This window comes from Chlorocebus sabaeus, chromosome 15 (genome assembly GCF_047675955.1).
Source record: "Chlorocebus sabaeus isolate Y175 chromosome 15, mChlSab1.0.hap1, whole genome shotgun sequence".
NCBI lineage: Eukaryota > Metazoa > Chordata > Mammalia > Primates > Cercopithecidae > Chlorocebus > Chlorocebus sabaeus.
This window is the reverse complement of record NC_132918.1, coordinates 5488377-6010457: the sequence shown is the minus strand read 5'-3', so window position 1 is coordinate 6010457 and position 522081 is coordinate 5488377. Positions and strand designations below refer to the sequence as shown.

At 43.9% G+C, this 522081-nt stretch overlaps 7 protein-coding genes and 4 pseudogenes across 24 annotated transcripts; 7 read left to right on the top strand and 4 right to left on the bottom strand.

Moving 5' to 3' along the window:
- Nucleotides 1-45916: 45916 nt before the first annotated feature.
- Nucleotides 45917-48356, top strand: LOC103221323 (prickle-like protein 1 pseudogene; annotated as a pseudogene).
- Nucleotides 48357-65435: 17079 nt separating this feature from the next.
- Nucleotides 65436-118778, top strand: KLHL24 (kelch like family member 24). Of its 6 annotated transcripts, XM_007971973.3 has the most exons (8): nucleotides 65457-65547; nucleotides 66029-66119; nucleotides 80365-81345; nucleotides 96105-96289; nucleotides 97883-98001; nucleotides 104187-104375; nucleotides 105451-105639; nucleotides 113337-118778. In XM_007971973.3, exons 3-8 carry the CDS (start codon nucleotides 80426-80428, stop codon nucleotides 113535-113537), a joined length of 1803 nt encoding a protein of 600 aa, XP_007970164.1. In that variant the 5' UTR covers nucleotides 65457-65547; nucleotides 66029-66119; nucleotides 80365-80425; the 3' UTR covers nucleotides 113538-118778. The 6 variants fall into 6 exon arrangements, with proteins under 6 accessions (XP_007970166.1, XP_007970163.1, XP_007970164.1 ...); XM_007971972.3 differs by lacking the exon at nucleotides 66029-66119 and having other exon boundaries at nucleotides 65437-65547; XM_037988514.2 differs by lacking the exon at nucleotides 66029-66119 and having other exon boundaries at nucleotides 65473-65582.
- Nucleotides 118779-131726: 12948 nt separating this feature from the next.
- YEATS2 (YEATS domain containing 2) lies at nucleotides 131727-241457 on the top strand. Of its 6 annotated transcripts, XM_073023416.1 has the most exons (33): nucleotides 131728-131946; nucleotides 144809-144906; nucleotides 147246-147364; nucleotides 149424-149521; nucleotides 150264-150356; nucleotides 153632-153877; nucleotides 155835-155947; nucleotides 160723-160884; nucleotides 169035-169146; nucleotides 178510-178558; nucleotides 183141-183317; nucleotides 185209-185451; nucleotides 187682-187843; nucleotides 190332-190435; nucleotides 192665-192772; nucleotides 193568-193750; nucleotides 204041-204299; nucleotides 205239-205400; nucleotides 207518-207729; nucleotides 209157-209315; nucleotides 214761-214937; nucleotides 219539-219722; nucleotides 226778-226906; nucleotides 227680-227778; nucleotides 228935-229037; nucleotides 229915-229988; nucleotides 231784-231863; nucleotides 232434-232635; nucleotides 235300-235526; nucleotides 236464-236538; nucleotides 237857-237930; nucleotides 239232-241172; nucleotides 241204-241457. In XM_073023416.1, the coding sequence occupies exons 3-32, from the start codon at nucleotides 147265-147267 to the stop codon at nucleotides 239338-239340; spliced, it is 4275 nt and encodes a 1424-aa protein (XP_072879517.1). In that variant the 5' UTR covers nucleotides 131728-131946; nucleotides 144809-144906; nucleotides 147246-147264; the 3' UTR covers nucleotides 239341-241172; nucleotides 241204-241457. The 6 variants fall into 6 exon arrangements, with proteins under 6 accessions (XP_037844441.1, XP_072879517.1, XP_072879519.1 ...); XM_073023418.1 differs by lacking the exon at nucleotides 144809-144906 and having other exon boundaries at nucleotides 185212-185451; XM_073023414.1 differs by lacking the exon at nucleotides 144809-144906.
- MAP6D1 (MAP6 domain containing 1) lies at nucleotides 241280-254868 on the bottom strand. Its single transcript, XM_007971946.3, has 3 exons — nucleotides 254400-254868; nucleotides 246808-246925; nucleotides 241280-246291 (listed from the first exon to the last, which is right to left on the bottom strand). Exons 1-3 carry the CDS (start codon nucleotides 254798-254800, stop codon nucleotides 246211-246213), a joined length of 600 nt encoding a protein of 199 aa, XP_007970137.2. The 5' UTR covers nucleotides 254801-254868; the 3' UTR covers nucleotides 241280-246210.
- Nucleotides 254869-258612: 3744 nt separating this feature from the next.
- PARL (presenilin associated rhomboid like) lies at nucleotides 258613-311584 on the bottom strand. Its single transcript, XM_007971945.3, has 10 exons — nucleotides 311421-311584; nucleotides 294275-294470; nucleotides 293022-293162; nucleotides 289174-289222; nucleotides 272130-272225; nucleotides 269638-269787; nucleotides 267936-268006; nucleotides 262943-263044; nucleotides 262706-262803; nucleotides 258613-258931 (listed from the first exon to the last, which is right to left on the bottom strand). The coding sequence occupies exons 1-10, from the start codon at nucleotides 311543-311545 to the stop codon at nucleotides 258820-258822; spliced, it is 1140 nt and encodes a 379-aa protein (XP_007970136.1). The 5' UTR covers nucleotides 311546-311584; the 3' UTR covers nucleotides 258613-258819.
- Nucleotides 311585-313096: 1512 nt separating this feature from the next.
- Nucleotides 313097-314385, top strand: LOC103221322 (small ribosomal subunit protein uS2-like; annotated as a pseudogene).
- Nucleotides 314386-342921: 28536 nt separating this feature from the next.
- On the bottom strand, nucleotides 342922-438378 carry ABCC5 (ATP binding cassette subfamily C member 5). 8 transcript variants are annotated; one of them, XM_007971941.3, is made up of 30 exons: nucleotides 438253-438378; nucleotides 434655-434838; nucleotides 410407-410564; nucleotides 409750-409905; nucleotides 408949-409096; nucleotides 403935-404168; nucleotides 403628-403801; nucleotides 402913-403060; nucleotides 399773-399921; nucleotides 398799-398906; nucleotides 393129-393485; nucleotides 389507-389578; nucleotides 387242-387366; nucleotides 387056-387128; nucleotides 385285-385488; nucleotides 383435-383578; nucleotides 381653-381755; nucleotides 376040-376224; nucleotides 374814-374960; nucleotides 374399-374528; nucleotides 372924-373077; nucleotides 372705-372833; nucleotides 370390-370576; nucleotides 368915-369004; nucleotides 365478-365667; nucleotides 360365-360524; nucleotides 351743-351821; nucleotides 350345-350458; nucleotides 348727-348891; nucleotides 342922-344376 (listed from the first exon to the last, which is right to left on the bottom strand). In XM_007971941.3, exons 2-30 carry the CDS (start codon nucleotides 434781-434783, stop codon nucleotides 344275-344277), a joined length of 4314 nt encoding a protein of 1437 aa, XP_007970132.1. In that variant the 5' UTR covers nucleotides 434784-434838; nucleotides 438253-438378; the 3' UTR covers nucleotides 342922-344274. The 8 variants fall into 8 exon arrangements, 7 of the variants coding, with proteins under 7 accessions (XP_007970132.1, XP_007970131.1, XP_072879514.1 ...); XM_007971940.3 differs by lacking the exon at nucleotides 438253-438378 and adding an exon at nucleotides 437774-437924; XM_073023413.1 differs by lacking the exon at nucleotides 438253-438378 and adding an exon at nucleotides 430249-430337 and having other exon boundaries at nucleotides 434655-434756.
- Nucleotides 438379-446776: 8398 nt separating this feature from the next.
- LOC103221151 (putative elongation factor 1-alpha-like 3) lies at nucleotides 446777-448151 on the bottom strand (annotated as a pseudogene).
- On the top strand, nucleotides 452360-460017 carry HTR3D (5-hydroxytryptamine receptor 3D pseudogene; annotated as a pseudogene).
- Nucleotides 473380-479389, top strand: LOC103221320 (5-hydroxytryptamine receptor 3C). Its single transcript, XM_037988682.2, is given in 10 exon segments — nucleotides 473380-473552; nucleotides 473555-473643; nucleotides 474069-474113; nucleotides 474933-475042; nucleotides 475620-475789; nucleotides 477478-477549; nucleotides 477552-477637; nucleotides 478473-478677; nucleotides 478865-479080; nucleotides 479187-479389. Coding segments are annotated over 10 exon segments (1284 nt in total). The 5' UTR covers nucleotides 473380-473464.
- Nucleotides 479390-479548: 159 nt separating this feature from the next.
- On the top strand, nucleotides 479549-509118 carry LOC119620745 (5-hydroxytryptamine receptor 3C-like). The gene is given in 11 exon segments (XM_073023824.1): nucleotides 479549-479657; nucleotides 492845-492940; nucleotides 501276-501442; nucleotides 505228-505341; nucleotides 506272-506425; nucleotides 506738-507058; nucleotides 507458-507609; nucleotides 507986-508030; nucleotides 508208-508363; nucleotides 508548-508779; nucleotides 508868-509118. Coding segments are annotated over 11 exon segments (1722 nt in total). The 3' UTR covers nucleotides 509044-509118.
- Nucleotides 509119-522081: the final 12963 nt, after the last annotated feature.

Sequence of the window (522081 nt, the reverse complement as noted above, 5' to 3'; positions counted from 1 at the left end):
AAAATCCCATGATTTTAATAGGAAGTTATAGGAGCGTATTAGTTAGCGTTCTCTCACACCCAACAGTAATGCTTTACCAGGTTGCTAGGTATTTCTTAGCCCAGTAAACTTGACATCTAAAATTAACCATCACAATTACAGTCATACCTAGCATAATGATATTTCAGCTGATGATGGACTCCGGAGAGACAGAACCAAAAGGATACCTAGAGAGGCATAGCGGAGGGAAATTATTAGGGGAATTGGCTCACATGATTATGGAGACTGAGAAGTCGCATGACAGACTGCTGAGAGCTCAGGTTGAGTCCGAAGGCCTCAGAACCAGGGAAGATGGTATAACTCTCAGTTCAAGGCCAAATGCCTGATAATCCAGGAGATGGGGAGACTGGTGTAAGTCCTGAAGTCCAAAGGCAGGGGATCCTGGAATTCTGTTGTTCAAGGCAGGAGATGACTGTATCCCAGCCTCAGAATAGAGAGACATGGACCTTTCTTCTGTTTTTGTTTTCTCTGGGCCACTGGCTGATTGGACGGTGCCCACCCACAGTGAGAGTGTATCTTCTCTACCGAGTCTACTCAGACTCACTAAGCTCTCTTGGAAACAACCTCACAGACACGCTCAACAGTAATACTTTGCCAGGTTGCTAGGTATTTCTGAGCCCAGTAAACTTGACATCTAAAATTAACTGTCACAAGTACAGTCATGCCCAGCATAATGACATTTCAGTCGATGATGGACTGAATATACAATTGTAGTCCCATAAGATTATAATGGAGCATATAAAGAAACCTGACAGCCAGGAGCGGTGGCTCACGCCTGTAATCCCAGCACTTTGGGAGGCTGAGGCAGGCGGATCACAAGGTCAGGAGCTCAAGACCAGCCTGAGCAACATGGTGAAACCCCCGTCTCTACTAAAACTACAAAAATTAGCCGGGCATGGTGGCACACACCTGTAATCCCAGCTAGTCAGGCGGCTGAGGCAGGAGAATCGCTTAAATCCGGGAGTCGGAGGTTGTAGTGAGCCGAGATTGCACCATTGCACTGCAACCTGGGCAATAAGAGCGAAACTCTGTCTCAAAAAAAAAAAAAAAAGGTAATGGAAAAATAATGCCATTCACGATAGTAATAAAACATATGTAAATGCCTAGGAATAACAGCAACCAGCAACATAAAGAAAACTAACAAAGTTTACTAAGAGATTTGAAAGAAAACTTAAATAAATATACCAAGTTCCTTTATGGAAAGACTAAATATTATTAAAAGGACCAATTCTTTCCAAATGCATTTATAGGTTTATTTCACTCTAATAAAAATTACAAGAAAATTTGGAGTTTAGGTGTTTTGTTTAGTTTTGTTTTGTTTTGTTTGAGGCAGAGTCTCAGTCTGTTGCCCAGGCTAGAGTACAGTGGTGCGATCTCAGCTCACTGCAACCTCCTCCTCCCAGGTTCAAGCGATTCTGCCTCAGCCTCCCAAGTAGCTGGGACTATAGGCTCGCACCACCACACCTGGCTAATTTTTTGTATTTTTAGTGGAGACAGGGTTTTGCCATGTTGGCCAGGCTGGTCTCGAACTGCTGGGCTCAAGCAATCCACCTGCCTCAGCCTCCCAAAGTGCTGGGACTACAGGCTCACACCACCACACCTGCCCCAAGTTTAGGTTAAATTTAAATGAACAGTATCAAGATAGGTTCAAAGCACAGTGGGACTATCTGTAAAAGGATAAACATTAAGTCTAGACTTTACAGTGGACCCAGAGTCTTTTCTCCCTGGAAACTACAAAACTGAGATAAATGTGGAATGTAGCATTCAGAAGCCCCATATCTGAGTTGGAAATTGAGACTGCTTCCCAGTGTCAAAATGATTTAGATCTTCCAGGCAACTCTGAGATGTCTCATTCTTACTGATACAACGGCAAACAACAAAGTTTCTGATGGTCTGCGAGTTTTAGAAAACAATTTTTCTCAGTAAGAATAAGTAGTCACTCACGAAGGGTATCCTTATGACACATTGATAATTGCACGGAGTCACTTAAAGAAACGTTTCTTTTTAATGTTTTTTGTTTTTTTGTTTTGTTTGTTTTTTGAGACAGGGTCTCACTCTGTTGCCCAGGCTGGAATGCAGTGGTGAGAACACAGCTCACTGCGGCCTCCACCTCCTGGACTCAAGCAATCCTCCCACCTCAGCCTTCCAAGTACAGGTGCATGGCACCACATCTGACTAGTTTTTTAATTTATATTTTTTGTAGAGACTAGATTTCCTAGCCTGATGAATGGGAGTGCAGATTTTTACTTTCCGATTTGACCTAATCTTTTCTTTCTCAGTCCTTTTAAGATTAATAGTCATGAATTTAAATTGAGACCTGGCAGATGGCCAAGATCAGTTTCCAAAAGTTATATGCTTGGGCCAGGTGTGGTGGCTCACGCCTGAAATCCCAGCACTTTGGGAGACCAACGTAAGAAAATTGCTTGAGCCAAGAAGTTCCAGACCAGCCTGGGCAACGTGACGAAACCTCATCTCCACAAAAAATATAAATTAAAAAATTAGTCAGATGTGGTGCCATGCATCTGTACTTGGAAGGCTGAGGCGGGAGGATTGCTTGAGCCCAGGAGGTAGAGGCCACAGTGAGCCATGTTCTCACCACTGCATTCCAGCCTGGGCAACAGAGTGAGACCCTGTCTCAAAAAACAAACAAAACAAAAAAGCAAAAAAAAAGTCATATGTTGAGCTGTGTTCAGTAGAACTATGGAGGGTCGGCCGGGTGCGGTGGTTCACGCCTGTAATCCCAGCACTTTGGGAGGCCGAGGTGGGCGGATCACGAGGTCAGGAGATTGAGACCATCCTGGCTAACATGGTGAAACCCTGTATCTACTAAAAATACAAAAAATTAGCCAGGCAGGCTAAGGTGGTAGTGGGTGCCTGTAGTCCCAGCTACTCAGGAGGCTGAGGCAGGAGAATGGCGTGAACCCGGGAGGTGGAGCTTGCAGTGAGCCGAGATCACGCCACTGCACTCCAGCCTGGGCAACAGAGCGAGACTCCGTCTCATAAAAAAATAAATAAATAAATAAATAAATAAGAACTATGGAGGGTCCAGCTAGTTAAACTGAATCTGCCCTTAGACTTCAGAGTCAAGGTGAAGCAGAGATGAAGCCAAGTGAACGAAAGAGACTAAGATAAGACAGGACAGGAGGGTAGGAGGAGCAAGGTGGGAATTCAAGAGGGTCTAAGATTTTTGCATATGCCAGAGCTGGGCTCCAGGACTCCCACTTAGCACCACTGGTGGCCTCCTGCTTGGCTAAGAGGGCCTCACTGAAAGATGTAGGGTCAACACAGATCCCATGCCATACCCCGGCCCCAGCTCCTGTGACCTCTCTCCTATATGTAGATGTCAAACCCTTCTCCCTAGTCACTCTCCTCTGCTTTATGCATTTTAATGCTCTAAATCTGTGTTCAAAGTACGGTGTTGTTATATCCTTGCTATTGGTTGTATCTTTTATTAGTATTAAATGTCCCTGTTTACCCTGTTAATTTTTTTCTTTAAAGAATTTTCTGATTTGTCTGGAGTTTCTATTGCCACTCCTGCTTTCTTTTTGTTTACTTTTCCTAATGTATCTTTGCCTGTTCTTTGTATTCTGGAAAATAGACATCTTTTCTTAATGTTTCTGATGGTTGCAATGATGTTTCAACAAATAGTAAGCCAATATTTATCTAATTATCATAGCACAAAGCCTAGAGATAACTTGGATTATCTCTAGACTCGGATAACTTGGATTATCTCTAGGCTCTGTGCTACAATAACCAGATAAATATTGGTATTCAACTGCTTACTTAACATCTGCACTTGAGGGTTTAACATTTGAGGCATCCTCCGACTAAATATATCCCAAGCCAAAACCTGGATGGTACACACCAAACATGTCCCTTCACCGGGCTGTGTTTGGGCGGGAACACATGAAAGAGACGTTGAGTAACTGGCAAAGTTCAATTTCTTGACCTTAGTGGTGTTTACAATGGTATTGCGTGCCTTATAATAATTCACTAAGCTACATATTTGTTTGTATCATTTTCCATGTTTTATTTGACAACACAAAGGTAACAACAACCATAACAATAATAGTCCACATGTATGGATGCCAGGGTTTTGCTAGTTAGTAGCTGAATGGGACTACAGTTCCAGACTTCCAGCTCCAGAGCCAGTGCCTGATCCCCACGCCATGCTGAAGGAGCACACTCAGGACTTCGCATATTCCTGGTAAGTGTGAGGCAAATGGAATATCCACCCATGCCTCAGACAAGACCAGCTTTGCGTGCCATCTTGTGGCCTCTTTCTGGTTCCAGTTAATACCTGTGGGCCCAGAAAACAGAGAAGCTGCAGCTTTTACCTCAGGTCAGGGTTCCTCTGAGTATCTTCAGTTCCCAGGTAGAGTGTGCCAGCCTCTCCCAATCGCGGTCTCCTGCAGACGCCGCTGGTCTGGCCTCTTCCTCTGCCTGATTCAAGGTTGCCCAGTGTTCCCAGGCTCGTGCTCATCAAATGCCTAACCCTGGCCTCCTCTGGCCAACTCCTGTTGCCAACCACATCCTGTCATAATAATAACGAAAGATAAATGCTTTCATCCAAAACAATGACACAGGGTCTGCCTGAATCTGAAACAAGAAGTTGGAAAGTTGCCAGAGGAGAAAGACAAGCCTGATCTAAGTAGTGAGGCCAAATATTAAAATCCAAGAACAAAGCAGAGTCCAGAGCCAAGTGTTTTATAATTTAATCCAGAGGGGATTCTTTTTAAAAGGGCGGTGTTAAGACTTTATTTCCTCTTACAAATTCTGCGTACAACACACACTTTCCACAGCATGTTTCTAGTCAACATAATAAAAGACTTGTCATATATGAGCTATAATTTTTTAACTTTCTATTCAGGACCACCCAGCCTGGTCCCTAGGTGTTACCCTGACATGTCCCCTGCAGACCTGAACTTAAGGAAAGCCAGGTATTCCCAAGACCCCTACCAGGTGGTTCTGAGCAACCTCTCCTTAAAAGAGTGTCCACAAAATGGTGGAAGTAAGGCCGGGCGTGCTGGCTCACACCTGTAATCCCAGCACTTTGGGAGGCTGAGGCGAGCAGATCACTTGAGCTCAGGAGTTCGAGATCAGCCTGGGCAACATGACAAAACCCGGTCTCTGCCAAAAATACAAAAATTAGCAGGGCACAGTGGCGCATGCGTGTAGTTTCGGCTATATGGGAGGCTGAGGTAGGATTGATTGAGACTGGGTGCTGTGGTTCATGCCTGTAATCCCAGCACTTTGGGAGGTGGAGGTGGGCAGATCACTTGAGGTCAGGAGTTCAAGACCAGCCTGGCCAACACGGTGAAACCCTGTCTCTCCTAAAAATACAAAAAAAAAAAAATACCTAGGCATGATGGTGGGTGCCTGTAATTCCAGCTACTCGGAAAGCTAAGGCAGGAGAATCACTTGAACCTGGGAGGTGTAGGTTGCAGTGAGCTGAGATCACACCACTGCACTCCAGCCTGGGCAACAGAGCAAGACTTAGTCTCAAAATAAAAAAGGTGTAGAGGCAAGTGATGGCAAAAGCCAAAACTGACCCTCTACCCTCAACAAGTAGTGAAATCAGGGAAGTTCGTCCTTAACAAACCACATCCAATTTTTCATCCGACCCCAAAACCCCACATTTCTTTTATTAACAAATTAACTTTTGCTGGGTGTTTTTCTGATTATGAAACAATAATAAATGTACCTTGTTGAAAACCTGGGAAATTCAGAAAAGAAAATTGACGTTTGGTATGCTGCAGTAGACTTGTACTGACTCTAGGGAGTTGATTTTGTGCATTTCTTCTCACTTCAAGGGCGATGACTTGGTGTTGGTTGAAATTAGCCATGATAGGGATATTTACACCGTAGAAATGGATAAATGCTACACATCACGGCTTTGTCCTTGAAATTGGCCATGATAGGGATATTTACACCATGGAAATTGATAAATGCTACTAATAAGGGCTTTGTCCTTGAGAGCCAGTTGCTGAACATTCAGTATTACCTGGCCGCGACCCCGCCCTCCTCTTTAGATTGCCAAAGTCCTGGGGCCTCCTTGCGTGTGCACCACCCTCCAACTCCAGTACGGGCTCTACTCTTGGATTTCAGGGAGATTCTGCCTGACCCCCTTTTCATGAAGTGGATTATTGTGTCTCTGCTCCTTACAGGCAAATGCACTTCCCTGAAACAGAGGCAGAGCAGTGTTGGGACGCTCATCTGCCGGGCCCACATGCTAACTACCACTGTACCACTCTTCCACCGCAGACCCCAGTGTGGTCCTCACCTCCAAGTAGCTATAGAAGCCACACCTGCTCCCATCAGCAAAAAAATAAAATAAAGCAAAAAAGAAGCCACTTCTACAGCCCAACTTGGCACCTTCCAGCTTCTATACCTGCCCCAGGGCAAATCTAGTTTTCTCTTAAAGGGAATTTCCTGACAGATACTAACATTTGGGCCATCCCATGTAGCCTCACACTTGTCCCAGGATGGCTTTGTGTCCTGGTTTGCCTCTTGGCCAGGCTTGTCCAAGTTATTAAGGGATCTGGTGGCAGCCCTAAGGGAGCTAGCCTTCCGATTTGGAGTTCATGGAAGAACATTGTCTCTGGAAGGAAGTGGGAGGAGCAAGGCGAGACTCCAGTCCTGGAGGAATAGCAATACAAACCCAGAGAACCAAGGACTGCAGACAGGCATAAGGTCAAAGTAAGGTCAGTTGATTATAGTTTCAAGGTCAGGCACAGTGTCTCATGCCTGTAATCCCAGCACTTTGGGAAGCCGAGGAGGGCAGTTTACCAGGTTAGGAGATTGAGATCATCCTGGCCAACATGGTGAAACCTTGTCTCTACTAAAAATACAAAAATCAGCTGGGTGTGCTGGCACACACCTGTAGTCCCAGCTACTCCGGAGGCTGAAGCAGGAGAATCACTTGAACCTGGGAGGCAGAGGTTGCAGTGAGCTGAGATCACACCACTGCATTCCAGCCTGGGCAATAGAGCGAGACTCCATCTCAAAAAAAAGAAAAAAAGAAAAAAAAAAAACAGGTCAATGCCTCAGTTTCATATTCCTACAAACTGGAAGTAATAATAGGATCCACCTCAATGTGTTGTAGAAATGAGGAAATACGTGAAGCCTGTAGAACAATGCCTGGCATGTATTAAGCACTATGTAAGCATTAGCTATTATTATGCAAACCCTTCTGTAGAAGGAAAAGTGTGTACATTTTATTTGAAATCGGGCTTCAGGCTTCAGACCAAAAACTCCTTCAAAGCCCTTTGTTAGTACCTACAGGCCCTCTATTTTTCTCATGTTTTCTTGGATCATTTTCACATAGTCAGCGTAGAAGGGTCCATACACCACCACCTCCCCAGGGAAATAAAGATTTCCATCACCCAGTCCTCTGCATCAGAAACATTAATCTAACCAGAGTCATAACAATTCACAGAAGGATTTATCCATCTGGGACAATGTTCCCTTAAAGAGCCTGAATTAGACAGCCATTTTGAAAAGAAGTATTTTATAGATGATACTAGTACTAAGAGCACCATTTATTGAGACGTTACGAAGTGTTCCGTGTACCTTTCCTCATTTTATTTCCTTTTATCCTGATAACTTGATAAAATAGATTACTTTCCTTTTTACAACTGAGGAAACCAAGGCTTCAAACCGAAGTTGGTTGTTTTGTCCCAGGTCACACAGGTAAGTCAGTAGTAGTATTTGGCTGCCCATGCCCTATTCTAATGAAAAGTTACCAGTCCACATCCTCGGTTCCCCAGGAAGCCATTTTCCGGTACCACATGACTCAGCTGTTTCCCCTTATTAATTGGACTAGAGTGAACGCCCCCCACCCAAAGACAGCCAAGTACAGAGATTAGTTCAAGGACACATACAGCTGGCTCAAAAATATCAGATGAGGCCTCACCTGATGCCTCATGCCTGTAATCCCAGCACTTTGGGAGGCCAAGGCGGGTGGACAGCTTGTGCCGAGGAGATCAAGACCAGCCTGGGCAAAACAGGGAGTCCCTGTCTCTACAAAAAAAAATTTAATTAGCTGGATGCGGTGGTGCATGCCTGTGGTTCCAACTACTCAGCAGGCTGGGGCGGCATGATCTCTGGAGTCTGGGAGGTGGAGGCTGCAGTGAGCCATGATCACACCATAGCACTCCAGCCTGAGCAACAGAGTGAAACCATGTCTCAAAAAAATATCAGATAGAACCATTGGAGTCCCTCCCTCCCTCCCTGTCTCTGAAATTTGAAATAAGGAACACAGAGTTTGCCATTTGGCAGCAGAAACAGAAGGCAAAAGGATTCATCAAGAGATCCATGAGGTAGAGTCAGAGCCATGGCAAGCTAAAGCCCTGTGCAAGCCAAACTTCTGAAAAGCAAAAACTGTTAGTAACCAGAGGGACCCAGAAGGCATAAAAAGGAGACTGAAGCCAATATGCAGAAAGTAGCTGAGACAGGTCACTCTCAGGCTGGGTGGAAGGAAGACCATGGGTCCTGTTGCTGAAGTCCTGAGCCCACTGTGGATCTGGACCCACCCTCCTGCTCCCATTAGGGCTCTGCTCATAAATTTTACAGAGATTTCTGCCTGGTGCCCACATTTCTCAATGTGGCTTGATTGAGACTCTGTTCTTTTCATCCAAATGAGCCTCCCTGAAACGGAAGCAGAAGAGTGGTGTGAAGTTCATCCATCCGACCCCACATACCGACCTTTGCGCTCCCGTCCTCCACAGACCAGAGATGTCACCAGGTATACAGATGGGCCCTAGAAAAGGATCAGATACCATAGCTGTAGCCAGTGCTAATTCAGGTCTGCTATCCATATCCAAATCTAAAGTGTACTTTGCAAATGAAGAGTCAAGGAGTAAATGGGAAACAGCAAAAATTCCAAAAAGTGGATTTTGTCAATAAGAACAGCCCCCAAATGTTCACTTATTGCTAAGTGGGAAGAGGGACACTATAAAAAAAGTAATGTACATTACGACCAGGCGCAGAAGCTCACGCCTATAATCCCAGCACTTTGGGAGGCAGAGGCGGGTGGATCACTTGAGGTCAGGAGTTCAAGACCAGCCAGACCAACATGGTGAAACCCTGTCTCTACTAAAAATAAAATTAGCCAGGCTTGGTGGTGCACAACTGTAGTCCCAGCTACTCGGGAGGCTGAGGCAAGGGAATCGCTTGAACCCGGGAGTGGAGGTTGCAGTGAGTTGAGATCATACCACTGCACTCAGCCTGGGTGACAGGACGAGACTCCATCTCAAAAAAAAAAGTAATGCACATTATGTTGCCATTTTTGCAGATATGAGTGTGTGTGTATATATATATATGATAGAAGACCAGAAGGAAATGCCTTCACTCATCATCAAATATTTAATATTTAGTGACATAATGGTGTGCAAAAATCTGTTCTCCAGATACAATACTAAACAAAAAGTGACACAGTTCCTACCCTCAAGGAGCATACAGTCCAGTGAGAGAGATCAATAGTAAGAAACAAACACACACACTGCAATCATTCTAAATGCTGTGAGGGAGATGCACTTGGTGAAGAACCTTTATCAAGGGCAATTTGACACAGTCAAAGAGGTCAGTGAAGGCCCGTCTGATGACCAAGATGTGATGGGTGAATATGCACCACCCACATGAACAGCAGGGAAGAGTTGTCCGGCAAGAGGTCACAGCATGGGCAAAGCCCCATTGGAGGAGAGACTACAGCAAGTATAAGAAACTGAAAGAAGGCCAAGTGGTTGGAGTAAAGAAAGTTTGGGTTGGGAATGGTGTGGGATATGAGAGGTAGGCGGGGTCAGATTATCCAGCGTTTTAGGGACCAGGTTCAGGAGTTTTGTCTTCATCCTACAAGCAACGGGAAACTACCAAGGGACTGGGGGAGCTAGTGGGGTGGGGCATGGAGATATAATCAAATTTGCAATTTGAAAATATCTGTCTCAGTATGGAGAACAAATTACTGAGGACCAGCACAGATGAGGTAGAAGAGAAGAGAGCCAGTCTGGAATCTATCATACTAATCCAGGTGGCAGATGATGGCAGCGTGAACTGGGAAGTAGTGCTAGGGACAGAGACAAGTAGAGGCATTTGAAGGCAATATCAAAGGTAAAATCATGGCTGGGCACAGTGGCTCACACCTGTAATCCTAACACTTTGGGAGGCCAAGGTGGGCAGATCACTTGAGGTCAGGAGTTTGAAACTAGCCAGGCCAACATGGTGAAACCCTATCTTTACTTAAAGAAAAAAAAAAAATTAGCCAAGCATGGTGGTGGGCACCCGTAATGCCTGTAAATCCAGCTGCTCGGTTGGCTAAGGCAGAAGTATAGCTTGAACCTGGGAGACGGAGGTGGCAGTGAGTCAACTTCACACCACTGCGCTCCAGCCTGGGCAACAGAGCGAGACTCCATCTCAAAAAATAAAAAACAAATAAATAATAATAAACAAAGCTAAAATCAATAAGATTTGGTGAAGGATTGGATGTGGAATGCAAAGGAACAGGGCTTTTCAAGAATGACCTGGGTTTCTAGTGTGAACAGTTGGGTAAACAGAGGTACCAACCCTCTGAGATACAGAACGCTGGAAAGGAAACAGGTTTGGGGGTGAAGAGTATGAGTTAATGCCTGGTTATACTGAGTCTGGAGAGTTTGAGACATTCAAGATGTGCTATCAGGTAGGATATTTAATATGCAAGTTTAGACCTGAAAGACATTTGTGTCAGAGATATAAATGAGTGTCCCAAAACATTTAAAGCAGTTATTTCTGGGTGATAAGTTTTTTTATGTTTTTTGTTTTATTCTTTGTGTTTTTCCATTTTTCCCAGGTTTTCAGCAATAAACAACATTTGGGGGTTTTTTGTAAGTGGAATCTAGAAGAAACCAGTAAAATTTTCCTTGCGTCTGTAGCAGAGGGTGCTGGGGGTGGGGGGTATACTCTACTTCTCATAGCTGGAATTGGTGATCTCAACAGGAATGTCCCTAGAGTCTGGAAAGCCACATTAGTTTGATGCTAATATCTCTTTGGCAACAACAAATTTCTCTTGCATGGGTCTGCTCAGATCTAGCCATCTTCCACATTGCAATTTGGTGTCTTGAGCAGACTTACACAACAAGAAAGGGTTCACCGTGTAGGTCGATGGTCAAGTTTGGGATCCAGGTGTCTCCTTGATAACTGAGGTGTTTTAAGGGGCCAAAAAACTAGCAGCCTTTCCCTCTTCATCCTGGAGAAGAACCAGTTGAGATGTAAAACAAAGAGTTAGGAGAGGAGTACCAAATACTTAGTTCTAGCTAAGCTGGAGAGCCGAATAGTATGTTCCACAGATTATTCACACAGTTATGGCAACATTGAATCAGAGTTGGTTCCTGCCCCCATCTCATCCCCAGAATTACAAAGCAGAAAGTGCTGTAGAGTAGCCACTCCCAAAGGTGGAGAGAAGAAAAGGCTGGGCCATATACACTGCATCTATTTCCACCATTTTCCTTGTGGCAGAACGAGGGAGGAGTGTGAGAATGGAGAGAGGCCAGTAGTGTGAGGCTAACGCCGGGAAACATCAGGTGTGGAGGCAGCATCATGCTCACCAACACCCCTCTGAGTTATTGTATTTAGCATCAGGGTTTTTTGTTTGCTTGTTTGTTTGTTTTTGTTTCTGTTTTTGTTTTTGTTTGAGATTGAATCTCACTCTATTGCCCAGGCTGGAGCACAGTGACACGATCTTGGCTCACTGCAACCTCTGCCTCCCATGTTCAAGCAATTTTCCTGCCTCAGCCTCCTGAGTAGCTGGGACTACAGGTGCACTCCACCACACCCAGCTAACTTTTGTATTTTTATTAGAGACAGGGTTTCACCATGTTGGCCAGGATGGTCTCGATCTCTTGACCTCATGATCCGCCGGCCTCGGCCTCCCAAAGTGCTGGGATTACAGAGCATCAGGTTTATTAGTCATACTCTACCACATACAGTGTAGTATGCTGTCCTACGTACATTTAAGTGGTCTGAGTCCCTGGTAACTAGCAACAAATCAACGTTAACTGATTTTTAGCAGAAGCAGAATTTATTAACAGAATATTGGGGGTGTAAATCTCGCTTGCATCTTGGATTTAAAAAGAAAAATAACCCGTGTTTATAGCAACATTATTCACAATAGCCAAAAGGTGGAAACAACCTAAGTGTCCACAGACAGAGAATCAACAAAATGTGGCATAGAGAGAATGGAATATTACTCAACCTTAAAAAGGAAGGAAGTTCTTTTTCATAACTTTTTTTATTTTTGTAGGTATGTAGTAGGTGTATACATTTGTGGGGTACCTGAGAAGTTTTGATACAGGCATGCAATGTGAAATAGGCACATCATGGGGAATAGAGTCTCCATCCACTCAAGCATTTATCTTTTGAGTTGCAAACAATCCAGTTATGCTCCGTGAGTTATTTTAAAATGCACAATTGAGTTAGTATTGACTATAGTCACCCTATTGTGCTATCCAATAATAGGTCTTATTCATTCTTTCTGTTTTTTGTGCCCATTAACCATTCCAACCTCCCCACCCCCGACTCCCCACTACCCCTCCCAGCCTCTGGTAACCACCCTTCTACTCTTGTTCTCCATGGGTTCAATCGTTTTGATTTTTAAATCCCACAAATAAGTGAGAACGTGAGGTGTTTGTCCTTCTGTGCCTGGCTTATTTCACTTAACTTAATGATCTCCAGTTCCACCCAAGTTGCTGCAGATGACTGGATCTCATTCTTTTTTATGGCTGAATAGTAGTTCATTGTGTATATGTACCACATTTTCTTTATCTATTCATCTATTGATGGACACAGGTTGCTTCCAAATCTTACCTATTGTAAACCGTGCTGCAACAAATACAGGAGGGCAGATCTCTCGTCAGTATCCTGATTTCCTTTCTTTTGGGTACATATGCAGCTGTGGGCTTGCTGGATTACATGGTAGCTCAATTGTTAGTTTTTTGAGGAACCTCCAAACTATTCTCCATAGGGGTTATACTAATTTACATTCCCACCAACAGTGTAGGAGGGTTCCCTTTTCTCCACATCCTCGCCAGCATTTGTTATTGCCTTTTGGGTATAAGCCATTATCACTGGGTTGAGATGATATCTCATTGTAGTTTTGATTTGCATTTCTCTGATGATCAGTGATGCTGAGCACCTTTGCCTATGCCTGCTTGCCATTTTTATGTCTTCTTTTGAGAAATGTCTACTCAAATCTTTTGCCCATTTTTTGATCGGATAATTACTTTTTCCTATTGAGTTGTTTGAGCTCCTTATCTATTCTGATTATTAATCCCTTGTTATATGGGTAGTTTGCAAATATTTCCTCCCATTCTGTAGTTTGTCTCTTCACTTTGTTGATTGTTTCCTTTGCTGTGCAGAAGCTTTTTAACTCGATGTGATCCCGTTTGTCCATTTTTACTTTGGTTGCCTGTGCTTGTGGGGTATTGCTCAAGAAATCTTTGCCCAGACCAATGTCCTGGAGATTCTTCCCAATGTTTTCTTGTAGTAGTTTCATAGTTTGATATCTTAGACTTAAGTCTTTAATCCATTTTGATTTGATTTTCTTGTATGGCAAAATAGTAGGTAGGGGCCTAGTTTCCTTCCTCTGCATATGGATATCCAGTTTTCCCAGCACCATTTATTGAAGAGACTCTCTTTTCCCCAGTGTATGTTTTTGGTGCCTTTGTCAAAAATGAGTTCACTGTAGACGTGTGGATTTGTTTCTGGGTTCTAATAAAATAAAGAAAATTTTGACATATACTACAACGTAAATGAAACTTAAGGACGTTATGCTAAGTGAAATAAGCCAGACACAAAAGGACAACTACTGCGTCATTCCACTTACATGAGGGACGTAGAGTTCTCAGATTCATAGAGACACAAAGCATGGTGGTTGTCGGGGGTTGGGGAAGGAGGAAATGGGTAGTTGCTGCTTAATGGGTACAGAGTTTCAATTCTGCAAGATGAAAAATGTTTTGGGCTAGACTCAGTGGCTCTTGCCTGTAATCCCAGCACTTTGGGAGGCCGAGGCAGGAGGACCGCTTCACCCCAGGAGTTCCCAAGACTAGCCTAGGCAACATAGTGAGACCTTGTCTCTACAAAAAATAAAAAAAATTTAAAAATCAGCCAACCGGGTGCGGTGGCTCATGCCTGTAATCCCAGCACTTTGGGAAGCCAAGGCTGATGGATCACCTGAGGTCAGGAGTTCTGGACCAGCCTGGCCAACATGGTAAAACTCCATCTCTACTAAAAATACAAAAATTAGCTGGGCGTGGTGGCAGGCGCCTGTAATCTGAACCCAGGAGGCAGAGGTTGCAGTGAGCCGAGATAGTGCCATCGCACTCCAGCCTAGGGGGACAAGAACGAGACTTTGTCTCAAAAAAAAAAAAAAAAAAAAAAAAAAAGCAGTCAGGTGTGATGGCTTGCACCTGTGGTCTTAACTACTCAAGAGGCTGAAGCAGGAAGATTGCTTGAGCCCAGGAGGTCAAGGCTGCAGTGAGCTGTGATGGTACTGCTGCATCTATTCCAGACTGGGCAAGAGAGCAACTCCCTGTCTCAAAAAACAAAACAAAACAAAACAGAGAGAGAGAGACAAAGAAAAAGAAAAATGTTTTAGAGATTGGCTGCATGATGATGTATATGTACTCTAACACTGCTGAACCATACACTTTAAAATGTTAAGATTTAAAAAAGTTTTAAAAATCAGCTAAAGAAAAATACCTTTCTTTTTTTTCTTTTTTCTTTTTTCTTTTTTTTTTTTTTTTTTTTGAGATGGAGTCTCACTCTGTCACCCAGGCTGGAGTGCAGTGGCGAGATCTCAGCTCACTGCAAGCTCCGCCTCCCGGGTTCTCGCCATTCTCCTGCCTCAGCCTCCCCAGTAGCTGGGACTACAGGCACCCACCACCACGCCCGGCTAATTTTTTGTATTTTTAGTAGAGATAGGGTTTCAGCGTGTTAGCCAGGATGGTCTCAATCTCCTGGCCTCATGATCCACCCGCCTCGGCCTCTCAAAGTGCTAGGATTACAGGCGTGAGCCACTGTGCCTGGCCTCTTTCTTTCTTTTTTAAAAAATAATGTCAATTTTTATTTTGGATTCAGAGGGTACATGTGCAGGTATGTTACATGAGTATATTGTGTGATGTTGGGGTTTGGAATATGGATGATCCTATCACCCAGGTAGTGAGCACAGGACCCAATACCTAGTTTTTCAGCCCACAACCACCCCCCTCCCTCCTCTAGTGGTCCCAGAGTCTATTGTTCCCTTCTTTATGTCCATGTGTACTCAGTGCTTAGTCCCTCTTATAAGTGAGAACATGCAGTATTTGGTTTTCTGTTCACACATTAATCACTTAGGATAATGGCCTCCAGCTGCATCCACATTACTACAAAGGACATGATTTCACTCTAAGAAAAGGAATTTTCATTCTAGGTTTAACATATTGCAAATACTAAGCAACGGGTATTCCAGAGTTCCAAAAGTATTTACACCAATGTGTGTTTCAAAATATCCTTAGATGAAGCATATTGAACTTGGGCCTGCATTTGAAATGGAACGTTAATGAAAGTTGAGTACTGGGATATTTGAAGCCATCTAAGACATTTTCAATCTATGTGTGAATTAGTTTCCTATAAAAGCGATGTTAAAAGGTTGATTACATCGTCCCCAAAAGGTAGCCATAAAGGATATTTTGGGGAAAGAAGGAAGATTTGAATATGAACTGTGTTCACTGATATTATATCAAGGTTGTGTTTCTTGGACGTGATGGTGGCATTGTGATTATACCAGAGGATGTTCTCAGGAGACACGTGCTCTTTTAACAGTGAAGCGTCATAACATCGGCCATGTACTTTCAAGCAGTTCAACAAAAGGAAATATTTTACATAAAAAGAGAGATCAAGCAAAGAATATATGGGCTCTCATTATAGTATTCTTTTATTTATTTATTTATTTATTTTAATTTTTTTGAAACAGAGTTTCACTCTTGTTGCACAGGCTGGAGTGCAATGGCACCATCTCAACTCACCGCAACCTCCACCTTCCAGGTTCAAGCGATGTTCATGCCTCAGTCTCCCAAGTAGGTAGGATTACAGGCACGTGCCACCACGCCCAGCTAATTTTGTATTTTCAGTACAGACAGGGTTTCACCATGTTGGTCAGGCTGGTCTCAAACTCCTGACCTCAGGTGATCCACCCGCCTCGGCCTCCCAAAGTGCTGGGTTTACAGGCATGAGCCACTGCATCCAGCCACTTTCATATTTTAAATGTAAAATGTTTGCGGGATCATATGGGGGTCACACAAAAATCCAGCATGGAGGAAGAACTAGACTTGAAAGATGCAGCCAAGAACGAGGCTCAAAATCACTCTAAAGGACTTGCCTGGCGAGGATACCACTCTCATCATCCCCCAGTGTGAGATGCTGCAGTTTGCACCACCGACCCTGCTGGTACCGAGCACTGGATGCCGCTGCTACCTACACCCACTGTCATTGCTTCCCCAAGAACTCAATCTTACAACAACCTCCAATTGAGTAAATAAATCCCCCCAAGTGATGGTCACCTCTGTGTGTGCTGGCGCCATTAGAATTAATGTTGTGAACCTGATCAGCTAAGGACAAGACCAAGGTACACGGGGCAGGAAGTTAAGGACCAGGGATTTCTAATCACTCTTATTCTGAAGCAGCCAGGTGGCCTTTCCATCTTTAAGACACTTCATCTGGAGTAAAGAAATCTGTTCAAGTCAGTTTGAACTCTCAAGTTGTAGAATTTTAATATACTTCTAGATGAGAGAGGGGAAAATGAGGAAAATAATAGATTAATAAAATCTGCTTTTTCACTCTCCGTTTCAAGGAAAGCTTTCATATATTTTCATGGGAGTATTGTCCACATTATTCAGAGATCACTGAATTAACCAAAGTTCTTCTAGACTTAACGTCTTGGAACCTGATATAATAAATACGACACAGTAGCTCTAATGTTTTATAATCCTGAAAAAATTACATAGAAACATTTTAACACATTTTAAAAAGACTTTTAGACAAGCCCCAGTTAGGGTTAACAGCACTGCTGTTCAGCCTTGTAGATAGCATGTATAAGAAAACGCTATTCAAAGATGCCCTAAATAGCCAATATAATTTATCCATAATAAGTTTATCATTACACTAATCCTTCGAGGTACAACTATGGCAAGATATATTGAGGGTAGGTCGGGCGCAGTGGCTCACGCCTGTAATCGCAGCACTTCGGGAGGCCGAGGCGGGCGGATCATTTGCAGTCAGGAGTTCTAGATGAGCCTGGCCAACATGGTGAAACCCCATCTCTACTAAAATATGCAAAAATTAGCTGGGCATGGTGGCAGGCGACTTAATCCCAGCTACTTGGGAGGCAGAGGCAGGAGAGTCGTTCGAACCCGGGAGGCGGAGGTTGCAGTGAGCCAAGATCGAGCCATTGCACTCAAACCCAGGGGATAAGAGCGAGACTTCTCTCAAAAAAAAAAAAAAAGAAGTTAAAAAAATAAAGAGAAATTGAGGGTGGCAGGACTTAAAACTCCCTGCTCACTTCTGACTGTCCCACTGCCACTTTGCAAAGTGCTCCTTCAGCATGGTATGGGAAGAGATGTTATCAGATTCAAACAGGAGACTGACAAATTTAGCCATCACATTCTCAGAGAGGTCACTGGGATTTTGAGTGCTCAGATTTGGAGACAGAATCCTAGTGTGGGGAGAGCCAGAAAATCCATCATCTCATTTGAGGGGGCTTGAGGCCCTATTTGAGGAAGCAGGAAGGCAGATCGGTGCCCATTGGAAAGGGCGCAAACTCTAGAGTCAGACAGACCTGAATTTGAACAGCACTTGTAGCATCTACCAGAGTGGGGCCTTGGGTAATTTGCTTAAGTCTTTGGATCCTCAGTTTCTTCATCTATAAAATGGATTACTCATCTCATCACATTGTTGTGTCTATTAAATGAGGGCTCATTATGGAAAGTTCTTAGCACCACACCTGACACACAGTAGTGCTAAATAAATAGCAACTATTAATAAATAACCAAAGTTTCAAACCGTAGGCAAAGAAGAATAGAGACATAAATTTCCTCCAGACATAACGAAAACCATTTTGGCTACTGACTGACTGACATGTAAATCATTTCTAACCCTCTCAAAATAACCCACTTTGACGGGAAGTCATTTCTATGTCTAAATTGGAAAGTGCACCCCTTTCACCAGGCTCCCCTTTCTCTGTGGGCTTCGTTCTGAGTCATCACTATGTCCAAGAGAATATGAACAAAGAGGACTTTTAAACTGGCCCGTTTCCAGAATTTGAGTTTAAGCAATATTTATCAAATGTGAAACATGTGCCAGCCATGGTGCTAGACACAAGGGGATATAGAGGTGAATAGCCCTGCCCTCAAGGAGCTTCCAGCCTCATACAGCCAACCTGTGGACAGAAAAACTCTCATAGAATGTGGAACATTCAGGCTAGTAGGATAAAATAAAAAGTCCTAAATTGTATGGAGACTTTTAGACCCAATTTTTTTTTTTTTTTTTTTTTTTGAGACTGAGTTTGCTCTTGTCAGGCTGCAGTGCAGTGGTGCAGTCTTGGCTCGCTGCAACTTCCACCTCCTGGGCTCAAGCAATTCTCCTGCTTCAGCCTCCTGAGTACCTGGGATTACAGGCGTCTGCCACCATGCCCAGCTAATTTTTGTATTTTCAGTAGAGACAGGGTTTGACTATGTTGGCCAGGCTGGTCTCAAACTCTTGACCTCAAGTGATCTGCCCGCCTCAGCCTCCCAAAGTGCTAGGATTACAGGCATGAGCCACGGCGCCCGGCCTCAACTCAAACTTCATTCATATATTTTCAGCATTTTATACTACTCTTCAACTTAGTTCTTTTTCTTAAAAATCAAACACTCAAGCAGAGAGCAGTGACTCATGCCTGTAATCCCAGTACTTTAGGAGGCCGAGGCAGCGGATCGCCTGAGGTCAGGAGTTCAATACGAGCCTGGACAACATGGAAAAACCCCGTCTCTACCAAAATACAAAATTAGGCCGGGCGTGGGTGGCTCATGCCTGTAATCCCAACACTTCGGGAGGCCGAGGAAGGCAGATCATGAGGTCAGGAGATCAAGACCAGCCTGTCCAACACGGTGAAACCCTGTCTGTACTAAAATACAAAAATTAGCCAGGTGTGGTGGCACAGGCCTGTAATCCCAGCTATTCAGGAGGCTGAGGCAGGAGAACTGCTTGAACCCAGAAGGTGGAGATTGCAGTGAGCCAAGATCACACCATTGCACTCCAGCCTGGCAACAGAGTAAGACTCAGTCTCAAAAAAATCAAAGCAAAACAAAACAAAAAAGAAAACAGGCATGGTGGCGCATGCCTGTAATCCTAGCTACTCAGGAGGCTGAGGCAGGAGAATTGCTTGAACCCAGGAGGCAGAGGTTTAGGTGAGCCACGGTTGCGCCATTGCACTCCAGCCTGGGTGACAAGAGCGAAACTCCGTCTCAAAAAATAAAAATAAATAAATAAAAAATCAAACATTCAGCAAATGGGCTTATGTCTAATGTACATTCAAATGAGAAAACAAAACCCACCACTCTTCGTTTGCTTAAAACTGACCGTCTTTGTCTCGTGTTAAATTTACGAGTGCTACTAGTATCAAAGGAGAGGTACCTAATTCCGTCTAGAGATGTCTATGCCAGTGTTCTCACTCATAGGTGGGAATTGAACAATGAGAACACTTGGACACAGGGTGGGGAACATCACATGCTGGGGTCTGTTGTGGGGTGGGAGGAGCGGGGAGGGATAGCATTAGGAGATATACCTAATGTAAATGACGAGTTAACGGGTGCAGCACACCAGCATGGCACATGTATATATATGTAACAAACCTGCACGTTGTGCACATGTACCCTAGAGGAGGAGGAGGAGAAGAAGAAGAAGAAGAAGAAGAAGAAGAAGAAGAAGAAGAAGAAGAAGAAGAAGAAGAAGAAGAAGAAGAAGAAGAAGAAGGAGGAGGAGGAGGAGGAGGAGGAGAAGAGGAGGAGGAGGAGGAGGAGGAGGAGGAGGAGGAGGAGGAGGAGGAGGAGGAGGAAGTCGTCCATGCCGGAAGGATCTCTCTGTAACACTCCAGTGGTCCACTGTGCCTGCCAAAGGGCAGGATTGCACTCACAACTGCAGACACAATTTGCAGAGTGCTAATGAATTGGACTGCCTGGAAGGTCCCCAGTGAAGGATGCATTGATTGACCCTCTACTGGTGAAGCTGGTCCACAGAGGGAAGCAGCAACCTTTCCCAGGACAATCCTAGGATTACAAATTGTGTCCTGCTGGGTGCGGTGGCTCACACCTGTAATCCCAGCACTTTGGGAGGTCAAGGAAGGAGGATCACTTGAGCCCAGCAGTTGGAGACCAGCCTGAGCAACAAAGCAAGACTCCATTTCTACGAAAAACAAAAATATTAGTCGGGCCCATGGCAGGCACCTGTAGTCCTAGCTAATCAGGAGGCTGAGGTGAGAGCATCCCTTGAGCCCATGAGTTTGAGGTAGCAGTGAGCTATGATCACGCCACTATGTGCCATCCTGGGGGTCAAAATGAGACCCCCATCTCTAAAAATGAAAACGTAAGTTGTGTTCTTTTTCCCCAGAGACACACTGCTATTTATCACTCCTATGAGAATTAGTATAGTGCAATGGCTAAGAGAAGGTACTTGGAGTCAGACTGCCTGCCTGAGTTTGAATCTCATCTTTATGATTTACTAGTTGTGTGATCTTGGACAAGTTATTAAACTTTATGTGTCTCAGTTTTCTCATTTGTAAGATAAGATTGATGGTAATAGTACCTAGCTCATAGGGCTGACAAACTCTTCAATTAAATATTTACTTCTTTTCCTTTATAATATACACTTGACAGATTTAAATCCAATGGGCTTAAATTGAGAATAGGATAGCCACAACGTCAAGCCTGCTTAATTGTTTCCATCTTTGTCTTAATTACGTTAAACCTGACATCTATAGCCCAGTGCGACAGTCCTCAAATTGGGTCCTGAGAGGAGCATCACCTGAGAACTTGTTTAAAATGCAAATTCTTGGGCGGGCCCTACTCCAGCCCAACTGAATCAGAAACTCTGGGGATGAAACCCAGAAACTCAAGCTTTAAGAAACCACCCAGGCTGGGCGCGGTGGCTCCTGCCTGTAATCCTAGCACTTTGGGAAGCCAAGGCGGGCAGATCACCTGAGGTCAGGAGTTCGAGACCAGCCTGGCCAACATGGTGAAACCCCATCTCTACTAAAAATGCAAAGATTAGCCGGGCATAGTGGCATGTGCCTATAATCCCAGCTACTAGAGAGACTGAGGCAGGAGAATTGCTTGAACCTGGGAGGCGGGGGTTGGAGTGAGCCGAGATCATGCCACTGCACTCCAGCCTGGGCAACAGAGGGAAACTCCATCTCAAAAATAAATAAATAAATAAAATAAATAAAAAGAAAGAAAGAAAAGCAAGAAACCATCCAGGTAATTCTAATGCTCACTAAAGTTTGAGAACCACTGGCTTAACCTTTACGATGAAGGGCTCTGGAACCAGCCTGCATGGATTTAAAGCCAAGCTCTGCCACTTTCTAGCTGTGTAAACTTGAGCAAGTTGCCTAACCACTGTATCCTCTAGTTTCCTATCTGTAAAATAATAATAATAACAATTACTTAAATTTTTAAAAAATTACAATAGATAAATCGATATAAGTGACTTCTTAGGATTATTGTTAGATTCTTAGGATTATTGTTAGAATGAAGTGAATTGGATAAATGCTTACATCAGGGTACAATTAGGAGATGGAAAACAGTGAGTTGTTTTAACAGTGAGAATTTAATACAGAGAATGCTTAACTAGGTAATAAAGAATTAACAATGTAACTGAAAAGACAAAAAGAGAACAATAAGCTATCACAGAGGCAAACACTGCAGGAAGCAGCTCGTAGGGCTGAGGGAACAAAGGGAAGAGGTTGCTGTTATTAAGACTTCGAAGCTCAGAGGGGAGTCCCATGGGACTGAGACACAGACTTCTGAGGATGAGGTACCAGCTGGCTGGCAGCCATTTCTTCAGAGATGCAACGAGGCTGGCTTTGCAAATTGGAAAAACAGCAAGCTGGATACTGCTAGGCTGAGGAAGCAGTATTGCTGGATGATGGTGACAGGCACAGGAAGTCAACCAGAAATAAATGGAAAGCCAACGGGAAAACATCCCTTCTTTCTCATGTCTAACGTCCTTTATTAATAGAGCCTAACAGGAAGAAGGGGACAAAGGAAAAATGTAGTTTGCAGAATCCCAGCCCCTGCATCACACAGCCAAATATAGAAGAGTGGGAGATGAGTTTGAAGCTGAGAGACAAGAGTTTCGTCGCTGACACCGTGCTCAATAATTGTTAGTTATTCTAATCAATCGCTAGTATCAGAATTTTATTTCCATTACACACATTTTTATAATATAATGAGGGCAAGGTATGGTCAACTATTTAAATAATTGAACACACATACTGGATCACCGCTAAAGCTGAACTAATGGCTGGCAGGCTGGACCAGCACCATGCGGCACGTCATTGTCCACTGATATACAGTAGTGTATTGGTGGCCTTCAAAATTGACCTATGAAAAGGCACCATGTAATATGCATATGTGATATGTATGGGATATAAGAAAACTTAAAATTTGCAAATCAAGGAATCAGCGAGTAGTACTTCTATTTTACAGCTCAGGAAATGAGGGAGTTGTTCGCCCAAGTCATGCAGCCAGTAAGTGGCAGAGCAGGGATTTGAGCTGAGGTCTGTACCTCTCTCTATTTCCTCTCTGTTGAATGAAGATGAGTAGCTATCCCACAGAGCTATTAGGAGGACTAAAGGAGTTAATGTATGTAATGGGTTTGGGACATAGCCTGGAGTATTATAGTGAGAGTTCAACAAATGTTGGTCATTGTTAAAATTCCGAGTCTGGAGCTGTTTCTATCATACCAGGCTATCCCATTCATGCACTTATTGTCAAAACATTACAGCATTTGCAGGATGGAATTGCAAAGAAGAGAGATGAAGTTGGAAAAAATGGCTTTAAAAATTCTTTTAATCATAATTATAGACAAATACTTATTGAGTACCAACCATATATATGGTAATTGCTGGAGACACAACACTGAGACTGTCACAGCCCTACCTTCAAGAATCTCACCATCTCTTTGGGGACTTAAGCAGCAGAGATGATGCAGAGTGAGGGCTGTGATGAGGGCACACTGGATGCTCCAGGAGCCTATAACAGGGGAAACTGACCTAGACTTGAGGAAGCCAGAGAAAGCTTTCATGGAGGAAGTTACATCTAAGTTGAAAGCTGAAAGATACGTAGGAGATTGTTAAGCATTCTAAACAAAGGGACAAACAAGAAAAAAAAATCCTAGAGGGAAGAGGGAGCAAGAGGCATTCAGAGAACTAAAGGAAGCTGACTGTGGCATGGAGGGTGGGGTGACCAACAGGTAAAACTGGAGAGGTCCCCAGAGCCTGTTCCTGAAGGGATATGTGAGCCACAGGGCCCTGGGCATGAACTGGAGGGCAGTGTAGGACACTGGTCTTTAAGAAAGTCAGTGACAATCAGATGTACACTTAAGATCTACCCTGGCTATGGTGTGGAGGACGGCTTGAAGTGAGGTAAGACAAGAGGTGAGGAAATCAGAAAGCTGCTTCCTGCTGCCCACAGATGAGAGAAGACAGAGGTCTGAAACAGGGAAAGACTGAGGGGATAGAGAAAAGTGAATGGATTCAATAAATATTTAAAAGGTAGAGCTGATGGGATTCGGTAAATGATGCAACCTGGGGAGCAAGGGACAAGGTAGGAAAAACAGAAATCAAGGAAAACATCCAAGTTTCTACTTTGGGCATTGGACAGACATCCTTTACTGAAGGTGCAGGAGGCAGAGCAAGTTTCAGGAAGGAGATGATGGGTTTACGTTTACACAAGTTGAGTCTGAAGTAGACAAGGGTCATCTCGATGGGGAAGAACTGTAGGTAATTGGATTCTCTCTAGGCCATCACATGTCTCAGTTTCCCACTTCAACTGGTGACCGCGGTCCTCCCCTCTAAGCCGCAGAGCTCTCCATAAACCAACCAAGAAGCGCTTTGAGTACCACCTGTTGTCTAGATATTATTAGCCTCTCATTTTAATAACTAATAAATTTAAATTTGCTCTTCTCCAAAATTCATCCTAAGCAAGAACAGGATGTGGGTACAGTACACCCAACAGATAATTATGTATGTACTCTCACTCGATTTAAAATGAAACAATTGTGGCTTTTCTAATTCAATTAGGTTTTTGGGTTTTTTTGTTTGTTTGTTTCTTTTTTGAGATGGAGTCTTGCTCTGTCGCCAGGCTGGAGTGCAGTGGCGCCATCTCGGCTCACTGCAACCTCCGTCTCCTGGATTCAAACGATTCTCCTGCCTCAGCCTCTTGAGTAGCTAGGACTACAGGTTCACGCCACCATGCCCAGCAAATTTTTGTGTTTTTAGTAGAGACGAGGTTTCACCATGTTGGCCAGGCTGGTCTCAAACGCTTGACCTCGTGATTCGCCCACCTCAGTCTCCCAAAGTGCTGGGGTTACAGGCATGAGCCACCTTGCCTGACCTAGGTTTTTGTTTTTTTTTTTCTTAATGAAACAATTGTTATTCAATTGGTGGGTACTTTCTAAACTCAAACCAAAGTTATATTCTTTATTTTGCTACCACCATCCAGGAAAGAGGGTCCCATTTTTCCGTAACATCTTCCTTGTCTTATTACTCTTCACAAAATTGAACACTACAGAATGGAACACCAATTATTTAAATTTGTATTCTTCAAAGGAAAATTTTAAGCTCCGCAATGTGAAATGAGGTTTCCTAATCTGAGAATGTGGCAGGATCGGAATCAGAAAAATTATAGGTAGACCATGGCAATAAGTGGTTATTTTTAATTCAGACAACCCTACACACAGAACTCTTCTGGAATAAATTTTGGCCTGTGTTGGAAGATAGAGATCTAAGTGAAATTCTGGTCTTCTCCACAGAGGGTTAAGTATCAGTTTCTGGGGAGGAGGTGATAGTTTGTTCAGGTGTAGGCTTTTCCCAGGTGTAAGTTATTTTCCATGGAAGTAGGGGTGTCAGAGCCCAGGACAGAACTTTGAGCACGACTGTGCCTTTGAACACTGGGAGAATAGGAGAGCCACAACCCACCCAACCCAAAGGAATCTTATCTGTTGAGGTAGATTTAAGAAGGTCACTTCCTCCAGGAAGCTCGCCTTGCTTACCCCTTTCAGGTTGGGTGAGATGTGCTTCCCATTTGCTCACAAGGGACCCTGAACTTCTCTGTCATGGCACTTGACACTCCATTGGAAGTATCCGTTTGAGTGACCATTCCCCTACTACTACCATGTGCAATGTGAGGGCAGAGCTGTATCTTGGACATTTGTATCTCCCCAGCATCAGGTATAGTGTCTGGCATATAGTATATGCTCAATAAAATCTGGTACCTAAAAGAGTGGATGCCCTAGACACATGTTTCTCAAGCAACTCTATCATCAGTAAAGTCACTTGGATGCTTCCTTCCGTACATATAGACATGTGATTTCATAAATCCTATTGAGTTTTAGCTCCACTACTTACATTTGACCCAGTCCCTGAAAAGTTCTTTTTAAGAAAGGCTTTTATACATGCCCCAAATAAATGTGGTTTTCTCTGTGATCAGTGACTATATGAAGTTTTCCTTTTCTTCTCTGCTTTGATCCACCTCGGTGGGGCCCCATTTGTACATATTTCCATTCAAAAAATATGTATTGGGTGCATACTCCCAGTAACTGCTGTGCTAATGCTACGATACACAGCATGATAGACCAGGCCCACGCCTTTGTGAAGCTTATAGTCCGATGTCCACTAGCACCTATTCACCTTCAAAACCCCAGAGACCCTGAGACTGCCTCATGGGCATAATATATATATATATGTATATTTTATATATATATATTTTGAGACAGACTCTTGCTCTGTCGCCCAGGCTGGAGTGCAGTGGCACAATCTTGAATCGCTGCAACCTCTGCCTCCTGGGTTCAAGTGATTCTCCTGCCTCAGCTTCCCGAGTAGGTGGGACTACAGGTGTGCACCACCATGCCCAGCTGATTTTTGTATTTTTAGTAGAGGCGGAGTTTCACCATGTTGGCCAGACTGGTCTCAAACTCCTGACCCCAGGTCATCTGCCCACTTTGGCCTCCCAAAGGCATAATATATTTTTATCTTTGAAAATGGAATACATTGATAAGGTAAACCCATGTTAATTCAGAAACATATGGAAATTTGCTCTCCAAAGTTAAATAACATCTGCTAAAGTATTTCAATTTTCTCAGAGTCACTGAGAACTGATCAATATCAAGGGATCCATATGAAGGCACATCCAAGTTTTCCTTGGCCTCCCTCTATGTGGGTACCTGCTTAGGGGCTTCCCACCCCCATTACCATGTAAGGATGGCCAAAGGGGGACAATGATACCTACCTCATGTGGCATCATTTACTAATGTCCTTCAATTGCCTGCTTAGATGCCACCCTTGGGCAAATTTGGGGAAGGTACCTCCGGGTAGGTATGTTAGAAAAAGTCACCCCTGGCCAGGCGTGGTGGCTCACGCCTATAATCCCAGCACTGTGGGAGGCCAAGGCGGGCAGATCACGAGGTCAGGAGCTCGAGACTAGCCTGAGCAACATGGTGAAACCCCGTCTCTACCAAAAATACAAAAATTAGACCGGTATGGTGGCTCGTGCCTGTAATCCCAGCTACTCAGGAGGCTGAGGCAGGAGAATGGCTTGAACCCAGGAGGCAGAGGTTGCAGTGAGCCGAGATCACACCATTGCACTGCAGCCTGGGTGACAGAGCAAGACGCCATCTCAGAAAAAAAAAAAAAAAAAAGTAGAAGAAAACGGCAACCATTCCTCCCCCACAGATGCAGCCCCACTCAAAGGTACACAGCTCAGTGGGCAGATTTTAATTCCAATCCACCCCCTCAGCATAGTCCCACACGGGGGCCCTGCCACCCACTTCCTGGCCCACTCACTGGGTGCAAAATCCATCCATGCAGTTACATTACAGGTCTTGTAAATGAACACTTATCACTAGGGAAAGCAATTTTCTGGGAAATTATTAAGCTGTATGGAAATCAGTTCCTAAGATGCCGGCAGCAGCCACAGAAACTTAAGCATGATTCAAACTCCTCAAACTTCTTCCAAGATTGCAACTTATTTCCTCCAAATAACTGTAACTCTTCAAAACCTGTGACTTCACCAAGCTCTCGGCAGTACAGAAATGGAAAATGAGCACAGTTTCCAGTCGTGCAGTTTTAAACTAAGGCCCTGCGCCTCCCTGGATAAGTATCAAGGTCGGTGTTCCGACAACTTGCCAAAGTTCTATCACTCAGGAAGTGCAGTCTACTGGCCTTCGAGTGCCTCAGAGCTTAAGTTCCCAATAAAGTCTCTTTTCTCAAGAAGCAGGTCAACAAATCCCCTCATCCTAGTCACTCACTATATTAAAATAAGCTACTCTCTATTTCCTTTGAGTTCAACTATCTCCATATGTCCATAAACTGGTAATGGTTCAGAGTTCAGGCATAAGGAAAATGCAGAATCTTAAGCATTTCCTCCATCACATCATTCAATAAACCTGACTTGAAATGTGGCCAGTGTCAGCTGGAGTAGCCCTGCTCCTTTAAGGTCTAGATAAGACAGGTTCCAATCTCAATCCTATGTCCTGTGGAAAGTCCAGGACTCTCCCTGAGATTTCTGCAAATGGGGCAGGGCAGGGAGGACTGTGCACACAGCTCCTGCGGTTCTCAGTCCCTGCCTCCTCTACACTGATGATCTCCATTCTGCCCCCGGGGTTGTTCGTTTATCTGCGCACTGGTGTTATTTCAGCAGGACCAGCCCTTACACCTGCAGGTTGCTGCTCTGAGGAGGCAGAAGGAGCTGCCCCACGCCAGCTCAGACACTCCTGCAACAACTCCTTCTCAAAAGACCCTTTGTAGCCACGCGTGGTGGCTCATGCCTGTAATCCCAGCACTTTGGGAGGCCGAGGCAGACAGATCACGAGGTCAGGAGTTCAAGACTAGCCTGACCAACATGATGAAACCCCATCTCTACTAAATATACAAAAATTAGCTGGGCATAGTGGCGTGCGCCTGTAATCCCAGCTACTCAGGAGGCTGAGACAGGAGAATCGCTTGAACTGGGAAGGTGGACATTGCAGTGATCTGAGATCATGCCCCTGCACTCCAGCCTAGGCGACAGAGCAAGACTCCATCTCAAAAAAAAAAAAAAAAAGAAGTCCTTTTGCAAAAACATCCAGAACTGGGCATATCTCACCACCCATACCTGACCCAGGACACCCTGGCCCTGCTTGTGTCTCTCCCTCCTTCTGCTCTCCCATCTTTTCAGTCACCACCAACCCCCAAGTGCAAATTTGCCTTAGGATTTCAGGTGAGCCATTCAGCTCCTCCTCAAGTCACCCAGGCTGGCCTTCAAGCAAACCCTTCAAGGAACAAATGGGCTATTTACTATTGAGCAGAGGCCTTGACTTCATAGCTGTTTTTCTCTAGTGTTCATCCTCCTGAAAGACAGCTGCCATTTCAAAGAGCCATTGACTCTTTGCTTTTGCTTTTCTGATGAATGATACAATGAAAATCAAGCACAAGGACTTCCTTATTCACCTTCTATAAACAGTGGAAATCTTCCCCGGCCCAAACTTTCTATTGCACGTGCCTGGCCTATGGTAAGTGCACTCAGCTTTTCCAAGCTTAGAATAAACTGCTGAAATTACAAATTGGCAGGTGGTTTGGCCCTACTGGTTTATAGTGCTAGCTACTTAGGTTTAAAAATGGAAAGGGGGCCAGGTGTGGTGGCTCCTGCCTGTAATCCCAGCACTTTGGGCGGCCGAGGCGAGTTGCAGTGAGCTGAGATTGCACCACTGCACTTCAGCCTGGGCGATAGAGTGAGACTCCATCTCAAAAATATATATAAATAAAAACAGAAAGAGTTTTAGTTTAAAATCCTGGTCAGACCAGGTCACAGCCCAAGGTCTGACAAGCCCCATTTGGTTGACAAGCTCTGTGTCAGCCTGTCTCAGGAGCGCTACTGCCTGGACATTGGGCAGCTTACAAACAGGGCAAGTGGCTGGCTTTGTTTACCCTCATGTCATTTTTGGCTGGACAGTCATTTTGCTCTTTCCTCTGATCCTTTTCTGCCCTCCCTCCCCACACATCAAAAACCAAAAGGGAGCAGATTCTAATTTTCTACATTCTCTGAAAAAATTAAACACTCACTTTCCATGTGTGTATGTATACATACACATTCACACACATATATGCACATATGTATATGTATGCATACATATGTATGTTTGTGTATATACATGTGTTCATAGACTCCTAGAGTTCATCATAGTAATATTCAACCTTGGACAGCATGTTAAAATCACCTGAAGAACATTTTTTTTTTTTTTTGAGACAGTCTCCCTCTTGTCACCCAGGCTGGCGCAATCTCAGCCCACTGCAAGTTCTGCCTCCCAGTTTCAAGCGATTCTCCTGCCTCAGCCCCCCGAGTAGCTGGGATTACAGGCACGCACCACCACGCCCAGCAAATTTTTGTATTTTTAGTGGAGACAGGGGGCCGGAGGGGTTTCACCATGTTGGCCAGGCTGGTCTCGAACTCCTGACCTCAGGTGATCCACCTGCCTTGGCCTCCCAAATTGCTGGGATTACAGGCATGAGCCACTGCACCTGACCAGAACTTTCTCAAAGAGAGCGATGCCTGGACCCTAGCCCAAACCAATTATATTCTTCTGTCTGGAAGTAGGGCCTGGGAAGGTGTGTTTTGTCTTGGTAGTTTTAAAACTCTCAAGGATGTATATCTAGGATTGAGAAGGAGGTCCTATAAGTCCTTGCTAGTCAAGTCTGACCAGCAGCAACAGCATCATCTGGGATGCAGAGTCTCAGGCCACATCCCAGACCTATTGAATCAGAATCTTCATTTTAACAGAGCCCAGTAATTCATGTGCATGTTACAACTTGAGAAGTCCCGATCTAGTCACTCTTCCGTTTGACAGATGAGGACCAGAGAGGCTGAGTGATTTCAGGGATCATGCTGTTAACTGGAGACTCAAATAGGACTGGAACCCAGATTTCTTCACTACTATTTCCATCACATTGTCATTGTTCAGATTTAGCCAATGGTTAGATATTCCTCAAATCTTTCTCAAGTTTATCATAGCTCTCTATGATTTCCTCTGTTCACACACACAAAAAAATCACATGTAAAAAACATTTAATATTTTATTTTCTGCTGGTGAGGACAAAATGATTAGATGGCATGACAAAAAAAAAATGAGAAAGGCATCACGGATAGATATAAAGAAAAGGTGGAAGACATTTAGCAAAACGATTGCCACGTAATTTGTGGATCAGGAGACTGCAGGGCCATAGCTGATCTTGAATAAAGAGGACAAAGACTGCCTACAATCTAGCAAGTGTGCATCTTGTGACAGCCCAGAACTCAGCATGGGTGAGACACCAAAGTCTTCATCTTGGACCTGAGGAGATCTAAAAAGTGGGGGAGGTTCTTTATAGGCTTGTAAATTTCATAGGTATGTTTGGTGTGAGAAGAGTCCACATTTCATTATCACACATCATGGAAATGAGAAAAAAAAATCCTACAGATCCATAGAAGACAAAGTTTTGCGGTCAGGGCGGTAGACTATGTCAGGAATTCGATCAATCCTACACTTCTACAGCCCTAGGAAACTGAGGGAGACCCCTCCCACCAGGTTCCAGGCTCAACCTTCCAGATGCCACCCTGTACAGCTACTTTAAGCTCTCACACCCACCTCCAGAGTCACACCAGCCCCACAGGAACCCCCTCACAGATTTGCTATCCACAGCCTTCATGTTGCAATAGCCTCTTTGGCCATCCCTCACACTCTCTTCCATTCTGCTTACGCTGCTTATTTGGGGGATGACTTTGGCTCTCCACCCTAGCCACGTGGCCTCAGGCTGCTTCAAGCAAACAGCTCTCCTCCATCTGACCTGACTGTGATCCTTGTACCCTGGCTCCACTCCTGTAAGTAGTCTCCAGTCCTGAGAATGGCATCAGGCCATCTGGACCCATCAGTCCCAGGCCCAGGAGCACTCACTCCTCCCTGAGCCCCTTGTCCCGCCTTCTTAACACCATGGAAGCACCTTCCCAGCATGACTGCACCCATAAGGCTGCTGAAAGAAGAGGCCCCAACCTTGCAGACTGAGAGCTGACTGATGCCATGGGGCTGACCCCAGTCGCTCCCTGCCCTGAAGCGTTTGCTGGGGTATTTTTCCGGCATATTAATACAGTTTGTAATTTCACAGCTGTGGTTCTCAGGAGAGGCAGAATGAGTGGCGTTTTTGGTTTGCCGCCGGCTGAGGGTGATCCACATCCAAGGACGCATTCCTTATGTGATGAATACTGCTCCTCTGGCCATCTCTGGCAACAGTGAGCTTAACTAGCAGAAAACTCTTCAGTGAATGGCAAGGATTGCAGAAAAGTAACTCTCTGCCACTACGAGGGGATATGCTATCAGGGAAAATATCCCTCTGCAAAGACATGCAGAATCTATCTTCCAGCCCCTTGGAGGCCTGCTCTCAGGAAGCCAGCTGGAAGCCAGGCCCAGTTTGGGGCTGCACCAGAGGAGGCAGCAGCTGTTACCAGATCATTAAAGTTACGCCAAGTACAGACGAGTTCAGGAGGCTGATGTGAGACTCAGTCAGGGTCAGGCAGGACATGAATCAGCTCAGGCCTGTAAAAAACCATGAGCTGTCAACAACGGACAGGAACAGCCTATTTAAGCAGTGTCCAAAGGTAAGAAAACTCTTTAACTGTAGGGATATAACAAGTCTTCCTTCATAGAGCACCAACACCAGATCCTCTCTCACTCCCAGTTGGCTTCGACTGGAGGCTCTTTTGGAGATATTGAGGAATTCCTGTGTCTTTTGTTATCAGATGATTTAACTAACAGGAAGCTCTTTTTCCTAGCTTGTGACATGATGAATGCATCAATGGGTGACATCATGAATAAGAGAGGGAAGTAGAAACAGGTGTACTCTATGAATAGAACCAATAACAAAGATTTTGTTTAAGGACAGTTGGACTTACCAAACAGTCTCTGAGAACCATACTGACAGTGAGTTTCAGGAATGCCCCAGTGAAGCTAGGGGTACGATCTTCATGGACTTCAAGGACCAAGGGCAACAGTCATAAAAACAGCAATTGTTTGTTAGACAGTTACTGCTATGGTCAAGCGTTGTGTTATGTGCTGCATTAGGATTCTTGCTGCTGAGTAACAAAACGCAACTCAAATGGACACGTTGGATATCAACCTTTACCCAAATTCATTTGAAAATAAACTTTTTGTATTAAAATACTTGGTTTCTCTACATGGCTCAAATCCTCTAAGGTTTATAGAGATAGGAAGAGAAAGGTAAGACAGGTCTTGCATTTTATTATGCCTATAAAGTGTTTTAGCATGCTGAGTTGTAAGCCAAAAATCTGCCAACATAATGATCACACCACTATTCATTGGGTCCTTTCCATGTGTCAAACCACTGAATCCAAACAACTTTGCAAAGGGTAATTTTGTCATAGATGATTAAGGTTCAGAGAGGTTAAGCAAATTTCCCAAGATCGTTAAGCCATACGTGACAGAGATGGAATTTGAACCCAGGTGTCTCTGACCCCCAAAGCCCATGTGTTTTCCACCATAGCATATTGCTCAAATAGTCATTGGCATCTATTGCTATTTGCAATTTGAATTTGGTTGTGAAGGAGGGAATGGGGGTTATAAACACACAATGGGGCTGGGTGTGGTGGCTCACATCTGTAATCCCAGCACTTTGGGAGGCCAAGGCAGGCGGATCATGAGGTCAGAAGATCAAGACCATCCTGGCTAACATGGTGAAACCCCGTCTCTACTAAAAATACAAAAAAATTAGCTGGGCGTGGTGGCGGGTGCCTGTAGTCCCAGCTACTGGGAGGCTGAGGCAGGAGAATGGTGTGAACTCAGGAGGCAGAGCTTGCAGTTAGCCGAGATTGTGCCACTGCACCCCAACCTGGGCAATAGAGCAAGACTCCGTCTCAAATAAATAAATAAATAAAAATAAAAAATTAATAAACACAATGGTATCCCCAAATTTCTCATCGCTTCTATGACTCACAGCACCTCATCCAAGTCACCTTGGATCTTCTATTTGTTGGAGGTACGCTAGACATTTTTCAGCCTGAGGAGGGCTCCAGTGTAGGTACATGCTCTGATCGCAAGGAGGGAGGTGTCCACCCAGGCCCTCCGTATGGCCATGATATTACCCTTCTTGCCATTCTAGCAGGATTTTCTTGGAGAGGGGCTGCCCAAGCCTTGAGAAGTTTTCTTATCTTTCATCTTCTAACTCAAAAGAAAACAAAAATGACTTTCTGTTAACATCTAGCTTCGCCTGACCCTGAACATTCCCCTGTCCTTGTCTTCCCAGGTAACACAGTGGTGTAGGGTGGTGGCTCACTGAGTTGGAGGAAACCACACCTTGAAGCAACATCCTCTCCTCTGAACAAGCTTTCAGGTCTTGTGGTTTCACTCTGGGCTCATCTAATTCAGTCTACAGGGTTCCTCCAGAGGACACTTACACATGGTTGGATGTTGCCCCTTTCATTCATTTATTCACTGAATATTTATTGAGCACTTACTATCCGCCAGATGCTATTCTAGGTACCAAGAATACTTGTGTGAATAAGATAGAAAGGTCTCTATCTCAATGAAATTTATATTGTGATAAAAGAGATAGACAATAATCACACAAATAGTAAGATAATTTAAATGTTTAACTAGTGCTATGGACAAAAGAAATATAGTGATTAGATAGAGAGTAACAGAGCGTACAGGAGAACCTGCTTTAGAAAGACTGCTCAGGGCAAGGCAAGGTGGTTCATGCCTGTAATCTCAGCATTTTGGGAAGCCGAGACAGGGCCAGGAGTTCAATACCAGCCTGGACACCATAGCAAGGTTCCATCTCTACAAAGTATAAGAAAAATTAGCCAAGCATGGTGGTGTACACCTGTAGCCCCAGCTACTTGGGAAGCTGAGGTGGGAGGATCGCTTGAGCCTGGGACTTCAAGAATGCAATGAGATATGATCGTGCTACTGAATTCCAGCCTGGGTGACAGAGTGGGTCCCTGTTTCTAAGAAAGAAAAGGAAAGAAAGTCTGCTCAGAAAAAGCCTCCCCAAGAAGGTGATATTTGAGCAGAGATCTGAAGGTTGAGAAAGACCCAGCCTTATAAGAGTCAGTAGAGGAACATTCTAGGCAGGGAGAACAGGAAGTAGGCAAGAAACTGGGACAGTCCAGCAAAAGCAGCTGCAGCTTAGTGAGCAAGAGAGAGTGGTCAGTTTTAACGAAAGAGGAAGACAGGGACTAGGTCATGGAGGCTTTTGTAGGCCATAGTTAGTAGTTTGAATTTTATTCTACATGAAGAAGGAAAATAATAGAAGATTTAAGTAGGGTGGTGACATGCATGATTAGATTTAAATGTTTAAAAATCCACTCTTGTGGCCAGGCACGGTGGCTCACACCTGTAATCCCAACACTTTGGGAGGCTGAGGCGGGCGGATCACATGAGGTCCAGAGTTTGAGACCAGCCTGGCCAACATGGTGAAACCTCATCTCTACTAAAAATACAAAAAAACTTAGCTGGGCATGGTGGCACACGCCCATAGTCCCAGCTACTCGGGGAGGCTGAGGCAGGAGAATCACTTGAACCCAGGAGGTAGAGGTTCCAGTGAGTCAAGATAGCACCACTGCTCTCCAGCCTGGGTGACAGAGGGAGACTCCATCTCAAAAAAAAAAAAAAAAAAAAAAAAGAAAGAAAGAAAAGAAAAGAAAAAGCAAAGCAAAGCAAAGAAAAAAGAAATCCACTCTTGTGATGTAGAAAACAGACTAAACAGGAAAGTGGAAGAAGGGAGGCCAGATGGGAGGGTTTGACTGTAGTCCAAGCAAAAGATTATGGTGCCTTGGACTAGGGGGTGACAGCAGAGATGGCAGGAAGAGGACACATTTGGGGTATATCCTTCAGGTAGAATTGGTAAGACTTGGTCATGAGCTGAATGCGGGCAGGGAGGACAAGGGAGACATCTAAAATGATTCCTCAATTTGGGGGTTAAGCAACTGTTTGGAAGATTATGCTCTTTATTATATAATTTAACAAATGATATGGGAAAAATTGGAAAAAAAAACCAGATGGTGAAGATGGGGCAGGGAAATTTGGGCATATTAAGATGCCTATTAGATATCCATGTAAAGTTGCCGGTGGCAATTGGATTCATGATTCGGGGGCCCAGACGAAATATTTGGGCTAAAGGTACACATTGGGAAGTCACCCCATAAGGAGAAGTTAAAGCCATCAAATGGAAAAAGAGAGAAGACCCAGGATGGGACTTGAGGCATAAGTTCATTGAAAGGTTGGATAGAAGAAGAAATAGCCAATTTTAAAGGTACATTGAGCAAGAGGGAAGCACGCAGTGTAATCAGAAAACCACTTTATTCTTTTCCTCCACTACCTGTTCAAATCATCCCCTCCATGGAACTAGTTGTTCCCTGCTCCCTTGAACAAAATTTTGTGGACATTCTTAAATAATATAAAGCCATCTGGTCACTGCTGGTCACACACAGAGAGAGAGTGTGTGTGTCTCATTTCAATAAGCATTATGAATGGTCCATGGTAACAAGAAAGTGTTCCAAATTCATGAAGGGTTGAGGCTCTCCACTCCAACCTGGCTGCCTCCAGTGGGAGTCAGCTGTCCTCTATTTCACCTGAAATGTGAAGTCCTCTTTCCCAGCTCATTTGGCTGCCTCTCGTTCCTCTAGAATTGAAGCAGAGTGTGGAGGGAGAAAGGGACAGTGCAGGAAAGATCCTACTTGGCTAGTCTTGTCATAAACTAGTAAGAGCTATCTGGACTTTCCAGGCGTCCAAGAATCTAGAGCTTATTCTTTCTCTTTTGGGATAATATTATGGTTTCTTCAGACTCATCTTAGGAAATCTTACAATGGCAGTTCCCATGCTGTAAGTAAATGTATCTCCTAGGGCTGGTCACTTACAATTCCTCCTTCACTGCCTTGGAATCTAATAGTATATCTCCAACACTTGTTTGTGGTTGGGTTTTTTTCTCCAAGCAGCCCTCCTGGGCAGGATCTAAGAAAACCTCAAGCTTGCTTGCTTTCTCTGTGTGTGCTACCTCAGGCCCGTGGGAAGCACTCATAAACATCATTTGCCCCAACATAGCACCGTCTCTTCTCCCTGCCCGTGGAGCAGCTAGCCGGCCAAGGGCAGACTCTAGTCCGCTGGGCTCCACCCTCTAAGTGCTCCCTAGTAAAGCCCCTTTCCCTACACTTGTCAGGAGGAGCAAGCATCCCCCACTGCTTCTGTACGATGGGGAAAAACTCATAGGGCACATCTCTCTAAACAAATTTTCTCTCCAATTTCTTATGCACCTTGGTCTCATTAATCTCTTTGATAAGCTGGAGGTGTTTAATCAACCAAGGGACATAAAATCCATTCTTGGCCACGCTGTAAGTCCTGGCCAATCGTCTCACTCCTCACTTGGTGAGGATCATTTGCTCTAATTGCGTTGGGAAGACAAAAATTTAGGACAAAATAGGATGTTTTAAAATCCTGTGTACCCAACGCAGAAAACTGACAAACAAGCAGAGGAGAAAGTCAAGCCAGGAGATGTAGAAGAAGCTAATGGGTGCTCAATTACGTCAAATGTTTCTAAAAGGAGGAACACATTGAAGACAAAGAAATGCTCACTGGATTTGAAGCCTTGTGCAATTCCATTTCAATGTAGTGTTGGGAACAAAAGGTAGATGTAAATGTTAGATACTTCCCAGAATCTATTCACTCCTTTTTCTTTGCACACAGAACCCCCACTGCCAGCTCCAGTGTAAACCCTCACTGGTTTAAACCAAATACCATGATCCATTCTTCTTTGCCAATGGCCATGCGATACCATTATTCTGGCCAACAAGAGGTGAGGGGATGTCTGTTGAAGGATTTCTGTGGAGATCTCTCTTTTTTTTACATTTTTTTATTTTTTGAGACAGTCTTGCTCTGTTGTCCAGGCTGAAGTACAATGGCATGATCTTGGCTCACCACAACCTCTGCCTCCTGGGTTCAAGCGATTCTCCTGCCTCAGCCTCTGAGTAGCTGGGATTACAGGCATGCACCACGATGCCCGGCTAATTTTTGTGTTTTTGGTAGAGACGGGGTTTCTCCGTGTTGGCCAGGCTGGTCTTGAACTTCTGATCTCAGCTAATCCACCCGTCTCGGCCTCCCAAAGTGCTCCGATTAGATTACAGGAGTGAGCCACTGCGCCCGGCCAGAGGTATCTTTTTATCTTGAAAACAGACACAAGAAGATCTCTGCCCTTCTCCCATTAGCTACTGTCATTTCTGCCTGTGACCCCCTGAGCTGTGGAAATCATCTTGGCACAAGCCTGAGAATAAAGCCAACCTCCTAGAGGAGGGTGGAGTCAGGGGAATTGCCAGAGCCCCTGTCTGGAGCCTGCTCCACCTGTGGATTTCTTGTCGCTTGAGCCAATGAATTCCCCATCTTACTTTACACAGTTGATTCAGAATTCTCTGTTATTTAATGCCAAAAGCATCCCACAGAAAAAGAGTAGGCTGAAGGGAGGTAAAGAATTGCAGGCAGAGTAACTCTTCTGAGTTGGTTTTCTGGAAAGAGGGACAGAGACATGGTCTGTCAGCTGCAGGGATATGAGGGATCTAGTGAAGGCTTTTCTAAAGATGAGAGATATAGTAGCCAGTTTTTAAGGAGGTGGAGAGGATTCCATAGAAATGGGAGATGGTACAGCTACAGGAACAAGCATCCTCTTGCCACTCACTGAAAGTGCAAAGCCTTTCCTGGAGTCTTCTTTTTTTTTTTTTTTTTTTTTTTGTATGTTTGTGTGTGTGTGTGTGTGTGTGTTTTGTTTTGTTTTTGTTTTTGTTTTTGTTTTTGTTTTGAGATGGAGTCTCACTCATCACCCAGGCTGGAGTGCAATAGCAAGATCTTGGCTTACTACAACCTCCGCCTTCCAGGTTCGAGCAATTCTGCCTCATCCTCCCGAGTAGCTGGGATTACAGGGACCCACCAGCATGCCTGGCTAATTTTTGTATTTTTAGCAGAGACAGGGTTTCACGATGTTGGCCTGTTGAACTGACCTCAAGTGATCCGCCCACCTCGGCCTCTCAAAGTGCTGGGATTATAGGCGTGAGCCACCGCGCCCCTGGCCATCCTTTCCTGGAGTGTTCTGCACGGATCTTGCTGATGCCCCTACAAGGAAGAGCTGCCAGTTTTCACAATATTGTGGCTACAACTGCTTGCATGCTCCCTCCCCAGTGACCTGTGGATGGAATCCCTCCAGCCATCTCTGAGCTCTTTCTTTGGAGAAGAAGCTGATCCCTGCAGGGCTGATCCACATCTCCAGGATAACCTCTGCTCCAGAGGGGCTGACAGGAGCGCAGCTTTTTATTCTCTTGAGGTTCTTCCCAAGAAAAGCCCAGTCTTATAAATTGTTACTTTCCCTCCAAAGAAATAACAGATTATCCAAGAATCTAGCTTGCAGTTATTTGGTTTGTCTTCCAAGCTGCACCTACCCGTAAGCCCCACTTCACCTGGGTGTGCAGACCAGCTCAACCTAATGAAGTTTGTTGTTACTTAACCCTCCCCTTCACATTCGACTTCCCAATTATAATTGCACAGAAAAATATATACACCTATGCCTGTTGGAGTATTAACTCCTCTCCCCCAAAGGTGAGAAGTTTGGCTTCGCAATCAACAGCTCTCTCACTTTCCTAGTCACTTGAATTCATATGCAAATTAACCCAAGGTGCAAGGTCTCTACCCAGGGGAACAGAAACATTCAGTCTCAACTGGGGCGTGAGCTATATCAGGCCACATATTTACTGAACATCTAAATAATGATCTAAAAGGGCATTGCTGTGAAGCATTTCCAGTAGAAATATGACAACAATGCAAAGGACCAAGTCGAGAACAACGTTGATTTGCCTTTCTATTGCTTCCTGTCCAGAGTAACGATTTGTTCCATATTTCACTTCCCCTCCTCATTTACCAGTACAAGAAGATACTTAACATAAAATGTTTCGCACCCATGCCATGAGGTACAATTATCTACACTCAAATAGAAACACCTGGTAAAAGCCAGTCAACTGAGTTTCATTTCCTTATAAAATTTCAACAATTTGTTAACTAAAACATTATATTGGCCAAAATATTTTAAACATCTAAAACTGGCTCCCTCTGTTGGTTAAATTCAAATGGATGTACCGAGTCTTGTTTCATGACATTGAAATGGAGCAGGGACCCCTCGTAGAGGACTGTGGGCCCCTCAAGCATGGAGATGAAAAAAAATCTTGAGTTTCTTCAAGGGAAATTCCAGGCACCTAGCTAACCCTGAAAAGTAAATGAGCAAATTGATAAGCAAAAAGGAAACAGTAGCTTAAAACAATAACCAAGGAATCGTGAGAATGCTTGGTTTCCAACAGAAACATCTTAACCTATGTCCCTGAGTTTTTTTCAGAAACCTGGACCCCCACCAAAGGGATCCACCGGCATGTGAACCTCAGACAAGGGGGAAATGAGGACTGAACTCCAACACCCCTTCTTTGTTCTAAATTTCTTCCTCAGGGTCCTGGCAGAGGTCACACCCACAAGCCAGTGCTAACGGTCTTTTCTGCTGATGCCAAATTTTTAGCACCTCCTTAATGTATATGGTTTGGGTCTGCATCTCCGCCGAATCTCACGTGGAATTGTAATCCCTGGTGTTGGAGGTGGGGCCTGGTAGGAGGTGATTAGATCATGGGAGCGGAGTTCTCATGAATGGGTTAGCACCATCCCCTTGGTGCTGTTCTTGTGATAGTGAATGAGTGGGTTATCATGAGATCTCATGTAGAAGTGTGTAGCACCTCCCTGCTCCCTCTCTGGCTCCTGCTCTGGCCGTGTAAGATGTGCCTGCTTGAGGCCAGGCGCAGTGGCTCAGCCTGTAATCCCAGCACTTTGGGAAGCTGAGGCGGTTGGATCACCTGAGGTCAGGAGTTCGAGACCAGCCTGACCAATATGGAGAAACCCCGTCTCTACTAAAAATCCAAAAATTAGCCGGACACAGTGGCGCATGCCTGTAATCCCAGCTACTTGGGAGGCTGAGGCAGGAGAATCACTTGAACCTGGGAGGTAGAGGTTGTGGTGAGCTGAGATTGCACCATTGCACTCCAGCCTGGGCGAGAGTGAAATTCCATCTCAAAAAAAAAAGATGTGCCTGCTTCCCTTTCACCTTCCACCATGATTGTAAGTTTCCTGAAGCCTCCCTAACCATGCCTCCTGTACGGCCCATGCATGGAACCATGAGCCGATGAAACCTCTCTTCTTATAAATCCATCTGGCGGGGCGGGGAGTACAAGGGGGCAGGGGAAGAGAGAAAGATCTGCCTCTATTTATCTAGCACTGTTGACAGAAGAGAGATGGGATTTGGTGAATTCTAATCCTAGAAAAGTGTACCTTATAATGGAGGATAAATTCTCCACACGTGGTCATAGCCCAGCAGAAGGATTAGGTGCACACACACACACACACACACACACACACAGAGCGGACTGCACTCAAGAGGTACAAATACAAACAGGAAATGGCTTAATTTTTCTTCTAATGTCCTTTAACATGCCTTACTGGATCCCTTTTTTTAATTTTCTTTTTGAGACGGAGTCTTGCTCTGTCACCAGGCTGGAGTGCAGTGGCGCAATCTCGGCTCACTGCAACCTCCCAGTGCTGGGATTACAGGAGTGAGCCACAGTGCTGGGCCAGCTGGATCTCTTTTTAGGCCCTGTACACCTCAGGAATATCTTAAAGTTTTTCAGGCTCTTGTGATTGTATGAATAGCCTCATTTGGGGATGTTTTTAAAATTCTACTCTGATGTAAGCAAAGAAACTCACATCCAATCCCCCTCACCTCAGGCCTGATCTGTGGCTAGAGGATCAACACTGAAGAAGTCAGCTGGGCTTGCGTGGCTCACGCCTGTAATCCGAGCACCTTGGGAGGCTGAGGCGGGTGGATCACGAGGTCAAGAGATCGAAACCATCCTGGTCAACATGGTGAAACCCCGTCTCTACTAAAAATACAAAAATTAGCTGGGCATGGTGGCACGCCTGTAGTCCCAGCTACTCGGGAGGCTGAGGCACGAGAATTGCTTGAACCCAGGAGGCAGAATTTGCAGTGAGCCGAGATGGTGCCACTGCACTCCAGCTTGGGTGACAGACCAAGACTCTGTCTCAAAAAAAAAAAAAAAAAAAAAAAAAAAAATTGAAGAAGATGGATGCCCTATGGAAGGGAACTCCATCAAGGCAGCTCAAATCTCACTGCCTATTGCAGAGTTCACTCTGCCAGGAAATTCATATAACTTTGCCCCACCAAACTGTGGCTCTCACTCCTTACCATGCCATCATGGTCTTCTCTAGCCTTCCTCCTGCCTTGATGATTTTCTAGGTAGGAAGCAAACATCAGCCTCTGTGTTACTATTAACTACCTCCCACACCCCACCACTCAACCATCAACACCTCTGCAATCCCATAAACTTCAAAGCCTGCATGTCAGGCTTCCCAAAAACTCTCTTAGCTTTCAGCCCTGGCTCCACAGAAACACAGGGGCTGTGATTCCTTCTCAGCCCATCACTAGAACACATCTCCTTCCCTGCTTCTAGGCAAGCAATCTGTAATCTGTAAGATTGCTTGCTTAGAACTCCTAGGCTTCTGTGCTTCTTGCTCCCTTAGAACTCCTAGGCTTCTATGAGGCTGAAGGTGGATGACAGAGGCTGATAGTCACAGGACCAGTTCTGCTATTTTTTAGACAACCTTGAGGGGATACCTAAAATCATTCTTTAGAAATAAAGAGGAATTCTTATCAGCTTTGAGGATTTAACCAAAATTATGAGACATCAGGAAAATCCCATTCCATATTGTTTTACATTAACAATAAGAACCAATTAAGTTTTATTTCTTGACCTGGTTACTGGTTACTTGGGTGTGTTCTGTTTTGGAAAAATATATGGAGCTATGTGCTTATGCTTTATTTCTCTTTATTAGGTTATACCTCCATAAAAAGCTTACTTACAGGAAAGTATCCAGGATTCTCCCCCAACCCTGTGTGCTGGATTCTGTGCCAGCTATTTTACATCTCTTATTTCATGTAATCAGGCTGGCTACATTTATTGAGCATCTACTATATGCCAGCAGTATGTTATATTCTTTGTTTTCTTTTAATTTTTATTGTGATGTATAACATACTCATAAAAATAATTCAGTTTAACAAATAGTTACAAAGTGAACACACATGTAACCACCACCCAGATGAAAAAACATATTGCCAGCACCCCAGAAGCCCCTTGTGTATCTCTTTCCAATCATAATCCCCTGCAATACTCTTCATATGCATTATTTAATTTAATCCTCACAAAAATCCTGGGAAGTTATTACCAGTAGTTGCAAGCTGAAAAATTCCCAGAGTTCATCCAGACCTAGGAGACATTTGAGTTTAATCAACCAGAAAGAAGAAACTGTATTAAGCACCTGGGGCATTCAGTAAAGACCCCAGAGGGGCTACACCTTGCTTATAGGACTACCCTAGTCCCAGAGTAAAGGATACTCTAGACCTAAAATAACAAAAGTGAAAAACAAGCTTCAGACAGATCAAACTGATCTTCTAATAAATTAACTGTCTGCCAGAATAAAGTCTAACATACTTAAACAGAAAAAAGCAAAATTGAGCACTCAACAAATGTTGAAATGTCCAGCATCCAATCAAAAATCACCATAGTAGACAAGAATGGTTGTGTGCACCTGTAGTCCCAGCTACTTAGGAGGCTGAAGCTGGAAGGTTGAGCCAGGAGTTCTAATCTAGCCTGGGCAACATAGCAAGACCCTGTCTCTAAAATACAATTACAAGACATACGAAGAAGTTTTTTTAATTTTAAGAAGTGATCCATGACTAGAAGAAAAATCAGTCAGTTAAAAACAAACTCAGAAATGACAGAGGTGATAAAATTAGCCAAAAAAAAAAAAAAAAAAAAAAAGCAAAACAGAGAGAAATGGGAGATATAGATAAAAGCCAAATGGAAATCCTAGAGATGAAAAATACAATGTTTGAAATAAAAAATTTACTGAAAGAGTTAAACAACAATTTAGGCAGTGCAGAAGAAAAGATCAATGAACTTGGAGACATAGTAATAGAAACTATCCAAACTAAAGCACAGAGAGAAAAAAGATTCAAAAAACTGAACAGAGTTTCAGTGACCTGTAGGACAATAGAAAGTCGTATAATGAGATTACAAGATGCAGAAGTGGGGGAGTGACCAAAATAATATTAAACAAAAATATTGCTCAAATTTTCCAAATGTAATAGAAACTATAAACTTGTAGCTTCAAGAATCCCAACAAAACTTCATGCAAGATAAATACACACACACACACACACACACACACACACACACAAAGCATATCACAATCAAATAGCTGGGGGGAAGTGATAAGAAGAAAATATTAAAAGTAGGCAGAGAAAAAACATAACATACAAAGGAAAGAAATAGAATGATCACTGAGTGAGACTCCATCTCAAAAAAAAAAAAGAAAGAAGGAAAAAGAAAGCTAGAGTGGCTTTCTAAATATCAGAGTAGACTTCAGAACCTTATAAAAGGATGAAGAAAAACATTTCATTATGATGAAGTAAACAATTCATAAAAAATAACTAACAATCATTGATGTGTCTGCACTGAATAATATAATTTCAAAATACATGCAGCAAAATTGACTAAACTGAAGGAGAAAGACAAATCCATAATTATATTTGGAGATATAAACACTTCTTACCCAACAGTTGGTAAAATAAGTAGTTAGAAAATCAGTAAGGATGTCAAAGATTTGAACAAGACTATTGACCAACTTGACCTAGCTAACATTTATAGAACACATCACTTAACAAAAGAAGAAATATTTTAAGTGCACATGAAATAGTCACGAAGATAGACCATATGTTGAACCATCAAACAAGAATGGGACCTGTAATGTTTTAAATTCTTGGGCCTTTTTGGATCAAGCACCTTAATCAGATATTGAGTATCAAGTCCCTGCTCAGTTTCTATGACACTGGCTTCTGCCCTGTTCTTCATGACCCAAGTCCTTCCAGAGGCTGAACTCAGCTTCTGAAGTCCAGGCCCTGCACCTACAGTTTCTGATACTTTCTGCTGATGTCCCTGGCACTGAATTGCTAGACTTGCCTGACCACTAGCCACTGATAGAACTTACTCCTTTTTTTTTTTTGAGATGGCGTCTCGGTCTTGTTGCCCAAGCTGGAGTGCAGTGGCACGATCTCAGCTCACTGCAACCTCCGCCTCCCAGGTTCAAACGATTCTCTTGCCTCAGCCTCCCGAATAACTGGGACTACAGGCACCTGCCACTATGCCCGGCTAATTTTTGTATTTTGGCTCATGCCTGTAATCCCAATACTTTGGGAGGCCGAGGCGGGCAGATCACTGGAGGTCAGGAGTTTGACACTAGCCTGGCCAACATGGTGAAACTCAGAACGTACTCCTTTTATCTGCCCCAACTTCGTGAGTCCCTAAGCTCTGGTTCTAGCTACCCATAGTCTGACTCAATTATTCATTCAACTATCATTTATTGAGCATCCACTATGTGCGAGGCACAGAGCAAGATGCTGGAGATACAGCCACGAATAGGGCAGACATGATCCCTTTTCCAAAGTAGATAGTGTCTAGTAAGAGACACAGACAAGTAGCGAGACAATTACAAAGCACTGTGATATATCCTATGAGTGAGCAAGTCCAGGGAGCTCTGAAGGCACAGAGACTGAATACCTAATCTGGACTTCAGGTTTAAGAAAGACTTTCTGGTGGAAATAAAATCAAAGCTGAGACTCGAAGGATGAGTAGGAATCAGCCAGAGGATAGAAAATGTGGTACGTTGTTCTAGGCCAGTGATTCTCAAAATGTGTTTCCAGATCAACAGCACCAGCATCAATTAAGAACCTGTTAGAAATGCAAATTCTCAGGCCCTTCCCCACATATACAGTCAGAAATTCTAGATGTGGGTTCCAGAAATATGAGTTCTAGCAAATCTTACAGGTGATTCTGATGAATTGTAAAGTTTAAGAATCATGACTCTAGACTGAGGAATAACATGTACAAAGGCATGGAAAAAATGTGGTCTTATCCAAGCGATACTCAAATATGAGAATGGTGATCCTAGTGCCTATCAGAGATGGCAACACCAAACCTAGTTCAATTCTTGTTTAACAGAAAAATAGAATAGGAAAGAACTATTATTTGTTAAACAGAGAATATATACCAGGCCCTATGCTTCACATTGTTTCTCTTATCTAATCCTTACTACATCCTTATTATTGATATGATATCCATTTTACAGCTATGGAAGTTGAGGTTCCGAGAGTTACAGAACTTGCCCAACCTCACTCAACTAGTAAGTACCAGAACTGGGATTTGAACCCAGTTCTCTCTGACTCTGGAACCCAGGGAATTTTCTATGCCAGCCCACTGCTTCCAGGAAAAAGAGTTGAAGATGAAGAGGTGAGGGCATTTCAGCAGCTTCACTCACTAAGACTCCTGGGAATGGAGCAGGCTGACGAAGCAGGCTGACAGAGCAGCCATTGTTTGATGTCAAAAACTGGCTTTTTGACTTTATTATCATGCCTTTGGAGATGGAGCCCAAAATGAGCAAATTTGCCTTTAGGTAACAGAGAAGTTCCATATCAGATAATGATTCTGGCTATGCACTGGAGGAGTACTTCAGGGTCCCCTGGGCCTTAGACCAGAGCAGAACCAGCTCTATTTTGCTTGCTTATAAGCGGAAAATGTCCTTATATTAACATCCCTGGAAAGAAACATCTGATTAAAGGGCTTGTATACCAGTTGCCACCACATGATAATGAGATATAGTACTGTCAGTCTTTGAATGAAGATGAGAATAAAGAATTCCAAGTGTTCAGTGCTTAGCAGCAGAAAGAAGCACTTGGAAGAGCCATGATTAAACTTTTGTCTAGAGCAGTAATGCACGCTATGTGTGAGCAATGTGGGTTGAAGATCAACGGAGATAAAACTGCAGTGTTTGCCTCTCGAGTGGGCCCTGGAGTGTGCTGGTACTCATTCTGTTTTGTCTGTTTCACGTATAAAGAGCTGCTGGTCAACCTCGTCTATTTTTATCAGGATGAAAAAATTCACTGTGGCAGGCACCATGCTGAATTGCTCAAACCCTGAAGCTCAGCATGTGCTGAGATAATTTTGTTGATGTTTGCACAGAAACTGAGAGTCACCATTGGCACATGAAACACTTCTGCTGCCTTGAGCACAAAATGGTCCCCAGAGGACAACGTATGTTATGAAGGATGGCCACCCATTCTGCTGTGGCTGTTTTGATCCTGTCTACACAGAGTGCTGTGAAATCTGTGGGAACATATTAGTGTCGACCATGTGCAGATGACCTATGATGGGAAGTGTTGGCGTGCTGCAGAAGCATGCTTTTCTCGTGCCTAGCATAAATCCTTTTTGTTGGATATCTCTTCTTTCCCAAAGTCAGACTTATTACTCAAAAATATGCAACCTTGGGCTGGGCAAGGTGGCTCATGCCTGTAATCCCAGCATTTTGGGAGGGCAAGGCGGGCAAGTCACAAGGTCAGGAGTTGGAGACCAGCCTGGCTAATATGGTGAAACCTCATCTCTACTAAAAATACAAAAATTAGCCAGGCTTGGTGGTGGGCACCTGTAGTCCCAGCTACAAGGGAGGCTGAGTCAGGAGAATCGCTTGAACCTGGGAGGCGGAGCTTGCAGTGAGCTGAGATCATACCACTGCACTCCAGCCTAGGTGACAGAGCATGACTATGTCAAAAAGAAAAGAAAAGAAAAGAAAAGAAAAGAAAGAAAGAAAAAAAGAGAGAGAGAGAGAGAAAGAGAGAAGGAAGGAAGGAAGGAAGGAAGGAAGGAAGGAAGGAAGGAAGGAAGGAAGGAAAGAAAGAAAAGAAAAAAGAAAAGAAAAGAAAAGAAAGGAAAAGAAAAGAAAACAAGCTAAAGCAAAACAACCAGAACCTTGCAAGTAAAAATTACTGACCTGATATGGTCTGGGCACAAGATGAACAGTGTTTCTGCTCATGGCAACCACCCAGGCCCTGCAAACAGTAGAAGGCTCCAGAAATTGGATCTGGACCATGGGGCTTCAGGGTAGGCTAACGATCAAACACAGGGGTATGAAAATCCCTGGGGTTTTTGTCAGATTTGAAACCAGAGCAACGTGCTCAGGATTCTATGGATTCTTTGGCTTTGTCCAACATCACAGTAGCTTCAGAGGATGGATGAAGCAAGCTGAGGTCATCCTTATATTCTCTGCAAACTCTGAAAAAAACGGAGGCAGAAGATTGTTTGAAAATCAGCAGTATGGAAACTTTGAACTCTGCTGCATGGAAGTGCAGAGTCCTTAAAGAGTCTAAGTTCAAAATTTTGTCTAGAAAAAAAAAATCATGCCTGATGAAAAACTAGTACATCTGCCAGTACTCAGACAATCCAAGTCTTAATCCAGACCACAGAAGGTCAGATGATGTCATTGACAATGGAAACTGCAACATCAAGATCAGGCAGTGTCCAGTGAGTGACAAGACCTGGGTGTACCATTCTGAAGAGAGGGGATCCAGATCTCATCACCATTTCCACAGGAGAAGTAGAAAGTCCCACTCTGACAATATCCTGAATATTGTTACAGAAAGAGAATATTCTCCCAAGGACAGGCTGCAGCTTTACATCCCCAATAACTACAGTAATTTATGTGGAATGAAAAGGCCCAGGAAATCCAAGCATACATCCAGAATGCCGATCTCTATAGACAGCATGCCCATCCACTTCCGACCATTTCTATGTCCCCGGGAGTGAAGAGGTTTCTGGGATTCCTGGTGTTCCTCCTTCTCGTCCTCCTCTTCCAACTCAGAACAAAGGGATATTTTCTTGAACAATCAGTCCCTCAACCCCAGCCACAGAGATACGCCTACTATAGAGACGCCCTTTCCAGTTCAACTCCCTGCCCGTCAGCTTGGTTAGAGGACAACTAAACTCAAGAAGAAAAGCAGACACAAATGCAAAAACTAGTATTTCTTAAGATAATAGCTATGGAGATAAATGTGTTTAAAATATAGCATTAACCATCAAAATCCTATTTTTTTTCTTACATAAAACAGTTGCTAAAATAGTTTAAAGTGTTTTGCCGGTGTAAATGAGAAGTCAACTGCTGTTTACAGCATCAGATTAATGTTTGAAAGGTGAACTTTCTCCTGTTTACCCTCCTTAGATGGTACCTAACGGGAACATTACAGTTTTATACAGTGCTTTGGTCTCTGATCCTTAAGAGAATACTCAAGAAACTGCCTCGAAGTGATTGGACAAGGGTGTCGATTTTAGAAGATGGAAAACTCCAGCCACCTCGGAAAAGCAATAGTGTTTGTCATTCAGGTCAATCACATTGGCTGAGCTCCTGATTAGTCCATCTTATGAGGCAGAGGGCAAAAATTAACCACCTCTACTGGGGCTTCCTGGGCAATCTCAGTTATGAGTTAAAGTCCTAGCTTTCCTCTCTCTGGGAATTTAGCCCTCTGTTAGGGATTAACTGAGTCCAGGGGACTCCAAATTAAATGGGGCTTAAACAGATTTAAGCAGAAAGCAGTTCTGTGTAGATCTCACCTCTCGGCTGCTTACCCTCCAGCACCCTGCACGTCCCAGATGGTGAGTCCCATCCGTAATCCTAGCTACTCCGTAGGCTGAGGCAGGAGAATCACTTGAACCTGGGAGGCAGAGGTTGCAGTGAACAGAGATCATGCCACTGCACTCCAGCCTGGACAACAGAGTGAGACCCTGTCTCAAGAGAAAAAAAAAAAAAAAGGAATATGCCTATCTCAAAAGAAAAAAAAGGAATATGCCAAAATGTTAAAATAGCTTCTCCCTCAATCCTTTATAAGAATTATGTTCATTTCACAGATGAAGAAGGAGAGTTGTTGCCTCTAGAGATTTGTAATCGTGGGTGGCTTATTCCAATTATTCATACTGCTATATATTTTTCTATAATCCTACCCTTTGCTCTTATCCCAGGAGGTGGGAGGCAGGATCCTGAAAGAAAAATTCAAAGAATATCACTGAGACTCAAATATATCCCCCATGCCCAATGGCACAGCACTGCCACCTGTCACGGACATTAGCCCTCTGGGGAACTAAGAATGGAAGTGGCATTGGACTTGCCTGAGAGATCTGGTCCCTTGAAAGCCTAAATAGACCATTCTGTAGGTGCAGCTACGACGACATCTGATTTACAATTTAATTTAATTTTTCAAAACCTGAGCTATCCCAGATCCAAGGCCACAGGACTGTGAGCTCCTCTCAGGGGAATCTGGAACTTTCCTGGTGCTGTCTCAGACCCCCAGCCTTCATTTCTGCCTTATCTAGTTCCCTGGTTCAGGATTACTTTGTAAATCAGAAAACGCAGCTTCCTTCTGTTGTTAACTGACCTGATAGTTCTTTATGCCCACAGCTCACCCCGATCCTGTTTGAGCCAGTTGGTGACCCAGCCATTGGCCACCATGCTCCTGCCTCCCTGGTCCCTACCCTGCTGCCCACCCACAGCCACCCCTCAGATTGGAGTTCCCACCAGCCAGCACTGTCACACCAGCTCTGGGCCCTGTACTCAGCACACATACAACATGATGTTTTGCTGGTGAAAGTAGTGATCCAGAGGAAGCAGTCAGATTTTATTACTGGTGGTGGCATAGACAGGAATTTGAACTGGTCCTGGCTATAGTTAATGACGCAGAAACTAGCTGAGACAATTCAAGTGCTTTTTATTTTTTGCTGTTTCTATCTCTTTGACTGCACTGGCCACTTTCTTTTGCCACTGAGCTTTGCTGTTACCATTAAATTTTGTCTCAAATGGAAATTCTTGGATTCTGAACAGAGAGTCAGATCCATCAATTGTACCTTAAATGCCCCAGCTCCCAGTGGTTCTTTCTTAAAATGTGCGTGCTTGTGAAATAAGAGAGGGAAATGTCTCCAGCAGCATTGCCAGCTCCCTGCCCCAGAGGACTCTAAATTTTATCTCCAACTCCTTAGGCTGCAAATTCTACCTACCATTAGGCTCTAAGGCAAATTTCATTTTCAGGCAACTTGAGGCATCTGGACCAGTAATTCAGGCCTCTGTATCCCTAGTGTTGTGTCTAGTTCCACTCTGAACTGACTAATGGAATGGAAATGACCTGTAATCAAGCCACTGCCATGAAACCACATGTGACCTGGATCTCCTGCCTGAGTCCCCAGTGCCAGACTAGCCTGGCATCCCAAGGACATAAAGGCAATTACCCTGTAGAAGGGCCAGGTCCTTCTCAGTCGCTGTCACAGGGACTATGAGAGGTGCTGTTGTTGGTTGTTGTAAGGTGTTGTGAGCAGAGGTGAAAGACACAGCCTGGGGTCTTGGCTTAGCCCTGGCCCAAGCCAGAGGTAGTGGACCTTGGGTAGTAACCGAGGGATGTTAGTTAGCCAGACTTCAGGGGGAAAGAAGCCTGAGGGGCTGATCTCAGGCTGGAGCTCTACCCTACCTCCTGCCAGGCTCAGAGATGGCTCCTAAATCAGATTGTGCTTAATCAGCAGAGAACATCTGTGAACACAGCCAGGAGGGAGGGGGTCAGACAAAGCCAGTCTCCCTTCCACTTGCTGGGCCTCAGTTCCCTCAATTGTATTATGAGAAGATTGGATCAGGTGATCTCCAATTTTATTTCTCATTTCGTGAATGCACTAGAAGGCCTATTCCATTCTATAATCAGACAGAACAATAATATTATCAAAAAGCGTATCTTGTGAGAAACAAATTAGATAATATGTGCAAAAGTGTTCTGTGAAGCAATGTCTTATGCTTATGAGATTAATTGCTATTAATTATTATAATTATCCTGCTCTTTCCCCAGCTGTTAACCATTATACTCTGTTAGTTAATGCTGCTATTACTGTCACTTACATCTTGCAACCCTATTGCTATGTTCCCCTACACTGTCACAATGTTTCACCCACCACCATCTCAGTCACTATCAACTTTAGCACCTTGTTTTAAAAAATAGGTTTTATTGTCATAATTCAGGAATGGTGAGGCCAATGGATGAAATGACTGCCATCGAAAAGATAGTTCATCAATGAGAACACATGGACACAGGGAGGGGAACATCACACACCAGGGCCTGTTGAAGGGTGGGGGACAAGGGGAGGGAGAGCATTAGGACAAATACCTAATGCATATGGGGCTTCAAACCTAGACGACAGGTTGATAGGTGCAGCAAACCACCATGGAACATGTATACCTATGTAACAAACCTGCCTATTCAGCACATGCCTTCCAGAACTTAAAATAAAAATAATTTTTTTAAAAAAGTTCATTACTCACAGTTCCTAAGAGAAGGGGGCACACTATGCCATCCAAGGCCACATGGGGAAGTACCAGGATTGGTCACAAGCCAGAGGGAGCAAAGGAAAAACGTGGGCAAGAGTCTTATGATTTTTCACAGGAAGAAATGGGCAAGGCAGGGCAAGCAGGCTTAGGATTGGCTAGTTTGAATAATTTCAGTGGGCTCTGGAGCATCAGGGTTGTCCCTGCTTGCCTGTTACCTAGCTCTGGGGTACCTGGAGCAGGGGGTTAGTAGCCCAAGTGTCAGAGCCTCATAAGGGAGGTGGTTGGGGTGTTGAGAGGAGTTAGCTAGCTTGCTTTAGGTAGATAGCAAGGTAAGGGTTTTTGGAGAGCTCTTTGTATAATCAGCAGGCTCCCCCAAAAAAGTTTCTTCTCCATTTGTGGGCATAAACATGGTGGTGCCCCCTCTCTGCTGCACAAATCTTTCTTCTTTCACTTACTAAACTTTAACTACAACCTCACCCTTGTGTCCAACCTCCTTAATCATCTTAAACATAAAACAAAAAACTCCAGGTATTAAACAACAAAAAACTGACATCTTAATACATTGGCAACACTACAACAGTACCGTCTTCAGATTGGTTGGTTTGCATATGAAAGGCATGCTCCTGTGCAGGTTGATTGCTATCTCTTAAGAATTAGCTAACCCCAGATAGGGAGTTCCTTTCAAAATCCACAAGGTCCCAAGCTGCCAAAGCATCAAAATAAAAAGACATGCTTACACACCCCAGCTAAGTACTGTTCCTATCACAGTTAACCTGATTGAAAATGAGAGTTCACAGTTAAAAGAGGTCTTTCTCTACCCTTCATTCTTTATTCAACAAGCATCTACTAAGCACCCACTATGTGGTGCACACTATGTTAAGCCCCCAAGTACAAAGAAGAAAAACAATCCTTTTATTTAAGTAGGAGTAACATAATGAAACAAGTTACAACACCTGTGAGAAATGTTATGCTAGCAGGAAGCCTGGACTGTTCCATAATGGAAGAGGCCCAAACAGGCTGAAAGGGACCTGATTCCTCAATGCCTCTCCTTCCCTCCCCTAACTCCATAGGTGGAGCTCAGGAAGACAGCCTGTGGAAAAAGAACTAAATTCTCTTCATCTTTTCCCATTGTTTCATCCAATAAAGTCCTTCAGAATAAAACCTTTGAACAAAATCTTTCTCCCTTTCCATGTCCTAGAACTAACCATAAGAAAATCATGCTTTGGGGCCAGGTGTGGTGGCTCACACCTGTAATCCCAGCACTTTGGGAGGCTGAGGCAGGTGGATCCTTGAGGTCAGGAGTTCGAGATCAGCCTGGCCAACATGGTGAAACCCCATCTCTACTAAAAATACAAAAATTAGCCAGGTGTGGTGGCATGTGCCTGTAATCACAGCTACCTGGGAGGCTGAGGCAGGAGAATCATTGAACCCAGGAGGCGAAGGTTGCGGTGAGCTGAGATGGTGCCACTGCACTCTAGTCTGGGCAACAGAGTGAGACTCTGTCGAAAGAAAGAAAGAAAGAGAGAAAGAGGGAAAGGGGAAGAGGGGGAAAGGAGAAAGAAAGGAAGGAAGAAGGAAGGAAGGAAGGAAGGAAGAGAGAAAGAAAGAAAGAAAGAAAGAAAGAAAGAGAGAGAGAGAGAGAGAGAAAGAGAGAGAGAGAGAGAGAGAGAGAGAAAGAAAGAAAGAAAGAAAGAAAGAAAGAAAGAAAGAAAGAAAGAAAGAAAGAAAGAAAGAAAGAAAGAAAGAAAGAAAATCATGCACTGGAAGCAACAAAACTATGTGTGTGCACGTAAATGTCCCTTGCAGAGTTGTGCAAATAGGGGAAAAAACACCAACTGGATGCAACATCAGTATCTAAAACCAATGGAGCAGCTGAATGAAGTGTAGTATATCTGCTAAGAGACATTATAAAGCAAACAGAACTGTATACTGGATTAGAGAAAGCACCAAACCTAGGGTCAGACTTTCTAACTTCAGCTTTTTGGACAAACTGGTTAAGGATTCCAACTATCAGTTTTTCTATTTGTCAGATGGGGGCGGCTAATAGTAGTCACTACCTCATGACGTTGTGTGGAGATTAAATAAGATAATGCAGGTAAAACATTTAAGCACCTGCAATGGTGCTCAGGAAATGTTGGCCATTATTACTGTTATTATTAATGTGAGGTCAAGGAAACCGGATAATTGGATGGACCTAATAAAACATGGAAAATGTTCCAGTAGTCTTAAGTGAAAAAAACAACAACATAGGCCTGGTGCAGTGGCTCACACCTGTAATGCCAGCACTTTGGGAGGCCGAGGCAGGTGGATCATGAGGTCAGGAGTTCAATACCAGCCTGGCCAAGATGGTGAAGCCCTGTCTCTACTAAAAGTATAAAAATTAGCTTGACGTGGTGGTGGGAGCCTATAATCCCAGCTACTCAGGAGGCTGAAGCAGAGAATTGCTTGAACCTGGGAGGCGGAGGGCGCAGTGATCCGAGATCTCACCACTGCACTCCAGCCTGGGCAACAGAGTGAGACTGTCTCAAACAACAACAACAACAACAACAACAACAACAACAACAACAAAACACATAAAGCAGTATGTAGACAAATTCTGAGCCTATGAAAAATATATGTGAAATACTTAGTTGGATGGATAGCATAATGTCATTATGAATAATATTTAATGAAATATTTATTTTAATGTTATTACAAATTTCTCTTTCTTAAAAAAATGGGGAATATAAAAATTAAAATATAGGGGAACACCAGAAGCAATTATATATTAAGAAATTTTAAAAACAGCAAAAATAAAGTTGTCCTAGGAATCATGTCTGCAGAGTTGATGAGCTTAAAGCATCTTCAAATTCGAGAAGGACTTTTTTATCTTTTCGAGATGGAGTCTCACTCTGTCACCCAGGCTGGAGGGCAGTGGCACAATCTTGGCTCACTGCAAGCTCTGCCTCCTGGGTTCACGAGTAGCTGAGACTACAGGTGCCTGCCACCAAGTCCGGCTAATTTTTTTGTATTTTTAGTAGAGACCGGGTTTCACCAGGATAGCCAGGATGGTCTCGATCTCCTGACCTCGTGATCCACCTGCCTCAGACTCCCAAAGTGCAGGGATTACAGGCGTGAGCCAACGTGCCCCACCAAGGACTTTTTTTTTTTAGCATATAAAACCCCTCATTTATCTCAATATTTGGTAATAACATGAATAAACCCCTCATTTATCTCAATATTTGGTAATAGAAGCTAGCTCCAAGTTGCAGATCAATTTCATTGGGACTGGGAAGAGGCAACCGATCAAGACAGACCAGACAGAAGGGAACAGAAAACCACCCATTAAATACTGACATGAGTTTATTTTGTACAGTATAAACTCAAATATGTAAAAGCACATATAATAGATATAAATAAACTATAAATATGGATATGAAGGACTAAACAGTAGTTGTCTTTGGGTCAGAAAACCATAGATGATATCCAGTTTCTTCTTTATGCTTTAGAAATTTTTCTACAACTGGTGTGTAATACTTTCAAATTGAGGGAAAGGGGACTTTAAAAACTATTAATTTATTCTTTTTAAAGCAAGGGATAATTAATGAGAAGGTAGCAGGGAGCATGCACAAGCCAGCAATGTCACAAATGTCATAGTGCATGTGATTGTTTATTCTAAAAAGTCCCTGAGTTGGGAGCTAAAAATAGAAAGAGCTAGGGGCAGAATTGTGGGAGGCCAAGTGTCCCACCAGGAGGGCGGTGAGCAGGGAAAACTTCAGTTAGGTACAGGAGTGGGATGGCTTGGAGGGAGGGCAGATTGGCTCAGGGCTGTCCCTGAGCAGTGGGGGCTGCAGAGGAAGAGGTGTTCCCCCAACGACCCAGCTTGGAAAGCCTTTGAGGACAGCATTACTTAAGTAGTGGGAGAGTTGTTGTAAAGGTTCGGGTAGCAACTGGGTTCAGTTTGATCCCAAAGTGAACAGCTGTGTCCTCCCCATATCCCATTAGCCTAGAGAGCTGGTTTTTCACTCCCTAAACTGGAATCTGATTTCTGGTCATTTGTAACCTCTGACTTCCACACAATTCCTTCCCAAAGAATTCATGTGCCCTCAGGTATGTCCTGAATTGGGTGTTTCTTGGACCAAAATAACTTTTCCACCAAAATTCCTTCAATCAAAAACTACCCAGTACTGGGCCGGGCGCTGTGGCTCACTCCTGTAACCCCAACACTTTGGGAGGCTGAGATGGGTGGATCACCTGAGGTCAGGAGTTCAAGACCGGTCTGACCAACATGGCAAAACCCCATCTCTACTAACACCACAAAAATTAGCTGGGCGTGGTGGCACACACTTGTAGTCCCAGTTACTTGGGAGACTGAGACAGGAAAATTGCTTGAACCCAGGATATGGAGGTTGCAGTGAGCCAAGATTGCACCACTGCACTCCAGCCTGGGCGACAAGAGCAAGACTCCATCTCAAACAAACAAACAAACAAAAAACTACCCAGTACTTCCAAAATCAAACAGACCTTTGGAAATAGTTTAGCCTGACACTGTCTCGGGTGCAAGGAACAGTGCTCCTTTTAGATATGAGGAAACTAGGACCCAAGGGAATTAGGTGATTTGTCCAGGGTATCTGAGTGGCTGAGAAAGTTACGGTGGGGCTCCCCAGAACCCTTCTCCTTTTCTGTGTGTCTTGTTCCATTACCCCATGATGTTCTCTGATAAGAAACTTCCTTTGCTAGGATATGTCAATGCAACGTTATGTCCTGTCATAACAGTACTTAACCATTGCATCTTGATAGAATTACACTCACCATTATGTCTTGAGTGAATAATTCTTACTATTTATTGAGAGCTAGGTGCTGTTTCTTAATAAGCTATCATTTAATTCTTATAAGAAGATATTACTAGATTCTATTTTCAGACAAAGAAGTCAAGAATCAAAGCAGTTAAATAAACCACCCAACATCACCCTTTTGGTGGTACCAGAGCCAGGATCTGAATCCAAATCCAAAGGTATATTCTTTTGTCTTTTTTTTTTTCCTTTTCTTTTTTTGGTTTTGAGACAGAGTCTCGTTCTGTCACCCAGGCTGGAGTGCAGTGGTGTGATCTTGGCTCACTGCAACCTGCACCTCCAGGATTCAAGTGATTCTCCTGCCTCAGACTGCCAAGTAGCTGGGACTACAGGTGTGCGCCACCACACCTGGCTAATATTTGTATTTTTAGTAGAGACAGGGTTTCACCATGTTGGCCAGGCTGGTCTTGAGCTCCTGACCTCAAGTGATCTACCCATCTCAGCCTCCCAAAGTGCTAGGATTACAGGTGTGAGCCACTGCACCCAGGCCCAAAGGTAAATTCTTGACTCTCCATAAAGATATACTGTGGAGCTTGGCCTTGCCAGGAGCCGGTTCTTTGCCAAAGTGTACTCAGCATTCCTTAAAGGTTCTGTCTTTAATTTATTCTTAATTTATTGGGAAAGTATCTTTTCTTCAATTAAAATGGCAAATTTTATGCATCAAGACATTATATTACAGCTAAAATTCCTAAACTGTATTAACGCAAGACACTCCTATAGAGTTACTAGGAAAAAAAAATTTTTACTCTGGGTTTGTTTTTACTTCACGTGACTTTGCAAAGTATTATCATATTATAACACCATATTATAATAATAGATTATGGTAATACTTTGCTAACTCACATCAAATAAAAACAAACCCAGGGTAAAATTTTTATGAGAACTATAAAGCAGAAATCTTTTTGTTTGTTTTATTTTCCATTAATACGGCAATTTTCACAAGTCTTGCATTATAAAATATCAGCTCTGGCATTTGAATTAATAAATAAAAAGCAAGGTGCCCTCCAACTTCTTACTAGTCTTCGGGACAAAGATCACTCAGAGTTCATCCTGAAAAGCATCTAAATTTAGAGATTTGCTGCCGGAGCAAAACTTTCATGTACCAGCAATAGAACCAGGCAGGCCTTCCAAAGTATGTCAGGCATGTGCTTGCGATGCTGTCACAAGCGGGGTCAAGAGGCTCTGTCTCTGTGTGCTGGTGACCTGGGAGCCCTCCTTGTTTTCTAGGCCAGTCTCAGAGCACTCCGGGGTTGGAAACAAAAGAGGTTGTGCAATAATGAATACAGGTGCTTATTTTGATCATGAATCAGGCAAAAAAAAAAAAAAATTAATATTTAAAAAAATATTTGAATACTACATATATGCACATAGTTTTTGGGTTTTTGTGTTGTTGTTGTTTTTTTAATGTCAAAAGGTTACTGAAAGAAATGTAGGTTTCCTCAATCCATGACTCCTCATTCCTTGGTCAGCAACCCAGAGGCAATAAAGTTTAAGCTCAGTTATTTGGGCTTTGCATGTAGATATTTTAAGAACAGAGGCTCTTGCTTCTCTCCACCTGGTTGACAATCTCTCTTTAGAGGATAGGATCCTGCATGGGTGTTCGGAAAAGCTGGCTTTGGTTTCTAGGTTTTAACATCATTTCATTTCGCCAGGGTTATTTTTCAAATGTATGTAATAGAGGTTATATATTCTTTTACTTTTCATTTCTTTCCTTCTTTACCTCTCCTGTTCTTAAAGCAAAGGACAAATCACAGAGGACATAGAATTGGTGGAGGAGAAGGTAACAACAACAACTTCGGTTGTTATTGAGCATTTGTTATATCCCAGGCATGAGATATATATATTTTTCTCATTTGATCCTCGTAACAATTCTATAAAGTGTTTTTATCCCATTTTACAGATGAGAAAACTGAGGCTGAGAGAGATTGAGTAATTTACTTGGGGATATATAGCTACCAGAAGTAAAGCTAAATTTTGAGCCTAGACTCTTCAACTTTAAAGTTAAACTAGGAACACTGAGATTTTAAGTCTTTAGAGGGAGACAGAGGATATGAGTGTCAAATTGCTGAGTTTATATAAGAGAGTGAAAATGGCACCACATAGACTAGGGTAGTCCCTGGACTAGCCATGTGCAGAAACTGCTCTCAGATCTGCACTGGAGCTTTTGGGTGGTTGCATTTTTCTGAATGGGTGCTTCACAGGGAGGCTCCGATGAGCACAACCTTAGGTGAGATTACTAAATTGATCATTCTTGGGCTGGAGATTGTTGTTTCAGCCTTAACAGATGATTTCCTAAGAAACTGGATGGGGTCTTTCAAGAACAGAATAGGAGGTCGGCTGCAGACACCCTTGAACAGGTCCAACCCCTTCCCTTCATACCTACTACAGGGTTCCTGGGAGGGTTCCCCAGGCAATCAAGACCACAGGTGGACAAGACACACTCTCAGAAACTGAAAGCAGTTGGAGGGAGAGCACGGCCAGGCGCAGCAGAGAAAAATCAAGTTAAAGTTAGTGCATGCCTCCTAAGTGTCATGCAGGCAGGGAACCTTGGAGGCAAGAAACCAGGGATAAAGTCAAAGCCTGCTGGGACTCCAGCAGCAGGAATTCTGTTTGGTTTTTTTGTTGTTGTTTTTGTTTTTTTGAGATGGAGTCTCGCTCTGTCGGCCAGGCTGGAGCGCAGTGGCATGATCTCGGCTCACTGCAAGCTCCGCCTCCTGGGTTCACGCCATTCTCCCACCTCAACCTCCTGAGTACCTGGGACTACAGGCGCCCGCCACCACACCTGGCTAATTTTTTGTATTTTTAGTAGAGACGGGGTTTCACCGTGTTAGCCAGCATGGTCTCGATCTCCTGACCTCATGATCCACCTGCCTCTGCCTCCCAAAGTGCTGGGATTACAGGAGTGAGTCACCGCACCCGGCCAGGAATTCTATATGGAGATGAAATCAGACGTCTGTGGGTCAGAATAAAGAGTGTAGCTAGGCCTGGCATCACAGTGGAGGAGGCATGCAGGTGTGCCTCACCCCTCTGAAGTCAGAACCTGGGGCTCATGGTGATGGCCACCACCTTATCTGCATCTAGGTAGGTTTGGTCACACACAAAATCCTGAGGCCACTGAGGCACCAGTCGCCTGGCACCTCATCAGCTTCAACCGGTGAAGGCCAGTTTTAGGGACAAACCAAGGATTGCCACTTCCCTCCCCTCCCCATGAGATGGAAAGGCCCACTTCTTCCTTCAGTTGTGAGGAAGGACACCCTGTGGCAGATGGCACCCTTGAGGGAAAAAGCCCAGTGAAGGAGTCGGGAGAGCTCGCCTGCCAGCTGGCAGATTTCCTTGTTACCCAGATTTCGACACAGAAAAATTTCCAGCTATGTCTTTCCTTCTTGAAATTTATGCTGGTATCTTTGATCACAAGCTTTGCCTGGCCTAGTGGGGCCATAAGTGGCTGGGCTGGAGTGGGAGTGGGGTTCCAGAAGGGCAAATTTTTCAATTCAAATTTTTCCTGGTATCTACATGGCTAGGAAGGGTCAGACCTCTTCATCCAATAGGGCTTCAGAAATGCGTCACCTGACCTCCCCAGAGAAGAAAGGAGGGAGGGGTGGCCCTCAAGATTGAAGAGGCTCTGGTGCCTGAGCAGCTAGCGTATTGTGTTTGCTTTCCCCTTCACTCAACCCTCTGGAGAGGGGAGTATTTGTGTAGCAGGCTTGCTGGGATGTTAAATATGTTCGAAGGAAAATGGGGCGGGGGTGGGGTGGGCAGGGATAATTGTATTTATGATGTTCTCTGGAGCTGTCTTGTTTGCAAGGTGATGAGTGTGAAAATACATATTACAGAAATAGAGATGGGAGGAGGGAGTGTGTTTGGGAAGAAGGTGGCAGAGATCACTGAAAGGGAGGAAACCCAAGTGTGAGGTTGGAGAGAGGCCCAGACAGAGGGTATCAGTGGGAAAAGAGGAGTGCTGAGGTGAGGGAGCAGAGGTGGAGATTGCTACGGAGTTTTGTAACATGAGATGCCATGTAATTCTCTCTTCATGAAGGCTTCAGTAAAATCTCCATTCACCAATGCTTTTCGACTGGGATTTGTTATGAGAGAGGAGCTCCAAGTGCTGACCTTGTAGCTCGTCAAAGGACCCTGAGTGAAAACAGTGCAGGTGTCACTTTCTAAAGGACTGGAAGGTGTGCACTGCTTCGCAGCAGGTGGGGGAGAGAGGAGTGAATCAAGAAGACCCCACTAAAGAGATGGCACCTGAGATGGGCCTTAAAGGATGATCAATGTTTCTACTATAATTGGGGACAGGGGAGACCCCAAGTGCTGGAGGCCAAGAGGGGAGGCAGGGAGGTCTGAAAGTATTGGGGATGTCTAGGAAGTGGTTCAGACCACTGCAAGGGGAAGAGGCTGCAGGGGCAAAAATGAGTGGCTGGTGGAACTATGGATGCTTGGCCATTTTCAAATCTTAAGGGCTGTCATGGATGCTATGGAGAGCAAAACAAGGACTACTCTGAGGGGTTTGCAAGAAGACACAATATGGAATGATATACTCTATTCCTGAAAGGAGAGGAAATAAGTCTGAAGACCTTCTGGTTCCCCTGACTCCAACTGTCTACCTCCAGGCAGACTTGGGTTGTAAACACTGCACAAAATAAATCACATTATGGCTTTATCTCACTCGATTTCAGCAGATTCCCTCTGGATTTGACAGCTCTGCTTCTGTTCCAGCCCCCGCTGAGGAAAAGGTTGCTACCCAACCACACTGAATTCTGGGATAGGCATAACCCCAGGGTCCTCCACCAATGCCAAGACCACCCATATTCTGGCTGCCTGAGGAGCCCCCACCCGCCGAATAGGCCTCTGCCTGTGTGCCAGGGCTTCTGGTCTCTAAGACTGCCTGCCTGTAGGTCCTCTTCCTCCCTCTCTCAGAGTTGTGTTTGATGACTCTGCACTGTCTGAGGACCTCATCATGTAGGTGAGCCCCAAGTTGATCCCAAAGGGTCTACTGGCACTTTCTCTCTCTCTCAGTTCCCTTTAAGAAGTAGAGATCAGGGCCAGGCACGGTGGCTCACGCCTGTAATCCCAGCACTTTGGGAGGCTGAGGTGGGCAGATCACGAGGTCAGGAGTTCAAGACCTGCCTGGCCAGCATGGTGAAACCCTGTCTCTACTAAAAATACAAAAAATTAGCTGGGCATGGTGGTGTACGCCTATAATCCCAGCTACTCGGTAGGCTGAGGCAGGAGAATTGCTTGAACCTGGGAGGTGGAAGTTGCAGTAAGCTGAGATTGTGCCACTGCACTGCAGCCTGGGTGACAAGAGTAAGACTCCGTCTCAAAAAAAATTCAAAAGACAAGAAGTAGAGATCATTCCATCAGTTAACAGATACATATTGAACACCTACTAGGTGCACTGGGATACAAAATTAGTTAAGATGATCCCTGAGCTCAGAGGGTACTCAGTTGGGAAAGGCACATAAATAAAGCTGGACAGGCTGGGCAAGGTGGTTCACACCTATAATCCCAACACTTTGGAAGGCTGAGGCAGGAGGTTCACTCGAAGCCAGGAGTTTGAGACCAGCCTGGGCAACATAGCAAGACCCCCATCTTTAAAAAAAAACTTTTTTTAATTAGCTAAGCAAGGTGGCATGCACCTGTAGTTTTAGCTATTCAGGAAGCTGGGAGAGGAGGATCACTTGAGCCCAGGGGTTCAAGGTTTCAGTGAGCCAAGATCATAGCACTGCACTCCAGCCTGGGCAACACAGCAAGAACCAGTCTCTAAAAAAAATAAAATAAAATACTATAAACCTGGACAATTAGTGTGATAACTGCTGGGAAAGAGATAAGGACAGGCTACTGTGGGAAGATAGAAGGAAGATACTTAACCCAGGGGAAAATGGGGGGAAAGGAGAGTTCCCAAGAGAGCAACTCCCAAGCTGCCTCCTGGAAGGAGGAGCAGGAACTAGCCTAGTGAATGAGGTAAAGGGAAGGAGGGGGCATAAGATGCAAAGGGAGCAGGCTATGGCTGGGAATGGTCTGGAGACAGAGATAGCAACAGTTCTCTGGGCAACTGTAGGTAGTCCACTGAGGCTGTGTTCCAGCTGCAGAGGTAGGCCCTAGGGTGCATCAAGAAGGACCTTGTATGCATTGTCAGAGAGTTGGGAGTTTATGAAGGTAGAGATGACCCACTAGGTGCTTCGTGACCTGTCTCTCACCTCAGGGCCCCGGCCCAGCTTAACGCCGAGTGCTTCTGCACATCCCCAGATGTTCCTGCTCCCTGAGTCCCTTTAAAGTAAAAGTCACAAAGGTACCCCTCAACCTGGCTTGAGCCAAAGCACATCCTTATTCTGTTGCTTACATCACCAGATTTTCCCACTGTAAATGTGTAAAGAATCCTGAGGTGTTAAGTCAAGATCTTCCTACGACCCCCAAATTCCTACGCAGGAGGACGATAAACTTCTGGCCTATACCATAATGAAGAAATACATGCATAAAAGTGATCAGGTGGAGAACAAGGAAAAGTGTGACAACATCAACAACATGCAGGTCAGCTGTGACTATTCAAAACTGGAAGGATCAAGTTCCAAAGTCCAGGCCGGGTGCAGCGGCTCATACCTGTAATCCCAGCACTTTGGGACACCAAGGCTGGTAGATCACTTGAGGTCAGGAGTTCAAGACCAGCCTGACCAATATGGTGAAACCCCGTCTCTACTAAAAATACAAACATTAGCTGGGTGTGATGGCGGGCACCTGTAGTCCCAGGTACTCGGGAGGCTGAGACAGGAGAATTGCTTAAACCCAGGAGGTGGAGGTTGCAGTGAGCCGAGATCACGCCACTCCACTCCAGCCTGGGCGACAGAGTGAGACTCCATCTCAAAAATAAAAATAAATTAAAAATAAATAAATAAGTAAATAAAAAGTTCCAAAGTCCAGAAATTTTCTTAAACCTCAAGGAATAACAAAACTGAAGAAGGCTAATCCATGAGCCTGGGGAGGTCATAAGGAGCTGCTAAGAGAAGACCACGTGAACCTATTCAACAGCTACCTCCTGAGGAGTGGGAATTATTAAGCACACATCAACAAATATAAAAATCGGTATAAGAACAGCATTGTACTTCTTGACAGCAATACCAGAATCTAGGTGTTAATAAAGCCGTATCTTCGAAATCCTGAATAAACATAATTTATAATGTAGATTGTATGACTAGGCAACATCATCATTCAAAGGTAAAACAGAGTGATGATATTTTTAGACATGAAAAGTACAAAAAGATTTACTTCTCATGGACCTTTTCTTAGGAAGCTATTTAAGAGGAATGTGCTCTACCAAAATATGAGGCAACGCTCGAAATCACAGAAGAAAATGCTAGGATGCTGGAGAAAGGAAGACCCAAGAGAAAGAAGCAAGCTTCCTAAACACTCATTGGAACTGCGGACCAATGACTCTAAGAAAAAAGTACAGATACACACACACACACACACACACACACACACACACGATGGATTATCTGATGGGTTTGATTATATGGAGTTGTATTGAAAGGATTTTATCGTTTTAGAGAAACTGAGAGGACATTGTGATAGATCCATAATAAAATAAGCAAAGAAAGAGGCCAATTATTAAAACTCCAAGGAAAACCAAACGCCATACAAGACGGGAAATTGTATATGATTTGTCTCAACAATGAATAATAAATACATGGTCTCATTAGCATAAACAGTAATGATTTAACCAGATTATGAGAAGGATAGCTTCCTTAATAGGAAATAGTCATACATTATTTGGAAATACATAAATACCAGAAGAAATAGCTCAAATAATTGAATAAGAGATGGAAAAGAGGCCTAAAAAGTATGTTTAAACGGCCTGTATATAGGCCTTCCATATTATTTCCACCTCTGGTCATCTGGTCATCAGAACACAACCCCTAATTTAATAGAGGCATGACTGTATTCTTGACATGTAGAAGATAGAGATTTTTAAATTTGGTATCAGAAACCAAAAACTAGTTAAATGATTGCAAAATCAGGAGGCATACTCATCCTTTAAAAGAATACTTGCAGGCGGGGCGCAGTGGCTCATGCCTGTAATCCTAGCACTGTGGGAGGCCAAGGAGAGCGGATCACTTGAGGCCAGGAGTTCGAGACCAGCCTGGCCAACACAGTCTCTACTAAAAATACAAAATATTACCTGGGCTTGTTGGCGGGCGCCTGTAGTCTCAACTACTCTAAGGAAGTAGAATGGCGTGAACCCGGCAGACGTTGCAGTGAGCCGAGATCGCGCCATTCTGTCTCAAAACAAAACAAAACAAAAAGCTCACAGACACAAACCGACAAAATAATGCCCTTTAGGGACTCCATCTACCTTGGAAAACAGGGATTTGTGACAGCTTTGGTCGACGTGCATGTGCGTTTAAAATAAAAAGGTAACCTAGGATTTGATACCAGTGACAGTAACAGCTTTATCAAAAAAAGAGGTGGTTTTCCTTGCTCCTTCTAGGGACTAGGGTTTTAGTCTCGTCCACCCTTCAGGCCTGAGGATTTCTGATTGTCTATCAAAGGGTCAAACGAAAAGCTCTCTAAGCTTCTACCCAAGCTTTAAAGTCGAAGGGCTGATCGCGGGCTTTTTCCTTGGGACGTGGCAGGGGCCTTAGAGGGAAAGAAACAAACGACTCCGGCTTCTCACTCGGCTCCTTACACAAAAGGCATTTTTTAAACTATCTCTACTTAAAACAAAGTGTTTTTGAGTCAGCAGCCCTTGGAGTGGGTCTAGTCCTCCTGGGCGCCCGACACCCACCCCATGGATGGAGCCCCGGGTGGCCCCGGAGGCCACCGGGAAGCGAGAACTACATCTCCCGGGGTTCCCCGGGGCGGAGGACGCCCACCCGGATTGGCCAGGGGTCGGTGACGCTCAGTGTTTTGGCCCGGAGGGTCACATGTTTCCTTTGTTGTGAGCTGCGGCAGAGACTGGTGGCTGGAGAAGACGCCGGCGGCTGAGGAACCGCGGGGTTCGCCGCTGCTGGCTGCTTCCAGCCTTCGCCGAGAGGTACCAGGGGTGACAGCTCCGGGACCGGCCGAAAGGCGAGGAACCGGCCAGAGTCTGAGTCCTCAGGGGCGGAGGGGTGGCGGGGTCCTGACCACCGGGGTGTCTGCGGGAGGGCAGCCAGCGGCTGCCGGCCTCTCGGAGCCAGATTGGCGGTCTGGAGAGAGGCTGCAGCTGGGCTGCAGGGCCCCTGTCTGAGGCGAGGGGCCTCCAGGTCTCCCTGGGGGTTCTTCCTCCCCGCTCGGTAGCTACAGCCCTGAGGGAGGGCGCCCGCGCCTCCTGGCACCACGGCCCGGAACCGTGGCGCGGCTGGCGCGGCCTGGCAAGGGCGAGGTGGGAGGGGGTGGCCGCTGGGACTGGGGGTAGCCGCAGGTGCGGTCGCCTAGTCGCCGCGGGGCCGGGCGCCGCCGGGGGTGGCGGCTAGGCAGACGGGTGCTGCTTGTTGCCGATGGGCTGCGAACGGGGCGCTGCTTTTTATTTTCAGGAAGCGCGGGGGAGTGGGACCGCCTCAAATCCAGCCTTCCCGTTTGGTGGGACGACCGTCGGTTCTGTCCGGGAGGAATGACGGGGTCAAGGTGGGGTTCCCGGGGCAGCGGGCCAGCGAAGCCCCATTAAAGCGATTGCGAAATGCGCTCGGCACTGTCACCTGACCGTTACCCCCGCCCCCGTCCCCTGCGAGCCTTTGTTTACCACGATCGCGACACCGGGCTCGCTGCGGCCGTCCCGGGGGAGCCGGGGCGGGCGGGGGAGCGGGCGTTCAGCCGCCGCAGTCCCCGCCTAACCTCCCCACCTTCTTACCACTCCAGGACTTGGTTTCTTAATTTAGTTCCTAATGGACCCGCCCCCAAGTTCTGGACACCCCGGGTGAAGACTGTTAACGCGGCGGGGATTGGGCGCCTGCGGCGGCTTGTAGGCGGTACCCGAGGGCGAGTTCGAGTTTTTATTGGCGAGTTTTTATTGTCACTGGGTGGGCCTGTCCGAGGCCATTCTTCCCGCCCCCTTGAAGGTGATCTGTAGGACGCGCGGGAGCGCGCGCTCTCGCTGCTCTTGCAGCTGCGGCAGGAGTGGAGCCTGGCAGCGCGGATGCGGGCGGCGCGCGCTCCCGCCCCTGCGGCGGGTGGCTAGGAGCCTCCGTGGCTGCCGCGGCTGCTGCCTGATCCTGCAGGCAGTTCTGGACACGCAGCGGTCGGCAACCGTGGCCCGCCCTCCGAGGACCGGAAAATTAACACCCTTTAACTAGTGTCGCGTTATCTGCCGGGGTGGTGCTCAGGAAGTCCTGCGAATTCGTTGTTGTCAGTTCTGTAAACGTGTTTAGATAGCTAAATATAGATCCCAGTGCCACGTCTTAGGGGGCCCCACGGTCGCCCCTGAGGCAGTGGCTGTTCACAATTGATTTTAGTGGATTTTAATGATTAATCACTTGCTCTTGTGGGCAGCTTTTCAAAAATCACGTCTTTGTATTTGCAGCTACAGACTGGGTCCACCAGCTAAGAGGTTGGTTTTTATTAGGGTTGTAAAATAGATTTAAAATCTGCTTGTTGTTGGCTGAGATTTAAAAGCAGATTTCTACTATTTAAAAAAGATAGTTTAAAGATACTGCCCTGAAAGGTAAAGAGTCTTCCATGCTTGTCTTGGATGAGTTGTTTTCCTTGTCTGAGGGATTCTAGGTCACACACTTCTATGTTTTAATTCCCGTGGTAATTCAAAATATTTGAGAAGTGGGTTGCAACTGTGTCATTTTAAAATTAGAAATTAAGGTGACGGTAATAAAATCTTTAAGACCAATCATTTTTAGCCATAGTGGGTTGAAAATGGTTTTTCTATTCTCTTGAGTTAATAGGGTATTTGCGTTTTCTCAGATTTTCTTCTCCTGCAGATGTAGGAATTCACTCAAGACTTAATACACTTGTTTTGTTTTTGAGACAAGGTCTCATTCTGTCACCCAGGCTGGCGTGGAGTGGTCTCACTGTCACTCAGGCCATCTCAGCTCACTGCAATCTCCGCTTCCCGGGTTCAAGCGATTCTCCTGCCTCAGTTTCCCGAGTAGCTGGGATTACAGGCGTCCGCCACCACGCCCGGCTAGTTTTTGTATGTTTAGTAGGGACAGGGTTTCACCATGTTGTCCAGGCTAGTCTTGAACTCCTGACCTCAGGTGATCCGCCTGCCTCAGCCTCCCAAAGTGCTGGGATTGCAGGCGTGACCCACCGTGCCTGGCAGAGACTTAATACATTTTTGTAGAAGGAAGTTTGAGCTCCCCTGGATGAAGCAGGAATTGAATATGAACAGTTCCCATTGGTTATGCATTCTTTAAAATTCCAGAGGAGATGGTTACACCGGAATGAGCAGCTCCTGTCATCAGAACCGCCTCATCACTTGTGCATTGAGAGTATTTAATATATCTAAATAAGTACAAAGTGCAATCATCTAAACTTTTGAAGAAGTAAAACCATCACCAGTAAAGGCTTGCTTATTCAAACAAAGCCAGCAACTTAAGTCTCTAAACAGGAAGAAGAGATAATATTCTGAGTTAGGACTGACTACCAGCTTTAACCTAAACTTTCCTGGCTTTCGTCCAGGTTGTTGAACCATCAATGATTTTTCAGTAACCTTTTTTTAACTTCCTTGTTTTTCTCCCATTTCATTAAAACCCAGAGGTCAAGCCTGTGAAAAATAAATACTATTTATCAAATAAGTGACCACAGTTGTTTTTGTCTAAACTTTTCTCTTACCTAGAAATTTGGGACACTTTTTTCAATAAATATTTGGGTACGGACTGTATAATGGAAAAATGTAAGTAAATATCTTCACAAGTGTACATATGAAAAATGCATTTTTGTATAATTTATTTCTGGTGTGACTGAAACAACTAGAGAGTATATAGCCACTTGACAACTGCTGACATTTAAAAACCGCTATTGTTTCTCCTATTAAAAACACATTAAGTGCTTGCTTGTCATCCCAGCTACTCCAGAGGCTGAGGCAGGAGAATCTCTTAAGCCCTGGAGTTTGAGAACAGAATGGGCAACATAGTGAGACCCTGTCTCAAAAAATAAACAATACAATAGTTAAGCAAACTTTTTTAAATTGAAGAGTTTGGCACTCTGCCTATATTCATCATCCCAGAGTTAAAATTTTTCAGCATTTGACACATCTTAAAGACTACTAAACTGATGTTTTAAAAGTGGGCTTTGGCTGGGTTCGGTGGCTCACGCCTGTAATCTCAGCACTTTGGGAGGCTGAGGCAGGCGGATAACCTGAGGTTAGGAGTTCAAGATCAGCCTGGCCAACGTGGTGAAACCCCGTCTCTACTAAAAATACAAAAATTAGCTGGGTGTGGCAGCGGGCACCTGTAATCCCAGCTACTTGGGAGGCTGAGGCAGGAGAATCACTTGAACCCTGGAGGCAGAGGTTGCAGTGAGCTGAGATCGCGCCATTGCACTCCACCCTGGGCAACAGGAGCAAAACTCCACCTCAAAAAAAAAAAAAAAAAAAAAAAAGGTGGGCTTTACTCTTACCTGAGGTTTCCAAATGCTACCACTGTAAATAATTAGTGTCACCACTAAGGTAAATATAAACTACTGACTATGTGCTTTTATTCATAGAGAAGTCATGTAAAATATTAGATCTCAAATTTGTGACCGGGCATGGTGGCTCACGCCTGTAATCCCAGCACTTTAGGAGACCGAGGTGAGCAGATCACGAGGTCAGGAGATGGAGACTGTCCTGGCTAACATGGAGAAACCCCGTCTCTACTAAAAATACAAAAAATTAGCCAGGTGTGGTGGCAGGCGCCTGTAGTCCCAGCTACTCGGGAGGCTGAGGCAGGAGAATGGTGTGAACCCGGGAGGCGGAGCTTGCAGTGAGCCGAGATTGTGCCACTGTACTCCAGCCTGGCAACAGAGTGAGACTCTGTTTCAAAAAAAAAAAAAAATCTCAAATTTGTTCCGGTGGCAGAGCTCCTTGCTGGCATCCTTGCAGATTTAATTTTAATTAAAAAACCAAAACCAGGCCGGGCGTGGTGACTCACGCTTGTAATCCCAGCACTTTCAGAGACTGGGGCAGGTGGATCACGAGGTCAGGAGTTCGAGACCGGCCTGGCCAACGTAGTGAAACCCCATCTCTACTAAAAAAAAAAAAAGAAAAAAAAAGAAAACACAGCAAATATTATCCTGGTGTGGTAGCACGCTCCTGTAATCCCAGCTACTCGGGAGGCTGAGGCAGGAGAATCACTTGAACCCGGGAGGTGGGGGTTGCAGTGAGCCAAGATTGTGCCACTGCACTCCAGCCTGGGTGACAGAGTGAGAGTCCATCTCAAAAATAAATAAAAATCCAAAACCATTTTGCTATCAGAAAACATAACTATATCATATATCTATAGGTATTTTGATTATAGAATAAAACAATGCATTAAATACTTAAAAGAAACGTTAGCAAGATCAAACAACATTAAATTTACACATCAAATCTAGTCAGAAGCATGAGTAGGCTCAATAGGGCACCTTGGTATACCAGGTGTGATGTCTGATGGTTAGCAAATTTTTTTCTTCCTTTAGGGTTGGAGAATATCAGTAGCCAGAAGCTTTAAGTTGAGGGAGAGAAACACTGGAGAAATTCGGGGTTTTTTTTCCTATGATTTAAGAGACAGTAGTAGTCTTTTTTAGTTAAAGAACCATATTGCTTAGTCTGACACATTGTTTAAGCTTTCCTAAATTTGTCATCAACAGCTATCTCTTTTGTTTCTCATCAAGCAAAGTCATACAGTGTATTGCCCATTTGAGGTTCTAATAAACATGGGATAATCCCTAGTTGCTATCATTCTATCCAAAGAAACTCAAGGTTTTAGTTGGTTTCTGTTACCTTTTTTTTTTTTTTTTTTTTTTTGAGACAGAGTTTCACTGTGTTGCTCAGGCTGGAGTGCAGTGGCGCCACCTCGGCTCACTGCAAGCTCCGCCTCCTGGGTTCAAGCGTTTCTCCTGCCTCAGCCTCCCGAGTAGCTGGGATTACAGGTGCCCACCGCCAGGCCCAGCTAATTTTTTTGTATTTTTAGTAGAGACAGGGTTTCGCTATGTTGGCCAGGCTGGTCTCGAACCCTTGACCTCGTGATCCGCCTGCGTCAGCCTCTTGAAGTGCTGGGACTGCAGGTATGAGCCACCTCGCCCAGCCGGTTTCTGTTGTCTCATGGTGGGTAAATATGGTCTTGGTGGTTCCATTAAGAAACTGGAAATGTTGAAAATAGCTTGAAGGCTGGGCTTTAAACATTACATTTGTAAAACATGGTTCAGGAACCACTGCTGCAGAGTAATCTTTAAACTGAAATTTTGATAGTGCAAAGTAATTTTTTTTAAAATTATGATATTAAAAAAATCAAATAAATTAGCTTTTGAGACTACAGGGTGAAAATATCTGAAATGTATAAAAATTTGCTTGGTTTTGTATAGTACCTTATTATATATAATTTTCTGGTTATTTTTAAAATAAAAGATGTACTGGTCAGGCACGGTGGCTCACGCCTGTAATCCCAGCACTTTTGGGAGGTGGAGGTAGGTGGATCACGAGGTCAAAAGATTGAGGCCATCCTGGCCAACATAGCGAAACCTGTCTCTACTAAAAACACGTGGTGGCGCACACCGGTAGTCCCAGCTACGGCGGGAGGCTGAGGCAGGAGAATCACTTGAACCCAGGAGGCAAAGGTTGCAGTGAGCCAAGATCGCACCACTGCACTCCAGCCTGGCAACAGAGTGAGACTGTCTCAAAAAAAAAAAAAAAAGATTTACTATATTGCAATTATTTTCTGGCTTTCCTTCTTTTGAGTTACTATGTATCTTTCAAGATAAACCTCTTGGTTTAACTTTCTTGTCATCTCCTGTGGTGGTCTTTCAAGGTTAACTTTGAGAAAATGGAGTAGCGTAGAACATAGCATGCAGCAGTTCACTACTACAAGTTTTAGGGGCTACGCTAGTCAGGATGTTGTTGGTTCCTTCATTTTCTGGTATTAGTTTTTAGAAGCCCCTCATTAATCCATACTATCTTTAAGGCTGAAGTAACCTCTTTGTATAGAATTTCTGCATGCTAAAGGAAACATAAGCTTGTTTGAGTACAAACTCACGCTGTAGATTGATTCTGATATTACACATCTCCTTCAGACTTTGTACCCTTTCTCTTCCATCCCTTACCCTTACCGATTAGGTTGGTATTACCTAAAAATCCATAGAAAATGCCCAGGTGAATTGCCTTATGCTTTCTACCCCATAAGGTATAATTCTAGACCAGATCGGTTATGAAAGGCTGTATTCCAGTCTGCACCTGCTAAGAATTTGAATCTATTTTAGTGCCAGTCTTGGAGTTCTTGTTTGGCTCTACTCTTAGCCAACCCCACAGAGTCCAAAATTGGATCTGAATCCAGTATTTGCCATGCAGTGACAGACATAGACTAGGTTCTTTATAAATGTTTCCTGAATTGACCTGAATCCCTACATTGATTCAGGATCTTATTGTCCATTGGGAAGGAAGATTTACTTAGCTGGGAGTAACAATTCCCAAATTTGCCCTAGTTGCAATATTTTTTTACCAAGGGTACATATAAGTCAGGCTCACTTCTGAAAGTAAGGAAACACAGGATAGCATTCACTTCATGATCATAACACAGTCTGGTATACATATGTGTTTGTGTGTACACGTTTTTAAAAAAAGGTCATTTATATTTGGCTTTGGAATGAACATTTGAATTTGTCTAAACTTGTTAAGAATTTACAAGTTCTATTTAAAGATATCTGGGCCAGAAACCAGAACCACTTGTGTTTAAATACTATTGCTATTCTGTACACAGCTGAAGGTTCTGGTATTTTCTCTTAAGCATTCCTCTTCTCCCTTTCTACCAAATAAATAAATAAATAAAAGGAATTGTGCTGAGTTAGTTGGTTTCTGTGGGATATGGGGATTAAGTTTCTATAAGATTCAAGGCAGAGGAAATATACATTTATATATTAAAACATTAAAAAATAATTATTTGCTAACTCTTAGAATTATTTCATGGCCCCAAACTTGGATGAAACATCAATTTCCAGACACACTTCAAATATCCAATGCAGAATTATCACAAGAGTATGTGTTTTTTTCAGTGCTACCATTAGCTTGCTATTGACATGAATTTTCTTTTACTCATTTTTCACTCAAGAAATTTTACTGCAGGATAACACTCCAGGATAAAACTGTCAAGTGCCGGGCGCGGTGGCGCATGCCTGTAATCCCAGCACTTTGAGAGGACGAGGCAGGCGGATCACCTGAGGTCAGGAGTTGGAGACCAGCCTGACCAACATGGAGAAACCCTGTCTCTGCTAAAAATATAAAATTAGCTGGGCATGCTGGCACATGCGTGTAATCCCAGCTACTCGGGAGGTTGAGGCAGGAGAATCGCTTGAACCTGGGAAGCGGAGGTTGTGGTGAGCCAAGATCATGCCATTGCACTCCAGCCTGGGCAATAAGAGTGAAACTCAGTCTCAAAAAACAAACAAACAAACAAAAAATCTGTCAAGGAAGTTGATAAATATGAAAACTAGTTATGTAAAATAGCATTAAATTATTAATTTGCTTTAAGGAGATGTTATTCACTAATTATTTTTATACAAAAATGAACCGCAGTCAGAAACTAGAATTTACTAAAAACTTTGTTCAACATATTAGTAAATAATGACAACTGTACATGAACTGACAACTATCTGATTTATATGTTGCTATTCTTCCTTTATTTTAGTTGTGGAAATTAAAACAACACACATATTTTGACTGGGGCTTTGATCAACCAAATGCTAAAAAGGTATATTTATAGTATGTATAAACTATCTAAACGTTGTCATTAGAGAATTTAAACCATTTTCCTTTCTTTTTTTTTTTTTTTTTTTTTTTTTTTGAGATGGAGTCTTGCTCTGTCGCCCAGGCTGGAGTGCAGTGGCCAGATCTCAGCTCACTGCAAGCTCCGCCTCCCGGGTTCACGCCATTCTCCTGCCTCAGCCTCCCGAGTAGCTGGGACTACAGGCGCCTGCCACCTCGCCTGGCTACTTTTTTTGTATTTTGTAGTAGAGACGGGGTTTCACCGTGTTAGCCAGGATGGTCTTGATCTCCTGACCTCGTGATCCGCCCGTCTCGGTTTCCCAAAGTGCTGGGATTACAGGCTTGAGCCACCGCGCCCGGCCACCATTTTACTTTCTTTAACCAGAGATCACTTAAGCCAATCAGAGTAACAAGGCACAACTCTATCCTTAAGATCACAAAAAACAGCAGTGTGACAATCATTTCTGTTACTAAATATTTACCCACTCTTCTGTGCTTTACTGAGAGCCTCATTCCTGTCTGATCAACTTATATCCATTAACTCATATAGATACAACTTTCAGTCATTGTGTTTCTTTGGAAAGAAACTTTTCCTACTAATTTTGTTTAGAGATGCCTACTTAGTTATTTACTTTTTCCTGATGGGAATAATTCTGCTGTGATATTTGCAAAAATGCTACAATGGTTCAATCTGTAATCTTATGTTTTGTTTGCTTGATTATACATTATGAGTTCATTTCGATCAATCCTGAACCTATATTAGACACCATACTTTGAGATAGAATAACATTTTTCTTTCCTTTTGTTCTGTTTTTTTTTGAGATGGAGTCTCGCAATTTCCAGACTGGAGTGCGGTGGTGCGATCTCAGCTCACTGCCACCTCTGCCTCCCGGGTTCAAGCGATTCTCCTACCTCAGCCTCCTGAGTAGTTGGGACTACAGGCGCCTACCACCACGCCCAGCTAATCTTTGTATTACTTTATTGTATAAAATGGGAAGGCAAAAACTAGCGAATTACATCTGGAAGCCCAAAAGATACATTCTGAATGAATCTCACACTCCTAAGATGCCCTCATGCAAATCATTTATACATAGGAAGTGTTTACATTTGGTGTCATTATGGAGACCAGTCATGGGAGAGTTCTCAGAAAGTCCAGAGGAAGTCAAGATGCCCGAAAGTCAGGAGGCAGCAGGCTGAAGCTGTTTGCAAAGATCTATGAGATAGTCTCTTTTACATACAGAGCAGTAAACAAATATCTCATTGCTGTTGAAGACTTTGTAATGCAAGGTGATTTTATAGGTGTTCTAATCCAGGATTTTCCATTTTTTATTGGGTAAAAGTAGTGGAGAGGAAGACCTCTTTTGTCAGTGAACAAATCAAGGAGCCAACTATGAAAATAAGGGGCAGAAAATAGCATAAAAAGACAGACCCTTGCCGGGCGCGGTGGCTCAAGCCTGTAATCCCAGCACTTTGGGAGGCCGAGACGGGCGGATCACGAGGTCAGGAGATCGAGACTATCCTGGCTAACACGGTGAAACCCCGTCTCTACTAAAAATTACAAAAAACTAGCCGGGCGAGGTGGCGGGTGCCTGTAGTCCCAGCTACTTGGGAGGCTGAGGCAGGAGAATGGCGTGAACCTGGGAGGCGGAGCTTGCAGTGAGCTGAGATCCGGCCACTGCACTCCAGCCCGGGCGACAGCGCGAGACTCCGTCTCAAAAAAAAAAAAAAAAGACAGACCCTTAATTGATACAAATTTTAATCAATTTTATATTAATACTTAACACACTGTTCCCAAATTTATGTAATAAAATTAGAGTAAGATCATTGGATACAGAAAACAAAGTATACTTTTATATGTGTTTTCCTACTTGTCCATTCTAGCCAAAGGGAAATTCTTAGTTCCTACAATGTGCTATTTTGTTTTGTATTCTGAACAAATTTTCATTTAAACATTGAGAAAATGAAAATGTATGCAGGAAGAAGCTCACAATTTCCATTGTTGTTAATACCAATAATTGTATCTCTAGTTAAAGTCACAATCGCTTGTGTGAATTTTTTGAACCTGAAATGCAGTAAGAAGTTAAACTAGATAAGCTGGAATGAATAATAGGTTCTTGATTTGGGTACCTGACTTGTAGCTAATTCAACCATAATTTGAGTCTAGATTAATAAGGCATTAAGATTAAAATATAAGTTATATTCCATGTCATCACAGTTTATGTTTATCATAGTTGAAATGTTCCCTTTTTGAATTACTTGTGATATTACATACATTGAACTTTTTGAAGTTTCAACAACAACAAAAAATTGACATTCAGACACAGTAGTGGTCTCTCTTGATAAGGGGGATACATTTCTGTTTATAAAACAGTTATTGAGATAACTTCAAATTAAAAGCATGTTTGATAGATATGCTACTGCTCATGTGTGAGAGCCTGGAATTTGGAAGTCATTCTATTCTTTATAAATGGAGTTTTAAATGTTAAGCTGTGTGTGTGCACATGCATCCAGACATGCACACAAATATATGGGCAACTATAATGCAAGTTGGATGACCTGTAATGAGGCAAACATGAATACTCTCTGAGTAATCAGAAAAATCTTAAAAGAGATGTTAAGAAATCCCCTTTTTTTAGTAGTGATAATAAATTTTAAAACTAATAAAATATTTTAAACTCATACATTTTTATTCATTTAGGTATTAAAATTAATTAAATAGAGCTTTTATTTGTTCTCAGGCAAGTCTGTTACCTAAAATCTGCAAAACATAATTGGATTGAAGTTAAAAATCTAGATTGTTTGGACCATAACATACATGTAGAGGAAAATATTTCCTCAAATTTAAGAGAAACTAATTTTACTAACTAAATTTGTGGGAGTTACTTTGTTGACATTTACTCCAAAACCAGCCATTAGTAAGCATTGTCTTGTGTTTATCTTTATTTTTATATGTGTTCATTTAAATAGGCCTTCTCCATGAACTTCCATTGCCGTAAATATTATATTACATCACAAAGCTTTGTTGTGTATTTAGAAAATGCATGTATATTTGTACATTTGAAATTTATTTTTTATTTTTATTTTTTTAAAACTTAGAAATGAGGGTGGCCAGGCGTGGTGGCTCACGCCTGTAATCCCAGCACTTTGGGAGGCCAAGGCAGGTGGATCACTTGAGGTCAGGAGTTCAAGACCAGCCTGGCCAACATAGTGAAACCCCTCTCTTCCAAAAATACAAAAATCTTCCAAAAATACAAAAATGGGCATGGTGGCATGTGCCTGTAGTCCCATCTAATCAGGAGGCTGAGGCAGAAAAATCGCTTGAACCTGGGAGGTGGAGCTTGCAGTGAGCCAAGATTGTGCCACTGCACTCCAGCCTGGGCGACAGAACAAGACTGCATCTGAAACAAACAAAAAAAAAGATATCAACATACTGCCTCTGACTCTCCACCCTAGTGATTTCAAATGAAAATAGTATTTATTTCACTTTAGTCTTTATTCCATTTGACTGATAAAATTGCTTGGATTTTTTCTGACTTTACCTGCACAATTGGGGGATAGACAGAGAAACAGAAAAGATCCTGTGTAGCATGCAATCATTTAGGTGTCCTTCAGATGTTGTTATAGCCATGTATTTTTCCCCGAATGGTCAGAATAACCTGGCATATATCTGCCCAGAGAAAATCCTATCACCTAGACTTCAGGAAGTTGAAGGGCTAATTGGTAAGAAGAGATGTTTTTTAAATGTAATAGAAGTTTAAGGAGGAACTAGCCTGTCTGTACCGATGGGACATATTGTCTGTGCTACTTTGTTATTATTTATCTTGTTTGAATATGTTTTGTTGCAACTCTATTAAAAAAAAAAAAAAGCCTGGCACGGTGGCTCATGCCTGTAATCCTAGCACTTTGGTAGGCCGAGGCAGGTGGATCACGAGGTCATATTGAGACCATCCTGCCCAACATGGTGAAACCCCATCTCTAAGAATACAAAAATTAGCTGGGCGTGGTGGTGCATGCCTGTAGACCCAGTTACTAAGGAGGCTAAGGCAGGAGAATCGCTTGAACCTGGGAGGTGGAAGTTGCAGTGAGCTGAGATTTGCACTGGAGTTGCACTCCAGCCTGGGGACAGAGCGAGACTCCAGCTCAAAAAAATTAAAAAATTAAAAATAAAAAGGATCATGCCTGTAATCCCAGCACTTTGGGAGGCTGAGGTGGGTGGATCACGAGGTCAGGAGATTGATACCATCCTGGTCAACATGGTGAAACCCCGTCTCTACTAAATATATAAACAATTATCCAGGTGTGCTGGTGCGCGCCTGTAGTCCCAGCTACTTGGGAGGCTGAAGCAGGAGAATCGCTTGAGCCTGGGAGGTGGAGGTTGCAGTAAGCCAAGATGGCAGCACTGCACTCCAGCCTGGCAACAGAGTGAGACTCCGTCTCAAAACAAAACAGGCTGAGTGCAGTGGCTCACGCCTGTAATCCCAGCACTTTCGGAGCCCAAGGCGGGAGAATGGCTCGAGCTCAGGAGTTCGAGACCAGCCTAGCCAACATGGCAAAACCTGTCCCTACTAAAAAAATACAAAAATTAGCCAGGCATGGTGGCATGTGCCTGTAATCCCAGTTACTCCAGAGGTTGAGGCACGAGAATCGCTTGAACCTGGAAGGCGGTGAGCCGAGGTCATGGCACTATACTCCAGCCTGGGCAACACCAGGAGATCCTGTCTCAAACAAAAACAAAAAACTCCAATAGCAATATCTTACATCTCTGTAAACCCTAGGCCTAATACAGTATCTTGACAATAGTGGGCATATAATAAATATTTGTTGATGATGATGATGTTAAAAGCTGCAATATTAAGTAAATTCAGTGAGATAATTCATGAAAATTCCAAGTATTTAGTGAATATTGGAAGTAGGATATCTGGGGCATTACAGTGAGAAGAGAGGATGGAGATAAATAAGAACATGAAAAAGAAGAGAATACCATATATAAGAGAATGAGTTGCTTCTTGATTTTGATATTGCATATTTTATTTCCCTTTGTGTCACTTAAAAAGTGGGGTACAATTTAATATATGACAGGGTACTCAAAATGCAGCCTTAATATTGTTAACTTTCAAGTCTCAGTTTTATTTGTGGCTTGGGAATGTAGGATGGCATCTCATTTTTTAGATTGTATTATCTGTGACATCCTTTAGCTGCCTTCTTTTTGCTGCTATATTTAGGCCTGAATGTCTGACTTGAAATATTTCAAGAAGTTGGGAACGTTACAAGGGACATATATGAAATTCTGAGAGTATGGCAATAGATGAGATACTCTTTGGTCTTAAACCAATTACTAATACACTTTGAATCATGTATCAACTTCTGAAGATGTGGAAAGAGAGTAGAAGAATCTCCTTAAAATTAATATTAAAGAGAATTCGGCTGGGCACCGTAGCTCATGCCTATAATCCCAGCACTTTGGGAGGCCAAGGTGGGCAGATCCCTTGAGGCCAGGAGTTCAAGACCAGCCTGAGCAACATGGCAAAACCGCTTCTCTACCAAAAATACAAAAATTAGCCAGGTGTGTTGGATACGTGCCTGTAGTCCCAGCTACTCGGGAGGCTGAGGCAGGAGAATCGCTTGAACCCAGGAGGTGGAGATTGCAGTGAGTCAAGATCACGCCGTTGTACTCCAGCCTGGGTGACAGAATGAGACCCTGTTTCCAAAAAAAGACAGATAGAGAGAGAGAGAATTGATGGCTATAGCCAAGTGCCTCAGTCCATCAGTTACTTACTGATAGTCATTTCTGAGGGGTTTTGGGGATGTTTCTTATTAGTGAAAGGGAACAAGACCTAGTAACATGCATGAAAATTTTTAAAATGAGTGTTACATTTTATAATAGACATTTTGGTGGAAAATAGAGAAGATAAATAAAACATTTTGGCATATGTACATCCTATCCCTAGATTCACAGATACATTATTTTTTCTGTTGGCATGTTTTGTGATCTACTTTTTCACTTACTGTGTGGTTACTACTTCCCCGTGTCGTTAGTCTATATAATTTTTAATGGCTGCATAGACTTTGTTCTAGCCAGAAGATGTACTGTGGTTTAACCAATCCCCTCTTATAGGGCATTTAGGTTATTTTGAGTATTTTCTATCAATATAGCATTGGACATCTGTATAGATAAATCTTTCCACATAATTCTGATTATTTCCTTAGGAGAGAGTACTTTAAAAAAAAAAAAAAAAAGGACTTGCTGATCAAACAATATACATATTTTTAAAGGCTATTAATAGATATAGCTAAATTCCTCTCTAGGAATTCTATATTAAGATAATAATTATTTCACTAGGCATTGTAGCTCATGCCTGTCATCCCAATACTTTGAGAGGCTGAGGTGAGATGATCGCTTGAGGCCAGGAGTTCAAGATCCCATCTCTACAAAAAGTAAAAAAATTAGCAAGGCATGGTAGTACGCACACATCGTCACAGCTACTCAGAAGGTTGAGGCAGGAAGATCGCTTGAGCCTAGGAGTTTGAGGTTACAGTGAGCTATGATCGTGTCACTTTACTCCAAACTTGGTGACAGAGTGAGACCCTGTCTCAAAATAAAAAAGATTTTTAAAAAGAAAGATAACTATGTTAGAATTCTAACTGTAGTCAAATTCTGTCTTACACCATTCTGACTTAACTCTACAGTCAATAGTATGAAACTCAGCTCTGTAAATGGGGAGGAAACAGAAGATTAGTAACTCACAAAGTACATAGTATCCTTTCAGCTAGAAAAGGGGAGCTTAAGGAGTATTATTGCAAATTACCCCTAATGTTCTAATTGTCCAAATGCAAATTTTTGTTTATCGGTTTTTATTAACATGAGGTAGTGCTGTGTATCCTATATGAAATATATTATGTGATTTTGTTGTAGTTTTTATATTAAAATGAAATTATGTAATTTGAATACTGAATTTTTTGCATATTGAAATGTTTTCCTTTTTTTACTTTTAGCCACATAAAGAAGATCCCTAACAGTCATTTCTCAACAATTATATAGTCAACTGATGTAACAATGGTACTAATATTGGGACGCAGACTAAACAGAGAGGATCTTGGGGTGCGTGATTCCCCAGCAACTAAGCGTAAAGTTTTTGAAATGGACCCCAAATCTCTGACAGGTCATGAGTTTTTTGACTTCTCTTCAGGATCATCCCATGCTGAAAACATACTCCAGATATTTAATGAATTTCGAGATAGCCGCTTATTCACAGATGTTATCATTTGTGTGGAAGGAAAAGAATTTCCTTGCCATAGAGCTGTGCTCTCAGCCTGTAGCAGCTACTTCAGAGCTATGTTTTGTAATGACCACAGGGAAAGCCGAGAAATGTTGGTTGAGATCAATGGTATTTTAGCTGAAGCTATGGAATGTTTTTTGCAGTATGTTTATACTGGAAAGGTGAAGATCACTACAGAGAATGTACAATATCTCTTTGAGACATCAAGCCTCTTTCAGATTAGTGTTCTCCGTGATGCATGTGCCAAGTTCTTGGAGGAGCAACTTGATCCTTGTAATTGCTTAGGAATCCAGCGCTTTGCTGATACCCATTCACTCAAAACACTCTTCACAAAGTGCAAAAATTTTGCATTACAGACTTTTGAGGATGTATCCCAGCATGAAGAATTTCTTGAGCTTGACAAAGATGAACTTATTGATTATATTTGTAGCGATGAACTTGTTATTGGTAAAGAGGAGATGGTTTTTGAAGCCGTCATGCGTTGGGTCTATCGTGCCGTTGATCTGAGAAGACCACTGTTACATGAGCTCCTGACACATGTGAGACTCCCTCTATTGCATCCCAACTACTTTGTTCAAACAGTTGAAGTGGACCAATTGATCCAGAATTCTCCTGAGTGTTATCAGTTGTTGCATGAAGCACGGCGGTACCACATACTTGGGAATGAAATGATGTCCCCAAGGACTAGGCCACGCAGGTGAGAAGACTGTTTTCGAATATAGTTAACAAAAGTTTTTAAAATGTCTTTAAACCTCCTGAATGCAATCTCAGTGTCGTCATTTATATGCACTGTTTACCTGTGGCTGTATATAATTTTAGATTTATTTTGGATTGTATAAGTCACTAGAATGTCTCTCCTAGTGAATTCTAGATTCCGCAGTAGCATTTTTTGTTATTGTTGTTCTGTGCTATCAGGTGGTGTAGCAAAGGGTCTTTGCAACTGTGCGTATCTCAACATATTTCTACTAATTTCTCGAAACCTTTGTAGGGCCCCAAACCATTCCACTTTTCTTTTCAAAGAGTCTTCGGATACAGGGTAGCTAAGACTTTAGTATGCTCTCTTGGACTGCCTCTACTTATTAAAAAAAAAAAAAAATTTTACTCCTGGGCACAGGGGCTCATGCCTATAATCCCAGTACTTTGGGAGGCTGAGGTGGAGGAGCGCTTGAGCTCAGGAGTTCCAAGACCAGCCTGGGCAACATAGCGAGACCTCATTGCTACTAAAAATAATTAGCCAGGCATGGTGGCACAGCCCTGTAGTCCTAGTTACTCAGAAGATTGAGGTGGGAGGATTGCTTGAGCCCAGGAGTTTGAGGATGCTGTGAGTCATACTCTTACTGCTTTCCAGCCTGAGCAACAGAATAAGACTCTGTCTCAAAAGAAAGAAAAAAAAAATGTTTGCACATCCACAGACTGGCCTTTGTCCTAACACAGAAGCATGAAATACAGAGGTGAAGTAAATAAGCTGGTATACATTGAGTGAATTCTGAGATGTAAAATCCAGGCCTAAAATCTTATTTAATTGCCACAGTTATTACATTTAATATCAATCTCAATTTTAAAAAATCTTTTTTCTGAATGTGAAAATTATGTCATCATTATAGAGAATTTGGAAAATGTATGCTTAGGGGTAGAATGCAGTTATATATTGCAGCATATTTGTATCTTCTTCCAATGTTATTTCTATAAAATACCTATAGATTTTAATTCAGAACTATAGAAAAATAATCTCCATGCCTTAATAGTGGAACGAATATTTATTGTGAATAAGCAAGAAATGCCTGTTGTGAGAAATATTAACAGTAAACTATCCTTTTAATCCTTTTAATATTTTTCTAACAAAGCTAATGTTGGTGTTGGTTTTATTTTTAATTGTGGTAAAAAACATATAACATAAACTTTACTGTCTTAATCATTTTTAATTATACATTTCAGTAATGTTAAGTATATTTACATTGTTGTGAAACTAGTATTTTTATTAGTTTATTATTGGTTTATTATTAAGCCATCTCCATTTTGTCTGTAAATTTACTATAGCGTAGCTCATAAACCACATTTTGACCTTAAATTTTGACTATCATTGTTTTGGAATGTTACAGTTCAGCATATTGTGAGATAGCTTGTTTTTAAAATTTATACTAGTTTGAATAATGTATTAATAAAGAAAACTAAACAGCTTCAGAGCTATGTGACTATTAGCTCTTTGAGAACTTGTGTGAACACAGAGTATCCCTCTAAAGGGAAAATCACTCCTTTTTCCAAGACAAATACCCCTGTAGCAGACAGAATGGTCTGAGGTCAGATGGGGCTAATAATACTCAGCCTGCATATCTCATAGGATTAGAGTAGGAACCAAGGGTTATATGTTGTAAAATCAAAATAAGACATTTATTACTAATATTTATAAAGACATAATTTGAATGCAATCAGATTGCAGCCTAAGGGTCCCATCACTTCTTTGAAGAAATACTTTTCCTAATTTACTTAATTATTTGATTTCCAAAAAATGTATCTTATATTCAATTTTTAAGGGAACAAATCTATTTCCACAGTGAAACATCTATTTATAAATTGCAGTATCACCTTTCTTTAAGAGACAAGTATAAAAACCAAACTATAGTTCTACTGAATTTGCAGACTCTTAAAAATACGATAGCAGATATTTATTTTATGTGGGCATTACATGAGGAATCCTTTATTTTATAACTCTGTTATCACCTTCTGTCCCTTCTTTCACTTACCTGTTACTGCATGTTTGCTGTGGGAATTAGGAGACTGGAGAGACCACTGGGTGAAACAGGAGGATTTTATATAGGTGGCCACCAGCTTAGCAGATGAACATCTAAAGGCTGAGCAATGAACAAAGACAGGGCTTGACTTTTATTTATGCTACTGAAGTGGGGTGGCTAGCCAGTGGTGCGAAATTTGCAGGGCAGGGAAACCAGGCTTGCAGAAGCAAAAGAAAGGCAGTTAATTTTACTGTGACAGATTTTTGCAATTTAGGCATGTTTTGTGACTGCCATGTTACAGAGAGAAAAACAAGAACTTATAAAACCTTTGCAAACTTGCAAAACTAGTTACAAAACTAGTTATGAGAGCAGAACAAAGAATGATGGGATGGGGAGAGAATTTTAGGGGGACACTGAAAGAACTTGTTTTTCTCGTACTTTTGGAACCCATTTTTGGGGGGCCTTTGCCTGGCTTTGCGGATAACGTTATTATAGCTCCAGCTGGACTTTGGCTGTTCATCTGCTGAGTTGGTGGCCACCTAAATAAAATCCTCCTGGTTCACCCAGTGATCTCTCTGGTCTCCTGATTCCCACAACATGTTAGCATTAATCACTAGGAATTTCATTATCGGAACAATGTGTATTATTTGTACGGGTTCTCATCTTTCTGAGAAACTCCAAACTTCTTTGAAAGAGGAGTGATGAATCCACTTCTTCAACAGCAGTTCATTCCTCTGACTTCTGCTCCAGTCACTCTACTGAAAATCCTCTCAATCAGGTCATCACTGACCTTCTATTTGTTATTTGCTAGCCTCTCTTCAGTCTTTATCCAGCTTGAGCTCTTTCGAATCTGATATTATTAATTGCCTTATCCATCTTGAAATATCTCCATTGGCTTCTGGAATGCCATTCTCCTCATGGTCCTCCTATGTCTCCAGTTGCTCTTTTTCAATTTAATGGTTCTTACTCCTACATCTAGCCTGAAATATTATCTGCCTGATTCATATCTCTTTGTCTTCCCTTATGTACTTGCCTAGGTGACCTTATCTCATCTGTTTTCATGGTTTTAATTACCATGCATGCTGTTGACTACCAAACCAGCCCAGACTTTTCTCTTTCATTCATTCATTCATATTTCTTTTTCAAATTTCATATATCTTATTTATTTTTTATTGTATGTATATATTTCTTTTTAAATTTTTATGTATTTTTTTACTTGACTATGCATCTTTTTAAAATAACAGGCAAAATAACAGCACATTTAAAGTTAATAATAATAATTCATATTATCTAATACGCAACCTGTATTCAGACTCCCCCAGTCTTCCAAACTGTTCTTTAATAAACCTGGATCCGAGCTGTGATTACTCACTACATCAGGTTATCTCTATGAAATCTCTTTTACTTCAAAACAGTTTCTTTTTCATGATTCTGACTTGTCAATGGGGAAGTTGTCTAGAAAAATATTCTACCTTTTGGATCAGTCTCATTGCTTCCTTATGGCATCATTTAGCTGTGTTTCTTGGAAACTGGAAGTTGGTTCTATGAGCTTCAGTTAGATGAATATAAGTTAAATATTTATGGCTAGAATTAATCCTATGTAATGTGTATATTATATTGCATCATATTAGGAGTCACAGCATATCTGGGTGTCCCACCATTAGTGATGCAGAGATTAACTCTGGTTTAGGGTGGTGGCAGTCTAATCCTTACAATATACAGTTAGGTTATACTCTCTTTATCAGCCAGTGTTCCTTTAGTATCTATTCTGTGCCAAGTATTGTCCAGAGCTCAACCCATAATAGAAGTTCTCCCTATATACCCACATGTCTCTTAAATGACAGAGAAAACCCGAAAATGCATTATATTAAAAACAGTGTGGTAATTAGTTTCCCAGAAAGAGGATATAGGCCAATTTAAGAGCATGAAAGCTTTGATAATCTGCCCTGCCAGTTGTAAACCCTTAGGTGTGTGGAAAAAACAGTAGAGACTAATCACAGGAGTAAATCTTAGAAACAATGGCTGTAGGCCGTGTGCAGTGGCTCACACCTGTAATCAAGCACTTTGGGAGGCCAAGTCATGGGGGTTGCTACAGCCCAGGAGTTCAAGACCAGCCTAGGCAACATATGACACCCTATTTCTACAGAAAAAAAAGAAAAAGTTAGCCAGGCATTGTAGTATGCACCTGTAGTCCCAGCTACTTGGGAGGCTGAGTGAGGCAGGAGGATCACTTGCCTAGGAGTTTGAGGTTAACAGTGAGCCATGAGCAGGCCATTGCATTCCAGCCTGGGTGGCAGAGCAATACCCTGACTCAAAAAAATTGTATTGGCCGGGCGCAGTGGCTCACACCTGTAATCCCAGCACTTTGAGAGGCGGAGGCGGGCAGATCACGAGGTCAGGAGATTGAGACCATCCTGGCCAACATGGTGAAATCCCGTCTCTACTAAAATACAAAACATTAGTAGGCATGGTGGAGTGTGCCTGTAGTCCCATCTACTCTGGAGGCTGAGGAGGCTGAGGCAGGGGAATTGCTTGAACCTGGGAGGCAAAGATTGCAGTGAGCCAGGATCGCACCACTGCACTCCAGCCTGGTGACAGAGACAGACTCTGTTTCAAAAAAAAAAATTAATTAAAATTTTAAAAATAGACATTCTTCAAAAATGATGATACTGTATAACTGCACTACATCCTCTGCCTTCATTCGGCGTGCCCTTAGCATCTTTTTTTAATTTTATTTTTTTCTGAGACAGGGTCTCACTCTGTCACCCAGACTGGTGTGTAGTGGTGCCATCACTGCTAACTGAAGCCTCCACTTCCTAGGCTCAGGTGATTCTCCCACCTCAGCCTCCCAAGTAACTGGGACTACAGGCATGCGTCACCATCTCTGGCTTATTTTCTGTAGAAATGGGGTCTCCCCATGTTGCTCAGGCTAGTCCCGAACTGCTGGGTTCAAGAGATCCTTCCACCTAGGCTTCCCAAAGTGCTAGGATTACAGGCATGAGCCACTATGCCAAACCGCCCTTAGCATTCTTAATTTCCTCTCTTTCCTCCTTTCTTCCTTCGGCCCTCTTCCTGACTCCCCAACATGATTTTGAAACTTGTTTCTAGCTCAAAAGTTTAATATTAGTGTGAAAAACATTTGAGGTAGAAAAAGTTCATATTGGCCGGGCGCGGTGGCTCAAGCCTGTAATCCCAGCACTTTGGGAGGCCGAGACGGGTGGATCACCAGGTCAGGAGATCGAGACCATCCTGGCTAACCCGGTGAAACCCCGTCTCTACTAAAAAATACAAAAAACTAGCCGGGCGAGGTGGCGGCGCTTGTGGTCCCAGCTACTCGGGAGGCTGAGGCAGGAGAATGGCGTGAACCCGGGAGGCGGAGCTTGCAGTGAGCTGAGATCCGGCCACTGCACTCCAGCCTGGGCGACAGAGAGAGACTCCGCCTCAAAAAAAAAAAAAAAAAAAAAAAAAAGTTCATATTAATACTTAGATGTGGCCGGGCCAGTGGCTTACGCCTATAATCCCAGCACTTAGGGAGGCCCAGGTGGGCGGATCACGAGGTCAGGAGATTGAGACCATCCTGGTTAACACAGTGAAACCCGTCTCTACTAAAAATACAAAAAATTAGCCGGGCGCAGTGGCGGGCGCCTGTAGTCCCAGCTACTCTGGAGACTGAGGCAGGAGAATGGCGTGAACCCAGGAGGCGGAGCTTGCAGTGAGCTGAGATCGCGCCATTGCACTCCAACCTGGGCGAGAGAGCGAGACTCGGTCTCAGAAGAAGAAAAAAAAAATACTTAGATGTATGTTTGGGCTCAGAAATACTTTTGAACTCTGTAGAGAATTAATATGGTAGCTAACTTAAACAGGTCTTAAATTTCATCTAATAAATATTTGAGTTACCTGTATGTGCCATCTCAGTATGCTAAATGCTAGGCTTCAACCCTTTTCATCTGGAGAAAAGTAACTTTTCTGCTTGTGATGGGCCTCTCTGCCCCAACCTCATCCCAACTCATGAATAAACTGATATTTACTCTATGGTCCCTAACTGATGTTTCGTATTCCTGACTATTGTTTTAACAGTCTGATTCTGATCTCTAGTACACCTAATTTCCATTTCTTCCCCCTCTTTTACTCCAAATACTGATTTCCATATTTCCCATACCAGCCTAAATACCAAACTTTTAAACTCATGATTGCGTGGTAGTGTGGTTCTGATGCTGCTGCTTTTGCATCCTGTCCTGATCCACATCATTACCACCTACCATAACAATTCCCTGGAAAGAGCCATTTGCCCTGATAGATGCTAATTTTCCATTTTGGTAGGCCTGGGCTGCCTACAAAATGAGGTTCCCAAGAGGAAACATGGATGGCATTAAACTGGGCAAATGTCTTCTGATATATTGACCATACATGGCAAGTTGTTCATGTCTGTGAAAAAAATTGATGCCCTTTGCCAGACTCCACTGAGCAATAGACATAGCTAAGACTTAGTAAGTTCATCATTTTGAGGTTGGAATCAGCCATTCAGTACTTGTCTCTTCTAATATTTTCTACTATCTCTTACCTGATAATCAGTTACTATATAGTGATCATAGGAATCTAATTGCCGTATTGAAGGCAAGCCTCAAGTTCCTGTTGAACACAAATGAGAAGACCAAGGGAGTTCTAAATATATTTTTTCTTAAGAAATAGTGTTTTATGATTATTTAATAAATCCCTTCATTCTATATTTTACAGAATGAAGGCTGTAAAATACTGAGGCACAGTTAACTCACTTGCTCCTAGTCACAAAGCTAGTTAGTACCAGAGCCAGGGCTCAAAGTTAATGTTCTGAATTCCTATTCCAATCCCACTGAAGAATGCTATTCTCCTATATTATAGGATGAGTGGCCTACAGTCTATATATATATACACACACATATATATGTTAATTCAATGTTGTTTTGAACTCAAATATTTTTACATAAAGAGTATACATTGTAAATCTCCCTCTGCTTAACCCTTCAGAGAACCCTTGATTCTGCTCTCAAAGGATACCTTTATTACTAATTTTTTGAACCTCTTTTAGAAGTATTCTTTGTATAGCTGGGCATGGTGGCTCACGCCTGTAATCCTAGCACTGTGGGAGGCTGAGGCGGGCAGATCACCTGAAGTCAGGAGTTTGAGACCAGCCTGGCCAGCATGGTAAAACCCCGTCTCTACTAAAAATACAAAACTTAGCTGGGCGTGGTAGTGGACACCTGTAATCCCAGCGACTTGGGAGACTGAGGCTCAAGAATCACTTGAACCCAGGACTCAGGTTGCAGTGAGCTGAGATCGCACCATTGCACTCTAGCCTGGATGAAAGGCGAGACTCTGTCTCAAAAAAAAAAAAAAAACAACTATTATTTGCATAGTTGTGTGTGAATGCCTCCCTACTTCTTTTTATGCAGATAGTGGGGTACAGCACTCATAGCACTCACCTTGCATTTCCCACTTAAAAGTATCTTGGAAACTGTTCTATATCATCACATATAGATCTCATTATTATTATAATATTTATAAATGATTATAATTATTATAGAAAATGTCAGACTTGTTCTTTTGAAAGAGCTGTATGGTATCCTACTTATGGATATACCATAATTTATTTAATCAATCTCTTTATGGATATTTAGGTTGTTTCTAATTCATTTTTTTGCCATTGCAAACGATACTTAGTGAATATTCTTGTACATTGTCTTTGTGTACATACACTGTTAATTTATAGTTTGAATTACTAGAAGTAGACTTGCTCAGTCATAGGATACTTGCATTTTAAATCTTAACAGGTATTGTAAAAATTGCCTTTCAATTTATACTTCAGCAAAAATAAGAAAGTGCCTATTTTTGCACTCCTTTGCCAATATAACTTGTTTACATTAGTTTTTGTAAATCTTTGCTACTCTGCAAAGTGAAAGTGGTATCTCATAATTTTCATTTACATTTCCTTCCTTCCTCCTTTTTTTTTTTTTTCAGGTTCTTGCTCTGGTTGTCCAAGCTGGAGTACAGTGATGCAGTCGTAGCTCACGGCAGCCTCAATCTCCCAGACTCCAGCAGTCCTCCCGCCTCAGCCTCTCGAGTAGCTGGAACTACAGGCATGGGTCACCATGCCCCGCTAATTATTATTTGTTTTTTGTAGAGACAAGGTCTCACTCTGTTGCCCATGCTGGTCTCAAACTCCTGGGCTCAAGTGATCTTCCCACCTCGGTCTCCCAAAGTGTGCATTTACTTTTTTAGTGTAAATGATTGAGCATCTTTTCCTGAGTTTGAAAGCCATTTGTAGGTTGTTGGTTTTTTTCTGCAATCCATTGAACTCTAGTGTATCCAAATTCTGATTGTAAATAGAAACAAACTCACCAGCTCAAGCATAAAAGGGAAATTTATTAAAAGGATATAAGAGTCCGGGCACAGTGGCTCACACCTACCTGTAATCCGAGCAATTTGGGAGGCCGAGGTGGGTGGATCACTTGAGGTCAGGAGTTCGAGACCAGCCTGGCCAACATGGTGAAACCCTGTGTTTATTAAAAATACAAAAATTAGCTGGGCATGGTGGTGCATTCCTATAATCCCAGCTGCTCTGGAGACTGAGACAGGAGAATGGCCTGAACCCGGGAGGAGGCAGAGATTGCAAGATTGTGCCACTGCACTCCAGCCTGGGCAACACAGAGTGAGACTCCGTTTCAAAAAAAAAAAAGATACAAGAATCAGTGCCTTGTAGGACCTAAGAGCAAAAATTCGTTAAGACCTCAAAGAAGACTGGAACATTCTACTAAAAAGCTATCAGAAACCATACAGTGCCTTCTCTCTACCTCTTGCCTCTGCTTTTCTCTGCATGTCTGAATCATTCGCTCCCATTAGTCTGGCAGAATATGGCCACACATAAGTTTGGGGTTGACATATTACAAGTTCTGTCAGTCAGAGAGAATGAATCTGTCCTTCTCTTGGGGAGACATAATCTCTGACATAGCCAGACAACATTTTCTGGATATTTACCTATGGTCATGGGAGCAGAATCATGTAGCAGAAATGTGATGACTGAAAATCCCGTTCCGTACTAGCTTGAGCAGATACTCAATAGTAACCATTAATAGTAAGGTGGTGGTGGTCTTTTTGTTCTTTTGTTCTTTCTTAACAGAAATAAGCAATATGTTAATTGGAGAAAATTTAGAGAATGAGAGAAGCAAAAAATATTACCCAAATTTTCAGCTCTAGAAGGTAACATTGTAAACCTTTGGCATTTTTCTTTTCTTTTCTTTTTTTTTTTTTTTGAGACAAGGTCTCCCTCTGTCACCCAGGCTAGAGTGCAGTGGCGCGATCATGGCTCATTGCAGCTTAGACCTCCCTGGCTCAAGCGATTTTCCCACCTCAGCCTCCTGAGTAGCTGGAACTATAGGCACACACCACCATGCCTGACTAATTTTTGTATTTTTTGTAGAGACAGGATCTCCATATGTTGCTTAGGCTGGTCTCAAACCCCTGGGCTCAAGTGATCCTCCCTCTGTTTTAGCCTAACAAAGTATTCTCTCTTTTTTTCTGTATGAATTTATTATTTTATTTACAGGGTTGTAATCTATTTCATAGTCTGTTTTTTACCAGTTAGTATGTGGTAAATGTCTTTCCATAACACGAGTATTCTGTAACCCACCCATCCCAACATTTGTTTTTAATTTTTTACCATTAAGTAAGATGAGCATCTTTGTGGCTACATATTTAAGCATGTCTATGATTAGTTTCTGATGATAAATTCTTAGATAATTGCCAGTTTTGAAAAGTTGGCATTTTGAGTCTTTTGATCAATATAGCCATTTTCATATAGAAGCAGTCCTACCTATTGCAGTTTCAGGTGGAAAGCCTTACCACACAAATTGATACTGTGTCCTCAACCAAATTTAAAAGCTCTGGCCGGGTGCGGTGGCTCACGCCTGTAATCCCAGCACTTTGGGAGGCCGAGGCGGGCGGATCACGAGGTTAGGAGATTGAAACCATCCTGGCTAACACAGTGAAACCTTATCTCTACTAAAAATACAAAAGCAATTAGCCAGACGTGGTGGTGGGCTCCTGTAGTCCCAGGTACTTGGGAGGCTGAGGCAGGAGAATGGCGTGAACCCAGGAGGCGGAGCTGGCAGTGAGCTGAGATCGTGCCACTGCACTCTAGCCTGGGTAACAGAGCAAGACTCCGTCTCAAAAAAAAAAAAGCTCTAAGGCTTATGGCTGGTATAAGTGTCTAATGGGGTCATTTATATTGGTGAATTCACCATGATCCAGTGATTCCTCTAGGCTCAGGAACTTTTTCTTTTTATACAGTAAGAATAGATCAGACTATTAGAGGCAGACTTAACATTAAGAATGACAGACCAATTACTCATCTCCTAGTCTGTATATATCTGTTTACAATAAGAAATGGAATTAACAAGCACCTCTAGGCTCAGGAACTTTTTCTTTTTATACAGTAGATCAGACTATTAGAGGCAGATTTAACATTAAGTATGACAGACCAATTAACTCATCTCCTAGTCTGTATATATCTGTTTGCAATAAGAAATGGAATTAACAAGCAGGCTACCTATTTTAAGTCAATCTGCCCGGTAATATTCTCTAACTATGGACAAGTCACTACATGGGAAGCCCAAGTTTTCAAAGGTCATTTGGCAAGCATGGAATTCAAACAGAGTTAGCAGACCTTTAGAACTGAAGTCCTCTCAGCTAGTATATAGCTTGAGGAAGTCTCACCCACCATCAAAACATTCTTGCCAGAAAACCAATACTATTCTAGGTAGCTTAGCTTAGATTGTCTCTCCCTTAGATAATAACCTGAATGGGCACAGCAAATGTTTGCCTCTGTGATTATCATCTACTCTTTGATTCATTTCTTTATTCATTTACTTATTGCTTCTACAGCTGACCTCCCCTTTTTTGATACATAGTTTCTTTTAGATAAATTAATACACTGAGTTTGGTAACTGTCATATCTTAAAGACTAGAGAACCATTCTGTCTCTTTAAGGCTTAAAATCTCGTATCTCTATTTTAGTTCATTATTTTGATTTGATGGTTTGATTTTCAGGTATTTCTGGGTTTTAGAATAGTGAACAGACTATATCACTAATATCTCTCCCTTTTCCTTCCCAATTTCATACTACATGGACATACTTCCTTTCCTATTGTATATGTTTAAAAAATATATATTCAGTTACTCTTATTAGCCAGGATCACTTTTCAACACTTTTTTTGGCACTCCTCATGTCTAGCATATTTGGCATTAATTATAAGTAGGTCAGTTATTTCAGCCAGCAATTCCTCTATTTCACCTTTCAGGATATTTAAATTGAATCCAATAATTACTACATTTTTTAAATGTGGTTTAGAATATCCTGTGGAATTTTTTTTTTTTTTTTTTTTTTGAGACGGAGTCTTACTCTGTCACCCAGGCTGGAGTGCAGTGGCACAACCTCGGCTCACTACAACTTCTGCCTCCTGGGTTCAAGCACTTCTGCCTTAGCCTCCCGAGTAGCTGGGATAACAGGTGCCTGCCACCACACCCACATAATTTTTGTATTCTTAGTAGAGGTGGGAGTTTCACCATGTTGGCCAGGCTGGTCTTGAACTCTTGACCTCGTGATCTGCCCGCCTAGGCCTTCCAAAGTGCTGGGATTACAGGCGTGAGCCACCACGCCCAGCCCTATCCTGTGGATTTATGATTGTTTTATCTTTCACGTAAATCAAAGAACATGAACTTTTAATTTGATATTTTCTCAAATTAATGATAAAAGAAGATTTTTTAAAGATGTATTACCATTGTAAAAAGGATAATTTGGTCATCACACTTTCCTAGAAGCAAATGGAGAGAATTAATACTAAAGTAACAAATATTTGTTATTGCATCATAGCAGAAAATCAGATTTTTTTTTTTTTTTTTGAGACAGAGTCTCTGTTGCCAGGCTGGAGTGCAGTGGTGCGAACTCGACTCACTGAAACCTCTGCCTCGTGGGTTCAAGAAATTCTCCTGCCTCAGCCTCCCGAGCAGCTGGGACTACAGGCGCACGCCACCGTGCCCACCTAATTTTTGTATTTTTAGTAGAAACGGAGTTTCACCAGGTTGGCCAGGATGGTCTCGATCTCTTGACCTCATGATTCGCCCGCCTCAGCCTCCCAAAGTGCTGGGATTACAGGTATAAGCCACCATACCTGGCCTGGATTTTTTACTTTAAAGAATTAATGAAGCTGGGCATGGTGACTCATGCTGTAATCTTCGTGCTTTGGGAGTCCAAGGCAGGAGAATGGCTTGAGCGCATGAGTTTGAGACCAGCCTGGGCAACATTGTGAGACCCCGTCTCTACAAAAAAAAAAAAAAAAAAATTTAAATTCACTAAATGTGGTGACATGTGCCTGTAGTCCCAACTACCTGGGAGGCTGAGGCAAGAGGCTCACTTCAGCCAGGAGTTGGAGTGGCAGTGAGCCACGATCTCGCCACTGTACTCTAGCCTTGGCAATAGAGTAAGACCTTGTCTCTATTAAAAAAAAAAAAAGAAAAGAATTAATGAAATACAGTTACATGACATTCACTCTAGAAATAGATTACATGGGTATCCAAAATTTTATTTATGCTATACTGTCATCTTGCCTGCCATTTTGTTTTACTTGCCATTATCAGCTGGAGTAACCTATTTCCTTTAAGGCCATTAGCTCTCTGCCTGAGATAAGTATTTCTCCAGGCTCAAGAAATAATGCTTTTATTGGGTTAACAGCCTCTGATGAGAACATCAGATATAGCTAATTAAGCTAAAAGCCATTTGGTTGCAAATAGGATATTTAATATAAGTAAAACTACTAGCTTGCTAATCCTTTCAGATAGACATACGTTCTAGCAGACATTGAAGTTACCCTTTATTTATTGGTACCAAATATTTTAGCAATTAGCTTTTCATGCTGTTTTCTCTTTCTGTTCCAGAGTACAAAAACAGATAACATATGTTTATCAGGCTAAGAAGTCTTGAAAAAGGCAAGCAAGTTAAAAAAAGGGAAAGTACAAACCAATAATGTGCAATAAGGAAAGGATAAAACAATATCCTATGATATATAATCATTACTCTGGATTTTATATTAAGACAGTTAGAAGTGATTTAACTTCAGTGACTAGCAGTGTTTGTTTTGATTAACCAATAAATAAGACTTTGAGGAATATCACCTTTTTTTGAGGATTTGTCTTAGATTTTAAGTGTGTTTTAGGAAATGATAATGGAAAGAATGATAAATCAGTAGTTATACTACTAAAGTATCTGGTGCTGTGCTCTCTTTATTTTTAATATTTTTATTTTGGAATTACTTGGAAAATAGTAAATATTACTGATAATATTTGGGTCCTTCTGTTAATGTTTTACTGAATACTAGGTAAAGGTTATATAATTTCCTGGATTCCTAAAAGTACTTTTGGTTGCATGTATGGAGAGAATTCTTTTCTCCCATATGTATTTCTGATTTTATAATGGAAAAAGTATGCCTGGCATAGAATAGGTAAGTGATTTGGTTAGTTGACATAGCTCTGAGTAAATATAGCTAGAATAGTTCTGTTAAAAGAGACACGCCAGTATTGCTTGTTTTTTTCCTACTGTAATTGTGTAACAGCACACTGACTAAAATTACAAATCAGTGTTCTGATGTGGGTTTTTTTTCCTCCTCTATATTTAAGTAAGAGAAGAAGGATTGTTGGCATTTTTCTTTGTGAGACTTAACTTGTAGCAACCATAAAATGTAAATATGAAACATTTTCATTTAGATATTTGTGAAAAATATAAAAGTTAAATAATTTTAAAATTCCTGAACTATCAATTGAACCTTAAGAACAAAAAAATTGTGGATAAGCTTTTGGTTATTCCTGTCCCTATTTTAAATTTTAAAAATGAGAGAAGCTAGTGCTTAACATAAACATTAGAATTCTTTTCATGGTGTTAAAAGCTGTTTTTTGCATTCTAAAAATAGCTCAGGCTCATTATCAGTTTGGAAATTTGTAATGAGAGAAATGGGGGGAGCCACACAAGTCAGAGACAACTGTCTTTAGCATTTTGGTGTATTCTTTCCAGATACATTTTTTAGATAGTATTGAACATGCCTAAGGTACAATTTTTCATCTTGCTTTTCTCCTTTAACATTCTTTGTTATAAACTCTGTTAGCCTTTTTAGTGATTACCCAATATTTTGAGTTGGATTACCTTAATTTACTTGACTTTGTATTTTAAATATTAACTTCTAAACAAGTATATATACATATTCCTTTAAAGGGTGCTTGAATTATACTATGAATTATTTTTTAGAACTAGCAAGCTGATGAAAAAGCCCCATTTTCCTACAGTTAGAAAAAAATGCATTATCTTCCCTTGTGTGGTTATGCATATCTGAATCACTGCAAAACTGCATTTGAAAGTCATCCTTAATATTCCCAGGGTTCTGATTGGGTTAGATAGGATCTTTGGACTGCTTCACAATTTTCAGGTCAAAACCAATAGTAAAAAGTACCAACAGAAATTTTCTGTGGAATAATGATGTCACTAGCTCCCCTGTAAAGGTTCTCAAAGTAAGTAATTTCCAGCCTGTACTGTTTGGCACATGCACAACGGTTTATAATAGTGTGTGGTTTGTTTTTAGAGTTTTAAGAAAAAATCTTGAGAATATTTTAATGTAATATTACTTATGTATGCTAATAATTATTATTTTAGGTCCACTGGCTATTCTGAGGTGATAGTTGTCGTTGGAGGATGTGAGCGAGTTGGAGGATTTAATCTTCCATACACTGAGTGCTATGATCCTGTAACAGGAGAATGGAAGTCTTTGGCTAAGCTTCCAGAATTTACCAAATCAGAGTATGCAGTCTGTGCTCTAAGGAATGACATTCTTGTTTCAGGTAAATATAGAATTATTACAGTGGCTACTTTTAATTTGGACACAACTTCATTATTTTAAACATCCACAGTGTCTTAAAATGTGAATACTCCCACTTTAGGAAGATTCGTTTACAACAAATAAAACCAAGCATGACTTTTTGTTCTTAAAAACAGGTACAAGGCCAGGCACGGTGGCTCACACCTGTAATCCCAGCATTTTGGGAGGCCGAGGCAGGCAGATCACCAGGTCAGGAGATCGAGACCATCCTGGCCAACATGGTGAAACCCCATCTCTACTAAAAAAATACAAAAATTAGCCGTGTGTGGTGGTGGGCAACTGTAGTCCCAGCTACTCGGGAGGCTGAGGCAGGAGAATCGCTTGAACTCGGGAGGTGGAGATTGCAGTGAGCCGAGATCACGCCACTGCACTCCAGCCTGGTGACAAAGTGAGACTCAGTCTCAAAAACAAAAAACAAACAAAAACAACCAAAAAAACACAAACAGGTACAAGATGACATGGAATGATTTACAAAAGATCCACCAGAAAATGCCTTTAATCATGTCATATTTTAAATGCTCTCAAATGCATGTAGAATATGCTATAATTTTTTAAACTTTACCTCTTTGCATGTCAGAAGTACTCATAGAATTAAGCATCTCTAATTCACCCATGTGTTTGAAATTCTCCCCAAAGTTTATGAAATAAGATTTGCTTTAAAGTTCTTAACTTGAACTTCTTTGATATGTGATATGTTACCTTTAAAATTAGAAAATAAAATGACAGACTTATACAAAGTATAACTATAGTATCTATGATGGGAAGTCTGTTAATTGGTAAAATAATTTCACCAGTTTTGCAGATTATTGTATATATTACCCACACTGAGAAATATAACAATACATACTTTATTTTTTACAATAGTATGCTTTTTGAAAAATCAGTGATTTAGGGCCGGGCGCAGTGGCTCAAGTCTGTAATCCCAGCACTTTGGGAGGCCGAGGCGGGCGGATCACGAGGTCAGGAGATCGAGACCATCCTGGCTAACATGGTGAAACCCCGTCTCTACTAAAAATACAAAAAAAACTAGCCGGGTGAGGTGGCGGGTGCCTGTAGCCCCAGCTACTCGGAGGCTGAGGCGGGAGAATGGCGGGAACCCGGGAGGCAGAGCTTGCAGTGAGCCGAGATCGCGCCCCTGCACTCCAGCCTGGGCGACAGAGTGAGACTCTGTCTCAAAAAAAAAAAAAAAAAGAAAAAAGAAATATCGGTGATTTAAAGAACAAACCTTTAGAATAATACCATTATTTGGGTGCTTCTAATGTCTTACTCTTAAATTAACAATGTTTTATGTTTGTAAAATTCACATCCTGTATTTTATTATTTTGGATCTATAATTATCACTTATCAGGATAACAATTGGTAAAGTTTAAATTTGCTCTGTAGAACTATTTCCATTAAACTTCAAGAGGTCTTTATTTATTGAGCTGAATTCTCAAATTCTTGAATTAGATGAATGAATTCCATGTTTTCTTTACCTATGCCTTGGTGGCACAGATCTCTTGGTGACAGCTATATCGTGATAAATTATTGTGTGTACATTGTTTTGCATTTAAAGGTGGAAGAATCAACAGCCGTGATGTCTGGATTTATAACTCACAGTTAAATATTTGGATCAGAGTTGCCTCTCTCAATAAAGGCAGATGGCGTCACAAAATGGCTGTCCTCCTTGGTAAAGTAAGAGAAACCACTTTTTATTACTATTGCTGGTACATTTCCAAAGTAAATACCACAGCTGAATCTTTCATTTTACTCACCCTCTGGGTATTTTGGATTCAAATTGTATTTCCTTCCATTTCTAACCTCAATAGATAAACCAAAGATATAAACAATATGACACTGTACTTTTGAATGGATATTTTGTTCTCCTAATTTGGAATTCATGGCAGTGCAGCACATTTCTCTTCTCATGCATCACTGGAGTCCAAATGCCTAAGAAGCATTGGAAAATAAAGGAGTTACATCAGATACAGACAGGCCAATGTCTAACCCATGCAGTTTGTTTTCTTTTTACTAACTTTGCCAGTCAGGCAGAGATATATTTATCCAAAGTCATGTATTTTATCTTTTTTATTTTAAATAAATATTAAGATAAACTCACTAACAGGCCGGGCACGGTGGCTCACGCCTGTAATCCTAGCACTTTGGGAGGCCGAGGCAGGCGAATCATGAGGTCAGGAGATTGAGACCATCCTGGCCAATGTAGCGAAACCCCATCTCTCCTAAAAATACAAAAAATAAGCTGGGCGTGGTGGCGTGCGCCTGTAGTCCCAGCTACTCAGGAGGCTGAGGCAGGAGAATTGCTTGAACCCGGGAGGCGGAGGTTGCAGTGAGCTGAGATCACACCACTGCACTCCAGCCTGGCGACAGAGCGAGACTCCATCTCAAAAAAAATTAAAATTAAAATTAAAAAACTCACATTTTTAAAGAAAACCTATTCTTGACTGCAGCTAATGATTATTATAAACAATACGTTACTTGGGTTCTGAACCATCTACTGTCTATAGGAACCTGAGAATCAAACTTTTTTTTTGTTTTTTGAGACACGGTCTCACTCTGTTGCCCAAGCTGGAGTACAGTGGCATTATTTAGCTTGCTGCAACTTCTGCCTTCCCGGTGCAAGTGATTCTCCTGCCTCAGACACCTGAGTAGCTGGTATTACAGGTGTTCGCCACCACACCTGGCTAATTTTTGTATTTTTAGTAGAGGCAGGGTTTCACCATGTTGGCCAGGCTGGTCTCCAACTCCTGAGCTCAAGTGATCCTCCCACCTCAGCCTCCCAGAAGGCTGGGATTATAGGCATGAGCCACCGCATCTAGCCAGTTTCCAAACTTTTTAAAAGCAACTGCAGGTGGAGTTTCCAAAATGCTTGGGACCAGAAGTGTTTCTGATTTGGGATTTTTTTTTTCTTTTCTTTTTAGACAGGTTCTCACTCTGTTGCCCAGGCTGGAGTACAGTGCTGCCATCACTGCTCACTACAGCCTTGACTTCCTGGACCCAAACTATCCCTTCTACGTCAGCCTCCCAAGTAGCCAAGGCCACAGGTGCACACCACCACGCCTGGCTAATTTTGTATTTTTTGTAGAGATGGGGTTTCTCCATATTGCCTAGGCTGGTGTTGAACTCCTGGGCTCAAGTGATCTGCCTGCCTCAGCCTCCCAAAATGCTGGGATTACAGGCATGAGCCACTGTACCAGGCCAAATATTTTGGATTTTTTTCATATTTTGGAATATTTTCATTGTATTTGTTGAGCATCCCAAATCAAAAAATCCAAGATCTGAAATGTTCCAATGAGCATTTTCTTTGAGCATTAATGTCATCACTCATAAAGTTTCAGATTTGGAACATTTGGGATTTCAGATTTTTTAAGATTTGGGAAGTTCGACCTGTATACTCTCTTTTAAAAAGTCATATCTAATACAAAAATGTATTACCTAACAGATGAAAATACAGCAGTTGTACCAAGGATTACCTTAGAGTCTTTAGCTTCTCTCTGCCCCCATCTCCATATGCTCGTCCAAAACCACCTCAAATTAATGAACAACTAAAAGCAGCATACTTGCTTTCGCATATGTCTTTGGCTGATCTCCTAGCACCCCCTTCTAAAAAGATTGCTGTCTCATAGGCCCTCCTATGGAGATAGTTAAGTACCACCACTGAAAAAACAAAGCTCTAGTTGAAACAGAAATGGTGATCAGGAACCCTTCTTGGTCAGCCTCTTATTAGTCCTCCTTCCTCTCTTTCCTCACACGGGTTTCTTAAAACCTCTATACTAGGCTGGGCGCGGTGGCTCACACTTCTCGGGAGGCTGAGGGAGGAGAATCGCTTGAACCCAGGAGGCGGAGTTTGTAGTAAGCCAAGATTGTGCCACTGCAGGCATCATTCTGTTGGGAACCTAATTTCACAGCAGTAGGTGAGCAGCCACTGAGTGAGCTCTACCGCCTCAACTCTACCTCCTGTTAGATCAGCACACATTGGATTCTCATAGGAGCATGAACAACACATATGAGGGATATCTAGGCTGCAGCTGCTTATGAGAAGAAGCTAATGCCTGATGATCTGAGGTGGAACACTTACATCCCCAAACCATCCCACCACCACCAGTACCCCACCCAGACCTGTGGAAAAATTGTCTTCCATGAAACTGCTCCCTGGTGCCAAAAAGGTTGGGGACCACTGTGTAGAATACTAGAGCTTCTCAAAACAGAGTTTATATTTTTATTTTTTGAGATAGGGTCTTGCTGTGTTGCTGAGGCTGTAGTGCAGCAGCACAATCATGGCTCACTGCAGCCTCGACATCCTGGGCTCAAGTGATCCTTCCACCTCAGCCTCCCTAGTAGCTAAGACTGCAGGCACACACCATCATACCCAGCTAATTTTTGCATATTTTGTGGAGATGATGTTTCATCCTGTTGCCTGGGCTGGTTTCAAACTCCTGGGTTCAAGTGATCCTCCCGCCTCAGCCTCCCAAAGTGCTGGGATTACAGGCATGAGCCACCATGCCCAGCTCAAAACACGGTTTAAAAGCTGTTTATTCCTAATGACCTGGATCTAGTGTGCTGCTGCTGTCTACATGGCCAGTGAAATAATGAGGACCTTGAGACAGATTTACTGGAAATAACATGTTAATAGAATCTTTTCTAAAACCATTTGGTTTGTCAGTACCTACTATATTATATATAGTGTTTGAGACTGTGCCTCAAGAAGGATAAAATATTACTGGAAAAGAGGGGCTAAAATAATCCAGGGGTTGGAAGGAGATGCTATCTGACTTAAAAATTTATAATTATTTAGTTTGGACATACAAAGGCAAATGAAAAGTATTAATGTCTCAAAAACCATATATGTATTGGTAAACTCAAATTTATTTGACAAAATAGTGTACTTGAGTTGAAGGTACCCAAAGCTTAGAAGCACTAAATCAATAAAGTAAAGGAATCATTCCTATCCTACACAGCAACTGCTCAATTCATGGAAGCCATTTTGCTAAAATTACAATATAGATTTAATTCAAGCTTATAAAACATACTTAAATTTATAAATACTCAGTTTAAGGAAACCTGGGATGGTTTAGAATGTAGAATCTTAGGGGAGCACTCCCTAAGGTAACTTAGAAGTGTGTCTTAGGCTGCAATCCTCAAGAAAGAATAAAAAATTACTGGGTGTGGTGGCTCACACCTGTAATCCCAGCACTTTGGGAGGCCAAGGCAGGTGAATCACAAGGTCAGGAGTTCAAGACCAGCCTGGCCAACATGGTGAAACCCTGTCCCTACAAAAATACAAAAAATTAGCTGGGCATAGTAATGGGCACCTGTAATCCCAGCTATTCAGGAAGCTGAGGCAGAATCACTTAAACCTGGGAGTCAGAGGTTGCAGTGAGCCGCACCGCTGCACTCCAGCCCTGTGACAGAGACTCTGTCAAAAAAAAAAAAGAAAAAAGAAAAAAATCTTAGAGTAGGAAGGGATGATGTAATAATGGAGAATATTTCATGTAACTTGGTCATCTTATAAATAACCCCAAAGAGATTAAGTCACTTCCCAAGATTACACAAAAAATGAGAAAGCAGAAGCAAAAACTCAGACTTTTCTTAATCTAGAGGCATTTTATCTTGATACTCATGGCATGTATTATATTTTAATCTACACATTTAGCAGTATGTATTAAAGTTTAATCCTCAAAATTATGCCATGTGATAGATACTATTATTGTCTTCATTTTAAAATTGAGGAAATATAGCCGAGCATGGTGGCAGGTACCTGTAATCCCAGCTACTCAGGAGGCCGAGACAGGAGAATCACTTGAGGCCAGGAGGTGGACGTTGCAGTGAGCCGAGATCACGCCACTGCACTCAAGCCTGGGCAACAAGAGCAAAACTCCGTCTCAAAAAAAAATTATAAAATTGAGGAAATAAATTTGAGTCTCCAAAAGGGTAGATAAATTGCCCTTACATTAGATGGCAGAGCTGGTGACCAAAGCCTGTGCCCTTAATTGCTACATCGTGCCACAGGTTCCATACTCCATACAGCTGTGTATATACTCCATACAGCTGTGTCTATACTCCATATAGCTGTGTATATACTCCATACAGCTGTGTATATACTCCATACAGCTGTGTCTATACTCCATACAGCTGTGTATATACTCCATACAGCTGTGTATATACTCCATACAGCTGTGTATATACTCCATACAGCTGTGTCTATACTCCATATAGCTGTGTATATACTCCATACAGCTGTGTCTATACTCCATACAGCTGTGTATATACTCCATACAGCTGTGTATATACTCCATACAGCTGTGTATATACTCCATACAGCTGTGTATATACTCCATACAGCTTTTGTAAGTTACTTAACCTGTCGAGCTGAGTGGTGCTGGGGACACAAACTCACCAACAGATTATTTTAACATAATGTGAGAAATGCATGATATAAGTGGCATTGAGTACTGTGGAAATTTGGGGGCACACAGAAAGATAAATTGTGGACAAATTTGAATGACAAAGTATGAAGTTTGGCCTTAACCCTTAGACATTCATTGTTGAAATATTAAGAGGAATTGATAAAGTGTTTTAGGAAGAATAATCTGTGGTTTAGAGAGAACAAGCATGGAGGCCAGGAGGTTATTTGAGAGGTATGAAGTGTTGTGGACCCTCAAGTGGGTGACGGCAGCGGGAAACAAAGGAAGGGGCAGATGTGAAAGATGCTGCGGAAGAAGACTCAGTGGGACTTAGCAGTTAATTAGCTATGGAGGGAAGAGTTAATGAGGACAGTCCATTAAGAGAGATGTGAGCTGGGTGTGATGGCTCACTCCTGTAATCCCAACACTTTGGGCAGGAGGATTGCTTGAGGGTGGGAGAATGGCTTGAGGCCAAGAGTTAGAGACCAGCCTGGGCAACAGAAGGAGACCCTGTCTCTATGAAAAATAAAAATAAATCTGTAGGGTGTGGTGATACACACCTGTGGTTTCAGCTACTTGGGAAGCTGAGGTGAAAGGATTACTTAAACCTGGGAGGTTGAGGCAGTAGTGAGCTGTGATCATACCACTGCACTCCAGCCTGAGCGACAGAATGAAACCCATTTCCAAAAAGAGAAAAAGAGAGAGAGAGAAATGTGGATGTTAAGCTGCTGGAGAGCTTTGTTAGGTTGAAAGTTCCCTATATAAACCATGATGCTTAATGGACATTTTGCATATAAACCATTTAATAAATATCTTACTGATTGGTTCACCTGTCATATAAAGATATTAATTTGCCCTACCCTTCTTGTATTTGTGAAAAGAAAATGTACATAAAAGCTCTGTGAACTTTAGAGTTCATTATGTGTCAAGTACTTTTCTAGATATTGTAGGGGCTAAAAGATAGGCCTGCCTTCAGCACTGTCATAGTCTAGTAATTTTTTCCTAATATTTTAGTTTCAGAGCTTTAATACTTTATAATAATCAAATATTTCATTACCCGTAAGTGTGAATATTTAAGCTAAATTGTACAATTCTCAGTGTGAGCAATATTACCCCCAAGGGGGCAAAGATTGGTTCTTAGAAGGTGAAAAAAAACATGTACTCTTTCATGTATAAAGCACAGCTATACATACATTAAGGTAAATAGATACACAATTTATTTGTGGCATTAAAATTTTATGGCAGGAAGACTATTAGGAATAAAATACCTAAAAAGGCTCCATGGATTGTGATGGTGGTAGGGGGATGATGATTTTTTAAAAAGCTCAGAAACTCTGAGCTAAATATATTACAATTATATTTATTTAGCATTTTAAAGAGAAGAGATCCCTTAAACCACCTACTTCAAAATTCAGACTTTTCATAATTAAGATTTTTCCATGTGTATTTTACATATAGGTATATGTTGTTGGAGGCTATGATGGGCAAAACAGACTTAGCAGCGTAGAATGTTATGATTCCTTTTCAAATCGATGGACTGAAGTTGCTCCCCTTAAGGAAGCAGTGAGCTCTCCTGCAGTGACTAGCTGTGTAGGCAAACTGTTTGTGATTGGTGGAGGACCTGATGATAATACTTGTTCTGATAAGGTAAGCCATGCACTTTTAAAGAAATTACCAATGATAAGTACAAGAAGGGAAATACAGAAGGCTTATCAAGTAGGTAGCCAGGTCACTTAGTGTGAGGGGTCTTTTTAAAAAGTTCTGGTACTATATACTTTTGGAGAAAAACATTGAATTCTGGGTTGCTAAAGTGAGACTCTAGTATATCTAACAATTTGCTCTAACAAATGTGATCGAATCTTTTTGAAATGAGACGGTCTGTGTAGAGATTTTGTACTGAATAAATTGTTCTGAACCTTTGCTATCATCTACAGAATCTAAAAACTATTTACACAAAACACAGTTGGGAAGTGAATTAGCAAATGGTAAGACACGGTAAATACACTGCTTCCAACTGGGTCATTGTCTACATTCTTTTGAAGTATTTTTCAGAAAAAAGAAAAGGAAAGGAAACCTCCATAGTGTAAATAGAGGATGGCTCAAAGTTGCTCCGATTCAGTAAACTCCTGGGACAAAAGAATACGTGCTATCCTGACATCACAGGAAATGTTTATTCTGGAAAACAGCGTCTAATGCCTAGCTGGTTTAGCAATGTTAACTGAATGTTGTCAATCTATTCATTCTTTTTCTAAATTCAGTTTAAAATAATGTGATCGAATGTTACTTATTTAGAATGTATTAATTCAGAATTTGTGATAGTTCAGAGCATACTGACGGAATTGAGGTTTACTTGTTTTCTTTTGAAGAAAGGACTCCCTAAAACCATTAAGAAGTTATATTCAGGTATGAGGCATAGTTATCCTACATAACACAATTGTAAAAAAATTTATACTGTTAATTTAATTGACAAACCTGGTGGCCATTCATTCTGGAAACAATCTCTGTGTGTTTGGTACTGTATTCTGCTTGATAGTAATAAATTTTCATTTTATTTGAGAATGTTCATAATTCAGACATTTCACTATCAGGCTAACCTCTCTTAATTCTCTGAATTATTAGGATTTTATTTTAAATAATGTTTGTAGCTATTGGTAGACTGTTTATTAAGTACATTTCCATTTTTGTTTAGAAATTTTAATTACATATTTTTATATGTCATTAGGTTCAATCTTATGATCCAGAAACCAATTCTTGGCTACTTCGTGCAGCTATCCCAATTGCCAAGAGGTGTATAACAGCTGTATCCCTAAACAACCTGATCTATGTTGCCGGTGGACTGACCAAGGCAATATACTGTTATGATCCAGTTGAAGATTACTGGATGCACGTACAGAATACATTCAGCCGTCAGGTAATAACATAAAGCAGTACAAAAGAAAAATAAATCTAAGAGGGACCAAGTATATAATCATTATTAATACACTGGAATTTAAATTTTAAAATGTTTCAGGCTAGGCATGGTGACTCACGCCTGTAATCCCAGCATTTTGGGAGGCCGAGGCGGATGGATCACTTGAGGTCAGGAGCAAGACCAGCCTGGCTAACATGATGAAAACCTATCTCTACTAAAAAATAAAAAATTATGGCCGGGCACTGTGGCTCATGCCTGTAATCCCAGCACTTTGGGAGGCCGAGGTGGGCAGATCACCTGAGGTCGGGAGTTCGAGACCAGCCTGACCAACATGGAGAAACCCTGTCTCTTCTAAAAATACAAAATTAGCTGGGCGTGGTGGCGCATACCTGTAATCCTAGCTACTTGGGAGGCTGAGGCAGGAGAATTGCTTGAACCTGGGAGGCGGAGGTTGCAGTGAGCCGAGATCACGCCATTGCACTCGAGCCTGGGCAACAAGAGTGAAACTCGGTCTCAAAAAAAAAATAATAAAATAAATTAAAAATTAGCTGGGCGTGGTGGCACATGCCTGTAATCCCAGCTGCTCAGGAGGCTGAGGCGGGAGAATCACTTGAACCTGGGAGGCAGAGGTTGCAGTGAGCCGAGATCATGCCACTGCACTCCAGCCTGGGCAACAGAGCGAGACTCCGTCTCAAAAAAGTAAATAAATAAGTGAAGTAAAGTATTTCATGTTTGCTTGAATTATTTTATATGTTTTTTAAAACTTCACATAAAGCATATGGTAACCTGTTTTGAACTCCTTCCAAGGAATTGTTTTATTGAAATAATTTCCTTTCTACCATCCCATGGAGAAGTATCTGTTGCACTTGGGGTGTTCTTTTTTTTTTTCCACACTCCTACTCCAGTATTTATCCCCTCTCTTTCATATTTCTTTTTTTTTTTTTTTTTGAGACGGAGTGTTGCTCTGTAACCCGGGCTGGACTGCAGTGGCCGGATCTCAGCTCACTGCAAGCTCCGCCTCCCGGGTTTACGCCATTCTCCTGCCTCAGCCTCCTGAGTAGCTGGGACTACAGGCGCCCGCCACCTCGCCCGGCTAGTTTTTTGTATTTTTAGTAGAGACGGGGTTTCACCGTGTTAGCCAGGATGGTCTCGATCTCCTAACCTCGTGATCCGCCCGTCTCGGCCTCCCAAAGTGCTGGGATTACAGGCTTGAGCCACCGCGCCCGGCCTCTTTCATATTTCAGAAGAGAATAAATGTTCCCAAACTGGTTGCTTCTTTGGTTAGAGGCTGGGAAATCTGTTATTTCTGTTATAAAGGAAATGGCTGTGCTCAGCTTTCTTTCATCTGTATATTCTACCCGGGACCCTACTCCTTACCCACACAGCCATCTCCCAAAAGGCCTTTTCCCCGCCTTTTGATTCATGGCTCTTTTTCCTTCCACCCCCAAAATGCTTGATGGTTCTGATGCTGAAAATCTGGCTCTACACATACCACTCTAGAGATGTACTCTTAAAGGTCACTGCTAATAATCTCCCCACTCTCGTTCATACTCTCTTGTTTTTCTACCCAGTCCTTAAATATGGGTGTTCCTTGAGCCTGTCCTCTGTCCTCTTCCCAGTTTATACTCTTTCCTGAATTACCTCATTTACTACTCAGCACTGATGACTTCCAAGTCTTTATCACCATCAAAGCCTCTCTCCTGTGTTCCAAACTCAAATTTCTAACTGCCTATTTGATATTTTACATGGGTGTTTCAAGACTTTAAATTTCAAATAGGCTGGGCGTGGTGGCTCAAGCCTGTAATCCCAGCACTTTGGGAGGCCAAGATGGGCGGATCACGAGGTCAGGAGATCGAGACCATCCTGGCTAACACGGTGAAACCCCGTCTCTACTAAAAAATACAAAAAAAAAAAAAACCTAGCCGGGCGAGGTGGTGGACATCTGTAGTCCCAGCTACTCGGGAGGCTGAGGCAGGAGAATGGTGTGAACCCGGGAGGCGGAGCTTGCAGTGAGCTGAGATCCGGCCACTGCACTCCAGCCTGGGCGACAGAGCGAGACTCTGTCTCAAAAATAAAAATAAAAATAAATAAATAAATAAATTTCAAATAGAACTTACCCTCTTCCCCAAAGCTACTTTTTCTATATTTCCAAATAATCTAGAAACTTAATTTATTAGATTATCTTTTTATTCTCTTAAATTGAATTAATCTAGCCTATCAGTTCTCCTATTTTTTCCATTCCTGTTGTTTCTACTTTTGTTCAAGTTCTTACCAATTTTTACCTAAACAAACAAAAATACTCTAATTAGTCCTCTGTTCTCTAGTATCTTGTCTCTCTAGCTCATTTTGCCATCAATTATTTTTCTTTTTTTCTTCCTTTTTTTTGAGACGGAGTTTCACTCTTGTTGCCCAGGCTGGTGTGCAATGGCGCAATCTCCGCTCACTGCAACCTCTACCTCCCGGGTTCAAGTGATTCTCTTGCCTCAGCCTCCCGGGTACCTGGAATTACAGGTGCCCACCACCAAGCCCAGCTAATTTTTTGTACTTTTAGTAGAAACGGCGTTTCACTATGATGACCAGGCTGGTCTTAAACTCCTGACCTTGTGATCCACGTGTCTCGGCCTCCCAAAGTGCTGGGATTACAGGCATGAGCCACCGTGGCCAGCCTATTATTTTTCAATAAATCTACTTATTGTCTCTTCTTTGATTTGAAGCCTATTAAATAAAATCCAAAACTTTAGCACTTCATTCTAGACCTGCTGCTGCCTGACCTTCATTTGACCTTTCAGCTTCACATTCTATAACTTTATCTCAGGTACCTTAAGTATCTGTCATTTGTAGTCTCTAAACAGATCACAAATGTTCTTGCCTTGGTTCATGCTGTCGTCTTAGCCTGTAATGCCTTTTTAACCTTCTCTACTTGTAATTCTACTCATCTTTCAAGGACCACTTCAGTACAACAGAGTTTAACTTGGGCAGAATGGATCTTTTTTGCTTTCTGATCTGTTAAAGCACTCACACCTCTTATGGCAATTGTATATTCCCTTATGGGTATAAATGTTTATTTCCTATACTGGAATTTGGTCTTCTTGAGGACACTATTCTAACTCATCTTGTATGTATCTTGCATTTATTTGTGCATAGTAAATATATATATTGAATAAGTAAACAAATGAGAGAGTACCAGAGAGACTTAATTTTAAGATAATATTATTTGCAAGATACATTAGAGGTACAGTATAGATAATAAGGATAGTGAATAGGGTTTGAATATAAAACCATTTTTCTAAAGTTGTTGACATTGAGGTATAGTCTCCAATTAGTAATATATATAGAGTAACATTGCCCCAGTTAATGAAAGGGACAAATAGGCACTTCAGCTTCATGGTACAGAATGAGTATTACCTTTTCTCCCTCTCATATCACATCTAAGTAAAAATAAATCACGTTTCTCCAGCTCAGGGACCTCCCTTGGAAAACCATTCTCCAGCCCTATAGAGGTGACAGTGTACCCTACTTGCATGAGAATCCTCATGTGGTCAAGTATTGAGACTTATTTCTAATTTTTAAAAAATCTAAGCTGCTTTTTATTGGTTTATTTCAGTGAAGATTGTAAAGAATAATGCATTTTTGTTAAGAATTACTGCTCTGCCGGGTGCAATGGCTCACGCCTGTAATCCCAGCACTTTGGGAGGCCAAGACAGGCAAATCACGAGGTCAGGAGATCGAAACCATCCTGGCGAACATGGTGAAACCCCGTCTCTACTAAAAATACAAAAAAATTAGCCAGGCATGGTGGCGGGCACCTGTAGTCCCAGCTTCTCGGGAGGCTGAGGCAGGAGAATGGTGCAAACCCAGGAGGCGATGGAGCTTGCAGTGAGTGGAGATCGCACCACTGCACTCCAGCCTGGGAGACAGAGCGAGACTGTCTCAAAAAAAAAAAAAAAAAAAATTACTGCTCAAGCTGGATGCAGTGGCTCATGCATATAATCCCAGCACCCCAGGAAGCTGAGGCAGGAGGATCATCTGAGGCCAAGAGTTAGGGACCAGCCTGGGTGACAGAGTGAGACCCTGTCTCAAAAAAAATTTTTTTTAAAAAGAAAGAAAAAAGAAAAAGAATTACCATTTATTCAGAACTTTGCTATATTGTATAAAACAATAACAGTTTAGGAAGATAATTGCCAGTATGTAGCATATTGCAGGGTATACATGAATGTTTTTTAACTAGGTTATTGAGATAAAACTGAGAAAAAATAATAATAGGACACACATGGCACATTTTCTCTAATTAAACAACATTCATTGTCTTTAGAAATTTAAAGAAAATAAACATTTGGATCAGAAGTATATTAAGTCTAACGAAGACAAATCATTGAAGTTCAAATCTAGTACTGGGATTTAGGGAATTATTTTCTCTTCTCTATTTATTCTTACCACCAATGCTACTAAATACATCTATGTACACTGATGTGATCTCAGCTTACTGCAACCTCTGCCTCCCGGGTTCAAGCGATTCTCCTGTCTCAGTCTCCCAAGCAGCTGGGGTTACAGGCGCCCGCCACCACACCCGGCTAATTTTTGTATTTTTAGTGGAGACAGGGTTTTGTCATATTGATCAGGCAGGTCTTGAACTCTTGACTTCAGGTGATCTGCCTGCCTCGGCCTCCCAAAGTGCTGGGATTACAGGCGACAGCCACCACGCCCGGCCTTATGCACACGTTGTTGTTAGGTAATTTTTGAGCCATGTGTAAGTGATTGTTTACCCTTTTAATACTAACCAATGAAAAAGGATAAATGAAACTAATTTCACTGTATACAGTTAAATGAACCCAATACTGTTGCTTTTAAAAATGCTTAGAATTTTTTTTTTTTTTTTTTTTTGAAGCAGAGTCTCGCTCTGCTGCCCAGGCTAGAGTGCAGTGGCGTGATCTCAGCTCACTGCAAGTTCCACCTCCCAGGTTCACACCATTCTCCTGCCTCAGCCTCTCGAGTGGCTGGGACTACAGGCACCCGCCACCACGCCTGGCTAATTTTTTGTATTTTTAGTAGAGGGGCGGTTTCACCGTGTTAGCCAGGATGGCCTCGATTTCCTGACCTTGTGATCCGCCTGCCTCGGCCTCCCAAAGCCAAAAGTGCTTAGAATATTAAATGCAAAAAAGAGCTGAAAAAAATGAGGTCTTTATTTTTTACAGTCCTAATGGACCCAGCCTATTTATTTGTTTGTCCTTCACCATTTCCATGCCTCTTTTGACTTTGCATAATTCCTAAAAACACAATTTATTATTCAAAACATATTTTGCTTTCCTGTCAGGAACATCCTTTAAAAAAAACTGTGGGATTTTTTTTTAAAAAAAGTCAATGATGAAGACTTTTTTTCTCTCTCTTCAGGAGACCAGGTATTTAAAATATCATTAAAGATTAGAATAATTAAAAGAAATCTGATTATTTTTGTCTATTGTTGACATTTTAACATTTAAGCATACAAAAATAACAAGGAGAGGGGGTTTTTTTTGGTTTTTTTGTTTTTGTTTTTTGCAATGTTAGGATCATGTTTCATTTCAGTCTTTAAAAAAATTAAAACTTTATGTATTGATAAATTATTTTTCCTACAAGCTGCCCTTACTCCTGAGTGAAGACTAAGTTTTTCCTATGTATAAACAAACGCATAGAGTAAATGGTATTTTACTAGCATGAAATACACTATTATATCAGATAGATGTAATTTCCTGATATGAATACTTGGTTTCAAGGTTGTTTGCTTTATTTAATTCTGAGCATTATTATCTGAAATGATACTAATTACCAAACCATGTAATTATATATTGTTTTAGAATCATCATCAAAATAACTATAAAGTTCAATAGTGGGAACTACCTTGTACCCGAAAACTAAGGTTTTTGTTTGTTTTTATTATATTCAGAACTTTAAGAACTTACAGAAAGAGCTCATTGTGCTTTAAATGAAAAATATTAGAGTTTGTTCCATAATTGGTGCAATTCATGGGGGGTGGTGGTATTCTCAACAAAAGTGTCTTTCACTATGTGATAATAGGCTAAGTCGTTCTGGGTGTCTATAAATTCTAATATGGGCATTTTTAAGTACTCACAAATTCTTTCAGACCTAAAGATAGTATCCTATTATATAAAGCCACGAAGATTTAATTTCTTCTATAAGAGCAAAATTTATATACAGCAAATTTGGCCAAGTAAAAATGCTTATTGAACTCATTGGTAGAACCTATTTCATTGTTGGTTATGTGGAACCAGGATAATAAGATGCAGTAACTTTCTGAATTAAAGGGAAACTTTAATTGGAAATGGAAGAATATCTGGCCTGCAGTATAATTAGATCCATGTAATAGTGAGTCAGTTGTTAATGTAGGGTTTTTTGTTTGTTTGTTTATATTTTTTTTGAGATGAAGTTTCGCTCTTGACACCCAGACTGGAGTGCAGTGGTGCAACCTCGGCTCACTGCAACTTCTGCCTCCCAGGTTCAAGCAATTCTCCTGCCTCAGCCTCCTGAGTAGCAGGGATTACAGGCACCCCCCACCACATCCAACTAATTTTTTGTATTTTTAGTAGAGATGATGTTTCACTGTGTTGACCATACTGGTCTCGAACTCTTGACCTCAAGTGATCCACCTGCCTCGGCCTCCCAAAGTGCTGGGATTACAGGCATGAGCCACCATGCCCAGCAGGTTTTGTTTTTGAAGAATCACTCTAATCCTTGCAAGAATATTTGTTTCATATAGTAACTGTATTATTGACAGAGAATAATAAAATTTAGCTTAGAATCCCATTGTGTGGGAAGTTAACTGTAAGATGTTATTTGAGACATTTATATGGCCCAGCCAGGGCTCCTAATAACAGTGTTTCGTTAACTTAGTTATAAATTTTTTCCTCATTCATTCATTCAATTTGTGGGTAATCCCATATAATGAATATTGTTCCTACTCCTTGGTCATGTAACTGCCACTTTCTATAATAACCTTCCTGTAATAGGAGAAGCAAGCCAGGCTCTTTAAAGATGCTTTTGCTTGACTACCATTAAATTAAAACCCTTTTATCAGTCCGCATCCTACCTCCCACATCTTGGCCCCAATTACTAACATAAAATCTTTTTTTTTTTTAACTTTTATTTTAAGTGCAGGGGCGCAAGTGCAGGTTTGTTACATAGATACACAGTGTCATGGGGGTTTCTTGTACAGATTGTTTCATCACCCAGTTATTAAGCCCTGGTACACATTAGTTATTTTCCTGATCCTCTTCCCCCCTCAACCTTCCACCCTCCACCCTCCACCCTCCGAAAGGCCCTAGTGTGTTTTGTTCCCCTCCATGTGTCCCTGTATTCTCATCATTTGGCTCCCACTTATAAGTGAGAACATGCAGTATTTGGTTTTCTGTTCCTGTGTTAGTTTGCTAAGGATGATGGCCTCCAGCTCCATCCACATCCCTACAAAGGACATGATATCATTATTTATTATGGCTACGACTGACATATCATCTATCTTGACATTCATTTCATTCATGCAAACTTATCCAGCACTCACACACAGAACAGAGTTGGGCCAAAGGACCTTAGCTTATATCATGTCTCCCTTTTTTTGACTGTGTTAAAGCATTATTTTGCTTTTCTGTTTGTTACCAAATCCTTTATCTTCAATGGTTAATTTTTTGTTTATGTATTTGGTTAAACAGGAAAACTGTGGTATGTCTGTGTGTAATGGTAAAATATATATCCTGGGTGGAAGACGGGAAAATGGAGAAGCCACAGACACTATTCTCTGTTATGATCCTGCAACAAGTATCATCACAGGGGTAGCTGCAATGCCCAGGCCAGTGTCCTATCATGGCTGTGTGACTATTCATAGATACAATGAGAAATGTTTTAAACTCTGAAACCAGGATACCTCACCAATGAAGCCACACCAATCCAAGATGGGAGGTTTTAAAAACTCTAGAGTGGGAACTTCACATATCTCCTTTGTGCCATATGCAAAAAGTAGTAAAAATAATAATTTGGTGCCTTTCTCCTCAAAATATCAATCTTTCAAACTATAATAAAGCCTTTCCTATAACTGAAAAAAACTTTTTTGTTAAAGGTAATGGTGGTTGTTACTTGGCCTTTGAAGAGTGTAACTTTGTAAGTATTTGTAAGAAGCCCATGTGAATTAGGAAATGTCTGTCTGCAGACCTTTTAGGAACGTGTGAATGGTGTCTTCACTTATTATGTATATTTATCTGTATGTATATTCCTTATTTTGTCATATATGTAGAGAAAATTGCATGACTTGAGGCATCATTTAGGTTGAAGAAGTTAATGCTTAGAATGCATTCTAGGAGAAAAAATCAGTTTTAAAAACCTTTGTTGTTAACAAAGTATATCCAGATTGATTAATTTTATTGAAGAGTTTTTTTCTGTAATTGATAAAAATGTAATGACAATTCAGGTATCATAAAATACTGAACTATTGTGACTATTCTTAGAATTGCTGTCTTACATTAAACATGTTTTTAGGGGGAAATTAGGTAGGAGATAGAAAAATAAGTGCCCCTACAGAGGGGATTAAAATTACAAGTTAATTCCTAAGAGAAAAATGGAATGGCCATTGAAGGAAAAATGACCCACTGTGGCTCTCAAAGTTTTTATGCATCATCTCTTCAATCTTCTAAGAAAGCTTCTTTTCTTAACTTGATAAAGCAGTTGAAACCCATTTTGCAATATTATCTTGTGAAAACCAAGGACAGACAGCCAGGCACAGTGACTCACACCTGTACTCCCAGCTACTCAGGAGGCTGGGGCAGGAGGATTGCTTGAGCCCAGGAGTTTGAGGCTGCAGTGAGCTATGAACGCACACCGCACTCTAGCCTGGGCAACGGGGTGAGACTCTGTCTCAAGAGAAAAGAAAAAGAAAAATAGGGATAGGTTTTCTTCCCTAGCCCAGTAGGGTTTGACCTCATTAGTATGGTGCTTTGGGTGAGGACCTCTTCCTTGATTATCCTAACTTCTAGTGAACAGCTAAAATTCCTGAGAGGCTCTACTGTTACGGTACCTTTAATAGGATAAAGCAGGGACCACCTATCTCAGTGGGTCCATTTTTCTTTTAAAATTAGTTATCTGAAAAAACTTAGCAGTAGTTCCCATCTTTAAGATAAGTCTTTCATTTGGCCCCCATTGTGTAAAATACTAATCAGCATTTTCAAGCTTCTGTACAACAGACTGCTTTTGTCTAGATTTTTCAACTCCACTTTATAAAGCTCATCAGTTTTCAGAGCGGAATGTGAATTTTTTTTCTAATGCAAATAGATGGATATGGCAGGAACTACAGCATAAGTGATTATTGTGATTCTGGGTGGATGGATATAATTTACAACATTTAGGGATGTTCTAGGTAGCCTGCTGTAGGTTGACTTCCAGTCTCTGTTGTCTTTCACATTATAATTTGTATATTTCTTGTGACAGAAGGGATGATGCAAATATGTAATTAGAGTGTCACCAGATTTCTGTTAAAACCAAGGTTGAAATAAAAAGCCTGACATTGGTAAGCTACATTGTTTTCTCATCTTAGAATGATACAGAGATTTCAAATAGACATTTTTTAAACTTTAATGCTTAGCTAGAATCTACATTCTGAGGAAAACTCTAAAAAACTTAAAAATTGTTAGGGAATTTTTATTTTTCAAATCATAATTTTAAAATACCATTTTGTGGTAACAGCAATTCAGAAAACAATTTCCTATCATCTTAGTTGAAAGAATGTAGGTACAGTTTGGATACTTGTACTTTAATTTTAGAGTAAACATCTGCATTATACTCTTATAGATAATAGAATTATTTAGATCAGAAATTCTTTACAGTAAATGAGATAATGTGTGAAAAAGTATTTTGTAAATGCTGAGGATTCTACAAATGATAGTTGTTATTTTCATGTGTATTTGTAAGATCATGTCTATTTCATGAATACAGGACTTCACATAAAAAAAGACTTTCTCAAGATAACTTTGTATTTCAGTATTTTTGTCTATTGTAAAAAGTATTAACTATTTACTTTTATTTTGTTATACATTTATTTTAATATCCATGTGTTTATTATAGTAAATTTGAAATGAAATCCTGAAAAACAGATTTTTTTTAAACACAGCCCTCATACCAATATTAATTTTTTCCTCTACATAATTTAAAACTACATAAATTAAGTAGTTAAAATTTATATTGAAGGCCACCAAGAACTTACATTGAATCTTAGAAAATTTAAATAACAATTTTTAAAGTTATCCAACTTATATTTTCATTTTTTAATATTTATCTTCCTTTACTAATTCTTGATAAATAATAGCATTAGACTTGATAAAATAAACAAGAATTTTAGAGTAGAATTAATATACCAAAAGGGATATATCAGCCAAATTGGTGTTAGATTGTATTCATTCTCTCATCAACTAAAGATTTTTCTTTTGATAGGTGATGCTCATATAAACCTTTGGTTTAGAATCTATATATGTACATGTGTATGTATGTAGATAGTATGGTTGTATACGCACATATATACCAAACACCACAAATTTTAGCAGTGTGCGATGATCAGAAAAAAAGCATATAAAGTAAAAATTAGTTGACCATGCTAAATTCAATTCTGGAAGATTTTTTTATTTGGGCATTTCTACAACTTTTTACATTTGAAAGTACATGATGAGTATTAGTAATGATGACTTGTGAATAATCAGAATCTTTGTGACAATTTAGTTTTACAAGGTCAGAAGAGATGAGTTTGCTAAACCCAGCTGTGATAACCTCAGTTGGAAAGGGAATTCAAAGGTATGCTTTGTAGAACAGAAAAGTACAGGTTTGTTTGTTTTTAATGAACTTTAATCCTTTTCTGTTTTTCCTCTATGTGAGTCAGCTACAAAAGTGGTCTAATTTTTACAACAGTAGAACCTCCTCCTTTTCTACTGTAATCTTCCCACTGACTTTACTGCACAGGTATGAAATACGAGTGTATTGGATCTTCAGTAACCTTTTTATTTCCTAGATGATTGAAATATAGGTATTTACTCCATTTAAACCAGGTGATAAGATGATGTAAATACTCAGGGAGGGTATTAACTTGTTACTTTTGCTTGTTTGGAGTGTAAAGTGCCATAACTGAATAATCTTCAATTCATGATTCTAGAGTAAGTTTAATTTGGAAAAAGGGGCTTCACACATGGTGGTGGTTGAACATTGATTCTTTTATATTTAAAAAGATGAAAATGTTTTGTGGACTGATACATTTTATCTTAGTGAATATGAATTGTTTATGTATCTCTACTGTCAAATAGCCTTTTTGAAACTCAGGAAAGACAAAGGTTCAATTACACCACTTTTGTCAATAAGCAAACCAGGTATGTTTTTGTTTTTGTTTTTGTTTTTTCCTGTTGTCTGGATATGGCAATAGATTTTTTAAATTGCTGTGAGAACCCATATATGAAAAGAGAAGAGTTGAATTGTGTGTGCCTTTTATGTCTTGAGATTTATATGTGGAAAAGACATCTACTTCAAACTGTATTTTCTTTTTTGGGGGGTGGGGGGACGGAGTCTTGCTCTGTCACCTAGGCTGGAGTGCAGTGGTGCAATCTCAGCTGACTGCAACCTCCACCTCCCGGGTTCAAGGGATTCTGCCTCAGCCTCTCGAGTAGCTGAGACTACAGATGCATGCCACCACACCCAGCTAATTTTTTTGTATTTTTAGTAGAGACGGGGTTTAGTAGAGATGGATCACTCCTGACCATGTGATCCGCCCACCTTGGCCTCCCAAAGTGCTGAGATTACAGGCTTGAGCCACCACGCCCGGCCTGTATTTTCAGAGAGAAGGGCTTGGTGTTTATGTGGTGCCAAGTGGTAAGATAATGGCTCTTCAAGGCTTCCTATGGACTGCCTTTATTTTAGTAAACTCAAGACACCAGTTAACCTCAACAGAGTTTTGGCCTTATTAGAATTTGTTGTGCATCTTATTGAAAACCAGGTTTACATCACCTCACCCCATTATTCTTTTTAGTTAAATAAATTCACCATGCCAAGTAACCAGAATGGAGCGAATTGGTTGATCTTTAAGGCAGTAGGTTTGACTAGCTAGCTATCATTATTGTCACATCTAATGCTAGGCACCAGAAACCATTTGAGCCAGGAGTGTGAATGAATAATTCCAGAGACACTTTAGACATTTTTTAATGTTTTATATGAACGTTTTACATTTGTGTGATTGCCTTAGATATTAAAATTTTCCTAGTGCTGAAGGTTATCATCATAAATTTTTTAAAAACAGCAACATTCATAACTTATTTTATATATTGTTCCAAAGAAAAGAATTTGTTTTAATGGTTTCAAAATAACTGCACCTGAATTTGTTTATGTGCCTTAAGTTCTCTAGTGCTATTTCAACTTTTTTTTCAATCTAAATGAAGCTTACCTTAGACAAGGTTCATATTTGTTTCCTATAGAGTAAATAAACTTCCCCTTCTTAAATTGTGTAATAAGCACCAGCGTGTGGTTGCTTGGCAGAATGAGAATGTTAAGGGAGATTGTTGGATGTTTGGAGTTTCATTATATTTTTTGTTTTTATTTTTTGATACCTAGGTGCTTTTTAAAATATTCAAACAAATATCTATCTTACATTGATTAAACCCGTGTAAATTCATTTGCAGTATCTACATCGAATGTCAAAAAAGTATACATATTTTTGTTCCATACTTATGTACAATTTTTTCCCTCTTCAGGCTTTTTCATTTAACTTTCTTGAAAAAGCACTTACTCTTCCCTCCCTATCACCCCTCCCCCATGGTTTCTTTATTTAAATTTTTATTGAGAGTTGTTGGAGCTCTAAGACAATACAATTTAGAGTTGAACAAAAGTATAATCTGCTTTATAACTAGTATAGACCTAAGGTCATTTGCTTTCAATTAGAGGCTCCAGAGTCTTCATAGTGTGAAAAGAATGCTTTGTATTTCATTGTTCTTAGTTAAGTTGTAGCACGTGAATGCTTACATGTTTTGTTTAAATATACTTCTTGCATAGTTTAATTTTTTAAAAGTTGTATCTAATAAAATGTCTTTTAACCATTATTACTTGACTATATGGTTGTATTAAATTTTGTTTACCAAAAATTTGTTGTTCTGTTTTATTTTAAATATATTTAAGGGGTTGTGCAAAAAAGAGATGGGAAAATACTGGATATATTAATAGATGTGTGTATTTATTGGTATGTCCATAAAATAACTGGAAGGATAAATAAGAAACTGAAAACGTTAGTGTGTAAGAGGAAATGAAATGGTGACTGAAGGACAAGTAAAAATGAAACTTTACTGCATACGTGTGTGTATATATATATAATTATAAATACGTATAAAATCAGTTTCTTAGTCTGAAACACACAAAAGTATTCCCTGTTCAAAAAAAAATTTTTTTTTTTTTTTTGAGACAGAGTCTCGCCCTGTCACCCAGGCTGGAGTGTAGTGGTGCAGTCTTGGGTCACTGCAACCTCCGCCTACCAGGTTCAAGTGATTCTTGTGCCTCAGCCTCCTGTAGCTGTAGTAGCTGGGACTACAGGTGTGTGTCACCATGCCCGGCTAATTTTTGTATTTTTAGTAGAGACAGGGTTTCATCATGTTGGTCAGGGTGGTCTCAAACTCCTAACCTCGTGATCTGCCCGCCTTGGCCTCCCAAAGTGCTGGGATTACAGGCATGAGCCACTGTTCCTGGCCTAAAAATTTTAATTAACACAAGGTAACCCATAACATCTGCAACCTAATGTTCTTACGATTTGGTTCTCACATTGAGTCAAAGAAAATTTTTTTAAAAAGCATAGTTATCTTTTTTTTTTTTTTTTTTTTGAGATAGGGTCTCACTGTGTCATCCACGGGCTGGAGTATGGTGGCACCATCATTGCTAACTACAGCCTAAACTCTTGGGGTCCCAAATAGCTGGAATTGCAGGTGTGTGCCACCACGCCTGGCTAATTATTTTTTGTAGAGACAAGGTTATGTTGCCCAGGCTGGTCTCCAACTCCTGGCCTTAAGTGATGCTTCTGCCTCCCAAAGCACTGGGATTACAGACATGAGACACCACATCCAGCCTAGGGTTATTATATACTGCAGAGGCAATGTCTGAATTTGCATTGGCAAAAGTATATTTTTGAAAATACACAAAAACACTATAGAAGCACATAATATGCTTAGATTTTATGCTTAGAGTTTTGCCGTCAAAGTAAAATGGCAATTAGGGTTTTCATCTTGTTATTATTATTTTTGAGACAAGTTCTCACTCTGTCACCCAGGCTGGAGTGCCGTGGTGCGATCACGGCTCACTGCAGCCTCAACTTGCCAGGTGAAAGCAATCCTTCCACCTCAGCCACACAAGTACTTGGGACTACAGGTGAGCACCGCCGTGCCTGGCCTTTACTTTTATTTTGTAGAGATGGGGTCTCGCCATGTTGTCTGAAGCAGACTGATCACCTGGGCTCCGGTGATCTGTCTGCTTCAGCCTCCCAAAGTGGTGGGATTGCAAGTGTGAGCCACTGTGCCCAGCCCCTAGAGTGGTTTTTAATGTTAAAGGTGTTTTCATTTGACTTAATGCCTCTATAGTTATATCTGTAAAATGCACAGGCTTCATCAGACCTGATTCCAACCAGTTCTTTGCTGTAGAGTCATTTACCTCTCTCAGTCTCACTCTTTGGTTCTAGGAAATGTAGCCATAATACTTATCTTACAGGCTTCTTGTAAGGAGATGAGATTATGTAGTATATACTGAAGGGTGAACATAGTTATCACACACAAGAGCAGCACATAACTTCATGCAGCTGGCTCAAGGCAAAAATGCAATGTGCAAAGGCAGGGAAGGAATTGAAAGAACTAAAAGTATTCATTAGCTCATATTTGAAAAACCTTGGACAATGGATGAATAGGAGCCTCTTGTATTATACTTTAAATTTTCCCTTTTAAAAAAAAAATGACCTTGCTGGGTGTGGTGGCTCACGCCTGTATTCCCAGCACTTTGGGAGGCCGAGGCGAGAGGATCATGAGGTCAAGACATAGAGACCACCCTGGCCAACATGGTGAAACCCCATCTCTACTAAAAATACAAAAATTAGCTGGGCATGGTGGCATGCACCTGTAATCTCAGCTACTCAGGAGGCTGAGGCAGGAGAATCTCTTGAACCTGGGAGGCGGAGGTTGCAGTGAGCCGAGATTGAGTCACAGCATTCCAGCCTGGGTGACAGGGCAAGACTCTGTCTCAAAACAAACAAACAAACAAACAAAAATCACCTACTGTTTTAATAGAATGAGGAGGGAAATGGACTATACTTGTCTTCTGCTTCTCTGCTGTTTACTAACTGATAATGGAGACAGAAGGGATAGTTTCCTCCTAATTATGTTAGGATCTTTTTTTTGAGAGAGGATCTCACTATGTCACCCAGATTGAAGTGCAGTGGCACAATCATGGCTCATGGCAGCTTCAATTTCCCAGACTCAGGTGATTCTCCCACCTTAGCATCCCTAGTAGCTATAGGACTACAGGCTCATGCTACCACGCCTAGCTAATTTTTAAATTTTTTGTAGAAACGGGGTCTTGCTATGTTGCCCAGGCTGCTCTCAAACCCCCGACTTAAAGTGAGCCTTCTGCCTTGGCCTCACAAAGTGCTGGGATTACAGGCATGAGCCACAATGCCCAGCTCACGTAAATCTCCTGTACAAAATATAGATATCAGCATTGTACAAGGAGTATAAAGAGAAAAATCATATGAGCTTTCCCAGCTATCAGATTATCATATCAATCAATATTAAGATTCTTTCCTTTAAAACAGACTGCCTGTATTTTGGGCCACTAAAACTCAGACTCATTCAATATACAAACTCTGGCTACCCAAATTCTCTGTTTGGTCTTATCTATAGCAAATAGAGTACAAAGCAGCAAGGAAAATTCCCTGATAGTTTCTTCTCTCTTTTTTTTTTTTTCTTTTTTTAATAATGAGAAGAGTTCTTTAGGCACATTTATGATGTAGGGTCCAAGGGAAAACAAAAGGGATTTTAATAGGAGAAAAGGCATACACATTTATTAATGTGCACAAGGGAGAATCCCAAAGTAATTACCCCCCTATGCAATGGGGTAGAGAATGTCATATACCCTTCTTAGAGAAAAGGAAGATAGGAAGTGTGGGTGATTTCAGGGAGGTAGTAAATGATTTTTATTTATTTATTTATTTATTTTGAGACGGAGTCTCTCTGTCGCCCAGGCTGGAGTGCAGTGGCACGATCTTGGCTCATTGCAACCTCTGCCTCCCGGGTTCAAGCGATTCTTCTGTCTCAGCCTCCCAAGTAGCTGGGACTACAGGCACGTGCCACCACGCCCAGCTAATTTTTGTAGACAGAGGGTTTTAGTAGAGATGAGGTTTCACCATATTTGCCAGGCTGGTCTCGAACTCCTGACCTCGTGATCCACCTGCCTTGGCCTCCCAAAGTGCTGGGATTATAGGTGTGAGCAGTAAATGATTTTTAAGGGAATTAAATGGGTTTGTAGAACTTTGAATGGTCTGGGACAAAACTCTGTTGGGCCTACAGAGTAGACAATGGCTTGTGACAAACGTCTGTTCAGCGTGTTAACAGGCTTCAGTCTTTCTTCCTGCAATATGAGTTCACTCAATGAAAACTCGGGGCCAGGCACGGTGGCTCACGCCTGTAATCCCAGCACTTTGGGAGGCTAAGGCAGGCCTGTTGGCCAGGCCGGTCTTGAACTCCTGACCTGTGGTCCCAGCTACTCGGGAGGCTGAGGGGGAGGATCGCTTGAGTCCAGGAGGGCAAGGTTGCAGTGAGCCATGATTGCACCACTGCATGCCAGCCTGGGCAACAAAGCAAGACCGTACAGTAAAAAAAAATTAAGGCAGGCTGAGCACGGTGGCTTACCCCTGTAACCCCAGTACTTTGGGAGGCCAAGGTGGGCGGATCACCTGAGGTTGGGAGTTCGAGACCAGCCTGACCAACATGGAGAAACCCCATCTCTACTAAAAACACACAATTAGCTGGGCATGGTGGCGCATGCCTGTAATCCCAGCTACTTGGGAGGCTGAGGCAGGAGAATTGCTTGAACCTGAGAGGTGGAGGTTGCAGTGAGCTGAGGTCACACCATTGCACTCCAGCCTGGGCAACAAGAGTGAAACTCGGTCTCAAAAAAAAAAAAAAAAAAAATTAAGGCTGGGCAAGGTGGCTCATGCCTATAATTCCAGCACTTTGGGAGGCCAAAGTGGGCGGATCACCTGAGGTCAGGAGTTCGAGACCGGCCTGGCCAACATGGTCTGTCTCTACTAAAAATACAAAAAATATCAGCCATGTGTGGTGCCGCGTGTCTGTAATCCCAGCTATTTGGGAGGCTGAGGCAGGAGAATCACTTGAACTTGGGAGGTGGAGGTTGCAGTGAGCCGAGATCACGCCAGCCTGGGCGACAGAGTAAGACTCCATCTCAAAAATAATAATAATAATTTAAAAGGATGGCCAGGCAGAGTGCCTCTTACTGTAATCCCAGCACTTTGGGATACCGAGGCGGGTGGATCACCTGAGGTCAGGAGTTGGAGACCGGCCCGGCCAACATGGTGAAGCCTTGTCTCTACTAAAGGTACAAAAATTAGCCGGGTATCACTTGAGCCCGGGAGGCAGAGATTGCAGTCAGCTGAGATCATGCCACTGCACTCCAGCCTAGGCAACAGAGCAAGACTCTGTCTCAAAGAAACAGAAGAAAACAAAACAAAAAAGTAAAAAGGGCACTCCACCCTGAAGACCTAATCACCACACAGAGGCCCCAACTGCAAATACTGTCACATTGGGGATTAAGTTTCAACACAGAAATTTTGGAGGGCACAAACATTCAGTATATAGCATAGGAGAAGCACATTGCATGGCTCTTTTGGGTTATGATAGGGTCCATCTACAAGGGTGGGATATGGTTTTGTCAAAATCTATTTTTTTTTTTTTTTTTTTTGAGACGGAGTCTCGCTCTGCCGCCCAGGCTGGAGTACAGTGGCCGGATCTCAGCTCACTGCAAGCTCCGCCTCCCGGGTTCGCGCCATTCTCCTGCCTCAGCCTCCTGAGTAGCTCGGACTACAGGCGCCCGCCACCTCGCCCGGCTAGTTTTTTTGTATTTTCTTAGTAGAGACGGGGTTTCGCCGTGTTTGCCAGGATGGTCTCGATTTCCTGACCTTGTGATCCACCTGTCTCCGCCTCCCAAAGTGCTGGGATTACAGGCTTGAGCCACCGCGCCCGGCTCCTTGTCAAAATTTTAATAGGGCAACCGGACATTTGATTTCTCATTTGGGCCTAGTTGGGCACAATCATTTATTTTTAACAGCCTGATTGTAATTCCTAGGCACTCAACTTTTAACAGTTTTTTGTTTGTTTTTGTTTTTGAGATGAACTCTCGCTCTGTTGCCCATGTTCGAGTGCAATGGCATGATCTCAGCTCATTGCAACCTCCGCCTCCCGGGTTAAAGCGATTCTCCTGCCTCAGCCTCCTGAGTAGCTGAGATTACAGGCACCCACTACCATGCCCGGGTAATTTTTGTATTTTTAGTAGAGACAGGGTTTCTTTTCTTTCTTTCTTTCTTTTTTTTTTTTTGAGACAGAGTCTCCCTCTGTTGCCCAGACTGGAGTGCAATGGCGCAATCTCAGCTCACTTCACCCTCCGCCTCCCAGTTCAAGCGATTCTTCTGCCTCAGCCTCCCAAGTAGCTGGGATAACAGGCGCCCACCACTACGCCCAGCTAATTTTTGTATTTTTAGTAGAAACGGTTTCACCATGTTGGCCAGGCTGGTCTCAAACTCCTGACGTCGTGATTCGCCCACCTCGGCCTCCCAAAGTGCTGGGATTACAGGCGTGAGCCACCGCCCCTGGCCGAGACAGAGTTTCACCCCGTGTTGGACAGGCTGGTCTCGAACTCCTGACCTCGTGATCTGCCCACCTCAGCCTCCGAAAATGTTGGATTACAGGCGTGAGCCACGAGCCCAGCAAACAGTTTTATTGGGGGTATTAAGAAGTGGAGTTCTCATTTTACAAGTCTAATTAGTATCTGCATTCATGTGGGGGTATTTCATCACTTTAAGCATCCCGGGGGGTCCCATTCCTGTTAAACTTAGAAAGGGAGGTTGGTCTTCCCAGAAAGGAGGCTGGGATACTGGGTACCTCTGGGTCAGAGTCTAGCAACAATTTTCCATCTGAGCCAGCCTCCCCCTCCCACTGTCAGGCAGAGCTTTGGATCCACCATCCTTCTCCAGCTTTCCTAGTTCGTCTGATGCCCTCTTCCCCCCATGTTAAGCCCCTCAATCTGTTGGGCAGCAGATCTCAGCAGGAGGACTCCCAGCCACTGAGCTTCTTTTCCAGGGTCAGCGTCAGCATTCCTGGAACCTTCTGGACTAAATTTAATAACCGTTAATTTTCTGCTGGATGCAGGTGGCTCAAGCCTGTAATCCTAGCACTTTGGAAGGCCGAGGCAGACAGATCGCCTGAGGTCAGGAGTTTGGGACCAGCCTGGCTAACATGTTGAAACCCCGTCTCTACTAAAAAGACAAAAATTAGCTGGGCGTGGTGATGCACGTCTGTGATGCCAGCTATTTGGGAGGCTGAGGCATGAGAATTGCTTGAACCCAGATGGCAGAGGTTGCAGTGAGCTGAGATCATGCCACTGTACTTTAGCCTGGGCGACAGAGCGAGACTCTGTCTCAAAATTAAAAAAAAAAAGAAAGAAAACAGTTACTTTCCTCTCATGAGTATTACATTTTTTTTTTTTTTTTTTTTTTTGAGCCATTTAACATTCACCCTCCCCACCCCACTCTCACAGTTTACTAACAGACTGGTGAGCAATCGGAACCACCCATTCTCCTTTCCCAGTTAAAAGTCTACAAGAGAAGCTGGGCACAATGGCAAGGACCTATAGTCTCAGCTACTCAGGAGGCTGAGACGTGGAGGATCTCCTGGGCTCAGGAGTTCGACTGTAGCCTGGGTTACATGGCAAGAGCCCTGTCCCTAAACCAAAAAAAAAAAAAAAAAAAAAAAAAAGTCTGTAAGACAAGAATCATCCGGGTGTGGTGGCTCATGCCTGTAACCCCAATACTTTGGGAGGTCGAGGCAGGAGGACTGCTTGAGCCCAGGAGTTTGAGACCAGTCCTGGCAATCAATCCTAGCTACTCGGGAGGCTGAGGCGGGAGCATTGCTTGAGTCCGGGATGTCAAGGCTGCCTTGAGCACTGATCACAGGAGGGCTGAAACTGTTTTTTCCCCAGGTTGGAAACCAAGTTTAAGCATACTGTCAACATCTTCCCCACCTCAGTCTAAAGAGATGACCTTATCTAAATAAAACTATCTAAAATAAAAAGTTATTTAACATTGCTTTTGGTCATTTCAATCTCATATACTTGGGAATGATTGATTACCTCAGAAATATGATTGTATTGGAAGCACAGAAACATATTTAAGAGTTTTTCATACATATTTATTAATGTTTTTACCGATTTTAATCTGACCATGTATTACACAAACAGAAGTTTCACAAATAAATTATATATTCTTTAATTCTTATATGAAGAAGTTTTTTTTGTTCGTTTTGGGGATTTTTTTTTTTTTTTTTTTTTTTTTTGATACAGGGTCTCTCTCTGTTGCCCAGGCTGGAGCGCGGTACAGTAGTGGAAATTCAGCTCACTGCAGCCTCAACCTCCCGGGTACAAGTGATTTCCCCACCTCAGCATCCTGAGTAGCTGGAACTACTGGCACACACTGCCACACCCAACTAATTTTTGTATTTTTTGTAAAGATAGGGTTTTGCCATGTTGCCCAGGCTGGTCTCAAACTCCTGGACTCAAGAAATTCACCCACCTCAGCCTCCCAAAGTGCTGGGATTACAGGCGTGCACCGCTGCTGCCTGGCCAATACTTTTTTTTTTTTTTTTTTTTTTTTTTTTTTAAGAGATAGGGTCTGTCACTATGGACAGACCCTGGAACTCCTGGGCTCAAGCGATCTTCCTGCCCCAGCCTCCCAAGTAACTGGGACTACATGCACACACCACCACTCCCAGCTGAAGTTAGACATCTTAATTGAGTATTTTTCATTTACTACTTGGCATGGGTATAGAGACATAATTCTCTCGTATGAAAAAACAGCAGAGTGAGTAAAACAAACTCACACTCAGACTGGGATGGAGGAAGGTGTTAGGAAAACACTAGGGCTTGGTATGGGACCTTTGCCCTGAAGGTAATGGGGCTTCTCTAAATAGGATTGCAGCTTTCCGGCTGCTTCCTGGTATGGCCGCTAAACTCTCAGGCCCTGGGGACAGACTGCCTGGGTCTACAACCTAGCTCCACTCTTAGCTGTCTGACACAGCTAAATTACTCAACCTTTTCATGCTTCATTTTTCTCTTATTTAAAGTAGGAATGATAATAATAAAGTTGTTACAAAGATTAAATTTGTGAAGTGCTTGGAGCACTGCCTGGTAAGTAGTGTTGTTAATACCTAATATTCAATTATAACAATGTATGGGCTGGGCGCGGTGGCTCACGCCTGTAATCTCAGCACTTCCGGAGACCGAGGTGGGCGAATCACCTGAGGTCAGGAGTTCGAGACCAGCCTGGCCAACATGGCGAAACCCCGTCTCTACCAAAAATACAAAAATTAGCCAGGTGTGGTGGCATGCGCCTGTAATCCCACGTACTCGAGATGCTGAGGCAGGAGAATTGCTTGAACCTGGGAGACAGAGGTTGTGGTGGGCTGAGATCGTGCCACTGCACTCCAGCCTGGGTTACAGAGCAAGACTTTGTCCCCCCAAAAATAATAATAAAATAAAAAATAACAATGTATAGCCAGGTTACCACAGTTTCTGATTTTCCATAGAAGCAGAAATTCAGGGTATTAAGTGAAATTTATCAATGTTTGAAATGTTGGCTCATTTAAAACAAAATGTGACATCTGTAGGCTATGACTATGCAAATTCTCTGAACTCTCTCATGGCAACCTCACCAGTGTTCATTAACTACCTGTTGACAACAATACATTGACAGTGCCACCCATCAGGTAAGCCTTATGTACAGATTTAATATCTTCAGGGCCAGGTGTGGTGGCTCATGCCTGTAATCCCAGCACTTTGGGAGGCCGAGGTGGGTGGATCACCTGAGGTCAGGAGTTTGAGACCAGCCTGGCTAACATGGTAAAACTGCATCTCTACTAAAAATATGAAAATTAGCCAGGTGTTGGTAGTACACGCCTGTAATCCCAGCTACTTGGGAGGCTGAGGCATGAGAATCACTTGAACCTGGGAGGCAGAGGTTGCAGTGAGCTGAGATCGCACCACTGCACTCCAGCCTGGGTGACCGAGCAAGACTCCATCTCGAAAAAAAAAAAAAAAAAGTCTTTGAGTGGATGCCTCAAACTTAAAATGTCCCAAAGGGAATTCTTGATTCTCCCACCCCCAACATTCAAATCTGTTCTTCCTTCAGTCTCCCTCCTTTCAGAAAATGACACCATCATCCACCATCTGCCACTGCTGGAAACCTGTGAGCCAACCCCAGTTCTCCCTCCTAAACTTCTCCCTCCAGGCCCACCTCCAGTGACTTGCAGGTGAGTGCTGCCTAAGGGAGCCTGGCTAGCCAGGAGCCTAAAACCAGCCTCTAACCACTTGCCAAGCTCCAGAGCAGAGCTGAGTCTGCCTGGAGGAAGGGGCAGTTTACCTAAGAGGCCATTTTGACTTTGCAGAGGCCAGTCCCCTTTCCTTCTCTCCCCAGTCTCCTCCCAGTTCATCATCGTCAAGTCTTCTGGTATTTTCTCCATAGTTCTTGTATCTATCCTCTTCCCACCATCTCCACTGCCAGAGTAAGCCACTAAATCACCCTCTTTTTTTTTTTTTTGAGATGGAGTATCGCTTTTATTGCCCAGACTGGAGTGCCATGGCTCACTACAACCTCTGCCTCCTGGGCTCAAGAGATTCTCCTCTTGGCCTCAAGCAATTCTGTCTCAGCCTCCCGAGTAACTGGGATTACAAGCCACCACGCCCAGCTAATTTTTTTGTATTTTTAGTAGAAATGGGGTTTCACCATATTGTTCAGGCTGGTCTCGAATTCTTGACCTCAGGCGGTCTGCCCACCTCAGTCTCCCAAAATGCAGGGATTACAAGTGTGAGCTACCACGCCCAGCGCCACCCTCATTCCCTCATTTTTTGCTTGGACGACTGACATTGCTTTGCAACTGTCTCACTGCTTCTATGTTCACACACCTCTTCAGTCATTCCCCACCTATTCATGGGGGCAAGTGATTTTTTTTTTTTTTGAGACGGAGTCTTGCTTGGTCGCCCAGGCTGGAGGGCAGTGGCATGATCTCGGCTCACTGCAAGCTCCGCCTCCCAGGTCAAGCCTCCGGAGTAGCTGGGATTACAGATGTGTGTCAGCATGCCCAGCTAATTTTTGTATTTCTTTTTAGTAGAGATGGGGTTTCACGGTGTCGGCCAGGCTGGTCTCGAACTCCCAACCTCAGGTGATCTGCCTGCCTTGGCCTCCCAAAATGCTGGGATTACAGGCGTGAGCCACCACACCTGGCCACAGGTGATGTTTTTGAAATGGCAAATAGGCCGGGCGCGGTGTCTCATGCCTGTAATCCCAGCATTTTGGGAGGCCGAGGTGGGCAGATCATGAGGTGAAGAGATCGAGACCACTCCGGCTGATATGGTGAAACCGTCTCTACTAAAAATACAAAAAATTAGCCGGGCATAGTGGCACATGCCTGTAGTCCCAGCTACTTGGGAGGCTGAGGCAGGGGAATCACTGGAACCCAGGAGGCGGAGGTGGCAGTGAGCTGTGATCATGCCACTGCACTCCAGCCTGGGCAATAGAGCGAGACTCAGTCTCAAAAGAAAAAGAAAACAGTTTCATTTTGGTGAATATTTGGGTAAACAGTTCAAAGTTTCAGTTTTATCAGAACTTTACCCTTCTCCCCCTTGACTTCCCAAGGTGGCCTACGGGATACAGGGGAAGCCTCAGGGCAGCATGGGAGGGGAGATCTGTGTGCAGGATTGTGAGCTGTAGCCTGAGTTTTCACTGGCCTCTGCTGCTATGTCTCTGGTGACTTCTGGTCTCCACTGCCCTGTGGGCATCTGCTGCTGAGGTGGTTGGCTGGCAAGCTCATGACCTGTTGCTTTAGCATCTTCACAGAGTTTGATGTCTCATCTTTCATCCCCACTCTTCCATCCCTGCTCTTCTCACCAGCTGACTTAGGAGTGCTTCAGCTCCACTGGTATCTTCAGTACTGCCCATCCTTGGGGTCTTAGCTACATTCTGTGGCCATTCCCTGGCCATCAGCCTACCACAAGGCCTTTGCTTTAGGAAACCTGCCTCTTGGCACAGTGCCTATTGGTCTGTCTGTGGCTCATAACCATGCTACTTTCTTTTCTTTTTTTTTTTTTTTTTTTTTGAGACGGAGTCTTGCTCTGTCACCCAGGCTGGAGTGCAGTGGCCGGATCTCAGCTCACTGCAAGTTCCGCCTCCCGGGTTCACGCCATTCTCCTGCCTCAGCCTCCCGAGTAGCTGGGACTACAGGCGCCCGCCACCTCGCCCGGCTAGTTTTTTGTATTTTTTAGTAGAGACGGGGTTTCACGGGGTTAGCCAGGATGATCTCGATCTCCTGACCTCGCTATCCGCCCGTCTCGGCCTCCCAAAGTGCTGGGATCACAGGCTTGAGCCACCGCGCCCGGCCCTGTTTGTTTGTTTTTGAGATGGAGTTTCACTTTTGTTGCCCATGCTGGAGTGCACTGCAACCTCCACCTCCCGAGTTGTGATTCTCCTGCCTCAGCTTCCCAAGTAGTTAGGATTACAGGCACGCGCAACCATGCCTGGCTAATTTTTGTATTTTTAGTAGAGATGGCGTTTCACCACGTTGGCCAGGTTGGTCTTGAACTGCTGACCTTAGGGGATCTGCCCGCCTCAGCCTCCCAAAGTGCTGGGATTACAGGCGTGAGCCACCACGCCCATCCAGGAGGATCTCTCGAGCCTGGAAGTGTGAGACTAGCTGTGGTGATAGTGAGACCTGTCTTAAAGAAAAAAAAAAAAATTAGTATGGGGGTGGTGGTGGCTCATGCCTGTAATCCCAGCACTTTGGGAGGCTGAGGAGGGTGGATCACCTGAGGTCAGGAGTTTGAGAGCAGCCTGGCCAACATGGTGAAACCCTCTCTCTACTAAAAATACAAAAATGAGCTGGGCGTGGTGGTGCACGCCTATAATCCCAGCTACTTGGGAGGCTGATGCAGGAGAATCACTTGAACCAGGGAGGCAGAGACTGCAGTGAGCCGAGATCATGCCACTGCACTCCAGCCTGGGCAACAGAAGGAGACTCTGTCTCAAATAAAAAAAGAAAAAAAACCACAAAAACCAAAACACCATTTACATGTATTATGTGTAGATAAAAACATTAAATACATAAAAATTTGGTAACATGTAGGTAAAGTATTAAAAAATCAGCTCCAGTAGTAAATCTTTATACAGTGTGGAGGGATTGAAGGGGAACAGAAGATCCCCGAAGACCAGTTGGGAGGCTATTTATAGTCCTGGGCAGAGAGATGACAGGGTCTTGGGTAGAGGGTGGTAGAGTTAGAACGAAAGAGAATGTTGGCCTCAGGAGATATTTAGACGGAAAACTGGACTTGGATTGTCACTAGTGTGACTGAGATAAGTCTCAAGCCTTCCCTGCCTCAATTTCTTCATCTGTAAAATGGGCTAGCAATAACTACTGTTATTTGTATACCCAGCACTTAGCACATGGGTTGGGACAAAGATGGCACACACAAACATAATTGTTACTATTGTAATTAATAGGGAAGCTCATACATGACGGCAGAATGAATATTCTGTCAAACTTGGGCTTGAAATTCGCCACCTTCTGGGGCAGAAAAGTGATGGACAACCATGCCTTTGCGAGAATCGACGCCTACACTGCCCAGGAAGTGGCCTCGCAGGCCGGGGTCGCAGCCTGGACCAGCCCCGCCCCGCCCCGCCCTCATCCCTGCGAGCTCCGCCCCGAGGCCGCGCGCGCGCGCGCGCCGCCGCCACCACCGCCGCCGCGCGCGCCCCGACGCCCCGGGCTGCTGACGTGCGGGGCGGAACGGGTCGGGCGGGGTCCACCGATCCGTATGCTTCCGCGGGCTGCGGGGGTCGCTGGGGCCTCGTGGCTGGGCAGCTCCGCGGGGCTTCGCCCGCTCCGTCACCTCGCTCTGCCCTCTCGCGGCGCCCGGCGGGGCCCGCGCTGCAGCCGGAGACCCGGAGAAAGGGTGAGTGTTGGCGGGCGCAGGAAGGGACCGCGCGGGCGCGCGCCCTGCTGTCTGGGGCATTGTTTGGGCGGGGGCGGCGCGGGCACGTGCGCGCCCCTCCCCCATCGGCCGGCTGCGCCGCGGCGGGACCGGGTGAGGCCCCTGGCCGGAGGGGAGGGCAGGGAGGCTCCCAGGTGCGGGCCGGGGAGCCGCAGAAGCGGGAGCCTGGAATTGGAACGTGAGTTGGGGGCTTCCTCTTCAGCGGGGCGCTCCGCTGAGGGGATGCGGGTCCCCGAGCCGCAGCGGCCGGAGGTTTCGGGATGTTAAGCTCTTGGCGTTGGAGGCAAGATTTGGCCCCAGGACCAGAAAGTCGTGGGTTTACCGAAAGGATCCTGGAATGCCCCTCCAACCTGTCGCCATCCCCACCGGCCCTCCCGGGATGGAGGGGGAGGGGTTAGAGAGGCTTTGGGGTTCCAGGGAGGGGGCCGGGGCCAACGCGCCGGAGCTACGGGCAGTGCGGGGCGGAGCGGAAGCCTCGGAAAGTGAGGACTCCTGCGGGAAAGACTGGCTTGGAGGGCTGTGGCCAGACTGCAGAAGACAATGAGGTTCTCCCCATCGTGAATGTGATTATGTTAAGAAATGGAAAGCAGAGGAAGAGAAATGCCATCAGCGATCTTATAGGCCTGACACATCATTTTTTTAGTTTGATGTTTGCTAGTATTTTCATCTAAGCCTTCAGCAATTACAGAGTTGACCCACGTTTTCCATTCCCGTTTCTCGCTCACATGTAAAAAATGCGCCATAATATTATATAGTATTCAGCAATATCATTTCCCCTTAATGAGTAGAGAGTATTGAGCGTAGAAAAATTTGAAAATACAAGCAAAGCAAGAGAAAAATGCCCGCAGTTTTACGGTCTAGAGATATTACCCTTGGATGTATATTCCTGTTTGTGTATACTCTTTAAAAGATAGGGCAGATGATGCCCTGATTAGGAGTTTAGTTTTTCCGGAAAACCTTTGAAGGTTTTGAGAAGGCGAGTAGCATGATCCGACTGCTATGTAGAGGAAGAGGGCTGGGGAGGAACCTTCGAGGTCAGTTACTGTGCTCTTTGCAGTAGCTTAGACTAGGCCCATGGCAGGGAGATAGGGAAGTGTAAACAGATTTTTAAGTGTTTTGAAGGTAGAATGAACAAGACTTGGAAATGAATTGGTGAGGGAATGGTGGGAGTCTTTGCTTTTTTGATTTTTGTTTTGAGCACCTGAGTGAATGGTGGTGCCGTTTACTGAGATGAAGAATGGAAGAGAGAAATTTGAGGTGGGAAAAATATCGAAATCTATTTTGGATGTATTAAATTTGAGGTGCATATTAGTTGTGAAGTCGGTGTGTTGAGGCAGTTGGATGTAGAGGGCTGGAACTCAAGGAAGAGAGAGGCTAGAGCTAGAGATAAAAATCTGAGTGGCTGGGCGCAGTGCTCACACATGTAATCCCAGCACTTTGGGAGGCCGAGGCGGGTCGCTTGAGCCCAGAAGTTCTAGACCAGCCTTGTAGCAGGACACCGTCTCTTAAAAAAAAAAAAAAAATTGGAGTGATCAGTACATAGATGATATTCAAAGGTATGATGCTGTGTAAGATCACTGAGGGGAAGAGTGAAGAAGAAGTGAAAGGGGCTCAGACACTCAAATACCTCTAGGTCTGGCAGAGGAAGAAGGTTGAGGAAAGGACACAGGAAACAGCAAGTGAGGTAGGAGAAAAAGCTGGTATCATGGCAGCCAAAAGAGGTATTTCTGGAAGATGTTGAATTGGTCCTTTTATCAGGGCTTCTGAGATGTTCATTAAAGTTGTCAATTGGATTTGGCAACACGGAGGTCATTGGTTTTGGTCATTGGTCTTCCTGTCCATAGTTCTGGAAGTGGGAGGTGGGAACCAGACTAGAATGGTTTAATGGGATGTGAGGAAATGAAACTAATGAGTGCAAATTAGAAAAAAAGTGCCCCTATTTCCATCTGCCCCAGAACTAAACTGGATCGATGAAAAATGGTGTCTTGTGTTTTTTTCATTTATTGATTACTAGTATGTTTGAACATTTTTTTCACATTTATTGGCTATTTGCGAATTTCTTTTCTTGTTCTCTGGCATCTTTTGTTATTTCCTAATTGATTGTCAAAGGTTCTTTAGATATTAAAAATAGGTAGCTTGACATACAGCATTCAGAGCTCTCCCCACGTTTTTCAGTTTCCAGTGCTTCATGTTCATTCAGCGGATGCATGATCGTTTGCGGTGGGTTATTTTTTATTATCAAATCCATAGGAAGAGGAGAACTAACATTTACGTTGTAGATCTCTGAGTGCAGCCCACGTATGATGTACATTGCTCCATATTTCCTTAGGATAGATTCTCAGAAATAGTTGGTCCTGTCCTCTTCTCATCAACCATGGATTTTTACTTGAATGTTCATTGCCACGTTCTTGGATTGTTCCGCATCTCCCTGCCTTTGGTCCTGCCCTGCTTTCAGTCTGTTTTCTGTCATGATAGAAAGTAGATGGTGGGAGTTGATGCAGTTTTCTCACAGAAAACAAGACTTATGAAGCAGATTTTTTCTTTTTTTTCTTTTTCTTTGTTTTTTTTTTTTGGAGACAGAATCTCAGTCTGTTGCCCAGGCCAGTGATCCCAGCTACTTGGGAGGCTGAGGCAGGGGAATTGCTTGAACCCGGGAGGTGGAGGTTGCAGCGAGTGGAGATCGCGCCATTGCACTCCAGCCTTGAGGACAGGGGGAGACTTCGTCTCAAAAAAAAAAAAAAAGGCGGGTACAAAAAGCCACGTGCTGTATGATTCTATTTATACGAAATGTCCAGAAACAGGCAAGTTTATCGACACAAAAAGTAGTTGCCAGGGGTTGCAGGGAGAGGAGAATTGAGAGTGACACTTAAGAGGTAAGTGGTTGCTTTTTGGAGTGATGAAAACATTATGGCATTAGATGGTGGTGATTGTTGTGCAACTTTGTGAATATAGTGAAATCCACTGAATTGCACACTTTTAAGTGGTGTGTGTGTGTGTCTATATATATATATATATATTTTTTTTTTTTTTTTTTGAAATGGAGTCTTGCTCTGTCCCCCAGGCTGGAGTGCGGTGACACTATCTCGACTCACTGCAAGCTCCGCCTCCTGGGTTCACGGCTTTTCCTGCCTCAGCCTCCTGAGTAGCTGGGACTACAGGCACCCACCACCATGCCTGGCTCTTTTTTTTTTTTTTGTATTTTTATTAGCGACGGGGTTTCACCATGTTAGCCAGGATGATCTTGATCTTCTGACCTCGTGATCTGTCTGCCTTGGCCTCCCAAAGTGCTGGGATTACAGGCTTGAGCCACCGGGCCCGGCTGGTCAATATATATGTTTTTTGAGACAGGGTCTGTCTCTGTTGCCCAGGCTGGAGTGCAGTGATGCAACCATAGGTCATTGAAGCCTTGAACTCCTGGGCTCAGGTGATCCTCCCACCTCAGCCTACCAAGTAGCTGGGACTACAGGTACACACCACCATGCCCAGCTAATTTTTTTCTTTTTATTTTTCAGTAGAGACAAGGTCTCCCTATGTTGTCCAGGCCGGTCTTAAACTCCTGGGTTCGAGCAGTCCTGGTTTGGCCTTCCAAAGTGCTGGGATTACAGACACATGAGCCACCACTCCTGGCCTAAAACAGTACGTTTTAAGTTATGTGAATTATATTTCAATTAAAAAAGTGTATCCACACTCTCAAATTAAAACTTGAAAACAAAATACATAACAATCGCCATTAAAAGCACTGTGGGTGAAGTTGAAGTGCCTCCCCACTGCATTCTCCTCACCCTCAGCTTTCCTTACAGCCACTTAACAGGTTCCCCCACAGGTCACTCCTCAGACAAGCAGGATAAACAGCCCTTGCCTAGAACTAGTTCTACCTCTCCATGGCTGCAGTCATCAAAGTTCACATGCCTGAACATCTTACAATTACTTTCCAGTGGGCTCATATTTCACCTCTACCTTCTCCGCTTACTGAAATGCTCTTCATCCTTCAAGAATCAAATTCCAACTCATCCATGAAGTAAACTCCAGCCTTTGAAAGCTTTTTTTCCCCCCTAACTACCACAGGACAGACGATATGGAAACAGTCTGCTTCAGGCCAGGCGCGGTGGCTCATACCTGTAGTCCAAGCACTTTGGGAGGCTGAGGTGGGCGGATCATCTGAGGTCGAGAGTTCACGACCAGCCTGGTCAGCATGGTGAAACCCCATCTCTACTAAAAATACAAAAATTAGCTGGGTGTGGTGGTGTGTGCCTGTAATCCCAGCTACTTGGGAGTCTGAGGCTAGAGAATCACTTGAACACGGGAGGCAGAGGTTGCAGTGAGCCAAGATTGTGCCATTGCACTCCAGCCTGGGCAACAGAGTGAGACTCTGTCTCAAAAAATTAAAAAAAAAAAGAATTTACCTTAAAAATCTCAAAACCCTTAAACATCCCACATGCCTCATTCTTCCAGAAAAAGTATGTTGAACCAGTGGGGTAAAGGAATGGTAGAAGTGACTGGGTGTGGTGGCTTAGGCCTGTAATCCCAGCACTTTGGGAGGCTGAGGTGGGTGGATCACCAGAGGTCAGGAGTTTGAGACCAGCCTGACCAATATGGTGAAACCCCGTCTCTGCTAAAAATACAAAACAATTAGCCAGGCGTGGTGGTGTGCACCTGTAGTCCTAGTTACTCAGGAGGCTGAGACAGGAGAATTTCTTGCACCCGGGAGGCAGAGGTTGCAGTGAGCCGAGATTGCGCCACTGCACTCCAGCCTGGGTGACAGAGCAAGACTGTCTCAAAAAAAAAAAAAAAAAAGGAATGATAAAAGTTACCTAAAGTCAGCTGTCCAGGTGCGTTAATGGATAGAAGCAGTGGCATGGATAATTTAGAAGAGCTGTTTTATCCTACACTCTTGTATGTGCTAGTTTGCAAGGTTGTAGACAGAATGCTGGCCAGAATGGATTCTGGGGGCTGACCATATTAGCAAATTGTGTAGTCTTAAAGCCGTTTTATTTATAGGAAAGTTGATGTTTTTGACCTGGAAATATGTAATACTGAAATAATGAGACAGTGTTTTTGAGCTCAGCTGTCTTTTGCTCAGCTCTTTACATGTCATATTAGAAATGTCCCACATCATATCAGTCCTAATGACCAGACCTCTCAGCTTCTCACCATTCAAGTCCAGTATAAAATTGTGATTATTTTTACATAAAGATCTGTTTTTGTTTTGGATACCAGATGAGTTAAAGAAAAAGTGATATATTAACCAACAAATGGGAACATATTCAAAAGGTTTTGTGTGTCAGACCTGACTTAGAATAATTAGCATAGCAATTTTTTTTTTTTTTTTTTTTTTTGTCAGTACTAACTGGCGAGAATCAGAACAGAATCTTCTCTCTCCTGGAGTTCCCTTGGTCTGAGTCTTTCCTTTAACATAGGTTGGTGCAAAAGTAGTTGCGGTTTTTACTTTTGCACCAACCTAATAGATAACTTCTTATTGCTTCTGTTATAAAATGAGCATAATTTGGGAAAGACGATTGGGTGTATTTTATTTTTTCAGTTCTTTGTATCAATGGGAGGTGACAGTGTTACGAGTAGTGTTTAAATAAGTGGAGAAATTTAAATTGACATTGAAATACACATTTTGGTTCTTTTTATAGGGCTTCTGCATGCTTAATTATTTTCTCAGTATAATATTAAAATGAATATATATTCTTAGAGTGTACATTGAACAGTCTTTGGGAAACATGGATGGTGTTGGGGTGAAGCTGCTGCCATATTTAGTTTTCAAAATAGAATTCATGAAGTGTATCATATGTATTTGGATTATTGAAAGTCAGTTTCATTAAAATGTACCTAAAGGGGCCAGGCGTGGTGGCTCATGCTTACAATCCCAGCACTTGGGGAGGCTGAGGCAAGCGGATCACCTGAGGTCAGGAGTTCAAGACCAGCCTGGCCAACATGGCGAAACTCTGTCTCTAGTAAAAAAAAAAAAAAAATATTAGCCAGGTGTGGTGGCAGGTGCCTGTAGTCCCAGCTACTCAGGAGACTGAGGCAGGAGAATCACTTGAACCTGGGAGGCAGAGGTTGCAGTGAGCCAATGCTGCGTCACTGCAATCCAGCCTGGGCAACACAGTCAGACTCCATCTAAAAAAAAAAAAAAAAAAGCTTTCTAAAGCTCCAACAGTCGGCTTGTGTAGTACAAATCACCTTCATTCTGGATTTTTGGTTTTAGGATTTAGCCTTTGTTAATTTTGCTTGTTTCTTTTTCTGTTGCTGGCAATAACATTTTCTGGTTATGATGGATTATGCTTTGAATACCCTGCTGGATTGGATTTGTATGTGTATTTGCAGTGAAAGCTGGTCTGCCATTTTCCTCTGATGGTGACTTTTGACCACATTTCCATAGGTTTGGAGATACTGTGTTCTCAACGTTGTTAGTTTTTAAATAGTTTGTTATTTTACTTTTAATTTCTTCTTTGAGTCATGAGTTATTAGAAGAGTGTCTTATTTTCCATATAATGGTGAGTTAATACAAATTTTTATTAAGATCAGAATGTGGCTGTAATATTTCTACATTTTGCAGTAATTGAGACTTTCTTCAGATCTTATTATATGCTTTACATTTTATGAACTTTTTTTTTGAGATAGAGTCTCACTCTGTTGCCCAGGCTGGAGTGCAGTGGCATGATCTCGGCTCACTGCAGCCTCCACCTCCTGGGTTCAAGCAGTTCTCCTGCCCCAGCCTCGCAAGTAGCTGGGATTATAGGTATCCACCACCATGCCCAGCTAATTTTTGTATTTTTAGTAGAGAGGGGGTTTTACCACATTGGCCAGGCTGGTTTCAAACTCCCTCCCTCGGACTCAAGTGGTCCACCTGCCTCGGACTCCCAAAATGCTGGGATTACAGGCATGAGCCACTGCATCTGACCTTAATGAACTTTCATAGATATTTTTAAAAGATTTTTTTCTGTTGGGTTCAGAGTTGTGTGTATTTGTTAAATCTGGCTTGTTAACTACCAGATATATATCTGTATCATCTTTTTTGTTTGTAGTGTTTGTTTTGTTTGAGACAGGGTCTGGCTCTGTCACCCAGGCTGGAGGTGCAATGGCGTGATCTCAGCTTACTGCAGGCTCCATCTCCTGGGCTCAAGCAATCCTCCTACCTCAGCTGCCCAAGTAGCTGGGAGTACAGGTGCTTGCCACTACTCCTAACTAATTTTTGTATTGTTTGTAGAGATGGGGTTTCGCCGTGTTGCCCAGGCTGTTCTTGAACTCTTGAGCTCAAGTGAGTCACCTGCCTCAACTTCCCAAAGTGCTGGGTTTACAAGCGTGAGCCGTCATGCCCGGCCTATCATCTATTTTTATATGTTGTCTTAATCTTTTAAATTTTATATAGAGATGTGTGATTTCTTAAACTTTCCTTTTTCTGTTTGTTTGTGTGTATGTATTTTGATACTATATTGTTGGATGTATAGTTTAAGATGTATTTTTGTGATTGTGCCTTTAAATAATATCATCTTTATCATGTTTTTTTGCCTTGAATTCTGTTATTAATATTGCCTTGCCTACTGTCTTTTTGTTTGCATTTGTCTGTGTTTAATAACTGTACATTCTTTTAAACATTTAGCTAAAGGGCCTTTGAAGATGTAGCGATATCAACATATAGATTGATGAAAACTAATGTAAGGTAGTAGTTATGTTCCCTGTGGGCATTTATATTTTGGCAGATATTTTAGTTAATCCTTCATTTATGGCCAGGCATGGTGGCTCACGCCTGTAATCCCAGCACTTTGGGAGGCTGGGGTGGGTGGATCACGAGGTCAGGAGATTAAGACCATGCTGGCTAACACAGTGAAACCCCATCTCTACTAAAAATATGAAAAAATTAGCCAGGCATGGTGGCGGGTGCCTGTAGTCCCAGCTACTCGGGAAGCTGAGGCAGGAGAATCGCTTGAACCTGGGAGGCGGAGGTTGCCATGAGCCGAGATCACGACATTGCACTCCAGCCTGGGCAACAACAGCGAAACTCCGTCTCAAAAAAAAATAAAAAATAAAAAAGGTTAGATGGAGCATCAGTAATCCAAAAATCTGAATCTTAAATACTCCAAAATCTGAAACTTCTTAAGCACCAACATGATGCCACAATGGAAAATTTCACACCTGACCTTGTGACTGGTCACAGTTAAAACATACTCAAAACTTTGTGTTATGTTTTGAATTATGTAAAATGTTGTATAAAATTACCTTCAGGCTCTGTGTGTAAGGTATTTATGAAGCATAAATGAATTTCATGTTCAGATTTGGGTTCCTTCCCAAAGATATCTTATTATGTATATGCAAATATTCCAAAATCCAAAACAGTATGAAATCTGAAACAGTTCTGGTCCCAGGCATTTTGGGTAAGGAATACCCAACGTGAATAAAATATTTCTGTCACTCCAGAAAAAGCCTTCATTCCTCTTTCCAGTCAGTCCCCAACACCACACCCCCAACTATGGTTCTCATTTCTTTCACTATAGTTTAATTTGTCTGTTCTAGAACTTAAGTGGGATAATTTAGCTTGTACTCTTGTGTTTGCCTTCTTTGGCTTGCCATAATGATTTTGAGGTTCATTTCTGTTGTTGCCTGCATCAAGAGTTCATTGAGTATACCACGATTTGTTTGTCCATTCTTCTGGTTTGGATTTTTGAGACATTTTTGAAATGTCTCATTGGCTAATAGAAAATTGATTGTAGAGTCTTATTCAGATATTAATAAAGGAACACTGGTTGTCTTGTTTACAAAGGAGAATATATTTTGTTTTAAGACTGTAGAAAGGACAGGGCCAGGAACTATAAAATCATTATCAGCATCTTAGGAATGCCCGTCTGTATGGAAGCAGATGGAAAATGATCAAACGATTCCCCTTCCCCACTTTTTATTTTTTTTTTTTGGAGACGAAATCTCACTCTGTCACCCAGGTTGGAGTGCAGTGGTACAATTTCGGATTACTGCAACCTCTGCCTCCTGGGTTCAAGCAATTCTCCTACCCTGAGTGGCTGGGATTGCAGGCACATGCCACCACGCCCAGCTAACTTTTTTATGTTTTTAGTAGAGACGGGGTTTCACCATGTTAGTCAGGCTGGTTTCGAACTCCTGACCTCGTGATCCGCCCACCTCGGCCTCCCAAAGTGCTGAGATTACAGGCGTGAGCCACCGCGCCCAGCCTCCCCTCCCCACCTTTAAACCAGGTGGGAAAAGTCTTGAGTGAGAGCCCAAAGTTCAGTGGTTCTGATATTCAAATGATGTGAGGCACATAGAATTATTGGGAAGATACCTCATATGACATATAGCAAATCTTTCAAGGGTCTAATTTATCATATTTTACTCCTTTCTCAAGACTTGGCTGCTTTTTTTTTTTTTTTTTTTTTTTTTTTTAATGAGATGAAGTCTTGCTTTGTCACCAGGCTGGAGTGCAGTGGCATGATCTCAGCTCACTGCAACCTCTGCCTCCTGGGTTCAAGCAATTCTCCTGACTCAGCCTCCTGAGTAGCTGAGACTACAGGCACATGCCACCACATCCAGCTAATTTTTGTATTTTTAGTAGAGACAGGATTTCACCATGTTGTTGGCCACATCTTAAATGATGTGTTTGCAAAACAGAAGGGTAGAGTTCTAGGACTGGCTTCTAGGGTTCTACATCTTCCCTGACTCGAGAGCTAAGACCTCGAGTTTCCAGTCACTACCTTAACATCATCTTTATGGTTTTTATCATACAATTTTCTTTCTAAAATTATTTTTCTCTTGGGGTTTTTTAAAAGTATAAAACATTAAATATTTTGTGTGGGGCCAGGGGTGGTGGCTTACAAATCTCAGCACTTTGGAAGACCAAGGCCAGAGGATCTCTTGAGGCTAGGAGTTCAAGACCACCCTGGGCAACATAGTGAGACCCCCCATCTCTTCAAAAAAAGATTAGTAAGTATGGGCACACACCTGTAGTCCCAGCTACTTGGGAGGCTGAGACAGGAAGCTCACTTGAGCCCAGGAGTCCTAGGTTGCATTGAGCTATGCTTGTGCCACTGTACTCCAGTCTGGATGGCAGAGTGAGACTCTGTCTCTAAAAAAATTTTTTTTGGCTGGGCGTGGTGGCTCACACCTGTAATCCCAGCACAACTGGGAGGCCGAGGCGAGTGGATCACAAGGTCAGAGGTTCGAGACCAGCCTGGCCAACATAGTGAAACCTCGTCTCTTCTAAAAATAAAAAAAAACTAGCCGAGAGTGGTGACACACACCAGTAGTCCTAGCTACTCAGACACCTGAGGCAGGAGAATAGCTTGCAGGTTTAGGCCAGGCACAGTGGCTCATGCGCCTATAATCCCAGCACTTTGGGAGGCCGAGACGGGCAGATCACCTGAGGTCAGGAGTTCAAGACCAGCCTGACCAACATGGAGAAACCCCGTCTCTACTAAAAATACAAAAAATTAGCTGGGCGTGGTGGCATGCACCTGTCATCCCAGCTAATCAGGAGGCTGAGGCAGGAGAATCACTTGAACCCGAGGGACGGAGGTTGCAGTGAGCCAAGATCGTGCCATTGCACTCCAGACTGGGCGACAGAAGTGAGGCTCTGTCTCAAAAAAAAAAAAAGTTTGGTTTTCTTTTTGATTTCTAACCTTTTTCAAAAACTCAGACTTGGTTATGTTATTTGAATGGATAAGATATGTTTTAATTGATAGTATTTACTTCAATAAAGCTTTGTTTTCTTGTGCTCTTTATGGAAACAATCATTTATGTTCTATATTTAAATTGACAGCATTTACTCTTTTTGTGAGACAAAGTCTCTGCCTCCCAGGCTAGTGTACGGTGGCCTGATCTCGGCTCACTGAAACCTCTGCCTCCTTGCAGGTTCAGGCGATTCTTGTGCCTCAGCCTCCAGAGTAGCTGGGGCTATAGGCATGTACTACCACGGCCGGCTAATTTTTGTGTTTTTAGTAGAGACGGGATTTCACCATGTTGGCCAGGCGGGTTTCAAACTCCTAACCTCAAGTGATCCACCCGTTTCCTCCCAAAGTGCTGAGATTGCAGGCCTGAGCGTCAGCATCTTGCCCACATTTACTTTTGGTAATGAGGCTGTTTTGATGAGATAAAAAGTTTAAATTGGAGAAATGGATGACGGTAGTCTTATTTTAGTCCCAGCATTACATTTATTTCCTTATTCAGTTTTTGTCTCAGAGTATAGAGAAAATTCTTTCTCACAGTCAAATTGTATATGGTAACAGATTTTTTTCCAAACAGTTCATAGTACCATCTCAGTATTTTCAATTTCAGCTGATTCAGAACCTAAAGAGGATTAGCTGGACATTTTGTTTCAAAGTTGAATTGACCATATCTAACAACTGCTCATGTTTCCTTTTCATAAAATCTGCAAGTCAGACAAGAAGAGTCCAGAAGGTAATATTATCATTGGTCATTTGTTACACATTCCGTTCACTTATGTTTTAGATCAGCATGAGAGCTTGCCTCAGCAGATGTGCCTAGTCTTAGCTAGCTAGTATTTACTTGCATGTGACATGTACACATTACACAGTGTTATTCTTGTGTAACAGAGCAGACCTGGATTATTTTGAAATGCCCAGTACAGAGCTAAATCCTCTTAAACGTGTTTATGAGAAGCTCAGATATATGCCCACATGTGACAAGAAAAGCTTTATTCTAAAGGCTGCATGAAAAATGAATTATCTTGGCAGCACAAATGAACACATTGTTGGTTTCTTCCTTTCTCTCCACCCCCTCCCCAAATTCCTCTCTTTTCTCTTCCTCATCTTCCAGTTTTACAGCAAAAGTCAAAGAGAGGTTTTTTTTGTTTTTGTTTTGTTTTGTTTTGTTTTTTAAGTCCCTTAAGTGAGGATAAAATAAAAATAACTTCAAGGATCCCCAGCCATTTTAGTGGGAGCCACCATTATTCTTGAGATTACTTGGGAGGTGGGATAAGAATATACAGACTATGAAGTCTGTAGAATGGATAAGTGAAGATGATGCTGGTCTGGGACTCCTATTTGTGGATAATCTTATAAGACTCTTGGCAAACTGTGGAAGACAGGTGCCCACTGAGGAAATAGGATGGTGCAAGGACGAGTTTAGGTATTTACTGGGCTATATCCAGCTCTGATTCTAGGTTTATGTGTAATTAAGTGTTTTTAGTTTCCTATCTGCAGTAAGGAAGAATAAATTAAGTTTATTTAATTTTTTAAGGTTGTCTTCTTTATGTAACAGCCGAAGATTTTCTGAGGCTGTCTAAAATTAATTGCAGACCAAATGGAGAAGGCTGAAGAAACAAGAAGACCTTACTTTTACTTTTTAAAAGCTTTAAACATAGAACATAATAGTTGGGTTCTGGGTCTGTCCAAAAATGTTCATTTATATTCTGAATTATAGCAGGTAACAGATGAATATGAACAAACATTAAATGGCTTGATTCGAGATGTTTATAAATGCTGGGGGGTTTTAGACTATTTTTAGGGTTAACGATATTACACCATATAACAGCTGTAGGAAAAGTTTTCTCTCAGATGTGGTATTTCCATGTGTAACATTACATAATGAGCCGCTCTCCTAGCTGAACCGGTGAAAGAACTGGACTAAGGGCTGAGGGACTTTTAAATTGTGTGTGTATGTGTTTTTTGTTGTTGTTGTTTTGAGGTGGAGTCTTGCTTTGTCACCCATACTGGAGTGCAATGGCATGATCTCGGCTCACTGCAGCCTCTGCCTCCTGGGTTCAAACGATTCTCATGCCTCAGCCTCCTGCGTAGCTGGGATTACCAGCACGAGCCACCATGTCCGTCTGTTTTTGTTTTTGTATTTTTAGTAGAGACGAGGTTTCACCATGTTGGCCAGCCTGGTCTCGAACTCCTGACCTACGGTGATCCACCTGCCTGAGCCTCCTAGAGTGCCGAGATTACAGGCGTGAGTTACCGCACCCAGCCTAATTTTATTTTAAAACATACTGTTACGTCAGTAATTCTGCCTTTGGCTAGGTAATCTTCCTTAGTGGTAGAGCAGAGGTTTGGAAATCAGAGAGCTATTCTGGTCTCTTTCATAGATTAACACTGTAAGGGAAGCTCTAACTACCCTGAACGTGTTTCCTTATCGTAATCAATAGGTCCAGGCTGCGAAGAAAGGGAGCCATCAGCCACAAGTAGTTATTGAGCCTTAGGATTATGGCTAATACTAATATAATTTTTTTTTTGAGAGAGAGAGTTTCAGTCTTATTGCCCAGGCCGGAGTGCAGTGACGTGATCTCAGCTCACTGCAACCTATGCCTCCCCGGTTCAAGTGATTCTACTGCCTCAGCCTCCTGAGTAGCTGGGATTACAGGAGCCCGCCACCACATCCAGCAAATTTTTGTATTTTTAGTAGAGATGGGGTTTCACCATTTTGGCCAGGCTGGTCTGGAACTCCTGACCTCAAATGATCCGCCTGCCTCAGCTTCCTAACATGCTGGGATTACAGGCGTGAGCCACCATGCCTGGTCTTTAATACAAATTAAGATGTCCTGTAAGTGTAAAATACACACCAGATTTTAACAACTTGGTAAAAATATAAGAACGTAAAATCTCATTGCTGATTTATTTATATCAATTATATTGTTGGGATGATAATATTTTGGATATATCAGTTAGGTAAAATGTATTGTTAAAATTAGTTTCACCCATTTCACTTTACTTTTTCAAATATGGCTGCGGCTGGGTGCAGTGGCTCACACCTGTAATCCCAGAACTTTGGGAGGCCAAGGCAGGCGGGTCATGAGGTCAGGAGTTTGAGACTAGCCTGGCCAACAAGGTGAAACCTTGTCTGTACAGAAATTACAAAAATTAGCTGGGTGTGATGGTGCATGCCTGTGATCTTAGCTACTCAGGAGGCTGAGGCAGGAGAATTGCTTGAACCCGGTAGACGGAGGTTGCTGTGAGTGAGATTGCACCATTGCACTTCAGCCTGGGCAATAGAGTGAGACTACGTCTCAAATCAATCAATCATTCAGTCAGTCAGTCAGAAATCTGGCTGCTAGAAAATGTAAATTCTGTATATGGCTCATGTTATATTTTTATTGGACAGCAGTGGTCTGGATGATATTTCTGAAACTGACTCATGAAATATGTATTAGTGCTTCATGAAGCATTTTGCAAGAGGAGCACTATCCAGTAAACTTGTGCAGTGATGTGATTGTTTTGTATCTACACTGAACAGTGTAGTTGCTACTAGCCACAGGTGACTCTCGAGCACTTATTTTTTTAAGATGGAGTCTTGCTCTGTCGCCCAGACTGGACTGCAGTGGCGCAATCTCGGCTCACTGCAACTGCTGCCTCTGGGGTTTGAGCAATTCTCCTGCCTCAGCTCCCAAGTAGCTGGAACTACAGGCACCCACCACTACGCCTGGCTAATTTTTATAGTTTTAGTAGAGGCGGGGTTTCACTATATTGGCCAGGCAGGTCTCGAACTCCTGTCATCGTGATCCACCCACTTCTGCTTCCCAAAGTGCTGGGATTACAGGCATGAGCCACCACGCCTGGCCCAGAATTTTAAATTTTTTTAAATTTTAATTTAAATAGCCCCATAAGGCTAGTGGTTGATGTACTGGGACAATGAAGGTCTAGAGGATTTATGGGATATTTTTTTTAAAATGAGATTGTTTTATTCAAAGACTTGTATACCTAGGACTTGTTTACCATATTGCAGACTTGTTAGTTTAATATAAGTCTATAGATTTGTGTTTATTTTAATAATGATCAGTAATGGTGATACTTGCTAAGTACCAGAGAAAGGATTTGTGTAATCAGTTATTTATTGAGCCTTTAACTGTGTTGCTTATGTCTTCTAATATGCTAAATGCTTAGTGAATTCTAAGACACTGTGTGGGCTAACCATGTTTTCATCGAAGTCTGGTTCCTTTTTTTTCCTTATGAGGGCTCTTCTGTGAAAGCCAGGCTCCTTTTGAAAAGTCTAAACAATGTGCTACTTTGTTCAAGGATTTTCTCTTGAAGGGGAAACCGATGCTTGTTAACAGATGATTATGATTTTTTTTTTTTGGTGGAAACTTTTAAAATTATGCTTTTGGTCTTAAAAGAAATATGTATATGCGTGTATATACACATACACACAGAGTTGCAAGTACCAGTATTATGTAATATTAATTTATTTATTTTGTATATACACATACATTTGTAAGTACTGGTATACAGTATTACTTAACAACCCAACTATTTAACTTAATAATTAAAAATTATTAATTTATTATTGCTTCACAGTGAAGAACCGAATGTCATCATGTCTGGAATCAAGCGAACCATCAAAGAAACCGACCCTGATTACGAGGATGTATCTGTGGCCCTTCCAAACAAGCGGCATAAAGCAATTGAGAATTCAGGTAGAAATTGACCTGCCTTAGGAAATTATTTCTTTATTGACATATGCCTCCGCTAGAAGACTTATAGGAACTAGAATGAAATGAATTTCCACTGTTGTGTGTAATTTGAAGGGGTTTGTGAGAGAGATTAGCTAAGGGGTCTGTTTAATAGTAATACACCATGTGTGCCATAAAAAGTGGAAGAAGATCTGGCAGGAACACGATCAAGTAGACAGTGAAAGCGAGACAAGCTGTTAGTTTTAGCGATCATTGTATGTTAGGTGTAATCATAAAGTCTGTAATAGGTATAAAGGTGTGCTATAATCGTGAGATGGTCATAGGTGGTACATGGTTTTTAATTTTAGTAGGCAACATTTTAATGTGTATAGAAAAAAATGATTCATCAAACTTGTAGTTTCATAGCTACAAGGATAAAGCTAAAATTATTTTTAAATGCTTAATTGTGTTAATTAAATGTGTCATATGGTTCTCAGATGTGGTAGGTATCTTGAAGGCATATGAATGGTGGAAGATTAGGAAACATCTATCCAGTTCAACCCCTGTACTTAGCTGACAGTGGATAAATTAAGGTTCAGAGACATCAGATTACTTACCTAACATCATATAAGTAGTTGAAGAGCAAATCATCAACCGGGTGTCTGTTGTTCCTCAGAATGTCTTTAAGCAAGCTAAAAAAAATTGCTAAATTTACATTTTTAAAACAAATTATTACTGAACTTCATTAATGTTTATTTACGTAATCTACCTAAGTTAATACTTTTAGCAGGGTAAAGAAGGCGTCAAAAAGTTATAGCTCAGATATTGCAGTTCCACGTAGGATCCGTAGAGTGGAAGTGGTGAAGAAAATTCCTATTTCTGTAAGAGCAGTGAAGTCCTACATATCCCCAAAAGGTCTATCTAGAAGGAAAATTGTTAAATCCAATCCCAAATAATGAAAACATTTCCCTGCAATTTCCCCCCCTCGTTCAGCTGTAATTTTAGGGGAAATACCATTTCCTTTCAGTAACAAGCCAAATAAATGTCAAAGTATTATGTAACTGAATTCATTACCCAAGAGCTTCACGTGGCATAACTTTTTAAAATAAAAACAAGAATAGGGAAAAGGGATTGTTTTAATAACATTATAACTTCAGTTTAAATTGAATGTAAGTTCCAAAATACCCCCATTCAAGCAAGGGCAGTTTTTTGTCTGCTACTGAGTGACAATATGCTATTCTTTTTCTTGGTGTCTAATGCTCACCTTTTTTCCCATCAGAATTTTTCTCAAAGTAGATTTGGTAGGATGCCTCTCTTTGCATATGTTATTTTGTTTTGTTTATGTCTTTTTTTTTTTTTTGCTGTGTCACCCAGGCTGGAGTGCAGTGGTGTGATCTCGGCTCACTGCAACCTCTACCTCCCAAGTTCAAGCGATTGTCCTTCCTCAGCCTCCCGAGTAGCTGGGCTTACAGGTGCACAACACCACGCCCGGATAATTTTTGTATTTTTGGTAGAGACGGGGTTTCACCATGTTGTCCAAGCTGGTGTCAAACTCCTGACCTCAGGTGATCCACCCATCTGGGACTCCCAGAATATTGGGATTACAGGTGCGAGCCACCATGCCCGGTCCCCAGTATTGTATTTTATAGCTATTTCCCTCCCCCCAGGATCCAGTCCAGGTCATACAGGGCATTTAATTGTCGTATCTCTTTAGTTTCTCCCAGTCTCCTCAACCCTTTCCTTGTCTTTCTTGTCTTTAATATTTAAATAGCATAGGCCAATAACTTTTACAGAATGTCTTTCAGTTTGAGTTTGTCTAATCTTTCCTTGTGAGTAGATTCAGCATTTTTGGCAGGAATACCACAGAATGATGTGCTCTTTTTAGGGCGTAGTACCAGAAAGTACACGAGATCACTTTACACCAATATTAGTGGTTTCAGTTTTTCATCACTTGGTTAAGGTGATGTCCACTAGGTTTCTCCACTTTAGAGTTACTATTTCTTGGATTTCTTTTGTTGCTTGCTGATGTAAAGGCAGTCACTGATTAATTAGGCCTTGAATGTATTTTATGTTCTTTGTACAGCTCGAGATGCTGCTGTGCAGAAGATTGAGACTATCATCAAGGAACAGTTTGCTCTTGAAATGAAGAATAAGGAACATGAAATTGAAGTCATTGACCAGGTATAATGATGATAAATTGAAAAAAAAAACACCAAAGCTATTTTGAAAAAAATTTATACATGATTGAAAAATAATCTGTTGAGATGGAGTCATAGTTTGCTTTATCCTCTTTGCTTTTTTTAAATAGCCTTCTTGTTTTGGGGAGAGAAAAATGCTATTTTTTAAATAATGCAATTGCAGAAAGGATTGAAAAATATTACCTGGAATTCCATTCAAAAAGATAATCTTCTGATAGTACAGCAGGGTGACTACAGTCAACAATAACTTATTGTACATTTAAAAATAATTAAAAGAGTAAAATTGGATTGTTTGTAACACAAAGGATAAATGCTTGAGGTAATGAGTATCCCATTTACCTTGATGTGATTATTTATTGTATGCCTCTATCAAAATATCTCACATATCCCATAAACATGTACACTGTGTACCCACAACAATTAAAAATAAAGTTTTTGAAAAAAGATAATTCCTCTTTGCTCTTGTGCTCATGTCTTTGTGGATTTTTTTCAGTGAATATACATATAAATGTACATAGTCATTGCAACACTTGTCTTTCTTTTAAATCTTTGCGAATCTGATGGATGGAAAAGGTCACTTTTATTTGTTTTTCTTTTGATTGTTAGAGAAGTTGAGAAGTTGAACTTTTTTCTTCACTCATTCACATTTCTTATTTTGTGAATTGTTTGTACATCTCTTTTGTAATTGCCATTTTTTAAAGTAATGAGTTAACATTTGTTTTTAGCGACTGATCGAAGCAAGAAGGATGATGGATAAACTGCGTGCCTGCATTGTAGCAAACTACTATGCTTCTGCAGGTCTTCTAAAAGTTTCTGAGGTAAGCATTCCTTATACTCAGTCTTTTTCCAGACTCATATTTGTTGTCTGAGGGGAAGTTATGTCGATATGGAATCCCTTGCATCTGAAACATTTCTTTTTGTTTGTTTTTTGTTCTTTTTTTGAGACGAGTCTTGCTGTGTCATCCAGGCTGGAGTGCAGTGGTGTGATTTTGGCTCACTGCAACCTCTGCCTCCTGGGTTCAGGCAATTCTCCTGCCTCAGCCTCCTGAGTAGCTGGGATTACAGGTGTATGCTACCATGCCTAGCTCATTTTTGTATTTTTAGTAGAGATGAGGTTTTGCCATATTGACCAGCCTATTTTTGAACTCCTGACCTCAGGTGATCCACCCACCTCAGCCTCCCAGAGTGCTGGGATTACAAGCATGAACCACCGTGCCTGACCTGAAACATTTGTTACATTGACCTTCAGAATCCAAGAAGCCTAGCCTACTTCCTGGGAATATACATAGACTATACATAGACTTATCAGTCATTGTGTTCAGCCGTAGTCCTTCGTCATGACTTTCCACATTGTCAATAATCCTAAGTAATATTTTTTCCTTTTTTTTTTTTTATTTGTTTGTTTTTTTGAGACAGAGTTTTGTTCTTGTTGCCCAGGCTAGAGTGCAATGGCGTGATCTTGGCTCATCGCAACCTCCGCCTCCCAGGTTCAAGTGATTCTCCTGCCTCAGCCTCCCGAGTAGCTGGCATTACAGGCATGCTGCACCATACCTGGCTAATTTTTTTGTACTTCAGTAGAGACGGGTTTCTCCTTGTTGGTCAGGCTGGTCTCAAACTCCTGACTTCACATGATCCACCTGCCTCGGCCTCCCATAGTGCTGGGATTACAGGCGTGAGCCACTGCGCCCGGCCTTTCCTTTTTACTTAATTCTTCTCCTCCTAATTGTTAGTATTGAGACCTTGTTGCAACTGGCCCTAGTGCCTCCTCACTTGATTGTGGCCCACTTTGGAGTAATTTATAAATAGATTGAATTTCTTTGACCTTTTCGTCTAGTGAATGGCAATGGCAATTTTTAGTTTCAGATTTACCTTGTTTAATGAGTCCTGAGTTCTACTTTTTCTTTTCTTTTCTTTTTTTTTTTTTTTGTTTTTTTAAAGAGATAGGGGTATCGCTATGTTGCCAGGCTGGAGTGCAGTGGCTATTCGCAAGCACGATCATAGCTTCACTGCAGCCTCCAACTTCTGGGCTCAAGCAGTCCTCCTGCCTCAGCCTCCTGAGTAGCTAGTACTGCAGCTTTGTTTCTCTAGTTTTTTAAGATTTAAAATGGTCCTCCTACCTTTTTATGTCCATGATACTGACTTTTCGAAGAGGCCAGGCCATTTATGAATATCTCAGATTTTGGATTTATGATTTCCTTGGTTTACTTTTTCATCCTTTCTATTTTCTTGTAAACTGGAAGTCAGGTCTAAAGGCTTGGTTATTAATAGATTTGGGTTAAATATTTCTGGCAAGAATACTTCATAGTGATGTTGTGTACTCGATATTCTAGCATAGGCACCTAGTTCCAGGTTGTCCTGCTGGTGATACTAAGTTTGACCACTTGGTGAATGTGCTCACCACTAGATAATTCCAATTGTAAAGGAATGTTTTTTTCCAATTTAGTTTTTGACATGTAAATGAAAAATATCTGCTCCTTTATCCTAGTAATCTGTCTAAATTCAGGCATAGGAGTTAGGATTGACCTGAAATAGGAGTATGTCTTCTTATTTGATATTTTGATAATTTCAGCATAACTTTCATTTGTTTTTTTTTTTTCTCTTTTTACTTTCTTTTTCCTAAGTGTTTTCAGCTAGAATTCGTCTCCGCTGAATCACCTCTGGAGCAGTGCTGGCTCCCTGGGAACCAGGGAAGGGCTGGAGGCTAACAGTAAATGGTGCTTGTCCTGTTTAGGCCTTCATGTTACCCTTGGTGCTCTAGGGGCACCTGGTATTCGTGCTGTTCCTGATGCTGTCTTATAGAAACTAGAGCATTGTTTGAGTTGAATTGTAAATGGTAGACAGGTGCTTTTAGTGTAGCACAGTTTCCAAGATGCATGTTAGAATCGTATTCATTTTCCTAGGGTTACCATAACAAATTACCTACCATAAGCTTTGTGATGTAAAAGGACGGGTTTATTATCTCACTATTCTGAAGTCTAGAAGTCCAAAATCAAGGTGTCAGCAGGGCAGTGCTCCCTCCGAAGGCTCTAGGGAAGAATCTTTCCTTGCCTCTTCCTAGCCTCTGAAGGTTGCTGCCAATCCTTAGTATTTCCCTGCTGTAATTTCTGCCTCTGTCATGATGTGGCTGTTTTCCCTCTGTGTGTCTTCTCTGTGTGTCTCTGTCCAAGTTTCCCTGTTATAAGCGAGGAGGACTTCACTGACTTCACCTTAACTTGATTACATGAACAATGATTCTATCTTTGAATCGTTAGCATTTCTGATCTGTGCTATTTGATAGTCCAGAAATACGCTGATTTTATCCTCTTATGTTCTGATTAGGATTTATTCGAAGATATTTAGGTATGCTTTTGTCTCGTGATTGACCGTTTAATTATTTTTAGTTTTCAGTGGCAAAACATATTTATAGCTCTGAAAAACCTTTATTATTGAAATTCAAGAACTTTGTTACTTTGAAACACTAGCTTCTGCTTCCTTTTTTCTCACTGAAACCATTAGTTTAATAACACAGTTTTTAAAAGCTAGGCTTCCTAGGAACATGACTATAGTGTTATCACATTGTAACAGAATACACTTTATTTTGTATGCAAGTAACTAAGACACAGAAAAATTCCATAGATGTCTGTACGGAACTGAAGGCAAACTTTATACATCAGTATCAGTCATTCAAAAATATTCTCTAATACATTTTACTCCTGTGTGGGGACCATTTTATATATACAGCTTTTTATTTTTATATTTCTTTCAGGGATATTTTATTTAGAGCAGTTGATATGTTTGTGTAAAGCAATGTGAGACTTTTAAAGTCAGATTTTATTTTCTATGTTAACATGTGTTATTTCTTACTTACCTCCGGAAGACCCTACATCTCTAGCTGTTAGTGTTAGAAGCTTTACATAATTATTATCATTCTAATTTTTGTTTTGTTGGTTTAGGCCGTGTTAAGGGGTTGGGATATCATTTTATGAATGTGGGGAGATTTTGAAAGATTTTAAGCATGATCCTGTAATAGATAAGGTTTTGGAGACATCAGATTTTTGCCTGCTTTTGATGGATTTGATTAAAAATTTATTTGCTTGCTTTCATTTTTTTGTAGGGATCAAAGACATGTGATACAATGGTTTTTAATCATCCTGCTATCAAGAAATTTTTGGAATCACCATCTAGGTCATCATCTCCTGCCAATCAGAGAGCAGAAACACCATCAGCCAATCATTCAGAAAGTGATTCTTTATCTCAGCACAATGACTTCTTATCTGACAAAGATAATAACAGCAATGTGGATATAGAGGAGAGACTCTCAAACAACATGGAGCAGAGACCAAGCCGAAATACTGGAAGAGTATGTAGTTGGGTGGATGTGGGAGGGAGCCACCGGAGAAGGGAACTAGTATTTACTAAAATACATGCTTGTTATCTCACTGAACTGTCACAGGAATCTTAGGAAATAGGTTTGTTTTCCTTTTATAATGGGGATACCAAATCTTGATGAGGTTTTATTTGCTCAAAAGTGTCAGAACTGAGAATTAAACCTAAGTGTTTCTCTTTTTTTCTGAGACGGAGTCTTGCTTTATCACCCAGGCTGGAGTGCAGTGGCGCAGTCTCAGCTCACTGCCACCTCCGCCTCCCAGGTTCAAGCGATTTTCCTGTCTCAGCCTCCCAAGTAGTTGGGATTACAGACATGTGCTACCATGCCTGGCTAATTTTTTGTATTTTTAGTAGATACAGGGTTTCACCATGTTGGCCAGACTGATCTCGATCTCCTGACCCTGTGATCCGCCTGCCTCGGCTTCCCAAAGTGCTGGGATTACAGGTGTGAGTTACCGTGCCTGACTTAAACCTTAATGTTTCTGATTTTACAGCCTGGGGATTCTGTGCACAGCACAGCTCTTGGATGCTGTTTACATAGGTGTGAAAGAAACCTTCCAGCTCGGCAATTCTGTGCTCTTGCTCAAGGTCTTTCCACTCTGTCATGTTTATTCTCTCGAGAGCTGTCGTTCTTCAACAGTTTCCTGTGAGACTTTATATTCTAAGATGCTTTAGTAGATGGAGGAAGTTTGACAAACAAACAGAATTGAAAAACATTGCTCTTTGATCCTGCCAATTTACAATTTGAGCTCCCATCTCAAGCTACTCGGAACTTCTTGATAAAATTTTTGGCTATAGAGTTATTATTGGATTAGAGCAGTGATTTTTCTCAGCCAGGTGTTCTGTGATAGAGAAAATTTCCAAGTTACTTTCCACATACTTAGACATCAAGAATTTGATTTATTTTTGATTTTAAAAAAAGTTTGCATTTATTTTTCTGATTATAAATTTGTATGTGTTCATTTTTCAAAATTGTTCAATACAGAAAAGTAAAAAAGAATAGAGAAGTTCATTCGTGAGGCTACCACCCCCAAAATCAGAACTCTTCACTATTTGGATTTACCTTACCTTTCCAGTATTATTCCTGAGCAAATATTACATGTGTTTTTCTTTTTTTTAGTTAAAAAGAATTTAGGAGGCTGGGCGTGGTGGCTCACGCCTGTAATCTCAGCACTTTGCTAAGTCAAGGCAGGCGGATCACCTGAGGTCAGGAGTTCGAGACCAACCTGACTAACATGGTGAAACTCTGTTTCTACTAAAAATACAAAAATTACCTAGGCTTAGTGGCGGGCACCTGTAATCCCAGCTACTCGAGAGGCTGAGGCAGGAGAATCGCTTGAACCCGGGAGTCGGAGGTTGCACTGAGCCGAGATCGCGCCATTGCACTCCAACCTGGGTGACAGAGTGAGACTCCGTCTCAAAAAGAAAAAAGAGAATTTAGGGCATAATGGTCATAGAAACTTAACATGTTTTATACAATACATGGTCATTTCTGTATGTATTTATATAACAAGCATTTAGCGTTTACTACGTACCAGGCACTTACTTCTCATTGAACATTTTTGAGTATTACAAAAGGTTAAAAAGAAGGTAAATTCCATTGACCCCTTTCTCTCTTTCTATTCCCGTTTCCCAGAAGTAACCGGTGTAACAGTTTTTTGTGTATCCTTCCAAATCCTATTTGCATATCCAAAGCAGATGTATGTAACTATTGAAAACACACCGGGAGTTACAGTATATAAAGTTTGTATAAATTAAGGCAGCTTTTGTAGTAAATTGTTTTAATGCTTTGAGAGGTGCCACGAAGCCAGAAAATTTTGTAAATTAAAAAAAAATTAGTTATTCCATTTATACTTTTTATGATGTTGTGATTTCTGTCCTATTGAAAATTGTTCAAAATGAGAATGGATGTTGATTATGATTTTTTTCAGGATGCTTCTAGTGTTACTGGCTCCCATAAAACAGAACAGCGGAATGCTGATCTCACAGATGAGACTTCGCGACTTTTTGTAAAGAAAACAATAGTAGTGGGCAATGTGTCCAAGTGAGTATCCAGTTGAATTTATTTTTATTTGTCCATTTATGTTAATAGTTTGGCATTAATACTCTTATTGTAGTATTATACGAGGAAGAGGCCTCAGGGATTCCCAAGCCTTTAGTTGTTTAAAAAATAAACCACAGTCCAGAGACTTTTTTTTTTTTTTAGACGGAGTCTCACTCAGTCGCCCAGGCTGGAGTGCAGTGGCGCAATCTTGACTCACTGCAAGCTCTGCCTCCTGGGTTCACGCCATTCTCCTGCCTCAGCCTCCCAAGTAGCTGGGACTACAGGCGCATGCCGCCACGCCCGGCTAATTTTCTTACATTTTTAGTAGAGACGGGGTTTCACCGTGTTAGCCAGGATGGTCTTGATCTCCTGACCTCATGATCCGCCCGCCTCGACCTCCCAAAGTGCTGGGATTACAGGCGTGAGCCACCACGCCCAGCCTAGAGACTTTATTAGGGTAATTTTGCTCACTAATGAGCAAAGTCAGAATTTGAATCTAGGTCTCCTATTTTTCTTTTCTTTTCCTTTTTTTGAGACGGAGTTTCGCTCTTATTGTCCATGCTGGAATGCAATGGTATGATCTTGGCTTACCACAACCTCCACCTCCCAGGTTCAAGTGATTCTCCTCCCTCAGCCTCTGAGTAGCTGGGATTACAGGCGTGCACCACCTCGCCTGGCTAATTTTGTATTTTTAGTAGAGACGGAGTTTCTCCATGTTGGTCAGGCTGGTCTCGAACTCCTGAACTCAGGGATCTGCACACCTTGGCCTCTCAAAGTGCTGGAATTACAGGTGTGAGCCACCGCACCTAGCCTTTTTTTTTTTTTTTTAATCCTTTTATTACTCTTTTTATACAAATAGCCACAGGGTCAGGGGACCTAGGTCTCTTATTTTTCATTTGGATATTGTTTTCTCTGTACTGCCTCTATTGTGCCATTCTGCCTTGCCTTGCACAATATCCACAAATATCCACAAACGATAAATAAGGGGAAGGTGTTTGTTCCAAAATATTGCTAGAGAAGAGGCAGTATAATAACCCCTACACTTGCTTGTGTAGTTTGTAAAATATGCTAATCGTTAGGTATTTGAAAGCCAGTAGAGAATGGTAAATCCTCAGATACTGCCCTCAACTCGAATGTTCAGATCTTCATTTTGTCTCTACATTTACATTCCTGCATTAGCCATTGTATTAGTTTGTTTTCACACTGTTAATAAAGACATACCCGAGACCGGGTAATTTATAAAGGAAAGAGGTTTAATTGACTCACAGTGCCACATGGCTAGAGAGGCCTCACAATCATGGCAGAAGGCAAGGGAGAAGCAAAGTCATGTCTTTTTTTTGTTGTTGTTGTTGTTGAAACGGAGTCTCACGCTGTCGCCCAGGCTGGAGTGCAGTGGCCGGATCTCAGCTCACTGCAAGCTCCGCCTCCCGGGTTTGCGCCATTCTCCTGCCTCAGCCTCCCGAGTAGCTGGGACTACAGGCGCCCGCCACCTCCCCCGGCTACTTTTTGTATTTTTTAGTAGAGACGGGGTTTCACTGTGTTAGCCAGGATGGTCTTGATCTCCTGACCCCGTGATCCGCCCGTCTCGGCCTCCCAAAACCCGGCCTGCAAAGTCATGTCTTAAGTGGAGGCGGGCAAGAGAGCTTGTGTAGGAGAACTACCCCTTTTAAAACCATCAGATCTTGTGAGACTTATTTATTATCATGAGAACAGCATGGGAAAGACTCGTCCCCATGATTCGGTTACCTCCCACTGGGTCCCTCCCAGGACCTGTGGGAATTCTGCGAGCTACAATTCAAGATGAAATTTGGGTGGAGACACAGCCAAACCATATCAGCCATTTACTTGTGATTGGCACATCCAAAGCTGAAACCAGATTCTTCTCCCTGGAAAACCTATTTCCTGTTCTTTTGTTTTGTTTTGAAATGGAAGGATGTAAGTATGATGGCTTTCTTTGACTTTTTGTTGTTGTTCTTCAAAATCTTACTTCAGGTCTTTTTTTGTGACTCTAAGGCAAACCAAAGAGGTTTGTATCTAACAAGTCATTGAGACATGAGAATAAAGTAGATAAGTGTTTTCGGTCACCCATTTATGTTTATACTTGGGCATAATACTCTTATTATCCTGGTGTTACAGTAGGAAGAGACCTCAGGGAATGTTTTTTCAAGCTCTTTTTGCTTCAAAAGTGAACCAAGGTCCAGAGATCGGAGTCTCTGTGTTAGTGTGTCTGCCATTATTTCCCTGAGAATAAAATAGGGCTTGGTAAAAATTTCGAAGACATGAGCTCCTACACAAATATATTTCACCAATTGTGTCAATGTGTGTAAATTTGAAAGAACTCTTGACTACTCTGAACCAGTTCTGTCTTTAGGGGCCTTAGCGAATTCCTAAAAATGTTGATTTGGTTGCCCAAACTGAAATGTTTTTAGTTCGTAACAAAAGGTTGCTGAGCAGATCTTAAAGGCAGAATTCCTCCAAGCTCCAGAGCCATGTACTTGAACAGTATGATCTCAGGCTGTCTTGGAGCAGCTTCATCATTTTTGCCAAGTGTCTAGGGGTAGATAAGTACCTTATAAATCCTCCAAAAACGTGAAAATGTTAAGTAAATATTTGACCCTAATGTAAATAGATGGAAGGGATTAAATTAATTTGATGGAGGAAAATTGATTACAGTGGGTAGGATTCTAATTGGTAGCAGTATAAACTAATTTTCTCATGAAGTTTTATTTGCTGATCCCCCCTCATTAGGCATATTCCTTCTATGCTCTCTCTTTGTGATTTTTATCATATTATACGGCCATTTTCTATTTTCATGTATTTTTCTCAAATCAGACTGCAATCTCTTTAGGGTAGAAACTATGTCTTGTCTGGTTTTGTTTTGTTTTTTTGAGACAGAGTTTCACTCTTGTTGCCCAGGCTGGAGTGCAATGGTGTGGTCTCAGCTCACTATACCCTCCACCTTTGGGGTTCAAGCAATTCTCCTACTTCAGCCTCCCAAGTAGTTGGGATTACAGGCATGCACCACCACACCTGGATAATTTTGTATTCTTAGTAGAGATGGGGTTTCATTGATTATTCTCATTGATCAGGCTAGTCTTGAACTCATGAACTTGGGTGATCTACCCGACTTGGCCTCCAAAAATGCTGAGATTACAGGCGTGAGCCACCACGCCTGGCCTTGTCTGGCTTTGTACTTTACATTGTATATTTAGTAAATATTTGATTGATGAATACATTGATATATTTATGAAAGGAAAAAATAAACATAACATACACAAACCTGGCGAAATTAATTTTAAAAATTACTCAAAGAAAAAAGAGAAGGCACAAATAATATTGGAAATAGAAAAGAAGACATAACTACAGATGCCGTACTATTTAAAGAGATAAGAAACTATTAACTTCTTTATGCCAATACATTTAAAAATTTTGATGAAATGATTGTTTAGCCCCAGTTTTCTTGTGGCCTAGTGGGTCTGCCTGAATTTCCAGACCTGGCTTTTTCTGGGCCAACCTGTCTTGTAAAGATGCCATCTCTCCCCAAATCGATCTGTAGATATTCCGGTTAAAATCCCAACAGGGTTCATGACTTTCATAGGCTGGAAGAGTAAAGGGCCAAGATGGGTCAAGAACACTCCTCAAGAGTTAGGCTAGGCAACTTGGCCCCCCCTTATTATGAAGGATTAGCACTAAGCATAAATGAGCATTTAGAAGGCCTGACCATATTTTCTACACGAATCTAAGAAGGGGGTCTCATACCGAGATAAAGACAGGGCCCATAAAGGGGAGTGCTAGAGATACTGGTTTTACCATCATCCTGACTTAAGGGAAATGTCATGTTTTGGCTTTCAGAGGGCAGGAAACTAGGTGCAATCTTCTTGGCAACCATGAGAGTCAACAGAAAGGCCCAAAGCTGTAACATCCTGAAACCTGAATGAAATCAACCCGAAGGCTAGAGGTTCCCTAACCTAGGAATAAAAATATGCCAGTTTATTTCCACCTTATGTATTTATTTGGCAGGAAAAACAAGTTTGCCTTTTTTTAAAAATTGCACACCAAATAAGCAGAACAACACAAACTTTTAACAGAATGTCCCTTAAACCAAATTCATGTTTTATTTATTTTATTATTTTGTTTTAGTTCATTAATTTTCTTGTAATTTTTTGAGGTAGGGTCTTGCGCTGTCACCCAGACTGAAGTGTAGTGATGTGATTGTAGCTCACTGCAGCCTCAAACTCGGCTCAGGCAATACTCCCACCTCATCAGCCTCCCAGCTAGCTGGGACTACAGGTGTGGGCCACCATGGCCAGCTGAGTTTAAAATTTTAGGTGGGAGGATTATAGTTATAGTTGTAGTTCACTCTTGGAGACTACTGTCTCACTGAGCAGGCATTGTCTTCTTCTATTCAATTGTTACCACACTAATTATATTAGCTGATTTTGCTCCCCTCTGGAAATAGCTAAACATGGGGATGGGGTCTTGCTATGTTGCCCAGGCTGATCTCTGACTCCTTACCTCGAGCAATCCTCCCGTCTCAGCCTCCTGAAGTGCTGGCATTGTAGTGTGGACCAGCCACTGCATCCAAACCCAACTACGTTATAGAAAGAAAGAGAAACAAAATGATTAACTTGCAGAGACTCATTTTGTTTAGGTGATGTAGCTGTTAAATATTGCAGGAATTTTAACCTTGTTTTTAAGTTTAAGTAGGAGTTAATTATTTTGTTAGGTTTTTGAAGGACAAAAATAGTTCAGGTTTCTTTTTTCTTCTTCTCTAGGTATATACCTCCGGATAAGAGGGAAGAAAATGACCAGTCAACTCATAAGTGGATGGTATATGTCCGAGGGTCCCGTAGAGAACCCAGCATTAATCATTTTGTCAAGAAAGTTTGGTTCTTCCTTCATCCCAGCTATAAACCAAATGACCTTGTGGAAGTTAGGTAAGCACACTTGAGTTATTTAACCTAAATTGAAATACAGATTTATTTTTGAAGTGGAAAAAAAGTGATTTAACTTCAGAACATTTCCTGGAAATGTAATAATAATTGAGAATTGGCTCTTAGTCAAAATGTAGTTGTAGGCCAGGCGGGGTGGCTCATGCCTGTAATCCCACCACTTTGGGAGGCTGAGGCGGGCGGATCAGGAAGTCAGGAGATCGAGACCATCCTGGCTAACATGGTGAAACCCCGTCTCCACTAAAAATGCAAAAAATTAGCTGGGTGTGGTGGTGGGTGCCTGTAGTTCCAGCTACTTGAATGTCATGAACCCAGGAGGCGGAGCTTGCAGTCAACGGAGATCACGCCACTGCACACCAGCTAGGGCGACAGAGAAAGACTCTGTCTCCAAAAAAAAAAAAAATGTAGTTGTAGTTCATTCTCTCAGATTACTGTCTCTCTGAGCAGGTATTGTTGTCTTCTATCCAATTGTTACCACACTAATTATATTAGCTGATTTTGCTCCTCTCTGGAAACAGCTAAACTTGTTTTTATAGATAAGATGCCTATGAAAATGTTACTTCTTTTTATGAATGTCAGAATATAACAGAAGTAAATATAGTATTCTAACATTATAGACTAATTAATGTTGAAAGTTCCCCATGATCTCACTCTCTCGGATGTAACTCCCATTCATATTTCTTCTGTACATACTTGAATATTGTATAGTTGTTTTTTTGTTACTGTTATTTCACCAACATGGAATGATTATATATATTATTGTGAAATTTGCTTCTATCATTTGGATGTATTCTTTACTTTTTTTTTTTTTTTGAGACGGAGTTTCACTTTTGTCTCCCAGTCTAGGGTGCAGTGGTGCACTCTGGACTCACTGCAACCTCCGCCGCTTGGGTTCAAGTGATTCTCCTGCCTCAGCCTCCCAAGTAGCTGGGATTACAGGCGCCCACCACTACGCTTGGATAATTTTTTTGTATTTTTAGTAGAGACGGGGTTTCACCATGTTGACCCGGCTGGTCTCAAACTCCTGACCTCAGGTGATCCGCCCGCCTTGGCCACCCAAAGTGCTGGGATTACAGGCGTGAGCTACCAAGCCTGGCCTTATTCTTTACATCTTTATATGATGTTACACATATATATGTTTTTTTTTTGTGTGTGTGTGGTTTTTTTTTGAGACAGAGTCTCACTCTGTCACCCAGGCTAGAGTGCAGTGGCACGATCTCGACTCACTGCAACCTCCACCTCCCAGGTTCAAGCAATTCTCCTGCTTCAGCCTCCCAGGTAGCTGTGATTACAGGTGCACGCCACCATGCTGGGCTAATTTTTGTATATTTTGTAGAGGCAGAGTTTCGCCATGTTGGCCAGGCTGGTCTTGAACTCCTGAGCTCAAGCAGTCTGCCCGCCTTGGCCTCCCAAAGTGCTGGGATTACAGGCATGAGCCACCATGCCCAGCCCATATTGATTGTATAAATGCACTGTGGAAGTGGTTGTTGGTTATTATCAGTGAAATATCTGTTCTCTGCTCTGTTCAGAGCCCGACTCTTAAAACAAAACATCACTGCCTCCTGAGAACTCTGCTTCTTTAACCTTTTCAAGCGATGGTGGCTTTTTTTTTTCTCTCCCACACACCACTGGGCCTGAGGGTGGGGAAGGTGTCTTCCTTGATCATATTTATGGCTTCCAGACCACCTTTCCCTGCCAAGGGTGACTGGGGAAGTTAGTAGATAATTGTAGCAGAGGAGGAGTGGCAACCTCAACGGAGCTGAGGCTTTTTGGAAAAGGGGGAAAGGTATCAACAACTGGTTTACTGATTTTCTCTCTACCATAACTCTTGCTGTCATTCTTAAGGACTTTGCATACATATAGACAATTCATCCAAAACCGTGGTCTCTTGGTTCTTTGATTTCTTCACTTTGAAGCTTAGGTTATTTTAGGGATATATCATAGACTCAAAGCTGAGTAAGGAGAGAAGATAACGTATATAGGAGCAGTGATGGCTGGTGAAAAGTTTTGTGAGCAAGAAATAGAAGTCTTCGTGAAGTCAAAGAATAGTTGGATTGGGGTGAAACAAAAGATAAGGGTTGGTGGTCAGAAAGTGGAATAGGCTGGGCGTGATGGCTCAGGCCTGTAATCGCAGCTCTTTGGGAGGCCGAGGTGGGCAGATCACGAGGTCAGGAGATTGAGACCATCCTGGTCAACATGGTGAAACCTGTCTCTACTAAAAATACAAAAATTAGCTGGGCGTGGTGGCTCATGGATGTAATCCCAGCTACTCAGGAGGCTGAGGCAGGAGAATCGCTTGAACCAGGGAGTCGAAGGTTGCAGTGAGCCGAGATCGTGGCATTGCACTCTAGTCTGGCGACAGAGCGAGACTCCGTCTCAAAAAAGAAAAAAAAAAGAAAGTGAAATATTTGGAAATAAGATTTTTATAGGTAGGTATGGTATGTTTTTCTTCTTATGTATTTATTATATTTTTATTGATGATAGAAATCTAATATACCCAAAAGGATGGGATTAAAAACTAATTACATAAAACCCTTAATACTTAAAAATGCAATACCAGTGCCTATTTTATTTCTCTGTTCTCATACCAGAAATGAGAATTTGTAAAACACATTATTTCTTTTAATTTGCAAAGACCATCCTGCAGTAATTAATGAGATTTATTTGCTAAGAAGTCTTTACTAATCTGCAGGCAGAGGTGTGGCAAATCATTTATCAAGATATATTGTAACAGTGAGAAAATCCGAAAAAAAGGATTGTGCTGCAGCTCCTTATCCAGTTTCTCTTTCATCCCGGACATCTGGAGTGTTTTCTGCTAATAGTAAATGAACTTTGTTTCATTACGTGTATGAGGTTTGACATCATCAAAATAGCCTGTGTCTTATTTTCAGCCTGATCTCTGCCACTCTGACAGTGTCTGCTGTGCCACGCCTGAGCAGTTAGCTGTTCACAGCCTGGCGGCACACACCTTTACAACATACCTTTTCCCATAGCAAGTCAAACTTCATTAACAACAATAGTAGGATTTGTAAATAGTATTTTAAAAGAGATTATTGCTTATGTGCTTCTGGTTTTAAAACTCCTGGAGAAATCATATGCTGTGATTGACCGTAGCTCTGTGTTTAATAGCAGATAATGTATGTAAGTCTATTACTACACTTGCTCATTTACATGTATGTCTCACCAGATTTAGAACTTCTTGATGTTTAGGACCTTATCTTGTCTTAATATCTCCAGGGTGGGCCGAGCACGGTGTCTCATGCCTGTAACCCCACACTTTAGGAGGCTGAGGCAGGTGGATCATGAGGTCAGGAGTTTGAGACCAGCCTTGACAACATGGTGAAACCTTGTCTGTACTAAAAATACAAAAAAAAAAAATTAGCCAGGCCTGGTGGCGTGTTCCTGTAGTCCCAGCTACTCAAGAGGCTGAGGCAGGAGAGTTGCTTGAACCTGGGAGGCAGAGGTTGCAGTGAGCCAAGATCATGCCACTGCACTCCAGCCTAGTTGACAGAGCAAGACTCTATCTCAAAATAAATAAATAATAAATAAATAAATAAATATCCCCATGCATAGTTCCTAGCATGTAGTAAATGCTCATTTTGTGTTTTTTAAAATTTTTAATTTTTTTAATTTTTTGAGACAGAGTCTTGCTCTGTTGCCCAGGCTGGAGTGCAGTGGTTCAGTCTTGGCTCACTGCAAGCTCCGCCTCCCAGGTTCACGCCATTCCCCTGCCTCAGCCTCCTGAGTAGCTGGGACTACAGGTGCCTGACACCAAGCCCAGCTAATGTTTTTGTATTTTTAGTAGAGACGGGGTTTCACTGTATTAGCCAGGATGGTCTCGATCTCCTGACCTCGTGATCCACCTGGCTCAGCCTCCCGAAGTGCTGGGATTACAGACGTGAGCCACTGTGCCCAACCAATTTCGTTTATTTTTTTAGAGACAGAGTCTTGCTCTATTATCCTTGCTCTATTAACAGTGCCATGATTATAGCTCACTGCAGCCTCGAATTCCTGGGCTCAGACTATCCTCCCATTGCAGCCTCCTGAGTAGCTAGGACTGTAGGTGTGTGCCACCTATGTCCAGCTAATTTTTTTACCCAGGCTGGTCTCAAACTCCTGGCCTCAAGCAGTCCTCCTGCCTTGGCTTCCCAAAGTGCTGGGATTACAGATGTGAGCCATGTACCCAGCCTCATTTCATGTTTGATATTGAGTGAATTATTGAATTCATGAAATGGGCCATTCCATTTGGAGGTGGCTGGTTTCGTTTGGAAGTTTTTAATTATATTGAGCAGAGATCTAACTTCCTCTAACTTCTAAACAGTAAGCTTTTCATATGTTTTGTGTACCACTCAGAATCATCATAATCCCTTTTCCTTGTATAGTTGTTTAGATATTTGAAAGCAGTTACTGGGTCTCATCCATATTTGTATCAGTTGTCACTTGTGTGACTTTGTTTTGTGTTCCTTTGCCATTCAGGTTATATTCTTTGGCATACTCCAGTTTATCTATATTCCTTTTAAAATAACCTTTTTAGAACTGAACCTAAAACTCCAGATATGGTGTAACCAATATAAAGTAGGTTGGGACTGTTAACATATGTCCTAGGTTTAATTATAACTTTTACGTTATTTGCAGGACTCCGAAGATGTTTGTTGTGTTAGGTATCTAAAGTAATTTAACCAATAAGGGAGGATTTTTGCAGCTGCCTTGAAACTTGGGGTTAATCTTACTTCGGGATCAAAGCACAAATGTTTTTCTTACACACCCTGACTCTCTTCATCACAGCACATTACCTGACAAAGAGATGGGTGGATTCTGCTCTTATTGAAGCACTTTTTTCACATTTGTTCAGTTGTCAGGACAACCCTTAGCCAAGTTCCTAAAAGCTGCGATTGTAAACTTTGCTTTTTTTTAGGTACAAGATAGTCACTAGATATATGCTAGTCTCAGGGTTTGATACAGGGATTGTGAAGAGCACAGGACTTTGCCTTTGGTAAGCCGTGTGGAGTGTTCCTGCCCTTGGTGTGTGTGAAGCTGGAGCGGACCAGCTCCCCAGAGGAATCCTAGTGAGCCTCTTCCAAACCTTCCTATCTGTTTTATTTCACTCGAATGTAGAAACTCTCTAGAGCAGCACTGTCCAATGGAAATATACTGTGAGCTACATCTGTAATTTGAAATTTTCGAGTAGCTACATTAGAGGAGTAAGTACCCAGAAGAAGTGATGTAGGCATTCCATGCCCTGCACAGTCGGGCAATATCCAGTCATATTATTGTGCATACTAGGGAGAGTGGTCTGGGAAGTGAGGTCTGTCACCTTGGGGATGTAGACTAGCACACAGTGGCTAAAGCATGGCCCTGGAGCCTATTGCTTGAGTTTGAATTCCGGTTCTACTGCTTATTTGCTGTGTGACCTTGGCAAGTTAGTTATTCAGCCTCACTGTGTCTCAGAGGGGATATTTCATAGTGTGGTTATAAAGATTAGGTAAGTTAATAGTGCTAAAGGGCTTAGAACACTGATTGGGTGAAACGTAGGAAAAGTGCAAAAGTGAAAATTAGCAAAAGTGAAACGTAGGAAAGCAGTGTTTGCTGCCATTCTTGTTGTGGGGAGCAGAGATGTTCATTCTGAAAAGACTTGAGGGAATGCTTTGGTTCTTTTAAAGGGCTTTCATGTGGAGGAAGGATTTACTCTTTGTGATTCCAGATGGCATATTTGGAATTAACATGCAGGAGGTAGAAGAAGTCATTTTATAATAGAGCTGTTCAGAAATGTAACAGAGGGTCTCATGAAGTAGTGAGTTCAGGATCACTTGGAGTGATGCTAAAAGACTGATTGGCCATTTGAATAAATTAGTCGAGCAAGGAGCTGTACTCCATTCTGTGTTTCTAATAAAGCCATTTTTGTTTAATCTCCATAGTCTTACGGTTTTTCCCTCTTGGTGTCATTGATTTATTTCACCTTCTATGAGGAATCTAGAAATACTGAAGTTTGTTCAGGGGAGGCAGTCCTTTATTGTGTGAAGTAACATATTTTGAAGTATACCATTTCCATAAATAATGTTGTTATAGGTCTTAGGTTCTTTTTTTGCTTCTAAAAATATGGTTATGGAGGAATTTCCTGTTAAAAAGCATTGTTCGTTTTTCCTGGCTTTGTGCTGTCTGTCTCTCTTCTCTAGCAGCAGTCTTTCCTGCCTGTTCACTAAAGGTTAGGCCATGTATGTAAATTGAGAAGCATACCTAATTTAGCATATTCATGGAGTGAAGTTCAGCATTCAGTGTGATTGAGGCATGTTGCAAATGAGTTTAGACTTACCATTTAGCTTTACTGGAATTGAAATAACCAAAGTTCACATCAGTAGAATTTTCGTTAATTGACTCAAGTCCACCATGCCTCTAGGCTCCCCTGTATCTCTGGCTGTGGGTCCCATTTCAGACTGTCTCAAGTCTACTTTCTCGTTTGACCCCAAGCAGGAATGTATACCAACATCGCAGCGGCTTCTCTTAGCTCCTGTGCAACTGGTTTCTTCCATCCAGGCCATTCTAGTTTGCTTTCTTTTCTCTTTGGCTTATAAGGTATTTATTAATTTCCCTGCTTTCTAGGCTCCCCTCATACGCAGGGATTTTTCCTGTCCTGGGCTCCGTTGTTAGCTCCTGGCTCTGGGCTCGTTAATTCACATCTGTTACACTCCTCTCAGGTTGTGTTCTTGAACTCTGCACTCCCTCAGTTCAGTTTTCCAAAAACACCATCTGTTGACTTTCTTTCTCCTTGTCCTTTTCTTTTTGAGATGGAGTCTCTCTCGGTCTCTCAGGCTGGAGTGCGGTGGTGTGATCTCAGCTCATTGCCGCCTCCGCCCCCAGGTTCAAGCGATTGTCGTGGCCTCTCAAAGTGCTGGGATTACAGGCATGAGCCACCGTGCCCAGCCTTCTTGTAATTTTGATATCTTCTCTTATTACTAATTCTAAGCCAGAATTCACAACAAATATTTTCATTTTAAAAGCATTCTCTCTCTTCCCTATGGACTTAAACCATATTGTTTTGAGTATTTAATGATATCTCAATTAAATTTCTAAATTTCTTTATTATGGAAAATTTCAAACATGTACAGAAGTAAAGAGTATAATGAACCCTCTTGTGCCCATCACCAGTTATTAACAGTTTGCTCTTCTTTTCCATCAATTCCCGCCCCCCGCCTTTTTTTCCTCACAAATTACATTGTGCTGAGAATTCTCCAGTCCAGTTAGCATGCACACACATTCCTCTCTGCCCACTAAAATCAGTTATAGTCACTATTCGGAGAAGGTCATATTGTGAACATATGATCTTTCTTTAAGTCTTCCTAGCAGAGAGTTTCAAATAAATTGTCACTTTCAGTTGAGCACATTCATGATTCATTTTGTTTCTGCCTCAGTGGAGGAATAAATACAAGGGTTTAGGGTAGGGAACATGTATCTCATGGCCTATATCTGTCAAATGCCAATTAAGGATCCTGGCCCTCTAGTGACATTGATCAGATCACCTTAGTTCCCTTGTCTGTGAAAATGACATTGGATTATATAGTCTAAGTTTACTGTCTTAGCATTCAGTAATTGAAAGTTTAATAGAGGTTTGAGTTGAATTTTTTTCTTTTATAATTTAACATTTTAGCAAAATTCAGCATATCGATTTAGTTTTATTTATTTATTTATTTATTTATTTATTTATTTATTTATTTATTTTGAGACGGAGTCTCACTCTGTCGCCCAGGCGGGAGTGCAGTGGCCGGATCTCAGCTCACTGCAAGCTCCGCCTCCCGGGTTTATGCCATTCTCCTGCCTCAGCCTCCCGAGTAGCCGGGACTACAGGCGCCCGCCACCTCGCCCGGCTAGTTTTTTTGTACTTTTTAGTAGAGACGGGGTTTCACCGTGTTCGCCAGGATGGTCTCGATCTCCTGACCTCGTGATCTGCCCATCTCGGCCTCCCAAAGTGCTGGGATTACAGGCTTGAGCCACCGCGCCCGGCCGATTTAGTTTTAAATGAGGAAACCTAAATGGTTCTCAGAAGACAGTGAATTTCTGATTTATCCATTATCAGAAAACTTTTCCTGTGTGGGATGAGAGAGTGAACATGGATGAACGTGTTAATATCTGCTTTTCCATAGAGAGCCTCCTTTTCACCTGACCAGAAGAGGCTGGGGTGAGTTTCCTGTCAGAGTTCAAGTTCACTTTAAGGACAGCCAGAACAAGCGGATAGATATCATACATAATCTGAAGGTATTGTAACAAAACATCGCTCCCTAGTTTTGAAGTCTCTTTGTACCAGCTACAATTGATCCTTGAACAACATGGGGTTAAGGGCCCCCTCGCAGTCAAAAATTCATATACAACTTTAGACTCTCCCAAAACTTAACTATTAATAGCCTACTGTTGACTGCAAACGTTCCTAATAGTGTAAATAGTCAACACATATTTTGTATGTTATATATATTATGGACTATATTCTTAAAATAAAGTAAGCTGGAGAAAAGAACTGTTATTAAAAAAATCAAAAGGAATAGAAAGTATATTTACTATTCATTAAGTGGCAGTGGATCGTCTTCGAGGTCTTTATCCTCGCCATCTTCACATTGAGTAGGCTGGGGAAGAGGAGGGATTGCTCTTGCTGCCTTGGGTGGCAGAGGTGGAAGAAAATCCATATGTAAGTGGATCTGTGCAGTTCAAACCGATGTTCAAGGGTCAACTGTATTCAGAGTGGGAGTGTTAGGTCTTCTGCAAGAAGTGGCTAAGAATAGTGGGGGGAGGAGGAGATAGTATTTCTGAGTGTGTTATGCTTACTGCTACAACACAACTTTGTCCTCTGATGCAACCATCAGAGAGAGAATCAGTCTCCAGGACAATGTATATCCTTTAAAAAGATGAACAAAGTGGTCAGATAATCAGAATGCGTGAATATTTGATCAGACCTCAACATCAGTGTGTCTCTGGGGGCTAAGTTACTGAAATCTTTTTAAAATCTGTTTACTTTTCTATAAAGTGGGGCAAATAATAATGTTTGTAAAGACAGAAGTGAACATGTCTTGGAAATGATAAAGTACTATACAAGATTGTAATACTTTTGTATTATAAGAAATCCTTGAATGATGAATGTGGCCATGTGGTTTATGGTGCAGCCATTGTAAATTGTATCTTATGAAGTGTTGTCTATCCACGGGGAGAACTGCCCTAATAGGAAGTGAAACGCAGAGTACAGGCATACTTTGTTTCATTGCACTTTGCTTATTGTGCTCAGTAGATATTCTATTTGTGAAAAATGGAAGATTTGTGGCAACCCTGTGTCAGACAACTCTGTGAGCGCCATTTTTCCAACATCATGTGCTCATTTGTGTCTTTCTGTCACATTTTGGCAATTCATGAAATGTTTCAAACTTTTTTATTATTAAATCTGTTTTGATGATCCTGTGATCGATGTTACTGCTATTTTGGGGCACGACAAACCATGCTTATATAGGAGGATGAACAAAATTGATCAGTGTTGTGTGGATTCTGAATGCTCCAGCAACCAGCCATTCCCCATCTCATTCCCTCTTTTGGGGCCTTCCTATTCTCTGAGAACAACAATATTGAAATTAGACTAATTAATAACCTTATAATGGCCTCCAAGTGTTGAAGTAGAAGGAAGAGTCACATCTCTCACTTTAAATTAAAAGCTAGAAAGGATTAAGCTTAGTGAAAAAAGCATGTTGAAAGCCAGGATAGGCTAAAAGCGAGGCCTCTGTGCCAAACAGCCAAGCTGTGAATGCAAAGGAAAAGTTCTTAAAGGAAGTTAAAAGTACTACTCCAGTGAACACACAAATGATAAGAAAGCAAAACGGCCTTCTTGCTGATTTGGAGAAAGTTTCAGTGATCTGTATAGAAGATGATACAAGCCATAACGTTCCCTTAAGCCAAAGCCTAATCTCGGGCAAGGCCCTGACTCTTCAATTCTGTGAAGTCTGAGAGGGGTAAGGAAGCTTCAGAGGAAAAGTTTGAGGCTAGCAGATGTTGGTTTGTGAGGTTTAAGGAAAGATGCCATCTCCATAACATACAAGCGCAAGGTGAACCAGCAAGTGCTGATGGAGAGGCTGCAGCAAGTTATCCAGAAGATCCAGCTAAGATCATTGATGAAGGTGGCTACACTAAACAACAGATTTTCACTGTAGATGAAACAGGCTTCTGTTGGAAGCAGATGCCATCTAGGACTTTCATAGCTAGAGAGAAGTCAATACCTGGCTTCAGAGCATAGGATTGACTCTCTTGTTAGGGGATAATGCGACTGGTGACTTTATTTATTTTTATTTTTATTTTTATTTTTTTTGAGACAGAGTCTTGCTCTGTCACCCACGCTGGAGTATAGTGGCGTGATCTCGGCTCACTGCAACCTTTGCCTCCTGGCACCTCAGGGTAGAAATAGGGTTTCACCGTGTTGTCCTGGCTGGTCTCAAACTCCTGAACTCAAGTGATCCACCTGTCTCAGCCTCCCAAAGTGCTAGGGTTACAGGCATGAGCCACTGCGCTTGGCCACAACTGGTAACTTTAAATTGAAACCAGCACTTATTTACCATCCAGTAAATCCTAGGGCCCTTAATAATGATGCTAAATGTACTCTGCCTGTGCTTTATAAATGGAACAGAAAAGCCTGGGTGATAACACATCTGTTTATAGCATGGTTTACTGAAAATTTTAAACCACCGTTGAGACCAACTGCTCAGAGAAAAGGATTCCTTTCAAAATATTGCTCATTGATAATTCACCTGGTCCCTTAAGAGCTCTGATGGAGGCCAGGCACGGTGGCTCACGCCTGTAATCCCAGCACTTTGGGAGGCCGAGGTTGGTGGATCACTTGAGGCCAGAAGTTCGAAACCAGCCTGGCCAACATGGCGAAACCCTGTCTCTACTAAAAATACAAAAAGTAGCTGGGCGTGGTGGGTCACACCTGTAGTCCCAGCTACTTGGGAAGTGCTGAGGCAGGGGACTCGCTTGAACCCAGGGGACGAAGGTTGCTGTGAGCTGAGATCGCGCCACTGCATGCTAGCCTGGTGACAGAGCGAGAGTCCATCTCAAAAACAAAAACAAAAAAGCTCTGATGGAGATGTACAAAGAGATTAATGTTGTATTCGTGCCTGCTAACACAGTATCCATTCTGCACCCATGAGATCAAGGCGTAATTTCAACATTCAAGTCTTACTGTTTTAAGAAATGTATTTTGTGGCCAGGCATGGTGGCTCATGCCTATAATGCCAGCCCATTGGGAGGCCAAGGAGGAAGGATTGTGTGAGCCCAGGAGTTTGAGACCAGCCTGGGCAACATAATAAGACCTTCTCTCTACAAAAAAAAAAAAAAAGAAAAAAAATTAGCCGGACATGGTAGTGCATGCCTATAGACCCAGCTACTTGGAAGGCTGAGGTAGGAGGAGGATCAGCTTCATGGTCCCAGGAGGTTGAGGCTGCTGTGAGCCATGATCAAGCCACTGCCCTCCAGCTTGGGTGAGAGAGCAAGCCCCATCTCAAAAAATAAAAATAAAAAATAAAAAAAGGAAAAGAAAAAAATAAATTTTGTAAGGTTATAGATGCCATAGATAGTGATTTCTCAGATGGATTTGGTCAAAGTAAATTGAAAGCCTTCTGGAAAGGACTAACCATTCTAAATGCCATTGAGAACATTTGTGATTCATGAGAGGAGGTCAGAGTAGCAACATTAACAGCAGTTTGGAAGAAATTGTTTCCAACCCTAGTGGATGACTTAAGTTCAAGACTTCAGCGGAGGAATTAGCTGCAGATATGGTGGAAGTAGCAAGAGTACAAGAATTAGAAGTAGAGCCTGAAGATGTGACTGAATTGCTGCAATTTTGTGATTAAACTTTAATGCATGAGGATTTGCTTTTTTTTTTTTTTTTTTTTTGAGACGGAGTTTCGCTCTGTCGCCCAGGCTGGAGTGCAGTGGCCAGATCTCAGCTCACTGCAAGCTCCACCTCCCGGGTTCATGCCATTCTCCTGCCTCAGCCTCCCGAGTAGCTGGGACTACAGGCGCCCGCCACCTCGCCCGGCTAGTTTTTTGTATTTTTTAGTAGAGACAGGGTTTCACTGTGTTAGCCAGGATGGTCTTGATCTTGTGACCTCGTGATCTGCCCGTCTCGGCCTCCCAAAGTGCTGGGATTACAGGCTTGAGCCACTGCGCCCGGCCAAGGATTTGCTTCTTATGGATAAGCAAAGTAAGTGGCTTCTTGAGATGGAATCCACTCCTGGTGATGATACTGTGAACACTGTTGAAATTGACAACAAAGGATTTAGAATATTGCATAACCTTACTTGATAAAGCAGCTGCAGCGTTTGAGAAGATTGACTCCAGTTTTGAAAGAACTTGTGGATAAAACACTGTCAAACAGCATTGCATGCTACAGAGAAATCTTTCAGAAAAGGAAGAGTCAGTCGAGGTAGCAAACTTCATTGTTGAAATTGCCATAGCCACCCAAACCTTCAACAAACAGCCATCAGCATCAAGGCAAGACCCTTCACCAACAAAAAGATTATAATTCACGAAAGGCTCAAGGTGATCATTAGCACTTTTTAGCAATAAAGTATTTTTAAATTAAGGTATGTACATTATTTTTTTAGACATAATGCTATTACGTACTTAATAGACTACAGCGTAGTGTAAACATAACTTTTATAAGCACTGGGAAACAAATTCATTGTGACTTGCTTTATTGCAGTATTCACTTTATTGCAGTAGTCTAGAATTGAATCTGCAATGATCTCTGAGGTATGTTTGTATAAAACTGTATGTACATGAAGTCAACCACGATCTCTGAAAGGTAGAAAAAAAAACCAAAAGAAATACACCAAAATGTTGGAGTAACTAAAATAATGACATTGTGATCTATTTCTCATGCCCTGTTTTTGGTTTGTTTTCTCAAATATTTTTGCAATTTTATGTAAATAAACGTTTGTTTTTTATTTTTTTAAGACAGAGTCTCACTGTTGCCCAGACTAGAGTGCAATGGCATGATCATGGGGTCACTGCATCTTGACCTCCCCAGGCTCAGGTGGTCCTCTTATCTCAGACTCCCAGGTAGCTGGGACCACAAGCACATGCCACTATACCCAGTTAATTTTTTTATTTTTTGTGGAGATGGAGTTTTTTTCACTGTGTTGCCCAGCCTGGTCTCAAACTCATGGGGTAAAACATTCTACCCTCCTCAGCCTCCCAAAGTGCTGGCATTAGAGGCGTGAACCACCTTGCCCGGCCCATGTTTAATTTGTATAGTGGAAAGACCATTTCTTAGTGTTCCCTTAGACCCTTTTTATAGTAGTATAGTTTCATGTACATTTTCTCTACATGCGACATAATCCTAATACTGTACATCTCCAAAGCACCCTTACTTTGTGGTTTATCACATTGTTCGTGTTAATGGCTCCCAAAACTGGGCTAACCGAAGCTAAGTATATCTGTGGAATTCCTTTTTCATTCCCTTTCTTCTACGCATGCACCTCTTTCAACTTTAAGGCATACTGAAATTTCCCTTCCATGGGTGATAGGTGGGACTGCTTAACTTGAGGCTTAAGTTCTTTTCCAAAGATTATCATAAGACTAGGTTGCCTTATGACCTCAGAGAAGCACCGAAACCAGGTGAAAGGGCACACAGCCATTTTATTAAGGGGCAGAGTACTGTTCTGTTACTTAGAGGAAGGTCTTAAAATAGTTTGCTTTTTTTTTTTTTGAAACGGAATCTCGGTCCGTTGCCCAGGCTGGAAGGCAGTGGTGCAATCTCAGCTCACTGCAACCTCTGCCTCACAGGTTCAAGCGATTCTTCTGCCTCGGCCTCCCAATTAGCTGAGATTACAGGCACCCGCCACCACGCATGGCTAATTTTTAAAATTTTATTTTTAGTAGAGATGGGGTTTCATCATGTTGGCTAGGCTGGTCTCAAACTCCTGACCTCAGTAGATCCACTCACCTCAGCCTCCCAAAGTGCTGGGATTACAGGCATGAGCCACTGCGCCTGGCCGGTTTTACTTTCTTTTAATCTTATTTTTAACACAGCGCGTACTACCTTATGTTGCACTGGGCTCAGACCTAGTCTCTAAACAAAAGGAATTCTTCATGTACTTCTCACATCTTGTATTGTACATATCACTTAGAGCTCTTGGTGAAAGATTATTTGAGACAGTGTTTTAAAATGACAGTAAAATGTTTCTTAACAAGTTTTCTGGAAAACATCATTTTATTGTTTTGCTGTGTATTGGCCTTGAGACCCTAAACTCCTGTGTTGTAGCTGTGTGATCCTTATTTGTACTGTAGTATTATTTTTCCTGTCATTTTTAAATTAACTCTTGGAGCCATCTTTGATTCTTCCCTCTTCTAAGTATTTGTTCAGTTGCAGACCATTATTGTTTCTTCATAATCTCTTTTACATTCCTACATTACATTCCTCTTTTACATTACGTCCTCCTCCCTTCCCACTATTCTTTTTTGTTTGTTTGTTTTTTGTTTTGAGACAGTCTCACTCTGTCACCCAGGCTGGAGTGCAGTGGTGCAATTTTGGCTCACTGCAACCTCTACCTTCTGGGCTTAAGCGATTCTCCTGCCTCAGCCTCCCAAGTAGCTGGGACTACAGGTGCACACCACCACGCCCAGCTAATTTTTGTGTTTTTAGTAGAGACAGGGTTTCACCATGTTGGTCAGGCTGGTCAAACTCCTGGCCTCCAGTGATCCATCTGCCTCTGCCTCCCAAAGTGCTGGGATTACAGGCGTGAGCCACCGCTCCCTGGCCCCTGCCCACTATTCCTAGGCTATTATTCTGCTGTCTCCTGATAGGCTTTTAAAAATCCATCTCCTTTCTTCATAGGGCATCCTACACGACAATATCTGATCCATCCGCTTAAAACCGCAGAACCTTTCTGCTATCCCTTTCAGAAAACTTGATTGAATTCCTGTTCAAGTACGAATGCCCCTGCCTGCTCTCAGGGCTCATTTTGACTCGATTTACTTTCCCTAGATTGTCTCGCACAAAACCCCTGAAGAACATTCCGCTCTAGCCTTGGCAGTCTATTCCTGTCATAGAAATGCCTTGGGCCGTCTCTCCTTGGGTCTTTTTTAATGCTCTTCCCCTCCTCAGATGCTTGTCTGAATTCTTTGCATTCTTCAAGTTCCTGTGTAGCTTTTCCTGGCTGTTAAAGCCTGAAGTGATCTTTGTATTCTGAAATTCTCAGTAAATAATGATGTGTATTTGATTCTGTAAATACTACATTAAACATTAAATACTCTCAATGTTAGAGTTACATAAAATTTAAAGTTCCTAGAATGTGTGAAATTATTATATCCTGCATTTCTGACAGGTAGTCACTCTCTCCTTACCCATCACCCTAGAGCACAGCACTTCCCAAGCTAACACATTCATCCATTTAGTGAAACCTTGACCCCATTTTTTGTCCTTTTGTCCTAGTGTTTCTTTTTTCTGTTTTTTGTTTGTTTGTTTGTTTGTTTGTTTTAGACAGGATCTCGCTTTGTCACCCATGCTGGAGTGTGGTGGTGCAGACACGGTTCACTGCAGTCTCAACTTCTGGACTCAACCGATCCTCCCACATCAGCCTCCTGAGTAGTTGGGACCACAGGCGTGTGTCACCGTGCCTGGCTAATTGTTTAATTACTTTTTGTTGAGATGAGGTCTTACCATGTTGCTCAGGCTAGGTTTTTTTTTTGTTTTTGTTTGTTTGTTTTTTGTAGATCTCCCTTTTTCACCCAGGCTGGTATTCAGTGGTGTGATCATGGCTCATTGCAGCCTCAACCTCCTGGGCTCAAGAGATCCTCCTGCCTCAGCCTCCTGAGTAGCTGAGACTACGGGAACCTGCCACCACGCCTGGCTAATTTTTTTTTTTTTTTTTTTTTGAGACGGAGTCTCGCTCTGTCGCCCAGGCTGGAGTGCAGTGGCCCGATCTCAGCTCACTGCAAGCTCCGCCTCCCGGGTTCACGCCATTCTCCTGCCTCAGCCTCCCGAGTAGCTGGGACTACAGGCGCCCGCCACCGCGCCCGGCTAGTTTTTTGTATTTTTTAGTAGAGACGGGGTTTCACCATGTTAGCCAGGATGGTCTCGATCTCCTGACCTCGTGATCCGCCCGTCTCGGCCTCCCAAAGTGCTAGGATTACAGGCTTGGCTAATTTTTGTATTTTTTGTAGAGACAGGCTTTCACCATGTTGTCCACGCTGGTATTAAACTCCTGGACTCAAGCAATCAGCCCGCCTCAGTCTCCCAAAGTTCTGGGACTACAGAAGTGAGCCACAGAGCCTGGCCTCAGGCTGTTGACTTTGAAATAACATAGAATAAGGCTTTGTTTTATAAGAACCCTGAAAATGGTTGATGATAGCCTTTGTGTCTCCTGAAATCATTTGTACTCCAGGCAAAACCTGTTCCTGTTACATTTCTTGTATGCTTTGTTTTACAATTCCTCTTCTTGTATTGATAATAGTTCTGTCCTATCCAATGTCCCTCTTAAAATTTGGTCCCAACAATGAAACATAAACCTGTGCAGATTACAGAGAGACTGTGTGCTCTGGAGACTATGAAAATGGATGTAACCTAAAATTGCCTTTTATTTTTTTAGCAGTCGTACCATAGGCTCAGGTTTAAATATTAAAACTCCAGACTTCTTCCGTGGAACCACTATTAATCCACCCTGTATTGCTTTTTATCTTGTGAACTCTAAATCTCATAACTGACTGAGTTGTCCTCTCATGTTGGCTGCTAAGAAACTCAACCAGATGTGACACCTACCTCTCCTAAGCCTTTAAAACCTTGTATTTACTAGTCTACCCTGGCTTCATTTTTTCCCTCTTTTTTTTTTTCTACCCAATTTAATACTTTTCTGTATTAATCTTGTATGTTTATATTGTTATCACAAGTTCTTTTTTTAGTGGTGGAATATAAATTTACAAATAAGAACTTAACCTTTTTCTGTGTAATTGTAAACTCTTGTTTATATTATTAACATTCCCTCAGTTTATATTCCTCTCTCGAAAAGCAAATTATGATGCCAGTATATTTGAAGTCATTAGCATTGCCTCTACTGCCTATATTTTCATTCTTTTTTTTTAAGTGCTTAGTAAATACACTCCGAGTATATAATTGTGTCCAAGAATGTATGCATTTAAAACATGTATAGCCTGTCATTTAAAATATCTGTACATAGTCTTTGTAAACCTCATCTGTGTGGCTGCATGGTATTTCAGAGATTGATGGTCCATGGTTTACTTACACATTCCTTTATTCTAGATTTTTATATTGTTTTTAGTTTGGTTATAGATAATACTGCAGTAAACATCTTTTTGTGTAAAACTTCCTCCATTTTTACATTGTCCTTAGAATAGGTTTTTTAAAATGTATAATTTATATTAAAAATATAGTAACTATATGTCTGAGGTTTTTATTGAATTTTTTTTTTACTCAATTTTTTTATTGAAGTGGTGAATTTATATTTTACGTTATGAAAGAGTTGATCCTATGGTATGAAGACTTGCAAAAGAGCTGTAGGTAAGATTGTATCCTTTGATAATATGTAAGTAAGTGCATTGAAATTTAACACTCCCCCTTTTGTCTTTCCATAGCTGGATAGAACTTATACTGGCTTGCAGACTCTTGGAGCAGAGACGGTAGGTTTTTTTCCCTACAGTATTATCTGGGAATGCGTAGGATGAAAGTTGATCTTCATTTTTGTTTGTTCATTTGTTTGTTTGTTTGTTTGTTTTGAGACGGTGTCTTCGCTCTGTCACCCAGGCTGGAGTACAATGGCATGATCTCGGCTCACTGCAACCTCTGCCTCCCAGGATCAAGTGATTCTCCTACCTCAGCCTCCTGAGTAGCTGGGACTACAGGCACGCACCACCATGCCTGGCTAATTTTTGTATTTTTAGTAGAGACGGGGTTTCACCATGTTGGCCAGGCTGGTCTCGAACTCCTGACCTCTGGTGATCTGCCCGCCTTGGCTTCCCAAAGTGCTGAGATTATAGGTGTGTGCCACTGCTTCTGGCTGATCTTCATTTTTAATTAGGGAAAAAATTAGTGTTCTTTTTGTTTTGTTTTGTTTTTTAATTTTGTCTTTCTGTGTTAGTCCATTCTCACACTGTTATAAATAACTACCGAAGACTGGGTAATCTATGAAGAAAAAAGGTTTAATAGACTCATAGTTCCACAGGCTTACCAGGAAACATGTGGCTAGGGGGCCTCAGGAAACTTAAAATCATGGTGGAAGGGCAAAAGGGAAGCAGACACCTTCTCATGGCAGTAAGAGAGAGAGCGTGAAGTGGGGTGTGCCACACACTTCAACCATCAGATCTCGTGAGAACTCACCGTCATGAGAACAGCAAGGGGGAAATATGCCTCATGATTCGATCACCTCCCACCAGGCCCTTCCTCCAACACATGGGAATTACAATTTGAGATGAGATTTGGGTAGGGGCGCAGCAAACCCCTCCTCTTCCCGTCCCTTTCCCCTTCTCCTTCTCCTCCCCTCCCCTTCCCCTCCTATTTTTTTTTGTTTTTTGAGAGGGAGTGATGCTCTGTTGCCTAGGCTGGAGTGCAGTGGTGCAATATTGGCTCACTGCAACCTCCGCCTCCCGGGTTCAAGCTATTCTCTTGCCTCAGCCTCCCAAGTAGCTGGGACTAAAAGCGCCCACCGCCACGCCCAGCTAATTTTTGTTTTCATAGTATAGACGGTTTCACTGTGTTGGTCAGGCTGCTCTTCATCTGCTGACTGCGCTCAAACTGTCTGACCTCAAGTGATCCACCCACCTCGGCCTCCCAAAGTGCTGGGATTACAGGCGTGAGCTACCGCACCAAGCTTTCTCCTTTTCTCTTTTCTTTTCTTTTCTTTCTTTCCTCTTCCTCTTCCTCTTCCCTGTCTCGTCTCGTCTCTTCTCTTCTCTTCTTTTTTCCTTTTCTTTTTCTCTTCTCTTTTTTTAGTTGAGACAGGGTCTCCGCTGGAGTACAGTAACATCATGGCTAACTGCAACCTTGAATTCCTAGACTCCAGACATTCTCCCACCTCAGCCTCCCAAGTAGCTAGGACTGTACACCTGCACTACCAAGCCCAGCTAATGTTTACATTTTTTTTATAGAGAGAGTGTCTTACTATGTTCATAGGCTGGTCTAGAATTCCTGGCTTCAAGCAATCCTCCCACCTCAGCATCCCAAAGCACTGGGATTACAGGCATGAGCCACTGCACCCAGCCTTGGTTCATGTATTTTTTAAAAATTGTGTTTAAAAAACACATGACACAAAATTTACTGTCTTATTCATTTTTCAGTGTACGGTCTAGTGGCATTAAGGGCATTCATGTTATTGTGCAGCCGTGACCATAGTCCATCTTTAGAATTGTTTTCATCCTGCAGAGCTGAAACTCTACCCATTAAACAATGACTACCCACTGTTCCCACCCCCCAGCACTGGCAACTGCTGCTCTGCTTTCTGTCTCTGGGAATCTGACTACTCTAGGGTACCTCATACAAGTGGAATCATATTGTATGTGTCTGTTTGGGATTGCCTTATTTCACTTTGCATAATGTCCTCAGATTTCATCCGTATTGTAGCATGTGTGAGAATTTCCTTCCTTTTTTAAAATTTATATTTATTTATTTATTTATTTATTTATTTATTTATTTATGCTCTCTCACCCAGCCTGGAGTGCATTCATGGCTCACTGCAGCTTTGAACTCCTGGGCTCAAGTAATCTGTCCTTAACCTGTCAGGTAGCTGGGACTATAGGCGTGTGCCACCATGACCAGCTAATTTATTTACTTACTTGTTTATTTTTTGTAGAGACCGGGTCTCACTGTGTTGTCTAGGCTTGTCTTGAACTCCTGGGCTCAAGCCATCCTCCTGCCTTGGCCCCTGAAAATGTTGGGATTATAGGCATGAGCCATTGTGTCCAGCCCCTCTTCCTGTTTTAGACTGCATGATATTGCATTGTATGTATAGACCACATTTTGTTTATCTATTCATCTGTTGACGGACACTTGGGTTGCTTCCATCTTTTGGCTGTTGTTAATAGTGCTGCTATGAATGTAGGTGTACAGGTATCTATTCAAATCCTTGCTTTCAATTCTTTTGGGTATATACCCAGAAATGAAATTGGCTGGATCCTATGGTAATTCTATTTTTAAAGGAACCACTGCTATATTTTTCGTGGTGGCTGCACCATTTTACATTTCCACCAGCAGTGCACACGTATTCGAGTTTCTCCACGTCTTCACCAGCATTTGTTAATTTGTTTGTATTTTAATTTATGGTAGTTATTCTAATGGTTGTGACATGGTATCTTGTGGTTTTGATCTGTGTTTCTCTAATCATTAGTGATGTTAAGGATCCCTTCATGTGCTTGGTGGCCATGTGTTTATCTTCTTTGGAGAAATGTCTATTCAAAGACGTTCAGAAAATGTCTTTGCCCTTTTTTTTTTTTGAGACAGTCTTGCCCTATCACCCAGGCTGGAGTGCAGTGGTACGATATCGGCTCACTGCAAGCTCCACCTCCCGGGTTCACGCCATTCTCCTGCCTCAGCCTCCCGAGTAGTTGGGACTACAGGCGCCCGCCACCATGCCCAGCTAATTTTTTGTATTTTTATTGGAGACGGGGTTTCACTGTGTTAGCCAGGATGGTCTCGATCTCCTGACCTCGTGATCCGCCAGCCCCGGCCTCCCGAAGTGCTGGGATTACAGGCGTGAGCCACTGTGCCCGGCCTCTTTGCCCATTTTTTAATTAGGTGGTTTGGTTTTTGTTGTTGCTGGGTCACAGGAGTTATTCAAATATTCTGGATAGTAACCCCTTACCAGATAGATGATTTGCAAATATTTACTTCCATTCCATGATATATTTTTGCCTTTTCACTCTGTTGATTGTGTCTTTTGATGCACAGGAGTTTTTAAGTTGATGTCCCATTTGTCTGTTTTTTCTTTTGTTGCCTGTGCTTTTGGTGTCATACCCAATAAACCATTGCCAAATTCAGTGTCATGAAGCTTTTCCCTTATATTTTCTTCTAGGAGTTTTATTGTTTTAGCTTTTATGTTTCATTCTTTGATCCCTTTTGGGTTAATTTTGGTATATAGTGTAAGGTAAGGGTCTAATTGCATTCTTTGGCATGTGGATATCCAGTTTTCCTAGTACCATTTGCTGAAAATACTGTCTTTTCCCCCACTGAATGGTCTTGCCACCCTTGTCAGAGATAATTTGACCATATATGTGAGGATTTATTCTATTCCATTGGTCTGTATGTCTGTCTGTGTGCCAGCAGCATACTGTTTTGATTACTTTAGCTTTGCAATAAATTTTGAAATCAGGAGTCTGAGACCTCCAACTTTGTTCTTCACCTTCTCCCCCTTTTTTTGTTTTCATGATATAATATCAGCAATAGCCATTTAATCAGAGTTCACTAATTAAATCTTACTCTGTCTAGAGAAATCTGCTATATTATATCAGAAGGTACTTACTGAGCACTGGTCCAGGTGCTGGGAATACAGAAATGAACACGGAAGCTTCTTCCTTCAAAGAGTCAAATTCTTAGCTGGGCATGATGGTGGGCACCTGTAGTCCCAGCTACTAGGGAGGCTGAGGCAGGAGAATGGCTTGAACCCGGGAGGTGGAGCTTGCAGTGAGCTGAGATGACACCACTGCACTCCAGCCTGGGCGACAGAGCGAGACTCCGTCTCAAAAAAAAAAAATTTCCATGAAGTTCTACTGACATTTTCTAAATGTGGCATTGAAAATGAGGAGGGTAGACAGTAAACACAGAAGCAAATAAAATTCAGTTACAAGTAAGTGCTGTGAAGATAAGAGTAGCTGGGGGATAAGGAAGTAGCTCATGCTTAGGTGATTAGGCATGGTCTCTCTGAGGTGGTGTACTTCATTGAGTCCTGCTGGTGAGAAAGGCAGCCATGCAAAGATTTGGAGCAATAGTGTTGTAAGGAGTAGCAACAGCAAAATCAAAAAGCCCCAATTTGTGAGTGATTTCACTGAGATTTGTATGTTAAACCAGATTAGATTTTCACTGAGGTATGTATCTGTTAAGCCAGATTAGATTACCTTCTAGAATAAATCCTTTAGGTCCTCAGATGGAAATTGCCTTTGAAGTGTGATTAGAAGTTATCTCTCACATCCCTAAGATCACATTCTTAGACAGGACTTGAGCTTTCTGTGACCTCGATGATGGACTCATGAGCCTGATTGTTGCCCAATTGTCTAGGTAGTAGACGTTGAACTCCATCGCCATTCTCTGGGAGAAGACTATATATATCCTCAGTCCTCGGAGTCTGATATCTCTGATGCCCCTCCATCTTTGCCTTTGACCATTCCAGCCCCAGTGAATGCTTCTTCACCAATAAAGCAGTCACATGAGCCAGTACCCGATACCTCTGTGGAGAAAGGTAATACAGCAGTTTTCCTTGCATAGAGTTGTTCTGAGGCATTCATTCCTTTCCCATTTGCTGCTTTCGGAGACCTATAGTATATGGAAAATGACTTTGCCATAAGCAGACCATGCTCCCTCTACTGCACAGTTCTGTTATGAAAGCCAAATCTCCACCCTTGTCAAAAATATTTTTCCGGCTGGGCTCGGTGGTTCACACCTGTAATCCCAGCACTTTGGGAGGCCAAGGCGGGCGGATCACGAGGTCAGGAGATTAAGACCATCCTGAGTAACACAGTGAAACCCCATCTCTACTAAAAATTCAAAAACTTAGCTAGGTGTGATGGCGGGCGCCTGTAGTCCCAGCTACTAGGGAGGCTGAGGCAGGAGAATGGCCTGAAGCCGGAAGGTGGAGCTTGCAGTGAGCTGGGATGAGACCACTGCGCTCCAGCCTGGGCGACAGAGCGAGACTCCATCTCAAAAAAAAAAAAAAATTTCCATGAAGTTCTACTGATATTTTCTAAAATGTAAAAACCACTAAAAAACATTAGATTTTTAAATTTATTTTATTGTATTTTGAGATGGAGTCTTGCTCTGTCACCCAGGCTGGAGTGCAGTGGTGTGATCTCGCCTCACGGCAACCTCCATCTCCTGGATTCAAGCAATTCTCCTGCCTCAGCCTCCCTAGTAGCTAGGATTACAGGTGCCCACCACCACGCTCGGCTAATTTTTGTATTATTAGTAGAGATGGATTTTCACCATGTTGGCCAGACTGGTCTCGAACTCATGACCTCAGGCGATCCACCCACCTCAGCCTCCCAACGTGCTGGGATTACAGGCATGACCCATCACGTCTGGCCTAAAACAGATTTTTATCACTTGATAATTCCTTCTAACGTATTACAGGAGGGCTTTATAGTTCAGCTTCTGATTGTGTGAGCAAGAAACTTGAATATTAAGTACCTGATTTTACTTAAAAAAAGATTCATCACCAACAGTGTATTTTGACCATGACATTTTAAAATTTAACAAATATGTAAGTGTATATATATTTAAATGTGCCCATATATAAGCATAAATGATATAAAATTGATCTTAAATGTTTTATTTCTAAGCTTGTATTTTAAGCTTATATTTTAATGTGATGTTAGTATTATAAAATCTCAACTTTATTCCTCTTTAAATTTCAATTGCATCTTTTTTATGGGCATTTATAAGATAGGAGAGGGGCTGGGCATGGTGGCTCATGCCTGTAATTCCCAACCTTTTGGGAGGCTGAGACTGGCGAATCACCTGAGGTCAGGAGCTCAAGACCAGCCTGCCCAACATGGTGAAACCCCGTCTCTACTAAAAATACAAAAATTAGCCAGACATGGTGGTGCATACCTGTAATCCCAGCTACTCAGGAGGCTGAGGGAGGCATGAGAATCACTTGAACCTGGGAGGCGGCGGTTGCAGTGAGCGGAGATCACACCATTGCACTCTAGCCTGGGTGATGAGTGAAATGATGTCTCAAAAATAAATAAATAAATAAATAAATAAATAAGATAGGAGGATATCATTCATTAGATTTCATGAATGCTTTCTTTTTAAGATTTTTTTCTTCTCTAAACAGTTTTTCAGTTTATATATTAAAAAATGGAGGAACATAAGGACTTGTGTTCTTTTTATGTTATATATGGTTTATAGTTAATAATGTTTTCAAGTTTCTTTAAAAAAGCACTTTAAACATTATTCTAAGCATATATATTTTTCACCAAAAATATGAAGGGATAATTGATTGTATTTATTTTGCTACCAGTACATGGTTTAAAATGGGTGTTGAAATAATGCATTTTTATTCTTTTTCCACAATGGTAAGGTTTTATTTCAAAGCGATTGATGACTTGCCATTTGCCTTTCATCTCAAGCAGGATTCCCAGCTGGCACTGAAGCTGAACGACACGCTCCGTTTTATTCTTTGCCATCTTCATTGGAAAGAACACCCACCAAAGTGACAACATCCCAGAAAGTTACCTTTTGTTCTCATGGCAATTCAGCTTTCCAGCCAATAGCATCAAGCTGCAAAATTGTGCCACAAAGTCAGGTTCCTAATCCTGAGTCACCCGGAAAGTCCTTCCAGCCCATCACCATGAGCTGCAAGATTGTGTCAGGTATGCAGATGTGTGGAAGACAGTGTATGTGGAGTTGACTGGATGTTAAAATTGTTGGAACAACAAAAGAAAATACTGTGGCTTTTTTTCTCTCAAGTTTTTCTAAGCAGTGTTTCTTTAACAAAAGGAAGTCTGTCGCTGTTGATTGCAAAACTGTCACAAGGCAAAAACAAAGCTCATTCATATGGAAATGAATGGAGGAAATAAATGAAACTCAAATGGTCAAATTTTTGTCTCCTAGAATCACCAGAGGTAAAATGTTTGCTAGCAAATATGGCTGAAACTACAGTGTAGGAATCGTGTTTGGGGATTATATACATGGAAACCACAGTGACTAGTAATAGAAAAAGTTTAGAGGCCTTTGGTGTGGAGTTAAGCTTTAAGGGTTAGAATTGGGTGGGAACTGAAATGCTTTATTCTCTCTGTAACCACATTAGAAAATTACTCATTCCTATTGTCAGTAGGTAGTTCTGAGTTGTCTTTTTCACTAAGGTTGGATTATCCTTTGTCTTGTGACAGTTTCACATTAAGTAAAATTTAGTAGGAGTATATACTTTCTGGTTTTGACTGTTCCACCTTAGAACAAAACATATTTGTTAAAAGGCAAGTGAAAATATCCAGGAAGCGTGAGGACTTCTGTACAATACTTAAATGAAGGGGGGAAAAGGGAATGTTTGGTGTTATAAGTAAACAGCTAAGCAGAAATATGATCCAAATCTTTGAAATTGATGAGAGATAAATAGCTTCTAATTGGTAGGCAATTTTTTTTGTTTTTGTTTTTGTTTTTTTTTTTTGAGATGGAGTTTCACTCTTGTCACCCAGGCTGGAGTGCAATGGCGCAATGTTGGCTCACTGCAGCCTCCGCCTCTCGGGTTCAAGCGATTCCCCTACCTCAGCCTCCTGAGTTGCTGGAACTACAGGCACACACCACCACTCCCGGCTAATTTTGTATTTTTAGTAGAGATGGGGTTTCACCATATTGGCCAGGCTGGTCTTGAACTCCTGACCTCAGCGGATCCACCCACCTCGGCCTCCCAAAGTGCTGGGATTACAGGTGGGAGCCACCGCTTCCTGCCCTTGGTAGGCAATTTTACCTACCAGGTAGGAAAATTTTGGAATTTACTACTTCAGAGGTAGAATAGGCCAAACATATAAATTGATTTGAAGTTTAGAGAAGTTCATGGATGACAAGTTTGATCAGTAAAAGACAGTAGAGGATGTTTAACTGTCAGTAACTTTTGAGAGTATTTTGCGGGAACACAAATCTTTCTGGATTATGACTGTGACATAGTATTGACAGAGACTTTTGCTCTGGGTAGGTGAATTTCATATTTTCCTATTCAAAACAAGACACAAGTTTCTTAAATCTAGCTATTTACTTACTAATGTCCTTCCTTCCTTCCTCCCTCCCTTCCTTCCTTCCCTCCCTCCCTCCCTCCCTTCCTCCCTCCCTTCCTCCCTTTTCTCTTTCTTTCCTCTTTCTTTCTTGTTGCCCAGGCTGGAGGGCAATGGTGTGATTTCGCCTCACTGTAACCTCTGCCACCCGGGTTCAAGGGATTCTCCTGCCTCAACCTCCCGAGTAGCTGGGATTACTGGCATATGCTATCACACACAGCTAATTTTGTATTTTTAGTAGAGACAGTGTTTCTCCATGTTAGTCAAGCTGGTCTTGGACTCACAACCTCTGGTGATCCACCCACCTCAGCCTCCCAAAGTGCTGGGATTACTGGCATGAGCCACCGTGCCTGGCACTTACTAATTTTCTCCCTAATTTTAGTGTCTTCAGGTATAACCAGTACTATAACAGCCTGCCTGTGGTGGTAAAAGATTTATCATATCAAGATTCAGCAGTTAAAAAAAAGATTCAGCAGTTTTGCACTGCTGTGTAAAGCACTGCTTTCTCAACTGTATTGTGCATACCAGGAGATCTTGTTGAAGTGCAGATTTATGTTCAGTCAGTCAAGGATGGGACCATAAAATCTGTTTCTTACAGTTTCCTCAGTGATGCTGATGCTATTGGTCTAAGGATAAGGATGCAGAGCATGAAGCATACATCCTCTGCCTCCCCTATACCCCTGTTGCTGCTCAGTACTGGGAGCATGCAGTTCCATTTTATTTTCCCAATGTGTTACCTTTGTCCTGGTGGCACTGACCTTCTTCCTTGTCCTCGACATCTTACATGAGTTGAATATGTGTATTTTGTTTCTGTTCTCCTTTTTTAATTAATAAGGTTCCCCAATATCAACTCCAAGCCCATCACCATTGCCTCGAACCCCGACTTCCACTCCAGTTCATGTGAAGCAAGGCACTGCTGGCTCTGTTATTAATAATCCTTATGTTATCATGGACAAGCAGTCGGGGCAGATGATTGGAGCCAGCACTCCCAGTACAGGTGTGTATGCGATCAATATTTGTACAGTCCAAAGGGTTTGATCTTTTTATTTTATTTTATTTTATTTTGAGACGGAGTCTCGCTCTGTCGCCCAGGCTGGAGTGCAGTGGCCGGATCTCAGCTCACTGCAAGCTCCGCCTCCCGGATTTACGCCATTCTCCTGCCTCAGCCTCCCGAGTAGCTGGGACTACAGGCGCCCGCCACCTCACCCGGCTAGTTTTTTGTATTTTTTAGTAGAGACGGGGTTTCACCGTGTTAGCCAGGATGATCTCAATCTCCTGACCTCGTGATCCGCCTGTCTCGGCCTCCCAAAGTGCTGGGATTACAGGCTTGAGCCACCGTGCCCGGCCTGATCTTTTATTAAAAACGTAATCCTGCCGTTACTTGGTAGCCATATAATTGGAGAATGAAATCTCCCGTAAACGAGAAGGGAGAATACATAAAAGGAAAGCCAATACTGTTCCTCTGAGGGGAGATTTACTCTGTAAAAGTTGCATTTTTTAGAATTTACTTGAGTTTTCTTTTAATTTCTAAAAATTCAAAATAAGCCGTAATTAATGTTCTTAGAAGAACAGTTGATTTTGTTTTCATTTGGAAGACTTACTCTTTGGGGGACTGTAAGCAATGTGGTTACTACCTCTTCCAAAGAAACTTTTGCTAACATTGTGAGCCACATACATTTCTCCCCAGTCAAATAAAAAAGTGATACTATTTTCTTCAGAGAAGACCCATTCTGGTTGTGGGAGGAGAAATTGAAACCTTCAATTTTAAAGAGAACTCTAATAGGAAGAAGTCATCTTTGGATTCACCGTGTTCCTCATTATAATCCCATGCAGCTGTATCATGCTTTTTAGGTTTTTTTGAAATGCTTTCCCTAACATTATTTTATTTATTCTCTTCAGTTAGCCTATATTTATTATTAATTAATTAATTTATTTATTGAGACAGACTATTGCTCTTTCACCCAGGCTGGAGGGCAGTGGTGTGATCTCGGCTCACTGCAGCCTCCACCTCCCAGGTTTAAGCGATTCTCCTGCCTCAGCCTCCCATGTAGCTAGAATTACAGGCGTGTGCCACAACGCCCAGCTAATTTTTGTATTTTTAGTAGAGACAGGGTTTCACCATGCTGGCCAGGCTGGTGTCAAACTCCAGTCCACCCGCCTCAGCCTCCCAGAGTGCTGGATTTACAGGCGTGAGCCACCGCGCCCGGCCCCATTCAACCTGTATTTAAACACAAGCTCCTAACTGTAAACTTCCCTGTAGCTTTCACTTCTAATTAAGAATGGAAGACAAATGAAATAAAAGGGACAATTATAAGATAATGAGACTGATTTCTTTTGTTGTTGTTTGTTTAACCTATTGGATTTGACACATGAATGTATGTTGGGCTTTTCCAAGCAGTTTTTGTTTTTGGAAAGGCTAAACTTTAATAATGATTATAATTGTGGAATGCCCTTAAAAATTACTATGTTCAAGGCTTACCCAGTATCTTTTGAACATACTTAGGGATGCCAAATAGGTGTTATTTCATGACATTTGGTTTTAGGAATCAGCCAGAAGTCTTTGGAGGCAAGTTTGGTAAGTGGATTAAATGATTAAATACTATTTGGGGTCTTGTTGACTATAGATAATATGACTAAATTTTTTTCGGACCCTAAAGGCAGTTGTACAAATGGAGTATAAAATGTTTAATGTTGGCCAGGCGCGGTGGCTCATGCCCATAATCCCAGCACTTTGGGAGGCCAAGGTGGGTGGATCACTTGAGGTCAGGAGTTCGAGACCAGCCTGGCCAACATAGCAAAACCCGTCTCTACTAAAAATACAAAAATGAGCCAGGTGTGGTGGTGTGCACCTGTCGTCCCAGCTATTGGGGAGGCTGCGGTGGGAGAATCACTTGAACCTGGTAGGTGGAGGTTGCAGTGAGCCAAGATCAGACCATTGCACTCCAATCCAGGTGACAGAGCGAGACTTCGTCGCATGAAAAAAAAAAAAAGAATAATAATAATAATGTTGGCAGCATTTTGGAATAGGCGTAACTTTCTGGTGAAGCTACTTTGAAGGAGCTAGCAGAATGCATGTATTCTGGCACATTTGTTAAACAGTATCATTATGTTATGGTATCTTTCATTGCATAAGGAGTAGAGCATAGAAATAGAATACTTTCTAGTGTCTTGTATAAGGAGTAGAATATACAAGAATATGCTACTCTTTATTGTACAAGGAGTAGTCTAAAACAAGTGACTTTACTACTTACTCTTCTGCACGTCCTTACCAGCTTCTTACCTTCTTCACGTTGAGCATGAGATCAGCTTCATGGGGATGGGTCCTTAAGGGTTTTTTTCCATGCTAGTTTCAGCCTTAACAATGACTTTTCAAAATGAAAAATAAATAGTGGGAAAGAGGGGAGGATGGTGGAAATGCTTTAAAATTACATTTTGTAAATTTTACTTTGTTTATATTTTACTTTTAATTGTGCCTTGCTTCTCAGGAAGTCCTACAAACAAGATCTCCACGGCTTCTCAGGTCTCCCAAGGAACAGCTTCCCCTGTTCCTAAAATTCATGGAAGTAGTTTTGTAACATCTGCTGTCAAGGTAATGTTCTTACTGTGTTATTACACTTTGCCAGCTTCTTTTTCTTTTCATTTTTAAAAAATAAACTTTCAAATGGAGATGGGGGCTCCCTGTATTAACCAAGCTGTATTGAACTCCTGGCCTCAAGAGATCTCCCACCTGGCCTACCAAGGTACTGCAGTTGCAGGCATGAGCTGCACCCAGCCACTTTGCCAGTTTCTGAACATAGTATGTTCAGCCTCAGCAAGAATGTGTCAGTTGATGATGCAAATTTCATAAAATGGAATCTTCAAGCTGTTAGGTGTCTAGACTTTACTAGCTCCAGACTTTACTAACTTACTTGGATCTACTCCAGACTTTACTACCTCACTTGGATCTTTTCATAGTGTCAAAAATGCTTTACAGCACCTGTGTCAAATAGTCACTCAGTATCAATTTGAAAACTTACTGTGATAAGATTATTCATTTTCTTATTTATTTGAATAGTTTGTTAAAAATATTTCCTTATAAAAATATTCATCTGACCTCTTCCCTTTTGGACACCTCTTTCTCTTGCAACAGAGCTGCTGTCCTCTCCCCTTTCTTTTGCTTCTTAAACTTTCCACTCCTTAACCCATAAAAAAAAATTTTTTTAAATATAAAAACATTCATTTGACAGCACATTCCTGTCTTTTCTGTATTTACACCACCAAGAAGTAAATATACAAATGGCTCCCAACTTACAGTGGTCCAACTTACAATGTTTTGACTTTACCGTAGTGCAAAAGCAATATGCATTTAGTGAGCCCTCAGCTTACGCTGGGGTTATATTCAGATAAACCCACCATACGGTGAAAATGTGGGAAGTCAAAAATGCACTTTTGGCCTATGATGTTTTCCCCTTATGATGGGTTTATCCAGACATAACCCCATCCTAAGTTGGGGCGCATCAGTGTTTCCTTTTCCATGTGTTAACCTTTTACCTCCACAGGGTCTCTCCCCTGCTCCCCTTTTTCTGGGTAAGCAATCCTTTAAAATTTACAACTCCAAATATGATCTGACCTGTTCCAGTCAAATGACTAGTGCCTGACACAGCATTTCTTTGATTTAGACGCTAATGATGATACTGAATGATTTTCTGCTCCAAGGCGAGGCTGTTCTCTAAATTCTGTGCAGTGTGTTGGCACTGTTATATGAATGTCTGAATTATAGTAATCTTGAAACTCTTAACTCTGCTGGTTTAATTTTTATTGTTTCTTGGTGATCATTTTACTCTACAGCCTTCAAGAAGTGTTCTTTGTTTCTGAATTTTGACAGATTGCCTCTGAGATTTGCATTTTGTGTTTGAGAATTAAAGAGAAACTACGGAAGTTTTGAATGTTGACTTTTGTTGTCTTTGCCTGTGCCAAATTATTCAAGTTTTTTTTGTTGTTTTTTAAGTTTTTATTGAAAAATTTTCCTTTATATTCTAGGTGTTCATTGAGTAAATTTTACAAATCAATTGTGAGTACTATTAAAAGAGAGTATTTACTGAAACATTGCAGCTGCCTGCTTCTTTCATTTCTTTATTTAGTACCTAGGCTCCAGGGATATAAAATAAACTAAATACAGTCCCTGTCCTTTAGTGGTTTACCAACTATCAGGGAAGACCAATAAAGTCAACCAAATATTAGGGGTAGTAAGTTAGAAGTCTTTCCAGCGTACAGCAGGACACAGATGAGTAGATTGTTTCCAAGTTACAGCTTTTCTTTGCATTTGGTTTCTAAAGCAATGTTAAAATGCAGGTGTAGAGGCTTGGAAGACCCCAGGGAGTTTTAGGTTTTTTTGTCTTTTGTTTCTTTTCTTTTTTTTTTTTTTTTTTTTTTTTTGAGGTGGAGTTTTGCTCTTGTCGCCCAGGTTGGAGTGCAGTGGCGTGATCTCAGCTCACCACAACCTCCGCCTCCCGGGTTCAAGCGATTCTCCTACCTCAGCCTTCCGAGTAGCTGGGACTACAGGCATGCGCCACCACACCCGGCTAATTTTTGTATTTTTAGTAGAGACGGAGTTTCTCCATGTTGGTCAGGCTAGTCTCGAACTCCCAACCTCAGGTGATTCACCTACCTCGGCCTCCCAAAGTTCTGGGATTACAGGTGTGAGCCACAGCACCCCGCCAGTCTTTTGTTTCTTTATATTGCTAGAGAATGTCACAGGTTTGTATTAAATACAAGTGACTAGATGATCTGAAATCACCCATTTATCCTGATTGTAAAATATGTATTTTTACACACGCAGCAGGAGGATTCTTTGTTTGCATCTATGCCACCTCTTTGCCCAATTGGGAGTCACCCTAAGGTTCAAAGCCCCAAACCTATAACAGGAGGACTTGGAGCTTTCACAAAAGTAAGTATGTATTAGGACATTATCCCAGAAGTCTCAGTACTTTCTGTGGCATGTTGGAGTTGATTGACACCACCCCTACAACATGTACCTTTTTTTTTTTTTGAGACGGAGTCTCACTTTGTCACCCAGGCTGGAGTGCAATGACACGGCGTCAGCTCACTGCAACCTCCACCTCCTGGGTTCAAGCGATTCTCCTGCCTCAGCCTCCCGAGCAGCTGGGATTACAGGCATGCACCACCACGCCCTGCTAATTTTGTATTTTTAGTGGAGATGGGATTTCACCATGTTGGTCAGGCTGGTCTCGAACTCCTGAGCTTGTGATCCTCCCACCTCGAACTCCCAAAGTGCTGGGATTACAGGCATGAGCCACCTCGCCTGGCCTATCAACATGTTACTTTTTAGTAGGTCTCAGCTTCTCATTCTGAGATGTGCTTCTATGTATTTAATGATGTCCTCAGGGCAGCCCTTGGAGTCCAGCACGATGGGAATTCATGGAGCACAAACAGTGTGTGTGTTTCTCTCTGCTGTCATTTGCCACAGTCTCTAAAACAAGTAACTGTGTTATTACAGGAGCACAGAATCAAGTTCAGATCCTACTATTGGTCCCTTTAATAGCTGGTATGGACTGTGTTTAAGTAGTATGTGTATTTACCCTTCTGGTGGAGTCATTCTTTACAAATCAAGTTTCATCAATTCATTAATCCCTGCAAACAGAAAAGATTCATGTATTAGCAGCTTTATAAAATGGGATGTCTATGGATGTTTATTCAGTGTCATTATCATGTTTGTTGCAAGGTGATCATCAAACAGGAACCTGGTGAAGCACCTCACGTGCCCGCAACAGGAGCTGCCAGCCAGTCACCACTCCCGCAGTATGTGACTGTGAAAGGGGGTCACATGATAGCTGTGTCCCCTCAGAAACAGGTCATAACTACTGGAGAAGGGATTGCCCAGTCAACAAAGGTTCAGCCCTCCAAGGTTTGTGTTGGGTAGAGGTGGGAAAGTTCACATGTAAATGATGATGTTTGCCTAAATAATCGACAGGTGCTGAAAAGATTCAGGGTGTCAGGGTTGCTGATCCCGTAAGAACCTGTGGGTGAAAGCCCAGCTGGAAAAACAAGTCCATTGGTGTGAAACTCTTCTACTCCTGTAGTAATCATTGGCAAGAGCCGGCTTATGTATTACAAAGGATCCAGGAATGGTCCAAGAGGCAGGGGAACCCTGCTGTCTCTGGCAGTGAAGGCAACTGACTCATAGACACAACTTTCTACTTGATTCATCTCTAAAAGGGATCCGCTGTTGACTTGTTTATTTCTGATAGGAGAATGCTGTAGTTTATACCTCTGATGTTTGGGCTGTTATCTATTTAATGATTCTTAGCTTTTTGTAGAGTTCATTTTTTTTATAATTTAGAGGTACGGGAGAATTAAGGTATTGAGAGAATTTTAAAATAGCACATAGAGGCCGGGCATGGTCACTCATGCCTATAATCCCAGCACTTTGGCAGGACGAGGCAGACAGATTACCTGAGGTCACGAGTTTGAGACCAGCCTGACCAACATGGAGAAACCCCATCTCTACTAAAAATACAAAATTAGCTGGGCGTGGTGGCCCGTGCCTGTAATCTCAGCTGCTCAGGAGGCTGAAGCAGGAGAATCACTTGAACCTGGGAGACAGAGGTTGTGGTGAGCCGAGATCGTGCCACCGCACTCCAACCTGGGTGACAGCGAGACTCCATCTCAAAAAAATAGAAAATAAAAAAATGAAATAGCACATAGAGCCATGTTTTCCTGAATCAGCTGAAATGTAGCCATGTATCACCTAATCATCATTCTGAGGTACATTCTGAGACGTGTCATTAGGTGATTTTGTTGTGTGAACATCACAGTGTACTTAAATCTAGATAGAATAACTAACTACACACCTCGGTTGTATGGTGTAGCCTATTGCTTGTAGGCTGTAAACCTGTTTGGCATGTTACTATTGAATACAATAGGAAGTTGTAATAGGACAGTAAGTATCTGTGGATCTCAACATATCTCACAAAGAAAAGGTACTGTAAAAATACACTGTTATTATCTTATGGGACCATTGTTACATAGGCAGTCTGTCATTGACTGAAACATCGTCAGTGTGGTAGATGACTGTGGAATCAATATTGAGTGCTTTTGTATGCTTTGCTTGTATTTATACATTATCTATAATCCACACACAACCCTGGAGGGTGGGGATTTTCACCCCTGTTTTACAAATGAGGAAACTGTGGCTCAGAGTTTGAACAGCTTCCTTGGAGCATTACAGCTAATAAATGACAAAGTGTTTAAACTCAGGCCTGCTAACTCCAAGTTCCCCATTGCAGAACTAATGAAAAGTAGTTGTCTCTAACCTCGGTATGCTTTTAGAATATCAGGGTTAAATTATCTCAACCTTTGGCGGGTATACTCTAAAACTATTAAGATATGGGCTGGGCGCGGTGGCTCACACGTGTGAGCCACCCAACACTTTGGGAGTCTGAGGCGGGCAGATCACTTGAGGTCAGGAGTTTGAGACCAGCCTGTCCAATGTGGTGAAACCCCGTCTCTACTAAAAATACAAAAGCCGAGTGTGGTGGGTGGCGTGCACCTGTAATCCCAGCTACTTGGGAGGCTGAAGCAGGAGAATCACTTGAACCCAGGAGGAGGAGGTTGCAGTGAGCCAAGATTGTGCCACTGCTTTTCAGCCTGGGTGACAGAGGGATACTGTCTCAAAATCAAAAAACAATGGTCGGACGTGGTGGCTCATGCGTGTAATCCCAGCACTTTGAGAGGCCGAGGCATGCGGATCACCTGAGGTCAGACGTTGAAGACCAGCCAGGTTAACGTGATGAAACTCTGTCTCTACTAAAAATACAAGAATTAGCTGGGCATGGTGGCGGGCTCCTGTAATCCCAACTACTCAGGAGGCTGAGGCAGGAGAATTGCTTGAACGCGGGAGGTAGAAATTGCAGTGAGCCGAGATCGCAGCATTGCACTCCAGCCCGGGCAACAAGAGTGAAACTCTGTCTCCAAAAAAAAAAAAAAAGATTATTATATAGATGTTTTTCAGCTTGAAACCCAGCCTACCTGTTTAAGGAAAATGAATTGTTTTAAGAAGAATCCCCCAAAATAGACAAAGATTTTAGATATTAGGTAGAGATTAGGATCAAGTTAAAAATTCATAGTGAGGGCTGGTCGCAGTGGCTCACGCCTATAATTCCAGCACTTTGGGAGGTCAAGGTGGGTGGATCGCCTGAGGTCAGGAGTTCAAGACCAGTCTGGCCAACATAGTGAACCCTGTCTCTACTAAAAATATAAAAAATTAGCTGGGCTTGGTGGTGGGTGACTATAATCCCAGCTACTCAGGAGGCTGAGGCAGGAGAATCGCTTGAACCCAGCAGGCAGAGGTTGCAGTGAGACGAGATCTTGCCATTGCACTCCAGTTTGGGCAACAAGAGCAAAACTCCATCTCAAAAAAAAAAAAAAAAATTCATAGTGTTATCGGTGGTTCTAGAATCTGTAAGTTTATTAACTACTTTCTCAGACTTACCTGGTTATAAGAATCATCTGCTGATAGCTACCTAGGCCACCATCTCAAACTTAATGAATCAGAATCTTCTTGAGATCCCTGGGAATCTGGGTTTTTAATTTTAATAAGTGTCCCTGCTGATTCATCTGCTTAGGCAGCAGATTTAGGAATCATGATGCTACAGCATCACATTTGATTTTGAGGCATTTATAGCCAGAATGACTAAGACCGGCATCCCCAGCTGCTTCCTAGTGCTCACACTGTGGTTCTGGCTTCAGGGGTAAGAAATCTGCCAAAATCCCTTAGTAAATCAGATATTGTCATCTGAACTTCCTGTTCAGGCTTGTCTTATATGTATCTCAAAATCTGTTTTGCTTCACATAGGGATATATGGTTTTACCGATTTCTGCTTTGAATCTACTTAGCATTGCTGTTTATGTTAGAAGCTCTTGGATAAGTTAGTTTCCATTTTTTGCACTTTGCATATCGCCAGTCCACTCCTCCAGTGATGCTGAGCAACTGTACTGACGGGTCACATGGCCACCTACTTAATGGTAAATGTAAGGTTAGAGGAAATAGTTGGGTGTGTGCCAGAATGGCCTAAATATAGTTTAAGGGCATCTGAAAAGAAAAACCACAGCAAAGTGTGAAAGAACTGCAGAGAAGCAGTAGGGCATGAGATGATACCACTGTTTATCCAGGAAGTGGAATCCATGATTAGCAGTTGAGATAAGGAGCTGTCTGTAAGTACAGACTGTTCCTGGTTATTGCTGAAGTGCATTCCTAGAAACTGTGCCAGAGAACAGGGTCTGGGTGTGTGGTTCATGCCTGTAATTCCAGCACTTTGGGAGGCCGAGGTGGGCAGATCACCTGAGGTCAGGAGTTCGAGACCAGCCTGGCCAACATGGTGAGATCCTGTCTCCACTAAAAATACAAAAATTAGCTGGGCGTGGTGGTGTGTCCTTGTAATCCCAGGTACTTAGGAGGCTGAGGCAGGAGAATTGTTTGAACCTGGAAGATCAAGGTTGCAGTGAACCGAGATCACGCCACTGTACTCCAGCCTGGGAGACAGCAAGAATCCGTCTTTAAAAAAAAAAAAAAAAAGTATACCAGGAAACAGGAGGGTGGCAAAAAATGGCACTGTTTTACCTTCCATGCTACTTTGGGACAACAGAAACACAGCTGATCTTTTTCCTGAAAGTGGGAAGAGGTGCTGCCTTTGCCATGAAAAGGGACAACTGAGGAATAAGTAGTTCCATATTGGAAGGAAGCAGTGTGTTAAAGTAAAAGCAGCATGAGCTTTGCAGTTAGAGCTTGTTGCAAATCTCAGATCTCAGCCACTCATTACTAGTATAACCTGTGCAGGTTCTGAGCCCTGGTCTTTCAGGGTTGTAGAATTAGAGCTTGTATATGAAGGACGTACCTAGCACAGCGCAGGTGCTCAGTAAATAGTAACTAATGTGAGTATCAGGGGTATCCATGCCTAAGTACCATGGTAAAGGTTATCAGTGAGCACTTAACTTGTAAACAGCCGTATTTTTTAATATCTGGAGGGAAAATCTCAGATACAGACTCTTCCCCTTCAGTTTGCTGAAGTAAATTCTGACGTGCCGAAGGTATGTGTAGGAAACAGGGAGGGCAGAGATAAAAACATTTAATCAAAGCATGAATTAAAGTTAAGTGTATAGCAAATATAAAACAACGGGCGTCTGCTTTCTCAAGTTAGAAGGAAATTAGCAATAGAGGATTATTGAATGGGAAGAGAATGAGAAGAGTCGGTAGGTGAATTCAGGCTCTAGGCCGAAAGATGTCTTTTTGGTGGTTGTTGCTGTTGCGGGTTTTTTGTTTTGTTTTGTTTCATGACCATAACTCACCGTAGTCTCAGCCTTCCTACGCTCCAGCAGTCCCACCTCAGCCTCCCAGGACTACAGGTGACACCACCACACCCTATTAGGTTTTTTATTTTTGTTTTTTTCCCTATATTTTGTGAAGACTGGTTTTCACTATGTTGCCCAGGCTGGTCTTGAACTCCTGGGCTCAAGCAATCTGCCTGCCTCAGCCTCCCAAAGTGTTGGGGTTATAAGCATGAGCCACTGTACCTGGCCAAAGTACGTTGTTTAAAAAAACTAACAAACTAATGTTGGGTAATACTGTCTTATTTAAGAGCCCTTACACCTTCTTAGTGGTGTCCATAATCAGCTGCAGAATTTTTCCCAACAGAATGCAGACTTCTTCGTTCTCCTGTTTTCCAGAAGGAAGGTAGGGAGGTGGTGGTGGCCATCTCCCAGGCGGTGTGCACATTGTGGATAAGCTTTGCTAGTAAAGACTGCCCTCCAGTGGCTGACTTGGGATACCAGGTTTCTTTTTGAGACAGTCGCTCTGTTGCCCAGTCTTGACTCACTGCAACTTCTGCCTTCTGGGCTCAAGCTGTACTCCTACTTCAGTCTCTGCGGTAGCTGGGACCGCAGGCCCGTGCCACCACGCCCAGCTAATTTTTTTTTTTTTTTTTTTTTTTTTTTTGAGCTAGAGTCTCGCACCATCGCCTGGGCTGGAGAGCAGTGGCGCGATCTTGGCTCACTGCAGCCTCTGCCTTTTGGGTTCAAGCAATTCTCCTGCCTCAGCCTCCCAGGTACCTGGGATTATAGGCGCCCACCACCATGCCCAGCTAATTTTTTTGTATTTTTAGTAGAGACAGGGTTTCACCATGTTGGCCAGGCTGGTCTCGAACTCCTGACCTTGTGATCCACCCGCCTCGGCCTCCTAAAATGCTAGGATTACAGGCATGAGCCACTGCGCCTGGCCATTTTTTTGTATTTTTTAATAGAGACTGGGTTTCACCATGTTCGTCAGGCTAGTCTCGAACTCCTGACCTCTAATGATCCACCCGCCTCGGCCTCCCAAAGTGCTGGGATTACGGGTGTGAGCCACCATGTCCAGCAGGATACCAGGTTTTACCAGGCTCTTGGAGAAATTGTGTGTCATATCCTGAAAACTTTGAAGCAGTTGGCATAAGAAGGGAAAAGCAAGTTGGGTGCATGTAATTTGAGGAAAGAAATTGAAGTAGGTCTAAAATGTGTGTATTGTTTTCCTTAAGTTCTTTCTTTGTTAGTTTAGGAACATAAAAGATTCTGTGTAATTTAACTTGTGAAATAGGTTATTAAGTTTGGTGTGTTTAGGAGGTATGAAGACTGCTATCTTAGTTAAGAGAAGAGTTCAGCTACTACAGCACAGACACCTGAACACCAGAACCTTACGTAAGTTTATTTCCCTCACCCAGTCGTCAAGAATCTAGATTCCTCCTGCCTTTCCTTTTTTGCTCTGCCATTCTCAAAATTTGACTTTCAGCTTGTGGACTAAGAAAACACTTCATCTCGTGCTTCCACGTTCACACTTCTTGCCAGAAGGAAGGGAGCAGGGGGAGAACTGAGGGCAGACACAGCCCGAAAGTTGCACTCACTTCTGCACACATCCCGTTAGCCAGAAACCAGACGGCCACTCCTAGGTCCGGGAGGGCTGGGAAATAAAGAGTTGTGATTCCATGTGGCCATTCCCCCAGCTGAAAACTGGGGGCTCTGTTACATGAGAGGAGAAGGAAATAATAGATATTGGGGTTCAACTAGCAGTTTCTGCCACACCCCCAAAAAGTTTTGCTACATTAAGGTTTTTTTTTTTTCTTTTGTAAATATACAGAAAAGTTCTTTATCAGTAAGAAGGGTTTCCATATTTCCACATCACTAGGAGGATGACCTTGCCCTGCTCTGTGGCTACAGAAACTCTACAGGTCCCTGCAGAATGAAGTTCATGCAGTTAAAACAGAGATGTAGGCCAGGTGTGGTGGCTCATGCCTGTAATCCCAGCACTTTGGGAGGCCGAGGAGGACAGATCACCTGAGGTCAGGGGTTCGAGATCAGCCTGGCCAACATGGAGAAACCCCATCCCTACTAAAAATACAAAATTAGCCAGGAGGGGTGGTGCGTGCCCATAATCCCAGCTGCTCAGGAAGCTAAGGCAGGAGAATTGCTTGAACTCAGGAGGCGGAGGTTGCCGTGAGCCAAGATCGCGCCACTGCACTCCAACCTGGGCAACAAGAGCAATACTCTGTCTCAAAAAAAACAAAAACAGAGATGTAGATGTGGGTAATAAGGGATGTTTCAGCCAAACCAGGAGAGCCGGGGGGGAATTTGTCTTCATTCTAGGTTAACTTGCTTTTTAAAATTGGTTATTTTATTTTGTTTCTTCTTTCCTTCCCTCCTTTCTTAAACATACAGAAAAGTAGAGAGAATATTGTGATGAATCCCACTTGCCTATTACCCAGTTTCAACAATTAACAGCATTTTACTCATCTTAATTTCTCTTCCTGGAATATTGTAAAGTAGCAGGCAGATCCCAGTGTTGTATAATTCACTCAAGATTAATTTCTGTTTCACCCGCTGAATCCAGAGGTTAAGATCGAGGTCTCTGCCTTGGCCAAATGTGGAAGACAGCCACAAATGTCTGTCCTTTGGCTGTCCTTTGCTGGTCTCCACGTCCCCTTGTGGATTATTATTCTTTTTTTTTTTTTGAGACGGAGTCTCGCTCTGTCACCCAGACTGGAGTGCAGTGGCACGATCTCGGCTCACTGCAAGCTCCGCCTCCCGGGTTTACACCATTCTCCTGCCTCAGCCTCCCGAGTAGCTGGGACTACAGGCGCCCGCCACCTCGCCCGGCTAGATTTTTGTATTTTTTTAGTAGAGACGGGGTTTCACCGTGTTAGCCAGGATGGTCTCGATCTCCTGACCTCGTGATCCGCCCGTCTCGGCCTCCCAAAGTGCTGGGATTACAGGCGGATTATTATTCTTTAGTTGAAGTGTTGTTATGAACAACAACAGCTGTCTTGTTAGCTAGGCATCCTATTAACTTGTTCTCATTTTGCTTCTGATTTTGGGGGTAAATGTTATCCATATCTATATCCATACTATAGATGAGGTGGCTGATGCTAAAACTCAGAGAGGTTAAATCACTTACCTAGCTACTAACTAATAATAACTAACCTGGGAAACCAGATCTGTCTGCTTACCGAAAACTACACTGTTTCCTCTTTGTGACACTGTGGTTTATAATACTTGATTAAGGTACTGTTTTTGTTTTTTTTTTTCTGAGACGAAGTCTTGCTCTGTCACCAGGCTGGAGTGCAGTGGCGCGATCTCAGTTCACTGCAACCTCTGCCTCCTGGGTTCAAGCGATTCTCCTGCCTCGGCCTCCCGAGTAGCTGGGGCTACAGGCGCCCACCACCTCGCCCGGCTAATTCCTTGTAATTTTAGTAGAGATGAGGTTTCGCCATGTTGGCCGAGATAATCTCGATCTCTTGACCTTGTGATCCACCCGCCTTGGCCTCCTAAAGTGCTGGGATTACAGGCATGAGCCACCGCGCCTGGCCAAGGGACTGTTTTCTTTACATCAGCTGTGTTATTCGAGTACCTGGTAAATGTATTTTACTGTACTCACAGTCTTTGAACAGAAACCATGTATGATATAGTAATTTTTTATTTAAAACTTCCTACTTATCAGTTGCATATGGTTTATCATTTCATTCTACCTTCTGAATAACCTTATTTTAAAATTTAGAAATACTCTAAAATTCCAGCAACATAGGTGGAGAATTAAGTAATCAGTATGCCCATATCCTCCACCCCAAATTTACATAATCATGTTTACTTCAGATCTTTTTTCTCCAAATAAAACATTTCTGATAAAGTTGAAGTCCACTTTGTTCTTCCCAGAGGCAGCAAGCACTGTCATGACTTTGATGTGTAGCCTTCTACTCCGTGCATTTCATTACATGAATACATGGTCATAGGAAACATAATGTTGTTTGTGTTTTGAAGGTTTACATAAAAGATATTTCTACTTACATTTTTCTGCAACTCCCTTTTCACTTTCTTATTCTTCCAGTCTGTTCATACTATTATATCCCTAATATATATAGTTCTAATTCATTTATTTTTAGTATGACCTTTCATTGTCTGTCTTATGCCACAGTTTGTCCATTCCTCTGTCTGTAGACGTTAAGAATGGTGTTGCATGCTGGAGACATTAAGATTGCTAACAGCTTTTGGTAAAAATAATGCTGTGTTGGACATTGTTGTATACGTTCCCTTGAACACATGTCTGTTTCTCTAGGATATACACCTAAAAACAGAGTTCCTACTATATGGGGGTATGTGAATTTTCCGTTTTGGCAGATAGGCCAGTACCTCTCTGGAATGGCTGTCCAAATTTATCTTCCTACCAGCAGTGAGCAAAAATTCCTATTTTCCCCACAGCCTCTAGTAACTTCTTGGTGTTTTCAGACTTTTAAGCTTTTTTTTCCCCCAATCTGATGGGTGATCCTGTTTGTCTTTTTTGCCTTAAGAAGGTAAATCATTTACATTTCTTCTAACCTTGTGGAAGTCTGTTCATCTAGTTTCTGGTGAGAAGTTCTTTTTATGAAATAAAGAGCTGGGGAGTGGAAAACACTGTTCCAATTTGCCATTCATTCAGTGTTTCCTTTAATTGAACATCCTATTGTTGACTTTGTTTTAAAAACACTCCTATTTTCTCAAAAGAATTTATTTTACTTTTGAAACTAGATACTTCTAATTTTCATTATTTGGGTACTGGGGTCTTTTTTTTTTTTTGAAGCAGTTAAATATTATTATTATTTTTTTTTTTTGAGACGGAGTCTTGCTCTGTCGCCCAGGCTGGAGTGCAGTGGTGGGATCTCAGCTCACTGCAAGTTCCACCTCCCAGGTTCACGCCATTCTCCTGCTTCAACCTCCCCAGTAGCTGGGACCACAGGCGCCCGCCACCACACCTGGCTAATTTTTTATATTTTTAGTAGAGACAAAGTTTCACGTGTTAGCTAGGATGGTCTCGATCTCCTGACCTCATGATCCACCCACCTCAGCCTCCCAAAGTACTGGGATTACAGGCATGAACCACCGCACCTGGCCTAAGTGTTATTCTTGCTTTTTTTTTTTTTTTTTCCTTAGACAGGGTCTTGCTCTGTCATCCAGGCTGGAGGGCAGTGGTATGATCATGGCTCACTGCAGCCTTGAACTCCTAGGCTCAAGGGATCCTCCCCTGCCTCAGCCTCCTGAATAGCTGGGACTACAGATGTGTGCCACTGTACTGGCTAATGTTTTTTTTTTAGACAGAGTCTTACTCTGTCACCCAGACTGGAGTGCAGTGGCATGATCTCTGCTCACTGCAACCTCCGCCTCCCAGGTTCAGGGGATTCTTCCACCTCAGCCTCCAGAGTAGATGGGACTACATGTGCATACCCCCATGCCCGGCTAATTTTTGTATTTTTAGTAGAGACTAGATTTCACTATGTTGGCCTGGCTGGTCTCGAACTCCTGACCTCAAATGATCCTCCTGCCTTGGCCTCCCAAAGTGCTGGGATTACTTAAAGGCGTGAGCCACCATGCCCGGCCAAACTTTATACTTCTGAATTTCCCAAATTTTCTATTAAAGTAAGTTATAAAAAGTAGCTTAGGTAAGACAACAATTGTTAAGATTCTATTATTGTAATACCCAAGTGTAAGAAATACGGTTGCCGTTCACACCTGTGTAGGTAGGTTTCCTAGATGACCGAATTAGGCTGCATGTATTGTGTGCCAGTCTTTGTTTTGCTCTTTGTCAAAACAGTGACTGCTGTTCTAAGAGCTCTCGAAGCACCGTTGGACTCTGCTCTGTTTTGAACAGGTTGTTGGGGTACCAGTTGGGTCTGCTTTACCTTCAACAGTGAAGCAGGCTGTGGCGATCAGTGGTGGCCAGATCCTGGTAGCCAAGGCCAGCTCTTCTGTCTCCAAAGCAGTTGGTCCAAAGCAAGTTGTGACCCAAGGAGTTGCCAAAGCAATTGTGAGTGGAGGTGGAGGAACCATTGTTGCTCAGCCAGTGCAGACCTTAACCAAGGCCCAGGTCACTGCCGCTGGTCCTCAGAAGAGTGGATCCCAGGGTTCAGGTAAAACGGATCATCACTGGGGGCCCTTTCAGCAGAAGCTCTGTCCAATATTTCCTTTGCTAGTGATTTTATTTGCTATTTGATCTTGTCTAGGAAAGCCTAGTTAGGTTGATGCTGTAAGAAGTGTATTGAAATGTTTGTTCTTTTTTATGGGACATTTCACATAAAGGTCTGTAGGTATTTAGCTTTAAGTTTACACACACACACACACACACACACACACACACACACACACCATTTCTCAGTACCGTGGGGGATTGGTTCCAGGACCCCCTACTGCAGGTAGCAAAATCTACAGATGCTCGAGTCCCCTATGCAGATCTTCTGGTGTACTTTTACATCACCTCTAGGTTATTTTAATACCTAATAACAATGTAAATTCTGTGTAAATAGTTGTTACACTCTGTTGTTTAAGGAATAATGACAAGAAAAAGTCTGTACATGTTCAGTACAGATGTACTCATCTTTTTTTCTCCCAATCTATGGGGATACAGAGAGCCAACGGTACTTGCCAGTCAGGAGCACAAATTTGCCCTAACTTTGACTTTAAACAAATGGGGGAAAATATGTATTCCTCCATAGATAGGGTGATTGTTTCATTAATTGTCCAAACCACAGTATTTATGAGAGTAAAAAGAGTCACTGTTAATAATTACAATGGGACGGGTGTAACCTAGAACTGTTTTAGGCAGAACCAGGACATACGGTCACCCTATTATATACAAATATAAAGAGCCTCTGGCAGGCTTTTCTGGTCTATAAATTATTTTTTAATTAGCAGGATATTTAAGAATATCAGTCTTTAAAGCACTGTGCATCTGGGAAACAAACTTTGAGTTTATTGCTTGTTAGTGTTCTAAAATAAGATTTTATTGCCTTTTTAGAGTGTTGCCCTTAGTTTCAATTTATCTTACAATTTTTTCTCCTTTACCATTTTAGTAATGGCAACATTGCAGCTACCAGCCACTAATTTGGCCAACTTGGCAAATTTGCCTCCTGGCACTAAACTCTACCTAACTACAAACAGCAAGAACCCTTCAGGAAAAGGAAAACTGCTGCTGATCCCTCAGGGAGCCATCCTGCGAGCTACAAACAGTGCTAGTAAGTGAAACCGTTGGGTTGAATCGTTTGGTTGTTGGTTCTGTGTGTGTGTTCATCTTATCCACCTGAGGGTAGTTCTTACCTGTTTCAGAAAGCATTTCCGTAACTCTGTTGGGTGGTGTAATGGTAGCATTTGCCCAGATGGATTTAACACATAACGATAATTTAACTAGAAGTGGATTTGCTCCTCAGCATTTGGGATCAGGAATGAATCACACTGGAGAGAGATGGCTAGTGAGGCTGTTAGGAGAAAGCCGTCTACAGGAACCATGAATGAAGTGGTGTCTGAAAATTATCTGGTGATACCTGAGGGAAGATCCATCTACTCAGAGAAGCTGGAAGTCTATTTTTGGGGACAGGTTGGCATAGGATTGGAATTGAGTGCGTCCGTTTGGCTTTGTTTAGATAGGGGTCCCAAACCCCTGGGCCGCACAGCAGAAGGTGAGCGGAGGGTGAAGGAGCATTACTGTCTGAGCTCTGCCTCCCGTCAGATCAGCAGTGGTGCTAGATTCTCATAGGAGCGCAAACCCTGTTGAGAACTGTGCATACGAGGGATCTAGGTGGCGTGCTCCTTATGAGAATCTAATGCCTGATGATCTGAGGTGGAACAGTTTCATCCCAAACCACCCCCCACCTCCTGCCCCAATTCATGGACAAATTCTCTTCCATGAAACTGGTCCCTGGTGCCACAAAGCTTGGGGGCAGCTGGTTTGGATGTATTCCTTACTTCTGCTAGGTTTAGAGATGGAAAGAGAAATACAGACTCTGCCTAGGTGTGTAAGTCTTAAAGCCCCATGGCAATGAGGCAGTTTATTTGCAGTTACAGAAACTTTTGCTTTGACGTATCGAGAAAAACAATTGGGGCAGTGTTGAAGAGGATAGGATAAAAGGAAATTATTTCTTTCTGAATCAGAAGTAGAAAGGTATAGCATTCAGGGTCATTAAAAGTTAACCACCCTTGCCAAAATGCAGTGTGTCAGCTAACCGTCCTTGTGTTCATTGACCATGATGGGTCAGTTCCACTCTCACTTGGTATTTTTTCCTCGTACCTAAGCAGTGGTCTGTCCAAAAGTTAAATATGTAAGAAAAGCACAGTGTAAATATAAATATTTCAGAAGTCATCCAGGGAGCTACTTAGATTCTTGTGATATTCTTGGGGCAAAAATAAACCATTGGGAAGGAAGTTGTTGCAGTAATCACTGGAATGAAGGTGGAGAAGGAAATTGGAAATATTCTTGAGTGAATATTCATAGTCCAGGTAGTTCAAATGCATTATCTCACCAAAAGAGAAGGAAAAAGAGTTTTGACGTGGGATTTGAAAGGCAAAGAAGAATGGGGTCCTGGGGTCATTGTAAATGAAGGAAAGTCTTCATTTTTCCCAAGGCAGGGAGACAGCATTGAGCAGTGTAAAGTTACACTAAATTCCAGCAATTCACTGACATTGAATCAGATGCCCAAAAGTTGGGAAGCACCTATCTGAGCACATTTAAGTGTTGATTAAAATACTTGGCTAGAGGCTAGGTGCAGTGGCTCACACCTGTAATCCCAGCACTTCGGAGGGCCAAGGCGGGCGGATCACGAGGTCAAGAGATCGAGACCATCCTGGCCAACATGGCGAAACCCCCTCTCTACTAAAAATACAAAATTAGCTGGGCGTGGTGGCACGCGCCTGTAGTCTCAGCTACTTGGGAGGCTGAAGCAGGAGAATCGCTTGAACCCGGGAGGCAGAGGTTGCAGTGAGCCAAGATCTTGCCGTTGCACTCCAGCCTGGCGATAGAGTGAGAAGTGAGACTCCGTCTCAGAAAAATACTTAGCTAGAAAATGTCAGTAGCGAGCCTTCTCTTGATCTCCCATGACCACGTCAGCGTATCTTCATTGTACTCAGAGCCGAAATACAGTCAGTTGTCATGCAGTTGAAAGGAAATAGATTCTGATCTAAAAATCTAGGATGTTCTCCTCACTCTTGTCACAGGATAGGTAGATTACAGAAAAGAAGGAGGAAAATGGGAAAGGAGAAGGAATGGCACTAAAAGGGAAACATGTCTCTGGGCTCATTTTTATGTTAAAGCTTTGCTCGCTACATTTTGTGATGTGGCTGTCATTCACTGTATGTTTAGATCTCCAGTCTGGCTCGGCTGCCAGTGGTGGGAGCGGTGCCGGAGGAGGAGGAGGTGGTGGAGGCGGTGGCAGTGGTGGAGGCAGCAGTGCAGGAGGAGGAGGAGGAACAGGAGGAGGAACAGCAGGAGGAGGAACTCAAAGTACCGCTGGCCCTGGAGGGATATCTCAGCACCTGACTTACACATCTTACATCCTCAAGCAAACTCCCCAGGTCTGGTTATCTGTAACTGATATTTGAAATCATTTAGCTATTTGGTAACTATGCTTAATTATAATTGATTGACCTTTACAGCTCTGGGATCAGGATTCAATACTAATACCTTAGCCATGTTATCTATAGCTGTATCTTGGCTGGGTGTGGTAGCTCATGCCTGTAATCCTAGCACTTTGGGAGGCCAAGGTGGGTGGATCGCTTGAGCCCAGGAGCTCGAGACCAACCTGGGCAACATGGCGAAACCCTGTCTCTACTAAAAATACCAAAATTAGCTGGGCGTGGTGGTGCATGTCTGTAGTCCCAGCTACTCTGAAGGTTGAGGTGGGAGGATTGCTTGAACCTGGGAGGTTGAGGCTGCAGTGAGCTGAGGTCGCACCACTCCACTCCACCCTGGGTGACAGAGCAAGACCCTGTCTCAAAAAAAAAAAAAAGAAAAAAAAAACTTTTTATCTTTTTGTGCTCGTTTTGAGAGAAGAGGAAATAGAGATTGAGAAACACTTTAGTAACTTATCCAGGATCTTCCTGCTAAGCTAATGGTAGAATTTGGGTTTAAGCCAGGCACAGTGGCTCACGCCTGTAATCCCAGCACTTTGGGAGGCCAAGGCAGACAGATCACCTGTCAGGAGTTCAAGACCAGCCTGGCCGACATGGTGAAACCCTGTCTCCACTAAAAATACAAAAATCAGTTGGATGTGGTAGTGCATCCCTGTAATCCCAGCTACTTGGGAGGCTGAGGCAGGAGAATCTCTAGAACCCACGAGACAGAGGTTGCAGTGAGCTGAGATCACTCCATGGTATTCTAGCCTGGGCGACAGAGTGAGACTCTGTCTCAAAAAAAAAAAAAAAAAAAGAATTTGGGTTTAAACCCAGATCTTCCTGCCTTAAAGAAAGATTTCTACTATGCTGATTGCCTCCCAAATCCATGAGGTAATAAACTATTAATGTACAGTTGAAAAGTTGCTCGTAGAAGGGAGTGATCAAAGAGACAGTATCAAGTTGTAATATTTAGAGTTAGGTTAGATTTGATTAGGAACGGGTTTCCTCCTCCTCTCCTCTTGTCATTAAAGTCTTGGCTCTTTTCGAAGGAAAGTCATAGAATTTTGGTTCCAGATGTTCTTATTGAGAAAGATGTATAGTTATCAGTCTGAATGATTAAATCCAGCTTTGAGGACTAAATTGCAAAACAGAGTTTTCAACAGACTGCTCTGTAACTACGGTGCAAAGTTTGAGAGGTGGGGATGACTGTTGGAAGTAATACTTAGAGCACAGCTATTCTTTTGAATTATTTTGCCTACTTCGCAGAATTAAAGGGGAGAGCGTTGTAGCGTGTAAGATGGGACGTTACATGTTATTTAGGGGATCAGAACAGTCCATTTGAATTTAACAAATTATCGGTTAGTTCTTTGTATTTTTTTCTAACTTAGGGCACATTTTTAGTTGGCCAGCCATCACCCCAGACTTCTGGAAAACAACTCACCACTGGGTCAGTGGTCCAAGGAACCCTGGGAGTCAGCACGTCTTCTGCACAAGGACAACAAACGCTAAAGGTCATCTCTGGACAGAAAACCACGTTGTTTACACAGGTAAATATGCCCATGCACACACCCCAAATATGGGGTGACTGTGGCATTTATTTACATATTTACATGTAGTTTCTCTCTCTTCACAAAGAAATTAAGGTTACATAAGAAAATGAATAATAAGGCCCGGAGTGGTCGCTCAAACACCTGTAATCCCAGCACTTTGGGAGGCCGAGGTGGGTTAATTGCCTGAGGTCAGGAGTTCGAGACCAGCCTGGCCAACATAGTGAAACCCTGTCTCTACTAAAAATACAAAAATTAGCCGGGCGGGATGGTGCGCACCTATAGTCCCAAGTACTCAGGAGGCTGAGGCAGGAGAATCTCTCGAACCCGGGAGGCAGAGGTTGCAGTGAGCCGAGATTGCGCCATTGCATTCCAGCCTGGGCGACAGAGCGAGATTCTGTCTCAAAAAAAAAAAAAAAGAAAGAAAGAAAGAAAAGGAACAATAAAAAAATATAGAAAAACAAAAACGAATCTTGAGGTTTGGGAAAATATAAGTAGAATGAGAGAATTAAGGCCCCAGGTGTTATTCTGATATGTAAACAGTTAAGATATCTTGCACAGTTAATAAAATCAAGGTATAAATTTTATAGCAAAGACAAAATGAGAAGCATGGTCAGTTTTAAAGTCACACTATATGTGAGAAAGAAAAAACACATATTTCGTTAGAAGAAACAAAGCTTTCTTGACACTTTGTTGTAAAATTTCTCCAGATGGACTTCACGTAGAAGGGGGGGGGGATCCGCCTGCCTCGGCTTCCCAAAATGCTGGGACTACAGGCATGACCCACCACACCTGGCCTTGTTTAGAATTTTTGCAAGGGATACTGGTCAGTAGTTTTCTTAGTAATTTCTGTCTGGTTTGGTATCAGGGTAATACTGGCCTCATAAAATGAAGTGAAAGCTTTTTCTTGCTTTTCTTTTTATTGGAAGAGTTTATATAGAATTGGTACTATTTCTTAACTATTTAATTGAATATACCAGTAAAAGCCATATTAGCCTGGAGTTTTCCTAATTGAGAAGGTTTTTATACTACAGTTTTAAATTTCAGTTTATTTACTAGATATGGGACTGTTCAGGTCATTTCTTTTCTTTTCTTTTCTTTTTGTATATGTTTTTTTGAGACAGAGTCTTGCTCTGTTGCCCAGGCTCCTGGGTTCAAGCAGTTCTCCTGCCTCGTCCTCTCAAGTAGCTGTAATTACAGGAGCCCACCACCACGCCTGGCTAATTTTTGTATTTTTAGTAGAGACGGGGTTTTACCATGTTGGTCAGGCTGATCTCGAACTCCTGACCTCGTGATCTGCCTGCCTCGGCCTCCCAAAGTTCTGGGATTACAGGCACAAGCCACCATGCCCAGCCCATTTTCATTCTTGCTTTCGATAATTATGTGTCTTCTCTTTTTATTGATCAGTCTAGCCAGGGGTTTATCAGTTGTATTGATCTTTTCAAATTAGCAGCATTTGGTGTCCTAATTTCTTTTTTGTCAGATGTCCTTACCCATGTTAAACAGATACAAGGCCCCGCAATTCACTGTAGGCAGTTCTTTTAAATCTTCCTCAGATTTCATACCTGCTTGTGTTGCAGCAGTGCGCAGGTGAGACGATTCCTGTTGCCCCTCCCTCCATGCAGGGACTGGCTATCTTTAATCTTCAGGTTACTTGGCTACTTTGGATTTCAGCCCTCCAATATGTTTCAGAAAAACAAGATTTTGTAGTGTATTCAGCCTTTTCTTGTTAGAGTAGGAGCAACCATGCTTTACAGCCCTCTGTTTCCTATGTGAAAGCAAAAGTCCCTGACCAAACGGATTTTAACTTGACAGAGAAAACTTTATTTTTATTTGTTTATTTATTTATTTTATTTTTTTTGAGATGGAGTCTCGCTCTGTCGCCCAGGCTGGAGTGCAGTGGCCGGATCTCAGCTCACTGCAAGCTCCGCCTCCCGGGTTTACGCCATTCTCCTGTCTCAGCCTCCCGAGTAGCTGGGACTACAAACGCCCGCCACCTCGCCCGGCTAGTTTTTTGTATTTTTTAGTAGAGACGGGGTTTCACCATGTTAGCTAGGATGGTCTTGATCTCCTGACCTCGTGATCTGCCCGTCTCGGCCTCCCAAAGTGCTGGGATTACAGGCTTGAGCCACCGCGCCCGGCCTTGTTTATTTTTTTATATATTTTTTTGAGACGGAGCCTTGCTTCATCCCCAGGCTGGATTGCAGTGGTACAGTCTTGGCTCACTGCAGCCTCCGCCTCCTGGGTTCAAGCAGTTCTCCTGCCTCAGCCTCCTGTGTAGCTGGGATTACAGGTGCGGACTGCCACGCCTGGCTAATTTTTGTATTTTTAGTAGAGGTGGGGTTTCACCATGTTGGCCAGGATGGTCTCAATCTCTTGACCTTGTGATCTGCCTGCCTCGGCCTCTCAACGTACTGGGATTACAGGTGTGAGCCGCTGCACCCAGCTTTTACTTTTTTTTTTTTTTAATTTTTTTATCTTTCTGACTCAAGATCTAACAGAAAAAACTTTAAATTGCTGTGGTTTCAGATTACGTAATACAACTAAACTTGAGGAAACTTCCACTAGTTGAGCTTTAGTGTAGCATCAGAGAAGAGTAACAACAGTACTTGAAAGAGCTGTTAAAATACTTTTCCCTTTTCCAACTACATATGGGGATATATCTCAGACCAACACAGCAAGCACCGCAGGAAGGAGGAAGCAGGGGGCGCAGGGCATGGAGAGTACTGGAAACTGAATAGAACTGGCTGCTCTTGCTGCAGTACCCAACACATGACCCTTCTAGTTGCCTCAAGCTTCTGCCATCACCAGATGTGGAGCGTATCTAGCATTTTTCCACGCTTCTGTGGCAGATTCTCCTGGCATGTCCTGCGTAAGGCTTTTATCACTTGGCGAGGCTTTCTTCTGCAGCTTCTTGTCTGTTTTTCAGAGTTGCTTGTCCACTATTGGACTCCTCAACTAGTTCTTGAACACAACCAGGAGAATACATTTATTTATTTATTTATGCCTTTTCTGGTTTTTTTTGGATTTGGTGCTGAGACGAGTATTGCTGTCCACAGTGAAGATAAAATGGCACAAATGTTTATGCAGTGAACTCTGTGGCAGCAAAATACATAAAGTGCAAAGACTATTAAGAATATGAGGAGAATTTGATAAAACTGCAGTCACAGAGAAGAATTTTAACATGTCTCTCAGCATTTAGCTAATCAAGTGGATAAATCTTTTTTATTATAAAGGATTTGTATTGGAATAACACTACTAACAGGCTTAATTCTGTATCATGGAGACACGGAATACACATTTTGCTTGTATGTCTATGGAACGTTAACAAATTGATTATATACTTCGCCACAAAGAGAATCTCTTAGCATATTTCAAAAGTAGCATCCAATGTGCTTCATGCTGTTACTCAATAAAAAAATCAACAACAACCAAAAAACTTGAAAATTAAAATACTCTTCTAAATTCTTGGGTCAAAAAAATCCAAATAAATTATGGATGATTTTAGCTGTTAATACAAATGACAATTTTATTAGGGTTCCCCAGAGAAACAGAACAAATATAATATATAGATACTAAGAGGAAATATATTACGGGAATTGGCTCATGTGATTATGGAGACCGAGGAGTCCCACGACATGCTGTTAGCAGGCTGGAGAGCAGGATAGCTAGTGATGTGATTCAGTCTGATTACAAAGGCCTGAGAACCAGCGGGGATGGGAGTGAGGGGCACACTGGCATTAAGTCCTGGAGTCTGAAGGCCTGAGAACCAGGAGCTCTGATGTCTAAGGGTAGGAGAAGATTGATGTCTCAGCTTAGGAAGAGAGAGAGAGAATTCGCCCATTGTCCGCCTTTTTGTTCTATTCAGGTCCTTGACAGATTGGATGATGTCTGCCCACGTTGGCAAGGGCGGATCTTCTTTACTCTGTCTAGTGATTCAGATGCTGGTCTCTTCCAGAAATAATATTTTATCAGGTATCTGGGCATCCCCCAACCCAGGGGGGGATTTTATGTCAACTCAAGTTGACATAAAATTAACCATCACAACAGTACTTCCTATTAAAACCTGTGGAAACAACCCAGACCAGGCTCAAGAAAATTCAAAGCTTTAAATGCTTTTTCCTTTTAGCCCCACATCCTTTAAGATATAACAAAATAATGCATAAATCATAAGTATACTGTTCAATGAGTTTTATACTCATGCAACCACTATCGCAATCAAGATATAGGATAGTTCTATCACTCTATCACTCTTTTTTTTTTTTTTTTTTTTTCCCTGAGGCGAAGTTTCGCTCTTGTTGCCCAGACTGGAGTGCAATGGCATGATCTCAGCTCCCCGCAAACCTCCACCTCCCAGGTTCAAGCGATTCTCCTGCCTTAGCCTCCAGGTAGCTGGAATTACAAGCATGTGCCACCACCCCCAGCTAATTTTGTATTTTTAGTACAGATGGGGTTTCTCCATGTTGGTCAGGCTGGTCTCAAACTCCTAACCTCAGGTAGTTCGCCTGCCTCGGCCTCCCAAAGTGCTGGATTATAGGCATGAGCCACCGCGCCCGACCCAGTTCTATCACTCTTAAAACATTCCCTGGTTCAGGCACTATGGCTCATGCCTATAATCCCAGTACCTTGAAGGTCTGAGGCAGGAGGATCACTTAAGCCCAGGAATTTGAGACCAGCCTGGGTGACATAGGGACACCTTGTCTCTACCGAAAAAAAAAAAAATTAAAGGCCGGGTCTGGTGGCTAATGCCTGTAATCCCAGCACTCTTTGGAGGCTGAGGCAGGTGGATCACGAGGTTAAGAGATCAAGGCCATCCTGGCCAGCATGGTGAAACCCTGTCTCTACTAAAAATACAAAAATTAGCTGGGCATGGTGGTGTGCACCTGTAGTCCCAGCAACTCCGGAGGCTGAGGCAGTAGAATTGCTTGAACCGGGGAGGCGGAGGTTGCAGTAAGCCAAGATTGCGCCACTGCACTCCAGCCCCCCCCAAAAAAATAAGAAATACATAATTTGTAAGTGGTTCTCCAGTACTAAAATGCTAAGCCTATATCTAGTTTAGAAGACCATTCACTTACCCATTTAAATCTGGCCCCGTCTAGGGTTGATTTTCACGTTTAAAGATTATACGTACGTTTAAGAGTACGTTGTAATCAATTATTTTGAAAACAAGTGACCTATTATCTTGGAAGACACTGCTGCCAAATAGTAACTTGCAATTGCATTTCTTTACTTGTTCTATATTGGGGTAAAGGGATATTTATAAGTGAAAGGTCATAAAATTTGGAGCTTGTTAGAAAGGTGCATAAACACCTCATGTGGGTTCGATTGGTAAGACTTTCCTGGCTGGTCTCCAATTCTTGGGGCATATCTCAACTGTCAGTAAGGAATGAGTTATGTCTATTATCCCAGTCTACACGATTATTTCTGCCCATTTTGTTTCTGCAGGCAGCTCATGGAGGACAGGCATCTCTAATGAAAATATCCGATAGCACCTTGAAGACTGTGCCAGCCACCTCACAGCTCTCAAAGCCTGGAACCACAATGCTGAGAGTAGCAGGAGGGGTTATCACAACTGCCACTTCCCCAGCTGTGGCCCTCTCAGCAAATGGTCCTGCACAACAGGTGAGAAATAGCACGTCAGTAGAGAATCCTAATGAAACATGAAGGTGGTATAAATACATGGAAGATGTCCAGTAGGCACACCAGTGGGCCTTTTAAAAATACTGAACTATTGCTTTTTTTTCTTTTTTCTTTTTTTTCAAAAAAAAAGAAATATTCACATACCATAGAAGTCCCCATTTTATAGTATACAGTTCAGTAGTGCTTGTTATCATTCACGTGGTTGTGCAGCTCTCATTACCATCGTCTAATCCCAGAATATTTTATCCCAAAAAGAAGCCCAGTACCCATCAGCACTCACGCCCATTCCACCTTCTGTAGTTCTAGGCAACCGCTGACCTACTTTCTTTCTCTGGATTTGCCTATTTTAGACATTTCATATAACGGAGTCATAGAACATGCCCTTTTGGGTCTTTTCTGGTGCTTAGCGTTACTTTTCACAGTTCATCCATGTGTGACTTGCATCAGTACTCCTTCCTTTTCGTGGCTGGATAATACCCAGTTTGATGGATATACCATATTTTGTTTACCCATTCATCAGTTGATGGGCAATGGAATTATTTTCTACTTTTTGAATAATGCTGCGGTGAATATTTGTCTACAGGTTTTTGTATAAACACTTTTCTATTTCTCTTGGCTGTATTCCCAGGGATGGAATTGCTGGATTATATGGTAACTCTTTTTTTTTTTTTTTTTTTTTGAGTTGGAGTCTTGCTCTTGTCGCCAGGCTGGAGTGCAGTGGTGAGATCTCAGCTTACTGCAACCTCCATCTCCCGGGTTCAAGCAATTCCCCTGCCTCAGCCTCCTGAGTAGCTGGGACTACAGGCGCGCACCACCACATCTGGCTAATTTTTTGTATTTTAGTAGAGACAGGGTTTCACCATGTTGGCCAGAGTGGTCTTGATCTCCTGACCTCGTGATCTGCCCGCCTCAGCCTCCCAAAGTGCTAGGATTACAGGCGTGAGCCACTGCTCCCAGCCTACAGTAACATTTTCTGGAACTGCTAAACTATTTTCCCAAGTGGCTACATCATTTTAGATTTCCACCAGCAATATACGAGGGTTCCAGTTTTTCCACAAACTCACCCAAACTTGTTCTTGTCCTTTTTTTTTTTTTTTCCATTATGGCCATTGTAGTGGGTGTAAACTAGTGTCTCATTGTGGTTTGGATTTGCAGTTCCCTGATGGTTAATGATATTGAGCATCTTTTCATGTATTTATTGGCTGTTTGTATTCTTTTATCTATTTACATCCTTTGCCCATTTTTTAGTTGGTTGTCTTTTAATCATTGAGGTATAGGAGTACTTTATGTATTCTAGATATGTCTCTTACCAGATTTGCAAAAATTTTCTCGCACTCTGAGCTGTCTTTTCACTTTACTGATAGCATTGAACCATGCCCAGCTAATTAAACCATGCCCACCACTGTGCCCAGCTAATTAAAAACAAAAGTTTTTAATTTTGGTTTTCATTCCTTTTTTAAAAAAATGTCAATTATGATGGGTCCGTAATCAGTGTAGATATTCACAGGGTACACGTGATGTTTTGATGCAGGCGTACAGCACGTAATAACCTCATCGGGGTCATTGGGATATCTGTCACTTCAAGCATTTATCTTTTTTTAAAACCAATTCTGTTCTTTGTTACTATAAAATATATAAGAAATTATTGCGAATTTTGGTCACCCTGTTGTGCTATCAAATACTAGATCTTACTCATCCCTTCTAACTATATTTTTGTACCCATTAACCATCCCCACTTCCTCCCTCCCTGCTGCTGCCCTTCCCACCTTCTGGTAACCACCATTCTTCTCTGTCTTCATGAGTTCAGTTGTTTTCATTGTTAGCCACCACACATGAGTGAGAACATGTGAAATGTATTTTTCTGTGCCTGGCTTATTTCACTTAACATAATGTCCTCCAGTTCTATCCATGTTGCAAATGATAGGATTTCATTCTTTCTTATGGCTGAATAATATTGCATCATGTATCTGTATCACATTTTCTTTATCATTCACCTGGTGGTGGACACTTAGGTTGATTCCAAATCTTGGCTGTTGTGAATAGTGCTGTAATAAACATGGGAGTGCAGATAGCTCTTCGTATACTAATCTCCTTTCTTTTGGGTACATACCTAGCAGTGGATGTGGATCATATGGTATTTCTGTTTTCAGTCTTTTGAGGACCCTCTGTATGTTCTCTATTGTGGTTGTGCTAACTTACATTCCCACCAGCAGTGCACGAGGGTTCCCTCTTCTCCATATCCTCACTAGCCTGTCTTTTGGATGAAAGCCATTTTAACTGGGTAGGATGATTTCTCATTATAGTTCTGATTTGTGTTTCTGTGACAATTAATGATGTTGAACATTTTTTTATTTGCCTGTTGGGCCATTTATGTGTCTTCTTTTGAGAAATGTCTGTTCAGATCTGTTGCCCATTTTCAAATGAGATTATTTGACTTTTTTCTATAGAGTTGTTTGAGCTTCTTGTATATTCTGATTATTAATCCCTTGTCAGATGTGTATGTAGTTGGCCAGTATTTCCTCCCATTCTGTGGGTTGTGTCTTTGTTAATTGTTTTTCTTTGCTGTGCAGAAGCTTTTTAACTTGATGTGATCCCATTTATACATTTTTGTTTTGGTTGCCTGTGCTTTTGAGGTATTGCTCAAGAAATCTTTGCCCAAACCAATGTCCTGGAGAGTTTCCCTAATGTTTTCTTGTAGTAGTTTCATAGTGTGATGTCTTAGATTTAAGTCTTTAATCCGTTTTGATTGCATAGTGAGAGCTAGGTGGTCTAGTTACATTCTTCTGCATAAAGATATCCAGTTTTCCCAGCACAAGTTTTAATAAAAGTCCCAATTTACCTATTTTTCTTTTATTGCTTGTTCTTTTGATGTCACATCTGAAAAACCTTTGCCTAATCCAAAGCCACAAAATTCAAGCCTGTGTTTTCTTCTAAGAGTTTTATACATTTAGTTCTTATATTTAGGTTTCAGATTCATTTGGGTTAATTTTTTTTTCTTTTCTTTTCTTTTTTTTTTTTTTTTGCGATGGAGTCTCATTCTGTCACCCAGGCTGGAGTGCAGTGGTATGATTTTAACTCACTGCAACCTCTGCCTCCCGAATTCAGGCGATTCTCCTGCGTCAGCCTTGCGAGTAGCTGGGACTACAGGCACCCACCACTACGCCCAGCTAATTTTTTTTTTTTTTTTTTTGTATTTTTAGTAGACATGGGGTTTCACGGTATTAGCCAGGATGGTCTTGATCTCCTGACCTCGTGATTCATCCGCCTTGGCCTCCCATAGGCATAAGCCACCACGCCCAGCCACTCGAATTAATTTTTGTACATGGTGTGAGGTAGACACCAAACTTTATTCTTTTTTATGTAAATATCCAGTTGGCCTAGAAACATTTATTGAAAAACCATCTCTCAGCTGTCTTGGAAGCCCACAGACTTGAATGATGTGACTTGACTTCTCAAGCTTCATCTCCTGCAGCTGCTGCTTCTCCTCCTGTGCCTCTTCACGAGTCATACCACTCTGCTTTGCAGTTCCTTGAACATACAGTGTTCTTTCATGCCTCACCAACTTTCTACATACTCTCCTTTGCCAAGAAACCCTGGCATCTCTCCCTTTCTCTGTCTTGAATCTGGAAGATTCCCCTAAAGTGCCTGATGTTTTACCTGAAACTGTTTCCTGTACCCTCCCCTTTCTATTCCTAGGCAGAAGCAGTACCTTTCTTCTTGGTTGTATTGGTGACATTTGCCTGTGCTTGCCATAGCATCATCATTCTTAGGTGACTGTTTCTGTGGTAGCTTTTATCTCAGAGCCTTAGCACTTAACCGTTATGCCGGCCATGCAGTAGATGTTTGTTGAATGAAGTGACAGACTTTAAACATTGTCATGTATTCTTAATAAAGCTCATTTTTAGTCCATGTGTATATTCTGAGAATATGCCCTCCTAATTTTTTGGTGATGAAATTGCCTTTTATAAAGGGATATAGGCCGGGCGCAGTGGCTCACGCCTGTAATCCCAGCACTTTGGGAGACCGAGGTGGGCGGATCACGAAGTCAGGAGATCGAGACCATCCTGGCGAACACGGTGAAACCCCGTCTCTACTAAAAAAAAAATACAAAAAAATTAGCCCGGCGTGGTGGCGGGCGCCTGTAGTCCCAGCTTCTAGGGAGGCTGAGGTAGGAGAATGGCGTGAACCCAGGAGGCGGCGGAGCTTGCAGTGAGCGGAGATCACGCCACTGCACTCCAGCCTGGGTGACAGAGCGAGACTCTGTCTTAAAAAAAAAAAAAATATATATATATATATATATATATATAAAGGGATATAATAGGTGGTGCATTTTAAAAATATGATCACCCTATGATACTTCCTTGTTTTACGTTTTTTAAATTTTCTTGGTCCATGAAATGTAAAAGTACAGGAACCACTGAACTACAGAAGTAATCTTTTTTAAATGGTATGGCATTTACTAAGTAGTCACTAACACCTAACAGATGATACTTAGTGTGTGTGCTGTGCGGCCATCACTGCTCTTAGTCACTCACTCTACTTCCTTCCTGAATTGTGTTGTTTCTGGCCCCATGGGTGAGCAGTCTGAGGGAATGGCTCCCATGTCTTCATCTACGGTCAGTTCTGTAACGAAAACTTCTGGGCAGCCGCAAGTGTGTGTGAGCCAGACCACCGTGGGAACCTGCAAGGCTGCCACCCCCACCGTCGTCAGCGCCACGTCCCTCGTGCCCACACCAAACCCCATCTCTGGGAAAGCCACAGTATCAGGTGAGTTTCATTGTGATATTATTTCTCTCTCTTTTCTCTCATAGGGCTAGAATATTTTTGGAGGATCTTGTTTGTTTGTTTGTTTGTTTGAGATAGTGTCTCACTCTGTTGCCAAAGCTAGAGTGCAATATCACAGTTTCTTGACTCACTGCAACCTCTGCCTTCCAGGCTCAAGCCATCCTCCCACCTGAGCCTCTTAAGTGTCTGGGACCACAGGCACACATCACACCCAGCTAATTTTTTGTGTTTTTGGTAGAGATGGGGTTTCACCATGTTGTCCGGGCTGGTCTCGAACTCCTGAGCTCAGGTGATCCACCTGCCTTGGCCTCCCAAAGTGCTGGGACTATAGGTGTGAGCCACTGTGCCCAGCTATTTTTTGGAGGGTCTTAAGCCATATTTTGTATAATAAATTGTTAAAAGTAATTAATCCAGCAGCATTTTTTGAACAGCTACTTTTTAGATAAATTATTTTTGTTTAAAAATCTACATATCAGATTTTGTCTGAGACTCTCAATTATCATTTGAAAGTTACTATTTGAATTTTTGAATGATATAATAAAACCTTAGCCACACAGAACCCTACTGGGTATTTTAGCTTTTTTTATAATGTAATTTTGCAGAGAGGCAAGAGTTTGCTTTCTTTAAAGTACTAATTTCTTATTTCCTATAATCAGTGTTGAATAGAATTCACTATAAAATGTATAGCTTTCTTTGCTTTCATAAACAAAGTATATAAAATATATCTTAGCCTTGGTGACTCCAAGTCATAATTTTTAACATTAGTTATTATGTTGGCTAGTGTTAGAATGGTAGGCTGGAGATCCGGTAAGAGCTATGGTGTCTTTGTGCCTGCACTAGAGGGCCTCAGAAAAGTGTACCTTTTGCTTCTGAGTAACAGAGAGCACGCGTCCTGAGACCAGATGGGCTAGTGGAAGTGATTTGCTTCAGTTTCTCAGCTGTAAATGAGATTGATAATAATACCTACTTCATGAGGTCGAGAGGTTTAAATGGGTTACTAATATATAATATATCTGTGCTTAGAATACTGTCTGGTGTGTAGTGGCCATTACATAAACAATTGCCTCTGCCATTATCGTGTCATCATTTTTGTTGTTAGTCCATAATCCTTTATCTGCAATTCTAAAATCCCAAAAGCTGTGAAAACCAAATATTTTATTTTTTAAAATTTTACTTTAAGTTCTGGGATGCATGTGCAGAACGTCCAGGTTTGTTACGTAAGTGTACATGTGCCATGGTGGTTTGCTGCACCTGTCAACCCATCATGTAGGTTTTAAGCCCTGCATACGTTAGATATTTGTCCTAATGCTCTCCCTCCCCTTGCCCCGCACCCCCCGACAGGCCCCGGTATGTGATGTTCCCCTCCCTGTGTCCAGCTGTTCTTACTGTTCAGTTCCCACTTACGAGTGAGAACATGTGGTATTTGGGTTTCTGTTCCTGTGTTAGTTTGCTAATGAGAATGATGGTTTCCAGCTTCATCCATATCCCTGCAAAGGACATGAACTCATTCTTTTTTATGGCTGCAAGATTATATTGTATTGTATTATATTATTATTATTATTATTATTATTATTATTATTTTGATGGAGTCTTGCTCTGTCGCCCAGGCTGGAGTACAGTGGCATGATCTCGGGTCACTGCAGTCTCTGCCTCCCGGATTCAAGCAATTCTCCTGCGTCAGCTTCTCGAGTAGCTGGGATTAAAGGCACCTGCCATCATGCCTGGCTAATTTTTGTAGAGACAGGGTTTTACCAGGTTGGCCAGGCTGGTCTTGAACTCCTGACCTCAGGTGATCCACCTGCCTCGGCCTCCCAAAGTGCTGGGATTACAGGCATGAGCCACCATGCCTGGCCAGAGATTTTATTTTTTATAACTAATTTTGGGGCACAATTGGACCTCCATTGACAGCATGTTTATATTATTTAATGTGAATATTTGTGTGTTTTGCCATAGAATATTGATGTGTTTGATTACATCATACTGTCTCAGCTGCCAGAAAGCTGATAATATATACAGCTTTGCTTCTCAAACTTGAATGATCAGTTTTGTTTTTGTTTTTCTACGATCTGGTACAGATAGATACTTCTGTAAAATATAATTAAAATGTCGCAGCACTATCAAACTGTTAAAGTTTCTACTCTATTATCTTGTTGCAGATTGATACCAGCCAGCATACGGCTGGCACTGGTCTACTGGAAAAACTGAATATCACCGAGATACACACACACGCACGCATGCACACACGCGTGCAGACACACCCCTTACTGCCTTTGGATAAGAGGCTGTGGATGTTGTTGTTGTCATTACTGTTATTACTTCATTCATATGTGGCTTCACACCAAGCCCCTCGTGTCTTGTTTTTTGGACAGAGAACAAAAAATTAAGGCTGATTATATTTTTCTCTTGATTTCTACCTCCCTGTTAAAATTGACCAACTTCTAGTATAGGGAGTGCTTGTTCTCTACTAACTGAATGTTTTATTTGAGGCCCTGTGTTGGACACTGGAGTAGAAATTGTAGAAATAAAAGGAATTATTATAATAATGAATGCCCTTCCCTTGTCTCTTTTCTGATCATGTTTTTGGCATGTAGTAGATGAAGTCTCCCTGCTGTAAGTTCTAGTTTCCTAAGATGCTGCTGCTGCTGGAACTTTCTGTATCACATTTTCTTTCTTTCTTTTTTTGAGACGGAATTTTGTTCTTGTCGCCCAGGCTGGAATGCAGTGGAACAATCTTGGCTCACTGCAACCTCTGCCTTCTGAGTTCCAGCGATTCTCCTGTGTCAGCCACTGCACCCAGCCCACATTTTCATAAAAGGATCAAACTGTTTCCTACTTATAACTAGCAGTTTTTCAATTTTTTGTGTGCATCATAAACTGCGTTAAACAAGGTCTTGTTGGGACAGAAGCTGCATGAGCAAGGGAGAGAGCACGAGAAGATTCCGTCAGAGCACACAGGGCCTGTGTGGGGTGTTGGAACTTTGACTCTGGGGGAAGCCACTGAAGGGTTTTAAGCTAAGGTGGAATATGATCTGCCTTACCTTTTAACAGGATCATTGGTGTAGTATTGACAGTAAACTGTGGGGCACGAGGTGGAAGCAGGGAATGGACCAGGAAGTAGATACTAAGAAGGAAAATTTAGTGATGTATTAGGGAGCTCTGGCCAGACAAGGATCTTTCCCAGAAGTGAAGGGCATGAACTGCGAGTTTCAAAAGGCACAGGGTAAAGAAATTGAAAATTTCAGAAATTACATTATCATTGAGCTTCTCAGTGGCAGTGCTAGAAGCTAACATACTACTGCTTTTCAAAATGCAAGAACGTTACTTTCAGTCTAGAATTCTCTAGTTAAGGAGATCATTACAGAGTGAGGGTAAAACTATTTCTGACAGGCAAAGTTTGAAATGTATTTCCTGTGTACCCTCTCCAAAGATATTCCTGAAATATGGGATGGGGTTAGTCCCAGTCAGCTGTTGTAAGGTGAAAATTTTTTTTTTTTTTTTTTTTTGAGACGGAGTCGCACTCTGTCACCCAGGCTGGAGTGCAGTAGTGCGATCTTGGCTTACTGTAAGCTCCGCCTCCCGGGTTCACACCTTTCTCCTGCCTCAGCCTCCCAAGTAGCTGGGACTACAGGCACCTGCCACCATGCCCAGCTAATTTTTTGTAGTTATAGTAGAGACAGGGTTCCACAGTGTTAGCCAGAATGGTCTTCATCTCCTGACCTCGTGATCTGCCTACCTTGGCCTCCGAAAGTGCTGGGATTACAGGCGTGAGCCACCACACCTGGCTGTAAGGTGAAAATATTCTAAATGGAAAAAAATGCATGACTGGCCGGGGACTGTGGCTCACTGCCACTGCCCAGCATCACAAGAGAGGTACAGTTTCTACTGAGTGCCTGTGACTTTCATACCATGCCAAAGTAAAAAACTCCAATCAACCATTGTAAGAGAATATCTGTATAGGGAAGAAAGGGTATATAAGTGCCTTAAAGGGGGAACTTTTTATACCTTTTCTGGGCCCCATCTAGGGACTAGATTTGACTTTGACTCTAGGGGAAGCCACTGAAGACCCCATCTAGGGGCCAAGTGCTGTGGCTTACGACTGTAATCTCAGCAGTTTGGGAGGCCAAGGCAAGCAGCTCGCTTGAGACTGGGAGTTTGAGACCTGGGCAATGCTGCAAGACCCCATCTCTTAAAAAAAAAATTAGCTGGGTGTGGTAGTTGTGCCGGTAGTCCCAGCTACTCGGGAGGCTGAGGTGGGAGGATCACTTGACCCTAGGAGGTCGAGGTTGCAGTGAGCCATGATTGCTCGCATCACTGCACTCCAGCCTGGGTGACAGCAAGACACTGTCTCAACAAACAAACAAAACAAAGCAAAACAAAAAAAACAAAACCAACTACCCTAATAGTAAATCAGTAGATAAAATTAAAAATTGATGAATCAAGGCCTATAATGAATACATTCCTTTTAAAATTATTTTTATTTTATTGTTAGAGCAGGGTCTTGCTCTGTTATCCAGGCTGGAGTGCAGGGGTGTGATCATAGCTCATTGTAGCCTCTGAACTCCTGGGTTCAGGCTGTCCTCCCACCTCAGCCTCCCAAGTGGCTGGCATTACAGGGCATGCCACTACACGGGACTAATTTTGTTTGTTTTTTTTTAGAGACGGGGTCTTGCTTTGTTGCCTAGGCTGGTCTCAAACTCCTGGCCTCAACCAGTCCTCCCTTCTTGGCCTCCCAAAGTGCTGGGGTTACAGGTATAAGCCGCTGCACCTGGCCCTACACATTCTTTTACATACACTGAGATAAATATTAATAAAAAGAACCAAAAGGGATTAAAGTAGATACCAGCAGGGAACTAGATGAAAATAGGGAGGTGGAATGGGGGTTGGCTATGTTTATATAAGCCTTTTAGTACTTTTTAACTTGTCAGCTGGTCAGCATGCATAAAAATACGGAAACTTCAGATCGTTGTTAAACTCCTCAACATCATGTCTCAGGAAGTATTACTACCTGACTGATTTAACACTCTTCTATTCCAAAGAAAGATTTTGTTTATTTAAGGCCTTGTTCTAGAAAGTATTTAAGATTATTCCTTTCCTTAGCTCAGCCCAGCTGCTTTCCGGTGCCTTAAAGTATCTTTAGCTCCTGATGCTGGGCTTTTTTTTTTTTTTTCCGCGACAGAGTTTCTGCTCTTATTGCCCAGGCTGGAGTGCAGTGGCGTGATCTCGGCTTACTGAAACCTCCACCTCCCGAGTTCAAGTGGTTTTCCTGGTTCAGCCTCCCAAGTAGCTTGTTTTACAGGCGCCTGCCATCATGCCCGGCTATTTTTTTTGTGTTTTTGGTAGAGACAGGGTTTCACCATGTTGGCCAGGCTGGTCTTGAACTCCTGACCTCAGGTGGTCCAGCTGCCTTGCCCTCCCAAGGTGCTGGGATTACAGGCGTGAGCCACCATGCCTGACCACTGTTTTTAAGTATTTCTTAAAACGTGTTTGTATTGTTTGTGCTTTGTATACTCCTTCACAGTAAAGGCCCTTTGTGATTTTTTAAGTGGCCCTCTGAATGCCTAGAACAGTTTTACATGGAAATGGGAATATGGAAATCACCTTTAAAATAAAATGAGAGAAAGTGATCCTTTCTAAAACGATAGAGAACATCTGATGTTTGAAAAACAAGGGCTGCACAGAGCTAGGAAATGATGAGGTGTGGTGTGTAGACAGATGGACATACTAGATACGTAGGGACAGTGGGAAGGAGATGCGCATACATTGGGACCAGATTAAAATGGACCTTGAGTGCTTGAAGCTAATTTTGGAAATATGTTTTAGGCAGTCAGGAGCCAGCATAGGTTTTTAAGTAGGATAATGACAATGTTTGACATCAAAACACAGAATTTTATATCTAGAACTGTGTACAAAATCCAAAGTTTTGTACACATCAGAGCTATGTGCAAAACAAATTGTCATAGAAAACAAACATGGAAGAGTACTATCTGAAAACATTAGTATTGATTATCTCTGTGGTAGGATTTTGGGTGACTTTTTATCCTTTTTACTAGCAAAAATATGTTACTTCATGATTGTGGTACAAGGATACTTTCAATCATTATGGCCAGGCACAGTGGTTCACATCTCTAATCCCATTGCTGGCCAGGCGCGGTGGCTCATACCTGTAATCCCAGCTGAGAGGCTGAGGTGAGGGGATCACTTGAGGTTAGGAGTTCGAGACCAGCCTGGCCAACATGGTGAAACCCCGTCTCTACTAAAAATACAAAAATTAGCTGGGCGTGGTGGCACGTGCCTGTAGTCCCAGCTACTCAGGAGGCCTAGGCAGGAGAATCGAATGAACCTTGGAGATGGAGGTTGCAGTGAGCCAAGATGGTGCCGTTGTACTCCAGCCTGGGTGACAGAGCGAGATCCGACTCAAAAAAAAAAAAAAAAAAAAATCCCAGTGCTTTGGGAAGCCGTGGTGGGAGAATCACCTGAGGCCAGGAGTTTCAAGACCAGCCTGGGCAACAAAGCAAGACCCCATCTCTACAGAAACAAATTAAAAATTAGCTGTGTGTCATGGCATGCCTGTAGTCCCAGCCACTCTGGAAGCTGAGACAGGAGGATCGCTTGAGCCCAGGAGTCAAGGTTACAATGAGCTATGATCGTACCACTGCACTTTTCAACCTGGGTGACAGCCTGTCTCTAAAAATAAAAATAAATAGGGGCTGGGCACGGTGGCTCACGTCTGTAATCCTAGCACTTTGGGAGGCCGAGGCAGGAAAATCGCTTGAATCTGGGAGGCTGAGGTTGCAGTAAGCCAAGATCGTGTCAGCCTGGGCGACACAGCGAGACTCCATCTCAAAAAGTAAATAAATAAACAATTATTGTCATGCCGATGTTTTATTGTGCCACAGCATCTGTTGCCTCCTGCTTCTCACTCTTTTGTTTACTGGAAGGTAACTTCCTCCATGACAAAATATGGGTGGCACAGAGGATAAGGGACTTTCCCGAAGCACCTGACTTTCAACGTGGCCTTGTCTTCCAATTTGTTCTAGGACTGTTAAAGATTCACTCCAGCCAAGCCAGTCCCCAGCAGGCAGTCCTGACGATTCCCAGCCAGCTCAAACCACTCAGCGTAAACACGTCTGGAGGAGTGCAGACGATCCTGATGCCTGTGAATAAAGGTGAGTGCCTTGCCCACGGGCCTCTGTGCTGTGGCCGCTTCCACGTATCTCAGCATTTACCAGGTGGTGACTGCTCTGCCCATGCACAGCCACCCTTCAGCTATCACGGTACTCCCTGCACCTTGAATGCTAGGGCTCCAACACCAGGACTCAAAACCCAAATGTTTGTTGGCTTCTAAATAGCTGCCCTTATCTAAAGTTGAGTTGAAGGGGGAATATTTTAAGTGTTTATAAGAATTTACATTAATTGGATTGTTGTTTTCCTTTCCTTTTTTTTTTTTGAAACAGAGTTTTGCTCTGTCGCCAAGGGTGGAGTGCAGTGGCAAGATCTCGGCTCACTACAACCTCCGCCTCCTGGGTTCAAGCAGTTCTCATGCCTCAGTCTCCTGAGTAGCTGGCTAATTTTTGTATTTTTTAGTAAAGGCGGGGTTTTACCATGTTGCCCAGTCTGGTCTTGAACTCCTGACCTCAGAAGATCCACCTGCCTTGGCCCCCCAAAGTACTGGGTTTACAGGCGTGAGCCACCGTGCCCGGCCTGGCTTGTTACTTTCTTAGTTTAGTGACAGGCTCCTGTTTCTACAGTTGAAGATATACCTCAGTTACCTCATACCTAATAATCGCCCACTAGTAAAAAGGGACTTTGCAGTTCCTGTTGTCCTCAAGTTGTCTGTGTGCTGTTTGTCTCATGTGGGGTTATCACCTGGGAGTTAGATCACCTTCATTAAAAATAATCTCTGTATTTGTTATATCCCTCCCTCCTTTTCTCCCTTTAGTGGTTCAGTCATTTTCTACCAGCAAGCCACCTGCCATTCTGCCTGTAGCTGCCCCAACTCCAGTTGTCCCCAGCTCTGCTCCAGCAGCTGTTGCAAAAGGTACATAGGATCTCACAGAGTTCTTGTCCAACAGTTTTGTTGTTTATCTTTTTTGTTGTCGTTCACGTTCTCTTCTGATGTCCAGAAGTTTTATGCAGGCCATTACCATAATCTGAATCTTTTGAATTTTCAGCATTTGCAAATCAACCACTTGGCAAATGTGTCCTAAATACTCATGTGGTAGACTTAACATTGAGAGAAACACAGAGACGTATAAAGGATCATTTCTGCCCTTTAATCAATTTATAATAAGGTTGAAAAGAATTGCTGTAGACAGCAAGCAATCATTGATAAACACAAGACATGTGGCCAGGGAAATGATTGCTGAAATATTGCAGTTTGGGATGTCTGATCAGGGTTGGCAGGGGGTGTGGAGAAGGGCAAGACTTTGTATTGACCATGGATTATAACCTGGACTTTAAAAGAGTAGAGGTTTTTTAGCTGTGGGGAGTCAAGGGGTATGCCAGATTAAGGGCACAGGAGAGACAAAGACTCAGCTTCCCCTTTGGAGAAGTGGCAAGTTAGAGGGACTCATTTGGGGATATAGTTGTGGTAAAGGAGGTTTAGGTAGGGGCCAGACTTTGGCGAGCTGGCAGTGGGAGACATTTCTGCCCACAAGAGTAGATCGGGATAGCACGGTGGATTAGAGCAACACGCTGACATTGATAACATCAGTGTCCAAGCACAGGCGATCTGATTTTTGCTTTCTGCCTTGTGTCTCAAAACGCTAAGATAATGCTGAAAGTTGATAAACTAGCTGGAGAGATGATATTGGAAAGGTCACAATATTAGAACTTAGAACAAACCAGCATTGTACTTCAATGTAGCATTGTTAAATCACATGTGTGGGGAGGGGGTGAGGGATCTTACACAGCAGTATGGGTGGCCCTTTAAGAAATATCTGAGGAGCCATTTTATTGCCCCCACCCTGTCATGAGGCTGGCGTTGTCCCCCCTGAGACCCAGGCTAACAGTTCTTCCCTTGTCTGATGACCCTGGGATGATAGGAGCCATCTCAGTCCCCTGGCTGTGTCCCCACAACAGCTGGAGTGGCAGTTTCCTTGCTGAGCTTCACTGCAGGAGCTTTGTTTGTGCCTGCACATGTCCTTCCATTGCTAACCCCTAACAGCTGCCTCTTTGTTGCTCTTGCCTTGTAGTGAAGACTGAACCAGAAACACCTGGGCCGAGCTGCCTCTCTCAGGAGGGTCAGACAGCAGTGAAAACAGAAGAAAGTTCTGAGCTGGGAAACTATGCCATTAAGTAATTCTTCCAATCTTTCCTAAAGGAATTCCACTTTGGGTGTTTGTCACACCTGTGACAGCTGAGTATGTGCAGAGTTGTGTGTGTAGCTCTAAGCCCTTGACGGGAGGAACTGTCTGTGCCTGTGTAGTGGACAAGTGATGCACAGCTGAGGGTCATCGTTTTATACAGTGATGTGACTGGAGGTGGCACTTGATTTGTAGCCTTAGAAGCCTCAGATGGGATTAGACCTCCCTTCAGTTGAGGTTGCCAACGTGGGCTTTCTCTGCTGAGCCCTTGGGCACAAAATTTCTCCTGTTGCCATCACTCAGGTGTATACGTGCCTTGTGACTGGGTGTCCACACGCCTGCCTAATCTTAGCTGCCTCTTCATGGGCTATACACACTCTTTGCTTCTTCTAAAATGCTTTCTGAGGTTTAGTAATTTCTAAATCAGGAAGCCACTTCTGACCAGCTACTTTTAAGTATCTCAGACTGCTGGGGACAATAGAAACTTAGCCCTTTAATATGGTAGATGGAGGCGTGAACTGTAATAACCCTAAGATGGGCATACAGAATTTTTCTCCCCTAGTAGCAGTCACATTGCAAAAAGATTATATTGCTATTTAATTTTAAGGTGTAGATTAACTGTCTGTAATATGCGCATAATCTTCCATTCCTGGGATCTTATTTAGTCTTGACATTTTCTTTTTAAGCATAGAACACCTTTCCTTTACAAAGAAGGTAATCTATGGAAGGAAAGACATGTTAATATGATGTTTTTACATTATAATTCCCTCAGAATGGAATATATCTATTAAGTATATGGCATATATATGGCTACAGAAACTGCTACATGTATTTAATTTATTGCCTTATTTTTTTTTTATCCCTCTCAGGATAGACCATTTAGAGACTATCCAGCAACTGTTAACAGCAGTAGTAAAGAAGATTCCATTAATCACTGCAAAAAGTAAGACAATTACACTGAATATAGGGGTGCATTTTTTAAAGCTGTGAATTTAAGGTATTGAGTCAACTGAAATCACTTGGGTTTGTAAATTAATATTGATAATGGCAGTTACCTTATAAGGTTTCAGCTAGAGATACAGCTCATTTGCAAGCGTTTTAGAATTCATATGCAGTTAGTTTTTTATTCTTTTTACTGTGTTGTTCTTTAGAAGGAATGTTTTACATTTTTCATATGTAAATCATAAATTGTTTTGTATGCAGTTAAAACTATTAGCATTTGGCGTTTATGAGTGAGGAAAGCATTTAGTGTTTGCCTGCAGTGTACCAGGTCCTGTGCAGGCTGGGTACGTTCACTGTCTCATATAATCCCAGCCTCCTGTGTGGTAGCTGGTGTCATCTCCATTTACAGATGAGGAAACTGAGGATAAACAGGGTTGAATAACTTGCTTGAGATCACAGAGCCATGGGTGGTGAAACAGGATACAAACCTGGTTCTGTTTGACTCTAAGACCATTCATCTTTCCTCTGAAACTCAGTAATTGCACACTGTAGAAATGCACAGTTTTTAAGACCTCCCAAAGTGGTGTGCTGTGTCACTCCCATCGTTAACTAGATTGAGTAAATTGCTGCTTAGCCCCAGTTGTTTTGACAGAATCAATAGCCCTTGCTGAGGGGCCAGCAGCCTGCGGACACAGGAGCATGCTCATGGGCAAGACCACTATGCACACTCAGAGGAAAGCCAGGGGCAGCCTCCACGCCACTCAGATTTATAGGGCTCTGAACACATACGCCAGGTACAGACCACCTACTTATTTTTTCCAACTGTAATAGCAAAGCAGTAGTCTCTCTTTCTAAGGTAAAGTTTGGGGGATCATTTTGATGTATCTCAGAATAAACTTTGATGACAGTTTCCCAGCCTGACAGAAGAAATTCAGACAAAAAAATCTCTCTCATATATACGTGTTTGTGTGTGTGTATATACACACACACATATATATGTATATACACACACACACATACATACATACACACACACAGTTTTCTCTCTCCTTAAAAATACAGAATACAAGAGCCGGAAGGTAGTTCAGATATTATCTTCCCAGCTTTCTCAATTTATAGATAAGAAAACCAAGCTGGTTGCAGTGGCTCATGCCTGTAATCCCAGCACTTTGGGAGGTTGAGGTGGGCAGATCACCTGAGGTCAGGACTTTGAGACCTGCCTGGTCAACATGGTGAAACCCCATCTCTACTAAAAATGCAAAAATTAGCCAGGCATGGTCGTGCATGCCTGTAGTCCCAGCTACTCGGGAGGCTGAGGCATGAGAATCGCTTGAAACCGGGAGGCAGAGGTTGCAGTGAGCTGAGATCGCGCCACTGCACTCCAGCGTGGGCAACAAAGTGAGACACCATCTACCATGGCCACCTTGTGAGTTAATGGCAGGTCCAGGGCTCCTAGTGGAGCGCCAGTCCCACAGACTTTAATAGCCTGTGGCAGTGATTACCTTCTCCACCAAAGAAGCCAAGTTCCCAAGAAGGTGTGTTGCTTTGAGTACACACGACAGGACGCCTTCTCTTCTGAGGAGATGCCCTCCTGTGTTAGGCTGCATCTTGCCCAGTAAGGAACATTATTTATGTTAATAATAATGGATAATAAAATAAATAATAATAATAAAATAAAGGAACTTTATTTATGCAATAAAGAGGTCTGAAGAAGTGACTGGCTTGCCTCCAGCAAATGATATGTGATTGGAATCGTAAGAGCTTTATTCAGGATTTGCTGGGTATGTGCATTCTAGGTGAAGATGCCAGCTGCTTTTCTGCAAAGTCTGTGGAGCAGTACTATGGCTGGAACATTGGAAAAAGGAGAGCCGCTGAGGTAACCCACGTCTGCCTGTTCATTCTGGCTGCCTGCAGAAACCTTTTCTTAGGGAACAGGGCTACAGATTACAGCATATTTTGTTGAAATATTTGATGGCAGAAGATTTTCTTCAGTTAAAAAAGTCTCATTTTTCAAAGACCTGTATCCGGCCAACTTTCAGGCCTGCCTTCTTTTCCTTCACTGGTAGAAACATCCCTCACAGTTTCTAACTTTTTTTCTGAGTTTCAGAATTTTAAATGAACTTGCGTATTGAGTCCTTACAGTGGGAAGGTGCTGTGGTCGGTTTAGGGAAAGTTGGGGTAGGAGGGGAAGTGGGAGGTCCTAGATTGAGACCAGGTGAAAATCTTTAAGGGCCAAACCTAGGAGTTGCTGTTTTAGTTATAAGCATTAGGGAGCCGGTAGAAGTTCTCCTTTTTTTAAGTGGGGAGTAACACAATCAGGTGTTTTTTCTTTAAAAAACAACAATTCTAACAGGTTAAGTTAGGATGGTGATTTATGATTGCATGATAACGTAGTTGTGTTAAGTGGAAGGATTTGATTATGGTTGCAAAAAAAAATTTTTTTAAGTGGCAAAGAGCAATGACCATGCGAAAAGTCTTACAAGAAATCCTGGAGAAGAATCCGAGATTTCACCACCTGACTCCCCTCAAAACCAAGCACATTGCTCACTGGTGCCGCTGTCATGGCTACACCCCACCAGACCCTGAGAGCCTGAGGAATGACGGGGACTCCATCGAAGATGTGCTGACCCAGATCGACAGCGAGCCCGGTAAGCCTTCAGTGGCACCGCCCAGAGCGCCTGGCAGCCTGGGGGCATTCGCTTAGAGAGAGGTGAGGATTTGGAAGAGGTGCTGTAGAGAACAAGAGCATTTCCTACCTCCTGCCATGTCCTCCCTGGGACCATGCAGTCCCCGTGGAGCTGTTGGTACCCAGGTATCTCAAGTGTTGTGCCCCAGCCACAAACGTTCCAGCCCTTGCCATGCAGCAGGCTCACACTGTTCACTCCGGAGTCCCTGCTCGGCATCATTTCTTCTTTGAAGACTCCTGATCCATCTCCTTTCCTGCAGATCGAAGCAGCTTCCCCATCTTTTGTGACCTTAAGGACCCCCCCATGCCCCAGACAAGTCTGTGCTCCTTCTGTGAAGATGAGGCCTGTGTCTCATCTGTTACTTTATCTCCAAACCGGGCTTGGAGGCCGCCACCAGTGTGGGAGGCACTTGTGAAAACTAGTAATGTTGCAGGTGAAGTGAACTGTTTTATGATTAAAAAAAAAAAAAAACAAATACAGACTACTGGGCCAGGCGCGGTGGCTCACGCCTGTAATCCCAGCACTTTGGGAGGCTGGGGCGGGCGGATCACGAGGTCAGGAGTTCAAGACCATCCTGGCTAACACAGTGAAACCCCGTCTCTACTAAAAATACGAAAAATTAGCCGGGCTTGGTGGCTGCCCGCCTGTGGTCCCAACTACTCGGGAGGCTGAGGCAGGAAAATTGCTTGAACCAGGGAGGCAGAGGTTGCAGTGAGCTGAGATTGCACCACTGTACTCCAGCCTGGGCTACAGAGCAAGACACTGTCTCAAAAAAAAAAAAACAGCAACGACAAAAACAGACCACTGCTACAGGGCCATGGGATATAGGACCAAGGGATTAAAGATATGTAGAGAGAAGCAGCATTTTGAGTTTCGCCTCCAAGAAGAAGAAGGGTTGGGCCGGGCATAGTGGCTTACGCTTGTAATCCCAGCACTTTGAGAAGTCAGGATTGCTTAAGCTTCCAGGAGTTTGAGACCAGCCAAGGCAACATAGCAGGACCTTGTCCGTACAAAAAATACAGAAATTAGCTGGGTGTGGTAACTTGCCTGTAGTCCCGGCTACTTGGGTGACTAAGATGAGAGGGATCACTTGAGCCCGGGTTGAGGCTGCCGTGAGCCATGAGCACGCCACTGCACTCCAGCCTGGGCAACAGAGCCAGACCTGTCTCAATAAAATAAAAAGAAAGGTTGTTCTCTGCCCCCAGCCCCGTTTATGTAGAAAAACAGAAGCTCTGCCTCCCTGTCCAAGGAAACCTGGAGCACAGAGGTGGGGTTCCTTTAAGACTTAGGGCCAGGCTCAGTGGCCTCCCACTTTGGGAGGCTGAAGCAGGAGGACTGTTTGAGCCCAGGAGTTCAAGACTAGCCTGGACAACACGGTGAAACTTTGTCTCTACAAAAAATGTTAAAGTTAGCTGGGCATGGTGGTGCACGCCTGTAGTCCCAGCTACTCGGGAAGCTGAGGCGGGAGGATTGTTTGAGTCCAAGAGGCTGAGGCTGCAGCGAGCTGTAATCATGCCACTGCTCTCCAGCTTGGGTGACAGCGTAAGACTGTGTCCAAAAAAAAAGGGCAAGTCCCATTTTTGCCATTAGGCTTCTTGAGAGCCTAATGCAGGGTGGCCTCTCCTCTCATCTCCTGCAGCGCTTTATACCAGCAGCATGAGGGCTTGTCTGACTTCGCTGTCCAAGCTACTCGGAGAGCAGAGACCGTATTGGTGTTCCCCGGGCTTCACTGACACTGTGTGGAAAGTACAGTACTTGCATGTACTAGGCTTCCTGTTAATCTGACTGATTACAAACAGCTCCTGACCTACAGTGGTTTGACCTGTGATTTGATTTTGTGACTTTACAGTGGTCTGAAAGCTGTAGGCATCAGCACAGGCCTTGACTACTGATGGGATTGCATCCAGATAAGGCCATTGTAAGTTGAAAATATCCTAAGTCAAAAAATGATATTTTCAACTTACAATGGGTTTTTCAGGATATAGCGCCATCCAGCATAACTTGAGGAGCAGCTGGAGCTCGTTAGAGCCCAGTCAGTAAAACCAAAGGGCAGAAGCTGGGTGCCCTTAAATCTTGTACCTGGTTGGACCTCACACACTCATCCAGAAAGTGGAAGGGCACTAGTGCCCTAAACCTGGCCTTAAGGTCGTCACACTCCTGATTAGGCTTTGTATAAATCGCCTTATTAGAAACTGGACCCATAATATACACTGAAATGTTAACAGTCCTGCTCTCTGAGCAGTGAGAATAGGGGTGATTCTTTTTATTTTCTTCAGTCTGCATTTCTAAATTTTCCAAATTTGAGATGTAGAAAAATCAGGTCAGTCCCCAGTACTCAGAGGGAGGAGGGTGGCCTGGTATTTGGTGGTAAAAGTGAGAATTCTGTACTCTTGTCTTAGATGGCAGTTGCTTTACATAGATCACACACAAGATGCCTGTCTTTGTGCCTTTCTCCCTCATGAATTACTAGTTGTCATTATTATAGATCCATAGAATGTTAGAACTGGAAAGAAGGTCAGCTCCGCTGATGCTTTTCCCCCTTCCTCAGACCATGGGTCTCTTGGAGATGGAAACTCCTCTTCTGTTGGCCCCACAGCTGTCTTAACACTGCTTGCTTTCATTTAGAGTGCCCATCGTCGTTCTCCTCTGCGGACAACCTCTGCCGCAAACTGGAGGACCTGCAGCAGTTCCAGAAAAGGGAACCCGAGAATGAGGAGGAGGTGGACATCCTCAGCCTCTCTGAGCCAGTAAAGATAAACATCAAGAAGGAGCAGGAAGAGAAACAAGAGGAAGTCAAGTTCTACCTGCCACCAACCCCAGGGTCTGAATTTATTGGGGATGTCACACAGAAGGTAGGGGTTGTGGTGTTAATAGTTCATGCAGCAGAACAGACTCAGAGCTGGACATTCAGACGTTCAGCCTCACAGACCCAGACCCAGATGTTCAGCCTCACAGACCCAGACTCAGACCCACACTCTTCTGGTGGTGTAAATGCTTGACTTCCTTCTGCCTGGTTGACCCAGGTGCGCTCTCTGGGCTCCCATCTTCCTGCATCAGAGCCCTTGGGCAGAAACGCTAATTACATGTGAAAAGGTTGCTTGTTGAATGCAGACTTGAAGCAAAGCTGGCTAGATAGAAACGGTTGATTACTCTTCATCTCATTTTTTCTCATCTGCCTCAGTAGAAGCACCTTTCCCTCATGAGGCATGTCATGTTTCTGAGTTGCGCGTCAGTGCAAAATCCTCCCCTGATGTGTTGATAGGTCCTGAGTGCCCGGCCTGTGGTGCAGATGGCATGCACCTACCTTATTATACAGGAGAGAGGTACTTATCCACCCTGCTGGAGCCTAACAGCTCTTCAGCATCTGTCAGTTGCTCAGAGCCTGAGGTGAAAGACAGTGTGCTTTCATTGGCTGCCATGAAAAATGGGCAAGATGCAGTTTCCAAGTGCAAACAGGACACTGGAGTCTTGATTCCAGACCTTCCAGAGTGGTGTTCGCTTATCAGAGCTCATGGCAGATCCCAACCAGGTTCTTCCACGAAGGAGATTTGAGAGTTAAAGTAGGATTATAGTCACATTTTAGAAATCAGCCAGAAATGTGGAAAAACAAGATAACATTTGTCTAGATGTCATATTCCATGTTCCTTTCCAGTGAATTTTGCCCAGCATGTTTGCAGAGTCCTTCTTCCAACCAGACATCTCTTTGGGTGTCAGAGAGTTATGCTTCTTTGGAGAGAGGCCGTTTTTAAAGCAGCGATACGAACAAACGGCTGTCTTCTGCTTTTCCAGATTGGGATCACCCTGCAGCCCGTGGCGCTCCACAGGAACGTGTATGCGTCCGTGGTGGAGGACATGATCCTGAAGGTGGGTGCTTCCAGGGGCCGCCAGCCAGGAAGGGTGGTTGCATCCCAGGCGGTTTGGAGTAAGGGGCAAGGACAGAAAAGGAACAAAGATAACATGCTTTAAAATTTCTCATCTTGGCCGGGCGCGGTGGCTCAAGCCTGTAATCCCAGCACTTTGGGAGGCCGAGACGGGTGGATCACGAGGTCAGGAGATCGAGACCATCCTCGCTAATACAGTGAAACCCCGTCTCTACTAAAAAATACAAAAAACTAGCCGGGCGAGGTGGCGTGCGCCTGTAATCCCAGCTACTCGGGAGGCTGAGGCAGGAGAATGGCGTGAACCCGGGAAAATGGCGTGAACCCGGGAGGCGGAGCTTGCAGTGAGCTGAGATCTGGCCACTGCACTCCAGCCCGGGCGACAGAGCGAGACTCCGTCTCAAAAAAAAAAAAATTTCTCATCTTATTTGGGCTTAAGTTCTCTCTCTTTGTTTTTTTTCTTCTGATTTTTAAGTGAACTAAGTTATGTTTCCTCTGAGTGCTCATGTCGCTCTGAAGATATTTTTCCACGTGGTTTCAGGTGCCTCCTGAGACATTCTAGGGGGCGGTGGTCAGTGCGCTCGTTGCTTTAGGAGGTGGCAGAGACAAAGCCTACGATTTTCCGTACATGTCACAACAGCAAACAGCCCAACTGTCCTGACCGTGGCAAGGGGATGAAAATGCCGCAGCCTCCTTCCCCAGCCTGATCCTAGCTCAGCAGTTCCTTTCCTCGTGGATCCTCCCGAAACAACTGCTTTCCTTAAATACAACGTCTAGGGCTGGGCGTGGTGGCTCATGCCTGTAATCTCAGCACTTTGGGAGGCCGAGGCGGGCGGATCACTTGAAATCAGGAGTTTGAGACCAACCTGGCCAACATGGTGAAACCCCATCTCTACTAAAAATAAAACATTAGCTGGACTTGGTGGTGCTCGCCTAGTAATCCAAGCTACTTGGGAGGCTGAGGCAGGAGAATCGCTTGAACCCAGGAGGCAGAGGTTGCAGTGAGCTGAGATCGTGCCACTGCATTGCAGCCTGAGGAACAGAGTGAGACTCCATCTCTCAATAAATAAATCAATCAATAGAATAATGTCTGATTAATGAAAATCACTCCAATTCATAATTTCCCAGAAACATGGCCTTTATCACTATTGTCTATCATTGAGACCTTTAATTTTTTCTTGAGGACTTTTCAATCCCTAGGTGCAGTTGTTTCAGACATTTGGGGTAAGGGATGGGGTTAGATGCGTCCCTTCTTGCCAGCAAGTAGATGGCCATTTGAAGAATAACAGCACCTTCCATTGTAGGCTACAGAACAGCTGGTGAATGATATCCTGAGACAGGCTTTGGCAGTTGGATACCAGACAGCTTCTCACAACAGGTATTACTATCTGTGCAGTCCGTGGTGTGAGGGTTGTACCTCTTTCCTGACAGTTGAATTACCCATGAAGGTGTTTTAGACTTACATCAATCCAGTAGGAGCTGGAGAGAGTGCTTAGGACACTCTTAGAGCCAGATGAACTCAAGGGTCTGCTCTGTCATTTTTAGAGAACCTCGGTTGTGAAAGCTCACTCAGCTTTGCTCAGAGGTTTATATCCTCCTCCTCATGACTTCACAGACACCTAGGACTCTGTTTTATTACAGGGTTGAATAAATATTAGCTTTGCAATTAAAGATAACAGGGTCCGTTACATGTCAGACATGAGGGCCAAGCATTGCATATATTACCTTGTTTTTCATTGCAGAACTATTATTCCCTTTTTAAAAATCAGGAAACCGGGCTTTGAAAGGTAATCTTACCCAGCTTTCCCAGAAAATACAGTGGCGACCTGGACTTCCGACTCAGGTCTCACTGGCTCTGAGGCTCCCGGGCTTGCCACTGCTCTTTGCTGACTCTCATTGTCTTCGATTGAGACACTGAGTTTTAGTCTTTTCCTAGGCCCTGAAAAAATGGTAGATAGGCCACATCTGCTTTTCTTTCAGAGGAAACGAATATTATTTTATTGCATTATGCTAAAGACTGTCACAAATTTATAAAATTGTAGCAAAGTGCCTGAGGGACATGAAGGGCCTAAATCAGAGGAATATTAGATGAAGCTTCACAGGAATATATCAGACAACATAGACGTCTTTAGAGAAAAGGAGGTGAACCAAGAGTTCCAGTCCTGCTGCCTGCTGTCCTGCTTGGACCCATAAGTGAGCCAGGAGCCTCCTGTGGCTCCTGCTCACCTCTGTGCTCCCTGTTCTGGAGGGGTAGAGTGGCTTGGGTGCTTTTGATGGAACGATTAACATCACGCCTGGCCTGGCGTGACTCCATCTCCCATCTTTCCAGGAGATGGGAAATGCAGTCCCAGAGTTTTGTGGTGCTTTGACTCAGCTTTTGGTCTGCTGAGACTCACAAATGTGTCATTCCGTTCTGCCATCCACTTTGTTTTCTTTCTCTTTTCTCAGTTCTCAGAATCTTTTTTCCTAATCATTCAACCAACTTGTTGACATCCTTCTCATGCCTATGACTAGGAAGGCAGTCCCCACCCCAGAGTGACCCTAAGCTATGTCTGTGGCTCAGGAGCCCTCTCCAGGGGGCCTCTGCCTGGGATGGTCCCTGTGGTGAGTTAAGTGAATGAATGATGAGATACGTGTGAGAGAATTTCACCTGGTAACACCCTTTGTTTTTTGGACCAGGATTCCCAAAGAAATTACAGTGAGTAACATTCACCAGGCCATTTGCAACATTCCTTTTCTGGATTTCCTCACAAACAAACACATGGGAATATTGAATGAGGACCAGTGAGCGGAGTGAGGTGCCCTGGAGAAGCAGGCTTTGAAGGCACAGCGAAGCTGTAACTGAGGACCCTGCTGCTCGGGCAGGAGGTGGTTTCCAGTGTGCCTCGGGATGTCATGGCTACCCAACCATTGCCGCTCCTGTTCCCGCGTGCCACCAGCATGCTCCACTCCAGATGAAATCCACTGGACAGGAGTTTGTTTCCTGAGTGTGGAGTGAGGCTGTCAGTGGATACGTGCTTTGTCGGTCAACGTTTCTGCAGTCTCTGTAAAGGCCCCATGAGACTTGGGCCAGGCCATGTGCCTCAGGCCCTTCTCCCTGAGTGTGCTCATGGGGACTCCTTGGGCCTGCCTCCCCAGGAGATAGAAAAGGAGTGGCAGGCTAGAGATTTGAACCATTTTGTGGGCTGAAGTTACCAGTAGCTCTAGCAGTTATCCTGAAGAAAGATTGGGCTTCAGCCTTCAGCAAGTGGTTCTCTCCCCTGCCTGGCCTTGGTGTGGAGGGGCTGTCCTCTGAGCCCAAGTGAGTCAGCTATAGGTAAGAGGCCATACCTAGAGCAAAGAACCAGGAAGGCCTGAGAGGCGGCAGACTGAGCAGAATTCCTTTTTTGAGCACAGGAGCATTACTAGAACCATTGTCAAAGCAGTGGCAAGAGACGGAGAGGTCCCAACGGGAGTCGGGAAGAGCTTTGATTATAACCAAGAAAACCCTCACTATGCTAGGAATAGACAGCGTGCACCAGCCCCGGACACTTGGCAGAAGCGGAGCAGTGTTACACATGTGTGCGAAGCAGATTGCAGGCTCCATGCCATCTGCACGGTCTGCAGGAACTGCTGCTGCCGACCCCATGCTGAGTGGCGAGTGGGGAACAGCCCCCGGCAGGCTCTTCTGGGGTGGTCTGTCCTATCCGTGGATTGTGTATCCTCTTCTCTGTTAAGGAGTTTTTCCCAAGAAGAAAAGTATTTAAAAGAAGTACCAGTGAGTGCCTTAAAGTTGGAGAAGTAACTGCCCATGCCCAGAAACAGGGATGCCAGTGCCGGGAAGCAGTGAGATTAGGCTGTGTCCACAAGCAGAGGACCCCTCGATGGGAGGGGCGGCAGGCAGGAGAAGGAAGGCAAGCGGTGGCCGGGTCCATTGGAGGCGTCCCATCTCAGACTTCCTAACACGGCCTATGTGGAAGGCAGAACAGAGAACGCATGCTCAGTCAGAAATCTGTTTCCTGTTCTGCTCAAGAAGAATCGGCAACCATTTGTCAGCCAATGTTTCTGCAGTCTTTGTAAAGGCCCCGGGCCAGGCCGTGTGCCTCAGGCCCTTCTCCCTGAGTGTGCTCAGAGTCAGTGAGTCAGAGTCAGAGAAACTTACCCAAGCAACATAATTCCTGTTTTCATGGGTCCTGTAGATGTTTGAGTCAGGAAGATAAGGCAGGGAATGACTGAATAAACTCTGCCTTTTAAGTTGAGCATCTGGGCCGGTCACGGTGGCTAATGCCTGTAATCCCAGCACTCTGGGAGGTCGAGGTGGGTGGGTCACCTGAGGTCAGGAGTTCGAGACCAGCCCGACCAACATGGTGAAACCCCATCTCTACTAATAATAAAAGTTAGCCAGGCATAGTGGTGTGTGCCTGTAATCCCAGCTACTCAGGAGGCTGAGGCAGGAGAATCACTTGAACCCAGGAGGCAGAGGTTGCAGTGAGCCAAGATTGTACCACTGTGCTCCACCCCTGGTGACAGAGTAAGACCGTCTCAAAAATTAATTCAGCATCTTGAGGGCTGCAAGTGCAGAAGGAATCTATTCTCAGTAGGGCATAGGGCATGCACTGGCTTAGCAGTTTCGTATATAAGGCTTGAATAGTCATATGTGAACTGCTATAAGCAGGGTTGATAGGGAAGTGGATAGATTGCTTCAGCAAAGTGAACTGTGTGATCTCCAGGATGGAGGGAGAAAGATCTGATCCAAACGAGAACAGATTTGTTTATTACAGGTATGACAGCCTAAAGAAATTATCTTTTTGCAAAAGAAATATTAAATGATTTAGCAGTCTCCACGTGTGTTAATGTTTCAAATGTGTATCATAATGTGTATAATTGTGTAACAAAATTGTCTACAATAAATCTTTTGGTATTTGTCGTGGGTGTTTCTGAGTTTGAAGCGTGGTACTCAGGGTTCTCCTTGTACTGGGATGAGGTGACAGTGTAGATTCTTATTGGTATGTTTAAATTAATTCCTCTCTTTCTTGCCAAAAAAAAAAGTGTTGCAACCATACAAGATAAAGGATTACAGTTACATAAAAGTCTAAAAAAAATTGGAAATGGACATAATTATTTCTGACGGCTTGGGGCAGAAGAAGACTGCATAAATGAGCTCAGAGCTTCCTTAAAGCCAAGGCAAAGAGAGAATCAGCTCCTGGTGTCTAACAAACATACCAGGTTACCTGGCAGGGTAAAATTGGACGGTGTTGAGGTCTGAAAGAAGTTACTCCTGTGACACGGTCCTTATGCTGTGACCATCTGCTAGCATATGGCTCAAAAATAATGAAAAATCCAGAAACATCAGAGCTGAACAATTTTGAAATCTTTGGTTCTTCAAAGGCATTATGATACAGTCCAAGTATGTAACTTTCTGGGGACCAGACTTCGCTGAGAGTCAGAATGGAGAGTCGAAGAGTCTGGCGGCTGAGAGTTGGGGTGTGCCTAGGCTCGCCTTCATAAATGTTTATTGTCTCAGCCAAGGTTTTGGCAGAGCGACACAGCAGGCTCGGATCAGTGCCACAGGCAGTACCTTGAATGACTTGGACTCCAAGTTATTGATTGAAGGAGCCCTGTGTGAATCGGGCCAACAGAGCTGGGTTTGAGGCTTCATCTTGACCCTGTTCAAAGGGGAGGTTCTTCCATCTGTTGGGTGGGCTGCAGGGCCTGGCTTTTCTCAAAAGCTGCTTTTGGGAATGTGGCCTGAGTCCTGGAGTTGTGTACCATGGAGCACAGAGAGGCAAAACCTTGATGTAAATGCCTGCAAACCACCTTGACTTGTGGAAGGACCTTTAGGACTTTCCGCCTGCAGAGCGTCACAGCGCAGCCCGTGGCTGCTTGAGGCAGCTCCTGCAGTGGCAGCTTGGGTCGTGAAATAAACTTAACATTTTCTTTTGTCTAGAATTTTCTAACAGGTTGAACTGCTTTTTACTTATTTATTTTGAGACGGTCTGGGCCGGGCACGGTGGCTTATGCCTGTAATCCCAGCACTTTGGGAGGCCGAGGTGGGCAGATCACAAGGTCAGAAGATTGAGAGCATCCTGGCCAACATGGTGAAACCCCATCTATACTAAAAATATAAAAATTAGCTGGGCGTGGTGGCGGGCGCCTGTAATCCCAGCTACTCGGGACGCTGAGGCAGGAGAATCGCTTGAACCTGGGAGGCGAAGGTTGCAGCGAGCCGAGATCATGCCATTGCACTGCATCCAGCCTGGGCGACAGGAACAAGACTCCATCTCAAAAAACCAAAAAAAAAAACACGGAAGCTGCTCTCCCACCCAGGCTGGAGTGCAGTGGCGTGATCTCAGCTCATTGCAACCTGCGCCCCCTGGGTTCAAACGAGCACGTCTGGTAATGTTTGTATTTTTAGTAGAGACAGGGTTTCACCATGTTGGCCAGGCTGGTCTCAAACTCCTGACCTCAAGTGATCCGCCCGCCTCAGCTTCCCAAAGTGCTGGGATTACAGGCATGAGCCACCATGCCCGGCTTGCTTTTTATTTTTAAAAACTTTTTCTTTACAGAATTATTACAAAAACATTTATAGAAACTTTAGCAAGCATAAAAAATGTGTTTTAAGAGCTCTTCATAATTCCCCCTCTGAAAGATAATCACTGCTGACATCTCTCAGTGCCTGTCCGTCTGTCTGCTATGTGTATTATACGTGTGTGTGTGAGATAGGTAGGAGTTGGGGCCACGTGGTTGAGACTTGTCTCAGTTGCTCTTGGATCACTTGCTGAACATGTTAGGCCTGATTATTTAGACCTAAGTGAGTGGGAAGGAGTTTCATTAGAACCCACATCTCCTCATAAATAAAGAGGCCAGGTTGGGTGCCATGGCTCACACCTGCAATGCCAGTGCTTTGTGGAGGCTTAGGCAGGAGGATTGCTTGAGCCCAGGAGTTCATGGCCAGCCTGGGCAACCATAGGGAGACCCTGTTTCTACAAAATTTACAAAAATAATAAAAAATGGCCGGGTATGGTAGCTCAATGCCTGTAATCCCAGCACTTTGGGAGGCCAAGGTGGGCGGAACATCTCAGGTCAGGAGTTCAAGACCAGCCCGGCCAACATGGTGAAGCCCTGTCTCTACAAAAATTAGCTGGGCGTGGTGGTGGGCACCTGTAATCCCAGCTACTCGGGAGGCTGAGGTGGGAGAATATCGCTTGAACGTGGGAGGTGGAGGTTGTAGTGAGCCGAGATTGTGCCGCTGCACTCCAGCCTGGGCAACAGAGGGGAAAAAAAAAAAAGCCAGGCATGGTGGTGGCATGCCCCTGTGGTCCCAGCTACTTGGGCAGCAGAGGTGGGAGGATCACTTGAGCCCAGGAGGTTGAGGCTGCAGTGAGCCGTGATCACACTACTGCAGCCTGGGTGACAAAGCGAGACCGTCTTGGTGATGAGGATGGTGCACCCTCAGAGGAGCACTGGAGTTGGTGTTTGTGAAAGGCTGTATGCTGTGCACTGCAGAGGCTCTTGACCATTTGTTTGCCTTGCAGTCAGGCCTGTCTGGTGTGGTGAGGCCTCCGCTGCAGCTACCCCACCAGCACTGCCAGGAAGGGGCAGGCCTGGTTGGTCCTGGTTGAGGTGCAGCAGAGCTGACCAGCCCATTATAGGAAAAGAACAAACGAGCATCCCAGGTGCTGTGCAGGGTGACATTGGCCAGGGGGTGGTGAGGGGCTGTGAGCACAGGGCATCAAGCTAGAGGACGCTGGGAGCAGCAGGTGGGAACAGAGCTGGCTCCAGGGAAAGTGAGGAGGGCGGACTAAGGCAGGAAAAAATAATCCTAACACCTGTGTCTCAGTTATTTCCTGTACTGAGCACCCGACCCATAAACACGGATATTCTCAGCAAGTTACAAAGTGTAGCTGGTAGCGTCCTCGCTTTTCGGGTAAAGAAACAGAACCCCAGTTGCTCACAGGTAGCGAGTGGAGAAGCCAGGATTAGAGCCTGAGGAGCTTCAGAGAGCCCCTTTACCCGAGGCGCCTGGGTGAGGGTGGGCGACAGGGTGGGTTCTGTGGGCTGCACCTAACACGTGCCCTGCAGCCCACACAGCAGGAAGTGCTCAGGATCAACAGGCCTCTGAGGTATGGCGGCAGCTGGGCCCCACTGAAGTCCTCAGCACCAAGAGACCGGAGAAAGAAAGCATGAGAAAACTCGTGTTTATAATTTAAGAAATTGAAACTGTACATTTTTGCATTTTAGTAAAACTGAGATTGTACAGTTTAATCTCATTTCCAGACACCCAGCAGGCAGCCTCTTTTCTCTTAGAAAAATCAAACATGCAAGCCGTGAAGTCTGAAATAGCAGAACCCCTTGGATAAGCACACGGTTTGGACTTCTTTAAAGTGAGCCTCTCACCAAGAGCATTTCCTTTGCTGGCATGAGGGGAGGGCTGTGCCTGCCAGGGCTAGCACCTGGAAGGGACGCTGACAGGCAGCCTGAGCTGGAACCATCGTCCCACCTGCACGTCTGGTGGCTCTGAGACCCGAGTGCTACCATCTGCAGCTTAAATGCTCGTCAGACTAGAGCCACTTGTGGGCCGGAGAGGAAGAAAGATCCAAAGGGAAATCCACAAATTTCCTTACTGAAGACTTTCCCAGCTTGTGCCTCTAAGCTTTAAAAAGGGATGTAGACCCTTCAAATGTGTGAAGGGCTGCTGTGCAAAGGGACCAGGTGTGACCCATGTGGCCATGCTGGCTGGAATTTACGGAGAAAGTTAGGAGAGAGCTTTGCAAAGAAACTGAACTGCCTCTTCAAAAGGTGGTGAGTTCCCTGTCACTCTACATGTGAGCAGGGTAGACAGAAGGGGAAGGGTTGGTGTCGATGACATTTTAAGGTATTTCAGGGAATGAGACAATGCCACCTTCCCAAAAACAGTCCCCATTCTTAGCCAGGGTGTACGGTAGTGTCCTTCTCGTCATCCTTATGTTAGGGGGGGAAATAATTAGTAATAAAATGTAGATTCAGTCTTTAGACACCTACCACAAGGTAAATGTGATTCATTCAATCCCAAGAAATGTTTTGTTAAAACATGAGGCTCATCTTGGCCATAAGGAGGTCTGTGAAGTGGAAGTCCGTGACTGACGGTCTGTTTCTTCCGGAAATTTCCTCCTGGATACTCAGCATCACCATGAGTCATGCAGGTGATGGCCCAAGATTCCTACAGCTTCAACTGCAGGGGCCATTTGTAGGAAGAGCCAAGGGTCTCACCATAGGTTATAAAATTAATCAAGTGCTCATGCATCCTGGGAAATCCACCAAAAGTAGACATAACTGGTTCTTTCAAGGGCAGAATGTGTCCACATTCCTTAGCTTCCATGGACCAATTCGGTTCCCAACTGACTTGATCCTCAGGCTCCTCTGATTTCAAAACCCAGAGATGGCCAGATGGCAGTTACGAACGCGGAAGCCTTCCACAGGCTTCTCAAGAGGACGGTTGAGGCTGAGCTGAGCTGGGTGTGCCAAGTCCATCGGTGCATCTGCCCCGCACCAGCACCTCGGCCCTGGCGACAGCTTTGAGAGGGGCTGTGCCCTCCTGGAGGGGCCCATGCCATGCTCTCGCCTAGCCCCACGGTAGTGGGTCCTGAGGCCGCTCCCCAGCCCTCTCCCGTCAGCAGCCACGGTGTCACGGTGCAGGCAGTCACACGTTCAGAATCCGGGGAGCTGAGGCCTGAAAGATGGCGGAGGGGTTAGGAGTGAACTTCTTCCTCACCTCTGGGACCTGAAAAATGGAGTGTGGCCACATATCAGCAGGACTTTTTCTTACCTCCCTACCCCCCAGCTCCAGGAAAAAATCCCCTCCCATCCTCTAGGAGTCGAGACCCGAAGGGTCAGAGGGGACTTGCTCACCGTGAGCCGTAGGCGTCATGGCATTAGTGGCTCAGTGGCACACGGACCTTCCATTCTGCTCCCTGAACCACCTGGGAATCGGGGAGCCGAGGTGCCCCCACTCCCTCCCATCGCCTCTTTCCTCTTACATAAATGCTCCGGTACTCGGGCCAAGGGTAAGACGGGGATTTCGGATGCAGAGACCCTGCTCACCAGAGAGGCCAACACTAGAGGCCACCCAGCTGGCTAATGATGAAGGAGTACCTTGGGTTTTTGTTCAGGACATCTGGTTGGCATTGCTGTCCCTGGTCATAATTCCATTTTACACCATGAAAATCTGGCTCCTAATCCCTACCCAGGTAAAGAGGCTTCTATACCCACACCTCTGCCGCACCAGCTTCAGGCTGACCTGGAAGCCGGCCCCAGGGCTGCTGTCCCATCCTGAAGTGTGGGTTGTGATGACTCGGGCTGGTTTTGCCTTTGTGGATCTTGAGGGCTTCACCCCAGTCCAAGCCTGGAACTCCTGTCTGGAACAGAGAACACGGTCACAATCTTGCACAGGGGCAGCCATCCCTTTACCCGACTCCCCAGGGGCTGCTGCTCTGCCCCATGCACGGCCCTGCCCACTGCTGAGACCTTCAGCTCCAGGTGGTCCTTATCCTCTTCCCAAAAACAGAACTGGCAAGGCAAGCGCACTCCCGCGCAGGCCCAGCTCCGGGAAAAAGCAGGTGTGTGGCCGCCCGGCCCCTCACCTCAGTGATCCACTGGGAAATCTGGGCTCACCCCAGCCCCTAAGGAAGTAGGAAAGGAAGTTTATTCTCACACTACAGGCGAGCGCAGGCTCAGGGCAGAGCTCATTCAGCACCTGCGTCTCACCCAGAACGCGCCAGCACCTGGTACTGCTGGGTCTTGGAGATGCCCAGCCCCGGTGCTCTCCCTGCACCCCTGCAATTCTCCCACACCTGCTCCTCCAGAGCCAGGCTGCTCCAAGAGACCCAGGTCATGGTGGCCACTTATACCTGTAGAGGAAATGCCCCCAGCACCAGGCACAGCCCTGGCTCACCAGACCCGCTTAAGACTGAAGAGAAAAATAAGGCTCAGAACTTAGTTTTTTATACTTTGTCTCATTAACTCATGCAGAAGAATGGATCGCAGTGACTATCTCAAAAGACTCCAAGGTGGCCTGGCCTTTGCACAGTTCCGTGCATAGTGGAGGGAGGGAGTGGATCATGTGCTCCTGCTCAGCCTGTGGCGGGGAGGGTGGTGTGATGGGGGAAGGCGGCCCCTGGAGGGAGAGGATGAGGCTGGCGCCGCTGGCTCCGTGTCCTGGGAGCAGCTTTTCTCCATGAAAAGACAGTGCTTCCATTGCTCTGAACACAAGGGACCTCCTTTAATCCTACCTACTCCTCTGTAAGACGGGGAGCTCAGAAGGCAGAAGTCCTTGCATCCCGGGAGCACCTGACCAAGGTGGAAGTGTCCAGCTAGCTGGGCCCGGCACCCACATGAGCGCAGGATTGCTCCTGCCCAGGCTGGACTCTGCCGGGGTTTGGCTTCAGGCCCTGAGGTCAACAAAGCTGCCTTTCTCCTTGGCAGCTGCACAGCTGGGGCACCACTGGGCAGGCTGTGTGGGCAGGGAATGGCTGTGTCCATGGCCAGCACTGGGGTGCCAGGAGGAGAGCTGGGCCGGGGCCCCATCAGGTAATTTTCACTCCCGAAGCTGTGAGGTTCTGAAGACCAGCTGCCTAAACCATCTGCTGCCCTGTTTCTCCTGGGGAAGCAGGTCCTCCCCTGGGCGCGCCCTTCTGTCCCCAAAATACTTCGTGTGCCCATGCTGAGCCCTGGGTCTGGCATCCTGAGCCTGCTGCCCTGAGGTGGCTGCAGGGGTCCCAGAGCAGGAAGTGACCAGAGCCACAGACTACAGCAATCCTGGGGGCCGCCAGAGGAGGGACCCAGGGCTGGAGTCCAGATGGGAGAGGGGATCTTAATGGAATCGGCAGGACCCGGTGACTGCCTGGAGAGAAAGAAAACTGACTAATGGCTCAGGCCAAGAAGACCAATAAGAAATACAGGACCCCCTGCCTGCTATGCCCCCCTCACAATGCTCAAGCATGTCCCAGCATCAGCCCCGGAAGGAGGATTGGGAGGCCTGGGTTCTCAGCCCAATATGGTTTCAGACAAATTGCTCAACTTCCCTGAGCCTCAGTTTCTTCTGAAAAGTGGGGCTGCTGTCCCATGTGCCTGAGGTCATTGTGAGTCTTTGTATCGGGCACTCAGTAAAGTGGGGCCGAGTCTTGTGGAACTTGAACGATCAGCCCTCTAATTGCCCCGCGAAGGAAGGAAGGGAGGAAGGGAGGAAGGGAGGAAGGAAGGGAGGAAGGGAGGGAGGGAGGGAGGGAGGGAGGAAGGAAGGAAGGAAGGAGAAGGAGGAAGGAAGGAGAAGGAGGAAGGAGAAGGAGGAAGGAAGGAGGGAGGGAGGGAAGGAAGGAAGGAAGGAAGGAAGGAAGGACGGAAGGACGGAAGGAAGGACGGACGGAAGGAAGGACGGAGGGAGGGAAGGAGGGAGGGAAGGAGGGAGGGAAGGAGGGAGGGAAGGAGGGAGGGAAGGAGGGAGGGAAGGAGGGAGGGAAGGAGGGAGGGAAGGAGGGAGGGAAGGAAGGAAGCCACCAGAGAGCAAGGACTGTCTTCCAGAAGTGGGCAGGGTTAGCACCTGGGCCAGAGGTGCTGGAGAGAATTTGGAGGGAGCCTGTCAGGTGGAAGGAGCCAGGCTGGCTGTGGGTAGGACCTGCTGTGCCCATGTGGCCAGGCAAGCAAGGCAGATCAACTCACATGCAGACCAGAAGCCAGCAAGGCAGGCCCTGCAAGGATGAAGAAGTTCAGGCCTGGGGATCCTGGGTAACCCTCAAGAACCTTGAGTTAGGAGTGGCCTCACATCTTCAGGATTCCTGGCTCTGTTCGTTTCCTTGGCTTTCTGAATTTCTTAAAAGTTTGCTTAGATGATGTGCATCTTGCAAGACAAGGCTGGATGGAGTGGCTTGTGCCAGGTCCCAGAGCTGGAGGGTGGGGGTCCCAGAGGCCCGCTGGCATGGCGCTGGGGGGGTCAAGTTCAACAGTGATCCTGTGTTTCTGTCCAAATCGGGGGCAGGGGTCCGGGCAGCCAAGCTCTTGCTATTCCTGCTTTTTGGATGAAGAAAGGGTCAGAAAGGCTGACCCGGCCAGGTGCGGTGGCTTACTCCTGTAATCCCAGCACTATGGGAGGGCAAGGCAGGAGGATCATGAGGTCAAGAGATCGAGACCATCCTGGCCAACATGGTGAAACCCTGTCTCTACTAAAAATACAAAAATTAGGCCAGGCACAGTGGCTCATGCCTGTAATCAGAGCACTATGGGAGGCCAAGGCGGGCAGATCACGAGGTCAGGAGATGGAGATCATCCTGGCTAACGTGGTGAAACCCCGTCTCTAGAAAAAAAAAAAAAAATTCATAAAAATTAGCCAGGTGTGGCAGCAGGCACCTGTAGTCCCAGCTACTCGGGAGGCTGAGGCAGGAGAATGGCATGAACCCAGGAGGTGGAGCTTGCAGTGAGCCGAGATCGCTGCCACTGTACTCCAGCCTGGGTGACAGAGCGAGACTCCATCTCAAAACTAAATAAATAAATAAATAATAAAAATACAAAAATTAGCTGGGTGTGGTGGTGCGCACCTGTAGTCCCAGATACTCCGGAGGCTGAGACAGGAGAATTGCTTGAACCCGGGAGGCAGAGGTTGCAGTGAGCTGAGATAGTGCCATTGCACTCCAGCCTGGTGACAGAGTGAGACTCTGTCTCAAAAAAAAAGAGAGGCTGACTCACCTGAATTATTTACACACCAGGAGGTAAGAACTCCAACAAGCCCTGACTCCTGTCTGTCAAGGCTTTTCCATAGCTGGCCTGAGGACACAGTTCAAGAAAGCAAGTGACTCCAAGGAGGCAGCTCTTAAGGGATGAAAACCCTTGGGAGCTACAAGTTTGATCTCTGGGGCAAGTCACATGGGTTCCACTCCCTTCTCTGCCATTCAGAGCTGTGCCAGCCACTCAGTTTCCTCATCTGTAGAATGGGGACAGCAAGCACTACATGAAGGCCACAGGGCTAACGTGAGGGAGTGCTGAGCCTGGTGTGCGTTAAAGCAGAGAAGGTGACAGCTAGCACCTTTACCGTCACCAGAGCTGGGAGAGCCCGACAGGACATTCACTAACCATATGTTCCACACAGATGAGGTACTGCTTTTTTTTTTTTTTTTTTTTTTTTGCGGGCGTGGGGTATGGGGACAGAGTCTTGCTCTGTTGCCTAGGCTGGAGTACAGTGGCTCTGCCTCGGCTCACTGCGACCTCTGCCTCCTGGGTTCAAGGGATTCTCCCGCTTCAGTCTCCTGAGTAGCTGGGATTACAGGTGCGCGCCACCACGTCCAGCTAATTTTTTGTATTTATAGTAGAGACAGGGTTTCACCATGTTGGTCAGGTTGGTCTCGAACTCCTGACCTTGTGATCCACCTACCTCAGCCTCCCAAAGTGCTGGGATTACAGCTATGAGCCACCACACCTGCCCCACCCCCCTTTTTTTTTTTTGAGACAGAGTCTTGCACTGTTCCCCGGCCTGGAGTGCAGTGGTGCAATCTCTGCTCACTGCAACCTCTGCCTCCCAGGTTCAAGCGATTCTCCTGCCTCAGCCTCCTGAGTAGCTGGGATTACAGGTGCCCGCCACCACACCCAGCTAATTTTTAGTAGAGATGGGGTATCACTATGTTGGCCAGGCTGGTCTCGAACTTGTGATCTGTCCACCTCAGCCTCCCAAAGTGCTGGGATTACAGGTGTGAGCCACCGCACTCGGCCTCTTTTTAACTTTTAAATAAAACATAATAATAACTTCTGTGATAAGCATCCTTACTGCTAAATCTTTGTTCATATCATCATTTCTTTGGGATAAATTCCTACCTGTGGAATTAAAGAGCCAAAAGGTATGAACTTTATCCCCCCAATTTTATTAGTTTAAAAAACCAAGCTGGACACAGTGGCTGATGCCTTTAATTCCAGCACTTTGGGAGGCTGAGGCAGGAGGATCACTTGAGCCCAGGAATTTGAGACCAGCCCAGGCAACACAGACCCCATCTCTTAAAAAAACAAAAAACAAAAAAACAGGTGTAGTGCCCGCCTGTGGTCTCAGCTACTCAGGAGGCTGAGGTGGGAAAATCACTTGAGCCTGGGAGGTTGAGGCTGCAGTGAACTGAGATCATGCCGCTGCACTCCAGCCTGGGCAACAACAAAAAACTCCCCCAAAAACCCCAACCATATCAAGGCATTATTTCCAAACCATACAATTCATCCATTAAAAACGTACAGCTGGATGACTTTTGAAAAATGTATCCACTTGGGTACCACCACCATTATCAAGACACAAAGAACATTCCATGTCCCCAGGAGGAGGCTCCCTCATAGGTCCTCACTTTGTAAGGAACTCCCTGGGGGACAGTGGTTGCAGGGTGGGTCTTGCATTCCCTGACACGTGCTCAAGCTGAGCTGCTAAAGCTGGAGTGGGCAACACCGAGCTGCAGTGCTCAGGCCCTAGCCAGCTGGAGGGGCCTGAATGGCGGAGAGTCTGGAAGGCCAGAGGTCCTGGGAGTGCAGCGCATTCCAGTGGCTGAAGTTCTAGGCACCAGAGCAGGGCAAGGGGTGGAGCTTGCAGGGCGGCAGCTTCAGCTCCAGGAAGGAGGCGCTTTCTGTTAGTTACAGCAGTCTGACCATGGAGCAAGCTGATTTGCATGGCTCTGGGCTCCGCTTTACTAGGGATGTTCTAGCAGAGGCTTAGCTTTTATTTATTTGAGACAAGGTCTTGCTCTGTTGCCTAGGTGGATTGCAGTGGCACAAACACTGCTCACTGTAGGCTTGACCTTGCAGGCTTGAGGGATCCTCCCACCTCAGCCTCCCAATCAACTGGGACCACAGGCAGGCACCACCACGCCCAGCTAATTTTCTATTTTTTGTAGAGGTAGGGTCTCACTATGTTGCCCAGACTGGTCTTGAACTCCTGGGCTCAAGTGATCCTCCCACCTAAGCTTCCCAAAGTGCTGGGATTACAGGTGTGAGCCACCGTGCCTGGCTGGCTTAGCTTTTAGAAGCAGTCCCTCAGCCAGGCACGGTGGCTCATGACTATAATCCCAGTACTTTGGGAGGCTGAGGCGGGTGGATCACGAGGTCAGGAGTTCGAGACCAGCCTGACCAATATGGTGAAACCCCATCTCTACTAAAAATACAAAAAATTAGCCGGGCGTGATGGCGCGCACCTGTAATCCCAGCTACTCAGGGGCTGAGAAAGGGGAATTGCTTGAACCTGGGAGGCGGAGGTTGCAGTGAGCCGAGATCCTACCACTGGACTCCAGCCTGGGCGACAGAGTGAGACTCCGTCTCAAGAAAGACAAAGATCAAAAATAAAAATAAATAAAAATTAGCTGGGCATGGTGGCACAAGCCTGTAATCCCAGCTACTCGGGAGGCTGAGGCAGGAGAATTGCTGGAACCAGGGAGGAAGACATTGCAGTGAGCCAAGATTGCACCACCGCACTCCAGCCTGGGTGACAGAGCAAGACTCTGTCTCCAAAAAAAAAAAAAAAAAAAAAAAAAAAGTTAAAAAGATAGGTAATACATGGACGTGTTACAAAGGGAAAAAAAGCAATGGTTCAAAAGAGCAGAGTGAAAAGCCTCCTTCCACCCCTGGCAGTCCCCATCAAGTTCCTCTCCCTAACGGTACCATCTCCTCAGACATCCATCAGAGGCATCTTGTGCTTATTTGAGCATATGTATGTGTATTAATACCCCTTTTTAAAACACAAATAGCCTACGTGCTGCTGTGCACCTTGCTTTTTTGGTATGCGTATATTTAAGATCCGCTGGGCTTCAGTATCCCATTCCATGGCTGTGCTATAATTAACCAGTTCCCTACATCAGCAGGACAAGGGGGTTGTTGTACAATGTCTCCACGTATCTTACACTCCTGAGCTCCCCCATTACCTTTTGGATACCTGTAGGGAAAATCCCTACTAGTGAAATAGCTGCACCAAAGGAAAGGTAGTGCTTTTAATAGCCCCACATTAGAAACACCCTAAATAGTCAATGGTAAGGAAGTAGATAAAACTTTAAGATATACAGGCATATCCATAGGACAAAATACTGCACGTTTATTAAAATTCATGTTGCAGAACATCTAGTAACACGAACAGACTTCTACAACTGGTGAAAAAAGTGTACAGTAAGATTCTAACCATGTAAAAATATATCAGTGCATATGCACCAAATGCACATTACGAAGTAGAAAGAACTCATCTGGGGAGGGATTAACGAGATAATTATTTTGTTGTAATGTCTGTACTTTCCCATTTTTCTACAGTATGAATTACTTTTGTAATAAGAGGGAAAAAGGGAGACAGCCCTCGGTAGGAGAAGAGCTGGGCTGGGAGGCGCCGAGGGCCCGCAGACCTGCCCTTCCTGAAAGCCAAGTCAGCAGCCCCTGTCACAGTGGGACGCTGAAGGGCTCACCCACTCGGGACCCTGCGCTCGGTCCTCACCACCAACGCCTCCACAGAAGGCAGTGACCGGAGGCAGCTGGGGGACTTGGCCTGCGCGCACGCCTCGCACGGCTAGGCCCGGCGGTGGGAGTTAAAGGCAGGCCGATTCCAACTCGGCTGAAGGCAGGCCTTTCTGACGGCTGCCCCCAGGAGGGCGGCTGCGAGGGCGGCGGTACGCTCCCGGCACGGGGGTGCTCGAGCAATGAGTCCGGGCACGCAGCAGCGAAGGCGACGCCGGCAGTGCCCACGGACCAAAGCGGATGACCTCTGAGGCCGCCGGCAGCTCCGAGGTCCCGTGGGATTCGGGCTCCAGGCGCCTCCGCTCTCCCGCCCACCCCATCCCGCTGGCTCCGGGCCTCGGCGTCCTCCCACCACAAGGTGGGGACTCGCTGCGGTCCCTACCCAGCCCATACCTGTACGACGTGGTCGCTGCTCCAGTCGCGTCCGCGTCGCCGATGGGCAGCACATAGACCCCGCGGGCGCCAGGCGCAGGTGGCGCGGACGACTGCGCGGAGGATTTGCTCCTGCGGCCGCCCGCCCCCGGTCCGCGCCCCGGCTGCTGATCCTTGGGCCCGGCGTGCGTCGTCCACAAGCCGAAGTCCCGCTGGTATTGAGTGAGCGGCACGTCCCGACTGGGATCCCGGGCGCCCGCGGGAGGCTGGCCCCTGCGCGAGGCGGCGCCGCCCGGGCCCGGCTCCTCGCTGTCGAGGTCCGAGTAACCGTGAAGGGTCAGCGGCACCGCCACGTCGGAGCGGTCCAGCTGGTTCCAGCGCCGCGCCAGGCAGCACAGGCGGCTGATGCAGGGCCACGCCATGCCAGCCCCGGCGCCCGCCGCCCCGCTCCCGGCGCGCGGCGCTCCCGGCCGCGCCTCCTGCGCCCAGCGTCCCCGCCCCCGCGGCCCGCCTTGCGCCGCCGCAGCGCCGTCCCCCGGCACGGGGGTGGGCGTCCCGGGAGGGGGCGCACTCGCGGCAGCCCCACTTGGCCGGGGCCGGCTGCGCACGGCTGGAGCTGGAGGGAGCGGGGACGGGGGAAAGGCTGCACCGTCGCCAGGGGGCACCGGAAACCGCCTACAGTCATTTACAAGTGTCCATCTCGAAGAATGCCTCCGAATTGAATCCAAAGTTCCCTCAGTGTCATCTTACAAATGGCCCCGGCTTCGCAGAGGCCGACGGCCGGATGGTCGCAGGCGGGCGCAGTCCGCCAGCTGGGGGGGGGTCTCCACGTGGCCTCGGGACGCCCGGCAACTGCTGCATTTGTGCCAGGCTGCACCTCAGGGGCTCCGCGAGCACAGGAGCAGGTGTAGCAATGAGGTTGTCAGGAAAGACTCGGGGCCCTGCTTCCTGGAGAACACGTGTTTCAGCCAGCCTGTGAGTCGCCGCCTATTTGCCTTTACAATGCTAGTCTACATTTGTGACAACCAATCCACTTTTCATTAGAATTGGCATTAGCCACCAATCGACCTTGTCCTAGGTTCTGAAATTCCTAATTTTAAAGCATGGCCATTGCAAAGGCTTTAGTTTAATAAAGGGGCCACAGAACTGGCCACGAAGCTATCAAGTTCCTTTCCTCCTGCGCATGCATGGCTGTGTTCAGAGCTATTGAGGGATCCTCCAGCGTAAAGGCAGGTCTGTTCAATGCAGGACACGGCCTCAACTCCCTGACCACCCACAAAAGCCTTTCTGAATATTTGAACGTGCTCTCGGTATACACTGCAAGCCAATTACTAATAACACTACTGAGATAGCATTAACTACCCAGAGCTCCATTTCAAGATTGTACTTGGAAGGTATCCAGTCTGCGCCTGCAGTACATCCCTGGCCAGTCAGAAAACAGATTAATCTCCCAAAACACTGCCTGCCTCAGCTTGAAGTTGTAGCAAAGTGACATGACAGCTGCCCAGAAGTGGCAGCAGCAGGTCAGCTGAGCAGGCCAGGCCGTGGCTCAGCAGGCAGCAGGCAAGGCGCCACGTGTAGGGGGAGACCCTGGAAGATGACACACAGGCCCGCGTAAGAGTGAACTGCCTTTGTGGACTGTGCGCCACAGCCCTGGGTTAGCCAGCCTGGCAGATGGCGCTTGGCACTCAAATTCTCCATCTCGCAGGAAAAGAGAACAGCCCTCTTTTTATTACTTCATTGATCCAACAACAGTCAAAGAGCACTTACTATGTGCTAGGAATAATTCAGGGTGCCTTCAGGAGGTTTAGTGTGGTAGTGACGGACTGAAGTAAGTGTGATTGAACTGAGAAGCCAGGTCAGCATGAGAGGGAGGCGGGCTGGGGAAGGCTGGACTTGCCACCTGTTGTGAGGGAGGGTGGTTGGGCCAGGTGGGAATGTAGGTCACAGGGAGGAGGGTTCAGCTGAGGTAGCAGATCATGGAGGGTCTTGCCAGCCACACTAAGGAATTTATGGCTGGATGCGGGTGGCTCATGCCTGGAATCCCAGCACTTTGGGAGGCTGAGGCAGGAGGACTGCATGAACCCAGGAGTTTGAGACCTGCTTGGGCAACATAGTGAGACCCTGTCTCTACAAAAAAACTTGTAAAAATTAGCCAGGCCTGTGCCTGTAGTGCCAGCTACTTGGAGGCTGAGGCTTGAGCCCAAGACTTCAAGGCTACAGCGAGCTATGCTTGCACCACTGAACTCCAGCCTGGATGACAGAGAGAGACGCTGTTTCAAATAAATAAAAGTTTTTCACAGGTGACAACAAAGGAATGACAGACGTGTTGTTAGCACTCTGGCAGGCATATGGAGAAGCACAGGGACGCTTTGGAGACCAGATGGACGAACAGGCTCAACAGTCCAGGGACTAAGAGGTGAAGACCACCATGGAGGCACAGGCACTGGGAGCGCTGAGGGGCTGGATTCTAGAAATATGAGGCGAGAGAGGGAAATCTCGAACGGCTCCAGGTTTCAGACTTCACTGATCGCTCATGTCACTCCTTAAGCCGAGTGCTATTTGAGGGGCCTGTGCAGGGTGGAGGGTGGTCCCAGCACCTGGAACCGTGCATGTGTTGCAGTAGACACATTTACTAAGAGTACAGAGAGATTCTGTGGGTCTGGAGCTCAGAATCCTCACAGATAACTGAGGCTACAGGAAGTGCACCCACTCAAGAAGTGTGTGGAATGAGGGAGACAGCAGCCACGGCACGTTCCTAGGTGCCCCACACTTCAGATGCTGGAGGCGGCAGCACAGCCCAAGAGGCCCATGGGCCAGTGAGTGCATAGCCTTGAAGGCAGTGATCACAGGTCTCCGGAGAAGCCAAGAAGAGAAAGTGAAGCTCCCTTGTGGGCAATCAGGAGGGGGGCTGTGGATAGCAAGGCTTTTCTGGCCACAGCCAGGCTCTGGCCTCCCCAGGCCACGCACAGAGGTTCCAGCATCGAGGGGTTTTATGGACCAGGAGGTGCTACAGGGAGTTCTTTTTCCCAGTCACAAAGCAGGGACAGAGAAACATCTTCATTGCCTCTTTGCCTGGTCTGCCCAAAGCATGATGTCAATTAATGTTGGATTCTAGAGGGAATGTCCCTATGAACTCAGCCTCCTATCCCATCTCTGGAAAATGCATCTTAACTCATCTGTGTCGCAGAGTTGTTAGCGGATGTCAGAGCAAAGCAGTGTGGCCTTGGACACTGCCCCTACATCACGTGTGCCCTGTTTCCTCATTGGCAAAATGATGGCTGGGTTAAGATAACTCTCTCCCCTAGAAGTGATACGAGTTTAGAACAGAATCCTGTGCCTGCGAAGAGTAACTGTCCATCACAGTAGAAATCCAGCCTGATGGAAGCAGGATATGAAGGACTGCCAAATACTGGACAATTTCTATGTGCTGGGCGCGTGCTCCCATGCAGTTCTCACCTACCTGGCGAGGTGGGCACCACTCCCACTCCTTTTCCAAAGCTGCCATTCCCATCGCCCCATGGCACACAACCTGAGTCAGATCGGCCACATGAGGCTGACATCAGGGCCTTCACTCCTCCCAGGACAAAGGTGCAAGACTTGGCATAACATTTTGAGGTCATGAAAAGACTAAAAATTATCCTGTAACTCACTTCAAGAAGAACAAACTCTCAAACTGCGTTTCCTAGATGTCATTCTCAATCACGAGGGTAACATGAATTCCCCGACAGTGAGGCTGTGATGACAACCACCACTATCTATTTCAGTAAGACGCTTCAATTAGAACATACTTTCAAACCGAAGATAAAATTCGGCTCAGCTTCAAGTCTGAATTTACCCAAATCACTTCCTTCTCCCTCTTAATGTATCTACAAATTGAACCTAGAAAGCAAAACTTGAAAATAGCTTTTTGTATGTGCCACTCACTGCCAGAAAACACTACCTTTCCTGGGAAAATTGAGAAAATACTGCAGCTGTTATTTCAGATCATGCCGGAGAGGGGATACTCTTGACTTTTACTTGCAGCCAACCCAGGGAAGGGGTAGGTAAGGAAGAGTGAAGGCTAGGCAGAGGCGCTGGAGGGTCCACAGACAGGCACCAGCGCCTTCATGTTCTGATCAGGCCTTTCAGCAAGCACTCTCCCCAGGTCCTGGCTCAAATGATGTCAATGCAATGACCAAAGCAAAATGCCAGAGCCGTGTCCGCCCCTTAAAGAGAGAACGCACACATCTGCTTACAAACTAGATAGAAACCTTTATTTCACAACTTTATCATCATTCACCTTCTAAAAAGACAGACTGGGGGGCGCAGCTGAAAACACTGGGAGGCCAGATGCTGGCATCTTCCAGGCGGGAGCACAGCCATGGTCACTCTGGGGCCGGTGTCTCTGGGGCTCTCAGGCGTCATGGACCAGATGCATCACTACTGTCCAACCCCAGTTTTACTTAGTGCCACCTCCTTTTTTGGGGCCATTAGTCCTTATTTCATGCCAGATTTTCACTAGAGGTTCCCTGTTCTTCCAAATCAGTTCATGACCATAAGTAACATACCATCTGGAGAAAAGAAAAACAAACCAGGTCTGACATTCAAACAGTGTGACATACAAATGGTAAGCAGCATGGTGATAGATACAAAGTTGACATTTTAAAAATCGAATGCCACTCACTATGTAGCCTATTAAAACTGACTCACGTAGAGAAATGATTGAGCGTTCACATTAGACTATGTAAAAGGCAGAAGTAGGATGGGATGATGGCTGAATGCTCTGCAATGTGTAAGTACTTCACATATACTACTTTTGATTCACCACTATCTGCAAGTTAAGTACCACTTTTCCCATTGGAGATATGAGGCAACCAGGTCTGAAAGAAAGTAGCTTGTCCAAGGTGCTAACAGTTTCTTTTTTTTTTTTTTTTTGAGACGGAGTCTCGCTCTGCCGCCCAGGCTGGAGTGCAGTGGCCGGATCTCAGCGCACTGCAAGCTCCGCCTCCCGGGTTTACGCCATTCTCCTGCCTCAGCCTCCCGAGTAGCTGGGACTACAGGCGCCGCCACCTCGCCCGGCTAGTTTTTTGTATTTTTTAGTAGAGACGGGGTTTTACCGTGTTAGTCAGGATGGTCTCGATCTCCTGACCTCGCGATCCGCCCGCCTCGGCCTCCCAAAGTGCTGGGATTACAGGCTTGAGCCACCATGCCCGGTGGTGCTAATAGTTTCTAAGCAGTCAATCAAGGCTCACTCGCAGGTCAGACTGACTCGATGTTCTGAAGTGTCAGAATCAGCACTGACCCAGGATGGCTATCCCAGTTGACATGCCTCCATCATCTTCCTCCTAGCTATAGGAACGGTGGACAGCTCATCCAAACTCTGCCCCACTTTAAGATCCATAGTTCCGATCCCCACTCTCCTATTCACACAGCCTAACTGCTAACTGTGGCCTGAAGCAATGAGCCTGGGAGGCTGACACACAGAGAAGTTTAGTAACTTCGCCTGCTCAGGCTCCACAATGAGGAATCAGCAGACTGAGACTAGAACCCGAATCTGCTGCTGAGGCCTGCGCTACAAGCACTGGACTTTTCTGCAGCGTGTAGGGAGCATCTCCTGTGAGCTGAGGAGCACACTGAGCTCTGGGAAGGGCCTGCCTTGAGAAGCTCCTGAGGGCACTGAGGGTGTAGAAAGGCTTCCTGGAGGACCTGGGGTGGATTTCCAATGGCAGTTAGTGAGAGCTGGCTATTGAAACCTTTATTTTTGCTCTGGCTTCCCCAAACAGATTTCATGTTCCCTGAGGCAGAGACCAGATTTTGTTATCTTGCATCTAGCTCCCAGACACCTGACTGAAAAAATGCTGTTTGACTTACAGCAGATCAGAATAGCAGTTTAATGTTTTAATATTTTTAAAAAATGTTTTGAATGTATATGTTTAATTATAAAGGGCTTGATTTGTACCTGAATATTAATATTCACTAAATATAGTTAAAATCTGATTATACACATTAATTAATCAGCATGTAGTAAAAATTCTGTGCTTAGTCTCTGAATTTAGAACAGGAGAAAAAGGAGCACCCTAATATTCCAATGCAATTGTAAAAATTCTCCCCAAAAAAATCACTTTGTCAGAAACTCTTCATTAATAAAGTGTTTTCCAAAATCTTTTTTGTTGTTAGACAGAGTCTCGCCCTGTTGCCCAGGATGGAGTGCAGTGGCGTGATCTCGGCTCACTGTAACCTCCGCCTCTCAGGTTCCAGTGATTCTCCTGCCTCAGCCTCCGAGTAGCTGGGATTACAGGCAAGTACCATCACGCCTGGCTAATTTTTGTATTTTTAGCAGAGACGAGACGAGGTTTCACCATGTTGGTCAGGCTGGTCTCGAATACCTGACCTCAAGTGATCTATTTGCCTCAACCTCCCAAAGTGCTGGGATTACAGGCATGAGCCACTGTGCCCGGCCACCCAAATCTTTTTAAACTACTTATTTCAAGCAAAGAGTCAAATACTTTAATTTCACAAGTATACTGTCTGACTATACTCATAAATCCAAATGGAATTTTTCATTTGGCTAAACTAAAATCGGGAAATGCAAGATGACTGATTTCTAGGGCACTCTTTTCTGCAGCGGCAGCGCAAGCCAGCACTCATCTGAAACTCCAGCTCTGCAATTCTTGTGTGACCTGGATAAGTTACTTTCTTTAAGCAGTTTCTTTTTCTGTAAAATAAAATACCTCACAGGATTTTAAGAGAATTAAATCCTTAGCTTAGGCACACAGCAAATATTCAGCATATTAATATGTTAGCTATTACTACTGCAACAGTACAATGTGAATACTATAAGATTTGGTCAGAGGCAAAGTCAGGGAAATGTGTAAGTGGATAATAATGGAGTCTTTACCACCAACAAAATCAGGGCACTTTAACCAAAAAAAAATATTTTAGATTTCTAAATCTAGATTAAAGCTTTTAGAAAAGATGAATTCTGGACATGACTGAGATCCAGTAAATGAAAAGGAGTTTAAATTAGAAACAGTAAAGAGAAAGGATTCCTCTGCCTTTCAGACCCTGGACTTTAAAATGCATTTGATCCAATTATTTTCAGAATGGAAAAAGGCCATCTAATTATACTGTAGATGGATAAAAATCTACTGGGGAGAAGACCCTTGAAGTATACATGGAAGGATCCAGATAAATATAGAGCTCATAAAACAGAACCCCTTCATGTTTCTCATACTGTAATATCAGGTCAGTTTCTACTATTTATACTGCACTGCTGTTAGAGCTAGACCTCACATGTACTACACACTAATCACTTAAAATGATAAATGGCATAATCACATTTAGTCCTGCCACCTACTGGGAAAAACTGCTTCACTTAGAATAGATTTTTCTTTTCAGTAAAAAAAATTAAATTTTCCATTGTCGCGGAACACAATAAAAACCAAGTAAGGGCAAAAGGCAACATTAATGAAGACAAGACAGGCCCTGAGGGGATCCAGCTCAACAGACTCATGCAGAAGGGTCTCCCACAGTCAGATGGTTGTCAAGAGTCCTGACCGCGTTTCCGTGATAGAGTTGCTACTAACTACTAGTGTAGACAAAACCCCATTGTCTGAAGCACACGTGGTCTTGTAGCCACAATGCCATTTGCCGTGACCCAAGGAAGCAGTTTAGCAACCAATTCCACATGGTGTGATGGGGGTGGAAAGGGCTTACAGAGGTGGGTTTACTGCTCTGCTCTGCTATTGAAAGAGCTGTTTGGCCTGGGGAAGATAATGTCTGATCCTCAGTTTCCCATCAGTAAAATGGGAGTAGTAACAGTGTAACATAAGGGAACTAGCTTGGTGCCTGCATACAGCAGGTGCTCAGCAAGCGTCCACACTGGTTTGTAGTCACCGGCCTCTACTCCAGTCATGCAGAGTAATGGCTCCGCCAACTCAGCATGTCTGCACAGCACTGGTGAGACAGAGGTCGGGGTAACAGAGTGGGACGCCAGGCAGGGGAGAGGAGGACAGGAAAGTCTGAAGGGGAAAAAGGAGATGACAGCACAGACTGGGGGCCAGGCGACAGTCTTCTAAGAGGGGACTGGGAATAACAGGCCAGGAGTTGGGGCAACTTAAGATTAAGGGTAGGGTAAAGGCACAGACTGTCTCTACGAATAAGCCAGGTAGGCTGGATAAGCCCAAAGCAAGCCATGTTGAGGTTTCCTGACCCTCCCAAGCCCACCTGCTTCTGCTTCTGCTTCTGTTGCACAGCTCAATGTCTCACTCTGCCGTGGGGACTGGGGGTAGGAGGAGGGCATGACCCAAGGAAGCAGTTTAGCAATCAATTACACTCAAACTTACATTCCAAAAAGAGCTCCCCCAAGATGTGCTGCATGATCAAAAAATTTCCATCCCAGGATCATTCCTGCTGTATCCATGGCGATAATGGCTTTCAGGGCCTGAAAGGCAGCAAGAAACAAGAGAAGTGGCACAACTGTGATTCCTCCAGCACTGACGTTTCTAACGTAAGGGCAAGAACCCACTCAACATAAAAACACCACCACTATCCCCAGAACTGCACTTCATAAAAATACTTACATTCCCTGCTGTGAACGTGAACATCGGAAGGAAAATAATGGCAAGCCTCCCTTCTGGGATCTTAGTGCAGACAGCTGCGAGGACCGTCATGATGGCACCAGACTGCAAAGTAACACAGCAGGGAGAATGGGAAACGCAACATGCAGCTGCTTATGGCTACAAGGTCTAAAGAGCAGCACATTTTCTAGAAAGTTACTTGGGTGGCTGAGGTTGTGGTGAGCCAAGATTGCTCCACTGTACTCCAGCCTGGGCGACAGAGTGAGGCTCTGTCTCAAAAAAACAACCCCAAAACAAATCAAAATTACATTTTTCCCCAAAATGAAGCAAATATAATTTGATTAGTTGATATGAAAGAGCATTAAAATTCTATGAAGTTCTGCCAGGCGCAGTGGCTCACGCCTGTAATCCCAGCACTTTGGGAGGCTGAGGTGGGCGGGTCACTTGAGGTCAGGAGTTCAAGACCAGCCTGACCAACATGAAGAAACCCCAGCTCTGCTAAAAATACAAAATCAGCTGGGCATGGTGGTGCATGCCTGTAATCCCAGCTACTCGGGAGGCTGAGGCAGGAGAATCGCTTGAACTCGGGACGCAGAGGTTGCAGTGAGCCGAGATCATGCCTTTGCACTCTAGCCTGGGCAACAAGAACGAAACTCTGTCTCAAAAAATAATAATAATAATAATAATAATAATAATAATAATTCTATGAAGTTCTTCTAAATTACCGTTCCATAGATGATTATTCTCCATCTGTTAAAAAAAAATTGTCACTATCTGTACAATTCTATGTAACACTGGTTTTTTTTTGTGATTATAACTTATTGTAATTATTGCATATTAAAGATAAAGAAGCAGTTCCATCATCCTCCTAGAATTTTCTCAATGTGGCTTTTATATAAATTTAGGTATTTATACGTCTGAATAAATCACAACTTGTTTTTTGACAAATGTTTGGGCTTACTCCCATGCACAGAGATTTTCTTCACTTTTTCTAGTCAGAAAGAAGAATTTAATGAAAATGAAACCTTATCTTCTCAGAAGACGTTCACATTCATACACAGTTTCAGTACAGTGAGTCATGAACCCTGATCCAACCAGACCTAAGAGGTATGTGTCCATGGGAAGAGGTGAAGGTCTTTTGTTCTCCATCAATATTTTTAGGTACACTGGTTATATACTTGTAATCAATATGCACATCTGATTTTACTTATTTCATAAACATATATATATATTTTTGAGACAGAGTCTCGCTGCTGCCCAAACTGGAGTGAGGTGGCACGATCTCACTGCAACCTCCGCCTCCGGGGTTCAAGTTATTCTCCCACCTCAGCCTGCTGAGTAGTTGAGACTACAGGTACACACCACCACGCCCACCTAATTTTTGTATTTTTAGTAGAGATGAGGTTTCACCATGTTGGCCAGGCTGGTTTCGAACTCCTGGCCTCAAGTGATCCACCCACCTCGGCCTACCAAATTGCTGGGATTACAGTTGTGAGCCACTGCGCCTGCGCTCATAAACATTTTTCTGTATCTACATAATCTTCAAATCTATCACACTGGTTTTTTAACTTTTTTTGGTATTATAATTTAAGTGAATCTGTTCCCTCTGCTTACAAAAGCTAAGCAGAGCTAAAGACCCGGGGTGTTACATATGAAACAAATGTAAGATGACTCTGAAAGGAAGAGAGAGGAAAGCGGACCAGCTAGGAAGCCTGAGATTCAATGAATGTTGTGGTGGTGAGTTTCCTGGGCTTTCTTTTGGCCTCATACTGATCATCCCTCAAAATGTTCTCTCTAGTCAAGGACCAAAAAAGGATAGCCTAGCAAAACAGAAATCTTGGAGACAATATTTAGAGAAACGGTTGCCCCGCAAAGGCTGAGCAGAGCCTAGACTTCCACCCTTGCCACACTGTAATGAGGCATCCCAATATGCCTAATAGGCGGTGTCAGTGGAAAGAAGCACCCTTGCTCCTCCTAGCCAAAGCGACATTAGCAGAGGTAGGACACTAGGTAGCCTGCACGCCCTGACCTCCCATCCCTGCCCTGCAGTGACAAGAGCCACTATCCCTCAGGAGGCAAAGGCGGCTGAGTGAGCAACCTACTCCTACCCAGCAGTAATGAGTCACGGCACCCCCTCTCCTCATCAGAACAGTGTCAGAAGAAGACTACTAAAACACTAGATTTCAATACGATCCAAAGTCTCATGATATCCAAAATGATCAGGCTTCAACTGAAAAATCACTCATCATATCAAGAACCAGAAAAATCTCAACTTGAATAAGAAAACACAATTGGCTGGGTGCAGTGGCTCACACCAGTAATCCGAACACTTTGGGAGGCCCAGGTGGGAGGATCACTTGAGCCCAGGAGCTTGAGACTAGCCTTGGCAATACAGGGAGACCCTGTCTCTACAGAAAGGTTTAAAAATTATCCAGGATAGTACCAATATAGTAATTTACAAACATATTTGAACAGTCCATTCAACTTTTTTTCTTTTGAGATAGGGTCTCACTACATTGCCCAGGCTGGAGCACAGCGGTGTGTTCATGGCTTACAGCAGCCTCAACCTCCTGGGCTCAGGCCTTCCTCCTACCCTCCCACCCCTCCTGAGTAGGTAGGATTACAGGTGCATGCCACCATGCCCAGCTTAATTTTGAAATTTTTTGTAGAGACGGGGTCTCACTATGTTGCCCAGGCTGGTCTCAAACCTCCTGGGCTCAAGTGATCCTCCTGCCTTGACTCTCAAAGTGTTGGGCCTACAGGCATAAGCCACTGTGCCTGGTTATCCCCTTCATCTTATAACATCTCACTAAACCAAGAGGACTAACACTTTACATTTTGTAGCAACACAACTTTGTTAATGGATTTTTTTTTTCCAGATTTCTCATTAAAAGTGCCATTATACCTGGTGATTTAATTTCCTTGAATTTTAATCACAGATTCATTAAGATATTTAGGGATAGTTTTATCCTACCATGGTTCTATAGGATTTTGATGACTGAACAGGAACTACCATGTCCACATTTTTTACTATGTGCTTCTTATTGTGCTAAGCACTCTAAATGAACTTGCCTTGCACATCAGAAATAGATGGTGTTATCCTCATTTTACATGGGGAAACTGAGGTTCAGAGAAGTTCAGTAATATGTTCTAGAAATCACAGGTAAGTAGCAGAACCAGGATTCACCCCCATCTACTTCCAAATACCTTACTGCCATACTTCATTAATTTTGCACTTCAGTTTCTTATCTGTAAGATGAGGACAACAGTTGTCCAAGAACACATCAAAAGGCCCTCGCAGGTCCTTTCAGCTAATGAGAAAGGTCTCTTCACCCTCAGAGCCCCCATAGTCCTCCAGAGAGGCCTCATTCCTTTCAGTGTGTATTAGATGTGTGTATGCTTTTTCCCCAGCTAAATTCGAATTCTGAGTCTGTGATTCATCCTAGTGGTCTTCACTGGCTTCCTATATTAGGTGCTTAGCTGTTGAAGGAGGTAGAGAATATGATTCGAAATACATAAATTATACCAGAGCGAAATTTCATAAAGAAAACAAACATTCCACGAGGGGAAAAAAAGGGGGCTTAAGAAAGCGTGTCAGTCATAGGACAGAATACAGGCCTCACTAGGAAAATTAAGTGTAAACAAATTTGGGGAACACACAAATTAGGAAATGGTTATTTTACATAAGAATTCTTTTTAAAATTGAACCTTTTTAGAGTTCCTTTAAATAGGAAATCCCCTATTTGAATGCATTTAAGTGAATTAGTATTTAAATATGTACAAACTGAATGTGTAAAGAAATATTACATAAAGATTTGCATGTGCCTAGAAATCTGCCATTAAACTCAAAACACGCTTAAAAATTTTTTCTTTTCTTTGAGACAGGGTCTTGTTCTGTCACCCAGGCTGGAGTGCAGTAGTGCGATCTCAGCTCACTGCAACCTCTACTCCATGAGTTCAAGTAATTCTCCTGGCTTAGCCTCCCAAGTAGCTGGGATTACAAGCGTGCGCAACCACACCTGGCTAATTTTTGTATTTTTAGTAGAGACAGGGTTTCATCATATTGACCAAGCTGGCCTTGAACTCCCTGACTTTAAGCGAGCTGCCCACCTCAGCCTCCCAAAGTGCTAGGATTACAGGTGTGAGCCACTGCACTCGGCCTCAAAACACTTAAAAAAAAAAATTATTTTTTTTGAGACAGGGTCTTGCTATGTCACGCAGGCTGGAGAGTAGTGGTGCAATCATAGCTTACCGCAGCCTCAACCTCCTAGGCTCAAGCTATCCTCCTACCTCAGCCTCCTGAGTAGCTGAGACTACAGGCATGAGCCACCACACCCGGTTAATTTTTTAAATTTTTTGTACAGATAGGATCTTGGTATGTCACCCAGGCTGGCTTCGAATTCTTGGGCTCATCCTCCCGCCTTGGCCTCCCAAAGTGCTGGGATTACAGGTGTAAACTGCTGCATCCAGTCTAAGAAAAAATGTTTTAAGCATCCAGAATATAAGAGCTCTGAGGGCAGGAGCCTTTGTCGTCGTTGTTGTTCCCCACTTTCTAAAACCGTCACGAATAATCGTGATCATCCTGCTCACTGGCTGTATCCCCAGGCTCTAGCATAGTACCCAGCAGGCACTCCAATATTGACTAAATAGGATAAAGCACCAGATTCAAACCTGTAATTAGAATTTTCCAATACTGGATTGGGCTCTTTGGTTTAGGAGGATTGCATACTTACTGTTCTGAGACATACTCTATTTTGGTAAACATATATAGAGAGAGCCAATGGTTAAAAGCCACAGCCAGAAATTTACAAAGCTTTACAAATGTATAACTGAAAATTAGTCAACTGTATTGTTTCAATGTTAATTTCTTGGTTTCCATGTAGGGTGAAGGACATATGAGAAGCCCTTATCAATTTTACAACATTCTTCTAATTCTAAACTTATTTCAAAGTAAACTTAAAAATTAAATTAAAAAAAATTAAATAGAAATACTTACTGCACCGAGTGATGGTCCGTATCTTCCTGTGGCAACTTTACCCACGTAACTGACAAAATTGGAAATAACACCTGAGAAACAAGTCACATTACAATAACTTAAGTGAGGTATAAAAATGGTTTGCATTTTTTTTTTCTTTTTCTTTTTTCTTTGAGACAGAGTTTCACTCTTTCATCCAGGCTGCTGAAGTGCAGTGGTACAATTTTGGCTCACTGCAACCTCCGCCTACCAGGTTCAAGTTATTCTCATGCCCCAGCCTCCGGAGTAGCTGGGATTACAGGTGTACGGTTTTCATTTCTGACTTCCACACAGATAAACACAGTGTCAGGTTTCAGTCTGGATCACTGTGAGGATACAGGCATGAATACTTATGCTGCCTATCATTTCAGCGACTTTACAGGGGATGAAAAGTCTGACCTACTGCATGATCTGCTGAGCGAGGGTCACTCACTTTACTTCTCAGTTACCATTTTCCTCAACTGTAACATGAAGACTCATTCTCAGGAGTATATTCTCTGGGCTGTACTCTAGACACACTAAATCAGAATATCTGGGGTAGGACAACAGACTGGATACTCCCTTAAGTCTCTTTGGCTTCACTGTCATTTTAGTCAACTTGGCTCATTTTTAAAAACTTCCTATGGAGCAGGAATTAATGTATCTGAAACAGACCCACAGTAACTACAACATAACTAGTGCTTGGGAAAGAACTACACACTTACCTTACAAGCCAAAGACAATGCTCAGCTTTTTTTGAAGGACTAGATACACATAAGTATTCGATGAACACTAATTAAGCATCTACTCTGGGCCTTGTGGTAGATGCTTTTATTTAGTGCTTTCTTTAACCCCTTATCATGAGGAGGTAAGTACCATGAGGTTTAGTCATTTTTGCAACATCACACAGCTGGTAGTAGAAATAGGATCTGAACCTGGGTCTCTCTCCAAGCTCAGTGTTTTTCACTACAGCACAGCAAAACTGCCAGATATACTGTTTCTAAATGTAGAGATTTTAGAAATTAATTTTTATATTGTATTAAGTAAGTACATTTTACAAACAGAGAGGTAAGTAAAATCTGACCAACTGTCACGTTAGCAGCATCTAGGGACCTGTCATGCATGAGAATTTCCTAACTGAAATAAGAAAATGATACCATCTTCAAGACCATGGCTAGGAAGTGGTTCCGTGCCAACATACATTCTTGCAAAGAAAGAACAAGCTCGTTCTTGACAATCATATTGCATAGCTCTGATTTAAAGCTTTCTGTGAACTGAACACACCGGGGGAAATGAGTTTGCTTAAGGTTATTTAACAAAGACCCAGGAGATTGAGGCAGCCGGGAAGACTGGGAACCACTATCTATAAAATGGTAGGCCTAAACTAAAGAAATCAAGGCCCAATGAGATTTTTTAAATGACGTGCTTAAATTCTATACTAATCTTTACTTAACTCTTGTTTATCCTAACTTAAAATTAAGCATACCCACATAATTCATATGTAAGAGGAAATCAGCAAAATGAGAAGCAGAAAAGGCACACCTCCACCAATCTGTGGCACCCTTCTCTACATACACTGTGAGAAACAAATACATTCTGAGCACTGACTACGTGTAGAATATGGCAGTAACCATTCCCTGTGTCCCTTATGCAGATAGGTTAGAGTGCTTATACTTTCAAAGGCCCTGAGATTAAAGCATATTACCTGCAGATAGGTACAATGCCATGAACTGCTCTTGACCCAGAATATTCACTATGCTGGAAGAGAAGCTCCACAAAACGTACATATTTGCCGCCATGTGAAATAAGGAGAAATGGCTGAATGTTGACAGCAACATTGGAGAACAAAGGACTTCTACAAGAGAAAGAAAAACACGGTCTGGTAATCATGGAACACACAGCCAATAAAAATTATCTATTTTAAACTTTTAAAAGTAGGCTGGGCGTAGTGGCTCACGCCTGTAATCCCAGCACTTTGGGAGGCCAACGCAGGCAGATCACTAAGTTGGGAGTTCAAGACCAGCCTGGCCAACGTGGTCAAACCCCATCTCTATTAAAAACATAAAAATTAGCCAGGCATGGTGGCACACGCCTGTAATTCCAACTACTTGGGAGGCTAAGACGGGAGAATCACCTGGACCCGGGAGGTGGAGGTTGCAGTGAGCTGAGATTGAGCCACTGCACTCCAGCCTGGGCCACAGAGTGAGACTATCTCAAAAAAACAAAAAACAAAAAACTATGAAACAAATTAAACATGGAAAACAAAAACAGCTTTTTTCTTTCTTTCTTTCTTTTTTTTTTGAGACGGAGTCTTGCTCTGTCACCCAGGCTGGAGTGCGGTGGCGTGATCTCGGCTCACTGCAAGCTCCGCCTCCCAGGTTCATGCCATTCTCCTGCCTCAGCCTCCGAGTAGCTGGGACTACAGGCGCCCGCCACCACGCCTGGCTAATTTTTTGTATTTTTAGTAGAGACGGGGTTTCACTGTGTTAGCCAGGATGGTCTCGATCTCCTGACCTCGTGATCTGCCTGCCTCGGCCTCCCAAAGTGCTGGGATTACAGGCGTGAGCCACCGCACCTGGCATCAACAACAGCTATTAAGACATTTTCTTTTTTTTTTTTTTTTTCCCTGGAGACAGAGTCTTGCTGTGTTGCCTCAGGCTGGAATGCAGTGGCATGAACTTGGCTCACTGCAGCCTCAACTTCCTGGGCTTAAGTGATCCTCCCACCTCAGCCTCCTGAGTAGTTGGTACCACAGGTACGCACTCCCATGCCCAACTAATTTTTGTATTTTTAGTAGAGATGGGGTTTCACCACGTTTCCCAGGCTGGTCTTGAACTCCTGAGCTCAAGCAGTTCACCTGCCTCAGCCTTCCCAAGTGCTGGGATTATAGGTGTGAGCCACTGTGCCCAGCTTAAGACATCATTTTTAAAAGTGGTAAAAAGCTGTCTTAGTAAATCTCTTTTCTACTTCGTAAGCAACCCATAAAGACTCTCAGTTCAATTAAAGCAACTTGTCCTTATGGCAAAAGTTGATAAAAAAATAAGCAGTCTGGGCAACATAGACTTCATTTGCACTAAAAACAAAAAAATTAGCTGGGCATGGTGGCATGCGCCTGTAGTCCCAGCTCCTGAGAGCTGAGGTGTGAGGATCACTTGAGCCTGAGAAGCAGAGGTTGCGGTGAGGCAAGATTGTGTCACTGCACTCCAGCCTGGGCAGCAGAGCAAGACCCTGTCTCAAAAAAATAAAATAAAATAAAAAATGAAAAAGTAAATTATGTTAATTATAAAGTTGTATGTAATATTTTCCTTAAAGAATAAACTTGTCGGCTGGGCATGGCGGCTCACACCTATAATCCCAGCACTTTGGGAGGCTGAGGTGGGCGGATCATTGAGGCCACGAGTTCAAGACCAGCCTAGCCAACATGGCAAAACCCGTCTCTGCTAAAAATATAAAAATTAGCCAGGCATGGTGGCATGCGCCCATAATCCCAGCTACTCAAGAGGCTAGCGGCACGAGAATTGCGTGAACCCAGGAGGCAGAGGTTACAATGAGACAAGATTGCCCCCACTGCACTCCAGCCTGGCGACAGAGCTAGACTCTATCTCCAAAAAAAAAAAAAAAAAAAAAAAAAAAACAGAATAGGCTCTTAATTTGTCAAAAAATATTTAGATATTTGCTATGGGTGAGGTTCATTTTAGGTATCTAGGATATTACATTGAGAGAGATGAGGCTGGGCACAGTGGCTCATGCCTGTAATCCCAGCACTTTTGGAGGCTGAGCCGGGCGGATCACCTGAGGTCGGGTGTTCAAGAACAGCCTGTCCAACATGGTGAAACCCTGTCTCTATTAAAAATACAAAAACTAGTTGGGTGTGGTAGCGGGCACCTGTAATCCCAGCTACTAGGGAGGCTAAGGCAGGAGAATCACTTGAACCTCGGAGGCGGAGGTTGCAGTGAGCTGAGATTGCACCACTGTACTCTAGCCTGGGCAACAGAGCAAGACTCTGTCTCAAAAAAAGAAAAAGAAAAAGAGAGATGAGGTCCCAGTCCTCAATGAAGGAGCTTACAGCCTGTCCTCTGCATTTTGCTTGTAGCTATCGATAGGTAACTCGTCTTTTTTACAGCACTTTCATTAACTAAAGCATATTTCTTTCATATTATTTCTACCTTAAAATAAAATCAAACAAGTCCGACTTACTTGAGGCTGGATTCGATGTGAAATATCTGATCATTGTCCGCTGCAGAGAAGGTACTCTCCATAAACAGAATACAAGGACATTTGCAGCTATAATACCTACAAAATAAATATTTATAATTTAGGGAGGTTAAAAATAAAAGCAAAAAAGTCTGATCTAAATTACCGCCTTGTAAGATCTCTTCCACAATTATGTAAGAGTACTGTATACTTGGGGGATGGGGGTGAGCTAAAAAAAAACCAAGTGAAATCAATGCTTTTAAAGTATCAGCACTGCCTAGGGTTGGTAAAGTCACAGAATTCCTGAGAAATCGCAAATGCTCTAGGAGCTAACTTCCTTTCCCTAGATCCGTATTTTACTTCTTTAGAACAGTTTACTCTCTCAATAATAATCAGATCAATAATTTATTGTCTATAATAGCCAAACCAAAGACAGAAGTAATATATAAAATTAGGTTCTTTGGCCAAGAGTAGAAAAGCTAACATTACTCCTTTTTCCTCAGGGCATCGTGTGCTTCTTAAACTTACTGCCAGCTTATGGAAACATGTGAGAGTCATCTGTGTAGGTGAAGGTCAACATGTTTGAGAAAAATACTCATGTGATAGGAATTCAGGGATAATTTAGAAACACTCTGCAACTGCTTCTGAAGTCTGTTTACATGTGGGAGTTGGGTGACTTTCCTTTTTCTGTAAGTGTTGATGTTGTTAGTACTACTATGAAATTGAGGTTTATTTGATAATAGAATTAACTTGTTAGATTTTAGATAAGAAATTAAGTTATTCTTGAAAACTACAAACTTTAAAAAATATATTAATTTTATGAATTGCCACAACTCCTTCACATAGCAGGTATTCATCTATTTGTTGAATTAAAATAATTTAAACAATTTTATTCCTCCAGTCTCTGTAAGCAACAGGCAAGTAGCACTTTCACCTTCTCCAATGCCAGTAAGGACTGATTTCAATAACATTCTGGTAAGAGGATTTACTTTAGAAAATATTCTTTGTCTAGTCCCTGGCAGCTGCTACGTCTCGGTGTTACCTGTGGCTTCTGCACTTGCTCATTCTGTAAGGCTCTCAGCTAGCCCCTGGCATTTCTAGTCTGTCCAGTTTTTGCTCTCCCACTTGAGAGGTGGGAAAGGAAGCTACATTTTTCACAGATCTTAAGACATTTTTCCCATTTTAATATCTGAAATCAGGATGCATCTTATAATTGGTGGTATGTGATAGCTCAATTGGTAGCATTTTTTCTCTGTAGTACGTTAAATAAAATTTTCTTGCATTTTGTTGAACTGATTCCATCAGTTGTATCAGATGTCTCACTAGCGGGGACTGTGACAGCCATTATACCATCTTTGGTAAATAATTACCCAGAACTCTTTTAAGGATGGTGAGAGGGACAGCATTTATGCAAAGATGGGAAAAGGGATCATACACCAGGCAATGAAGAGCGAAAAGCACTGTGTGCACCTCCCAGTGTGGAGCCTGGAACCCTGGGAAGGGTAGGCAGGCAGAGCCTCCTCAGAGGGACTGGAGTCTTGGGAGGGTTATCCTACAGGAAGAGCAGTGATTCGTGTTGCCCAGGATTCTTTAGTTTCCTCTGGGAGAGTTAATCATCTTCACTATGCAGAGTGCACGCTTCGGTCTAGGTGGTCATACCCAGTGACTGATATCTTAGGGTAAAGAAGACCTGAGAATAGTCTGGCCATGATCATAAAGATCGGATTGCCAAGATCATGATCTGTCAGGGCTTTGGTGTTTTACTCTAATTGTGGTTCAAGGCAAAGCGAGCAAAATGGGGGCCCTGATCCTGCCTGCTAGGCTGAAAAATGGCAACGACTACTCTGCTTCTGCTGTCAGTTCCATGGGCAACTTCCTCAAACCACTGATACACAGCACACACAGCTTCTGGAAACCACAGGTACCACAGCACTGTCAAGAGGAGGGTATGTCTCTGGATAAAGTGATTACAATAAAGGAAAATACATGGAAAAAAAAAAAAAAGATAAAGGCCAGGCGCGGTGGCTCACGCCTGTAATCCCAGGAGCACTTTGGAAGACTGAGGCAGATGGATCACCTGAGGTTGGGAGTTCGAAATCAGCCTGACCAGCATGGAAAAACCTCGTCTCTACTAATAATACAAAATTAGCCAGGCATAGTGGTGCAAGCCTATAGCCCCGGTTACCCGGGAGGCTGAGGCAGGAGTGAACCCAGGAGGCGGAGGTTGCAGTGAGTCAAGATCACGCCATTGCACTCCAACCTGGGCAACAAGAACAAAACTCTGTCTCAAAACCAAAAAAGTGGGGGAAGATAACCAAAGACATCAAGGTTAACAGTAGACAAAGAGTTAACACTGCTAAGTTTTCAATCCAAATGCAAGAAGCTTTTCTGATAAATTATGTAGTACTGGCACTGAAACAGACTGTAGCCAAAATCCCTTACTTCATAAGCCAGTGGTCATCAAACTGCTTTCATGAGGCACCCCATTAGTAAACACCATCCATTAGTAAGAGACACATCCCATGTATGTATACTTATTAACAAATTATGTACGTGAACCACTATAAATTCATCATAAGACATATTTAACAAATTTAAAAGAAGAAAAGTGAAATGCACATACTTTCTTCTTTGTAAACCCTATTCTGAAGGCCAATTATAGATGAGAAAAACTGAGGCTGTAAAAGGTACAAGTTGCCAGTCAAATTCAGTGGCCAAGCCAGAAAATCTAGTGCTCTTTCTACTATGCACCAAGACATGGGGAGCCAGGACGATTTATTTTGACCTTGGTCACTCTAGGACTTCAGACACCACATAAAAATGGCTTCCTTACTGGGAAAGAGCATATGCTGGTCCCCAGAAGCAGATAAGAATGAGAGGATTTGTGACAATCCTAGGCCTACTGAGGCAGTACTGCATTTTGGCTAAAAGTATGGGTGAAGGAGTCCAGCAGAAGTGACTCTGTCCTACTTACATTATAACCTCAGGAAGCGGCCTAACCTCTCAGCTTGTTTCCTCTTCTGTAAAATGAGGATAATAAAATCTACCTGAAAGGGTTGAATGGGCCGGGTGTGGTGGCTCATGCCTATAATCCTAGCACTTTGGGAGGTCCAGGCAGAAGGATCCATCCCTTGAGCCTAGAAGTTTGAGACCAGCCTGGGCAACATAGTGAGACTTCCTCTTTCCAAAAAAATGAACAAAATCAGCTGGGCATGGTGGCACATGCTTGGGTCCCAGCTATTTGGGAGGCTAAGGAAACCAGGAAGTCGAGTCTGCAGTGAGACAAAATTGCGCCACTGTACTCATCTGGGCGACAGAGGGAGACCCTGTCTCAAAAATAAATAAATAAATAAAAAGGAAAAAAAAGGGTTGAGTGATGATGAAATGAGAAAACATGATTAGTCACACAGTGATGAACCAACAAATGGAAAACATGGTGAAAAGAAAACGGCCTTTTGAGGTCTGAATCCTAAGTATATCACTTAGCAGTTTTGTGGCCTATGGCACTTTATTCCCTCATTTGTAAAATGAGGATAATACCTCCTACCTCATAAAGGTTGTAGTGGGGCTTAAATAAGATAGTACATGCACCTAGAATGCAAATGATCAAAGAGTAATGGTTTCCTCCTCTCTCCTTCTCTGAGAAATAGAAGGGCTTAAGTTTTGTATATCTCCACTTAGGAGGGATGTCACCTGCTTCTTCCTGACTCTATGGTAACTCTTGGACAAGCTTGGCACTACTGATTCAGGAAGGCTGCTGCTGTCCTCACACCTGTGTAATGCACTGGACTACGTAAGGAAAAAGTAACAAAATAAGGATCTCTGAAAACTCTCCTTCATAAGAGCAATGAAAGAACTGGCAAATTTGTCAGAATCAACTTTTTCAGAACTCTGGAAACTAATCAAAGGCTTATAGCAAACCAGGGCATATTTACTTAAGAAAAACAGCTGAATCTCAAAACAGCTAGCTTTACAGCATTTTGCCATTCTCCTGCCTCAGCCTCCCGAGTAGCTGGAACTACAGGTGCCCGCCACCACACTTGGCTAATTTTTTGTATTTTCAGTAGAGACGGGGTTTCACCATGTCAGCCAGGATGGTCTTGATCTCCTGACCTTATGATCCGCCCACCTCGGCCTCCCAAAGCTTTGCAGCATTTTAACTTGGCCTAGTCCAATCCCCCGTTCTCTAGTTACAAGGTAGTCTTAAAAACCGAGGTAGCTGGTAGAATGGAGCTGGAGCTCTTTCAAAGCCTCATTCCCAAAGAATTGTCATTATTTGACCTGGCTGTTGATTCCATGTAAGACCCACTTTCAAGGCTGTTTAACCTGACTGGGAGCTCCCCAAGTACAAAACTTTTCACAGAGGGTGTTTGTCAAAAACAATGACAGGTAAGTGTTTTAAGTTTCAGACTGCCTGAGATGCTGGATAACACACATGGAGGCAAATAAGAGACTAATCAAAAATCTTAAGAGGAAAAGCAGGGGAATAACATTTCCATAGAAACTTTGAAAACCTCCAACATATTCCTGGACCCTAGAAGGCCACATGCATAGTAAGACAAAATAGACCTCAAGACAAAATTCATTGCTAGAGAAAAAGGAGGATATTATACAATGATGAAAAGGCCAATTCATCAAGAAATAACAATTAGAAACATGCACCTAACAAAAGAATCTCAAAAGACATGAAGAAAAGGACAGAACTGAAGGGAAAAACAACTCAACAATAATAGCTGGAGACTTCAGAACTCCATTTACAATAATAGAGAGATTAATTAAATGATTAGCAAGGAAGTAGAAGACTTGAGCAACTCTATAAAACAACTTGACTTAACAGACACCTATAGAACACACCATCCAACAAAAGCAGAATATACATTCTTCTCAAGTGCACGTGCAGCATATTCTAGGATATGTTCAGTCACAGAACAATTCTCAATAAACTTAAACTAGAACACTAAATTATACAAAGTACGTCCTCTGATCACGTGGAATGAAATTACAAATCAATACAGAAATAAACTCAGAAAATTCACCAGTATGTGGAAATTAACAAACTCCTAAATAACCAATGGTTCAAAGAAGAAATCACAAGGGCAACTAGGAAACTGAGATGAATGAAAACAAAAATACAATATGCCAAAATTTATAGGATGCAACAAAAGTGGTGCTATGAAATGTCCACATTAAAAAAGGAGATCTCAACTCAATAACCTAACTTTTCACCTTAAGAAAGTGTAAAGAGAAGAGCAAACTAAAACCAAAGCAAGGAGAAGGAAAGTATGAAGAAAATAGGTAAGTGAATAAAAAAAAAAAAAGCAAAATTAATAAATACAAAAGTTGGATCTGTTTGAAATGATAATAAAATTGACAAACTTTTAGCTATAGTGACAAAGAAAAAAAGACTCAAATTACTAAAGTCATGTCATACAGGTCTGAGATTTGCTAAAAAATAAAAGGAAAAATAAAAACAAATTACTAAAATCAGGAATGAAAGCAGAATGTTACTACCAACCTTACAGAAATCAGAATTACTACAAAATACAATGAACAATTATATACCAACAAATGAGAATAACTTAGATGAAATTTAAAATTCCTAGAAAGACACCAACTACTAAAACTGACTTGAAAAAACAGAAAATCTGAACAGACCAAGAATAAATACAGAGACTGAATTAGTAATTTAAAAAACTTACCACAAAGAAAAGTCCAGAGCCAGATAAGGTGTTAGGTGCCTATGTTTCTCATTGGCTTCACTAGTATTTGAGTTTCCTACAGTTGTTGTAAGACAAACTTGGTGGCTTAAAACAACAAAAATCTATTCTCTTCCAGTTCTGGAAGCTAGAAGTCAGAAACCAAGGTGTGAAGTGTCAGCAGGGCCATGCTTCCTTTTGAAGGCTCTAGGGAAGTGTCCTTCCTTCCCTCTTCCTAGCTTCTGGTGGCTCCCGACAATTCTTGGCGGTGTTTGGCTTATAGGTGCATCACTCCAATCTTTGCCACCATCTCTTTGGTCTTGTTTTCTGTATCTTTCTTTGTCCTCTCCTCTTCTTATAAAAACATGAGTCAATGGATTACGGTACATCCTAATGTAATATGATCTCTCTGTAACTAATCAAATCTGCAAAGCCGCTATTTCAAGTAAAGTAACATTCTGTGGTTCTAGGTGGACACAAATTTTGGGGAAGCACACTATTCAACTTACTACAGCTGGGAAATTCTACCAAATATAAAGGAGAATTAACACCAATCCTTCTCTAACTCTTTCAAAAAATAGAAGAGGAAGGAACATTTTCCAACTCATTCTATGTAGCCAGTATCACCTTCGTATCAAAACCAAAGACATCACAAAAAAACTATCAATATCCCTTTATGAAAACAGATGCAAAAATCCTCAAGAAAATTTTGGCAAACCAAATCCAGCCATATATAAAAAGAATTATAAATCATGACCAAGTGGAATTTGTCACAGGAATGCCAGTTGGGTTCAACATATGAAAAATCAACGTAATATTTCACATTAACAAAGTTGGAAGACTCACAATTCATAGTTTCAGAATTTACAACACAAATCTACAGGAATAAAGACAATGTAGTACTAGAATAAGGACAGATATATAAATCAATGGACAGAACTGAGAGTCCGGAAATATACCCCATATGATTATGGTCAACTGGTTTTTCACTAAGGTTCCAAAAAAATTCAATGGTGGAAAGAATAGTCTCGTCAAAAAATGGTGCTCAGAAAAGTGGATATCCATAAGCAAAAGAATGAGTTTGGACCCCTACCTCAAACCAAATACAAACATTACCTCAGAATTAATTAAATGTCTAAATTGAAGAGCTAAAATTTTGAAGCTCTTAGAAGAAAACACAGGTACACATCTTTGTGACCTTGAATTAGGTCACAGTTTCCTTGACATGACACTTAAAAGTACAAGCAACAAAGGAAAAAATAGATAAAATGAACTTCAGCAAAATTAGAATGTTTATGCTTTGGAAAACACTGTGAAGAAAGTGATAAGAAAACTCACAGAATGGGAAAAATATTTGTGAATCGTATCTCTTAATAAGTATCTCTTAATCATATCTCCAAAATATAAAAATAACTTTTACAACTTAACAAAAAGACAAATGGCTATTTTTAAATGAGGAAAACATTTGGAGAAACAGGCATTTCTCCGAAGAAGACTAAATATACAGTAAGACATGAAAAGATGTTCATTACTCATTAAGGAAAGGCAAATCAAAACCACACTGATATCCCTTTACACTCACCAGGATGGATAATAATAAAGGCAACAAAATGGGAGAAAATGTGCAAATCATATCTGATAAGGGATTAATATCCAGAATATATAAAAAGCTCAACAGCCCAATGTAAAAATGGGCAAAGGAAGTAAATAGAAAGTTCTCCAGAGAAGATATACAAATACCCAATAAGCACATGAAAAGATGCTCACCATTACTAATCACTAGCAAAATCTGTGGGGAAAAGAAAGAAAGATCAGACTGTTACTCTGTCTATATAGAAAGAAGTAGACATAAGAGACTCCATTTTGTTCTATATCTGAGATGCTGTTAATCTGTGACCCTACCCCCAACCTTGTCCTTGCAAGAGACATGTCCTGTGGTGACTCAAGGTTTAATGGATTTTGGGCTGTGCAGGATGTGCTTTGTTAAACAAGTGCCTGAAGGCAGTATGCTGGTTAAAAGTCATCAGCATTCTCTTAATCTCAAGTACCCAGGGACACGTACACTGCCAAAGGGTGTACACTGCCAAAGGTCGCAGGGACCTCTGCCTAGGAAAGCTAGGTATTGTCCAAGGTTTCTCCCCATGTGACAGTCTGAAATATGGCCTCGTGGGAAGAGAAAGACCTGATCGTCCCCCAGCCTGACACCCGTGAAGGGTCTGTGCTGAGGAGGACTAGTGTAAGAGGAAAAGAAGCCTCTTGGCAGTTGAGATAGAGAAAAGCATCTGTCTCCTGCCCGTCCCTGGGCAATGGAACATCTCAGTGTAAAACCCAATTGTATGTTCTGTTTACTGAGAAACGAGAAAACCGCCTTAGGGCGAAAGGTGGGACTTGCTAATGCAATGCTGCTCTTTATGCACTAAAAAAGTTTATGAAGATGTTTGCATATGCATATCAAGGCACAGCACTTTTCCTTAAACTTATTCATGTCACAGAGCTCTTTATTCATATGTCTTACTGCTGACCTTTTCCCTACAATGATCCTATTATCTTGTCACTTCCCTTTTTCTAAGATGGTAAAGATAATTATCAATAAATACTAGGGGAACTCAGAGACCAGTGCTGGTGTGGGCCCTCTGTAAGCTGAGCGCCGGTCCCCTGGGCCCACTTTTTCTTTCTCTATACTTTGTCTCTGTGTCTCATTTCTTTTCTCAAGTCTCTCGTTCCACCTAAAGAGAAACGCCCACATGTGTGGAGGGGCAGGCCACTCCTTCAAACATGGAAATTAAAACTATACCCATTAGGACAGCTATCATCAAATTTCAAAAAAAGGAAAACAGGCCAGGCATGGTGGCTCACACCTGTAATCCCAGCACTTTGGGAGGCTGAGGCAGGTGGATCACCTCAAGGTCAGGAGTTCGAGACCAGCCTGACCAATATGGTGAAACCTTGTCTCTACTAAATAAATAAATAAATAAATAAATAAATAAAATAAATAAATAAATTAGCCAGGTGTGGTGGCATGAGCCTGTAGTCCCAGCGACTTGGTAGGCTGAGACAGGAGAATTGCTTGAACCTGGGAGGTGGAGCTTGCAGTGAGCTGAGGTCACGCCACTGCACTCCAGCCTGTGCAACAGAGCGAGATTCCATGTCAAAAAAAAAAAAAAAGAATTGAATGCATGGTCGGTCTCAAAAAGATATCTGCACACCCATTTTCATAGCAGCATTATTCACAATAACAAGAGGTAGAAATAACTCAAATGTCCATTAATAGGTGAATGGATAAACAAAATGTGATATACACACAAAATAAAGTATCATTCAGCCTTAAAAAAGGAAGTAAATACTGTCACGTGCTCCAACATGGATAAACCTTGTGGACATTATGCTAAGTGAAATAAGCCAGTCCAAAAAACCAAGTATTTTATGATTCTACTTGCATGAGGTATCTAAAGTAGTCAAATGCAGAGAAAAAGGAAGAAGGATGGTGGTTATCAAGGGCTGAAGGGAGAAGAAAAAGGGGACATACTGTTTAATGAGTAGAGAGTTTCAGATATGCAAAATGAAGAAGTTCTAGAGATTGGTTTTACAAAAATGTGTATACTGAACTCGATTGAACTATATGCTTAAAAATGATTAAGATGGTATATTTCATGTTATTTTTTTACAATTAAGAAAAAAAAAAAGAGTTACCACATGACCCAGCAATTCCATTCCTGGCTATATACCGAGAAATGAAAACATATGTCCACACAAAAATGTGCACATGAAAGTTCATAGCAGCATTATTAATAGCTGAAGAATGGAAACAACTCAAATGCCCATCAACTGATGAAGGAATAAACAAATGTAATATATCCATACACTGGAACATTTTTTGGCCATAAAAAGAAACAGAACTACTGATGATATATACCGCAACATGAGTGAACCTTAAAAACATCATGTTACGTGAAAGAAACAGACACCAAAGGCTACACATTATGTGACTTGATGTATATGAAATCTCCAGAACAGGAAAGTCCCTGAAGAAAGCAGCTTGATGGCTGCCTAAGGCTGAGGGGAAGGAAGGAATGGAGGAGTGACTGCTAACGGGAATGGGGTTTCTTTTTGGGATAATGAAACGGCCCTGGGATTAGATAATGATGATAGTTGCACAGCCTTTTAAATATAATAAACACCACTGAATTTACTTTGGCTTTCTATTTTTATTTGTTATTATTTTTAGAGAGGTGTGGGAGGTCTCACGATGTTGCCCAGGCTGGTCTAGACTCAAACAATCCTCTGACCTCAGCCTCCTAAGTGGTAGAATTCCAAGTGTGAGCCACCACACTCAGCCAATTGTATACTTTAAATCAGTGGTCCCCAACCTTTTTGGCACCAAGGACCAGCTTTGTGTTAGACAATTTTTCCATAGACCAGGAGTGGGGGGATGGTTTTGGGACGATTCAGATGCATTACATTTATTCTGCACTTTATTTCTATTATATCATAATATATAATGAAGTAATTACACAACTTATCAAAATGTAGAATCAGTGGGAGCCCTGAGCTTGTTTTCCCGCAACCAGATGGTCCTGTCTGGGTGTGATGAGAGACAGGGACAGATCATCAGGCATTAGATTCTTATAAGGAGTACACAACCTAGATCCCAGTGTGGTCAACATGGTGAAACTCTGTCTCTACTAAAAATACAAAAGTTAGCCAGGTGTGGTGGCAGGTGCCAGTAATCCCAGCTACCTGGGAGGCTAAGGCAGGAGAATCACTTGAATGTGGGAGGCAGAGATCGCAGTGAGCCAAGATCGCACCACTATACTCTAGCCTGGGCAACAGAGCAAGACTCTGTCTCAAAAAAATAAACAAAAAAACAAAGGAAAAAAAACATAAATGGAGTTTCACTCGTTCCCCTGCCGCTCATCTCCTGCTGTGCAGCCCAGTTCCGGTAACAGTCCTTGGCCCAGGGTTAGGAACCCCTGCTTTAAATGGTGAATTTTATATGTGAATTATATCTTAATTTTTAAAAAGGCAGATGCACTGATTTGGAAAGCATTACTTGGTTCAATGACCTCAGGTTATTTTCCTCTTCAGCCCAAGAAAGGTAGTATAACCCCTTTTTTCTCATTTTCCTATAAAGGACTTACCATACCACTTGGGGTCTAATAGCTACTCACAGATCCCCTCTGTTTCTGGGTGTGCCAAGTCACACCTCCACAGCTCCTTTATCTGAAGGGGCTACTATACTGACCCAGACCCGGCCAGTCCAGACACTGACAAGCATGTACATCCACAGCAGCCAAAGAACTGGGCTCAAGCCATCCTTACCTCAGGTTCTCTGGGAACCAGGCAGGTGTAAAGATCAACCTGTTGGCCTCACACAGTGGCTATCATTTCTTTTCCTAGGTAGTATCCACCAAACTAATTAAGGACTGGGTCCACAGCTACCTGGAATCAAGAAGAAACCCAGAGAGACTGTCCATCTTCCATCCTCCCACTGGGATAGAGACAGAAAGTTTGAAACTAATATGGGTAAACAGAAAGGGCAAATTCACAATGAGGGAGGCAAAGGCCCTTATAATTGCTAACCACAAAAAAGGGTTGTTATTTCTCTGTACTCTCCCTGCAGATGAGAATATCTAACCTTCCCGGTGGGCAACTTTTAGAAATCAATCTGATGTATTTATACTCTGTACATTGTTGGAGGACATTTAAAATGGTACACAACTTCTTTTAAGACAACTTTGCAATACACAAAATTTTAAATGTACATATTCTTTGACCCAGCAATTCTATTTCCAGTAACTTATCCTAAAAATATACTTGTACAAGGTACAGAGATCTGTATGTAAGGCAATTCACTGCAGTAATATTTCTAGAAGCAGAAGACTAAAAACCACATAAATATCTATTAATAAAAGATTTGTTAAATAATATTCAGTTACATGGAATATTATAATGTCATTAAAAAGAATATGCTGGCCAGGCACAGTGGTTCACATCTGTAATCCCAGCAATCTGGAAGGCCAATGCAGGAGGACCACTTGAGTCCAGGAGTTCAAGACCAGCCTTGGGAGGTTGAGGCTGCAGTGAGCCGTGATCATGCCACTGCACTCCAGCCTTAGTGACAAGTGAGATGCTGTCTCAAAACAAACCAAAACAAACAAAAAAGCCTGGTGTGCTGGTAATTTCCATTTATCAATCTGGGTGCTAGTTACATGGATGTGCTCAGCTTGTGAAAATTAATTAGTTGAGTTGTACATTTGACATATTCACATTCTTCTATGTATATTATACCTCAATAAAATATTAAAAAGAATGTAACAGACCTACTTGTACTGATACAGAATGTTCTTTAAAATATTAAGTGAAAAAAAATCATGGTGCAGAAGAGTATGTATTGCATGTTACTATTTTTGTGTTAAACCACAGATAGATATAAATGCCTATACATAAATAGATGCCTTGGAAGAACACACAAGTAACTAAACATGCAATGGTTATTACGGGAAAGGGAAAGTGCAGAACTGGAAGTTGAGAGTGAGAGAAAGATTTATTTTTCACTTTATGTATCCTTTATTCCAATTTTCATCTGTTACCATGCATATTTATTCCTTTTACAATGACAAAATCTAGTCTAGGCAGTCAAAAAGGGCTCCCTTTCCTCCCTGGGTACCAGGCTGCTACTCTGGAACAATTTGCTGCAATTTGTGCTGTGAATCAGCACCCAGATACTTGACAGGGGGAGGCAGTGTGGTTTATCAGAAAGGTAATTAGTGGTGGTTTGCTATTCTAGAAAGTGAAAGGACATAATAAGCCTATACTCTGAAATATGAAGTGGATTTGATTCCCGAATCCACCCAGTTCTAGCTATGTGATCTCAGTTATTTGACCGCTCCTTGCCCCATCTGAGAAATGAGGATACCACTAACAGGGTTCTTATGATGATTAATAATAATATAAATGCATGTAAAGCACGTAGCATGATACTTGAAGTGTGGCTGGCACTCAAGGATTAATTTTGCTATTCTTCTCCAAAAATAACTTGTTTGCAGACTGGGAAGTCAGGAGTTAGGGGTTACAGAAAAACAGTGACTGATTAAAAGACAAAGATGGGCTATAAGACCAAGGAAAACGTTACCTTACCAGCAACATCAGAATAGATAAGGAGGCCTTAGTCTGGGAAGATAACTCAAAACCTTTTAGTACAAGGAGAGAGAGAACCGAAATGAAAAAGAATAAGCCTGGTAGAAACAGAACAGCAAAGAAAAAAGAATAGACTTTAGAAGTTGGGGCAAGAGGTCAAAGACTAGAGAGTAGTAGCGACTAAACTTTGATGCTGACAAAAAATACACTAGTAGAGGAACTAGGGCATAGTTTTCTTGAGATCTCTCTCCCTATCCTTTTCCGTCCTCGCTCCTTCTTGATCAAAAATAATAATTTAGCTGATTCTTTCCAGTGGCTTTACCTGAATCTCAATACAGTAAAGTCAGCATTCTCTTGAACTAACAGGAAAACTTGGCAAATGCCTCAAAGACAACCCTGAAAGCTAGAAAGGTAGGAGAAAATATTCTCTCTGGGGCTTGCCCGGGGACCTCCAGGACAGGCTTAAAAGGCTGACAGATCAGGGCAATAGAACAGAAAATTAGCTGAAACATAAAAGCACCAGGGATGACAAATCTAGCTTTGAAGAATGTCACCTTATACTTCCCATTTGCTCCACAAATACCCAGTGGGCTTATAAACACTTTTTCAGAGCAGTACGAAGCCTGGGGAGATTATTTCTGTGTAATAAAAATTAAGACCAAAAAAAATCCTCAAACAAACCAAAAAAAAAAAAGGATTAAAACAAGTTTCCTAGCATAGCTTTAAAAAGGGATTTGCACAGACAGACTGAGACAGAACAATCAAAAACTACAGACTCCAAACCTGGCATCAGCTGTAAGAAAGGGAGGTTTTTGTTGTTGTTGTTGTTGTTTTCAGATGGAGTCTCACTCTACTGCCCAGGCTGGAGTGCAATGGCATGATCTCGGCTCACTGCAACCTCTGCCTCCCAAGTTCAAGCGATTCTTCTGCCTCAGCCTCCCTAGTAGCTGGGATTATAGGCATGTGCCACCACATCCAGCTAATTTTGTATTTTTAGTAGAGATGGGGTTTCACCATGTTGGCCAGGCTGGTCTCCAACTCCTGACCTCAGGTGATCCACCCACCTTGGCCTCCCAAAGTGTTGGAATTACAGGCGTGAGCCACTGCACCCAGCTAGAAAGGGAGGTATTTTACCTCACCACCAGATGCCTCCTTAAGAATAAAATAAATTACAGGTATGCCTTACAATCTGACTGTTCTTTTCTACACCTAGGAACCAAAGAGACATGGATAAATTTGAGATACCCCTCATTATCTGAAACTCAGAAACTATGCATATTTGGATTAACACTTTACTGTCTGAACTTACTATATACAAAATCTTTCCATCCACATTCAAGAGCTCAACAGATTCAATAGCAAGGAATACTTACATGAAGTGTTTGGTGTAGTAGTGAGAAATCTTTAACCAACTACAGCTTTCATGCTGCCGTTGTCTAGGTATGAAAACTACAAAGCAGAGAGGCACACTGGTCTCACAAAGCTTTAAAAACTCTCTAGGCCAAACTTGTCAAGTTCTTTCAAAATATAAAATGAAACAACAACAACAACAACAAAAAATCCACATTCAGAAAACATCTCCAATCCAAAGAAAGAAAGTGGGACTGAGTAGACCTGTCACTCCATAAATCTATCATTGATTAAAACCAGGAGCTGAGCCAACTTCACTTTGCAGTCTACAAGAAGCAATCAGGAGTGCTCAGCAAGGAAAGCTGGACTAATTGGCACCCCAGGAAGGAGACAAGACATACTAAATAAACAGTTTATTCTTGAGAATCTCATATGTAGGTAATTGATTAAGCACCGTTTACAGATATTGTAAAACTAGAATCACTATTACTAGAATAGTTATTTCCTACAAGGAAAGTCTGAGGTGACACAAAACAGTTCAACGGGCATTTCCTGAGGTTAAAGTCACTTGGATAATCTAACAATAAAGATTTCAGACCTGAAGCATGACCAGTCACATTTATCTTGTTCAAAGCAGCTTACATTCAAGTTGCAAGACAGATCACAAGCATCTCTCTCTACTGCTACGCTCTTCATGCCAAATGGCTGATTTGATTTCAAAAAAGAAAAAGACTGGGGGGAAAGAATTCTGATTTTTAATTACCTCCAGCTTCTTTGAAGAAAGTATTCACCAGCACGAGAAAAGGTTTTAAACTCTTATGCTAGGCTTCTTCACATGTTAAATGGCATAAAATCACAACCATCTTCAAAGAATGTGAGGTATCAACTAATAGTGAAATGCTTCGAAACTAGTGAAGGCAAAACCTTGCCACCCTAAAGAAATCTTAATTTCGTTCCGTTGTTTTTTTTTTTTTTTTTTTTGAGACAGTCTTGCTCTGTCATTCAGGCTGGAGCACAGCGGCGCAATCTCAGCTCACTGCAACCTCTGCCTTCCGGGTTCAAGCGATTCTCCTGCCTCAGCCTCCCTAGTAGCTGGGATTAACAGGCGTGCACCACCACGCCCAGTAATTTTTTGTGTTTTTAGTAGAGATGGGGTTTCACCATGTTGGCTAGGCTGACCTAACCTCAGGTGATCTGCCCACCTTGGCCTCCCAAAGTGCTGGGATTACAGGCATAAGCCACTGCACCCAGTTTCGTTACTTTCATAAAAGCAGCAAGGAAACAAAGTACATTAATCTAGTGGAAACAGATGTGCTACGAAAGAGCTATCTTTCAAGTAATCAATTTAAGATGTCGTTGACCTCTCAATTCTATGGTCTTAGTTACGGCAACACTGAAAAATCTCAACCCCTTGGTTAAGATTCCATTCAACATTCATTCACTCAACAGATTTTAACTGAGTGCCCTTACTGTGTACATGATATATGCTAGGTGCTGTCACAAAATTAAAGATGTCATTGTTGTCCTCCAGATGCTTACACTGCTCTCAAGGATGTTACACATACAATTATATAAGGCACACTGTATTATCAAAGATAAAAACTGCAATGAGTTCAGGAAAAAAAGAAAGCACTTCCTAAAGGAAGCAATGTCTGAACCATAAGCCTGAAAGCTGGATCGGGTTCCAATAAAGTCAGAAAAATTAAGAACTCCAGAGAGAATAAACAGTTTGAATGAAGAAAGATAAACATCCTTTCTCCACTTATGTTAAGTACAGAAAACTAAGAGTACCAAATAAGTCTAATCAAATTTGAGCAAAAGTAATATTTTGCAATTCTCTAGAAATAATTGTTTCCTATCTACACAATCCTTAAAAAACTTTAAAAAAAAATTTTTTTTTTTGAGTCTCCTCTGTCACCCAGGTTGGAGTGTAACAGTGCAACCACAGCTCACTGCAACCTCTGCCTCCCAGGTTCAAGCAATTCTCCTGCTTTAGCCTCCCAAGTAGCTGGGACTACAGGCACGCACCACCAAACCCAGCTAATTTTTTGTATTTTTGGTAGAGATGGGGTTTCGTCATGTTGCCCAAGCTGGCCTTGAACTCCTGAGCTCAAGGGATCCACCCACCTTGCCCTCCCAAAGTTCTGGGATTACAGGTGTGAGCCACTGTTCCTGGCAAAAATCGATTTTCAAGTTTCTCAAATAACTAAGTCCATAAAATACTGCAGAGGTATTAACTTGAAAAGCCAGATCTGTCTTTCCAGAACAATTTACAAAGAAAAAAAGTTATCATGGTGACATGCATGTCATGCTTACATTTAAACAGGGTTTTACAAATAGCATGGGGGAGAAGAGCGAAAACTGGTTTTAGAATGAGACAGACTTGGGTTTTGAAACTCAGCTCTACTGCTTACTAGCGGTTTGACTTTCAAAAGTTCCTTCTCTGAAAGGCGGTTTCCTTATCTGTAAAAAGGGAGACAACTACTCTGTAAGCAACTCCGCATAGGGACAGAATGTATATTACAGCATTCTTAATATAGAAGGTACTTAACGTTTCCATTAGTTTCTTTAATAAGGGAAGTAATAATTAATAATAAGCTATTTCACAAGCTGGAATTCTACAACAAAACTGATCATTCAATCAGTATCATACTAGATCAAAATTAGAAAGTAACTGACCCAGAGTATCATGTAAACCTTTATACCTCACCACTTTATATATTATTACACTAGCCTATAGGTACAGAGACTGTCTTCTAAACCACTGGTGAGCATGGTACAAAAGCCATTGCCTGTGACATACTGTACCTTTTGGTTTGATTTCTCTTCCCTTGAATGGTTAAAACGTGTAAGCTAACACAAACCTGTCACAGTCCGCTGGCCATCACTTAGGTTATTCCACCACTTGTTAATCTAAAACAGACGGAAAATTGCGTATCACCATATGGGAGAAACTTCAGGCTACAAAAATGAAAAACCAGAAGAAAATGCCTTACACATAAAAGAGGAATTCGTCTTCTGTAAAAATCACTAGTGGAGACAGACAAAATAAATACGTGGTAGAATGGAAAAGGCATGTGTTTTATAGTCAGGGAGCCCACATTCTCCACAAAGAACCACTGGATAGCTCTGGAACCTCAGACAATTATTTCTAAACTTCAGTTTCCTGACACATGAAATGGGACAATAATAGGTACCTAGCAGTGTCGTCACAAGGAATAACAATAATGTAAAGCCCCTAGCACACTTGCAGATACAGACAGGTACCAAGGAAGTGATTATTCATACCAAAGTCCTATGTTTTAAAATTCTGAGAATATTGTCTGCTAAACTGCACGTTTTTAAAGATGCAGTAATGGTACTGGAGTTTAATAAATAGAGGAGGGTCCTAATTTTTCAGGGATACATGTTGAAAGTTTTATGGATGAAATATGCCTAGAATTTGCTTTACAATAATACAAGGGTGGAAAGGGAAGGGGAAAAAAAGGGAAATAGATGAAAAAAAAAATTGGCCCTGTGTTGGGGAACACTGAAACTGGATGATGATTCATCATACTATTCTCTCTACATTTGTATCTGCTTGAAATTTTCCATGATTAAAGTTTTAAAATAAAAATATATTCTAACTATGAAATTAAACCAGAATCTGTTATTTAAAAAAAATCCAAGGTGAAAGAAACTACAGATTAGTATGTATAATTCTATTTCTTTTCTTTTTAAGAGACAGGGTCCCCCTATGTTGCCAATGCTGGTCTTGAACTCCCGGGCTGAAGCAATCCTCCCATCTCGGCCTCCCAAAGTGCTGGGATTACAGGTGTGAGCTGCTGCACCCAGCCAATTCCATTTCTATAATTATAATTACACTGTGTATGAGCTCCCAGATCTTACTTCATATATAGTGGCACAAAAGGGGTTCCCAGGACTTTCATGTTTCCATGTTAAATTTATTTATTGTTTCAAACTTCTTTAATGGGCATAGGTTTTATACATTAAACCTATCATTTAATTCTATTATAAACAAATCAATCTTTATATGAAGATTATGTATACTGTTTGCATCATTTTTCACCATTCTCAAGAACCATTTGGGTGCATTTGGATATCAAAACTTCATGTGCAGACATGTGCTGAAAACCTAAAGCTTTGTAAGAGATCCCGGATAATGGAATAGGTCAGTTTTACTATCTTCTCAAATACAAAGTTATTGTCATTTTCACCTGCAAATATTATCCACTGTTCTGGCATGAAGCCTAACACAGAAAGGGCTCATGCTTCTTGAATGTGCCCATGGGAAAACAAGGAGGAATGAATCCCTTTCCCTACTTAGAGAAAACTCAAAACATCACTAGTAAAAAGAAAATGCAAGGCTTTCTTCTCAGGCCCTTGCTGGCTGGGATCACATTGTTCCAAGGAAGGGGAAAAGTAAAGGAGATATCAACCCACTCGCCTGATTGGAAGGGCAATGAGTCATAAAAAACAAAAGTGCCTGAAAACCAAATGGGCCTGAAAACACATATTAACTAAAATCGCAGTGTTCAGTATGTATTGACGAGTAAAAGAAATAAAATATTTATATGTTTTATCTGAAAGCAAACATTTTTAAGAAATCAGTTAAGAAGAAAGAGAGCCATCAACTTGCATATAAAGTAAATAAAAAGCTCTAAAAGCTCCGTTTTTTTTTTTTTTTTTTTCCGCATTTCATCTCGAACAGACACTTAATAGCAGGTATTTACCACAGGTGTGTAAATATCATGTCACTGAGAAACATTTAAAACTTCTCTTGGGGCCAGGCACAGTGGCTCACGCTTGTGAAATTCCAGCACTTTGGGAGGCCAAGGTGGGAGGATCACTTGAGGCCAGAAGTTTGAGATCAGCCTGGGTAACAAAGTGAGACTCTTGTCTCCACAAAAAATGAAATAACTGGCCCAGCGTGGTGGCACATGCCTGTAGTCCCAGCTACTCAGGAGTCTGAGACGGGAGGACTGCTCAGGCCCAGGAGTTTGAGGCTTCAGTGAGCTATGATCCCATTACTGCACTGAAGCCTAGGTGACAGAGTGAGACCCTGTCTCTTAGAAAAAAAAAAAAAAAATCACTTGCTAGCTCTATCCCTAAGACATATATATTTTGAAAAATTCCCTGCAGTTCAAACACGTACTCTAAAGTCGGGGTTCCCAACGCCCTGGCTGCTGACCACTAGTGGTCCGTGGCCTGTTAGAAACTGGGCCACAGAGCAGGAGGTGAGCAGTGGGAGAGCATCACCACCAGAGCTCTGCCTCCTGTCAGATCAGTGGCTGCATTAGAGTCTCATAGGAACGCAAACCCCACTGTGAGCTGCACATGTGAGGGATCTAGGTTGCACGCTCCTTATGACAATCTAATGCCTAATGATCTGAGGTGGAACAGTTTCATCCGATAACCATCTGCCCCTCTGCAACCCTGATCTGTGGAAAAATTTTCTTGCACGAAACCAGTCCCTGGTGCCAAAAAGTTTGGGGACTGCTGCTGTAAAGCAATTCATCAAGGTGATCCAAGTAAAACAGTGGCCTTTAAACTTTAGTAGAGCTGAGATCCACTGAGATCCTTAAACTTTAGTAGAGCTGAGACATCCTCCACACAGAAACATTAACAACTACTAACATTAATTTCTTCTTTTTTTTTTTTTTTTGGAGACGAAGTCTTGCTCTGTCGCCCAAGCTGGAGTGCAGTGGCACAATCTCTTCTCACTGCAACCTCTGCCTCTTGGGTTCAGGCAATGCTCCTGCCTCAGCTTCCTGAGTAGCTGGGGCCGCAGGTGTGTACCACTACATCTGGCTAATTTTTGTATTTTTAGTAGAGATGAGATTTCACTATGTTGGCCAGGCTGGTCTCGAGCTCCTGACTGCCTTGGCCTCCCAAAGTGCTGGGATTATAGACTTGAGCCACTGTGCCCGGCCAATATTAACTTTTTACAATTTTTTATTTATCTTTTTTGAGACGGAGTCTCATTCTGTCGCCCAGGCTGGAGTGCAGTGATGTGATCTCGGCTCATTGCAAGCTCCGCCTCCTGGGTCCAAGCAATTCTCCTGCCTCAGCCTCCTGAGTAGCTGGGACTACAGGCGCCCGCCACCATGCCTGGCTAATTTTTTGTATTTTTAGTGGAGACAGGGTTTCACCATGTTACCCAGGATCTTCTCAATCTCCTGACCTTGTGATCCGCCCGCTTCGGCCTCCCAAAGTGCTGGGATTACAGGCGTGAGCCACCGCGCCCGGCCAACGTTAACATTTTTAACAACTATCTGTGGCGATTTTTGATGCATATGAGTAGAGGAACAGAATTCTGGAACACTGTTAAATACAACACCAGACATATAAAACAGTAATAAATACTTACTGTGAAGAATTAGGTGCACTGATTTGACATCTATAAATCTGATGTTGCCATTAACTAAAAGCAGTTCATAAATAACCAGGCTTCAAAACTTGGGATTATTACCAGTAGAGTAACTATAGTAAACTATCATCTATAGTGTATTTCAAAATATCTAGTGGAGAACAATTCAAATATACCTAGCATAAAGATAAATGTTTAAGGTGACAGATATTCAATTACACAGATTTAATTATTACACATTATGTGAATGCACCATGTACACTGGTATCATGTGCATCTATTAAGTTTCAGTTTTTTAAAACTGTGATTAACTAGAAGAAAGAAAGCAGTGTTTATCTTTACCTCCTTTCTGAAGTCTCCTTCTTTTTGTGGTCTTATGCTATCCAACCAATCAGCTTTAATACCATCAAAATAACTCTGGACCCTGGATTTCAGTGATTCATATTGCCAAATAGCAGCTGATCCAAATGCACAGCCTGTAAACTATATAAAATTAGATATGTTACAAAATAGATTTAAGAGGGAAATAGATCTATACATATTTCCAAGGACAATACTTCATTGCCATTGCTTTTTACAAACCAACAGAAGGGAATACCTGGCACAGGGAAATCTAGTAAGTGAAAAGGGCTTTTTTTTTTCTTTTTTTTTTTTTGAGATGGAGTTTCACTCATCTCCAAGGCTACACTTCAATGGTGCAAACTGGGCTCATCGCAACCTCTGCCTCCTAGGTTCAAGTGATGCTCCTGCCTCAGCCTCTGGAGTAGCTGGGATTACAGGTACCTGCCCCTAGGCCCGGCTAATTTTTTTATTTTTAGTAGAGATGGGGTTTCACCATGTTGGCCAGAGAGGTCTCAAACTCCTGACCTCAGGTGATCCACCCACCTCAGCCTCTCGAAGTGCTGGGATTATAGGCGTGAGCCACCGTGCCCAGCCAAAAAAGACATTTTAATGTTTCTCATTTTATTAACTTCACAATACCCTAGGGCCTGTTTCCAGCTATAAATCCTCAAATAAAACTGAAAATACCAACTTAGCACTGCTTGAAATGCTGTACCAAATAAGGCCCATAAATTTATTCTCTAGGGCTTATATAAGCAAGCCAGAATTTAATAATAAAAGCAATTATTAAATTCAGACTCTACGCTGGGCGCAGTGGCCCACTCCTGTAATCCCAGCACTTTGGGAGGCTGAGGCAGGTGGATCACGAGGTCAGATCGAGACCATCCTGGCTAACACGGTGAAACCCCGTCTCTACTAAAAATACAAAAAATTAGCCGGGCGTGGTGGCGGGTGCCTGGAGTACCAGCTACTCAGGAAGCTGAGGCAGGAGAATGGTGTGAACCCGGGAGGCAGAGCTTGCAGTGAGCCGACATTGCGCCCCAGCACTCCAGCCTGGGTGACAGAGCGAGACTCCGTCTCAAAAAAAAAAAAAAAAAAAAAAAAATTCAGACTCTATAATCAGACTTCATGAGCCCAGCTCCTTCTCATGCCCCCTCCACCTGTCCTTACTTTAAGGGAGCCCAAATGGGACAAAGTACTTTAACACTGCATTTGTAGCAAGCAAGGTAACTCCTAGCAAAGTGAGCTCTTACCCCAACAGTAAAAAACAAAGGTTTTATGAGACTCCTTATAGGATACGGAGACGGATAAAAGACTGTTTCTTCCACAGGAGGAATCAAAGCACTTCTCCTGTATGCTTCACCACTTGTCCCTGTGTCTGATCTTCGAGGTTCAACCTTCCTGGGTGCTTTTCTGAATCCGCATTTTTGCTGAATAAAGAAGTTAAACCTATGGGGCAAAAATAACAGATGAGAAACACAGTGGCATCTTGCAAACATCGACTTCTATGAACCTCCACTTGGCCTGCATCATCATCATCTCAGTTTCTCACTCTACAGTCCAAAAACAGCCAAGACTCCTACTCTCAGACAGAAATCAAAGTCACAAAATTCAACCTTTCTGGAAAAGGTGACACACAAACTACAGCAACTTCAGAGATACTACTTTGGGCTATTACTTTATATCAGTCAGCAAAATAATTTGTATCCATCCTCCACACAGAAAGAATCTGAAGAACTGGTAAAAAGCTAGAGAACTCTACATTGTCTGTTTCTTTTTCTTTTCCTTTTTTTTTGAGACAGGGCCCCTCTCTGTCACTCAGGCTAGAGTACAATTACTCCCTCCCTCTGTTGCCCTGTGGTACGATCATGGTTCACTGCAGCCTCCACGTCTCAGGTTCAACCGATCCTCCTGCCTCAGCCTCCCAAGTAGCTGGTACTATAAGTGTGGGCTACCACACTGTTAATTTTTGTACATTTTGTAGAGTCGGGGTTCTGCCATGTTGCCCAAGTTAGTCTCAAACTCCTGGGCTCATGCAATCCTTCTGCTGTGGCCTCCCAAGGTGCCAGGACTATAGGCATGAGCGATGGTGCCCCACCAGTTGTCAGTTTCAATCAGAATGACTTCTGGTTTTTTTGTTTAAAGTTTGGTCAATTTCTGGAACAAATATTTAAACGTATTGTCCTTGAAGCCATTCCAAATTCAAATAATTATTTTATTTCATAAGTATTGACCATTATAAATTAATACACTCTTCCCACCTCTCGCCTTCTTTATTTCACTGTTTTGGGGACATCCACCAAATTATTTGTGAGTTGTTACCCCAGCAGTAAAAAAAATTTGTTGTTTGAGTCTTTACAGCTTGACCTCCTCAAAACATCTGACACTACTGATGATGCCTCCTAATCCTAGCTTCTGTAACAGCATTTCCTACTCTTCGAATTCATCTTTAACTCTCAGTATCTTCCCCTTTTCCTCTACCCTAGTTCCTCTACCCCATTCAAACTCAACTCATATAAATTCTTGCAACAGTCTTCTTTTTCTTTTGTAAAACTGTAACTCTTGCAGGTCACAAAGCAAAGATCCCTTCCTGTTTGTACCCTGAACATATTATCCCTTCTTCTTCTTATTTTGAGACAGAGTCTTATTCTGTCACCCAGGCTGGAGTACAGTGACACAATCTTGGCTCACTGCAACCTCTGCCTGCAGATGCAAGTGGATTCTCCTGCCTCAGCCTCCCTAGTAGCTGGGATTATAGGCACACACCACCACACCTGGCTAATTTTTGTATTTTTAGTAGAGATGGGGTTTCACCATGTTGGTCAGGCTGGTCTCGAACTCCTGACCTCAGGTGATCTACCCGCGTTGGCCTCCCGAAGTGCTGGGATTACAGGCATGAGCCACCACGTGCCTGGCTATCCCTTATTATTATAAGGGATAATAATGCATATTATTATGTAAGGAAGTAAGGGATATTATAATATCCCTTCTAGAAGGAATAGTATGTTGAAGGATATTATATATATAATACAACGAATAATATTCAGTGAGGAGTATCATAACATATTATCCCTTCTACTAGCCTCAAAGCTCCTCAAAAGCAGAGTTCAGGCAGGTCTTTTGTCTTTGTATCCCAGCCCCTAACACAAGCTATTTGGTTGAATTTTTGTGGCCTCAATGACTTCTAAGCAGGTAAATGATTCACATTTATTTTAGTCCTAACCTCAACTTTCTACTCTGGTATTTCCAACTCTATATTGAATAATGCTACTTGGATATGCTCCCCATTACTTTAAAACCAACATATTCAAAATAGAACTAACTCATTCTCCTGTATAAACCCTTCCATTTTCTGACATACTCTTTCAGTAGGACCAGAGTTCTCTCAGTTACTGAGGTTAAAAATCTACGCTGGGGGCCAGGCACAGTGGCTCACGCCTGTAATCCCAGTACTTCGGGAGGCCGAGGCAGGTGGATAAGGAGGTCAGGAGTTTGAGACCAGCCTGGCTAATATGGTGAAACCTCGTCTCTACTAAAAATACAAAAGTTAGCCGGGTGTAGTGGCACACACCTGTAGTCCCAGCTACTTGGGAGGCTGGGGCAGAAGAATCGTGTGAACCTGGGAGGCAGAGGTTGCAGTAGCCGAGATTGTACCATTGCTCTCCAGCCTGGGTGACAAAGCGAGACTTCATCTCAAAAAAAAAAAAAAATCTAGGCTGGGCACGGCAACTCACACCTGTAATCCCAGCATTCTGGGAGGCCAAGGCAGGCAAATCACTTAAGGTCAGGAGTTCAAGACCAGCCTGGCAAACACTGGGAAACCCCATCTCTACTAAGAATACAAAAATTAGCTGGGCGTGATGGTGTGCACCTGTAATCTCAACTACTCACGAGGCTGAGGCACAAGAAGTGCTTGAATCTGGGAGGTGGAGGTTACAGTGAGACAAGATCACATTACTGCACTCCAGCCTGGGTGACAGAGTAAGACCCTGTCTCAAAAAAAAAAAAAAAATATATATATATATATACACACACATATATATATGTATGTGTGTCATTTTGGAGTTATCTTTCCTTTATTCATATTCAATTAAAAGCCAACTCTACCAAAAATACTTTTAAAATTCCTGGTCTAGTCCCTTATCTCATGCCTGGATCATGGCAACAGTTTCCTTTACTTCAAACACTTGAACCTGTTGCATGTTCTTCTAACCTCACATTGCTTTTCCTCAACATTCAATAGTTTCTCAAATGACCTTTTAGAAGGCCAAAAATCTCTTCCTAATTCTAATGCAACTCCTTAGTTCATCCCTTCTGGCCTGGAATACGCCACAATTTCCTAGCAGATCTCCTTGCTTCCAATACTGCCCCACTCCAAGTGCATCCTTCACACTGTATTAAGAACAAATGTAACGTTCCCTGCAATAACTTTTCATCACCCCATCAAACTCAGCACACATCCCTTAAATCTGACCCCTTCCTCTCTCTTGCCACTTTCTCCCTCCACCACCTCAAATTCTCTCTATACCTGTTATATCGACTTTCTTGCAGTTCCTGTGATCTGCTTTGCTCTCTTACCTATGATAATGCTACTCATATTTTGGTATACATTTCCCTTTAACTTTTTTGGGCCCTTCAGATTTCAGTTAATATATCTCTTCCTCCAGGAAGTCTTCCCTAGCTGCCCCGGGCTGGGTACATCTCTCCTCTGCACTTCTAGAGTTCCAAAGCAGTTTTTAAATACTTCTCTCCATTACTGCCCATGCCTCCATTAGATTATAGTTTTATATTCATTATATCTCTACCACCAAGTCTAGTCCCCAACAAAATAATTGTTAGAATAAAAAAGGGATCAAAAAATGACTTAGTTTTATTCTGAATAACTCAAAGTAAGATGGTACCATACTCAAAGTAAGGTGGTACTACACTCAAAGGTGGTACTATACTCAAAGTAAGGTGGTACTAATCAATAAGATAAGGAAAATTGGAAACCCCAAAATTGGCAACTGGGAGATAAGAGACGAACAATTCCATCTGGGGTACTGCTTAAAATGCTTGCAGTCACGGCAGCTTTATTCCTCTAGCTAAAAACTGAAACTTAAATTTCCATTAACAGGAGAAATTCTGTGGTATATTCATATAATGGAGTACTACACTTGGCCAAAAAAAAGGGGGGGTGGGGCGGGGAGAACTAATAATACATCATGGATAACTCCAAAAACTTTTGGCAAAAGAAGTCAAACACAAAAAAGTGCATAATATGTGATTCTGTGATTTCCATTGCTAAGAAGTTGACAGACACAGTGACCTGTAATGACAAATATCAGATGAGCGATTGCTGGAATGAGTGGGGCTTGACAGGAAAGGAGCAAGAGGAAACTTTCTGGGATGATGGCAACCTATCTTGATTTAGGTGATAGTCACACAGGTGTATACATTTATCAGAATGCACTGGCTGTGCATTTAATACTTATACATTTTACTATATGTAAATTACATCTCAATAAAGTATTTTAAAGATGCTCATAGGACATCCAGGTGGAGGTATCTTAATGAGCATTTTGGAAACAAACGTAACTCAGAATGATGGTATAGCTGCTACTACTATTACTTGCCTAGAATGCCTTTTTTTAAATTTTTTTTCTTTTTTTTGAGACGGAGTTTCGCTCTTGTTGCCCAGGCTGGTGTGTAACGGTGTGTTCTTGGCTAACTGCAACCTCCACTTCCCAGGTACAAGCGATTCTCCTGTCTCAGCCTCCCAAGTAGCTCAGATTACAGGCATGCACCGCCACACCTGGCTAATTTTTTTGTATTTAGTAGAGATGAGGTTTTTTACCATGTTGGCCAGGCTGGTCTCGAACTACTGACCTCAGGTAATCCACCCATCTCGGCCTCCCAAAGTGCTGGGATTACAGGTGTGTGCCACCATGTCCTGCCTAAGAATGCCCTTTCTTTTCAACACAGAGTCCACTCCTCAATTCAACTCAGAAATCACATAGTGAGGTAAGTGATGATAAAGCAATTTGACTTGAGATTTTAAATTCAGAATTTATACTTCCAAATAAGTGATATTCCTTTCAAAGAAACCTATTACAGAAAGAGCAGAAAAGGTTTGAATAAGTTCATCTATCTTGGAAAGTTATGAACTTATTCAACCAATGGTACTGTTGCTCTAAATAGCTCTTAACTCCCTTCAGAGCCTGTTACTAGTCTTATAATGAATATCCTTTAGCAAACTCTGTTGAATAGCTAATCCCAAATCTATTTCCAACCCTTTCCCTTTGCCTGCTTTTTCTGTAATAGGAAATATCTTCACTTTTCCAGCCTCCTCTATAGCTAGTGGTAACCATATCACACAGAATTATGGCCAAATGAAACATAAGATTTTTTCAGGAGCCTCTTGCAAAGGTTTTGCTCACCTGATAAAAATGGACACGTCACTGATGTCAAGCACACCCCCTTTTTCCTGCCTTAAATAAGGATATAATGCCTAGAGATGGAGCAGTCATCTCAAATGCTAAGAGAAAGGCCAAGAGATTCAGACACTAACCACTGACATTTTTGAGCCACTGAGCACTAAGACACTACCCACTTACCTCCCATCATCCTATATTTGGTAAATAACTCTCCCTCTTATTTAAACCACCACCAGTTTATTTACTTCCAAATGTATTCCTGGTATAATTTTTAAAGTGGCAGATGTTAACCTTCTGCAACCAGATTTGATTTTTTATTAAAGATCCCAAAGTAACTTGGAGATAGGTCTAGTAAGTAAAGTTGCAATTAATTAATCAAAACAAGTAATGTCATTTTGGGGCAAAACAAAGGTATATCATAAAGTAATAGGAATATATTTACCATAAACAGGACAAGTTAACAGCCAGGCATGGTAGCTCACACCTGTAATCCCTGTAATCCCAGCACTTTGGGAGGCTGAGGCGGGAAGATCACCTGAGATCAGGAGTTTGAGACCAGCCTGGCCAACATGGTGAAACTCCACCTCTACTAAAAATACAAAACTTAGCTGGGTGTGGTGGTGCACGCCTGTAATCCAAGCCGAGGCAGGAGAATCTCTAGAACCTGGGAGGCGGAGGTTGCAGTGAGCCGAGATCACGCCACTGCACTCCAGTGTGACAGAGCTCCTGGGCAACACAGCAAGACTCTGCCTCAAAAAATAAATAAATTCATTAATTACCTAAAGATGGCAAGTTGTAACCCAGTAATGTTGGTTCCTAGCATTGGTCATGTACTGGACCAAGAAATACAGAGAATAAGAATCCTCTGTATTTCCAACAGCTGAATACTACACAAATAATTCTAATAAAAAATTATTTCTGTCACCAATTCACTTAAAATTTCGAAGCACAAGTTTTAAAAGGAACATAAACACACTAGGTTGGGAATCTGGACTTGAAGCAAAGTCAGATCTTTTTGCCTAAAATATTCACCTCGAGGATCTCACCAGAAATGTGTGTCAAGCTGAGGACACTAAGAGTATATTACACAAGCTGGCCCCAGGGTTAAGTTATCAGATGCAGTATACACATACTGAATACATCACACACAGGCATACCTCGATTTACTGTATTTCACAGATATCTCAAGTGCGTTACAAAAATTGAAGGTCTGTGGCAACCATACATCTCACTTGTCTTTTGGCACCATTTTTCCAACACCATGTGCTCACTTGGGGGCTCTGTGTCACATTTTGGTAATTCTCCCAACACTTTAATTTTTTCTTCTCTGTTACGGTGATTTGTGATCAGTGACCTTTGATGTTACCACTGAAATTGTTTTTCATGACCATATGAAACACTGAACTTAATAATGCTGCGTAGGTTCTGACTGCTCTACAAACCAGCCATTGCCCATCTTTCCCTCTCCTTGGACCTCCCCATTCCTTGGAACACAACAATATTGAAATTGGGTCAATTAATAACCCTATAGTCACTGCTAAGTGTTCAAGTGAAAGGAACAGTCCCATGTCTCTCGCTTGAAATCACCAGAAACCTTTTTTTTTTTTTTGAGATAGAGTTCCGCCTATCACCCAGGCTGGAGTGCAGTGGCGTGATCTTGGCTCACTGCAACCTCCGCCTCCTGGGTTCAAGCAATTCTCCTACCTCAGTCTCCCAAGTAGCTGGAATTACAAGCACCCACCACCATATCCAGCTAATTTTTGTATTTTTAGTAGAGACGGGGTTTTGCCATGTTGACCAGGCTGGTCTTGAACTCCTGACCTCAGGTGATCCGCCCGCCTCAGCCTCCTAAAGTGCTGGGATTACAGGCGCGAGCCACCACACCCAGCCAACTAGAAATAATTAAGCTTATGAAGAAGTCATGTCAAAAGCTGAGATGGGCCAAAAGCTAAGACTCTGGCACAAATAGCCGACTTGTAAATACAAAGAAACAATTCTTGCCGGGCATGGTGGCTCACAGCTGTAACCCCAGCACTTTGGGAAGCTGAGGCAGGAAGATCACTTGAGTTCAGGAATTTGAAACCAACCTAGGCACCATAGTGAGAGCCTGTCTCTACAAAAAAATTTAAAAATTAGCCAAGTGTGGTGGCTTGCACCTATAGTACTAGCTACTTGGGAGGTTGAGGTGGGAAGATTGCTTCAGCTCAGGAGGTCAAGGTTGCAGTGAGCTACAAATGCACTACTGCACTCCAACCTGGGTGACAGAACTGGACTCTGTCTCAACAACAACAGCAAAACTACTGAAGGAAATTTTAAGTGCTACTCCTGAGAAGAGAAAAATAGTAGGTCGGGCGTGGTGGCTCACACTTGTAATCCTAGAACTTTGGAAGGCAGAGACGGGCGGATCACCTGAGGTCAGGAGTTCAAGACCAGCCTGGACAACAATGTGACACCCCATCTCTACTAAAAATACAAAAATTAGCCTGGTGTGACGGCGGGCACCTGTAATCCCAGCTACTGTGGAGGCTGAGGCAGGAGAATCACTTGAACGTGGGAGGTGGGGGCTGCAGTGAGCCGAGACTGTGCCACTGTACTCCAGCCTGGGTGACAGAGCAAGACTCCATCTACCCCGCCCCCCCACACACACACACAAAAAGATAAACAGTAAGAAAGCAAAACAGCCTTATTGCCAACATGGAGAAAATTACAGTGGTCTCAATAGAAGATCAAATCAGCCACAACATTCCCTTAAGCCACAGCCAACCCAGAGCACGACTAACTCTCTTCAATTCTATGAAGGCTGAGAGAATTGAGGAAGCTGCAGGAAAAGTCTGAAGCTAGCAGAGGTTGGTTCATGAGGTTTAAGGAAAGAAGCTGTCTCTATAACATACAAGAGCAACTTGAAGCAGCAAGTGCTAATGTAGAAACCGCAGCAACTTATTAAGAAGATCCTAAGATGAAGGTGGCTATACAAAACAGATTTGCAAAGTAGACAAAACAGCCATCTATTGGAAGAAGATGCCATCTAAGACTTTCATAGCTATAGAGAAGAGGCAATGCCTGGCTTCAAAGCTTCAAAGGACAGGCTGACTTCATTAGACACTAATGCCATTGGTGACTAGGTTGAAGCCAATGCTCATTTACCATTCTGAGAATCCTAGAACCCTTAAGAATGATAGTAAACTACTCTGCCCGTGCTCTATTAATCGAACAACAAAGCCTAGATTACAGCACACCTGTTTACAGCATGGTTTATGGAATACTTTTTGTCTATTTTTACTTTTTGAGATGGAGTCTCACTCTGTCACCCAGGCCGGAAGTGCAGTGGCGCGATCTCAGCTCACTAAAACCTCCACCTCCCAGGTTCAAGTGATTATCCTGCCTCAACCCTCCAAGCAGCTGGGATTACAGGCACCTGCCACCACGTCCAGCTAATTTTTGTGTTTTTAGTAGAGACGGGGTTTCACCATGTTGGCCAGGCTGGTCTTGAACTCCTGACCTCAGGCGATCCACCCACCTTGGCCTCCCAAAGTGCTGGGATTACAGGAGCGAGCCACCGTGCCCAAACGGTTTACCAAATATTTTAAGCCCAATGTTGAGACCACATGCTGAGAAAAAAAATTTCTTTCAAAATATTACTGTTCATTGACAGTGTGTCTGGTCACCCAAGAGCTCAGATGCAGAGGTACAAGAAGATGAATGTTGTTTTCATGCCTGCTAACACAACATCCATTCTGCATCCACACACATCAAGGAATAATTTCAACCTTCAAGTCATATTATTTAAGATTTAAGAAATACAGTTTGGTCCCCCCCCCCCATGAAATACATTTTGTAAAAAAAAAAAAAAGAAAGAAAGAAAGAAAAAGAAATGCATTTTGTAAGACAAGAGCCACAGAGTGATTCTTCTGATGGATCTGGGCAAGGTAAACTGAAAAGGTTCTGGAAAGGATCTACCATTCTGGATGTCATCGGGAACATTCATGATCCATGAGAGGAGGTCAAAATATCAACATTAACAGGAGTTTAGAAGAAGTTGATTACAACACTCAATTATGACTTTGACGGGCTCAAGACTTCAGTGGAGGAAGTAACTGCAGATGCGGTAGAAATAGAAACAGAACTAAGGGCTGGGTGCAGTCACTCATACCTGTAATCCCAGTACCTTGGGAGGCCGACGTGGGCAGATCACCTGAGGTCAAGAGTTCAAGACCAGCCTGGACAACATGGTGAAACCCCATCTCTATTAAAAATACAAAAAAACCTAGCCAGGCGAGGTGGCGGGTGCCTGTAGTCCCAGCTACTCGGGAGGCTGAGGCAGGAGAATGGCATAAACCTGGGAGGCAGAGCTTGCAGTGAGCCAAGATCCGGCCACTGCACTCCAGCCTGGGCGACAGAGTGAGACTCCGTCTCAAAAAAAAAAGAAATAGCAAGAGAACTAGAATTAGAAGTGGAGCCTGAAGATGTGACTGAATTGCTGCAATCTCATGATCAAACTTGAACAGATGAGAAGTTGCTTCTTATGGATGAACAAAGAAAGTGGTTTCTTGAGATAGAATCTACTCCTGTTGAAGATGCTGTGAACAACTGTTGAAAGGACAACAAAGGATTTAGATTACATAAACCAAGTTGATAAAGCAGTAGCACGGTTTGAGAGGATTTACTCCTACTTTGAAAGAAGTTCTGTGGATAAAATGCTATCAGACAGCATCACATGCTACTGAGAAATCTTTTGTGAAAGGAGGAGTCAATTAACATGGCAAACTTCATGTTGTCTTATTTTAAGAAATTGCCACCACTACTCCAAACTTCAGTAACCACCACTCTGATCAGTCCGCAGCCATCAACAGAGGCAAGACCCTCCACCAGCAAAAAGATTACGGCTCACTGAAGGCTCAGAGTATCATTAGAATTTTTTAGTAATAAAGCATTTTTAAATAAAGGTATCCACATCTTAACAAACCACTCTAAAATGCACTGGCTTAAAACCGTAATTTAATACTTTTTTTTTTTTTTTGAGACAGTGTCACCCAGGCTGGAGTGCAGTGGCATGCTCTCAGCTCACTGCAACCTCCACCTCCCAGGTACAAGCAATTCTCCTGCCTTAGCCTCCCGAGTAGCTGGGACTACAGGTATACACCACCACATCTGGCTAATTTTTGTATTTTTAGTAGGGATGGGGTTTCACCATATTGGTCAGGCTCGTCTCAAACTCCTAAGCTCAAGTGATCCATCTGCCTCGGCCTCCCAAAGTTCTGGGATTACAGGTGTGAGTCACCACACTCAGCCTACTTTTTCTTGTTTTTAAAGAGATGGGTTCTTGCTATGATGATCAGGCTGGTCTGGAACTCCTGGCTTCAAGTGATCCTCCCATCTTGGCCTCCCAAAGTGCTAGGGTTATAGGCATGAGCCACCATGCCTGGCCTAAAACTGTAATTTATTATTTCTCATGATTCTCTAGGTTAGCTGCCCCCAACTGGGGACCGATTCCACTGGTCTCACCTGGATCACTCAATGCAGCCAGTACTCTTGACTGCTTAATCAGAGCTGGAGAGTCTAAGATGGCCTCACTCGTACCTGGAGCCTTAGTGCTGGTTGTCTGCTGCCTCTTTCTCCACCCAGTCCTTGGTGTTCAGTAGTCTAGCGGGGGCTTCTACCATGACAAAGGGAGTGTTCCAAGTGGGCAAAGGCAAAAGCTGCAGGGTCTTCTGAGGCTGCCTCTGGACCTTGCACAATATTACTTCCACCACATACTACCAGTCAAACAAAGCCACAAGTCCAACCCAGCTCCAAGGAATGGGGAAGCTGACTCCAACTTTGGATGAGAAGAACTACAAAATATTGTGGCCATAGTTTTTTAACTACCACACTAGATGTGGCAGAGGCAGTCATGCTTCCTAGTCTAGAGCAGTAATTCTCAATTCTGGCTATACATTAGAACTGCCGGGTGAGCTCTTAAAAGTCCTACACCATGGTTCTACCTCATATCAATTAAATTAGAATCTCTAGGACTGGGCCCAAGGCCTCAGTAGTTGTAAGATCTCCCCGGGTGATTCTCATGTGCCGCCAGAGTCGAGATCTATTCATACCACAGGTTTGGGGAAACTTTAGTCTACATACAGATCACCTGGAAGTCTCATTAAAAACATTCTAATTTAGTAGGTCTGGGGCAAGGTGAGTCTGAAATTTTGCATATCTAAACAAGCACCTAAATTAGGGGTTGTCAAACTATGGCCTATAGAGTGGATTTGAGCCTCCAACTAAAAATGGTTTTTACATGTTTAAAGGGTTGTTTAAAAGGAAAGCGGAAGAATATGTGACAAAGACCACATGCGGTCATATTTTCTATCTGACCTTTTACAAACTAAGTTTACCAAATCCCTGTCCTAGATGATGCCCAAACTGCTAGTTCATGAACCACTTGGAATAGCAAGGAGCTAGAACCCAATTCCTCACTCTTCCAACAATACTTGTACTTAAATTAGAATCGTTTGTTGTCCCACAGATTAATCCTATGTAGGTAATAAAACAAAGAATTCCAATACAAATGCTACACTAGGACTGGCTCCCAGCATCTATGCCCTCTTCTCCCTTTCCAAACCATACCCTAGAATTTCCAGCTACTTCGTTTGATTAGATACACCAAGCCCACGATTGACTTAAGCCAACTTTCACATCCCATTCCCTGGCAACTTCAAGGGATTCAAGGATGGGCACCTGTCTCAAGTTAGGCCAACCTGGTCCAATGAAATTCAATTTCAAGATTTTGTTTGTGATAACAGAGAAGACAACTTTTTTTCTGCTAGATTTGCACCTAAAAATGTAGAGCCCCAAGAGCTGCTGGCAGCCATCTTATAACCACAAGGAGATAGCATGCTGAGAGAATAAAGCCAACATTTAGGAAGCAGAGACAAGCCAAGGAGAAAATGGTGTCTGGTGACAATTTGAGACACTGGACTTATCTCACTAGAAGCCAGTCCTACCTCTACATTTTTGAACTGCATAAACCAATAAATTCCCCTAATAATTTAGGTCAGTTCGAGTTTCATTTTCTATTGGCATAAGGATGCTTTTAGATATAGTATGTTTATTACATATTATATAAGGTACATTTTCTTTTTGGTGAGCTTTCATTTTAAATTTCCTTTTTTTTGCGGGGTGGGGGGGGTTGGTCCTCACTCTGTTACCCAGGCTGGAGTGCAGTGGCACTATCACAACCGCACTGCAACCTCTGCCTCTCGAATTCAAGTGATTCTCCTGCCTCAGCCTCCCAAGTAGCTGGGATTACAGATGGCTGCCATCAGGACCGGCTTTTTCTTTTTTCTTTTTTTTTGTATTTTTAGTAGAGATGAGGTTTCGCCATATTGGCCAGGCTAGTCGCAAACTCCTGACATCAGGTGATCTGCCTGCCTCAGCCTCCCAATGTGTCGCCCAAAGTGCTGCCAAAGGATTACAGGCGTGAGCCACTGCACCCAGCCTTAAATTTCTTAAAGTGTGAAACAAGGAAAAGCATAATATCTCTAATTGCAAATGTCTGTGATCTTATTCACAGGTTTAGGTTATTCACCTCTTCCTAATTGGATGGGTATGTAAGATTGGAAAAATAAATTACCTACCAGAATAAGTTGGAAAACAAAGTGAAGTGCTGCAATAAAATGGATGGGAATGGGAAAGAGGGTCCCTTGAGGCATATACCAACTCACGAAGGCAGGCCTGCCTTGACCCTGCTGCTTTGGTCCTTCTGCCAGTAGCTGGTGATTTGTGGAAGCAATCAAATGTGCTCAAAGTGGGAGGATGTCATGAATACTTAAGTTGTCACCAGCCACACAGTTATGGTTCAGTTTTTTTTGTTGTTTCTTTCTGTTTTTAAGACAGAGTTTTGCTCCTGTTGCCAGGTTGTACAATGGTGTGATCTCGGCTCACTGCATCCTTCGCTTCCGGGGTTCAAGCGATTCTCCTTCCTCCACCTCCCAAGTAGCTGGGATTACAGGCGCCCGCCACCACGCCCAGGCTAATTTTTGTGTTTTTAGTAGAGAGGGGGTTTCACCACATTGGCCAGGCTGGTCTTAAACCCCTGACCTCAGGTGACCCACCCACCTCGGCCTCCCAAAGTGCTGGAATTACAGGCATAAGCCACCACACCCAGCCAGTTCAGATTTTTTTAAAAAAATACAATCCTATAACTTTAAAGTAGAAAAAGTTATACCAATATATTTGTTGACCTAATGGTGAGTGACAATACAGTCTCATAAATGTTTTGGTTGTTTTGTTTTTTGGGTTTTGTGAGACAGGGTCTCACACTCTCTCAGGCTGGAGGGCAGTGGCACCCTCATAGCTCACAGCAGCCTTCACCTTCACCTTCCCGGCTCAAGCAATCCTCCTACCTTAGCCTCCCAAGTAGCTGGGACCAGAGGCAAGCACCACCATACCCACTAATTTTTTTAAATTTTTGTAGAGACAGGAGTCTCCCTATATTGCCCAGGCTGGTCTCAAACTCCTAGACTCAAGTTATCTTCCTGCCTTAGCTTCCCAAAGTGCTGGGACTGCAGGCCTGTGCCACCGCACAGCCATTGTGCTTTTTTTTTTTTTTTTTTTTGAGATGAAGTCTCGCTCTTGTCCCCCACGCTGGAGTGCAATGGCACGATCTCAGCTCACTGCAACCTCTGTCTCCTGGGTTCAAGCGATTCACCTGCCTCGGCCCCACCGAGTAGCTGGGATTACAGGCGCCTGCCACCATGCCTGGCTAATTTTTGTACTTTTAGTAGAGACGGGGTTTCACCATGTTGGCCAGGCTGGTCTAGCACTCTTGACCTCAGGTGATTCATCCGCCTCAGCCTCCCAAAGTGCTGGGATTATAGGTGTGAGCCACCGTGCCCGGCCTGTGCATTGTTTTTAAGAGTGCAGGGGTAAAGACGATATAACTTAAACATACAGGTCAGCGCTAATGCTTATGTTACCTAAGATTTGTATGAACAAATTAAGTAGAAATGGCCTAATGTTTAAATGGAGACAAAATGTGTCTAAGCATACACAACTGATTAGATTCATTCTACTTAAAATAGAGCCCAAGGCATGGTAGTGCATACCTGTAGTACTTGCTACGAGGGAGGCTGATGAGGGGGGATCCCTTGAACCCAGCAGTCTGGGGCTGCAGTGAGCTATGATAGTGCCAGTGCACTTCAGCCTAGGTGACAGAACTCACCTCTTAAAAATACAAAAGATATTGGGTGGGAGGCTGGATTCTACATAAACTCTGGCATACCGAAATTATTTTCTTGACCCCATCTTGAGTTAATAGATGATCAGTTAAAACAAAATACAACATACACGATTGACTAATATGTCAAGTATCTTACTTAAAGGTATTTTGAGGCTAGGCATGGTGACGGAAGCCTGTAATCCCAACACTTTGGGAGGCCGAGGCGGGCAGATCACTTGAGACCAGGAGTTCGAGACCAGCCTGGCCAACATAGCAAAACCCCATCTACAAAAAGCACAAAACTTAGCCAGGCATCATGGTGGTGCATGCCTGTAATCCCAGCTACTTGGAAAGCTGAGGCAGGAGAATCGCTTGAACCTGGGAGGCAGAAGTTGCAGTGAGCTGAGATCGTGCCACTGCACTCCAGCCTGGGCAACAGAGCAAGAGTCTGCCTTTAAAAATAAATAAATAAATATATATATATATATACACACACACACACACAGAGAGAGAGAGAGAGAGAGAAAGGGAGACACTATATCTCAATATAAACTTTCCATCCAAATGGCAAGCTTTTTAAAAATATAAAATGTTAAGTATTACAATTCAACTACTTTCTTCCTTTGGATAGTTTCATACAATTGGCAAATTAAGCAGGTTTCCACTTTCAAGCCTCAAACCTTGGTAACAGTAAAGTTTACAAAGAGCCCAAATGAGATTTTTCCCTTTTGTGTGAAAGGCCAGATAGAAGGTATTTTGGTCTTTGTGGACTACTGAAATCTGTCACATACTACTATTTTTGTTTTACAATCCTTTAAAAATATAAACCATTCTTGGCTGGTGGGCCGCCTTGGGCCTGCAGTAGTTTTCAGACCCTAGTATCTCCACCTAGAGTGCTTGTAAAACGCAAATTCCTGGCCCCACTTCCAGCCTATTATTAATACATCAAATGACATGGATTGGGTCATTCTTCTGCACGCTAATTTCAGAACCGTAAGAACTCAACATACAGCTAATAAAGGTTATATACAAGGTAACTGATACGCTGTTAACTTTAAGAACTTATTTCCAGAGGCAAATGCTCTATTTCAGGCCTACACTCTCATGTATATTTTTTATGCAACCACGAAAATGTCATTTTCAAACTTTCTATACAAATGGCAAGCTTTTCAGACTTAAATACTAATCTTCAACATTTCATGTGTTTCTTCTTCACTGTTTCAAATGGTCTTCGTGCTCAGTTTTTACTAGAGGCTCATTAGTTTTCCTTTGCCTCCCCTTCCTAAAACCAGCACGGTGATGTGCACATAAATCTTAAATGTTTCACACACTTCCTGTCGCTTCTTAATACACGTACAGTATTTATTTTCTGTTGTTCAAGCTGGAGTGCAATGGCATGATCTCGGCTCACTGTAACCTCCACCTCCCAGGTTCAAGCCATTCTCCTGCCTCAGCCTCCAGAGTAGCTGGGATTACAGGCGCCCACCGCCATGCCCCGCTAGTTTCTTGTATTTTTAGTAGAGACAGGGTTTTGCAGTGTTGGCCAAGCTAGTCTTGAACTCCTGACTTCAGGCGATCCATCTGCCTCAGTCTCCCAAAGTGCTAGGATTACAGGCAAGTGAGTCCACCACGCCCGGCCAGTATTAATCGTTTCTTCCCCCCTTAAACTATGCAATCTGAAACGGGATTACCACCTCCACCTGTCCTCACTTTCCATCTCCCCAAGAGTTCAAGATTAGTGCCTGACAGATCCATGTTACAGTGTATGAAGATACAATGTATGTAAGGTTTTCACAAGTCCCTGATAAAACTCACCTTTAATGCTTGTGGGACATACAGGTTCTTCCACTCCACCCACCCCCTCCTGATTGTGATTTGATAGGACTGGGGTGAGGCCTGGGACATTAAAATACATACAAACTCTCCAGGTGATCCTTGTCCGCCACATTAGAGCCTCGATTATTTATCATTAACTATCCCACGTGTTGATAAACAATGTTTCTTATTACCAGCAATCAGGTGGATTCGAGGCACCCATCTAACCAAGTCAGAAATTGTGAGGAGTGAAGTTTTGAACAAAAGAGGAGGAAAATTTTCAAAGCCAAATGCACACCAGATTCTTAAACAGGTGAGGAATTTCTCTCTTCTCTCTCAAATTAGAAATGAATTACTGTGATGCAAAAACCAGCAATACTGATAGACCATACACTTCACACTTCTACTCGGAAGGTTCGGTAGTTTTCTTTATGAATTAACTGGAAACCAAATCTTCCACTGTCTCAATTCAACAGTAAAGCCTCTCCTACGACTTTGCCAGACACAAAGTGATACCCTCCCTCAGACTTCGTCCTCCCTCAGCTCACTACAAGCTAAAGAAGGCGACTGGTTGTAATGGAACATAACCTTTATAATTAGATGGAAAAAGAATAAAAACCGCCATTCTACCAGCTGTACTAACTGCTTCACTTAGAAACTGGCTCAACAGTTTTCTTTCGGGATTATGAAGTGTGGCACGCATGAACCTTCAGCTTAGTTCCCCTTCCAGTCACGTCCTTCCCAATGGGAAAGGAGAAAGCGCAGGCTCGCGGAGGGCTACGCTAGGATGGGCAAGGGGAGCGAGAAGCGAGGACTGGACGGAGGCGAGAGAGCAGAGAGAAGGGGCAAGTAAGGTGAAGGGGGTGAGCTGGGGGCAGCACAAGAAACCCAGACGGCCTCCGCCCCCTGAGGATACATTGCCAGAGCTCAGGGACCAAGAGGCAAGAAGACCAGAGCAGCTGCCATTACCTGCGTCCAAGCAGCCGCTGCGGGGCTAGGGCCGCAGTGAGCTCCTCGCAGCTGCGGCCGTCCACCGACACAGCCCATGCCTGGCCACAGCCCCAGCCTCTCTGCGCCCAGCCTCGCCACGCCATCTTCCCAACCTCTGCCCCACCATGGCCTGACCTTACCCACCCCAGCTGCGCAACTACTTCCGGGGCGAAGGAAACACCATAGAGCGCGAGGAGCAGTCTAGAGCGTCCCCGCGCGGCTGAGCGGCCGCCGAACCAGCCACGGTGCCGGGACGAGTGGCTGGCGCCCTTCTCCACCACCGCTTCCCCTCCCACCGCTCAGTCGGCTCCCGGAGCGACCTCCGAGAGTGGCCCGGACTCCCCGCATTTGCAGATGAGGAGGATGAGGCCAGAGCGAAGAGGGACAACTGACATTTTTTTTGAGTAACGGCACATACCAGGCGCTTTCCCTAAGATCGCATTTAATCGTCACAGCACTGCTAGAGGTAGATGTCATCACTGTTTCACTTTGCCTCAGGTCAGAGGGGACAGGACTTGGCCAGAGTTGCAGGGATGGTCCCTAGAGGAACCAACGTCGCAAGCCAAGTTTTCTTAAATTACTACTCTTTTTTTTTCGGTATTTCTAACCACTTCGTGTTATTCTGTATGCCTTTAACAAAGTCCAAGCCTATCGGGTGGGGTGGCTCACCCCTGTAATCCCAGCACTTTGGGAGGCCGAGGCGGTCGGATCCCCTGAGGTCAGGAGTTCGATACCAGCCCGGCCAACATGGTGAAACCCCGTCTCTACTAAAAATACAAAAATTAGCCGGACATGGTGGTGCGTGCCTGTAATCCCAGCTACTCAGTTGGCCGAGGCAGGAGAATTGCTTGAACTTGGGAGGCGGAGGTTGCAGTGAGCCGAGATTGTTGTGCCAGCCTGGGCAACATAGTGAGACCCTGTCTCATAAATAAATAAATAAACACAAAATCCAAGCCTGAAATGAAAAGCAGGCTTTCACTTTTTCATAATCCATCCCTAACCTACCTGTCAGTCAGCTTGATTCCCTGCCACTCCATTCCCTCCAACCCTAGCTGCAGTACTGTCATTGGCCATTACTCAAAGGCAGCATCCGAGTTCCCACTGCTGAGCATTCACGCTACCGTTCTCACCACTTGAAATACCTAACCGACTTGTCCTTCAGATCAGCCTCAAGTGTCACCTCTTCCAGGAGGCCTTTCCCAGACTTCCACTCCGATTTAGATTCCCTTCTTTTGTACTCACAGACTGCTTTATGCATATCTCTGCAATGGCACTTCCTTCATTCCATAAGCACTTATTAAGCGCTTACAGTGTGTCAGGTGATGTGTTAAACCTGGAGATACAATTGAGAAGACACTATATCTGACCTCACAAACATCCTGTTGTATTGGGGGAGAAGGCTCTGTAGGAGTCTTGAGAGAGGGAATATAGCCCAGTTGAAGGAAGGGGCATGGGAGGCTCAGGAAGAAGGCTTCCCAGAGAAACTGAGAGAGGTCACCAAGAGAAGAGGATTGAAGTGTTCCTCAGAGAGAATAGCATTTGTGATGTCTCCCAGCACATGACTTGTTTAAAAAACTACAATAAATTCATGCCTTTTCCACACAACGCAGAGAGGGGCCCATGCGGCATTGTTCTAGATTCCCGTTGTAACTTAAAGGGAAACTTTCACAATATCTGGAGCTTTTGATGTCCTGCAAATGAAGGAGGAGGATGTCCTTAAGTTCCTTGCAGCAGGAACCCACTTAGGTGGTACCAAGCTTGACTTCAAATGGAGTAGTACATCTGTAAGAAGAAAAGTGATGGTCAGGCGTGGTGGCTCACGCCTGTAATCCCAGCACTTTGGGAGGCCAAGGCGGGCGGATCACAAGGTCAGGAGATCGAGACCATCCTGGCTAACACGATGAAACCCCATCTCTACTAAAAATACAAAAATTAGCCGGGCGTGGTGGCGGGTGCCTGTAGTCCCAGCTACTTGGGAGGCTGAGGCAGGAGAATGGCGTGAACCCGGGAGGCGGAGCTTGCAGTGAGCCAAGATCACGCCACTGCACTCCAGCCTGGGCAAGAGAGCGAGACTCCATCTCAAAAAAAAAAAAGAAGAAGAAGAAAAGTGATGGCGTCTACATTCTACATCTGAAGAGGACCTGGGAGAAGCTTCTGCTGGCAGCTCATGCCATTGCTGCCTTTAAAAACCCTGCTGATGTCAGTGTCATGTCCTGTAAGAATACTGGCCAGAGGGCTGGGCTGAAGTTTGCTGCTGCCACTGGAGCCACTCCAGTTGCTGGCCACTTCACTCGTGGAACCTTCACTAACCAGATCCAGGCAGCCTGCAGGGGGAGTCAGCTTCTAGTGGTTGCTGATCCCTGGGCTGACCACCAGCCTCTCACAGAGACATTTTATATTAACCTACCTACCATTGCTCTATGTCACACTGGTTTTCCTCTGTGCGATGTGGACATTGCCATCACCTGCAACAACAAGGGAGCTCCCTCAGTGGGTCTGAGGTGGTGGATGCTGGCCCTGGAAGTTCTGCGCGTGTGTGGCACCATTTCCCTCGAACACCCATGGGAGGTGGGAGAAGCCTGATCTCTACTTCTACAGAGATCCTGAAGAGATTGGAAAAGAACAGGCTGCTGCTGAAAAGACTGTGACCAAGAAGGAATTTTAGGGCAAATGGACAGCTCCAGCTCCTGAGTTCACTGCTACTCAGCCTGAGGTTGGAGACTGGTCCAATGGCATGCAGGTGCCCTCTGTGCCTACTCCTCAGGTCCCTACTGAAAACTGGAGTGTTCCGCCTGCCACGGAAGACTGGTCTGCAGCTCCCACGGCTCAGGCCACTGAATGGGTAGAAACAACTACTTAATGGTCTTCAACTGTTCCTGCACGGGTTCTTAAGCAACATGGAAATAACATTGATGGAAAATACACATCAGTTTCTAAAAGATAAATTTACTTTGGTTATATCAGAGGTGTTAAGTCTGGGATTTGATTTTACCCTATATGCAAGCTAAAAGATTGGATGTTGGCAAAAGACAGGAGACTCCTGGGTCAGAAACAAAACACTTTATATTACCACTGCATGTTCTCCAAGTCCCATGGTGGCAATGCCATGAGCCACATGGGTGCTAAACATGCAGTGGATTTGCATCTCAAGAACACTGAGCCTGGAGGACCTACTGTTTAATAGTAAGTTTTTATAGTAAACAAGTCAACAATCTTGGAAGGTAGAGATGTTTTCCTCAAGAGCAAAGGGCAGTTGACTTATGACCTTGGAAGAAAGATAGTACCCTAGAGAGCGCAGGTTTGTGTGCTGCCCATCGTGAAAGGTTCTGATTCCATGGCACAGCGTGGGGGCTCACGCCTGCAATCCCAGTACTTCGGGAGGCCGAGGTGGGCGGATCACTTGATGCCAGGGATTCAACACCAGCCTGGCCAACATGGTAAAACCCTGTCTCTACTAAAAATAGAAAAATTAGCCGGGCGTGCTGGCACACATCTGTAATCCCAGCTACTCGGGAGGCTGAGACATGAGAATTGCTTGAAACCGGGAGGCGGACGTTGCAGTGAGCCAAGACTGCCACTGCACTCCAGCCTGGGGGACACAGCGAGACTTTGTCTCAAAAATAATAATAAAATAAATAAAAGATTCTGATTCAGCCAGGCACGGTGGCTCTAGCACTTTGGGAGACTGAGGTGGGTGGATCACCTGTGGTCAGTAGTTCGAGACCAGCCTGGCCAACATGGTAAAACCCTGTCTCTGCTAAAAATACAAAAATTAGCTGGGTGTGCTGGTGCATGCCTGTAATCCCAGGCACCCGGGAGGTCGAGGCAGGAGAATCGCTGGAACCATGGAGGCGAAGTCTGCAGTGAGCTGAGATCACGCCATTATACTCCAGCCTAGGCAACAGAGCAAGACTCTGTCTCAAAATAAATAAATAAAAGATTCTACTTCAGTTCAGCATTCCTCTCCTATAATGCAACCCACTGAGTGTGCAGGTGCAGTCCAGCCCTCTTCATGTTGCTCCATGGGAATTGGGACTCAAGGAACCAGCACAAAAATTCTAATAGTCAGTCTGGCTAATGCTATTGCTGTGGGTAATAAATTGTCCTTCATTTCTGACCCAGGAGTCTTGTGCCAGCACCCATAAAACTAGACCAGGTTAACTTGTTAGTTTTCAAGTAGGGTAAAATATTAGACCCTTCACGGTTCTCTATAGGGATCTGTGAATTGACCATTTCAAGAGGGTGAGAGCTTCTCTTAGGGGCTGACAAGAACTTGGGTATGGCCATAGGGCTGATGGCGGAAGAGGAATGAGCTGAAAATCACTAAAGATGAGGGAGCCCAGAAACGGAGAGGTCCTGGATGTCGACTGCGTTGCTCACATGAACTTGGGGTCTTCAGGATGACGGCAGGACTTGGAATGAAATCCTAACATTTCAGTGAAGAAGAGGATGACTAGAAGGTGATTAATAGTGCTGAAGAGGCGCTAGAGATAAAGGAGACAGTTTCAGCAGAGGAGACATATGTGCTCAAGGTGGTCTTTGGGCAAGTAACCTGGAAGAATTATGAGGGCATGAGGAGGCTGCTCACTTCCGGAACCCAAGGGGCCCGAGGCTGGGGTGTGCTGAATATCCTCTGTTGGCCCCTCCAGCTCACTCTCATATGCTGTTCCAAGCTGCTGGAGGCTGACCTCTTTTTTTTTTTTTTTTTTTAAGATGCTCTCTCCTCCAGGCTGGAGCGCAGTGGTGCGATCTCTGCTCACTGCAACCTCTGTCTCCCAGGTTCAAGTGATTCTCCTGCCTCAGCCTCCCCAGTAGCTGGGATTACGGGCGCCCGCTACTATGCCTGGCTAATTTTTGTATTTGTTGTTGTTGTTGTTGTTGTTGTTTTTAAGACAGAGTTTCACTGTCGCCAGGCTGGAGTTCAGTGGCATGATCTCGGCTCACTGCAACCTCTGCCTCTCAGGTTCAAGTGCTTCTCCTGCCTCAGCCTTCTGAGTATCTGGGATTACAGGCACAAGCAACCACGCCTAGCTAATTTTTGTATTTTTAGTAGAGACGGAGTTTCACCATGTTGGCCAGGATGGTCTCGATCTCTTGACCTCGTGATCCGCCCACCTCGGCCTCCCAAAACATTGGGATTACAGGCATGAGCCACCGCGCCCGGCCTAATTTTTGTATTTTTAGTAGAGACAGGGTTTCACCATATTGGTCAGGCTGGTCTTGAACTCCGGACCTCAGGTGATCCACTCACCTTGGCCTCCCAAAGTGCTGGGATTACAGTTATGAGCCACTGCTCCTGGCCGCATTATTATATTTAATGTTAATATCAATCAAATGAGTTAGCATTATTATCTCTACTTTGCAGATGAGGGAACTGAGGCTTACTGATATTTTGACACTTTCTAACTAATTCACTGGCGAGCTCCTGATTTTCATTCCTATCAATCCAGGCTGGCCCGGTGGCTCACACCTGTGATCCCAGCACTTTGGGAGGCCAAGGTGGCAGATCACCTGAGGTCAGGAGTTCGAAACCAGCCTGGCCAACGTGGTAAAACCCTGTCTCTACTAAAAATACAAAAATTAACTAGGGGTGGTGCGCGCCTAATCCCAGCTACCTAGGAGGCTGAGGCAGGAGAATTGCTTGAACCTGGGAGGCGGGGGTTGCAGTGAGCCAAGATCACTGAACTCCAGCCTGGGCGACAGAGTGAGACTCCATCTCAAAAATTAATTAATTTGGCCAGGCACAGTGGCTCACGTCTGTAATCCCAGCACTTTGGGAGGCCGAGGCAGGTGGATCACGAGGTCAGGAGATCGAGACCGTCCTGGCTAACACAGTGAAACCCCGTCTCTACTAAAAATACAAAAAGAAATTAGACAGGCGTGGTGGCACGCGCACCTGTAGTCCCAGCTACTGGGGAGGCTGAGGCAGGAGAATGGCGTGAACCCGGGACGTGGAGCTTCCAGTGAGCTGAGATCGCGCCACTGCACTCTAGCGTGGGCGACAGAACAAGACTCTGTCTCAAAAAAAAAAAAAATTTAATTAATTAATTCAGATAATTATATCTACCTTGTCACTTTGGTATTTAAATTACTTCATCTATGTTAGGTGCCCAGTGCACTTCCTGGCACACGGTTGGCAATCCACACATGGCAGCTATGGTCATATCATCATGCGGATATGGAAGCTGAAAGGGAAGCCTATCCACGGAGGGAGGGCTCCGTGCAGCATCATCATTTTAGAGCTAAAAACAGAGGTGCGAGTGCTTTTGGATACTGTCTAGGGGAAGGAGAGCCCTGCCAACATAAACAGATCATTAATCACCCTCCAGGCCCTGTGCTGGCCATTGTCACTCCCAACAATGCTAAAGGAAGCCTCCATTTGTCATATGAGGAAACTGAAGCACACAAGGACTGGGTTATTGAGAGCACAACTGGGATTTCAACCAAGGCCAAAGCCCAAGTGAGGGAAAGCTTCCTGGAGGAGTTGGCCTTTGAATGGAATAGCATGCAGAGGGCTGGACAGGATCAAAGATGGGAGGCTGGATGGTGGAGGGGGTGGGTGTTAGAAGGGGCTGCAAGCTCCAGACAGGGGCTCTAACAGAAAGAGGGTTAGGAAAGTGAGGCAGGAAGCAGGTGAATTAGAGCCCGACTTTGTTTTCTCCGCCTCAGAGCCTGCCTGGATCACAGACAGCTGCCAGCTCAGGGTGGGACCTCCCAGGCCTGAGAACCCCAAGCTGTCTCCTGTTGTCTGGGACCGCACTTGCCTGGTGCTTCCCAGTCTGGACTCCCAAGGTCCTGGATGTGGCACCACACAGAAAATAGGGTATCTGTGAGAAAGCTCCAGGATGTCACAAAGCCTAGAGGAACATCTGAAGAAAGGCCAGAGGCTAATTCATACATCATGGTTTCTGTTTTTTGTTTTGTTTTGTTTTTTTGAGACAAGGTCTCACTCTGTCAGCCAGGCTGGAGTGCAGTGGCGTGATCTCTGCTCACTGCAACCTCCGCCTCCTGGGTTCAAGTGATTCTCCTGCCTCAGGCACCCAAGTAGCTGGGACTATGGTGTGCACCACCACACCTGGCTAATTTTTGTATTTTTAGTAGAGATGGGGTTTAACCATGTTGCCCAGGCTGGTCTTGAACTCCTGGCCTCAAGTGGTCCACTCACCTCAGCCTCCCAAAGTGCTGGGATTACAAGTGCAAGCCATTGAACCTGGCCAATACGTCATGTTTTCTTATTTCTGGCTAGACTCCTTTCAGCGTGGTGTAGCAGTTATGATTGATCTCCTACTAATTAGAAACACTGCTTCATTCATATGTACATCCTTTAAATAACACGAAAGAGAGCGGTAAGGCAATTCCTTTTTTTTTTTTTTTTTTTTTGAGATGGAGTCTCACTCTGTCTCCCAGGCTGGAGTGCAGTGGCACAATCTCTGCTCATTGCAACCTCCGCCTCCCAGGTTCAAGCAATCCTCCTCCCTCAGCCTCCTGAGTAACTGGGATTACAGGCACGCACCACCATACTTGGCTAACTTTTTTGTATTTTTAGTAGACAGGGCTTCACCGTGTTTGCCAGGCTGGTCTTGAACTCCTGACCTCAGGTGATCTGCCCGCCTTGGCCTCTCAAAGTGCTAGGATTACTGGCATGAGCCACTGTGTCCAGCCCGAGGCATTTCCTTTTTAAAGCTCAGATTTGTTGAGGCATGGTTTATATACAATAACACTCTTTTAAGTGTACAGTTGTATGAGTTTTGACAAACACATACAGTTGTGTAACCATCACCACAATCAAGATACAGAACATTTCTATTACCCCAGAAAGTTCCCTCATGTCTTTTTACAGTCAAACTGTAACTGTGCTCCCGAATCCTGGCAGCCACTTATCTACCAAATATTTTCTGTCCCTATAGGTTTGCCTTTTAAAGAATACCACAGAAATTGAATCATATAATATGCATTTGTGTAGACATATATTTTCATTTCTTTTGGGTAATACCTAGGAGTGGGACTGCTGGGTTGTGTGGTGTAATGTTTAATTTTACAAGAAATTGCCAAACTGTTTTCCAATGTAGTTGTACCATTTTACATTTCCATCTGCAGGGTATAAGAATTCCATTTGCTTCACATCTTTTCCAGTACTTGGGATTGTCAGGGTTTCCTTTTTAGCAATTCTAATAGGTATGTAATGGTATTTCATTTTATTTTAGTTTGCATTTCCTTAATGCAAGTCAGTCTTTTTTTTTTTCCTTGAGACAAAGTCTCACTCTGTCCCTGAGGCTGGAGTGCAATGGTGTGATCTTGGCTCGCTGCAACCTCCACCTTCTGGGTTCAAGCGATTCTCCTGCCTCAGCCTCCCGAGTAGCTGGGATTACAGGCACCCGCCACCATGCCCGGCTAATTTTTGTATTTTTAGTAGAGATGGGGTTTTCCCATGTTTGCCAGGCTGGTCTTGAACCCCTGACCTCAAGTGATCCACCTGCCTCGGCCTCCCAAAGTGCTGGGATTACAGGTGTGAGCCACCATGCCCAGCCACAAGTCATTCTTTTTTAATAAACAAAGCTTGTCTAGAGACACAATGATTCAAAATTTAGGGACCCTTGTGTGGAAACTAAAGTGGTTCTTTGGTGAAGAATTTACTGGGAACAGTTATATGGTCTGCAGGCTTTGCTGGATTGAGATGGTGAGATCTTTCTCTGCCATAGGTCTGCAGAGAACTGCAGTTCTTCCTTCTGGTCAGCAGAGGGCAGGAGAGGGCAGAAAATAAGCTGCCCCCGCCTCACTTTTATTTTTTTGGCTTACCTGTCCCCAGCATCGAGTATTTGCATTTGCGTGCATTATTATATTTATAATTTTGCTCGAAAGTTTGCCTTTTCCTCTGAACCTAGTTAGCTGCTGCCTTGTGGGATGTGATTTCCCAAAATTAACTTTGTGGACTGATTTACTGCCAAACTTAACCAATCTTATAAAATCTTTCCCTGCCAAAGCATAACTAACCTAATCTAAGGATTGAACTACCCAAACTGCGCTACCTCTGTAGAATCCTTGCCAAGTCTACTCTCCAGTGTCACCCCACAGAGCTTGTGTTAGGGGTAACCGTGAGCAGCTGAGCTGCATGAACCCCTGGTCCTCCTCTTCTCTAACTTTGCAGAAACCAAGAGACTGAGGAAGGACTTCATGGGGGACAGGCCTCCAGAACCCCCGTGGCTACAGACCATCCTCCCTAGGACCAGGGCTGGGGCTGTTCAGGCGGGGCACTGCGCAGATCTCCTGGGGCTGGGGTTGCAAAGTGCCCCCAAAGATGTACTCCAGCTTGAGCCCCGGGCTCCCTTCTGGCAGTTGGAACCGAAAGGTCCTAAGGAGGGTGGCAAACATCAGGAAGAGCTCCATTCGAGCCAGCTGGTCCTCTGGGCACACACAACGCCCTGGAAACAGAGAGAAAAGTCAGAGGTGGCAGCTGTCTCTGTGTCTGTCCCACCATAGCCCCACCCACTACCCAGGATCCAGCTCTGCGCCTAGTACCTGCAGAGAATGGCAGGAAGGGACTCATTGGCCACACAGTTTCCATCCTTGTCCAAGAAGTGGCCAGGGTTGAACTGTGGAGGGTCTCCCAGCACTCAGGGTCGTAGAGCACAGAGGCTCTACGTAAGGGTAAGATGATGGTGCCCTACAGAGAGATGCTGGTGTGGATCAGGGAGCCTCAGATGGTGCCCAGTACCCAGCCCTGACACTGAGCCACAGTGAGCTTGGAGAACACCCACTGTGCTGGTGGGAGTAGTCCAGGGGCCTCGAGGAGACTCAGCAGCTGGCCCTCGGGCTGCCCTTCCTCCAGGCTCACATCAGTGCAGGAGTCAAGCAGGACACCCTCCTGGCTAAGGACTGCCCAGCTTTGTCCTGAAGACTCCCAGCCACGTCTGGGGACATGAAGCAGTTGCCTCCTACAGAGAAGGCCAGCAGCTGGTGGCATGTCTGGAAGGGGCCAAGGACAGCCCAGGACAACACACACCGGGGCAGGGGCTATGTGTGCGCGTGGGTGTTAGAGGAAGAGACAGAGAGAGGAGAAACGGAATGGTAAACAGGCAGAGAAAAAGGAACTGAGCGATGGAAAGACAGAGAGGAGACAGAAAGCTTCACTCTTTAGAACTGGGAAGAGGAAAACATGAACCGTAAGCCCAACTCTAACCCTCAACCTAACCCTAACCCTCACATTCCCCCGAACCCAAACCAAATCTTCCCTCTCACCCTCATCCCAGCCCTCACTCTACTCAAAGGAGAAGTGAGTGATTAGAAAGAGAATCAGACCAAGCAGATGGGAGCAGGGTAACATCTGCTCTTTACCATGTGGGCTGACTGGAAACAACAAAAGGAAGTCAAAGTGGAGCCAGGATGGGGTCGGTTATGGTCCCCCGCCCCAGGACACTCAGCTCTGGGATTCTGGGGAAGGCCTCATACCCCAGGGCTCATTTACCAAATGCCACAAAATTAAACCAGCTACCCCTGTAGAGACCAGAGGGCTGACTACAGAATTCTTGATTTTGACCAAAAAAAAAAAAAAAAAAAAAGCTCAGTGAATTTAAAGCCTGCATTCCAAACAGAAGCCAATAAAGAATGTAGAAATTGAGCAGATGTTGGCCGGTCGCGGTGGCTCACACCTGTAATCCCAGCACTTCGGGAGGCTGAGGAGGGTGGAACACTCGAGATCAGGAGTTTGAGACTAGCCTGGCCAATATGGTGAAACCCCATCTCTACTAAAATTACAAAAATTAGCCAGGCGTGGTGGTACGTGCCTGTAATCCCAGCTGCTCAAGAGGCTGAGGCAGGAGAATCACTTGAGCCCAGGAGGCTTGAGCCCAGGAGGCAGAGATTGTAGTGAGCCGAGATGCGGCCACTGCACTCCAGCCTGGGCGACAGAGCAAGACTCCGTCTCGAAAACAACAACAACAACAACAACCCCGCAAAAAAAAACAGAATGCAGAAATTGTTTTCAGGGAGAATTGTTGTTTTTTGCTGTTGTTGCAGTACGGTAGGCTTAGGCAAGGTGCCTCGTCCTAGCCACATGTACCAATAGGGCACCCAGACTTGCTCACTCTGTGGCTTTAAGCAGAGGTGCTAGAGAGGCCTGTGTTCTTGCTGCTGCCTGAGTGAGCTATAGATTTCCCAATGCTATCGTGGGAATTCCCCATTTTCTCTGCCTGGGATTAAGTAACCCTCTGCATTGCAGCAGTTTTTACTAATCACCTTCAGAAGAGGAGGCTCCTAGCAAGATGCTCTTTTCCCTCCAGAATTATTTGTGTCCTTTTCTGGGTGATGTTCTGGCCTCCTCGCAAAGTGACTGACTGATCTTAGCTCATGGAACAGGTTCAGAGCATAGCCTCTCCAGTATGCAAAAAGGACAGTCCCCACCACCACCACCAACCACCCTCCACTTCCCCAGACTGTAAAACCATCTGCCTGCTGGGTACCTCCTGGGGTCTCTGTGCCAGCTTCTGCCCAGTAAATGGCAGTTTGGAATTCACAATCAAATAGAATGTCTGAGAAGAGAGATAGGCTGGAAGTGCAACCATCACATCAGGGACTATTGCTGTTGTCATGATCACTCAACTGATGAAATGGTTAGGAACAGTTTAAGAATATCTGTAACATTTAATGATCTCCTGTCAGGTTTTGATTCCACTTTCAGCAGACATCTCTCGCCCAAGCTGTAAAAGCTCGATATTGATTTCAGCTCATTAATGGGCCCCTGGAGCCTTTATCACAGAACAACTCCTAGAATCAAATTGGCAGGAATGAGCTCTTAATAAGGAAATTTCTAATCCCAAATGGCATAACACAGAGCGGAACTCTGGCCCCCTCTTTTTAACTTGACTTAAGTTGGCACAGCTTCTAGACAACCTGGGCCTGGTCCTCTTGCCAGGCCAGCAGCAGGATGACTTGATGCCCTGGTCCTATCCACGTTCCCAGAGACCCTTGACAAACCTGTAAACTTGCTGGCCAATTTCTGCCGAGGACAGAGTGACAATGCAAAACACCTCCATTTAGCACATTGTTTCACTTTCCTAGAGTGGCATTTTCGTAGAAATACAGTAGGGCGTATGGTAGGAAAAGAAAACACTTTAGAGTCAGGGACATGCGTTTGAAACTCAGCTAAGTAAGTCACTTACTAGTTGTGTTTGGGCAGTTTCTTGAGCTCTCTACAGTGAAGTTTCTCTATCTATGGAAAAGAAACAGCAACAAAGCATCCAAAGGATAGGGCTGCTGTGAAGAAAAAAATGTGTGGAGGAGGGAACCTCAAGTCTGGGCAAATTAATAATAAGTTAATAATGGGGCCAGGCACAGTGGCTCATGCCTGTATTCCTAGCACTTTGGGAGGTGGAGGCAGGCGGATTACTTGAGGTCAGGAGTTCAAGACAAGCCTGGCCAACCTGGCGAAACCCCGTCTTTACTAAAAAAAAATAAAAAATAATAACAAAAATTAGCCGGGTGGGGTGGCACGTGCCTGTAATACCAGCTACTTGGGAGGATAAGGTGGGAGAATTGCTTGAGCCCTGGAGGTGGAGGCTGCAGTGAGCTGAGATCACACCACTGTACTCCCGGGCAGTACTCAGGGCAGAGTCAAAGCTTTCCGAGGAACGTCTCAGGGCTCCCGCCACCACCTCTATGTACAGAGGCATCACCCTGCACCAGGGCACCAAGACGGGCCACTCTGTTTCGTTTTCATTAAAATGGCAACCTCACCACCTACACATGTTGCTATGTTACCCCAATGAGCCTTGACTCCCAGGATACACACATTTGTGTAATCCCCTCCCCTTGAGGATAGGATGGATTTAGTAACTCACTTCTAACAAATAGAAAATGGGCCAGATACAGTGGCTCACGCCTGGAATCCTAGCACTCTGGAAGGTCAAGGTGGGAGGATCACTTGAGCCCAGGAATTTGAGAAGAACCTAGGAAACATGGTGAAACCCCATCTCTACCAAGAATTTAAAAATTAGCCCATTGTGGTGGCATGTGCCTGTAGTTCCAGCTACTCAGGAGGCTGAGGTGGAAGGATCACCCAAGCCTGGGAGGTCGAGGCTGCAGTGAGCCATTATTGTGTCACTTCACTCCAACCCAGGCAACAGAGGGAGACAGTGTCTCAAACAACAACAACAGCAACAAACCCAATCAATAGATTATGGCAAAAGCGGCCGGGCACGGTGGCTCACACCCATAATCCCAGCACTTTGGGAGGCTGAGGCAGGTCGATCACTTGAGGTCAGGAGTTCAAGACCAGCCCGGCCAACATGGCAAAAACCCTTCTCTACTAAAATGTAAAAAAATTAGCCAGGCATGGTGGCACACACCTGTGATCCCAGCTACTCGGGAGGTTGAGGCAGGAGGAGAATTGTTTAAGCCTGGAAAGCGTTGGTTGCAATGAGCTGAGATTGTACCACTGCACTCCAGCCTGGGGTGACAGAGCGAGATTCTGTCTCAAAAAAAAAAGAAAAAGATTATGGCAAAAGCAATGGGATATCACATCTAAGATTAGGTTACAAAAAGACCGTTACTTCCATTTTGGGTGCCCTCTTGGTTGCTGTCTCTGATGGGGGTCAGCTGCCCATCGTGTTTCGAGCTGTCCAGTGCAGAGGCTCATGTGACAAGGAACTGAAGGTCTCCAGCCAACAGTTCATGAACAACTGGGTCCTGAAGACCTCCGTGTAAGTGAGCTTAAAGTGGAGCCTCCCCTAGGGGAGTCTTCAGGTGACACTGTAGCCCCAGCAACAACTTGATGGTAGCCTCATGAGAGATCTTGAGTCAGAGGCATCCAGCTGAGCCGCACCCATTTTCCCGACCCTCAGAAACTGTGACGTGATAAATGCTGTTGTTCTAAAGTCACTAAGTTTTGGGGTAATTTGTTACACCGTAAGATAGGTAAGTAACTCAACATCTGTCATCTAGGATCTGCATGGCTCCGTCAACAATACAGAGCACCATTGTATCAAATGACGCCATGGGCACAAAGCTCTCAGCACGCAGCAAGCCTGGGCAAGGAGCAGGTGTCATCACGTTATTGTCCAGCTTGTGTCAAAAATCTGCGCGGAAACCTGTTTCAAGCTGGATCACCAGAGAGCTGTCATCTTCAACTGTGCTCGAGACCAACCTGGGCAACATGGTGAAACTGTATCTCTACAAAAAACAAAACACAAGGTCAGGAGATCGAGACCATGGTGAAACCCCGTCTCTACTAAAAAATAGAAAAAAATTAACCGGGCGCAGTGGCGGGCGCCTGTAGTCCCAGCTACTCGGGAGGCTGAGGCAGGAGAATGGCGTGAACCCGGGAGGCGGAGCTTGCAGTGAGCCGAGATTGCGCCACTGCACTCCAGCCTGGGCGACAGAGCGAGACTCCGTCTCAAAAAAAAAAAAAAAAAAAAAACAACAACAACAAAAACCACGAAAATTAGCCAGGCATGGGGGCTCATGCCTGTAGTCCTAGCTACTCGGGAGGGTGAGGTGGGAAGATTGATTGAGCCGGGAGGTGGAGGCTGTAGTGAGCCATGGTCATGCCACTGCACTCCAGCCTGGGCGACAGAGCAAGACTCTGTCTCAAAAATAAATAAATATTGGCTGGACGTGGTGGCTCACGCCTATAATCCCAGCACTTTGGGAGGCCGAGGCAGGCAGATCACCTGAGGTCAGGAGTTCTAGACAAGCCTGGCCAACATGATGAAACCCCATCTCTACTAAAAGTACAAAAAAATTAGTTGCTTGTGGTGGCACGCACCTGTCATCCCAGCTACTCGGGAGGCTGAGGCAGGAGAATCACTTGAACCCGGGAGACAGAGGTTGCAGTGAGCCGAGATCATGCTACTGCCCTCCAGCCTGGGCAACAGAGCGAGATGCCATCTAAAAAAAAAAAAAAAGCATTGTTATGGAGGGGGGACTGTTGTCTCCATTTTACAGATGGAGAAACTGAGGCTCTAACAGAAACTGAGGCTCTAAACTTTTGCCCAAGGTCACGAAACTTGTGGCACCAGATTTGAATTCAGGTCATGGTCAGTTTGTCCTTGAGAGAAATCCAGTTACATTTTCCCCTTCACAGTTGTGATCTTGAGGTGGACATCAGCACAGGGCCTGGCACTTAGTAGGTGCTGAATCATTGCTGAATGAGTAGAATAGTGTTGTCCATTGTACACTGGGTCTGAGAGGTGGAATGACTTGCCCAGCATTACACAGTAAGCAACAGGGTGGGAACTGAAGTCCCTCCTGTCTGACTCAAAGTCATGAACACTTCCTGTACCACAGCGGCGAGAGCAGGACCACCCCGGGGCCACAGAGCAAGGAGAGTGATGGGGGCAATGCCCATGGCCCAGGAGCCCCACGCATGAGGCAGTCAGCCAGGGCGTGACCAAGGGCCCCTCACCCTGGACAGCTCCGTGCTGGATCATGTAGATGAGTGCCCAGCGCAGGGTGGTGGCCGTGGTGTTGGTGCCTCCCAGAAACAGGTCGATCACCACCTGGACCAGGTTCTCCTCGTGGAATGTGGAGACAGGCTCATCCATGGCCTGGCAAGTTGGGGATGGGTGAGTGGGGGGTGCAGCTCCAGGTCTAAAGTTCTCTCCTGACAGAGCCCTGGGGTTTCCTTGAAGCCTGATCTGAGACCTGTGCGGCCAGAACTTGAGGTTCCAACCCCTCGAGAGGGCCTGACTCTCAGGACTGCACTGATGTTGATGGGGGGCTGCCCTGGCGTTCTGGCCCTGACATCAGCCCGGTCTTCTGCTTCCCACCCTACCCATGCCTGCAGAAGCCAGCCCTGCCCCGGGAAAAGGCAGGGAGGAAAATCCTGTTTTAACTCAAGCTTTCAGGGTGCTTTGGAAGCTTGTAAACGGAGCCAAAGATGAGAAACCGAGACCATGGTTTAGAAACGAGGTGCAGCCAAAAAAGATGGCCCCTCCTTTCCCGAGCAGCTGTTCCAGGCTCACCTTGGAGATCTGGGCCAGGGAGCAATTGATGAAGTCCTTGAGGGCCTCCGGTGCTTTGAGTTTGCGCCCGGTGATCTCCTGGCGGATGAAGCTCCGCACGACCCCTTGGTACCTAAATATCTCCCGGGTGGGGTCCTGGGAGGTGGCAGAGGGCCCAGGGAAACACGTTGTGCAACTGTGGAGAGAGAGGCCCACCCAGGGCCCACTCAGGAGCCAGCCCCTGAGTCGGGGGTCTCCAAAGTGGGCTGGGGCTTTTGACTTGAGTAACCCAAGGCTGCCTCTCATCTGGAGACCCCCAAAATAATCTGGACAGAAATGAGAGCTGTGGTCAGAGCAGTTGTGCTTAGGGCTTCACTTGGATGTTGCAGGTCCAGAAAGCTGTATTTCTGAGGATATAACCAGCCTCTGATTCCTTGCCCATGCATTCATGCTGAACCACAACAAAGATTTGAAGCTCAGAATGTGTCAGCTACCAGGCAGAAGCCACGGTCTCCCTCCTGCCCACCTTGCACCCTCCCTGCCAGGCCCTGGCTAAGGCCCCTGTCTGCCTTCGGCCCCCAGTCTAATGGCCTGCACACCTGCCTCCCTAGATGCCAATTACCCAGTGCCACACAGTTCTGACCAAGGCCAGGCCAAAGTCGATGGCTTGAGTCAGTTCCTGGAAGATGGGATCCTCTGAGAGGAAGTGGTGGCCAAACACAAGGGCCCGGATGACTCTGACTGTGGACCTGACAATGGATACCTGAGGGTCGAAGGATCTACCTGAGGGCAGAGGGGCAGGGCTCAGGACAAGGAGGCACAAGAAGCACTGCCCTGAGCACCCATCTGATCTTGTATATAGTCACTCATTTACTAACTGGGTCCTCCATTCCCATTCCTCACTCACGCGCTCAGCAAATGCTTACCGGCTGGGCGTGGTGGCTCATGCCTGTAATCCTAGCACTTTGGGAGGCTGAGGTGGGTGGATCACCTGAGGTCAGGAGTTCAAGACTAGCCTGGCCAACATGGTGAAACCCCGTCTCTACTGAAAATACAAAAATTAGCTGGGCCTGGTGGCGTGCACTTGTAATCCCAGCTGCTTGGGAGGCTGAGGCAGGAGAATCACTTGAACCCGGGGGATGGAGGTTGCAGTGAGCCGAGATCGTGCCACTACACTCAGCCTGGGCAACAAGAGCGAAACTCCATCTCAAAAACAAAACAAAACAAACAAACAAAAACCAAAAAACCCAAGTGCTTCCCAAGCACTTTCTATGAGCCAGGTCAGAGAGAGGCGTGGGAGACAGACAGCCATTTGAATGACAACAGAATGTGGGGCAGCTATGTCACAGCAGGGAATAAAAAGGTTTGGGGGCCTGGCATTCAGGAGGGTTTCTCAGGGCAGGTGACCACAGCTGGTCTGGAGGAAGCGGCAGTGGTTTCTCATGGGGAGGGAAGGGACATGGGCTGGGATGTTCTGGAAGGGGAACAGCATGTGCCAATGGCTAGAGGTGTGAGATGCCTTGGATGATTTGTTTGTTAGTTTTTTGTTATTTTATTTACTATTTATTTTTTGAGATGGAGTGTTGCTCTGTGGCCCAGGCTGGAGTGCAATGGCATGACCTCGGCTCACTGCAGCCTCCTTCTCCCGGGTTCAAGCGATTTGTCTGCCTCAGTCTCCGGAGTAGCTGGGATTACAGGATTAGCCTAACATACCCGGCTAATTGTGTTTTTAGTAGAGACAGGGTTTCACCATGTTGGCCAGGCTGCTCTCAAACCCCTGACCTCAGGTGATCCGCCTGCCTCTGCCTCCCAAAGTGCTGGGATTACACGGGGGAGCCACCACGCCTGGCCACCTTGGATGTTGGTGGAGGATACTTCCCCAGCTGTCAAGGAGGGTTCTGGCTTCCCAGTGACCTTGGCCGTTCCTGGGCCTCTGTCCACCCACCTTGGAGAAACTCCCACTCGATGGAGCTTAAAATTGCTATTAACGTTCTGAGGCTTCCTGGACACACACACAGCTCTGCAGAGGAGGCAAGCCTTACTGCATAGGCGTGTGTGTGTGTGGGGAGAGGGGGTGAGGGTAGGCCTGCCGCCAGCCTGCTACTTACTGAGCTCCTGGTGGAAGGCTTCCACCAGTTCTGCTGCCTCTTTCTGCAGCTGCACCTCCAGTGCCAGCTTGCCTAGGCCCAGCCCTTAAAGCATCACCAGGCAGAAGCATCTCTGTTGCCACCACATGTGCTTTCTGCTGCAGATGATGCCTGGGTCCAGGGCAGAGTGGGGTGGACAGTCACTAGCCATCCCAGCCTCCCAGACCAAGACCACTTGGCTCTCACGGGGGCCGGACCTGGAGGGCAGACCCCAGAATCACCTCTGGGATGATGCTCTGCCCCGGGGCTGAGGGGCATTTGAGGGAGTGGTCAGTGAGCTTGGTGCCCTCAAGATGGTCTCAGCTATGCCCTCCCCCAGTCCACCAACCCGATTTTTCCTTTAAGAGTCCCCACAAGAAATGGAAGAGGAGATAAATAATGCAGGGTGCTGGGCGTGGTGGCTGACACGTGTAATCCCAGCACTTTGGGAGGCCAAGGCGGGTGGATCACCTGAGGTCAGGAGTTCGAGAACAGCCTGGCCAACATGCTGAAACCTGGTCTCTACTACAAAAAAAATAAAAATAAAAAAATAAAAAACTTAGCGGAGTGTGGTGGTATGTGCCTGTAACCCCAGCTACTGGAGAGGCTGAGGCACAAGAATTGCTTGAAGCCAGGAGGGGAAGGTTGCAGTGAGCCAAGATCGTTCCACTGCACTCCAGCCTGGGCGACAGAATGAGACTCTGGGTCAAATAAAAAAAAAAAGAACGCAGGGGAGGAGGGGTTCTAGGGAGAGGCAAGGCGGGAACAAGGGTGTTTGCTGAACCAGGCACTGAACGGGCACTATCAGGTATTTTGGCCACTTAATCCCCTCCCAACATTCTCAGGATGTAGAGCCATCGTCATCCCCATCTACACAGGAGCCCACTGAGGGGCAGAGAGTGAGGCCAACTTCCCGGGGTCACGGAGCTGGCCAGGGCTTGGGTTGAGACTTGAATCCTGATCTTTGAACCCCCAGAGCTGGTTCCTTGTCATACCACCCCCTCCCCTCACACAAGTCCTCCTGGCAGTCCCCTCTCTGTTAACAGCTCTGGGCTAGCCCCGACTCCCTGAGTGTAGTGACCATCTAGCCGCCTCCTCCTCCCCAGCAGGAGGGGCAGCCCTGCCTTGTTCTCCAAACAGGTCCTGGAAGAGTGAGGTGAGGGGCCTGCCGGAGAACTGCTCCGAGTTGGAGACCAGTGCTTCCTTCACCGCCCGGAAGCCACTCAGCACCACGATGGGGATCGGGCTCACCCACACTGTGAACAAACACACTGCCATGGGTCTGTGCCAGCAGTGGAGAGACGGGGTGACACTTACCGCAGGAGCACCTTCTCAGAGTGACTCCAGCCCTGTTCCCCAGGCAAGCCAAGCCAAGCCCTGGGTCACAGGCCCACCCCGTGCACTTGGAATAGTCAGGGCCCAGTACTTTCACCCCATTAATCCTGGGAGGTGGGAATGTTCTACCCATGTTACAGATGATAGTAAATAACCAGTTTCTCCAGGACTTGGTGTCCCACGTGGGCTTTACATATTTTATTTGAGTCCACCCTCCGTATAAGTGTGCAGGTAGGCTCTTTATCTCCATTTTATGAGTTAAAAAACAGAGGCCAGACCGGGCGCAGTGGCTCACGCCTGTAATCCCAGCACTCGGGAGGCCAAGGCGGGTGGATCACCTGAGGTCAGGAGTTTGAGACCAGCCTGGCCCACATGGTGAAACCCCATCTCTACTAAAAATACAAAAATTAGCAGGGCGTGGTTGTGCAGGTCTGTAATCCCAGCTACTCGGGAGGCTGAGGCAGGAGAATCGCTTGAACCTGGGAGGCGGAGGTTGCAGTGAGCTGAGATTGTGCCATTGTACTCCAGCCTGGGCAACAGAGCGAGACTCCATTTCAAAACCAACTAACCAACAAACAAACAAAACCCCAAAAAACAGAGGCCAAAAAAGACAGTAAAAGATGAGGACCTTGAACCCAGGTCTCCTGACTCCCAGTACAGTGCTCTTTCCACTGCGTGGGAAGCCTGAGGATCATAATTGTCTGACAGCACCAACCAGATATTTTTAAAAATTTTGTTGAGTGTGATAAAGAAGAGGGCTGAGCGTGGCCTCAGGAAAGACAGTGTCCTGCCCGCCATCGTTCTCAGCAGCAACCCAGCTCCACCCACTCAATCCAACAGCGCCCTTCAGCTGAGGCTCCAGCTACCCTGGCAGTGACTTTGTACAGCGATTCCTTGAGTAACATCACTTGAATGTGCCCTTGTGGGGTCCCATTTCCCCAACTCCCATCTCAAGTGGCTTTTCAGAAAACTTCTTCCAGCCACACACAGTGCTCTCCTGGAGTCGAATTCTGTTCAGTGGTTTTTGCCATCCTGTTCCATTGGCAGTGGACTTCTACTGCACTCAGAATTTCTTAGATCAGACTTCTTAGATTCTGCACAAAGTCCACAATTTTTGCAATCCCCCTACCACCCTGCATTTGACAGGTGAGGAAATTGAGGCTCAAAGCCTCCCAGCTAATGAATGGCAAGACCAGGATTCACCCCACACGTGTCTGACCCGTTCCTTCTTTCTGTCTCCAGTGCCGCTGGGCTGAGAGACAGGAGGGGTTCATCTGTCCACCCCTTTAGGGCCTCCAGCTTTCGCACAGGCTTCCTACCCGGAGCAGTGTCTCTGGGTGCAGCTGAAATCCAGCTGCCACAGGTTTCCAAGGATGGGGAAGGGGAGTGGGCCAGGAGGAAGGCGGTTCCTGTCCCAGCAGAAGGTGCCAAGTTGCAGGAGCAGGAAGGAGATGGCAAGTAAAGCCAGCCCACTGAGCAGGGAGAGCATCTCCTTGGTCCTGTGTCTCCTCTTCTCACTTTTGCTTCTCCGTCCCGGCTCTCCCAGGCGCCTGGCCAGGCTTTTATGGCGGTGCTCCCAGGCAGCGTCGTGGAGGGAGGCAAACCCAGGAGCCCTTCCCCAGTGCAGTAAATCCATTTGGTCACACCAGTCACACCTGGGCCAAGCCACTCACCAGGGTGGCAGGGCTGTGGCCTGGAACAGGGTGGGACACCTTCACTCCTATGTCAGCATCATCCTCACCTCTGGCCGTCGCAGCTCATCCCTGGTGAGGCTCTTCTCAGCCTCTTCCTGGCGGGGTCAGCTAACTGCATGGCTCAGCTCAGGAGGGACAAGGGGCAGGCAGCCACTAGCAGTGGCAGTGTCTCCCATCAGGACATTCTCTTCCGCCTCAGCGCGCCTGAGGCTGGGCTCCTACTCCTGCTCTCCTCTGCCCAGATGAACAGCAGCCTTCCTGAGGTCTCTTCAGCTTGCACTGAATCCCCATGTTCCTCAGTGGTCAGTTCTGTAGCCTTCTCTCTCTCTCTCTCCTCTCGCGCCCCTGCCCTCTCTCTCTCTCCCCTCTCTCTCTTTCTCGGTTCTTTCTCCTGCCTCAGCCTCCCGAGTACCGAGTAGCTGAGATTACTGGCGCCCACCACCACGACCAGCTAATTTTTGCAGTTTTAATAGAGATGGAGTTTCACCATGTTGGCCAGGCTGGTTTTGAACTCCTGGTTTCAGGAGTTTTGAACTCCTGAACTCAGGTGATCCGCCCACCTCAGCCTCCCAAAGTGCTGGGATTATAGGCGTGAGCCACCATGCCTGGCCTCTTTCTTTCTCCTTTCTTTTCTTTCTTTCTCTCCTTCTCTTTCTCTCTCTCTCTGCCTCTTTCTTTCTTTCTTTCTTTTTCTTTCTTTCTTTCTTTCTTTCTTTCTTTCTTTCTTTCTTTCTTTCTTTCTTTCCTTCCTTCCTTCCTTCCTTTCTTTTTTTCTTTCTCTCTCTTTCTCCTTCCTTCCTTCCTTCCTTCCTCTTTCTTTCTCTCTTTCTTTCTTTCTTTCTTTCTTTCTTTCTTTCTTTCTTTCTTTCTTTCTTTCTTTCTCTCTCTCTCTCTCTCTCTCTCTCTCTCTCTCTCTCTCTTTCTCTCTCTCTCTCTCTTTCTTTCTTTCTTTCTTTCAACAGTATCTCACTGTGTCACCCAGGCTGCAGTGCGGTGGCATGATCATAGCTCACTGTAACCTCAAATTCCTGGGCTCAACCAATTGTCCCGCCACAGTCTCCTGAGTCTCTGGGACGACAGCCACACCACCATATTCAACTATGTAGCCTTCTCTTAGGTTTCAACTATCTCGGAACAAGACTGCTGGAGTTTAAATCCCAGTTCTACCTCTTACTGGTTTTGTGACCTTAGGCAATTATTTAGCCTCCTCTTGCCTCAGCTTCTCATTTGTACAATGGAGATAAGATCATTTTAGCAAATAGCCTCACAGAACTACTGTACCAGTGCCCAACAAGAGAAAGATGTCACAGTCCAGTTGGGTACACTGAGGACAGTTTAATTAAGAGACTGTTTGCAGGCCTGGCACAGTGGCTCATGCCTGTAATCTCAGCACTTTGGGAGGCAGAGGTGGGCAGACCATGAGGTCAGCAGATCGAGACCAGCCTGGCCAACATGGTGAAACCCCGTCTCTACTAAAAATACAAAAATTAGCCAGGTGTGGTAGCAGGTGCCTGTAGTCCCAGCTACGCAGGAGGCTGAGGCAGGAGAATCGCTTGAACCCAGGAGGCAGAGGTTGCAGTGAGCCGAGATCGCGCCACTGTATTCCAGCCTGGGTGACAGAGTGAGACTACATCTCAAAAAGAAAAAATAAAAAAGACTGTTTGCAAAGGTGTGTTAGGGAATCCACAGGCATAATGCCAGTCACGAGGGAGACCCATTTCCACTTGAGGCTGAGACAGGCAAGGGACAGTGTTCGATGGGTTCAGAGTTCCGTTTGGAAAGATGAAGAAGTTTTCTGGAGGTCGTGATGATCGCACAACAGTGTGAATGTACCTAATCCCACTGAACTGTTCATTTAAAAATGGTCAAAATGGTAAAATTTATGTTGCATCTATTTTACTAAATTTTTAAAAAGTCAAGGGACAGAGATATCAGAGGTCGGGAGCCCCTACCCGGGTGGAGAGGTTGTTGACAAGTGTATGCAGTTCCCTCTGCTCAGAGCGCCTCACCCCTGCATCTCCATCTCTAGAATTTCTACCTACCTTATCTCAAGTTGATGTGATGATAACAATGCTTACCCCACAGGGCTGTTGGGGGATCAGCTGAGCTGGTGTGGTGTGAAAGTGCTATGGATTGTGCTATGGAAGTGCTATTTGTACTATGCTTGTGCAAATAGTAATACTGCTGCAATTTCCGCAAACCCCTGCCTTCTGTTTCAAACAAATCACGTTCCTCCCTCCTCAAAATACTGCTGAAGAGACTGCAGGCCTCTGAAAGCTTCACTCCACCAATCTCTGCTACCTCCAAACACACCAACCATCTCCCACCGTGGTCCTTGCTTTGTTCTGGGCTGAGACTGGCTCTATTATCACTGCATTTGCCCCATCTTGATTACATAGCAAGAGCAGTTCAAGGGCAGGCGCTGGTTCTCCTTTTCTTTGGGTTTCTCTAACAGTGTCAGCGATTGCTTGGAGCCTGGAGTTGCCATTGAGTGATGTGACTCACTGATAGAAGGACCTGGTGGTCCCCAAGTCCCTGTCCCATGGTGCTTAGCACTCCTCTGTGTGAGCCACCAGTGAGCCGTTTATGATGGCTCCTTATGCTGCCTTCATACATGACCAGGCCATTGTTTGACCTCCTCCTCTCTCCACTGCAGTGAGAGCTACTTGAGGCCAGGGACCCTTCTCAACAGAATATCTTGCATGTAATCTATTGTACTGTTTCAGGGATCAATTTAATTCCGATGATTTTGGTAATTTGGAGGGTGGCTGTGATGGGTGGTGCTCGAAGACACTGAGGTTCTAGTAGAGGCTTTAGCATGAATGAAGGTGTTCAGGCACTGGCTGTGATGGTAACTATGGTTTTGGAGATGGAGCTAGGACAGAAATATGGGTCTGTCATCTGCCTTGTGACCCACTGATCACACTCCATTTGGGCTGCAGCTGTTATCTGGTTATCTTGGCCGGGAATGTTTCTCAGAGCCTCCTTAAAATCAGATAGTGTATTTGAAGCCTTTTTTTTCCTTTCTGTCTCTCTCTCTCCTTTTTTTTTTTTAGTCGGAGTCTCCCTCTGTCACCCAGGCGGAGTGCAATGGTGTGATCTTGACCCACTGCAACTTCCACCTCCTGGGTTCAAGCAATTCTGCCTCAGCCTTCCAAATAACTGGGATTACGGGCACAGACCACCACGTCTGGTTAATTTTTGTGTTTTTAATGGAGACAGGGTTTCACCATGTTGGCCAGGCTGGTCTCGAACTCCTAATCTCAAGTGATCCACCCGTCTCGGCATCCCAAGGTGCTGGGATTACAGGCGTGAGCCACAGCACCTGGCCTGTAGCCTTTTCTTACAGTTTATCATCCCAAAGGGAGATTTACCTGCTCAACATTTCCAAGTGTGTTGAACTTTGACAAACTTGCTCCCCTCCCTCCGTGCCCAAGGGGGATAGCATGCTGGCAGCTAAGGCTGGGACGTGGTACTGGGAGCAGAGACACACCCAGCACACTGGGCCAGGATGCGACCAGATGCTAGGGTGGCAGGTCACAGGAACACAGATTTGGAGCAGAGGCCCTGGGTGACCAGCCGCTCTATCACCCAGCCAAGGCCCTCCATGTCTGATTGTGAGCTGTGGCCTCCTCAGTGAGCAGGTGGAGGTGGGCCACATGGTCCCTCTCACAGGAGTCCCCATGCAGAGTGGCGGACCCTGTGGCAGCCCCTGTCCAAGTTGCACCTTCCCCCTCAGTGGTATCCCTATGATTTCAGCCATGCCTATCCCCCAGGCCATGGGCCTCTCTGTTTCCTTGTTTGAATTCTAGGCCAAGAATGGACAACACTCAGCCTCTGCTCCTCCGTTCCTCTAAGAACAACTCAGGCTGGGCGCAGTGGCTCACGCCTGTAATCCTAACACTTTGGGAGGCTGAGGGGGGCAGATCACCTGAAATCAGGAATTCGAGACCAGCCTGGCAAACATGGTGAAATCCCGTCTCTACTGAAAACACAAAAATTAGCTGGGCGTTGTGGGCACCTATAATCTCAGCTACTTGGGAGGCTGAGGCAGAAGAGTCACTTGAACCTGGGAGACGGAGGTTGCAGTGACCCGAGATCACGCCACTGCACTCCAGCCTGGGTGACAGAGTGAGACTCCGTCTCAAAAAAAGAAAAAAAAAAAAAAAAAAAAAGAAAACCAAACCAAACCAAACCAAAAAAACTCAATTCAACTAAGATGACAGATGACGCAGCTGCGCCCCTTCCCTGTATGAGGTATTTCCACACCAAATTTCTAAACCCGTCCCCTCTGCAACACGGTGAAGGCTGTTATGTGAAGACTTCATCCCCTCACAGATGGAGTGATTCCATCTGCGAGGGGTGTGATTTGCTCCTCGCAGGTGGAGTGATTTGCTCAAGGAAGTGGGAGGGCCACAAGTCTACGCAGGCCTTCGGTCTCCAAGTTCAGTGTTCTCTTTCCACAGCTGCCTCCCAGCTGGGACAGGTTGGCATTCTCACAAGGAAGGTTCCTATAGGCTAAGAGAACACACACGAGGAACCAGAGCTAGTCACACTTCCAGAGGTTCCGGCCTGGACTCAGAGGCCTCCTTGTGGCTCGGGCTGCCCCCAGGCCTGGCGTGTGCTTCTCGCCTGAGGCTGCCCCCAGGGCCTCAGAACTGGTGTACTCTTTCTTCTCCCTTGTCTGTCTGCATACCGCTTCCATGGCCCTTGGAGAAACAGTGGCTAAGGAATGCTGAATGGACAGCTTCAGCCAAGGGCCTGTACCCAAGCAGGGGCCGTTTCCCATAGCCGACCCTTATTGTAGATCCCACAACACCCTCTCCTATGGGTAGATCTCAGAACAAAAGGACACTCCTTTCCCCTTCTAGAGCAACCCAAACCCAGCACCCCCTCCACGCTCAGTGCCTGAAAGTTGCTCCATCCCACACCCCCACTCCAGCAAGGCAGGCCCACCCCCTACTTCTCCCTGACTAGGAAGGGGAGTAGATAAAAATAAGGAGCTACAGAGACCACTAGAGATGGAAGAAATGAGAACTGAAGCAGAAAAGACCCCCCCAGTTACCTCCATACACCTGAACACAGGAGAATTCCATTTCTTGCGTTTGTATTTAACTTGTCCAGTGTGCCCCAGTGCCCATGGGAGTGAATGGGAACAAATACAGGGGGCCTGCCTGCCTCTAGACATTATGTGAAGTCCCCAAAGGACAGGAGCTATTTCTGGGGAGGGCTGGGAGACCCAGGAATCCCCTAACTGGAGGAGGGGCAGACTCAGGGACCACTTCCAGGCAGCCAGAGCACCGGCCAGTGCTAGAGGGCATAGCCCTGCTTTGCATATTTTATTATCAGTAGTTCCTTCTTTCACTCTCGGTGTGACTCTATGACCAGTGGCTCTGCCCAGGTTTCGTAGATGAGGAAAGGATGACGTGATGCCTGACAGTTTGCAATGAACTCAGCATCTAGAATTTTGCAGAGTATTCCAGTGGAGTTCCCACGGGGAGCTGCTTTCCTTCAAGCCCAGCTTTGAGTAAGGGGAGAAGGGCAGTGAGACGCGCCACTGCCATGCTGTGCTCCAGTCAGGATGGGGGCGCAGGAGAGGCTTCGTGTCCGAAGAGTGTGGCAAAGGGCAGCCAACATCCTCCCCCTCCCTGCCCCCAACACACACACCCACATCCTCACCCCATCAAGGGCCGTAGAATTAGCCATCCAACCAGAATGACGCCTTTAATGCTCCCAGGATATTCATCTTATCCGAGGATGATTCATGGCAGCTATTATTTAAAATAATAAAAATGAATAAGGCTGGGCACGGTGACTCATGCCTGTAATCCCAGCACTTTGGGAGGCCGAGGCAGGTGGATCACCTGAGGTCAGGAGTTCGAGACCAGCCTGGCCAACATGGCAAAATCCCATCTCTACTAAAGATATGGAAATTAGCCAGGTGTGGTGGCACGTGCCTGTAATCCCAGCTACACTGGAGGCTGAAGCAGAATTGCTTGAACCTGGGAGGCGGAAGTTGCAGTGAGCTGGGATCGTGCCACTGCACTCCGGCCTGGGTGACAGAGCAAGACTCCGTTTCAAAAAATAAATAAAAAAAAAAATATTCAAGACAGTCAAAAGGAAAGATCAAAATGTTACGAAGGATGAGGGAAACAAGCTGAGATAAACATACAGGGCCCTGAGCTTCCTGTCAGCTAAAATAAGAAGGGGGGAACAATGTGTTCTAGAATCCTCACCGAGAAGCAGAGAATTTTCCCGAGATCAGATTCTGGTTTTTGTTTTGTTTTGTTTTGTTTTGTTTTTTGAGACAGGGTCTCGCTCTGTCGCCTGGGCTGGAGTGCAGTGGCGCGATCTCAGCTCACCGCAAGCTCCGCCTCCCAGGTTCACGCCATTCCCCTGCCTCAGCCTCCCGGGTAGCTGGGACTACAGGCGCCACCACCACGCCCGGCTAATTTTTTTGTGTGTTTTTTAGTAGAGATGGGGTTTCACAGTGGTCTTGAGCTCCTGACCTCGTGATCCGCCCGGCTTGGCCTCCCAAAGTGCTGGGATTACAGGCGTGAGCCACCGTGCCTGGCCCCGAGATCAGATTCTGAAAGGGATTTCTTATGTGGACACAAATGCCAACAGAGATTTTTTTTGTTTGTTTTTGAGACAGAGTTTCACTCTTGTTGCCCAGGCTGAAGTGCAGTGGTGCAACTGGCTCACTGCAACCTCTATTTTCCAGTGATTCTCCTGCCTCAGCCTCCTGAATAGCTGGGATTAGAGGCGCCTGCTACCATGCCCAGCTAATTTTTGTATTTTTGTATTTTTAGTAGAGACAGAGTTTCACCATGTTGGCCAGGCTGGTCTCGAACTCCTGACCTCATGATCCGCCCACCTTGGCCTCCCAAGTGCTGGGATTACAGGCGTGAGCCACCGCGCCCGGCCTGCCAACAGAGATTTTATGGAAGATGAAGAAGCAGCTTTTTTCGTGTGCCCATTTCTGAGAGTTATTCCAGGACTCACCAAGGGTATTGAAAGTGAAGGAGTGGTAGTCTTTCTCCGAGTACAACATGGCTCGGTGGGGATTGAGGGGTAGAACCCGACCATACGTAGGCATGGAGGGATGGCATGTATGTTCTCAAGGTGTCACTTCTCTTAGCCAAACATTGTTTTGCTTATCTAAGTATGAATGCCAGTGATGGTATCAAATGGTCGGTGGCTGGGATCCAGCCCCTGTATTTTTGATCAGCTGACAGGATCCCAGAGGAAATACACACAGAGGCCGCTCTAACAAAACCCTTCTGTTGATGACTTCACACCTTTGGTGCCGTGAGGCAGCGTGGTGGGCTAGTCCGGAGAGTCTGGTGCCTGAGGACTCCTGTGGCTGGAGAAGTGGTCCAAGGCCCAGAAACTTCCTTGGTACCAGCCCCGGGTCCACATCCTTATTACATTGGCCCTTTAGATCTTACCACATTCTAGGTAAGGAAGGGAGATCGGAGGTAGGGAATACCAAGGACAAGAGAGAAAGGGTGTCTCTGAGTGACCCAGGGCAGAACTGGCCAGGTGCCATCCCTGGATTCCTAGGTCATGACTGAGAAACTCAGAGGAGGAGAAACGGTGAGAAAAAGTGAGCCAGTTACTTAAAGTTTCTCTTCTCGTTTGGACTATAAGCTCCCTGTGTCTGTTTCTGGTCTCCTGTGCCCAGCAGAAGGTATGGGACCTAGTGAATGTTCAATAAATAGTTTTTGGGAAAAGAGCCCGAGGGGGCTGGAGTCCAGGTATTGGGAGGCTGTGAGGGAAGAGGCGGTTGGATCAGTAAGTCTGGAAGGAGAAGTGGGGAGCTAAAGTTCCCGGAGGGCAGGTCACTCTCAGAGGCCCATGGGAATGACATCAGGGGGAGACTCCCAGAGTGGGCCTCATGGCACCTTTTTTCTCACCAGTGGTCAGAATGGCCCCAGGACTGCAGCCCACCAGATTTGTCAAGGACACAAAAAATGAGTCAGAGAAGTCTCCCCCAGCCCTTAGCCCTGTGTACCAACCATTCCAGGCAGTGTCAGTGTCTCTGCTCCAACAGGTGTGTGCCCATGGTCCTAACTGCCTGGCACTGGTCAGTCCTAGCTGGGCATGGAGCTCCCCTTTGAGAACAGGGCTGTGCCAGGACTGTGGGAGACGAAGTACTAGCTCTGATGGTTCTCACTTGGACAGCAACCAGCTTAGTCCTACTAACCTGGGTCCACCTGAGCGGGTAGAAGGGAGCTTCCCTGAGCCAAGGAATAATGCTGAATTCAGGCCACAGGCAGAAAGAAACAGGACACAGAGAAGATTCCAGGAAAAGAGGAAATCTGCTCCCAGTACACACCACCTCCCTCGTGGAGGCAAAGAGGAAGAGGCAGAGTTCTAGAGCCATGTCCTAAATGAGGTGAGCAGGATCCAGGTTTTTCAGGTCCTATTTACGGACTCACACTAGTCATGGAGTTAGAGCTGGAAGAAACCTTAGAGGCCATCTAATCTAGCACATGCATTTGATGAAACTGAATTTGCTGATGAAATGGAAGCTCAGGTCATGAGATGAGGAACAGCCTGAACTCTGGGAGCATGCTGTTTGGGTTTGAAGTCTGTGTGACTCACTTCATACTGCATATTGGCTTGAGACAACTTACATCTTCATGAGCCTCTCCTCGTCTGGAAAATGTGCTTAATTAGAGCTACCTTGTAAAGTGGCTGAGAAAATCAGGTAAGGCCCATATGCTAAAAGTACCTCGTATAGTGCTTAGCATACAGGTGCCCCTGACCCTGAGTTCTAGCCAAGAAAACGAATACAGAAGCAATGTCTACTGTTTTCAGACCTGGCTCATAACCCTTTCTGCTCAACATTCTGTGTTCTCTTCTCTGATCAGCACCGTGGATCCAGCAGAGAAGCTCAAATCTAGAGGTTGCGGGGTGACCAGGAGGGAGGGAGCCTGGGTTCCTGAACGCACCCCTCCACAGACCACACTGCTTTGCTACAGGAGTTTGGTGACTGTGGTAAACTGCTGAAAGTCTGGGCTTGTTTCTTACAGCTGTTAGGCTACTCTACTTGGCAACAGAGAATTATGAGCTGGGAAAACACAAAATGGCGATACGGAAATTGCTTTTAAAAATTCAATTTAGGCTGGGCATAGTGGCTTATGCCTGTAATCCCAGCACTTTGAAGGGTCTCGTTCTGCTGACCTTGTTACATTCTTGGAAGATAAATCTAGTGCCTCAGTAAAAGTGGTTACCGTTTAGATTGGTGCTGCCCAACAGAACTTCCTGCAACGATAGACACGTCCTATGTATCTGCACTGTACATTACTATGTTGTACAGGTCGCATACAGCTACTGAGTGCTTGAAATGTGACACCCGAGGAACCAGATGTTTAACTTTAGAGTCAAGCCCCTGGGTTCTCACGCCAGCACAGGTACTTTAGAAAAATTTGTATAATTTCTACTGATGGTCAATGAACCAATACCAGTTTAAAAGCTTTCTTGGCTGCATTCAACACAATATAGTCAGAAATTTTAGAATGCGTACCTTTTTTTTTTTTTGAGATGGAGTCTCGCTCTGTCGCCCAGGCTGCAGTGCAGTGGCACCATCTCGGCTCACTGCAAGCTTCGCCTCCTGGGTTCATGCCATTCTCCTGCCTCAGCCTCCTGAGTAGCTGGGACTACAGGCGCCCACCACCATGGCCAGCTAATTTTTTGTGTTTTTAGTAGACAGGGGGTTTCACCATGTTAGCTAGGATGGTCTTGATCTCCTGACCTCGTGATCCACCCGCCTCAGCCTCCCAAAGTGCTGGGATTACAGGCGTGAGCCACTGCACCCGGTCTTTTTTTTTTTTTTTTTTGAGACAGAGTCTCACTCCGTTGCCCAGGCTAGTGTGCAACGCCGCAATCTCAGCTCACTGCAACCTCCACCTCCTGAGTTCAAGTGATTCTCCTGCCTCAGCCTTCTGAGTAGCTAGGACTACAGGCGCCCACCACCACGCCCAGCTAATTTTTGTATTTTGAGTAGAGACAGGGTTACTAATTTTCAGTGGGTGAATCTGAATGAATTGGCTGAAAGGGTAATTATACTGTTTGAATTGCTAAGAATCCTTGACAAACTATTCATTTTAAATACATCTCACCACAACCACTCACCTTTCCACTCCCCACCCTCTTATGGGCAGCCAAGGAGCTTTATTTGGGGACCATGCCCAGGAACACAGGTGGCGGGACTAAGGCCCACAGAGATGATTCCAGGCGTTCAGGGCCCCATGGCCCTTGCAACCAACCAGTTTTGCTACCAGCCCTTCCCAGATGCAACTCCATCGCTGGATATCCAGGTCCCAAAGCCATTCCAGGATATCTCACTCCCTTCCCAGAGAACTGTTTGATACACGAAGAGTTTTACAAAATCCAAAATAATTTTATTCACATTTTCAGATTTTTGCTTCCACAAGGTGTTCAGCAAACATGCTAAGGCGACAGAATGTCTAGTTGGTCACGACATGCAACGCTGACCACTCAACTGATGACAGCAGTGACCACGCCCACCTGAGCTACCAGCCCCACAGCACAAAGGGGGTTTGCGGGAACACACCAAACCACACAGCAACCAGCAACCTGAGGTAGGTCTCTTTACAGTACAAAAACTTCTACGCCAGTGTGAGACACTGATTAGCAAGAGCTGCTTCAAGTTGCAGACTTTGGGGGGAGAGAGAGAGAGACTGTGCGACAACTGCGGTGAGAAAGGAAAACAGACCCACGGAATCCTGAGCCCTGCCACTGAACTGTGGAGGTGTGGGAAGAGGCAAATGAAAAAGCGCCACCTCAAAAAGCAGCAGTTGGCTCCGGGGCTTGGAACCAACAGGTCTTGGAGCTGGAGAGCTCTGTGCAGTGGCCAGCTGTAGGAACCTGAGGCAGTGGGACTCTCTGTGGATAGACTGATTCTTGTTTAGAAACAACAAAAGGCAGGAAAGAAACTCCCTGGCTCGGAGGAATGTCTCTGTGATTCCCATTCCCAATGGAGGGAGTGAAAAGGGGCCCGGGCTTCGCCCCGCTGCTCTCCTGACAGAAACAGTAAGTGACACCAGGACAGAAGGCAGGAGCCCTGAGAACTCACGGCGCTCTGCATGGTCTCCAGCTGCCCAGCCCGTTCCACCCACCCCGGAGTGGCCATGGGGAGGTGGCAGAGGGGGCTGTCGGAGGGCCCACTGTTGCCACACGTCTTCCTTTGGACACCCAGAAAACCTGGCACCGTGAAACCACCAGCTAGAGAAGAATGAAATGCTACCCTTCCTACAGTCTAATAGCAAAACCAGATCTCTAGTACAGCAAACTGTACAAAAATGATAGAAAGGAATATGCACTGTTATTAGCACAGTGCTTATTTTAATATAAAATAAACAGCTTACATTTTCACTGTAAATATAGGCTATGTACAGAATTATATATAGATATAGCTACACGTATAAAGCTTCATTATAGGCCTCTGATACAATTATAATAACGGTTCCCTGAACCTTTTAGAGTGCAATTAAGAACAAAAACTAAATTTTGTTTACATGAATATGGAATAAATACAATAATCAAAATATGACTCTCCCTAAAAGTGAAACACACAAGCCAATCCGGAACTGCTGTGCGAAAGATAAAATCGAGAAAGGCAAGGTTTCCGTAGGAGGACGCGATGAGGGGCCCGCCCCAGGCAGGGAATGGCAATGCTCTAAAGAAAAGAGACTGTGTCAACAGGGAGGAGTCAGCCCTTGACAGCGACCTTGTTCTCTGCAGCAGCAAACATGGCATAGAATCGGGAACTGTCGTTGGACAGAAGGACCGATGGGGTGTCAAACTCCACCACCTGCAAAAGAAGGAGATGCCGTCAGGACGCAGCTCTGGGTCATGCAGGGTGATTCAGAGGATCCACTGCTCAGGAAGGGAGGGAAGTCCCAATGCCCCCGAGGGTAGAATCTGGGGACAATTCAACAAGCCCTGAGTGCACCTCCCTGCTTATTTTTTTATTTTCAACTATCCAGGGTGTAAGGGAAAGGACAGAGAAAACGACTTCCAGCATTTTTACAGTATGCGGTTTTGCCTAATAAAGTATTCTCATAGCAAAAAAAAAAAAAAAAAAAAAAAAAAGAGAGAAAACGACCTCCAGACCTCCTTCACATAAAACCAAATTCCTTCAGCCTTGGGAGCAAAGGAACCAACCAACCAGGTCTATAAACTGCAGGAAGCTGGTGGCTCACACCTGTAATCTCATCACTTTGGGAGGCTGAGGCGGGCGGATCGCCTGAGGTCAGGAGTTCAAGACCAGCCTGGCTAACATGGTGAAACCCTGTCTCCACTAAATATTCAAAAATTATCCTGGCATGGTGGTGGGCGCCTATAATCCCAGCGACTTGGGAGGCTGAGGCAGGAGAATCACTTGAACGCAGGAGGTAGAGGTTGCAGTGAGCTGACACTGTACTGCTGCACGCTAATCTGGGCAACAGAATGAGACTATCTCAAAAAAGTAAAACAAAATAAAATAAAAAACAACAGGCTGGGTGCGGTGGCTCATGCCTGTAATACCAGCACTTTGGGAGGCCGAGGCAGGCGCATCACCTGAGGTCAGGAGTTCGAGACCAGCCTGACCAACATGGTGAAACCCTGTCTCTAGTAAAAATACAAAAATCAGCTGGGCGTGGTGGCACATGCCTATAATCCCAGCTACTGGGGAGTGTGAGGCAGGAGAATTGCTTGAACCTGGGAGGCGGAGGCTGCAGTGAGCAGAGATCATGCCATTGCATTTAAGCCTGGGCAACAACAGCGAAACTCAGTCTCAAAAATAAATAAATAAATAAATAAAATTAAATTAAATAAACTGCAGGGGAGAGAAGTTGCAGCTGAAGTCAAGGGCACACCAGACAAATGTCATTTTGTTATACAAGCTGATCTAACCCTATAGAGGGAAATGGAAGAGCTCAGAATGTCTAGTTGTCAGGGAAAAAAAAGGAAGTCAGGGAGTGACTTAGTCAAGTGGCCATTCCTATGATGGACATCTATGCAGCCACGGAAAATCACGTGCAGCAGAACCCCGAATGATATGCTGGCAGAACCCACCTCCTGTGGCAGAGGCTGAAATGCATATACCCAACTATCTCAGCCTCCCCCGCCACAGGGCAAAGGCATGGAACATAACCTTGGTTAAGGAGATGTAAGAGGAAGTCTCCTTGGTGCTTCTAGGAGAGGGTGTCCTGCCCAGTGGACAGGCCACGAGGAGAACGTGAACATGTCCTTTCTTTGGACACATGTCCTTCCTTTGGTTGGGGGCTTGAGCAGGCATCCTGTACCAGCAGGGGAAGATGAGTACTGGTTGAGAGTGACGCAGAGCCCCACACTGCTGGGCTGCACAAAAACCAACCCTCTGCCCTCCCGTTTGCCATGTGGGATAACAAAATCCTATCCTCCAAACCCCTTTTAGTCTGGTATTTTGTGTCTACAGCAGAGAGCATCCCATCTGTTGGAGTCTGTGTGTGCAGATGCATGAAAAACACGGGGTAAGTCAGTGTACTACAATGCTCATCTCTGGGGGCAAATGGCTTACCATCCTGTTTTTGCCTTTATACTTTTTTGGTGTTTTTGTTTTTGTTTTTTAGGCTTTCCTAAAATTACAAGGAAATTTTAATTAGCAAGAAAAAAATTAAGGAAAAAGAAGGATAGAGTCTCTCATAAAGAGTGAATCGGCTCCCCACTCCAAAACATCAAGCCAACTATAGAAAGAAGGGATCTCAATTTGTGTTCTTAAGAAAGAATTTCTGGCTGGGCATGGTGGCTTGTGCCTGTAATCCCAGCACTTTGGGAGGCCGAGGTGGGTGGATCACCTGAGGTCAGGAGTTTAAGACCATCCTGGCCAACATGGTGAAACCCTGTCTCTACTAAAAATACAAAAATTAGCCAAGCATGGTGGCACATGCCTGTAATCCCAGCTGCTCGGGAGACTGAGGCAGGAGGATCACTTGAACCCTGGAGGCGGAGGCTGCAGTGAGTCAAGATTACAACACTATACTCCAGCCTGGGCAACAGAACGAGACTCTGGCTCAAAAAAAAGAATTTCCCAGATGTTCTTGGTCCCATCTATTATACCTTACTAGGCTCTATTTTAACACTTATGTACAAAGTAGTAGCTCAATATATCTTATGTATGACAGAATCTCAGTAAACACTTAGTTTAAGGCAAACAAAGATAGTCACAAAAAACATTAGTGTGAAAATAATTTCAAGATGAGGAGAAAAATCCTTAGCCCCCAAGTTCTCTCAATTCAGCTTTGAAGCCCAGGCTGAACCTGCCCTATTTAACACTTTTCTCAATATTTCTCCACAATTTAGACAGTGTGCTGGCAGTGGGGTTGCTGGCCTGAGTCCTGTCCCATCTCCTTCACTTCCTTTTTTAAAATCCTACCAATTTTTATTGTTTGCTTTTTTTTTTTTTTTTTTTTTTTGGAGATGGTCTCACTCTGTCACCCAGGCTGCAATGCAGTGGCACTATCTCGAATCACTGCAACCTCCGCTGCCTCCCAGGGTTAAATGATCCTTCCACCTCAAATTCCTTAGTAGCTGGGATTACAGGCACAAGGTGTGTGCCACCATGCCTGGCTAATTTTTTGTATTTTTGGTAGAGACGGGGTTTCGCCATGTTGCCCAGGCTGCTCTCGAACACCTGAGCTCAGGCAATCTGTCCACCTCGGCCTCCCAAACTGCTGGGATTACAGGCGTGAGCCACTGCACCCGGCCTACTCCACTTCCTATGAGACTTCCACTTTCCCTGAGACTCTGTCTCCTCATCTGTAAAGTAGAATTCATGCTATGTCTCTTTCTAGGTTGTTGTGATGACTAACTGAATTTTGAGAGATTATATGTAAAGCACTAAGCACAGTGCCTGATACACAGTAAACATTCAATAGAAGTAGCCATTATAGTAGCTGTTGCTGTGGTAGCTTCTACAATAGAAGACATGTTACCCATTATAAATGTCTTGCTATTTCCTCCAAATTATTAATTTACTTTTATCCTAGGGGCACACAAAGGAGGTATTTGTCTAACATAAATGTACTTAACATCACCTGTGCAAAGAACTGTAGTGCTAAACACTGCTGGGCCCTAAAGATGAATGAGCGGTGACTCTGCCCTCAGAGAGCGTTCAGAGAGTTTTCTAGGGAGACAGGGCATTGCACAATTCCTATCAGCTGAGGCAGAAGAGCTACAAGAGAGGTACAGATACAGCCTAGGGCAGCTGAGGCAGCCAGGGGGTTTCATGGAGGCTTTGGCATCTGGGCCATGTCATTCTTCAGGGACAGGCAAGTTGTGAGCAGGTGGATATGGGGGAGAGAAGGGCAAAGGGCCTTTTAGGTAGATGGAACTGTCTGAGTAAAGACAAATAAAAAGCTTGGAGAATGCAAGATGTCCATAGCCAATGGCGCCTGTAAGGGAAGAGTGGAAAATGAAGAAGGCAAGGCTAGGGCCAGGCTGTGGGAACGCCTGAAACAACAGGGTAAGAAGTTTGGCGCTGCTACGTGATTGCAAAAAAGCAAACATGTGCTGGCTGGTCTCAATAGGCCTCTGTGGGGGTGATCACTGTGGATGTGAATGAGTCACTGAGTATCTATACTCTCTGGCCCAAGTATGCCAGGGGTGATCATTGTGGATGTGAATGAGTCACTGAGTACATATACCAGGGATAATTGTGTATGTGAATGAATCACTAAGTATCTATAATCTCAGGCCCAAGTATGCCAGGGGTGATCACTGTGTATGCGAATGAATCACTAAGTATCTATAATCTCTGGCCCAAGTATGCCAGGGGTGATCACTGTGTATGTGAATGAATCACTAAGTATCTATAATCTCTGGCCCAAGTATGCCAGGGGTGATCACTGTGTATGTGAATGAATCACTAAGTACATGTACTCTCTGACTTAAGTCAAAGTGTCATTACTCACAAGCAACAAAAGGACAAATAGTAAAGTAAACTGAGAACCCCATCAGAGTGTGCCTGAGTAATCTTGTGATTAGGAGGCTTCATCTCTCCCAATAGCAACTAAATAGAGTTGCTGCAAGTGCTTATCTGAATGCCCAGAACGCTACAAAGATGGCAATCAGTCCATCCCTGCCAGGAGCCAGTTTCCTCCCAGATATGCCAAGCCAAAGTCCCTGAAGGACTCGGTACCTGTCCCTGGGCCAGCACCATAATCCTATCGGAGCCTAGAACCGTGTGCAGGCGATGGGCAATGGTCAGCATGGTACAGTCTGCAAATGCTTCTCTGATGGTCTCTTGAATCAATAAGTCTGTCTCTGTGTCCATGGCAGCTGTGGCTTCATCTAAAATCAGAATCTGCCAGAGAAGCAGAGGAGAAAGAAACTCGATTAAATTCCTTAAGCATTCTGGTTAATCTAGATTTTACCAAAATGTATTTGATTATTAAGTTTTATACCATCTACTGTTTTTTTCTAAGCAAGCACACATATATGTAAAAATATCCTTTTACTTAGAAGTGATACAACTTCAAAACCATGTTTGCCTTGATTTCCATAACAGCATGTTTGTATAATACTGATCTAGGCTGGGCTCATGTCTATAATCCCAGCACTTTGGGAGGCCGAGACAGGCAGATCACGAGGTCAAGAGATCGAGACCATCCTGGCCAATATGGTGAAACCCTGTCTCTACTAAAAATACAAAAATTAGCCAGGTGTGGTGGTGCACACCTGTAGTCCCAGTTACTCGGGAGGTGGAGGCAAGACAATCGCTTGAATCCAGGAGGTGGAGGTTGCAGTGAGCCAAGATCACACCACTGCACTCCAGCCTGGGCGACAGAGCGAGACTCTGTCTCAAAAACAAAACCAAACAAAACCAAACAAAACTAATCAAATACTTGCCCCTACATGCTCTGTGACAGTGAGTATGTGCAATTAATCCTTTTTTTCCCTTGAATCCAGTATGGCTGGTAACATTAATCTTTCTGGACATTCCTTTTCCTGTTTGTAAATGAAGGGGGTTGGATTTGATGACCTTAAAGTCTCTTGCAGTTTTAAAATCTATATCGGCCGGGCTCGGTGGCTCACGCCTGTAATCCCAGCACTTTGGGAGGCCAAAGCAGGCGGGTCATGCGGTCAGGAGTTCAAGACCAGCCTGGTCAACATGGTGAAACCCCATCTCTACTAAAAATACAAAAATTAGTCTGGCATGGTGGTGGGCGCCTGTAATCCCAGCTACTCAAGAGGCTGAGGCAGGAGAATCGCTTGAACCCGGGAGGTGGAGGTTGCAGTGAGCCGAGATTGTGCCACTGCACTCTAGCCTGGGGACAAAGCAAGACTCTGTCTCAAAATTAAAAAAAAAAAAAAAATACTATGTCTATGGTTTGCAGTTGTACAAAACTACTCAATGGCCAGAAACAAAAGTCAGTCTTGGATGAAGTTAAAAACAAAGCAACCCCTGTTCTCCCTCCCCAAAACCCAATATACCCAAACCCGATATACCCAGAACCAATATACCCAAACTCGATATACCCAAACCGATATACCCCAAAACCGACACACCCGAACCTGACACACCCGAACCCCACACACCCGAACCCGACCCTGACATACCCAAACCCGACATACCCGAACCCAATATACCCAAACTGTGTCAGGGTTAGAGTTCTTACTGGCCATGCTCTTAGAAAGTGCCAACAGGGTTCACAGCCAGGAATACCTTTGGACCCCACTGCGTCAGGGAAAGGCTGCACTAAAACGTTGTCATTCTCTGCTGCTGCCCCTTCCCCGCCAACCACGAACTGCCTTACCTTACAGTGGCGGAGCAGGGCTCTTGCTATGCACAAAAGCTGCCGTTCCCCCACTGAGAAGTTATCCCCATTCTCCATCACTTCAGATTCAAGTTTCAGAGGTAGCTGAGCAATCTAGGGAAAAGGAAAGTAGAGATCGGAGGGGTAAGAAACTAAGCTGAATTTCCTGAAAATCCAAGGACAACAAGAAATTATTCTGAAACAGATGAAAGAACTATTAGCCAAGAACCTGCCTCATCTGGAACGAAGGTGCAGGTGTACTGATCATGTGCACTAGGACCCACTTCCAAGGCAGTCCATGATTCCAACAGACTATTCTATTAGCTTTATACCATTAAAACATCCCAGAAATTCCAATGATTTCATGTCCCCAAAATTCAGGCAGATAGTGGGCCTTAAGTTTTGGTTCTGAAAATATGGTCATGCAATAGGAAATAGAGTAAGGAAAAGTACTCTCCTTTTGAAGTCCAAAGCTGTAGGCCCGTGACTGTGAAACATTTTTTGTAAGCTGCAGAACTTACTCTTCAAATGAGAGGAATCCCGGTAGAGGAAAGGAAAAAACAGAGCTCATCTACTAATAGTTGAATTAGGGCAGGGGATCCCAGGCCTGACTCAACCCAGGCACACCAGAGACCTCACCCCAGGCCAGGGGTATCAATCTGTACACTACAGCTGCTCGTGCGGGCCTACTGAGTTATCCCAAAAGGTCTGTGGCCCTTATGCACACTGTGTGCTTTATGCAGACTCAATACGTTATGTATCTTTTTTTTTTTTTTGAGACAGAGTTTTGCTCTTGTTGCCCAGGCTGGAGTGCAGTGGTGCGATCTCAGCTCACTGCAGCCTCTGCCTCCTGGGTTCAAGCGATTCTCCTGTCTCAGCCTCCTGAGTAGCTGGGATTACAGGTGCAAACCACCACACCCAGCTAATTTTTGTATTTTTAGTAGAGACAGGGTTTCATCATATTGGTCAGGCTGGTCTTGAACTCCTGACCTCAGATGATCCACCTGCCTCGGCCTCCCAAAGTGCTGGGATTACAGGTGTGAGCCACTGCACCTGGCCACGTTATGTATCTTTTGCATACATGTGGATGCTTCAAAGTATGTTACACTGTCATGACTAATAAAACAAATTAAAAGCATCACTTAATTCTAAGTAGTTGTCATTACTATCTTCAATCAATGGATAGTGCAAGGCCAAAATGACTGTGAGCAGTGTGGGAGGTGGGACTGGGAGAGATCAGCTTTTCCTAGGTATCTGAAAGACTTGGAGAGCCCTGCCACGAAGCCTTCGTCCACAGGCATCCTGGCGGCACAGCCAGACCAGACAGGGTGTGGCAATGGCACTGCCGTGCTTCCACCCTCACCATCCCAGCACGGCTCCCCCAGGCTCTTCACTTACACATTCTTTCATGTGTGTCCTCTCCAGGGCATCCCAAATCTGGTCTTCAGTGTACTGGTTGAAGGGGTCCAAATTTGATCTAGGGAGAAACACAGGAATTTCTCAGTGGTCCCGCCCTGAAGTGACCTACTGGCAAAGGTTGTCTGTGGAAGATGTTTAACACACATGCACGGGGAGAGAAGACTCCAAACCTTGACAATCACAGACGGCTCATTCCCCAACCAGCCAGATGGGAGCTCTGACTGCACAATGGGCCACCTCCTCATCTCCATAAAACTTGATTTATTCTTTTATTATTTTTACTATGTAAATAATACTAGTTATAGAACAATTTATAAATGCAAATATTGGCAAATATCCTTCTAGATTTTTTCCTGTGCATGCATTTGTTAAAATACATCTTTCAGGTGGGTGCGATGGCTCGTGCTTGTAATCCTAGCACTTTGGGAGGCCGAGGCAGGTGGATTACTAGAGGTCAGGAGGTCAAGACCAGCCTGGCCAACATGGTGAAACCCTATCTCTACTAAAAATACAAAAATTAGCCAGGCGTGGTGGTGGGCGCCTGTAATCCCAGCTACTTGGGAGGCTGAGGCAGGAGAATTGCTTTAACCTGGGAGGCAGAGGTTGCAGTGTGCCGAGATCACACCACTGCACTCCAGCCTGGGCGACAGAGTGAGACTCCATCTCAATAAATAAAATAAATAAAATAAAATAAAAAAATAAAATAAAATAAAATAAATAAAATAAAATAAATAAAATAAAATAAAATAAAATAAAATAAAAATCTCTCCGTACATACAAACTTAGAAAAGCACCCTCTTTCTCTTGGTCTACCTGGTTCACAGCCCTGTCATTGAGCATGGGGCTCCACGACAGCTGGCCTGACCAGCAAAAGAAACTGATCCAGTAGAAGGGTGGAGGAAGAAGCAGAGAGAGAATAAAGGACAAGTCAAGAAAAAGGAAATTTCCTGGCACAGAAGACCAGTTTGGGGGCCATTTTTGTTTACTGTGCCAACAGTATCTACCTCAAGGAAATCAGAGGTGATACCAAAAGAACGAGACTAGATTTTTTTTTTTTTTAGTCTCTGTAACCCAGACTGGAGTGCAGTGGTATAATCCCGGTTCACTGCAACGTCTTCCTCCTGAGATCCAGCTATCCTCCCACCTAAGCCTCTTGACTACAGGCGCACGCCATGTTATTTTTGTATTTTTTTGTAGAGATGGGTTCTGCTATGTTGCCCAGGCTGGTCTCAAATTCCAGCGCTCAAGCTCAAGTGATTAGCCTACCCTGGCCTCCCAAAATGCTGGGATTACAGGCATGAGCCACTGTGCCCGGCCAGGACTAGAAATGTTTAGGACAGGAGAAAATTATCTTTGCCACTGAGGATGAGGGTGGAGGGCTGGTGGTGGAACAGGTATTTGGTGGAAAACTGGGATGTTACAGTAATTGTGGATGTCTTGTCTTGATCTACACATAACATTTGGAGGTCTAATAATCTGAAAAGTATTAAGAATAATTTGCTTTGCTCATAAAATTATGCCTGGCATGTGGGAAACAGGAAAATCTCTGGGAGAAACATGGACTTTTGCCCTGTGCCACACACCTGTCTCCATACCTGGGGTTACTAATTACAGGCATGCAAATACAATCACGTCATTATCACAGAACTCTGGTGAAACGGGGAGAGCAGGCCGGCACTGCCTCATTTCTGCTTTGTGAGCATCTCTCGATCTCCTGGGAGATTCTGACCCGCCCTGCTCTCCAGTGCCTCTTGCCCTTTGCACAGCATTTTTCCCGCTTGGAACATGCTCACTTCTCACTACCCCTGGCCTAGGAAGTGTTGTTTAATACTATACAGTTTAATGGGTTGAACTATGTCTCCCCAAGAGACACCTAAGTACCTAAGAATGTGACCTTTTTTGGAAATAGGGTAATTTGCAGATGTAATTAGTTGAGATGAGGTCATACCACAGTAATAGAGAAGGGTGGGCCCTTAATCTCATATGACTGGTCCTTATGAGAGATGGCCATGTGAAGGCAGAGAAACACTGGGAGGGCATCATGTGACGATGGAGGCAGAGGCCAGAGGGTGCATCCGCAAGCCAAGGAATGCCAAAGATGGCCTCAACTACCAGAAGCTGGAAGAGGCAAGGAAGGGTCCTTCCCTACCGGTTTCACTGGCAGCATGGCCCAACTGACACTTTGATTTTAGACTTCCAGCCCCCGGAACTGTGAGATAGTAAATTTCTGTTGTTTGAAACCATCTAGTTTGTGGCTTAAACTGTTTGTGACAGCCCCAGGATACAAATACAGCGAGTAAGTCCATCAGATGCCGCTGGATCAAACAGCAGGCATGGAGTCCCCCGTCATCCACAAGCGTATGCTTCAGGGAGCCCTGGTAGATGCCTCAAACCACAAATAGTACTGAACTCTATAAATGCCAAGTTTTTTTTCCCTATATATACATATCTATGATAAAGTTTAATTTATAAATTAGGCACAGTAAGAGATTAACAATAATGAAATCAAATAATTATAACAATATGCTGTAATGAACATGATTTGACTGTGGTCTGTCTCTCACAAAATATAGTATGTAATATTTTTAGACCCCGCTTGATCATGGGTAACTGAAACTGCAGAAAGTGAAACCACGGAGAAGCAGGAACTGCTGTTCACAAAAGTGCAGTCTCCTGCCCACTGAGTAGCTGGCCCTATCAGATTTTCTATGGGTGAATATGACAACAAGCATAACATTCTAATTTTTTGAGCCAGAGTCTTGCTCTGTCACCCAGGCTCGAGTGCAGTAGCATCTCAGCTCACTGCAACCTCTGCCCCACCCCCCAGGTTCAAGCAATTTTTGTGCCTCAGCCTCCCAAGAAGTAGGGACTACAGGTGTGTGCCACCACACCTGGCTAACTTGTATTTTTTGGTAGACACGGTTTCCCCATGTTGGCCAGGCTGGTCTCGAACTCCAGATCTCAGGTGATCCATCTGCCTTGGCTTCCCAAAGTGTTGGGATTACAGGTGTGAGCCATTGTGCCCAGCCCAGGCTTAACATTCAAATCACCCAGGTCCATCACACCAGCTGAAGGAGCTTCAGACCACTAAACAATGGGTTCCAGATAGAAAAGGAATGTTTGCATACACTGGTAGGTGGTGCACAGTAAGGCAGACCAGACCCACCTCAACAGGGAGCTGAATCAGGAATGGAAAAATATCTTCCCTCATTAGAGAAGCCAGATGGTCCTGGGTCTGACTCACAGACAGAAATGAAAGCAAAGTTATGCATCCACTTAATCAAACGGTTTCAGTTAAGCGATTGGATAGAAAAGTGTCTGAACATGAGGGCAGTTATTTTTAACAATCAGAACCCCTGGAGTCCTATCTTGCCAAAAGTACATTTTCATCTTTGGTTCTTTATATTTTATTTTTAGCAATAGTCAACACTGACCACTGCTAAATGAAGCCAAGAATATCTCCCAAAGTGTGAGACAATACAGCAATTCACCCTGGATATAGTAGAAAACACTGTGGTAAACCACGCTGCCCTGTCATCTGTGCTGGGTGCTTCTAGCAGCCTCAGTCTTCAGAGCAGGAGATTTTGGGACTCACGTACCTTCTTCTATCAGGAAGCTAAAGGAAACCTTATTTTGAGGTATGCAGAAATGTGGACTGATTGTGGCTTTTAGTTGTTAAGAGTCAGATTAGGTGAAAAAAGTTAAGAGCAAAAGTAGAGCAAATAAAAAAGACTAAAGAGAAAGGCATAGATTGGGTGACTTTCTTTTTTCGTTTTTGAGATGAGGAAGGCAGATGAGACTTTGAAGATGCTGGGAAAAGAAATGTAACTAAAGGTCAAGATCCATAAAGAGGCAAGTCTAAGTGTTTTTTGGAGAGATGGAATATCAAGGTTGTGGTTAATAGTGGGGTCGTGACACATGCTTTAGGAGGCGACGCGGTGAGTGTAGTGAGTAGAGCCAGCCAGCCAGCCTGGGTTCCAATCCTAGCTCTACCACTTTTAGCTGTGTGTCTTTGGGCAAATTACTCTCACTCTCTGGATTTCAGTTTCATCATCTATATAAAATAGGCATAAAGGCCAAGGGCGGTGTCTCACGCCTATAATCCCAGCACTTTGGGAGGCAGAGGTGGGAGAATCTCTTGAGCTCGGGAGTTTAAGACTAGCCTGGGCAACACAGTGAAACCTCACTATTTGGTAAAATAAAATATGCATAACAATGGTGTCTGTCTCATGAAGTTTTGAGCATTTGTTAAATACAATTAAGATGGTTATGACAGGTGGGACACAGTGGCTCATGGCTAATCCCAGCACTTTGGAAGGCCAAAGTGGGCAGATCACCTGAGGTCAGGAGTTCAAGACCAGACTGGCCAACAATGTGAAACCCCATCTCTACTAAAAATACAGAAATTAGCCAGGCGTGGTGGCAGGTGCCTGTAATCCCAGCTACTGGGGAGAACTGCTTGAACCTGGGAGGTGGAGGCTGCAGTGAGCAGAGATCATGTCACTGCACTCCAACCTGGGTGACAACGTGAGACTCCGCTTCAAAAAAAAAAAAAAAAAAAAAAAAAAATTAATGAGCAGATCAAAAGGAGAGGGCACCTGAAGAAGACGAAATGCGAACACTGTTTCTTGCTAATGAATGGGCACCAGGCAGAAGTGCTCCAAGTAGACAAGGTACCCGTCACTCACAGGGGACCAAGACTCAAGAGAGACCAGAGTGACAGCCAGGGACAGCTCATCGTCAGCCTAGCCAGGCTCCAGATAGTCCTCAGGATGAAAAACACTCCAGCTGCGGGGGATAGGACAGAGGCCAGGGCTGGGTTTCCTGGGTCCAGGAAGCACAGGGAGCTCTGGGAGAAGGTGGGGAAAGCTAGGGCCATGAGACAGAGGCCAGCAAACGTGTTTTAAGGCCTGGATGAAAAGGGGCCTCTCTTCTTGGAGCCAGTCATGAGGGCAAAACAATAGAGATCTGCAGAAACACAGGCCGGAGAGCTCAGGCCCACACGGGCAGGTAAGGGAGGTCTGGGATGCAGGTACTAGAATGGATCAACACTCTGGCTAATCTAGGAAGGGGTGTGGTCCCACATGATCTGGCCTATGATTTAGATTAATTATATTTGTACACAGAACAACTCAGCAATTTATATCCTGTGACTTTCTGAGTTTTGTTGGTTTGATTTTGGTTTTACCTTGCTTTTCCTCTAAGAGTTCCTTTCAAGTTTTAATTGTTTGCAGGTGTCTCAAGAAGAGGTACCCACCCTCAATACTGGCTAATGGTGGTGGAGGCGCAGTTTCCAGATTCAGAGTCTCTAGGAGGTAGCTGAGGAAACAGCTCATGTATCCTGCCTTTGCCTTGGGAAACTCATCATAGGCTTTCTATCTTCTAAGAAAAGCAAAAGAATACCGGCCGGGTGTGGTGGTTCACGCCTGTAATTCCAGCAATTTGGGAGGCTGAGGTGGGCAGATCACCTGAGGTCAGATATTCGAGACCAGCCTGGCCAACATGGTGAAACCCCATCTCTACTAGCTGGGCATGGTGGCCCATGCCTGTGGTCCCAGCGACTCAGGAGGCTGAGGCACGCAAATCACTTGAACCCAGGAGGCAGAGGTTGCAGTGAGCTGAAACTCCAGCCTGGGCGACAGAGCGAGACTCTGTCTCAAAAACAAAAGAATACCAAGAGCTGAACATTTTCTGGGATCCATAAGAAACCTGACAGGATAAAAGGAAACCTTAGGGGATAAAGGACAAGTCTGGCATTTAATTTTTCCTCAGTGTCTACTACTGACTAAAAAGCCAAAATTAGAGCTGGCAGAAAATTTAACTGAAACGATTTTCTCACTTTGCACAGCTGACTTCCTAAGCTGCACTCTAAGCTCAGTAGCTACAAACCCAGGACAGCAGTGTACCAACTACTGAGTTAGCCACAAAGCAGCCAACATTTCTTTCTCTGGAGAGAAATGGTTCCAATTCCACTAAAGCTACAGGTCTATGATGTTCTACCCACAGCAGCTGCACGTGCCCACGGTCAATTCTTTTTCTTTAAACATTTTATATTATTTTAAAAAGCAGAGACGTGGTCTCACTATGTTGCCCAGGCTGGTCTCAAACTCCTGAGCTTAAGTGATGCTCCTGCCTCGGCCTCCCAAAGTGCTAGGATTACAGCCATGAGCCACTGAGCCCGGCATCATGGTCAATTCTTAACCACTAACTCTAGAAGCTCCCAATTCACAAACCCAAATGAAATGCTATAAAATTTTTAAATTAAAACTGAGGCTTCTTGGTGGCAGCATTTTCTCAAATTTAACATGCTTTATTTCTTAATTCTCTTCCAAATGATGATTAAAAAAAAATAGTTCTTATGGCCAAAAACAAATATCGTAAGGCCAATTTTTTTTTTTTTTCAAAGTGTTCCTGTGGCATTTAAAAATAGAGAGATTTATGGGAAAAGCCAATTAGGCAACATTTTCCTTATTTATTTATTTATTTAGAGATGGAGTTTCACTCTTGTTACCCAGGCTGGAGTGCAATGGCGCGATCTCAGCTTAATACAACCTCCGCCTCCCAGGTTCAAGTGATTCTCCTGTCTCAGCCTCCCAAGTAGCTGGGATTACAGGCATGTGCCACCACGCCTGGATAATTCGTATTTTCAGTAGAAAGGGGTTTCTCCATGTTGGTCAGGATGGTCTCAAATTTCCGACCTCAGGTGATCCACCCGCCTCAGCCTCCCAAAGTGCTGGGATTACAGGCATGAGCCACCACGCCTGGCCAATAAATTCTACTTTTCTTCTGATATCGCTTGTCTGACCTTACTACCTCAATACCCAAAGAGAATGGTTTATTATCAACCACAGATACAGTGCATGCTGTCCAGATTCAACTACAGAAATACCAAAATAAACATACCCTAGGGTGTTGACTCTACACAAACACAGGTGAGAATTCTGCTGATTTACTACTATGGACTACAGGTTTGTGTGCCCCTAAAATTAAATTGTTGAAACACTGACCCCAATATGATGGTATCTGGAGGTAGGGCTGTAAGGAGGGGTTTAGATGAGATCATGGTTTAGATGAGATCATGAGGGTGGGGCCTCAAGAAGAGGAGACACAAGAGCTCTCCTCTCCGAGGGCACACACCACAGGCACACACTGAGGAAAGGCCACGTGAGGACAGAACAAGACAGCCATCTGCAAACCAGGAAGAGGGCCTTCAGCAGACACCCATCCCGGCCTTCCCAGCCTCCAGAACTGAGAGAAATAAATTTCTGTTGTTTAAGCCACCCAGTCTATGGTATGTTGTTATACACAGCAGCCTGAGAAGACTAAGGTATCTACCAAAGTTCCTTGAGTTCAAATGCCATTTCCAAAGGTAGAGGGGATAGTTTTAAAACAAGTCAGAACACTGCCTATGATTATTTGAAATCAGGTTGGTACCAATTTTTTTGAAAACTGCTAAAAATTACTTTTAGAATGATTTTTTAATAGACAGGGACACAAATGATGGAAATCCACTGTTTTTAGGAGGGAGAAGCTTAAGGGTAAAGGTAGGATCAGGTAAGCTTAGGAAAGATAATGTGATGCTTTCTCCTTGGTCTGTTTTAATCTCTGGGATTAATCTCAGGGATTTTATCTCTGGGATTAATCTCTTGGTCTGTTTTAATCTCAGGGATTTTATCTCTGGCATCTTGGCAGATTTCAGAAAGCGACATAATTCCAGAGTATCAAAGAAGACACTAGAAAACGAAATAACATGAGGAGTAATAATGCCTGAAAGCCACCATTGGAACTGGAACTTTTGGCCAGGTACAGTGGCTCATGCCTATAATCCCAGCACTTCGGGAGGCCGAGGCGGATGGATCACTTGAGGTCAGGAGTTCAAGACCAGCCTGGCCAACATGGTGAAACCTCATCTCTACTAAAAATACAAAAATTAGCTGGGCTTGGGGGAGGGCGCCTGTAATCCAAGCTACTCGGGAGGCTGTGGCAGGAGAAATCACTTGAACCCAGGAGGTGAAGGTTGCCTGGAGCCAAGATTGTGCCACTGCACTTCAGCTTGGGCAACAGAATGAGACTCCGACTCAAAAAAAAAAACAAAAACTGCAACTTTTAGCACACCTAGGAGAGATGATAGAATGGAGTGGGAGGCAGGTGAGGATGACGTTGTTGAGGCTGATGACAGCAGCCACCATTTGCCGAATGCTTACCATTTGCCAGGCCCTGTGCTTATATAATGTACATGAACTTACTCAACCTTCACAGCAACAGATCTTTAAAGCATCCCCATCTTATGGGCGAGGAAACAGGCACAAGAGTGGTTAAATAACTTGTCCGAAGTCACGGAGCAGAGCTCTGAGCCCAGATCTCTCTGGCCTCTTCAACGCTGTGCTGCAGGCCTCCCTGTCCCCTTTAGTCAACCAAGTGGCGTGTGCAGTGGGGCTGCCTCTCCCTTCTGCACCAGCAAGCACATGGAGTAGTGGGAAAAGCACCAGACTAGAAATGGTGAACTCACGGTCCCAGGGTGTGGTGCTAGCATCGTGTGGTCCCACATGCCCACCCAGCCTCTAAGCGAGGCACGAGGCATGCACGTGCTCAAGTTCTCACCTGACAGTGCCACTAAACAGCACCGGCTCTTGAGGAATGATGGAGAGTTTGCTTCGGAGGTCGGCAAGGCCAATATCACTGATTCTCACTCCATCAATCTTGATGCAGCCTCCAGATAACTCCACCAGACGGAAGAGGGCCATCCCCAGCGAGGACTTCCCTGATGAGTCAGAAGACATGCGAGAGAGGAGCTGTTAGCAAATTCTGTGAGGACAATGCTGGTTTAGCCTCAGGGCAATGCCAACTGTTTTTCTATTTCTATTCAGTTGTTATTTCAACTGATTAACTGAGATAATGTATAAAATGATAGAAAAAAGTGATTAACTTTCCTGAGATACAAGGCAGACACCTTCAAATTACACAGCTTCATCCTGAGAAGGAGGGGAAGGGACCATTCCATTTTCATTTTTTTTGAGATGGAGTCTCGCTCTGTTGCCCAGGCTGGAGTGCAGTGGCACGATCTCGGCTCACTGAAACCTCTGCCTCCTAGGTTCAAGTGATTCTTCTGTCTCAGCCTCTCGAGTAGCTGGGACTACAGGCGCGCGCCACCATGCCCAAATAATTTTTGCATTTTTAGTAGAGATGGGGTTTCACCATATTGGCCAGGTTGGTCTCAAACTCCTGACCTTGTGATTCGCCCACCTCGGCCTCCCAAAGTGCTGGGATTACAGGCATGAGCCACTGCGCCTGGCCGACCATTCCATTTTCATGAAAGTAAAATGGAAAAATGCTTCCTGGTTACCTTAGGAACAGGTGCACAGAGCTGAATGCTTCTTAGGCAAAGTCAGGAGAACAGAGATCTTACAGCAAGCAGTTGAGGGGCAAACCAGAGGACAAGATGCCTTTTCTCTCCCTATCCCCTCATTACAGCTGAGAGAGAGACTAAGACAAGGCCTCTTGTTGCCATGGCAGCAGCTGGGGAATGGAAGAAGTTCCAGGGATAAACAAACACGCACGGGAAGGAGGTTTTGCCTCGACTCAATGAGTGGCTGTCAATGGCTCTACTGTGACAGGAAACTATGGCAGAGAACAGGTTTGGGGGACCAGTGTTATTACAGCGGTCAGCAGAACCGGTTAACCGAATCTTCATTTGAAAAGTTTTACATAAGTACTATGAGATAACATCATCAAGCTCCCATAATCTTACTTCTATCATTTTGGGCACACTTCCTTTCAGTCTTTCCTCAGAGTTGAGATCGTATCAGAAATGCAATATTGTAATTGCTTTTTTTCACTTAACACTGTATTGGCCACGCATGGTGGCTCACGCCATCCAGCACTTTGGGAGGCTGAGGCGGGCGGATCACCTGAGGTCAGGAGTTCGAGACCAGCCTGGCCAACGTGGCGAAACCCTATCTCTACTATAAATACAAAAATTAGCCAGGCATGGTGGCAGGTGCCTGTAATCCCAGCTACTCAGGAAGCTGAGGCAGGAGAATCGCTTGAACCTGGGAGGTGGAGGTCGCAGTGAGCCGAGATCACATCATTGCACTCCAGCCTGGGCAACAGAATGAGACTCTGTTTCAAACAAAACAAAACAAAACAAAAGCATTGTATAACAGGCAGTCAACCATTTTAAAAAACATTTTCAAGATACAATTTTAGTGGTTGCAATATTCCATCATGTGAATGTATTCTTGATCAATCAGCCCTCTTAGGGTGAACATTTAGTTTATGTAAAACTTATAATAACGTTGTGTCCTATATCTTAGTGCTGAAACTTCACTGCTACCTCAGACGATTTCCTTGGGAAAGAATCTGAAACTACTATGTCAAAGGATATAAACATTTAAAAGGTGCTCTCTCTATAGTGCCAAAAAGAAAATAAGTTTGCCATAGTCCTGTCTACCTTTCTGCAACTTGGTTCCATGGTTTAGATTTAGAACTACAGTGTTTTAGCTGTTGAATCATTTTCCTTGGCCGAATGCCTGGTTCTTGACCCTCCTACCCTTCTTTTGCCTCCGTGTCATAAAAGACCTCTCATGAGGGCCTCATCGAGATCACCATGACGCTGTCTCTTCAGCACTCATGGAGGGCACAAACAGCCCACCTTGCCCCAGTGTCTACAGCCACAACCCTACTGTCGGGATCTGTCCCCTGGGCATACCTCTGTCTTACAGCCTAATGGGAGCCTGAAAACACCCATAAAGTTTGGAAGAAGTAACGCCCAGGAACTTGGAAAAAGCTGTATTAGGACCCATCTTCCTAATGCAATAATCCCCACATGTTTCTACCAGAAACAAGTTAGGAAACTTGGTTTGTCTAGCAGCATAGTTCTTCTCCTAGAAATGAATGACTCCAGGCCGGTGGGCGCAGTGGTTCACTGTAATCCCAGCACTTTGGGAGGCCAAGGTGGATGGATCACTTGAGGCCAGGAGTTTGAGACTAGCCTGGCAAACTTGGCAAAACCCGGTCTCTACTTTAAAAAAAAAAAAAAAATTAGCTGGGCATGGTGGCATGTGCCTGTAATCCCAGCTACTCCAGAGCTGAGATCACACCACTGCACGCTAGCCTGGGCGACAGAGCGAGACTCTGTCTCTCAAAAAAAAAAAAAAAAAAGAAAAGAAAAGAATGATTCTGTTCAGAGTTGGGGGATTCAGTTCCTGGCCCCTTTCCCAGATAGAAGAAGGGGAGGGAGACACCCGCTCTGGGCCAAGGCAGTGCTTTAAGAGCTAAGCTAAGGGAGCCAGGTGCAGTGGCTCACGCCTGTAATCCCAACACTTTGGGAGGCCGAGGTGGGTGGATCACCTGAGGTCAGGAGTTTGAGACCAGCCTGGCCAGCATAGTGAAACCCTGTCTCTACTAAAAATACAAAAAATTAGCTGGGCGTGGTGGCGGGCACCTGTAATCTCAGCTACTAGGGAGGCTGAGGCAGGAGAATCACTTGAACCCAGGAGGCAGAGGTTGCAGTGAGCCGAGATCACGCCACTGCGCTCCAGCCTGGGCAACAAGACAAGAGCGAAACTCCGTCTCTAAATAAATAAATAATTTTTAAAAAAAATCTAAGCCAAGGAAGGAATGGTGCTCGAAGCAATGGGTCAAGTTGTTCCACTTTAACAAAAGGCACGTAGATTTGGACCACCTGGACTGGAAGACTTTAGAGTCCTCTGAATCTGACCATCTTTGCACTGATGGAATGTGCTGGTAAGAAAGGCAGTGAAGTCCTCGACTGACATGAATGACCACAGAAGAGTTTCCAAGTTTCCCGTGAAACTTGGAAGAAGCTCTGTTAAGACAGAGTGTAAATCAGGCTTTTTTTTGAGATGGAGTTTCACTCGTTGCCCAGGCTGGAGGGCAGTGGTGCAATGTCAGCTCACTGCAACCTCTACCTCCCAGGTTCAAGAGATTCTCCTGCTTCAGCCTCCCGAGTAGCTAGAATTACAGATGTCCACCACGCCCGGCTAACTTTCTGTATGTTTAGTAGAGATGGGGTTTCACCATGTTGGCCAGGTTGGTCTTAAACTCCTGACACCTCAGGTGATCCACCCACCTTGGCCTCCCAGAGGGCTAGGATTACAGGTGTGAACCACCACACCCGGCTGCTATGTTCTTTTTCTTGTTTATTTCTTTTCTGACACTAACTACTGTTTAATGAAGTTGTGGTGCCTGTTTTGCCTGTCTCACCTGTGTTAAAGGGAAATCATAACAAGGGACATCGGTCAGCTTTCAGGGGAGCCGTGTACCCCCGGGAACCAATGCAGCAGAGGGGCTCAAGGCAGAGAACAGTAAAAAGGCTTGGGGACAGCCACTCTGCTTGGCTGAAGATTCCCTTCCAGCATGAAAGACCTGGAGCAATGTCTTGTTTTGACATGAAGTCATTCCCTCAAACAGAGAGGAGGAAATGGCTTTTTTCTTTTCTTCCTTAGAAAGTTCTTTAAAATAAATTGGCCAGAAAAGATAAAAGCGTTTTTCTTTCTTTTCTTTTTTTTTTTTAATGGCAAGGTAAAAAGCTGGAAGAGTTTTGATGCCAAAGAAGCATACAGCCTAGAAAGTTAATGAAAACTGAATCAAAGACCTCTTATACAAGGATAAAAAGGCAGTAAAAGAAGACAAGTTCAATCCTTGAAATGCTATTCAGGAATGAAAGTGAGAAAAAAGGGGCCAGGTGCGATGGCTCACACCTGTAATCCCAGCACTTTGGGAGGCCAAGGCGGGTGGATCATGAGGTCATCCTGGCCAACATGGTGAAACCCCGTCTCTACTAAAAATACAAAAAAATTAGCTGGTGTGCCTGTAGTCCCAGCTACTCGAGAGGTTGAGACAGGAGAATCGCTTGAACCTGGGAGGTGGAGGTTGCAGTGAGCCGAGATCGCTCCACTGCACTCCAGCCTAGCGACAGAGTGAGACTTCGTCTCAAAAAAAAAAAGAAGTAAATTACTCAAGTCCCGACCCTAGAAATCTAAAGGATCTACACTTACACATTTCTTTCCTTTTTTTTTTTTTTTTTTTTGAGACGGAGTCTCGCTCTGTCATCCAGGCTGGAGTGTAGTGGCATGATCTTGGCTCACTGCAACCTCTGCCTCCCGGGTTCAAGCAATCTCCTACCTCAGCCTCTTGAGTAGCTGGGATTACAGGCATGCGCCACCACACCTGACTAATTTTGGACTTTTAGTAGAGACAGGGTTTCACCATGTTGTTCTGGCTGGTGTTGAACTCCTCAGGTGATCCACCCGCCTCGCCTTTCCAAAGTGCTGGGATTACAGGCGTGAGCCACTGCACCTGGCCTCCTGACAGTTTTAAAAGAAGGTCATGAAACAGCATGTGTCAATGACCTCATTTTTGTAAACCTACATATTACTAGAGGACGCCTAACAAGATACCAAAATGTTACCAGTGCTTCTCTCTGGGTGGCAGAGTTGTGGGTGCTGCTCCTCTTTCGTACTTGGCTGTGTGCCCCAGTGTTCTGCATTGAGAATGTGCATATTTATGACTGGGAACAGCACTCAATGTCAACAAAGCGGGGTCAACAATAAACCTAGAAAATTGGTTTCGGTGGGGGCTGAGACACTAATCGCTTATCAAACAAACAAGGATCTGGTTTAAAGGGATGAAAGTGGTATTTCATAAACTGCTACGTTCCAATGGATTCAAAGAAGGCTTTGCACATCCTTACCGGATCCTGTCCGCCCCACAATGCCAATCTTCTCTTTAGGTTTGATCGTGAAGGATACTTTCTTCAGGACGAGAGGGAGGTTTTCTCGGTACCTCATCTCTGCATTCTCGAAGGTCACCTCTCCCTCCTGGGGCCAGTCAGGGGAGGGAGCCTTGTTCTTAATTCTGGCAGGTGCTTCCAAGGAGAGAGTCTGGGGAGACAGGAGTGGCCGGTTCAGACTGACCACAGATTCTTGGGAAGCTGCAGGCTTTGTCACAGAGAAATAAAACCAGGACAACCATAGTAGCCACACCGAGGTAGCTGCCACCCTGTCACCTTGCTAGGAAAGAATCCCTTGGCAGTAAATGCTTATTATCACTAAACTAGACAGAGACAGAGCACAATGGCTACTAAGTGTTATGGCTACTAGCGGCAGCCTGGGGAGGGAAGTGGTGTTTGGACTACCTTTTGTCTCAAGGAATTCTTCCACAAAGCTGCCTTGGGGGCCAAGGGAAAACCGACACAGGCAGACACGAGGCCTTCCGCCACGCCACCATGGCAGTTTTTACTGAAATTCTTTGAGATAGGATTCTACCATTTGATAACCAATGGCTTAAATCCGGTGGAAGAAAACTAATATTTACTGAACATCTAATTGGATCCTGGCATTCTGGCACATCTTGGTCAATCCAGGAGACACAGACTCTAATTCTAATTTTGCCACTGTGTGACTTGGACAGATCACCACTTCTCCTGCATCGTAGTTTCTTATCTGCAAGTTGTGGAGACTGGATTAGATGATCTTGAGAATCTATTCCAGCTCAAAATGCTGTGATATAACTGCTTGGGTAATTTTTGTCATCAGCAATCGTATTTCATGATCTTTTAAAACTCTCTGGCGGCCGGGCGCGGTGGCTCAAGCCTGTAATCCCAGCACTTTGGGAGGCCGAGACGGGCGGATCACAAGGTCAGGAGATCGAGACCATCCTGGCTAACCTGGTGAAACCTCGTCTCTACTAAAAAATACAAAAAACTAGCCGGGCGAGGTGGCGGGCGCCTGTAGTCCCAGCTACTCAGGAGGCTGAGGCAGGAGAATAGCATAAACCCGGGAGGCGGAGGTTGCAGTGAGCTGAGATCTGGCCACTGCACTCCAGTCTGGGCGACAGAGCGAGACTCCGTCTCAAAAAAAAAAAAAACAAAACAAAACAAAACAAAAAAACTCTCTGGCAATTGTCCATGGAGTATATAGCCTTATGGGGGAAGTAAGGGTCAAAGACTGTAGCATTCTGGGGGCTTAAGCCTGAAGTCCAAAACTCCAAGCTGGAAGGACTCTGTGTTGGGACAGTCAGTGGGAGGGCAGGCCTCTGAAATGTGGCCGGTTTCAGCAGAGTCCACTTTGTACCACCACTGACCGTAATCCTGACCTCTCCAGCATGAGGCTCTCACCAACCCTAACATTTAACTCAAACACTGCACATATGTACATACACAGGTCATCTACATACCAGGACAGCGTGCAAAGAGGCTCATTTCTAAATATTAAAGAAGAGCTATTACTAGATACACTGGGCAGCCACCTGCCATCCTTTCTGAGAATAAGAAAGTTACTCATTTGTAAGCTTAAGAAATATTCCACCACTAAGGAGGTTCACTGTCAAAGCAAATCAGTGAAACACATCTCTATGAGAAAATTCAGTTTACATACACTCAGTTCCCAAGTGAAAGAGTAATTTTTCAGACCAGACACTATGGCTTCTATAATCCCAGCATTTTGGGAGGTGGAGGCAGAGGCAGATCGCTTGAGCCCAGGAGTTTGAGACCAGCCTGGGCAACGTGGCAAAACCCATCTCTACAAAAAATACAAAAATGAGCTGGGCCTAGCGGTGCATGCCTGTAGTTCCAGCTACTTAGGGGGCTGAGGTGGGAGGATCACTTGAGTCTGGGAGATAGAGGCTGGACTGAGCCGTATTCACGCCACTGCACTCAAGCCTGAGCGACAAAATAAGACCCTCTCTCAAAAAAAAAAAAAAAAAAAAAAGAAAAAAAGAAAAAAGTTAATTTTTCAAAACTATGTTTCAAAGTCAAGTGTTGGGAACTCAGAATATACTCTTCACATATAAACAATGACACAGATGCTTGTAAAGTCTCACAGCAGTTCAATAAAATAGATAACTCTTAAGAATTGAGTTCAATTTGAGAATCTAACTACTTACAATGCTGCTTCTTTATAAGCAAATTTGTCTAGTCTGCGGCCCTTGGGCTACACGTAGCCCAGGACAGCTTTGAATGTGGCCTAACACAAATGTGTAAACTTTCTTAACACATTATGAGACTTTTTTTGCAATTTTGTTTTTAAGCTCATCAGCTATCATCAGTATTATTTTATGTGTGGCCTAAGACAAGTCTTCTTCCAGTGTGACCCTGGGAAGCCAAATGATTGAACACCCCTTGATATGGTTTGGCTCTGTGTCCCCACCTAAATCTCATCTTGAATTGTATAATAATCCTCATGTGTCAGGGGAGGGGCCTGGTGGCAGATGACTGAATCGGGGGGCAGATTTCCCCCTTGCTGTTCTCATGATAATGAATTCTCAGGAGATCTGGTTGTTTGAAAGTGTGTAGCACTTCCACCTTCTCTCTCTCTCTCCTGCTTTGCCATGGGAAGATATGCTTGTTTCCCCTTCACATTTCGCTATGATTGTAAGTTTCCTGAGGCCTCCCAGCCATGCTTCCTGTTAAGCCTGCGGAACTGTGAGTGACTTAAACCTCTTTTCTTCATAAATTACCCAGTCTCAGGTAGTTCTTTATAGCAGTGTGAAATGGACTAAGACACCCCTGTAGGAAATTGCCTTGAGTTCCAATTAGGACAGCAGCAAGATGCCTGCCACCCACGGCGAGACAGAAGGGATTCCTGGGGAAAAGTGGGAAGAGCTGGATACTCTCAGTATCAATTAAATTTACTTGTTTGTAAGCTGGGAGAGCAGTTTAGAATTAGCTAGAGTTTTTCAAACTATAGAAGCCTGGGTCCTACCCCAATTCACTGCAACAGAATCCAGAGTTGAGGCCACGTTTGTCCTGTCAAAAGCTCAGGGATCCTGATGGCCATCCTGATTAAGAACAATTGGACTACAGTAAGAATTAAAACAATACATGGTTTTAAACAGTGCAAGGAAAATGCTCCATTAGTCAGTTAAGCTGAACTGACAAGATTCTGAACGTTCTGGAAGTTAGCCAATGAAGTTCTCAACTCGACATAAATTACAAATATACTTAGAAACTCTTATGGTAATCTCTTCCCTATTCCAAGCACGGTGGAGAGACTGCTGGAGATTCTGTGGGATTAGATACGCAGAGAACACAAGCCTCCTCCTTGTACACCCAGCTGAGGTAGCAAAGGGTAAACCGACTCCAGGAGGAGTCAGATCACGGTAAAAGGCCCACAGCAGTCTGACTCTGACCTTAATGTAGTGATTGATCCTCTCCACCGAGGTGAATCGAGCTTCTGTCTCGGATGCCAGTCTGACCGTAAACTGGAACAGCCCCGTTAACTGATAATGGAAAACAACAATCAAAGAGATAATTCATTTTCAATATGTGGCAGGCCAATGCTGGAGAACTTCCTTCATCTATAGGATCACTAAGAACTGAGCACATGCAGCAGCTGGTCTTAGGGACCTAGTCGTTCTCTTAGCTTTGAAGACATACCTGTTACCCCATCAACTGCAATGCTCAGTGAATGCGGGCAGTATTATGGTGCTGCTGGAACCACTTTCTTGTACCCAAAGGCTTTCTATTCATCTTTACATTTCAGTAACACATATCTGCAGCTGATTCACTTCCGGACTTCCTACTTGTATCTGAGCCCGTTTGTGGGAGTCACAACAAATGGAGATATCAACCTATGAGCAACTAGTAAGAATGCTTCCAGGAAAGTCAAATCAGATACATAATGCTGGCAAATGAGTGAATCTGGAGCCCCTGTGCTCCACAGACTGGGGAGTCTAAAAACAGTCTATATAACGCACTGTCTTCCCCAACCAATTGTCAAATAAATTGCAAAATGTGGCTGGACATCTTGGGGTATCTGTGAAGACATATATCTCTGGGGTTCCTTTTACTACTTACTTATTTTTATCTTTTCGACACAGAAAAATGTCAAACACACAAGAGTAGAAAGAGTAGTATAATGAACTCCCAGGTATCAAAACTCTACTGTAAAAATGATCAACTTAGAGCCAATATTGTTTCATCTGTATTCCCTTCCATTCCTACCCCCACCCCCCATATTATTTGGAAGCAAATCACAGATAGCTTATTTCATCCACAAATATTTCAGCTTGTACCTCTCTAAAATATAGACTCCTTAAAAACACAATTCCAATATCATTAGAGAGTAATAATAATTACTCAACATCTTAAAATATCTAGTCAGTGATCAAGTTCTCAACTATTCTCTGAGCTATTTGAAGACCCTCAATCATCCCTAGGGGCCAGAAGGGTTTATGTATATAACAGTATTGGGAAAATCAGGTCCCTGAAAAGAAAATGCATATAAGAAGCACATTGAGTCTATAATATTTCTTAGAAGCCTAGAAAGAGGCCAGAGATGAAAATGGTGGTGAACATAGAAACCCACAAGTAAGAAACTATTTTCAAGATCATATTTCTTTTTGAAGAAAATAGCAACTATTTCTTCCACACATGCAACAGAGTTCAATTCCTTTATTCCTGGATTCCACACTTACCTCTCTCCTATCCCTACCTGCCCCAGTCAAATCCAGATTGTTACTGTTAAATCAGACCACAAGCAACTCTAGGGGTCCAGAGGTGAAATAACGGCTCAGGGTGGAGCCTCCATCAATCATGCCTCTTTTACGTCAGCACAGGAAGGACTCAAACAAGCAAGGATGGCGCTCCTATCCCAGAGACTGACCTGGACAGCATAAGAGATGGCGAGACCCGCATAGGCTGGGGGAATCTGCCCATGCATGAGAACGATCATCAGCCCCGTGGTGGTGATGAGGGCGATGCTGATGAGGTCCAGCCGCACAGCCAGCCACCGCATCGCACACGTAAACAAGAAAAAAGGAGCCTGGTTGTCATCCAGCAGCTCCTGGTACCTGTGAGAAAGACAACACCTAATGAGCAAAGAAAGTACCACACAACCCCGCACACGGTCAAAGCTTCAGTGATCACAGGATGGAGGGCACATGTTTACATACGTCCTGTTGCTAACTAAGAGAATGCCCTGGAAACTCAAGGAGGGTATTCTAGGAATTCTGGAGGTATTCTGGGCCACATGCACAGGAGGACATTAAGTTTTTCTAATCTTAGTTACTCTTTAAAAAAAAAATCCTATTAAAGATGTTAGGGAAAAACATCTACCTCAGCACAGAGTAAGCATGGGAAAAGACTGAAAAAAGAGGCTTGTGTCACAGTTTAGAAAAATGTCTTAGCTGAGAGGGCATTTTCTGAAAGAAAGAAAGGTTACAAACTCCAACAGCAGAAATGGTTCAAGACCAGGGAAAAGAAACTCAGAGTGAATATGGGAACACCGTAAGTGTGTGCTCACACCACCACTGTGCAGAATGGCACTTGTTCCCCAGCTGTGGAGCCAAGCACCAGGAGAAGCGAGCTAAACCACAGCAAAAGGGACTCAGGCAACCTTGACTGCTACTGAAGGAGCATGGCATGGCCATCAGTAGGGGTCCCAGAGAGCAGACCAGACCCCTCTGAAGGCTCAGTGCACGATGTACAACTAGAACTCCAGAGCAGGAAGTTCTGCTGTGCAGATGTGCTTTGCTTTGAAAAATCACTTTTCCTCTTTCCAATAAAATGTGTAATCTTTAGAGAAAATTTAGAAAATGCAATAAAAATAGGAAGATGTAAAATTCCAATAATCTCATCACCTTGTTAAAACCAGAGTTGATATTCTGTTGCATTTCCTCCCAGCAGTTTTTTTCAATGCACTTACATTTACTGTGTGTAGGTATATACACATGTATGTATTTGGTACATTTCACTTTCCGCTTAAAGTTTAGGAATTATTTTTCTGAGTCATTTAACATTTTGAAAATATTTTTTTCTAAACGTTCTATTCTAAATTTTCTCTCTAAAAATAGTTACCTAACTTTTGCAATAGGCGACATATATACAGAATAGAAAATTTAAAAGTTACAAAAGGTTCATCAGGAAAAGTCAAGTCTGTCTCCTTCCCATCTTCCAGCTACCCAGTTCTCCCTTCCAGTGGCAACTAACAGGTTTTTAAAAATCCTTTCAGAGATATTCTAAATTTTTATTTTTATTTTTTTGAGACAGAGTCTCGCTCTTGTCGCCCAGGCTGGAGTGCAGTGGCGACGTCTGGTCTCACTGAAACCTCTGCCTCCCAGATTCAAGTGATTCTCCTGCCTCAGCCTCCCAAGGAGCTGGGATTACAGGCGCCTGCCACCACGCCTGGTTAATTTTTTTGTATTTTTGGTAAAGACAAGGTTCCACCATGTTGGCCAGGCTGGTCTCAAACTCCCGACCTCAGGTGATCCACCAACCTCAGCCTCCCAAAGTGCTGGGATTACAGGCGTGAGCCACTGTACCCAGTCTGATATTCATTCCCTATCAGTACCTATAGAGCTGCCTCATTCTTTTTAAGGGCCACATAGTACTCTGGATATACCATAGCTTATTCAACCTGTCTTATATTGAAGAACATTTAAGTTAGTTCCAATCTCTTATTAATACAAAGCTCCACAATGAAATGTATATAAGTTTCACAAATAAACAATACTCTATGCTTAAATAAAATCTACTCAAATGTCAATGACTACCTTTTACCACTTAAAAGAAAAAGCGAAACTCTATGAAATATAGCTTTTCAGGACCAAAGGTCAATAGACTCCTAATCTGTGGGGTTTTTTCTTTGTATTTTGTTTTGGGATGGGGTCCACTATATTGCCCAGGCTGGACTTGAACACCTGGGCTCAAGCCATCCTCCAGCGTCAGCCTCCTGAGTAGCTGACTATAGGCACGTGATACCACACGCGGCCAAATCTGTATTTTCGTTTTCTCACTTGCTCAGAAAGGAGTCCCACCAAACAATTGGATTTTAATCAGAGATTATTCCATTAAATCATGAATACCCTTGGTAATGAGCTTTATAATCCCCATCTCTGGCCTTGAAGAGCCTCCCAGACATGTATCAAATGCTGGGATGCTGACTCCCTTTTGAGGCCTGTAGCCCCCATCAGGACAAACCTGTGCAGAAACTCCTGCCCTTTATTGTAGGCGTGGATGGTGGCAAGGCCCTGTATGCTGGACGTGATGTGGGAGAGGAAAGGTGACTGCGTGATATTGTCCAGACGCTTCAGCTCCCGAATCAGGACCCTGGAGAGAGAATGAGCTCTGTGTCACAGCAGCTGCCCAGCAACTCAGGCTTCTCCGTGACCCCAGCAGACATGAATGCTTCCTATTTACCTGGAGACAATGTGCAGGACTGAAAAGAGGATGACGAGGGGCCCCACTGCCACAAGGAACCACGGGAAGACTCCTGCGATCATTCCCACGCAGAAGAACACCAGGATAACGTTCTGGATGAACATCTCAGCCTGGAATGGCAGCCGCACATCAACTGCAGAAACCAATAAAGCAGCAAGTGTCAGACAGTTTGGAAAAATGGAACTGAAAATGGAAAAAAACAAAAAGAGGTTCCACAAAATCTCTGTCTGAAGTTTGTGTTGTCTTTAAACAGTCTGATCAAAGAAAAATTTAGAAACCTGGATGTTCTGATTTTTTTTTTTTTTTTTTGGTCTCAAGAAAATCCTCTTACTCCACTCCTTTTCTTGGTTTGCTTCCTGCCCCATGGGTTTAAACATTTTCCCCCTTTACAAAGTAACATATGCTTGTTTTAAAAATTTGGAATATAAATATGTGAAGAAGAAAACAAAAACTATATTCTTACCAATACCAATGAACTGCCATTAACATTTAAGACATTTTTTGTCTTGCAAAATTTTTAAAGATACACAAAAGTTAAAGGAAGAGCACAGACCCTTCAACAGTTAATCAACTTTCATCTCTTTTTGGCTATCTCCCCACCACACCCCCTTTTTTCTTTTGGCTGAAGTATTTTCATGCAAATCCCAGATATGCTGCTATTATTTACTTTTTTTCTTTTTTCCATTCATGTGTGAGCACACATATGTGTGTTTAGCAGAAATGGGAACATGTTATGCATCAGTACGAATATCAGGGATAGTTCTGATTCCTTGTTACCTCTGGCCATGGGTTTACAATGGCCTATCAATGCCTGAAACACACTCCTTCTATGAAGGCAGCTATAGTGCAGCAATTAAAAACATTAGCTTTGGGGTCAAAAGATCTGGGCTCAATTTCCAGCTTTGTTACTTAATAGCTGTAGATCTTGGGCCAGTTCCTTGACCTTTCCAGATAGCAGCTTTCTCATGTATTCAAGGAGTGAAACAACACCCACGAGACAGGGCTGCTGCAGGGATTAAGATAACATGCATAAAACACTGAGCACGCTGCTTGCTGCACAGGAAGCCCTCCATCAATGTCAGGGGCTTTACTGTTACTCTGAACTGTGAGGGTACAGTATTTCAGTTCTGGTGCAGGCACAGCCCATACAACAGCCAGAAAACCTGCCAGGTTGTAGACATCCAGAAACCAATGCATTGCTTTAACATCTGTGTGTGTTTCAGAATCTCAGATGCGTCTGTCCAAAGCCTTTCTGCTAACTCAAACCACTGAATTTGTTTTCAGGTCAAACAAGACAGAAAACGCAGATGCAATGTTCCTGGTGAAAACACCAGCAGCTACCGTGCTCTCAGGATCTACAGACAGACAGATCTGCACATTTGGAGAATCATCTAGAAGGCTGGAAGCACAGTGAGCTCCAGAGCATTAAAAAAAAAAGGCTCAGTGAGAAATACCTTCATCCATGTCTTTGGAAAACCTGTTGAGAATCCTCCCTGTGGGGGTTGTGTCAAAAAACTTCATAGGGCTTCGAAGGATCCTTCGGAAAAGCTCATCATGCAGCCGGGAGGAAGCTCGCAGTGTGCCCTGAGGAGCAGAGCACAGAGTGGTCAGGGCCCAGGACGGCTCTGTTCCTACTGGTCCAAAGAACCGCTCCACAGCACATCCTCTCCCAAAGCGGGGAGGTGCGAGGGGTCAGGAGGGACAGGTGGCAAGTGAGAAAAGGCAAAGGCTAACGGAATATGAGTCATCTCAGCCAGGGCCATCCTGCTTAAGGGAGCTCTCCTACTCAGCATTAATTGAGGGATGCCACACCGAAGCCTGACCACAGGTCACCAGGGAGGAGGGCAGACACCACCCACCACTGCATACCTTGACAAAGACAACTCCTCGAATGGCTTTCAGGATCAGCATGACTGCCATGGAGAGGGCGTAGATGCTGGCATAGTACTGCATACGAGGATTGTCCTTCATGCTGTCACTCACCGAGGTCTCATTCCCTCGAGTCACAGTGGTGTTCTGTTTGGAGCCAAAGCTCTATGAGACAAGACTCCTAAAGACTGCCAAGAGCCCCTGCTCAGCGCCATTCTCAGCTCAAGGGCAGGGCAGGGTACAGGATAATGACCCTGAGACCTGGCCATGGCTTTGTCCACCTCTTTATCTTTTTTTTTTTTTTGAGACAGTGTCTCGCTCTGTCACCCAGGCTGGAGTGCAGAGGCGCAATCATGGCTCACTGCACCCTCTGCCTCCTAAGTTTAAGCAATTCTCATGCCTCAGCCTCCCAAGTACCTGGGATTACAGGTGTGCACCACCATGCCCAGCTAATTTTTGTATTTTTAGTACAGACGGGGGTTTGTCATGTTGGCCATGCTGGTCTCGAACTCCTAGCCCCAAGTAATCCGCCTGCCTCGGCCTCCCAAAGTGCTGGGATTACAGACATGAGCCACCACACCTAGCCCTCTTTCTCACCATTCTAATGTGATATGGTTAGGCTTTGCGTCACCACCCAAAGCTCATCTTGAATTGTAATCCCCAGGTGTTGAGGAAGGGACCTGGTGGGAGGTGACTGGATCATAGGGTGGTTTCCCCATGCTGTTCTCATCGTGACAGTGAGTTCTCACGAGACCTGACGGTTTTAGAAGTGTTTAAGATGTCCTCCTGCACACACATGCTCTCTTCTCTCTCTCCTGCCACCTTGTGAAGAAGGTGCCTGCTTCTCCTTTGCCTTCCACCATGATTGTAAGTTTCCTGGGGCCTCCCCAGTTATGTGGAACTGTGAGTCAATTAACCCTCTTTCCTTTATCAATTACCCACTCTTGGGTATTTCTTTATAGCAGTGCAAAAATGGACTAATATCTAATGGATGAGAGCAGATAGCCTGCAGGTGTCCTACTGACATGCCCTACTGCCCTGTGGGTTGCTCGGGTTTTTTTCTTTATGGTGAGGCTACATTAGGGACTCATCTTTTCATCCTGGAAAAATCTCTCTTCATGGTTTTTAAGTGAAAACTAGAACAGTTTCCCTAAGAATAGCCAGGGAATAGGGAGAAATAGCCACATTCTTAGACACAGAACTTTCCGATTTATGAGTAACCTTACCCCACTTCCTTGCTTGATCCAGTAACTCAGCCACCAGGTGCTGAAGGCAGTGCTGCCTACATTCAGCATGAAAAGGGCCATAATAACCAGGAATGCCAAGGGGCCTCCAGCAGCCTGGATGTAGACACCATATACTGACCAGGGCACTGAACCCTGCCCTTTCTCTTCCAGCTGCACGAGCTGTCCTAGGTAAGGAAAAAAGAAACATGGACTCAGAAGGGAAGAACTATTTCCACAAAACTAAGTCACCTGCAGAGCAGCAGAATCGGAGAGCCTGCAGCTTCACAGGGCTCTAGATTCAATTTCCTCTTTGTCAGAAGCATTCATTCATCTATTTAACATTTACTGAGCACCTACCATGAACCAGGCCCAGGACGAAGTCCAGGAGCAGTAAACAGGATGAAGACCAGGTCCCCACCCCTAGGGACCTGGCTGAGGAACCTACCACAGACTGGTAGGATAGGCAGATCAGTAATCACATAATTATAGTAAAATGTGCTCAATGTGATGATAAGAGCTATATGCAGGGCAGCATGGGAAACCCTGGGAGGTATACTTGACCTATTTGGCTTAGGTGGGGGTGGTTGGCAGACATGTTTCAGGTAATACTTTCTGTATTGCTTCTCAAAAGGTAACCCACAGGTGACCAGGTGGGGAGAGGAGAGATAGCAGGCAGAGAAAACAACATGAGCACAGGCACAGGGGTAGCAAAACACACAACCACAGTGATTCGGCACAGCTGGAACAGATGTGCACTTAAAGAGTGGCAAGAGATGAGGCCGACTAAGCAGGCTGTGGTCACAGAAGGCTTTGAATTTTGGCCCCACAAAGAACTTCTCAAGAGAAAGGGTGACAGGTTTGTCTGACTTCCGTTGGGCTAGGATGGACCTGGGATGGCCGATATTGCCAGAGCAGCTGGCTCTGGGAGCGAGCAGCCTCTTTCATGCCTCCCGTGTTCCACACAAAGAGCTTTTTCTATGTGTGCCCTATCAGGAAAAAGATCAGAAAATGTAGCTTTGAAAATGGAAGGTTACTGAAAGACTCTATGCAGAAAAGTTGGCTGTCTCATGGTTTTTGTTTTTTTGGTTTTTTGTTTTTGTTTTTTTGAGATGGAGTCTCGCTCTGTCACCCAGGCTGGAGTGCAGTGGCGTGATCTTGGCTCACTGAAACCTCCACCTTCCCAGGTTCAAGCAATTCTCCTGCCTCAGCCTCCCAAGTAGCTGGGATTACAGGTGCCTGCCACCACGCCTGGCTAATTTTTGTATTTTTAGTAGAGACAGGGTTTCACCATGTTGGCTAGGCTGGTCTTGAACCCCTGACCTCAGGCGATCCACCTGCCTCAGCCTCCTGAAGTGCTGGGATTACAGGAGTGAGCCACTGCACCGAGCTGGTCTCATGTTTTTAACTAGATCTCGCAGCTGACAGTGTGGAAGACAAGTTTAAAAGGAGGCAGCTGTAACACTGTATATACGAGATGATAAAGGCCTGAACTAGGGTTGTGGTGGTGGGATGGAGTTTTGGGAGTAAATTCAGTAGGACATAGTAACTGGCTGGCTGCTGGAGGACAGAAAAGGTTCAAATATATTCCTGAGGGTTTCCCTGGCGCAGTCAGATTCCTGACGCTAATATGAGAATACAGAGTGTAAACCAGCCAAGTATCTTGAGACGGGTCTCAATTTAAGAGTTAGTTTTGCCAAGGTTAAGGATCATGACCAGTGAAGCAGCCTCAGAAGGTCCTGAGAACAGGCCCAAGGCAGTTGGATTACAACTTGGTTTTATATTTTAGGGAGACATGAGACATCAATCAATGTAAGTGGGGTAATCATTGGTTTGATCCAGAAAGGTGGGGCAACATGGGGCAGGGAGGTGCAGCTTACAGGTCAAAGGTTAATTCAGATTTTTTTCTGATTGGCAATTGGTTGAAAGGGCTAAGCTCGGCCTAAAGAGTTGAAATTAGCTTGAGGTAAGTAAGTCAGGGAGTGGTGGGGGACAGGGTGTGGACGCCAAGGCTCTTGTCATGTAGATGAAGCCTCCCAGTAGCAGACTTCAGAGAGAATAGATGTGAATGTCTCCTATCAAAGGTGTCAGAACCTCTGGAGAGACCTAGTAAAGGAAAGAGATTCTCTACAGAATGCAGAATTTCCCCTTCAACAGACAGCTTTACAGGGACATTTCAAAATATGCATTTCTTCCAGGGCCCTGCTATCTGTCATGTGATGCTCTATTATTTTAACAGAGTCAGGTTGGAATTAGGTATCTTACAGCTACAAAGAGACTGTTCTGTCAGTCTTAGGATCTCTATATAAATGTTAAAGCATCTTAGGATCTCTGTATAAAAGTTAATGTTGGTCAGTTGTGTGCCTGAACTCTAAAGGCAGGGGAGTATAATAAGGCACATCCAACATTGTCTTGCCTTCATGGTCTGAACAGATTTTCAGGTTCCATTGGGTACCGTTGGCCTAGAGGAGAGTTTATTCAGTTAGTTACAGGGCACAGAATTTAATTTTTCATTTGCAAGAGAAACAGCTATACAGTAAGCTTTTCTCTGTTTTGTTTTTGAACTTTCATTTTAGATTTAGGGAGTACATCTGCAGAACTGTTACATGCAGATCTGTGTGTATATCACATCTGTTACATGCAGATCCATGTGTATATCACATCGGTTACATACAGATCCGTGTGTATATCAAATCAGTTACATGCTGGTCCGTGTGTAAATCACATCTGTTACATGCAGACCCGCGTGTAAATCATATCAGTTTCATGCAGATCCGTGTGTGTATCACATTTGTTACATACAGATCCGTGTACATATCACGTTACATGCAGATCCTTGTGTATATCACATCAGTTACATGCAGATCCGTGTGTATATCACATCTGTTACATGCAGATCCATGTGCATATCACGTTACATGCAGATTCGCGTGTATATCACATCGGTTACATGCATATCCGTGTGTATATCACATCTGTTACATGCAGATCCGTGTGCATATCACGTTACATGCAGATCCGTGTGTATATCACATCGGTTACATGCATATCCGTGTGTATATCACATCTGTTACATGCAGATCTGTGTGTATATCACATCGGTTACATGCATATCCGTGTGTATATCACATCTGTTACATGCAGATCCGTGTGCATATCACGTTACATGCAGATCCGTGTGTATATCACATCTGTTACATGCAGATCCGTGTGCATATCACGTTACATGCAGATCCGTGTGCGTATCACGTTACATGCAGATCCGTGTGTATATCACATCTGTTGCATGCAGATCCATGTGCATATCATGTTACATGCAGATCTGTGTGTATATCACATAAGTTTCATGCAGATCCATGTGTATATCACATTTGTTACATGCAGATCCGTGTGTAAATCACATCGGTTCCATGCAGATCTGTGTGTAAATCACATCGGTTTCATGCAGATCCGTGTGTACATCACATCGGTTTCATGCAGATCCATGTATCACATTTGTTACATGCAGATCTGTGTTTATATCACATCTGTTACATGCAGATCCATGTGTATATCACACCAGTTACATGCAGATCCGTGTGTAAATCACATCGGTTTCATGCAGATCCATGTATCACATTTGTTACATGCAGATCTGTGTGTCTATCACATCTGTTACATGCAGATCCGTGTGTATATCACATCAGTTACATGCAGATCCATGTGTATATCACACCAGTTACATGCAGATCCGTGTGTAAATCACATCGGTTTCATGCAGATCCATGTATCACATTTGTTACATGCAGATCTGTGTGTCTATCACATCTGTTACATGCAGATCCGTGTGTATATCACATCAGTTACATGCAGATCTATGTGTAAATCACATCGGTTTCATGCAGATCCATGTATCACATTTGTTACATGCAGATCTGTGTGTCTATCACATCTGTTACATGCAGATCCGTGTGTATATCACATCAGTTACATGCAGATCTGTGTGTATATCACATCAGTTACATGCAGATTCGTGTGTAAATCACATTGGTTACATGCAGATCCACGTGTATATCACACCAGTTTCATGCAGATCTGTGTGTATATCACATCTGTTACATGCAGATCTGTGTGTATGTTACATCTGTTACATGCAGATCTGTGTGCATATTGCGTGACGCTGAGGTCTGGGTTACTAATGATCCTCTCACCCAAGTACTAAGCATAGTATCTGGCTTTTCCCTCTTTACCCAAATAATGTTTACAAATCTTGGAATAAGCCTCCCTCACACATGCCTCGAGGACTTTAAGAGTTGTGAGTAGCCAGGTTAGTGACTATGTAGAGAAGAACAAATGTTTGCTAATGATATTCTGATTTTTACTGCCTATGGTAAAAACTAACAAATGTCTCAGCCTTCTGTGCTGTTTGTTTTTTGGGGTGTGTCAATAAGGTATCAGAAACCACATCTGAATTCAAAATCCCATACCTTTTAAAAAAAGAAATAAAAGAGGCAGTAAGTCAGAATGATCAACTCCCGATACCAAATATCTCCTGCAGTTTCCTTTTTTTTTCGTCAGGATCTCACCTGGCCCCCACGCTGGAGTGCAGTGGCTCATCTTGGCCTCCCAAGTAGGTGGGACTACAGGTATGCAACACTACGCTTGGCTAATTTTTATATTTTTTGTAGAGAAGTGGGGCTCGCCATGCTGTCCAGGCTGGTCCTGAACTCCTGGGCCCAAGCAATCTTCCCACCTCAGCCTCCCAAAGTACTGGGACTACAGGTGTAAGCCACCTATGCCTGACCTCCTGCAGTTTTAAGGATAAGGAAGTGGCAACAGGCCCTGTCTCCAAAGCAATGGCAAACCCAAGAAAGTCCCTGGGTTCAAAACAGTGAGGTGAGGAGGTGAAGTAACAGAGAGATTAAAACAAGACCACACATATCTACATCTCTACAGTAAACACACACACACACACACACATATATATAGTGTGTGTGTATTTAAATTGACATGCAACTTAAAATTCAAAGGTGAAAATGCCCACATTATTGCAAATAGCTTCCCTTAACTCTCAAGATTTGTTACTGTTGATAACATAAAGGGCTTAAGAAACAGGATCAAGGGCTCTGGACAGGAAACACCAAGTAGGAAAAACCCCTCTCTGTCACTCTTACTCATAATCCTGGTGCTATATTGTCAGGACAAGGTGATGAGTCTACTGTCCTAACACGGGCACTTCTGAGGACACGGGTATTCTTAGAGCCAGAACACCTCTGCTCTGGTTGGGACTTTCCATGAGCTGAGGTGAATCACTGGATGGAAGGGTGAACCTGTACCGACCATTCGATTTTTCCTTACTCAGGATGACTCAGTTCTAATTACCTAAACCTGACCCCATCCTGCACAGGAGGAGAAGGCATGGGTCTGAAGGTGACTCTTACTGCCCTGGTCTGTTTAAGCAAACAGAAGGTGCCTCGTGGTCTCCCAGTATTATATAAGAACTTTGTTTTCCAGAACTGTAAGACCAGGTATTTCTATTGTACACATACTGCTATCAAACATCATGGATTACTTACCACACAAGTAATTTCTGATAAACTTTGATGACAAATCTAAAAATTTCAAAAAAGCCATTACCTTCCTCTGGCTTTACTGCTTTCTCCTTCTTTACTGATCCTGTTTTAGGACCCTTGTCTTGTGACTTCTTCTGTGAACCACTGGTTTCCTTTTTTGAGTTGATCTAATAATATTAAAAAAAAAAAAAGTCTCCAGTCACGTTAGCCATCCAGATGAATGTCCACAGGATACACATTAGGAAATCATCAATCAAGCTGCTATTACTGAAGAAAGATACATCCAACTTTTTAAAAGGGTCACCTATACTCATTTCTTGTACTTCCTCATCTCCTTAAATTTTTAAGATTTAAAATTTAGTCCGCTGACATTTGCTCTCCCCAGCCACTAAACTCCACACACAGTAACTTTTATATTCTGTTCTTGTCCATTCCAAGTTGTTCAAAGTATTAGGGGCGGGGTCTTAGGGATGGGGTCATTTCTATTCCTACTATCTCTGAGCCCCCACATCACTAAATCAAATATATAGATCTGATCATTTCCAACCGCTACCACACGATAAACATAAGCTTTTCTGCCTGGTTCTGTAGGACCTCCATATTCTGGCCCTACCCTAATCCTGCAAGCTCCTCTCCCATCTCACTGGTGTCCACGGCCCCTACTCTCAAGCCACACTGGACTTCACACCATTCTTTACACCACATTGTAATTTCCCGTTTCTCTACCTTTGTCCACACTTGTTCCTCCACTTGGAATGCCCCTCCCCTTCTCCCAATCACAGTCACAGTTGTCCCCATTCAGAGAGATTCAAGTCTTCCATTCTTCATGAGGCAACACTCCCTGGAAAGCTCACCCTCCCATTTGCCCTTAGCACTCCATTAGTGCTATACATGTGATATGGTGTTCTAAGCCACATTTGTAAGTGCTTGTAAGAGCATAAACACATTGGTCTTCCCTAGAACACTGTGAGTCCCTCTAGGACAGAGATGATGTCTCTCACATGGTGACAACCTACACAGGCCCTACCCCTGAGAACTGCCTGTAACAGGGCACACAGGAACTCAATATTAACAGCCTCAGGTTCTACCTGAGACAACAGAAACTACTTAGTGCTCCCCTTTCCAAGTTTCTCTTATGTCTTTTTTTGTTTTTTTTTTCTTGAGATGGGATCGCTCTCTGAGCAGTCTCAGCTCACTGCAACCTCCGCCTCCTGGGTTCAAGTGATTCTCCTGCCTCACCCTCCCAAGTAGCTGGGATTACAGGTGCCCGCCATCACGCCCAGCTAATTTTTGTATTTTTTTTTTTTGTAAAGACAGGGTTTCTCCATGTGCATTGCTCAAGCTGGTGTCATATTCGTGGGATCAAGCAATCTGTCCACCTCAGCCTCCAAAAATGCTGGGATTATAGGCAAGAGTCACAGCGCCCAATCTGAGTGCTTTTAAATGTACGCAATATTTAATTTCCCTACCTTGGCACTTTATTCACTTGTTTATTTAAAAAGAGCTTCATAATGCTTCAATCAGGGGGATGGAGCTTATGAAACTGTGACTGAACAGCAGCACACATCTTCTCTGCCCTCACTGAGCCCATATCCTTCTCCCTGCCATTGTCATATTAGTAAGTTCTTAGTGACAGAAGACCTCAACTCACCAGCCCCACAATCCTGCTCTCCTAGAGCAGAATCAGTATGTGAACTAAGGCATAGCAATCTGTTCACCAGAAAACAGAGCCCCTGCCAATAAGACACAGACACTGGATTCAGCTGAGATCTCTCCATCATTCACTCCAGCTGTGTTTCCCTTGCAGCGAGAGAACGGGACACATGCAAACACCATCAGATCTTACCTCAACTGGCGGTGTATCTCCCAGCAACAGGTTATTAAAAATGGTAGCATAGTCACCATTTAAATTCATCAGTTCCTCATGGGTGCCTCTTTCCGTAATACAACCCTCTTTCATGAAGATCACTTCGTCACAATCAACCAGGTACTGAAGGCAAAGGCAGAGACAATACAATACGCTATTTGTGCAAATGCATTCAAACATCCATACCTTAGTTCAGTAGTTCTCTACAGGAGGCGAGTTAACCTCCCAGAAGACATTTGGCAGTATCTCGAGACGTTTTTTTTTTTGAGACAGAGTCTTGCTCTGTACCTCAGGCTGGAGCGCAGTGGCGCAATCTCCATTCACTGCAACCTCTGCCTCCTGGGTTCAAGCGATTCTCCTGCCTCGGCATGCACCACCATGCCTGCCTAATTTTTTGTATTTTTAGTAGAGACGGCATTTTGCCATGCAGGTAATTCACCCGTCTTGGCCTCCCAAAGTGCTGGGATTACAGGTCTGAGCCACCGTGCCCAGCTGGACACATTTTTGGTTGTCACAACTTGGGGGAGAGGTACACAGATGCTCCTCAATTTACAATGGGCTTACATCCTGATAAACCCAAAGTAAACTGAAAATATCAGAGCTTAGCCTAGCCTACCTTAAACATGCCCAGAACTCTTACATTAGCTTAGAGTTGGGCAAAATCATCTAACACAAAGCCTATTTTATAATAAAGTGTTCAATATCTCATGTAATTTTTTTCAATACTACGCTGAAAGTGAAAAACAGAATGGTTGTATGGGAACCATCATAAAGTCAAAAAACTGTAAGTTGAACTATAAGCCAGCGACCGTCTGTACTGGTATCTAGCGGCTAGAGGCCAGGGGTGCACAAAGCAGCCCCGCACAACAATGGACTATCTGGTCCAAAATGTCAGTGGTGCCAACATTGAGAACCCCACTTTAGTGTATTGTGCCTCGTGACATAGTATAAGGAGCAGTTTCTCCAGTTTTTCTTTTTCTTTTTTTTTTTTTTTGAGATGGAGTCTCGCTCTTGTGGCCCGGCTGGAGTACAATGGTGCAGTCTCAGCTCACTGTAACCTCCACCTCCTGGGTTCAAGGGATTCTCCTGCCTCGGCCTCCTGAGTAGCTGGGATTGCAGGCATGTGCCACCACACCGGGATAATTTTTGTATTTTTAGTAGAGATGGGGTTTCACCAGTTGGTCTTGAACTCCTGACCTCAGGTGATCCGCCAGCCTTGGCCTTCCAAAGTGCAGGAATTACAGGCGTGAGCCACCACGCCTGGCCGAGTTCCTCCAGTTTTTCACATGAATCTGCTGATGGTGCCATATGAGCCCTGCATTAAATTTACACCCTTTCACTGCACTCACAAATACACAAAATTATGACTGTCTTTGGCAGAATGGAGGGTTTGCCCCCCAAACGTGACAACATATGTGAACCAGATGGCAACATCTTTGAGCTGCTCTCCAAAGTGGCTACTTATCATGGAATGACAGAGGGAGAAAAGCTTGTTTTCCCAAAACAGTTCCCACTTGCATAGAGATGTTAACACAATGCTTTCCAAACTATCTTATACTCAAACTCCATTTTTGGCCCGCTCCTCTCAGCCCTTTTGCTTGCTGATCTATATGCAGAAGCTGATATGCTCCAAGGATCTCTGATTTAGATGGCCATCTGTTACACTGGTACAGTGAGCTTTATTGGTACAGGGGGCTAATTTGCCAAGAAAATGAAACCTTGATTCCAGGAATTTCTAGTTATAACACAAGGATACCTGGAGCAAACCTACCTCCCTGTTTTTGATTTCCCAAAGTCAGGCAGGCAGCCGAGAGAAGAAAGCACCATACCTGTAACTGGTGGGTAACAAACAGAACTGTCTTGGACTTGAGATGTTTCCGGATAGCACTATTGAAGATGTGGTTGCCCACATGGGCATCTAAGGCACTGAGGGGGTCGTCCAGGATGTAGATGCTCCTGTCACTATACAAGGCCCGGGCAAGGCTGATCCTCTGGCGCTGCCCACCGCTCAGGTTGGCTCCTCGCTCTCCAATCTACAAGAGCCCAGAAGTGTGGTGAAGCCTCCAGCGCAAGTCAGTCCAGAACAGCGCGTAGGGGTCACCCAGTCACTTCTCTTCTTTCCCACCCAGACCAGCTCCTTCTCTCAATTCCCCGCAGATGAACTGCCACGCTGATCCTTCCAGGAAGTGGGGGAGTTTGCCCAGATGCCTGTTCCTCTACCACTGCCATCTGGGTACCAATCAATCTTACATCTGGTCTTGCCACTCCACCCGGATGCCCCCTCTCCAATCCATTCTCCACATGGCAGGAAGAGCTTTCCAGAACACAAAGCTGACCATCTCCCACCCCTGCTTAAAATTCTTCAAGAGCCCCAAAGGATAAACCCCGACTATCCAAACATGGCATACAAACCAGACCCTTTGCCACCCAGTTCCCCAGCAATTCTCAGCCTCCAGTGCACAATCCCCCTTCCACACCCTGGGACCTAAGCCATTTGAAATTATGTGTATATTATGAACACGACAATGTCATGTGCTTGCCTCTACTTTGTCTGCTCAGTTCTGGCATCATCTCCTCTGAAATCTCCCCTAACCTCCTTCCCGCTAGTACCCCAAAGAGATGGGGCTCTTTTCCATCAGATTATTTTGTGCCTGTTTGTTTGGGTATCTCATCCTCTTAACTGTACACTTCTTTACATGCAGATTATTGTCTTATTCCTTTATATTCTTAGTGCCAAACAGTGTCTGCACATGTCACTGGCACATAATAAGCACCTAATAAATGTTACTAAATGATCAAATGAATGAATCAGTTGTCAAATATTCAATTAATTCAGAGGTTTTCAAACTGGACGTTGCATCAGAATTACCTGCAGGGTTTGTTAAAACAGACCTTTGCGCTCCACCCCTAGAGTTTCTGATTCAGTAGGTCTGGAGAACAGCCTAAGAATTTGTGTTTCTAACAAGTTCCCAGGTGATGCTGATGCTGATGCTGCTGATCTGGGGACATGGATTTAAGGATCTCTAAAGTAATTAAACCATTCACCAAATCTGGTTTGAGGGATTTAACTGAAGTCAGCTAAATAAAGGTGCCAATCCCAGAGACCTTCAGGGCAATTCATGGGAGACAAGTTTTAACATTGAAGAGCACAAATTAGTTCCAAAGACACGCCTCTGGAAACCGCTGCAGGACAGACACCCAGAGAAATGTGGATTTGTTCTAAGGGCTCTTTCTAATAGAAAAGGGCTCTCTACAAACTATCTGAGTTAAGGAGATTGACAAAATCAAGTTCAAGGAAGAAGCTCAACATGCACACGCTTACTTGTAGTTTTAAAAATATCTGGATAGAGTAAAAAACAACTCTGAGTCAACAACGGGATTTTGTTTAAAATCCCCAAGACATAGAAAATGCTTACCACCTTAAAACAAGCAGTGTTAACATCCCTGCCCTAACAGATGCTTTCCTAACACAAAGGCCTAATGACAGCCTAACCCCCTGTGAGGCTCTTCTCCCAAGTACTTCAGATGCACTCCCAGGAGCAGCTCTGGCCCAGCTCCACCACTCTGCTAAATGCCTGGTCAGGGGCAGAAGGCCTGTACCTCCGTCAGGTCGCTGCTGGGAAGAATGGCCAGGTCAGGCCTCAGGCAGCAGCTGTTCAGCACAGAATTGTACCTGGAGGACACAAAGAGACAGCGTCAGGGACACGGTGGGAGCTGCTGACTAGGGCTGCCTTGCATCTCACACGGCCAAGATGGAAAGCATGACAGAGGCCAAACATTCCTTGCCTTTCTTCATCATATTCCTTCCCAAACAGGATGTTGTCTCTCAGAGTAGCATTGAGGATCCAGGCCTGCTGGGCCACATAAGCAAAGGTTCCACTGATGGCAATGCTGCCCTCTAGAAGTGTCATCTAGGGAGACAGACATCATCCAATGACATCATAACTCAAAACCATCACCTCATGCCAAAAGAACTCCCACCTTCCACAGTGGAATCTAGCTCTGGTAATTTCCCTGGATGCTTTTTGGACCCAAATCCAGATCCCACCTTTATTCCAAAGAGAGCTACAGAAGCAAAAAAAATCAAAGTTCTCCTTGTTTATGTGTGACGGGAGCCCAGCATAACCCGTAACTTGAAGGAGCAAACACTTCCCTCTGCAGCCATTTGCTGTGTGCAAACTGTTTAAATTAGGAAAAGCACAAGCAAGAGGTTCTTGCAGAATTCTCCTGGAGAGGATGCTGTAGGGGTTTCCAGCTAATCCCTGCCTCAACATGGGGGTAGGCCAACTCATCCACGGCAATTATCTAGGATGCTGGCTAGACCAGTTGCTTCTATAAAATGAGGACCAAGGGGGAAAAAAAGTCCAGGTTAGACATCACCTAGTATTTATAATATTTACAGAGTGTCCATTTACCAATGATGGACCCTCCCTGCCCACAAGCAGTGATGAGCCATGTGCTTTGAATTTTGTGTTCAGTTGCAATGGTTGATATGAATTGACTTATCCATTTTACCCTCTTCCGTGATTTCTTTCGTTTGAGACTGATAGTAGACATTTGTCTTGGTTTAGGGATGCTACAGCTTTGAAGCAAAGTTTCACTAACCAGCCTGTGCAGTACTTGTTCATATAAGCTGGTCTTCTCAAACACCCTCACACAGCGTGTACACACACAGGTGTACCTACATACACCACAAACTAGTAGCACTCTGATGTGTACTTCAAAGGGTTCAGAAGCCCTCAGAGGGTCTACTGTGGAAAGCTGGCACTTCTGACTGCTGCACAAACACCCCACACTGCAGCACTATCAATGGAGGTAAACTACAGTTAAAGTAGGGCTGACCAGCACAACCCGTTTCCCTGCCAGAGACAGGGCTGCCAGGATTTGTCCAGAAGCAAAGCCTGACTTGGTTTTCAACCTAAGCACTGCCTAATCAACCCTGGAAAACGGAGCACATTGGTAGATGGCAGAGCAGCACTTACGAATTGACCTTTTCTTTCCTGCTCCCACTCCCCCCATCTCTGTCTTTCCTCACTGGCCCTCCAAATCTGGTTGGTCATCAGAAATCACCTAGGAAGTCTGATGCTTTTTACAAGACCAAAGGCTGGGCCCCACCACTGGAGAGTGTCATAAAGCAGAAGGTGTGGCCCTGCCCGCCATGATCTGAACTCAGATGGCCCCAGGCACCACCACCCTCAAAGAGGACCACAACTCACCAACTGTGACAGTTGATGCCAAACAAGACAAGAAAGCACGAGACTACAAAAGCATATCCATCAGGAAGTAGAGATAATCGTAAGTTTACGCTCATCTCAACCATCTAAGTCAAGTTAATTTAATTCTAGTTTAAAAGCATGTGGGCGCCTTGTTTTTTTTGTTTGTTTTTTTCTGGATTATTTGGTTCTAAAACACAGCAATGATAGTGTGTCTCAGCGGCATGACTCCAGCCCCATCCTGTCCCTCACTCTCAGTACTGGCCACGGTGTGCTGGGCCCCGCATGCTGTTCACTCCCTGCCTGGAGATGTGCTTGTGTGTCCTCAAGGCCTTGCTCCCCACTGGACCATGAACTCCCCAAGGGCATGACTCTTTCAGGGATTAGGCAGAAAACAGAGGGGCTTTGCTTCTAGATCAAACCCTGACAGTCCTGTCTGACAGACAGGCTGGGAGTGCTGTCAGCCCTGCTTCTTTATAGGTTAACTCTGTTGGCAGCACTGCAGTGTAGGGTGTCTGTTCATCTCTTATCTCTGCCATTTTCAACACACAGGCATACCTGTGGCATTCAATAGATACACGCTGAATGAAAGAAGGCATGAAACCAAATGGCTCCAGCTGAGGCAACAGTCAGTCATCCATCAGGCGCCCACCAAGCCTCCCTCCAGGCAGAAGGCTATGAAGGGGTGGAACTGGGGGGAATTGGGGGAGTACAATGCAGGCTGAGGGTTCATTTGTTTCCACCTTTCCTGACTCTCTTCAGGAAATTTGTTCATTTTTTCCTGAGACTCTTGTGAATCAGACAAAGAAGCAGAAAAGGACAATAACAAAAATCTTACCTGGCCTAAAATGGCTGAAATGAGAGAGGTTTTTCCACTTCCTACACTGCCGCAGATTCCAACCAGTTTCCCCTGGACAAGGTACACAGAGAGGAGGGTCATTGAGATACTACTGACCACTCATCTCGAAGGACTTGAGGAAAAAACACATTAACTGTAGTCTACGCATATAAAACTGTCACCCTGATAACTCAGCAGGCCACTTACCTGCTTTCTCACTCATTAGCTGCCTATCTCATGGGTTTCTGCGGAGACACCTGAGATAACAGGAATGGAAGCCCTTTGGGGAAAGTAAACACGCCACCCACTCCAGTATCCCACCATCATTCTCACATTCCAGCAGCCCACCATCATTCTCGCACTCCGGGCCAGACTGGTCTCAAACTCCTGGCCTCAAATGATCCGCCCGCCTTGGCCTCCCAAAGTGCTGGGATTACAGGCATGAGCCACCGCACCTGGCCACCCATATTCTTTATTTACTTGTTTTTGTTGTTTTCCAGAAGAGAGGGGAGGACTCTTAAAAAATCATTTTATTATGATTTTTCTCTAAGGTGTATACATCGTGTATTTTCAATAAAAACCATGGACACTGTTGCTTCCATTTTTCTGCAAAACATTTCCAAAAATCTGAGGACTATTTATATCAACAATCCCACACAAAAGTAGAAAACCAAGTCTATGACTAAATGAGTATCCTTAGGCAAGATACAGAGTTCTCAAAGTCGCGTTGAAAGTTTTCAAGGGACAGACAGATGACTTCAAAAGGGTCACTTGTTTACAGCCCTGTGCTGGTTCAAGCATCCCCAGGAAGGAAGGGAGAGTAGTGGTATGGACGGAGCATGGATTCTGGAGGCAGATGGGTCTTTATCTGAATCCCAATTTCACCAGCACTTGCTAACAGTGTGATCTAGGCCCCGTGACTTAACCTAATACTGTGTCTGTCTCCTTCTTTGGACTCTGAGCACCTTGAGGAAAGGCAGTATCCTCGTAAAACTAAGTACAGTGTCTGATAGTTGAACAAATAGTTTTTGACGTGGTCCAGGAGTACTGAATGGTTTACTGCCTGGTGGCAACAAGGAGGTCAACTTACAGGTTCAACCTCTGCTCAGGCCAGTTAGGTGAGAAAAATGCTATTCTGATGATTAAATGAAGACTAATTTAGAGACACCAAAAATGAGAAAAATGCCTGGTGCACAGAAGACACTTGGCAAACATCACCTCCCCTTCCCTTCCCTAAAAAGAAGGCCCAGGGAGAATTAAGGGATTTCTCTTCAAATGGCTAAAGGTCTCCCATGTGTCTGTGGGCTCTGAAGGGCAGAATGAGGGTCAACATACAAAGTAAAAGAATACATTTTAGCTGCACGTGTGGAATCATTTTCTAATAGAGCTGATTAGCAATGTATTAGAGCTGCCTCAATAATCAAGCTAATAGTTACTAAATAAAAAGCCTGTTAGGCGTTAATTGAAGTAAGGCCAGGTGTAGTGGCTCACGCCTGTAATCCCTGCACTTTGAAAGGTTGAGGCAGGCGGACTACCTGAGGTCAGGAGTTCGAGACAAGCCTGGCCAACATGGTGAAACCCTGTCTCTACTAAAAATACAAAAATTAACCAGGCACAGTGGCACATGCCTACAATCCTAGCTACTCGGGAGGCTGAGGCAGGAGAATCACTTAAACCCGGGAGGCAGAGGTTGCAGTGAGGCGAGATCATGCTACTGCACTCTAGCCTGGGCGACAGAGGCAGACTCCATCTCAAAAAAAAAAAAGAGTTAACTGACGTAAAGAAACTGACTTGCATGCCCTTCAATGACACTAATAGTTTCAAGTGGTGTCACTAAAGACTGTCTTCCCTTCTTGCTCATAGTTTTCAAAAGCTGGAAGCTTTTTGTTCTCTTCTCAGTCTAGTTCTGGATCGGCTTACCATGCCTCTGGTCAGTTGCTGATTTTGATAAACACTGCATTCAAACCTCCTCCTCCCTACTTCCAGTTACATGGACAAACACTTCTTACCACCTCCCACCAGCAACCTTGATCTAAGACATCCTCATCTTTCTCCTGGTTACTGTGGTAACAGAGCCTTGACTGTTCTCCTTGCTTCTTTGTCTCCCCCTGCAGCAACCAGAATGATCCTCTTCATACATAAGTCTGATCATGTCATTCTGCTGTGAATCCTCCAAAGGCTCCTCTTCCCGCTTGGAGTAAAGTCGAAGTCTCACCAGAGGCTCTGGCAGGCACCACCTCTGCCCTTGGCATCCACTACTCTCTCCCACGCTCATTCCACTCCAATAACACGCACACTCACCACTTGCGGTCTCTGTGTTTCTGTTCCTTTGGCCTGGAATGTTCTTACCCACCCACCCCATACCCAGGTAGCTCTCTCCCTCATCTCCTTTGATCTTTGCCCAAATACTACTTTTTAAATGACGCTTTCCCTCAGGCAGCTATTCAAGTCGTAACCACACCTGCTCCTTGCCCCAGCACACTCTCTCCCTGCCCACCATTTTTTTTTTTTTTTTGAGACTCACTCTGAGTCTCACTGAGTCTCTCACTCTGTCACCCAGGCTGGAGTGCAGTGGCGCGATCTCAGCTCACTGTAACCTACACCTCCTGGGCTCAAGCAATTCTCCTGCCTCAGCCTCCCAGGTAGCTGGGACTATAGGCGTACAGCCGGCTAATTTTTCTATTTTTTGTAGAGACAGGGTTTCAACATGTTGGCCAGGCTGGTCTTGAACTCCTAGGCTGAAGCGATCTGCCCACCTTGACCTCCCAAAGTGCTGGGATTACAGGCATGAGCCACCATGCCCAGCCTCTGTCCCCTTCTGTCATAGCCCTTATCACCATCTGATATGTCATATATTTTATTTGCTCATGACCTGTCTGTGCCTGCTAGAATGTAAACTCCACGAAGGACGGGATTTTTGTCTGTTTGGGTTTTTGTAGCTCTATGCCCAGCCCTACCACAGCATCTGGCATGGAATTTGATACTCATAAAATGGCTGTTGAATGAATGAATATATACACATCTGGGGCCCTCTAACGACACAGACCTGTGAACATGGTGCTGGTTCCGAAATACATAGTCTATATTTTAAAAGCCTTGAACCTGGCATCTCTGTTCCCTACAGGAGGCCCTCTGAGACTAATCTTATGCTACCTGGGCTGTGACATCATCTACCGTAACGATCCTTAACTTATATTAAGAATAAATAATTACAACACGATTGTTGTCACAGTAGCCCTGAGACTACCTATGACGCACCAGGTATGATGCACAGCCTCCTGCACAAGGACCCTCACAGAGTGGTAACAATCAGAAATAGCTGTCACAGCTCACATACAACTAAAACTGAATCCTCTTTAGGGGAAAATCCTGGAAAATCCTCTTGAATGTTTCATTTCCTTGCTTATAAAACTATCACCTCATAAGATCAGTTGTTATTCAATTCTGCTGCAAAATACTTAACTGGTTTTTTTAGAGTTAGAGCTGGTCTAATTTGCTCTTTAGTTCAAAATCACTCCTAGCCACAAAGCACTTTGTGAAAAGGAACAGCAGCCGCCTATCGGTGGCAGATCAGCACGGGGTGGTGGGGTGCGGGTGGGGAGGCAGGGGGCGGGCCGCTTACCTCTTGGATCTCCAGGTCGATGCTGTGCAGCGTCCTCTGTAAGCGCAGGTGACCCAGGTGGATGTGCTTGCCTTCTTCCTCTTCAGGACTGGGCCGCTCGTCACTGTCCAGGAGGAGGTGGCCTTTCTGCTCTGCCAGCACCGCCTGATGCTCAGTGCGCTGCAGCTGCCTCACCTTCTCTTTCTTGCCCCTGGAAGCCCTCTTGTCTTTTTTCATTTTGGGGGTCAGCTTGGGCGAGTTCTGGATACTGGAGTGGGAGGAGTCCCATGCCAAGGTGGCATTTTTCATCTCTATCTTGATGTGAGGACTGGCTGGTTTGTTCTTTATCATGTGAACCTCTTCCATTAGAAACAAACTCTGATAGGAGTTGTGAGAGAGGTGCAAAGATGAGACACTGGATCAAGACCAGGGAGACAAGCCTAGGGCGCACACTCACGTAGCAAAACACATCAGGCTATACAGTGGAAGGAAGCTGAAGGGCAAAAGGTAGCTCATTAGTGCAGCCAGTCTCAGGCCCATCAAGGGGTCACGGGAGTGTGGGGCAACCTCAAGAGGTCCAGGGGCCTTGTCAATGACCCAATATTCTACATGACAAATTACATGCTAAACTGCCTCTCCCCCTCAGCCAGCCTAACGCGGACCTAATGACATTTAACTGACTGGCATGTAGCCCCTTGTTCTAAGGAGTAGTAAAAAGCAGGTAGGAAAAGCAAAGGGCATGCTGACCTCCAGTACAGATGCTCACTATGTGTTTTCCTTCCAGACCCCTCCTGCAGAATCCCAAAGCCTGCCCACTTCCCACACTCACAGCGCCGCACGTATCTAGGAGTACAGACTGTCACAGGCTTACATTGCTACCGTCAGAAAACAGTATCTCAAAGTGTCATCTACCACAGAGAACATTTTCTTGCCAAGAAACTCTCATGTCTTCAAAGCCTTGCCTTGGAACTTGAGAGTTCAACAACCAAATGAACAGGCTTGCATGGAAGTGAAGGGTATCTCCCTGAGAAACAGCCCTTGGGAAGAGAACAAGACACCTTCCTCCCACTCATTCCCAGAGAACCCTGAGTTACATTAAAAGAAACAATTTTTTTTTTTTTTTTTTTGAGACGGAGTCTTGCTCTGTTGCCCAGACAGGAGTGCAGTGACACAATCTCGACTCACTGCAACCTCCACCACCCAGGTTCAAGAGATTCTCATGCCTCAGCCTCCCAAGTAGCTGAAATTACAGGCATGCGCCACCATGCCAGCTAATTTTTGTATTTTTTTGTAGAGATGGGGTTTCGCCATGTTGGCCAGGCTGGTCTTGAGCTCCTGGACTCAAGTGATCTGCCTGCCTCAGCCTCCCGAAGTGCTGGGATTACAGGTGTGAGCCACTGCACCCGGCTGAAGAATGAATTCTTGAAGAGGGAAATGTTTCTGAAATTAAGATGTAAAACACTGATCATAATATATCGCAGCCCAGGATGTTCCCATAAGACTTTGAATTCACTTCTAACAATTCTCTTAAGCCAGTGATCTTCTCTACAGATTGCTATACCAGTTGGATTCACAGTATGATTTAAAACATATTTATCTTAATTTTAAAAAATTTTAAACATTACGAAATCTTTAGAGAAAAGATAGCTTTTAGGGTCAGGACTCTGCTTAATTACTGAGAACCCTGCAGCTATCTTAAATTTTGCAGGTGCTATAAAATATCATACATAATCCCTCTCCCCAAGAACAAACCCTTTCTCTCTTGGATTCTAAACTTCTAAGCTCTCCCTTAAGCCCCCATCTCCCATTCATCCCTGACCCTGTCTTCCCCGCAGTATCATGATTCTAAACTTCTGAGATAATCTTCACTCCTGAATAACCTTAGGTGTAGCCCCTGATTGCTGAAACGGCTGCTGGTTTCATTTGTTCAAAGCCTTCCTGAGAGACTGAGCTAAGAGTAACATGCCAAACATTTTGATCACCTTCACAGAGTAAAACCACATGACGACAGAATTTCCATCATTTCTCTCCCCTAAAGAGTTATTCAAAGGACAAAGGTCTTTTAGGCCTCAATGAACTATTAAGAAACATGCCAGTACCTACTGGTTTTCACAGCTCCAGCCCCATGTTTCCTTCCTACTCCCCGCAGCCTTACCCTCCCTCCTACCAGGAGAGTTTTGGCTTCAGGTCACTCTGTCCTGATGTGCTAAGAGGCAGACAAGGGCCTCTCCATACTTGAACTTGTATCTACTTGAATTTGCACCTGTCAGAACAACAGAATCTTAGATATAACGTAAACCTATAACCACATAAACCTATAAACCATAAGCCTCAACTTTATCACAGGACACTGACCATGAACACACTATTCATTCACTAGAAGAATCAAATCAGAATGAATCTGTTGAGAGCAGAAGAGGGGACTACTCACAGGGTTGCCAGATTAATATAAGATGCCCAATTAAATTAATTAATTAATTATTTTTTTGAGACAGGGTCTCACTCTGTCACCCAGGCTGGAGTGCAGGGGTGCAATCTCGGCTCACTGCAACCTCTGCCTCCCAGATTCATGCCATTCTTCTGTCTCAGCCCTCCCGAGTAGCTGGGATTACAGGTACCCACCACCACGCCCAGCTAATTTTTGTATTTTTAGTAGAGATGGGGTTTCACCAAGTTGGCCAGGCTGGTCTCGAACTCCTGGCCTCAAGTGATCCACCCACTCAGCCTCCCAAAGTGCTAGGATTACAGGCATGAGCCACCATGCCTGGCCCCAGTCAAATTTAGATTCCAGAAAAACAATAATAATTTTTCAGTATTATTCCATGCAGTATTTCACTGGGTGTCCTGTGTCTGTATTTGCTAGAACAAGCCACCCTATTCCACTGGTGACAATCAGTGCAGCTTCGCACTGCCTTTCTACAGGTCATCAAATCTATAAATTACAGGTTAAATTTTATATCTCTTTTCCTATTCTCTATGCGTACTACCCAACAGGAAGCAACAAGTTCTCCTGCAAGATGCACTTGCAGGGTAGGTGAAATAGAGAAAACACTATACTTGCCAATCTATCAGATCTCCAACTCCAATTTAAAAAAGAAAGAAAGAAAATGATATAAAACAAGACACAGGGTGAAAAGCAGGGCTCTGTAACATCATTAATGAGTTTCAAGGTCTGTAAAATGAATCAAAGCAGCAAGTCCCATCCTTGTTATTCTATATTCCATCCTCTAAAAATCATGGGAGGGCAGATGCTTTTGGGGAGATACAATCCCAGGAACAGTTTTGTTGTTTTCAAAAGGCTGCCTTAGATGGGCCCCCAATTGTGGCAGACTTCCTTTAATGTACTCAGAAACATAATAAACAGTTGCCTTACACCTAAAAAACAGCCCTCCAACCCTCATAAAGTCAACGTAATTCTAATTAATAAACATCTGAAGATAAGAAGAAGAAAGAACCGGCTTAGAGTTGGGGAGGAATTAAGTAATAAATACTTGTTATCTTTTTTTTTTTTTTTTTTTTTTTTTCCTGAGACAGAGTCTCTCTGTGTTGCCCAGGCTGGAGTGCAGTGGCGCGATCTCGGCTCATGGCAACTCCCACCTCCCAGGTTCAAGTGATTCTCCTGCCTCAGCCTACTGAGCAGCTGGGACTACAGGCGCACACCACCACGCCTGGCTAATTTTTCGGATTTTTAGTAAAGATGGGGTTTTACCGTGTTGGCCACGCTGGTCTTGAACTCCTGACCTCAAGTGATCCACCCACCTCAGCCTCCCAAAGTGCTGGGATTACAGGTGTTAGCCACCAAGCCTGGCCATAAATACTTGCTATCTTGTGCCAAGCATCTCATTAAAAAAAGAATAAAAAGGAAAAAAAGAGACTGAGACCACCAAGAGGAATAAAATAGCAGGGGTCTAAAGTCTCATGGGGCATCAAATAGAGCTGTGGGTGGTGCTGCTTCTACTATTAACTCTGAAGCTTACTGGAGAGAGGAGGGACCTATGATGTGAAAGCCACCTGCTAATCCAAGTCCTCACTACTAAGCAGGAGATGAGAGTCCTCGAAAAACAAGGGGAGGACCAACCTACACTATAGGCCCTTACTTTATTCAAAGTGCTACCAAATCCATTCACTAACAAGAATATAGAAATGAACAGCAGGGAGAACTTATGGTCAAACATTTGCCTTTCATCCACGACTGGTTACTGCGGATTCAGCAAAATAAATCTCAGAGTCCCATTAGGCCATTTTTTTTTCATATGACTCTGGCTCTTGGTTTTCTAAGTAGCCATGCTGGGGTCGGGGAGGGGCACATTCGAAGACTAGCTTTCTTCCCCTCCCTCTCCCCCTCCCCCTTCCTCTCCCCCTCGCTCTCCCTCTCCTTCCTTCCTTCTCTCTCTCCCCTCCCTCCCTTCCTTCCTTTTTCTTTCTTTTTTTTAAAAAAAAAAAAAGGTAAGAGTTTCACTCTGTTGTCCAGGCTGGAGTGCAGTGCCATGATCATAGCTCACTGCAGCCTCAACCTCCTGGGCTCAAGCAATCTTCCCACCTCAGCCTCCCGAGTAGCTAGGACTATGGGTGCATGCCCCTGCACCTGGCTATTTTTTTATTTTTTTGTAGAGACGGGGTCTTGCTGTGTTGCCCAGGCTGGTCTTGAACTCCTGGGCTCAAGTGATCCACCTGCCTCAGCCTCCCAAAGAGCTAGGATTACAGGCGTGAGCCACCATGCTTGGCCAGGACTGGCTTTCTTGACCAAATAAAAGTCACCTGGTCAACTGTAAACAAGTAGAATATAAACAAATCCCAGGAACTGAGTTTCCACATTTCTTAAGAAGAAAATCCAATTTGTTTTCTCCTGAACCTCCAAGATGATTATATCCATTCCTCAAATGTGTGAGCTTTAAGCCTTCACATCACCAAAATTGCTTTCGTATTCCTCTCACCAGCCAATAAAGACAAGCAGGGACATAGGAGCTAATCTATGCAGTGACAATGTCAAAGAATTCCAGCTCACATGGTGTCCCCTTTTTTTTGTTTAGTATTAACCACTGTCAAATATCTATTTCTCTCCACCCTCCCAAATATACTCCCTTTCATATCATGTATGTGTATTATCCTGAAGGAACAAGGAACACAGCCAAGGTATGATCAACTAACCACCTGCAAAAAAAGAAGCTGATACTTACTTAACTGCACTTCTCAACATGATCTAGTTTTACAACTATTTCCATGTCACTGCTTTCCCTGCATCGTGAGTAGCAACCACAGGGCAGGAAAAAGAAAGTATCAAAAAGGATTCAGCGTGTCAACCAATCAAAGTGACAGTAACAAAGATCAAGGGGAAGATGCCCCACAGTGCTGGTCTTCTAGGTTTAAGCCACTTCAAGGCCCAGTGAGTTGCGACACATCCATGTCAGGACCAGGTGGAAGGGGCTAGCTCTAAAGGGGAACTCTGCAATCCTGGGAGCTCAGATCATGGCCATCCACAAAAGGTAAAAATTCACATTAATTTTAAAAGGTGGTAAGTCTCGTCCCTCAATTCAGTCTCCTCCACTGCCCCCTTTTTCTTACCGATTTGCCAAAAGGCCAAAGCCAAGCTTAAATCCAGTGAGGCCAGCCTGTGCGGCCCCTTGAACAGAGCCAGCAGTTAGTTGTGTGGGGAGGGCTCCTGACACTGGGGCAGGGAAAGGAGCCACTTACCTTAAATCTGTCAACAGCCACGGAGGCTTCTGAGAGGGACTTTACTGAAAATGGTGTTACTTTCAAAGCAAAAGTCATGGAATTGAAGACTGTCACCACCGTGAAAGCCTGAAAATAGGAGAAGAGAAGAAACTGTGCCTAATTATGCTATGCAACTAAAGTAACCTGACACCATCAATTTCCTCTCATGTGCTAGGAAGGCTGCAGCTTGACTGTCAGATGTTATTACAAGTCAATTACTTTTTTTTTTTTTTTTTTGAGACGGAGTCTCGCTTTGTCGCCCAGGCTGGAGTGCAGTGACACAATCTCGGCTCACTGCAACTTCCACCTCCCAGGTTCAAGCAATTCTCCTGCCTCAGCCTCCCGAGTAGCTGGGACTACAGGCGCTCACCACCATGCCTGGCTAATTTTTTGCATTTTTAGTAGATATGGGGTTTCACCATGTTTGCCAGGCTGGTCTCAAACTCCTGACCTCAAGTGACCCGCCCGCCTTGGCCTCCCAAAGTGCTGGGATTTACAGGCGTGAGCCACCGCGCCCGGCCACATTTTTTTTTTAAGTAGAGTTTTTTAGACCTTCAATTGAAATTGCCAGTAAATATGAACCACAGGAGGATCTGTAATTTCAGAATTAAACTCAAATTTAGGTTGACTAAAAACAACTCATACACTATTTGTGCATAAGGGCTGGCTCCCCACTCTTCTGCTTCTCAGCTTAATCCCATGAATGAAAAAATATCTACTAATTCTTGGGGAAACCTCCAGGTCCAGTAAGAAGATCAGAGCATCATCTCCATAGGCGGTATTTTTTTTTTTTTTTTGAGATGGAGTCTCGCTCTGTCATCCATGCTGTAGTGCAGTGGCGCGATCTCGGTTCACCATAACCTCTGCTTCCTGGGTTCAAGTGATTTTCCTGCCTCAGCCTCCGGCAAATGTGGTATTTCTAAAATGTTCCCCATCCCTGAGGGTTGCCTGACCTGTGCTGCTGTCAGATCGAAGCCCAAGGTCATATGAACAGAGAAGGTCACTACGCTGGCGATCACCACCACAATGGGAGCCACACCCACAGTGATGCTCTGGAAGTACCCAGCTTTTTCCAATATCCGACGCTCCTCCTCACGGATTTCTATGAAAAAGCAAGCCAATTTCAAAGCAAGTTAAAAGCAGCCTAGGGATGTTGTTCCTCCACCTCCAAACAAGACTCCGTAGGTCTCCAGCCACTCTTCAACGCTTATGACTATCAACTTTACCACTACAGCTGGTATAAAAGGCTGAGGTTTGAAATGGATCAAGTGACAGATGAATCTAACAGAAAGCAATCACTATACATGAACACAATGATCATCTTCTATGATACCTTTTTCTGATTTTTCTTGTCAGTTTCTTAGGTTTAGAACGAATGAACACATTAATTGTGTCTGTAATTGGCAGTTGCGTTTGCTTACCCGGTTGTTGTTTAATTTTTGCCTAAGGCATTAATACGAAAGACAACACAATGACACTGGAGAATTAAAAAGGGACTAAGAGGTTGGGGGTGGTGGCTCACGCCTATAATCCCAGCACTTTGGGAGGCCAAAGCAGGGGGAATCACCTGAGGTCAGGAGTTCGAGACCGTCCTGGCCAACATAGTGAAACCCCGTCCCGCTAAAAATACAAAAATTAGCTGGGTGTGTTAGTACACGCCTGTGATCCCAGCTACTTGGGAGGCTGAGGCCAGAGAATCGCTTGAACCCGGGAGGTGGAGGTTGCAGTGTGCCAAGATTGCACCACTGTATTCCAGTCTGGGTGACAAAGCCAGACTTTGTCTCAAAAGGAAAAAAAAAAAAGAAAGGCGGTGGGGAGGTAACTAAGATTTCGTAGAGTGCCTGCTGTATGTTGGCAGTGGCATAGAAGCTTCCATACAAAAATGCAGTAACGACAACTGGAAGATAGGTGAAATATAATTTCTACAGGCAGAATGATTTTTCTTAAATATTTGCAAAATCAACCCCCTTATTAGCAAAGCAACCATACAGTACTGAAGACCATGGAGCAGGAAGCAGAACAATAAGATACCTTTTTTGTTTTCAGATGAGGTCTCACTCTGTTGCTCAGGCTGGAGTGCAGTGGCACAATCATGGCTCACTGAAACCTCAACCTCCATGGCTCAAGTAATCCTCCCACCTTAGCTTCCCAAGTAGCTGCGACCACAGATGTACACTACCATGCCCAGTTAAGTTTTATTTTTTGTAGAGATGAGGTCTCACTACGTTGCCCAGGCTGGTCTCGAACTCCTGGGCTCTAGTGATCCTGTCTCTCCTTCCAAAGCGTCGAGACTAAAGGCATAAGCCACCTCACCCGGACAATACTTTTTTTTTTTTTTTTTTTTTTTTTAAGATGGAGTCTCACTCTGTTGCCCAGGTTTGAGTACAGTGGTGTGATCTCAGCTCACTGTAACCTCTGCCTCCCGGGTTCAACTGATCCTCCTGCCTTGGCCTCTTGGGCAGCTGGGATTACAGGCTGTGCCATCACGCCTGGCTAATTTTTGTATTTTCAGTAGAGAAGGGGTTCTGCCATGTTGGCCAGGCTGCTCTTGAACTCCTGACCTCAGGTGATCCACCCGCCTCAGCCTCCCAAAGTGCTGGGATTACAGGCATGCAACATCGCACCTGGCAAATACTTAATTCTTCTAAGAGGCTATGCACTGACCTTAAAGGTGTTACCACTGCCTAAGGCATTGGGGAACTATCTTCACAGCTAGTTTGTAAGTCACATAAAAACACTGAACTCCTTACTTTAACATTTCTTATACACCTTGGCCATGTCTATAATGAGTAAGAACACTCTTTTCAAATTAATACCTACAGGTAAAGATACCAGTCAGGGGCTGATGGATGAGGGGAATCTCAGAAAAAAGACCATAAAACTATAGAATCAGAGAGCCAGAAGGACCACTGGCAGCCATCCTGCCATCAACCTGCTGGCAGCTGTCCATTCAGAAACCATTTGTTCCACTCCAGTAGAAACAAACTCACTGTTTAACAAGGTAGCCCCATCCACTGGGGGGTACCTCTTGAGTGGTCACCTCCTCTGGATGCTTCTTAGCTTAACAGCCCTCATAAATCAAATGCAGATTCCAGAACTGGACATCATGTTCCTGAAGGTTACTCAATGAAAGGAAAACAGCTGCCTTGCTCTGAACACTTTTTCTTTTTCTTTTTTTTTTTTTTTGAGACAGAGTCTCACTGCAATACCCAGGCTGGAGTGCAATGGCGTGATCTCAGCTCACTGCAACCTCTGCCTCCTGGGTATAAGCGATTCATTCTCCTGTCTCTGTCTCCCAAGTAGCTGGAATTACAGGAACATGCCACCACACCCAGCTAATTTTTGTATTTTTAGTACAGATGGGGTTTCACCATATTGGCCGGGCTGGTCTTTAACTCCTGACCTCAGGTGATCCTCCTCCCTCAGCCTCCCAAAGTGCTGGGATTACAGGTGTGCGCCACTGGCGCCCGACCTGAACACTGTATTTCGACTCCACCTATAATGTATTGACTGTTTTACAGCATTGGACTCAGCTCCTAATGAGGTTATGGTCCACCAACAGCCCCATCTCTTTTATTTAAATTAAGTATCTATGCATTTGGTTTTAAGTATCTCCTGCTTCAATTTCATCTGTTTTAAGGCACACTGGTTCAACTTGTGTGGAGATCTTTCTGAAAGCCCCATCTGTGCTATTTCTCCTAGCTTTATTGGCACTTACATATTTGACAGAGCTAGGACCAGCATCCAGCCATCCTGACTCCCAGCTTACCTCAAAGCCTCATGACCAGGCTGGGAAATCATGGGCAGGATGAGAATATACACAGGGGGCTTTGAAACTGAATTATTCCTAACTAGCTGTGTATTAACTGGGAAAAATCCATTTTCCCAGGTCTCAATTTCCTCATCAGTGAGATGAGGTTATGGGTTCAAACCTCTAAGATCCCTTTTGAACACAAAGATTCTATATTATGTCCTACGATATACTAGACACTAGTCCTAGTATGTAATGTGTTCAGAAAGCCAAGTGTGTGAATAAGACCCAAAGAATCCAAAGTCCTTCTATCACATGCACATACAAAATCTTTAAACTCACTTTGAACACTCTGAGAAAATGCTTTGACCCAGGCATACATTTTAATAAATTTAATGTAGGTAAGAACTTCATTCATCTTCTGGACACGTTCATCCGTGGCAGCCACGCATTTTCTCCTGAAATATGCTGTGAGCCGTGATGCAAACATCTGAAAGGAAAAGCGATGCCACACCAAATTAAAGCTCATTCAAACTTGAGAACTACCTAATCTGCTTAAGGTCATTCTCAATAAAATGAGCATATAATCCTGTTTCCTAGGATGTTATGTAGCTGTACTGTCTTTAATAAAAGTGACCTACTGAACTGTAACAAAACATTACTGAATTCTTATCTCTTTGTAAGGCAATGAAGACAAGTAATTATCTATTCTCAACAGTGACCACAGATACTGCGTGTTTCCAAAGGGGAGGCAGGAGGGCCCTATCACTTAGCACCAACTCCAGCGCAGTGACTCAAACACTCCTACGTCAAGTGAGACAGGGCTCACTGGCTGGCCTTCTCATTCAGACTCTTTTTCATGCAAGTGACACCTTACCTCCTCTCAAGTCAAAATTCTGTCCCAACGGAGCAAGCGCTATCTAGCTCTAGATTTAATCTGCTTTGAGGAAATTTCCAATCAGAGATGTGACACCTCAGCAATGCCTACTATAACCCAGTGGAAGTAACTCGTTTCCTAAGGAGAAACTGCCAAGATTCAGCTGGGAGGCTTACTCACCATTGCTGGGTAAAAGAGGATAAAAACAGCTGATCCCAGGAAGCCTGTTGGTCCCAGAATAATTACATTATAAATCATGCCTAAGATGGCAACAACGGGTCCTCCAGCCAGCAGGCTGCCAACGGCTGCTGCCTCAAACATCCTCTGCCCATCATTGGAGCAAATGTTGATGAGCTGTAAGATACAAAGAGTAGTGAGGGAGCCCTGCAAGGACATGGTTCATTCATCTCAGGAGGTAGGGCCCTAGAGGAACGAACCTCAAGCTAGGAAGTTGCCCTCTGCTGTGAAGCAAACACCCCTCACTCACCTCACCCAGGGATTTCTCTTTAATGTTCTTCAACTTAAGGATCTTCTTAAATGCCATGGTTAGGATGGCCCCCCGCAAGCGGACACCGGTTCGGTAATTCAATGCCCAAGTCAGTGCAAGCGACCAAGACCGCACGATTTCTGTCAGAAGGAGGCCCAGGACTAACAACAAGCTGTACTGCAGGTTAGACTCTGTTGCCTGGGTATACTCCAAGAGGTGTTTCACCATGAAGGCCTACAGGGAGAGATACACACCAATGTCAACATCTCCACGGCACTCACACACAATGCCATAGTTTTATGTTAAGTTAGAAAGAGTAGGCAGCTCCACTCAGGGACCAGTGTGCAAGCGAAACAAAACTTTGGGGGACCCAGTTATTACAAGCTGCCTGCAGTAATTTCCTCAGGGCATTCTGCAGGAGCTAGGTCTAATTGAAAACTTTCTTCCTTACAGGACACCATCAAAACCATTACTCTTTCTAATGTAACATAAACCTATCAATGAGCTGAAGTTAACTCTAAACACATGGTCATTCAAAAGTACAACTTTGACCTTATTCCAGTATCTCCACACATGGATACATTTCTTTACATGAAATTAAGACCTTTTTTTGGATCATTTCAAACGTGCTTATTTGATAAAAAGGAACAGTGTACCTACAGTTGTACTGGGGAAGAGTGAGAAGTGCATTTGCAAAACATTCCTGAAAATAAACATCAGCAGTTTAATAGTACAGAAGAGAGCAAACAAAGCAGGCTATCAAAACTCCAGAGACCCTCCCATGGGCCCACCCCACTCCCAACTCCCTCCCAAAAATGAAAACATGTTACCTCAGGCAGTATATGTCTAACACCACCTGCAGAGGGAAGGCGGCCAGCCCCCAAGAACCACCGAGTGCCACCTCCAGCTGAGGTCCTGCAACGCCGGAGCACACACTCACACAAGGCACATTCAGCAACAGTATTAAATACCAGGAAGTGGGAAGGAATGTACTTTTATTGAAAATGAAAAAATATAAAAGTACCATCTTCAAAGAGCATCTCACAAACACTGTACAGCAGGTGAAGCATTGCAGTAACATACATTGAAACATACAGAGTCAAATTATACAGGACTAGCCATCTAACAGGTCATCTGGCCTCCGACGGTTGTTTAACGACACACAGTAGAAATAGAGAATAGAGCCCATATCTGTTTCCAGAGTCCAAAGTAGTATATCAGGCTGACAGCGCTCAATCAGTGAGGGCTCCTGAGGTTGCAATGATTCTGCAATGGAGTAGATTCTCTAGGAAAAAAGACCTTGCTGCTAAGGAAAGAGAATGAAAAACAAAACAAAACGAAAAGCTCCCCAAAGAGGTGCTCTGCTCAAAATGGCTGGTGCCACGGGTGCACTAAGCTGTGAGGAATTACCTCTGCTCGGGACAGAAAAAAAAATCCTAGGCCTCAAGGAAAAACTGGTGGCATCCTTCTGGGTCTTTTCAAGTCCTTGCATCTAAAAATCAATCTTGATTGACAAAAATAAAACAAAAAACAACAACAAAAGAAAGCCAAACCAATCCCCCACCCTAAAGGAAGAAAAAAATTAACGTGAAGCCCATCCACCCCTATACTCAGGTTCCTTATAGCAAAGGTGACTGCAGCTGTAAGTCAGAGCTGAATGACAGACAAAAATGGAGGCCAGACACCACGGTCCGGAGGTAGCTATGCTGAATTCCAGAACCCAGAATCTCTCTGGGTTAATTTCTTGTTTTTCCTGAGATTAAATTAATACCAGATGTCCACTAGGTCCTAGGAGATCCCCACCAATCAGATTTTTGTCCCAAGAAATAACCTGATCAAATAGGAGACTTCAGATTCCAAGAACTACTGTATTCCACCTCTCCCCTCCCTCAGACTTTTAGATTTATATCCATTGCTTGGGTCACCACTGTATACAGCCGGGTTGCTGGTTTACTAGCAAGAAGATTGGCTTCTTTTCCAGTATGCAATCCAAAATGTGGAACTGAGTCACAGGGCCAAAGCCCCCTTTTCCTCACGTGAAGCAACTCAGTAAGATGGCGGTGCAGTGATGCCTGTTCCCACACACCTCAGCACTGATGGAGCAGTCTCCAAAGGAAGGCTGAAAGGACAGCAGGTGGTTGCCTTGGGCTCCTTCCTTCCCATACCTTTAGAGTGCCATTTTTCAGCACCAAGTAATAGCATCAGCGCCTCCCAGAGGGGAGGAGCAGGGAAGGTAAAAGACATAGTGAATGTTTATACTATGCGAAACTTTCAAAGGAGGGGGAAAAAGAGGAAACAGCAGATTAAAGAAGTTCCAACACATTGGGTTTTTAAATAACAATGACATTTCAAACCATTTTTTAGGGGATAAAGAAAAAAGAGATTTCCACGAAAAATCCAACCAAAATTTAGTTTTTAAAAAGTTACAAATGTATCATTTAAATCTAAACAAACTGGAAGAAAACTTGAGACTGTTAGCATAGCTGTCTGGCTGTGGAAAGCATTCCCAGTGAATAAACATTACCTTACCTGAACTCTTGGCGAGAGATTCTGCCCAGCTTGACTCTCTCATTCTGACCGCAGAATACAGCCATCCTGAAAATTCTAAAGAACAGCTTCTGTCACTGGTTCCACTACAGAGAGACTCCCCCCAAATCCAGATCCTGACAGCACCAAGCAAGCTGCAGGTGGAGAGAGGTTGGAAGGGTGGGAAACTTACCTCTCTAAGGGTTTTACACTGTCCTTTCCCCAAAAGGCCCTCAGGCAGAGTTAGCATTCACCAAGAGATAGCACTGCAGGAGGCGGCCTTCTCTTGCAGATCTAGGTGCGATGCTAATTCTTTATACACAGATCACAGGTGAGGCCTGGTCTTTTAGAACTATCTTAATCCAAAAAGGCCCCAAAGCATCTCTGTAAGTGTAGCAATGTGGCTACACAGGACCATACTGTTAGAGAGTCTGGTACTCCGTGAACATTATGATGACCCCCAGGCACCCTGCACATATGGCGCTAGTCCACTGGTATCACCAAAGCCTTGGATCATCTTGGTGTATAAATGTCAGCATCAGCTGGCCGGTAGGTAAAAACAAACACAGCACAACAACTTGATTCTGTTTCATTTGTTCTGTGTATGGCTACCAAGGTTCGGTGAAACCCGAGCAGGGACAAGAAATAAAAATGCCGTTTTATTTGGGGAGCCCGTATGTGGGCAGTCTGTCCTCATACAGGTTTCTGTAAGGACAGATTAAGCTAGTTTGAAAGTTGTGCCAGATTAGGAAACTTGCAAAAATCTAAAACGAATGTTCCTCAAAAGGATTTAAGGCCACAGAGAGGAGGTTTACTCACTGCTAGTACTAATCTCAAAACCAGCCTGGTTTTTCAATTTCCAATGGAAAAGAAACATATTAGAATTGGAGTTCCAAAAAAGGAAGTGTGTATTATTTACACTTTTAAATGTATAAGACACTATGGATGAGTCCATTGCTTTCTCAGTTCCAGGACAGAATCCCATGAAATAACACTGGCCTTAAGATGCTCTTCCCTGAAAGGGCAGAGAGAAGAAAAAGCACGCAGCTGCTTTCCTGTGAAAGGAGGGCTCTTAGCTTTCCCTGGCAGCCAGAACAGTTTCCTAGAGGTTAGTTAGTATCCCAGTGTTCTGCACCATAAATGAGAGATTATGGAATATATGAATGTTCAGGGGGAGTGACCGTGAAGCCACCAAGCTGAATATGGATAGGTAACTTTTTTTTCAAAAAATAAAAATAAAAATCCCAACAATCCATGGAATTTTTTTTTAGAGGGGAGTCAATGAAGTTCTTGCATTGGCCAAATGGAATCAAGAAAGCCCATGATCACTTTATTCGGAAAGCCTGCATAGGGTGCTACCCAGAGGAATGAATTCTATGAGGTAAGAGCAGCCACCAGCCCTGTAGTGAAACAATGACAGAAGCTCTTCTTGGGGGAAGCTGGCTCTATGAAAGTGTTTGCCATTTTGGTAAATTACATAACACAACATTTCAGTTACATGGTCCTTCTTACTTAAAACTTTTATATAAAGTATGTTAGTTGGTCAATTATTAATAATATAGAAACCCAATACCAGAAAAGTAGTGTTCTCTGCTTCAGAAAAGAGATCAAAACTTTAACAAGAGGCATCAAACATTAAAAAAACAAAAACAAAAACAAAACTGCAAATTAGTTTTACCTAATCACCATGCATCTGAGGCACATACTTACCGAAACCATGAACCTCCAGCTTTACCCACACACGGAAAACGCACAGTACAAGCAGTACTACTGCTCCGATGCCTCAAGGCAAATGTGTAGAGAATAGATTTAATCAAGGTCTCAAGTGTAAGGCAGCACAGCAAGTGTAAGAAACAGGTGCCCAGGAAACAGAGTGAACGTCAAAGGCTCTCTTGTCTATTCTGCATCAGTACAGACTGGGGAAAACCACGGCTGCCACCCCAACGCTTGCCACACAGTTACACTATAAGTCAAACTTAAATGGACTCCAGGTCAGACTCTAAAATCCTCGACAGTCCTCTAGTTTTCTCAGGGCTTATTTGCCACGGACCCGCCAAACATGTGATAACTCTGCCTCCAAGCACTCGGTATGTCCCCAGCGCTGGCTCACCAGCCCAGGCCACATAATGTGCTCTCACCCACTCACAGCACTGCAAGACACATCTGCCTGCACCGACTATCATTTCATGTCAACACACAACCGAGAAGCACAGTCCTGTGCAGAACTGGAATCAGTTCCATTTTACCCCCGCCCAGAAATCAAGCCAGTTCCATTTCTTCTCTGGCAACACTGCCCTTTCATCCTTCCAGCTGTTGCCAAGCCACCATTCACTCCAAAATCCATCGACCCCTTTCAACAGTCCTGAAGGCATCTCTAAGACTGCTACCTAGCCCAAAGCTGAGCACAAGCCCTGGAACAGAACAAGAGTGTTAGAGCTGGCCGTGGCCGGGCCCCTGGAGACTGTCGGAAAGGATGGTTAGAACTTACTGGTCCACTGAAGCCAGCCAGCTGCGTGATCATCAGGCACACGATGGACAGGATGAGCCTGGTGCGGCAGAAGATCCACACAACCCTTCGCAGGGAAGCAGCGTCTGGCCCAACTTCATTCAGTTCTTCTTGCCACAGTCTCTCTAGTCTTAATAAGGGCACACGTCCTCGTTACACATCTCCCCGGGGGAAAGGCACACCTAGCTCCCCGCCTGCCACCACTTTTTGTCTCCAGGTTTTGCCACCACTCACATAAGTCTCTCCTTTAAAATTATGTACATAGTCTTCACCTTCTGGGAAAAAATACCCTTCCTGGGGAACTACATATTTACCCTGTATAGGGAGCCTCCCAGGATACAGAAAATGATGAGAGCAAAAACCTTTCTTTCCACCCAGGAAATGATCCCTGAATGCAATTTGTGAATAAGAATTTCCTTGTTCAGGGGCCCCCGACCCTTTCTGAAGGTTCCTGTGGTAAAATGTGAAGTTGTAAACTAGATTTTAATCATGACAATCAGCTACCACAAAAATGTATTCTGTCACAAGGCAGCAACATAATCTCCCTGCAGACTCAGGAAGAGAAGCGGGGCTGAGAGAGAGAGAGAAAGCCCGTGGTTAAAACAGGATCAAAGGTGAAATAGGAGATAAAGCAAAAGAGCAAAGAGAAAGTCATCCCCAGGCCACCCACCCTCCACTGGACAGCTTGACTCTTTAAAGACACAGAGCTGTGGACTTCACACTCCTAGCTCAGGCCCTGCCCACCCAGCATGGGGGAGATGAGGGTGGACCAGAGGCGCCTACCTTCTGCAGTTCACGTCAGAAGACTCGTGCTTGGACAGAGACCACACGTCTTCCATTGAGAGTTCCCCCTTCTTGTGGGCCACACGGGCCAGAGAAGAAAGCCACGAAAAAGTCATACAGGAAAAAAGCCCAGCATTGTCCACTGGGTGCTGGTGTCTAAGGAGAGAAAACCGAAATCACAAAGCTATCAACACGCATGGAGAGGGCAGCCCGTGTTTAAAAGACAGAGTTTAGTGAACAGAGCTCTTAACTAAAGACAGGTCTCCCCAGCTGATCTAATTTTGGCCTGAATGTTCTAAAACGGCTTTGATGGGCCGGGTGTGGTGGCTCACACCTGTAATCCCAGCACTTTGGGAGGCCAAGGTGGGCGGATCATGAGGTCAGGAGATTGAGACCATCCTGGCCAGTATGGTGAAACCTCATCTCTACTAAAAATACAAAAAAATTAGCTGGGCTTGGTGGTGCCTGTAATCCCAGATACTCAGGAGGCTGAGGCAGGAGAATCACTTGAACCCAGGGGGTGGAGACTGCAGTGGGCCGAGACCGTACCATTGCACTCCAGCCTGGCGACAGAGCAAGACTTCGCCTCAAAAAAAAAAAAAAAAAAAAAAAAAATGCCTTTGATGCTTCATGTCATCAGCCGGCAGGGCGTCTTACTTGGAAGTAGTCCGGATGGGCTTCAGAGCACTCAAGCCATGGTGGTACTTTCCCTTGGGATGCTCCTCGTCCAGGATTCTGAGCTGAGAATGCATGGAGACATCCAGAGAGAGGCCTTCGGCTCGGGCGGCTGTTTCCAAGGCATCTTGGCATTCCAACTATTCCAGCAGATAGGGAGAAAGGCAAGGGCACAGTTAACACACGGGCAAGAGGCAAACGGAACTGATGAAACAGGCTCAAACTGCAAACTGGACCCATCTTAACTGAGAAATCCCAAGCAAGGGTCAGGAGGTTAAACACTAACTTTGTATGATTTGAACCCACTGGGGAACAGTAAGCTAGATATTTAAAAATTTTAAACAGTTTTCTTTTTTTGATCTCTTAGGTTCTACAGAAAAACTGATCAGATAGTACAGAGTGTTCCCATATACCTCTATACCTCCCCCATCCTCCCCGTCTGTTTTTCCTATTATTAACATCTTCCATTAGTGTGGTACCTTTGTTACAATTGATGAGCCAATACAGATTCATTATTAACTGAAGTTCCATAGGTTACATTAGGGTCCACTCTTGGTTTTTTTGGGTTTTTCTGAGATAGAGTCTCGCTCTGTCACCCAGGCTAGAGTGCAGTGGCACGATCTCAGCTCACTGCAACCTCCAACTCCCACGTTCAAGCAATTCTCCTACCTCAGCCTCCTGAGTAGCTGGGATTACAGGCATGTGCCACCAGCCTGGCAAATTTTTGTATTTTTAGTAGAGGTGGGGTTTCGCCATGTTGGTCAGGCTGGTTTTGAACTCCTAACCCTGTGATCTGCCTGCCTCAGCCTCCCAAAGTGCTGGGATTACAGGCATGAGCCACTGTGCCCGGCCCTGTTTTTGTTTTTGTTTTTTTCTTTTGAGATGGAGTCTCGCTCTGTTGCCCAGGCTGGAGTGCAGTGGCGTGATCTTGGATCACTGCAATCTCAGCCTCCCTGGTTCAAGCAATTCTCATGACTCAGTCTCCGAGTAGGGGGGTTAGAGGCGTTCACCACCACACCCAGCTAATTTTTGTATTTTTAGTAGAGATGGGGTTTCACCACATTGGCCAGGACAGTCTTGATCTCTTGACCTCATGATCTGCCTGCCTCGGCCTCCCAAAGTGTTGGGATTATGGGTGTGAGTTGCAGCTCCCGGTTTATGGTCCACTCTTTGTGTTCTATGTTCTAAAATTTACATTTTTATTACCAACGTTTTATCTTCTGTTTCCCAATATGGATTGAGAGTCAATTATTTCACTACTAACCGCAAATCTGATTGCCCATTTTCTATGACAAAAACTTCCATCAGCCCTAATTAAACAGCCCTGCCATGCAGAAAGAGCCTGGATGTACATGTGCCTCCCCTGTCTCATCAGTAGCAGGAAGAACAGAACATGAGTTCTCATCCTGGCTGCACAGCTGAAGAGCTATACACTTCCCTGCAGCATGGGGCAGAAGCTCTCATGAGCTGAAATATAAAGTTACACGTATTGACTAACTAGAAAGCATATAAATGATCATTAATTAGATTAACAAAAGTGCATGCAAAAGTGCATTCTAAGTCTGACTGTGGCAGAAGAGGGTGGGTCAAGAATCTAGACATGCTTATCTCCGTTTACTCTAAAAGTAACTCAAAAGTTTATGCTTTCCTGTTATAGAAGCAGAAGCTTCATTTTCCTCAATTTTCTTATCTTCCTTTTCTGTCTTAGCAGTGAAAGTCACATTATTACAAATATTTCCAGAAATTATTGTGAAATAGTAAAAAACAGATCTCAGCTGGGCATGGTGGCTCACACCTATAATCCTGACACTTTGGAAGGCCACGGCAGGAGGATCGGTTGAGCTCAGGAATTCAAGACCACCCTGGGCAACACAGCAACACACCGTCTCTACAAAAAGTAAAAAAATCAGCCGGGCATGGTGATGTGTGCCTGTAGTACCAGCTACTTGGGAGGTGGAGGCAGGAGGATCACTTGAGCCCAGGAGTTGGAGGCTGCAATGAGCTATGATCACACCACTGCACTCCAGCCTGGGTGACAGAGCAAGACTCTGTCTCTAAAAGAAGGGAAAAAACAAACAAACAAAAAACAAAAAAAACCCAAGGAGAATAGATCCCAAAATCAAGAAAAAGTTAAGTGATTTAGCACCTAACACACCAAGCCTTATACAAAGCAGTCAATTTTTATACATCACCTCTTTTCCCACCAAAGAACAGAGGCAACTTAAACATTAACAGAACTGAACAGGTAGAATTTTGTATACAGGGGTCAGCTGGATGGCTGGGTATATCAAACACAATAGCTTTAGTTCACAGCACAGTTAAGTATCTTTAGATAACTTCTTGGTATTAGGAAAGCACACAACCCTGCAAAGCACACTCCCTTCCTTTTGTCAAAGGCAAGTCAGACCAGTGTGAAGAGAACAATGGTACAACATGACAGGAGTCAACAAGAAACGAACTCATTCTTATACGAAGTCCTTATGTATAAGGTCAACACTTAATGGTTAGGGACTATGGCACTTGATAATGAACTGAGGACTGCTGAGATTCAAGTACATTACAAAGGTTTTTCTTACCTATAAGCTGCATATAACCACAAGGGGAAGGAAAAAAACTCCTGGGTTGAGAAAGCAGAAAGATACACTAAAAATACAAGCACACCTATTTTAAGTGAGTAGAAACTGGGAATCTGTACAGAGTAGGTACAGAATGTTATAGGGACCAACCTTATTTGGATATCCTAAAGCTTCAGAAGACGACAAAAGATCTGAAAAATGTCACTTCAAATATACATTGGGTATCTGCCAAAATGGGCTATACGCTGGGCTATAAAGTAAACCTCAACAAATCTCAAGACTGACATCATGTATACATGCACTCTGACCACTTTAGGATTTAATTAGAGCTCAGTAACAAAGATTTTTTAAATCTCCGAATGTTCAGAAATTATGCAATATACTTCTAAGTAATATGTAAGTGAAAGAAGACATCAAACAGGCGTGACAATTTGTACCTATATAATCTCAACTTCTCAGGAGGCTGAGGTGGGAGGATTGCTTGAGCTCAGGAGTTTGAGGCTGCAGTGAGCTATGATCTCGCCACTACACTCCAGACTGGGCAACAGAACAAGACTCTCTTTAAATAAATAAATAAAAAGAATGCGTTAAACGGAAACCAGAATATATTCTGTACTAAACAGTATGAAACTGCAATACATCAGCATCTCTGGGATGCAGTTAAAACAGAGAACAGAGTGAGATTTTCATCGCCTTTAAAGCATATATCAGAAAAGAAGAAAAAAAGAAAAATTAATGTTTTAAGCTAGGGGTTGACGAACATTTCTGTAAAAGGCCAGAGGTAAATATTTTAAGTTTTGTGGGCTAAGAGGCAAAATCAAAAATATTAAGTAGGTACTCCTATTACAAGAGAAAACAAATCTCCACAAAATGTTGACACAATTCAGATTATAATAATTGAGTACAATTTTTTATAATACACATCTACTGATGAGAAGAATGAAATTCTTTTATGGGGGAATAACATTTCACTTAACTGGGGTTTAAAATAGTTTTCCCTTTCATCAAAATTGATTGCAAATACTCATCTATGAATACTGATTTGCAATGAGATTCTACAATTCCACTTTTGCAAATGTCTTCATGAAGGTACACTGCCGGGCTGGGTGCAGTGGCTCACACCTGTAAGCCCAGCACTTTGGGAGGCCAAGGCAGGCAGACTCCTTAGGACAGGAGTCTGAGACCAGCCTGGTCAACATGGTGAATCCCCATCTCTACTAAAAATACAAAAATTAGCAGGGCATGGTGGCACACACCTATAGTCCCAGATACTCGGGAAGCTGAGGTAGGAGGATCTCTTGAACCACGGAGGCAGAGATTGTAGTGAGTTAAGATTGCACCACTGCACTCCAGCCTGGGCAACAGAACAAGACTCTGTCTCAAAAAAAAAAAAAAAAAAAAAAAAAGGAACTGCCAAATACTGAGCTAAATCCAGGAATATACACTTTTAATTGAGCCTTTTATCTCATGGAAGACATTATAGAATTCTATTAGAGTCCTCTCTTGACATTTACCTTTATCATGTTATTACACTGCAGATTAATCACTTTCAATGGAAAGTTACGTGGAAACTACTAAATGCCGCAGTTAAATGGATTATTTCTACAAATATATATAACATAAAATTTGGCATTTTAGCCATTTTTAAGTGTATAGAATTCAGAGGCATTAATTATATTCCCAATACTATACAACCATTGCCACTAATTCCAAAATACATAGATCTTGAAATATGGAAATTGGCTTCGTATATCATTGAGGTCTAAAAATCACTGCTAGAACTATAACTGCAGTTTGAAAAATACATCCACTATAAATTTGTATTGGAACGGAGAGCTCACTTGTTTTTTTTTTTTTTTTTTTTTGAGACGGCGTTTTGCTGTCACCCAGGCTGGAGTGCAGTGGTGCAATCTTGGCTCACTGCAAGCTCCGCCTCCCAGGTTCCAGCAATTCTCTTGCCTCAGCCTCCCAAGTAGCTATGATTACAAGTACCCACCACCACGCCCGACTAATTTTTGTATTTTTAGTAGAGATGTCATTTTGCCCAGGCTGGTCTCAAACTCCTGACTTCAAGTGGAGATCTCACTTCTTGTTTAACTTTTGATAGCACAAGAAGTATATAAAGCAGCTTGACATTATTTATGATTCAAATATTAGTTGCCATTGAAATTACTTGACCACAGTACCATTTTACATTCCCACTAGCAATGGATGCGAAATCTAGTTTCCCCACATCCTCACCAGTGCTTGGTATTGGCTTTTTTTTTTTCTCCCCAAGAGACAGTCTTGTTCTGTCGCCCAGGTTGGAGTGCAGTGGTGCAATCTCGGCTCACTGCAACCTCCGCCTCCCAGGTTCAAGCAATTCTCCTGCCTCAGCCTTCTGAATTGCTGGGATTACAGATGCCTGCCACCATGCCCAGCTAATTTTTCTATTTTTAGTAGAGACGGGGTTTTACCACGTTGGTCAGGTTGGTCTCGAACTCCTGACACTGTGATCCACCTGCCTTGGCCTCCCAAAGTGCTGGGATTACAGGCGTAAGCCACCGTGCCTGGCCAGTATTGGCATTATGTTTTATTTTAGCCATTCTAATAGGTGTGGTATGGAATCTTATTGTGGTTTTAATCTGCACTACCCTAATGATGAATGAAAAATGTTTAACATCTGTACTTATATGTCACCCCTACATTCTTTTTGCTGAAGTGTCTGTTCAAGTCTTTTGCCCATTTTCTATGGTTTTTTTTTCTTTCTTTTTTTTTTTTTTTAAAGACAAAGTCTTGCTCTGTTGCCCAGGCTGGGAGTGCAATGGCATGATCATGGCTCATTGCAGCCTCAAACTCCTGGGCTCAAGTGATCCTCCCACCTCCCAATGAGCTGGGACTGCGGGCACACACCACCACACCCAGCTAATTATTTTTACTTTGCAGAGACAGCACTGTGTTGCTCAGGCTGGTCTTGAACTCCCGGGCTCAAGTGATCCTCCCACCTTGACCTCTCAAAGTGCTGAAATTACAATTTATTTTCTAAGCGAATTTTTTTTTAGTGTTGAGTTTAGCAAGTTCCTTATATATTCTGGATTAAAGTTCCTTGTCATATGATTTGCAAATATTTTCTTCCATTTTATGGCCATGTTACATCCTAATTAGGGCCATTCATGCAGCAAAAGTTTGTAATTTTGAAGTCTAATTTACCAATTTTTTTCTTTCACAATTGTGCTTTTAGTGTCATGCCTAAGAACTCTTCTTCCAACCCCCAGGTCATGAAGATTTTCTCCTATGTGCTCTCTTAAAAGTTTTATAGTTTTACATTTTACATTTAATTCTATGGTTCATCTTTAGTTAATTTCTGTATAAAGTGTAAGGCTTTGGCAAAGGCTCACTTTGCTACCTACAGATGTCCAACTGTTCCAGTATCATGTGTTGAAAAGACTACCATTTCTCCAGCAAGGTGCCCTGCACTTATGTCAAAAAGTTGGCCATGCCTGTCTGAGTCTATTTCTAGACTCTATTTCATTGATCTATTTGTCTATCCCTCCACTGATACTACTGACTTGATTACTGTAGCTATAAACTAAGTCTTAAAATAGGATAGTGTGATGCCTTCAACTTTATCCTTCCTTTTCAAATTTGTTTTAGCTATTCTATTTCTTCTGCTTTTCCAGGTGAGCCAAGTTCAAGAGTTAGAAGGGTTTTATAAATATCATTTGATATTTGAGAAGCATCAGAAAAGGAAAACTTGGCATGCAATCCATCAGTATGTTTACAGGAGCATGGCATATTAGCATTAATAGGAAACCAGAATCTTCACATCTTTCATCCATTCTTTCAACAAATAACTTACCAAGTGCCTCCTCCTGTAAGACTATTCCAGATGGTGGGAACAAAACAAATGCCAATTCCTATGTGTATAACACACTAATTTCATTTTCTTCATTTCTAAAATGCCTAGTGACAGTTTTCACTAAAACCTAGTCATAGAAAAGTAAATGGACTTAATAATTCTTTTTAAATCCTCTGATTGCATGGTTTTTGTTGCTTTTACTATATATAACTATGTCATGTTTCACCACCACCTAGGTAGTAAGTTACTTCCTATATTGGAAAACATCAAATTCAAAGGCTCTTTTTTAAAAGATTCAAATGAAAGCTGCCAGGCAAGCCTTCATTTCCCAGGTTTCTCATGAATACTGTAGTGGCACTACTGACAGCAGACACTTAGCGCTCTCCTGCTGCCTTTGGTTTTAGAACAAGGCACTCGGTGCAGTTTTATCCTGACAAACCCCCTAAGAGTGGTTGAAATAGCACTCATCTCAGAATTCTCATGTAACAAAGCATGGAGTAGAAATTCTCACAGTAAGAGTATGGAAAAGTCTATATTGTTGATCTAAAAGAATCAAACCTTGCTACTCTAAGCAACGAACTTTCCAAGTCGCATCCTGACCCTGCTATTCTTTCTTAAATGTTTTCCCAAACTGTCAATCTTGTTGTCATATCTTTACACATTAACCAAGTCAGGAAAATGAACTATCTGATGGAAATACAGGTATGATACAGGATCTTCTCCTTTGAAGGAACCACTGTCCCACTCCGTATCTGCACCTAGCTCCTTCAGAGACAGGTCTCTCAAAACAATAAGCAACAGACATTCAGCTGTTGGCAAGAACTCTCAAACGTTAACATGAAAAATAAATAAATAAATAATAATAACAAGAGAAAAGAATTCTCTTACTCCAACAAAACTATTTCTTTCTTATGGCCTTAAAGTATGAAGATCTCCATAGGCAGAATCTTCCCACAGCTGGGGGTCATAGTAATTTCAAACATGAATTTTAGAAGACAGATACAGATTTAAGTTTGTTTACTCATTTTTACAGTGGTACATGCACCTACCACATAGGGATGAGAGGAATTAATGGGATAATTAAAAGTGCTTGGCAAAATACTGGGTATATAATAAACATTCAATACATGTTAGCTATATTATCCCAATTCAGCTAGCCAATAAATCTTAGGGTCTATCTCAACTATTTCTTCTTTCCTTTAGTTTTCTCTGACTCTTTCAAGGTTGGGGCATTCATTTCCTTCCTCCTATGTCTTCCCTGCACCTATACCACCACAGCAGGATGCTTCTGGTAAGAGGTCCTAGAGGGCAAGCTGTCTTCCTCTTGTTTGCATCCCTGGCCTCTGGCATAGTAGAGAGTTTGGCACCTAGTACTCACATGTCAGCGAAAATACCTTCAAAATACCTTCTTTACCTTACATTCTCCATATCATCAACTAATGCTACATGATATACCACTGAGGCAATCTTACCCATTCCACTTCTGTTTAGATTCTCTAGCTGTTTTGCTTATTATTATTTTTGTCTGAAACAGGATTTTGCTGTCACCCAGGCTGGAATGCGGTGGCACAATCATAGCTCACTGCGGCTCTGACCTCCCTGGCTCCAGCAATCCTCCTACCTCAGCCTCTAGAGTAGCTGGGACTACAGGCATGCACTACCACCATGTCTGGCTAATTTTTTTATTTTTGTAGAGACGGCTTCTTAATATGTTGCCAAGGCTGGTCTTGAGGTCCTGGGCTCAGGCAATCAATCCTCCATTCTTGGCCTCCCAAAGTGCTGGGATTACAGGTGTGAGCTACCACACCCAGCTTTTGCTTATTATTAATAGTATAACATACAATTATAGTTTTATTTTTCTCCTTCTGGATTATTTAGGAAAAATTCTACCATTGGGGTTACAGGATTTAAAAAATGTAGGTCCTAGCAATTAGACTTCTACCCAGTTTGCTCCAATTAACTTTATTATAGGATATGTGCTCCAGGATTATTGCAAAAGAGAACTGCTATTAACTTTAGTACTTTCACTTCTATTTTGTGGACCTCAGGTTGTCTTGACATCAGCAAGAAATAAAGGAAGTTATAGCAATCTTCCTTGTGTACAGCCAAATCTCATGACTAGTATGCATTTATAAAGGCAAGCTTTTCACTTAAAGGTAATTCAGAAAATGTATACAAATTTATAACAAACCAACAGACACTGTTTTAAATGGTTTACAGATATTAACTAATGTAATCCTCATAATAACACTTTGAGGTAGGTACTAGTATCCCCATTTTACAGCTAAGGAAACCGAAGCACACCAATGTTAGGTCACAGCAGGGATTTCAATCCAGCCTTGAGCTAAGGCTCTTCATCACTCTGCTATGTGCCTGTCAAGAAAAAAACAAAACAAACAAAAAAACAAAAACAAGCAAGTAAACCATAACTGTACAAAATTATCCCAGGTGTACTTCATAAACGGCTCTTCTCTATTCCCCGGGTGAATACTAGATTAAGATAAACAATGACTCAGGGCCAGGCACAGTGGCTCACGCCTGTAATCCAAGCATTTTGGGAGGCTGAGGTGGGCGGATCACCTGAGGTCAGGAGTTCGAGACCAGCCTGGCCAATATGGTGAAACCCCGTCTCTACTAAAAATACAAAAATTAGCCAGGCATGGTGGCACATGCCTGTAGTTCCAGCTACTCGGGAGGGTGAAGCAGAAGAATCACTAGAACCTGGGAGGTGCAGGTTGCAGTGAGCTGAGATTGCACCACTGTACCCCAGCCTGGATGACAGAGGGAGACTCTGTCTCAAAAAAAAAAAAAAAAAAAGGAAACATAACAGCATCTTTATACTAACCTGCCAGTAACTGCACAGATGTCTCCCACATGTAACTAACTATATGCTTGGATGTCTAACTTCTCTTCCTCTCTAGGCTTCCCAAAAAAGCTCACATGCCCGAGCATGCCAGGAAAAAAAAAAAAAAAGTATGTCTATTTCAAGGTAAAAATAAATATTTTCTACCACAGTTAACATTCCATGAAGTGAGTTATCAACATTCTAAGGTTGAATGGATAGAAAATGGCAACGAACCAAGAGAAAAGACTTAATATATTCAAGCTTTAAGGGCTTACTATACAAAAGCATAAATAATATAATAAGGTAGGGAATCATGAGTCAGTGAATATTGCTGAAACAAATAAATACCAGATTGTGCCAGGTGCAGTGGTTCACACCTGTAATCTCAGCATTGGGAGGCCAAAGTGGGAGCATCACTTGAGCCCAGGAGTTCTAGACCAGCCTGGGCAACAAAGTGAGAACCTGTCTATATACAACATTTTTTAAAACTAGCCGGGCATGGTGGTGCACACCTGTGGTCCAGCTACATGAGAGGCTAAGGTGGGAGGATCGCTTGATCCTGGCAGGTCGAGGGTGCAGTGAGCCACGACTGCACCTCTGCACTCCAGCCTGTGTGACACAGTGAGACGGTCACTCACATCCTACCTACCTACCTTCCTAACAACTAACCAGATTGGAGATGAATTAATTGAGATCCAGGTTTCACATCATACATTAATCCATCTGGAATTAACCTCCCAAAAATTACATTAAAAATGATGACACAAATTACATAGCATACTTAGTCCAGCTATGATGGGGGACAGCCTCCATTTACCCCCAACAATCAGAAATGTATATCAAAGGGAAGAGAGGTTCGAACATGAGAAGGAAACTTTTTTGCATAAGGAAATTAGCATTAAGAGAAGGGAAGATAAAGCTAAAGAAGTGACCAAGTGGTGGGGTGTGGTGGCTCGCACCTATAATCCGAGCACTTTGGGAGGCTGAGGTGGGCAGACTGTTTGAGCCCAGGAGCTTGAGACCAGCCTGGGCAACATGATGAAACCCCGCCTGTACAAAAAAATACAAAAAAGGTACGCTATTAGCCCCAGCTACTTATGAAGCTGAGGTGGGGGGATGGCCTGAGCCGGGGCCATCGGGCTGCAGTAAGCCAAGATCATGCCACTGCACTCCAGCCTGGGTGACAGAGTGAGACTCTGTCTCTAAATAAATAAATAAATAAATAAAAATAAGAAGTAACCAAGTAACTAACAGAATAATATATTTCAAGTAGCGGACTTTTACTGAAAAAGTAAAATACAGTATTTTTTTCATCCATTCATTCAACTAGTCCTTATTGAGAGCCTGCTATGTGCCAGGCACTGTTCTAGATACAGGAGAGAACACACAGACCCAATGTCACCAATCGAGAAACACAAATTAAATTTAAGATACAACCATATATGCCTTAAAAGAGATAAAATCCAATATGGAAAAGAAAATGCAATATGGAAAGGAGGGAAATATAGACAAACATACACGGTCTGAACATAAACTGATTTTTAATATGCTACCAGCAGGAATTCAGGAGAGCAAATTGGTAATATGTAATACTACATACTCTGGGTCTCCATAACTTTACTGCATAAAGGAAAATCTTCCAAAGGAAAAAACCATTAAACCCAACAGTTTATAGGGATCTAAATGCCTAATACAAAATCAATGGCTAACCTACAGTTGATCAACACTCTAGCTCAGCACTGTCCAACAGAAATATAACGCAAGCTGCAAATGTAAGCCACATAATGTAACTTAAATTTTTCTAGTACCATATTTAAAAAGTAAAAAGTAGGCAGGGTGCAGTGGCTCACGCCTGTAATCACAACACTTTGGGAGGCTGAGGTGGGAGGATGGCTTCAGGCCAGGAATTTGAGACCAGCCTGTGTAACCCTCCAAGACCCCATCACTACAAAAAATTTAAAAATTAGCCGGGCATAGTGGCACGAGATTGTAGTCCTAGCTACTCAGGAGGATGAGGCAGGAGGATCACATGAGCCCAGGTGTTTGACACTGCAGTGAGTCATGATCATGCCACCGCACTACAGTCTGGGTGATGGAGTGAGACTCTGACTCTAAAAATAAAAAGTAAAAGGTGGATTAATTTAAATAATGTATTTCATTTAACCCAATAAAAAGTATTATATCTTTTTTAACATATAATCAATGTGAAAAATTATTAGGTATTTTACAAATGAAGTATTTCTTTTTTTGTACTAAGTCTCTGAAATCAGGTATTTTATGCTTACAGCACATCTCAGTTCAGACTGGCCATAGGTCAAACGCTCAATAGCCACAATAGTACTATGTCGCATGGTGCAGCCCAGGAATTCACAAGTGAGGGTGTTTTGCTTGCCCAGAGGACATTTGGCAACAGCTGGAGACGTTTCTGATTGTCCCCACTGGAGGGGTGCTACTAGCTCTAGTGGGTAAAGGTCAGGGATGCTGCTGAACATCTACAATGCACAGGAGAGCCCCCGCAATAAAGAATTATATGGCCCAAAATGTCAATAGTACTAAGGTAACCCTAGATAGATAAACAGCTGGTACTGATAGAGGCTGACCTAGGGGAATGTATTTTATGAGGCCGTTTGTTTTTTGTTATGATGCTTTCAATCCCTTGTACGAGTAACTTTTTAAAGCTTCCCCTGAAACAAGATGAGGGGACCCATTTCTCTTATTTATCTTAAGGAGCACGGCACACTGAAAGGCTGTCAGTGGCCAGACGGCCCGACCACACAGAAAGGCATCTACACCAGCTGCTTTGTCTCAAAGGGAAAAATACTGGCAGATCTAGGAGCTGAGAAAAATATTAAAAGAGGAAGTATGATTGCCATTTATATCTTTCCCATGACTATGTGACTAGGAGACTCAGCATTTTTCCTACCAAGGTAATGGCAATGGGACAGGAGCGGGGTCACAGGGAAGCTAAAAAGGGACAATGAAGTTCAGATTCTGCCAGGTGGGGTGGCTCATGCTTGTAATCCCAGCATTTTGGGAGGCCAAGGTGGGAGGATCACCTGAGGTCGGGAGTTCAAGACCAGCCTGGCCAATATGGTGAAATCCCCATCTCTACTAAAAATACAAAAATAAGCTGGGTGTGGTGGTGCATGCCTGTAATCCCAGCTACTCGGGAGGCTGAAGCAAGAGAATCGCTTGAACCAAGGAGGCAGAGGGTGCAGTGAGCCAAGACTGCACCACTGCACTCCAGTCTGGGCAACAGAGCCAGACTCTGTCTCAAAAAAAAAAAAAAGAGAGAGAGAGAGAGAGAGAGAAATAAAAACAACAACAACAACAAAACAAAAAGCAATTCAGATTCTGTCAAGGTTCAAACAAAGGTCAGGGAAATACACATTCATAAACACCTCTGGTACGAAAAACAAGTAACATTTGATCCATAAGCAGACAGATCTGCTCTTGCAGAAGACGCCTCTGCAGGCCCTAACACCATCCTCAGGCCTCAGATAATCAGCACACCTATCACACCCCATGGCCGCCACTTCTCCAGCTGTCCCATCTCATTTTAACAGGCTGCCAGAGTGAACGCCTGCTGACGGTGCAACCAAGGGCTTTTCCCCTGCACGGAGGCCACTGGGACAGATACCAGGGGCCAGAAATCATTCCCCGTCTGAGCAATCCAATCCCTTCTGGACGGCCAGACGACAGCAGGGTAGCCTTCCTAATAAGCCTCAGGCTGAGGATTCAACCAAGTTCTTCCTGAAGGCAGAGACTGCAGGTATCAACTGGCAACACAGAGGCACCTCGGTTTCCAAGGGGGGTTAAAGGCTGCCTGCTCCTGTCTGGCACACCCCTCAAAGAAAGTGGTATCTGGGGCACAATTGGAATCAACAGGCCTCAGATCTCACAACACTGTCTTCCTCTCCTCTCCTCATTCACAAGACCTTAAGACAAACAAGAGAACAGGCGCCTCTTCTAATACATCCTTCTGGCCAAGAAAAGCATTTCTACAGATGTCCCAGGCCCATGCAGCCTTTATGACAAACATCTAGAAAGACAAACTTTTAAGGGGAACTGTTGTGCCACCAGATACAGTTCTTAAGGGACTCAGAATATTAGAAATTAAATTTAAAAGAAATTAAAATTCACTTTTAAATTAAAAAATATCAAAAACTGATGTCCTCCCAAGACCAGCTGACTTCAGGCTTTCCCGCCCTTCCTAATCTCCAACAAGTTAAAGAAACCTACCAAGCACGTTTCCTCTCCTAATTCCCACCACATCCTTACTCCCCAGTAGGCTGTTAACATGACCCTAACCATCTTAAGCTCTTCCCTTAAGAACTTCCAAATAGTAGCCATTTCCGTCAAGAGGATCAGCAAAATTCTAGAACCCAACCTATATGGGGAAGAAGCAGAATACAAAAGAAAGAGCTATTAATCCAAGTCAGGGAAGCTGCTAAACTCAGTCCCATCACCAGGAGCTATGCTACACGGAGAAAAGAATTAACCTGAGCATCAGCTCACTTACCTGTAGCTGTGCTGTTACTCTGAATAACTGTGCTGTTACGTTGATCAGCTAGCAATACAATTCACAAGCATCCTTCCACCACCACGGTAAAACAAGGTATTTGTCTGCAGTTGATAATCTAGCATTATTCCATAATCAGCAGGAATTTGAGGGTTTTCAGCTGTTTCATAAGCTAAATTCCAAGGAACTTATTCAAAGTTCCTATTACGTTGGGTCTAAGATTAACTTTGTTAATACCATGGTAAAGTTTCAAAGGATTAAACTGAAAATGAATCACAGGAGTAAAGGGGGATTTACAGGAAACACTTGGAGCCATTGGGTGAGGGGAGAGAATAGACTTTATTCCATGAGATCCAGACTAGAGATTCTCAGCACTGCCTACCTACTAGAATCACCAGGGGAGTTTTAAAACAATACCGATGCCTGGGTTCTATCCCAGAGACTGATTTAATTGGTCTGGAATAGGACCCCAACATTGGTATTTGTTGAACATTCTTCAAGTGATTTTAACATTCAGCCTGGCTTAAAAACCATTGATTTAGAGAGTTGTGAATATTGTTCTTTTGCATTTGACAAAAATCCCTTCAACAAGATTTTCAGGCTTTAGCTTAAAAAAAAAAAAAAAAAAAAAAAAAGGCCCAGTGCGGTGGCTCACACATGTAACCCCTGCACTCTGGGAGGCTGAGGCAGGGGGATCACTTGAGGTCAGGAGTTCAAGACCAGCCTGGCCAACACGGCAAAATCCTGTCTCTACTAAAAATGTAAAAATTAGCCAGGCGTGGTGGTGCACACCTGTAACCCCAGGTACTTGGGAGACTGAGGGCAGGAGAATTGCTTGAACCCAGAAGGCAGAGGTTGCAGTGAACTGAGATCGTGCCACTGCACTCCAGCCTGGGTGACAGAGAGAGACTCCATCTCAAAAAAAAAAAAAAAAACACAAAGGCCAAAATATAATTTGTAAATAAAACTTCCTCCAGTGCCTAACACAATGTGTGTTAAATGCGTAGTACAAGGCTTTCAGGGTTCCATCATGTGACCGCTGTACTGCAGAGCCGGCCAGAACTGCTGACCACAGTGAGAAGCAAACACAAAGGTTAGGGGCTGAGCGGTTTGGCTATTCTTCTATTGGGAGACACAACATTTAAGAAAACTAAGTGACTGCTCAACATCATACCTGCATAATACCAATTAAAAGTAAACAGAAGGTTGTCAAGTTCACAGGATTCTTAAAAAAGTCATACAACTATAGCTATTTATTGGAACCCATTCTGTGTAGTTTATTTATCTCTAAAAGCCTGAGTGTGTCTATTTCCACCACATAAATACAGATTTCATAATAACATATAAATCCTTTTTAGCGAGATTTGCTTTTGAAAACATACCCTGAACTCTAAGGTCAGGTACAGCTGTCAGTGTCGTGGCATCTTCTGGCTGGTTCCATGCTCTTTTTGGCAGCCCAGCACACTGGACCAGAGACAGGCAACAGAGCCATCATGCTTCAAAGAGGAGCCAAGTACTGTGTTCTGAGCCACCGGATTCCAGAAAGAACATCCCTGGAAGCTCACCCAGCCCCAGCATAGTCTGCCGAGTAAGTGTCTCTCCTGGGCCTCACCTACAGAGAGGTGAGGCTAAATGGGGACTGGGCAGGATGGCCTTTGAGGTTCCATCCATCTTTTAAAGTACACATGTCAGTCTTGCTTTCTGCCTCCACGAGCAGGCTTTGGTAAGTGGAAGTTCTCATCTGATATCTAATAACAATTGATTCTTTGAACAGCTAATTCAGAAAATAATCTTAAGCAGTTAAAACACATATAATATCTAATCATCTAAATTGGCTAACTCCTTAAAAGGGGGGCAGAGAGGGAAAGGAAAAATTTAATTCTGCTCATTAGTGGACTTCAGTGCACCAAATTAACTTCACTTTAGTCTGTAAGCTTAACAATGACAGTTGCAAACCCTTCTGGAGACCCTGTTTCTTGCATTGACCTTTTTATTTTTGACTAAGAGAGAGGGAAAAATGATAAGACATTAAAGAAAGCATTAACAGAAACCTACCTAACGGTGGAAACAAGATTTCATTGAAAAGGTTTCCATTAACCATTTGTAACTTCCAAGTCATCTTAACAAAGATTTAGGTACTTAAAAAAAAACCAGGAAGCTAATTCCAACACTTTTCTTCCCCTTTGACAGAAAGCTCCTTTAACTCATGCCAACAGGCTATATTTATTTCCCTTAAGCAGCACTTCCTAGGAAAGCCGCAGCAGTCTTGCAGCAGACGGCATAAAAGAGCTCATGATCCCGACAGCAGCCCAACCTCAAGAGCCCCAGCGAGCTGTCCATGCAGTTACCAAGCATGAGAGCCACCTGGGCTCTGCACCAATCGCAGCACTGTTGTTATCTCAGCCGGAGAGCTCTGGGCTGCTATTGGAGACCAACACCTGGCACCAGACCAGATACGGTGTCACACCCAGCAGTGCCTAAGAGACTACTGAGCCTCATAAAGCTTTATGGATGCCTACAGGGAGAGAAAAAAAAAAAAAAAGCAGGTATTCTTACTTAACCCTGTCCAGAAAATCTGCTGAGTCACTGAATATCAATCAAGAGAAAAATAATGCAGAGCTGCAAAATGCTAATCTCCTTCCTCCTGCTCTCCTTCCTAACAGCAAGCCGACTCACAGGTAATACTGTTGACTCGGAAAACACAAGGGCATAAACAAATGCACACATCCTTAGTCTGTAAAGAAAAGCTTTCAGGAGCAAACTCTAAAAGTACAATGTGCTAGACAAAACTATTTTATGAAAACAATGGTGGTCTCTGGGTAGAGGAATTAAGGGTGGTTACTTTTCTTCCATAACTTTACACACTTTGTACATTTTCTATAATGAGCCCATATTTCTTTCCTAACAATACATCTTCGAATCATTTCTGGTAAGAGATTAGACCCACATCTTTGATCCCTAAGATATAACTTGAGCTCACCAAAATATTTCAAATCACTAATTATGAAAACTCCAACCAAGGTTAAAGGGTCAGCCTACCACAGAACTAAGGAAATACTAAGTAAGAGCCCTGGATTTTATGAATACTTGCTTTGTTACCTTTCCTAGACACAGAATATTCTAATTTGGTAGGAAGAAAATCCCACCAATGACGCATTTTTGAGAGAAGGGGAAAAAATAACTAAAGATCATGTGCCAGTAATAAGGGTACATGAACTTTAGTTTACTTCTGCTTTTTTTTTTTTTTTTTTTTTTTGAGACAGAGTCTTGCTCTGTCACCCAGGCTGGAGTGCACTGGCGTACTCTCAGCTCACTGCAAACTCCGGCTCCCAGAGTCAAGCGATTCTCCTGTCTCAGCCTCCCCCCAAGTAGCTGGGACTACAGGCGCCCGCCACCAAGCCCAGCTAATTTTTTGTATTTTCAGTAGAGACAGGGTTTCACCGTGTTAGCCAGGATGGTCTCGATCTCCTGACCTCGTGATCTACCCACCTTGGCCTCCCAAAGTGCTGGGATTACAGGCATGAGTCACCGCGCCTGTTATTTTTCCACTCTTCCTCCTTTCCCAGATTAGACATGCTAATGAAAAACAAGGCACCCTTAGCTTTGCCTGAGAGCACTAAGAAAACAAACCACCACCCCAATAAGATAAAGCTCATAAAAGCATCTGACAAGCTTTGTCTTGCTTTTGCTTAAATATTAAAGCAATTAAAATCCAAACTCCTTGGCTTGTTATTCAAGAACACACATGCCCAGGCGCGATGGCTCATACCTGTAACCCCAGCACTTTGAGAGGCCAAGGTGGAGGGATCACCTGAGGTCAGGAGTTCAAGACCAGCCTGGCTAACACGGTGAAACCCCATCTCTACTAAAAATACAAAAAATTAGCTGGCTGTGGTTGCATTTGCCTATAATCCCAGCTACTCGGGAGGCTGAGAAAGGAGAATCGCTTGAACTCGGGAAGCGGAGGTTGCAGTGAGCCAAGATCGCGCCACTGCCCTCTAGCCTGGGCTACAGAGGAAGACTCAACCTCAAAAAAAACAAAAATAAAAAACAAAACAAAAAACACACATAATGTGAAATTCACTGAGGTATTGTACTATAGCTAAGACTTCATACATTTTATGCTCAATACCAACAGGGACTAGGTACCCCTAAAACCCACAACTCTTTCTTTTGCCTGGCAAGTTCTTCATTTCTCCAAATTCTACCCATTCCTCAAGTTTCCAGTCAAATGATACCTCCTCCTAAAGTGTTCCCTGAGAAGCACTTTCTCGTTTTACTAATTCCCCCAGCACCTAAATTACAGTCATCTATGTAGAGTACGTGTTTGTGAGTTTAAGCTTCTATTGGTGAATAGGCAGGCCCAGCACCAATTTATCTTTATCTGCATCAGACCACTTGGTTCAGTGCTGTGCATGCATCTTGAAGAGTGTTCAAATATTTGCTAAATTAAAAAAATGAATAAACACTGCATCTTAAAAAAAAAAAAAATCAGGGCTTGTGCAGTCAAATGAGCTACATGTGCATACACAAATAGGATAAAGAAAGGAATACCTAGGCCTGAATAATCATGCCTCAGGCACAGGAACAGTGTTTAGGAGTAGCCTAGGTATAAATCTTCATGTTAGCTGAAATAACGCCAGCCTAATGCCAGCCAAAGTTAGTACTCAGGCTCAAAGAACTAACAGCAACAGAAGCCACCACTTTATTAACACTTCAGGATTAAAGGATGCCTGCTAAGCCTCAAACTGTGTCACAAGTATTAACATTATAGTCCCAAAGAAAGTGCGTAGGTGTGTGAATGCTTTATTTCAACCCTAAGCATATGTGAGAAATTACAAATATTTGAAGATGTGACTATTAGAGCAATTTTTCCAAATCATATTCCAAGAGAATGATTTGGTCATAATACTAAGAAATGGGCAAACCATGTAATCTGCATCTTCACTTCTTCACACCTTGAAGAAAAAAGCACTGGCCTGCTTAAAGTCAGAACTTATTCTTTGGTACTTTGCTTCTGACTTCTGTTTGACACCATTTCTTTTCTTTCTTTCTTTTTTTTTTTTTGGCGAGACAGGGTCTCGCTCTATCACCCAGGATGGAGTGCAGTGGCACAATCACAGCTGCTGGGTTCAAGTGATCCTCCCACCTCAGCCTCCCAAGTAGCTGGGACTACAGGCACAAAGCCCCATGCCCAGCTAATTTATTTTTATATTTTGTAGAGACAGGTCTCACTGTGATGCCCAGGTTGGTTGTGAACTCCCGGACTCAAGCGAGTCTCCTCCCTTGGCCTCCCACAGTGCTGGGATTACAGGCATGAGACACCAGCAGCACAGGTCTCCTGCTTTCCGGTTAACTGGACATATCAAAGGCTAATAGTGGTGAATGAAACCTTACTTTCCACATAAGAGCCACAGATGTATCCTTATCTTTTGTTACTTAGAGGCATTTTTTTGTTTGTTTTAAATTTCTGACGGGTAGTAGGCATACCTGGCATCCTGGGAGATCCTGTCCCAGATTTCGTCTCTAACAACTAATACAAAAATGATGGTTATCATGATGTGACATGAAATTGCAATCTCTGCCCAATTAACTGCTTACTTTAAAAAACAAAACTATATGCTTATATAGGAATTCTGCTTTCCAACTACTTACGTTATCCATTTTTATACCATCTCAGGCCAGAAAATTTTTTGTCATCTTGCTGGTTCCCCCTGTCAGCAAACTTGTATCATGAGACAAGGTAAAGATAAATATATCTGAGAAATTTTGTTTTTTGACAGGTAATCGTCAAGCAGGTAATGGTGTCTGAACTTACAAAAATACGTAGTAGCTATGCATTCATTTTAATGTATATACAAAAATAGATTGAATAAACCTATGGGCTTATTGTTGTTGTTTTGCTAGGTCTAGGCTAAGTAACAGAAAGAGAGTAGAATAAAAGAAATCTTTTTTAAAAGTTCAGAGATTACAAGGATACAGTAAAATCAGGAAAACAGTACTCAAATTTCAAAGTTTAGGAGCAGAGTGTGGTACCACATGCCTGTAATCCCAGCATTTTGGGAGGCTGAGGCGGGAGGCTTGCTTGAAGCTGGGAGTTCAAGAACAGCCTGGCCAACAGTGAGACTGTCTCTACAAAAAACAAACAAACAAACAATTTAATAAAAAATAAAAGTTCATGGCCAATGTGGTGGCTGACACCTGTAATCCCAGCACTTTGGGAGGCCAAGGCAGGCGGATCACTTGAGCTCAGGAGTTTGACACCAGCCTGGCCAACATGGTAACAGAGAACAGCAGGTAGGCACCTGCTGTTCAGGAGGCTGAAGCAGGAGAATTGCTTGAGCCCAGGAGGCGGAGGTTGCAGTGAACCGAGATCGGAACACTGCATTCCAGCCTGGGCGACAGAGGGAGAGTTCGTCTCAAAAAAAAAAAAAGTTTAGGAAACATGAAAGAGTAATAAAAATAAAATTCATGTGGATTCCTGAAATTTTATAAAAGTGGTATTAGCCTTCGTATTTCTCTGAGATAAGGCTTCAGTGGCATGTTGAAAACCTGCTACAGTGATGGCTGACTCTGTATCCTTTAGGGTACGCAAGGCCCAGTGGTGCCTAACTGCTGTTCTTTTCCACTTTGTAGAGGAAAAGCTCACCGCTGCCACTGCATACCCTGATGTCAACTCTACTCTAACAAGCTGGGGACACTGTCCCCAGAAATTTCACAGGACCACACACCAGCTCCACAGCCTCCGCCTTCTGCTCTGCAAGCCATCCTTGGGTAAGCCTGCTCACTCTCACAGCTTCACCTACATGGACACACTAAAGGCTCTAAATGTTTTTTCCTACCCTACTTCTTGTCTATGCTCTACCTACTGATAATTTTACCTGTATGCACTTCAAATTCAACATCTTCAAACTCAAAATCATTCTTTTTTTTTTTTCTTTTTTTTTTTTTGAGACGGAGTCTCACTCTGTTGCCCAGGCTGGAATGCAATGGTGAGACCTCAGCTCACTGCAACCTCCGCCTCCTGGGTTCAATAGATTCTCTTGCCTCAGCCTCCCAAGTAGATGAGGTTTCACTGTGTTGCCCAGGCTGGTCTCAAACTCCTAAGCTCAGGCAATCCACCAGCCTCGGCCTTCCAAAGTGCTAGGATTACGGGCGTGAGCCAATGTGCCCAGCCCAAACTCATTCTTAATATCTCCCTAATCTCCTTTTCTTCCCTTACGTCCATGAATAGGTTTAAATCCTTACCATCAATCCCAGACACCCCAATGCCTCCCTATCTTCTAGAAACGCCTTTCCTCCATCCTCACTTCTATGCTTTACAACAGAAGCCTGGCCTCTCTGACATGGATGGGCAGAGCCGCTTCCTGACTGCTCCCTATATTTGATCTCTTTCTCCTGTACAGGTTTTTTCTGCATTGCTTCAAGACTAATCTAAGATAAAAATCTACTCTCAAACATCAGTAGCCATTAGGGAACTACAAATTAAAACCACAATCAGATACCAGGCACATCTATAATAATGGCTTAAATAAACATTATGATAACATTGAGTACTGGCAACAATGTGGAAAAACTGGATCATTGCTGGTGGGAATGTAAAATGGCACAGACACTCTGGGAAAGGGTACTGCAGTTTCTTACAAAACGAAATATGCACTTACCATATGACCCAGCAATCGCAGTCCTGGGCATTAATCCAGAGAAATAAAAGCTTATGTTCACACAAAATCCCGTAACTGAAGGTTCAGAGTACCTTTATTTATAATTGCCATTAACTGGAAATGACCCGTATGTCTTTCAACAGATGAATGGTTAAAGAAGCTATGGTACATCTATAACATGGAATGCTACTTAGCAATACAAAGGAAAGAACTATTGATGCACACAACAAAATTAGGTGGCTCTCAAGGGAATTCAGCTGAGTGAAAAAAGCAATCTCGAAAGATTATATACTATATGATTCAATGTATATAGCATTCTTAAAATGACAAAATTACAGAGATGGAGAAAAGATTAGCAGTTGCCAGAGACTGAAGTTGAGGGGACATGGCTGTGGCTATAAAAGGGTAACAAGAGATCCTTGTGATGGAATCTTTGCATCCTGACTGTGGAAGCAGTCATACAAATTTACACCTTTAAATAAATGCATAGAACACACACACACAAACACAAAAAAGGGTGCATATAAAACTGGTGAAATCCTAAAGTCAATGGATCCTATCAAGGTCAATCATTGCTATCCAATGTCAATCAATGTCATTGATATCAATGTCAATCATTGATATCCTGTTGTGATATTTATTGGACTATAGTTATACAAGATGTTACCACTGGGGGAAACTGAATGAAGGATATACAGGATCTCTATATTATTTTTTATAATTACATATAAATCTACAGTTAGCTCAAAATAAAAAGGTTTTTTTTTTTTAAAATCTCATTAACTTCCAATAGTTCCCCAATGCCCACAGTGAAATATTTCTTAGCATGGCATGCAGAATTTCCCCCAACCTATAATCCCTTTATACATCCTACACCCTAAACAACTAGTTCTAAGAGCTAACATTTATTGAGCACTGGCCATTTGCCAGGTACCATTTTAAATATTTTATATGTATTATCTCACTTACTCCTCAGTGATCCCATGAGTCAGGTACTACAGTCAACACCATTTTATATACAAATGACGTAAGTAGCTTATCCAAAGTCCCAACATGTCATATGCTCTTTCCATACCTTTGGGTCTATACTTGTACTGCCTAAAAAGCCTCCCCACCTAAATGCCCTTTAAGGCCCTGCCCCAATGTTACCTTCTGACATTTTCTAGACTTAACTGTTACACTAACTGTGTCTAGCACTCAGAGGGTATTCGATAGATGTTTAATCAACATAAGGTCTAGACAAAAGGACATGAGGAAGTTATAAAACTGGCACCACGAGAAGTATTTGACACTGATTACATTGGGCCTGTTTCTTTGAAGTTAAACCTGAACGGAAAAGCATTCTATAATACACAGTAGGGTACAGAGAAGACTCATTAGCAAGAAAATGTTAATTAATAAAGCAATGGCTTTAATACAGCCAAAGAGGGAAACATAGTATCAGGCTAAAGAAAGGCCAGTGCCAGCTGCAAAGTCTGTACCTTTCTCAAATTTTTGCATAACAAATACACCAACATAAACCTCAACTTCCTAAACCTAGTCCATTCTGCTTTATTAGGTACTTTTGTAAGAAAAGATATGCTTTTTTTCCTCAGGAAAAAGAATATTTTCTCCAGGTGAAAATGCATCTTCATTATTTCCCTTGGAGGAAACTACATTATTATCTAAAGACTGCTTAACTTATGAACTCGCTTGAAAAACATACTGATTATCCCACAACTATCTAGAATTGTTCTGAAATCTGAGTCTCTCCAAAGGATTCACATTTTATTTTATTTTTCATTTTTTTTGGAGACAGTCTCACCTGTTGTCCAGGCTGGAGGGCAGTGGCATGATCTCGGCTCACTGCAACCTCCACCTCCTGGGTTCAAGTGATTCTCCTGCCTCAGCCTCCTGAGTAGCTGGGAGTACAGGTGCCTGCCACCACACCTAGCTAATCTTTGTATTTTTAGCAGAGACAGGGTTTCACCATGTTGGCCAGGCTGGTCTCGAACTTCTGACCTCAAGTGATCCACCCACTTCAACCTCCCAAAGTGCTGGGATTACAAGTGTGAGCCACTGCACCTGGCCAGATTCACATTTTAAACACGGATGACAGAAAGTAGAAGAAAACACCAAGTTTGTTTAGGTACATGAATGAAGCTTATTCTCTGTCGTCGCCCCCACGACCCCCTCCTCCTCAATAAGTTGTCTTCTCTTAAGCACAGCCTTTTCAGAAGGCACCAACATAGAGTAAAAGCGAAAAAGAGGAGAATGCTCAGCACAGATCAGGTGGGAGGCTGAAAGCCAGCCTCTCTTCCACGTATTGAGTGCTTACTATGGACCAGAGACTCATAAATAACTATAAATTCTTAACAGTAACCTAAAGTCAATAAAGAAAAATACTTTTTTTTTTTTTTTTTTTTTTTTGGAGACTGAGTCTCACTCTATCACTCAGACTGGAGTGCAGTGACATGATCTCAGCTCACTGCAACCTCTGCCTCCCGGGTTCAAGCGATTCTTGTGCCTTAGCCTCCCAAGTATCTGGGATTACAGGCGCCTGCCACCATGCCTGGTATTTTTGTACTTTTGATAGAGACAGGGTTTTACCACGTTGGCCAGGCTGGTCTCGAACTCCTGACCTCAGGTGATCCACCCACCTCGGCCTCCCAAACTGCTGGGTTTATAGGCATGAGCCACCATGCCCGGCCAAAAAATAAGTTTCTAAATTACGCATTATATGAAAAAAAGAAGATGTGTTTTAGTACAATAAGCAGATAAGAGACTCTTAGGAAAGGAAACTGACCGGTCGAGTTCTCCTGAACTTGGAATCTTCGCGGTCTCTGTGCGGCCCAGAAGTGCTGGTTCTCTCCCTCACACTTCTGTACCCAGGACTGGGGATGATATACTCTTTTCCTATGTCAATATCCTTCATCTTCTCTGAGTGGAGGTTCCAGGGCTCATAGACTCTTAGTTTCCCATCAGAATTCCTGAAATTAAAAATTCATCAAGAAATAGATTATTTCCTAAACAGTACTTAACCATATGTTCAAGTGCCTTAAAATACGGGGGGGGGGGGGGGGGGGGGGGAAGGCAAAAGTACTAAAACTTTCTACTGTTATAGCTATAGCTACAAAAATTAATTTTCAAAAAATGTTCAAAGATTTTTGTTTCATTTTTTTAAAGAAAAAGATTCAGTATAAGAGAATCAAGAAAAATTACCTTCTCCCACTTCTAAGGGAAAAAAATTTAGAAAAAGTAAACACACTAGTAAAGAGACACCCACTCTCTTCAACTAAGCTCAAATCCAGTGTATACAGCATACAGATAGGTTGGTTTTTTTTTTTTTAAAGACTTCATAGAAACAATTTCAGTTTGTCCCAAGTATTAAAAACTCCACAATTTTAAAGTGGACATCATTTCTCCCACTAAATTTTACTAAATAAAAACTCACCGAACACTTATTCTACCAATGATATATTCCATCTCTGCCTTTTTATAATTAACTAATGGGCTAGCTGGTGTTATTTTAAAGCTCCATGAAGTTATACAGTTAAAACAATATTATAACTTAACTTCAAACACAAATTCCCTGGGTACTGAAAATGTTCTAAAACTAGATAGTGCTAATGGTTGCACAATGCAGTGAATACACTGAAAAAAAACCACTGAATTGTATACTTTAGAAGAGTGAATTTCATGGCATATAAATCCTACGGCAATAAAGCTGTTATTAAAAAACAATAACAAAAACAAATTCCCCACCCTGTATTACTAAGTCTTACCTAGTTTTTACCTGAAACTCTGTTCTAAACCACTGCTTGCCTGGCTAAGTCTAATCAATATCCTGTGTCAACTCAGGTCACTTAAAAACAAACAACACATACATACTTCTCTAAAATGTTTCCCCCCTCTAAGAAGGGTCACAGCCCCCCAGAGACAAGCTGAGAAAACACTTTTCAGACTAGCCTCCAACGGAAATTAAAGACGTGTAGCCGTGTTGCTTTCTGGATTCCATAAATCCCTAGCTATTGCTGTGACTTAAAAGTACTACTTCTGCAGCACAAAATTCTAACCATTATAATGCATTTTTTAGGGTGTCAGATAAAAAGAGAACACTTAGTAATCCTCTAAATAAAAAAGACTAAATCTCCTCCGCAAAGACAGGTTTCCAGTCCAAAGAAAGCTTGACTTCTTGCCTTTCAGAATTCTGGTTCAAGTACCCTAAGTTGTTATAGCTGTTACTTATCTTTAAAAAAAAAAAGTCACCTTGTCCAATGACAAACTACACCATAAAGAACAGCGGCTCACCAAGCCAGAGCGCAGCAATCACGTCATTGAGACCTCATTAAGGCTAAACTATAAACAGACCTGGCATCTGCCAGTGTCCCCAGTGTTGAGCTGTAGCTGTAGATCAGAGTAACCTTCTTGTTACGAGAATCACGGAAGTCTAACCTTCCCCTTCAAGGGTTCCCTAGCTTAGCTGATTATCTGGAAAAGGAAAAGATTAGTGCTACCTTTTTTAAAGGTGGGGGTTGGGGCGGTGAGCGGTTTGAAAGAGAGGTGGTCACTGGAACTCATCCACTATACGAAATGCCATGTCAAGAAGAACACGAACATCATCTCAATTATCTAAGCACCCGTGATAACCAAAGATTCTTTCAACCACTTTTATTTCAAAGGATAAGGCAGAATTAGTGGAGCACAGGAGCAGAGAGAGGCAGGGACAAAACGACTTCCCTGTTATGACACAAATAATGACTGTTTTGTGCCCAGAGTGACTGCTATGGTAGACACTGCTAAATTATCCTAAGGGACTAAGTTATTCTATGTATGAAGGGTGTGGGGAACAGTGTTCCATTATCTCTAACACACTCATCTCTACTTTCCTGGAAAAAGAGGCACAATCAGGGGAGCAGGCAGGCCCAAAGTAAGCACAAAGTTACTGTCTATGGCCTTGAACATAAGGACACCATCGTCTGTGTATCTGGAACATAAAAGAGGGCACCCCACGTGGAGGCCGGCGAAGAGCTGGGAATCCTGACAGGTTTGGAAAGAAACAAAGCCCCAGTCTGAAGCAAGCAAGCAAGGATGGATCCCCAGGTCAGCCTTTTTATTGATACTATTTATATTTCTCTATCTTCTCGTGTTCTCCTTTGAAGTTGTTGGAAAATCTTTTTTTAAATGCTCACTTGCCTCAGCTATCAAGAGAGGAAGAAAGAGAAGGGATTTTTGTTTGTAGAAAACAAACCTGTTGTCCAGACCTGTACAAGGGTAGAAGCAGAATAATCAAAGTGGGAGAACCCCAAAGAAGTCCCAACAGGGTTGAGGCCACTTAGCTGCCCTTTTTTTTACCAAGATTCTCTTTCCACTGATTAAAGTGTAGACAGTCTCCCTACACAATGATACTGATTCAACTGCATGGCAGCAGGAGAGTTGCACGGGACTACACGAACTGTTGCCTAGCCAGACTGGTGTGTGCAAGCTGCAGTCATCCCAACACTCTTGAGTAGGTTTCCATCACCTCCAGGCCCTCAAGCTACACAAGGAAGACACCACGCTAAAGGGATACGTATTTACCACACCCACTGTAATCCACTTGTTGCGTCTCCAAGCAGCCTCACCTTTCATGCACGCCGCAGACCCCAGTAAAACCTAGCCATCTCCTCCTCCGAGACCTCCTGAAACTTTCCCGGTCGTTCCTGTGCCTACCTGCCTCCAGCCTCTCCCTCTGTGCAGAAACCAAATGACCCCTGTGTGATAAACACAAAGCCACCCGCAGCTCTGTGTGGCAGAAGCGAAAAGAGCACTGGATGACCGTGGAGAGATCTGGGCTGCGTTCCCGGCTCAGCCACGGGTTTGCTGCGCGTGCTTATGTCACGTACCTCCATTTACCCGCTTGCAAAAACGAAGGGGATGACTTACTTCGAAGGTCGCTGGCGGCTCCGCTGCGGGTTGAGCATGGTGCCCCGAGCCGCCCGTTGCACAGCCTCCCAGGTGGGCGCTTCTCTCAGACGGGCTTCGCCTGGGATGCCCGGGCCCTAGGGCGTTCCCACAGCCCGCTCCGGCCTGGCCAGGCGAGCGCGACCCACACCCACGGCCCACGGGCGCAGCGCCCCCTGGCGGCTGCGGCCAGAGACGTAGCCCGCGTCCCTGCCCGCTCATCCCAACCCTACCTGCCTGTCTTCCAGTACACGACCCCGTCACCAGACCCCGGGCTCACAGGCCTAGGAGGCGGCGGCAGGAGACCAAGGGGAGGCCATACCCCGTTCCCCAAGTCTCCAGTGTCCCCCGAACTGCTCGTAGCCCGGGCCACATCCCGCCACGCCCCGAGGAAATGCAAAGCGGTGACCCCCGTGACAACCGAGTTGGAGGGCAGGGGTGCGGCAGCAGCCATCACCTACCTGCGCCCCTGCTCCAGGACAGCCGCGCCGGCCGCTCAACCACACTCCCGAGCATGAGCCCCGCAGCAAAACAAGCCTTTATAGCGGCATCGGCCGCCACACCGCGCAAGCGCGCTGCACAAAGCATTCCCAAGGCTGAAGGGAACTGTAGTCCGCCTTCCGAGAGCCCGGGGCTGCGGATGTGGCTAAGAACTACATTTCCCAGAAGCGCCGGTGACATCCCGGGGGCGGTGCGGGCTGCCCCTCTTCCCACCGAGCTCCCGGCTCCGTTCCATCCTTGCCCGTGCCTCTGCGAGCCTATCTGGAATCTTCTCCGGGGTCGTGTTCCCGGGGGGAGTCAGCCGGGAGGCTTAACCGTGGCCCTGTGTTCGCACACAGTGCTGTTCGTAGGCAGGGCAGTCCCGACCCTGCGTGGCCGTGCAGCTGCCAGAAAAGATCGTGAAGGTCATCGTAGCCCGCGTCTAACCCGTTGAGAGTCGTCAGGCCGGCCAGCCCCAGTTCTTATCTGTTGTGGCAGATATGATTGCTTGCTCATGGTTCGACCCTGCATTCTGCGCAGATACCGGCTTTCTCACTTTAACACCAACTGCCCATCAATGTCGCGCTGCCTGGTCTCTAGATAATAAAATGCCAGGATCACAGTCTTAGAAGTGGCAAGAGCCTTAGAAATGGTATGCTAACTCATCCTCTTCTTTTTATAAATGAAACTGAGGCTCCCGGTAAGATTGATCCCTTTATCGAAGATCGATCCCTGTTTCATCGGTACCTTCAGCATCATTAAATAAAAACCACTGTTGAGTTCTTCCCTACCCTGTATCCGATGCTTTACATACCATTCTTGTTTCCTTTAATCTCCATTACAACCCTATGAGTAGGTATTATGAGGTTGTGTTTGTTTGTTTGTTTTTTTAAGAAGGAGTTTCGCTCTGTTGCCCAGGCTGTAGCGCAATGGCGCGATCTCGGGTCACTGCAGCCTCCGCCTCCCGGGTTCAAGCAATTCTCCTTGCCTCAGTCTCCCGAGTAGCTGGGATTACAGGCGTCCACCACCACGCCCGGCTAATTTTCGTATTTTTTTAGTAGAGAAGGGTTTCGCCATATTGGCCAGGCTGGTCTCGAACTCCCGACCTCAGGTAATCTGCTTCCCAAAAGTGCTGGGATTACAGGGGTTAGCCACCGCACCCTGCCGTATTTTTTGTTAATTCAAAGGAGAAGGAGGAGAAGGAGGAGGAGGAGGAGGAGGAGGAGGAGGAGGAGGAGGAGGAGGAGGAAAGAAGAAGGAGAAGAAGAAGGAGAAGAAGGTGGTAAAGTGATTTGTCCATCTTTATAACAACTAGCTAGTTAGCTAGTGTGAAGACACTACTGTATCATAAAGCAGTGTATTCTTGCACACGGATTGATAGACCAATGCAATAGAATAAAGAGCCCCCAAACAGACTGTTGCATACATGTAACTTGATCTGTGACAGAAAACCTTACAAATCTGTGGGAAAGGAAGAACAGTCAATAAATAGTACTGGAACAATTGTTTATACATATGAAAAAACAATCAGGGATTACCGCTTCATACTGCACAGAAAAAAACCCATTTCAGGTAGCTCAAACGCTTACATGTGAAAGGGAAAACTTAAAAACTTTTAGAAGAAGGCAGGAAATATCTTTATGAACTTGGGAGTAGGAAATAACTTTTTAAACAAGAAACAAAAAATAAAGGAAGAAAGGTTGATAATTTTTCATATATTAAAAGTAATACCTCTGTATAAGATGGCATACATTGAAAAGATAAACCACAAGTTATAACTGACAAAGTTTTTGAATAAAAAATACTCAAAATAATGTCTAAGTTCAGTAAGAAATGGCAGATAACCCAGTAGGAAAATAGGTAAATAACCTGAACAGACAGCTCACAGAACAGGAAACTTGAGCAGCCACTCAAATATGAAAAGACACCCAATCTCGTTAATAGGGAAATGGAAATTTTTTTTTCTTTTTCTTTTTCTTTTTTTTTTTTTGAGACAGAGTCTTTCTCTGTCCTTCAGGCTGGAGTGTAGTGGTGCGACCTCCGCTCACTGCAACCTCCGCCTCCAGAGGTCAAGTAATTCTCCTGCCTCAGCCTCTGGAGTAGCTGGGATTACAGACACCCGCCACCACGCCCAGCTAATTTTTGTATTTTTAGTAGAGATGGGGTTTCACCATATTGGCCAGGCTGGTCTTGAACTCCTGACCTTGTGATCCGACCACCTCGGCCCCCCACAGTGCTGGGATTACAGGCGTGACCCCTGTACAGGTGTGAGACCACGCCTGGTCCAGAAATGTAAATTAAAATAGTAATGAGATACCATCTCACCAAAGATTCTAGTACCTTCCAACAATGCCTCAAACACTGTAACACCCAAAACTGCAGATCTGATATGGTCATATTTTTAAAAAAGCTTCTAAATCCCCCTGAAATACTTCATATATGTTGATTATAGTTTGTTTTTTATTGAAAAAGAATAGATGGGCACCAGACAGCCCTGGTGGCAGGCTTCAATACACTGTAGTACTGTCTTGGTCTGTCCAAGTATGGTCTGAGTGAAAGAATTATACTTACAAAATTACCCCCTCAAAATGTTTGTATTGTGAAATGTTTAGAGGGGCGATATTTCCCGGACCTCAGGCAACAGGGCTAGAGAATTTATGTTGCAGTGTAAAATTGTGTGTATTTCTTTTCTTTTCTTTTTCTTTTTTTTTTAGATCTTGGCTCACTGCAACCTCCACCTCCAGGGTTCAAGTGATTCTGATTCTCCTGCTTCAGCCTCCGGAGCAGCTGGGATCACAGGCGTGTCCCACCACACCCGGCTAATTTTTGTAATTTTAATAGAGACAGGATTTCACCATATCGGCCAGGCTGGTCTCGAACTCCTGAGCTCAAGTGATTCACCCGCCTCAGCCTCCCAAAGTGCTGGGTATATAGGCGTGAGCCACCGCACCCGGCCAGAATTGTGGGTATTTCTAAATAATATTTATGTTGTGTAATGTACTAACCATATTCATTAAGTATTTGATGGAGATGCAATGGAGCTAAAACAAACACATTTCCAGCCCTCATGGGGCTTAGACTCCCAAATAAACACTAATCAAAATTTAAATAATTGTAGTAAGTACAAGGAAAGGAGGTGTGTGTTTCATCTGAAGGAAGGAGGAGTTTGTGAAGTGAAGACAGTGGAAGTAGGCAGCAGAGACAGCAGTTGAAGTAGAGGAAACAATGAAGACCAGGTGGTGGTAGAAGAAAGGGAGCATCTCCAAACATGTAGATATTGTTACAGGTCTTCAGGAGCAAAAGGCAACTACTGAAAAGTTTTAAAAAGGTGAATATGTTAGGAGTTGAGAAATTAAATTTACCTTTTGGGGCCGGGTGTGGCAGCTCATGGCCTGTAATCCCAGCACTTTGGGAGGCTGAGGTGGGTGGATCACCTGAGGTTGGGAGTTCAAGACCAACTTGGCCAACATGGTGAAACCCCATCTGTACTAAAAATTAGCTGGTTGTGGTGGCACACACCTGTAATCCCAGCTGCTCTAGAGGCTGAGGCACGAGAATCCCTTGAACCCAGGAGGCAGAGGTTGCACTGAACCAAGATCTGGTCACTGTACTCCAGCCTGGGTGATAGAGCAAGACTCAGTCTCAAAAAACAAACAAACAAACAAAAAACAGGAAAAAAAAAAAAAAGTACCTTTTGGAAACTGCACTGTGGCTGGCAGACGAGAAAAAATTTGAGACCACTAGAATGGGAGAGAAGAGGCCACCTAGGAGCGACTGTTGTTATCTAGGAAAGAGATCATGGTGGCTTGGATTAAGGTTGTGATGGAAAAGATGGAGAGAAAAAGGTGAACTCAAGAGAAATTTAAGAGGTGAAATCAACAGAACATGTGGATGGATTAGGTACAGGGGAATGAGAAAGAAATGTCAAGGGTAACACGTAGGCGGTTGTGGAACTGGATAGACGGTGGTTTATTCATTGGCAGAAGCGCTCTACTGCAATAGCCTGACACCCTCCTCTACCTAGCTTGTCTAGAGCCAATGTCAAATGCTAACAATCACCCTATATCTGCTTTGATACTCATGTTGAATTCTTCTAACAGTGATCAAGACAGAAGCTCCCTTTGCAGTTCAATTTTTCAATGAAAGGCATTTTCATGGAATAAGACCTTTTTTAAAGTTAGTTAATAAATCAATTTTATATTTGTTTTTTGTTTTGTTTGTTTTTTGAGACTGTGTTTTGTTCTTGTGACTCAGGCGGGAGTGCAATGGCACAGTCTCGGCTCACTGCAACCTCCGCCTCCCGGGTTCAGATGATTCTCTGGCCTCAGCCTCCTGAGTAGCTGGGATTATAGGCACCCACTACCATGCCCGGCTAATTTTTTGTAGTTTTAGTAGAGACGGGGTTTGACCATGTTGGTCAGGCTGGTCTCAAACTCCTAACCTCAGGCAATCCGCTGGCCTCGGCCTCCCAAAGTGCTGGGGTTACAAGCATGAACCACCATGCCCAACCTAAGTTTTATATTTGACATCATGGAAATCATGTAGTGTAAAAGAATAATGCACCTCTTTAATGGCCTCAGGCAAATCAGAAAACAAGAGAATTTAAGTTTTAAGTAATACCAGATGAAAGCCAGATGACATGATAGCATGTTCTACAGCCAAAGGGTTCACATATTTTCATAGAGAAGCCAAGTCTTCCTAAAGTACACAGAAGTATAGGCATGTTATGATCAGTCATAATTGCACATTCATCATTATAAAGGAAAGTATTGCACATTTCCTTTGTGGTAACAACTTCCCTTGTTATTTCATTGTTACATTATTCATTAGCAATATGGGTAGTAGTTAGTATGAAGAGTTGCTTTTTAATTTTTTTTTTTTTTTTAAGACGGAGTTTCGCTCTTGTTGCCCAGGCTGGAGTGCAATGGGGTGATCTCGACTCACTACAACCTCCGCCTCCCAGATTCAAGCGATTCCCCTGCCTCGGTCTCCCTAGTAGCTGGGATTACAGGCAGATGCCACAACGCCCAGCTAATTTTTGTACTTTTAGTACAGATGGGGTTTCACCATGTTGGCCAGGCTGGTTTCGAACTCCTGACTTCAGGTGATCTGCCACCCTCGGCCTCCCAAAGTGCTAGGATTACAGGAATGAGCCACCAGGCCCGGCCTGCTTTAAAAATTTTTTAAAGTACTCTTACATTGAGATGCACTATCGAATTCATTGGCCCAACAATAACAGATAGGTGTTCAAAAACTAGCTCCTTTTTAAAAACAGGAAAGAAATTGACAGCAATTATCTAATTTTAGCAAAACAATATTTGTAAATTAATTTTAACTTTATAGTGCTATAAGAACTATAAGTATAATGACTTTGCACACAGCTTTATGAATGGATATATTTAAGTAATATTATAATGTAAATAAGAAGTCAACATCAGAGGTTTGAGAGAATTGTTTGTCTTAAAAGGGGTCTGAGCCTTATTTGAGTTATGGAAACACTGGGTTATAAAATTAAAGCAAACCTTGGCTGGGTATACAAGGTCTTCCGTGATCTGGCCCTCATAATAACACTGCTTCATCTCTTGTCACTCTCCTAGTCAAACCTGAAGTCCACGTAATTTCCATGTTCTTACTCTAGCTGTTCCCTCTCCCCAGAACACCCTTCTAAATCCACTCAGCTAAAATAATACATCACAGCCCATAGGCAGGTCTTGGGATTTTAATCCTCCCAGAATGACAATTAGATACTTACTTACTCAATGGAATAAAATGGTAGAATATGTCTGACATCTCATGATGAGATGTATATGGAGAATTCTCCCACATCATATTGTGAAGAATGGACTGAGCACCTGGGAATCAATAGGATCCCTCTAAGCCAGAGAAGCAGGACCAATAGTCCAGACAAAACAGAGCCTTCTCCAAAAAACAGGCGTTGTCAGACAGAATGGTCAATCCCAGTCATTCTGCAATACTTCTCTTAAGCGTTTTGCTTGATAAATATGGACTTTTGACCAGAAGAAGAGATAAACAACTTTGGTGTAAAGATTGTTATCACTAGTGATCCCTCCCTCGCTCCCTCTCTCCCTCTGTTTCTCTCTTTCTCTCGGTTCACGGCAACCTCTGCCTCCTGGGTTCAAGTGATTCTCCTGCCTCAGCCTCTGGAGTAGCTGGGATTACATGCATGCACTGCCAAACCTGGCTAATTTTTGTATTTTTAGTAGAGACAGGAGTTTTGCCACATTGGCCAGGCTGCTCTCGAACTCCTGAGCTCAAGTGATCCACCCACTTCGGGCTCCCAAAGTGCTGGGATGACAGGCAAGAGCCACTGCACCCGGCAGGCTGCAGTTTCCTTCAATCAAAACAATTCAATTGTTGAGACCCTGAGGAAAACATATGATTCTTAAAACAGAAATTGTATACTTTATTGATTATAGGAGACCACCAGTGAGAAAAAATCAACATTGTTTTTCAGCAACTAAAGTTGCCATGTAGGTGTATTTGATAAGTCATGATACCAAAGCATCTTTTTAAACTTTCATCCTAATATTAAATCTAGGTAGATGGCATGTGGCCTGCAGCTGTCAGGTCATTGATCTAAAGGAAAAGGGGAAAAAAGATTCCTCCTTGAGTCGGTCTAAGTTTAAATTGCTCAAGGATTCAGGGATTAAAATTTATGTCTATTTTACTTTCTACTTGCTTGCAGCTTATAGTTCTCAACAATCTTTAGGTTTTAAAATACTTATCAAGGTTTTAAAAATTTCTTCATTTATTTGTATATATGCTTTTTGCATTTTATATTGTATCTGTAGCACATTTGAGACAATTTTTTCAAGTTTTTTTCTACATTCCTATTTACTTAAAACAGTATTTCCACAAAATAATCCATGAAATACTAGCCCTGCAAGATATTCTGAAAAAAAGAGAGAATTTCCAAAATCAACTAAGTTTGGAAAATTGTGTATAGCATAGTCAAAAGTTACATTAATATATTAGCTAGGCCAAGTGCAGTGGCTCATGCCTGTAATTTCAGCATTTTGGGAGGCTGAGGCAGGAGGAGTGCTAGGAGCCCAGAAGTTTAAGGCCAGCCTGGGCAACATAGTGAGACTCCATATGTAAATATATATATATATATATAATGTATGTAGTAAATATATATAATTGTATATAGTAAATATATATTTGCATATTTATACATTTTAATATATTTATATAAAATATGTTTTATATATTAATATATGTAAAATATATTTTTCAAATATATAAATATAAATATATATTATATAATATGTAAATATAAATATACATAATATATAAATATATATTTATAATATAAGCTAAATACTCTGAGAAATCCTGCAACAATGAAAGCTGGTTAGTCTTCTTTAGTTCAGCGTTTCTCAGACTTATTTGAATATTTTATCAGTCCATTTTCATAGTGCTGTGAAGAAATACCTGAGACTGGGTAACTTATAAAGAAAAAAGAGGTTTAATGGACTCAGTTCCGCATGGCTAGGGAGGCCTCACAATCATGGTAGAAGGCAAAGGAAGGACAAAGGCACATCTTACATGGTGGCAGGCAAGAGAGCATGTGCAGGGGAACTGCCCTTTTTTAAGCCATCAGATCTTATGAGACTTATTCACTATCAGGAGACCAGTACGGGGAAAAACCCGCCTCCATGATTCAATTACCTCCCATCAGGTCCCTCCCATGACACGTGGAGATTATGGGAGCTACAATTTAAGATGAGATTTGGAAGGGGAAACAGCCAAACCATATCAAACATGAAATAACAAAAATATTATTTTAGAAACAGAATTCAACACCCTCTGGAATTAGTGTTTTACAGAAAATGCTTTAGCAAATGCTTATCTAAAGTCACTTTTTAGGCCAAGTGTGGTGGCTCACGCCTGTAATCCCAGCACTTTGGAGGCTGAGGTGGGTGGATCATCTGAGGTCAGGAGTTCGAGACCAGCCTGACCAACATGGTGAAACCCCATGGCTACTAAAAATACAAAAAATTAGCCAGGCATAGTGGTGGGTGCCTGTAATCCCAGCTACTCGGGAGGCTGAGACAGGATAATCACTTGAAACCAACCGGGAGGTGGAGGTTGCAGTGAGCCGAGATCGCGCCATTGCACCCCAGCCTGGGCGACAAGTGAAACTCCGTCTCAAAAAATAAAATAAAATAGTCACTTTTTTTTTTCTCACTTAAACTTTGTTTTAATGGGTCTCAAAATTCTGTGACAGATCTTTAGTCAAGTGTTTCCATTAAAAAGTACTGATTTTTAAAACTAATAATTTAAAACTGCCACACGCAAAAAAATAAAACCAAAGTGGTCCACAAAACATTCTTCTTTCCTTCTGAAGATTTTATGATGCATTGTTATCATTAACCAGTCTTTTACTATTAAACTTAAATGGCCAATTGAAACAAATAGTTCTGAGACTGTTCTTCCACCACTGATTACGAAGACCAGGGTGGCAGGTATTAGGGATAACATTCATTTAGCCTTCTGAGTTTTCTGGGCAGGCTTGGTGACCTTGCCAGCTTCTGCAGCCTTTTTGTCCTCTGCTTTGATGACACCCACAGCAACTGTCTGTCTCATATCATGGACAGCAAAGCGACCCACAGGTGAATAGTCTGAGAAGCTCTCAACACACATGGGCTTGCCAGGAACCATATCAATGATGGCAGCATCACCAGACTTCAAGAATTTAGGGCCATCTTCCAGTTTTTACCAGAACGGCGACCAATTTTTTTCCTTCAGCACAGCAAACTTGCATGCAATGTGAGCCATTTGGCAATCCAGTACAGGGGCATAGCCAGCGCTGATTTGGCCTGAATGGTTCCGTATAATCACCTGAGCAGTGAAGCCAGCTGCTTCCATTGGTGGGTCATTTTTGCTGTCACCAGCAACATTGTCATGACAAACATCCTTGACAAATACATTCTTGACACTGGAGCCCACATTGTCACCAGGAAGAGCTTCACTCAAAGCTTCATGGGGGATTTTGACAGACTTTACTTCAGTTGTAATGTTGACTGGAGCAAAGGTGACCACCATACCAGGTTTGAGAACACCAGTTGCCACTTGGCCAACAGGAACAGTACCAATACCACCAATTTTGTAGACATCTTGGAGGGGCAGGCACGAGGGCTTGTCAGTTGGACCAGTTTGTGGTAGGACACAGTCCAGAGCCTCAAGCAGTGTGGCTCCATTGGCATTGCTATCATTACTGGTGACTTTCCATCCCTTAAACCTAAAGGTGTGTTAGCACTTGGCTCCGGCATGTTGTCACCATTCCAAGCAGAAATTGGCACAACTGCTACTGTGACGGGGTTGTAGCCAATTTTCTTAATGTAGTGTTGGCTTCCTTAATGATTTCCTTGTATCTCTTCTGACTGTAGGGTAGCTCAGTGTAACCATTTTGTTAACACCAACAATAAGTTGTTTCACACCCAGTGGGTAAGCCAGAAGGGCATGTTCTCAGGTCTGCCCAAACTTCAGATTCACCAACACCAGCAGCAACAATCAGGACAGCACAGTCAGCCTGAGATGTCCCTGTAATCATGTTTTTGATGAAGTCTCTGTGTCCTGGGGCATCAATGATAGTCACATAGTACTTGCTAGTCTCAGATTTCCACAAAAGAGATATCAATGGTGATACCATGTTCATGCTGAGCTTTCAGTTTATCCAAGACCCAGGCATACTTGAAGGAGCCCTTTCCCATCTCAGCAGCCCCCTTCTTAAATTTTTCAATGGTTCTTTTGTCGATGACGCACGTTTGTAGATCAGATGGCCAGTAGTGGTGGACTTGCCTGAATCTACGTGTCCAATGACACTAATGTTGATATGAGTCTTTTCTTTTCCCATTTGGCTTGGTAGTTTTCATGACACTTGTGTTCCAGCGGCAAACCTGTTGCAAAAAAGAATAATGTCACTTTTTAAAAAAAGAAAAAACAGCTACAACAAACTTCCCAAAGGGTCAGGGATTCTCCAGGATAAAGAGAGATGCTGAGGACAGCAGATGGGTGAATCCTATCAGTATCCAGCTGAGCGGGGCTAAGAGAGAAGGGCCTTATGCTTACAGGAACTGGGGTTGCTGCAGTCAACCCAGACATTTTAAGTCCAGAATAGTCCATTTAGGCTGAAGCAACCTGGGCAATCTTAGGTTCAACAGGATAACTGTTACTGCCATTTTTACTGTTATTTCTGCTTCAATTTACTGCTCTTAATTGCTTAAGATGGGCAAGGCACTATACATACATTATCTCAAACCACATAAGACTCTTGCAAGATAGATTTTACCCTCCCAATTTTAGAGATAAGGAAACTGAGGCTGAGAGAGAGTGACATGATTCTTATAGAAAGGATTTGGTCTTAGACATTGCTTACTGCATTGTACTACCTCAATCTGTAAACCTTCATTGAGGCAAGTGCTCTCTCTTTGCTCTGTAAGCCACTTATTACTTTCCCTAAAGCCTTCCCCGCCAGAAACAATTCTAGAATAAAACAGGTTAAACCACTGATGACCTTGGCCCAATTAATCTTATCATGTCTGGCTTCCATCATGAACCGATTAATTACATACATTAATTTGATAAGACCTATGCTTACCTAGGCATGGAATGGTATTTTGAAATTACTTCCCAAGGCTATTTAAGAATCACTATTATAAAGACACATGCACACATATGTTCACTGCAGCACTATTCACAATAGCAAAGACATGAAACTGACCTGGAATAGCAAATGGAAAAGACATAGAATAGCAAAGATCATGGAACATGATCAATGATAGACTGGATAAAGAAAATGTGGTACACACACACCATGGAATACTATGCAGCCATAAAAAGGAATGAGTTCATGTCCTTTGCAGGACCATGGATGGAACTGGGGGCCATTATCCTTAGCAAACTAACACAGGAACAGAAAACCAAGTACTGCATGTTCTCACTTACAAGTACCAACTAAATGATGAGAACACATGGACACATAGAGGGGAACAACACACACTGAGGCCTATCAGACGGTGGAGGGTGGGAGGAGGGAGAGGATCAGGAAAAATAACTAATGGGTACTAGGCTTAATAACTGGGTGATGAAATAATCTGTACAACAAACCCCACAACACAAGTTTACCTATATAACAAACTTGCACATGTACCCCTGAACTTAAAAGTTAAAAAAAGAGGCCAGGCACGGTGGCTGACATCTGTAATCCCAGCACTTTGGGAGGCTGAGGCGGGTGGATCATGAGGTCAGGAGATTGAGACCATCCTGGCTAACATGGTGAAACCCCATCTCTACTAAAAATACAAAAAATTAGCCAGGTGTGGTGGCGGGCGCCTGTAGTCCCAGCTACTTACTTGGGAGGCTGAGGCAGGAGAATGGCGTGAACCCGGGAGGCGGAGCTTGCAGTGAGCAGAGATCCACTGCACTCCATCCTGGGCTACAGAGTGAGACTCCGTCTCAAAAAAAAAAAAAAGTTAAAAAAAGAATCACACAAGACAATCTTAACATTGGAAGCCAAAGTCAAACATCTACAGAGGCCAAGGAGGTAACATAAATGAGGAAAGCTGCTCAGGAATGAGACAGGAGGGGAGATGGAGACTGCAGTGATCTAGAGCAAATATGAACCATCCAAAGGGTTTTGCCACTTCTGAGCTTTGGCAGATTGTTGTCAAGCAGAAACGTGAGCCTCGTGTTACTAGATCTTATTTTTCAAACGAAGCCAGAAATAGTTTTCATATGAAATCTCTCAATGTTTAAGTGTTACACAACTAACTTTAAAAAAAGAAAGAAAGAAAAAAAAAACACTAGCAGGGCCAAAAACAACATAAACTTTCAGGCTAATAGCTCATGACCTTTTCTTTAAAATCATAAGTCAACAGCCGGGTGCGGTGGCTCACGCATGTAATCCCAGCACTTTGGGAGGCCGAGGTGGGCGGGTCATCTAAGGTTGGGAGTTCGAGACCAGCCTGACCAACACAGAGAAACCCTGTTTCTACTAAAAAAAAACACACACACACACACACACAAATTAGCTGGGCATCAGCCATCCCATTACTGCGTATATACCCAAAGGATTTTAAATCATGCTGCTATAAAGACACATGCACACTTATGTTTATTGCAGCACTATTCACAATAGCAGACTTGGAACCAATCCAAATGTCCATCAATGATAGACTGGATTAAGAAAATGTGGCACATATACACCATGGAATACTACGCAGCCATAAAAAAGGATGAGTTTGTGTCCTTTGTAGGGACATGGATGAAGCCAGAAACCATCATTCTGAGCAAACTATCGCAAGGACAGAAAACCAAACACCGCATGTTCTCACTTATAGGTGGGAATTGAACAATGAGAACACTTGGACACAGAGTGGGGAACATCACACACTGGGGCCTGTCGTGGGGTGGGGGGATCTGGGAGGGATAGCATTAGAAGATATACTTAATGTAAATAACGAGTTAATGGGTGCAGCACACCATCATGGCACATGTATGTATACATATGTAACAAACCTGCATGTTATGCAAATGTACCCTGAAACTTAAAGTATAATTTTAAAAAATGAAAAAAAAATTAGCTGGGCGTTGTGGTGCATGCCTGTAATCCCAGCTACTCGGGAGGCTGAGGCAGGATAATTGCTTGAACCTGGGAGGCGGAGGTTGCGGTGGGCCGAGATTGCACCATTGTACTGCAGCCTGGGCAATAAGAGAGAAACTCCATTTTAAAAGAAAAAAAATCATAAGTCAGCTTTTATTTTAAAAAAAGTATTACCTCTGCCACCACCCCCTATCCACTAATCACTCCCTTCTTTGGGTAGACCTGGGTCCAGATTGCTTTTGAAACACTAAAAAGGCATGGCAAATCAGCTTGGAGAAGAGAAAGCAAAAACATGTTGTCACTGGAGCAGTGCTAATGGCTTCCTCATACTTTAAAGTCTTAACTATACTGAAGTCATGTTTAAAGCCTCAATGTATGAAGTTGCTTATATTAATGGGGACCCCCCCAACATTTTTCTTTTTTGAAAGATGGCAGCAGGGGGTCGGGCGTGGTGGCTCACACTTGTAATTACAGCACTTTGGGAGGCCAAGGTGGGCAGATCGCCTGAGGTCAGGAGTTTGAGGCCAGCCTGGCCAACATGGTAAAACCTCATCCCTACTGAAAATACAAAAAATTAGCTAGGCATGGTGGCAGGTGCCTGTAATCACAGCTACTTGGGAGGCTGAGGCAGGAGGATCAATTGAACCCAGGAGGTGGAGGTTGCAGTGAGCCAAGACCGCACCATTGCACTCCAGCATGGGAGACAGAACGAGACTCCATCTCAAAAAAAAAAGGAAGGAAGGAAGGGAGGGAGGGAAGGAAGAGAGAGAGAGGAAGGAAAGAAGGAAGGAAGGAAGGAAGGAAGGGGAAGGAAGGAAGGAAAAGAAAGAAAGAGAGAGAGAGAAAGAAAGAAAGAAAGAAAGAAAGAAAGAAAGAAAGAAAGAAAGAAAGAAAGAAAGAAAGAAAGAAAAAGAAATAAAGGAAGGAAGGAAGGAAGGAAGGAAGAGAGAGAGAGAGAGAAAGAAAGAAAAGAAAGAAAGAGAGAGAAAGGTGGCAGCAGGGTCTAACAAGTGCACGTGGCACCTTGAGGCAGTGGTAGTCATACGTGCCTTCTCGGTGATGCACTGTGCACCAGAGTGACTTTAAAGTATGAGGAAGCCATTAGCACTGCTCCAGTGACCACATATTTTTCTTCCTCTTCTCCAAACTGATTTGCCATATTACTTTTGGAGGCTAGATTCAGGCCCAGTTAAAGCACCAGGTGAGTTATTCCTCTGTGACATTCTCTTGTCACCAAGGGGTCTTGTTAGAGAGGTGGCTAATGCCAGCTCATATATGTATTATTCAAAGGTAGGGCTCAAGGTGTGGTCTGAGTTTTTTTAAGGTTAACATCATCATCAAGTACCCAGAGAAGTGCCAAAGAGAGGAAGATGGAAAGAGCTGGTTCCACGGGAAAGGATTCCTCCTCGGCTTCATCCTCCACCTGCTGCTGCAAGGTACCATAACATAAGAGTAAGAGCTGAGCAGACATGTAACTCCTGGGAAGCCGAGAAAACAGGCTAATATTTGTTATTCCTAGATAGTCAATGATTGGATGTTCATTATGGTAAAAATGATGCTCATGTCATTGACAACTTTGTACCTCTTCCTAGGATCCTAACATTTAGTTGACTCTTTTCTTTTCTTTCTTTCTTTCTTTTTTTTTTTTTTTTTTTTTGAGATGGAGTCTTGGTCTATTACCCAGGCTAGAGTGCAGTGGCACCATCTCGGCTCACTGCAACCTCCACCTCCCAGGTTCAAACGATCTTGTGCCTCAGCCTCCTGAGTCGCTGAGATTACAGGCACCCGCCACCACACCCGGCTAATTTGTGTATTTTTAGTAGAGATGGGGTTTCACCATGTTGGCCAGGCTGGTCTCGAACTCCTGTCTTCAGGTGATCCACCTGCCTCGGCCTCCCAAAGTGTTGGGATTACAGGCATGAGCCACTGAGCCCATCCTGAGAATTCTTTAAGATAATCTCGGTGATGAAGACTACTAAATGTTAGAACAATCACAGCACATAGTAAAGACACAGTAAATACTCATTAGAATTGAAAAAACTGAAATTGATTTGTTTTCTTAAGATCTCATATGTCTCACACTACCTACCTGATTACCTCCCTTATCATTAATTTATTAGCATCTATGACATATTAATACAGTGAGGCGGAGAACTGTGAGTGCAAAATTTGTCACTGATATCACTCGCATGGCTTCACATTGGAGGTAAGCAAGAGAAGGACCCTGGGGGAAGGTGGAGAGGTTGCAGTGAGATTGTTAAGGACATGGCAGGACACTGTAAAGTGGTGGTTAGGGTTGAGTTTGCATACACATCTGGACAGGTTTTGCATGGGGACAAAACAATGGCACTGAGGGTGGATCCCTGACTCAGCTCACCTCATCAACTTCCACCATTTGCCTACCAGCCCAGCCCACCCTTCCTGACCAGGAAGGAGGAGCTCACTTGCTTCTCCCAGTGCCCCTTGTTTTCTCTCCATGCAGAAACACTCTCCAGGCCCCCCAGCCCTGGCCCTCCTCTCTCAGAGTCTCTGCTCACTACAGGAAAGGGCAACACTTTAATTATCAATTGCTCAGGCTTTGGCCAGCATGGGGTGGACCCTGCTGCCTTTCAAGCAGTGTTTAACAGAAAGGCTGTCGATCCAGTCACCAACTACAGCATCCCCATTCATGTCAACGTCACCTTCACCCTGTCTGCCATCTGGAAGTAGTAAATCCTCACCCAACATTGCAGTGGTCTAGTGGTGAGCAGTGGACCCTCTGATTGGATTTTTTTGTTTTGTTTTTATTTTTTTGAGACGGAGTCTCACTCTTGTCACCCGGGCTGGAGTGCAGTGGTGCAATCTCAGCTCACTGCAACCTTTCCTCCCAGTTTCAAGCGATTCTCCTGCCTCAGCCTCCGGAACGTGCTGCCACACCCAGCTAATTTTTGTATTTTTAGTAGAGACAGGGTTTCACCATGTTGGCCAGGCTGGTCTCAAATTCGTGACCTCAGGTGATCCTCCTGCCTCGGTCTCCCAAAGTTCTGGGATTACATGCGTGAGCCACCGTGCCCAGCCCTCTGATTGGATTTTGTAAAATTGGTTACAACAAAAAAATCAAACAACCCAATTCAAAAATGGGCAAGGGACTTGAAAAGACATTTCTCCAAAGAAGATATACAAATAGCCAATAAGCACAAGAAAAGATGTTTGTTCAATGTTACTAATAGTTAAGAAAATGCAGATCAAAACTACAATAAGATACCATCTAACACCCATTAGGACGGCTACTATTAAAAACAAACAGAAGCCGGGCAAGGTGGCACATGCCTGTAATCTCAGCACTTTGGGAGGCTGAGGTGGGTGGATCACCTGAGGTCAGGAGTTCAAGACCAACCCGATCAACATGGTGAAACCCTGTCTCTACTAAAAATACAAAAATTAGCTGGGTGTGGTGGCAGGTACCTGTAATCCCAGCTACTAGGGAGGCTGAGACAGGAGAATTGCTTGAACTCAGGAGGTGGAGGTTGCAGAGAGCCAAGATTGTGCCACTGCACTCCAGCCTGGGAGACAGAGCAAGACTCTGTCTCAAAAAAACAAAACAAAACAAAAAAAGAGAAAATAACAAGTGTTGGTGATGATGTGGAGAAATTGGAACCCTTGTGCTCTGCATGTGAGGATGTAAAATGGTGTAGCCACTGTGGAAGAACAGTATGGCTGTTTCTCAAAATATTAAAAATAGTATTACCATGCAACCAAATAATTATGCTTCTGGATAAATACCCAAAAAAAGTGAAAACAGGATATTTGCACACATATTCATAGCAGAATTACTCACAATAGTTAAAACTCAGACGCAGTCTAAGTGTCTATTGATAGATGAATGGACAGATTCAATGTGGTACATACTTACAATGGAATATTATGCAGCCTTCAAGTGGAACAAAATTCTAACACTTGCCACAATGTGGGCAAGCCTTGAGGATATTATGCTAAGTGAAATAAGTCAGTCACAAAAGGACAAATGGTGTATATGTCTAATTTTATAGAGACAGAAAGTAGAATAGCAGTTGCCAGGGATTGGAGAGAGGGTGAAATAGGGAATTACTGTTTAGTGGGTGTAGAGTTGAAGAAGAAAAGAGCTCTGGTGATGGAGGGTGGTGGCTGGACAACGATGTGAATGTGTTTAATGCCACTGAACTGTACACTTAAAATGGTTAAGAGAGTACATTTTACGTTATATATTTTTATCGCAATAAAATATTGAAAAAATTATTTTTAGCCTGGGCAGCATGGCGAAACCCCATCTCTACTAAAAATACAAAAAGTTACCTGGGCATGGTGGTGTGTGCCTCTAATCCCAGCTGCTCAGGAGGCTGAGTCAGAAGGCAGGAGAATCGCTTGAACCCGGGAGGCAGAGTTTGCAGTGAGCCGAGATGGCACCACTGCACTCCAGCCTGGGAGACAGAGCAAGATTCTGCCTCAAAAAAAGAAAAAATGAGACTTAAAAGTGTTTTAAAAAGTAGAGCTGTATTCTGGGGAGTGGAAAGGCATGATAATAAATGCTGCAATGACATTACTGCAGGTAAAATCTGATCTTTTTGGAATACTTGTCAAGAAACATTTTCCCAATAGACCTTCTTACTAGGTTTTTTTGGTTATATTTTCCATGTACTTTGAATTGTTTTGACCTGTATATTTCCATGGCTTAGATCAAAAATCATTATTGCCACATGGAACAGACTTGAAAGTGAGTGAGGAGGGGGTGGTGGCATGGGACCTACCTTCCTGGAGTTAATCATCTAGATGAAAGCTGCTTTTCCAGGATTCACATCTTCAACTGGTGACATCATTCCTGTGACTAAATATGGTATGACAGACTCAGTTTCCCCTTTCCTGTACTCTGGCACTTCTGGAAAAAAGGGTACCTCCCTTTTTTCCACTGCTAGGTCCAGTTTTGCAGAGTATATTGGATAAAGCTGAAAATATCCATAAATTAGACAAGGTCAAATGATCAGACCAATAATGAAAATATAAAACTTTCTGATTATTCTGCTGGTTTGGGAGGGCAGAGAAGGGGCACAGGGGGAAGGTGGCATACACTAAGGCCACGGGAGCCAATACTTATGTGGCTCCATCTCAGGGAATCCTGAACCAAGCTCAAGCTCTGTCTTGAGAATACTGAGGTAAACAAACAAGGCTTTGTTAGTGTGACGGCTGTCAGTAGATAGGTGGTGGGAGAGTAAAGAAATGGGTGAAAAAAGGGAATGGGAAGGTGCAGAAGACAGAGCAAAACTAAAACTAGCTCCCTCCCTGTGTTTCTCTCATGCCATGGTTTCCTACAGACCTAGCACAATCAAATTTTTTTTTTTTTTTTGAAAGAGAGTCTCACTCTGTTGCCCAGGCTTGAGTGCAGTGGTGCAATCTCAGGCCACTGCAACCTCCACCTCCTGGGTTCAAGCGATTTCCCTGCCTCCTGTCAGCCTCCTGAGTATCTGGGATTACAGGGGCCTGCCACCACACCCAGCTAATTTTTGTATTTTTAGTGGAGATGGGGTTTCACCATGTTGGCCAGGCTGGTCTCGAACTTCTGACCTCAGGTGATCCACCCACCTCAACCTTCCAAAGTGCTGGGATTACAGGCATGAGCCACCGTGCCTGGCCTGGGCACAATCAGTTTGTGCAGTGGAACCCAGATGAATGTAGAGGCATCAAGAAGTCCGGCATGGCAACTGAGAACCTATGGCTTTCAGATGTCTTCATCGAGCAGTCGTGAGTCTCAGGGCCAAAAATGCAAAATGGAAACCACATCTACAGGGAAGGACATGATGTTACCAATAAGGCCACACAAAGACTCAACTTAGAAAAGAGCCAGGTCTGAATTGAAGAACTTACAAACCCCCAGAATATGAGTATAGGTAGAAGAAAGAAGTCATCTGAGTGGGACTGGAGCTCAAGAATGGGATGACCTGAGCGAGAAAGAAGGTCAAGTCTGATGGGGAAACCCACAGCACCTACCTCTCTGTCCTTCTCCCACACAGCATCAGTGTGGATCAGACACCTGCAGGTCTCATGGCTAGTATGTCAATAGTGAAGGTCACATCAAATACAATAAGCCAATGGGGGTGGTCAGCATCTGTAAACTGGACACCTTCTATTTCTCCTTCCATGAACAGAGCTGCACACTCTCCTTCAGCTCTTTCACCTACACAGGTTAGTGGGGCTCACTAAAGTAGACTGTTGAGAGGCAGAGAGAGGGCTTTGATTGAGAAGAGGACAGAAAGCTGGGAACAGTGAGGGAATCTTGCTGAAAAGGGCCTGGATGCTAAGGAGTGAGGGATCCAACAGTCTGGGCAAGGGACTTGGGAGCATTTGGGGAGGCTGAGTCATCTGGGCCTGCTTTGCAGTGGAGAACACGGGCCTGGGCATGGAGAAGGACGTCCAGGAGCTTTCAGATACATCACAGAACCTCATTCAGAGCAGGGAGGGAGTGCATACTGCTTGATATCCACCAAAAAGCAATAAAAGTGACCACGGCCACTAACCAGTATGAACAAGCCATCTTCTATGTGAGCTCAGGGGCTGAAACCAGGTTTCACCATGTTAGCCAGGCTGGTCTTGAACTACTGGCCTCAGGTGATCCGCCTGCCTCCGCCTCCCAAAGTGCTGGGATTACGGGCGTGAACCACAGAGCCTGGCCTTTGTCACTCTTGTTTTTTTGAGATAGAGTTTTGTTCTTGTTACCCAGGCTGGAGTGCAATGGCATGATCTCAGCTCACTGCAACCTCCACTTCCCGGGTTCAAGTGATTCTCCTACTTCAGCCTCCTGAGTAGCTGGGATTACAGGGGCCCGCCACCATGCCCAGCTAATTTTTGTATTTTTAGTAGAGATGGGGTTTCGCCACATTCGCCAGGCAGGTCTCGAAGTCCTGAACTCAGGTATCTGCCTGCCTCGGCCTCCCAAAGTGCTGGGATTACAGGCATGAGCCACTGTGCCCAGCCTTTTGTCACTTTTTTCACTGATAAACCTTCAGTACTGAAACAATACCTGGTACTCAGTAAATAGTTACTAAATAAAGCATCCCTTGAGGAAGAAACAAAGCCTCTATGCCAGTGATTCACAGTGAGGGTGAGCTCCCCCTTCCCCAGTGACTGTCAGAACTTTTTGGAAGGCAGGAATTTTTGTTATTTTTAAAAAGATATGGTAGAAAGAGTTAGCAAACACTGTCTTAGGGATATGATGATTCCAAATCCTGATAACCCCAAAATATCTGCTACTGTCTGCTTTCCCTCCCACTGGTCTCAAATGTCCTCCTGCAAAGTCACTAGAGATTAGACCTTGATGAGAACAGCAATTAGAAATGAAAAGATAAAATTCACGTGACACCTAAGTCGGTGGTTCCACAGTCTGGCTAAGAGCACATCGGTAGGAATAAAAATTTAAGTGGAGAAAGTTGACACCTTGGGCCAAAAGGAATGAGATACATTTCAGTGGTAAGCAGCATGGAAGACTCTAACCTTGTGAGACGCCTTTGGATGGAGAGACCGGATGGTGAAAGGGACGGGAGGTAATGTTTCCTTACTAGACAGTTTGGCCTGGGACAAATTCCAGTTCTTGCTATTACCTGTCTTGACAGCCTCCCATCCTACTCCTCACTTGCCCCTCCCTCTCCTCCCCACCAGGTGGTCATCAGGTGCAGGCACAGGCCCAGCCCCTATGTGGTAAACTTTCTGGTGCCCAGTGCCATTCTGGTTGCCATCGACATCCTCAGTTTCTACCTGCCACTGGAAAGTAGGAACTATGCCCCACTCAAGACGACTGTTCTGCTGGGCTACAGCGTCTTCTTGCTCATGATGAATTACTTGCTCCCAGCCACTGGCACTTCATCACACGCTTCATCAGTACGTCCTCTTCCATCAAGAGAGCAAAAGCGAGGTGTGGGTTGGATGGGGAGAGGGACCGGCAAAACCAGGTGAAGTGAAAAGGGATCCCAGAAAAAGATCCTCTGGGAAAGAAACAAGAAATCCTAGGTGGCACCTCTGGCCCTCTTGCAGACCCCCTTGCCTGCAGGTGTCTACTTCGCCCTGTGCCTCTCCCTGATGGTAGACAGCCTGCTGGACACCATCTTCATCACCCACCTGCTGCACGTGGCCACCACCCATCTCCCACCCCTGCCTCGGTGGCTCTACTCTCTGCTGCTCCACTGCACCAGCCCAGGGAGATGCTGTCCCACTGCGCCCCAGAAGGGAAATAAGGGCCTGGGTCTCACCCCCACCCACCTGCCTGGTGAGGGAAGTCACACTTCCCCTTCCCCCACCTCCACTTCTCTGCTCCTGCCTCCTTCCCTGTCTCCCTCCCTGTATAGGTGACATTTGCAGCCCGTGGCTGAGTCTCTGTCTTTCTGTAAGTGTGAAGGAGCCAGAGGTATCAGCAGGGCAGATGCCAGGCCCTGGGGAGGCAGAGTTGACAGTTGGCTCAGAATGGACAAGGTCCCAGCGGGAACGTGAGGCCCAGAAGCAGCACTCGGTGGAGCTGTGGGTGCAGTTCAGTCACGTGATGGACGCCCTGCTCTTCCGCCTCTACCTGCTCTTCATGGCCTCCTCCATCCTCACTGTCATATGCCTCTGGAACACCTAGGCAGGTGCTCAGCTGCCAACTTCAGTCTGGAGTTCTTTTTGCCTCCAGAAACCAGCCAGGCTCTCACGCCTGTCCAAATTTCAGCCTCGCGGCCCTGGCAACCACTTCATTTTTAACCCAGTCCTCTGTGTAGTTTCAGACCAGACCTGAATAGTCTCCTATGCCCTCCAACAGTCGGGTCCTTGCTACTGCATGCCATCAGCCCCACTCAGCCCTCCCATACCTCCCTTGCTCCTCAAGATTCAGGTTCCTAGGGTACGTCCTTGATTAAATCACCCCAATACGCCCATTTGCAGAAAGTATTGGCTTTTCCCTGAATTCTGTTATGGTAAAAAAAGAAAAATCTTGGGATTGAGAGTCTTCTTGCAGAAACTTCTCCTCATTAGCTAAAGTAAGAAGGATTTTCTCTTATGTGCGTGTTTTTTTAAGTCTATCAGACAACATGTAAAGTGTGGGGAAGAGAAAGAAGGGGCCAAAATCTATTAGAAGGAATTACGGTAAAACAGAGATTAACTTCCTAAATCCAGTTACTCTAGACTTAAGCTTCAGAAATTAATGTGCCAAAACTAGGCCTCTCCTGCTTAAAGAGCGCAGCTTTTTGTCACAGCCTGACATATGACTCATTCATCATTAAGTACTTAGAGTGTTAACATAATCCTGCATTACCGTTAAAGTGTCTGTGTTGCAATTTGAGTTGATCTACCCTTAATCATGCTAAGAAAAGAACATAAGGTCAAGGGAAGCACGTTGGAAAATGACATCTACTTTACTTGGGAGGAACACAAATGCCCTTGTATGAACTGGAAAGTGCCTTTTCCTAACACTTGCCTTATTATTTCGAAGGTCTCTTCCTAGGGACCACTAGCTGCCTTGCACAAGTAGAGGCTCCACTGTGCCCTTGGACGTGCGAGCTAAGGCATTTGTTGGTTCAGAAAGCACCTATTTGAGAGCAACTTAACTACAACTCGAACATCATATTTTCTTTTGCACAACAATTTATTTCCATTTCTTTCGTTTATTCTGCTACTTTCTGTCTGTAGCTTATATTTCCCAAATCATGACCATCTAGGAGTAAAAATAGACTCACAAAATGGTTCACTAAATAATATTTCTCTGGCTTCTCCTCTCCACTGCTCTTTCCCAAACTCCTTCGGCTCCCTCTGATCACTGTAGATGCCCAAAGGGTGGCAAGGCTGATAATGTCCACTACAGGTGCTGCTAGTAGTGACTGCCAAAAGTTCTACCCCACGTTGGCTGCAAGAGGATCTGCTCTCTCAGAGCCGAAGCCATGGTGGGGACTGGATCCTGGAGCTACAGAGGTTCCCAACTGGATGCTGCAACCCCAGGACCAGCTGTCGCTTGCTCTTTTCTTTCAGTTCCACTGGGGCTCCAGAGAGGCCCATGGGCATCTGGGGTGTTAAGTCAGAAATACCCTGCAATACTCTGAATCCTTCCTGTCACTCAGGCCCATGGTCTTCAAACCAAATTGTGTCCCTTCATTCTCTTTTTAGAATGCATTTTTTGCTTGTTTGTTTGTTTCGAAGGTCTTTTGCTCCTCAGTTTCCAGAACACTGTCACACATTCTTTTCACCATCACCATCCTCCAGGCATATCCACAACCTGGAGAATACAACCCTCACATTCACCTAAGTAAATTGCAGTGTCTGTCATTATTTTGGCAGTTCCTGTACGCACAGCTTTCTAAAAGGTGGGCCTTCAGAAAAGACACAGTAATAGTAATAATAATAACCACCAGTTATTGAGTTACTAATATGTGGCAGGCACTCTAAGTGCGCTGTATGAATACTTACAGTAACCCTATGAAGTAGGACCCATAGATTCAAAAGCCTTTGGAGCCAAATGTGTTTTGGAGTTCGGAATTTTTCAGACTTTAAAAAGGTCATAAGTGTGTATTTATTTACTATGTATTACTGACACCCCAACTAGGGTACGGAGCAGCACCCTGTAACCAAGCACATTAATATTTCTGCAATGAAATCTATGAATATTCACACTAGGTGGAAAAAATAAAACTACGAATAACTTTGCATCAATTCTGGTCTGGTTTTGCCACCAAATATTTGGCGTTTTTTTTGTTTTTTTTTTTTTGTTTTTTTTTTTTTGAGACAGAGTTTCGCTCTTGTTTCCCAGGTTGGAGTACAATGGCGAGATCTCAGCGCGATCTCCACCTCCCGGGTTCAAGCGATTCTCCTGCTTCAGCCTCTCGAGTAGCTGGGATTACAGGCATCCGCCACTACGCCTGGCTAATTTTTTGTATTTTTAGTAGAGACAGAGTTTCACCATGTTGGCCAGGCTGGTCGCGAACTCCTGACCTCAGGTGATCCACCTGCCTCGGCCTCCCAAAGTACTGGGATTACAGGCGTGAGGCACTGCGCCCGGCCGCCACCAAATATTTGTAAAAAATCATTTGGTTTTCCAAGCCGTTTAGATTTTAGAACTGTGGTTTCATATTATTGTCTCCATTTTTTACCCGTAGAAAATGAAGACAGGCCAGTTAGTGGTCTCACAAGGTTCCACAGCTAGTTAAGTGACAGAGCTGCAGTTTGACCCGAGGCTGGCTGACTTCTGGAGGCTGGACTCCTAACCTGTCTGCTACACTGCTTTCCAAATTGAGGAGGAAACCCAGAGAGGTGCTCAGAGTCCCATGTGGAGACATCAGTATCACTTCAAGTCTCTATCGGTTGACACTTGAGGAGAATTAAAACAGGAAGAACAAGGCCCTGATCAGGGTCCCAAAGACAAACTTTCTTTTACATTTCCTTTTACTCCCTCCCCTACTTCCCCGAGTCTCACCCCTATCCCTTACCCACTACCTCCCCACCCCTGTCATAAGACCCAGCACCTAAGTTCACTATTTATACTTTCTCCATTCCTTTCTGGAGCGTGTATTTCCCAAATCGACTCTGAGCAATCCATCTTTTCTCTGTATTCCCTCTGGATTTAGTTTTTTTGCTGCTAATGTACGTTCTACTGCCAGACCCTTGCGGACCTTCCACTCCTATAACCCCATCCTGAGTTGGTCATTCTCACTTAGAAACTCATCCTAAACTTTTTCGGAGTAGCTTGTTTACCCAGTTTTTGAGGGGCTCTGAAATTATTTAAGATCAATTTGCATTATTTTGTCTTCCCCCCATCTTCAGGTACATATTTCTTTCTTTTTCTTTCTTTTTTCCTTTTTTTTTTTTTTTTTTTTTTTGAGATGGAGTTTCACCAGGCTGGAGTGCAGTGGTGCAATCTTGGCTCACCGCAACCTCCACCTCCCTGGTTAAAGCAATTCTCCTGTCTCAGCCTCCTGAGCTAGGACTACAGGCATGCACCACCATGCCTGGCTAATTTTTTTGTACTTTTAGTAGAAATGGGGTTTTACCATGTTGGCCAGGCTGGTCTCGAACTCCTGACCTCAGGTGATCTGCCCACCTTGGCCTCCCAAAGTGCTGGGATTACAGGCGGGAGCCACCGTGCCCAGCCAGGTACATATTTCTCTGCTTCGTTTCTTCACATTTTCCCCAAAATATAGCTTTAAGTTTTATTTTAACAGAAAGTCTGCAGTTTATCTTTTTTGACACATGGATTAAGATTCTATATATCTCCTTTTAGTAAGGCATGATATAATTATAGTGATTTTATTTTCTCCACAAGCAAAATCTGAACATGTGATCCTAACATCAATGGTAATCGTACAGAACCTTTGAATCTGGAGCTCTCCCACAAAATTAACAGGTGTGCCTGCTGCTTCGCTGTTCCACCTATAATAGAATCATATGATAAGTATACTTTGTGCTAATGACTTTCCTCTTATTATCTAGCAAACCTCTGAAAGGCTTTGCAAGGTAATTTATGACCTCTTTAGAAACCTTGCTTATAGGCACTGGTCCTGCCTGTGCCACCTTGCATTTGATGGCCTGTTTGTGCCTGGCGGCTCCTCACTTTGTCCATTTATCTGCTGTGCTATCCTGTGGTTCTCACATGTTCACTTTCTCATTATCTAAACCATTATAAGTAGTATTTCAGCCAGGCACGGTGGCTCACGCCTGTAATCCCAGCACTTTGGGAGGCCAAGGCAGGTGGATCCATTGAGCTCAGGAGTTCGAGACCAACCTGGGCAACAGTCTAAACCTCATCTCTATAAAAAATACAAAAAATTGTCAGGGTACTGTGGCATGCACCTGTGGTCCCAGCTACTTAGGAGGCCAAGGCAGGAGGATCTCTTGAGCCTGGGAAGTCAAGGCTGCAGTGAGCCGAGATCACGCCACTGCACTGCAGCCTGGGTGACAGAGTGAGACCCTGTCTCAAAAAAAAAAAAAAAAAATCATTTTTCTATGTTTAATCTTTCTTTTGGTTCCGTATTAATTTCACGCTAGAATATTTGTCTCATTATCATGTTTGCCTCCCCTGCCCTTTCCTTCAGGTCTACTCTAAGGTGTGCAGCCACAGGCATTATTTCAAACCTGTCCTTTTTCTCCTCTTCTATTTCTGATTTTCCCTTTGATAACCTCTCTTATTTGACAGTTCATTGGCACTAGTTCTTTTATACAGCAGGAAAAAACAAAGGTACAGAAGAGAGAAATCTGGCATCTGGCAGTCCTGGGTTTTTAACCTGATGCCATTACTTGCTAGTTGGATCATCTTGGCCAACTGGCTTACCCTTATAAATTTAATTTTTTTTTCATTTGTAAAGTAGAGCTAAAATACAGATTAAATTATGTTTCAAATATTGCTATTGACAAATTATTAATAAGTTGATAGAAGCTGCAAAACTGAATGTGAAACAGTAGAGAGCATCCGTTTTTCATGCAGGCTGAAATCTGAAGTGCAAAACAGTCTTCTAGGTGGGAGGCAAGAGACATAAAGAATTACAGACTTCGTGCTCAACCCCCTCCTTTTTCAGACGGGAAAAATGAAGTGGAGAGAAGTGAAGTGACAAATATGAGGTTGTCATCATTCAACAGTGCCTGGGACAAGAGCCTGGGACTGTGAAAGTGGCAGCCACAGGTGAAGGCTTGTCCATCAGCCTTTTTCCCCAGGTGCGGCTCAGGAGGTCCAGGACGCTTCCACTCCCCTGCTCCCAGGCACTATAGCAGCCTGACCTCAGCTTGTGACCCAGCTGGCTGTTTGGGTGCTTTAGATGCCTCCTGCTCTCCCAGCTGCCTAGCCCTGGCCAATGGCCTCTGCATGTGATTGCCATCCATCCGGGATGCAGAATGGTGGCCTCACAGCCTCCTTCCACCTTCGAATTCTGCCCTTGCCAGCTAATATCTATATTCCAAATCTGATCTCCCAGAGTCCCAGATGAACGGAGCCACCAGGGGCCATGCAGTGTGATCCTCTTGGGATAAGCTGAGGAAACAGATATTGGTGCCTGTGATTTGCAAAACTACAGCTGCTGTCCCTACTATTTACCTTGGGATCCAAGCACTGTTCAGGCCCAGGGATTTCACTGATGAAAACCTAGGGACATAATGAACCAGTCAACAAGATTCCCTAGCTATGGAATAATAAAAAGAGCAAAGAAAGAGCAATAGAATCAGATTAATCTGGCTTCGAATCTGGTTTCTACCAATTTCCACCCGAGTGGACACTGAGCAAGTTTTTTGTTTTTGTTTTTTTGTTTTGTTTTGTTTTTAGATAGAGACTCACTCTGTCACCCAGGCTGGAGTGCAGTGACGCGATTTCAGCTCACTGCAACCTCCACCTCCTGGGTTCAAGTGATTCTCCTGCCTCAGCCTCCCGAGTAGCTGGAATTACAGGCACCTACCACCACTCCTGGTTAATTTTTGTATTTTTAGTAGAGACAGGGTTTCACCATGTTGGCCAAGCTGGTCTCGAACTCCTGACCTCAGGTGATCCACCTGCCTCGGCCTCCCAAAGTGCTGGTATTACAGGCGTGAGCCACCGTGCCTGGCCTGAGCAAGATTTTGGACCTCTCTGCAACTCAGTTTCCTTTTCTTTTCTTTTCTTTCTTTCTTTCTTTGCTTCCTTTCTTCTTTCCTTCCTTCTTTTTCTTTCTTTTTTGACAGGGTCTCACCCAATCACCCAGGCTGGAGGGCAGTGGTGTAGTCTCAGCTCACTGCAACCTCCATCTCAGCCTCCCAAGTAGCTGGGACTAAAGGCATGCGCCACCACACCTGGCTAATTTTTATATTCTTTGTGGAGATGGAGTTTCACCATGTCACCCAGGCTGGCCTCAAACCTCTGAGCTCAAGCAATCTGCCTGCCTCAGCCTACCAAAGTGCTGGGATTACAGGTGTGAGGCACTCCACCTAGCCTCTTTGTTTTGTAAGACAGGGTCTTGCTGGAGTACAGTAGTGCAATCATGGCTCACTGCAGCCTTGAACTCCTAGGCTCAAGTGATCCTCCCGCTTCAGCCTCCCAAGTAACTGGGACTACAGGCATATGTGGAAATGGGGTCTCACTATATTGCCCAGGTTAGTGTCAAACTCCTGGCCTCAAGCGATCTTCCCACTTTGGCCTCCCAAAGTGCTGGATTACAGGTGTGAATCACTACACCCCAGCCTCAGTTTTCCAATCTGTAAAATGAGATTTCTGTAATAATACTGAGGTCTGAAAGCAGTCATGAGGATAAGAATACTGTAAGTAAAGTGCTTAACACAGTATAGGGCACATGGCACAAACTCAATTAATGGTGGCTCTGGTAGACTATTCTGAGCCTGGCATTTTCTGGAAAGTTAGAGAAGCATTCAGAAATAAAAGGCTGGGGCTGGGCATGGTGGCTCGCGCCTGTAATCCCAGCACTTTGGGAGGCTGAGGCAGGTGGATCACCTGAAGTCAGGAGTTCAAGACCATCCTGGCCAACATGGCAAAACCCCATCTCTACTGAAAAAAAAAATACCAAACTTAGCTGGGTGTGGTGGTGCACACCTGTATTCTCACCTACCTGGGAGGCTGAGGCAGGAGAATCACTTGAACCTAGGAGATGGAGGTTGCAGTAAGCCGACACCATGCCACTGCACTCCAGCCTGGGTGACAGAGCAAGACTGTCTCAAAAAAATAATAAAATTAAAAGAAAGAAAGAAAGAAAGAAAAGGCTAGGCCCTGGCTCCAGCCCTCTCAATCCCACCTGCTGCAGACCACAGTGCTTCTACCAACCCCAATCTCCCCCAGACTGCACTCAGGACAAAGGCCCACACCCTAGCCACACCACAGAAACAGCAGCTAACTTCTCTGATACGGCCTCAGGACTCCCATGCAGCTCCCAACCACCTCTTACATCTTCCCAGGGTGCCTGTGTCCCCTCCCGTCATGCATAGTGAACTGGCAGTCCAGGCATTTAACAAACATTTATTGACTGTCTGCTAGTACATGCCGTACACTGGGGATACAAAAAAGAAGAAGATGTGATTCCTGCTCTCCAAGACATTACAGAGCAGTAGGGGACATGTATGTGCAAAGAGATGCTTCCAATGTAGGGATCATGATAGAGTTCAGGTATGTGTTGGCATGCATGTGCTTGCAAGAGGAAGGCTTCACAGAAGACCAGATACTTGAGCTGAGCTGAATCTTTAAGAATTGATTGGCCGGGTGCAGTGGCTCACGCCTGTATTCCCAGCACTTTGGGAGGCAGAGGCGGGCGGATCACCTGAGGTCAGGAGTTCAAGCTCAGCCTGGCCAACATGGTGAAACCCCGTCTCTACTAAAAGACAAAAAATTGGCCGGGTATGGTGGCCCATGCCTGTAGTCCCAGCTACTCAGGATGCTGAAGCAGGAGAATCGCTTGAACGCAGAGGCAGAGATTGCACCACTGCACTCCAGCCTGGGCAACAGAGTGAGACTCCATCTCGAAAGAAAAAAAAAAAGAATTGATTAGGCCGGGTGTGATGGTTTATGCCTGTGAGCCACCAGCACTTTGGGAGACCGGGCGGGTGGATCACGAGGTCAAGAGATTGAGACCATCCTGGACAACATGGTGAAACCCCATCTCTACTAAAAATACAAAAAAAATTAGCCGGGCGTGGTGACATGCACCTGTAGTCCCAGCTACTCAGGAGGCTGAGGCAGGAGAATTGCTTGAGCCTGGGAGGCAGAGGTTGCAATGAGCTAAGATCACTCCACTGCACTCCAGCCTGGGTGACAGAGCAAGACTCTGTCTCAATAAAAAAAAAAAAAAAAGAATTGATTAATAGCACAGGAAAACAATGGTAGAAAGTGTATTTTAGATTAAGAAAAATATAGAGGTGTAAAATCATATATTATGTGGCTGGGGGTGCTGTTTCTAATATGGCCCACCCATATTAGAATCACTCATGAATGAAATGGAAATTCCTGAGGACAACTGCCTGCACTTCTGATTTGGAGCCAAGACTGTGATTTAGGGACAGAAGGATGAGGGTAGAGCACATGAGGTAATTCTGATACACATTAAAGATAAGAACAACTCTTTTAGAACATAAAATTCTGGGCAAAAAACGATGGGGAGCTAGGTGGGAGTTACGTCAGGGAGTATATTTTATATCATGCTCAGGAGCTAGATTTCATCGTGGAGGCCTATGGTTCTCCAAGGGTGGTCCCAAGGCCAGCTAGCTGCAGAGCAGCAACACCTGGAAGTCCATTGGAAACGCAGATTCTCAGGCCCAACAATTTTAACTACTATCAACAATGGGAGCCATTGAAAGATTTCAAGTATAAGAAAGACAGGGTCAGCCAGGTGCGGTGGCTCACGCCTGTAATCTTAGCACTTGTGAGGCTGAGGCAGGTGGATTGCCTGAGCTCAGGAGTTCGAGACCAGCCTGGGCAACACGGTGAAACCCCATCTCTACTAAAATACAAAAAAATTAGCCAGGCGTGGTGGCGTGTGCCTGTAGTCCCAGCTACTTGGGAGGCTGAAGCAGGAGAATTGTTTGAACCCAGGAGGTGGAGGTTGCAGTGAGCCGAGATTATACCACTGCACCACTCTAGCCTGGGTGACAGAGCAAGACTCCGTCTCCAAAACAAAGAAGAAAAAAAAAGACATGGTCAGATTTGCATTTCAAACAAATGAACTCAGAATAATCTAAAAGGATAGATAATGTAGCAAATACCAAACTAGGAGTGAGATCACTAAGCAGGTGACCCGGTGTGAAGCTGGAGGGTTTTGATGGTAATGCACGGTTGCCAGAGAGATTCTTTGCCTTAACTTTCTACCCTCCTGGGAAGGCTGGCTATGCTGCACGAGGCCATTCTCCAACGAGGGCACCTAGAGGATGGGCAGCCCTATGCAGAAGGAAATGCTTTTCCAGGCAACTCGGGGATAGCTATTGCAGAGCTGCAACCAAGGTTTAGGGAATTCCAAGGAAACACAAAGGTTTCTGGAAACACCGACACCTGACTTGATGGTATTCTCCAACAGATCTAGGGCTGCCCCCGCAAACACGAAGGCCTTGGAAACCCAGCCCAGCAGTGTCCTTAGCACTGACTCAAACCACCTCTGGCTCTCCTGAGCCTCTGAAGGCCCAAGTGCTCCTGTGTCCAGCCTCTAGCCTTTCTGGAATGTCCGATTCTGACTATTCAGCTACCCGGGGTACCCTCAGCCAGAACAAGCTGTGCATCCCAGCCCAGGACAATACTCACACAGTGCCTCCACAGGGTGTATGAAACCGATGAAAGGTGACACTTGCCCTCATTTCAGAGTAGAGCAAGCTTTCATGCCTACTCACGCAGACCTTGCCGGCTGGCCTGGCGCCGGGCCCCAGCACTGCGCTCCTAAATCCAGTGTCTGTGCCCCGACCCTTCTGAAGAAGTTTCACCTTGGTGTCCTAAGGTCTTAGGGAATCTATTGCCCAACCTCCCTATTTCCGATCCCCAGAGTACAGCCCAGCAGACACCAGGTGCCAATACTAAAGTACCTGGACAGGAGTCTCAAGTGTCTGCTGTCAGTCCATACTGGGAGTTTCATGAGAGGGGCTAGGAATTGTCTTGTCAGTCAGAACAGGGAGTGGGAGGAGAGGAGAGGATGTGATGACCACCCTATTGTCGTTTGGGATTTTAAAAAGCATTAAACTTCTAGAATCCCAACTTGCCAAGTGTACTCAAGTGCAGGCAATTTTACCCCTAAGAAGACCTTTGGCAATCTCTGGAGCCATTATTAATGGTTGCAACTAGGGTGGGGGGATCCTACTGGCATCTGACAGGCCAGAGTTGCTGCTAAACATCCTCCAAAGAATTACCCGGCCCCAAATGTCAACAGTGTTGAGGTCAAGAAACCCTGCTCTAGGTAACCGCAGACTCATAGGAATCCTAACTGAACCTGGAATTACCCAAGGGGGTAGTTAAAGCCTAAATTCAGAGGCTCTATTTCCAGATGTTGCCCTGGCCGAGTGTCCAAGAATTCTAGAGATAAGTAAACCCAAGACATAAGCTCCAAAGATGCCCAGAGAAAGAAGACAGTGTGGAGGAAGTCCCTGACCCTTCCACAGTGACCTCTGAGTCAGAGAAGAGCTTCTGAGCCACCATGAAAGCCTATAGCTTGGCTTAGGAAGGACATGTGCTGGGAATTAAAATGGGAGCCATAAAGACTACCCAGGATATTCCAGAGAATGTAGGAATGTAGGGAACACGTATTCCTGATGGCCTCAGAAAAATGACATCTGGGCCAGGTGCAGAGGCTCATGCCTGTAATCCCAACACTTTGGGAGGCCTAGGCGGGCAGATCACCTGAGGTCTGGAGTTTGAGACCAGCCTAGCCAACATGGTTTCACCGTCTCTACTAAAACTACAAAAATTAGCTGAGCATGGTGGCACACGCCTGTAATCCCAGCTAACTGGGAGGCTGAGGCAGAAGAATCTCTTGAACCCTGGAGGCAGAGGTTGCAGTGAGCCAAGATCACGCCATTGCTCTCCAGCCTGGGTGACAAGAGCAAAACTCCATATCGGGGGCGGGGGGGGAAGATATCTCCGCTACTTAAGCTCTATGGCTGACCTCCCCTTTCTGAGACCCCATTGGAGAAGGGACGGAGGAGGCAGGCACTCCCAGGACACACTGTCCAAGTCACGTTGTGATATTGTACTTTGGTCCTAAATGGCTTGATAGGTCAAATCTAAAGGACAGACTTCATGCTCCATTTCTGCCAGGTTGTTCAGTCATCCTCAGTCCCCACTTCCCTCCTTTTAAGCTGAGAATCACCCTGATGATAGGCCATTTTTTCCAGGGTTCCTATACCCTAGATCGACGCCTTGTATAGTCCAAAACCAGGGTCCTAGGATCTCATTCGCTGCTCTCTCTTCTTCAATCCACTTCTGGGGCCATTCACATACCTGGCTTTCCAGATCTGTCCTTGATCACACCAGTGTTTGACTTGCTTTAAAAGTACATTATGTATAGAACCACCTGGCTGCCTGGCTTGGGAGGGCATCTGTAGCCTGGCCAGTTGCCCCAGCCCTCATGACAACCTTCCTCCTTGTGTCAGCCAGTACCTTGTGTTGCAGGTGCCAACGTGTCTCCCAGCTGAACCCTTTCAAGTCATGAAAGAGCGCTCTAAACCATGAGCAGGTTTCCTTCCTTCTTTCTTTTCTTTCTTTCTCTCTTTCTCCTTCCTTCCTTCCTGCCTTCCTGCCTTCCTTCTCTGTCTCTTCCCTCTCTTTCTTCCTTCCTTCCTTCCTTCCTTCCTTCCTTCTTTTGAGATGGAGTCACGCTCTGTCACCCAGGCTCAAGTGCAGTGGCGTGATCTTGGCTCACTTCACCTCCCGGGTTCAAGTGATTCTCCTGCCTCAGCCTCCTGAGTAGCACACATCTTTCTCCCTCCCTCCTTCCATCCCTCCCTTCCTGCTTGCTTGCTCTCTCTCTCTCTCTCTCTCTCTCTCTCTCTCTCTCTCCCCTTTCTTTCAACAGAGTCTTGCTCTGTTGCTCAGGCTGGAACATAGTGGCACCATTATGGCTCGCTGCAGCCTTGACCTCCTGGGGTCAAGCAATTCTCTCACCTCAGCCTCCCAAGTAGTGAGAATTATAAGCACACACCAGCACATCTGGCTCATTTTAAAAATTACTTTTTGTCTGGGTGCGGTGGCTCACACCTGTAATACCAGTAATTTGGGAGGCCGAGGCAGGTGGATCACAAGGTCAAGAGCTCGAGACCATCCTGGCCAACACGGTGAAACCCCGTCTCTACTAAAAATACAAAAATTAGCTGGGCATGGTAGTGCATGGCTGTAGTTCCAGCTACTCGAGAGACTGAGACAAATAATTGCTTAAACCCAGGAGGCAGAGGTTGCAGTGAGCCGAGATTGTGCCACTGCACTCCAGCCTGGGTGACAGAGCAAGACTCCGTCTCAAAAAAATAAATAAATAAATAAAATTACTTTTTGTAGAGTTGGGGTCTCACTATGTTGCCTATGCTGGTCTCAAACTCCTGGGCTCAAGCGGTCTTCCTGCCTCAGCCTCCCAAAGTGGGATTACAGGCGTGAGCCACCGTGCGTGGCCTGGAGCAGGTTTTCTAACAATTCCTCTGTTCCCTTCTCTTCCTCCCTTTCTTGCTTCTTCCACTCCAGTACTTCTAGCCACGTTTCTGCTTCTCTTTCTCCCCTCTTTGATTCTTCCTTTCCCTTCAACCTCTGGCTCAGGCTGGCCAAGTTTCCAAATCAGGAAAGAAATTATTTGCAGAGCTGGTAGGTCTGAAGGACTGTGGCTACTGCAAACCTCAAATGGAATCCACTGCAGCCCCCTCCAGTTGCCTTCCTACTTTGGGCCTCTAAGTTATTCCTGCATTTTTCAGCACTTTCTACTTAGGGCTGTCCTGATCATCGATTCTGAACAAAGTTTCTTTTGTATTCGACATCTGGCCCTTCACCCTTTCTGCAAGGAAAAAATGTCCAAGTCTTTCTGGAAATGTAGCTTAGATACTTGAAATAAAAATGCTCCAATTCATTCATTTGAGCCAATTTTTTTTTAATAGGAATGTGGTGACATAAGACATAATATTAACACATGCCAATAATATTGATGTTAGCTGAGATTACTAGTTTACAGTAACACTATGTATTAACACTATTGACAGCACAAAGTGTTACTATCTTAATTTTATGACTTCTATTATCATGCAATCAATGCATAGCCTAAAAATTATATAGAGAACATTGGTTTGGGGAGAATAAATCAGAAAGGCAGAGACACTGTAAAGAGGAAATCTAGTTAGGGGCTACTGGAAAAGTACAGACACTAGATGATGAATGCATGAATCAAGCTTTATAATTTGGCATTTGGAATAATTCCACTGTCAACAAAAGCTGTAAGATACTTTGGTAAGGGGACCGGGCTTGGTGGCTCAGGCCTATAATCCCAGCACTTTGGGAGGCCGAGGTGGGCGGATCATGAGGTCAGGAGATCAAGACCATCCTGGCTAAGACAGTGAAACCCCGTCTCTACTAAAAATACAAAAAAGTAGCCGGGCGTGGTGGCGGGTGCCTGTAGTCCCAGCTACTCCGGAGGCTAAGGCAGGAGAATCACTTGAACCAGGGAGGTGGAGGTTGCACTGAGCCGAGATGGTGCCACTGTACTCCAGCCTGGGCAACAGAGTGAAACTCTGTCTCAAAAAAAAAAAAGAGATACTTTGGTATTCATAACCAAATCACTAAGTATCGCCACCTTTCCAAATCTGCAGAGTCCCTGGTCTCAGAAGCACACAATCCTAATTTCCCCAGCCCACATTCTCTCATTAAGGCATGTTATTTTGTTTTGGATCTCAGCACATAGCTGCCAAATAGAATGCTTCTCCCCCAGTGTCCGCCCAATTTTCTGCCTGCCTGGAGCCCGGAAGGTGCACCTGGGCAGAGCCAACGCAGGACACTTGGTGGGACCTCTCTGGCCACAGGCTCTCACAGGGAGTGGTCACTTGCCATGAGTAGTATTCAAAACCAGCAACCAAGGTGTGGTCTGAGCTCCTTTAAGCTCCAGGGTTTGGGAGCTCCTGGTGAGTCCCCAGAGAAGAGTCCAGAAAGAAGAATGGAAGGAGGGTGGCCTGCAAGGGGGGGTGTCCTCCTCTGCCTCACTGTCAGTCTTCTGCTTCAAGGTAAGATGGGACAAGAACAGGGAAGACCAGAATGTGGTTCTGTCCATTCACCAACTACAGCATCCCTACCCATGTCAACATCTCCTTCACCCTGTCTGCCATCCTGGGAGTGGTGAGATTTAGTCCCTGCATCTTTCCCATGGCTTCTAATAAGGAACGAGGACCCTCTGCCCTGTCTAACCCAACATGGCCCTGGCCCCATGGTGAACAAGAGGTACCCTGGATGGATTTAACACAAGTTAGATGGTTTTCCTATGCAATGGAGAGGCACGAAGAAGAATACTACAGTGATATTTTTTCAGGAAGCCATTTGTCTTTGAATCCTGTCGTTTCTAGAATTCTCTAGAAAAAAGTAGTCTGTATATTAATTAAAATCAGAATTGCCCATAGACACAGGGGAAACAAGTGAGGAAAAGACAATTCAGCATCTACAACAATGCCTGACCCAATAAATTAGTAAATATTGGTGGGAATATGAGGTGGACATGGGCCAAACCTTTTTACACTAATAATCCTGCGTGGAAATTTCCTTGTCAGGATGCACAGCTCCAGCTGCTGACGTCATTCCTGTGGATGGATTTGGTAAGGCAGATTCAACTATCTCCTCCCCACTTCATTTATAATTTTAAGCCTGAGGAGTTAGAAGTGACTTAAAGGGGCCAGGAGCAGTGGCTCACGCCTGTAATCCCAGCACTTTGGGAGGCCGAGGCAGGTGGATCACCTGAGGTCAGGAGTTCGAGACCAGCCTGACCAACATGGTGAAACCCCATCTCTAATAAAAACACAAAAATTATCTGGGTGTGGTGGCAGGTGCCTGTAATCCCAGCTATTCGAGAGGCTGAGACAGGAGAATTGCTTGAACCAGGGAGGCAGAGGTTGCAGAGAGCCAAGATTGTGCCACTGTACCCCAGCCTAGGTGACAAGAGCGAAACTCCATCTCACACACACACACACAAAAGTGACTTAAAAGTTTTCTAGTTCAAACCTCTACCCAAAGTATAACTTTTTCTGGGATCTGGGACAAAATAACTCCATGTAGAATTGGACTCACCATGGGAACCCAAACCTCCCTGGGAATCTTAGGAAGGAAGAAATAGCAACTCAAAAAACAAACAAACAACAACAACAAAAAGGCTAAGTGGTTGCAGGCCAATATATTGGTGTGGTCCTAGCTCCAAGTGATTTTAGGCCATATTTAATATCTACCTGCCAAAAGGCTACCAAGGGGCACTTTTCTGGTGACACCTTGTTAAATCAAGAATGGGGGGGGATAGGCTGTGGTCATTAGGGTCACAAATGGGAGTGGGAGGATCAAGGTGTAAAGAAGAATGGAAAGGGTGGGAGAGGCCGACAGGAGAAGCTCACCATCACTCACCTCTGTCCTTCACTGCCCTGATGCAGGTGTAGGACAATCCTTTCATTAGTTGGAACCCAAAAGAGTGTGTGGGCATCAATAAACTCATGGTATTAGCTGAAAACCTGTGGCTTCCAGACAGCTTCATCGCGGAATCGTGCGTATCCAGGCTGGGGAAGCCAGCATGAAACCTCATCTGCCGAGAACAGCCTAAGGTCAGCACGGGGCATGGGGCCACCAAAAGATTCAGGCACACAGTCTCGACGAACCGACTTCCACAAATCACTACAAGTAGAAGAGGCAAGAGAGTGACATTAAAGAAAGAGCCCAGGGCCAGGTGCGGTGGCTCACGCCTGTAATCCCAGCATTTTGGGAGGCCGAGGCAGGTGGATCACCTGAGGTCAGGAGTTCGAGACCAGCCTGACCAACATGGTGAAACCATATCTCTAATAAAAATACAAAATTAGCGAGGCATGGAGGTGGGCGCCTGTAATTCCAGCTAATCGGGAGGCTGAGGCAGGAGAATTGCTTGAACCTAGGAGGCAGAGGTTGCAGTGAGCTGAGATTGAGCCACTGAACTCCAGCCTGGGCAACAAGAGTGAAACTTTGTCTCAAAAACAAAAAATAAATAAAAAGAGGAAGAGCCTAGAAGGAGAGCACAGCAGGGGAGACCCCGGAAGGAAGGGAGACAAGAACTGATAAGCCTCCATCTCTTCCCTTCCTTCCCCAAACAGCATGGATGTGTCTCAGACGCCTTCGGGTCTCACTGCCTATATCAGCAGTGAAGGTCAAATAAAGTACGATAAGCCAATGAGGGTGACCAGCATCTGTAACCTGGATATCTTCTACTTCCCTTTTGACCAACGGAACTGTAACTTCACCTTCAGTTCTTTCCTCCACACAGGTAAGTGTGACACATTTTGGTAGCTGTTTAAGATTCAGGGAAAGACATTGGAGTGGTGTAGGTATCGTTAGAAAAGGTTTTGGATCAGTGTTGCTCCACTCCAGAGGCCTAACAAAGCTTTTTGAAAATACCAATAACTGTCCAGGCACAGTGGCTTACACTGTAATCTCAGCACTTTGGGAGGCAAAGGCGGGACGAACGCTTGTGCCCAGGAGTTTGAGACCAGCCTGGGCAACATAGTGAGACCTTGATCTCTACAAAATATAAAAAGAATTAGCCCCAGCTACTTGGGAGGCTGAGGCAGGAGGATCATTTGAGCCACAGAGGCTGAGGCTGCAGTCCTGTGATTGCACACTGCATTCCAGCCTGAGTGACAGAGACTCTGTTTTTAAAACAAAAAACAGGGCCGGGTGCGGTGGCTCATGCGTGTAATCCCAGCACTTTGGGAGACCGAGGCAGGCGGATCACAAGGTCAGGAGATTGAGACCATCCTGGCTAACACAGTGAAACCCTGTCTCTACTAAAAGTACAAAAAAAAAAAAAAAAAAAAAAAAAAAAATTTAGCCAGGCGTGGTGGCAGACGGCTGTAGTCCCAGCTACTTGGGAGGCTGAGGTGGGAGAATGGCATGACCTGGGAGGCAGAGCTTGCAGTGAGCCGAGATCGCGCCACTGCACTCCAGCCTGGGTGACAGAGCGAGACTCCGTCTCCAAAAAGAAAAAAAAGAAAAGAAAAAAAAAAAAAACAGGCTGGGCGCGGCGGCTCACGTCTGTAATCCCAGCACTTTGGGAGGCCAAGACAGGCGGATCATGAGGTCACGAGATCCAGACCATCCTGGCTAACACAGTGAAACCCCGTCTCTACTAAATATATAAAAAATTAGCCGGTCATAGTGGCGGGTGCCTGTAGTCCCAGCTACTAGGGAAGCTGAGGCAGGAGAATGGGGAGAGGTTGCAGTGAGCCGAGATTGCACCACTGCACTCCAGCCTGGGCGACAGAGCGAGACTCTGTCTCAAAAACAAAACAAAACAAAAACAAAATCCTAATAACTGCACATCACCCCAGATGCCAATTATATTGTTCCAGGTGGGGCCCAGGTGATGCTAACATGCAGACAGGGTTAAGAACTGCTGCTTTACAAGCTGGGCGGCCCTTGTGCCAAGTGAGGCCCAGCTATCTCTGAGCTGCTGCACACCTGTAGTTTTTAGCTCAAATCTTTTAACTCGAATAGCTAACACACTTAAAAACCGGTAAATTAATATAACCGAATGCCACCAGGTGTCATGTGGCAGATTTGGATAAACTAAAACCATCAAAATGGGCATGCATGTAATTATTAAAATATTGAGCTCTTCAAGCTTGATTCCACTAAACCACCACCACACAACTGGGGGACTGAGAAGGAAAATAGGAATGACTCCAAAAGTTCTTGACTCACATTTGAGTCATATCCAATATTCCCATAATGAACTAGATTCACTCTTGTTTTCAACAACAAAAGAAATTAATGCTGCTGCCCACACACATATGAATTGCTAGTCAGGTAACCCACTTCTGAGAAAACCAGAATACCCTGCTTTAAAAGGACAGAGGAAAATTTGTTTTAGAAGCTCAGTGGGGGAGGAATCCAATTTCATGGGCAGGAGGCTTGGGAAAACATCTGCAATGAACTGACCAGCCTCCCTTCCAGTGGACGGCATGCTGCTGGGCATGGACAAGGAGGTGTGGGAGATCACAGACGTGTCTCGCAACGTCATCCGAACCCAGGGGAGTGGGAGCTCTTGGGCATCAACAAGGCCACCCCAAAGATGTCCATGGGCAACAACCTATATGACCAGATCATGTTCTATGTGAGTCCAGGGGTCCCTGTTTGACTTCTGATTCCAGCAGCTTCGTGATTGTCCTCTTGACCTAATGCTCTTTGGGAAGTGAAAAAGAAGCTCCAGGCCGGGAGCAGTGGTTCACACCTGTAATCCCAACACTTTGGGAGGCCAAGGTGGGCGGATCACCTGAGGTCAGGAGTTCAAGACCAGCCTGGCCAACATGGTGAAACCCCGTCTCTACTAAAAAAAAAAAAAAAAAATTAGCCAGATGTGGTAGTACATGCCTGTAGTTCCAGCTACTCGGGAGGCTGAGACAGGAGAATCACTTGAACCCAGGAGGTGGAGGCTGCAGTGAGCTGAGATAGTGCCCCTGCACTCCAGCCTGGGCAAGACAGTGAGACTCCGTCTCAAAAAAAAAAAAGTTCCAGAGGGTTGGGCGCCTGCTCCCCACTGCCCCATCTACCTAATTACCCTGAAGCAGGATCCCCAAGGCCTCCCCCGCTCCCCATTCACCCACTCCTCATTCACCCGCTCCTGCTCTGGAGGGGGAGGAATGGCTGGACTGTAATAAGCCCTGCCACTCAGAATGGAACAGCTCACCCCTACTGCTCACAATGACTTCAAGGGTCCACTTGCACCTAAAATTCTACAGTCATTGTGTTCCTAGTAGGTTAAAAATGAATGCAAATTAGACAACAAATCAGAGGCCGCTATGTAGACGAGCACAATTAAATGTGCAAATGTTACTTAAAAAGATCGTCCCCAGCAGCCTCACAGCACATTGGCAAGGATTAGGGGTCAGATATACAAATTGAGCCCTCTGCCATCTATTTATTTGCCATCTTCTCTGGTCTCTCTCCAGGTGGCCATCAGGCACAGGCCCAGCCTCTACATCATAAACCTGCTGGTGCCCAGTAGCTTTCTGAATGCCATTGATGCCCTCAGCTTCTACCTGCCAGCAGAGAGCGAGAATCACGCCCCATTCAAGATAACACTTCTGCTGGGCTGCAACGTCTTCCTGCTCATGATGAATGACTTGCTTCCTGCCAGTGGCACCCCCTTCATCAGTATGGCTCCTCCCACTTTCGGGAGGAGAAAAGGCACCCAGGGCCAGGGAGGAGGGCCAGGAGAAATGGCTGCTGCTCCGCTGAAGGAAAGAAGGGGCTATGAAAGAAGTCTGGATTAAGAAAAGAGGCATGAGAAATACTTACAGATAAATTTGCCTGGTTTACTTATAATTTGTTCTGCACTCAGGTGTCTACTTCGCCCTGTCCCTCTCCCTGATGGTGGGCAGCCTGCTGGAGACCGTCTTCATTACCTACCTGCTGCACTTGGCCACCACCCAGCCCGCACCCACGCCTCTGTGGTTCCACTCCCTGCTGCTCCACTGCACCAGCTCAGGGAGATGCTGTCCCACTGCGCCCCGGAAGGGAAATAAAGGCCTGGGTCTCACCCCCACCCACCTGCCTGGTGAGGGAAGTCAGCACTGCCCATACTCACCCTTCACACTGGGCCCCACACTCCTCTAATCCTGTCCTCTTCCCACTTCATGGCTGAGCCTCTGTCCTTTCCACAGGCACAAAGGAGGCGGGGGAGTTAACAGGGAAGCAGCTGGGACCCAGAGAGACCGAGCTAGATGGGGGCTCGGGATGCACAAAGACCCAGCTAATGGAGCAGTGGGTGCAGTTCAGCCACGCGATAGACACCCTGCTCTTCCGCCTCTACCTTTTCTTCATGGCCTCCTCCATCTTTACTGTCATCATCCTCTGGAACACCTAGGCAGACTTCCTCCCTCTCTGGCAAACCACAGCTTGGAGTTTCTGCTGTTCTTGGACAGCCAGACTCACTTTCCTAATCTTAGCCACTTATCCCCAGTGACTACCATGTCCCCTTCTAAATTCCAAAAACTCCAACACAGCACTACCAAGCAGGTTCGGGATGGCCCTGGACAATTTCCCGTCTGTTGCTCAGGCTGCTTATTCCTGCTCACCTTCAGTCTCCCTGAGCTACCACCTAACTCCTCACTGCCTGATCAATGGAAGTCCAGGTCAGTGGAGTGTCTCCTTGATCGATCACCCCAATAAACAACTTTCCAGGAACTACTGGCTCTTCAGTTTGTTTGTTTATTTATTTATTTATTGAGACAGAGTCTTGCTCTGTCACCCAGGCTGGAGTGCAGTGGTGCCATCTCAGCTCACTGCAACCTCCACCTCCCAGGCTCAAGTGATTCTCATACCTCAGCCTCCTGAGTAGCTGGGATTACAGGTGCACACCATCACACCCAGGTAATTTTTGTATTTTTAGTAGTGACGGGGTTTCGCCATGTTGGCCAGGCTGGTCTGGAACTCCTGACCTCAAGTGTTCTGCCTGCCTCGGCCTCCCAAAGTGCTGGGATTACAAGTGTGAGCCACCTCGTCCAGCCCTCTTCGTTATATTTATTACAAACTCTGGGGTGGAGACTCCTCTTGCAGAAGCTTTGATACTTCCCCCTAAGTAGGTGTAATCTGATGTGATTTTAAGGGTTTTAGACACTTTCAGAGTTTTATAAGAATAAGAAAGCCAAGTCTTATTTGTGAGAAATTATTTCATTTGCAATAAAATATTTACAAATGCAAAGTGTTTCTTTCAGCAACGATTTCTTTTTCACTTTCCTTCACCTCTCATTCCTGAAATTGCTCTTTAAAATAAATCATACATTATGTCATTCTTTTTTATTCTAACAGATTTCTCTTACTTCATAACATCAAACAGAGTGGGATTTCTAAATATGCGTACTTGAGGCTGGGTGGCTCATGCCTGTAATCCCAGCGCTTTAGGAGGCCAAGGAGAGAGGCCAGGAGTTTGAGACCAGCCTGGGCAACAAAGCGAGACCTTGTCTCTACAAAAATAATAATTAACTAATTAATTAATTAAAAATTAGCCAGGCACAATGGTACATGCCTGTAGTCCTAGCTACTCGAGGGACTAAGGTAGAAGGATCGCTTGAGCCCAGTTCAAAGTCACAGGGAGCCATGATCGCACACTTGCAACCCAGCTTGGGCAACGGAGCAAGAACCAGTCTCTTAAAAATAAAATAAAACCAAAAAAAAAAAAGGTTTTTTAAGTTCCCTGTTCACATCAGGGCTCGGTAGTTCATGCCTGTAATCCTAGCACTTTGGGAGCCTGAGGCAGGCGGATCTCAAGGTCAGGAGTTCGAGACCTGTCTGGCCAATATGGTGAAACCCCATCTCTACTAAAAATACAAAAACTAGCCGGGCGTGGTGGTGTGCACCTGTAGTCCCAGCTACTTTGGAGGCTGAGGCAGAAGAATTGATTGAACCTGGAAGGCAGAGGTTGCAATGAGCCAAGATTGTGCCACTGTACTCCAGGCTGGGTGACAGAGCAAGACTCTGTCTCAAAAAAAAAAAAAAAAAAAAAGTAGTTCACACTTTCATCAGCAGCTATAATCATGGGAGAATTCTAATAGCTAGCTGCGAGCAAGACCTGAGGAGAAACAGAAATTGAAAGGGAAAGTCAAAAAACACCAGAGACAAATTTCTGGATATTTCAATTGGATAAACACATTTCGGGGATTTATTTGTTTACCCTTCTGCCTCCCCTGAGAGTGTGCTTTCATAAAGATCAGGGTCAATGTCTCATCCATTTTTATAGTTTAGCGCATAGTACCACATCTGGCACATCATGGGTACTTAATACAGACTTGGGTTTTGTTTGTTTTTTTCTTTCCAGCTTTTAGGTTCAAGGGGTACATGTGCAGGTTTGTTACCTGGGTAAATTACGCATCACAGGGGTTTGGTGTACAGATAATATTGTCATCCAGCTTAATATCCGATAGGTAGTTTTGTTTGTTTGTTTGTTTTGTTGAGATGGAGTTTTGCTCTTGTTGCCCAGGCTGGGGTGCAATGGCATGATCTTGGCTCATAGCAACCTCCACTTCCTGGGTTCAAGCTATTCTTCTGCCTCAGCCTCCCAAGTAGCTGGGATTATAGGCGTGCACTACCATACCTGGTTAATTTTGTATTTTTAGTAGAGACGTGGTTTCTCCATGTTGGTCAGGCTGGTCTCAAACTCCTGACCTCAGGTGATCCGCCTGCCTTAGTCTCCCAAAGTGCTGGGATTACAGGTGTGAGCCACCATGCCCGGCCACCTGATAGGTAGTTTTTCAATCATCATCCTCCCCTCACCCTCCATCCTCAAGTAGGCCCCAGTGTCTATTGTTCCCTTCTTCGTGTCCATGAGTATTCAGTGTTTAGCTCCCGCTTATAAGTGGGAACATGAAGTACTTGGTTTTCTTTTTCTTTTTGAGATGGAGTCTCGCTGTGTCACCAGGCTGGAGTGCAGTGGCACGATCTCAGTTCACTGCAACCTCTACCTCCCCGGTTCAAGCGATTCTCCTGCCTCAGCCTCCCAAGTAGCGGGGACTACAGGTGCCCGCCAACATGCCCAGCTAATTTTTTGTATTTTCAATACAGACAGGGTTTCACCATGTTGGCCAGGATGATCTCAATATCTTGACCTCGTGATCCACCTGCCTCAGCCTCCCAAAGTGCTGGGATTACAGGCATGAGCCAATGTGCCCGGCCTTTACAAGCACCCACCACTACGCCCGGCTAATTTTGTATTTTTAGTAGAGACAGGTTCTCACCATGTTGGTCAGGCTGGTCTCAAACTCCTGACCTCAGGTGATCCACCTGTCTCGGCCTCTGAAAGTGTTGGGATTACAGGCTGAGCCACTGTGCCTGGCAGTACTTAGTTTTCTGTTCCTGTGTTAATTCTCTTAAGATAAGGCCTCCGGCTCCATCCATGTTTCTACAAAGGCCATTATCTCCTTTTTTATGACTGTGTAGTATTCCATGTGCATATGTACCGTATTTTCTTTATCCAGTCCACCACTGATGTGCTTCTAGGTTGATTCCATGTCTGCTATTGTGAATAGTCCTAAAATGAACATACATTTGCATGTGTCTTTATGGTAGAATGATTTACATTCATTTGAGTATATATCTGTGATAGAATTGCTGGGTCAAATGGTAGCTCTATTTTAAGTTCTTTGAGAAATCTCCACACTGCTTTCCACAGTGGCTGAACTAATTTACATTCCCACCAGCAGCATATACATGTTCTCTTTCCTCCACAACCTCTCCAGCATCTGTTATTTTTTTCCAACTTTTACATAACAGCCAATCTGACTGGAGTGAGATGATATGTCATTGTAGTTTGGATTGCATTTCCCTAACACTTAGTGATATTGAGCATTTTCTCACATGCTTCTTGGCCACACATGTGTCTTCTTTTGAGAAGTGAATACAGCCTTGTTGAATGAGTAAATGTGTAAATGAATGCCAGCCAGCCAAAATCCACATTTTACTAGCTCTAACTGTAAATCCCTTCCCAACATATTTTATTTTATTTTCTTTATCGAATGTGGAAAATTAACGCAACACATCTTCATGTGTCAACTATCTCTGAGTTCTTGGAGATGTTACTTATATCCTGGCAAAGGCATTTCTGATATCAGATTCTCTTGTTTCCTTTTTCTTTCCATTACTTGGAACATATTTCCCACTCAGAAACTCACTTGGTTTTTGCCAATAACTTAAAATGAAGAATGTCTATTAAGCCATTGAGGAATTTCAAATTTCTTAAGATCACTTTTTTATCATTTATTTTCCTTCCCCATTTCCACATTTATATTTCTCTAGATGTCATCTTGCGATTTTTTTCATACATGTGCAACTTGAGGTTTTCCATGCTAAGACTTTTGTTTGACAATGCCCTTTGCAAAAGAACATTCTGCTGATATGTTCAGGTGGAAGTGAGACTTGTGGGGTAAAATATGACCTGACAATGAGGCAAAATATATTAAACTACTACTAGCCAACATAGGTCAGCAGGAGCATTAGCGGTATTTCACAATTTGGGAGGGAATGGTTCTGGTTTCTGATATCTCTCATTTTAAAAAAGAGAAAATGAGGGGTGTAGTGGCTCATGTGTGTAATCCCAAAACTTTGGAAGGCCTCAGTGGGAGGATTGCTTCAGCCCAGGAGTTTGAGATCAGCCTGGGCAACATAACAAGACTTCTTTTCTACAACAGCGACAGCAATAAACAAAAATCAGCTGGGCATGGTGGCGTGTGCCTGCAGTCCCAGCTACTTGAGGGGCTGAGGTGGGAGGATCGCTTGAGCCCAGGAGGTCTACAGCGCAGTGCGCTATGATCGCCTCACTGCACTCCAGCCTTGGTGACAGAGTGAGACTCCGTCTCAATAAAGAAATAAATAAATATACACACATGCATGTGCGCGCACACACACACACACACAGTAGCCCTTGTGATCATAACTTTATTTTTTGTCCTCTATTTTTTATTAAAAACCTCTGTAGGTGTGTACATTGGAAATTTATGAACTCTGTAAAAATCAGACAATTGGCCCTGGATACACTACTCTCATCAAATGCTTGATTATTGTCTAACTTCTTGGGTAATTTCTACTCATGTCCCACTCTTTCCTTTCCTTGGCAGCATCTAGGGTCATGCTCACAACCTCTTCACGTCTCATTGTTTATTTTCTTTCTTTCTTTCTATTCTTTTTTTTTTTTTCCATGGAGTCTTGCGCTGTCTCCCAGACTGGAGTGCAGTGACGTGATCTTGGCTCACTGCAACCTCCACCTCCCGGGTTCAAGTGATTCTCCTGCCTCAGCCTCCCAAGTAGCTGGGATTACAGGCATCTGCCACCAGGCCTGGCTAATTTTTTTTTTTTTTTTTTAAGTAGAGACGGGGTTTCACCATGTTGGTCAGGCTGGTTTTGAACTCCTGACTTCTGGTGATCCAGTCGCCTCGGCCTCCCAAAGTGTTGGGATTACAGGCGTGAGCCACCACGCCTAGCCTATTTTCTTATTATTTAAATAATTCTCAGAAGACTTTCTCCAAGAATAATTTCTTCCTACTTATTCTTTCAGTAGTTCATATATTTGACCATTCTTATGGTATGTTTTTTGGGTTTTTTTGTTTTTTTGTTTTGTTTTGCTTTGAAACAGAGTCTCACTCCGTTGCCCAGGCTGGAGTGCAATGGTGTGATCTTGGCTCACTGCAACCTCTGCTTCCTGGGTTCAAGCAATTCTCCTTCTACAGCCTCCCGACTAGCTGGGATTACAGGCGTGCACCACAATGCCCAGCTAATTTTTAAAAATATTTTTAGTGGAGACAGAGTTTTGCCATGTTGGCCAGACTGGTCTCAAACTCCTGACCTCAAGTGATCCACCTGCCTCGGCCTCCCTAAGTGCTGGAATTGCAGGCATGAGCCACCACGTCTGGCCTCTTAGGGTATGTTTTTGTCTCATCATTATCTTTGATTCCTTCCATCTTCTAGAAATCCAACATGTCTATGGACAATACCATATTTCACACTTATCCCCTCTCTTCTTTCATCTCTATTTGTTTATCTGAAAACTAAGCTCATCTGTCTGCTCTTCATCACTCCCTCTCGCTCTCTCCTTCCTCCATTACTCTTCTTGACTTTTTCCTTTTCTTTCTTTTTCTTTTTTTTTTCTTTTTTTTGAGACAGTTTCACTCTTGTTGTCCAGGCTGAGTGCAGTGGCACAATCTTGGTTCACTGCAACCTCTGCCACCCGGGTTCCAGCGATTCTCCTGCTCAGTCTCCCAAGTAGTTGGGATTACAGGCACCTGCCACTGCACGTGGCTAATTTTTTGTTTTAGTTTTTGTAGAGATGGGGTTTTACCATGTTGGCCAGGCTGGTCTTGAACTTCTGACCTCGTGATCCACCCTCCTCAGCCTCCCAAAGTGCTGGGATTACAGGCATGAGCCACCGTGCCTAGCCCCTGTATTTTTTCCTTATACCAACCCTTTCACTATCATTTCTCCTTAATGATTTCACTAGCTTGTTGCAAACCTCTCATCCACATCTGACATTTAGGAAAACTCGTCTAGATCATCATCCTTAATAATTCAAAGGTGATGCTCATGATACTGATTATTCCATATATATGGCATAGATGTCAAAATCTATACAAAATAAGTAGCACTTAAAATACACTATGACGGCCAGGTACGGTGGCTCATGCCTGTAATCCTAGCACTTTGGGAGGCCGAGGGGGGCGGATCACCTGAGGCCAGGAGTTTGATACCAGCCTGACCAATATGGTGAAACCCCGTCTTTACTAAAACACAAAAAATTAGCCGAGCGTGGTGGCAGGTGCCTATAATCCCAGCTACTCAGGAGGCTAAGGCAGGAGAATTGCTTGAACCTAGGAGGCAGAGGTTGCAGTGAGCCAAGTTCGGGCCACTGCACTCCAGCCTGGGTGATCAAGTGAGGCTCCTTCTCAAAAATAAATAAATAAATAAATAAAAATAAATAATAAATAAAATAAAATACACCATGAGAATGTTCTACTACATGTGAGGCCATCTGTTGCAAGGAACACCAGGAGGTTCGCAGCTTCTTACAAGCAAGCGTGATGACTTATAAAGGTGCAACTCAGAAGATAGAAGATAAACACAATTAGGAAATAAGTCATTCTTTTTTTTTTTTTTTTTTTGAGACGGAGTCTTGCTCTGTCGCCCAGGCTGGAGTGCAGTGGCCAGTTCTCAGCTCACTGCAAGCTCTGCCTCCCAGATTTACGCCATTCTCCTGCCTCAGCCTCCTGAGTAGCTGGGACTACAGGCGCCCGCCACCTCGCCCGGCTAGTTTTTTTTTGTATTTTTTAGTAGAGACGGGGTTTCACTGTGTTAGCCAGGATGGTCTCGATCTCCTGACCTCGTGATCCGCCCGTCTCGGCCTCCCAAAGTGCTGGGATTACAGGTTTGAGCCACCGCGCCCGGCCGGAAATAAGTCATTCTTTAAGATTCTTCCCTTCAGGGTAATTTAGTAATTCTGTCAAATTATCCAAAGCCAACATTTTCTAGATCTGGGTCTCTTTTTACTCCCTAGCTTTTGCTACACACTTTGTTTCTTTTTTTGGAGACAGAATCTTGCTCTGTCGCCCAGGCTGGAGTGCAGTGGTGTGATCTCAGTTCACTGTAACCTCCACCTCCCAGATTCAAGTGATTCTTGTGCCTCAGTCTCCGGAATAAGCTGGGATTACAGGCGTGTACCACCACATCCGCTAATTTTTGTTTTTTTTTGTTTTTTTTTTTTTTTTTTTAGTAGAGACGGGGTTTCACCATGTTAGCCAAGCTGGTCTCTAACTCCTGACCTCAGGTAATCCACCCACCTCGGCTTTCCAAAGTGCTGGAATTACAGGCGTGAGTCACTGCATCTGGCTGTGATCCTTTCTTTTCTTTCCTTCTTTCTTCTTCTTTTTTTTTTTTTTTTTTTTTTTTTTTTGAGATGGAGTCTCGCTCTGTCACCCAGGCTGGAGGCAGTGGCGCCATCTCAGCTCACTGCAAGCTCCGCCTTCTGGGTTGAAGCCATTCTCCCACCCCGGCCTCCTGAGTAGCTGGGACTACAGGTGCCCGCCACCACGCCCAGCTAATTTTTTTTTTTTTTTGTATTTTTGTATTTTTAGTAGAGACGGGGTTTCACCGTGTTAACCAGGATGGTCTCGATCTCCTGACCTTGTGATCTGCCCGCCTCAGCCTCCCAAAGTGCTGGGATTACAGGCGTGAACCACTGCACCCGGCTAGCTGGCTCTTTTCTTTTCTTTTCTTTTCTTTTCTTTTCTTTTCTTTTCTTTTCTTTTCTTTTCTTTTCTTTTCTTTTCTTTTCTTTTCTTTTCTTTTCTTTTCTTTTCTTCTTTCCTTCTTTCTTTCTTCCTCCTCCCTTCCTTCCTTCTTTCCTTCCCTCCCTCCCTACTTCTTTCTTTCCCTCCCTCCCTCCCTTCCTTCCTTCCATCTATCCTTCCTTCCTTCAAGGAGTCTCACTCTGTAGCCCAACCTGAAGTGCTATGGTGTGCAATGGCGTGATTTCGGCTCACTGCAACCTCTGCCTCCTAGGCTCAAGCAGTTCTCTTGCCTCAGTCTCCCAAGTATCTGGGATCACAGGCGCCTGCCACCACTCCCGACTAATTTTTTGTGTTTTAGTAGAGACGGGGTTTCACCATGTTGAATAGTTCACGAACTCCTGACCTCAGGTGATCTGCCCACCTTGGCCACCCAAAGTACTGGGATTATAGGAGTGAGCCACCGCGCATGGCCTCCACACTTTTTAATCATACTCTTCACTAGATACCAGGGGAGCCGTAGTTCTATCTGCTTGCCTACTTTCTACTCCGGCAAAAGTGAAAAGCATACCCCTTGTCTATATCCTCCTACTTGCTAAGCAAAGATCTACTTAGATCCCCAGTTTGAGGGATCTTAAGTAATTTCTTTTAACTCTTCTCTGCCTTACAGCAGATTCCATCTTTCATGCATTATCTGAGCCACTCCGAGACACTTAGTCACCCAAAGCAGTTTCTTATTTCAACAATCAGTCTTTCTTTTTTTTTTTTGAGACAATATTTCACTCTTGTTGCCCACGCTAGAGTGCAATAGCACGATCTTGACTCACTGCAACCTCTGCCTTCCGGGTTCAAGCGATTCTCCTGCCTCAGCCTTCGGAGAAGCTGGGATTACAGGTGCCCGCCACCAGACTCAGCTAATTTTTGTATTTTTTAGTAGAGACAGGGTTTCACCTTGTTGGCCAGGTTGGTCTCTAACTCCTGAGCTCAAGTGATTCACCTGCCTTGGCCTCCCAAAGTGCTGGGATTACAGGTGTGAGCCACCGTGCCTAGCCTACATTCAGTCATTCTTAACCCATATTTTGAATCATTAATCCAGTCTTTTAATATACTAGGTGCAACACACAGCAGGCATACCAAAACATCAGATGCAAAAAGAAAAGTTTTTGTTCCATCACTTGATTATTTTTTATTTGAACCTTTTTTTGCAATATCACACATGTACAGAAAAGTATGCAAATCATATAGGTCAATGAATTATTCACTCAGTGAATTATTAATATGGACCACACCTATATAACCACCACCCAAGTAAAGAAATAGACCAACTCTTGGGAAAACCCCCTTTGGGGCTCATCCCAATCATTGTCTTATTCAGACTTTCCAAAGCTAGTCACTAACCTGACATCTAAATTAGTTTAGCCAGTTTTCAGATTTTGTATAAATGGTATTACAGTATTATTCTTTTGTGTCTGACTTTATTTACTCAACATTATGTTTGTGAGATTTATCCATGTTGTTGTGAGTGTTAAGTTTGTTCATAGTCATCGTCGTATAGTTTTTCACTTTATTTTTTGACTAGCAATTATAGTCTTATTTGTGGAACTAACTTACTCAATCTTACATTAGATTCAAGTCATCACTCATTAAAAATCACTGCTCATTTATTGATGTTAAAAGAACATTGGCAGATTGTCTTCAGCCATGCATGAAACTAGAGAAATTAATTTTACTTGCTTATCTTCCCTTTATATTTTTCAGTTCTATGCATTTGGGTGTGATACCTTCAATCCTTTTTGTAAGAAGGAAGGGAATGAATAAGCTAGTAAATACAGACATTCAAAGACCGCAGATGTAACACTGAAGAACTGCCAAGTTTTAAATATTTTTGCAATACCAGTTACTACATTCAGATGATCACCAAACTTATAGATGAACTGTATTTCAAATGTTAATTGATAAAATCAATAGTTTGGAATTCAGAACGTGCTTTCCATAGAAACACATTTTAAGCAGTATTCAATAAACAAATTAGAATATTTAAAAGTCTATTTAACCCACAAGGCAGCTGAAATACTATATATGTGCAATAAAAAAAAGTCAAATAAGTTAAAATGCTGTTTCAAAACTGAAAATGAAACAAGTAAAGTTAATAAAATGGGATAAAAAATTGTTGTAAATTTTTATGTTTGAGGAAAAGCAGACTTGGTTAGAGGCGACTGGAGTTGGTGCCCAGTGAGAGAACACATGGCATGCACCCAGGCGAGGTCAACCAGCTAGGTCCCAAATTAACGATCCAACCCAATCCCACTCCACCCCACATATCCATTCCAAGGTGCCTAAGTATCCACCTATGGCCGTAGTCTGGACAAACGCCAGCCCTGAGGGAGAGAGGTAGATCAAAGTGACACAGAATTTCTACAACTCCCACCGTCTCTTTCCTCACCCCCAACCACAAGAGTCTAAAAATATGGTGGAGATAAACCCAATGATGAAACAGTAGTCAGAGAAAAATCAGATAAACTTAGAGCCAAACTACAAGTAAGAGTCACATTCCAAAAGAAAAGACCTAGAGGAAAGCCATGAAATCCAGATAGAGCAAACTTTAAAAATGAAATCATAGAAGAAAGAAGGAGGACTTTTAAAATCTTAACATGGGCTCTAAAAAAATAAAAATTTTAAAAAGTCTTAACATGGGAAACACCTTTCTATTTAAAAAAAAACTATAAAAGAGAAGATTGATAGATCTGACTACAAAAACCCAATAAAGCAACATAAACAAAATCAGAAGGCCAACCAGACCAGGTATGGTGGCTCACACCTGTAATCCTACCATTTTGGGAGGCCAAGACGGGCCAATTTCTTGAGGTCAGGAGTTTGAAACCAGCCTGGCCAATGTGTTGAAACCCCATCTCTACTAAAAATACAAAAATTAGCCAGGAGTGGTGGCTTATGCCTGTAATCCTGGCTACTCGGGAGGCTGAGGCAGGAGAATCACTTGAACCCAGGAGTTGGAGGTTGCAGTGAGCCAAGATTACATCATTGCACTCCAGCCTGGGCAACAGAGTGAGACTCCACCTTAAAAAAAAAAGACAAACCAGAAACTGGAAAAAAAGACACAACTCATATGACATATATATATACACACACACACACACATATATAAAGTATATATATTATATATATATACACACACACATATATATATATAAAAAGAGCTCCTGTCAATCAAATAGAAAAATTACCATACAACAGAGAAATGAACACACGGCACATACAGCATTCAACCTTCACAGAAAAGAAAATACGGATAACTTTAAACATTCTGAACTACCAATTTTTTTTTTTTTTTTTTTAGATGGAGTCTCGCTCTGCCGCCCAGGCTGGAGTGCAGTGGCCAGATCTCAGCTCACTGCAAGCTCCGCCTCCTGGGTTCAGGCCATTCTCCTGCCTCAACCTCCCGAGTAGCTGGGACTACAGGCGCCGCCATCACGCCCAGCTAGTTTTTTGTATTTTTTAGTAGAGACGGGGTTTCACCGTGTTAGCCAGGATGGTCTCGATCTCCTGACCTCGTGATCTGCCCGTCTCGGCCTCCCAAAGTGCTGGGATTACAGGCTTGAGCCACCGCGCCCGGCCTTGAACCACCAATTTTCAAAAGATGTTCTGTATTCTAGGAACTAAAGCAAGATACTGCATTACTTATTCTGTCTCTGGTGGTCTTAAAGACGCCTAGGGATCCTATAAGTTTCTTCAGATCACCACTCCTAACTAACCAGTGCCATGGAGCAACTTGGTTGAGTCTATCCTGGCTCTGTGGACACTATACTGTCCACTATGGTAGCCACTGGCCACATGTGGCTATTTAGATTAAAATTAATAAATCAAAATGAAATAAAATTTAAAAATCAGTTCCTTAGTTGTACTAGCCACATTTCGAGTACTCACTGGTTATATTTAGCTAGTGGCTACTATAATGGATAGTACAGATATGGACCACTTCCTCCATCACAGAAAATTCTACTTGATAGCACTGATCTAGAAATAGACTTTTAAACTAGGTATCTGACACTTTAGCTCACTTAATCCTTCTTTTTTTTGTTTTGTTTTGTCTTGTTTTTGAGATGGAGTTTCACTCTTGTTGCCCAGGCTAGAGGGCAATGGTGCAATCATTGGCTCACTGCAACCTCCACCTCCCGAGTTCAAGTGGATTCTCCTGCCTTAGCCTCCCAAATGGCTGGGATTACAGGCACATGCCACCATGCCTGGCTAATTTTTGTATTTTTAGTGGAGATAGGGTTTCACCGTGTTAGCCAGGCTGGTCTTGAACTCCTGAGATTCACCCGCCTCGGCCTCCCAAAGTGCTGGGATTACAGGCAGGAGCCACCACACTGGCCACTTAATCCTTCTTTAACCTTGAAATTTTAAATGTAGATGAATTTTTTTTCTCATCCATATTTTCTTTTTTTAATTTTTTTATTTGAAAACAGTCTCACTCTATCACCCAGGCTGGAGTGCAGTGGTGTGATCTCGGCTCACTGCAACCTCCGCCTCCCAGGTTCAAGAGATTCTCGTGCCTCAGCCTTCCCAGCTGGGATGATAGGCATGTACCACCAAGCCTGGCTAATTTTAATATGTTTAATAGAGATGAGGTTTCACCATGTAGGCCAGGCCGGTCTTGAACTCCTAGCCTCAAGTAATCCACCTGCCTCTGCCTCCCAAAGTGCCGGGATTACAGGCATGAGCCACTGTGCCCAGGCTTCCTCCATATTTTTGAAATTTCTTATAATAAACATGTGATCTAAAGTTTCTATAATGATCATTTTTTAAAGGGAAGAAAGTTATAAAAAATATCATTATATCAAATTAATAAACGAAAAATGCAAGGGAAAAGTTTTAGCTCTCTGAGCAATCCAGAGGTTTTATAGCAAGAAAGGCATTTCTCGATTTGGAAATCAGGCTGCCCACACATAGCAATTATTTATAACTGACACCTCATCTTTCCAAGACTCACTTTTCTCCTTTTTTATACATTATCACTAGCTTGGGTTTTCTCTTTCTTTACTAGAATTAAAAGAAATCCCTCCTCTCCATTAAAAATAATAACAGGCCGGGCACGGTGGCTCATGTTTGTAATCCCAGCACTTTGGGAGGCCAAGGCGGGCAGATCACCTGAGGTGAGGAGTTCGATACCAGCCTGGCCAACATGATGAAACCCCATCTCTACTAAAAATACAAAAATTAGCTGGGCATGGTGGTGGGCACCTGTAATCCAGCTACTTGGGAGGCTGAGGCAGGAGAATCGCTTGAACCTGGGAGGTGGAGGTTGCAGTGAGCTGAGATCATGCCATTGCACTACAGCCTGGGTGACAGAGCAAGACTCTGTCTCAAAAATAAAAAAATTAATTAATTAATTAGCAACAACAATAATAACTCTTTCCTGCAACTCACCTGGTGTTTATTCTTCTTTTCTGAGTTTCAAACACAAAGGAGAGGAAGTTTCAGAAGAGAACAACCCTTGCTTCCCAGTTATCAGCTCTTACCTCCTCCTCCTCTTTATCCAGCTAAAACAGATGTTCCAGGGTTGAGGGGCTACTTTAAGTTCCCTCATGGCTACAGCCTCTTGCCCTCTCCAATCCCTGGGCCTTCCAGAAATGGAGGTCAGTAACTCCTCTGGGAGTATGCCTTGAAAGTAGAGGGATTTGCTCTTCCTTTTCCAGGCCATCTGTGGATCAGTCGCCTCCAACCTTTACCAGTCTGTTAGCAGGGATGGGACGATGTGCCAGTCTACACAGGCCATCAGCTCAGGCATTCTTCCCAAACAATCTGCAGCATGACCCCAGGCCAGAAGCTGGAAATAAATGCCCCAGGCCCAAACATACTGAGACAACTCCATGCCTCAGCACTCACCCACCATGCAGCTGAGCACAGGCCTGAAACTTTAGTGAAAGCACAATGTTGGTGGGGAGAAAAGCCTTATTTTCCTGTCAATCAACCACAAGTATGGGGGAAGAAAAGTGTGAGGTTCCTTTCTCAACAGGCCCATGAGCTGGGCAGGATCAGTCAGTAGAGAAGACAGCACCACCTGCCTTTCAGTTAATGTTTGATTATTAACCATCCAATGCATGAGTGGATGAGTTCATACTTTTGTATCAGGAAGGACTGTCAGGAGATGTATTTTTCATTTTCCTTGAGCTCTCTGGACAGCTTCTTGAGGATCCCCTATGATGACGGATTATGCCGGACTGTCCAGGAGCATGTGGATAGAGCCACTCAGAAGCAGAAGATGGCACCTGGGTTGCTCAGACTCTGCCATGTTCACTGAGAAACGGCCACCCGGGTCCCCCAGCTCTTCCTCACTAGGTACAGCCTTCTCTTTCTGGGCCCAGCCTCCTGCCCTCAAGCACAGCAGCCTCACCCCTGGTGGACTGAGGCTTAGCTGTGGCCTGGGGCCTCACACACTGGCCTGACCAGGACCTCCTGGTCACCCACAGGAGGGTCCTCTCTGCCACAGTCCCCAAATGATAGACTTTTTGGTTGTTTTTGTCTTTTGTTATACAAACAATACTGTAATTCATAACCTTGTAAAAACTATATGTCTTTATTGTGCAGGTAAGAAAACTCCCAGAAGTGTGATACCGAGTCAAAGAGAATATAAAATTTTAATGCTGATGGATACTGCAAAATTGTTCACCAAAAGGCAGGCAGTGTGCGAAAGTGCTTATTTTCCCCACAGCCTCTCCAACAGAATGTGTAGTCAGACTTTTAGATATTTACTAACTAGGAAGGTGAAACAGTGATGTTAGTGTAATTTTAATGTTCAGTTCTCTGATTATGGTTGAAGTTAACTTTTTATATATTTAAGGGCCATCCATATTTCTGATAGAGATAGGAGGCAGACAAATTCCTAGGCAGACGGGGATGGTCCCTGATGAAACTCGACCTTGAAGCCTAGGACAGCCTGAAGCCTGAACACCAAACTACCAGTTCCAGATAGAGTCCACAGACCGGAGTGAGAACTTCCATCCCCGTTTGGTGTGTTCAGCCCCTGACTAGTCCTGGGCCAAGGTCCCAGGCCAAGCCTTCACTTCAGCCCTTGATTGGTTCTTTACACTATCATACCTCTTTCTGAATGGTGCTTTTTCCAAGCCTACCCATAAACCAATCAGCACACATTTCCCCATTCTAAGCCCATAAAAATCCCAGACTCAGTCTCACAGCCAGCAACCCAGTTTTGGGTCCCCTCTCGCTGCTGAGAGCTTTCTTTCTGTTGTTCAATAAAATTCTACTCTGGGCCAGGTGCAGTGGTTCACACTTGTAATCCCAGCACTTTGGGGGCCGAGGTGGACAGATCACCTGAGGTCAGGAGTTCAAAACCAGCCTGGCCAACATGGTGAGACCCCCGTCTCTACTAAAAAATAAAAAAAAAAATAGCTGAGTGTGGTGGCACACACCGGTAATCCCAACTACTCAGGAGGCTGAGGCAGGAGAATTCACTTGAACCTGTGAGGCAGAGGTTGCAGTGAGCTGAGGTCATGGCAATTGCATTCCAGCCTGGGCAACAAGAAGGAAACTCTATCTCAAAAAAATATTAATTAAAATTAAAAATAAAATAAAATTCTACACTGCCTTACTCACTCTCCAGTGTCAGTGTACCTCATTCCTCCTGGTCATGACATAAGAACTTTGAACTTGCTGAACTGCAGGAGTTAAAGAGCTCCATCCCGCTCACCGAACTACAGGAGCAAAGAAGCTGCAACATTTCTTTTCCTGAATTGACTGTAGCTGGGCTTTTCCTACTTTTCTATTGAGTCTTTTCTTTCTCAATTTGTAGGAGGAGTGCCTTATATTAAGATTAGTCTGTTGCTAGGATACAAGTTGCAAATATTTTTTCCTAATTTGTAATTTGCTTTTGATTTAGCTAAAGAGTTTTTGTCATGCAGAAAGCTTTTCTTTTTCAGTATAATTGGATTTGTTAATGCTTTGTTTTATGAGTTCTGGATGTTGAGATGTAGTTAGAAAATATATGACACTTTCTATTAGAAATTTGGCTTTATAGATCAAAATTAAATATGACCTAGCAATTCCATTTCTAAGAATTTATCTTACATTTATACTTAAATATACATACTCACACACCCAAATGTTTATTGCAGTGCTGTTTTCTATATAAGAAAAAATGGGAAATTTCCATCAATAACACACTAGTTAATAAATAATGGTACATCCGTATAATGGAATGCTATGCTACTGTTAAAAAAAAGAATGAGAGGATTTGGGATTCAAGCAATGTGGTGAATTAGGAATTCCAAAACCATCTCTGGCTGGTACAAAGTACTAAGCTGTTGGACAAATTATAGCAAATATGCTGCAAAAAGTACTCTTGACACCAATAGATGAATGGGTAAACAAAATGTGGTATATGCATTCAACGTTCAACGCAATATTATTCAGTCTTTCAAAGGAAGGAAGTTCTGGCCCATGCTACACCATGGATTAAACTTGAGGACATTTTGCTGAATGAAATAAAGTCACAAACAGACAAATAATGTATGAGCCCATTTATATGAGGTACCTACAATAGTCAAATTCACAGAGACAAAAAGTAGAATGGTCGTTGCTAGAAGCTGAGGGAAAGGAGGAGAGGGGATATAGAGTTTTAGTTCTGAAAGATGAAAAGAGTTTTGAAGATTGGCTGTGCAACAATGTGAATGTACTTAACACTACTTAGTTGCACACTTAATGGTTAAGATGGTAAATTTTATGTTATGTATTGTATTAGTTCGTTTTCACGCTTGTGGTAAAAACACACCCGAACCTGGGAATGAAAAGAAGTTTAATTGGACTTACAGTTCCACATGGCTGGGGAGGCCTCAGAATCATGGTGGAGGGTAAAAGGCACTTCTTACTTGGTGGTGGCAAGAGAATGAGGAAGAAGCAAAAGCAGAAACCCCTGACAAACCCATCAGATCTCGTGGAACATGTTCACTATCACGAGAATAGCATGGGAAAGACCGCCCCCATGATTCAGTTATCTCCCCCTGGGTCCCTCCCACAATGCATGGGAATTCTGGGAGACAGAATTCAAGTTGAGACTTGGGTGGGTACACAGCCAAACCATATCATGTGTATTTGCCACAATTACATTTTTCTTTTAATTTTGAAGAGTTTTAAAAATCTGCACTTCAGAATAAGCATACCTTTATATTTCCTGAGAAAAAAAATACAATAATGTTAATAAAGTTTGAAAATAAATTGGTATGTTATTAACCAAAAACAAAAAGCATTAAAAAGTAAATTATTTATTTTTATGCATTTTCATTTCCATATATAGTTTAGAATCAGCTTGTGAAATAATAGTCATAAGATGCTTAAAAGAAGAACAAAGGTGGAGGAATTACACTATTTGACTTTATCTTACTATAAAGATACAACAGTTGAGATAATATGGCATTGGATAAGTATAGACATCTTTTAGCAATAAAATTTTTTTTAATTTTAAAAAAGAATAGTCAAAGTATAGTCAAATATATATTTTACATAAATATTCATAAAATTATAAACACAATATTATATATAAAATCATAAATATATATATCATAGTCAAAGTCTTGAATAATCAATTTCATAAAGACAGAAAGTAGAAGAGTGGTTGCCATCGGCTGAGCGAGGGGAATGGGAGTTATTGTTTAATGGGTACAGAGTTTCAGTTTGGGATAAAGAAAAAGTTGTGGAGATGGATAATGCTGATGATCACACAATAATGTGAATATATTTAATGCCCTTGAACTGTACACTTAAATGGATAAAATGGTAAATATTATGTTACACAAAATACTCTATTTCTATTTTAGTACAATAGAAAAAAACTTACTTGAAAACAAAAAGCTAAAGAGAAAAAAAATTCACCTTAAAAAACAGCAACTGAACTGACAGCCAACTTCCGGAAAAAAAAAAAAAAAGGGAAGCCAGAAGACAGTAAGATATTTTCTAAATGCTAGGAAGAAACAATTCCATCTAGAATTCTATACGTAGCAAAATGATCTTTTAAGAATGAAGACCAGCTGGGCACGGTGACTCACGCCTGTAATCCCACCACTTTGAGAGTCCGAGGAGAGTGGATCACCCAAGGTCGGGAGTTCGAGACCAGCCTGACCAACATGAAGAAACCCTGTCTCTACTAAAAAATACAGAAATTAGCCAGGCATGGTGGTGCATGCCTGTAATTCCAGTTACTCAGGAGCCTGAGGCAGGAGAATTATTTGAACCCAGGAGGCAGTTTGCAGTAAGCCGAGATGGTACCATTGTACTCCAGCCTGGGTAAGAATGAAAGTCTGTCTCAAAAAAAAAAAAAAAAAGAAGACCAAATAAAGGTTTTACAAAAAATGAGGGAGATTTCAGTAGGAGATTTTCCAAGAAAAAGATCCCTTAACAATAGAGCTTTCTTTTTTCTTTATTTTATTATTTTTTAAAAATACAGATGGGGTCTCACTCTGTCACTCGGGCTGGAGTGCAGTGGCATGATCATAATTCACTGTAGCCTCAAACTCCAGGGCTCAAGCAATCCTCCCGCCTCAGCCTCCTGAGTAACTAGGACTATAGTCACACGCCACCACACCCAGCTAATTTTTTTTTCTTTTTTTTTTGTAGAGATGGAGGTCTCACTATGCTTCCCAAGCTGGTCTCAAACTCCTGGCCTCAAGCAATCCTCCTGCCTCAGCCTTCTGGGTTTTTGTTTTGTTTTGTTTTGTTTTGTTTGAGATGGAGTCTTGCTCTATCCTCCAGGCTGGAGTGCAGTGGTATGATCTCAGCTCACTGCAACCTCTGCCTCCTGGGTTCAAGCGATTCCCCTGTCTCAGCCTCCCGAGTAGCTGGGATTACAGGCCCACACCACCACGCCCTTTTTGTATTTTTAATAGCGACAGGGTTTCACCATGTTGGCCAGGCTGGTCTCGAAGTCCTAACCTCAAGTGATCCGCCCACTTCAGCCTCCCAAAGTGTGAAATTACAGGCGTGAGCCACTGCACCCAGCCAGTTAACTACTAATAATATATATTTTGTTCTATGGAAGGACATGGGAGAAGAGAAGAAAATTAAACTGTCTAACATATACACAAATATATTCATATCAAAATGAGGAAGAAATAGGTATAACTATCACAGTTTTCATGACTATAACTGGTTATATGGTCATATCTGGTACTTACAATGACCTTCTTCCGCTGCCTAGTCCACATTCCTTTTGTTTTCAACAAGCTCCATGGCTGGTCATGGTTTCTTACCTGATAGAGTGGCCCAAATCTTCACCCCTCCAGGGACTGTGCATTTAGTAGTCCTGTCTGTTTTAGGTTGCTGTAGTTTTCCACCGACTTTAGTCACAAGACCTGAGAGTGCTAAGAGGCACCTCACAGCATCTGTATTCTCATTATTCTCCTTCTTCCACCATTATAGTGTAGTAACCCAGTTTCCCCACAATAGTCAGGATCAACCACCCCTTTTGTTGCCTGTTGATTCAATGGCATGCAGAGTCCAAATTGGTCAAGTGGTAGTCTCAACTTCCAATTTAACGGAACCATTGTTGTATCACCTGGTGGAAGCCGTCCTCTAAGACTTCTGAAACAGCAGAGCCCGAAGTTGTAGGGATGAGAAGCAAACATTTCATGGGTTCATTCTTGAAAGAAATTAAAAGTGTTACTCCAGAGTGAATAGATGAATGCTAAGAAAGGGAGACAGCCTTTTTGTTAATATGGAGAAAGTTAGACTGGTTTGAATAAAGATCAAACCAGCTATAACAGTCCCTTAAGCCAAAGCCTAATTCAGAGCAAGACTCCAACTCTCTTCAATTCTATGAAGGCTAAGAGAGGTGAAGAAGCTGCAGAAAAAAAGGTTGATACTAGCAGAGGTTAGTCCATGAGGTCTAAGAAAGTAGCCATCTCTGTAACATACAAGTTAAAGAAGTGGCAAGTGCTGATGAAGAAGCTGCAGCAAGTTATCCAGAGACCTAGCTAAGATCATTGACAAAGGCGGCTACACTAAACAACAGATTTGCAACACAGATGAAACAGCCTTCTTTTAGAAGAAGATGCCATCAGCCGGGCACGGTGGCTCACAACTGTAATCTCAGCACTTTGGGAGCCCAAGGCGGGCAGATCACCTGAGGTCAGGAGTTGGAGACCAGCCTGGCTAACATGGTGAAACCCCATCTCTACTAAAAATACAAAATCAACCAGGGATGGTGGCACAGGCCTGTAATCCCAGCTGTTCGGGAGGCTGAGGCAGGAGAATCGCTTGAACCCGGGAGGTGGAGGTTGCAGTGAGCCGAGATGGCGCCATTGCACGCCAGCCTGGACGATAGAGCAAGACTCCATTTCAAAAAACAAAAAAAAAAAGATGCCCTCTAGGACTTTTATTGCTAGAGATGAGTAGGCAAGGCCTGGCTTCAAAGCTTCAAAGGACAGACTGACTTTATTAGACACTAAGGCCATTGGTGATTAAGTTGAAACCAATGCTTATTTGCCATTTGGAGAATTCTAGAGCCCTTAAGAATAATGCTAAATTTACTCTGCCTATGCTCTATAAATAGAACAACAAAGCCTAGATGATAGCATACCTGTTTACAGCACGGTTTACTGAACCATTTTTTTCTCCATTTTTTTGAGATGGAGTCTTGCTGTGTCGCCCAGGCTGGGGTGCAGTGGTGTGATCTTGGCTCACCGCAACCTCTGCCTCCCAGGTTGAAGCAATTATCCTGCCTAAACCTCCCAAGTAGCTGACATTACAGGTGCCCGCCGCCACACCCAGCTAATTTTTGTATTTTTAGTAGAGATGGAGTTTCACCATGTTGGCCAGGCTGGAGCTGGCTGGGGAGCTTTTTAAACACACACACACTTCTCAGTAGGGGTGGAAGCATGTGTGTGCAGGTATTTCAAAAAGTTCATCAAATGATTCTCTGCCCACACATACTCCCTAGTGGCCCCAGGGCTATAGGCTTTAGAGATACTAGACAAGAAAGCGTAAGCTGGAAAGTTCTGTTTTAGGAGAACGACAAAAATGAAAGATTCAACTGGGGAGAAACCAGACAGAGAACACCTTATGAAGAGGCTATTGCAATAGTGCAAACGAGGAATGATGCAGATCTGTGCTTCAGGGCTAGCTGTGGAGACAGAGATCTGTCAGTTGGGTTTATGTAATGAAATGGAGCTTACCTTCTGAACTGAGCTTCTTAACTCAACATTGATGATAATTCCTAATGTCCACAGTGAAGAATACATTTCTAGGTCTGCAACAAAATTATTGCATGTTCTTGTCTTCTAAAATTAGCAGGTGTCCCCATCACGAGACAGCATAACCATTCCTTTCCTGGCGGCCCATGCCCTTTCCCTGAGGCAGTTAGTTCCACAAAGATGTGACAATGCCTTTGTCAATGGCCTCATCTGCCCCATCCCTCAGCTCCCCCATTTTCTCTGAAAGGTACTTGGAACACAAATTTAAAGCCACTCATCTAGGCGGGGCACGGTGGCTCACACCTGTAATCCCAACACTTTGGGAGGCCGAAGCAGGTGGATTACTTGAGGTCAGGAGTTCGAGACCAGCCTGGCTAATATGACGAAACCCTATCTCTACTAAAAATACAAAAAATCAGCCGGGAGTGGTGGCAGACGCCTATAATCCCAGCTGCTTGGGAGGCTGAGGCAGGAGAATTGCTTGAACCCGGGAGGTAGAGGTTGCAGTGAGCCAAGATCGCGCCATTGCACTCCAGCCTGGGCGACAGAGCAAGACTCTGTCTCAAAAAACAAACAAACAAACAAACAAACAAACAAACAAAACACCACTCATTTAGACAGGAGTGCCAAATAGGTGCTTCTTCCCCCATGTTGGCCCAACTTCCTGCTTGCCTGGAGCCCAGAAGGCGTACCTGGGCAGAAGCATGGCAGAACACTCTGCTGGGATCCCTCTGGCCACAGCCACTCACAGAGAGTGGTCACCTGACATGAGGAGGATTCAAAACCAGCAACCAGAGTGGTCCCAGCTCCTTCAAGCTCAAGGATCTAGGGGATCCTGATGAGTCTCCAGACAAGAGCGCAGGAGAGGAGGATGGAGGGAGGTGGCCTGCTGGCCTGGGGGTGTTCTCTTCTGCCTCACTGTCAGCCTTCTGCTTCGAGGTAAGATAGGACAAGCACAGAGGAAGATGGGGATATTGTTTAGGGCAACATCCAGGAAACTTCTCATTCTCCAGAGCTGCAGAAAATTCAAAACAGACAGGTTAAAATTCTCTGTAGGATCCATGTTTTGGCTTCCTCTTAGTTGCAGATGAAACGCCGATTTCACTGGTCAGTACGTAGAGCCCCGCTCTCATTTGCCTGCAAACTGTCTGTCCCTCCACTTTCCCACCTCTCCAATTCCACTCTTATGTAACGGCCAACTCTTCCTTTCTACCAAGCTATCGTTACTAGAACATAGCTCAGGTCCTGTTGACAATAATTTAACTCCTTTCTGGTGTTGCTTGGGAAGATCTTGTGGAGGAGGCAATGTGGAGCGAAAGAACATTCACTTCCCCTGGGATGTGTTTCTCTGTAGTTTGGAGATGAACCTTATTAATCACCTGGTATGGAAAGATAGTGGAAGAGGCATGGGAAAGGACTTTCTGGGCTATAGTTACAGGAATAACCAGGGGTGGGGTGTGGGTGAGGTGCACAGAAGGGCTTTTCACTTCATTGTGTGGCTCCACCAACCACATGGTGGATGGATGGTTCAAGAGATTTTTGCAAGATGGTGGTGATGAAAATGGCGCCCACAGATCTTAGAGGAATTTGAAAGCGGCAGTAAGTACCACACATAGGAAGCAGTCAATAAACTCACATTGAATACAACATTCCTTTATTCCCTATATATTTTATGTCACACACATGTTTATTTCTCTCTAAATTTTCCTTTCAGATGTCAGGAAAACCTCAGAAGAAGAGGGAAAAATGGAGGAAAAGCATATTAGGAAAATTTTGTTCAGTGGCTACAAGGAAGAATCACAATAGAGCCAGAGGGTACAAAAGGAAGGTCAGATAAAGGCCAAAACCTTAGGGTTGTATGGAGGGAATAGGACTCCCTGGAGGGGCTCTCCGCATGGAAATTTACGTAGGTTTATACAGGAGCAAAAACACAGGAAGAAAAGCCTGGGCCCTGACTCAGCTCACCACATCAACTTCCACCATTTGCCTACCAGCCGCCCAGCCCATTCTCCCACTTCTGGCAAGAAGGGAATCTTGGCCCAGGAAGGAGGGGCTCACACGCCTCTCCCAGAGTTCACATTGTTTTTCTCTGCAGAGAGGCTCTCAGGCCCCAGCCCTGGTACCTCTCTCACCTAGCAAACACAGAAGGTCTCAGCTCTCTACAGGAGGGACAAATACTTTTACCATTAATTGCTCAGGCTTTTACCAGCATGAGGTGGACCCTGCTGCCTTCTAGGCCATATTTAACTAGAAGGCCTTCTGTCCAGTCATCAACTCCAGCCTCCCCACTCATGTCAACATCTCCTTCACCCTGTCTGCCATACTGGAAGTGGTGAGACCTGATCCCTGCATCCTTTCCATGGCTTCTAATAAGGAACAAACACTCCTTTTTTGTTGCTGTTTTTTGTTTTTGAGACAGAGTCTCACTCTGTCGGCCAGGCTGGAGTGCAGTGGCACGATCTTGGCTCACTGCAACCTTTGCCTCCTGGGATCAAGCAATTCTCCTGCCTCAGCCTCCCGAGTAGCTGGGAATACAGGCATGTGCCAACACACCCGGCTAATTTTTGTATTTTTAGTAGAGACAGGGTTTCACCATTTTGGCCAGCCAGTTTCGGACTCCCGACCTCAGGTAATCCACCTGCCTCAGCCTCCCAAAGTGCTGGATTACAGACGTGAGCCACCGCGCCCAGCCGGAACAAAAACTCTTTACATGGTCAACCCAACATTGCCCTGGTTCGGTGATGAGCAATGAATCCCCTGAAAGAATTTTGTGCAAGTTAGATGCTCATCCTGTGTCACGGGGAAACATGAACAGGAATGCTGCAGTCATATTTCTGTAGGGAACATTTATCCTTGAGTCCTGCCCTTGTGGAAATATTCTACAAAAAAATGCATTCCCAATGAGCTCCCATACTGTTTTTTCACCTACATTTTCCATGCAACCTGTATTTTTCTGACCTACCCTTCTTTTGTGACTTGTGATTGAAAAGGTGAACTGTCACTTGGGACCACTTAGGAAACAATGGTGGAAGGTAGATTAGGTCCTGGTTTCATGCCATGAATGATCCTGCATGGGAATTTTATTTATTTATTTATTTATGGACAGAGTGCACAACTTTAGCTGCTGTCGTCATTTCTGTGGTTAAATATGGTATGTGAGTGAGATTCAGTTTCCTTCTCTCTTTCTCCTACCCTTTTTTTTTCTGGCTTTGCTTGCAAAATCATGTTTATTGAAATTGACAGTGCCTGAGGGCATAAATAAATACAACCAGAATGGGGCCAGTGTTGACAACAAATAGCTTCCTAGGCTGCCAATCGACTTTGAAAGATATAGACATAAAATACAGGGAGAAGGAGGGCATTTAGTTGGAAGTCCCAAAGTAAGCTTCAGGGCCCAGATGTAACCAGTGTCCAGCTTAAGATTTCCCTAAAGTGGGAGGTGAAAGGCCAACAAGATTTTGTTAGCTAGAAAAGGGGAGACAGTTAACACCAAGGAGAGAAAAGAAATCAGAATTCAAAAGGAAATGAGGGGCTGGGCACAGTGGTTTATACCTGTAATACCAGCACTTTGGGAGGCTGAGGTGGGAGGATCACTCAAAGCCAGGAGTTTGAGTCCAGCCTGGGCAACACAGCAAGATCCTATCTCTATAAAAAAAATTAAAAATTAACTGACTGTGGTGGTACATGCCTGTAGTCCCAGCGACTCAGGACGCTGAGGTGGGAGGATTGCTTGAGACCAGGAGGCTGCAGTGAGTCATGATTATGGCACTGCACGCCATCCTGAGCAACAGACTGAGACCCTGTCTCTAAAAACTTTTTTAAAAAGGCCGGGCGCCATGGCTCATGCCTGTAATCCCAGCACTTTGGGAGGCCGAGGTGGGTGGATCACGAGGTCAGGAGATCGAGACCATCCTGGCAAACACAGTGAAACGCTGTCTCCATTAAAAATACAAAAAATTAGCCAGGCATGGTGGCGAGCGCCTGTAGTCCCAGCTACTCGGGAGGCTGAGGCAGGAGAATAGCATGAACCCGGGAGGCGGAGCTTACAGTGAGCCGAGATCGCGCCACTGCACTCTAGCCTGGGCGACAGAGCGAGACTCTGTCGCAAAAAAAAATTTTTTTAAAAAAAGGAAATGAGGTGGAGTCATGGCTAAAGTGAAGCAAAAAAGAGAACAAAAAAAATTTTTTTAAGGAAATGAGGTCAAAAAAGCAACATGCATAACAATATGCCTAGTATGATTCTGTCTACATAAATAAAAATGAGCGCTGAACCAGGCGTGGTGGCACACTCCTGTAATCCCAGCTACTTGAGAGGCTGAGACAGGAGAATTGCTTGAACCTGGGAGGCAGAGGGTGCAGTGAGCCAAGATCGCGCCATTGCACTCCAGCCTGGGGCGACAGAGTGAGGCTCCATCTCAAAAAAAAAAAAAAAAAAGTGTTGGAATATATATTATTATTATTTGTTGGATGATACACAAGAAAATGTTAATAATGAGACCGAGGTGGGATAGGGAGTGAATTCGGGTGAATTGAGGAGGGAGAACGTTGCTTTATATATTATACCATTGTGGAATGGTTAAAGTTTCATCATATGCCCATAGTACCTACATTTAGAAAAAAATACATATGTATGTATTTGTAAAGGAATGGAAGGGCAGGAGATGCTGACATAAGCCAGTTCCGGACTTCAACCATACCACATCCATCTGTGCCCTGTGCTCTAGATCTGGGAAAACCCACTCAGCAGCTGGGACCCAGAAGAATATGGTGATATCAATAAACTCACTGTGACAGTTGAGAACCCGTGGTTCCCAGACATCTTCATCATGGAATCGTGGGTATGCAGGAGGGCTAGGGAAGCTGGAGGGAAGCCCTGTCTGCAAGGAACAGGCCAGGACAGTGCAGGGCAAACTCATTCAGTGCAGCCACTAAACACTTACTTCAGAGAGAAGCAAGATCACAGCTGATTAGCTTCTCCCCTAGAAACAAGAAAATGGCGGGCAGAAAAGATGGTGGCAGGTGAATTGCTTGAGCCCAGGAGTTTGAGACCAGCAAAACCCTGGTCTCTACAAAAAATACAAAAATCAGCCAGGCGTGGTAGTGCACACCTGTAGTCCCAAATACTCAGGAGGCTGAGATGAGAGGATCACTTGAGCACAGGAGTTTGAGGCGACAGTCAGCTCTGATTGTGTCACTGCACTCCAGTCTGGGTGACAGAGCACAATCCTGTCTCAGAAAAAAGGTAAATCCAGTTTTTTAAATACATTAAAAGAACAGTAGGGTATTCATGTGGATAGTGAGGTGGGAGTTGAACTTAGGAGTGACGGCAGCAGTGTCCCGTCTGGAGCACCACTGCCATCATGCCGACTGTAGCAGGGAGGCACAGCCGGGCTGCACACTCCACTGAGCAGGCACTGAGCACACTCCACTGCACACTCCACTGAGCACTCACTGCTCTGAGTGCGTGCACACCCAACCAGGCTCTGACAGCACCCGGGTTCAGCCTCGACTTTGCTTCGAGATCGGAGCAGGCACCGACGGCAGGGAGAAGCCAGGTAGTGAAAGCAGGCATTTCCAAGCCTGCAAGAGCAGGGAGTGGGGCCTTCCTGGGCCTCCAAGAGTACAGGCATACCTGGGTCTGCACGCACTCAGAGCAGTGCTGACACACCAACCCCCTGCCACCTTGGACCCCTCCAGACTTTGGGTACCAAGGAGCATAGGAGGGAAGCCGAGGGGGGCACTGAGGGCATCTCGGTGCTGGCCTGCAGGCACTCCTTGGCACCTACAGCCTGGGCACCATGAACAGCAGTGAGAGGCAGACAGGTTCCTGGGCAGAAGGGGGCGGGTTCCTCATGAGGCCCCACCTTCAGGCCAGGGAGTGCCTGAAGGCTGAGGATCAGGCTGCAAGTTCCACATACTGGAGTGAGAACTTGTGGTGCCTTTTCCAGGCCTGCCCTTCGCCGCCCATGGACCAATCGGCATGCACTTCCTCACCTCTGAGGCCCATGAAAGCCCCAGGCTCAGCCAGAGCTGAGCAGACATCTGAATGACCAGCTGCAGAGAGGAACTACTCACTCCAGGGCCTCCTCTCTGCTGAGAGGTGCAGATGGCTGGAAGACCAGCTGCATAGAGGAGCTATTCACCCCAGGGCCTCCTCTGAGCTATTCTGTCACTCAATAAATCTCCTCTTCATCTTGCCTACCCTCCACTTGTCTGCTTACCTCATTCTTCCAGGACACGGGACAAGAACTCAGGACCTGCCCAATGGCAGGACTGAAACACAGCCCTTGCTCACCATGTTGTGGCTGAAGAGGAGAGAAGAGCTGCAGCCCTTCGGGAAGCCAAGACCTGGGAGCTCCCCAAGCCAGGGCTGTGACTCCCTCTTTGAGGCCCTGCAGTCCCTGGAATCTCCAAGCTTCCAGGTGCTATTGTGTTCCCCCGGCAGCAGTCATGGAAGCTGCTTATGGTGTGCCTGGTCCAGCCATAGCCTTGCAGACAGCCAGCAGCCATGTCAGCAGCTGGAGCGGCCCACTGCAGCAGCTGGCGTGCCTGACTGTGCACAGTGGCCAGACTCCACACTCACTCACTCACACACTCCTTGCCACTCCATACCTGGCTTGCCCTTGGAGGGGTAGGATCCAGGCTGGTAGCATGAGCCAGGTGCAGCCTGTCAAGCCGAATGGGCAGAATGAGCCTAGTGGACCCAAGCAAAACTCAGACAAAGGCACCACTGGCCACAGAGGTTTCTGGCCAGAAAAGTGACACCCTAAGGATCCTGCAACAGAAAGGAGTGAGACTCTGAGACACCCCAGAATAGAAAGGAGGCAAATAAGCAGCAAGGAATTGTATTGGGCAATCTGGAAAAGGTAGCTGAATTAGTTTTCTAATTCATCACACCCGCACGAGCAGGTGCCATGCACATGTGTGTTGAATAAATGTTTGTCTCTCCTGCAGTGGATAACATGGGCATGGACAAGGAAGTATAGGAAATAGGTATTTCAAGTGACACTGTCCAAACACAGTGGAAGTGGGAGCTCCTGGGCATCAACAAGGCCACCCTGAAGATATCTGTGGGTTCCAGTCTTTTTGACCAAATCATGTTGTCTGTGAACCTAGAGAATCTGGCATAGCTGTACCCCTCACTACCACCTCCTCCCTCACCAGACCCATCTGAGTCCAACAGGCAGATCCTCTTACTTCTTGCCCCAAGACCAGATGGCCCTTGGGCACCATAGCCCTCAGAGCCCTCCTCTCTCCCAAGTCCCTCAAAGCAACACCCCTTTTGGAAGCTGCCAGCTCTGACCTAGGGTTTGTTTGGAGGAACGGGGGCATCTTGTTAGTCACATAAAAACTGCTCCTCTTTCAGCCCCAGAGAGAGCCCTTGCTGGTGTGAGGACACCAAAGAAGGATGGGGCTGGAACCAGCCTTTGGGCCCCCTTTAGGGCTGGCTTCACCAGTTCTCTGCTCATTCCTCCTCACCAGGTGGCCATCAGGTGCAGGCCCAGCCTCTGTGTGATAAACTTTCTGGTGCACAGTGGCTTTCTTTTAATTTATTTATCTATATATTTTTTAGAGATAAGGTCTCACTCTATCGCCCAGGCTGGAGTGCATTGGCACAATCACTGCTCACTGAAACGTCAAACTCCTGGCCTCAAGAGATCCTTCCACATCGGCCTCCCAAAGTGCTGGGATTACAGGCCTAAGCCACCATGCCTGGCCCCCAGGGGCTTTCTGCTTGCCATCGATGCCCTCAGCTTCTACCTACCAGCAGAAAGTGCGAATCGTGCCCCATTCGAGGCCACCCTTCAGCTGGGCTGCAGCGTCTTCCTGCGCATGGTGAATACACTACTTCCCGCTAGTGTCACCCATCATCAGTACAGCTCCTCCCACAGTTGGAAAATGGAAAAAGAAAAAGAACTCTTTTCTTTTAGGGCTGCTGGGGCTCCTGAGGCAGAAGGGAGAAAAAGAGCATCTCAGAAAGGATCCTCTGTGTGAAATAGGGAAAAGGGTGGCTTAGTCGTGGTACCTGTGGACCTGCCTCAAGCCTGCTTCTTATCCCCACCCAAGGTGTCTACTTCGCCTGTCCCTGATGGTGGGCAGCCTGCTGGAGACCGTCTTCATTACCTACCTGCTGCACGTGGCCACCACCCAGCCCCCACCCCTGCCTCGGTGGCTCCACTCCCTGCTGCTCCACTGCACCAGCCCAGGGAGATGCTGTCCCACTGCGCCCCAGAAGGGAAATAAGAGCTTGGTTCTCACCCCCACCCACCTGCCTGGTAAGGGAAGTCAGCACTGCCCATACTCGCCCTTCACACTGGGTCCCACACTCCTCTAATCCTGTCCCCTTCCCACTTCGTGACTGAGCCTCTGTCCTCTCCATGGGCCCAAAGGAGTCGGGGGAGTTAGCAGGGAAGGAGTTGAGACCCAGAGAGACCGAGCTAGATGGGGGCTCAGGACGGACAAAGGCCCAGCTAGTGGAGCTGTGGGTGCAGTTCAGCCACGCGATGGACACCCTGCTCTTCTGCCTCTGGAACACCTAGGACTTGAGTTCTGAGTGTGCGTGAGCAGCAGGGTTCAGCTTCCCTGGGCCTCAGCGGGCCGTGCCAGGCGCTGCTTCTCTGCTGCAGTCTGCAGACCCAGCCCCAACCATGCCATGATCCCTGCTCCAGCCCTCCCTGTGGTTAAATAGAACCACTGCTAACACTCCCAGACACGAGAATGTATTTCCAAAATAGAATACATTCAGAATATACATGTTTATGTTAGAAATATAATTTAATGCCGGGCGCAGTGGCTCGCGCCTGTAATCCCAGCACTTTGGGAGGCCGAGGTGGGTGGATCACGAGGTCAGCAGATCGAGACCATCCTGGCTAACATGGTGAAACCCTGTCTCTACTAAAAATAAAAAAATAAAAAAATAAAATAGCCGGGTGTGGTGTTGGGCACCTGTAGTCCCAGCTACTCGGGAGGCTGAGGCAGGAGAATGGCATGAACCCAGGAGGTGGAGCTGGCAGTGAGCCGAGATCGTGCCACTGCACTCCAGCCTAGGCGACAGAGCGAAACTCCATCTCAAAAAAGAAATATAATTTAATAGAAAAGAAACACTTTATCATAAGTGACTGCAAATATGTACCAGAAAAGTAACTCACGTTATTGGTATGGAGGGAAAGGATTTGTTTTTTTAAACATAGGCTAACATATGTCATTCTCCTTTAATAAATATTTATTGAGCCGGGTGCAGTGGCTCACACCTGTGGTCCCAGCACTTCGGGAAGCCAAGGCAGGAGAATCACCTGAGGTCAGGAGTTCGAGACCAGCCTGGTCAACATGGCAAAACCTTGTTTCTACTAAAAAATACGAAAATTAGCAGGGCGTGGTGGCACACACCTGTAGTCCCAGCTACTCAGGAAGCTGAGGCACAAGCATCACTTGAACCCAGGAGGTGGAGGTTGCAGTAAGCTGAGATTGCACCATTGTACTCTTGCCTTTTGATCCATCTCAAAAAAATAACAACAATAATAATATTTATTGAGCACCTATTATGTGCTAGACACTGTTCTGGGTGCTGAGGATACAGCAATGAACCAAACTGAGAGAAATCCCATCCTCATAAAGCTCACACCATAGGGAGAGAGAAGAGACTGATAATAAAAAGATAAATGAATGAAACATCAGTAAAAGGAGAATGGGAAATGGGGGAGGGGTTACCAGTATAGGTTGAGTTGGCAGGGCAGAGCTCCTGATAACTTCTGCCTGCCTGGCTTCAGGCATTATTTCACAACACACTGAGGAGGTAGAAATTGCTTTACAAGAGGCTCAGAGGCTATGTAACTTACCTAAGGTCATGCAGCTTTTTTTTTTTTTTTTTTTTTTTTTTTTTTGAGAAGGAGTCTAGCTCAGCCACCCAGACTGGAGTGCAGTGGTTTGATCTCAGCTCACTACAGCCACTGTCTCCCGAGTTCAAGTGTTTCTCCCTTCTCAGCCTCCTGAGTAGCTGGGATTATAGGTACCTGCCATCATGCCTGGCTAATTTTTTTATTTTAGTAGAGAGAGGGGTTTCACTATGTTCGCCAGGCTGGTCTCGAACTCCTGACCTCAGGTGATCCGCCCACCTTGGCCTCCCCAGCATGCTACTGTTTTAGGGCTTTGGTTTTTGTAGTTCTTTCTTAGGGTGAGGCTTCAGCTATGCATTTAACAAATATTTATTGGGCACAGCTGATAGACAGTAAGACCAAATGTCCTTGGCTAAACCCTGTTCAAAACCCTGTTCATGAATCAAACACAAGCTCTGTTCTCAAAGAGCTTCTAGCCCAGCAGAAGAAATGAAATATGTGTGTTAAATAATTTCAATTAGCTATAGAACATGTTTTTAACGTTTTGCTGAGTGCCATTAAAGATAAACTACTATAAAGTTCAGGGGAGAAAGAATGCTTTAGTTGGAGCAATGGTTCTTAATCCTTGCTGCATATTAGAATCATCTGAGGAGCTTTTAAAATAATCCTATTGCCTAGGTGTTACCCCAGTCCAACTAAGGCAGAACCTTTGACGTGAGCCGCAGCCTTGGTTTGTTTGAAAGCGTCCTTAGAGCTCCTCATATCTGCTTGCAGGCAAGGGTGTCACGACTTTGACAGAGGCTACAGGTCTTAGTAGAATGTCAGATTTTAATCCTGAGGACACTCAAGTAATGTGCAAATTTTAGTTTACAAATGCATCATCTTAGCAACCCTGAATTAGCAGGTTTTCAGGAAAGGTCCCTAGTGATATGTAAAATCAAAGACCTGAAAAAAAGGGCTTGGATTTGCCAGTCCTTTAGGAGGCCCTCACCGCCCCACTGTGGGGACCTTATCGAGACCCCTCTGAGGTCATTGGTGACCTTAGGGTATACGCAAAAACGCATGCTGTGTGTAGGATACCTAAACTACCCATATTTTCCTGACTAAAATTTGGACACATTGTCAGATTCCTTTTTTTGATTTGTAAAATAATTTACATGAACAACTTTATAAAAATCTACAGATAAAATTGCATTCAGACTTAGTGAATTGCCTTCATTAAAAAAAGTTACATGAAAAGAAATATAAAAGTTTCAGAGAAAACAAAGATTACATGATAACTAATATGCAGCTATGATCTTCCTCATTGACCTGCTGCTAAAGTTGGCAAGTTGATAAAATGTTACTCCATTTATCCTTGTTGAGCAAGAACTCTGCTTAAGTGTTAAGGGGTCTGGTGTGTAGCAGAGGCATGTGGCTTTTGCAGGTTTTCATGAAAGGTTGTTAATTTAGGCCTTCTCTTGGAGTGGACACAGAGAGTTATTTTAATAATAATAGCCAACATTTACTGAATGCTTTGTATATGCCAAGCTCATCACATTTCATCACTCATTTGAAACTTACAACAATTCTGTGGGGTAAGTACTAATATTATTTCCACTTAGCAGGTAAGAACACCAAAGTAGAAAAGGATAACACCCTTCCCTGGATCACACAGCAAGTAAGTGGTCAAACTGGGATTTGGACTCAAATTTGTCAAACTCTCAGTCTCCTATTTTAACACATCCAGGCCATTGCCAAGGAGTGCAGAAATTATATAATTCTTTCTTTTTTTTTGAGACTGAGTCTTGCTTTGTAGCCTAGGCTGGAGCACACTGGCATGATCTCAGCTCACTGCAACCTCCGCCTCCCGGGTTCAGGCAATTTTCCTGCCTCAGCCTCCTGAGTAGCTGGGACTACAGGCACGTGCCGCCATTCCCAGCTAATTTTTGTATTTTTAGTAGAGACGGGGTTTCACCATGCTGGCCAGGCTGGTCTCAAACTCCTGACCTAATGATTTGCCCCCTTTGGCCTCCCAAAGTGCTGGGATTACAGGCATGAGCCACTGTGCCCCGCAGAAATTACATAATTCTTAACCATGAAAAACTAAACATTAGACTCTGAATTCAAAATGATCCCACCAAAGAAGTCCTATCTCACTCTACCTGATAACTCTTAACCTCAGAGTGTCAGTCTCCACTGTGGCCGCCTTTGGACTGACCCATCTTCCCCAGCTCTCAGAATTTCCTTGCCTCTCACAGCTTGTTCACATGCACTAATGAATGCGTGTATAACTGGTAAGTTCTGAACAGACTCTCTGGATTGTACTGATAAAAGGTAATTTTCAGAAAAGGGCAAAAATCATTACTCTTATATGAATGTAAACAGGAGTATGTGTTAAAGAATTGGTTAAACTAAGATGGTATGAGATCATCAGGCAGATGTTATAAAAGGCTCAAAGGAAACATCAAGAATCATCAACGTATATACAGTAAAGATAGCAAATTGTAAATGGAGACAAAACTGGTTTTTCCAAGGGGGGCTGGGGAGAAAGTAAATTGGAAGTCTACAGGACAAGATAGAGTTTGCATATTGACAATGTCCAACTTTACCTGAGTCCTGTGTTCCCAGAAAACAGCAATGGTTAAGAAATCCCCCAACCCTTTTGTGCTCTGGGAAATGGCTTACTACAAAGAACCACTCTTTCCCATACAACTTAGACAAGACTGTCCATTCTTCCTCACAGGTCCCATAGGACTCACAGGTGACTCCCTTGCCCTGTGATAAGGCCAAACACAGCCTTTTCCCGTTTTGCCTGAACCTGCCAACAAGACCAGACACAGACCCTCCAACTCCCCATTCTTTGTCACATGAATGATTAGCTGAGATTAGGATGACTCATCCCCTGAAACAAGTTAGACATAGAGGTAAATATTTCCTGTTCAGTTAACTGGCCAAGACTTCCTCTGATTGCAAAACAACCCCAACAGTAAATCACCCCACCAATAACTTGTCTGCTCCTCCCTATAAAAATCTGAGACAAAGCCGGGCATGGTGGCTCACGCCTGTAATCCTAGCACTTTGGGAGGCTGAGGTGGGCAGATCACGAGAGGTCAGGAGATTGAGGCCATCCTGGCTAACACTGTGAAACCCCATCTCTACTAAAAAATACAAAACAAAATTAGCCGGGCGTGGTGGCAGGCGCCTGTAGTCCCAGCTACTCGGGAGGCTGAGGCAGGAGAATGGCGTGAACCCGGGAGGCGGAACTTGCAGTGAGCTGAGATCGTGCCACGGCACTCCAGCCTGGGCGACAGAGCGATACTCCATCTCAAAAAAAAAAAAAAAAAAAATCTAAGACAAAACCACCCTGTCAAGATACCCTAACCTTCAGATCTGGGTAACCTTTGTATTGCAATAGCCTGAATAAAATTAGTCTTCTTGGCCAGGCACGGTGGCTCATGCCTGTAATCCCGCACTTTGGGAGGCCAAGGCAGGTGGATCGTGAGGTCAAGAGATCAAGACCATCTTGGCCAACATAGTGAAACCATGTCTCTACTAAAAAGACAATTAGCTGGGCGTGGTGGCGCATGCCTGTAGTCCTAGCTACACAAGAGGCTAAGGCAGGAGAATCGCTTAAACCCAAGAGGCAGAGGTTGCGGTGAGCCGAGATCGCACCACTGCACTCCAGCCTGGTGACAGAGCGAGACTCCATCTCAAAAAAAAAAAAAAAAAAAAAAAAATTAGTCTTCTTATTGGTTGGTTTGTGTCTTCTACAAAATTCATCAATTGCCTGCAATTTAAAAAGAGCTGCAAAATAGCTCAAAGATAGTAAACAGGGCTAGAATCCAACAGCTGGAATAGTTGCTATGGTCAATGCATAGTTTCTCATGGAAGTACAAAATTTTTTTTTATAGACTTCTCCCTTTTCTATAATCTCCTTCCTAACCTCAAGGGAAGATTATACTTTTTTTTTTTGAAGACTAGTCAAGTGTAGTAGGCAGAAGGAGGGAAGGAGTAGAACAAGGAATTCCATCTGTAACTGACTATGAACCATCAATTGAGATAATTCACTACCTTCAGGCCAGCCAGGAAAATTATTCTTTTTTCTTTTCTTTTTTTATTTTGTTTTGTTTTGAGATGGAGTCTCACTCTGTCACCCAGGCTGGAGTGCAATGGTGCAATCTCGGCTCACTGCAACCTCCGCCTCCTGGTTCTAACTGATTCTCTTGCCTCAGCCTCCCAAGTAGCTGGGATTACAGGTGTGCACCACCATGCCCGGCTAATTTTTGTAGTTTTAGTAGAGATGAGGCTTCACCATGTTGGCCAGGCTGGTCTTGAACTCCTGACCTCAAGTGATCCACCCACCTTGGCCTCCCAAAGTAATGGGATTACAAGCATCAGTGACCACACCCCGCCTTTTCTTCTTAAGAGACAGAATCTCACTCAGTCATCCAGACTGGAGTGTAGAGACACGATTGTAGCTCACTACAACCTCAAACTCCTGGGCTCAAGTGATCCTCTCACTTTAACTCCCAAGAACCTGAGACTAAAAGTGTGTACCAATATATCCAGTGAATTTGTTTTATTTATTTATTTTGAGATGGGGCCTTGCTATATTGTCCAAGCTGATACTGAACTCCATGATCCTCTCACCTCAGCCTCCTGAGTAGCTGGGATTACAAGCACATGTCACTGTGCCTGGCAGGAAGATTCTTTTTGGTCACAAAATGAGACTGGTCTCATTATTTGGCTTCAGTATTTACATGGGTACAACAAGAGTGGTAAACTACCATTTAGGCCTTCTTAAGTTTGCTTTGCTAAAAGTTTTCAAAAAATCTCAAATTTGACTTTCAAAAGCCTCTTGAAGCCAGCTAGCCACACCAAGAACTCACCACCAGATTTCACCTGAAGAACCCCTAAATTTGAGTGAATTCGTCTCTTCTTGAGGTCCTCAAAATATCCTAGGGTTCTTGGGCCTACCTGGACTTGTAAGACTGGCAATGCTATAAGCCAGATACTAGGCCAGTTTTCATGGAAGGGGTTTGTAAGCACTGGCTCCACAAAGTCAACCTTAGTTCTTTAGAAAAGTCTAACCATATTTGATTAAATGAGCATCCTTCTAAAATATGATACTCCAGACAAGGCCTTGATTGCGTAATCAACGTTTCCAATTCCATCCTGGTAAAAAGGAAGACAGAGTCATCAAACCTATGCCAATAACTACATTGTCATGAAAATACAATAATTATATTGTCATGAAATTAAGAATATTTTATAAAGGAGTTTGCGAATTCTGTAGCAGTCAGGTAGGGAGAAAAAAGATATCATTTACAAATGTTTCATTTCAGTGTAAAAAACAGAGTCTTTTAAAATAGCAGAGTATAATTACCAAATTGTTGACTTATAAATAGCTTAAGAGGAAAGAAAATGGGCTTCCTTAAATATCTGGAAAAATAGAATATTACAACAGTGGCCAGGCATGGTGGCTCAGGCTTGTAATCCTAGCACTTTTGGGAGACCGTGGTTGGTGGATCACTTGAGGTCAGGAGTCCGAGACCAGCCTGGCCAACATGGTAAAACCCTGTCTCTACTAAAAACACAAAAATTAGCCGGGCATGGTGGTGCACTACTTGTAATCCCAGCTACTTGGGAGGCTGAGGCAGGAGAATGGCTTGAACCTGGGAGGCAGAGGTTGTAGTGAGCCGAGATCACACCACTGCACTCCAGCCTGGAGGACAGAGCGAGACTCTGTCTCAAAAAAAAAAAAAAAAAAAGAAAGAAAGAAAAAAGAAAAAATGTTACCACATCAACAGTATTTCAAATGAAAACTGCAAGTGTCCCTTCTTAGTTCATTTTGTCCTAGATAATTAATTATTATTTGACTAGATCTTGGGTTAACAGTCTCATGAAATCCACTGGCTTCTCAACTAGAGTTCTAGAAATCCTGACTCAGTCCACTAGTATGATCTCAAAACTGTTTAAGTGTTGCCATCAGGTACTATGCCCAAAGTATCCAGCATAGTCCTTTCCCACAGGATTTTATGATAATCCTTTATTGAAGACAGACCACTCTAACCTGTAGCTGATTGTTGAGCTTTCAGGGAAGCATGTACTCTCATTATATTAAAAACTATCTGTAGATAACAAAAGACTTAAAATGGTTATGATTAGTTTACTAACTTATTACTGATAATTTTAAAACATGAAAGATCCGATGAGTGTTCATTACAAGAATTACATAGCTGACAAGGAAATTTGGTTGTTTCTGTGAAATGCAAAACAAAATAATAAAGTCAATCCAACAAGAGCTTTGGGCTGGGCGCAGCGGCTCAAGCCTGTAATCCCAGCACTTTGGGAGACTGAGATGGGAGGATCACTTGATGTCAGGAGTTCAAGACCAGCCTGGTCAACACGGTAAAACCTCATCTCTACTAAAATTACAAAAATTAGCCAGGCATGGTGGTGCACACCTGTAATCCCAGCTACTCGGGAGGCTAAAGCAAGAGAATCACTTGATCACAGGAAGCGAAGTTTGCAGTGAGCCAAGATCACACCACTGCCCTCCAGCCTGGGCAACAGAGAGAAACTCTATCTCCAAAAAAAAAAAAAAAAAAAAAAAAAAAAAAAAAAAACCTTTTGACAAAATAATTATAAATGTGACAATTAACTAGATTTTCAAAAAGACAGTGAACATGACATCTAATTTATAAAAAAGGGATGAGCATAATCTTTACAGAGAAAAAAATGAAGGTATAACATACAATAATCCTGACTTAATATATCATATTATAAGAAGTGGACCAGGAGTATTCAGGAGTCTTTGAATGGCTATTCTTAGGCACACATTTTTAAAAATCATGTATCATGAACTTGCTAAGTTTATAGCAAGAACATACAAAGAACATATAGAGAACATCAAGAGATTCAATAAGTCTGAATTTCTGAGTATCTGTATATTAATAAAACTAAATAAATAAGTTATCTGAATCCCTAGTTGAAACCTACTGGCCTAGAAGATGCTAGATTCAAATTGAAGAAGTAAAAAAGGTGACCATGTTAACATTAAAAGGAAATTAAATGTAACCGAAGGCTCCAATCACATGGCCAGAGGTCTGCTACCTTCTCCTGGAGGCCAATACCCAATTAAGTTCTGGTCCAAAGGAAAGAGATTTTGGACATAGATTCACACAGAACCTCTAGACTTTCTTTTTCTTTTTCTTCCTTTCTTTTACTTTTTTTTTTTTAATGATTTTTAAAAAATTTTTTGAGAAGGAGTCTTGCTCTGTTGCCCAGGCTGGAGTGCAGTGGCACAATCTCAGCTCACTGCAACCTCCACCTCCTGGGTTCAAGCAATTCTCCCAGCCTCCCAAGTAGTTGGAATTACAGGCATGCACCACCAGGCCTGGCTAACTTTTGTATTTTTAGCAGAGATGGGGTTTCCCCATGTTGGCCAGGATGGTCTGGAATTCCTGACCTCAAGTGATCCACCCATCTCAGCCTCCCAATGTATTGGGATTACAGGTGTGAGCCACTGTGCCCAGCCAAATTATTTAAAATTTACGTGTTATGAAGCTTGTACAAAGAGCTCCTGTGTACACTTCACCCAGATTTTCCAAATGTGGATATTTCTTTTTTTTTTTTTTTTAAGACGGAGTCTTGCTCTTGTCGCCTAGGCTGGTGTGCAATGGCCCTATTTCAGCTCACTGCAATCTTCCCAGATTCAAGAGATTCTCCTGCCTCAGTGTCTTAAGTAGCTGGGATTACAGGTGCCCACCACCATGCCTGACTAATTTTTTGTATTTTTAGTAGAGATGGGGTTTCACCATGTTGGCCAGGCTGGTCTTGAACTCCTGACCTTAGGTGATCCACCCCATTGGCCTCCCAAAGTGCTGGGATTACAGGCGTGAGCCACCATGCCAGGCCAATTGTGGATATTTCTAAATTGTTGAGAGTTTCATAATTGATGACCCATTAACCCTAACTACTTCAGTGTATATTTCCTAAAAGCTAGGACAGTCTCCTATATAACCATAGTACAACCATCAAAGTCAGAAAATTAGTACCAATATAATGTATTGTATTGTCTAACTTATAAGCCCTATTTGAACTTCACCAGTTCTTCCAATAAGGTTTTTTTTTTTTTTTTTTTTTTTTTTTTTTTGAGACAGTCTCACTCTGTCGCCCAGGTCAGAGTGCAGTGGCACAATCTTGGCTCATTGCAACCTCCACCCCCTGGGTTCAAGTGATTCTCCTGCCTCAGCCTCTTGAGTAGCTGGGACTATAGGAGTGTGTAACCACATGCAGCTAATTTTTGTATTTTTAGTAGAAACAGCATTTTGCCATGTTGGCCAGGCTGGTCTTGAACTCCTGACCTCAAGTGATCTGCCTGCCTTGGCCTTCCAAAGTGCTGGGATTACAGATGTAAGTCACCATGCCCAGCCTCCAATAATGTCTTTTATAGGTGTAGGACCCAATCCAGGAATACACACTGCATTTAGCTGTTACATCTCTTCAGTCTGTCAATCCAGAACACTGCCTCAGTCTTTTCTTGTCTTTCATCACCTGGACATTTTGAAGAGTATAGCTAGTTATTTTGTAGTTATTTTGTCCCTCAATTTGGATTTGCCTAATTGAACTTCTTCAACTACTCATGACTTATGCCTCTTTAGTAGGAATACCCTAGAAGTGGTGCCGAGTTCTTCTTAGTGCATCATAGAAAGTACACAATGTCAATTTGTCATTTTACTGATGATAACTGTTATCACTCAGTTAAAAAGATGTCTGCCAGATTTCTCCACTGTAAAGCTAATTAGTAAGTATGGCATATAGGTAATTTTTTTGTGGAGCGCTACTTTGAGACTATATAATTATTGCATTCGTTATCATGGGTTTGAACTGCAAGGATCCACTTATCTTCAGATTTTCTTCTGCCTCTGATACCCTGAGGCAGCAAGACCAACCTCTTGTCCTCAGCCTACTTACATGAAGATGAAAAGGATGAAGACTTTTATGATGATCTACTTCCATTTAATAGTAAGTATATTTTCTCTACCTTATGATTTTCTTAATAACATTGTCTTTACTCCAGTTTACTTTATCATAAGAATACAGCATATAATACATATAATATACAAAATATGTGTTAATCAATTGTTCATGCTATCAGTAAGGCTTCCGGACAACAGTAGGCTATTAGTAGTTAAGTTTTAGGGGAGTCAAAAGTTATACATAGATTTTGACTGTGCGGGGTGTTGGTGTTCCTAAACCCCAGCAGTGTTCAAGGGTCAACTGTACATTTGTTGAAAGATTGTAATAGATGATTTCAAAATTATCTAAAGATATGGATTCTCATCCTTTCAACCAAGAATTATAAATTACATGAAGGAGCAAACCACAATGAAACAGTTATCAAAACAGTCAGCATACCAAGAACTAGACATAATAAAACAATATGAAAAAGATTATAAAATAACTATGTTCTAACTTCTTAACTCATTTAAGAGATCAGTATTACCCTGATACCAATGCCAGACAAAGGCACTATCCCTTATGATCATTGATGCAAAAATCCTCAATAAAATACTGGCAAACAAATTCAGTAGTATATCAAAAGAATTATATACCATAGCCAAGTGGGATTTATTCCTGGAATGCAAGGACAGTTCAATATACAACAATTGATCAATGCAATACACCACATTAACAGAATGAAGGGAAAAAAATGATCATCTCAATTAATGCAGAAAAACATCTGACAAACTTCAACGCCCTTTCACGACGAAAACACTTAACAAACTTGGAATAGAAAGAAACAACCTCAACATAATAAAAGCCATATATGAAAAACCCACAGCAAACATCACACTCCATGGTGAAAGTCTGAAAACTCTCTAAAATCAAAAACAGGGCAAAGATGCTCAATTTCACCACTTCTATTCAACATAGTTGGCCAGGTGCAGTGGCTCACACCTGTAATCTCAACATTTTGGGACACTACTGCCTGGATATCAGAGAAAGACCCCATCTCTAAAACAAACAAGCTAAAACAAACTAAAAACCACATAGTACTGAAAGTTCTAGCCAGAGCAAGTAAGCAAGAAAAAGAAACAAAAGGCATCCAAATTGGAAAAGAAAGAGTAAAATTATCTCTGTTTGCAGATGATGTTATTTTATATGTAGAAAATACTAAAGATCTCACAAAAACTAGTAGCATTAAAACTAATACATGAATTTAGCAAAGTATCAGGATACAAAGCAAACAAACAAAAATCAGTTGCATTTCTATACATTAACAATGAATGATCAGAAAAGGAAAATTACAAAAATCAATTCCATTTACAATGGCATCAAAAGGAAAAAAATACTTGGGAACTAATTTGCCAAAGAAGTAAAATTCTTGTACAATGAAAACTATAAAACATTGCTGAAAGAAATTTTTTAAAAATAGAAACAAGTGGAAACATATCTCATGTTTATGGATTGGAAGACACAAAATTGTTAAAATGTCAATACTACTTAAAGCAATGAACAGATTCAATGCAATTCCTATCAAAATCCCAATGACAGTTTTTGCAGAAATAGAAAAACCCATCCTAAAATTCATATGGGATGTCAAAGGACCTTGAATACCTGAAACAATCTTTAAAAAGAAAAATGAAGCTGGAAGATTCACACTCCCTGATTTCAAAACATACCACAGGCTGGGCACGGTGGCTTACACCTGTAATCCCGGCACTTTGGGAGGCTGAGGCAGGCTGATCACCTGAAGTCAGTAGTTTGAGACCAGACTGACCAACATGGTGAAACCTAGTCTCTACTAAAAATACAAAAATTAGCTGGGCGTGGTGGAATGCACCTGTAATTCCAGCTAGTTGGGAGACTGAGGCAGGAGAATCACTTGAATCTAGGAGGCACAGGTTGCAGTGAGCCAAGACTGTGCCATTGCACTCCAGCCTGGGCAACAGAGTGAGACTCTGTCTCAAATAAAAAAAAATAAAAATAAAAATAAGGCCAGGCGCAGTGGCTCATACCTGTAATCCCAGCTGCACAGGAGGCTGAGGCAGATGGATCACCTGAGGTTGGGAGTTTGAGACCAGCCTGACCAACATGGAGAAACCCCATCTCTACTAAAAATACAAAAAATTAGTCAGGCGTGGTGGTGCATGCCTGTAATCCCAGCTACTCAGGAGGCTGAGGCAGGAGAATTGCTTGAACTCGGGAGGCGGGGGTTGTGGTGAGTGGAGATGGCACCATTGCACTCCAGCCTGGGCAAAAAGAGTGAAACTACGTCTCAAAAAAAAGAGAGACAGACATGTATACCAATGGAATAGAATAGAGAACCCAGAAATAAACCCTTACACAAATGGCCAAATTATTTTTGCAAGAGTTCCAATGGGGAAAAGACAGACTTTTCAAGTAGTAATATTGGGAAAACTGGATATCCACATGCAAAAGAATAAAGTTTGACCCTTACCTAAAACCATATACCAAAATTAACTCAAAATGGATAAAAGATTTTAAGTGTAGGGCCGGACGCGGTGGCTCACACCTGTAATCCCAGCACTTTGGGAGGCCGAGGCAGGCAGATCACCTGAGGTGGGGAGTTCAAGACCAGCCTGACTAACGTGGAGAAACCCTGTCTCTACCAAAAATACAAAATTAGCTGGGCATAGTGGCACATGCCTATAATCCCAGCTACTCGAGAGGCTAAGGCAGGAGAATCACTTGAGCCCGGGAGGTGGAGGTTGCAGGGAGCTGAGATCGCAC

Bases quoted from the DNA above. Each gene is read 5' to 3' on its own strand.
- YEATS2 (XM_073023414.1), top strand. From the start codon at position 147,265: ATGTCTGGAATCAAGCGAACCATCAAAGAAACCGACCCTGATTACGAG. The intron at 147,365-149,423 runs GTAGAAATTGAC...TTCTTTGTACAG, and splicing joins TAAAGCAATTGAGAATTCAG to CTCGAGATGCTGCTGTGCAG. The intron at 209,316-214,760 runs GTAAATATGCCC...TTGTTTCTGCAG, and splicing joins AAACCACGTTGTTTACACAG to GCAGCTCATGGAGGACAGGC.
- MAP6D1 (XM_007971946.3), bottom strand. From the start codon at position 254,800: ATGGCGTGGCCCTGCATCAGCCGCCTGTGCTGCCTGGCGCGGCGCTGG. The intron at 246,926-254,399 runs GTATGGGCTGGG...TCTCTGTTCCAG, and splicing joins GCAGCGACCACGTCGTACAG to ACAGGAGTTCCAGGCTTGGA. The intron at 246,292-246,807 runs GTCAGCCTGAAG...TCCATTTTTCAG, and splicing joins GCCCTGGGGCCGGCTTCCAG to GTCCCAGAGGTGAGGAAGAA.
- PARL (XM_007971945.3), bottom strand. From the start codon at position 311,545: ATGGCGTGGCGAGGCTGGGCGCAGAGAGGCTGGGGCTGTGGCCAGGCA. The intron at 293,163-294,274 runs GTAAGAGCTCAC...AATTTTATATAG, and splicing joins CTTTGTTTTTTACTGTTGGG to TTTACAGGCTGTGCATTTGG. The intron at 268,007-269,637 runs GTAATATGCTTT...CTTGTTTCTCAG, and splicing joins GGCATTGTACCTATCTGCAG to GTGTTATTTCCAATTTTGTC.
- KLHL24 (XM_007971972.3), top strand. From the start codon at position 80,426: ATGGTACTAATATTGGGACGCAGACTAAACAGAGAGGATCTTGGGGTG. The intron at 104,376-105,450 runs GTAAGCCATGCA...ATATGTCATTAG, and splicing joins ATAATACTTGTTCTGATAAG to GTTCAATCTTATGATCCAGA. The intron at 105,640-113,336 runs GTAATAACATAA...TTGGTTAAACAG, and splicing joins AGAATACATTCAGCCGTCAG to GAAAACTGTGGTATGTCTGT.
- ABCC5 (XM_007971940.3), bottom strand. From the start codon at position 437,811: ATGCTCAACCCGCAGCGGAGCCGCCAGCGACCTTCGAA. The intron at 374,961-376,039 runs GTAAGGTTACTC...GGCTCCAAACAG, and splicing joins GGATCAAGCAAGGAAGTGGG to AACACCACTGTGACTCGAGG. The intron at 360,525-365,477 runs GTAAGGATGTGC...CTGACTCATCAG, and splicing joins TGTGGGGCGGACAGGATCCG to GGAAGTCCTCGCTGGGGATG.